Raw genomic sequence first — 576,716 nt, forward strand, 5'->3', positions numbered from 1 at the left:
TTACCCATGCCCACACGCCTTGAGGTGCTCCAGCATGAGCTCATGCACAGCCACCAATGCTTCAAGGCGTACCTGCTGCAGCGCGGACTCATCCACAGCCACAGGTGCTTCGAGGGGTACTTTCTCCAGCGTGGCCTTCTCCTTCAGCCACAATCCCTTCAGAGGTATACCTGCTGCGGCACAGACATAACCACGGCCACAGATGCCTCGAGACATACCTGCTCTGGCATGGGCTTACCACGTCCACAGACGCTTTGGGGTGTCCTGCTCCCGCGTGGACTCATCCACAGGTCGCAGTCCCTCTGACTCAAGGCCAGCTGTCCTGGCCGTGCCCCCTCCCAGCTTCTTGTGCACCTGGCAGAGCATGGGAACCTGAAAAGTCCTTGACCAGTATGAACACTACTCAGTAACAAAAAAAAAATCAGTGTGTTATCAACGTTATTCTCATCCTAAATCCAAAACACAGCACTATACCAGCTACTAAGAAGAAATTTCACTCTAACCCAGCTGAAACGAGTACAAGTCCTTGCACTGCTGCTGCGCATCTTGCTGGCTCGGTCGATAAAGCTGGAAGCGAAGCGTAACGCTTTCGAGGGTAAAAGGAAAACCAGAGGACAAATCGCAGCAATTCGCTTCATACTAAAAAAGCTGTGCGTGTGCTTACAGACATCCAATAAAAATACTTCTACTGGAGAAGGGCTGGATTTTCCTTTTGCGTTAATTTAACTTCCACAGCTGTGAATCGATACCAGCAGATTATCTGTCTCCAAGATACGCAGTTATCATTTGACCAGGGGTTTTTTGCGCCTTACGTCATTAGGAGCGACATCTGGCCAGCCGCGCTGCCCGAGAGAGATGCTACTGAACTGCCAGGGAAACGCACCCTTGAAAGCCAGACAGAAAGAAAAGTACTTCAGAGCACTCCGTCAAACGAGCGGGGGGGGGGGGGGGAAAAACCCGTAACGTTCAGTTGCCTCTCCTGGTCAACGTTTAGAACAAATACCTAACGGCTCAAATACACCTAAGCAATTGTACGCCACAGCTAGTTGGCAGTTAAAGTTGAAACAACGCCACAGCCAGTTGGCAGTTGCAGGTGAAACAATGCAAGGCAGTTTGTATAGACAATTTTAACTTTTTTTTTTTTCCTAAAGTTACATCTAGGGTAGAAAAATCAGTGAGAGAAGAGATCCCCCATACGGTTTTACTTTGCGGGCGGAATCCAATCCCCGGGGCTGCAATGCCTAAGGCTACCAAAAAGGACCGGCAGATTTGCTAACACTTTTGGCTGCACCGAAGCACGCAGAGGAACGCGTGTTGATGACATCTCGGCTCTTGCAACTGAGAACCAGCGATGCCATCAACTTCCAGAAGACGTGCTGTGCTCGGCTCTTTGGAAGCAAACTGACGGGGTTTTTTTGTTTGTTTGTTTGTTTGTTTTTTTTTTTTTTTTTTTTAAGAGAGCGGAAAGTCTCGCTGCTGCTGACTTCTACTGCGAAGTGCATCATCTCTGAAGATCCCCACTCTGATGGGGAGTTCATAAAACACAACTTCTTTGAATGAGAAAGATTTCCATTCTGGAAAATCTCTTTCCAACTGAAGAAAGAAACCACACGCTGTAGGTTAAGGAAAAAGGACGCTGCCGAAGCAGTAACTCACCGAAACCACGTCAGGACTCGCTGTCGCTACTTACAAGGCTGGCAATGCTTCCCGGGAAAGCGACGCCGATTCCTCCTCTTTTGTCCACGTCTCTCCTTGGACCTGGATCGCTTTTAGTACGGACGCTAGTATCTCAGTAAGCTTTTCAAGTACTACTCTAAGATATTTTCAAAACTTACTGACTGAAAAAGCACACAGCTTTTACGACGAAAACAAAGCCTGTTTCTTCTGAACGCCTGAACTCTTACAAACGGCGTCTTTCCTCTTTTAGGACGCAACTATTTTCCCGATATCATTTCCTAGTAAGCGCACAGAAACAGAAGATTGCGCTTTCAGGAAGGCAAAATAAACGGAGGGAAGTCGGCTTTGCACAGGCAGAACACGCTCCAGCGCAGACCTTCTTTTCCTTTTAGGATCTGCGTTAAAATAGTTCCTAGAAAAACTACAGAAGGAAGGAGAGCTGGCGCATTCTTGACGTTAACTTTGAAGTCCATGCTACAAGCGCCTTAGGAAAAACGCGGACACGCATCGTGGACGCACCTTGTACTCGCAGACCGCTACGCAGCCTTTCCGTCCGTCTTGCGCTTTCACGGCAGAAGAAAGGGCGACCACGGTGAAACGGCGGCAGCTGACACTCTGCTGAGAGAGGAAAAAAACCTGTAGCATAAAGCTGGGTAGGAGTCCCAAGCTGCCCAGTTTTGTGAAGTTTTGCAAACTACAACTACAAGACTACAACCGAGCAAAGGAAGAAGTATTGTGCATCCTCTTTGTGCTAAAGGAGCAGCAGGCGCCCGAGCATTCACACACCATGCGGGGAGTCGCACGCACACCACCCGAGACTTGAACTGCTCGGAGCGGAGTCCCTTCACAGCGGGCAGCTCCACTGAGCTGACCAGTGCCCCTTTTCGAGTCCTTGCTCACACACACACACGCTCACCCTCGGGCGCTTTCTCTCCCCTCATGCTCGACCCCCTGTTCTCCCCAAAGCAGAGTCTCCAACACGATGTACGCCAGGCGAATTTGTTGAGTCGTACAGCGGTGAAGAGCAGCTCAAGCTGGGTGCCTCTGGAGAGGGACCCCAAACAAAGAAAGCCCTGGGCAATTATACCCTCGCAGTTTAAGTTCCCCTCCCCTTGGTCAACGGTTCACTCCAACAGCAATATTTGGGTCTGGGCTCTTCTTGTTTCTTATTGGATCCTTTCCCGGTCTCCAGGCAGGACGTTCCTTTTCTTATCTTGAACAGCTGCAGCTTTTGCCGATGGTTGCGGCTACCTTATCTTCCTGGTTTGCACCAGTTTCAGGCCCTTCCTTCACGTAGCGAGGCAGGAGCTCAGCATACGGTCTGCGGATCCAGGTGAAAGCTCAGGGCGTGCAGTCTGAGGCTGCAGCAGGCCTTGCTCCTCGCGCTAGCTATTGGATTCTATTTGAGCTACAGTGACTTCTGCAACATTTGGTACAGTTGTTGACACAGGCCACAAGAGCTTTTCCACTTTTTTTAGATGACCATGTCTTTTTTTGACTCATTGGCAGCTTTAGTTTCACTAAAACCACTTTCATAGATACACATAGGTGACACACAGATACCTATGTACACTTTCTCAAGCCTACGTACAGCCAAGACTTGCTCGCCCTGCACGTCCCAAGTTGAATATTTTTGTTGAAGAGTACAGCAACCCATCTGTCCTTGTGAACTGCCTCCTTGCAAAAAAAGGAATGATTTTTCCCAGGCTGTTTCTCCAAGCAGTCAAGATCTTTTAAAACCGCAGTTGTGCCACCAAACCTGCTTACGGTCCCTCCCAGCTTTTGGCTGTCCTTACGTTGAACAGGCACACACTCTATTCCATCTTCCGACAGCACAAATACGGCACGCTCTTGGGCCCGGAGCACAACCCTACGGACATCCACACGCACCTTGCTGTTTTGATGAAGAGCCACCGAGCCTCCCTGCGAGCACGGCTGCGCACGCAAGATCAGTCTCACCTACGCCGATTTCAGTCAAAGCAGCTTTCAGTACACCCAAAACCCTGTCTTGACACTTTGCCACAGTAGAAGCGATCCGTAACTGGAACTCCACAGAAACGTAGTAACACAAGTTGCAAACCCACAGCAGCAACAGCTTCTGTTTGTAGAGCAGGAGCAAGGGAGAAAAAGAAAACAGCTTCATCGCGCACACAGGAAAGTAGCAGAGAGAGAAAAGGGTCAGCGTTCGTAGCCCTTACAGAAAACAGACATTCTCCTTCCATTCCTAAACCCACCCGTTAGGCCTAAATATAGCAGCACTACCGTGGCGATATAGAGAGTCGGGAACAGCCCTGCATTTACATATATTTAACAACATAACAACAGCCGGACATTTACATAGCAGGACGCAAACAGAGGGATGTGTTTTGCCGCACACAACCCTGAATTCCCCGAAAGTTTACATTCACCAAAAACAGCCGTTTGGAACATAGTGCCAAACAACATTCGGCAATAAAACTCGGAGGCGTTTGACACACGCCCATTTTTTGGTAACTTGCTATTTGCTTCCTGTTATCGTTGTTCTTCCTTCAGAACCTCTACTTGGAGCCAACTTCTTTGCTATCCGTTCAAACGTTTCCCTTCCTGGTATTACTAGCACACGGGCCCAGGCAAGTCCCTGAACTGCTCTTCCGAACTTCTCCAAACGACAATTACAGCCACGAAAGAGGACTTCAAGAGAGGAAAAGGAGAGGTCGGGCAGCAAAAGAGCTCTGCAGGCTGCCACCAGTCAACATTGCACTCTTTTTTTCTTTTAAATCCACCCCCCCAAAACTCATCCCCCCCCCCCCCCCAATCCCACAAAATACAAACAAAAACCCCCATGACCTTGTGTGGTTTTTTTCTTTGGGAGCTCATCCCTGTCTCAGCATATTGTTTCATCAGAGCATGAAGTGCAGATGATCTGTTTCATTCCTTACGTTTCCACTGGCACCTAGGTGCTCCAAAATGAACTCTACTGACACCGCATGTTACTAACAATTTAGTTCTGCGTATCAAAACAACAGGCTATTTCCAGCTCGCCCATCAAAGTAGCACGACCGACCAGAAGAGAAACACCGGACCCTAAAGAAGGGAACAGGCAGCTCTTCATTTCTCCTAGAGGAAAGTCTGTTCTTTTGCCCGGAAGGCAAACAGCCGAAACTGCCAAGGGAGCACTGCAGGAACGCGGCGCGCTCTCTCAGCTGCAATTTGTCATCGGCTTTTCTGCACGGGCAGCGGCTTTGCCTTTCCTCTGGCTTTGATGTGGCGCCCCTGGAGCGTCCTTGACCCGGCAAGGGTTTCTCCCCGCTCCCGCAGCCCCAGACACGCGATTACCTGAGCGCCGAGCGGAATCACCCACGCGGGATTTTCTTCCCGGGACGCAGAAGGTGACGCTGGGAAAGGAGGAGGCAAAAAAGGAAGCGGTTTGTCACACCCAGCCAACGGGAAAACACAGGGGAGGATTCTGCCAGAGGGGCCATGCACCTTGGCAGCTCCGGCCAGCCGCTTTCTCCCCCCTTTGCCAGGTACCGGGGAGACACCGCCGCCTCGTGCTGCCACTTTGCCTGCGGCCCCTCGCAGCGGGACTGTCCCAGGACAGCCGGGGGACCCCCACCTCACCTCTGCCCTCAGGAACGGTACCGGGAGAGACCCTCCACGCAGAGAGAGGTGCACGGCATGGATTTAGTTCCCGAGGGAAGATGCTGGGCTCCCCACTGGCAGAAGGACGACTCGCCTCCCTGCTGCTCGGAGCTGCTTGCTGGGGACAGCCCTGCTGTGCCAGGAGTGGAGTCCAGCCGACAGATGCTCCAGCAAACAGACCCTCCAGCTAATTGCAGCTCCTGCTCATTCTACCTGTAGGTAACTTTGCCTCTGGCTAATGCATGCTCCAGACAGTGGACACCCTGTCCCTCTCCACAGCTCCTGCTTGCTACAGCTAATTGAAGCCCCAGCTCTGCGCTGAAGCTCCGGTTCATTTCAGCTCCGTCTCCTTACAAGCTCCAGCTATTTGCGACAGTCTGGGCTTTTGTCAAGGTCATAAATCAATCACTGTTAAAACTTGAGAAATAGGATTAAACATCATAATTGTACACTGTATAAATACCAATTCGTTATTATTAATTAGTTAATAACTATTCTAAGCAGCGTACAAAGAAAAACTGGACTCAAAGAGGGTGCGCGGGGTCTGAAAAGCACCCTTCCCTCCAGAGACCACCTCAGGCCTTGCGTTCGGCCTGGTGCATGCTGGCCTCCCAAACTCGGGGGTCGACACGACCAGACCCCCACCTCCGGGGAGGGACCACGCACCCTGCCCACCCTCTGCAGCCCCCAACACCCTCCCACCCCCAAGCCAAACTGGCTTCTGCTTTTGGCCCCCAAACCAGGTCACTTAGTGCCCCTTTCTGAGCCCAAAAACCCAGCTGCTGAGCCTGTTCTCAAGTCCCAAAAACGCAGCACGTGACCTCTGTTCCTGAGCCCAAAACCACACAACTTAGTCCCCTCTGTCAGGTCCTGAAAACACGCGACTCAATCTGTTCCTGAGCCCCCAAATCAGCCCCACGACCCTGTTATCAAGCCCCAGGACCAGAAGACCTGGCCTCCCTGCTCAGGCCCCGAACCAGCTCACCCCCTCTGCTTTCCGGCCCCCGTGGCAGTGCCCGTGTGCGCTGCTGGGGGGGGCGCACAGCCACCCCTCAGCCCTGCACCCCCGGGGCCTCACACACGGTTTTGGGGAGTGCTTGGGACCGCGGAGGGCCCGGCCCCACGCCTCTGCGGGGCAGCGCCAGCACAGCCCGGGCGTCGCTTTATTATTGCCGCTTCAGGCTTTATTTCCCCGGCAGCATCAGCACGGCCGGGCCTGCACCCCAGCCCCCCAGGCCCAAAGACCCCGCGGGGAGCCGGGCCCAGCCACCCCCGCTCCAAGCCGAGCGCAGCCCGGTCCCCCTCCAAGGACTCCCGGCGGCAGCAGCCGGGGCCCCTCCCCGCCCGTGCGGCACCGGGACCGGCCCGGCGCCGCCGAGCCCCCGCGCCGCCGCTGCCCGACCGGCGCCGGGAGCGGCAGAGGCTGCCCGGCCCCAGCGCGGAGCAGCCGTGGACGGGATGAGGCCGCCCCTGCTCCGCTCGGCCCGACGCGGGCTCGGCCCCAAACCCGCCCGACCACCCCGGGGCCGCGGTCGTCCCAGAGCCGCTTCGGCCCGCGGGCCCGGAGCGCAACACATCGCGGCAGTCGGAGCGGCCGCCGCCTCTTTCCAGGCCGGCGCAGGCGCCCCGGCCCCGCCCGGCCCCGCCCGGCCCCGGCGTGCTCGCCCGCCCCCCGGTCCCGGACTCATCCTCCTCTCGCCGGCGGCTCCGGGGCGGTTCTTGTCCCCTTTCGCTCTGGCACCTCCCGCCAGCTCGACCCGAGCCGGTCCCGCTCCTCCGGGCTGCCGGTGCCGCCCGCTCTGCCGCTCGGTGCCGAGTGCTGCTCTCCGCCCGGCCGTGAGGAGCCGTCCCAGGGTTCCCTCGCCGTGTCCGGCCCCGTCCCATCCCACCCCGACGTGGGGAGAGCTGGGTGCGAGTGCGGAGCCCCGGGCCAGGGGGAGCCCCGGTCCCGCCGACGGTCCCGTCCCGCTGCCGCCCCCTGCCCGCCCCCCAACCTCCCCCGCCCCGCACGGGGGGCGCACACGGTACCCGCGGGCAGGGGCAGCCCCGGCGAGCCGGGGGCTGTGCTGTAGGGAGGCAGGCCCGGGGAGCGATGGGACCAGGGTGACAAGCATGGGAAGCCGCAGGAGGGGAAGGTGGTGCTGGTTTCCCGTTTTTCCCACGGGCTGATTCTCCCCGCGGCGCCAAGCACCCCCCGTTTCCCACCCGTTACAGGCCCCCAACGCGAGCCCCGGGGCCAGAGGAGCCACGCGTGTGGCGACAAGGATAGGGACACCGGCCGGCGTCCCGTCACCTCCCAGCGGCTCTCCCAGGCTGGTACCCTGAACCCTGCTGGGGCAGGTGGCTCGTACCTGTGGGGGTCGGTAGCCGTGATGGGGCGGCCCCCATCTGAGGCCCGGCACCCGCTCCTGGCTGGGTTTCTCTCACTTGTTGGGAATCCAGCGGCCAACGAGGTGCCTGTGCTGTCGGAAATGCCGGCTCCTCAAACCCACTGCTGGGGACATCGTTGGTCCATCAGTCGCCTGGACCTCCCCATGCTTTTTCTTGGTCCCACAGGTAATTGCCCACGGTAATAATGCTGGCACAAAAACGTGCAGTGGGGTACACGTTGCGCGCGGATCCGTCGGTGCTATTAATGATGGAATTGGAAACACGCAGGCGGTTGGGTGTGAAGGTGAGCGTGCTGCAGCGTGGTTGCAGGAGGCTCCGTTCCACGTCCTGTGCCTGAAGCGAACAGCCCGGGTTCGTGTCTCTGCCCGCTTGTGGCAGCTGCCGGTGCTCCTGCACGGTGTGACGGTTCTGCTCAGGTGGAGATTCACCCTGTTGCTTCCTGCACTGCAGGCTGGGGCTGTGCAGTAGCAGTGTCAGCCGCTCACAGCTGTGCTCGGCATGAGCCGCAACCAGGCTGGCGATGTGTTTCCAGGCTTAACGCTTCTCCTTCAGCAACGTTAGACATCCCCAGGGGGATGTGATTACAGATCGATTTTGGACTATCCCAGAATCAGGTATTTCCCCTGGAGAGCTTGGGGTTGCGGCCACCTCCAGCCCCCTGGAGCCAGAGGGCTTTGTTTGGCTCAGGTCAGGTTCATTTTCATCCAGGTGCAGCACATCACCTTGACGTCAGGGACGTCAGGGAGCATCTTGGCACTGCTTCTGGCACCCCAACACAGAAATCATCCTGGTGATTGATCCTGTTAATTCTTCACATTGCCCAGTATAGCGGCAGTAGATCATGCTCGCTGCTTTCACAAGGACAGTCCATAACAGCAGGTGCCGCCTTCCCTGCCAAAGGAAACAGCGCTTCTCCTCTTGGGAGGCAGAAACACCTTGAATCTTGTGTTCATCACCTTGGTTGGTCAACGTTTTCTCTTGTCTTCAAGTTGGGCTTGCAGCTGTGGCAGTTCATCTGTTAAAAAAAAAAAAAAAAAAGAGGAGGGCAGTGTTATACTTGTCCCTTTTTGTGTTCCAGACCCCGTTCATTCCCTTTCCTGTTTCACGCAGGATGAGACAAACGGAGCGGCTGCGCACTGCCGAGCTGCAGGCTCCGCAGGGCTGGCGCAGGCGGTGCCCTGTGTGTGCTGGCGGGCAGACGGGAGCAGCTAGGAGGGTGACCCGTAGTGACTGACGTTAACTCTCTGTGGGTGACCGGTAGGGATTTAGGTTAACACTCTGTGGGTGTCCAGGGTTACAGTAGGGCCTATGAACGGCACATTTGGAGGGAGAAACACGGGGAGGAACACAAACAAGAGAATATAACTGCCGTGACTAATACTAGAGCAAACCTCATCGGACACTTACGGAAAAAGGCAAAACTGGAATAACAGAAAAAGCTTGCGTGCCCGGGACTGTGATAAAAGACCCCTGGCTGGAGATGGATATGAGCACAAATAATACACATCCTCTTCTCCAAGAAATTCCAGGGAAGACAGTGACGCAAGCCTGCACTGGAAATAAGTCCCTAGTAAATGCCTCTAAGGAGCAATGACTCTGACATCCATATGGACGGTGAAGGGATGGACACCAAAATTAAGTCAGGGAATGAAGTAAGTGACAGGCACAGAGGAGCGGAGACCTCAGAATTCTGGAGGGTATATTTTAATGTACCTTAATGTACCCAATGCTTCCCGAGATGAGACTTGTCTGACATTCAGCCCTGTGTGTTGTGATGTGCAGGCCCGGACAGTTTACGCTGTGTCTCTCGTGACTTTGTCGTACCTCCCATCAGCTGTGGAGGGACTAAAACAGAGGGAGTTTTCTCATCTGCCTTAGGTTTACAGCATGTAAAGCACTGAACAGAGAAAGCGACCATTACTGGAAACAACAATACCTGCTCTTTTACTACAACTACATCTATTCACAAATCACGAATGTGATTGGATAGGGAATTAAATTTAATTTTTCTGGTGCATAGATAGAAAAAGATAGATGTCCTACTAAGCTAGGTAGGAAAGTAGCTCATTAAATGCAATAACAGTAGTATTATCAAAAATTACGTGCTTTAGTTTCCTATAAAAAACCCAAAATGCTATGGGGTTACACTTAATTTCTAGCAAGACCACACATGCTACCTAACTTCTACCAGAAGTACGTTCCAGATAGGACTGAATGACAAAGCAGAATGAGATCCCGTAAGAATCCCTTCCCAAAAATATCTCTGGTTGCAAAGTAGATTATTTACTGTAAATCAACGATGATTCAGAATCGCCTCGACGGTCTCTCTGACAGACTCCCTTAACAGAACTAGATGAGTCCCAAAGGACAGAAAACACAAAAAACCCACGGAAATACAAAAAATGTATCAGAAGTTGTATGAAGCAGCCTAATTAACACGTAAGTAGCTAGAACAAAAATAAATTGCAAACAACAACAAACACCACCATGAGAGATGTGTTGATAAAAATAGACGAAGGCTATCGCCTTCTCTGAAAAACTCGAGGAGATCTGAGCTGACGATAGATGTCTTTGGGGTACCAGCTACCAAACAGAAACATACCATAAGACAAAAGACCAGACAGACTGCTGTGGAGCACAAAGATGGCTTTGGCAAAGGTTCTGACAGAACAAGAGGCATGGTCACAGGGATTAGAGAGGTTCCGAAGGGGCCAGAGAAACCAGAGAAGTCTTGGGGATGCAATGAGCTCAAAAGGGAATTGAACAAAGCATGGATGTCCCCAGGAGACTGGGCACCGAATGGAGGTGCACCAAACGGGTGAGAGGATGGAAGGACCGACCGGGGTAACAGAGGTGGACTCAGGAAGGGTTCAGAGGGGAAGAGAGGTGTGCAAAGTGCCCTGCCGAGCTAAAACAGGGCTCTAGGGTGTAGGGGGTATCTCGCAAGAGCTTGGCAAAGGGAGCGGAGGAGTCCCAAGGCAGCCTGAGAAACCAAAGAAGCCTCAGAGATAACAATGAGGAACTCCGAGGGGGATTTCAACAAAGTAGAGATTTCATCAGGGGGCTGGGGGCTGAATGAAGGCATCCTAAATGGCAAAGAGTAAGATAAGAGCGCTCTGAAGTGCACAAAAAAAAGCTGAAATGGAGCTAACATGGTACAAGAGTGCTGTGGAGTACAAGAAAGGACTCGGAAGGCATCGTTATAGAGAGTAGAGGAATTATGAGGGGGCAGGGTAAGAAAAAAAGTCTTGGAGACACAGTGAGAGCCTTGGAGTCTCAGGAGAACATCTAGGCAAACTACAGATGACTAAGTGAGAGAGGAACCGAATGAAGACACCCTCGGTGGCAGAGAGACAAAAGAGCGCTGCATAGCAAAGAAAGACAGGAGGCTCCGACTCAATGAGAGAGATGGAAAGGGAGGTACGGTGCTATGAGGTGCCATAGAGAACGAGAAGGGTCTCGGGAGGTGTCGTGACAGCGAGGAGAGGGGTGTTGAGGGGGGCTGACGGACAAGAGGCAGCTTGGAACGACAAGGAGGAACTCAGGTGATCATCTGAACAGAGTGCAGGTGGTCTTGGGTGGCCAGGGACTGAACACAGGAATCCTAGATAGCACAGAGGAACAAGTGAGTGCTGTACAGCTCAAAGTTCTACAAGAGTGATGTGGAGCACAAGGAAAGGTCTCTGGAGGCATCATGAATGGGAGAAAAAATGTCCTGAGGGAGCCAGAGAAACAGAAAAAGGATTGGGGACACGACAATTACATCCAGAGGGGATCTGAACCGAGTAAACATGTCATCAGACAGCCAGGGAAGGAATACTGGCACGGCTAGAGGGGAGAGAGCACGAAATAACTGGGCTGGTCACAGATGCGGACTCAGAACATTTGAACAGACTAGAGACGTCCTCGGGAGGTTGGGGACCAATCGGAGGCACCCTAGATGGCAGACAGGATGATAAGAGCGCTCTGAGGCACAAACAAAACCAAGGATGGGCTTCAGAGATAATGATAGAGGATCAAAGTCCGCTACAGAGCTAAAACAGGGCTGTAGTACAGAACGAACGTCTCAGGAGGCACGGTGACTGGGAGCAGAGGGGTCGTGAAAGACTCGGAGGGATAAGAGAGATTGAAAGGGAGGCGAAGGGCTACCAAAATGCTGTGGTGCACAAGGAAGGTCTCAGGAGGCATCCCAGATGGCATAGAGAAGAAGAATGCTCTTTTTTGGGAACAGAGATCTTAGGAGAGGCGTGATTGCAACAAAATGAGTCCAGAGGAGGCTTACAGAGCTAAAAGTGTGCTGTGGGGAACATCTAAGACCTCAGGAGGCATCGTGACAGTAGCAGACATGTTCTGAGAGGGACAGACAAAAGAAGTCTTGAGGACATGATGAAGAAGTTCAGAGGGGATTTGAACAGACTACAGATGTCTTTGGGGGACCAGGGACTGAGCAGAGGTATCCTAGCTAGCATGGAGGACAACACAAGTGTTCTGGAGATGAAATATGGCATCAGTAAAGGTTTTCAGGGAGCAAGAAGGGTGCAAAGTGTGCTATAGAGCCAAAAGAGGCCTGTGGGGCACGAGGATGGCCTCAGTAGGCATGATGATGGCAGAAGGGTGCTGAGAGTGAACGAGAGATGGAAGGCGGCTCTGGGACACAATGCAAAATTCAAGAAGGTGTCCTAACAACGTACAGATGTCCTCAGGGGATGGGCAACTGAATGGAGACATCCTAGATGGCAGTGAATAAGGTAAGAGAGCTCTGGGGCACAGAGAAAGCCTGAGGAAGGGTTCTGTCTGAATCAGAGAGACCCAAAGAGGGCTGCAGAGCTTGCAGGGTGCCATGGGGCACGAGGGCAGTTTCGGGAGGCATTGTAACAGGAATGAGATGGCTCCAGGGGGGGTGGAACATGGACATAGAGACAAACAAAGGACTGCTGACACAATGAGGTACTCAGGAGGGGATCTGAACGGAGTACAGGTGTCCTCAGGGGACTGGGGACCAAATGGAGACATCCGACATGGCAGAGGGGAAGGTAAGAGTGCTCTGGGGCAAAATGAAAGCCTGAGGAAGAGTTTTCTCTGAATAAGAAAGACACAAAGCCTGCTGCAGAACTAAAGGATGGCCATGGAACATAAGGACACTTGCAGGAAACATTGTGACAGAAACAGAGGGGTGCTGAGGTGGCCAGAGAGAGAGAAGGCTTGAGGGCACAAAGGTACTCGGGAGAGGATTTGAACAGAGCACAGATGCCATGAGGGAGGCGCTGACCCATTGGAGGCAAGTGAGATGGAGGACGAAAAGACTGCTCTGAGAAAGAGGGATGACCCGAGGAGATGTTCTGAGAAACTGAGAGGGATTGTGCTGATTTTGGCTGGGGTAGAGTTAATTTTCTTCATAGTAGCTAGCGTGGGGCTACGTTTTGGACGTGTGCTGGAAACACTGTTGATAACACCAGGATGTTTTAGTTATTGCTGAGCAGCGCTTACACAGAGTCAAGGCCTTTTCTGCTTGTCACCCCACCCCACCAGCGAGCAGGCTGGGGGGGCACAGGAATTTGGGAGGGGACACGGCTGGGACAGATGACCCCAACTGACCAAAGGGCTATCCCACGCCACATGGCGTCATGCTCAGCATATAAAGCTGGGGGAAGAAGGAGAAGGAAGGGGGGGACGTTTGGCGCGATGGCATTTGTCTTCCCAAGTCACCGTTACACGTGATGGAGCCCTGCGTTCCTGGGGATGGCTGAGCACCTGCCTGCCGATGGGAAGGAGGGAGTGAATTCCTTGCTTTGCTTTGCTTTGCTTGCGTGCACAGCTTTTGCTTTACCTGTTAAACTGTCTTTATCTCACCCCACGAGTCTTCTCATGTTTACTCTCCAGTTCTCTCCCCCGTCCCACCAGGGGTTAGTGAGCAAGCGGCTGGGTGGGGCTTAGTGGCTGGCTGGGGTTAAACCACGACAGGGGCACAACTTACGCTCGAGAGATAACAGCGTGCCGAGGAGACCCTCTAAGGCCTCGGGATGAACCGAGAGAAGAGAAAAGAAAGTAAAAGACACAAAGAAAATTTTACAAGCAACAGCGTATGTGACAAACAAGAAAGAATTAAAAAACAGGGGTAGACAGCTTGATAAAAGCAGACATAGAAAAGCAAAAGGGTGCAAGGCAGAGGAGAAAAAAATTTAAAACAGGGACAGAAAACTAGATAAAAGTAGACATAGAAAAAAAATTGAAAAATGAGGGCATTAAGGGAGGAAAAAACCAAAATATAGGGTCAGCAAACTGAATAAATGGAGACAGAGAAAGAAAATTGGAAAACAGAGAGAGTACTCAACAGACCTGTATGAACTAAAAAAATAGGGAGAGGAACTAGATAAAAGCAGATCAAGAAAAAAATTTTTAAAAGCAACAAGATTAAGGAAATAAAGGACAAAAATTTAAAAAACAGGAACAGCAATCTAAATAAACAAAGACATAGAAATAAAATTTAAGAAGCGACAGGGCATGGCACAGACAAAAATGAAATAAAAAATAAAGACATGAACTGGATAAAAGTAGATATAGAAAAAAATTAAAAGCAGCATGATGCAGGAAAGCCAGAAAATAATAAAAAATAGGGTTAGACATCTGGATAAAAGTAGACAGAAGGAAAATTTTAAAAGTGACAATGTAGAGGACAGATAGGAAAAAAGTAAATAATAGAGACAGAAAAATACAAAAAAGTGAAGACACTAAGAGAGGGGAAAAAATGAAAAAAATAGCAAAAAACCCTAAATAGATGGAGACATGGAAAATTTTAAAAGTGACTGGGTACAGGACAGACTAGAATGAATTAAAAAATAAAGATGGCAAACTGGACAAAAGTAGATGAGGAAAGAAAATTTAGAAGCGACGGGGTACAGGACAGACAGGAAACAATTAGAAAACAGGGAGAGAGACATCTTGATAAAAGTAGACATAGAACAAAAATTTTAAAAGTGACAGAATACAGGAAACGGGGAAAAAAGAGAGACAGAAAATGACATAAATGACATTTCTAGTACACCTAGGAACAAAATTTCAAACCAAAAAGAATTATAAGAGTAAAAAAATTGAAAAATAGGGACAGTTAACGAGATAAAAGTAGACATAGAAAGAAAATTTAAAAAGCAATGCAGTTCATGACAGTCAGGAGAGACTTAAGAGAGAGAAACAGGAATTGGATACAAGTAGGCATAGAAAGAACATATTAAAAGTGTCAGAATTAAGGAAATAAAGGAAAAAAAATAGGGACAGCAAACTAAAATGGAGACATATAAAGTAAATTTAAAAACCAACAGGGTACACGACACACAAAGAATTAAAAAACAGGGATTGGAGCTTGACAGAAGTAGGCATAGAAAAAAAAATTTAAAAGCGACAGTACTGAGGAAAGACAAGAAACAATTAAAAAATAAAGACAGTGAATGGGATAAAAGCAGACAGAAAGGGCATTTAAAAAAAGGGATTAAGAAAACAAAGGAAAAAAATTGAAAAATAAGGATGACAAACAAACACAGACATAGAAAGAAAATTTGAAAAGCAAAGTTATAAAGGACAGACAAGAAAAAAATTAAAATACAGACAGTGAACTGGATAAAAGGAGACAGAAAATATTTAAAGCAACAGGGATTAGGGAAATAAAGGAAAAAAATAAGGACAGCGAACTAAATAGAAACATAGAAAATGAATTTTAAAAGTGATGGGGATTAAGAAAGGAAAGGATTAAAAAATAGAGACAGAAAACTAAATAAAAGTAGATGCAAAAAGATTTTAAAATTAAAAAAATAGGGACAGCAAACTGAATAAACAGAGACATAGCAAGTACATTTTAAAGGGATGGGGTGCATTACAGACAGGAAAGAAATAAAATATGGGGAGAGGGAGCTTGATGAAAATAGACACAGAAACAAAATTTGAAAATCCAAAGGATTAAGAGAGGAAAGAATTAAAATAGGGACAGCGAACTAAGTAAACAAAGACGTAGACAGATAACTTAAAAAGTGAGGGCACTAAAGAAATGCACGAAATAAAAAAATAAAGACAATGAACTGGATAAAAGCAGACAGAGAAAGGAAATGGAAAAGTGACGTGTTAAACAACAGACAGGAAAGAATTAAAAACTAAGGATAGGCCTGTTGATAAAAGTGGTCATGGAAAGCAAATTTTAAAAGCTCTGAGGTACAGGAAAAAAATTAAAATAGGGACACCAAAGTACATAAAAGTAGACATAGAAACAAAATTTTAAAATCCAAGGGATTAAGAGATGAAAAGATTAAAAAATACAGACAGCGAACTAGAATGGAGACGTAGAAATAAAATTTTTAAAAAGGCAGCACTAAGGAAGGACAAGAAATAAATCAAAACTAAAGACATCAAATGGGATAAAAGTAGACGTAGAACATTTTAAAAGTGATAAGGACTAGGAGAAGTAAAGAGCAAAAATTAAAGAATAGGGACAACAAACTAAATAAACAGAGATATACAAAGTAAATTTTTAAAGCAACAAGGCACATGACAGGCAGGAAACAAATAAAAAATAGGATAGGGAGCTTGGCAAAAGTAGGTGTAGAGGGAATATTTGAAAAGCGATGAGGTACAGGGTAGACAGGAAAGAACTAAAAACAGAGACAGCAAACTAGATAAAAGTAGACATAGAAGCAACTTTTTAAAAGCCAAGGGATTAAGAGAGGAAAGAATTAAACAATATTGGTAGCAAATGAAAACACAGACATGGGAAGAAAATTTTTAAAGTGAGAGCACTAAGGAAAGACCAGAAATAATGAAGACGTTAAAACAGTGAACGGAGTAAAGGTAGAAAGGTAGAAAGATTAAGGAAATAGGAAAAAATTAAAAAAATAGCAGCAGCGAACTAAAACGGAGACGTAGAAAGAAAATCTAAAAAGCAACTGCACTAAGGAAAGACAAGAAATAATTTTTAAAAGACAGGGAATGGAAAAAAGTAGGCATCGAAAGAATATTTTAAAAGCATAGGCAACAGGGAAATAAAGAGAAAAATTAAAGAATAGGGACAGTGAACTAAAACAGATATGTAGAAAGAAAATTTAAAAAGCAAAGGCACTAATAAAGAAAAGAATTAATTAAAAAATAAAGACAGCAAATGGAATAAGAGTAGACAGAAAATTTTAGAAGCAAATAGGATTAAGGAAATAAGGAAAAAATGAATAAATACCCACGGCAAACTAAAACAGTTGTAGAAAGAAAATATGAAAAGCAACGGCACTAAGGAAAAACAAGAAAAAATAATTAAAAACTAACAACAGCAAATGAGACAAAAGTAGAAAATTTTAAAAGCCAAAGGATTAAGAGAGGAAAGCACCAAAAAATAGCAACAGCGAACTAAAATGCAGACATAGAAAGAAACTTTAAAAAGCTACAGCATTTAGGAAAGACAAGAAATAACTAAACAAGGACAGTGAACGGGATAAAAGTAGACAGAAAATATTAAAAGCAATAGTGATTAAAGAAATGAGGAAAAAATTAATAAATAGTGATGGCGAACTAAAACGGAGACACAGAAAGAAAATTTAAAAAGCGACAGCACTAAGGAAAGACAAGAAGTAATTTTAAAAAGGCAGCGAAGGGAATAAAAGTAGGCATAGAAAGAACAATTAAAAAGTGAGGGGGATTAGGGAAATAAAGGAAAAAATTATGAAATAGGGACAGTGAACTAAAACAGATGTAGAAAGAAAATTTTAAAAAATGAGGGCAGTAAGGAAAGGTAAGAAATAATTAAAAGGAAAGACAGCGAAATAAGGACAGTGAATGGGATAAATGTAGAAAATTAAAAAGCAACTGGGACTAAGGAAATAAATACAAAAAATGAAATGAAGCGACAGCAAACTAAAACAGAAGTGGAAAGAAAATCTAAAAAGCAAGAGCGCAAAGACAAGAAATGATTAAAAATAAAGACATCAAAGGGAAAAAGTAGACATAGAAAGAACATTGAAAAAGTGAGGGACATTAGGGAAATAGCGGGAAAAATGAAAAAGCAGGGACAGGGAACCAGAACGAGATGCGAAGAGCCTGCGTGAAGCAAGGGCGGCAGGCGGGGGCCGGTGCCACCAGAGCCGCTGTCACTGCCCTCCTCACCCCGGCAGGGAGAGAAAATGGAACCGAAGGCTCCAGACAGGGGCAGGGAGAGACCAGCTGCCATCACGGGCCAAACAGACTCGACTGGGGGAAATTAGCTCCATTGATTACCGATCAAACCAGAGGAAGGGAATGAGAAAATAACCCCCAAATCTTCAAACACCTTCCCCCAGCCCTGCCTTCTTCCCGGGCTCAACTTCACTCCCCATTTCTCCACCTCCTCCCGCCGGTGGCACAGGGGGACGGGGAATGGGGGCTGGGGTCAGTTCGTCCCACGCTGTCTCTGCCGCTCCTTCCTCCCCAGGGGAGGACTCCTCACACTCTGCCCCTGCTCCGGCCTGGGGTCCTCCCTGGGCTGCGGGTGGGTCTCTGCTCCACCACGGACCTCCCTGGGCTGCGGGTGGGTCTCTGCTCCACCACGGACCTCCCTGGGCTGCGGGTGGGTCTCTGCTCCACCACGGACCTCCCTGGGCTGCAGGGCACAGCCTGCCTCACCATGGGCTTCCCCAGGGGCTGCAGGGGAATCTCTGCTCCGGCGCCTGGAGCACCTCCTCCCCTCCTGCTGCACCGACCTCGGTGTCTGCAGGGCTGCTCCTCTCACCTATCCTCGCTCCTCTCGCCTATCCTCACTCCTCTCTCTGGCTGCAGTTGTGCAGTTGGGTCCCCCCCCCCCCCCTTAAATCTGTTCTCCCAGAGGCGCTACCGCCATCGCTGGTGGGCTCGGCCTTGGCCAGCGCCAGGTCCCTCTTGGAGCCGGCTGGCACTGGCTCTATTGGACACAGGGGAAGCTTCTGGCAGCTTCTGACAGAAGCCACCCCTGTAGCCCCCAGCTACCAAACCCCTGCCACGCAAACCCGGCGCAGTCCGGCAGGGAAAACGCTGCCTGCAAGCAGGGGCTGGCAGGGGAACCGCTGCCGGCGGGGAGGTGCTGGCAGGGGAGATGCTGCCGGCAGGCGGGGGGCCGGAAGGGGAAACGCCAGACAGATGCAGAAACAGCAGCAGCAGCTTCTGGATGAGTGCTTTGCAGATAATTCTGCAGTGACCATGAAGAGTCTTAGTCTACAAAGCTCATCCCATTAAAGAGATTCCACAGAAGGCATGTCTGATGTCAGTTCTGTAGTCGATATCCTCGAGTCCCTAGTATTTTCTTTTCAGTTATTCATTATACATTTTCACTCAAAAGATGTCTACTTAGATAAAAGATGAAAGATCATTGACAAAAGGTTGATAACAGATCAATTTATTGTAACAATCTTACCAAACCCCCCCCATGTCCCTTGCATTTTGAAAGCTTTCACAGCACCGCACAGCTGAAGGTAACGACTGACATTTTAATACATGCAGACAGAATTCATCAGCTCAAGATGATGCTGAATTTTTTTAGCACCACTTTTTCTTCTTGCTTATCTACCTACTGAGTTTTTCACAGCTGTCTTTACCCAGGGGAACAATATTAATGCCAAAGTACTACCAAAAAGCAGCTATCTTGACGCAGCAGTGAGTATTTTCTACGTGACAAAGTCACTCTTCTCCCTCCTTTCTTCGCAGTATTTCCTCCTGAAAGCATAGGAGTGCGCTTGCTTGCTCATCATTCTTGCTACCCTAAACAACTGAGATAGCTTTGTTCTTCTGCACCAGCAGTTCTGCTCATGAACACTGAATTTCCTTTTTTAGACAGCAAGGACGCAGACTTTCTTCCTCTTCTCCCTCCCTCTGCCTCCCCGCCCCCTCCTACAGCCTTTGCTGTGCCCTCATCTTACCTCCAACAGCAGAAGAAATCCATGCTGCAGTTTTTTTCCTCGTTAGCAGCTCCATGGCAACAGCATCTGAGGCAGCAGTCCTTCACAGTTCTCACTTTTCTCCCTTCCCTCCTGCATAAAGATACACAGCTTGTTTGCCCAGTAAATTAGCAAAGACAATTCTGATGTGATGTAAATTAACAAACACAATTCCGATGTGATTTCAGAAAAAAGTGTGCTCCCGGGGGTACAAAGTTGTATTCCCAGAACAGAGGAATGTTAGCAATGCAAATGAATAATAGTAAAGGAAATCCTTTTGTGTAATAAACTGTAAAATCATCTTTGTGATCACTCAGCTTTCTTGGACAGAAATGTGAAAAAAAGAAAACTCTGAGCTTAAGATATACAAAACATCACATCCAAATGAAGTCCTGAAACTCTAAGTATCTTGTCATTGTTTGACTGAGTCTTTATTCATCATTAACACATAAATGACATCAGTGGTTTGCTTCTTAAATTCTTGCTGGAACAACATGAATAATGTCATAAAAGAGCTTGCAGTCTCGTAACCCATGGAAAAGTGTGTATCAGAATATATTTAGAAATGGTAACACAAGCTACAGAGGACAAAAGAGCAAGCAAAGGAAAAATACCAGTAACCGGGTGGTTACCGAACACTATAGCATCACCCTGCTTAGAAATAAGCATTTTCCTGACTTTGCTACTTTTAAATTAATCAGAAGAACGAGCTACAAATAAATGTTGAATAAGATAGCAAACAAACAACTCCTTAAGGCTCAGAAACAATTATTACCAGAAGCTCTTAAATTAAAGTACCTGGTACTTTGAATAGAGGCACATATATTTACTTATTTATTGCAAAAAAATGCCAGTAAATTATAATCTAATCACTTTCAATACACGCATTAAATAAATGAATCAATATACGTCTGTAATTCAGCATGAACTCTCATTTCTGTCTCCTGCTGTGTAAAGAACGAAGGTTGCTGGCCACTGACAACTGCTGTGACACGACACGTTAAAGTGCGTGCCCTGGATTAGCACAAGCAACGCCGCAGGCACTCCTGGCTAAACCAACGGGGTCACCTGCCTCCTGGCTGTGCTCGCATCAGTGGATGCCCGTGCTCGCTTGCAGCAGCGGACCCCGGGAAAACGTGGGCAGCTGTTCCTGGGTGCAACCTGAGAGGAAAAGAATGAATTCCCTACTATCCAGCACCTCCTATGCTCATTTTTGTCTCATCTGGCAGTATTCAATTAGCATATAAAATAGTATATAAGAGCATTCTGGGATGGGTTAAGGCACAAACAATTGGGACTAAGGACTGGCCTACAGAGGCTTCATAACACTAAAAAGAAACCACAAACAACAGAGCAGAACAAGACAGTTTCTTAGCAGCCCGCTTGGCAGCTTCAGCTTCACGGGCACACGTTTCAGACCCAATCATGACAACAGCATGCATCTGTAACACTGTTAAAGAGAAAAGCCTTGTAATATTTACATTTTTCATCCAAAACATCTCAGAAGGATTAAGAAAACAAACAGACTGATTAAACAAGTTACAATGTTTTTCTTGATTATGTTCTTAAACTTTGACCCAGGTAGAACCTCAGCTTCCCACCCAGAACTGACTGCTTTGTAGGCTGAAGAACAGCACATAAAGCCATCAGCCCCAGCCTTAAACAGTTTACAATCTAAGAGATCCTTCAGAGACAGGAGATTATGTTTTCTGTTTTACAGGCAAGCAAAACAAGGGCACAAAGCTGAAACTATTCATCTATAATTTCATATTAAGCCAGTATCAGTGACAGAAACAAAACTCAGGGAATCCGAGCTATAGTTACCTGCAGAACTGAATAGACTCAATTTTCTTACAAAAAGTAAAGCTCAGTAGAAAACTTTCAGTTTGTAGAAATTAAGATTTACCTTGAGGCAATAATTCTGACTACATAGGTCATTTTATTAATGACGAAGTATTTATCTTTATTGTTAACATTTACACACTGTAACAAGCTCTGTAAACTGCAAAATACTGTTTTGGAGGTTAAAATGCTCTGCTAGAGAAGAAGGAAGAGACTTCAGTTAACACAGAAGGCTGGACAGGGACAGAAAGAGCTTCTGTTGAAGAACAATGAAGTAATTTCTGTGATATCTTGCTCTTGCTGTTTAGGGATGTACACGTTTTAAATATTCTGACAATAAAGGCCTGTAAAACACTCACACCAAAGCTTTTTGTGCAGTGCTGTATCAGTTGATAAAACCTAGCCACTTTATTGTCCCTGATCTAAGATGGGTCATGGTAACTCATAGCACTGTACAGAACCTCTGAAAAGCACAGTGCTCTTGCTCTGATGGGCAAGAGCGCGATTTGGATGGGGAAGGCCAGAGTCGTACGACTTGGTCTCATCGGTCAGGAAACAGGGCATCTAGCAAGGTAAGCATACCTACAACATACATCAGAAATTGTTATTTTTTTACCACAAACTCTGCTCCTGTGAATATACCCCCGGCAAAATCAAAGAACTGCTTGGCCTTTTTGGTGTTTTCATCTCGGCTTGGTTCACATAGCTCCTCCTACTAAGAACACAACACAACTTTTTTATCAATGAGGAAATGTACTCAAAATTAAATACAGAGTAGAGGTCTGCCTGTAGTGGCTGTTCCAAAAATTAAACAACTGAAATCAGCTTAGCAATTAAAAACCTTAAGGATCGTCAGTGGATTCCAAAGTGAATAACCATGAGAATATATAACTTACATAGACAGTTAACCAATATCAGAAGGAAAAACATTTTCTTCAAAAAAATGCATAGGCACCTTTCTCTCAGAACTGGAAAAAACGTCCTTTGCAGACTGTCTCACAGAAATACAGGACGCGCACTATTTCATGGTAGCGAGAAGTCTTCCAATTGGCTTAAAAAATAAATGTAACCACAGTACTCTGTCAGGATGTTATCAGCAGCTGCCACCTGCTTAATCTCTCTAGCTTGCTTTACTTTTGTAATAGAAAGAACAAACTCTACCCTGAAAGCGTGCACATAACTCCTGTCAAAGATTTCTAAGCCTCCTAGCATTACTGATCTCCACATCTTCAAACATTTGCCCACACAACCTCTGAGGCAAACACTATCATCCCCACTTTACGGAGGAGAAAACTGAAGTGTGGAAAGAGCTCTCATTCCAATAAAAGTCAAGGGCAAGCCTCTAAGAAATATCATCTGTTCAATGTTAGTGCTAAAATTACATGTCTGTGGTCACGCTGGGAGTCTTCAACACAGCAGAGAACAGAGCTAAGCTGACTCTGTGTCCTGGGCCTCACTACAAGCCTTAAAAACTGCAAGAGAGAATCTAATGGCTCAGTCAAGGAGAACATTCAAGACCTAAAACTATGACTATTGAGTTTTATAGCATGCAGAAGACTGAATGACTAAGAAAATCATAGAAAGAAAAGTATACTTCTGTTTCAGGTATTTGGGTTGGGATTTTATTACACCAACATTATTCTTATTACCAGAATAGTTACTAAAATCACAAGACCACCATAAGTGATCCCATATGACAGTTTTCTTACTTTATACTCATTTAAAGAATTAACAGTAATTTACATACTTCCTCTAAGAAAGGACATACTCATTTTCCAAAATTAACACTAGGTTTTTTATTAGAAGCCCAGCGTAATGCTAACTGAAGTAAATGGGAAATTTTTCACAAGTTCAAAGGCCACTGGATGAAAGTATATGTATCTACTATGAAAATAAGAAGTACTTAACTTCCCTGAGTTCTTTAGATTTTTGACCCTCTGAGACAGGGCTGCGAATCCCAGGTTCCTCTGAGGCCCCAGAACATTTCTGCCACTTCCTTTCAGCAGCAGGTTACCAGAACTTTCCCGCTGTATAAAAGAGAAACCATCTTTCTTAAAAATTCGTAGAGAACTTCATTATTCCAGAATAAGAAATACATAACAGATAACTCCGAGACCTCTGACGGCACTAAGGCCACTACAAGTCTGAATTTAAGCTCCAAACTCTGAGAGGAAATGGACTAACGGATGAATAACCTGAAATACAGAATTCTCACAACTTTGCCGTTTCTTTAAAAAACAACAAGTAAATTAGTCTTAAACAGTTTAACAAATCAATATCAGCAAGAAAAAAAACCCAAAAAACCCACTTACCGGGAGTGAGAGAATTCAGGCTAAGAAACAAAACTATGCAAAACTGAAGCAGGAACACTCCTTGGAGACTCGTGCTCGAAGCAATTAGGGAGCACAAGCCACAAACCACCACGCATGCATTTCAGACAAGTGAGTCAGCTGGTCAGCAAAAGGTCCTGTCCTCCCTCTCTCATCTACTCAAGTCTGAATATCTTGAACAGACTGAGCATGTGGGACAATCACATTAACTAAAGCAGCTTAAATCCCACTGGCTTCCTATAGTGCTTGGCTCCTAAATCATTTAAGCATTTCCGAAAATGTTCCTTATTGGCGTAGCACACAACTATTCAGTGAGACAAAACTTCGACTGGGAGAGAAAATTCCGTGTCTGGATGTACTTTCAATTCACTCCATGAGGACGTCACTGAGATTTCACAACACAAGTTTGATTACAGTTACAAAGAGCAGAAATATAAGCCAAAGCATGACAAAGTTGTACAATAACCTTAAAAAAGGATGACAAAGCAGGCCTAGCAGCCTAATGTACTGAGGTCATCGTAATGTGGATTTCAAATTGCACTGAGATGCTAAAGAATACAAAGCAAGCTTTCTCGGTGCACTAAAACCACTGCATCTTATAAATTTGTATTATTTAGTTTGTTTAGATTATAATTTCAGTGGAAGGACAAAAAAGCGTAAGTTAGCATTAATGAAACCCTGTGACTGTATTTAAATAACAAGCATGCGACTGCTGGAATTTGGACTTTCTCTCTCCCCTGGAGATTTTCCAGAATCTTTCCTATCCACTCCTGCATCTGAGGAAGCACGCTTTTGTTTAGGCAAGATCCTTTGGGAATGATGAATTGAAAAACATCACTTCTTGCTAACAGCACCCTAACGAATCATCTTGATCCTTAACGTGACCTACTGTGAATAAACTCTGTCTGTTTACAATTACTTCTTTGCCCTGCCAGTTGTGGCAATCCAGTGACAGACAGTACGTACTCTTGCATCAGACTTGCAAATGCAGGAGAGGAACACAGGATCTGCCAGGTTTCCCGTGAAGTACCTGACAGTTTCACGGTAAATTCAAATCATGGTATGAGAGCTCTAAAAGGAGACTTCTGAAATTTCCTAATGCAAACCGTGACATCGCCTTTGCCAGAACATTGATGAGGAGGGATTGCTCAACTAGAGCTCGGCTTCAGGAAGTGTCAGCTCCTACTGCTTTCTTTAGGTACATCATTCTTTTCTTCAATCTGCGTGAATAATGACTGGAAACCCAGCTGCTAAACCAGCTAGTCCATCTGTTACCTCCTGTCAATAAATGTATAATTATGTTCACTCTCACTGAAGAGCTCATGATTCACCAGGATTGTCTTTTGGGGAGACATCTACTGAGGTATATTATGTGCCATGGATCCTATCTTTAGTAGCACAGACATTATTTAGTATCTTTGTGGTATATCTTCTGCCTGATGATAACATGAACCTGGTCCTTGAGGAGCAAGGTTTCAGTTGAGACTGCTCTAGAAAGCTTAATAAGATTTAAAGCCACAGGGCCATAACAAATCCCAGTGTCAATCCCAGACCAGTGACAAAATCTGACCTTTCGATACCTCTCGCTTTGATGCTTCAGGTTCAGAACACAAATAATCCCAGGCAGAGCATGGCCACCACCAGTCTCAAAACACACACATGAGATACAAGATCACAAATGAAATGGCTGTTTGCCCTTCTGTAACCAAAGAGATATTTCTCAAACACTGTATTCAGGTACACGGGTTTTAAAGGGTATAAAATGTCAAAAATTTTTCCTCCAGTACAGTTAGGGTCATTGCTAGGACAACAGTCCTGGATTTCTGCTATCTTGTTTCACAAAAAGAGAGGACAGATTCAGTGTTTCCAACCCTTTGCTTATCCGAACTTAATGAAACAAAATTTCCTCCTGCTTTTCATTTGGTGAAACAAGTCAATGATCTTCACTGGAGGAAACACTGGATTCCTTTCCTCGTATGCCTCGATGTGGAACATCCACATCAATCTCCTTGGCATGGGAACTGACAATTTGTTTCTCAAGACATAATTTCATAGTTCCAGTCATACAACACTTAAGGCAAAGAGGGAGCATCTGGCGGGAGGCCACCTGACCGGGGACTATCTGATTCTATAGCAGCGGGTTGAAAGAACGATGAACCAGAGCAAATAACATGGCCAACTAACCAGATTTGCCAAACTCTGCCATGACCACGTGACGGGAGATGCCGATATGCCCACAGACTTTTCCTTATGTTCGAGCATCAGGTAAATCACAGATGAACGAAATCATCAGAGACACGGAAGGTCCAAGCTGCTCCGCAAAGGCCAGCGATCTGGAGCTCCGGGGGGCAGGTAGCACTGTTTGGCTCCGTAAGTTGCCCCATGTCTGCATAAAGGAATCTTGGCATCTGATTGAGAGACTCCCAGATGCTGTTATCGCAGGCAGTAAATAACAAAATCAATTTTAGGAATTGCCCCTTGATTGAAGTTAATAGTCAAAAAACATCTTCGGAGTTTTTTGGGGGGGGGGGGGGTTTGAACAGGATGAAGTTTGGTCAAGTGAAGTAAAACAAGACTTGCAGCAAGTTAGAGCAATGGGAACGGTTTATCCTATAACTGTGCTTGAAGAAAGTTGGGAAAGCCATGTTAATTAAGAACTGCTTTTGTCAAAACTGAACTTTCAAAGTGGTTTGAATACATGGGTAATCTGAAATGACACGAATTTCTTTTCAGGAAAAGATGAACTAGGTACTTGTTTCTGAGATGACAAATGTTTTTTTTTAAAAAGACATTTAAAGTCTGTGGAAAGCGACGGCTTACCTTCCTGAAATTCCAACACATCAAGAAGTCTTTTCCACTCAGATTTGCAAATATACTAAGATCTAATTGCAATACCTAAATAAAAAGTGTATACATTCTACAGCTTTCTTAATAAACGTTCAAGATTCTTAATAAAAACAAATGTTCAGCAGTATCATTTCTTCCATTTAGACCCCAAGTCATTTTTAATGGGAAATGTAACCGTGCCAGCCCAAACCGGTGTTCATGTTCTTTCTTCAGTCCATTCTGCTTCTTTTACAACCAGAGGTTTATGGGTCCATGCAAACTGCTATCATGCATTTAAAAAGGCCTTCGGTTATTGGTGCGTGGCTGTCTGAACTGCAGATACAAGAAGCATCCTCAATATTTTCTACCCAGCACGGGTGGGCAAAACCTGAGCGCATTAGGGTGGGTCGGCAGAGGAGCTGCATTCATAGAATTTAGCTGGGAAACGGGTGTTATTCTATGCATTATTTCTGCAGATAACATTGACCAAGCAGATGCTTCCATAGGAAGAGCTAATGTACATTTAGTCTTTCAGAGATTCCCTTTATGGATATTCTAGATGGTTCTAGACAATTTACAGTATTCTAGACAAGCAAAGGGTCGAGTTTTTCAAGCACTGCCTCCATTTGTTCGTATATAATCACTATGGAAACAAGTTTGAGAAGCGACACACACAAACCCACTAAAGCTGGCACAAATTATTGCTTACAATTTATATTATTTGCCTACATAAGAAATATCGATGAGCAGATTATTGTAAAACCTGAGAAGAGCATCAAAACGACAGGTATTTTGTCCTACAACAGCATGAGCGCAACGGGCGCGACCGGCGACCGTTTCATCAAACCGGTTTGCACAGCAACATTTCCCTTACGGCGTTACCGTGGACCGCGCAACCCTTGCGGTCGGGCCCGACGGGTTTTCACGGACACGGCTGCACGGCGGACGGCCGAGGAGCAGCCTGCCGGCGGCCACAGCCGCCCCCAAAAGCGCCCCCGCCCCCTTCGGGACTCCCCCGCCGTCAGCACGCCGCAGCGAGCCGGCGGGATTCGGCCAGCTGCTGCCCGGCACCCGGAGCGCCGCCGCCCGCCGCTGCCCGCCGCCGGCCCGGCCGGGCCGGGCCCTCGGCCGCGACGCCGGCCGCCGCCTGCTTCTGCGGGCCGCGGCCGAGCGGTGCCGGGGCCGCGCGGAGCGCTCAGGCGCCACCGCTCCCCCCCTCACCTCAGGGCCCCGCCGGCCGGCACTGCCCCCGCTACCCGACCCGGCCCAGCCCCTCCTGGGGAGGCGAGGAGGCAGCGCCCGGGTGCGTTCGGCCTGGGAGGGAGCCGTTTCTGTGGGGCGGGCGGAGGGGGCGAGCGCCGCGGCCCAGGAGCCCGGCCCCGGCCGCTTCCCGCCGCCCGAGGAAGCCGCTCTCCTCCGTCAGCCCCCGACTCCAGGCACCGGGGCTTTACAACTAACCGACGCGCCAGGGGGACGCAGTCGCGGCAGGGAGCACCGGCCGCCCCGGCCGCGGCCCCGAACGGCCCCGGCCCGGCCGCCCCCGCCGCGCCGGCCCCCCCCGCCCCCGCGCTGCAGCAGGGGCCGGAGCGGGAAACCCCGTGCGCAGGAGCGGGGGCGGGGGCAGAGCGGGAGGAAGGAGCGAGTTCCTCTCACGCAGTCAGTGGTGCAATATCCTTCCGCTCCCGGAGGAAAAAAGTAGTCCCGCGGTCCCCTGAGCTGGTGGCCCCTAGCGGCTCAGGCCCCCCGTCCAGAGTGTCTCGGGAAGCGGGGTGACCGGAATCTCGTGGGAAGGGGGCTCAGTCTGGGGCGATCCGTGCTTTTTTCCCTGTGCCGTGAGGCGTATATCCATGCGCAGAGCAGAGCGAAACGAGTCCGGCAGCGCGGCGTCTATATAAGGCGGGCGCGGCGGAGGGCTTGCCTTTTCAGTTGGCGACAGAGCGCGCGTTCGGAACATGTCAGGCGGCTCCGCGGATTACAGCAGGTATGGCGCGGCGTGCGGGGCCCCGGGCCCTCTCCTCGCAAGGGGGATCGGTGGGTTGGGCGGAGGCGGCTAGGGGGAGGGAAGGAAGCGAGGGTGCGTGTGAGGGTGCCTGCGCGCTCCGGACAGCGCCCTGAGGGCGGCTCGGCGCTGCGGTTACACAGCGCCTGGTGCCCCGGCCCCCACCGGTTCTAGACGTTTCGGTCCTGTGCTTCCCCTTAGGCGCGGTTCAGCGGGGGTTTGGTTACATTTCTCGGGGTTCGCTTTTTCGTGGTTGATTTTCTTAGCGACCCCTACGCCTGCAAAAGGGCTATTTTTAATTTCATCGTACCCATGGAGCCGAGTTGTAATTAACGTATTTTGAGCCTTGCTGAGGATTTTTTTTTACGACACCCCCCCCCCCCCCCCCCGCCCGGGCTCCGCCGTCGGCTCGCTCCGGGCCGCGGGCGAGACCATTTTTCGGGGAGGGGGAGGGGCGCGGCCCGCGGGCGGTCGCCCGGCGCCTTCCCCCGCCTGCGCGCGGTCCCGGCTTGCGCAATCCCAGGGGTGGAGCTCTCGCGAGAGCTGCCCGGCGCGGGGCGGGGCGGGGGGGCAGCAGCGCAGCCGGGAGCCCGCCCCCCCCCCCCCCCCCCCCCCCCCCCCGCCCCCGGCGCTGCAGCTCAGCCGGCGCCGAGTGCGCAGCGGCAGCGCCTGCCCCGCTCCCGCCCCGCACCTGCGGGGCCCAGCGCCCGCAGCCCCGCCTTGAACAGGCGCCTTCCGTGAGGGGGGCGCTGCGCGCTGCCGGGCCTCGCCCTGCCGGTGGGTTTTTACAGGCCAGGCTGTTCACCCGCATCGAGCCGTCTTTTTCTGGTGGGGCTTTCTTCCCTGTGGCTCGAAGGTTTGGGTGATCTTGAGTCAGAGAGAGCTGGGGCCTCGGGTTAGTGGCGCCCAAGCCAGTGGGGAGAGGGTAGGAGTTCCTCCATTGGCAAAACCCCAAAGCACCTGCTAGAAGGATCTGTCACGGGTGCCAGACGAGGCTTTTGGCAGCCAAGGCGTCAGCTCACTTCTGCATGTTAGTTGCTGCTGTGCTAACAGCTTGTTCTGTTTGGTGACAGAGACCATGGCGGCCCAGAGGGAATGGACCCTGATGGTGTCATTGAGGTGAGCGCATGTGAACTGACTTGAGAGTTGAATCGCTGATGGAGATATGTGTTGGGTTTAATATTTTCTATTTTTTCTTTTTTACAGAGCAATTGGAATGAGATTGTTGACAATTTTGATGATATGAATTTAAAAGAATCCCTTCTAAGGGGCATTTATGCTTATGGTTTTGAGAAGCCTTCAGCTATTCAGCAGAGAGCTATTATTCCATGCATCAAAGGTATGTGGGTGATTCATCTGTGGGGATCAACATCGGATAATTGGGAAGGTGCTGTAAAATGCATACGCTGTTTTGTTGGCGTGCGATGATAACTGTTTTTAATCCTTACTGAACAAGTGATATGATGGTACACCATCTTTCGGGGCTGACCTGAAATGGAGAGAACTCTTAATACTGATCACTTATTTCAAAGAGAATAAAATAAAACTAAACGTGAATGACCTGTGTGGGAGCAGTAAATGTGTATCCTACTTTTTTTAGGGTATGATGTGATTGCTCAAGCTCAGTCAGGTACTGGCAAGACAGCCACATTTGCTATTTCCATCCTGCAGCAGTTGGAGATTGATCTCAAGGAGACCCAAGCACTAGTATTGGCCCCTACCAGAGAACTGGCTCAACAGGTATTGATAGTGTAGTTAAAAAAAAAAAAAAAAAGCTGCTTGTGTGTTGCATAGGTTTCAGGTTTCACAACTGTGAGACAATAAACAGACTTCTTAAGGGGCTGTAACTAATATCCATTCAGAACCCTTTTTGTGTTGAGTAACGGGGGATATAAACTGGCTTCTGTCACACAAGTTCTCTGCCTGCTTGAAAAGCTGAGTTGGTGCACGTGGAGGGTGTGCTGCGGCAGGGCCGCAGGAGCCAGCTGCTATGCTGCGCAGAGTTCCGAGGGAGCATCTTCAGCAGATACGTTATTAAAGCACAGTGTTCTGAGTGGAAACAAAACGTACTTTTTGGAAGCTATTTGAACTTGCGTGCAGTTGTGCAACATGAAAACTGCAGTGCGCATGTGGTCGCTTCGTTGTTTTTGTATTTTTGTGATGTTTTCCTGACTGAATGTTCTTGCATGTCTACTTCACCTTCAGGGCTTGGCGTTCTGTTTTACTAAGTGGGAGTGTTTAACGAAACTTACAAGATACTTAATTTTTAGGATTAATGTATATCAGTAATAATGGTGATCAGAACTCAATCGAGTAGAAAACAGATTATATACAACTTCCTGTCTTTTTCAACTGGAATGTATTGAGATGCCAGTTCTATGGTGAAGATTCGTGAAGGTAAAACTAAACATAGTAAATGAGACAGGAAGAAATGATTAAAAAAAAAAGGCAGATCAGTGGAACAAGAAACTGATCAGAATGTTTAGCCTTTGTTCTGCTCTGAAGACGTTGGTGAGGTGAGACTTGTTTGAAAGCCTAGCATATACCAGTGCACTTGTACGCTCTCAGGAACTTCGTGCAAGTGCTTAACATGCAGGCCTTAGCAGCTCAAAACTTGCATTCCTTTCTGGAGGCCCTGCTTTTTAACTTAATAACAGCGGATGCCCAGTGGTGACTTTAGTAAGGACAAAAATTTAACCTAAGTGCCCCTCGACTTGAAGTGTTCTAGTGTAGAACAACTTCAATAACAAGCAGTTGGGCGAAATCATTAGCAACTGTCTTTTCTAACTGTCAGAGCCGCATAATCCTTGTTTGCTCTGTTAGCCTCCCAAGGCCATAAGCACCAACGATAACAGGGCTTAATGTTCAGTGTACCAGGAGCTACTACTAACGGAAGGGTTTTATTTTAGATTCAAAAGGTAATTCTGGCTCTTGGAGACTACATGGGAGCAACATGCCACGCTTGTATTGGTGGTACAAATGTTCGCAATGAAATGCAAAAACTTCAGGCTGAGGCTCCGCACATTGTGGTCGGAACTCCAGGACGTGTGTTTGATATGTTAAACAGGCGCTACCTTTGTAAGTATGAATTTCATTTTGCTCTCGATGATAAATTTCCACTATGTATTTCCCACCCAGTAAGAGCTTAAGTAGTGCACTTGCTGTCATTGTAGAGAGTTGGTACTGGAAAGCCTACTGCTAAAGGAGAGTGACATTAATAACAGTATTTGGTGTGTTCCTGAAACTTCATGAGATACTCCTTTCTTTTTTAATAGCACCTAAATGGATCAAAATGTTTGTTCTGGATGAAGCTGATGAGATGTTGAGCCGTGGATTTAAGGATCAAATTTATGAGATCTTTCAAAAGCTAAGCACAAACATCCAGGTAAAAAAAGCCTTTTGCATGGTTAAATTGATGGATGCAGGTTTGGTTACAGCGCAGCTGAGAACTGGTGAATTGTCTAAATCTAAGCTGGCGTCCTAGGCACGTGCTAACAGAGTAATGCATTCTAGGTTGTGCTGCTATCGGCTACAATGCCAATGGACGTATTGGAAGTGACCAAGAAGTTCATGAGAGATCCCATACGTATTCTGGTGAAGAAGGAAGAACTGACTCTGGAGGGTATCAAGCAATTCTACATTAATGTGGAAAGAGAGGTTCGTATCGGTTGAACTTGCTCTGGCTGGACGAGTTCAGTACCTTCTTGTTAAAGCACTGTGCTAAAATTACAGAAACCAAGGCTGAGCTTTGGTTTCTGTGATAATGCTAGTAGAGTACACGCAAGAAGAAGAACAACTATGCACTGGGTCAAAAATGACTAGGGTGGACCTCTTTCTTAATGTCCAGTGTCCTGCGTCTTAAGATTTGGTGCAACAGTTGATGTGGAAAGTTTGCTTGATGATGTCTTGTTCCAGCCTTTCAGGTCATGTTGAATATAATTGCACACTAGAGCATGCTTAATTGGTTGTTGCTTCTGAGTTTTGTCCTTGTTTGGGATTCTTCTTACATACTGAACTGTCAGCGGCATGACGCATTTCCTGATCTCCTCTGTTCTGTTCAGGAGTGGAAGCTGGATACTCTCTGTGATTTGTACGAGACACTGACCATTACACAGGCTGTTATTTTTCTGAATACAAGGAGAAAAGTAGACTGGCTTACAGAGAAGATGCACGCCAGGGACTTCACAGTCTCAGCTCTGGTAAGAATTGACAGTTCCACGTAACTTCTGAAATGGCACGTACATACTGAAGAGCAAATCGTAATGAGCTACATTTGAGCGAAAAGCAGGAAAGTTATAATATAGCTGCGCAGTGCTGTATTATCGTTCCCCCTGCTTAAAGAAAAATGCTTCCTTCTATCCCTACCTGCTTTGTTCCCCCGGCAGGTAGGGACGCTGGGTTTCATACATCACTTTGGTTTTTAAAGGACGTTCCAGTCTGGAGTATCGGAACTGTAGTAATTCTGACTTTGTAACTCTGCAGCATGGTGACATGGACCAGAAGGAGCGGGATGTTATCATGAGGGAGTTTAGGTCAGGATCAAGCCGTGTCCTGATCACCACTGACTTGCTGGTGAGTATTATCTCACACCGAACGTATTTCTATTTGGTGCCAAAAGCTTCATAATTCAGTGAAGGTTCTTGTAGCCTGAACTGTTGGGAGCTTCTTGGAAGAGTAAAGACTACGCTCCACTATGGACTACACGGTTGTAGTTCATCACTAACCTTGTGGTCGACAAAAGCACGGGATAAGTAATGTAATCTAGAGCCTGTGACTTGCATTAAAGACTCCGTATTGCTTTTCAGGCTCGTGGCATTGATGTGCAGCAAGTGTCATTGGTTATAAATTACGACCTGCCGACCAATCGTGAAAACTACATTCACAGGTTAGTTGGCTCTGTCCTCTAGTTCGTGCCCTCCACCGAGTGTCGTGTCCTCTACAGAGATCAGCACAGAACCTCACCCGTTCTTCCCTTTAGTCCTTATCAATAAGAGGAGGTGTTACGCATCCATTCATACAGTAACTGCTAAAAAGCCAGCGGGAACTAAACTATTCGTGGTTTTGCTTAAAAAAGCCCTGACTTGCACAGCTGTGGCTCCAAAATGAGGGAGGAGCAGAACTTCTAGACAATGAAACAAAGCAGTGGGAAAACTTAGACGTGTGATGAGTTCAGTGATGGCCGCTCAACGATGCATTGCTGAGATCCAGGGAAATTGCCAGCTACTGCGCTGCCTTTTTGTCACGTAGGCTGGGGAGCGTGATTACAAAAGCCGCTACTGGCATGGCGTCTTGACAGCAGGGTTAGCCCGATCCGTAGGCCCTAGCTCATCTTCAGTTGCTGCTGCTGCTCAGTGACCGGACCGTAATATTCTTAGCAAACCAGTTGTGCAGGACCGGCTGCGTTCACGTTGTGTGCGCCGCGTCTGCTCTCGGTAGCTCCTCTTACAGTGGTGGTCTTTCTGGTGTGTGTCTTCTGGTAGCATTTGCGTTTTGCTTCCCTTGGGTTTAGTTAACTGCTTCTAGTGACTGTCCCTCAATTGAGTAAACTGTGCTTTGTTACTTGATGTAAAAAAATACAGGAGTCGATAGCAGCAGTTGATGACACAAGATGGTGCTCAGAAACGGCGTTGACGTAATTTAGGACGTGGATTCGTAAGCGGCACAGTTTGAATAAAGAGCGAGTCGGTATTTATATATTTCTTTTGTCATGATTATTCACTTAAGTTTTGTGAGCCATTTCTGTGTGTGTAGCTCTTGCTGACGAGGTGCTCTATCGTGCAGTCTGCAGGAAGGTAGAACTGATGGCGGGTGCAGCTAAACTGGACTGTGATGCCTTAGTGACTGACCTGGGCTTTCACAGAAATGTTGAGCTTGGATTTTTCTGTGTTTAAAAACCCGCAAACCCTAAGTTTTCCCACTGGAAACAGTTACATTGAATTGAAATGCTCAAGTTGCGCGTGCTGTTCCATGTTACTGGATATAACTGGATTAATGTGGGAACAGCCTGATTTTTGAACAGCAGCTTATCTTTATGCCACGTGCTGGGGATTGGACGTGTGCGGCATGGGTGCGGTAGTTTAACGGAGCGGGAGGAGCCAGGACGTCATACCACAGTACCAACCATTGCATAAAGGTCTTACTTCGCAGCCCAGAGTAACCTTTTCTGCTCTGCTACTCTCCGTAGGATGGACGCTTCCTCTGTACGGTTGGCACTAACTGCTAGTTTTTCCGACCAGACATGACTTTGGTAGTGGCTGGTCCTGTAAATGCAGCGTAAGCTGGGCAGTGGCAGATAAAAGCACAGCAGTTAATGAATGGATCTTGGGAAGGCTTGGGGCCAGTGACAGTAGTTAACGCATGGAAATGTGCTTTCTTCTCCTGCAGAATCGGCCGGGGCGGTCGTTTTGGCAGAAAAGGCGTGGCTATCAATTTTGTCACTGAAGAGGACAAGAGGATCCTGCGAGACATTGAGACTTTCTACAATACTACAGTGGAGGAGATGCCGATGAATGTGGCTGATCTCATTTAATCCCTGGGATGAGGTGGTTTTGAATGCAGTGCTCGCTGTTGCTGAATAGGCGATTCACAACGTGCATTGTGCTTCTTTCTTTGGGGATATATTGAATCTTGTCTCAATGCTCATAACGGATCAGAAATACAGATTTTTGATAAGCAAAGCGACTTTTTGTCGTGAGCTCTTGTGGGGAAAGCCATCGGCTTTATCCACTTTAGGGTTAGACTGTTGGGGTTGGGTGGAAAGTCATGGGGTCTGTAAATTTTTTCTTTATTAGAAATTTATTTCCTAGTTCCGTAGAAGTGGTTGTGTTAGATGTTCTTTATCATTTAATAATTTACTTATGGACTAAAAGATATAAGTGCTGTATAAAGTCAGCCAATTATGTTAAACTAGCCTACCTTCCTTTACTGTATGTACTTACACTTCAGATTGAATTGGAAAGGCCTTTCAAAATCTCTAAACTTTTATAAGAGCATTAAAATGCATTTTTGTTTCATATGTATTTATTCAATAAAGTATTTAATTAGTGGTAAGTGTGATCTGGACCCTGTTGCTAAGCCCCAGCAAACAAGCAATCATACTATTGTCTTAGTTAGGGTTAAACCCAGTAAAATTTGCCATATTGCACATGTCTTAATGAAGTTTGAATGTTCAATAAAATACTTCTATATTCACTTCCACTGTAAGTAGTTGCTTCTTGGTTGGGGGGGGTCTGGCGTACAGGGGGAGGGCAGCTGCTGCATGGGCTGGGCCCGGGGCTGCCCCTCAGCTGCGGCAGGGGCTGGGGGGGAGCAAATGGTGGGCTTGATGTGCTGCAGGTCGGGGGGCACAACACCTGAGTACCTGTCCTGCTCTCAGCAGAAAACAGCTCACTTAATAATGGGTACCGACTGGATTAAAGCCCCTGCCTGCATCCTGCCCCACGGCTTTTTTTTCCTGCCTTCAGGGAGGTGGGGCAGTACAGAGCTCAACTTGGAAGCAAAGGGAATCCAACGGCATTTGAAGTAGCAGCTGTGAAAGGAACTGCCCCAACGGCGCTCAGCTGCTGCTGAGAGCTGCGCTCTTCATGCAGGTAACAGTTTTAAAAACTGGTTTTGTGAGCAAAAATGGAATGGCGATGCTCAGGAAAATCTAGGCTTCTTCAGCGCCTGCCCTGGCCCCCCACCCCCCCTTCACCCCACGTTTTTTCTTACGTAGCTTGGGCTGCAATACAGCGCTGGGAAGGCGATCGTTCCAGCCTTTAATGCTGAAGGGTCCAATGCAAGGGGGGGCGGGCCAGGACCCGGTCCCTCAGGAGCTGGGTTCATCCCAAAGCCTTGCCTTCGCTACACATCTGATCTTTTTGCCAAGCTGCATTTTCAAAACAAAGCAACATGGGCAGAAAGGAACAACTCATCCTTCCTTTCTCTGCTTTCTGCTGATGATGGCCAAGCATAGTACGTATACACTCATTTTTGATGCGTTTACCTTTCCATATGTACAACAAAGAACTACAAAGCAGGAGCATTACTGGCCTCTCAGCAGCCAGAGACCTAATGTAAAAAACAAAAATTCAAATATTCAGCATGAGCTTTTCCAACTGCTGTGCAGTCCTTTTATTGCAAAAACCAGTACAAAAGCACCCCACCCAGGCCCATGCTCTCAGAACCTCAGCCACCCATGAGACAAAAAGCTGCTCTGCGGCCAGCCGCTGCTGGGGAGTCTTTAAGCGTTCTGCGTGAGCTGCTGCATCACAAGGGCACAGAGACTCATCAGCTGCAAGTATTCATCAGCACCGTCTGCCAAGCACTTGTCTACGTCCTGCAAACCGAGCAGAGTTAAAATGGTGGTGCTCAGGACAGCTCTCTCTTAGCTTACAAGGGAGAACACCAAGATGAAGCTTGCGAGCTGTTTACTTAATGGACAACGACTTCTCCAGCAGTCACACAGCACATACCCATCGTTCCAGACTGGGGAAGAAGTACCTCTCCGGCCCCCATCTTCTTGAGGAGGCCAAGACGCGGCAGTTCACACCCAGCAAGGGATGCACCACTTGCACTGCAGCTAACTGCGAGGAGCGTCACTCTGCAGGTCATCGGCGCCATATGCCTTTCCACAGTGAATTTAGCAAAACCTCCACCACAGCCATCTTGTCTTGGTCAAAATTTAGCAAGTTAATTAACTCTTTGTTTTGGAGAGGCATATTTTACACACCGGAACAGAAACTTGCATTTTGCAGTTCCCCACTTGTTTAAGTGCTGACTTAAAATCTTGCCTTAATTTTCCCTCTCAATTTATATTAAAAAACCCCAACCAAACCAACCCACAAACCTCTTGCTTAAGCACCATTAGAACAATATCATACAGCTAATTAATAATTCACTTAACTGGATTTCAGTTCCTTCTCATGATGTTTCTCAGAACAAAAGTTTAGGTTCTACCAAGAAAACATTCAGAACTAAAAATGAAATCATTATGTATGCTCAACTCTATCTGCCAAGAAGTAAACAAAAATTAATCAGTGGAGATTAACGTGGGGTTTTTTAACTCAAGCTACAGACTTACCGCAAGTTTCTCGACTATGACAGATTTCTGCTTGTCACTGTAATCTTTGCTCTCAACCACAGCATCATGCAGCTGGTTGACAAGCTGAGCAACAGCATACCCTTCATTAATGAGATCCTGTGTCAGGGATAGAAGAAAATGGGAATAATTCAGCAGCAGAAACGCCACAAACTGGACAACCAATCCGAAAAATTCTGTCTGAACTGAAAGACTACTGAAATTTATTACGGAACTTTTACATTTTAGAGGACCAGTCAGTAGTTTGTATATAGTCCAGCGTCCTGACTGACAGTGACCCGAAGTGAGCCCCTAGGAAAGACTGCAAGAGCATGGCAGGCATATAGCAATGATTTTGCCCAAATATTATTCCAGCTTCCGACAATTTACATCTCGGGGATTTTGTGAGCTAGAGACATTTTAAGCATTTAACAACCTCCACTGAACCTGTCCAATCTTATTCTAAAATTAGGAAGGCTCAGCATCCACAGCATCATGTGGCAATTTCACAGCTTTCGCATTTTAAAGTGCCACCTACTTTGACTTATTTTCTTCATCTGGTAGTTGCTACCCTCAGGCATACAGAGATCTGTAAGGCCAAAACTTTTTTAATAAATTAAAACCCATGGCAACTAAAGAGAGTTTTTTGTTTTTTTTTTTTTTTTTAAAAATCAGTAGTGCCCAGTTACAAAATCAGCAAATATTATTGAGAACAGTAGTCCACAAAGCCATTTAGGCAGAGAGAAGGTTATGAAAACAGAAAAAGAGTTGGTGCAACCTTATTTTTCTGTACGGCAAAACACACACCCATGCTTTACAGAAGTACGCGTTCAGATTGTGTCAACTGCATATTGAGCACTAATATCTGAAACAAACCCCCCACCTACTCCAGAAACTGGAGAACAGTTCCAAGCTACTACATTAGATTAGATCATGGTCTGATGAAAGACTGTGTCAGCTCTAAGGGCTTAGAAAATCCATATCATCACCTCTTAAGATCAACACATATTAGACATCATGATAAGTAAATGTGAAAGTGTAAGGCAGTGACACCTGCACCAATCCTGGCACAACAATTCTACGATTTGCTGCAAGTTTACGGGAGAATAAATCCAGGTTCAAAGCCAGAGGTCCTGCCAACACTATCTGATGAGGCTCAGCCAAGTAGAAAGCAGGAGGCTGACCAATACTGGCCTTTTTCATACAGGCATGAAACATTTCACTTGGAGAACGGTGGTACCATGGCATGCTCCCCTGTCAGGGACAACTCCTTGATTTAAAATCCTGTCCAAGATTGTCTGAGCCTCCTTTAAACTCACGAGATTAGGAACTTCCCATTCTTCAAAGAGAGTAAGAACCTTTTCTGTATTAAAGAAAATAAATCCACCTCTATAAACCAGTCGCTTGTGCCTTCTCCAGCAAGATCTATTTTAAGTCACTGCAGTTTGTAAGACAAACCTACTCACTAGGGTACTGTAAGATTAACATGAAATATTTTAAAACTGAAGACTTATTGCAGCTTTATTCAGATACCTCTCCTCAGATACCATCTCATCTCAGCTTCCATGTAATGAAGAAGGTGACTAGTCCAGAGACCAGTTCACTGAAGATGCAGTTCTACAGGCCTGAGCCAAGTGTCTCGCTAGGAATTCCTACTCCTATTCAGCCCAACAGCTCCACGTGTCATCACTTTAACTCAGGAGAAAGCCAGAGTCACATTGTTAGGGAATCTTATTTGCCGCTTTGACAGTTCTTCCTCAGAAGGGAAAGATCAGAGCACTAACTGGGAAAAGACATGCTTCCTGAAATGTGCATCCTAACTGACCCGAGGCCAAACATTCTTCAGGTGCGGCCCAGCAGCAAGGATTCAAAGGGCAGTGACCTGGAAAAATATCCAGGCTGGAGCACTAAGAGGACTCTACCTTTGCCAGTGTTTCCAGTTTCTCAAATGAACCACCCTGGCAGACAGATAGCAGTTCATCAGTTGTTTCTTTAGGGATGACCTGTAACAAGAAGTTACATTTCTTATTTCAACTTTGTAAACTTAAAATTGAAGTTGATGCTTACAGTAACAGATATAAACTGTTTATGAAGGAGGTCATTTTCGCATTTCATTTCTCTACACACCCAACCACTTTCAAGCAAGTACGTAAGACAGACTAGCTAAATTTTAAGAGTGAGAGCTAGGCTGTAATATTTGTCCTATATTGGCGATAATACAATAAAAACTATATAATGATAGTGAATTGTCAAAGTCACCTTCATAAATCCAACACACAATTGCTTAGTCAGGACACTGACTACGTAGAGGACCTACTTCAACAAGTAGATCAGCCAATGCTTTCTGTACCATTCTACACCTAAGCAAAACAGCAGATCAGTTTTCTCTCCAGTGACGCAAAAAAAGCACAATGCAACAAGATCAGACAATAAATCAGAAGAAAAAAAAGTTGACAGATGCCATTATTTAGCTCTGAGCAGGGAAGCACTGCCCACATTCTCCCCTGTACTCATTGTCACTCCTGTCAGTTGAGTGTCTGGACAGTTCGGTTTCAAAGCTTCTTTATTAATCTTTCGTGCTAAGGTCACACTCCAGGGTCACAAAAGAAGTTATGTACGACCAAGAACTTGGAAGTCTTTATGAAGATGTAAAGTTGGGTTCCTTTGGATTAAACAAGCATTATTCAATAATGGAATTTCATGCTTCTCTTTCCTATCATTACAGTCAACTTCTGCCAGGTTTCTTCGAAATTGTGATTTACAGATATCTGTAAGTGAAATGCAGCTCTTTTCTACAGCTAGATACACAAAACTGAACAATGAGTTCACTCGGAAAATGGTTTAAAACTGTTGTATAAAACATGCACAGTAGCAATTGCCTCCGGTTCCATCAAAGTGAAAACCTCACAACCCTTACAGTTAGCTATGATGGTAGCACCTTCAAGGGAAGGGACCACCATTAAAGCCCATTTATTTTTCAGCTCCTCATCTCACATTTCTTGCTTTAGGAGGTAAGTGTTTTGTTGCTATAGGAACGCCTGCACACAAGTTTTATTAAATGCATTTTCTCTCAGGTATCTCCTGTCCCTGTCAGTATTATCCATGTCATTCCAGAAGAAATCACTGCTGTTTTGTTAAAAAGCAAGATCTACACAGATCCTTGAAAATGAATGTTAAGTTGAAAATGAGCTGCTACTGAAAGTCATTCCCCTGTGGTGTCTCCAAACCGTATTTTGCAATGATCTATACTTACATACACACACGTACATACAGAAACACACACACACACACACACACACACAAAAGCAGCAAAAAGACGTTCCAGTCTACTGTCCCAGGAAAGACAATATATTTTGCATTCATGGGCAGAATATTTCAACTTCAGTTTGAATTATAAGACTATTTTACAGTTTTCCTTGACTTACAGAACAAGTTGCCAGAAACTTGCTATGTAATAAGTGTACGGAATCAGGCAGTCTTTAAAATTCTGGTGGATAGTGTATCAGTACCATACTGCAATACTAATGGGTATAAACCAATTTTTTAACCAAACTTTGAGCAAAGGTAGATACAGGTAGCAAGTACACTTACCACACAAATGCTTTTCAGGCTAATTACAGGAGAAATTGTAAAGCATAGCTTACCCCAGCAATTTCAGTGACTATCTTCTCTGTGATCTCTTTCCCGCCCATTAGGCGAGTGGCACTTTGAAGAAAAGTAATTGCTTTTCTTAAGTCCCCTTCTGACACTTTAACAAGGTAAGATACTGCCTGAAAAACAACGTCAGAAAATGTCAAGTTATATGTTCACTGTTAATTAAAATCCAGTACGCTTTCTCAGCACATTGATTTTAAAACATCAGGTAGTGCCGAAAGCAGATTGTCACAGACAGGCACAATACACAAGTTACAAAGCAACCTCTCTACTAATATAAAGGCGTGCTGGCAATTTCAGAATGAAGCACGGTTTAATGCAAGTATAGTCAGCACAGAACAAAAAGCCCTACAGTTTTGCTTCGATCTTCTCTGGTAGACATTTCTCTGGTTTTAGGGAGACTTTTAAAATTCATCCCATCTACGAGAGGAGAATAATATCTAAATGAATTTATATATTGTATTTAATACAATTGAGCAGTCTGGAAAAGTACGCTGACTTAGCCCCTTTTACAGTAATGCAATTATGCACTGGATTAAGCAATAAAATTACATGACAACCATGCCGTTACCTCACTACTGATTTTCACATGTTCTTTCTCAGAAACGTCCAATAGTCTCTGCTGTTGGATTTTGTCTGACAAAGGCTTGAAGCGGAATTTGGAGCATCGAGATGTTAAGGGTTCAATTATTCTGAAAGAGAGGAAGGTAAGTGCTTGCTAAATGAATGCATGGGTCAAGTTCATACAGACAAAGCTATCATGGCAGAAAAGGGCAACATAATCTTAAAACTGCAACACTGTAAAAAATAAAAGTTGATACCTAAACATTGTCTTCAGTCTTGTATTCACATGGTTACATCTCTATTAACTATGAAAACTAGATATCAACCTCTCAGTGAAGAAGGAAAAAAAGAGGAGGAAAAAGAGTACAGAACAGGAAGAGCAACAAGTCCAAATAAGCAACAAATTCCACGCATACCTGCTGATGTAGTTACAAATAAGGCAGAAACGTGTTGTTTTAGATTCTTTTTCCATTGTGCGTCTTAAGGCTGCCTGGGCTGCTGAAGTCATTGAGTCTGCTTCATCCAGGATTACAATTTTAAAAGGAGGACAAACTTTGCCACTGAAAAATAAGAAATCTGTTATCCAGGAGACATGCAATGTATAGACCAAGTTAAAAAAAAAACCAAAACAAACCACTGCAAGTCATATTTTACTTAAGTGTTTATACAGGAGAAATAGAACATATTCAAAGGTTCAAGCTTTTTCAATTACTTTTAGATAACAGACTAATATTTGTAATAAGGGGGGCACTGAGTTCCCACAGAAAGACCGACACTTGAATACTGGAAGAATCCTCTAAAATATGTACTCTTGCTTTAAGTTTCTTCTTTTAATAACCAATGCAGCACTTCTTTTTACAGGCTTCCTGATTCCCTGAACTTCAAAGAACGCTGCAACAGACCAGCTTCAGTACAAACGACCATTTCTGGCCAGATAGCCCTGGCATGCACTTTCTTTCTGCTATGTTCCACAATCTGTTTTTCCACACATCTGGCTTCACCTGTATGGGGCTGCTCACCACCTAACACCAGGATCCTGTTAGCATATCATAAACTGGCACCCGTCTTGTGTCAGATGCTGCAGATTAAAGGTACTAGAGAAGCAACTTCCACCACCGTTTATCCAAAGCAGCTTTTATATGATAGTCAGACAACATTTGCAAAGGCAACAACATATCACCCAATCCAGAAGGCTCGATCTTTCGGGGTTTTCCTTGTCTGCCTCTCTCTAACTCTAAGGGCACTAGTAAAAGCTCCTCCCAGGAATTCCAACTCTCAACATGCAATTGCATGAAGTCAAAGCTTAGCCAAAGCACTGCGTGTGTTGCAAACTTCTGGGCAGTGCTGACCCATCATTTCTATTAGAATTATAACATTAACCTAAACAAAAACAGCCACGTGCTTTGTCCTAAGCAAGAGAGTCCATCATACAGAGCCAGCTTTGATCCAGCACTTACTCCGAACGGCTTCCAGATGCAGTTAGCTGAGCAAAAGCCTTCACTTTTTCCCGAATCACTTGTATTCCACGCTCATCAGAAGCATTTAACTCAAGGACTCTTTGCCGGAATAATTCAGGCCTGCAAAATTTTTATTACAACATGTTAGCTGCTAACTCTTGTAATGATATATTATAAAGTATATCAACGACACCTTCTGCCCTTTTTGAATGGCAGGTATCATTTTTGCCAGCATTACTAAATAATATACTTTGTTAAAAGATTTTGTTAAAATTTGTACGAATTTCCATTAGCTATTTTTACAATTGCCTCCCAGACTGCAGAAAACAATGAAGTGTAAAATTACATCAGTTATCTAGGGGGAAAAAAAAAAAAAAAGGCAGGAAGTTGGCTTCACAAGTTGAGAGCACTATATTATATGCCTTTCTACTTATATGCTGTGAGCCATGTGGAAGAAGTAGTAAAATTCCCAGATACGGTCACTGGCGGTGCTCTGCCATTGCAATATTACGAGAAAGAAATATCTAGAACGTGTAATATAGGCACCTCTGATTAAAAAAAACCAAAACAAAACAGTGGATTTTAAGTTTTGGGAACTCAAATAGACACACAATGCAGAGTTGTCTTCCTACTATTAAACTAGAAGTGGTTCTTTCCAAAAAACAGAGCCGAAAATTAAAGAGGATGGGGGAGGGGGAACGGACACAGACGACTAAAGTCGACATTAGATTTGCTCATAACATCAAACCACCTTCTCAACCATTTTCTGCTTATGGGTCACTGAATTCACTACTCAAAAACTCCCAAGTGTTACAAGTGACTTGATGAACGTACACATGCTGAATTTTAGCCTGACTCCCAAAATTACTTCCTGACACAATTCAGTGGTGCATAACGGAAAGATTACAATTTAGACATTTTATGAAGTGCTGAGATCCATGTGTAGCTAACAACTTACTGAATATACCATTAAAATTGGAATTCCTTTACAAAGTTCAGTAAGGCATATGCAAGCCATTTCTTTTCATACTCTTTGCTATAGAGTTACAGGGCTGCTAGTCTCAAGTGGTGTAAGTCTATATCGGTAACAGAAATCAATGACTTGTGACAGGACAAATGAGAAAGAAATGTCACATTAGAGCTGAATTAGAACGTGAAGATACTCCCAAAAAAGACCTAGAAGCTCCATAAGCACAGGCAATGACCAGAGGCACTCTGTCACCTGATGAGAAGACATGTGATAGTCAATTACACCAAAGCAACTTGATTCCAGCTTACCCATAGAGCTCTCTAGCAGCTGCTAAAATAGTGGAAGTCTTTCCAGTTCCAGGTGGGCCATAGAACAACAGATTGGGAAGCTGAAACAGCAAGGCACCATTTAAAAAAACCAAACAAACAAATAAACAAAACAAACCACAAACAGGAAAACCTACTGAAAATCTGAGCACCTAATAGAACAGAAACTGTCTGCTCCTCCTGGTAAATAATACCAAGTCTTTCACTTCTAGGTCATTGCACATAGTGCTCTAAAGGAGGACAAACAGTTGCTGTTTTTAACACAGCACGAACAAGCCAGTATTTGGTGGCACCATCACGTGTTCATTGAAACTGATAGTTCAATTTATATTTTATTTTTATATATTCCCTCCAGGTCATGTCTGAGATTACTAATGCCTACAGAACTCACTGTTATGACTGCAGTGACATACAAATTTATCCAAGGATGCCCTTCAAACAGTCTGGATACTACCAGCAGTGCAGCTGTGACAAAATTTGGCACAGGTTAACTATGCTGTACTTTCTCAGCTCCCCAGACTGCCTTTTCAAGCCATGCCGAGAATTCTGTGCTCCCGCTAACTCCGCTGTAATAAGTACAAGGTAGCTTGTGAACGCCTGCGCTATACTGCGGTGAGTGCAACGCAGACATACCCTAACACTAATCACAGAGATCCCTGCGACGACTGACTGGAATGCATAGCGCTGGCAAATGCCTACATCCATCCCAGGATTTTTTCAAAGGAGACCAGTAGCATTTCTTAAAGAGATTAGGTTAACTGATCTTTCAAATAATTTAATTAATAACCTCAGCAGAAAAAATAGGAATGCATTAAAGAAACATGCTGACACAGGAAGATCAAAGCAGCACAGCAAAGACCGCACTAATAACATAGGATGACATTTAGCAGCACAAAGCATAAAGTCTCACAATTTGAGAATATAACTAAGTATCTGCTAGATGCCTGGAATTCATCATCTGGCATAAAATCCAAGCTGACTTTGTTTTGTCTGTCAGTCAGAGGAACAGCATAAGCCTGTGTAACATGTGGTGCTAGGACATGCAGTTTCGATACAGATGAAAAATTACTAATACTAACACGGGGCTAGCAGGACTTCATCTGGAAAGCCACACACAGTTCAGGTCACCCTTTGCCAAGGATGATGAGTCCAAACTGGGAAAGGTGACTAAAGGAGTGAAGAGCCTATCTTCTGAGAAGTGACTTTTTTTAAAGAGTTTCATTTAGTTAGCTCACCAAAAAAAAAAAAAAGCAGAGAAGAAATATGACTGATCTCCATAAATATATCAGAGCAACACGGGGACAAAGAACAAAGCTGGCACAGACCAAATTTGTATAAGTTAGCCATGACTGAATTGTGGCTGAAATCAGAAGCTTTCTAATTAGCATAGGAGTGATAGCTTTCTAGACTACTATTTCAAGTAATCCCTCCTCCAAATTATCAGGCTGCACTTTAAAACTGCTGCCTTTGACAGTAGGGGATGTTCCAGTTGTACATTCTTAGAACAAGAATCCAAGAGTCCCCTCCGATCAACAGCAAAAAGACAAACCTCTCAGTCTGACTTGCTTTCCAGCCCTTAATAAGTGTTCTATTTTTTTTTAAAGAGAGTCAACTAAAATTAGAGAATTTTATGCTGAATATAGCAAGCAACGCAGACAGAATGGGAACAGCAAAACCAAAGACATCCAAAGAGCAGAGAAAAATGCAGGAGTACATAATCCATAATCAGAAAATGAAATAGAGACAGACCAGTTTGGTAACAAGCATCCCATTTTAACAACTAAGATAACACATAGAGAACAGATTCAACTGTGTATGTACTGTAAAAGTACAGATAGAAGAATTTCAATCTTCAATCAATTTACAGTAAATAAATCCATTTCAAGCTCTTTCTGCCAACCATTCACTGCTTGTTTCCCTAGTTACTAAAAGGTAAACAGCATTCAGTAGTAAGAAACATTTTTTCAAGTTTAATTAGATACCACAACATTATTATCCCCCCATATCTTTTAGGAAAGCTCCAGGGAGAGGAAATGTTTACTGAATGACAGCTGAAAATTCACTACCAACCATGTTAGGTTAGCACACTGCAAGGACAGACATTTTCGTCGAGATTCAAAATTTCACGCCTCTGTGCTAGTTCACACTTCTACAAGTTCTCAAAACAAGCATTAGCAGGTAAAAAGTCTTAATAAGGATCTGTTTTCTAATTCCGCTAAACCCATACTTTACTGCTGTTTCTGTTTCAACCTCATTTCTGCTTGTTTCTCACTGAAGTTATCACCAGTATTTACACTACTTTTTCACCAAGCACAGCCTAATCCTTTATGTAACTGTGGCAGTATTTTTAAACAGACTGCAACCTGATCTGGTTATCCATTTTTCCATGCTTGCCAGGGGTAAGCAGGACACCTGCAGGCATCATCCTGCTTGTGGGAAAGTTACCACATATAGCGCAAACGCCAAGCCCTTTTCCAGAAGTTTCAGTACAAACGAAGATGTAAATTGCAATGATAATCCTACACCTGTCTTTTCAGTCATTAAGATATCATCAAGTAAATGAAAATTAAAGAATACTATGACACTTGTCAGTATCTTTGCAAAAAGCAACAACAAATCAACAGTCCTGGCAGACAGAAATCAATTTCTCCAGCTCAAAACCACTTGGGCTCTGGTCTCCCCAGTTTATAACAAGACAGATGCTTGCTATTACAGATGGAGATATACCAAGGACTTAAAAGTCCGGCTCCATTTAGCAGCTCCCAAACCAAGGCCCGCAAATACTTACAGGCCAATCAACAAAGGACTGGCCCTCTGTTTTCAACACTAAGGTTTAAATAAAGCACATTACACAAACCTACAGTGTTGTCACAGCTGTTTCTTTGGTCTCCCCAGATCTCCAAATTCAATAAGAACTTTTCAAATAAGTACCAGACACCTCAGAGTTTAAATTACACTTTTGCCTTTTTGAGGGAATGAGTCCTTTCAAGAAGGATCAAAAATGTCCAAATTTTAAAAATGTCAAATATTTTAAAGTGCTTGCATGATTTTGTTCTCAAATGCCTTGCTGAGTTTGGGTAACTATGGCAAAATACAAAGCCTGAAACTGTAAGCAGAAGTTATAATTTGTCTTTTCAACTCAGGAGACAAAAAGTCAACACAAGCGTACTAGGCTCATAATCTGAGAAACATTGCTGATCTGGAAGCTGCAAGGTTTTAAATAGCTGTTGCTCAAAATAGAACTTCACAACCCATCACCTAAGCGATCTTACATGACTGATACGTCCAGACAGAATAGGTGGCAGCACCTCATTTCTCCTTAGCTGTTAATAGTTCCTCACCAATTACCTCAACTGTACAAATATAATACAGCAGCATTGCTGTTGAAACCCAGATTTCTACGGGTACAACATTACACGACAAAGTCACATTACAACAGCATTCTCAAAGTAAACTGAATCTGGAGACATGAACTAAAGAAAGGAATTATACAAGACGTTCCCAGTTCTGTCGTACCAGCTTCATTTTGGCTCCCTATGCTCAAACAAATAAAGTACTTCTGCTTTTGCAAGTTCTGATTCAATGAATATTTTCAGGTAGAAATAGACTCATATTAGTTAAAAGAAGAACTGCAAAGTAAATTGTCATACGATAAAATTTTCAAATACCAAAGACTACCTGTGCACACTGCGCATCAGAGCACACTACAAGTGAAAGGCTTCTTGCATAAAACTCTGAAAAGACCAAATTGTTCCTTTTAGCTCTTGGTGAGCAGACAGCCGTATCACAAATGTCATTTTCAGAACATCCACCAACCGCTGCTGGCGTTAACAGTCCATGAAAACAGAAACAGCTTTTGGAGCACAAGAATGACCCTTCTAGGTGAAACATGGAGCAAAAAGAAGTCTCAGCATGTCCCGAGGAAGGAATTGTCCAGACTTGCAAGAAAGCACAGCCAGTTCTTGGCTACCTACTTTATCTCTCCCTTCAGTCCCTCCACCTCCCCATCACCTGGTTTGGAGGAAATAACCATCACTCATACTGAATATTTATTAAATTTTTATCCAAAAGCAAATGCAAGTGTAAACAAAAGCAACTGAAAATGCTCTGCCCATCCTCTTCATGTTCTTAGGTCACAGATGCCAACGCCACAGTAAAGTTAGTGAAATTGTCATTCGTAGCTTTCTAAAGCCAAAGAGACTTACTTGGAAACTTCAACCCAAGAAGTCTGGGGATCACTATCTAAGTAGCAGAGCTGGCACTTAAACTTCCCTCATTAGCAAACAATGTATTTGTTTTAACGTTTAGCAGTTTCATAGAAGCACTGATAGATCACTAGAACTGTTTAGGATTGACTGGCAATCCAGACTTTTCTATGAAAGAAAAGTTTCCCCTCTCCTCTTAAACATGGATGCCAAAAGTACTAGCTGAACAGTAGTGTAGACACAACAAAAGCCTTTCCAGATTTGAAACTGCTAACAGTAAGTTTACCAATTAAGCTTTTCCAGAAAAATTCCAAACTGCGTAACAGAGCTGACAATTTAACAACGTTTAGAGGGCTGGAAACAACACAGATTTTACACATATATCACAACACGCTAAAAGAAAGCCGCTTAGCTTGTTTGTAAAGTAGGACTGTAAAAATGATCATTGCTGAGTTAGAAAAGAGACGTTTTCGTTACCACTGGCTAAACTTTCTGCCTAAGCATACTGATTGGGTAGAAGTTATCACCACACTTACATCAGCACCTTCCAAGGACTTTTTCAGCACAGCCACAACTTCATCCTGGAAGGCGACTTCATCCACATTTTTGGGGCGACTAAATAAAAAGACATTAAATGCAATTTATTAGCTAACAAAGTTTCAGAAGAAAACTGAAATTGAGAAAAACAACATTTCCTTTTCTGACTACATCGGGTACCAGAGAATTACAGTGACTTTTGTAGTTGGGGTCAAAATCACAACAGGAAATTTGTCTAATGCCTCTGGTCTGTATTACTGCAGTGACCTAACTTCTGAGGAAGCTGTTTGTCTACTTCTATTGTAAACACCAGCCTGAGCTGTTTTTAGAAGCAGAACTGGGTTGCAGACTGCAGTATTTCACCACTTCGTGAGCTCAAACACGAAGCAACTCAGGCACTTCTGCACCAAGCCCCCGCGATGAGGCGGCACGGCCTGGCAGGGGCAGCGGAGGCACCTGCTGCTCGGCCACACCAGCGAGGGGCTCTCACGGTAGCTCACAGCGCTGGCTCCCCGCTCCAGCTGGAAAAGCTAACGCTGTGCTCCCAGGCGGAGGCACCGCAGCTGCAACCCCCTTTGCTGCGCCCCCACTCCCCCTTCCGCACACCCCCTCCAGAGCCGCCCCCTCCAGAGCCGCCCCCCCGGCCAGCGCCCCCACTGCCCAGCAGGGCCCTTACTATTTCTCCACCCAGGGGACGGGTTTGGGCCTCCTGCCCTCCCCGCTGCTCCCCGCGGCGCCGGCCGCGCCCCTCTCCTTGGCAGCGGGAGGCTTGGTGCTGATGGAAGACGGGCCTTTGAGGAAGGCCTGCATGGCTCCGGCCTCACCCCAGGGCCTGCCCGCCTCAGCGCGGCCGCCGGGCCGAGCGCAGCACAGGCCCCGGCACAGGCCCCGCCAGCCCTTCCCGCCACCGGCCGGGGGCGGGGCCGCTTCCGCCCGCCGAGGGCCAACCACAGAGCTCGGCCCCGCCGCGGAGGCGGGCACTGCCGTAGCGCCGCGCGGCCCAGCGCCGCGCATGCTCCGGTGTCTGAGGGCGGGGGGGGGCGGGGGGGGCGGTGGCGTCGCCTCAGGGCGCCATGGCCGCGCCTCCCCTCAGCGCGGCGCCCCGGGGCGGCGGCCGCTCCTCGCCGTCCCTCCCGAGCGCCCCTTCCCCAGCAAGCGCAAAAAAGAACCGCGCTGTGCGAAAGCAGCGGCGAAAGCAAGCGGCGGAGGGGCCTCCGCTGCCCGGAGTGAAACCCAGGCAGGCCGCAGTCTCCCCCGGCCCTGTCCTGCCCCAGCTGCCCCTGGCGGTTTGCGATCGTGCGGTCAGCACTGCTCAAAGGTGGAGACTCCCTTTTCACAAGGAGTCGCATGGTGAGGACAAGGGGTAACGGGTACAAGTTACTCCTGGGGAGATTCCGATGGGACACGAAAGGAAAATTTTTCACAATGAGAACAGTCAGTCATTGGAATAATCTCCCCAGGGAAGTGGTTGACTCTGCTACGCTGAACACGCTTAAGACTCAGCTGGACAGGGTGCTGGGCCACCTCGTCTGTACGGGGCAAATTCTTGCCTGGAAAGGTTGGACCGGATGATCCCTGAGGTCCCTTCCAACCTGGGATTCTGTGGTTCTGTGAAACCTCCGGCCCTTGCCATCGCCCTGCCAGGAACAACCCCGGGTGCGCAGGCACGGGGGTTACTTGTGCAAAAGCTGCCAGTGAAGCGAAGGTGAATCTTTTTGGTTTTCCCATTATTTCTAATAATCTCCATTACAGCAAAGCCAGGAAGAAAATGAGGGGTGTGATTGATGTGACAGTTCCCTTTAAAGGACAAAAGCATCCTCGTGGATTTGGCAGTCGCGATGCACGCCCACATTTTCATGTGCCGGGTAGCTACACCTTATCCTCCCAGTTTTGTGGATAAAAAAATAAAGCAATTCTGCGGCCAGCAGTTGTATATGGTGTGGTTGCAGATGTTCAGCTCTGCTGGGCAGGCGGCACAGCCGGCCTGGGCAGCCCTGCTGGCGATCGCCCAGAACAGAACCTGTGCAAGGGAGCAGAGTGGGTTGGAAATGGTCTCTATGGCAACAGATGAACCGTCTTTGGAAAAGGAGATGCAGGGAAGAATTTAGGCTGAAAATACATCACTCTATCAGCGAGACAAGCCTGTAATCCTTGTCTGGGCAATTTTAAATAAGCTGTTTCCTCTCATCTGGCATTCTGCTATTGAAGCATGAAATCCTGATCGTAGTCTTAGCAGCAAAAAATGCCCACACATATAATTACTGAAGTTATCTTGTTCTAGATGAAAATGCAATGCTATTTTTTTTTTCCTACTGTGATTATATTTGATACTTCCAAGTCATGGTAACTTGGAAATGGTAAGGAAGCATAAGTGGCTAGAACTGATTAGCTTTCTTTCTGAAACTGTATAAAGATTTGTTGTATTTTTGAAGCTTCCTTCTATTTGGTGGTGTCTGATCCACTCTCCTTAATGGGGCCACTTCAAATATACCTGGCATTTGAGCATTTCATCAGCTAGGTATGAGCCTCAGGTTCAGTTCAGCAATGGAACTTCCTGTCTGCTACATAGACTTAACTTCATAACACACCTTTTCCTTTTATTACCTTAATAAAAGTTAAAAATTCCAGAAAGGAATAATCAAACCCAAGCTCTTCTCTGTTGCTCCCTGTTTTTCTCTCCTTTCCCCTTGGATATACAAGGACTGAAAATTATGCTTGCTCTATTCCATTGAATTGCGTTCACTCACCATCTTCAGGTCCAACAGATCAAACTCAGACAGTTATGATGGCCTCTCATTTGCGTGACCCCAGTGTTTTCCATGGCAAAGACTGTGTTTTTCACTAGCCTTATCAGTGCTCCTGAAATGTGGCCTGTAGAAACTGCTAGTCCAATGTATAAAAAGGCCAGTTTAGCTTTAAAATGCTAATCATTTGATGCATGCTGGATTTGTTCTTGTGTAAGACTATTTATATATTTTAATTCATAAAGCTGTACAACCCATGATGTGTTGGTATTTAAAAACCGTACTACCCCAGTGGCAGGTGCCTCGTTACTGATGCTGACTGAAGGCAACCTTCTCCATTCTCATCGTAGCCAGGTCCTCCAGCCACACTTGAACCCTAGCGTTTTCCAAGCACCTCAGGTCTAGTTTCACAACTGGTACAAGCAGATCTAGCAGCTCAGTGAAATGATCCATTACATTGCACTACTGCTATAGCAAACAGAAGGTAGAGGTGGGAGCATGTGGTGGGATGGGTAGGGAGGTGAAGACTGCATCTTTTGGTGGGAGGGCAGTTTTTTGGCAGCTTGAGCTGATCTAAATGGGAAGCCTGGTCCCCTTCCTTCGCAGTCTTCTTATGCCAGCATTTGCAGGCTTCAAGAGCTCATCTGGCGGATGACCAATGTGTCAGGGGTTGGGGACAGCAGCAGGGCAGAAGAATTGATTAGGGGGAGGACATCGGTGTTTACAAGTTACTCTGCCTTCTGATGGAGAACTGCCCATGCATCCATCGGTCTAGACCTTCAGCCAGTTGGCATTAATGCTTCCTGGGAGATGAGCTTGGGTCTTTTTATGACGCTGAAAGTGGACAAGTGGCTTCCTTTAAATAAACTGCATCGAGTTCAGGAAGTAAGCTGACCCTAAAAATTACAGGATCACTGTCCAACAGCTTTGTCCAAAATTCAGGCTTTGTTTTAAAAGAGGAAAGATGCTAGAAAGTGTTGAAAGAAATGAATGCTATAGGAGTAGGTATATATCGATTTTCTTAAAAGTTTAACAGCAAACATTAATAACTTTCAGCATTGGAAGACTTCTGTCAGAATTATGTCAGCAACACTGAGCAGACTGAAACTGGCAGTTTTCACTGTCCGAGCTGCATAAACAAGAGAAGATCCAAAGCAAGATGGCAAGAAAGTTGAAAGGTAGGCATTGGCTTTTTTTTATGAAGAGATAGTAACTAGAACAGCATTCGGCTCAGCTCAGGAAAGAGTGACTGAGGGATATGATCACTGTACGGAAAGTTATGGCTAAGATGGATACTGCGAATAGGGAATTATTCATTCCTTCTTCAGATGCTGGAACCAAAGGCCTGAAATTGAACTAGCAGGCTTCAGATTTAAAACCAAAAGAGGTTGTGGTTTTTTTTTTTTTTCACAGAATGCATATGTAAATTGCAAATCTTGTTGCTACGAAACTTTATGTCATAAATAGATTCAAAACATAACAAGACAGATTCATGAAGAAATGGAGTATTAAATATGATCAGGCAAATGCAAACTTAAGCTCAGAAGATCCACGAACTACAGACCGCTGCAATCTGAGAGAGGAGTACTGGAGAGGGACTCTCTCTTTCAGTGGCCTGTTTCATACACTCTTCCTAAGGGTATATTAATGGTCCTACTCACAGACGGGCTACTGCCCCCGTCTGTGTCAGGACAGCTGTTCTGGAGCATAGACAGTGAATGGCTGATGTAAAGGACGGTGACAAAAAGGTTTATGATGGGGAAGGAAGAAAGGGAGAGGAGCAGAGAGCTTTGCTAAAACTAGTGTCTTCAGCAGCCTCTTCTTCAGAATGAGTGTTACAAGCAGCTGTGCTCCTTTTCAAGTAAAGTAGCTGAAACAGCATCTGAGGCAAAGCAGGTCAGGCTTTGCAAAGCTTAGCCAAGAGGCTAAGTGTGAAGGCAGAGACCTAGGCATTGCCGAGGGAGCTGTGTGCAGGAGAAAAAGCGTACATGCACGTTTTGGCAGAGAAGCCTAGGTTTGTCACAGGAGCTGACTGAGAGGACAGTGGAAAGCCAAGAACAGCCAGAGAAGCACTAGCCCTGTGACCCTCTTAAAAGCCAAGCAAGCCCACTGTTGACTGAAGTGTTCCAAAAAGAACAAAAGTAAGAGAACTTGAAATATGGAGTGGTATTTTCCTTTACTACGTGATTGATGTTACAGAAAGGAAATAGCACTCTGTGTGCCTTCTTTGTAGGTAAGCTTCAAAGAAGTATCTGACTCATTTACCAGTTTTCCTACTAATGGAAATGTACTGCAGATCTGAAGTACTGCCATAACCAGTCAGAAGTGGTGACAGTGTAATTACCTTTCCTGATTGTGCCAACAGTGTTGCAGTTCTTCCCAGCCAGTAACAGAGCCCCAGCCTTTGATATGGGGATCAGACAGTCTGTAGACAAAAGTTAAGGGAGGAAGAGGTATGATAACCAAAGTAGTTTGTTTGCAAAAGAAGAAAACTGGGAAAGGGATTCTAAACTTTTCTGTTATTCCATCAGCCTGCCTTTTTTCTGATATGAAAGTGTCTTTAGATGCACTCTGTACACCAGAAGGTTATGATCTTGTTCTGGAAGGAGATTTGCCTGAAAAACTAAGGGACAGGTGAGCCTGTAAAGGTTATGTAGGACTGGGAAAATGGAGATAATCAATACAGTGGAGAAGATAGGCTAGTTTCATGGATGGATTGAATTTTGATCTTTAGTAGCCCTTCAGTCTCAGTTGGCTGAATGGTTTTTAGTGACACAAGAAAGAGATACATAGCTACATAAGATGAAAAAGAAGGAAAGATTAGATTAATCTCTCTATATTTTTTGCTATGAGAGTTTCCCCTTCCATCTGGCCAGGCCATAGGATCTTGTAAACATTTTTTGTTTGTGGTGTGCAATTTACTGTTTATTAAAATTGCTTACAATGCTTTGGCCTCAGCTGTTTGATTCAGGATCTAATAAATGGCTGGTGATTTGTCAGGCTGTCGTTCTATGGAGAAATGAAATTCTTTTGTCTGTTGGCCATCATTTTAATAGTGGAATCGTGGTGTTCATACAGCCCCTGGCCCTGCTTTCTGGTGAGACCCTGGCTCATGCCTGAAACGTAAATCATGATCCTCTGTACCTCTAACACATGTATACCAGCAAGGGCTTTTATCCTTCAGAGGGGAAGTCTGTATTTGTATCAGTGAAAGCGCGGGCTCAATTTCACAAATACACGCAACACTGGAAATTGTTACCATCACAGCGATGGACTAAGTTGCTTCGGCATCTTTGAGCTATTCCTCAAGTGACAGGCACGGGGCTTTCATTTCTCTCTGTCTCCAAGAGATCCCTATAGTCCAGGCTCCTGTTTCTCCCCATCTCAACTTGGGTCTTGAACTGTGGATCACCAGTGCTTTTGCAGTATTTCTGACTTGGTTGAGTCCCTGTGGCTCTTCCATTTGGGAATTTGTAACAGCAATACGCACTATGAACAGCAGCCTTTGTTAACGCAGGCACCACTGAATCTTGGCAGTGTAAAGAAATCATCCTGTGACTGGTAAAACTAATGGAGTTTGCTATCCCATGGCTGCGTCCTGCAGCCTAAACCTTCTCACCAAAATGACCCCAGTTTCCCCCTTCTGTTCATCACATCATAGGACAGCGCCCTCAACTCCAGCTGAATCCTATGGAACCCACCCCACAATATAAGCTGGGCAGGGAGCAGCCGCAAAATAATTATTCAGTCCCTACTGCATCCTTTCCCCTTTCAGGCTTTTTACACCTTGTTAATTTTCAGTGTACCTGTCAGAATTTCTGTCTCCTGCGTTGGACTGCAATTGACCAACAGATTCCAAAGTTATTGAAGGTATAGTGGAAAACTGGAAAGCAGACTAACATAGCAAGAACAAATAATAAGAGAAAAAGGATCTTAAAATAGCAAATGTACACATGTCTGCAGTTACTGATGCTGAATAACAATGCTGGTGTAGGAGCATATGGTCTTAAAATAACTGAGAATAAATTCAGCTAGAAATAAGACAAAGGCTCTTAGCTATCCTTGATGTTCTTGAGCAGCCTTGTTGTAGGAGTAGTGAGAGCAAACCATCTACACCACTTTTCAGTGAAGTTTAATTCATTTATGAATGGGATTATACAGTGTCTGCTTGCAGAAAAAAAGAAAAAAGAAAAAATCTGCTAAGTGTCTGGAAACACGATGACTTCTCTAGCCCCGTGTTCCTGCCTGTAATCTGTGACCCTCTGAGAGCAAAATAAAGCGTCCCAGATCTTTCAGACCCCTCCAAAGATTATGCCTGGTTGAGGGAATCCTTTTAATGTTAGTCGAGGTCTTTACAGTTTGAACTTTACTGCCCAGATGGGCAGTAAAAAGAGGATCTCAGAAAAAAATGGCTTTTGCTTTAATCCCAAAATGCTGGCAGGTGGGTGGCTCTCAAGTCATCCTCCTCGCTTGTTTTCAGGCAGACTTGCTGTTAAACTAACTCTATATATGTATGCAAGAAACCGCTCAGCACAGTTGGTCAATCATCCAAAAATGAGGACAACAGCACAGAGACTCAGGCTGGCTTGTAGGTCAGCCACCTGATTATAGGATTTTCCCATCACAGAGGTAGATAAAAGCTTTTGCAACACCAGGACTGACGCACTAATTGTGCTGTAAGATCCGATGAGCCCACAGGGGTATTTTACAGCTCCAGCTTTGTGTTGACATGATGTCATGTTCTTTGGCATGTCTGGAAAGGTGGACCCAAGCAAAGTCCTATGGATGGGTAGGGAAATCTGGAATTAAAGCTGAATCCATTCTGTGGGAATAGAGTAGATCTTGCAGGCAGCTGCACCCTTCTCTATTTTATTTCTTAATTTTTAGATGTGTAATAAATTTTCCCTGTTTCCAGAAGTATCTTGTGTGGAGCTTCAGGTAGGCTTCAAAGGAGGAGGTGCTAAGAGGGAATGGAGACATACAAGTCTCTGGCATGCCCTGCCTTTTCTCGCTTTCTTGCCTGCCTCACTTTTCCTCTTCCCAGATCCCAGCGGGGGTCTGTAGCTGGGAGGGTTGATGAAGCTTTCCAGTAGCTGAGCGGCCAGTTGCCCTGAGGCAGCCATGCATCCGTGCAAAGCTCAGCTGTGTCCCTGGCACGCAGGGCAGCTGCTCCCCACAGACCTGCTCTGGCCCACTGATGTCCAGCAGTGTCTGCCTGCCCACGGGCACAGCTGAGCTCTGTGGCCATGATCGCAGGTGAGACCTGCCTAGCACCCAGGACTAAATAATTCACCCTTCTTGTACGCGTGCAGCTGGAGAGGGTCCTGTGGGCTCAGTCACACCAGGATCTCGGGGATCCTGCCCGTGCAGGAGGGCAACAAAACCTCTGGCCACAACACCCCTAAAAAAGCCCACTGACCCCCTCCCCCTCCATGTATGCGGCAGCCCCTTTTGTCAGGCAAGGGCTTTTAGAGGGGGTGGGAGGAGGGTCTCTGGGGACATTGTGGGGCTCCACCTGGGGACAAGCGGCAAGGCATCTGGGCCCCAGGGGCCAAGGGGGAGCACTGGAGGCTGCTGGCGCGTTGCTCTCGACTCCCAGGCACGCTGGTGAAGAGAGCGTTGCAGAGCAGCTGCTGCTGTTACAGCTCTCCCGCCAGCTCCACTCCTGCCGATACCATTCCTACCTCCAGGATTTTTCCCTGACTCACAGCATCACCATCCAAAAGTCTCCCTGGAGGAAGGTATCTGCCTGCTGGTTTGTCTCTTTATCCTTTGCCTCATCCGCGGGAGAAAGGAGAGAAAAAGCCATAAGCAATCAACTCTCCTGCTGCTTTTTCCTTTTTTTATCTCCCCTCTCCTGCTCCCTTCCTGTTGTCAAGGGGGGTAAAATCCCCTTTCGGAAGGAGCTTTCCCAGGTCCATGCACAGACAGCAGCAAATTGGAAGAGGTGAGCAGGCGGCAGAAGATGTGAGAGCTGGAAGGGCTGTGCCGTGGGAGTGGTCCTTGCTTTGTGTGCAAGCGAGGCAGTGAGTGTGCAGCCTCCCACTCTGGGTGCATCTTTTTTTGGATGCTGTGCAGTTCCCTGTGTGAAATGCTTTTTTGGTTAAAAGAGGAAGAGATGTCACATCAGGAGCTCACCCAGCGACTGACTACAGTTATCACCCATGTGGGTAAGACATCTTTATTTTTCTTCTCATTACATTTGTGTAGATTTGGGGGCACTATTCCCCCAGGAGGTGCTGATGCTCTGTACAGGCGGGAAGCCTTTGTGTGACAATATCACACCTGTGCGTGACATAGGAGCCATCAGCAGATTGCAAACCCATGGCTTTGGGCAATTAGACAGCCTTTTATTGATGGTGTGGTTTGTTTTTCAAACATGCAGTTCTCCGAAAAGCAGAAACAATAAGAGCAGAGAGTGTCCTAGCTGTGAACTGATCTGTGTAAAATACGCAAGCATAGTCCTTGCAGGGAGGTGGCAGAGAAAAGGGCATGGTGGAAGGATGCTAGAGCAACAGCAGTGCTCATGTGCTTTGCTTTTGCTTGTGATACCGGAATAGCAGCCCATTCTCAGAGAGTCTTTTTTGTTGCCATTGCTGTTTCAAGGGTTCTGGAAGGTGCTAGTATGGGATCCCAAAAGCTCTTCTCCATGTCAGGCTTGATTTTACTGTTTGCTGACCTTCAGATGCTAGTGAATACAGGTAAGGCCCTATACTATGCACTGCCATCCTTGTAAGTTGAAGCTGGCTACCCACTTGCTGACACTGGTGACCAAACTACAAGGAACCAAATAACCTGAAACTAGCAAGACAGTACGAGATGCTGGTGATTAAAATATCAACTGAGAAAAGCTTTTGGGACCCTTTTTTGTTACATACAATTGAGTTAAAACAGATTGTGGCTGTGGTGCATCATGTAGAGAGAGTATTTTCAGTTGAATTGCATGGGAGCAAATTTTATAGCTGTCATTCTTTATAAGGGATTGTGTGTTGTGAATGCCAAAGATGTTGTACGGGATCTTGAAATGCATTTGCCATTGACTTTGCTCAATCTGTATATGAAACAGTGTGACCAAAATGTGGTTTTTGGAGAATATATAATTAAGATTTTAGACCAAAATTCTTCTTGGGTTTGATATTAGCTGTGGCACCTGAACTAAGTTTTAAGAAAGCAAATGCAATCAGTAGCTTGCCTAAAGAAATAGCACAAAAGCAGACTTAAACTGAATAAAATACTTAGGGCCAGGTCCCATCTCTCCAAGCTCTTCTCCAGGGTCACTCTTGGTGCTCCTGGTAGCCTCAGCAGGGGCTTGGTGTGGGAGAGAGGGTATGATTGCCAGGAGAGCGTGCAGCCTCTGCCTCTTTGACCCAGTGATGCCAACACGAGTTGCTGTGCAATTGTACAAATTCAGATTGACACAGTGTCACATGAATTCACATTTTTATTATGAGGATTTGGGATTCAGTATGAGGCACATTTAATTTTTTTAGGAGGAGTATTTCAGTGGAACCAAAGGGATTTGTGCATCTCCTGGTTTTCCTGGTAGACTCAATACAGGTCCCTTCCATCCATATTGAGGACGCTCCTTGATGTCAGGAGGGATTTGTTAGAGGTAACATAGCATTATGTTAGCATTTAGCAATGTAGGAAATCATTCTGGACACTAGAAAGATGTTAATGAACCTTTCCACTGTTCCCTGACAAATGGCAAGGTTTCTGGGTCGTGTGGCTGAGGCTAGAGGGTCTCATGGGTTTCCTGGAGGTCAACCAGCAGGTCAGTCCTAGGGAGAGGAATGACGCTCACAGATCTTGGGTTTTTTCCATTTCACAGTGAGGCAAGAGCCTTGTTCCTCAGCTTTCAACAGGGAAGGATAATCCCACCATTTTCCCAGCCATTCAAGACCTAGAAATCAGACCCTACTTGTGGAGTCTGCCTGCCTTTTTGTAGACGGTGCTCATTTTTTATCAAATCATGTAACTAGAATAAACAGCTGTACAAAACCGGAAGCAAGTAATGTTAAAAAAATTGTTGTTGGTTGAAGGAAGAACATTTCTTCCAAACCCACTGATGATGCACCATGTTTATGAATCACACCTTGTACCATGAGTTGCCTTAGCTGAATCAGCAGTAGCTTATTGAAACAGTAATTCCTGGGCAGCTGCAGGGTTCTCTTGAAAGCTCAGTGGGAATCTTTGCAGCTCAAACAAGTGAAAGGGCTCTCATCCGTAGCAAACTGAGGGGATCCCTCGCTGTGAACATACTTTATAGCGTTTACTGTTTTTACAGCATCTATCACCCTCATGTTACCTCTTGGACTGATGGCATTCAACCTGTCTAGAATGTAGCCAACTCTTGGTTGGGAGCACAGCTTTCAGCTCACCCAGTAGCAGGAGGGAAGCAACTTATTCACGAAATTTGCAAAAAAGCCAAACAAGAACTTTATGGGAGCATTAAAAAGAAAGACCTTTATATTTGCAATAAAACCTTTATGGGATCATTTTGGTCTGTGTGAAGTAGATGACACACCAGTTTATTTTTAATGTGTCAATAGGAGTGTCACAAACATATTTAATTGCCTGGAGCTCAACTTATCTGTCCTGGGCAGAAGTTTTGATCCCTCGTTAGCTGACTCATGTTGTGTTAGACTCTTGATGCGCTTGTAAAAAAAGCCTCTTATCCTGCTACAGACTTCATACATATAGCTACCTGCTTCACCCAGGTTAAAACCAGAGCATTGAAGTTATCTACCTACTCCACAGCAGCTATTTTAACTTGGTACTTTTCTAGTGCCATGCACCCTGCCCTGTAGCACATCTTTACACAGTGTATAACGATAGAGGACCAAATGAGACCTCTTAAATAGCCCTGTGCTCCCTCAGCCCCTCTGGGATTGTTCCTGATTGCCCTGGTGTGGGTGAGGTAATGGAGCCACCACAGGTGTCTAGGACAGGAGTAGTTTGTGAATGCTAGCAGGCTTTCTGCTTGCTATCCAAGATGTAGCACAAAATGTTATCCAATCTTGTCACCAAAGCTGCGTCAAGATTCTTTTTTTAATTTAACCTACTTTCATTAAAATTGGTTGTTGGGAGGTGTTGGGGAAACACTCATGTCTTTTGAAAAAAGCGTGTCCTTTGGGTAGGTGGGCAAGTGGCAGCTCTTCTGTGATGGGGAGGGAAGAAGCTTTGCTAGGTGACATGCCTGGCGCTGACAGCAGGATTGTTCGCATGTGGGAATGGTACGGCTCTTCCAGCCTGTGAAGCCCACCAGAATATGCGTTTGTGCACTTGCTACCCACCCACACTTGGCAGTTGGTTCCCAGAAGTCTGATGCCGGCTTTGCTATGTGTGGGCAATATGCTGGGCACAGTTACGCACACAAGCACCTCCACCCAGTGCTGCATTTTCTGCAGGTTTTTATTCTTAAAATGATTTTATAATAAGATGGAGTGCCAGAACTGATGTCAGCTGTCTCAAAAGGAAACAGCAGAGCTTGGCTCCTCTCTGTTACCAGTAAAGTATTCCACAGCACATTAGAGGCAGGATTTTCTTAGCGACTCCCCTTAACTTCCAATTAAGTTGTAATTGCTCCTCACATCTTCAATTGACAGCCGGGTCCAGATGAGCTGTCTGGCAGCATCCATGGTAGGGGAGGCACTGATGTAAAGTTGCAGAAAGCAGTACATTGCACAAATGATATATACAAGAAAAAACCCATACTTTCATGTCAGCTTTCATCTGGTTTTACACACTCTTATTTGCCCTGTCTCCCATTTTATGAATAGAAAAAAGAATTTAAGCAACTTGATGGAGATCAAAAGGAAAGTCAGTGGCAGAACTTGGTTTAGGATGGACATCTCAGGACTTATACGATCACTTAAAATTCCTGTCTGTTAACTATGGTGGGTCAATTCCTACCACTCTTGGCTTAACCACCAGCTCTGAGGAGCGGTGTAAAACATCTGTGTATGTGAAGAGAGGCTGTGCTACAATTTGGGGCAGGAAGCGAAGGCTGATACTGCATCCACCTGACTGCGTGAGAGGAATTTGGGTCAGCAGAATGGAATAACCCGAGCTGGCACTTGTCCGACGCCAATGGCTTAGCATCACAAGTCACAGAATCTGTTTTATGCTGCAAAGCCACAAATAATCTAATGTGTCACAGCTGGATAGACGATTGCAATGTTTCTGATCTGGGTCTGTGTACAGCAAGGACACTCAAAAGAGATTTTTTAAGAAATTAGCTTTCAAGGTACCATATCAAATAGGCCTTCTGCTACTTATATGCAAAGGCTTAAATTAGGGCAATGGAAATTCACCTGCCTGCAACAGAAAATTCATCCCTTTGTTTTAGAGCATTCATGCATTTCAGGAACATTTTTCGAACCACTGATTCTACAGCTCTGTCCTAATTTCAGTTTTCTGGTGAGCAGCTAGGGGCGACTGGTCTTTTCCACTGACACAGCACACCAGGTTTCCTTACCCAAAAGTAAGATACAAGCATGGGATATGCATCTATCGCTGCGTTCCCAGTGAAACAGGACAATAGAAAACTGCAGAAATGTGTTTGCTAAATTTGCTTGGGATCTCATGCTAACGAAAAGTGGTAGTTTGGAGTTCCTTTCTCCATTAACCTACTTCTATTAAAAAATTGACCTTCTGTGATCATGTTATCTGCATCTTTCTCTCTGTACCCCAATAAAGCTTTTGGCCAATTTTGACCAAATTTAGTGAAGTGACAAAGGTAAAAAAATATTAAGTTCATGCGAAATATGAAAATAGTGACTGAAGAGAAGAGAAAGATGCAATTAGTGAAGAAAAGGCTAATAAGCTCATTCTGTTAGACCTCAGAGAATCCACATGGGAAAGCGGAACAGGGGAAAGAAGCAGTAATAACAATTTATATTTTTTAGTTTTGGAGCTTAAACAAGCTACTTGTTTACATTTTTGTTCCTAGATTGTGGTTATTAATTTTACCCCATTCTATATGGCTTATTCTGTGCAGCTGTTTCACTGGGAGCTGTTTAATAATTTAAAAGTGTTTTGCTAATGCTGCAAAGTTTGTGCCTATAAAAAGTGCAAATCAAGCTTTCACAGAAATCCATGAAAAATGTGCAGACGTGTCTAGTGCACGCTCCAAAATGTAGAATATTACAAGTAGCGCATCGTACTTGTTTGAAGCCCACATTCTAACCTGGTTTGTTGTGGCATGATCAGAAATAAAGACCATAAGAAATTGTTATGAGTTGGGGATCCAAGACATTAGTTTGTCTCAAGGCAAAATATTTATGTGATAGTTTGGCCTTGTGTTTAAGGAGACAGAGGTGACTAAAGAGCTTCCCAGAACCAGCAGAAACAGTAGCATGCACTAAGGCTGCTTCTGTTTCAGGAAAGAACAGCTCAGAGGTGTTTCTCTTCTACATTCCGTCTTTTACTTTAGCTGAATACTTTTTCCTATGGGATGTGACTCTGGCTCCGCCACCCTTAACAGAATTCAAGAGAAAGTTAGAAAAATCCTGCAATATCCAGGTGTGTTACCATTGATCATTTCTTTTACAGCAGCATGCAGTAAGCAGAGCAATGCAGAGCCCCACAGAACTGAAAAGCTGCTTACAGCCCTACCTATTTTCTCATTTATTGATATACTCCCCAAAGCTGGCTGTTAAACCCTGAGCTATCATTCTCAAGCCACTAAGAGACCAAGACGAGGGGGAGAAAAGGGAATAGGAGTAGTTACCATCTACCATCTCCTTGCTGCAGGGTTTTCACACTTTCTACTTACGCATTTTGTGCTGGCAGCTGTTGGAGACAGGGTACTGGGCTGGATGGCGCTGAGGTGCGATCCATTCTGTCAGTCTGCAGGCCAGGTCACTGTCTGTTTCGAAAGCCTCCAAATTGCTGCTGTTAAATCCAATGCTACAGCAGTCTCCCTCTGCCCTTTACTTTCCAGCCTACCTCAGTAGTGGCTTGTAGGTGTTTGTTTCTTGGAGTGAATGCATGGAGGAGTGTTTGACACACAAGGAAATCATTAAAGGAAAGTCAGGTGGCAGGCTCCCAGTTTTGCTGTTAGTACTGGTGGTGCCCATGGTCCCTTCCACAGCTGTGCAAGCTGGGCACCGGGTCCTGTGCATCCTTAGGAAGCTCTGCTGGGCTCTGTAGTTTGTCTGTTGGTGCCTGGAAACTAGTTGGGACTCAGACGAATTGTTCTAAGCAGTGTGTTTCAGTTGCAAGCAAGTCTATGTGTCTGCTGCTGGAGTCAGCTCTTCTCATGGCTTTCCTGAACCCACCTCTGTCTCAGAACTGTATTTCAGACAGTTTTAATACAGCAGAAAGGAGGAACTACCAATTTGCAGAGCAGGCATTTGCGAACAGTATGTGGTGGTTTTCTCGGGGTGGGGTGGGGTTTTTGGGGGGGGCAGGGAGGGAGGTTGGTTATTAAATAATAATTTAAAAAAAAAGAATAATTAGATAGTTTAGGCCACAAGCAGGAGGAAAATGACTTCTTGCAGCACCATTCAATGAGTTAGTCAGACTGTGGCAATTCCCCCTCTCCTCTTCAACACTCCAGAGCAAGCCCAGGGCTACCTGGAAGGAGGCGGCAGGAGGGACTCTCCAGGGGAAAGCAAGCGTAGGAGTTTTCCTCCTGTGGGAGGTCTCTGGGTCAGGCACAATGAAAGCTGCTGGTGCTGACAGAAGTCATCGCTTGCTAGCAGGGCAGGCAGTTGCAACCATTCTGCACTGCTAGGTCCCAAGATTAAAAAGCAAATAGGGCCAAAAGGAGGTAGAGAGGAGCCCCTGTCTGTTCCCGTCTCCGTGGTAGAATGAAGCTCAGATGGCCTCAGTGGAAATTAAACTGAGCTGACATCTATCACAATTCCTGGCAGCTTGTTAAATACAATGGCCTTTTTCCACCTCTTGCCTCATCTTTTATTTAATTCCTTTTCTCGCCTTCCATATGGTACCTGAATCCAAGAGATCCTCTGAGAGGACATCTCCCTAGGGGAAAGAGGTTCAGCACTTGCGAAGGTACTTGCAGCACCAGACCATCTCAGTGAGTAGAGAATAAGCTAAGCAGTTTCATTGCTGTTACTCCTTTCTCCCTTCTTCTGCACCATGTTTGAGGCCTCTCTTAGTCCCCGAGGAATGACTCAGCATTCAATCTAGGATGAATCTTTCTGGATGAGACTTGGATGACTGCTAAAATAATTTTGACAGCACGCTGTCTGGTACCTGATACTAGCCCCTTTTGTGTATTTTCTCCTGTTTTTCAGTGCTGGGCTTGTGTTCAAGAGTTTGGGAGAAGATAAACCGCAAATGCTTTGTGTTAATGCTTACGTGTTGTAGCCCACTGACTGAGCTCCTTGTACCTCACTGTAGAGTTCAGCGCAATAACATCTGGATTTCCCCAGGTGGTCAGCGACTGGGAGAAATCTGCATTCTCTACAAAGCTGCCTGCTCCTGTTTGCATAAGAAAATGCTGGAGAATGATGTGAAAGGGATAACATGGCACATGGTGCGTTATTAGTCAGTCAGCTTCAGTGACTCACACTAACCAGTGCAGCAGACATGGCCAGAATTGAAACTGAGGAATGAGGGAGACAGGGTGAAGAAACAGCCAACTCTTACATGCATAGATGGAAAAACATCACTTGTAAATACCTTAAGTGATCTGTAAATCATGGCACGGAGGGAGGTACTGCTCTGAGAGCAGAAACGCTGTAAAGAAAAGCTTGTGAGCTTAGTGGAAGAAAGGATAGCAGGCTCCACTTTGGCATAGGGACAGATGTGTAGGGGACAATCAGGTTGAGAACACGGTATCTTCAAGCTCCACTGTCATGTAAGCACAACATAGATAACATCTCTGAGTCCAAAGACATAACTCCCTCTGAGGAACGACTGAGCTGGAAGAGCGCCATGTCCAGCATGTGAACTCAGACTGGTCTAAGTCTGAAGCAACAACATTTACTCAAGGGTGAAATACATTACATTTGTACCCACCTCCTTCTTGTCATTTGCAGTGCAGCATTACAGAGGGCTGATGCCTTTTCAGCAGAGGCCTGCAAGTAATTCAGCATTAATGAATAGTCCTGTCTCCTGTTTTCTATTAAAATATTATTTGCTGTGTAGTAGGGAATGAAGCACTGAACTGAGACAGACAATCCCCAGCTGCAGTGAACCCTAGGATTTCGTTTACAAAGCTGCTGTGTTCTGTCTCCATCTTTTCCAGCCATTGGAGGGACCTGACAGTACGGAACCATATCCCAGACAATATGGCCAAAAGAAAGAGGCTACCAGGATCAAAAATCCATGCTGTCATGAAATGGTTGTCTATTTTGTTTACCAGAACAACACGCACACAATGGCTCAAAAACAGCTTTGCACCTGCTGTGCACTGTATTTGGAGTGTTCTTGAAAATGCATTGTTCCGAAATCACTGCTGTCATGAAATTTGAGTCCTGAGTCCTTTAGGCAGTCAAGAGCTAAACAAGCACAGCCAAAGCACCGATTCTCCATGCCTTCATAGAGATGCACTGCCACTCATTTTGGTATCATTACCCTGCCTGCCTCAAAGATTGATCGCACCCATGGTTTGGCTCCGGTATAAGGTATTACCATCTAGTGCCCTCCTGATTTGAGGACACAGGGGCTTGTTTGGCACCTCAAGGCAGCCAGCCCAGCCCCTCCCTCGCATTGGCAGAGCTTCCCTGATTCCAGAGCTACACGAATTTAACAGAGATGGAGTTCTCCGAGGACTCCATTGCAGTAAGTGCAGGACTATTACAGTGAATGCAAAGCTGACTCTCTGGAAGCTTAAACAGAGATACAAAGATCCTTTTTGGGATGTTAGTCCAGCTTTTGATTTTAAAAGTCACTGATTCCTGACCTGGATTACTCAAGCATGGGAGTAAAGGTTAAATTTCTGCAGAAGCCAAAATCCTTTGAAACATTGCAAAGAGGTGATGGGAAGTGATCTCTCATCAATATTACAACAAAGTGGCTCTGATCCAGAAAGGTGCAAAGAGCTCCTTATTTCTGTGTGAATAAATGGGAAACTGCTGGCACTCAGCACTCTGCAGGACCAGATATTTTTGTCTGAGGGTACTCAGCTGTAGCTGACCCAGCTGTAGCCCCTGCTGCAAGCAGGTTGAAGAGGCAGCGCAGTGCAGGCACTGCCTTGGGAGCGGAGACTTATGACCTACTGTCAGAATTGCCCTGAGTTCACCTGGGGATCTTGGGTCAGCTCCTGTAAAAGCTCGAGGAAAGCCGAGCTGAGAGGATCGTGCGTCAGATGCCCCACATCCCTGAGTACAGGCTATAATCGCTGTGCTTTCGGTTACCTCCATCTGTGTCTCAAAGATCTTGGATGAAAACCAGCAGCTCTTATCCTGAGACTGTTCATGCAGCCACCTGTATCACCTAATATGTGAGCACCCCAATGGTACTACAGCAGGGCTGTCATAGTGTCAATCCATATATTAACACCGTATGTTACAGTCCCTGTATTAACACCGTATGTTACAGACTTTGCATGAGAAAGGCTGGATCTGCCACTTGCGCAGTGCAGGCTGTTGCCTAGGGCAACGAGATATGAGGGGCTGCAAACCATTTAGCTATTGCTTTCTCTGCATGACTGTGAGCTGTGTGATTTCCAGTTTCCCTTGGGCAATGAATTCTCTACAGCTGGCCCTGGATACAAGAGCAGTTATCTGCAGTTCCAAGACATAAATACAAGCCAAACAATGCTAATGTACAGCATTTTGGTCTGCCTGGCAACAGCTGCTGACAGGATCTGACTCTTCTCGTTCAATACATACCTTGAGGTCCAGAGATTTTATAGGAGTTACTCCCAGTTAACACTGGAGAACCACTTCAGGATACCTGGAACGTGGAGAGGTGAAGAAAATCTAAAACCAGAGATGGTATCTTCCAGTATTTCAGGAGAGTGATTGTTGCCTTTAAATTCCAAGGCCTTTAAAGTGGCAGCCATATTTTAATTATACATACGTAGAGGATTAGCCCACAGTTACTGGCATCTCCAGTTATTATGATTGCAGTATCTATGGTTTAGTTAAGGCTTTCTGAGGATGTGCAAGTGCTGACGGACAGGTACTGGGGGAAAGAACTACAGCAAACACATGTAGCTCTAGTAACTGATAACTAGAAATGAGATCATTTGGATGTGTGAAGTTTGGATATGTTGTCTGTGGATTGTCTACGTTACAACCGTAACACTTCAAATGCATTCTTTCTGGTATGGAGTTCATATTCTAACAGAGTTGCTGTGGCTAGAGTTACTGTCAGGAGAGCTTGCCTTCTGTTATCAATCAGTAATCCTTTGCCTAACAGAGGATGACTATAAATATTTCCCCCTTTTGAGTCTGAAGTTCACTGTTACCCATTACACTTTGGTTCACAGGTCTCTGAAGCCAAGGCTTAATTTCTGAAGTAATCAATATTGGTGTTTGCAGCATAAAAGCCAGAGCTGATGACATACTTAGGAGCCATACTATTGATCTTGCAATATTCAGAGGAAAGGTTATTTCAAACAGAAACAGCTATGGCCTTAGTATAGCCTTGAGCTGTAATCAGGTGCATAACTGATCAGAAAGCTCCCAGCAATTACATACCAGTGGTTGGTGCAGGAAGGTTGCTGCGATAATCTGGTTAACCCAGTTTGTGAAAACAAAATTTGTAATTTTTTAAAAGAGAGACTCAAAGCTACTCTCACCATTTCATCTGTCTCCGATATTTGCACTGTTATCAATGCCTAGTATCTTTTCCCCTTCCACATTGCAGAAGCCAGGAGAGGCTTCACAGCAGACTTTGAAGTCACAGTTCAGTTTGAGGTAAAGTTTTTTGTAGCTCATTAAAATCCTCCTTTCTGGCTTTGTTTTCAGCTAGGGGAGAATGCAGTTTCAGCAACGTGCAATTGTCATTTTGGGTCATGTTGAATTACACTCTGGCTATACAGCAGGACTTTGTGCATGGTTGTATCTTGAATGGGAAAAGAAAGCTAGCAGCCAAATGCACTGTGAGGAGCAGTATTGCTTGAACAGAAGCAGAGGGGAGTTTGTCAGTGGTACTCTGTGCCCATTCTACCCCGGCAACTGCAATGGCAGCTCTGTACAGGCCACACGCTGCCTGTCCCACTCTTCCGTCAGAGCTGGGGTGCCACCACCATGCGAGGTTCCCCCAGTCCAGCCACGGGAAGGCAGCAAGAGGGAACACAAGCAGTCGTCCCCTGCGTCCTCCTCTGTCCGGCAGGATTCCAGAGCAGGGCTGCTGCCCGGGGAGTGGGGGTCTGCGGGGCTCAGGAAGGCGGCTGTGCTGGAGCAGCCTTGTCCACCGCGGGGGAGAGGGCACAGCAGTGCCTTGTGGCACTACAGTTGCTACTGTCAAAGTCCCTCAAGGATAGGGTCAAACCATTTCATCTTACTTTCTCAGATCAGCTGAAAGGTACAGTGTTACTGAGTTGGCAGAGGACCCTCACTCCCTCAAGCCCCTTCTTTAAGAGATTTTACAGCACTGCCGGGTTTGATTCTCAGGAGCTGCTTTCTGTTGATACAAAGCCCCGTCCAGCGAGATTCATAGAATGCTTTGGATGGAAGGGACCTTTAAAGGCCATCTAGTCCAACCCCCTGCAATGGGCAGGGCCATCTTCCACTAGATCAGGCTGCTCAGAGCCCCGTCCAGCCTGGCCTTGAACGTTTCCAAGGATGGGGCACCTACCGTCATTCAGATGGTCGCATCGCTGCCTCTTTTGCTGAGGAGCCACTAGAGGGCACAGGAGGGTGTAACCATTTCTCTGCACAAGCCCTAGAGCAGCGGGGCCTTCTCCCTGTTCGTGCTACAAAAGCATCAAAGTGCAAAGTACTCGGACAGCACGAATTCAGAGAAAGGCGCAGTCTCCAGAGATAAATAGCCTGCGGGATGGGTGCTGAACCTTTGAAAATTTGGGTACACGGCTTCTCTATTTAAGCTTTTCATCCAAACTAGGATATACTATAGAAGGACATCACTTGACTACATGTGTGTAATTCTTGATCTCTCTAGGAACCATAGTCTAAGTTTTACATAAAAGCCATTTTCCTATTTGGGAGCACATCACTTCCTTTTAATCTCTAGAAAAGATAAGAAAGAGACTAATCTTATGGCAGCTTCTCTTTCAGCAAATGTGAGAATCTGTTGTGATTTTGGTAACTTAATTGAACGCTACAAAAGTTATTAAAAGTCTTAAACATCTGCCAGGAAATACAAAGACTAGGAATATACCTTACAGGAAAATAAGGCAGGCATTAATACGATCATCGTCACCCCCCAGAGAGCAGTCCCCCAGTACCTGAGCAGAGATGGCGACAGATTCAAATGACATATCAGGGCCAAGTTAATCTAGCAAGTCTAAACGGCAGGTCAAGAGCAGCAGAGAAAGCAGCTGAAAACAGCATTACCCACAGCATAAGGGAAGGAGGGACTGGGAGCCCTCTTAAACGGAGTAGCGGGAGCACTGGCTGCAGGGTGTGTTGGTGGGGGCCTCAGGTAAGAATGCTCTGGCAGCTAAGGCCGATCAGTGTGCTCAGCACCCTGACTACATGCTGCTGCCAAATGCAAAGTATCTTCTCAGTACAGCCCGCGTGCTCTAAAATACCGGCCATGTCCAGTACCAGTGCTGACATTTGGGATCAGTCACTGAGCCTGATTTTAAAACTCTTTGTTAGTGTTTTGGTTTTATTTCAACCAATTAGTTCACTCTTAGCAGTTTCAGTTCAGCAGCCTTCACTATCAGACCTGCTGCCTCTGAAAGTGTATGTACTAGTAACTAGCCTGGCACAAACAACAACTGCAAAACGTTAATGAGCAAGGTGCTATTTTAAAATACAGTGTTGAAAAGATGGGGATACCTACAAATGGTATGAAATAAAGTTGAGAAACATTCTGTGTGCCATGTTCAAGGTTGCAGCCAAGAAAGAGACATTTCTGGGTATGTCCCCATTTATCTTCCAGCTTTAATGCAGTAATTGCAACTGATCTTAGACAAATTGCATTAATACCTTGGGATTCAGTTCCCAGCTGAAGACTTTTTTCCTTATGCTTCATTATTTGTATTGAGATTTTAAAGTTCATTGGTGGGTTCTTATAATGCTTCTGATACAATTAAATATGTTGCTTTATTTTTTGTACAGTTGATTGCTATTCTCGAAGCAAGTATATTTAAAACAAGGGACAGATAGGAAAATACTGTGTAGAATTAGGTGAATTTATGCTACAAAGGAGCAGCAAAGAAAGAGTTAAGGAGGGGGTGAAACTATTATTTCCCCACCTGAAAGCAGGTACCAATTAGGAGCAGGTGTTATCACTAATAGTGGCCTGGAAAATGGCTACAGGGCCTGCTCCAAAGGAGCTGTGAAAGAGATACTAGCTGTAAGAAATGAAGCAAGAAGGTAGCTTGCTAGGCGGAGAAGCAAACACAGAAGAGAGGCTGGAAGGCTGCATGGTGCATGGGAGGTGAGGCTGGAAAGCTGCAGGGGTGACCCAAAGGCTGCGTGGAAGGCTGATCTGAGGACTGAAGCTTGTGTGCTGCATGGAGACCTAAAGAGCGTGTGCTGTGTGGGAAGCCGCAAGGGCGTATGGGAGGACTGAAGGCTGTTCGGAAGCTGGAAGGAGGAGTAGGTTGCTTGAAGGCTACATGGAAGACCTGGGGGCCAGGTGGGTGGCTGGAAATTCATGTGTTGCATGGACAGGCCAGAAGCCTGATCTGAGTCTGATGTTATCAGCTCACGTGGCTCAGAGACCTGAGAAAGAAAGAAAGAGGTGTAATTACTTGTAAGAGATCCCATGGATATTCCAGAGCCCAGGGAGGCAAGCCACAATTATGGTTTATTTACCAACGCATTAAACAATTAGATTCTCTTTCTGTCAGGGTGACTGTAGGTAGTAATTTTGTGGAGTCAGCTGTTAACCTAGAGCTCTCGGAGCCTTCAGGGCTACGGGAGGTGGAAGAAGAAGTAGAGACTGTGTTTCAGATGCTACAGCATCTTAAGAGGAAGCAGCATTTGAGAAGGAAGAGAAGAGGCTGTTTACTCTGAATCTGTTCTCCTGGGTGCTACAGCTGCCTTTTGGTGCTGTCTAGAAGCACTGGCTAGGTGAGCAGGGTGGTGCTTGAAGTCTGCCTATGGTGCTGCTCTCTGCTGGGATGTGGAGTCAGATGGCAGAAACGGCCCCGCGGTAAGAGAGATCCCTGCCAACTGTCTGCACTGTTGCAGCAGCAGATGCACTGGGAGCTGGAATCCCTCTTAAATCAATGCAGACTCCAGCAGATGTCTCACCTACTCAAATCTACTTCTTTTAGTGGTGCATATGTACTGATAACACATGGTTCAATCTTCTATTTCGCTGTTGCTTCTTTAAGCAGAACGTCTTTTGCATTTAAAAATTCACCTCAGTATAAACCAATTTGAAGGGCTCTCAAGCCAGTGGGAGATGTATTGATATCTGCTTTTAGCACATTTGCCCCGAAATTTTGGCTTTTGTGGGGCAAAACTTCAGGTGAAATTACTCTTGCTCCACACCATCCCCACCAGCCTTCTTCAAATGGTTCTTGGATGCATACTCAAATAAAACAAACAAAATTATCCTTAAACTGTATCTTTTTATTGGCAATTAAATGGGAAATTGTCTGTTTCATGGGAGTAACAATCTCTCTGTGGTGCCGAAGTGCTCAGCTGAGAGTCACTGGAGAATTACAAAGCATTATTTAATGCTATATTCCATGAAGTGGACTTATGCCTATTGGAACGAAGGTCCATAAACAGATGTGGGACTTAGATACATTTTATTGAGTTAATCTGTGTTAAGGGCTTTGTGCATTAGTGTAATGTTGCAGAGAAACCCTTGTGCTGCCTCTTGTAGGACGGGTTACCTCAGATGCAGCTCTGTGCTGTTTCTGCACCTGAAGCTGACTTACAGACATCTTTTTTTACTGTGTGGACCTACTTGCCCATTAGTATATGTGGTCCCTGGATAATTTTAGGCTTGCTACAAAAGGAAATGAGGCTTTTATGCTCATGCTTTGTCTGTCTATCCCAGCTGGCCCTTTTCCATGTAATTTTAGCAGCTCTTGCCTGGTTTTGACAAAGTATTGCAACTCTCGGTTTCCTGTAAATCTTGTGAAAATAGGTTGTGAGAGAACTGATTGTTAATTTACCCTACTATTAGACATTACAGAATCAAGACAGAGTAGGGTGATGAAAACCAGTAATTGTGCTGGTGGAGGAGGAGTGGAGAAGAGGGCTGGGAGCGTGCTTGTGTGTGGTGAGGCAACGTCTTGGCCTTGCTCTGCTCTGGTGCTTGATGCAGTGCTCTGGGTGGGGAGAGGTAAACGAAGCGTTTGATGGGGGGGGACCCAGGGGATGTGCTAGCTGAGGGAGCCCAATCGGTCAAAGCCTTGGTGTTCAGAAAAGTCTAGATGGGAGCTCCTTTTTCCTTGTGGGCTGCTCAGAGTAACTGAGTGAACCTCAGTGCACAGACATGCAAACAGGAAAAAAACAATAGTCCCTAAAGCCCAATATCCCACCCTGTGTAGTAACTGATGCTGAGTGAGAGACATGGCAATAAAACATTGGAAATGCCTTTACTGTACTTTGTAACGTGAGAAGCTGTTTCTTCCTGTTCAGCTAACGTTTGGCATGTGTCCAAAAGCCCTGAGTATCAACAGCCCTTGTGATTCTTAAAGATCCTATTTTTATCCCTGTGTATTTCTGGTTCTCCTTTATCTGCTTTAAGTTATGAATTGCAACAACAAAAAAACGCTGCTTCCGTCCGGGAATGTGCACAGCTGCTCCTCGGGGAAAGAAGCTGTCCTGGTGGTTTTGGCTGTGTGGATCCAGCAGCTGACCTGCACTGCCAGTGCTCCGGTGGCGGGTGGCAGGGAGAGAAAGAGGACCAGTGCAGTGCTCTGGATGCTAGCGAGAATCGGGGTTACCGTCACACTGGAGGTGATGCAGTGTGTCGGTGGCCGAGTACAGGGAGGAGAAAAACGTGTTCTCTTCTTAACGTCCAGAGACTTTCTTCTCAATGCATGCTGTATGGGTGATAAGGTGATCATGGTGTTTAGGCGTGTGGGAGAACAGTAGCCTGACATGCCCAGTTTTATGCATCACAACCTTCTGTGGGTTACCCAGTATCTTCCTCATCTGTTCCTTTATATTTACTTGTCTTTCATTTTATTCCTGACTCTTTAAGCCAAGAGCTATGTTTTTGGTACATGTCGCACAGAACGGCTCTTAGCCTTGCTTGGGTCCTTAGGCATTTTTGTGATCAAGTCTGGAATAACTTTGCATCCAAGCCTAAGCTCTAGATCTAGCTGCCCCATGCCCCTGTGCCGGTTACGGATCGGTGACTTCGGGAATCTGTGTGTTGATCTTGCGAAGCAGATGCCTAGCAGGACAGAAATGCCTTCTGTTCTTCCTGGTGTGCGCTTAGCTGCAAAGGTCAAGAGAGCTAGATAAAATACACCCTGCAGGTGCAGCAGCAAGTCCTGCCCACTGCTTGGCCTATGAAGATGCCACTCATCTCCTGATCTCCTGGGCAGCTTCTCTAATCCAGCAGTGATGGCACTGGCTTGCTTTTTTTTTTTTTTTTTTCTTTTTTTAATAATGATGGTAATGGTCCTTGATTAGCCCTGGATGTCTATACAGCTTTGAGATGGCAACAAAAGTTCTTTGGCTAGGTTGTCTTCTGATCTTCGCTATACTCGCTTTTGGCAGCTCGCGTGGGAGTAAACGTGCACCAAGAGTGGCAGAATTCTTGTTTCCCGCTGCTGAAGGTGACCAAAAATGTTTTGCTCGTCAGTTAGGAAATCACTTTAAGCAGATCAGTGTAATGAGATTTTGAAGCCATATGGCACTGGAATTAGTGCCTTCTAGTGCAGTAACTGCATGCTGTAATTGCAACAGTGCTGTATGCTAAAAGTAATTTCAAGAGCGGAGATATTTTTTTTTCCTCTGCTCATTCCTTCAACTCCTTGGGGCTTAAAACAATGCCTGGGATGTAGCCCTTTATTAAAAAAGGAGGGGGAGGGAATCCTGGTCTGCTTTATATTAGTTGGAAGAAAATAAATGGAAGTTAATAGAAAAGACCAATTTCAGTTTCCTGGCTGAGCAGTGGAATGGATGTTACCTGTAACAGGGCTAAGTGTGCTCTGAAAATAAACCTTCACATCAAGCTGCTGAAATGCCTTGTGGCTTATCAGAGTCACGATCTGGATGGTGGAGAGGGCAGAAAGAAGGTCACAGAGGTATTTGCAAAAGGAATGGTGTGTTTCAGCATAGCTATGAAAGAACAGTTCCAACTTCAGATAAAACATTCACATAAAATATAGGAAAATGTGAAGCTGGGGTTTCAGGAATGAAATATGGCTTTTTTTTTTTAATGTATGTCAGTCTTATAGCAGCATTGGATTTAGATAACTTATTTCTCAGCCTTGTAGAATACTATACATAGGTGAGGGGAGCTGCTGGTCTTCATGAATAAATAAGATATCTCTTGCTGATCTTGCTGTTGTTTTTTTTTTTTTAAATCATCGGTGGATAGGAGAGGCAATTTTTGAGTCTCATCTACTAAACTTTCTTGATGGTTCTTACAAGGCTCTGTTGGAAAAGGGATGTCTGTTCCCCTCAATTGTTTTAATGACTCTGTGGGGTAAGTTGCAAACGGGGAGTGTTTTACGGTATCTTCTAGCTGCCTCATTTACACCTGCAGCAGAAGCAGACTTCTCTCCCTCCTTCCTCTGGCACATAAATGCTGTTCCCAAACTCAGTTCTGGACTCTTCACAAGAAGTTACATCTGTTGTGCCCAGCATCATTGAGATTCAGTGTGTTTGTTTCATGCTTAACAGTGATACCAACCACTGGAGCACTGCTTTTTGGGGCAGAAGCATATTATTTCATGAGAAGAGCTGTGGGGCTTAAACTGATGTAACTGAGTTGGCTTTAAATTTGTGGCAATCCTCTGGCCATACAGTAATGACAGCAAGCACCTCCCAGCAAGCTCCAATTCCAAGGTGAACTGATATTTCTAATGGAACTAGGAACTAGTGCAGTTCCTCAGACTTTTTTGGTTAATGGCATCTGAGGATATCTGAGTGTGGTTTTGTTTGGTTTTTTTTCATTTCTGATGACACTTTTTTACATTTATTTACTTGCTTATTCATTGACAGACCAACCAAGATGATGTTGCTAGGCAATGCTGGCAATTCATGAGCAGAAAATATCCTCTTCTTAGGTTTTCCAAACATTTTGCCATGGTTGTCTGGAGCAGCAGTAAAGTAACTCCCTTCCGTTCTGTGTTATCTATGGAGAAGATGCAAGGAAGCATGCTTGCCATTTTCTGTACCCGCTCCCTCCACTGTACTCTTCTGCATGCAGAGAACAGTAACTTGCTTTCAGTCAGACTGATGCCTTTTAGCTAATGGAGGAAAATCCACGCTGAGTGCATGTTTCGTAACACGTCGCATAAAAGCGATCCTGCAAGCCAGCCCTTGCAGCAGCTCCTGTGCAGACACATCCAGTGCAGTACAGAAGAGGTAATTTTTGTGGCAGGAAACGGGGCAGGTCTCGTAGTGCTCCCCTGGCAGAGGCTTCCGATACCTGTCAGGAGAAGCTAGCTCAGCTGCTTGTGAAATGCGAATGAAATGAAACGTACAGGAGAATAACAGATCCTTCTGTCCACCCATCCTAGTCCTTGCAGCACAGCACTCAGTCCCTGAGGTAAACCGTATGTGCCCTGTTGTTTGTGTAGCAGCTACAGTCAGCTTATTTTTTTTGTCTGGAGCTCGGTGATGGCAGTGGCACCCCGAGCATCAGAGAGGTGTATTTAGCATTGTCATGGATCAGTGTTTCCTAGGGAAAGATGGAGACTTAAATGATTCTAGATAGTTTTCCTGGTGTGTGCTGTGGCTACCTGTGCTTCAGAAGCTCACGCCTAGGGCAGCTTTCTTCTTGCATCCCGCTTCCAGCATCAAGCCTCCCCCTTGGAACAGAGTGTCTGACAGATCCTCCAGTTGCTAAGCCACGTGGATACCAGTGGGAACAGTGTATGCAAGGGAGGATGGCAGACAGAAGTGTATTGTCCCAAATGCTGGATTCTTCCCCATTGTATATCTATATATGTGCAAGGTTGAAGTGCAGTTATTCTGTGTATGTCAGACATACACATGACCATATTGTCAGAAAAGCTTATTTTCCAAGGTACATCATGTTTGCCTGTGTATGGAAGGACACCTTGAGCCCCTGTGATGAAAGAAAAGAAGATGGAAGAAAGACTCTAAGATGAAACTGCTGGGTTATGTTTCTAGTTTTCTTATCTCATGATGACAGTTTTTTACAAGTTAATGCTGCCTTCTGTCCCGCTGCTCTCCCTGTCTGCAAAATATTGCAGTCCCCTGGGGATTTGTCTATGGAAGCTCTAATAAATATTTTACAAATGCTAATGAATCAGGTCACCCAACGGCTCAGTACATCCTTGTCCTCGCTTTGCAGGCAGGGTTTTGGCAAAGGCAAAGAGCAGGAGGGCGACCAGCTTCATGCCACGCAGCGAATTTGGGGGGGAAGGGAGCACAAATCTTTTATGAGTGGAGATCTCCTTTATAGCTTCCCTTCATCAAAAGGAGAGGTCCTGAGACTCGCTACTTCCCAGGTCCGGTAGCTGTTTTACTGCATGGTCAGTTTGTGTGTGCTGGGTTAGGGAACTGACGCAGCTCACTGCGTGGCGGGGGAGAAGCTGTGGAAGTTTGTGGAATGGGGAAGAAGTAGGGCTGAATTGACTTCGGCATGCTTCAGCTTACGGGCGTTCATGCCTGTCTATCTAGTTATTCACCATTTTAGTAATAGCATCATGTTAGGCTTTTTTCTCCTGGGCATCTTTGTCCCCTCTAGTTCATTCTCTGATTTGTGTTAATTAGGCTTCTCCTGTCCCACTGCATGTTTAGGGATCAGCTGTGAGCTGAGAGGGCCGTGAGCTGAACAGCACTGGATGCAGCTATGTAAAGTGCAACAGGTGGTAGTGCTTGAGGCAGAGGAAGGTGAAGACTCCTCTGGCCGACATATAAGGTCCTTGCAGGAAGCTTGTTCTGTGCTCAGGCCCCTGCAGTTGAGCTCTGGGTTGCAGCTCAGCCCTGATTGATTAGGTTCTCATTGTATTCTTTGCACTGTCACCAGTGCTGGCCTTGTGCCTGTTCGTGCATCTCCTGTGCAGTCCCTCCCGACCCCAGGGAAGGCTCCTTTTTATTTCCCTGCATCAGGATTGAACGCTCTCTGCACTCAGCTCCCCAAGTACAAGTTTCTTCACAAGGCTCTCTGATCAGTGGTTTGTATTACAGTAATTGTTAAAAGGGAAACAAGTCAACTTAAATATCCAGCACCTTCAAAGAGAGATCTCTAAATGTGTGTTTCAGAGATCTCATTTTGGTGTCAGACTGACGGATCCAACTTCTTTTTTTAAAAAAATTTGGGCTGGGGGTTGCACAGCTAGCAGAGCATGTCTGCCAGCAGTATTTCCTTTTTGTCCTCCATTTGCTACTCTGTTCATTTAGATTATCAGATCTTATGAGCAGGGACCATGCGCAGCAGCAGAGGGCTTTTCTGTACAGTTGCAGTCTCCCAGTATCAGTGCCAGACATATGAGTAATTGGTTGAGCAGCTCTGCAGAGCAGTCTCCTTGCACTGTCCAAGCTGAAATGCAGAATTAAAAAAATCTGTTTTCGGGGATGAAGAATCATAAAACCATAAGCCTGAAAGGGACCAAAAATCATGAAGAAAAACCTTTTCTCAAAGAAAAATTCTTTGTGAACATATCTGGCATCCTCTTTAAGAGATGTTCTGTGATCTTGCACCGTGCTTCTGGGATCTTCTCTCTTCATTGTGGCTTATAAGATAGCTTTAAATTAATGATAAGGAAGCCATTCAGGGCATGGGCTGTGCTGAGGTTCACAGCTTTCATTCTGAATGAGAGAATAAAGTAAATTGATATTGAAAGCAAGGAGGGAAAAACAAACACAGTCAGTAAGCCTATAAAAGTCTTAGCCAATTGCAATGGCGAACATCCTGCTGGTGAGGGTGACCTTGAATGAACTAAGTGGGATAAAGTCATCAGCCTGGACTGACGGCTGAAGAATCGGGCTGGATTCCAGCAAACTGAGAGAGCAGATTCCTCACAAGAGTCTTCTGAGCTGTGGCAATGGCTTCTCGGTGTCAGAAATGTGGACAACAGGTGCCCAGGAATCCACCTTTCACTGCTGTCCGGATAACAGAAGGAGAAATGAAATCTTATCATGATTTTATAGGAGGATGCATTAGACTGGAGCGCATGGCGAAGAAAGGTATGTGCAGCATCTTTAAAAGAAAAAGCATCTTCTCTTAATGGTAGCTGCATTGCATTTCTAGGAGACTTGCAAAAAGAGATGATTGGTCTAATGCTTTCTCTGAGGGTTCAGTGGTAAATAAAGACAACCGGCTGGATTTGGGTAGTAACTCAGGTATGAGTGCGTCATTTGACTTGGCTGTATATTTCTGGGATGTTTGCAGTGATTTTTACCTAGAGGATGTTAAAACGAATGCTAGACTCATTCTGAATAAATGTTTATTTCATTCGGGTGTTAGACACTGGGGTTTCTGTATATGTCTGGAGCAGGTATTTGCTGCACCAGTAAAATACCTTTTTGAAATGAATGTAAGGAGATGGGACGGTGGGTATCATGACCCAGCTGACCCTGTCACCCTGTCCTCCTAAATTACTGTGTAGAAGGTCAGTATCTTTCTCACTGTAAAGATTCTGGTTTTACTGTACTCAAGCAGAAACTTGGACCATAGAGCTTTTGTGCTCTGTGTGAGTCAGCCTGGCTACAGGGCAGTGTTCCCCTCCGAGTGGGTCGCTGGTGTAAGATGCTGGTGTCCCAGCAAGTCGTGCTAATTGCATGTTAACTCTGAAGTGGAGTGATGGTCGTTGAAATCTAGGCTATTGATTGTTTACTCACATATCAAGACTGCTGAATCACAGAACACTTTTTCTCGGTGTCGATTGAGAGAGAGATTAACCAAGGAGCCCTTTGGTGTCATTTGCTCTGTCAACTTGAATAGATACTTAGCAAAGCTCAAATCCAGAAATTTATAACATGTTTACTAGTACGTGAAAAAAGATCCCCAAAAGTGTGCAGTATGATTGTACTTTAAAGTTTAATTGTTTATTATGATTTAATTAGCTCTTCAGCAAAGAGAGTTGCATTCAGTCTGGTAAATCGAGAATATTCTGCAGAAAAAGAGGTGGACCAGAAGCAGGTCATCTGCTGGCAGCTACTGCTTACAAATTGGGGGTTGCAGCTGCTTTCTTTAATAGGGCTGTAATGCACAATGCCAGGGTTTGAAAACTGCAAAGCCAGTCCATTGTACCTCTGCTTCTGTTGGCCATCTATGCACGCCGATCTCTGGGCTCAGTGCCTACCTATGCGTTGCTGTATTTGGCTGACCTTTCGGTAACACTGATGTTTCCAGTTGCACTCTTTGTAACGAGGCATTCCGAGTTCAGCGTAGCATGGCAGAAATGTCTGGTATCTGAGTAAAAGACAGAACAGAATTAATTAAAGTTCCTTCCCGAGCCCTTGATCGGGTGCTTCCAGGTTGCTTACGGCTCTGGGGGCCCGCGGGCCCGCTGGAGGCAGAGCTCAGGCATCTCCTGTGCTTTTTCTTCCTGTAGGTAGAGAGGGGAGGACACTGGTAAGAGCTTTGCCATGGTTACTGTTCCCAGGGAAACACCTTCCCTGCCTCTCATGTTGAGAGATGGCCTGGCATAGTATTATGGGCAGAAATCCCTTGGAAAATCATTTTCTGCTAGAGAACAGATAGCGTGTCAAATAATCTGAGCCTATTGCCATTTTGTGAGGCAGAAGCATCTTTGCTGCTTTTGTTTTAAAGTCAACCAAAGAGGCGACAGGAGGGGCAGAATTTGGGTTATTGCTAGGGACGGGGTGCCTTCAGGCGTGTGCCTTAGAGCCGCGCGAGCTGTGAGAATACACCAGTGCCGAGTCTGCACATGGCGACCGTGTTAAAGGGGGCTAAGGAGCTGGCAAGGTGGCACAGCAATTCATACCATCACCACTGCCTGGGTTCTCTTCTCCTGCTCTGAACTGACTGATCCTGTGCTCATCTCTTATCTTGTCTTGGCCTTAGTTTTCTCACCTGTAAAGTAGAAGCAGTGGGAGTTACCTGCCTCCATGGTGCATCCTGATGATGTAGCTATGACTGTCCTGTGAAGATGAGACCAGTTTCCCTTTGCAGTAGGTGCTGCATAAATACAGGGGAAGGAAGATGATCTGTCCCAGAGGACTTGGCCTCTGCCTGCCCTGTCTTGCTAGTCCTTGGCTACTAGCAAAGACTTGTTGACAAAATCTAGGGGTGGATGTGTGCCTTCTTCTCAGGCTGGCTCTGTCTGAACATAGTGGCAATGCGGGATCATGGATCTCTGTGGCACGTTCCGACTTGACTGTCGCTGAGGGGGACCCGTTCTGCAATGTAAAGATCCAGCTGGAGTGTTGCTGAGGGCTAATGGGCTAGTGCTTACTCGGTACTTTAGGCACTCCAAGGTACGGAGCATTTTTCACATACAGACCACATCTGTCGAGCCCTGTGAATATTCTGTGGCAATTTTCTCTCTTGTACTAAATATTGTAACTAGAAGAGATGGAAGGCACGCAGGTAACTAATTACAGCAGAAGTAGAGGCCACGTGGTTGCAGTCAGGCCTGCAACGGCCTGCAGGTAACCTACCTTTGATCAGCAGTACCACACAGCAAGCAGCGCTGTGCCAAGCTGATCCAGTTCCTGGATCATGCAGATTCAAGGCTTCCTTTGAATCAACGGGATTTGTTTTGATGAGTGGTTAAAAGTGTGGTTGTAGTCTCCTGTTCATGTAGAGAGATGAAAATAGTGAATGCTTACCAGAAGAAAGTGCTGCTGTGAGGGGGCGGTTGAGGGGCAGTTTCCCTACGGCCACGCGGTGGCTGCTCAGAGCTCCACAGCCCTGGCTCCCTGCGGCAGGCAGAGGAAGGACCTTGCTATATGAGCTGGCCTCTGGGTGCTGAAGTCCTCTCTGGGGTCTGATGTACAAATGGTGTTATTTTGAGTACCAGTAGGTGACCTTGAGACTCTCTGGGAGCTGCATCTCCAAGGTGCTGTAGCTGACAACCAAGAAGAAGGAGCCCCCAGAAAGCCAGGCGAGAAATGTGGCATGGACTCCAGTCCAGAGCTGACCCTCCTTGCAGTGCTCTCAGTTCCTCACAAAAGAGATACCAAAGCTGAAAGCAAAGCATAGCCTCTTGTCATGAAATACATCATTCTTGGAGAGTGGCTCGTGTGCCTTTCCAGCACCGACATGACTATTCATGTCACACAGCTGCTGGTTTGCATCTTCTATGCTTGAGGACACCTTCTGCCAAAATGGCCCCCTCTGTCCCCAGATGCTCTTAATTAGCCTGCCTTGTTGTGATGACCGCACAGCTGCTGGGGCTCAACATGGATGGGTGAGCATTGGCTGGTTAGACTGTTTCTGCATGCTGTGGAGCCTGAGGCTGCATGCAGATTCTATATTTTTAAGTGAATAAATGTGTGGTTTTTATCTGTGCTCAAGGCTGGCGGCTGTGTAAAACAGGGTGATGAATCTGCAGACACTAAGGAGTATGCAGCTCATTACTGAGGCTATTCGGGATTTTGCTGTTACTGCAAAACCAGGCAAGATCCTCCTTGCCAGTAGGATGGGGACCTCTCTCTTGTGTTAACTCTGATTTTGTCCTTCTGTAGGACAGAGGAATGCCGCAGTTCTGTCTGTCCAGCGATCGTGAGTGCTTTTTCTCAGTCCTACTGCTGTATCTCTCTTACTGCTGGAAGTGAAAAGCAGTTCTTCAGATCTATCTGTTCAGGGAGGAAAAGGGACCAAAGTATTGGAAATGGCTTTAGAGCAGTTAAGGATTTAAAGATAGAAAATGACTTCTGTGGCGCTATGTCCAGAAGGAAATCCCATCTGAATGAGATCAGGCTGAAACTTCTTGGACTTTTTGGAGCTTCTCCACCTTCAATAGGGAAATAAATGAGAAATGCTTTCCTTTGCCACATGGCTGACCTTTCTACAAAGGTGCTGGTTACTGGGGAAAGTGACTCTTTCATGTGAAGACTTAAATCTGCAGTGTAGGTGGAAGGTGTTTCTAAGCCCCTTGAGACTCAGTCACAGTGCCTCCTTGTGCATGGCTCAGAATTTTCCGTGGTTTATTTGCATTCAGTGTCTATTCTTCTCTTTAATGTAAAACGCTACCTAGAGAACCTGGGATAAATTGTTTCAGCTGGCTCTCACTGCAAAGAAAATACCTAAATTAAAATATTCTGTTTTCCACAGAGGTTTTTCTTAGAAAAAGATCCTTATCTTAGATGCTTGTGTCTCTCATCACCTGTTCCCATTGATGTGCAGCCTCCTCTGCTGCTATTGAACAATACTGAACCCTGTTTGCCTAATCAGAAAAGGCCAGAGAATGGTGACGAAAATGGGGAAGGCGTAGCTTGATTTCCATTTAAAAAGAGTTTTGAGAGATAAGTAGTACTGAGAAGATCAAGAGAACAAATTCTCAGAGGGCAAGTTATAGCAGAGGCCTTCTGGGTATTTATGTTTTTCTCTTCCTCCCACAATACCAGAACAAGAAACAACTCAGTGAAATGGAAAAGCATTAAACATGGATAGACAGATTGCTGTAATTGGTAATGTTTTGTTAACTTGTGGGACTTATTACCACAAGATAATAGCTCAGTTGCTTTTTTTTTTGTATTGCCTAAATTGTAGGGTAAACTGTCTGGGGAGAAGATTTTGGGGGAAAATGGTGCTGAATGTAGTGGGAGGTTGGAGAGCATCTGTGCGGAGCTCTCACCCTGGTTATGCCCACGGAGCTTATTCTCCAATTTCAGCCAGTTCTGCTGCTTCAAGCCCTCCTTAAAGTCCTATTTCTGCTACTGTGTGTTATCTTGTGCATAAATTCTGCTGCTGCTTTATTATCTGAACCTTGCTGTGGATTAGCCTCCCCAGTGAGGTTTCTAAGTCATGGGCTCTCCTCCTTCACCACCTGGACATTATCTAGTAGAATTACTGGTGCTCAGGCATAAAAGAATGATAAATAAAGCTTGGCTGTAGCAGTCCAGCTTCCTATATATGCATAGTCAAACTATGCCAGGTGTCTTGCTGCACAGATTTCCGATCCTATTAGTTCATTCCATTTCTCAAGGGGAAAAAAAAAATCCTCCAGGCTTTTACAACAGACGAGAATTATTGACCAAACATTTCTTTTTTCACCTTTTTCTAAGCCAGGATGTCTCAGCAACTTTGTTCTGCACAGAGACAGAACTTTACTCATATTCAGAACCTGTTCCTGTGAGTCATTAAATTGGGGATTGCTGAGTTCAGCCTATTCATCTGAACTCTTGAGTCACTGCTTCGATGCAGCGTGCTGCTGTGGGGGCCTCTAAGGAGCAAGGGTCTACATGGCTGAAGATCTGATTATGAAATTGGGATGCTGTTAGTTAGTAAGGTTATCCTCTGCTAGCATTGGGAAAAGCTGAGGTGAGAGGGGAAGAAGTGAAGGAATGGGATGCTCTTCCATTTTCCCTTGACTTTACCACTAGACTCAAGAAGGAAGATCTGCCAGAGGAAGGATGAAATTGGGGGCAGTTATCAAATTTTTAAATCAAAATCACAATAAGAATCAATGGGCTGGAAATTAAAGTGAGAGCTTTGAAACACAAGCCAGTTTTTGTGTTACGCCAGCTCCAGGGGAAGCAGTGGATTTGCAGTTGCCTGGAGTCTTTAACATAAGATTAAAGAGCTTTCTAAAATGCTGGTTTAATCCAATTTCTGTGAACTTCTTGTGTGTTCAACAAGTCAAACACAATGAACCTAATGGTTCCCCCTGGTCCTGCAGTGAAAGAATCTGGGAAGGTGATCTCTGAGTTAGAGGCACCTGGGTATAAGCCATTTCTTGTCGCGCTTTTGGAGAGCCATACCCACAGGTGACATGTGGGGTCAGGTGCTTGGATGGTGCAAGTTATTTCAGTGAACTGGGGGTGTATTTTAGCAACTGAGGATTAGGTCCTTTACTTTAACAAAAAAAAAAAAAAAAAAATCAACTTCCATATGTACTGCAGATGCTTACCAGTAACAAAAACTGAAACATCAGTATTACTCTATTCCATATGCTGTATGCTGGTGGGAAAATACTTGGGTAGTAAAAAATATTATTCCACTGAGAGAGACACAACTAAGCCTTTTGAGCTTGGCAAAGACATTTTACAGATGCACGCTGAAATTACCTTTACTAATTATGCAAATGAAAAAATGTCTAACACTTGTAAATCGAGTTTATGAAACTGGAAGTGCTGTCTGATGAGCTTTCCTTTGAGCATGCAGTGGACTGAGAGGAATTTCTTGGTGCCCCTTCTATGGCGAGTTCATTCCTTGGCTCAGGAGTCAGCGTAGGTTAGCCATTTACAGTCACTTGCAGGGTAGCATTTAGTCTTCTGACTCCGCAGCTGGATCTGATACTTGTGCAACATCTCTACGCACAGGGTTAAAATGACTTTTAGAGCGTAATCACCTGGCATGTTTATCAGCCGCTTCTATGGATGGATGTGATGCTTGTCCATAAGGCTTTGGAGCTGAGCTTCTCCCAGCCCCCCCCCAGGGAGGAGGGGTCCCTGCAGGAAGGCTGGGAGGGCTGCCCCAGAGAGGACAGACCTTGGCTGGGGGCTCTGCTGCCTGCCGGGGGGCTCCTGCCGGCGGTGAGCGGGGCTCGGGGTGCAGCCGGGCTGTTGTCCCTTCACCGGCCGCAAGCGGAGCTGGAGCTGAATCTCCCACCCACATCCTCCGCTCCAGACAGCAAAGCGTGTCTAGCATGGGAGATGGATTTTGATTGTAAATTGGTTGCATGTGGACATTAATACGGGTATAGGCAGCAGAGAGTAACATTACGCACGCACTACAGCTGGTAAATTCATTTGGTCGGCGTGCAGTTTGGGAGAGGCTGGGGAAAGAGCACAGTGTAAAAACATACTGTGCATCTTGCTGCGCTCCTAGTCTGCCTTTATCCACCTAGCGCCTGTCTGTAACGCTGCGGGGTCTCGAGTGCTCAGACGGATCTCGTACCTAGCATGGTGATGCTCTGCTTCGATTTGGCACTTATCTGTAGCTACGTATAGAATCCTGTTAGTTTTCTCATGCTATACTATAAACATTGTGATAGTTTGTGTTGGTTGGCTGATGGGGGAAGGATGGAAACACTGCAGGTGTTATCCCTAAGACAGATTCACTCCAGTAGCCTATCTGTACAGACAGCTTTGGTCTGCTCCTCATTTTACAAGTGGGGAAAACTGAGGTTGGCTGGTGACCCGGATTCCTCTCCCCGTGCCTCAGTTTCCCTATCTGTAAAATGAATGACACTTGTCTCTCTTTAGCCTGACTGATGGCAGGACACGTAGAAGCAATAAGATGTTGCTACTGCATCGTGCATCCTAGGGAACAGCTGCTGTGCTGTGCCCCAGGTAAAGAGTGACTTTTACCTAAAGTTTCTGAGCTGCTGGGGTTTGTGGTAGGAAAGGGACAATTTTATCAATAAAGCTAATGCTAAAGTGAGACCCAGTATTGCTTCAGACGCTATAGATGCCATGTTACTACCATGGTCACGCCAGTGTGAAAGCACGCGTGTACTTGCTTCATCCGCCCTGCAAACTTGTGTCCCGAAGAATTTGTTGCACTAGATATGTAGAACTGATTACTCCCCTGTCCAAGAGCTGGTGCCATGTTTCCAACAAAATTCCTAGGTCTGGCGCCGTCTTCTCCTTTGTCTTTAAATGACAGTACTGCGCTTTGGTGTGCGGCTGTGCCCTCGGGACAGTGCTCCAAGACAGCTATTCACAGCAGCGGTTTCCCTTGGCCCTGAATACTCTACTATTTAAAGTTATTTTAACGAGGGCCCTTTCCAGGCCTTAGTCGGAGCAAGCGAATCTGTTTTGTCCCTTGCCGGGATGTACCTTCATTTGCGCTAAGCGGTGCGTGCCTCCCAAGCGCCTAAGGCTGCCCGGAGAGAAGCGGCCGCTGCACCCTGGGGAGAGGGTTACAGCCCGGGCACGGCGCTGTCAGAGGTCCCCGCTGCGGTTTGCGCTGAAGCAGTTACTAAGCAGTTTGTGCAGTCTCCTTCAGGATGAGCGTCAGCTCTTTGGTGCGCCGTCGGTGAGATCCCGGACCGCTTCCACGGAAGGCTGCCTCTCTCCATCCCTCCCCTCTGCCTCCTGTGGACTCCTTCCCGCAGCGGGACTGCAGAGAAGCCAGCCTGCGGCCCGAGGGAGGGCACACGCTGTGAGTGCGTGGGGGTCCGAAGGGGAGGCACCGCTCTTTGCCGTGTGTTTCTGTCGCTTTTTCTAACGGGCGCCTGAACTGAGACGCTGGTGACAGCTCAGAGAAGGCTGCTGGCGGGGTGGCTGGGTCTCCGGGGGCGGAGAGGCTGGCTGTGAGCAGTATTTGTCCGGTTACTGAGATCCGTATTCAGAGTGCTGCTGGCAGCGGTGGTGCCGGCTATGGCTCACTGTTTGTCTCCAATGGCAGTAACCAGGGAAATATTTTTGAGCTAACTGGCCTCTGTTCAGGAGCGAGCAAGAAAACTGTCCTTCAGCTCCTGAGCGGAGTGGTCCCTCAAAAATTACGTGAATAGGCTCTGAAATTATTTTGCTGGATGCAATAGTTCAGAGCAGAGCCAGTGGCTGGATTTTTTCTAAGAGACTGTTTCAGCAGTGAAACTGTCTGCTGGCAAGCCCTGGGGAGGATGGAATGAAGTCTGCCCATCTATCTCTTGATTAGCTTAGTGTCATTCATTGTAGTGAATGTATTTTAGCTTTGCAGTTTGCCACATGAGGTTTTTATTATTCGTGATGGATTTTAAGATGACAGTGTGGAAATGTGAAACCTTCTTTTGTTGTGTAACGTTCTCTGAGCAGCAATTTGTGTTCTAGCAATCCAGCATTGTCGTGAAGCATGGATTTTGGGAAGAAGATGAATTAACTTTTCTCTGGCAAAAATTAGAAACCATGAAGTGTTTACTACTGAGGGACTAGACAAGGGGCTGTGCCGTGCTGCTGTAAATGTGGATTAATTTCTTGAAGCTGTTGCTGAGATTAGACCTTGGCCTTTAATACCTTTTATTAGGGAAGTTTCTGTTTTGGGGAGAGCAGGATATAACATGCCCCCTGTGATACCTCAGCATGTGTTCTGTGAAATCAAGCAATATCTGTCTCAAAAAAAAAAAAAAATTTGCTGAGCAAATGATGTGGAATGGTGTGTTCTTTAGCTCTTTGCTGATTATGGATAGTTCATATTGTATAGTGAAGACTTGTTAATCATTACTATATCTCTTATGATTTTACAGAAATATTATAACAAGTGTCTTCATAACAGGATGGGATATGAAGTCACCTCAACCCGAACAGTGAGAGTATATGCTTTAAGAATTTTGTTAGTTTGTATAATTTAGCTTTTATTGGGAATAATTAATCAAAGATTCTTAGATGTGTGCATAAACGTATGGTGCATTGTGACACTAGTTCTCAAAATCCTTGAAGTATGACTATAGATATCTATTTGTACACACCAATTAATTTTTGTAGAATGTACCAACAGTGAATCAAAATACTGGCTTATTTTCACTTTCTTCCCAGTTTACTTATGTAGGAGAAAGATTCTGATTTTTTTGATTCACCAAGCAATTTTAAGACCTTTTCTTTAAAGACAAACAAAAAAATCCCAGCCAAACAAGAACATCAGAAGACTGTTTTTCAAGAAGTGGTTAAATGGAAAAAGTGACAAAATCTGTTTCTTCGCCCAAGGAGGTCTATACCAAAATCTTTTGAAGTTGGCTTAGAAAGCTGAAATAAACTCTAGAGGGTGCATGTTAGCAGTGGCAGCACTGCATATAATAGTAGCAGGGCCCCATCCTGCCTGGGCTGGTAACAGCCTGCTTGCCAATTTGACACAGAAATGAATAATTGCTTTTTAAACTATAGATAGGCCTAATTGAGAACTGTCAGCTTCACTACTTCTGAGTTTTGGGGTTCCCTGGGCTCAGATTTTCATTCTGTATCTGAATTTCCTGGCTGTTCTCTACCATTTTAGATGAATAAATATCTAAATGTTTAACAAAAGAGGACTCCAAGCATATGTACATTTCCTCTGGTTGCAGTGCAGCTGCACACGGACTTAACTTTGCCTTACGCATGTGCCTGAGGGGTCTGCTGAATTAGCAACCACCTAAGTGGATCAAAAGCCTGGGGGAGGTTCAGGTTTGGCTCCAAAATAACTGTGGTTCACTTGCATTTCCAATGTAAAGAAGGAGCATGCTGGACTCTTTGTGACTTGGAAGTCAGTGCAAGCCAGTCCTTGAAAAGTCCTTGCAGTTTGCTAATGGCTGGTGTGATCTTGAGGGTAAGCTAGAAATTTCCCTGTCACGTAGTGGCAATGGTGACCTGCAAATAACTGGGAATTCTAATTCTCCAGGGGTCCCTGCCTCCCTGATGCCTGCCTGTAGTACTTACCTTCTTACTTGGACAGCTTTCAAATGTCTCCTTTAGAGGTTGCTGCTAATGTCTGCTTTGAGCCCCTCTTGAATCTTTCATTCAGTAAAATTCAAGCACAGGTGTGTGTTAATGGGTTTGCATCTTTAGGGTGGTAAGATTTTCCAGTTACCGCAGCGGCCCAACATACCTACTCAAGAAACTGGAAGTGAGGGGATTTCCAGTTGGGAGGACATGATTTCAGTTCTTTGATATAAATAAACAGCTCTTCTTTCACCTCCTTCCAAGTCAGCCACAGTAGACTCCTAATGTGTGCTATGCCTGCCTGTAAAAACAACTTGTTTAGCTAAGGCTGTAACCACTCCTGGAGCATGGGAAAACATAACCACTGAACAGGTCTCTTCAATTTGTGACCTCTCCGCTCCTGTAATTTTATGTTAAAAGTGAACATCAAATTTAGTCAACGAGATGAACTGAAAAATGCAGTGATCCAAAGTAATTTGAGCAGTCTTTGTTGAAAGACTTAAAATCAGAAGAAATGTTTAATGTGCCTGCAGAGCAAAGCTCAGGTAAAGCTGTACGTCCTTCATTAGGCTGTGCAGAATGCTTTGGAAATACTGATTGCAACTTAGCATAACGAAAGGAGAAGACTTCAGAGCAGATCTACTGTGCAATAGAAGATCACATCAGGCACCGGTTCAGCTTCTGCCCAGGCAGACACTGAGGGTCACAGGTTTTTGAGGCCTTCAGAGAAAGGCGTGCATTGCTAACCTTTCCCTCTTTCATGGACATTGTTCGGGAAGGCTTGCGAGGCAATTCCATCCACACCATGGCCTAGATCTGTCCCCTTCTCAAGGGATCAGAGCATTTCGGCAGTGCATTGTTCAAGACAGTTGGAGTCTTGCTCCTGACCTTGCTTGTCCAGATTTCTGCTACATTAGTGTACACAAAGTTGGGTTTGCTGTTACAGTTTAAAAAAACAAACAAAACCAAACCACTTTAAGGGATACCTCCAAACATGAACCAGAGTTACTTAAATATTTTAGAACAATCTTCTGTCTTTGGAAGGTAGTTAGAAAACTTTGGTATGAAACTTGGTTTTAATGAGGATAGAAGTTGCATTTAAAACCCCCACACTTTGTCAGTTTTACAATTCTGCTTGGTTAGCAAATGATCTGAGAGAAAAGATGGCACCAGTCACCTACCTGTGCTGCGTTTTGGCTTTTGCTCTAAGCTGACCTAAGTGTGATTCTCTGCTGGAAAAGGTAGTCCTGGCCTTGCTGTTTCCCACCTCACGCCTTATTAGCACTTGTACGCTTCCAGCTCCTTTGCAGAGAACTAACCTAGATAAGAAGCAACCCACTAAGGAAAAGATTCCTTCACTTTATTTACAATAACTTTTTTCCTGGCTTAGTGTACTGGGTTTGTGTAGCAAGGTTTTAGCAGCAGGGGGACTACAGGGCCAAGGCCGAGCCCATCAGCGATGGTGGTAGCGCCTCTGGGAGAACAGATTTTGGGGGGGAGAGGGAACACACACCCACCCAACTGCACAACTGCAGCTGGAGAGAGGAGCGAGGATAGGCGAGAGGAGCGAGGATAGGTGAGAGGAGCAGCCCTGCAGACACCGAGGTCGGTGCAGCAGGAGGGGAGGAGGTGCTCCAGGCGCCGGAGCAGATTCCCCTGCAGCCCCTGGGGAAGCCCGTGGTGAGGCAGGCTGTGCCCTGCAGCCCAGGGAGGTCCGTGGTGGAGCAGAGACCCACCCGCAGCCCAGGGAGGTCCGTGGTGGAGCAGAGACCCACCCGCAGCCCAGGGAGGTCCGTGGTGGAGCAGAGACCCACCCGCAGCCCAGGGAGGTCCGTGGTGGAGCAGAGACCCACCCGCAGCCCAGGGAGGACCCCAGGCCGGAGCAGGGGCAGAGTGTGAGGAGTCCTCCCCTGGGGAGGAAGGAGCGGCAGAGACAGCGTGGGACGAACTGACCCCAGCCCCCATTCCCCGTCCCCCTGTGCCACCGGCGGGAGGAGGTGGAGAAATGGGGAGTGAAGTTGAGCCCGGGAAGAAGGCAGGGCTGGGGGAAGGTGTTTGAAGATTTGGGGGTTATTTTCTCATTCCCTTCCTCTGGTTTGATCGGTAATCAATGGAGCTAATTTCCCCCAGTCGAGTCTGTTTGGCCCGTGATGGCAGCTGGTCTCTCCCTGCCCCTGTCTGGAGCCTTCGGTTCCATTTTCTCTCCCTGCCGGGGTGAGGAGGGCAGTGACAGCGGCTCTGGTGGCACCGGCCCCCAGCCAGAGTCAGCCACCACACTTAGTTTTCAGTTGACTCAACGTGGATTAACAAAAAAAGAAGTGGTGGGAATGTGCAGAAGAATAAGAGAAAGGATGGGATTTCCTTTCTGCTTATAGCTGGATTTTTAGTTCCACTTTAAAGCAAACAGTCTGTAGCACAGCCAGCTTGTATCAGTAACTGAACTTGCTGTTTCTCTGTCTGGGCTGAAAGAATAAACAAACCTTTTCAAAAAGTACACAAAAGGGCACAAATGGTGGGAAAGAGAAATAGAATTAAAAAAGAGAAACCGAAACCAACATTCTTTCTCTGATGTAATAACTTTGAAGTTCTTTTTGGCCTTTAGGAGGGGAAATGTTTTGCTTAAATTCCCAATTGCATTGGGAATTCTGGTGGGACAGAATGTTTTCAACTCCTTTAGCCTGCTTAAACCTGATCGGTGAAGACGTGCAAATTTGTCTCCTTCATGTGTTTAATTCTTGACAGCTAACTTAGCTCTGCTAGACTCTTAGCTAACTGTTGTTGTTCATGGCAAGCAGACACAGGACTTGGGAGAACATTTGAACTGTAACTGCTTTACAGCTTTCGAACTCTGGATTTGTGTGTTGCCTTTTGGTACTTTTCAAGAAGAACACCACAATGTTAGGTGTCCTTTTGTGCTCTTAAAATGAAATCTCTGGCCTTGTGCTTAACCCTATCTGACTCTTTTTCATCACGTCAGCAGTCTGATTTTTTTCCCCAAATCCACAATTTTGATTTGAATGCTGTGAGGGTCATTTTTGACTGAGCTTGCGCAGAGTAGAAGTAGGCTGATGTACTCTACGACTTTAGCAAAGGTTTTCTTTCACTCCCAGCTGTCTTCCTTCCCTGTGATTTACATATTAGGCTGTCATTAAGAAGAGATGAACCTTGCTCTGGAAATTTGTAACCCATTATTCCAAGATTAGTGACTTCAGATGAGGGATAGAAGCACCCTCCTCCTCCAGTCAACAGAAGGCCCGGCAGTTGTAGCGTTCAGTCACCGAAAAACAAAGAAACCCCAGTGTCCTGTTGTGGCCGGTTGCCTTTGGGTGTCTTTGATGGAGCAACAGGCGCTGCTGTGTCAATCTGCTCGGCGCAGTCCAATCTTTCGCTCCAGCAGGTCATCTTTCCAACACTGTTGGAAACCATTAGTTGCCCTTAGCATAAACAAGTTTCTCTCTGCTCAGAGAAGATGATATTCATTGTTGGTTTTAATCAGCTGCTGTTGGCGTAGGTCTGAAGGCGGCAGTCTGCGTGGGCTGTGCTCCAGCCCTGCTGCAGGAATACATACAGCTGTGGTGAGAAATGAAACGGGCAAGTGTGTGTGGGGGGAAGCCCAAGCATGTTTCATTTTTGAGTGAGGAATTATGAAGCGTAACTGAATGGCTTTCCCCTTAAAGATTAGATAGCGCAGTTGCAGCTAGCCTCCCTAGAGATCTGGGGAGGAGGAGAAGCTGTGTCAGACAGATGGCTGTAGTAATTGCTTTTCTTTTCCTCCCCCTTGGTAGAAAACCTTGGGAAGCAAAACTGTAAGGCCTAATTCTTCTGCAGTGAAACTGGTCTCTGCTAGGAATTGAATTTATAGCAGTTTAAGAGGAGAACCAAGAGCAGATGAACTGACTTGTTTCATTTTTTTTTTCCTTCTAATATTGCATCCTTATTCACATTTTAATTGTCCTGGCAAATTCAATTAGCTCAAATAATGAAGAACTGCATGGTATGTGTAAAAAATCAACTTTGGTGACGTATGTAGGGGATCAGCATTATTTCACATAATACTGTTTGATCAATTAAGCTTTTTCCTTTTTTTAAATTTGAGAAGCTATGTGTAACTGCCTGTTCAATTAAAAAGAAATTAAGACCACAAGAATAATAGCACAGAAGCTAGGAAATGCCTGAGTCAAGGTTGCCAAGATAACCATGTTCCAGCCACTTGGCTGGTGTATATTTTGTTATGATCTTTAGTTGATGGCTCTACAGACTTTCTCTCAGAGGACAGGACTGCTCTGAAGCGACCGGGGGTTGTCCAGTCTCTTCTGCAGATATTAGCAAGGTGCAATGAAGCAAGGCAGTTGTTGTCAAGCTCCTGGGGCTTGTTAGCTTCCTAAAACCTTCCCATTGACTTTTGGGTCCCCGTGTAGTGAATTAAAACATGCCTATCATCAGTAAGTTTTTCTGAAGTAGTCTATGAACCTGCAGCTGTTAGCTCAATATCGGCTCGTGTCAGCCTGAAGCAGGGTTTTCTCAGCGGCGGTGCGTGTCCCACAGGAACGCGGTACGTTGCGTCTGCCCACGAGGCCGAGCACCACCTCCTGCAGGCTCGTGGCTTGCAGCGCCCAGGCCAAGGCTACAGAGCCTCCTGGGATAAAGTTAGTGGAAGGCATCAATGGGTTAATGCTGACTAATGCGAGGCAAAAATGTCATGGCTTTAAAACAAACCCAGACCTGTGTCTGTTTGCTTTTAAGAATTTTTTCAGGCTTTTTTTAGTCAAAGATTAAACACTTCCTTCAGCAGCCCCGGGTAATGTTTCCAAGGACTGGGACTTCGATTGCAAGCTCTGTGCTGTGATGGTGTTATGAATTCGTCAATATTGGAGAGTAACTACCTTTAAGCACTGTCCTAGCGAAAAATGCAAGAGGGCAAACGTGACATGTGCTGTTGGGTACAGCTACTGACATTTCGTAGCCACATGATCCTATTTGCCATTTGGGCTCACGAGGCACCTTCCCTTGTTTCCTCAGATTTTCTCAGTCTCCTGCTAGTTTCTTCAGCTACAGTTTCTTTTCCCAGCGTGTCAGTATGTGAGCTATACTGACTGACTTGAATGTGTGATTCCTAGTCACCAAGTGTACTTTATACCGCCTTTCTCATCATCTGGATGTCTCCTGCTGAGTGTGGGTTTTACAGCAAGTCCCACGTGGCTCATCTTGCCCAGGCAGGCGATTTGATGAGAGCTAACTGGCACTCTGCAGTTCTTTTTTCTGTTATTTCGTCTTACCCTTACACCACAAGATTCTTTTCGTAGAAAAAGGACATTTAGAAACCAGAAACCTCGTATTTTTAGAGCGAGCTAATAAAGCAGCTGTATGAAGGGGGGAGGAAATTTCTGTTCTGCTCAAGACTGGTTGATATTAATGATGCCTTCATATTGGCAACCATCAAAAGCGAACTATTGTACTGGCAGGTTTGTTACCCTGGAGGGAGGAGCAAGCCTCTGAGAGGCTAGAGGTGGTGGCACGTTTTCTAGTGCATTTTCCCTTTCTGTTGAGCCTCCTTGTGTTTGTCTCATCCATTGTAGAAACCTTTGCTCCATTTTTGCAACTGTTTGGCATAAGCTCGGTCCTGGTCACCCAGACCTGAGTGTGCCTGTCTACCTGTGGGACTGCACGGTTGTCACAGTATCTTTGCAGCTTCTGGATGCTGCAATCAACAGTATTTTCTTCAATGGATGCTCCAATTTTTCTCGGTTCTGAAAGTCCAAGCTCTGTTTTAATTATTATTTTGATTTTTTTTTTTTTCCCCGTACTTCTGGGGTGGCAGTTTTCTTGCTGTTTTTTCGATTCCTCTGCAAACACCCATTTTTCTCTCTTCTGCCTCCATCTTGCTGCCCACCTGTGGTTTGGAAAGGGCATATCTATTACTATTCTGGTGATTCAGAAGCACTTCAAATAGACTGTCTGAAGGATGCTAGAAGTCTTTGACCAACAGTCTGGGGACACTTGTCAGTACCTGTTGAGAATCGTATTCATAGATTACAGGACTTTTTTTTTTTTTTTCTGGTCCCTTGGGTGCAGTATTTATCTGACTCTAACTAGGGCTATGAACATGCTGTTCTTAAGCAGCTAGCAGAGAAATCAGGCTTATGGTGTTCTCTGCTTTCTAATAACCTTGTATATTCAACATGATTTTGTTTTGCCTTTCCTTTTGACTCTACAGTTTCCCCCACAGATCCCATTCTGGACATGCATGGGGGAAACTGCGGAGTAAAAAAGGAAAAACGTAATGGGTTACTGTTATTTTGTTTGCTTTGGGAATGTCGATCTGCCTCTTTCGGTTCCCTCAGAACCTGGAGCACCACGTGGCTGTTGGCTGGGATCTCTGTGCTGCCGCCAAACAGATAATGGATCGGCATAAAACTCTCTCTAGCTGGGCTGGGGGAGGAGGTAAACACGGCAACTCGGGGTGGCAGCTATAAACTACTTTGTGGGTCCTCTGACCTGCCTGCTTTGCCTGTGGCAGGTGCGCAAGGCAGGGGACGCTGTGCCAGTTCACACCCTTCCTGTGCACAAAGATGTTGTCAGAAGGGGATAAAACGGAATCTGGGAATCCTGATGTCTAAGGATTAAGGACTTATGGATGTTTGATATAGAGACAAGAAAAAGCTGTGGGAGAAGAATTGCTCTGTACAACTGCCTGAAAGGAGGTTGTAGCAAGGTGGGGGTTGGTCTCTTCTCCCCAGTAACAAGCGATGGGACGAGAGGGAACGGCCTCAAGCTGCGCCAGGGCAGGTTTGGGTTGCGTATTAGGAAAAACTTCTTCACCGAAAGGGTGGTCAAGCATTGGACCAGGCTGCCCAGGGAAGTGGTTGAGTCTCCATCCCTGGAGGGATTTAAAAGACGGGTAGATGTGGTGCTTAGGGACATGGTTTAGTGGTGAACTTGGCAGTGCTGGGTTAACGGTTGGACTTGATGATCTTAAGGGTCTTTTCCAACCTTAATGATTCTGTGATTCTAAGGGGTGAGATTACTGCTGCAGCATGGTACTCGGCTGCCTTCAATAACGCCAGCTAGGGTCAGTAGTATTCCCGCGGGGAGATCGGGAGGCTGTTCAGTCCTTCAGTGACCGTGTGCTGCATCAAAAGCAAAGCCCAGCAAATAGGATTGCTAGTTATATTTGTAAAGGCGTAGAATGGAAATCGGTTCTGTGTCCCTAGCTGTTCAGCGGGCTTTCCTTTGAGACACTGAACATCACATGCTGAATATGATGTACTGAGTTTAGCTTTACTATTCATGTCAATGGATTCCCACAGACTGTGACACTGAGTTATCTCAGCTCTAGCTGCTCTGTCTAGAAATTTGCAGGCTGTTGTCCTACTTTAAAATCAGTAGCAAGTGAGCGCCCTGCTGATGAAAAGGTCCTAATGGCTGTTCCCGTCCTGGAGAAGGACTCTCTTTCAGCACCTGCGGAACAAATACAGCACAGAGAAGAGCGTACGCTTCTTGAGTGGAAGAGACCAGCCCTGTTCTGGCTTTGGGCAGTCTTTGGTCCCTTTGGCCTGTTTGTTATAGAAGTCTTGTGAAATCTAGTCATGAGGGTCATGTTGAGAGAAAGGACACGAGTCTGCTTTCCCCAAGCAGATTTCAGAACGACGTCAGCAGTGCGCTGGCAGATCATCCACCAGCGGCACCCTGTGTCGCACGGGGCACTTCTACAGGCAGATGTGCGTTGCTTTCGGCAGTTCTGCCGTAGCAGCGGAGGCTGGAGGGAAGAGCGTGTGGTCCAGACAACCCCTGCGCTGCGGCTGCTGAGCAGCAGGGTAATGCATCAGGGCACGAGGTTAAGTTGCCCTGATGTCAAGGCAGAGATGAGGTAGATCCCACTCTTGATTCCTGCTCTGTGAAGCCTGGAGACAAAAGCAAACACTGAGCTGGTGTCAGAGTGTATTTGCACCTGGCGGAATGACCAGGATCCCTTATCTTACAAGCTATGCCAATCAGCCAAGAGCAACAGGGCTTTGTAAGGTTTCTTGCCATCCCAAGCAAAGGCAAACTCTCTTGGTTTTGACAGGGTCATCTCTGGAGGTTAAGTCGTGAGTCCGTGTGTAAGATGCTGTTGCGAAGCTGTGTTGGCATGTAGTTTTCATTGTTGCAGTTCTGGTGCTTTGGGGTGGGGAGAAGATATGGTGGTTTTCCTACGAAGGCTGTATCTACCTTCTGATGTGTTGTGATCTCTCCTGCATGTTCAGATTTTGACTGAGAGAATGAGCCACAGATCTAAGTTGTCCCACTATGCTTTTTGAAACAAACTGTTCTCTTCCCTACCTGCAGCCCCCACCAGTTCAGGAGATCTTGAGTCTCACCGTTCTCTTATATACATGTGCTGTACCTGACCCAGTCAGACTCAGATCTTGGACAACTCTTGGGCTCCGTTCAGGTGATGAGAACGGTAGTATAAAATACCTTTGGTGACTAGGAATCACACATTCAAATCAGTGAGCATAGCTCACACACTGACACACAGGGCTCTTGGGCTATAACTGCGTGGCTCAGTGCTCTGCAAACACCAGGCTTGGTTACTTGGAGCAGTGGATCTCTGCTCAGAGTGAAAATAAACTCGTCTGCGTCAGAAGCTAAGCCTTAGCTCTGCTCGCTCTCTGCAACAGTGTACATACATGACCATAGCAGTAGACTGAAACGACTAAGTTCTGTGAACATGACTGAGACCAAGCTCTCTTTAGCTGTGATTCGTTAGTCTGCTCTTTGCCACCTGCGATGTCAGGAATCGGAGAAGCTGGTAGCGGGCCGCACAAGCACGACGGGAATGAGGGTCCTGCATAAAAAACGTCAGGCGTTCTAGTTTGATTTTCCCCTTTTTCGTTCAAAGGGAGGATCTGCAGAGTCAGCCCCCTTGAGATGTTCTTTCAATTGCTTGGAATTATTGCCTTGTTTTGTGCATCAGCCAAAATCTGTGCACCTTCTTCCCATATTGTGTGTGTCAGCGTCTGTTTAGGAGAGGGCAGTGACACAAGCACTTCGGTTCCTTTTGTCTCAAGGCATTGGTGAAGTGTTTGAAAATGAACAGAAAAGTTTCCAAGTGACACTGGGTCATATAAAACCCCAAATCCCTAGTTCTGGAAAGGATCAGAGCAAACAGCTGAGAAAATGACAGAGGTGGTATTTTGGGCAGCAGACTAGGATGCAGGAGAAAGAAGCTAGTTTCTAACCTCTCTGACCTCCCTCTATTTCTGGCCAGTTTGTTTAAAACCAGCTGCACCAAAGTATTTCAGTGCCTGCATTGTATTGACATCAGTGAAGATCTTGGTGCTTAAATAGGGCAGTTACCTGCCTGTAGGCTGATCCGTGGTCTGTCTGGACCCGGCGTCCTTCCCTCCGCTCTTGTCTGGGCAGTTGGAGGTAAGCCGTACAAAGCCAGGACTGGTGGTTGTTCTGTAGCCGTACGGTGGCTAAAGGCCTAATTCCAGTAGGTGCTGTTGTAACATAAACCTCGATCCCGCCAGTTGAGCTGGCAGATATTCCCCAGTAAATGTTGCTGGTCTAGACTGGGGTGAAAAGTGGAGAGAACAATTGGGTGCACCTGTTACAGAAAGAATCGTAGCTCAATGTGAGACTACAGTTGCTGGTCACTCAATAGATGACACACAAAAATTGTGGTGATTTTTCCCTAGCTGCTTGCCAAGTTATTTTTTTTAACTTTTCAGTGTTTACTTCAAAAGACCAGGCTTTGTTTTCATGAGAAGAAAGCTTCACAGCCCCTTATTTCCTCCTTTTACTATGTGTTTGCTTGTAGCAGAAAAAGCATCAGCAAAGGAAACTGTGCTGAATTAGCTGGTTACGCACAATCCTCAAGCAGAGACCAGGGAGTTCAGGGTGGAACATGGCACTCTATCTGAAATAGACTTTACTGTTTCAAAGACTGATAAAGCTGCTTTATGTGGGAGGCCAAATGCAGTGGCTTAATATGGAACATGAAGTAGTAAGGAGCAGGCTGTCGGCTTGAGCAAACCTGTAACATGCTCTGGCAAATCTACTGGAGCTGGCTTACAAAAAGCTCTCTGAAATCACAAGGCGATAGATAAAGTAAGTAGGCTGAAGATGAGACTCTGTAAGTATCATAAACTTCTCCGTGACAGTCATTTAACAGCTGAACCAATAGTCAAGCCAGGCTCTTTTCCTTTGGGAGTCATCTTTGTTTTGCTGGGTTCTTAAAGGATGGAAAAATTGTCATTAAGGTTTTAGTAACTCACTGAAGATTTCTGTTTTCACTTGCACAGATGAAATCATGCAGCAGGAGATACGGCCGCTGGTTGCAGTGGATATAATAGAGCAGCTTCACAGGCAATTTGCCATCTTGTCAGGTAAGAAGTTGCTGGTAATCACACTCCGGGATTCTGCTGGAAATGTATTGGAATCTGTCATGCTAACTGTCACCTTTCAGCTCTGTACAGCAGTTGCAATAGTATTTTTATATTGCTAATGAAAAGTGCTGTTACAATCAGACATTCACAGTGTATGGAACTGATAAATGCCAACTTGCTGTGCTTCGTTTTTCTTAAGGGGAGTTAATTTTCAGTGCTCTCCACAGTGGGGTGGGGGCGGGAGGCACAGATTTAGAGGGTAAGGAATTAAATCTTTCTGTACATATCTTTGCACAAATGTTCAAGTGCCTTGTTTGTGGGAAAAGATTTTGGTCTATCAGGGAGCTATTCATGACCTTCCCCCCCTTCCTCATTTACCTTTGTTTTAGAAGTGATTCATTTCTAAAGTGTAAGGTTCTAATCTTTTAAAGATTTGATTATTACATATTTCTTTGTTTGCCTGAAGTTTGCAATCACACAAAGTGACACAGTTCCTGCCCCGAATAAATAGCTGATATTGAAATATTTGCCAAATTATTTAATACGCTTATTTCCGATGCTGTAGAAGAGAAATCCTTATCTGGGTCCTAAAATGGCCTCTGATGTTGACTGTATGGCCTCTGGCAACTCCTTTTGTCTCTGTTTCCACCTGTTCTGCAAATAAGGGAATGAAGAATTTGCTTTCCTTCTTCCATATAGACACAGAGTGAATTATGAACTTGCACAAAACACTGAGGCGGTCATAAGGCACTCTGGGACAGCCCGTCCCTCTCTGCTTGGTGGAGAGGAACGCTGCGTACACAGTGCAGAGAGTACACAGACTCAGCTCTGCAGACTATCAGCTCAGCAGGCCCAATCCTTGCTGCATCTTCACATTTTTAAGTACACTCCAAGCTGCCAAATGAAATCCAAATCTTAAGTTACTCAGAATTCTTTATAGGGCTCTGAGTATTAAAACTTAATTTTGGAGGTTTCCAGGTAGCATCTTGTGGCAGTTTCATAAACTCAATAACTAACTGTTTTGCATTCGGCAGAGGGTATTGACTGAGCAGAGGTGGAACCAGCTGCCTTCCCGTCTGCAGTAAAGCATCTCAGGGTCACATCTTCCTAGAATTCCTGATAAACACAAACCTCCATGCAGAACAGCGTCAGCAACTGTATAAAATTGCTCAAACCTTCTGCATCCCACTGCTGTGCTGGGTGCAGGGTAACTAGGAAATGCTAGCGTAGCATCTATCCTAAGAGAGTTTTTGTGGGGTAATGTCTCAGTATTTTCCTTTGGCTGTCCAGGCATTCGCCTGCGTACCACGTGCTTGCTATAGCTCTGCCATGCCGAACTGGAGAGGATAGGGAGTAACTTGGTATTAAGTGCTCCACACCTGACTGCCAGAGATGTCAATGCACAGATGCTACAATAAGGTCTCAGAAGCATTAGGTGCTCAGGGAAAGCTGGGCACTCTTTCCCCTTAAGGTGCTAGCTGCTTAACAGAAAAAATAATGACTGATGGGTGGGAGTTGATAGTCTCTTAATCTGGGGGCTGTTGTCAAGTTTGAAACCAATCCTCACTTAAAGAACTCCTTCAGGAATGCTACTCAGATCCCTTTTATTAGAATATTTTAAAGTCAGCTTAGCACTAAATACAAGGAAGGGAACAGGGAATGGAATCACTGTTCAACTCCTTCTGTGTCTTGATGTTAACTACAGTCAGATCACAGCTGGGATGCTTGTCTGCTGTTTGTAAGCAAGAAAACACTTACCAGTTGGTCTCCCTAGAATGCTCTGCTTGCTTTTTCCGCTCACCAGGCATGCAGAACTGCTAAAACCAATATTGTTTTCAATGCCTGAAAACACTCGTATCAGTGTAAAGAACATCATGCATGTTGAGAATTCAGTGCCTCATATGCAATGCCTATCCAGTAAAATGTGGAGGACTGCTTTTCTTAAACCCCATTGCCTTGCAACATTTGAGACCATCAATAAAAGCTATATGTGGCGTGTAATGATCAACTTGTGGGAAGTGGTTTACTAAACAGGAAGAAAACCCCATTTCCAGTTCCAGCTAGAACATTAAACATGGCCCAGAAATGTCACGGGTAAATATAAAAAAGCATTTTCATGTTCCTTTATGGACTCATAATTTCAGCAGTGCCTGTATTCTTACCTGCTATTTTAGCAAATTCAGCTCTTCACATTTGATCTAATTCTTTTATTCTTGGAAGCGATGAGAAAGATGTTTAAATAAGACTACTTAAAGACTTCGGAAATAACTCTTCACAGAAGACAGGGCTGAGAGGCTTGCTTGTTTGGAATCGGCAAATAACTGGTTCATCAACATACAAGTACTAACAACAGATACCGAAAGTGAGTGAAAAGGTGTCTTTCATGCCCCCATCTACAAAAACGACAAATCCCATTTGAAGAATTTTCAGGCTTATCTAAAATCTCCTCGGTACAGTCCAGAAATAATATCCTAATAAGAAACAGGGCAGTATAGTTCATAGTTTCTAAGTTGATTTCAGTCTGAAGTTTACAGCTAAATTTGGAAACCTGGGTGCCTCCACTCTGAAATCCCCATGGCAGCCTGTGAAGATGATCATGAACATAAAATCATCTACTCAGAGGTCCCTTTAGCCCAATATCTTATTCTGTTGGTGACCAGTGGTGGGTCATAAGTAAAATATAGCAGGAATCTTCCTTACTATCCCTTTATTGCCTCCTGCAAACTGAGGTTTAGGTACAAGCCAGAAATGACTATACTTTTCAAAAATGCATTTCTCTAAATAAGTGTAACTTTCCTTGAGCAAAAGATTGGCTTTTTCATCCAATGAAAACAGATCTGGGCACTCTCCTGCCTCATTTCACTTTAATAAAGTAATGCACACATAAATGACTTCATTTGATTTTGATCCCCCCCCCCCCCCCCCCCCCCGATGGCTCTGCAGCTTTTCCTTAAAGCATGCTGCTTTTCATTAGGCTCAAGCAACCACAAATATTTTGGTGCTTTGGTGCTTGCCTACATGGAGACTGAAAATCTCCTGATACTTAGCCCATCTCCTGGTTTTCCATGCTGATAGATTCCAGCTCGGTAGCCACTGTCTGAAACCCCCCCTCTGCTCTTTGGTCCCATCACCATGGGCAGTAAAAGACACTCCCAATGTACTTGAGGAGTGTTTTGGGCATATAATATGTTTTTCTGAACAACTTCATAAAAATAGTATAGGCTGATTTATACCAGTTGGGGTTCTTTCTTTCAGTCTGTAGGCTGCCGCCTCCAGAGGGCAGCTAGCCACCTCCTCCGTGCACGCACATGCAGAGCTCCGGGGATGTTAGCAGTGGGTATGGTTTGTGCTACTCCACGGCCTCCAGCTTTGTTGGGCTCTCCTGTTCAGTCCTGTGAACCCCACATCCATTTGTCCAGTGATAATAAAAGTAACTGGTTGACTGTTGCAGAGTTTCTTCTAAATTAATATTTATTTGGTTAATATCAGCTTGTTATTAACAGCTGGCAGCTGAGGCAGGTGTAGTGAAACCATAACATTCCCTTGCAGTAAAGCAGAAAAGAAGGAGTAGAGCGATTGAAGTCAAAGGCTCTTTGTTTTCTCTGGACAGGACTCATTAGAAACACTTTCCTCTACTATTGCTGTGTACAAACCTCTTAGAAGAGGACCTGACGGTCTTGCAGTCTCCAAGCAGACGGCAGGAATTATGTAACAGGCCTAACGAGCGTGGTGTTTGATTGTGTCAGGGTCTAGTTATAATGAACATATTAGATACCAACAGCCTCCTGTTTGTCCTGGCTGTCTAGCTACCAGACTAACCAAAGACTCTACTGTCCATGCCAAGAACAGGGAAACTCTCCAAAGCCTTCCCTGGTCTGCTGTGGTCATGGAAAAGGCTGCAGTGTAACGTGACAATGTCCTTAATCACGTAGTTCTCCTTTGGTCATCCCTTTTTCCATGCGCTGACCTAGCCCTGCTTAGCTTGTGAGATCTGATGGGAGTATTGGTTCTTGTGGTTAAATTCTAGTTTTGAAACCACTACTGCCTCTTTCCTTTCCCTGAAAACTGAACTTGCAATTATGGGCCTGCAGCTGTGACAACACAGGAATGCCCAGCTAAGTGTGTGTGTTTCCTGTAGCTGTTAAGGGAACTAGATCACAAAGTTGGGTAGTACTGAAAACCTGGCTATTCTAACACACACCAGTTTTTACTGAAGAATGGAGAACCACTGGTAGAATACTGTTCCTGTCCTGCTGACAGACTAACAACCTGTTGTACCAATTTGCTCTTGGAACTACTACTACCCCCTCCCTTTTTATCTGCAGCTTCACAACCTGTTGTTATCTGTAATTACTCTGTCAAAGAGCCAAATCTGCCATTTGCAGCACTAATGTATCCTGTTACTAAATCACAAATTTACTAGGCAAACTGTCATGGAGTGTATTAGCAGAGATTCATTTTCTTTGTGTTCTGCTCTTGTTAAGTCAATGGACTTCAGTGGATGGGAGACTGAAAATGGTAACTGACTCCAAAGGCGGTTGATTTCATTTCCAAAGCCTGGAGGGTATTTGGCCATCTGCTTCCTGTTTAAACTCAGCCTTTTGGAAAACCTGCCCTGACCTTGCCAAAAGGACAGTTTGGAGCTTGTGTAAAAATCTAGACCCAGGAAGCATGATTTAACTTTAATGAGAAATTCAGCATTCACAACCCTTAATCAACACAGAAAACCAAAACAACAGAGCAATGGAAAAAGCAAAACCTGAGCAAGGCAGTGAAACTTCAGCCAAGATATCACTGAACTCTTCAGCTGTCTGACCCAGGAGATGAACTGTACCCAGGTCTGCTATGACTAAGGGAGCTCTCTGCATGTTGGCAGACCCAAGCAGTTAGCCTGCACGTGTCAGCAAAATTTGAAAGAAAACTTTCCAGTACTAGCTGATGAGTTGGTGTTGTGGCAGGCTGGGGAGGTGCGTACTGTAAACTTGCAGACAAACTTGTGCAACTTCTGCCCATAGACTGTTTGTTGCCTTTTTTTTTCCCCCCCTAAGGGACTCGGTGTATTTGGCAAGCTCTAGTTAGATGTTACTCTATGAATCCTGCTGGTGGTGTTACAAGAAGAGCTGCTGGCTCTGGAATAGGACATCAGTGTAGCCCCTGATTGTCTAAACCATGGATGTTTTTGGTCCCTGGACAGGAGGCAGTAGGTGGGTTAGAACTGGGGAGTGGGAGATTTCCTAGGATCCCCATCGTGTCCAGGAACTTGGCCTGCAGTTGTGATGGCTTGCTGCTTTTACATCAGTCATACCAACATGCAGCTTCAGCTGTGAGAGCTCTCAGAATTCAGCAGTCACACCTCATTTGTCAATCACACCCTTTACACTGCAAAGCAAAATTACATTTTCTCTGCTGCCATATCCCGTTCTACCCTATGCGTATTCCTCCCCCAAATACTTCAGCTGTTTTGTTTCTATAGCTGAATACTGGCCCCATCTTCCCTGTAACAGCTACCCAGGCTGCACTGGCAGCTGGAAAGTCTGTCTAATAGGAGCAACCATGAATGCTGCTTTGTGTCCTGGGACTTGGGGAATTAGCACACATAAGAGCGAGCGATGGTCCCGTTCCCATGCCTTGTACTGTCCTGATGCAGCTTGTGCGCTATCTCACCTACTTTTCTTTCCCTTCCACATTCACTCTGTACTTCTGTCCTGTCACCCAGGTTCTTCCTGTCCCTTTGTCCTCGGGCTACAAGAGAAGAGGAAAAGATGAGCAAGAAGCTGGGGTGGAAAATAAGGATAGTGGCTGGGAAGAGGAGGAAAGGGATGCTGTCATCATTCTGAATGGCAAACCAGGCAGAAGGTCAAGCTGACTGTCATCTTTTCCTCTTAAGTCTTGCCTTTTTCCAGGCAGTCCAGCCTTCTGCTCCTCCAGCTCCTGATGTCTGCCTTGTTTGTGCTCCAAGTTGTTGAGCTTGACACACCTCTGTGTGTGACCCTGAATGCATAGGAAATGATTTAACTGCTTGCTGATAATTTACCTCTGATCGTACATCAAGATCATTAATCCGAATGCCCTTCCCCCGGCAGCGGTGGGTCCCTACCTTTCACGCAGTGAGCTTGGGTTGGATGCAAGGCAGGTTGCTACCTGCAGAGGCAGAGAGCAGAAAGGAGATGGACCCCTTGAAGGAAACTGATGGAGCTGAATCGCGGTGGGAGGATGTGTTGTGTTTGTGGGTGCTATCTGGGAGGGGAGCTCAGAGCATCAGGAGATGGTAGACAAAATCTGGATGTGTTTCCTCTGCAGGCAGAACTCTGGGGCTTGCTGTGACAGAGCAGGCTGGGGTCTGACTGAGGAGCAGTGACCCACGGCAGACTGCCAGTGGGATGGCCCGGCTGCTCTAAGGCAGGGTTAGGAGTGAGCCTCCTGTTAGTTCAGCCAGAGGGATAGCCCTGAGCCTCCCCTCCTGCCAGCTCTTGTGGCTGCTGCTTGCGACGGCTGCTGCCACCAGCTGCTCTTTCCCTGGCCTGGCACCAGCATTTGGAGCTGCTGGGTTGCTTGAAGAGTGCTGCAGACTGGCATCTAATGACGCCTGGGGAAGCTGCAAGTCAGCGAGGCAGAGGCCTGTGCACTGCATGAAGACAGCTGCCAGGCATGGCCATGCTCCTGATAGCTATTTTTCAGTGTATCTTTGTTTCTCCTGACTGTACTAAACTCAAGTTGTTGCTCGCTTCTTCCATGGGGCTGTTGAGCTCAGCTCGTGCCTCATGTTGCTCTGGCTTTTCGTCAAGCTCCTTCGCTCCTGGCAGTCCTTGGGCCTCCTTATCTTGCTGCACAGAGCAGATGTGCTGCGGGTAGCTGTGGTGTAACCCTCTCGGCTTGTGCTGTGCTCGTGGTGCTCACTCTGTTCAGCACTGCTCTCCTGTCTCCTTCCTGCCCTCACTTTCTTCTTAAAATGTCTTTTTTTTTTTTTTTTTTTTTTCCCCCTCCCCTTGAGGACTATTTTCTTTTGGTCTTCCGTGGAGCTGCTGGAGCTAGTTCTGTCCCTGTCTGCCTTACTTATGATGGATTGTAAAATTTTCTGTTCAGCAATTAGACTCTTTTCACAAGTGATGCCCAGGAGTGTGAGGGTTATGTGCAGTCCCAGCAAGTGCAAGGGTCATATACAGAGAGAGTCCTTGGGGCCAAATTCCATGCGCTTAGTCCTTATGGCTGTGGAACTGACTGAAGACTGACCCTGTTGGTTTTTGGTTTGTGCTCTCTACCTTTCCAAGACATTGAGTAGCCGTTTTCAGTGTTTCAAGTTTTTCAGTGTTTTCAAGTTTTCAGTAGCAGTGTTTCAAGGACCAGAAGAAATCTGGTGGCAACTCCCTAGAAAGCAAGGTTGATGGCCCAGAAAAAAAGGGCTGCGGCTTGTCAATTCACATTCTGCAGAAATTTGCATACTGCAGCAAATCTTGGTTTAGCATCAGGAAAAAAAAATGGCATTAACATGTAGAGGTATGGAACTGTTCTCTCATCCAGAGGAGAGAGTTTTCCAGACACCCTTGGTATATAAGGAGCTTCCCTTATATCCCTTAACATCCACTCTTGTTACCTTGCTAGATATGTGGATAAATGGGTATGGACTGTTTTCCCTTGTAACTCAACTACTGCTCAAGGTTCAGATATGGGCAGGAACAACCCATTTCGAACATATTTGTGTTATTGCTTCTTACCCAACACTTCAGACATTCCTGCTCTTTCCTTGTCATAGTACTTAACAATTTCTGATCACAGAACTCCCTCAGACTTCACCTAATTTCATGGTATGGCAGGAACGGAGGGTTGCCTTGTGTATTTCCTTGTCTGAAATGCAGAAGTATTCAGTAACCTCCTGAGCGTCCCGCTGCTTTGGTTGCAGCGGGAAGTGCTGCCTGCGCCTCGGAGGATGAGACGGGGCCCAGGAGCTGTTAAGGGTGCGTGGCCTCGTCAGAGGCAAGGGGCTCCTGGCTCTCAGTGGAACGCTCAGTCCTTACAGATTTGTTGCCAGTGGTGAAGGGAAGAAGTCAGCGTTCAGTCTGCGTACATTCATTCCGTGGATGGCTTTTTATAGGAGAAGATCCTGTGACAAAAATACACACCCACGTACATACAGTGCATCATCAGCCTGCCTCATCTAGCTTGGGGAAAAGGGGCCAGAGGAAGAAGAGCACATGTATGAATGTGGATGCAAGAGGAAGAGAAGATAAAAGGGACACAGAGACCCTGGTCAGCAGGAGCATTAGAAGTGCCATGTTGAAACTTGTAGTTTAAACAAATCTTGAGTATAAGTGCAGGTAAACTATCAGGTGTTGAAGGAGGGGATCCAGGGAAATCTTGATCTTATCCTCCAGGGGCGAATATTGCTGCTTTAAACCAAAATATTCCAGGTTACTACATCTCCCCTGTTTAGAGTATCTTCGCATATCTGAAATACGTGAATGGGAAGGCGCGGTGCCTGGAACCACGTGAATGCACAAGATACCATCTATGAAATACCTTGGCACGCACTGAACTCCAAGGAGAGAGCGAGCAGACAAGCTTCCCACTTCACTCTCCTGGCCGTTACTGTTTGTGTCCAGGAGATGTCACCAAGCGTCTGTAACAAACCATCCTGACCGGGTCCCTGCGGCTGGAGTTCCTGGTCTCCAGAGTGCAGTGAGCAGCCAGGGGAAAGTCTGACCAGACTGGCATGGCAGCGTATTCTGTGGCACTGCTGCCTGCAGAGAGCTAGCTAGCGTGCCCCGAGATCGAGCTGCCGTGCATCTGCGTGTGCCCTTGTCCCAAGGCCGATGCGGAGGTCAATGTGTAGGCCGTAGCTCTGCGCAGAATTTGATATCCAGTTCAGTGCAGTGTGAATGATAGTATTCCTTCTTTGTGTTGTGGCTGAATGCCTTTTGAATCTCTGTAGGCCTGTTTTCCCCCTAGCAGGGTGAGTTTAGTGGATGATCTAACACAACTGACTCATTTTCAGAAATAATTAAAGCAATATTCAACCTTCAGAATGAAAAATAGGGGCTAAAGGTAGTGTCCTGACAAAGCCACCACATCACCAGATGTCAAGAAGGAAGACGGTAGTGTGGTGGCTGACCCTGGCTGGGGGCCGGTGCCACCAGAGCCGCTGTCACTGCCCTCCTCACCCCGGCAGGGAGAGAAAATGGAACCGAAGGCTCCAGACAGGGGCAGGGAGAGACCAGCTGCCATCACGGGCCAAACAGACTCGACTGGGGGAAATTAGCTCCATTGATTACCGATCAAACCAGAGGAAGGGAATGAGAAAATAACCCCCAAATCTTCAAACACCTTCCCCCAGCCCTGCCTTCTTCCCGGGCTCAACTTCACTCCCCATTTCTCCACCTCCTCCCGCCGGTGGCACAGGGGGACGGGGAATGGGGGCTGGGGTCAGTTCGTCCCACGCTGTCTCTGCCGCTCCTTCCTCCCCAGGGGAGGACTCCTCACACTCTGCCCCTGCTCCGGCCTGGGGTCCTCCCTGGGCTGCGGGTGGGTCTCTGCTCCACCACGGACCTCCCTGGGCTGCGGGTGGGTCTCTGCTCCACCACGGACCTCCCTGGGCTGCAGGGCACAGCCTGCCTCACCATGGGCTTCCCCAGGGGCTGCAGGGGAATCTCTGCTCCGGCGCCTGGAGCACCTCCTCCCCTCCTGCTGCACCGACCTCGGTGTCTGCAGGGCTGCTCCTCTCACCTATCCTCGCTCCTCTCGCCTATCCTCACTCCTCTCTCCGGCTGCAGTTGTGCAGTTGGGCCCCCCCCCCCCCCCCCCCCCCCCTTAAATTTGTTCTCCCAGAGGCGCTACCGCCATCGCTGATGGGCTCGGCCTTGGCCAGCGCCAGGTCCCTCTTGGAGCCGGCTGGCATTGGCTCTGTCAGACATGGGAAGCTTCTGGCAGCTTCTGACAGAAGCCACCCCTGTAGCCCCTGGCTACCAAACCCCTGCCACGCAAACCCAATACAAATAGCCCTTGGGCCGGTCTGGGTCAGCCCCCCCAGCTGTGCCCCCTCCCAGCTCCTTGTGCACCGGGCAGGGCATGGGGAGCTGGAAAGCCCTTGACCGGTGTAAGCACTGCTCAGCAACAACTGAAACATCAGGGTGTTACCGACATTATTCCCATCCTAAACCCAAACCACAGCACTGTGCCAGCTACTGGGAAGAAAATTAACTCTATGCCAGCTGAAACCAGGATAATATAGGGAAATGTTGTAATATTATCACACTAAATTACTTGGAAATGGAAAACAAAGAACCAAAGAAAGCACTTAATCTGAATTATGCAGAAGGTTCATGAAAAAAGCTGAGAATAAACAACAAAGGCTAGAATCTCAGCTGGAGTAAACTGAGGTAATGAAAGTACAGTGAATTATAATATCGAATGGGAAGCTGATCGCACGTGTACTGGGTCTGGGTGCTTTTCAGTGAGGGATATGCCAGTGTTTCCCATTTGAGTACCAACCAGTCTGTCCAAACACATAAAATCACAACCTAATCTTTACAACCTCTCTTTTGCAGGAGGAAGAGGGAAGGATGGGGCACCCATTATAACCTTTCCCGAATTTGCAGGATTCAGTGACATACCTGATGAAGATTTTCTGAACGTGGTCACATATCTAACCAGCATTCCCAGGTGAGGCTAAGCACAAATGTCTGTTGATTTCCTAGAGAGCTTTGCTTCCTCAGTGGCTCACTGCTTTCAGTGCCACTGCCAGGACGTACCGGTGGCTCTGCATCCGTCCAGTCCGTGTGAAAGGTTCCCATGTCCAGGAGGCCCTAGGAACCACTTACATCATTTGCATGGGAAAGAAAGCTTCACAGAGGACAGGTTTTCTGTTCAGGGCTTGAACTGGGTGGGGGGGGGTGTAGATCTGAAGAGCAGCAGTAAGGATAGCAGATCAAAAAGGGAGCTAAGAAGGGCTGTTTGTGAAAACTCTCAGGGGCGCTGGCTGTAAGAAGGGAAGGGTTGTATCTGGAAGGAGCCAAACTTATATAGGTCCTGTTACTTCTTATTCTCTGAGTGCATCTTTCTGTGCAAGCTTTCTCTTTTCTGAAAAAGCAAGCTAGGTGCCCTGTTGACAGGATTCTGGCAAATACTGTGTGGTTTCTGATGCTTTGTTTATTGTGAGATTGCTCCACAGCTAGGGTGTTTTCCTTGCTGTTTGCCTGCGGCTGTGCAAGGATAGTGAAAGAAACTCACTTCTGCTGCTGTGAGGAAATGCACTAAGGCATGGCTGCTGAATTACTTTTTGTTTATCCAAAAAGAGAGCTTAATATTTTTTCAGTCCTCTGATCCTGTCTCTGGACCATGGCTGTTTGTGTTAGTTAGAAGCAGAGCAGGGATTTATTATTTCCTGTGGTCTTGTGCATAAAGGTGCTTAGAGGATGATGAGGGGAAAACGTGCCTCCTTCAACTTTGAGTAAGAAGTTTTCCAACTCCACCTACATGTATTCCCCATACTGCGTTGCCAAAGCAAGCTGAGGGAAACCACACACTGTGAACTTAACAGCTTCATTGTTTCACTCTGCTCTGTAGGGCTTTTGTTCTGCCAGGAGAAACTCTTATGCATTTCTTCACCAGCTTCAGGACTGGGAGGATGACCAGCTTCAGGGTTAATGAAACAGCAATAGTAGCTGAGAAAAACACAAAACTGGTTGTCCGGTTCTTTGTACGTGGTATGCTGGTGGGTGATTCCCAGTAATGTTGTCACATGTTGGGGAACTAGCACGTTACATTGTCAACACGATAGACAGAAACGCTGTATGCTTCTTCAGCCTGTGTGAAAGCCAAAAGTACAGATGGGTTCAAAAGAAATTAGCCAGACTCGTGAAGGATATCTCCATCAATGGCAGCTGAATACAACGGCTCAGATCCAAACTCTGGCTGAAGAAATCTGTATGTTCCTTAATGCTGGGACTTGGGAGAATATACAAGAGAAAGATTGTCCTTCTCACTTTCCTTCTGCTTTTGCCTCAGTATCCACTACCTACCAGCACTGGAGACAGGGTATTGGGCTAGAGGGACCTTTGCTTTGATTCAGTTTATCAGTTTTGTGTTTTGTCTTCCCCCGAGGAATCCCAGAGCAATGTGCAAAGAACAATGAATTAAGTTTCACAACTTTGTAAGTCAGGAGAGCTGCAATATTCCTATTTTACAGATGATGAGATATGTGTAAGTAATATCTTACACTACAGACAGGCTCACCAGAACTTTTGTTGAGTAAGTGACTATTCAGTTTGATTTATATGACCTTTCCAAGGTCAGTGACAGGCTGGGGTTTGAACCTACATTTTCTGCATACCAGCACATTGGTTTGACTCTGAAGTTCAATCATAGATCACACTGTAGGGATGTGAGTTTTCCAGGGAGTTTGCTAGTCTTTGTTGCAGTGCTTTTAGAAAGATTGACCGCATTTCTTGAGTCGCTATTTGAAACCTGCCACCCTTTATGTAGATGGCGAGGGACAAAGGTATTAATTTAGAAGAGGAAGAACCTAAGCAGCAAGCTTTGGTTGTGTGATTTACTACATAATTATACAAAGTACAATCTTGATGTGGCATAAGTAGTGGACCTGTTTGGGTGCAGCACAGCTTTGTTGATCTGCAGTTGGCTGGTCCGTACACAGAGAGTGTCTCTGTCACATCTCAGCAAGCAGTAAAGGGACGGCATTTGTTACTTTGATCAGCACTACTGTACTGCATACTACTGTGTGTGTTACGACAGCATTCCTGTACATGTTATTTCACTGCTAGTACTTCACCTTTTACGTTAATTCTCAAGGAAGAGGTGCAGGTATCAAACAAAGTGAGTAAGAGAAGAGAATAGTCTCTAACTCTTGTGGAGTAACAAAGGGTATGGCCATGAATCGGGTAAGATGAAGTATAGTTTGAAAAGCAGTTCACCCTGACCCTGTTTATCATAGAAAATACTTCCTTATTCATAGCTCAGTGAACTGGAGAAATCAGCATAATTTCTCAGACAAATGTAGAGAGAATATCTGTCTCTTGTACTGTTTGTTTCTGTGTATCCTGTAGAAGAAGGTTCGTGCTAGTTGTGGAGATACAATCTATGATTGCAGATGACGTCATTCAGTGAGTTAGAAACTTTCTAAGTCCCTCTGGAATGATTGATATTCTGTGCCCATATGACAAAACATTGGAAAGATAAAGATAGACGGCAAATGTCGTTATTCAGATGCACAGGCATGCACTTGTCTTTGACGTTGCTGAGCAAATTTGCTTTACCAGCTGTGGTATACCACAGTATTTTGGGGTGGGCTGTAAGTAAACCTTGCACTTCCGGGCTTTAAAACATGAACTACTCTCCAGGATGAAAGATCAGCCCAGTGAGGCTTTTGTAATCTGATTAATTTTCCCTCTAGTTCAACACCTGCTCACAAGAGTGCTCCACCAAAGGGGTCTACATACATACACATCCACAAACATTGAGCAACATTGCCTGTGCACATGCATACCTCTATGCATACACACTTACAATAGAGCCAGAAAGCCCTTTTTTTCTTGCTTTATTGCATGGCTGGAATTCCGTTCTCTTCCAATTGACATGGATCAACTACTTTGATAAACAAGTGCCCTTCTCTCCTTCCAAAAGAGGTCAGGAAATTCGACATCTCCTGGCCTCCTCAAATCAGTGTTCGAGGGCTAACCTGAATTCAGAGCTGAGGATGGAACAGCTCCGCTGACTGCACACGCTGGATTCAGGGAAAGGGAACCTCTCTGCCAGACATCCGTAGATCTAGGCAAACATGCCAGAATTTGATTTGGAGGTAAGCTTGATGTTTATCTGCTGTGCAGGATTGTCTTCAAATCCCTCTTCTCAGAGAACTGGAGAAACCCCAATGCATTTCCATATGAGGGCAGGGATATTACAGTACTGACACTGAGAAAACATTGGTAGAGTGTGTGTGTGTGTGTGTGTGTGTTTAAACAAAATCCCTTCCTCTGGATACACACGGGAGTGGGGTTTCCTGGCTGTACATCCACTTGCACTGAGGCTGCCATCTTGGCTAGGCTTCTTCCCACGGCTCTTTGCCTGCGTGCATCCCTCAGTGCCAAATGACATTCAGACCTTGGTATGGCTTTTCCTTTTGGCTTGCTGACTGAAATAGGATCACTTGCTGACACTCTCTCTGTTTCCCTGGCTAAATTTAGGTGTTAAATCAGCCCTATCTTGTAAAAAAAAAAAAAAAAAAAATAATTAAAAAAGACATACAAATACCAGTCTCGGGGAAGTCTGTTGATACCATCCTGAACATCAAGGTGAAAAGCAGGGAATAGCATTACAGAAGGCTGAGGTCTAGCTTTGTGTCAGGGTTACAGGCCCATTTTTGGTTTTCTGTTGTCCAAAGGTACCTCTCTTGTCTAGACCTTTGCCCTGTTGCATCCATCAACCTGTAGCAGCCAAGATTTACAGAGGTGTGTCTCTGAATGGTGTCTTTGCTGCTTGCCTTTGCATAGTCTGCCAGAGTGATTGAGTGATGTCGATATTCTCCCGTATTTCCTTCTGTGCTCTGCTGAGCTGCTTTGCTTTTTAGCAGTATGTGGTTTTTCATCTTCCCTCCCCACTCTTTTCCTTCTTCTTTAGATCATGTAATTTTTAAGTCTATTCTCCATTTTTTTTACCCATTTAATCTCAGACAATGTAATAAGTTCAATGTTGTAAATGATATGTACTGCAGTAGGTAACTGAATTGTTTGCTTAATGGCCTGATTCTCATTTTACCCTGACAAATCTCTCTCAAATGTCATGCCTTGGCTTGTTCTTTGTACTCTTCCGCCGCTAGGATTGTACCTGCCCTGTTTGGGTAATAAAGTGTTCCGGCTGTGCTGTCCCGCTCAGCCCCGCTCAGCCCCATGTGCCAGGCACAGCTGGTTGGCAGGTTTTGTCTTTGCCTGCCAGCTGCAGTTACTACACTCGGAGGGAGAGCTGCGAGTAGTGCCCCGCCATAGCTAGGCTGCACGCTCCGTGGTGTTTTGCTCTCCAAGTAATTATATGAGTATCTATTTAATCTTTCATTTCCTCAGTCTGTCTCTTTAACTGGCCTGCAACGCTGTGATTTGCAGCGGCAATAAGCAATGTTCCTATTCCCATATGTTCACTATTCCCAGCTCCCCTCACCCCCGTGACAATTCTTGCCAAGCCTAACTTAATGAGAAAATTCCTTTGCTGCTTCTCTTGTGTTTTCTTGTCTCTATCTGTATTTCATAAGCTCTTGTTCCTATTATCTATGAATTTAATTTTCCTTGTTGCATCTGATGCCTGAATGCTTTTGTGCTGTTACACATCCCCATGCAGAAGAACATCTGAAAAAAACGAACTGTTTGATCATGGACACATACTTGAAAAAACAGCAGAATTCTCTTTTTAAGTGACTTCTGATCTACAGGTTTGAGGGACTTAAAAATGGGACTTAGAGTTAGTCTGAGGCACAGAGGCAGGTTTTACTTGGCACGAATACTTTTGTGTTTGTTTAAATCACAGTTGTACTTGTTGCTTTTGGCAGATGCTGTCTTGCCAGTTACTTCCATTGCAGTTCGCTGACCAAGGTGTGATTATAAGGGTCTGATTCTGAATTCTTTTAGGCCTCCAATCCTCCAGGTGCGCTCCTTTTAGAAAGCTTCTAGTCAGTCTTGCAAACCAGGCAGATGGGCAAAACAAGGCAATTTCTATGTGCAGTCAGCTTGTGTGAATATGGTGCTTATGGATATAGTTACTTGTGGTTTATCTACATCATAAACTTTGTGAAGAACAGATTTTTCTCATTTTTATTAATCTGATATTAGTTGAATGGTATATTTATTTAGACCAACATCAGCGTCGTGGTTTAACCCCAGCCAGCAACTAAGCCCCACCCAGCCGCTCGCTCACTCCCCCGCAGTGGGATGGGGGAGAGAATTGAAAGGGTAAAAGTGAGAAAACTCGTGGGGTGAGATAAAGACAGTTTAATAGGTAGAGCAAAAGCCGCGCCACGAGCAAAGCAAAGCAAGGAATTCACTCCCTCCTTCCCATCGGCAGGCAGGTGCTCAGCCATCCCCAGGAACGCAGGGCTCCATCACGTGTAACGGTGACTTGGGAAGACAAACGCCATCACTCCCAACATCCGCCCCTTCCTTCTTCTTCCCCCAGCTTTATATGCTGAGCATGACGCCATGTGGCGTGGGATAGCCCTTTGGTCAGTTGGGGTCAGCTGAGCTGGCTGTGCCCCCTCCCAGCTTCTTGTGCACTGGGCAGAGCTGGGAAGCTGAAAAGTCCTTGACTGGTGTAAGCACTACTCAGCAAGAATGAAAACATCGGTGTGTTGTCAACATTATTCTCGTACTAAATCCAAAACACAGCACTATACCAGCTACTAAGAAGAAAATTAACTCTATCCCAGCTGAAACCAGGACAATCAGCATTTTGTTAACATCAGCTAACACACCTACTTTGTTGGTCATTTGGTTAAAAATCACTGGTTTCTATGGAACTGCATCAGATTTGAACCTCTGATTCTGTGCATCCAATTATCGTCTGAGAGAGTTTCAGCAGCTACAAATTGGTTACGTGAGTCTGAGCTGAAAACATAATTAGATGCTGATTACAATATATATTGTGTGTTTCTTTGGAGTAGAGGCCATATTTTGGTGATCCAATTGATTCAAATTATGTCCTCTGAGATTCCTATCTCCCTGCTGCTTTAACATGGTTCTCAAAAATTAACATGGCTGTCAAAAATATATAAAGCATATTACAGAGACAGCCTTTTCCAAGGTGTCCTGGTTTCAGCTGGGATAGAGTTAGTTTTCTTCCCAGTAGCTGGCACAGTGCTGTGTTTTGGGTTTAGGATGAGAATAATGTCGATAACACCCTGATGTTTCAGTTGTTGCTGAGCAGTGCTTACACCGGTCAAGGGCTTTCCAGCTCCCCATGCCCTGCCCCGTGCACAAGGAGCTGGGAGGGGGCACAGCTGGGGGGGCTGACCCAGACCGGCCCAAGGGCTATTCCATACCCTATGGCGTCGTGCCCAGTATAGGAACTGGGGGGCAGCGATCGCTGCTCGGGGACAGGCTGGGCATCGGTCGGCGGGTGGTGAGCAATTGTATAGTGTATCACTTGCTTTGTATATTATTATTGTATTATTATATTATTATTACTACTATTACTTCTATTTCATTTTACTTCGATTATTAAACTGTTCTTTTCTCAACCCACGAGTTTTCTGACTTTCACCCTTCCGATTCTCTCCCCCATCCCACCGGGGTGGGGGGAGCGAGCGAGCGGCTGGGTGGTGCTTAGCTGCTGGCTGGGGTTAAACCACGACACAAGGTCCTCAAAACATGTAACTGTTGCATAGAGAATTGCATTGACTTAATTCCCCTTTCATATCTCACTATATTACTAACAACTTTATTCTAAACCATAGACCAGTTTCAATAACACACTAAGCAACATGGGTGTTGAATTGTAACATTGTTCTCTTGGAATAATTAGTCACAACAAGCATTTTTTGTATTTGTTCTGGTTAGCCAGATATTTGGATCGAATCCTGTTCCCTGCAAGAGCAAAGAAACCTAAGTCCATCTTGTTATTACTGATTTCTCTGGTCATTTGAGGAACCGCGAATGGAAGGGCCAACCTCCACCTGTATGGGGCCAGAGCATGCTTGAGTCTGTGCTTTAGCAAGAGGGCAGCGAGGCTGCTGGGATTGTTTTCAGGAGCACTGGATTGTGACAACTGGTAGTGCTATCGGTATCAAATGTTTGAAGACTTTGTTCTGGATTAGTCTGAACTGGTGGATAGTATGTAGGAGAGTTTTTTTTCAAGTATTCGTTAATGAGTCTGATGCTGTCTTTAACAAGCCAGTTTTCTGTGGAGTGGATGGTCAGACAGCAGTCAGCGTTGACTGGATGGTCTCCTCTTCCCTAGGCCAGGGAACTGGGTGCAACCCCCATCAGTCTGGTCTTTAGAGTGTGTTTCTGTTTGACAGCTTCTCAATGGCTTTTTTGCCTTTTGGGGTGGTGGTTGTATTAACTGGAGGATTGGGGGCTTGTAGTTTCCAGGTTCATCTGCAGTAAATGGAGTAACTGGGGCTGTTGGTGGCAGAGGGATTGGCAGAGCACTGTGCCCAGGGCGGATGCGGCTCTGACGCCGGGGCGTGGGGGTTCACACCACCCCGGCCTTTTGCCTGCGGTCAGATGCTGTGCTGGGGGTATTAAATGGGCACAGAGAAGCAAAAAACCACCCTTCCTCTCCTTTCCCTTGTGAATCCTGAGTGCATTCGCACCCTACAATTTCTAGCAGTTGTTTTCTTTCCGTAGTGACCTAAATGTTTCTTGGCAAATTACTAAACAAAAAAGAACTTTTTGGACATGTATCACACAAGCAAAGGAGGAAAATGACACATGGCTTTGTGCTCGTTTTGATTTCCCAAACCATCGGCAAGTTTACCCCAGACTTCTCTGTTTGAGACGTAACCAGAGTTCCTGGCACCTCACCTATAATGCAGTACCATCAGTTGTCAAGGTAGAGAGGAAAAGCCTGACCTCATCCTATGCGTCTCCGTTAGGCAAGACAGGCACCCTGTCCACAGAGGTACTACCTGCTGGTCTGGAGGCCGAGGCTGATTTGCCCAGGCCTTTCGTGCCTACCAGACTTCCAAGGCGGTTTTTGGTCTCTGTCAGCAGAAGCAGTTTGATAAAGCCAGTGCAGATTTCTGGGCAGGTTAGGAAGCCCCCAGGCTGAGACTTTTCTGTCTGGTTTCTCACGCCCTTTCTGTAACAGTCTGCAACACACCCAATTTCTTTGTTGCCTTCCTCTGAAGCTTTTTTCCCTAACATCTAGAGCAAACACATAGGTACCACACCGGGCATTGTTTTCCTTGAAACACTTGTTGGGCTGTTGAAGGATACGCATGTATTTGTATATATTTGCAAAGGAGAAACTGGCGAATTATCTTCCCTGTGCTTGAGAGGCACTGCTGCAAGCACATTTTCTGTCCTCTGCGTAAAGAGCTGCATGTTGCACTAAAGAGGAAAGATCGTCTATTATCATTGAATTTTGTAATTCTCAGAGGAATACCGTAAAAAATATTGAAGTGGGAAGTTCAGCGAGTTTTCCTAGTACCAGCATGAACTATTAGGAACACTTGCATGGCGTCCCAGATTTGCACAACACTTCGGCTTCCAGGTTGCTGTTCTTGATCCTGCAGAGCTGCAGCAGCGCAGACTTGGTATTGTTGGTGCCCTTCAGTGGATTATTGACATGAGTTTGCACAAAATGACCCGTGAAAGTGGTGTTCCTGGGATGCTTCTTGTGCGAGCAATGGAAACGGGATCAAGGAAATATTTTACACAATGTCTCTTGATCTTAATCTGTAATTAGATGTTGGATTGCAATATGTGCTTTGACTATGACAACATTTATACTCTTTCTGCCTGCCTCTGGTTTGTCCAGAGATGACTGAGCCATCCTGCTATAATGAAGCTTCTGGAGATTTTTCTTGGTGCGTTCTTATTAGCTTCCAAGGACTCCTCTCCAACTCTGAGCACTCTTGGAAGGCAGAGAGCAGAGCAGTCCCACTGGAGCCTTGCACGCCAAAGCGGGATTTTTGAGAGGGAGAGAGGATGGGATATTTCTGAGATCTACGTAGATGGGATGGAGCATCAAATCAGTGTCTCGCAGATCCTCCTTGAAAAGAACTGAGATGGAACAGCTAGTTGTTCTAGCACGTATGTTAAAAGGATACTTTTGAATGACTTGTAACCCTGGAACCAGTTTACGGTTGGCAAGATATAACTCTTCAATTCCTGCTTTGTCTACCAGAATTCCTGGGGCATTGTGTACACAGGCAAGGTGGTGACAGCAGGGAGATGCTGACTCTCTGGAGCTAAGTGCCCCTGGCAGATGTCGGCATACTTGGAGAATGAAGACTGAAGTGGGGTGTCTCATAACTTGAATTATTTTGCAGAGGAAAAAAAAGATGTGAGGTTTTTGCCTTCAATACAGCACAGTGTAATTCATGATCCCGAACTATTCATATCACCTAGCTTTGGCAGCAGAGTAGCATAGCAGCTGAGAGATTTAGCAGATAAAATATTCATGGTTTGTGTAAGCTGCTAGCCTTACGCTGGAAAGAGAAAATTTGGCGGCTTCCGTTTTCATGTGAATTTCTGCCAAATATTCATTCTTTCCACTGTACGTTGCATTTTCATGATGGGCTTAGAGGGTGATCTGACAGAGGCTGTGTTTTGCTGCAGTACAGTTCCTTGGAACAGGAGCATCTCCATGTAACCCAGCATACTTATTTCATCTGTTTTGCAGTCTGGAGGCTGCCAGCATCGGATTCATCATCATTATAGACAGACGACGGGACAAATGGAGCGCAGTGAAGGCATCGCTGACACGGATAGCAGTGAGTGCTTGCTTTTGTTATTTATCTTCTAGAAATTAAAATTATCTGCTGAACCTTCAGCACAGGATACAGTCTCGTGTGCTCATTTTTAGCTCCCGTTTTCTGGCTGTGGATGCAGATTCTCCCCTGCCCTGAAGTTCATGAGTGTTAAATAAGAGAGGGAGGAAGCTGCAGTAACAAATTACACAGCCTTGTTTACTGCTGAATTAGGATAAATTCCTTATTTGCTGGGTTGACTGCAATGTAAATTCTAGTAATTTGAAGTTGGTTCCTAGAAGAGTGTTAATGGAGGTACCCTTCTGTGCATTGAGGAGTGATGATGTGGCCTGCTTAGGAAAGAAGCAGGTCCCAAGGGACTTGTGTTTGCATGATAGTAAGTGATCTCTGTCAGAAACTCTTAATAGCTTATTATATCTCATTTGTAAGAGTCGGAGCTAAGTACTCATTTTCAGTGCTGATAGAAGTATCTGGTTTTATACATCTGTTACCAGGAGCATGTGCTGTGTGAGGAGCAAGCACTTACACACAGAGGTGTAGGATGTAAGGATGACCAAGGCAACTTTAAGTTCTTTCAAGGAATTCAGACAGAATTGCTTTTCATTCTCAGTTCTTTTTAGCTGCTCTCTTCTAGAAATTGTTCTTTTGTACGCTTGATGAGCTCAGAGGAGTGCGTGAGAGTTGTAGGCTGGGTGTTGCAGACAGGGCCATGTCTGATGAATGTGTTGAGTGCCTGTGTGTGGGGAAAAATATGTGAGGTTAAAAAGACTGAAAACCCTTTCCAGAGTGAGAAGGTAGGTCAGCCTAGGGAATCCATCTGTGCCACCAGCTTCTTTCACCAAGCCCAACGTGGGTAGCCGGTTTTTGTATGTAGCCAGTTTTGCCCTCTAGTGGCTGCAGCCTGAAAAATGGGAAAACCTATGGTGTGGTAGTGCAAAAGGGGCTTCGTGTGGTTCAGATCTGGGGGAAGAAGACACTAGGGCACAAACTTCAGAGCTCTGTGCTAAATCCATATCGGAAAGCAATGTATGGCTGGGCAGTAAAATCCATGGGCTGGTCTTTCTGTTGCCTTTAGAGACTGTGACAATGGGCACGTGCTGGATGGGCCAGCTGATATTATTAGCAGCTGGACTGAGCAAGGTTCACTAAGTCCTACCTGCTTTGCCCCCTTTAGGAAACACTTGGCTGAAAATTCCCTTGGCCTTCCTGTAAGGCAGAGCTGTGCCTTCTAATAGTTCTATATTTCTTGCAGGGAGCATTTCCAGGAAACCTGCAGCTAGTGTTTGTCCTGCGACCCTCCCGCTTTATCCAAAGGACGATCGCTGACATTGGGATTAAACTCTATCGGGATGACTTTAAAATGAAGGTACCGGTAAGCATGCATTTTCTTTGTCCATGTGTTTTCTTTATCTCCATGTCTGCAGTTCTTAGGTGTCAGCAATTTCTCATAACCTAGTAACTCAAATGTGATTGCAAGTGGCAAGTGGGGACTTTGATCTGGGTCTGTATGGTGTCTACAATAGTAATGCCAAAGAGTTAATTACCAGTGGACGCTTCACGGTATTTAAGGGATGTGTTCCCATGTGGAAGGTCACCGTAGCTATAAAATGTGACTGGGTTTTTAAGTCTTAACTCAGTGGAGCTGTTCCCCTGATGTGGGCAGAGGTAGATCTTCTCACTCCAGTGACAAACAGAATTATTTAGGACTACAGAGCAGTGAAGGGCTAGGGCTGGATTCTGCTGGGTTGTGTATTATCCATGGGACTGCTGACAGCCTGACAGTGCCCCTGTTAAGTGCTTGCGTAGCACTGTCTATTCTTAATGCCTTTTATGATCCCCATGCCCTCAAGATTCAAAGTTTGTTTTTTACTTCTTTTTATATGCACTTGGCATATGCTGTGGCTTGATGAGAATGTGATTTGAAGCAGGTTATCAATCCTGAAGGAGTTTAAGTTTTAGATTATTCTATGAGAGCTCTTTTGGGAGTTGTTCCTAGCTGCATGTTTGCATGTGGTTTCAAAGTGTTTTATAAATAAACTTGAATGATGACTATTAATGGTATTCTATCCTGGAACAGACTCAAACTGTGTTCCACAATGACTTTACTGGAGTGATTTCATATGATTGTTTTGGATTTTGCTTGTGGTTTTATATGGTTTTGCAAAAGCCCCATGGCTCTCCAATGAATTCTAGCTCTGTCGATACCTAATTTTGAAGTTCAGGTGTTTAAGACGCTTTATGCTTCTGCTGAAGAGACAGCAGCCCATTTACTACAATGCATACAGAAAAGGAACCATGAATATTCATTTGGTTATTGTGGATTAAATTGTAACCTTGACCGTAGTTTGGCAAGGGTGGTTTTTTGGTAATTAAAATGCAAAATTGGTGTAAAGATGTATGTTTGATTACAAAACAAAATCTTTTATTTCACCTTGAAAAATGGATGTTCCTGTATTTAATAAGCCACAATCTGTTACCATAGCAACTGTTGTACCAGCGCCTGCAGCCCAGGAAGAGACAACTTCATCAAGGACTAGCATTTCCTAGCAATTCAGCACCTTTTGTACTTCTAGCAATTTATTTGACGCCAGTGTTGCATTTCAAATCCAGCTTGAAACTATCAAAGTTGGAAGAGAGGTTAATTCTAGGCAGGGGTCAAGCACTGCATTAAGTATTAAATAGTAACTACTTTTCTTACAGGCAGGAAAATCAAGATATGAGTTTAGTTTGGGGTCTTCTTGGACTTTCACATTTTGAGCCATCTTGGGCATGTCCACAGAGCTCTTAGAGAGCAGTCTTACAAAAACTAAGAGCATGATATACTTGCTGCTAGGTCTGCCTGCCTCCTGCCCAGATGTCTGCAGACAGCCTGTCAGATGTACATATAGGCTGTCCACATATGCCTGATGCTATTGTAAGTTGCGTAGGGTTGTGCTAAAGGTGTCCTAAGTTCCCGGGGTCTGCCATGCTCTCTGGAGGGGCCTTTCAGAACAGGTAGGTTACCGAGAGCAACACCTATTTGTCCACGTTGAAAACAGCATCCCACCTGCCAAGCATGAGAAAAGGGCCAGAGAGTTCCTGTCCCATGGGAGATATCCTGACTCAAGGAATTAGGTATCAGTACATATCTTTAATACCAATATCATCCTTTAAATTGTTTGCTGGTTGGTTGTTCATGTTGTGTGTTTGACACTATGACAACATTAATGTCATAACTGGGCCATGGATGGGTTGCATTTCCTATCACAACTGTCAGTGAGTGAGGGCCAGGACCTAAGCATTCAAAAGGGGCTTCAGGAATATGGTGTGCATTTGTTAAGGAAACGTTTGTTAAACATTTATCTGAGCTATCAGACTGCAAATACATTCAGTAAAATAGATTTGCTGGGTTAAATCAACACTGGATTGAGTAGGAGCCAGAAGATCAAACAGGAGCAGGAAATAGAGGCTGAAATAATAAACCAGACACATTAAGAAAATGCAGGATTTATGTGACTTACTGTCGTGGTTTAACCCCAGCCAGCCACTAAGCCCCACCCAGCCCCACAACTTGGGAAGACAAACGCCATCGCGCTGAACATCCGCCCCTTCCTTCTTCTTCCCCCAGCTTTATATGCTGAGCATGACGCCATGTGGCGTGGGATAGCCCTTTGGTCAGTTGGGGTCATCTGTCCCAGCCGTGTTCCCTCCCAAATTCCTGTGCCCCCCCAGCCTGCTCGCTGGTGGGGTGGGGTGACAAGCAGAAAAGGCCTTGACTCTGTGTAAGCGCTGCTCAGCAATAACTAAAACATCCCGGTGTTATCAACGCTGTTGTCAGCGCAAATCCGAAACATAGCCCCATATTAGGCACTATGAAGAAAATTAACTCTATCCTAGCCAAAACCAGCACACTTATTGACATACAAATGTGGCTAATAAAACCTCCTGAGGTAAATCTCTATTAGGATAGTTATTTGATTAAATATCATTATACAGGAACAAGATACAGAAATATTGGAGATACACCAGGGTTCATCTGAGATAAAATCTGGGAATTCAGAAGGAACACCCAGAGACTTACGTAAGGAACCTCCCATCATGGGAAGGGAATTAAAGCATCTTCATAGCATACACAAAAGGCTGAACCTGTCCATAGCAGGTGCTTCTTTGACCTGTGTAGGCTGTGACTTCATTCAGATGGTCTAACCCACCATAAAGCAACCCCACTGCAGCTCTGTGTTCTGTGCTGACCTGCTTATGCAGGCCCTCCTCTTCTAAACTGCTGCTCTCTTGTATTCTCCAGCTTACTGAATGTGGCTGTCTTCAGTCTGGCAAGAAGTATGGGAGATGCTAGCGCTAAGATGGGTTTCTTAGCTGGATGTTGGATTGCTCCTAGGCTTTCTCCTGCAGAGATGCCTGCAGGGTGAAGACTCGTGCCCTGTTGGGTAGTACCATAGCTGGCAATATTAATAGATTTGCTTTGTGGCTCATGCTGAATGTATCACGTTAAAACAAACATCTTCCTAAAAGAAAAGTGCATGACAGTGTTCCTCTGTAGTTTCAGTGAAGTTTGGAGTATCAAAAGATGTCCAACTTGTCAGCGACATCTCTGATGGGGAAGAGCTACAAAGCAGTTAAGGCTTACTTTCTCAAAGGTGACTTGCAATTCAGAAGTAGTGCATAGACTTCATGTTCCAGTCTGAGGCTACTCCAGGATGATCTAGTTTTTGAGTTTTCTGGCTTTGATCATAACAAAACAGCATTTGGTAACACGTTCAGGGAATAGCTTTCCTTTTAGCTTTGGCTGAGGTACTCTGTGCTGTCTTTGTCTCAGTTTCTTCACCAACAAGGTCTCCTGGCCTCTGTGTTTACAAGCAGGGTTCAAGGAGAAGATGACCTGCTGAAAGTGAAAAAGAATTGAGTCGGGGACTACTTGAGACTATTCAACCCATGCAGGTCCACGGGGCCAGGTGTGTCTCCCACAGTATTGATGCATGTGCAAAATGGCTGCTTCCTCAGCCTAGGAAGGAGCAAGATGATGTCAAATTATGGTTAGTTCAAGAATGGCCGTGTACATGTTGAGAAGGCAAAATCTAGTGGAAATAAACTGTGGCCATTGCGTGAACAAATACATAATGAGAACTTACTGCCTATGGTGGAACTGCGGTTTGGTCATATATGTTTAAGGCAAACCCAGATGCTAGGAACAATGACTGAAAGGGCTCGTTATTTCTCTCAGTCCATTGTGTTTGGATTCGTTTCAGATCATCATGTTAAATTCTGTCTCTGATCTGCATGGCTATATTGACAAAAGTCAGCTGACCCGGGAGCTGGGAGGAACCCTGGAGTATGGCCACAGCCAGTGGATACATCACCGAACCGTGAGTGTTGGTGTTGTTCTTACACGTCTGCACCCAGAATTGTCCAGATGATGAATGTAAAGCAACCATTAATAGTAACTCTTCAGCTGCATTTCAGCCTACAGATTCTGCTAGGGCAAAAACGGGCAAAGCTGGGCCCTGATCCAGGAAAATGAATTAATTTCTCGGAGACCGTAGGCAATGTTTGCATCTGTGTTTGTGGGTCTACTTGCAAGACTGGTATGTTGAGCTCACATCTAAGTAGCCCCAATGTTTGCAGTGTTCTGAGCAGGCTTGGGTTTGAGTCTGTTGTTGCTGAGCTGCAGGTTAGGTCTAATGCTCGGAAAAAGAGCTTTTCTGAGGTGGCTTTGTTAAGTCAAATCACTTTTGTCACTTCCCTGCTATGATTTTCTGTGCTTTACTGTCCGTATAAAATTATTAGAATTATATTAAATTTGTTTGGAAAATTTTGCCAAGCACAGAGACTTGAAAAAAACCCCACAGACATAACTTAGGACTGTGAAACAATTTATTGCTCATACACACAGGAGAGGGTGGGGGCAAGCACGCTACTAAGTGAAGCACTGATAAGCTCGTGGTGCGTGGTGCAGTCAGCCAAAGCATCTCTGCTGGATGAGGGGTTGTCGTCAGGGAAGCGCGGGCCTCCACGGCACCTTGAAACAGCCTGACTGTCAGTCTTGCTGAGCTACTGTCTTCATCCCCTTTGCTGCTTCTCTTAGTGTTCTCATATCTTGTTCTGCCAGTGCTTTTTTTCTGAAACAGCTTTAAACTGTTGCTAAATGGTAGCGGTCCAGCAATCTCACTGCATTGTTCTTTGTTTCTGTTTTCTTACCTTGCATGGGTAGGAGCCTGTGAGCTTTCTTGCCCACAGAGTACGTGTTTGGCTTTTAGTAAACGGCCTTTGGTTGTGGATGGCTCTATCTGTGTTGCAGTCAGAAGCGTGACGTTTCAGCCAACTTTAATCCAGTAGCTTCAGTGCTGAGAACAGGAGGCTACAGCTGCTAAGCACTAAGCCAGACCGTATGTGGGCCTGTACTGCTTATGTCGAAAGCAGGTGTGATTTTATAGGAAAAAGAAGGAAGAAGGCTATGAACCCTGCTAGCGTTGCCTCATCTGGGGCATGTTTCAGCTCACATATGTGGAATGTAATTTCTCTCTGCACCTTTTGAATGATGATCTACCTCCAGTTTGTTTTTCACTGAGCACACAGCATAATTTTAACTGTCATGGTTGCAAATGAGGAATTCCCATCATTGCTGGAGAAGGGAATGCAACTTGCAACAACTGTGCAGTGTTTGACTAGGTGTAAGAGCATCCCTAGTGCTGTTGACTGACTCAAACCATTGGGTGTTTTAGATCAAAAAGTGTAAAGAATAAAGAGCTATACGGGATAATACATACCCTAAAGAAACTGGGGCATGATCATGAAAATCATCCCATGCAGTTACTTGCTACTAGATACAATGGTTTTAGTCACATCTCACAAGTCCTACTTGTAGGACCAATATATCCTACTCTGAAAAGGCAGCATTCTTTTTAAGCCTTCCTCACTTCCCCTTTCTTCAGTGAACCCATAGACTTCTGACAGGTTTTGTGTTGGTGCACCCAAGTGATAAAGAAACAGCAATGCTCCAATGAATTTATGCATTTTAACTGTATTTGCTGTTGTTCTTGCGTTTGTGTACTAATATGAACAGATGGGAGGGAGCAACTGGAATGCATCTAGTACAGATAGGCAGGATGGAGATGCGCATTTTCAGAAGTCAGAGGGAAGACAGATTGTTGCTAAGTGAACAATGGCTGTATAAATATAAATGTGAAAAATACGTTCAGAGTCTCCTCAACTTAAGTAAAGCCTCAATTAAAATTTTAAACACAGCAGACTTTCCCAGCAAGCATGGGCAGAGGATCTGAAGTTCCAGTCCTGGCTTTGAAGCTGATGTCCTCTGTGGTTTCATTATGTCTGCTAAGCTCTGGGAGTGTCCCAGCTGGTTCATGGAGATGATAATACTTGTAGGCCTGTGAAAAGATCATTTGTGACACAGGATTTAATTTGTAACTTTTAGCGTATCCACCCAAAAAAGGGCAACATGGCCAGCTTTACAGGCATGTAATACTTGCAGCAGAGCGTGCCTGAAGGACTAAGCATTGTTAAAGGGCTAAGCGTAAATAACCAGTCTATGACTTTATGCTCTTGCTTTTCCAGGCTATTGAAAACTTTGCAATGACAGTAAAAACAACAGCACAGATGCTGCAGACCTTTGGAACAGACCTAGCGGAGACTGAACTTCCCAACGATGTGCAGTGCACAGAGGAGCTCCTCTCTGCACACACTGACCACCATGGCAAGCTGAAGGTGAATGTTGTATCATGACAGCTCCATCAGCGTAATATATGATTTTTGATTTAAAGTTTTCTGCCATCATTTGGGAGTCCATTATCTGGAACCTACTGAAGAGGAGAGAAACCTGGGTTCAGGAGGTCTATTTGATTCAACTATGAAAAAAGACTTTTTACAGCTTCAGGAATGATAGAACAGGGGAATGTCTCTTCTATTGTATGAGAGGGTGCGATGTGCTCACGTCTGGAATAGCATGGGTTCCTGATGAAGAGTTCATCAGAAAGGATGGACTCTCACTGGAGCAGATGTACAGAACATCTGTGAGGATAATCCAGGAATAGACAGAATGATAGAGGAGGAAAAGAAAACTAGATGATGACTGCCATTTTATTTTTAAAAAAAAAGTTGGGGCAAGTTTAGCTTTGCAGAGTAAGGCTCAGAAGAAAACGTTACTGCTGTCAACAAACACCTCAGGTTAAACACAAAAGAAAAAATACTACTTAAGCTATATTAGCACAAGAACAAATTTTATGCAAGAAGTGTGTGGTGATGTGGGGACTCCTCAGCTGACCTGTTAATGTTTGAGCCTCATTGTCCTTTTCATTGCTCATCTTTCATGCTGGGAAGACACCTTCTTCTGTGGGTGACTCCTTGATAGCTGATGTAGTGTGGCTCAGCATGTCACAATGTTGTTTAAGGAAATTCCATTAAGAAGTGCAATGTCTCAGCGCAGTCTCTCGGCTCACTGAACGATCTGCGGCACACATTCAGTTTGTGGCAGAATAATTTATTCTGCAAGTTGCCTGGTCAGAAATGCAGTCTGCTCAGAAGTTATATGCTATTCCTTTTCTCAGAAATATGTCTAGTATTCAAAGTGAATAGATGTAGTCTCTGCATTTCTAGAAAGACATATCATCTTTGGTAAGCATTTATATTTTGTTCCAAGTATTCAATACCTGTGAAAGAATCCTCCTTTAGCATTGCGATGTTGTCCATCTAAGAGATGTGAGCACTGTTAGAATAAGTACATACAATTTGTTTGGCTTGGTTTATTCCCTCAGGATGAGCTGAAACTAGCTGTGAAGCAGGGGGCCACCCTACTGACATGCATTAGGGAGCCAGTCACCCGAAGCGCCAACAGCAAACTCAGTCCAGATGAACTGGAAAATGTGGCAACAGTAGAAAGGTCAGTGAAAGTAGATTACTTTGTGCAAGTTGCTAATTTATTCCTAAGAAATGCAAGTGTAATTTAAATGATTTAAATATTCAGGTTATAAATTCCCACTGGTTCAGCTCTTCAGGATATATTGGACAGGTAACTCAGAAGAGGGAATAGCTTTGAGGAAGTTACTTGATTAAACCGTCAAGGCAAGTTCAAACAAGTCCTGAGTGTCTTGGTAATTTTTGGTTGGACCACTAACTACCTGGCTGAAGATTTAATGTGGGACTTACTTTCCACATAACATGTGCATCCTCCAAACTTTTATGCTTGGTCAGAAAGTGGCATCTGAATCCATGGGAGATGAGAGGGTATGTGCTTCTGCATGTCTGTGGAAACACTGAGGGAGGAACAGATGAAGATGATGCTCTGAAACATACCCCTTCACAGCTGCAGAGAGAGAGAAAGAGAGAGAGAGAGAGAAACTCCTGTTCTTTCCTACAATGCTCATTATTACCATACACCTTTTAGTCACCATGTAGAAGTTTCTGCTGTGCCATGTGAGGCAGTGGAAAGAGAAACGTCATGCTAGTGTTTCAGCGTGTCTGCATTCACTGGGAACAAAGCTGCCAAAAGTAAAGCTGAGCTGTTATTTTTCACTGAATACTTCAAAATCCTTTAAACAGTCATCCCAAAGGAATTTGTGAATTCATCTTGAAATCAACAACTAGCTTGGATTAAAAACACATTTTTCAGGGATAGATTGAAAACAGAACTTTGTTTTTGAGAGGAATAGGAGGGAGCTATTGGTGTTTGCCCTAATAACTTGATGATTCTAGCACTTGCTTGGATGTAGGAGATCAGGCCTGGTCCCCTGCCTGTCCAAAAAGTGCCCATCTATTGAAATATAGGATATTCGGAGAAGACTTTCTTTTATTTTTTTTTCTGTTTAAACTGTTCTACTTTGTAATGTAATTAATAGATCATTGAGAGACTGTGAGGATGACTCACTTGTCTGGTGTCAGACATTTTACTCAAGATGTATGACACCTTGGTACTAATTTCTTTGCGAATGAATGTTTCATCATTTGCACAAAACGAAACAATGTCCATGGGAGGCACTATGAGCTTCTAATCTACTGTTTCTAATGGGCTGGGAAAAATTACTCAGTCCTTGCCCATTTCTGATGGGTGAAGGAAATGAACAAGTTGTAGAGTTTTGCTTTAAACATTTCTTAAATAATAATTGCATCATATTCAATCTGCATTAGCCTGGGGTGAATTATCTTTGAAGAATTGCATGGAAGCTAGGGAGAGACAGCTGCCTTTGGCTGCCAGCGCATGGAACAGCTCTGTGTTCCTGTGGCAGGGCAGGGGGCAGGACTGCAACTGCCACAGTGGATCCGTGCAGTTGTCGCTCAGCATTCACACTCCTGCCTGTCCCACTGCAAATTTCATTCTCTATTGCTTAAGGGAAGCAGAGCCTTCTTATGTGGGTGTAGGCTCCCCACCATCTCCCTGCTCTGCTTTCTGCCATCAGTTGGTGTAACTTAAAAGAAATGAACTATAGGAAATAAGTAAGTTCTTTCCATTCTAATTTCTTAACAGGTTGTTGGCTCAGTTGGATGAAACAGAAAAGGCTTTTGATCAATTTTGGACCAAGCATCACCTAAAACTAGAACAATGCCTGCAGCTTCGACACTTTGAACATGATTTTAGAGAGGTATTTCCTTTGTTCATTCTGTCTAGCCTTCTCTGGTAAATAAGATCAAATTTTAACCGTGCTTAGAGTATACTGGCAATCCAAAAAGGAGGTTGGGAGAGAAGCCCTTCATTATGAAATAGGAAATGGATACTCAAAAATTAGATTCTTGACAGCTGTCAGATATCTTACAACATTTGAATAAGGCACAATGAGGAAAGTGCCAGCCTGTCAGGCCAAAATGCAAAACACCAACTTCTTGAGAAACCATTTTGCATTTATGCGTGATGTTACCAAATACCATTTCTTCTGTGATGGTAAGTTGCCAATCCCACCAGAGTCAACGGAATACAGCTCAGAAAGCCCAGCTGTCAGCCCAGAGGCTGGAGTAATGCAGATTCTGGTAGTACAGACTCTGGAGTTACAGGTGTTCAAAAGTGTATGCGCCTAAATAAATAGCGAGAAGCAGGGCAAATCTTTGAAGAATAGTTGATTGTTGCTTTATTCCTTGGCTTTTCCATTTTGGAACAAGCTGAAAGACTAAACTTGAGATGCAGACTCTTCTAAAAGATGTAGGTGAATGTGTAGAAGCCATAGGTGTGTTATAATTTTATGAGTATCTTGTGATGGGGTTTTGGGTGGAGTTTTTTGTTGGTTTTTTTGTTTTATTTTATTTTGTTGGGTTTTTTTTAGGTAAAACTGGCATTGGATAATCTCATGGAAGCACAAGCAAGTTTTGCTGATGTTGGAGACAGTGTGACTCGAGTGGAGCACCTCCTAAGGGAACAGAAACAACTGGAAGAGAAAGGACAGGTTTGCACTCAATATAGTATTATAGCTGCTGTAGACATGATCTTCTAGACACTTCTGTGTCACTGTCCTTTATATCACGCTTACTGTCTTCTCGTGAGTCATTATTTTAAATTGCAAAACTCAGATCCTAATTTCCAGAAGCCAGGGTTGTTCAGACCCAGTAGTTCCAGTTTGTTACTTGGAAAGCTAGAATCCAGTTCAGAAATCAGTATTTCAAACCAGGAAAGGGTAGGTGCATCTTTGGAATCTGAAAAGCTCAGAATACTTTACAGGTTACCTTGGCCAGATAACTTTTAAGACCATTCTCTTCAGACTCATAGCAGTTTGAGGAACACCCGTGCCTTCCAATAAACACCTTTCTTTTCCAGACATTTGCACTTTGTAATTCCATCAGCTGGTCAGCTGTGATAGATATCACATTTAGTATTATTAGAAAGCATTGAACAAATGAGTAAGTTTAATCAGAGGAGGATGCACACAAACAAATGGAAAGGCTGATTATCATCTTTTTTAAGAATAGGATTATGATTTAGAAATATTGTGATCTTTGCACAGCTCTTCTGCAGAAGCCTAAAGGAACAAAAGTTATAGCAACATGCATTTTCCTTCCATTGTCCACACCATATAACGTATTGCTGTGTGCTCTATTCCCGTTAGCCACCTCTAATTTCATCCTGTTGTGAGTAAGCTTATGAATTGTACCCAGTCAGTAGGATCTGAAGAGTTTTCCAAAATATATCTTGGAATCGAAAATAAACTAAAGCATTATAAACCTGGCAATTAGTGAGTGAAAAAAAAATATAGGCTTTTTGATTATTGAGAACTTTGCAGGGAAAAAAACTTGTATAATGAATGTCCCCAGTCTGTGAGAAAGAGGAAGGCATACACTCACAGAATCACAGTTATCACAGCATGATTAAGGATGGAAGGGACCTCTGGAAGTCATCTTGTTCAATGCCCCTGCTAAAGCAGGGCCACCTAGAGCAGGTTGCCCAAGAGGGCAGGTTGTCCAGACAGCTTTTTAATATCTTCAAGGATGGAGACTTCTACAACCTCTCTGGGCAACCTTTTCCGGTGCTCAGTCACCCTCAGAGGAAAGAAGTGTTTCCTGATGTTCAGATGGAACTTGTGTTTCAATATACTCACTGACAACGGAGTTGGTCTTCAATACAAATATAAAGTAAGACATACCAGCTAGATTAATATTCCAAACCTCCAGGCTTTACCTCCAGGCTACAGCAGGGATTACAGAGATGGATTGTCGTTATTATGCATGTCATTTTAAGATCTCACTTTGGAATTTTTCTCATTAATTTCACAGGAACCTTTGGAGAAGGCCCAGTCTCTAGCTCTCCATGGAGAACAGCTCATCCAAAACAACCATTATGCAGTTGACTCCATTAGACCAAAGTGTGTTGAACTCAGGCGTATTTGCGATGACTTTACCAACGAGACCAAGAAAAAGTATGATATTTTGGGAAAGTCTCTTGAGCTGCATAAGCAGTTAGATAAGGTGAGTGAACCTTCTCAGATAATAGCCCTGGTAAGGTTCTACTGAAAATGAGTGTTTTTATAAGCTCAGGTAATTTGGATGAAGAGAAAAAGTATTTATTCCTTTTTTCTCCATTTCATTCAGAAACTGTTGCTATTAAAATTGGAGGAGCAGCTTCCTGTAATTATGGTCTTAAAATGATGAAAAGTAGGAAGTAAAACTAAGAAAAAATTGAGCTAGGCCTAAATTTGAAATGAAAACCAGATGTGTTCCAGTGCTTGAAAATAAGCAATTTACTGCCTGTTCAGTTGTTTTCACTTTCTCTGACCTAGCTAGAATAACAAGCTAAACACTTTGAGAATGTCTGCATGCTATTCCAGCCTCATCTGAAACAGGAACTACCAAAATTTTATGGTAAAAACCTGCTTTGGAGTATTTTTAACTGAGTTTATAGGCCTAAGAAGTTTTGGGGAGTTTTGATATGGTTCAAATTTTTATTTCAGTTTTTGGATAATTGGTGACTGAACAGTGAAACGTAGTACAGCTGGCAGATTCGATTTGCAGCAACCACAGTAACACTTCTCCCCTTTGCTCAGAATATTATTATTTTACCTGTTACTGGGCCATCTAGCCCATGAGAACTGAACTGATCTTGCTGTTGTTCTACATATCCAGGTGGGGGGACTTGTGGCCAGGAACTGTTGGGTGCTATGAAGTAACATGCATTCCCTTTAGCGACATGTTAGGGCAAACCTGTATTTCATGGAGTAGAAGCAACACTTCACAACATGGGCTGTCAGTGATGATGGAGTCCTCCTTGCCCCATTTTTCTTTAAAGGCAAGCCAATGGTGTGAAGCTGGAATCTACCTCTTAGCTTCCCAAGCTGTGGACAAGTGCCAGTCACAAGAGGGAGCTGAAACTGCACTCGTTGAAATTGAGAAGTTCCTGGTAACAGCTAAGGAACACCAGCTCTCTAACCCGAAGGAGTTCTACAACCAGTTTGACATGATCCTCACCCCTGAAATAAAGGTAAAAATCCCTCAGATGTGTGTGCACTCACTTAGAATTTCAAAATTAGCAATTGCCTTGTACCTGAGAGTGTACTGGGCTATATATTTGAGTCGACTCAAATATGCCTCTTTCCCTACACCAAAAGGGCGCAGAGGTGAGCACTTGGGGCAATAAGTTTTACTCAGATGAGTAGTCTTGGAAGACACATATGATTTTCTTCAGAGTAGTGCTAGAAAGACTGCATGAGTCAGCACGTCCTGCTCGGTGAAACCGAGACCTGTGCAGAGTGCATCGGCTGGGTTGCATTAAACTGCAGCACAGTATGATCTTCAGCTCTAGTCTGACTCTGGGTAACAGAAGTCTTTTCTGAACTTGCTCAGTCCAGCACTGACAACCATCTGTTGTTTACCTTTTCTTTGCCTAGGCCAATGCCCAAAGAATTCTACAAAAACTAGAAGATGTACAAGAAATGTTTGACAAGAGGCAAGTAAGTCTGAAGAAGCTGGCAGCCAAACAGACCCGGCCAGTACAACCTGTTGCCCCACATCCTGAATCTTCCCCAAAGCGAGCATCACCAAAGATTACCAGACCAGCAGGAGTAGGTAGGCCATGAACAGCTGCTTTCAGATACACACCAATGTTTTGTCCACACGGTCATGTTTAATTGTTGTTATCAGAATGAAAACTTGCATTCGATGTTCAGTGTCAGCCTTGTAGGCCCAGCTGTTAAAAATGAATATGAAATATCTATCGCTGCAAACGTACAAACAAGGGTGATTCATAAAAAGTTCAGGCTTCTCTTCCTAGGTCTAATCTACAGAGTACGTTTCTATACTCTTTCTTTCTTATATTGCCAATTCTTGAAAACCCAAACCAGGCTAGTCACTGCAAGTATGCAAAGTAAGCATGAGAATCTCTTTTACATTGCATATACTGTAGTGTGAATATTTGGCTTTAAAGGATCACAGTCCTGCAAGTTTCAATCAGATACTTGCAAAGGTTAAGGGTTCGTTAGCGACACTGACTCCATTTGTGCAATTTTTGTTTTTTCCCTCTACATAACTGTTTATTCACTTTCTAGTGTTGTCTGCTACTAACTAGAGAAGTTGAACATTGCTTCTGTTTGGAATTTGCTGAAAGTTCCTGATTTGAGGTTAGCATGTGCCTTTAACCAAGACAGCTATTTTCTGCAAAAAAGAACATAGGTGGAGCTAATGTGAAACAGTGCACCTTGGAGACCAGCTGCCCTGTACTTGGTGGCAGGAAGGGATTGTCCCTTTTGAGCAGAGATGGTTATAAGAAATTAAAAAATGGAAACTTAAGGCTTTTTAAAAGAGGGACCTCTGACATCTCAGTAGGTCAGAGCTAGTTAGTCCCTGTTAGTGGTAGTACAGTTTTAGAATGGCTTTCACCTATTGTGAAACTGCACCTTCAGGCTCAAAGCGAGTCTTGCATTTCTGTTTATGCATGCTGTCCCTCTGTTTGTGTTTCTTGAACTTCTTTCTTGTCATTTTAGAGCACTTGCAGATTTTTTAAATTAAACTTTTGGTATGCGCAGAACCTTAAAAAATAGTCGCTAGTATATAAATGACAGTGCTTTAAGTTTTGATTCTTGTTCATACAGCCAATCCAATACTATCAGCTCTTTCACAGAAGATCATGAGGTGCTCCCTCGCTCTGGCCCTTGCATTGCAGTGCAGTGTTACACAACACAATACAGGATAACTGTGTGACAAGGATTAGCTTCTGATGTCATGTTGCAAATTAATAGGTAGAAGAAATTTATTTTAAAATGCTACTCGAGTTGTTCTCTGAGGAGATGCAAAGTGTAACTCAGTCCTGTTCAGACACTGATAAATAGACTATAGCATCTCATTCAGAGTCTTTGTGCCTGAAGATGATTGACCTAGAGTACCTCTGTACAAAGAAACAGAAGTCCCTGACTATCTACAGCTTATCCTGGGGCTCAAAAACAGTTACTTTAGCTGCCCTGAACAGTACATGCATGTTTACATATACTGTGGAATGGCATCCTTTGGGTATTATCCAGTTGCCCACTACAAAGAGTTATACTTTGAATTTCCTGAGTGCCCTTTCCCTCAGAATGCTGACGCACTTGGCAAGTACTGGTAAGTATTTTAACCTCTTTTTTTTTTTCAGAAAGAAAACCGAAGCACAGATAAACTGAGTGATTCACCAAGGGGTTTCACAGCCTGAGTCTGAAATGTGGCTGAGAATAGAAACAGGGACACTGAGTCCTATTCCAAGCCTTGAAAATGAGGCTGTGAAATTCTGTTGTTCTTGAAGCTACCCTCTTTTGGACCTTCTGTGTGCCCCTTCTTCACATTCACAGGATCAATGCAGAATCAGCATTTATTTATGGGGAGAATTTATTGAGCACCATCTTGGAAAAATGAAAGAGGCTAACAGCACCTTCTTGAAACAGATATTGTAACTCATTGTTAATTGTGACCCAGGACAAACCTGAATATTTCTAAAAGCTTGCAAAATAGAATATGGCAACAGGAAAATACCACGTTCCTAGGCTGTGTAACTACAAAGGCAGGCAAAGGCAATAAAATGTGGTAAACAGAAATAGAAGACCAGAAAGAAAGGCTTTTGTCCCCAGGCAGCAGCTGTAACAATACCACGGCAGCATTGCAGTGGTTGTCTGTGAAAGGAAAAAAAGTTACATTCGTTCCAGAATAGATTTTGTTTTGTTTTGTTTTGTTTTTACTTGCTGACTCTCCATTTCCCTAACAAGGAACGGTAAGGAAAATTCAATCCAATTCAGCATGCTAATGGAAAAATCTTAACAGATGCGAAGGCTCAGGCATGAAATACTCCATTATTGTAATGGTGGGACTCTTCATTTTACATGGATATATACACAGGTGCATACAGGCAGAGCTTGATACCATGTATGAGAGAAAGGGCAGATTTCTATCGGAGAAATGACTGTGACAGTTTCTTATGTCTGTGTCCTTATGGTCTCTGGTGACTCTTGGCAAAGTCTTAGCTTAGTGAAGATCCAGAAAGGCAGCTCAGAGCTGCCCTGTAAACTCTCCCTCACCCAATGCTTTTCTGCGGGTCTGGAAATTCTGACGCAAAATTTTAAATTCATCCCATTTTTGCTCGAAGCTCTTGGTTTCACAAATGAACTTGTAAATTTTGCAGGAACAGGTCTGTTCAACACTGAAAAAGTACTGGAATTATTATCACGATGCACAAAAGCTTATGCCAGCTGGAATTGATGCACATTTTAGCTGTGAGAATCTGCTTAAATATTATTCACAGATCAACCCAGAAGGGCAGAGAACCCTCTGCTGACCCTTTTGTAATAAGCGCCTTGAAAATATTGAAGTAGTATATATAACACCTTGTTTCAAGGAGAACTCTGTTGACTCCCGATGGAAGCTGCTTGAATACTGCTAATGGCTAAACTCGTCCCTGTATGTGTTGGGAGCAAAGAGGTGGCACTTGATGGGGAAATTCCTTTGCTCTAGTTCACTTCTGAGGGCATCATTTTTGATGATTTGACTACATGTTTGTGGACTGCGTTTCTGTACAAACTCCTTAGCTGGAGTGAATTGGGATAGGTCCACAAAGTTAAGCCATGCAGGCTAGCATTGCCCATAGGCTGTCGGGCACAGTGGGATAAGCCACAGAGCTGTAAAGGATAATATAAGCTATCAGGGATGACTGTAGCTAGCATTTCTCTATTTTCACTTGCTTGTAATTCTCCCAAACTCTGACTCTTTGAAATATAACTTTCCCAGAGGCTATCTGCTTCAGCCTGACACTTTCTTGGAAAACTTTGGTTTGGCCATCTCTGTGAACAAGGCTAGGAAAATTGTCTTGGTTTAGTTACCTTTGTGGCAAGAGCTGGAACATGGCAGTACAAAATAGTTTTGTCCCTTCCTAAAGTGTCCAGATTTGGCAGAATTATAAGCACTTGAGAAAAAAAAGATCTCAGCTCATACACGTTCATTATGTATGAACTTGCTACAGTTTGGCTCCTATAGTCTCATTTCCTTTGTTGTCAGCAAAAATCTTGGGATCCCAGAGACAAAATACGTTTCTTATCCCCTGCACTGCCTGTTCCCTTACAGTGCGATCTTGCAGCGGCTTAAGCCCTTCTTAATGCAGGGCTGGCACAGCCTCCCTTCCTCCTCTCCCCTTTGCCCAGCACAGCGGTGTGCTTGTCACTCTGCTTTCCCTCCCTGCCTACGGATGCCTGACGAGTGGCAACAAAGGAGGGAACTGAAAAGTGTCACTGGGGGTGTGTGTGTGTGTGTGTGCGTTTTGCCCAGTTCAGCTCCTCATCACCCAGTTCCGTGAACAGCAGTGCTGACAAAAAAGGAGACAAGTGTGTGGCCAGAGGCTGGGAGGAAAGGCAGAACTATGCCAGACCCGGTCCAGATGGGTTTCAACTGCTCTGGAGTCAGCCCCGAAACTGCGGCTGACTTTACTGCTGATTTTGCTCCTGCTGACATGGGAAAGAGAAGCTGGTGCAGTAGGTGTAAAGGTTCCAGCCCTGTTGAAAACCCGTGTGGGTGTTAATGTGATTCAACTTAGTGCAATTTTGGGGGGGGTTGTTTTTTATAACTTGTGCAACTGCATAAAGAAACTTATATTGAAAGAACAGTGAAAGACTGAAATCAGAATTGCTGGGCAGGGCATGTGCTCTTGAACATGTGAAGTGCCCTATAATACTCAGTAACCTGAAAATTCAGTTCTAACAATGTCAAGTTGGTCTCCCAAAGTACTGTGTTCTCTTTTGATCTTTATCTATGGAACTTGGAGATCTCAGTGTGGTTGATAACAGCCTATTACCTCTGAGAGGTGTTGTGAAAACAGCTCAGTCAATATTTATGAAGTACTTGAATTGTAAAAACGACTATTAGAAAAAAGACAATTATTTTCAGGGCAGGGATTGAAAGAGCATATGGATAGTAAGGCTCTGGGCCCCCACTGAGAAATACAGATAAATCAAAATAGTGAATAGCTGCTCATCAATTAAGTGTTTTTGCCTCCGTGCAGTGAATGAGCCAAGGATTCTTCGAGGGGGGTGGACCAAGATGCCTTAGCACCAAAGGGGCAAACTTAGGGTTGCACATGTAGCTTTGCTTCTGGAACCTCCTGTCTTCTAAATGCTATGAAATATTCACCTAGAGATTTCTTTTTGTGCAACATAAATGTGAAATACAGGAGCAGAGATGTTAAAATTTCGTGAGCTCATTAAGCAAATAACGTGTTTAACAGCACATTGCACATACAAAATCCATGACTCACAAGCATCTTAGGCGGCCAGCTTGGAACATGAAATTCATATGGGGGAACACAGCTGGAGCCTTTTCAGTTCTTTAAATAATACAATTTAAACTGGTTCCATCTCAGTTGAATGTGTACGCCTGCTCATTAGATCCATTCCAGCGTTCCTCACAGTCAGTAATGCATAACGCTCACTAACGAGTAACATCTGGATAGAGGATAAAAGAAGAATGTCTTGCAAGAGCCTGGGGATGTGTGCAGGAGAAGTGAGGCTGCAGAGAGATTAGCTGACTCAGATAAGGTGGTGCATGTGATATTCATTAATGCTTCTGGGAAACCACCAGTTTCTATAGTTCAAGATATTTCTATAAACGAAGTGGAGAAAAGGAAAAGCTGCTTTCAGTTTTGCGGCTGTAGGGCTGCTATCGCACTTGGGCAAGTCTGAGGAAACCAAGTAGTGTGTCTCCTTGCAGAAACAGTATTCCACATACAGGGGCCTCGCTCTGTGCTGCTTATAGGGGCAGATTTTCAGGGGTTTTGACAGCAATGTTGCTAGAGCAAAGAACTATAGATTATATTGCCTAAGAATGGAAAAGACTTTCTATATTAAGTCATTAAATGATAAACTTCAGATGCTCTAGCATTTCTTTAGCTGCCTAAGCATGCTGTTTTGTCATCACCAGCATTCAAAACCACTATTAAGTCATTAATTATCTTCAAAGTCCTGTTCCTGTGGGACAGCATGAGCTGCAAGCCCCGATAAACAGTTTAGCAGACTAGTTGTTTCCATGCCTGTTCTTGCCAAAGGACTTGGATTCTGCTGTAGGCCATCAGTGAGAACGCACAAGCTCTCCCACAGAGCAGCCGGGGAAGCATGTGGTTGGGAAATTCACGCAAGACCCGAACGTAAAGCATGCTACTTATCTGAGGGGGGCTTTGAACGTCTTGCAAGTGCTGGGTGTGTGTCATAACCCTTGACTACAGAGTCCGTGCCTCTTCCTAGCTAACGAGTTACATTTACTGTAGCAGGAGCAAACTTGAGGCCGGTTACCCAGATGGGCTGATCCAGCTGTCTCGGCGCACCTGGGAGCTGCACACAGTCCTGTCTGTGCCTCGCTGTGTGATGTGGTCCCCCTGTGAGAGAGGAACTTGTGGGAGATGGTGCCTGTACCCTGCCATGCAGGAGGAGGGGGGGAAATGGATGAAACCACAGCCTTTCCTCACAGGCAGCACAGCAAGTTGTCCTCGCTGAATTTATTTCAGTCTGGAGTGGTGGAGAGACTGCAAAGCAACATTGAGCACATCAGTCTATGCCCTTTCCTAGCAGCTTTCGGGACAGTACAGCCCACATTACTACTTGCTGTAGGCTAGATAATAAAACAGTAATTCCATATTTATCATGCAACGCGTTCATAAAGAAACTAGTGAGTGGTGCTAAAGCCCCGTAGGAGAAGCACAGTGGTGCTCCAGCTGAAAGCAATGATAGACTTAAACCCTGCTTTACTGTAAGTATCCTTGCAATAAAAAGTTTACCTCTGCATACAATGCCCTTTAACAATACCTGCTTTAAAAGCAACATCAAGCAATTTAAAATATTAATGAGTTAATTATCCAGGGGAGTACTGTGAAACAATAGGATGAAAACAACCTTCAAACCATGCAGACCTTCGGTTGTTTATAGATCGTTATAGTTTTCCTTGTTCCTGTGCCTTTGTTCTTTCAGTAGGCAGTTGAACACCATAACTTTCAGCTTCCTCAGCAGTACAGTACAGTAACGACCTTGAAACAGCCAACTGTACTGAATTTTATAAGGGAGTTTACCTTACAAAATATTTCCAGTTCCACAGTAATTAGTGCAATAATAATTGACAGGTATTTGGGCTGCTTCTTTCTAAATGACTCCAGAAACTACTTTGACGTAGTGACGTGCATCATTCTCTGAATATGGGCCAGTCAATAACTCAAAAATACTCTGGAGCATAACCAAAACCAGATTGCTTCCCCTTTCCAATTCATTTCTGGGTCAGATTGGAAGGGGAAAGTTTGCTGCGTCAGTCTGAATCAAGTTCACCCTTGAAATACAAGCAGTTGGGTTGGACTCTTTGCTTATCTTGTATCTGCCTCCTTCCTTCTGAAATGTCATACTGATGAAGCCAAGACCAAGCTAGTAAACTGACCCGAGTAATTTGCTGGGCTTTCTGTCAATGTGTCATCTTTCACTTAAACTGTCCAGAGCTCTCTTTCCTGGATCACCTGGAGCTGTCTGAGTTTGTAAGTTGTGATCCAGACAGCAAAGTCGTAACTGATTTCCACATTTTCTGCTGACTGCTTTCAGCCAGGATTTTCATACCGGTATCAACCATCCCTTCAAGCTGGAAAGTTTTCTGATTAATGAATAGGTCAAACAACGTGGTATTGCTGACTATGCTGTTCTAAGCAAAAGTTCTCATGTTTCCTAAAGTTATTTCCTTTGTTTCCATTCCTTTTAATAACACATCCAGTATATGTAAAACTTGGGAATTAGCTTTGTAGAGCAATCCAATGGACCGGACTCAGGTTTAGATAGGGTAACTGGACATCAGTAGCATATCTAGCGTATTGAGGAATGCCTGGTAAGTGTGTGGGGAAGGGTAGGAAACAATGTCTTGGTTTTCTTTAATTGAATCAGGCTTTTTATGATCAAGTCTTAGATTTATTTTTTCTTTTACGCTGACTTTTCAAGGTATAAATAGGATATAGTTGGGAGAAGCTCCACGAGAGAATATTGTTCAGTGCGAGAGGTATGACCAAAGCCTGTGTCTTGTCAAGATCTCAGTAGATGAGAATTTAAGGCTAAATAGAATCTTGAGGATGCATTAGTACGGAAAAGAGTGAATTTGCTGATGCTTGTAACCACTTCACTCAGGGATTCATGGGGAAAAACATAAAAGGGCCCGTTTGAAAATTTATCAACTGGTTGATGAAGATTGGTATTCTGGTTTTGCCAACAGTAGGAATCATCCTCCCTGCAGATTAGAAGGGTATGAAGAACTTGGACAGTAAGGACAAATAGCTTATATTTGCTGTATCTTGCTTTTTATTTTTTCCCCTTGGTTTCAAAATGTCAGTATACCACTCTTTGGGTGAAATAACAATACATTTGAGAGAACAATTACTACTTCATGGAAGGCTTTCTTTGGGACGGGAAAAGGCATCTGTTGAAAGTAGTGCTCAAAATCAAAACAAATCCCCTGCTGTATAGTCTGAAAGAGAGCGATGGAAGATCCAAACAGAGTCGGCATTTGCATTTCAGCTCAGTCCTGGGAACCGTAAGATTCTCCTTCCAGTCGATTCTGGCGGCTGGTGGCTGCCAGACTTTGCTGTTCCGTTGAAGAAACTTTCTAATAGGGAGTCATTGTGAGGAGGTAATAGGCATGAAATGGAGGCTGCAAGTCCCCGCATCATTCAGCGTGGGATAAAACCAGGAAGATTTAGGAAAGAGTTGGAGAGAAGCTGCTTTAATTAATTCTCTTCCCAGCTGCATGATAAGGCAGTTGAAAAGACACAGGGTAGAAGAAGTGGCAGCTTCTGTTATTATTGTCTATGAAACTGATACGTTGTCTTTTTAACTGCATACAATCTGGAGTGTTTCTGTGCTCCCCCTCTCCCCCCCTTTTTTTTTTTACTACATTAAAAGAAGAATTTAATGGCAAGTGCATTTGAAAATTTGTTCATGTGTTTCTTTTTTAAAAGTGTTCAGTCCTCTCCTACATGAACCTTTTGATACTATGTCCTCCCCATTCAAAGATGTCTGCATCTTTTTTATTGCATCCCTCAGCTTCTCCCAGAGAAGAAGAAAAAGTTCTTAGTGACCACCAAGACTCAACGCCTCAAAACATTAAACTTGGCGAAACCATTTAAACAGAATGTTACCAGATGCATTGGAAAATACCAGCTTTTATTTTTTGAAAAGTTCTTGTTCAATTAGAAAGTTTTCCCAGAATAAAACTGAAAAGGACTTGATCTCAGAATTGCAACAATTTTGTTCTTTGTTGCCTGACCCAGATTCCTTCATCATTTCATCTGGCATTCATATTTGTTTTTACCATGACATGCATGGTTGCCTGTATCAATTCAGCAACTAAGAAAAGGAGAGCGCTGTTTGCCTTGTACTTACAAAACATGCACTGTGGGCTCGTTATCAATTTAAAGCGAAGATACAAACTGTAACAGAGAATTATTTTCTATGCAAGCCAAATGTACGATTCCCCTTCTCATAGTTCATTCTAAACCTTTGCTTGGGACAGGCGTCTCGGGACAAGCGGTTATGTCGTTAAGGATGATTTTCTAGTAGCATTAGACAACTCGCTGTCAGCTGTGGTTGACAGAGCCCGCAAGGCCCAGCAAACCTGACACGGCAGAGCACGTTCTGAAGCCATTTCCGCGGATGCGCTGTCGTTACACACGTGGTCACAGTGACTTGCTGAACACCTGTATGATTACTCTTTTGAGACTTCTTCATGTGAGGAAACCTTACAGGGAACAATCATTTACAATCTGACATTAGCTAACCATTACCAGAACCAAAATTTCCTTTCTTTGGGAACCCACACAAGAAACAACACCTGCGCTGAAAAACTATGCAAGTGAGAACGACCCGAGTGTTGATACAGCTGGCCAACATGTACCTGAGCTGCCCTAGAGATGGTGGCCAGGGAGCAAGCCAAAGCAGAGCAGTCGTTACAGCGCGGAGCTGCGGGTGCCGATCTGAGACGCGAGGAGCGCAGAGGAGCGTAGCCCACCCCTTGTGCCAGCTGGTCCTTCGCCCCTCCAGCCACAGTTCAGTTCTCTAGACCAGGTCTCAGTTACCGCTGACGTGACAGGATCTTTGCTCATTGCTTTCACTAGGAAGTAGGACTTCAACTTTTAGCACACATTTTCTAATGTTACCTTTTTTTTTTTTTTTGACTCCTTCAGCTACCAACAGGAGGTCCACAGAAATTTCCTGCGCTCCAAAGTCCATTTCTGAAGTAGAGTTATCAAAAAAGAAAAACATTAAGAAGACTAAAGGTGGAATTAAGGTAGGAGCATCTGTGTTTTGGGGACATCCCATATTGTGAGAGAACTCAAAACAATATAAGCATAGGTTTACATATTTAGACTTGGAACCAAAAAATTGAATATTTACAAGTTAATTCTCTGGTAAGCATTTTGTTTACACTTCATGTTGCAGTTTGAAAGTTACTCAGATGACAGTGTTAAGAAGATTTATGCTCATGTACATGGAAAACCAAGTTACACTAAAGCAGAAATCAATTTCAAAGTATGAAAGAGGAAACGTGGAGGGAATGTCCAGCATTAAAGTGCATCCGAAGTGCCCGTCCTTCCTTATAGCATATGAACTATTTTGTTTCTAAAACTGGAATCTCATACCGGCCCCTCTGAAGTTAAGATGTGTTATGTTTGGGGTTTTACAAAGCGATATATTTTTCCTCATTTAAATATTTCCTAAGGGTGGTTTCTACACAAAGGAGAAAAGACGAGACATTTAATACTTAAAAATCAACCAACCAACCAACCAAGAAAATTCCACTGTTACGTGTTGCTGCGTGGGCAAGTAAGGTTTAGGGAAATGTGTTTTGCTTTTGTGTCCCTATGATGAGATTTGTTGCATTATTGTTTCTGCAGTTTAGGACTCTCTGTACATCCTTACCCTTTCCTCCCTATTCCCAAGCCTTACAGCATTTAAGAGCCGTGCCCTTACAGCAGAGAGTCTTTTGTTTGAGCTGTAGAGACTGACTGGGGTAAGGAGCCATCAAGACAGCCGTTCGGCCCTCCTCGAGTATTTTAAGACTGGAAACAGAAGGATCCAGAAACTTCATTCATCTGCAGTTCCTGTAGCTAAGATGAAGTGCAGCTGCATCCTGAAACTTTTCATTTGCCCAAGCTAGCTGAAATAACCACTTTCAGAGAGCAGACTTCTTTTTTTTTTTTTCCCCCTGTCAAATTCAAGTAATGCCACATTTGTCTTATTTAAAATGTTTGGGCTTAGTCTATGTAAATATCCCTGTGAAAGAGACAGGAGGAGCACCACTGAAGTTGTGTCCTGAATGGTCTGTGCACAAATGTTTTGTAACTTTGTTTACCAAAAATAAGACAAAAATCAAAACATACGCAGTGCCATTCACTCACAACCTTTTAAGTAATAACATCCCTTTGCCATAATTTTCTTGCATCTTCCCTGCATTAAGATTAATATTATTAGCTCTTCAGGACAGCATACCATTAGAATGCTAAAAAAATGCAATTTAAGGTATGTTTTGAGAAAGAAAACAATAAAAGAGGGCCCTGACTGTATTGAGGGAAATAATATAACTAATATTCAGAAAAGAATAGCAAAAGAAATTGGGTAGTGTGGGAGAGAGGTATGATCGTGATTTGGCTGCCTCATGAAATCGTGGTGAAAACAGCAAGTAGCCTATTTCACACTGTTCAGCAGTTTGGGGGCAGAGAGGAGGAAAGGAATAAGCTGTGTCAGTGCATCTCCGGGGGGAAGAAGTACCCCAACCTAAAATAGGTTATATATCAGGGAAAGGAGATGACGCACTAGCCCCTGCAGTTGCAGCTGTTAACTTTTTCATAGTTAACTAGTTATTTTAAAGGTGATTTTTAAAGGTGAGCTCTATATGAGAACATAGCCAATAACAGAGATCCCATTTTATGATAAAAGTACTCTGGGTGTTTGCCAGTTTAGTCCATTATTATTGAAGGTATTCTTAAAAGCAGCATTTTGGACTTTCTGATTTTTAATGAGTAATTCACAGAACAAAACTCTTACACGAGCACTTCTCACACCAGTAGCAAGCACACATGGATGTGCTACTTTGGCCTAAATATCCAAAACCAGTTTAATCCTGTTAGTGCAGAAATTCCACACAGATCACAACTAGTTGCTTTGGGGTTTTGTTTGGTTGGGTTTTTTTCGGGTGGGGATAGGAATATTTAGGGAGGAGAAGGGGAAGAATAGTGTTACTCTGAGGCACAGAAAGCTAAATATGTATGAAGTGTCTACCTGGCACAACTCTATTAGTTAATTTTCACTTTTCATAGAATCATAGAATCGTTAAGGTTGGAAAAGATGCAAGGTACTTCAACCCAACTCTTCTGCTACCCATACCCCTGACTTGCTCATACATTTGACCTTTATTTCCCTAAAGCTGAAAAGCAAAAATTAAATTCCATCCATTTTCTGATCTGGCCAAAACCGCCTACAACTTCAGGAAGAAGCACAGAATAAAACCTAGTTATCAGCAGGTACAGCTGGTCTCACCTTTGTCTGAGCTCACAGAAAGTGACTTTAGAGTCAGTCTTATTCTCATCAGTAATGCAGGTCATCAACTGCATTCCTCCCACAGAGTTAGGTATGTGCAACAACGTGGTACAGGCTTTATAAAAACATCCCTTCATTCATTTTTAAATCTACTTTCCAAGACTACAGTGCAAATTATGCCCCCCTCTCCTTCCCTCCTGATGTTGCTATAAAATGTTTGTATTTTATTTGTTCTGATATTAGTTCAGGTGAGGGTAGTTTATTAATGGATTCCATCATCATCACCAACCAGTTACATAATTTAGCTATACAGAATATAAGACGGGCCACTGCTTTTTTCCCCAGAATCAGCCCTGAAAAATGAAAGTGCCCGGGAACTTGAAGGCTCTGCTGGAGTTCAGATACTGGCTTGGATTAACTGCAAACTCAGCAGCTGAGTTGTTTTACCGAGTTTGAAGGTTGCCTTTGAGTGAGCCCAAGTAGTGCTTGGCGCTTTTAGAGCTGCAGGCAGAGGGAGGAAAAGCCTGCTTAAAACTTGCCTGGAGCACACCTGAAATGATTGAACTCTGCAAGACTGGACAAGGGAGTAGGTTAATGCTTATCAAAATACTATGCAAAAAGCTCCAGTCCATTTCAACCTGGGGACGGCCCTTGCAGATGCATACCGTGCTCAGCATGTGAGGGTACGCGCTGTCTCCTGTAATACTGCTGCTAGTACAGTGACGCTTCGCAGGGGCACAAGACGCGTTCCCTAGGCTGCTCCACATGGCACTGCACAAAGAACTCTGAAAACGTGAACTCTAGGGGTTGGCTTCAGGCAGGAAACAAGCCAAAAAAAAAAAAAAAAGTATTTCGGAGTCTAAGGAAGAGACTGTTCTGCCTGTAATTATCCACATAAGGAGATAATTCACCTTCTGCGGTGGAAGAACATAAAGACTTTGCCTGGAGTGAAGAATGCCTCCCATGCCAATAGCGAGCAAGGAAGTAGAAAAACAGAGGGAGGATGTATTCTTGATTTACAACCTGCACATCTAGAATTCAATTATTTTAACTTGTCCAGTCACTTACTAGACTAGATAGGATCTAGTTTTTAATCTTTTAAAGAGTTAAAGTTCTCTAAATAAAAGCACCAGCAATTGACTATTTTCACTTTTAATGTGTCCTTTTTACTCAGATTGAAGTGATGCACGAAGCTAGTCAAGGAGGATCTAGCAGAGTCCTGGTGATGAGTGAAAGTGATGAGAACTTGTCAACAAGGAGGAGGTAAGGCTGCACACGTGAGCCAGTATCGGTTTTTTGTTCTTAGAATGCAAATAACTGCATTTATATTACCTTCTCTACAACTTCTTTGAAGTTCACCAAGACTAATAAATAACTAGATATAATCAAGTTACTGAAACGCTTATAGCCATGCGTTTATACGCAGTCTATCAGCTGGCAAAGCAAGCAAGATTTATCTTTTGGTTTGGGTTGGGGGCTTGGGGTTTGTTGGGTTTTTTTGCATTTTTTTTTTTTCTTAGAAGCATGAACATGAAATGAGAAACTAAGTCATTAGAATAAGCCTTGCGTGTATGTACAAAAAAGCAATATCAAAGATCATCTTGTGTTCAGGATATTCATATTTGACTATATGCCTCTGAGAAGCTTCTGGTTTTTTTAAATGCAAGCAATAATCTTTTCTTCTTTTCTGCAAAGCCTTGAGAGAGAGATTATTTATGATGTATTCTAAAACACCCAATACTTAAGTAATGTAGTTTAACAAAAAGTACCAAGCAAACCCAGTTTTTTTCGTTGAACTGCACTGTTTCTAGGCCAAAGGGAGCAATTAAAGAAGAAAAAAAAACCCAAACAAAACCCCCACAAACACAACACGCTACACAACAAAACCCACCCTGCAACAAGCCAAACCCCACAATCCTCGCGGACTTCATTCCTTTGTTCTCTTCTTCAGTATGATTTAGGGAATTTATACTTGCATTATGCCTCTCTCTCACACAAGTATACGCTGAAGTTACTTGATGAAAATGACTTATTATTTCTAAAAACACTAGCGTGATACATTGTGCTAGACAAACTGGAGAGACATAAAAAAATGCAACTTATTACTATCTGAATTTAACTATACCCTATGAAAATACTATGACTGGTCCCCAAACCATCAGCTAGTTTTCAAAAGGTGCAAAGTATGATCTGAAATAGAACTTATTTAGATAGATACATATCTCTTGGGGAATGATTGCCTAAAGAGAACATACAAATTTGGAGTCAATATTAATAACAGGTTAAGCTGCTAATATCTGGCAGTTTTACACCACTTTAGACCTAGAAGTTTGGTAAACAAATGTTTGAGGTGTCTCCTTTCTTGGGAACACCAATTTTGCCTCTTGTTCCACTAAAGGTTTGGTTCAAGGTAGAATGGAAAGGAAGCAGGGAAGGGGAGGAAGCAGTTTGAAGTCCTCTCATTAGAGGGAACTCAGAATAGCATTTAAAAGCTGAGCCTGTCAGTTACAAAGAAAGCAACAAGATATTTACCTTTGTTGTGTTGTTTGTTTTTTTTTTAAAGAAATAAGTCTGTTTATTCAAAGGAAATTTTACAAAACATTGTCTTTTTATGACACAGAGCAAAGTTTAAGAATAAATATTGAATACTTTGTATAAAAATTAGTAATATCAAAGGGAAACTGATGCAACCCAAACAAACAGGTAAAAACAATTTTGGCATTAAATATGCTGTGCAACAATGTAAAAACCTTAATGAGGAGTGACCATTCAGGCTGACACAGTTTTATTTGTAGAAGTAAAACCTGACAGCCCTGCATTGGAGCACCAAGACTATTGTTAAAAAAGGTTCCAGATAAAGGTGTACAAATCTTAAGTCAGTGTTTAGAACCAGAAAATAAGAAGCTTTCTAGCTTCTCCATTTTTTGAAAGGAGTGCCTTCATGCTTTCCTCTTTATTCAACAAGCAACTTCTTTTCACTGCAGCACAAGAAAATGCATATTACAACCATCAAGGCCCTTTTAAGATTAAGACACAATCCAAACAAAACTCAAACCAGCTGTAAAACAAAGTATTTCAATGGTCAAAAGTGACTTTCAGATAATGGCAAACTACATTGAAGCAGTGTTTTAGATGTTAGCTAGGTCATACCTTATAGAAGCTTAAGCTACTTAAAACTTACTTTACCTTTGCTTGTATGAGTGAAAACAATAAATCCCAACACATAGTTATGCTGGAAGAAACTGTAGTCTTAATAGTACGTTTTGGTTGCATACTGCGTATGAAGACCATCTCTCCCTACAGTGAACAGGGTGGCTTTTTCTAGTAGTGCAGTTTTGCCGTGCAGCTTGTTGATAGAAATGGCTCACAACAGGTCAGAGGTCTGATGAAGCCGCTTCCCTTCAGTAAGGAACACTACTTTCTCTGTATGTGTATTTATTTCTCCGTAAGCCAACAGGTTTTCTAGGGTTGTCTGGTGTTTTGTTTTTTTTTCTTTTAAAAACACACACATCCTCAGTACTGTAATCAATCTGCTTAGGCAAGAACAGGAACTGGATTTGTTCTTTCTAAAGTATAGCTGTTACATTCTTTAGTCATTCTGACACTGATAAACGATTTATTAGTGGGCTCTTCATATACCCAACATTTGGGTCCAGTTAGGATTCTTATTCTTTTCCTTCTGGAAAACCAGTTGCAGAAAGGTACATATTTCACCTAATTCCCATAGCTCTACCTACCATCCATCTGAAAGGGCAGCTTAGAGAACAGTCAGCAAGCTCACTCCTGGGTTCTGCCTATGCTAAGATATATACCGTTAGCCACTCAAACCATTAAAATCTGCAGCACAGCTCCAGGAACAGTAGCAATTATTTCAACAAAAGTTTACTACTTGTAGCTTAAAACTGCCAAGTCCTGTATAGCTGTTCTACAGTAAAGTCAGAAGACACAGATCAAGTACCTCGCTGCTCCACACAGCCAGAAACTTCAGGCAGAAGAAAAAGGCTAGTCTTAGACAGAAAGCAAGTAGTATTGCTCCTGTAATTAGCACATTTCCAACAGATGCTTGATAATTTGTGAGCTTTTGCATTGTTATTGCTCTGCTGATAAACTTGACCCATTCAAGCTTCCAGAAGGAGTCTTCTGACACTATCCACACTAGAACCTGTTCCAGCATCAAATCCGTTCACAAGCAATATCTGACTGTTCCTTGTGTGGGCCGTGTGTCCGCTGCAGGAAGAGCTACCACACGTTTGGCAATTAGCAACTAAAACATCTGTCCTGAGAGTCTGTGAAAGCACCAGTAGTGAGCTATACAAGAAAAGACCGCAGAAATCCTAGAACTTTGGTTCTCTGCGATATTTGTATGGCACCACAGTACAACTCACAATGGCTGAAGTTTGAGTGTCGCTGAGTTTGATCATCTGTCCTGATTTACAACGCACCGGTGTTTTGTTCCTCCTGCAGGTAATATTAACACTGAAATATATTCAAGATACAGGGTTTTGTGGACACAAACTACCCTGAAATTTTCAGGACAATCTTGTGCTTAAGACTTCAGGAGAAATATTTTAGTGATTTTGATTTGTGTACTGAGTTTCTGTGGATCACCATCTCCCTATCCCTTCACTGTGAAGTCAAACTTTGTGCAGAAAATACCCTCCCTCTTTGTTAGTGCAAGCATGAAATTTTGCCTTTTAAAGTCTTTAGCAGCTTCAAATTAGCTGTAAGTAACATTCTTTGGGACTTCTGCTTGCTTTTCACCTTCACCTTCAGAACCATGAATACTGGAAAACAGAAGCATTGTTAAAACTCATTTAGCTTATTTGCTTATTAAAGATTGGCCTGTTAAATGCTTCAGTTTTCAGAAGGCAGAGAAAGATAGCAAAACCAGTTACATGAGTAATATTTGATTTTTATCCTTTCAAGTTCAGTCCTGATCTAACGGGAGCTCCTTCGTTACTGAAAACAACCAAGTCAGAGGGCACTCAAACACTGTTTCCCCCATTTCAAAGCTTCAGGGAGCTCTGAGAAAAAGACTGTAGCAGGTCTTCACTTCTAGCGCTTGCTGTTTGTTTGTCAATTGTGCAGGTGCAGGTCCAGACTTACTTTCTATGACGCACTGAGAAATGGTGAATATTTGTAACCAATTTACACTGCCTTAAACTACTGCAATAGTCTCATTCATCAAGTCAGAAGTTCTATTTTCCTTGTGTTTTGAAAGGTCTACTCCATTTTGATATAGCAGATTTTCTTTTTTTTATCATCACGTGCCTTAGTTCACATAGCTTTTTTTAAAAAACTTAAGACTTACTGACAAGTTCAAAGTAACAGACGTTTTCATCAAGCATTTCAAAGTCTAGAAGTCAAGTCCATTATATAGTTCATTTAATCCAGACTTGCATCCCTTGAAGAGTGTAAAAAAACCCAGGCTACAATGTAAAAGGTTGCAGTACAATAGGAGAGCTATTCCAATAAGAGTTTCTGAACAGCATTTGGGACCATCTTTCCCCCCTACCCCCAACTATTCACATTTAAAATTTTACCTCTTTCCATGTTTACATGTATTTTGAATAAACAGCTAAAAAGTTGTTGCTCTGTTTTGGCTCAGTGGATCTTCAATGCAGATATTCAAGTATTAAGAAAATGCAGCTGAACAAGGATACGTGTCCTCATAGTACAGTTTACAGAGAAGCACAATATTGACTAGTCTGCAGTATATTCTACCCCAAATCCCTGAAGAAAACTTTTTAACTTTGGGATCTGTAGCCTGCTTCCAGAGCTGGTGAAGATCATCTACGTGTCCGTGAGATGTCATCATCTTGTTATAAATGCAGGGATGATATGGAGCCTTTCCTTCCCCAGAAAAAAATACATGATATTGTGGTACAATTCCCATTTTATTGGCACAGAGACCCATGAAAACATCATCTATATAAAGACTTGTATTGAGAGTCAATGAAGCCTCATATACTTTAGCTGCTACATCATTTGATATTACATATGCAGCTCCTGCTGTGTAGTCAGGATAAGAGGGCCACTGGTACATTTCATATGGAACATAGTATTTGCTACTCTTGTCTCTTACGGGAGGGGATCCGCGATGGACACGACCGATCCAGAGATCCTGAACACCGACTTGTGCCAGACTTTGGAGATAAGCAACAAGGTTTGGCATATGGATAAATATATCATCATCTGCAGACATAATGAACCTGGCATGAGGACAGTAGGCATTCACCCAGCTAAACTGCAAAAGCAATTTAAGAGTAAGATTGTGAAAAGTATCCAAGAAGTCCTGCTGAATCAAATCACTGTATTTCTGGTCTTCCAGCTGAAGTTCTCTTTGCAGCTGTGTTTGCTGCAGATGATCTGTTGGTCGTCCTAAAGCAAAAAGAGTTTTAATATTTGCATTAAGTTGAGAACGAACATACTTCTCGTTACCCCAAGTCTGTCTAATTGCATCCCTCCGATGACGGTTTTCGGGAGAAGTCTTCACAAACAACAGGAGAAGGACATCCTGCTGCTGACATTTCTCTCTGTGGTTGATCAAGTACTGGTAGGCTGATACTCTGTCCAAGTTAGCCCTGTTGATGGACAGGCTGTCGTTCACAAAATGGTAGCTATTTATGAGGTATCTGTATGAATAGGACTTCATATGGCTCACAATGTGATTATCAAATGGTCCCCAAAAAATCATGAGACACAGTATGAAGCACGTGGCAAATACCTGCAAAAAATGGCATTTTCTGACTCTTCTGGGACTAACAAACATTCTGATGCAGTTTCTATAATCCTTATTCTTGTTCAGGATCAGTGTTTTTACAGCACCTGTGTTTTAGTTTATGAGCACAGAGTCACTCTTTCAAGATAAGCGTCCAATGTAAGGCATGTTGTCTTTCATTCAGTATCCTTGCAAAGCCAGTTTTGTTCACAGATTTCACAAGTCATCCTTCTCAAAAAACATTTTTCTTTGATTGAAAGAATGCAGACCGTTTTGAAAGATGAGCCTTGCTGATGAGTATTTTCCCTTTGGAGCATCTTGAAGTGAACACTACAGCTCTAAATCGGATCTTCTCAGGTCTTTCCTTCCTTTGTGAAGATGAATACCTACCAATTGTAAGGGGGGGGAGGGAGAGGAGAAAAGTTTTAATGAGGTGTTATTAACACATCTGGTTTTAGGTTTGGTCATGGAAATGAGTTGACTACTCAGACACTCCCCATCACCACCCACCCACACCCTCCCCCAAACCGGGCAAGTTAGAGGTTGTCAGTGGCCCAGAGCAAGCTTGTGGGAGGCTAGTGAAGGAGAAGGGGAACCTGACACAGAGGCTTCAGTTCTGACACAAGAAACTCTTTCTTAGAAAAACCCACTGACGTTAGCCAACAGATGACAACATTTTGCGTAAATTCTTTCAAGCTAGGAGGGAAGCCACACCCTACAAGTGCCCGAGTTTACAAGTTGTCTTTGGGCGGCCATTACAGGGCCAGGCCCACGCAGAGACCTGCGCCTGCCCCGGGACGGGGGAGCGCGGGGCCGCCACCGCTGCCCCGCAGGCCCCGCCTCCCTCAGCCACCGCGGCTCCCCTGCGCTGCCGGCCCCCCCTCGCCACCGGCCTCCCCTCGCCACCGCCCCCCGCACCAGGCTCTCTGCGGGAAGGGCCCGAAGCCGCCTGGAAGGGAGGCGGGCGAGGCGGCCCCCGCTCCCGCCTGGCTGAAGGCCCTGCGGCCGCCTCAGCGCGGCCTCCCGCCCCGCTCCTCCCGCGGCCGCCGCCTCCCCCCTGAGGGAAGGCGCCAGCTCCGCGTCGTCCCCTTGCCCGCATCGGCCCTTCCTGCCCCAGCCCTGGCAGCGCCGCAACGGCCTCATCCAGCACCCTCCCGGCGCCGCTCTCGACGCCGCGGGCAGGCTCGTGGAAGGGGAGCAGCCGTTTGACTTCCCCAGCCAGCCTGAGGTGGGCTGAACAGTGCCGCTAGCGCAACCGTGCTGCGGTGGCGCCCGTCACCAAACGCCCCGTGTGTTGGCTTAGGACCTCTGCCTTTTAGCCGATGGTGCAGATAGAGTTTGTGTTGCAGTCTCTAAGGCTGAGGCAGGTTATACCGCAAGCTACACCAGACGGCCACAGACAGACCCTTCAGCCAGGCACCCCTCTCACAGCTGCACAAGACCGGACGGCTAACGCTGCGGGCCTACCGTCTCTGCTACCCACGAGGGATTTAGTGAAGAAAAGAATCCAAAGCACAAAAAGCCACCCAAGTCCAGCCTTCGTGCCCTGCAGTTTGTAAAGTTCACTTCTTGTAGCCGCAGCTCGCTCTCCTGTCTACTAAACAAGAACTGCCCGAAGGATCATCGTGTAAAAACCCAAGAAGCATGAGCTCTCTGTCATGCCAGAAATGTAGGACTAGCACCATAAGGAATGGCACCCCACTAGCTAAGCACTTCTTGCATGGAAACACAACCCCTGAAGCAAGAGGACACAAGCTATCACTATTACATTAGAAGTTACGTGCAACACAAATGTTGTGAGAGATTGTTCTACGCATTTGAGGTCTTGCAACTAGATAGCATGATGAGAACACAACAGACTATACAGAGATAAGAAAACCTGGCGCAATTTTGTGGTGTAGTTATCTACTGCAGTAAGAGGACTGGCTGCTCAAAATGGAACCGTGCGTTGGTGCAGTTGAGGCTTGCAGATTTTAGTGCATAACAGAAAAGCTTCATGGGCAGTTTGGTGAATAGAAGTCAGTCAGCGCTTTTTACAGTATCAGTTTAAACCCTTTTACTTTTGGAAACATGAAGTTAAACAGTACACCTCAGAGTTACAAACTCAGCAACTTTACAACAGAACGCTATTGCAAAGCTTACTCTTGTTTCAGATGAAGCACAGAGATGCAGACAAGCTGGAGTGTTACAGAAACCCAGACATTTGATAGCTCCTTTTGGAGGAGTGGGTCTGAAGACACCCACTACTTCCTCACAGTAAGGATAAGTTCTGTTTTTCTCCTCTGACCCAGATAGTTATTTGTGCTCTTTTCAAAAAATCTGTACTTTACATGAAGTTGGCCAGTTAGCACAAATGCTGCAGCATCATCTCCCCCAACTAAATTTACAAAGTCTAAAAAAAGGCTCAGCAGCCTAGGTGGTCAGGTTGCCCACTGCCATCAGGATAGCTTAAAAGCAGCACCAGGCAACCTATTTAACCACTTGTAGCAGTTTACCTTGGTAAGCACAAGAATCCTAGTCACCAAATACAACCTTTTTAGATTACGCTTGGATAACGTGTTTTGCCAAGAGTCTGCAATTGCCCATGTCCTCTGGTAAGAGGAGACAACAGTCAACACCACAAATACAAAGTGATAGAGGTCACTGAAGACTAACAGTGCAACTAACCTATATGACAGTTATTGCCACTAGGGAAGAATAAAAGCCCCCAGAAAAAAGAAAATGAAAGGGAAAAAAAAAACACAACCACAAAAAAACCCCAAAACACAGACATCACCATGGAAACAGCTTTAATTACGGAGCAGATAGCAGGCGACAAGAGATGTGCATAGACTAAATTTTCTGCTCGCTAGCACCCCCCTCCTGGAAGTCAAGAGATGCTGGAATGAAAATTAAATTTTTTTTCTTGAAGAAAAAACAAGCCATAAGATCAACAGACTGAAGGATGGAACAGTCTAGTCTGTCATTTTCTTGATCTAGTTCAGGGGAATTAGATCAGCCTTTAGTAGACAGAAGCTGCTCAGAATCCTCCTCAGAAACATACCCCTCAGGTAAAACTTTAAAATGCAATTATGGATGAGCAATACCGATGAAATTCAAGGAGGCCTACACCAGCTCCCCCATCTCTCTCCAAAAAAGCCCGGAGATTTGCACTGAAGGTGCCAATGCACAAGTGGAGTCTCTTTCATTGTCAGAATTGTTTATAGCCCATTTGCAACACCCATCCTTTGGGCTTAGTCATGCTCTCCTTCCCTTAACAAGAGAACAGGTAGAGTCACCACAGGAGCTATTTACTGCCAACTGATTCTCATAATTCTGAGAAAAGGGGAAAAAACCCAAAACACCAACACACCAATGTGTTCTCCTTAACAAGAGAAACATCGTGGAACAGAGATAAAACCATGTTTGACAGTCATTTTTCTGACCATAATTAAGGTGCTTTGCCTCTTGGCGTGCATTTTCTTACTTGTGGCTTGCAAGCTCTTAGACCCACTGAGACTGGAGAGAGACTGGGAGAACCAAGCACCCATTCACAGCTCCTGTAGCTGCCTTCCTTTCCAGCAGAGTTAAGATTCACAACTACATGTGGTCTTCCCCTAGTTGCAAGTACTGCAAGGTTTTTTCATTCTGCAGCAATCCTACCTTTCCTAAAAGGGTTTGTCATTTAACCTTTCAGTATTACCACAAGCATAACTATCCCTTTGAATGTAGCAACTGTTTACAATTCTGTATTTTGCATTCAGTGTCTATTCTGGGATGAAAGTGGAGCTAGCATAGTTTGTTCCGCAAACTCGATAGTTTGTAGAGTGACCACTGTGGAAAAGCAGATCCTTAGGGAGCTACTTTAAATGTCCACAGGAGTCAATATTTGAAAAAAGTCAGTATGAAGTTAATTTCAGGATGTAAGTAGAACAGTTTTGGAAAGCCCACTGAGGAGAGACAGACAAGAGAAACCCTGAAGAAACACGTAGACACCTCAGACATGAAACACCAGAGACAGGAAGAGCCATGAAGAGACAACATTCACACAAAAGACACTCCAACATGGAGATTTTTCCCAAACTACCACCACCCTGATAAAAACCTAAACCCAAGAAAGACCAACTAAGATTGCCCAGAGAGAACACCCCGCAACTCCCAGCTACAAATTTTGTCATGTGGTACAATACACATTCTGGGCTTCAATTGCTCTGTAATAGATTTGATATGCCACATCCCTCCATAACATGTATTTTAGGACAAAGATCATAATGTATAGTTATTTTTTGCTCGTTTAGATCACAAGTAGCTTTCCCAGGCAATGCAGGATATTCCAGGAAACACTATTTTAAATAGAACCATGTTTTACTATCAGCTTGTAGCAACTGTCCCTTTCACATCAACAATTTGTGGATACAGAAAGTTCAGAATATCTACAAGAAGGAACACCTCAAACATTACCTAGTTTCAAACAGAAGTCATCTGAAGAGCTGCTGATCTCTATGTCCATGTCTTGTCCTCGGCTGTGCTGAAGAGCCACTTAGTGTAAGGGTGCAGTTCCACGGGACGGTTGAGCTCAATCAAAAGCCTACTGCTGCCAGTTGAGGACAGCCTTGCACTCACTCTTCCCCCGACCCTGCCCTCTCATCCTTGCCACACAGACCTTCCACAGCTTGCAACAGCTCTGGAGCTTATATAGTTGCTCAACAAGCCAAATTCAGCTCCTCCCAACCTTTTCCCCTTAAAAACAACCTGCTGAAACCCTCAAGTGTCAGAAAGCGGTTAATTCAGGTCAAGATGTATCTAGAGCCTAACCTAAGTTCACAGCAAGACTCAAGGGTTGCTTTTGTAGAACCAGATGTAACACACATTGTTTCTAAAGCTTTCAGTCTTTTCAATTCTAAGGCTACGACCAGGCTCTGTGTTACTACAGAAAACTTGAAGCCCTAGGACAGGCTTTTGGTTGGAAGTCAGGCTGGTCCTGTCACATGAGCTACTCCAGATCAACCTGTTTGATGGTGGAGTGGGATGTCCAGGTTAGAAGAAGGCGCATTGCAGAGATGCTCCATCCTGCTGAAAGACTTCAGATGTCACACGGACCTAAGCTGCAACACCACTTCTCCAGCACTAAAGGAATGTGCCCAGCCACGGAGGTGACAGAAGCAGGCATGCTGCAGTTAAAGCTGCAGGGACTAAGATTAGCACTGCCTGGATTTAAATTCAGACAGATTTGTCAACCCTAGTGTAAGAATAAGACAATCCTGAGAAGAGTGGGTTGGATTTTCTTGAAACTTTCAAGATCTGTTTAGAAAGGAGTTACGGGGTTCAAAGAACACGTTTTGGCACATTTCAGAATTTTGTTTAAGTAGAATTTAAAACTTTTTTGCAACGTTTGGTTTCTGAGCAATTTAAAGTTACAACTCCTATGAAATTGAACTCCTCCATCTCCAGCAGTACTGATTTACATACCGCTTACACCAAAAGACCAAAGGAAATCTAGTCAAGTTAGCACATCAAATTAGCCATCAAAACACAAAATTACACGTTTATCAAGATTTTCCCTTCCAACTGACTAATTAAAGGGTAAGGAAGTATGTGCCTAAGTTAATGGGAGCAAAGCCTGAAGGGACACTGCTGCCTACAGCTTTAGCTCCGAGATTATGCAACCCAGGTTCCTCTTACCATTTCTCCGTTGCTGACATGTCTTCACAAGTCATGCTATCTGTCGTCTCTACCCTGGCCTATCTCCTCCTTCTTCACTTCCCAATATTTGAAGAACTACTTATACATTAAGAAATGTAATCTTCAAGTTCCTGTTATGTATGAGCTGTATCACAAAAGAAAACTGAACAGAAACACTGAGCAAGTTACACCCCTGACACTTGTAGGTTTTCCTGATGTAGTGACAGAAGGTCATTTTCAGGAAAAAAGATGCAGTATTTAGCTAAGCCTTCCTTCCTACATAGTTCGCAAGCGCCAAGATAGAAAGAAAGCACAAGCACACAGCCTGCAAAGAAAATAATTTCAAGTAATGTCAAAACTTCCACTGTTACACCTTGTTCTGTACAAAACTGGTGAGAAATGGAAGTGAATTCAGACAGGTATCCTGTAGGAAAATACGGTCACAATGACAATGGGGTTAACAAAAAGAAACAGAGAAACAGCCTAGTGCTATAAAGATCTATGAAAAGTTGAGAGTCAGGTCATGGATGTTGCATCAGTAAGGAACATTACATTAATGCAGGGATGACTGGCAGTGGCTGTGAAAATTTTGTTTCAAGACCATTTAACCCATCTTCTGCAATCTCATATGCAGGCTTTGCCTGCAAGTTCTTTAGTTGGCCTGCAACCTGCCGTCAGGGTACAGTTTCCTGGGGTGGCAGACTCAGCATTCTCAGATGCTTTTTGTACATGCTTACAGCTTGAACAGACACCTGATTTTCAGAAGGTAAACATCCAACACCTTCCAAAAGATGAACTCCTTAAATGATTCTGAAGTTGCTCAGTCAAGAGCAATCCCCTTATTAAAAAAAAGGGGGGGGGGGGAGACACTGAAATGCAGCACTTCCTTCAGGGGAGCTTTGTATCAGAAGTAACTACAGCAGCATGTAGAAAAATGAGACATTGAAAGCTGTGACCACTTGCTGCTTCTCATCGATGTGTAACACTTACCAGTGCTGGGGCAATCTCTGAAGTGTTTGTTGGCAGAGAAATTCAAAGGATGGCAAAGCATTAGATGGCAATTGAGAAAAGCATTTCAACTCCTTCAGGGCTGGAAGCAGAAACAGGTTGTAAAGGCTTAACACTGCCAGGAAACAGGTAACTGCCAGTAGAGATTTAGATTCTACAGAGGTTTTGTACTTGCTGTAACTATTGGGTGGAAAGGCAGAGACTGATTTCTTCAGTTTCCCCGAAAATGGAACAGCAAGCTTCCCAGCTGCTACAAGCAAATCTAAATGGAGGTATCTGCCAGAATGGACAGACTTGCCTTCTTAAGTTGCTTTCATCAGGATCAGTTCCCTGAAACAGCTACTGTGCAGCTAGCAGGTGAGGAGCAGGACCACATCTTTCAAGCACCGGTCTACATTTAAACTGCAATTTTCAGTTGTTTTAACCTGCTATATCTACTGGAGACTCTTCCCCATACAATCTAGAAGGGAGGACTGCATTTTCCAGAATGAAAACCTCCAAGATATGAGTCATTTAGTTCAAGGGATTTAGCACAAAATGCACAGGCACCAACATGAAATCCTTTGCTTTGTGTGCAGCAAATTGGGTGAATTTGTACTAACAGTAAGGATAATATTCTGGAGTTTCCAAGTCTGGCAGTGACATGAGTGAGGCTGCATGCCCTCATTTTCTGAGGAGTGACTAAGTTAGGTACTTAACTTCCACGCAGGCAAGTCAGAGCTCTAAGACACAGCTACACAGCCCATAATGGTACCTACTGTACAACCCGTCACATCTGTCTCGGCAGATGCCAGCGATGAGCTCTAACGCTATACCGAACATCAGTCCACCTTTATGCAAGTTCACTTTTACAGTGCCAGTGTTTTAAGACGTGCCAGATTGGTACACGTTCCTTTCAACTCCCATGTACTAAGGCAAAAATACGCAGCAAAGGGGCTGAGCACATTAACTGCAGCTGTTAATGTTACCCCCTCGGGAGCAGATGGCAGGGCTTAAGCATCAAAACCATTCCCACAGCACTGGTCTTTCTGCTTCAGAGCGAGACTTCAGTCAGCACTTTTTATAGCCTTTAGAAAGCCCCCCCGGCCCCCCAGTCATTTCTGTTCATATTTGGAATCTTATCTGGAAGCTTCTGTACAAGTGGTGTAAATAATTTTCTAGTGACTATGTATCACTTAATCTCAGAATATTACAAATACACCTTGCCTGCAGAAGCGGGGGAGGCCCACAAAAGGTGTTACAAAAAGGGCTAGCTTGCCACTGCTTTCTGTCCCACCTTAGCGTATTCACCTCTCTACAAAAGTGTATTTCAGACGACCTTGTGAGAAGGACATCCCATTACACGTGGCAGTCTTTGAGCTGAAGGCTGGCAGAAACTGAAGGCTGAAGATGCCCCATACTAGAGAAAGCAATTGTGAAATGTCAGTCCATTAAGGACCCAGTCCACAGCTCAATGCTGAAGACAAGAAAAGACAAATTCTCTAGTTACACATTAATGCTGAATCCCTGTTTACAGCATGTTAACGTTGAAGAGCTACAACATCACAGCCCCACCTAATCACCAATTCTTTCTGCTGCCTGTTTTCAGTAAGCCCATTCAAGTATGTATTTGCAGCTAGATCTAGAGATCTTGCTTCCTGCCTATTTTCCCCACAGACCTATGGTGATTTCTCTTCCAGTCTACAGGCCATACCCGAAGATCAAGCTGAACAACCTCTGAAGCAGACTCTTTCCATGCTAGCTGCCAAACTAGGAGGAAGTCAAATTTAAGAATGACACAACCAATTGCAAGAAGACCAGTTTAAGCTGCCTTTCTATGGGGCCTCACTTTGAAACTTTTTTTTTGCCTAGTAAGAATACTTAAAAAAAAATACAGAGAGTTAGAAAGTGTATGAAGGACTTATTTAAACAGAAAGCTAACGCTGTTGTACCATGGCCATTTCTAAACCATGCTAGACATTACTATTCTAGTTCCATGGTTTAAGTTTTTCATTCCAGATTAAATACTCTCTCATCTGCTCTCCAGTCCATCCCTCTTCCTCCGACAATAGTCTAGCCTATGATCCCACTTCAGCATCAAACTCCAGATGGGTCTCCCATATTGCAGCAAGAGTTTACGGTCAAAATTTGGATGTTACATGTGTCACTAATATGTGGGCACTAAGGCAGGAAGACAGACAAACGAGAAGCTCAATTAGTAGATTAGAATGCAGGGGCTTTTTGTGCCAGACACAGCATTGTTTTTTCTTTGTTTTTTTTTTGTTTGTTTGTTTGTTTTGTTGGTTTTTTTTTCTTCTTAGACCAATGATGATAAAACATGTTGGAATTTAAAAAGTCAAGTCAAATACTGGTTAACTTTCAGGGTACATGAGCTGGTGGGGTTTTTTAGTGTTCTATTAGACTAGTCCTCTCCTTTCCAGATTTAAGTTAGCACAGATCAGAGATATGTGAAGTCATGAGCCCACATAGCAGAGTACCATCCCATCTAGACTTCCCAAATCAGCTCAGCTGCATAAACTTGCCTCTCTCCTAAGCATAGCGCATTAACTTGAGCCGAGTATGATGCTGACTTACCATCCCGACACCATTTATACTCTATACACAACGGAGCACGACAGCAGCCCTGGATCACCCCTTCATCAGATCTTTTCCTCCAGTGGTTGTGTTCCCAAACCTACACGGAAAGCCCTGGGAGACAAGTCCGCAGGTTTGCTTGTCCACCTGCAAACCACATAGACAAGAGCTCAAGGAGGCTGGGCAGCAGAACACTAGCGCTGGTTCCCATCCTAATGGTACCTGGCCAGTAAGGACCAACATCACTCTTGTTAAAAACTCTTCCAGTTAGCTGACCCAAGCCGTGCAGTCAGGAACACAGCCTGTTTTTCAGTTCTTCGTACAAGTTATAGAAATCAAGGAGCAAATTGGGTCCCAATCCTATGCACAGGGATACTAGACAGTACAAACTAATTTTCTCCGTTGCCAGGGGAAGTACCCAGGTCTTCAGTTTCAAGGCCACGCTTTCCCCGTGACACAGCCAGCAAGCACAAGGTATAATGCTAGACTGAATCCACCGTGCACAGAGACGTACCTCAAGCAAAGCACACACCTATACACAAAGGCCTCCTAGTAATTTAAGATAGTCCTGTTAAAGCAACTGTAGGATCAGCCTACAAAAGAAGCAGCTCTATGGAGAAAAACAATACTTCTATCATCTCTAAGAAAGCATCTGCATATATAATTAAATTTAAAAGATGAGCTTTCTGCTGAGTGAAAAACCATAAGGAAGAGGACCTCTTTAAGATGACCCCCTAATGGCTTATCACCCTCACAAATGTAGCGGAGCTGCCATTGCCACAACACTTCAAAGCCCTCCTCTTGAGATCACCAAGCGCAAATATTGCTTAAGCCACTTCAGCTTTCCTTACGCCCACAGATCGACAAGCACGTAGGAACAGACAGTCATTGCACACTGTTCCCCGGGCCCTTACCAGCACCGTGCCTTATTCGTTCTCAGCCCCTCCTGTTCAGTGCCGTACACAGCTGCCAGCGACTCTTAAGCTGAAAGAGAGAAATGTTGTCATCTACTAGAGGCTGAGGGAAGAGGAGGAGAGTTATTAATGACCCTGTCTGCTTCTTGGGTAGTCTCATCTAGTGGGTTGTCGTCTTTTATTAATAGGAAATTAATCTATTTGAATCAAGCAAGCAGTCCCTCTGACCCCATAGTCTCTTCTTGTTTAGCATTTGTACTTCAGTTCTCTTCTTAAGAGATTAATACCCATTTGGGGTAGTTCTGCACTAATTTGCTAAAACTGTTTCAACACATGCAAATGCAGTGTAAAAGTGAAGTCTATACATATACACTATATGTATACACACATTTTCTATAGACGCATGAAGTACTAGTCGTTCAAGACATACCAACAAAAGTTAAGAACTTACATCTTTAATGAATTTAAAGTTACATACAGAGCACCTTGAATTCAGTTAAAGAGTCACCCTAACTTCAGGCAAATCATTATCTAGAAATAGCGCGCGCCCCAGACCGTCCATTTCTCCTAACTTCCAGACTGCAATTCTGAAAGCATTCACAGTCTTCACTGGCATAAGAAAGCCCCAAATAGTTTTAATGTTGAAACGGAATAAACATGCTAGAAGCATTATCTTAAGAGGTACATGCAGTGTGAGGAAAGCCAAACTCCCATCAAACAAACAGGTACCGTCCAAACCTGTCAGGTTCGTGCCCTCCAGTCAAGAGCTAGCGATCTATATCAAAAGTTACCCACTTCTTGGGGAGTGATTGTCAGCGTGGGGAGAAGGTTAAAGAAAACAGCGAAGAAAGTTTTGTTAAAGCTAAGTGTACTGGAAGAGCTGGCCACCGAAAAGGACTAAAGAGGAGAATGTTTTCTGCATTTGCAACAACCGCTGCTGACAGAAGTCACCACCGTTTTGATACTTCCATGAGACCTGGATTCATATGGCTAGCTAACCTTTTCCTTTAGTTCAGCAGTGAAATGTTCAGCTAAGGTCTATTCAATTATTTTATATGACTACGTAAGTTTCAAGGCTTTAATGTAGTTTTCACATTTTAAACAGCTCTCAAGACAGTCAAATATTTCACATCAAAAGCTGTTGATTCTTTGTAAATTTAAAGATACAGAAGGCTCCTGCGTACATGTTGGGGGTCTCCACGGGTGTTTCAAGCAAGCCAGAAAGGCACAAACATCTCGGATTTTATGATAAAGTGGATCGAGAACCACCTCAGCATATACAAAGGAGCTGCAGATTGGCTGGAGTAATAGCAGCTCAAGGCTTTGTTTAAGCCTGCCTCCAAACTAGGTGGGATGATTTCCATTAATCCTCTCCTACTTCTGTGGGAACCAAGGAGAATTTTTGCCTTTTATACAGCCTTTTCCGCAATGCAACACGGCCAGGGAATGAACAGGAGACACTCATCTGCTTTTTGTTGTTATGAAATATGGGGAGAAGGAACAGCACAGGCTCACAGCAGAAAAGCAAAAAGAGCCAATGCTCCCCACGTGCACTTACGAGAAACGTGACAAGGCTGTAAGCTGTAGCAACTTCAGAGCAGCATCCTGCAGTTTCCCTGCTTACCACAGTTGAAGTGCCCTCACTCAGCGCTGCTAACAAGTCATGGGCCACCACAAGCAACAGAACAGAGGACTAAACAAAGAATTCATCAGGCCTGGCTTCAAGTTTCAAATCAGATAAAAAAAGTCAAACAAAGGAGCTGCAAGACACTCCCAAGATGATTAATAAGCAGTGAGATTTCCCTAAGACTTTAAGTCTTTGTAAATTAAATGAAGGAACTTGTGCATTTGCATTTAACCAGAAGTACTTGTCTCTGCTTAGGAGAAATGGATAGTAGGTAACATTATTTAATAACGTCAAGAGCCAGTAAAAATAATATTTTGAGATAGATATATATATACACAAACACGTGTCTGTTGTATATATGTGTGTGTATACACACACACACACTTCTGTGCCAGACTCTGTAAGGCCAAGAACGTAACTGAACGACATACAGCACTAGCGTACACACAGCACCAGATTAAGAACTACTGTGAGGACAGTTTAGTGAAACAGAGTGAAGGAGACGCTACAAATGGGGTTCACTGGGAGACAGACTACAAAACACCAGTCCGTGGACTCAAAAGGAAGCTACGAAGATGGGAGCAGAAGCTTACAAGACAGGAATGACTTAAGGCAGAAGAAAAAACAGAGACATCCATTAAAGAAGCCTGATCATTCTAGAAAGTTGAGCTTTGAGAACAATGCAATAGAAAGTCAGTACTTGTAATTACCACAGGACTTTACTCGGGTCTCGTGGACAAAGCAGCCAAAACCTCAGAAAAGAATTAGTCATAAGTATTGTACCTTTGCCAGCCCTACTACCCACTATAAGGGTTTCCTACTGAAAACGTAGTCAATAAATATTTCATTGGAAAGGCAGGAGAGTTACAAGGAAGAGCTGCGAAAGCACTTTGTCTAGTCTTAACAATAAGACACATGGATCACACGCCCCAGTATACAGCGCGAAGTGAAAGACTATTCTTCCTTCAGTTAACCAAGTCAAGTAGAAGAAAATCCATCCATCCTCAGTCTGTTTCATGCTCCATGGAAAAACACAACTAGTCGAGGACTGGGGGGCTGCAGTGGTGTATGGTGAGTAGCAGTTTGAAGAACAGGAGAAGCTTTACCTTTCCGGCCCCAAGACAAAAGACCAGTTTAAGTCAGTTCGCACAAGCTTCTTCAGCTCTTAGCAGCAGCGAAAGCAGAGGAAACAAAAGTTGCAGGATGTGGCAGAAGTGTGAACAGAAAGTGGCTTACTGGGCCAACAGTAAGTTCAATTTGAAGCAACTTTCCTCAGCTCTAAATGCAGAGGACTGGCTGAAATCCCTTCCTTTGCCGAGGTGTCCCAACGCACCTCCAACAACATTATCTGTGTTGACAAAAGGAGTTCTTTATTTCAAAGTTGCTGCACCTGAGTTGGTGATGCTGACTTGCTGCACCTGAAAGGTGACAGTGTACCTTCAGAGCACGGCAGCACTCCTGGGAGTTTTGAGTGACCAAACACTTTTTATTCAAGTTTAAGACTACATCCAGCAATCTGGAGGCGGTACCAGACAGTCAAGCTTGACCTCATGAGACTGGCTTGCAGCAAGCAAACTTGCTCTGTGCTACAAGGCAGGAACTCCTGCAGTCTGTGGTCTTAGCAATACGGAGACGTACGTCCCTCTTCAACAGTCCTTCAAACCAAGTTGCTCTCATTTACAACAACATTCCCTTCTTTCGAGGTCATCTGTCCACAGGTTTTTTAAGCAGTCTTGGGATCTGTCAGATTTTCTGAGTTATTTGGGCATGTAGCAGCAGCATCTCCAAGCCACAAGTTCCATCTAAGTTGAAGATCAGACTATGCAGCCACCCAAGCAACGGTGAGCTTCAGGACTGGTACCGGTTCATTCTAAAAAGCTGCGATTCCAAAGCGAAGGTGTTGTTTCATCATCCTATTTCCATACATTGTGGTGGTTTCCTCATTGACTATAGAATTTAAGTCATCATCTTTCCAAGATCGTTCCATAGTATTCCCCCCCTTGCTGCCAAGGGCAAACGCGCTATTCGCAAAACTTACGGAAGAAGGGAAACCTCGCAAGTGTCCGTGACTATTATTTCAGTCTTTGAAGACTCGGGAATGCACAGACCTCAGTGCAGGATCTGGACCACAATTTCCCAAACGTTGCCAAGATTCCAAACGTGCAATGTCTCCTCTGTCAGTGGAAAATCCTGCTGTCACTTCCAGCCATCCTGACAGAGGTGGACCGTGCTGCTTTCCACTGGAATTTGAAGATTAGTTATTACTAAGGTCTGCTGAATAATCGGATAGCCTCGCTCGAGATGCGCGTCTCCTAGGCAGCCAGGGCAGGTACTTTACTAAACTCTGCCAGCACCATATGGAAGGAAGAGCCCGTAGCGCAATGCTAATCCATCACTTCTGCTTCCCTCCGCTGCCTCCTCCCAGTTCCGCGGCCCAGCAGAGCTGCTGCAGCAACAGCAAAACCACAGCAAGTGCTCCCAGCAACCAAACCCCTCGGTGCTCCTGTGCTTTCAGCAAGCGACATCGTCAAGTTAAAGGATTGCCTAGACAATTCTTCAGGCATGGACTGATCACCGTGGGAGATGAGGCAATGACTGATCACCAGGGCAGATGAGGCAACGCTTAGTACATCCTAGATGCCATAACACTGTAGGTGCAGAGTAACAGCGAACACGTAAGCCACTGGCATTTCAAATGATAGGCGGTGGCTTGCAGGGTTTTCCACACGCTTCTCCCTAACCTGTCGGTGAATTGCCATTCCTGGCTTCAGTACTCACTCCTCCTTTGGCCAGATGCCAGAGGGAACCCTGAGCAACCAGTTTGCGTCTCAGTAATTTAGGATCTGGGAGGAAGCAGGAAGTAACACAGTTTTGATTCGCTCAGTGGAAGAGAGCTTGTAAGCAGAGGCTGTTACTACATTTCTAAGCAGGAAAACAAAACAAAACAAAACCTTACCAGTGAAAAAGCCCGCATTTTCACCGAGATACTACTTTTCTGTATATCAGATGGGGGGCTTCTGTGAAACTAGTTCTGGACAGAACAACCAGTAACTCCCATAATACCAGAGCAACACCCCGCTCTAGGTGACAGTCCAGCCTTCTGGAATACTGCTAGAATATTCCATGGCAGTTGTTATCAACAGTGATTTCATGTCTCCTGCCCTGCTCAACAAGGGGAAAAAAAAAAAAGCTGGCATGTAACCTCTCTTAGAATGCAACCATTTAAAAATAATCTATCCCTTTGCTAACCCCATCCTCTTCCCTTCCCACCTGCCAGGAGAAGCGCAAGAATCGGGCAGGAGACGCCAGAACTAGGCAGCACCATACAAATGGGCTTCAACAGCTGCACTAGTAGTTTCAACACTACTGCTAGGAGATCCCGGGCATGAGCCTGGCGGTCGCTAGGCGAGGATGCTGCAGCACACGCAAGCAGCGCGCACCGCGTCCGCCCCCGCTGTGGGCGCCCGGAGCAGAACTGCGGGCTGATTTGATCGTTGCCCTGCGCTTGGTTCCGTTGCTGACGCTGGAGCACGGGCAGTCGCCCACCGCCGGGGGCTCGCTCGGAGGCGGCTAACGAAGCTGCTGCTGCAGCAGCTGGGGCGCTCCCCGCTCCGGGGCGGGCCGGGGCGGCTCGCCCGCTTCTCACCGCCGCCGCCCCCCCGCCGGGCCGAGGCCCCCGCCCCGAGGCCGCGGCGCCCCGGCGGCAGCCTGCGGGGCCGGGCCGAGGCCGAGGAAGGCTTTCGGCCATGCGGCTGCCCGCGCCCCTTCGCGGGAACAAAGGCGGGAGCCGGCCCGGCCCCCCGCACGCCCCCCGGCCGCCCCCGGCCTCCGCCGTTTGACAGCCGCAGCCCGGCCCAGGGCAGGCGCACAAAAAAAGGGAAAGAAAAAAGAAAAAAAAAAAAAAGAGGCTTTTTCCAGCTTTGCTTGGCGCAAACGCGCTTTCTGAAAGGGTTCCGCGCCCCCCCTTTCGCCGAATGCGTTTACTGCGCCGATCGCCTGCGGAGTCCCGCCGCCGGCCGGCAGCGCGCCGCTGCGCCGCGCCCCGGGCAGGGGCTGGCGGGGCCGGGCCGCCCCGCTGCTCGCCGAGGTGCGGGAACTCCCGGCCGCATCTGCGAGTCTCTCGGGTGGGAGCGGCTGCGGGGGAAAAAGAAAAAGACAAACCAAACCACAAACCACTCTTCCTGTAGAAAAAAAAAAAAAAGAATCTGGAGAAAGGAAGCCGGGAGGGGCTGCCGAACAGGGGCAGGAGGAACCGCCGCTTTGAATGGGCTGTTTCATCGCAGCGCTCGAGTGGCTGCGGGCTTTCCCTGCAGGGCTCAGGGGATGGGACAGACCCTGAAAGGGCCACAAAGGACTGCTGAGGCTTTTCTGCCTTTTTTTTTTTTTTTTTTATAATATAATCGACTGCCAGATAACGATCAGAGATTTGGGGGGAATCTGCTAGAAGGCTGCACAAAACAGACATTAAAACTGCACGGAGGGTTGGGTCTCGTTTATCGCAGAAATTTGAAATCCCAAACTCCGACAAAACCCCTCTCTAAGGCCCGAGCGAGGCGGTGGCGCACGGAGTTGGTGGATGCGGTCTGTAGCAGAAACCTTCTGAACAAAGCAGTTGGAAAACTTGTTTGTCTGCAGCCAGGAGCCGCAGTTGCAGACACGCGGAGAAGTGAGCCGCCCTCCTCCCCTGAACGGGCCGGCTCTCGCGGTCCCCGGAGCCCGGCAGAGAAGAGAAAGGAGCATTTAGGAAAACAGCCTAGTGGGGCTCATTTTCATTTCCCAGCCACTCGCTTTACGCACAGACGCGGCACGACCGACCCGGCCGCTCCTCGCCAGCGAACAAACTTGGCGATGGGGGCCGGGGCCGCAGGACGCTCGGCAGGGACTCACGCACCTCTCGGGCGGGCTGGGCGGCCAGCTGCTCCGCTCCTCTCCCTCCGTCCGTCCGTCCGTCCGTCCTGGGGCCGGAGATCGCGCTCCCGGCCGGGGCCGCCGCCGGGGCTGCAGCGCCCGGGATCCCGCGGCGCGGAGCCGAGCGGCTGCGGCTGCGGCTGCGGCTCCGCCCCCGCCGCGCCCGGCCCCGGCCCCGGCCCCGGCCCCGGCCCCGGCCCTGGCCCCCGCTCCGCTGCGCTGCGCTCAGGTGGCCCGGGCTGGGAAGGCTGCCCCGCTCCCGCCGCCGCGGCGTGCGGCTTGCCGCCGCCTGCCCCTCTCCCGAGGCGGCGAGGCTGCAGCGTGGGGAAGCGGCGTCTTGCGAGGGCACTCAACGTGCTGAAAGTAACGTCTCGTAGAAGTTCAAAGGTACCTCTGTCTTAAAAGTGTCGTAGGGGACAGGACAAAAAGTTTAGCTCGTTGCTGCTCTGAGTCTCCGAGGTGCTAAGTAGCATCTTACTGTTGGTAGGTAGTTTGTAGGTCACAGTGAAACTCCTTCCCTTCACGTTCTCGTTGGAAATCTTCAGGGGAGGAAGAGTGCGGTTTAGGTTTTCTTTTCTACCTTCCCCACGAACCTTGGTGAGTTATTTGCATCATCTTGAGGGGAATGCCCGATTCACTGAAGTGCATCAAGACTAAGCCGGTCTCCGTGGTCGGTAGACGGAGACAAGTATTTAAAAAACAAAGCGAGGCAAGCGCTGTGAACGTGCCCTCTTTAAATACACTTCTGCAAAACTTTGTCAAGAGGAAAACTAGGTTAAAAGAAAAGCTCGTTCAAATTAAGTTGAAAAGCCACTATAATGCTGCGCCTCGTATGGTTTATTGGAAATCTGAGATTTCTCACTGAATATAAGTATCAAACACAAGCCCATTGTGTATCTTCCCTTCTCTCACATGACTGGGATTGTTCTGAATCATTCCTGACCTCATCATTGACTTCATAGAAATTTAACTATTGCGTATCGTGACAATTAGCGCCTGTTTGTCACTTTACGGCCATAAACCTGACAACATCTCTGTGAGGTGAGGAACTGTTTTCTTTTTACACACAAGAGAGAAAAGCAGAGATAGGAATACTGTCATCGGGGGCACCCGGCAAAAGTAGAGCAAGGATAAAACCTGGGCAGGTGAGGAGCCCAGGGAAGGGTGCGCTGCGGCGCGACAGCGGTGTGCTCGGGGCGCGCTTCGGGGGCTACGCAGTTTTTCACTTGATCTCTCCTTTCTCCTGTTACGTGGCTTAGTATGACTGAACTTCATAGCAGCCTTCCCAGATTTCTCTTCGTCTGTTTGATTCTGCGGTAAGACAAAACAGAATCCTTTACAATTGGCAGTTCACCCTGGCAGGAAAAGTTTGTGTAAATTTGGCATGTTATCTAAGCGGTGTTTAAATAACAGTCGAAATAACCTTATAAACAAAGCATCATTCGTTTTTCTTACCAAAACAATAATTGCTGATTCCTTCCCTAGTTCGCAATTTTTGGGTTTTTTTTCATAAGTTTATTCTTCATTCTTACTTCTAGGTGTCATCCCATTCGAGCATGTTATCCGTGATAAAACAGTCCCTTTCAGAATGAGAAGTTCTCGATGATAGATATTTAAAAACCTCAGGAGCACCTATTTCTTGGCCGGTGATGCCAGTTTTTCCTGTTTTCAGTTTCAGTTGAAATTGGTGAACCAGAGAGAAAAAAAAAATAGCAGCTGGATTCTTCTTTCCACAAGTAACTGTAAAAAAAAAATGCAAACCATGATTCACTTATGCTTCAACCAAATATGACTACAAGCATGCAATTTTAACTTAATCTTTTTAATGTGTAGGAGGCTGGCTTGCCAAACACAGGAATGAAAAAGTCTCAACTCAGAGCCTTCCAAAGCCAAATGTTCCAAAGACATTTAAAAATGAAAACCAAAATATTTCTGTGTTATCTGTGTCTTGATAACGCGGTTTCCAGAAAATACAGCTTGAAGGGAGTCACATTTTCAACATCAGGAGATACCTTGAAAGATTCAAGAGAACAGGGAGAAATACCCAGATGTTACAATACTGCAGAATGAATCGCAGTTCCTGCAGATTTGTGTTAGGCTGTTCTGCCGTTACTGCGTACTTTTAGCTGTTCTTGCCCAGGGGGGGAGGAAGGTAGGAAGGAATTTCCCTAAAGCCGTACGTCTCTGGAAAAGAAAAAGTAACGCAGAAGCCTGCTTATATAAAGAGGGTTTTTAAACGCAGAAGCGCAGTTCTGTTTGATAAGCCAAACCAGCACCCTCCATTCAAAAATCGTAATTCTGGACTCTCGTTGCCTTTACTATCAGGTGGCCTTTGTAACTCTCTTGCTATATCATATTCTAACTGAGAGCCTTTTGGTTTACATTTTCAAATCTTCCTGCGTATCCATGAGATGCTTCTTGTACGAGAAATCTGATGGTCTTTTGCAATCACATGACTGAGCTTCGACTGTAAGTATGAAATCGTTGGGCATTTTTGATAAAATCACAAGGAGGGCAACCCTTTCAAGGTCGTTTGCACAAGTGGCTGTAGGCAGCCCGTATAGATGTTTTGTAGCAAGCTGACCAAAGTTCATGGCATCCTAACGACCGCCCTCCTTAGTATCTCATAGGCATTAACTACATTACTGTGATATTTTGCAATTTATGTTCAAACGTTATTGTGGGGGGCTGATTTGGTCAGATGTTCTGTGGGATCATTTTATGAAAGGAAATCTGATTCATAGGTCTATTCTGATGACGGTTTCACAATCGGTCTAAGCTCATTTAGGGCTGCTGCCGCTGTCCTTTCTTCCTCTTTCCCTCCCCATACCCGCCCCACGTAGTCCATTTGTATCCCTCATACAGCTGCAACTGTGCAGCTAGGGTGACTTTTTCTCTTTTTGTGAGGTTAATTTTGAGCTGGGTCAACTCATCTTGCTCACCAGTTTATCTGAGTGTCCATGCTGGTGTACAATCATTGCCGAATGCAAGGGAGGGGAGAGAATGGAGGTGACTGGGAGCATGCAAAGGTGCAGATTTATTCCTTCCTAGTTACAGAGTGGATAAACTGATCAAGAAACTGCATCCAAACAGTTGATATTGACCCCCATCAGATATGAAACTGAATTTCCTGTAAATTTGGAATATTTTCTGGTTGATTGGCTTGAGATCCGATTCACCCGTCATTTTTCTAGTCCACCTTGCAACAAGGGCTGGGAGCCCTTGTTAGGCAATGTTAGTGCTTCTCTTTGAAAACAGAAAAGTATGACATCTCTTCCTTGACTTTCTGACCACAGCTTAACTCTTGTCGTGAGATGACGCCCCCAGATCGTGCACATGGTGTTGGTGTTGTCAACGGGTCATCAGTGTGGCCTTGACAGCGATCACTTATAAGCACAGCAACATGGATATTGAAGGGATAGGTGCGCAGTGGCAGGTGTTACAGTAGTGTTACTTGCGTCTAATTTTCATTCATGTCTTTTACTACTGAATAATAAGCTGGGAAATTGCAAGGCACTGGTGGTTTTGTACTCAGATGGAGCATGACATGTAAGCAGCATAATCCCTGCTTTCTGAATTAAATTCTCCTGAGACTGTAAGCTCTTCTAGAGAGCTTATATTCAGACAGATTTAACTTCATGAATGACCAGCTCTAGGGTTTGGAGTCTGAGGTATCATTTTTGGGACTTAAATGAAAGAGAGTCGAGTTTAAGAATATGGGATGGCCCTAGCTATCACGTACGCACGGAGCACTTCTGTACACTGGCAAAATAGTCTCCAAGCATGTACACAGTCCAAACTCACTGCTTATCCTCTGAACATGCACATGAAGTTTGCTTTACATGCTGAGGAAACCTGTGGAGCATCTGGCATCGCTTCTGCGCACCCGCAGCCGGCTGCCCCTTTCCAACCTCACATCCTGCAGTGTGCAACCTGCGGGTCTATGCCTGAAGGTGTTTGTACCCTTGACAGGTTCCAACTGCAGAGTTGCATATGATTTACATTTAAGAGTCCTTTAAATTCAGTGTATCTCAATATCTGGGTCAGGCCTACCCTCAGCGGTACTGGTCTAACAAGGACTGGGGAGCTTCATAAAGCAGTCTGTGCATCACTCTGAACGTGAGAATAACCAAGCTTATCACCGAATCGTCAGGCTGCGTGGGCAGAGCAGGACAGCACTTCTGCCCTGGGTAAAGAATTAGAAGCTATTTACAGAATGAGAATATGGTGCCAGAGCCCTATTCTAAATCAGCAATAGCAAAGTTGCACTGACATTAGGTCTGGGAATTGCTAAATTTAGGTGCAGACTGGTGTCAAAAATACTAGTAGCTCAGGGAGTGCTGCTAAAAGCTTTGGTGTCCAAGTGCTTGTTGTAATCATCAGAGCTGCATATGGCAGGAGAGAGCAACTGAGACCCCTGATTTTATTAGCTGTTGGCCAAAGATGCAGAGCTTCTACAGGAGGCAGAGATAAATCGTAGAATCATAGAATGGTTTGGGCTGGAACGGACCCAAAGATCACCTAGTCCACCCCCCCGCCATGGGCAGGGACATCTTTCTCTAGAGCAGGTTGCTCAAAGTGTCCAACCTGACTTTGAACGCTTCCAATAACGGGGCATCCACAACTTCTCTGGGCAACCTCTTCCAGGGTCTCACCACCCTCATCGTAAAAAATTTCTCCCATATGTCCAATCTAAATCTACCCTCTTTCAGTTTAAAACTGTTGCCCCTTGTCCTGTCACTACAGGCCTTGCTAAATGTCTCTTTCTTATAAGCCCCCTTTACATTTTGAAAGGCTCTAACAGGGTCTCTTTTCCAGACTGAACAACCCCAAAGGGGGGAATGAGTTTACCCTTTTACATGGCATAAGTAAGATCCATTGCAAATGTTTCCCTACAGTGCACAAATGCGAGATGTAACAAACGTCACGCTATAATGTAATATCATATAGACTTCTATTACAATTGAGATAAAGTGATTTTGGTGAGTGGTTGAGACAGAAGTGTTACAGTAGAACCCCAACAGCGTGTCTTTCCAGTCTGATCTCCAGACTTATGAACACCATCAGCTGGGAGAGGGGAAGAACTTGGAGCCTAAATTTTAAAAGAGAAACTGTGTTCTTGACTTTATTGTTAGGCACAGAGAACTGTTTTCTTTCACCAGACTTAATGGAAGAGCAGTCAGCAGGAGAAATTTCAAGAAGCCACTAGCCACTTCTTGTTTGCCATCATCTCTTTCAACCTTTACAAAGTCTTTGTTTTCAGAGAAGTTTCCCTGTTGGGCAGATTGGCTCCAGCACTTGCAAGTCTAATTACAGCCTAAGGGGCTAGGAGGATCTTTGAAGTGAAGTGTATGCTGCCATGTAGGGAGATCTTGCTGCTGACAGAAATGTGTGTAGAATAGCAAGAGGAGACGTATTCCTACTATAGATCCAAATAGTTCTGGGAACTGGGGAAATTATTATGAACAGGAGAAAAAAAAATCTTATTGTTACAATACAGGGTTTACGGAGTGCTCTGGAGGCTTCCTGAAGTCCTCGTGTCCTTGCTTCCAAAGAATCCGGGAGGCAGAGAGAAGCTGAAATAAGCACTCTTGACATTCACATGCCTTCTTACAAAATTTGCACTTCATCAAGTATCAAAGAGGGGTAAGCGGCCACTTCTGCTATTATCTCTCATACCTGCTTCCTATTGGATACTAAGGTTATTTTAATACTCTTCAGAAATTCCAGGAATTCCTCGACTTGTTTTCTGTGCAGTTGTTCTGCTGCCTGCTGGCTCTGGGCAGGCTCCTGGAATGCAGCTGGCCACATGCACATACTGGATGGCTGGTTTGTTTTAGGCACATGGGGAGATTAGGATCACAGGTATCTTCTGTCTTGCCTTGTGTTACAGGAATGTGTGCGCTCCACTTGAAAAGCGTTGGGAACTTCAGCAAGCACATAGTCAGTGGGGAGCAATCTGGATCATCTGTCGGATGGCTGCTTGCTATACCTGTCCAGGACTTTAGAAGTTCTGCTCTCTACCACCCCCCAATCCGTCCCAGGGTGTACAGGGCATGTGCAAAGAAAGGCTGCTTTGGGTTGGCCTGGGACTGGATGCATCTTGTCAGAAGGAGCACATGTGGGCCTGAAGGCTTCTGTGTTTGTTTCTCCCCTAACGGTAGCTGTATCACCTCTCCATAAAAACCCGGCTTTGCTCTGACACAGAGGGCTGAGAGTCTTTGGCCTTTCTGTGTTTGTGTGAAGGACACCGAGAAATCCCAGGCAGCATAGGCACAAGCCAAGGAGCAGGGGCTGTTGTTCAGCCCTGTTACCGCTGCCAGGCTGATGGATGGGGAAGGGGAAGGAGAGGCACTGGTATGATTTTATACCACCTCAGTTAAGATGGTGGCCACTTTGTCTTTAAAGGACGGGACAGTAGAGATTCTCCAGGCTAAGAAACCACTGAAACAAACTAGGAGCCATTGGGCCTCTCAGGGTGTAAAATTCTCCAGACAGAGCTGCCAAAGCATACCTGTCTTCCCCATACACATTCACACCAGCTCCAACGAAATCTGGTTTTAGACCGCTCTGAAGTTACAAACAGGCAGCTCCTGTATGTCAGTTAGCTCATGAGGGAGGTCTGAGCACTTCCCATGGTCGTTTACAGCAGCACAGAGAGCATGGCATGTTGCCTAATTGGGATGTCAGCGACTTGCGCCCACACTGGGCTGATCTAAATAATTGCATGGTTTGCAGGATAGTAGCAGACAGGGCGTAGCAGGCAGGAGGCCGCTCCGTCCTGTGCAGCTGGTGATGCAATGGAGCAGCGCTTTGTCAATGGCACCGATCAGTTAATCACTGCTGACTTGGCTTCCTGCGGGTAACAAGCTGCTTGTTAGCTGGGAATATAATAACTGGGTTTGGAAGATTTGCAACATATTCATGTTTAGAATGCTATGTTTACTTCTGAAAATTCACTTACATTTTTTCATCCAGCAGTAACTTTCTTTCCTCGTATGGGCCTAAACAGGAATTCTGTTCTATGCAGTATCACTTGTCTGTCAAACAGATCCTCTGCAGACTCTGCACAGGTCCCGTGCGTATCCAGATTATTCAATGCACTGTTGCTGATCTTTATCTGTAGCCTCTAGTTTGAAGGCACCGACGCTTTATTTGCATTTCTAGTTATTGTAAACCTGTCTTCAGATGCTGTGCCCTGGGTAGTAGCCACATTGGACAAACTAGTATAGACAATCTTGCCTTTATGGCATCCGACCTGAATTAGAGCTAAATAAAGTGGCAGTGAGCATACTATTCTTGGTAAAAACGCATGGGTTCTGTTTGTCTGTGCTGGCTCCTGCACTAGTGCTCTTGGGCCAGACTTGCTGTCTGGGTAGAGGACACCAAGAGCTCCAAGCTCTGTGATAGCTCTGCTGGTGCAGCGTGCTCTTACCTCGTCCAGCCACCATTGCAATTGCACCCAGCCCCAATTCGAACCACAAGTGCTGAAGTGGCAAAGTAGACATTTCCCACGTAGGCAAGGCTTGTGTAAGACCTGGAGCAGCACTGAGATTGATAAACCAAGCTTCCTATTCTTCCAGGGAAAAAAGCAGAGGAACGGCAGTCCTGGATGAGCCCAGAAATCTATCTGTCCCATTGTATTATCTCGGACATTGGCCATTAGCAGCTGCTTAGAGAAAAAAGCAAGAAACAGGGGCAATACTGTTACCCAAATACTGGGTAATATCCTCCCAGTTTCTTGCAGTCTGCAATTGTGAGTTTTCTGTGGAGTGGCCCTTGGAACACATTCTCCAGCTGCAATCTGTCCTACGATCCTCTAAAGCTGCTTTCTAAGTTTGGAATACCTTCCAACAGACAGTGTCTCTCCCTCTTTTTCTATGTTGATGATTAAATTCTGCAAGCTGCGCCCCAGAGGTGTGGTAGAGGGGGTTGTCCGCAGCATGGCTTAGTAAATGGCTGTGGATGTTGCCAAGAGCCGTGGCTCCCGGTCGCGGCTGGGCGGAGGGCGGTAGCTGCGGACGGCGCGATCCTGCCCTCCCCTCCGCCCCGCGCTGCCGCTGCAGAGAAGGCATGACACACACAAAAAAGGACGTGTTTGCTCCCCAGCCGTGGCAGTTCACAATTTACTGATGTAAACGTGCCAATAAGAGATTAACTAAAGCAGAACACGTGTTCCAGCTGCTCCCATAAACTCCATTTTATCTTGTCAGGATTTTCTTTCCCTGTTCCATTCCTACTGCCCTGTAACTAACACCTGGCTTATTTCCCCCAAGCCCCACAGAATACTGATTCTTGAAGACATTTAAAAGCAGGGTATATCGAAGAGATCTGCCAAAGCTCCGGCGGGAGGACCATAGATTTTAAGTCTGGCGCAAAGCTGTGTCCTATTGCAGGGAGAGGTGGATTTTGCAGGCTGGAGTTTCCTTGGGGTCCCATCTCAGGCTGAAGAACAGACCCACACAGGAGCTAGGCATTTTCATCAAATCCGTCCCCTCCCTTCCAAGCGCAACATGCGCGTCTCCGGTCTGCCCTCTCCGACATAAACTCAGGGCTCTCTGTAAAATCAATTATGAATTTTAATAATAAAACTAATTCCTCATTCTACCCAAATGGCCTTCCAAAGTCTCACAGAACAAAGCTGTCAAGAGCAGATCTGCTACAAGAATCAAAACCACTGGAGCTCTTCTCTTCCTCCAGCAGTGGGCCCTTCAGGATGGCGTTTGTCTTCCATTCGCATGAAGTGAACGATAGCTTCGTGTTCAGCTTCTCTGTCCCAATCCAAAGCAGCTCTGCTCACACAAAAGGTCCTTGCAGGGACCGGGTGAGGAGGAGCGAGTGCCACGGGCGTGAGAGACGTGAGTCGCACCGCCTAACGGAGGTGCTCGGGCGCGGGAGGTCAGGGCGGTGTGGGAGCAGAGCCGCCTGAGTCCTTCGCTGTCACGCCGGCGCAGCCGGGATACCCGCCCGAGGTTACACAGAGTTTTGGAGGGAGGCTGTGGGCATGTTTCAGGTTTACTTAGAGCCTGAGCTCTAGTACTCAACATGAGTCCTCTACATAAATAGTTCCCATTAAGCTTCCTTTAACCTACTTTAGGGTTTTATTTTTTTGGGCTTGTCTGTTTGAAAGTTTTAGGTTTTTACCACTGTAACTTTTTCTTTTCTTAAAAAAGCCCGTTTTCAAATATCATGCTTTACCACTCTGTGTGGGAAAATCCACAGCACTGTCAGCCTTTATCAGATTTTTTGACCTCAATGAGGTCAACTGGTATTTGGATATCATTATATCGTGTCTACAAAGGAATGGAAACAATATACTGCATGTGAACTGAAAATAGGTTCTGTCTTAAAGGTCAGGTTGATCATAGAAAAAAGCTGTTAAATAGTTTTTGCAAAAGGTGGAAACTATTACATATCTAGAGATCTTTAAGCTGCATTATTTCCAACTTTTAAGAAAAAAGCACCCAGGAAGAAAACGGCTTCCAGGACACAGGAGCCCTGTGGGTTTCCCACAACGACAGGACATGCAAATCTAGAGCGCTTTACTTCAGAGGTCTTGTCTTCTGAATATGATCTGTGACCGTATGTTCTAGCCCTTACGAGCTAGAAACAAGTAAGAGGGTAAATCTCAACATGAGTATATTAATAACCTTTATTTAATTTTTATACATATATGTATATATTTATAGAATCATAGAATCGTTAAGGTTGGATACTTTTATATTTTAAAAAGCAGTGAGCTGCTTTTGTTGGCTGGTAAACTTGAGTGCCCATAATGACTTCAGTTTAGCAGATCCAGCTGTACTAGATCTGCCTGGCCCTAAGAAATCAGAAGGTTTGCTTTTGACTGGGTAATATTTCTAAGGAAGAATACCGAAATTCGAGCCATTCAGTTAATTCTGTGGCCTATATGTAAATACTCACGATCTCAAGCAAGCAAACAATGCTAAGAAATTACCTGGAAGTCTCGGCGGTACGGGAGCAGCTGGTTAACCTGTCATGGCTCCTTACATGCAGATATTTTACAAGCCTGTGTGTCAAGTAGCTTCTATAGACAACAATCTACTAGCGACCTCCTACCATCTACTAAAATATGACCTAATACTAATACCACTTAGCAGTTACATTAGTAGCAAATTTATTTATTCACCTGCTTTTGGCTAATTGATTACTCGATGCTGAGATATCACAGAGCTAAATACATCTTTATCACCAAATAGAAATGGTGCAGCTGCAAGGTTAAGAGACCAAAATCCCAAGGTGGGCCTGATGGGTAGCTGACAAATATTTACCCAGCTACTTGGCATTTATTTATTTTGGCCTACAGTAAGGAGCAGCCTGCGCACCCACCTTGTCTACAGCTAGCTCCGGTTTGTGTGCAGAGCTGCATCAGCTGGGTGTAGTGCGCAGCTGAGTGAGGAACAGCTCTTGCTTGACTTTTAGTCCTCTATTCGTATTACTCCTCTCTGTAGGCGATTTAATTAGTTTGCCTCTCCATTAACAACTATGTTCTGGTTCCTATAATGTAGGTCAACTAATTAAGATATATAAAAATATTTCCCCGAGGTAATTTGTTTTGGGAACAATGAATGTGGGACAATTGCTTATCTGTGAAGAGATCAGATCATTTCAGAAGCAGCAAAATACTATAAATGGTGACTTTGGCGGCGACATACGTTTCTAACAAAGATACAGTCTTTCTGCTCAGAAGAACTTCCATAATATCTTGAGCAAATCCATTTGACATTGCAGCGGAGTAGGATCACCTCGGCAGGCAATTGCCATATCGTCACCAAGGGGCGCTGATTTTCAGTTGAGGTGGAGCGTACTATCTAAACCCCTTATGCTTCTCAGAGTGAGTTAGCTGGGGTTCACCTGCAGCCATGAAATGCACTTTAAGAACAATCACTGTTCTTTCAAGGCATTGCCCTCTTTCATTTGGGGGAAAAAAAAGAATATGTGCCAGAGAAATCAGAAATGTTTTCTGCATCAACTAAGAAATATAAAGTTCCATTCGAACAAATGTTTTTACATCCAGAATGATCTTTTATTCCACTTTAGGAGGTAAAGTACAGAAACTGACTCATTGCTTAAATTTCAGTTGAGCTGTTGCACAATCTTAGCGGATGATACTTTTCAACTGGGAAAGCCACTTTTAGCGCTGTGAGAAATGAAAGAAAATTCCTCTTAAAAGCAATTATGTAGGTGGAATGGAAGTTTCCTCTACGCAGCAGCTGACATGCTGTCATTTCTGTTGATTCCATAGCACAGAGATCATTTTGAGATTTTGAGATTAGATCAGTCTTAGAATTCTTTGTAGCAATTTCTAGTTCAAAACTGCATGTGCTATTTATTGCTGATTCTATTTCCACTGGGACAGTGAGTTTTTCACCATTTGCTACCTACAAAGGAGATACCTTTGCAAAAAATAGAATTTTGTTACATTTTGTTTACATTCAGAAATAGAAATCTGACAGCTCTTAAGACTAGCCAGAGTGCTGGGCCAAGGAGGTCTTTACCACTGTGCTCATTTTTGCAAGCCAGTAAATTTTTCACCCCCACTTCCCTTATGTGTATCTAACTCCAACTCTATCCAATGTTGATGTTTATTCCAAGTACATGTAACCGTTGCACTGCGCTGTTCAGGCCTTTCTTTTGTTTTTGAAGCCTCAGGTATTTAAAAAGCCAGTATTTTCAATTTAAGTAGATCTCTATCTAAATTAGATATATTTTTAAAGGTGATTTTTATTTCATTTTTATTAATTTAATAAATTCCATTGAGTATTTTGCTCCTGCACACTGGTATTCTGCTGTTGCAGCTGTTGCAAACTTTTCATCTTCCAGGCACCGTGTGTTTTTGCGAGACAGATATGGAGCACCCGTGCACGAGTGCCACTTTTGCTGGCTCCACATCAGTCATGCAGACAGGTTTTCTGTAGCATAATATTTTGGAGTTATGATTTATGGGTTTTTTGGGGTTTTTTTTGGTTTTTTTTTGGAAGAGCTCACTGGTTTAATTCTATTTGATGGCTTGACTTCCTCTCCTATCAGGACAGGCACCTGTGATAGCAAACCCTGGCACAGAAACAAGACCTGTGAATGGAAGTGAGCCAATGAGTTTGTTAGAAAAGAAGCACAGTTATGGAAACAAAAATTCTGAATTAGTTTTATGTTGCCATCTGAGCAGGATGCACAAATAGTAACTGTATGAGCAAAAAGCCATTGAGGTTTAGCCAGAGGAGATATTAATAGGTTGTGGTAGTCTCTAGATATTACTTCTTAGTGTTTCATTATATTTGCTAGGGTTTTTTAAGGTAGCACATATCACAGCAGAGAAACTATCTGGCACTGCTCCTACCAGAATTATGGTGATACAGAGCTGCACAACGACCTGACATACCTGGGGAGCTCGGCCAGCTATTCAATTACGTTCCCTATTTCTTCTGTTATTAAGGAAGAAGGAAGGAGGAAGAGTTATTATAAATATACAATGGGCTGGTACATGTCTTCTTTATTGTCATTGTGGTGAGGACCTTCCTAGTAGTGTGCCCTCAGTTACCAGAAGCAGCCAGTTCATATAAATACCTATTGACAAAGTTTTGTTGCAACAAGGCAACGCAGTGCAGGATTAGTTTATACTTGGTTAACAACATTGGTAGTTGCTATTTGCAGAGTCCAAAGCAATATAAATAGCCACATTTGGTCTAAATGTCAGCACAGGCAGCAACAGATGAGAAATGCACCACTACAAGTGAAGGGGTGCTAATTAATGCCAGCTTTTACCTCAGTTTCAAGGCTTCACGTGTAGCCTTGGCTAAAAACAAGTCTCTTCCCAGTGCTTTGCTGTCCTTTGCAGCTCCTACATTCTCGCCCCTGTTGGAGAGAATCCTTTATGCAATCATTTTTTTCTTCACTTCAGCATGGCACGACTGACTTGCCAGAGGTCAGAGAGAGCACTAATGACAAAGTAGAAAGAGTTTTCCTATTACTTTCTCCTTTCTTATCATCCTTATTGTGCTGGCACTGCAGTGCCTCTCAAAGCTGGGAGTCATTTCAGGTGGAAACTGGCTCAGTGTGTGAGATCTTAGTAGTGCTGCAGGGCCACAAGATGTCATGGTTGCCAAAGCAAGAATGACCTGCCCAAAGGAAACTGATGGGAAGTCACACCTGTGGAAAATGTGGTTCTAGTGTAACCAAGGCCATGATGTTTCGTTAGAAACCCAGATCAATAATACAAAGAAATGTGAGCTAGTACATGCATTTTAACTGTTTCCCATAACAAGAAGTTTCCTTTGCTGGAGGAACATCTGACAACATCATATCAGCGGGCCTGTGTGTGATCTCTCCCTGCCACAGCCACATCCGAATTCTGCCAAGTTACGGTAGCAGCAAAGGCCCTGCCACACAGAGTGCTTTGCCAGGTTAGTGGTGGCTGAGCCGTCTCTCCTAGGACACGTAGTAAACTCCCTCCACAGAGGGAAAGCTGGCCTTGCTCTCCTGAGCAGCATTTTACATCACTGTTTCCACACCAGGAAAGCTAGTGGGTCAGGTATTATTGGGGCCAGAATATTCCACCTTTGCAACTCTTCTAATTCGGTGAGTCTCTTTGTTTCTTTGGGGAAGGAGCAAGTATAATCCAGTGGAATGCATGTTTACTGGCTACAAGGATGCCTACAGATAGGATCTTAGGGATTTCTCAGACTCCATGGAAACTTTAGACCTTCAGGGCAGATGCCTAATCCTTCACCATCCGTGCTGAGATGGCCTGCTTACTTGGGAGTGATCCTGGTGAGGAACTATCCTTGTGAGAGCTGCCCATAAACTGCAGCCAAATCAGAGTTCTGTTGTCTTTGGACTGCTGCCACCCAAAGTTCATATTCTTGTAAAATGTCTCTGAAATGAAGGAACAATGGAGTGTGGAAGATCTCCCCCTCCCTTTACCTCACACATCCCAGTTGCCCCTGTTTTTCTCCACTTCCCAGTCACCAAGGGGACTGTTTGGGTCTTTCCTGTAATCACAACGCTGAGCCCAAAGTCGAGGCTGCAAGCTGCTTCTATTCTGACATGACCTCCGAATCCCCTCGGACACAGCCAGCTGCAGCGAGCCTCGTTATAGGATGCACGTTCTCATACTTACTGGCCAAACCCTTAGCACCAAGGGCAAGGTTTCAGGTGGTCCCTCCTGGCTCCATCTCCTGTTTTCATGTTTCTCTGTGAAGGGGAAAGCTAATACAAAAGCAGGTGGGATGGCAGATATATCAGTGCTGCATCTGCTGCTGCCCCCAAGGGAGCAGTCTGCTGACTGTTGGGGTTTAACCCCAGCCGGCAGCTGAGCCCACCCAGCCGCTCGCTCACCCCCCTCCCGGTGGGAAGGGGGAGAATCGGAAGGGGGAGAATCAGAAGGGTGAAAGTAGGAAAACTCATGCGTTGAGATAAGAACAGTTTCATGATTGAAATAAAATAAAGTGAAATAAAATAAAATAAAGTAAAATAAAATAATATAATATAGTATAATGTAATATAATAATAAAAATTATTGTAATGAAAAGGAAAACAACAAAAAGAGAGAGAGAAACAAAACCCAGGAAAAAACAAGTGATGCAACTGCTCACCACCCATCAACCACTGCCCATCCTGTTCCTGAGCAGCGATCGCTGCCCCCCAGCCAGCTCCCCCCAGTTCCTATACTGGGCACGATGCCATAGGGTATGGAATAGCCCTTGGGCCGGTCTGGGTCAGCCCCCCCGGCTGTGCCCCCTCCCAGCTCCTTGTGCACCGGGCAGGGCATGGGGAGCTGGAAAGCCCTTGACCGGTGTAAGCACTGCTCAGCAACAACTGAAACATCAGGGTGTTACCGACATTATTCCCATCCTAAACCCAAACCACAGCACTGTGCCAGCTACTGGGAAGAGAATTAACTCTACCCCAGCCAAAACCAGGACAGTGATTTAGGCTAGTGAGCAGTGTGTGTGGCAGCACTGGAGGCTGGAGAAAAGCCCTTGGAAGCTGGTAGAAATCTGCTTGAAACTTTGCTATTAGTTTGGACATGGGCACAGAAAAAAAGAGAGAGACTGAATGAACCGTGAGCTAAGTTTAAAACTCTAAATCCAGTAAGGGCCCGTATCTCTGGTCTGCCATTGATTAGCTTATATTCTTCATTTTTCTGATATACTTCTTCATTCCTTCACTGTTTCACCTTTTGTTTAATTTCTGATATTATTGACAGAAACATTAGGCTGAACCCCGGTGCCTGTACTTTCTTCTTAGCAGTTAGAAAGACAATGGATTAGCTGCATTTGTCTTAATTCTTATCTACAGGCCAATATCCTTTCTCTTTAAAAACAGTGAATGTTTGCATTTGCAACATTAGCTTTGTTGAAATGTTGGACGATGTAAAGAGGACTTAGGATGTAGCTGTTCGCCAGAAATGACTTCTAACCTCGTCATGCTTGTTGAGACCAGACAAGGGAAAAAGGGAGCTGGAAGCACTGCCTGTGACAATAGTCCTGGCAATTGCTGCCTCGTATTCTCCTTAAACATGACAGGACGCTGAGTTACCCTCGCTGCCCCAGGACGTCCGGGAAGAGATAGTGAGCATTTCACATTTCGCCCCTCATGACTTGATATAAATCAGATTATGTCACTACCAGTTTTCTAGGCCGTTAGACTACCTCAAATGCCATTAAATCCCTTGTGCCATGTAGTGAGCTCTCTACTTCATCATTTACCAACCTAGCACGCTCACACGGTGAGCGTAGAAGTATCATCTCCTTTATGCTCTCTCAATGCTTTCCCCCGCAGCAGCAAGACACATTTATGTAGCTCTTTGATTTACTGTTCTTAAATTGCATCTTTGTGGGGGCAATTCTAAGGTCTGTGGAAGGCCCTTGACCAAGTGCACAGCTTTATATTGTTAATAGTTTGACAAGAGAGTGATTCATATGCAACAACCGGTAACGTCTGAGATTTGGCTGCTGTGGATATTATTTGGAGAGCAATTCGGGTAAGTTACTCTGGGAGCACTGGAGCTAGGGAAGGCTCTTTTCTGATGGGTTTGTGCTGAGCGTTCCTGGTGGCCCTGTTAGAGAAAGAAATACAGAATAACACTTCCAGACGAACAGTGTTGTAAACATGTAAAATAACATCTGGAGACTGTGGGATGGGCACAGATAGAGGGATGGACGGATTATATCATGCAGCCAGTGGCAGCCCTGGGGACAGAATTTGCAGCCACCAGCTCGCTGCAGAAGCGTCAGAGGCATTCTGCTCTGGGGACGGCGGGAGGCTTCAGCGTGCAGCTCCTGTGTTCCAAGTAGGAAATCCCAGGGATGTGCTTGGCCGTCGGTACTAAGAAGCAAGTGTAAAACGAGCTCTAAAGCATGTGTGCTGACTCTGACAGAATGCTGGATGCTTGGTCAAATTCCTCTTTTTTCATGTGGACACAATTTGTGGCTGGAAAAAGACTGCGGTTAAAACCAAAAGAACAACAACAACAAAGAACCCACCAAAAAAACTGTGCAGTGAAAGTTTTATTTAGGCAGCAAATCCTGCTCTCCCACTGTGGAGAAGTATTGGAAAATAACTACCCTTTATGTACAGACGCGTGGTTTAGAGATAGGAAGCTCCTGAACTCTAACCAGGAGCTGAAGGAATGCCATCATGATTTTGTCTCTTTCATCGTCATTGAAAGCGAGATGATAAAATGGCTAACACCGCCTTTGCAAGGAGTGAAAGGGTTAGTTAGACAAGTTTGTCATAACACTTAAAAAGCTAAAGCATTTACTCTTAGTATAAATCTACATATAGAATTAAGTTAAATAATAAAATCAAATCTTCTTAAAGAATTGTGTTAGATTTTATGACACCCACATAACTACAATGGCAGTACCTTAGGAGCCCCACAGAACTTCCTCTAATAAAACATTCCTCATATGTGATTGGTTTTTTTGATGCCCTGAGTGGACAATGTTTCCAAACAAAATTAGGATTAGTAAATCAATTGAAAAACCAGATTTCTTACAATGGGGATTCAAGAGCTATGTTAAACTAGGATGCAGGAAAGATTAAAAGAATTCATTTTTGCTTCATCTTTCATAGAAAGCTGGATAGTAAAATAACCTAAAGGCCTCTCTTCTACTTATTGGATTACTTTGAGTTGTGCTTTTGACAGGCATCACACTGTTGTTTGTTTATGACAGTTACTAGGAAACCTACGGACTAATAATTTGATTTTCAGGTGTAATTGTCAGCTAAGTGTTGGGCTTGCTTCAGAGTCAGTCCTGACGTAATCTGTTAGGTAACAGGCTAAATAACATCTGGAAGATCTATGTCTTGTTTGCAGGTAAATACGCAGTAAGATGAACTTCAAATTAATTTAAAACTTAAACACATTAAGTTTCTCTGATGACTTTGTCACACCTGCTCTGTTACGTTTCTTTAAACAATGTAGCAGCTCTCTGGAAATGTGAATTGTAAGCGTTAAATAAACCTCATGAAGTTCCAGTTGCTGCGACATGAAATTTTAGGTCTTCTGGATCTGGAGAACAGAAATAATAAACAGAATTTGAGGTTTCCTTAAAATAAATTGAGGTTAGAGCTGAAGTTAAAGATGCTATTTCAAAACTTGTAACTGATGGAACAATTCATGAAATAAGCGTGGAGCAGTAGTTCTTAGGTCCACCGAGGGAACCAAGAACATAACCATCCTTTGGCTCTGAGGAGTGCTAAAAGTTAAAATATTTCTGTGTATCATTGCAAAGGCTGTGGCTGTGTGCACAGGTAGGATGTATGCGCGGTTTCTACGGCCACGCTGTCGTGCCAATGCAAATATGAAGTTTGCATAGGAAATTATACTTGCATATGTCTGTTCTATTGTATCGACTATTAGCTGCCTACCTGGGCAACTGAGTCTCCAGTTTTCTCTGCTGAACCTGATGATAGCCAGAGTGACAAATGTAGCTTGCACTACTTAGTCTGAAGTAGAGAGTGACGACCAAACATCTGTCTGATTCAACAAGTTTCTGCCACTAGAGTTTGTGTTGTAGCTTGGTAATCATTAGTGGCTTGAGCTTGGTGAAGTATGTTAGTTCAGTCTGATAGCCAGCCTAAGTTTTTGACTCCAGAAACAAGTTGTGCGTTGTCCTCATGATTTCTTTTCGGCGCTGCAAGTGGTAGTGGTGCTAGAACAGTAGCGACCTGCTTGTCCTCCTTTGCGTCTGGTCTGCGCAGTAACTTTGGTAGCTGTGAAAAGGAAAGGCATATTTAACCATAAAAGTTTCATTTGTTTCAGTCAGCTGTAAAAGCAAGTGCTAATGATTGTAAAATAATTTTTTTGGACAAATGGTCCCTTAGGCCATTGACTGTGCAGTTCTCATGAAGGTGCATTAAGGTGGCATATATATCTATCTCATGAGGAGAAATCCAGTACTCTGAGCATACCCCAGACATATTTTCCAGCTCAGAGGTGTGCAAGTTCAGGGAAAAACAGACAGAGCTCTTGCATGGGTTAGAGTCCAACACGGCTTGGCTTGATGAGATGGTGCATAGCAGTGCAGAATCCCTTTGCATCCATGTTTGTTCAATAGTATTGCTTAGGCCTGAAGGGTGATACCATTTTCCCCCTATTGCTAGATGCAGCTTTCCTGTGCATAAATAGCTCAATTTGAGATCAATGTGGAGGTTAACTAATAGGAACGGGCACTCCTGGAGTGTGCAGGGTACAGCCCTGACCCATTTCCCTACCTTGTGGTAGACACTGCAATTTTGTCTTTACTTGAGGCCTTAAGGCAAGATACCTATGAAATTCTAGTTATTATTTTATAACAAAATTTGAAACATTATGGGTCAGTTGAAGGTAAGGTCTAGTTTTCTCAGTATTTACGATGTTTCTCAAGCAGTGGTCCATAAAGCAGTAATAGCCTATGAGACTAGAGTACGTGGTCCCCACCTAGCCTGCAAAACCATATTGCCTTGAAAAAGACTGGGTAAATCTGAAGCAAAGCAATGAATCTGTTTTAGTAACCTAGTAAGGTTTTAATCAGTGCTTTTGCATTTCAAGCTGCCTGAAATGTGAGTATTTTACTTTCAAATGCCTGGCCAAACCATTTAAAGGAGGCTTTATCAGAAGTGGGATTGATTTATTAATCTCAAAAAGGCCATCCTAAAAACTGTGGAGAATGACAAAATCCCCTTACAGTGGATGCAACACTATAAATGTGGTTCATGATATAAAGGGCTAATGGGGTCTGGCTGATTACGTGACTGTTGTGTGATATATAAAAAACAGGTAACCAGAGATAGGCAGAGCAAACTTCCCAGCAGGAGTGACAGAAGTGACTTTCCAGTCTTTGTATTTTCCTCTAGAAAGCAGCCCTGAGATGCTTCAAGCTCCTGGCACTAGGCAGCAGAGGAGAAGATTTCTATCTATCTATCTATCTATCTATCTATCTATCTATCTATCTATCTATCTCCTCCAATCTCTTGGAGAGCTTTGTACCAAAATACCAGAAATCTCTATTTTTGCCAAAAAACATGGTTCCTGTAGCATTTACTGTGGAGGCTACCCTCCAGGCAGACCCTGATGTCTGGCTGGTCGGTAGCATGCTAGGCGAGTGCATTTCCAGGGGAAAACCTGGGATTAATGGTACCGGTTGTATGTGTAAAGTGGCAGGTAGTTCCTGAGGTAGAGGCGTCTCCAAGCATACGATATTTTTCTTCCTTCTAGCCATCACTGATTTCATCCTTACCCTAGCGTATGTGCAGGGAGATACTGGACAAACGCCCGTGCTGGTATGGATGCCAATAGCTGCCTGTGCTTTACTAGCCTCAGGCTGCGTGCTGCTTACGGCTGGCCGTACTCCAGTTCCTCTGGACGTCACTCCCGAGTGTCCTTCTGGTGCTGTGGGTTTGCTTGCTGTAGCCGTGTGGTTGCAGACGCTCGCGAAGCGCGGCCCAGGAAGGGAATACGGGGCGTGAGTCCTCTTCTACTTGGAGAAACTGCTCAAACCTCTGGAAGAGCTACGCAGAAAACTTTGTTCGTAAGAGTATGAAAGAGAACATTTTCTTGAGAATATGGGACAACTGATGCATAAAAAAAGTTGAGGGATTTAATGCAGTTTTATTTTAAAATCTAATTAGTTATTTGTCCAAAAGTGAATTGGTTACACTCGTGTTTCTGTGAAATAAATCAGGTGTCTTCAAGATAAATGTCTCCAAGTTGCCTAGGAGCATTGAACTAATATTAGAAATGAAAAGTCCAAAATATAGTATAAATATTTTACTCTAATTTACTTTCATGTTTTCAGACTTCTGACGTCATCCTGTTGCCTGGTTTTGCAATGTATTAAAGAAAGGAAGCCTAATCACCAATTTTGTTTATTTTATAAAAGAAAGCAGAACGGAAATGTAACATAGCCTTGGGAAATATAACCCCCTTTTATTGAGTATTGTTAGTTATTATTAGAAGAAAAAACCTTTTTTGTTTGCCTTCTGGGGCATTTTTAATCTTTTTATTCAGATTTGTAGATATAAAAATTACAGAAGCAAACAACATGAAGTTTAAAATGAGCTGAAAAAATAATAGTCCAAGGGATGTTTAGGACTTTTAAGCTTATCAGCAAGGCACAATATTGAAGTATGGAGAAATGGCCTCTGGAGGGTTTTTTTTTGCGTAGTCAGAGGCATAAACAGGAATATGCAAAGAGTACCGTTTCTTCTTTCATGTATGCTTTGTCGAACTGTTGGTGAACACTATAACTCTCCACCTTTCTTGTCTTTTAGCCACATAATCAATGAACTGATAGAAACAGAACGGGTTTATGTAGAAGAACTTCAAAGTATAATAGAGGTAAGAAACTCTTCCGAAAAGACTTCTGGTGCTTCACCTCTCAGTCACCACTGCGGGTGCACGTCTGCCGTGGGCTGAGCACTCTCACCTCCCACCTCCTGTTTAGAGCACACCGGCTCCGTTAGCAAGATAGCTCAGCCTCGGAGACGGAAAATGAGAGGGATGTATTGAACATCTTTCCTCAGGGCTTAAAGGAAGAGGCATGTTTTCTGACCCCAGCCCGCAGAATGATAAAAGTTGCATGGTTCTCAAAGTTATGGGCAGAGGAATAGTTAATAATGTGCCTTTTCAAAATACCCTCAATAGGCCTCAGACACAGCACCCTTGATTTCCATGGGGCCAGACACTAAATTTCTGAGAGCGTAGGTTTGGAAAATGATTGAGAAAAAGGAAGGCCCTCTCCCCTCTCTTGTTCATTGCCCCATGCAGTGTCTGAACACAGAAAAGAGCAGCTCGCACTGCAAATATAACTCGAGCTTCGGAAACTTGTAGGTTACCAGCATACTCTGTGTGTGTGGAGTCTGAGGTCCCTAGTCTGTGGGAGGACGGAGGCTGAGTAGGGCTCAACCATGCTTGTGTTTGGGTGGGACTTGAAGGACTGAGTAGTTTCTTTTTACAGCCGTGTGGTTGCTTCTTTCTTGCATTTGACCTGTGGGAGCTGACAGCTCTGATAATTGATATATTACTCTTGAGTTTCAAATCTGCACTCAGAATGTTCTCTCAAAGTTTTTATTGAAGATACACAGTCCAGATTCTACAAGAAGCAACCAAATAATCAATCCAGATACCACAGCTCAACAAATAAATCCAAACTAACACTTTTGCAATGAAGCAGTGTAGCAGAAAGATATGTGTCTATTAAACTTAGCAGTTTCCATCCCTACATGACCAAAATGGCTTTTGAATCCTAGGGACACCATTTCATCTTTTTTGTTAATCCAGTAATCTGTCCATTTGTGCTTAAAAATGTGTTTGCACAGCTATCAAGGGTAAAAGCTCTGGGGAGAAACAGAAGCATCAGAAATTCATTGGAGCAACAAAGAAGCTGGCACAGGGGAAGCCTTTGTATGCTCTGCTGAGAACAAAAAGCACACAGGCTTTGGGGCTTTTCAGTGTCTCAGACACGGTACTTCTTCCCTGGTAAAAACAACCCGGTTTTATTTTCCACTCTTTGCAGGGGTATGCCTCAGAAATGGACAATCCCAGTTTAGTACATCTGATTCCATCTGCACTCCAGAACAAGAAAGAAATTCTGTTTGGGAACCTCCCAGAGATCTACGAATTCCACAACAGGCATGTGGGAACTGCGCCCGCGGGGGCTACGGGCATTTCTGCTCCCTGCATGTGGGGTGCTTTGTCATACTCACACATACACAAGCGGGAAAAGTCATCCTCACTTGGCCTCTGGGGGTGTCCTATAAAACCCATGTGTGGAGAGCACCTCCGAGATCATCTATTTAATCTTTTTTGTGAAAGATTATACCCTTTTGTGCATTTACTAGTGATTTCCCCTGGCATTATCCATTTTGAATGTCCCTTGTGGCGAGTATTTTACCACCTCCCTTGGTACACTGGGAGATGTCACAGGACTAAATCCTGATGTTCTTTCTCTGCTAAAACTCCTCTGCGAGGAAGTTTTCTTAGTGTTCAGCTCATTTGTCCTATATTTCTGTTATCACATCAGAAGACATGATATATTTGATAGCACTTTTCTTAAGGAATTTTATCCTTCACATGATCATAAACCTTTCCAGAAGCCTCGTCCACACTGTGGACAAGGTGATCTAGTGCCCATAACTACAGAATACCAATTATGAAGAAGATTAACCTCTTTTTGATCCTCATTCAAAGCACAAAGCTTAGGGCTACTTCTGTAAAATTCCTGCTTTTCCTAGCCTTGATTAAGTAAAACTGGCTGTAGCCAAAGTGAGAATTTAGGAATTCTTTTGGATAATAATTGCCTGTAAGATAGAAACAACAACAGTTGAACAAAATAAATTAACAAACAGTTAACAAAACAGTTGAACAAAATAAATTAAAAAATCCCTCTTTTGCAAGTTTAAAAATTATGCCAGAGTAGGTGATACATAGTAGAAAAGTTCTTTTCCAGTTTAGGTATTATTTTGAAAGAATGTGTCTTCCATTTGGAGCATGACCTTCCCCTCCCTTTGCAGGCCTGGTCTTTCTTTCCCTAAAGGCTTAGTGCATTGACTGCCACTGCAGAAGCCCTTGGACTACATCCCATATTTTCACTGCTTGCTGATTAAGCAACTGCATCTGACAGAGCTTTTCTGCCTTTTCTAGCTGCTCTGAAAAATCCTTATAACCAAATGGCAAGCAGGTGTTTGGGCTACGTATTGGAAACAAATCTCAACAGCCAGAGGAACCAGATGTATCAGATGCTTGTGAGCAGATGAAAACATGATAATATTGGTGACTCAGGCAATCAGCTGTGAACCACATCCCATTTTTCTAAAATATATATATATATAATATATTTCTTTGTGTGTCAGAATTGTTACCTTCCCCAGTGAATCCTCTTACTACAAAAACGTAGGCTTTAAGCTGCATTTACACAGAAGCTAGCACACAGTGCGAGTGCGATGTTACATTACTGTTTGCTTTCCTTTCTCCCTCTCAGGATTTTCCTTAAGGAGATAGAAAATTGTATTGAAAACCCCGAGCTTCTTGCCCGATGCTTTTTGAAAAGAGTAAGTAAATCCTTTTGCAGGTTTGTATGAATATCTATGGTCTTATCCTATAGTACTTAGAGATTTATTCCTATCCTTTCACTCTGATTGCTTTTGTGAAGGAGGGAAACTCACAGAAGCAGATATTCCCAAATTAAGCCACAGTTAACAAGTGTGTATTCTGAAATCTGAACCTTTACCTGGTTGACTGACAGGAAGAGATCTGTTACCAGTGTTTTACCAACGTATTTTAATCCCTCGTTAAAAAAAAAAAATCAGTGATCCAAATGTTTGACATGCTTTTCATATCGGACAAATCTATACCAGCAGTCTGATGTATCCCAGACACCACCCTACTGTGAGTAAGTGGAGAACAGTATCGCAGCAGATTGCTCTGAGTGCAGGCAGTACATCCCGTTCCTGCCGTAGCTCATCTCTCTTTTCCCTGCCCCATTCAGGAGGCTTATTCCCCTGGAACTGGTCCAGCAGAGTCTCCCACCTTCCTTGCCTGGGGAAACCCCACCAGCTCCATAAGACTCTGTGAGGTCGATTCCTTTACTTCTTCACGTAATTCAAGAACCACGTGGGATTCTCCCCACTTATATGAAGTGGTGAGGGTTAGCTGCTTGTTTAAAAGTAGAGCGAGCTCAGTTTGTGAGAGAGCCCAAAGCCAACAGGCAGTGGTGGCTTTGGTCAAGGCATGTGTCTTTGCTTCCTGTGGCTTTCAGTGCCTGAGTTCTGCAACCCTCTGCTCCGAGAGCTCCCAGGCATGTGTGTGTGTGTCTCCCCAATGAGCATGAACTAGTTCTGTTTCCTGTAACAGGACAAAAGGTGCTTGTTTATATAGCACTCATTCAGAGGCCCTACCAATAAGAAAAAACCTGTTTAGGTGGGTTGCTACCATTTTCGTAGTCTGACAAAACTGCTTGAATAAGATCCTGTGTTTTGCACGGGAAATGAAGAGGCATGAGAAACGGGAAAATCTGTCCTCTCCTCTGTAGTCAGAGGTACCTCCTGCTTCCACTGTATACTACATGTAGCGTTTGCTGCTTTTCCAGAGCACGTGTTGAATCTCCTTTTTTTAACAAGGTGCTGTATGAAATACAGACAGATTTGGATGAAACACACATACCCCAGTTGTGAGAGGTGTTGAGCACTGCCGCATCTCTAAGATTTCAGTGGGTATTATGAACTTGTGATACTTCCAAAGGGTAGGCCCCCAATTTACAAACAGGTCAGGCTGAAGAGCATTATATGAGTATAAATGTAATGATGAGTCTGCTGTATTATTTTCTGTTTAACAGCAAAGCATTTAGAGCTTGAGTAAATTACACTACTAAGGAATATGTTGTTATCCTAACATTCAGATGCTGAGCAGGAAAATACTGTGGCGAAATCATTATGCAAAATAGGATAAACGGTCTTTGAAGAACGCAAACCTTTGAAATCCAAGAAGCATAAAATAATCTGTGTGTTGCAAATATCCCTGGATTTGGAGCTAAAGAGAAATTCTTGATACAGAATTAATCCTGTAATTGTGCAGAAAGTTCAAATTCTGTGTTTAAATATTGTAGCTTATGTCTCTCTGTGTAAAAACCGCTGTTGAGCCCAGCTCTCCTCACTACCAATATGAAATCAGCAGCACTAAAGCTGTAGTTCAGGAGTGAAGTGAAAGAAAATCGGTCCCTCCGTTACCTTTGCTTATCAGTTTCTATGGCCTAGTCAAACAACACTAAATCTATTGAATGAGATTAAATCATGCATTTGCGTTCTCCCTATTTCAAATTTCGCGCTAAGAAAGCAAAAACCTCTCTCCTGAGATGTCTCTGCTCACACAGTAGCACCTTTGATTTGAGAACTTGCCCTTATGTTCTGCCTTTAGAAGCCACATAAAGTCTAGAAATTTGTTGTTTCTGTTGGACTGCCTTTAGGAAGCACAAACAAAAGTCTGGTTGTGTGTTTGTTTTCCCCATGATTTGGCAGCTTTTTATGCCTTCCTGCTGAGCAGAGGCTTCTGGCTTGCCCCCTGAGTTATGACCGTGCTTGCTTTGGCATCGGGGAAACTGAATCGGCTGCTGGTCAAGGTGATGCTGAGTTCTGGGAGGAAACTCGCATAGTTGCAGATTCACTTCTCCATTTCTCCTTCTTTTTATGTGTGTAACCATCTTGCCACAACATCGTGGTGGGCCTGTGATTGGAAACAGACTGATTTTTAGATTCATACTTGAAGAATATTATCCTGTCTGATCACACTGGGACTTTTCAGCCCCAATTCCAGAGCTGCTTGACAGCGTCCCGAGAGCTGCACTGGGACACCCTGGTGCCTGAGTCCCTCCATCCCCTGCCAGCCATTCCTCTGCCATGTCCCCACAGGCTCTCCCACCTCCACCAGTGCCACCTGGTCAGCTGTCACCAGGGATTTGAACCCCGCTTCTCAGGTGAGGGCAGAAGCAGTCTGTGGAGTCCCAGCCTATTTCTCCTCCCTGGCTTCCCTCCTGGAACATGGTAGCGGAATCAGGCGAAAGATGAGCCAGAAATGCCCCTCTTGTCCTCCCTCCCACTTGGCCTGATCTTGTTAGGGCATGATCTCCAGAGGAACTGAATTACAAGGAAGCCAACTCAACTTTGCCCACCTGGCAGCTATTGTACCATCACCAAGATGCTTGACCTTCCTTGAAGCTTTGTGTGGCAAGGACTGCAGAGATGCTCAGAGGGGCGGGATGTGTACTGAACGCCTGGCAGGGTGGGTCTTCGCGTGCTCTATCAGCAACAAGAGGGACACTCTGGGCTGACCTGCTCAACATGGGGCTGGGAAGAAGGAAAGCTTACCAAACCGAGGCGAGAATGCCCCGGGAGAAACAAAAGGTGCGTCAGACCGCTTACCAACGTGTGCCAGGTGAGGTGCCTGGCAGGAGTGACTCACTGCGGATTACCGCTGTTTACTTATTCATATTGCTAACCTTGGAAAAAGAGAAGAATTTAACAGGAGCCAGCAGCTGGGGCATTTGGTCATTCAGGGAGAAAGAAGCATTTAGAAAAGGAAGCTATCTGTGAAAGGACTGTAGCAGCTGACCAGAAACCTGCGAGTTGGATAAAATAACTAAATTCTAATGCGAGTTGGATAAAAGGGCTAAATTCTAATCTGAAGCAAAATTTATTCATAAATTAGCAGTCAAAAAGATAATTGGAACTGTGCATATATGCCATGTGCATGAAAGCGTGCAAAGATCTCAGGATGCAAATCACTGTGGAAAGGAAAAGCATTACAGGAGAGATGAGTGTGGTGTAAAAGTACCAGCAAGAGGTCAGAACCTCTGGATATGAAGAGAGATGTGTGGAACATTTAAGACTGGGATTTGAGGAATTAGGCAAGTAATTATTTCTTGGCATTTTGGAGCTTGATCCTAGTAATTTCATCAGGAATTTCCTATTCCTTACAGCATTACAAAACTTAAAGCTGTATTTAAAGAGGTATGTATCTGCCTGAGCAGGTGTCACTGATTTAGGCAGGAGTAGATTGCATTGGCAGAGGGTGGTTCCACAATGACAAAGTACTGGTAAATTGTTGATACTGTACCTTTTCTTTAAATTTAAATTGGTACTTTTCTCTTACTCCTAACAGTGCTCTCGACTGCTACTGTCTCTGTTCTTCTTGCCCAATCCAATCAGGTTTCTGTGGGCCAGGAACAAAGTGTAATGCTTGATCACGCTTTGTTATTACTTCTAGTTTTGTGGGTTTTACCCCCTGCTAACTTCCCTCCAAGGCAACATGCGCAAACAATTCTATTTGCGTGAAGAAAACTCTGTGCTTATTTTGAAACAGCACCATTAATACTCCACTGAGTTGCGACGGAGCTTTTTGTATTGCGTAATCCTTCCCACAGCAAGGTGTTGCATGGCATAGCACTGCTTTCACATCTGATTCATCAGGGCGATGCCAGTATAGGTCTATACAGGAAGATAGCAGCAATACTGGTTTATTCTAGTAACTCCATACAAAAGAAAATGCTTTCCCTGCACCAAGAGTGTATAGGCACCGTCTAGTGGACTGAAAGCACAGAGGCAAGAGCCAGCAATTCCTGAGATTTATTTCTGGCGCTGTCTTGGACTCACTGAGGTCACGCCCGCCAGGATAGGTGCAGACCAAGACGGGAGGCTCCCAGCCGGCCAGACACAGCCAGTCCTGCTCAGGAATCCGTGTGGCACCGCTCCACAGCCGCGTGGCTGCAGGGCTCCTGTGCCAACCTGGTGCACAGTTAGCGAGCCGAGAACCTGGCAGAGGACCGCCTGTCTGGCTGCATCCACCCATGTAGTCTAGGGAGCTTAAAACACACCTCTCTGGGCCAGGCTTTTATAGAGATTGCCTTTGTTTTCACTGCAGTCAGTGAGATTTTTTGCCATGGACTTCAGTGAGATCACCTGGAGTGTAGTCAAAGGTAAACAGAGGTCAAGTGAATCCACCCACTTCTAATTTGGATAGGACAGAGTTTAAGCACTTTCCCCTGCCTGGCCTAGGACATCAACAAGACAAACTTGCTACTTTTTAATTCATCCTTGTACTATTGAGAGCTAACACTATCTTCTAAAAGTGTTTTGAACATGTAAACGTTGGCTAAGTGGTGAGTATTTTTAGCAATTGCCAGTCTGTGCCAGTATTGTTAATAAGATTTACATTTCTAATGTTTTTTTTTTTGGTTGGTTGGTTGGTTGGGTTTTTTTTGTTGTTGGTTGTTTTCAAACCATCTGTTCCCCTCTCTGGAAGATAACAGTTTTGCAATTAGATTATATGTCTTCCAGTCTGCAGTCTCCTTGCTTTGTGCAAAAAGTGAGAGAAAAAAAATCTCACTTTCAGGTGTATTTAACTTTACAGGAATAAAAAGCAAGTTTGGTAGCTTCAGTATATTTTTTACATACAGAGTTATCACCGTGAATTAATTACTTCATGGGTTAGGATGGAAGGTAAGAAAAAGCGTGACCCAAGGCAGATGCACCGTGGGTTCTTTTTTCTTACGTTACTTAAACTCTCCTTTTCTTGCAGAAAGAGGACCTCCAAATATATGAAAAATACTGTCAGAACAAGCCAAGGTCTGAAGCTCTCTGGAGACAGTGTGGAGACAGCATCTTTTTTCAGGTGGAGTTTCATTGCAGACTAGCAGTGCAAGACCATCAAAGCTTGTTTTCCTTCTGCATCTCTTCTTTCTTTAGAAACCTTAGAGAAATATACAGGGTTTTCTGCATGCTGCTTATACTGACGGCAGGTGCTGGCTGTGGGTCAGGGTGCTCACTCCAGGAGGCTGGGTGGGGAGAGCAGCCAGCAGATTTCCTGGGCAGGAGCCTGGCTCCTCAGGCTATAGCCGAGCCAAAGAAGCACTGCCTTCCTTGCAAACCCGAGATGATCACAATCTCATGAGCAGGGCATGCCAGATTTCGACATTAAATTGAACCTAAACATTAGCTCCTGTTTAGATATATTTTCACTGTGGCATGAGTAACCTGGAAACTCCTATGCAGATGGAACAAATTTCTCTCTCAATTAATTGTCAGACATATAACCTTCAGATGGCCAAATGACAATGATCTTGGTGTCTTGCCTGTGCTTCAAGAAGCAATTGTATTTTTCTTCCCTGTTGTCTCTTACAGGAATGTCAGCGTAAATTGGATCATAAGCTCTCGCTGGATGCTTATCTCTTAAAGCCAGTCCAGAGAATCACCAAGTACCAGTTGCTGTTAAAGGTAAGTTCTCCAAGATGATGCAAAGAATTCCAATGCATAGCTTGTTTTACTTACAGAATTGCATATCAGCATTGTTTTCTGAAGGACTACCTGGAAATAAATCCTCTCTCACCTTTTCAACAAATACTTTGTAATGCTAAGTTGTAAAATGGTAACAAACAGTCAAAGAAAGAACTTCTATTTCAGAATAAGTACTGCTATTACTTAGCAGTACTTATATACTTCTATACTAAGCAGCAGGAGTATGTTGTTATTATATATATCCTGCTATAGATATATATAAAGTAAGATATTTTATATAGTAAGTATTTTACTGTCTTATTTATTGTTTTATTTATCTTTAAACAGAAATTTGAATTTGGCTTTATTGAATCTGTATATGGTCTTACAGTTTGAAAACAGGAACATTGATGCTGTAAATCCTATCTCTGACATCTGTCCCTGTTTAACGAAACTCCTTCAGCTCTCTGAACCTGATATTTTCCCATGGTTGTGACTCAAACCTTTCAGAAGGAGCCACTCCCTTTTGGTGCTTCTATTTTAAAGACCCAGATGGGAACAAATTGTAACTTTTCCATGGGATGAATATGTGAACTTCCCTCTTGATTTGGTTGGAACTGTGAGTGGTCCGTCTTTGAAATTCTGGTCTGAACTGGGCAACAGGAAATACATGCTCTCAAACCAATGACATTTTGTGAAGATGGTGGCTTAAATTTCTGTCTTCATCTCAGTTCTTAAAAAGAATGTTTACTGACCTTCCTTATGGGAAGGTCATGAAGGTGAATTGCATGCTGTTCTCAAGCCTTTGGACTTAATGTAGTGTTGTGTACTGTCATGAAATTTAGTGTGACATTTGCAATGAAGATTTTAGGCTGCAATTTTATTTGCTAATAGCTATCATGGCACTGGTCAAATGGTGCCAGTTTAAGCCATGTGAGGATCTGGCTGACCATTCGCTTGTGCGGTATTTCTGTGACCCGTTTATTGTTTGCACAAAACTGTAGAATCCAAATATTGACAGGGGATATTAACAAGGACGCAGCTCCACTGATTCCAGTAGATTTACATCAACATAACCCAGAAGTAAATTTGGCTCTAGTTCTTGAAACTGTTCTGTGACACGGGAGGAAATGTCAAGGTCTTCAGAAGAGCAAGAGTAAACCAGGTTCTACATTTAATTTGAAATACGACTGTAAATAAAACCAAGATTAGATCAAGGAATAATATTCTCGGGCAAAACAGGTTGCAGCCATTGGGGCTGAAGCTGGTCAGACCAGTTTTGTACTCAGCAACAACACATTGGCACGGACATTTACTTTGTCAGGGATTATGAGATCTGTGAAGATGGTGCACTCTTCCCCTGGCAGCAGGAGCATTTAAAAGTGTAGGAAAATGGGAGTCAGTGAAAAACTGGTAACAAACAAGTGCCTGAGAAGCTGCGTGCCTTGAGTGATCGGCAGACTAGTTTTAAATTCTGGGTCACAATTATTGTAACCCTCTGGTTTCTATCAGTTTAGCTAACATGGAAAAGCAGCATGTTCACTATACAGAGAGTGGGGATCCATCCTTATCCTAGAAATTGTGCAACAGGTACTATAGGGATGCATCCTGCTTTTACCTTCTAAGCCCTGGTCACCCAAGCACTTGAGGAGAGACTGCTGCTGTTTGGGATTTGCAAGAACTACCTTTTTGCAGCCCTGCTTTGCAGGAACATAAGTGCCTCAGCTTTTGGATTAAATGATTTCCAAACTCAAAATGTGCCTGAAAATGATATACCTGAGTGAAAACCATGTCGATGGCCACCCCTGCTGAAGGGATCTGGTTTGTACTATAATGAAGATTTCTAAAGTTAGTAGAGTCTTGATTCATTCCTAGGTATATTTCTGGAGCGCAGTTTCTGCTGACATTGTAGTCAGCATAAGGAAACAAAACTAAACTCGCTTACTGTAAAGTTCTTAGTGAGATGCTATTATTACAAGAATTTATTTCTTAGTTTCTTCACAGCTTGCATTTCTGAAGTGAAAATTGCATCCAGCCAAACACTTCTTTCATTCCACTGGTAGATATATAGGGCAGGGACAGGTCAATAATGATGAATAAAATGGTTATTTGGTTCTGAATTCTGTCACTGGAACTATTGTCTTATTAACAACCAATAAACTTATTCTTTCAGCTGATTGATGGATGCAGATTCCAAGCATCAAAATCAGGTCACTATATGTGACAGTAATCAGTTATCTTACTACTTTTGGTTACAGTCATCTTACTTTTTCTGTTTAATGGTAGGAATCCTGATAGGCTTTGGTTTCAAATTCTGTGGTGTAGTATTGGGATCTTCCAGCTGCTTTGAGACTCATGTCTTCTCAAGACTGTACCAACCATATGTGGGTTTGTATCTGTTAACCTTTTCTTTCCTAGATGCTTTTAGCAAAGATGTAGAGTCTGATTCTGATCTCGGGTGGATACTCATTGGCAGTAACTGCTTTCTGCACAATACAGTGGGGAAAAAAAAATCTGTGCATCTGAATCAGGTTCAGGGCTCTTCTGTAGGCAGAAGAGCAAGAGGCAAGGCAGTTAATTTCCTTTAAAATGAAGATTTTAGTGTCTTTCAGGATTTGCATAGCTTATAACCGTTGTTTATAAGAAGAGAATTAAGTCCTGAGCTATGACTAGAACTTTTCAAGCAAAATATACATATAGAAACAAGAAAAGTCATCCTTGTAAGGAACTGTACTGGGCTATGTAAATAGTTGGTCCTAAATATTTGGAACTCTAAATAGGATCTCTGTATGTGAAGTGATTACAGAAATGGAGCCCTCAAAAGGTTTTATTTGTTTCTTTGCTTTGGGCACATTCTGCTTAACTTGTCCAGAACTTTGCCTCTTGTTCCTTGTGCAAGGGTTGGAGGATGGAATAACTTCCCTTATTTCAAGCAGAATATAATTGATGAATCTTTGCTAGAGGTCAGCATTGTTCTTCAAAACTACTATCTCTCAAAAAAGGTTTTCAGATTTGCAAATGTAGATGTGTAGATTGTAGTGCAGAGGTAGAGAATATGAGGTGGGGAAGATTAATAGTAATCATCTGGCCTATTTCCCCCCCAAAAAAATTAACAGCTGAAAAACCTGTCTTATAGAGTAAGAAGTCTCATTTAATTTAAGGAAGAGGGATTTGTGAGGTGATTTGACCGTAAGTCTGCAAGCATCTACACAGGCAGTGACTTCTTCCCATGCAGAATTTCTTTACCTGACAAGAGCCTGCTAAGACCTGATGAGTGGAACATCAAACCTGCCAATTCAGACTAGAAATTAATTTGCATTTTTAACAGTGGTAAAGTACCTTGTGGAAAAAATTGCTAAGGGAAATGGTGAATTCTCTAACACCTGAAATCATTATATTAAGACTGAGTTTCTTTTCTAGCAGATGTGAAGTAAAAAAACCCTGGATGTAGTTCTGCGACATTCAAAAAGTTCATTGCAATATGTCAGAATGGTCCTGTCTCACCTTAAATGAACCCACAAAACTTGAAAATGTCCAAAAGGTCAAAATGTACATCCTCAATGACAATCCTGGTGAATGTCCTGTTTGTTTGTTTGTTTGCCTTATAGTTCTGCTACTTTGTCTATGCAGCACAAATTTCAGGGAGGATTGTCTTATCGTGGCTTCTGGTGTAAGAGGTTTTCAAGTAGTTTTCATATTTTTTTTTTAATCAGGAAATGCTGAAGTGCAGCAAGAATTCAGAGGGTACTGCTGAACTGGAAGAAGCCCTGGCCACAATGCTTGATATCATCAAATCAGTAAATGACTCCATGCACCAGATAGCAATCACAGGATATGAGGTATTATTTGCTCTTGCTCTTACTCTGGTCTTGACTCATCCAATGTTCCTCTCATCATTGATCGTGCTGTGTCCATGGCTGGTACACCTTGCAGGAGCCTGTGCTGCATTCTTGAGTGATGCCACTCAGTGGCATGTTGTTGACACGTAGTTTTGGTCACCACGTACTTGTCGTGTGGAGGTGGGGGTGTGAATGTGGGGAGGAAGTGGGACAAATGCAGTCTTTCTGAGTAATCACACCCAAAACCCATTTGTAGGTGAGAGGTAGCGTGGCAGACGTAACTTAAGAAATATGCTGAAACTTTGTGACTGCTATGCAACTCAAGTGTTTCCAAATCTTTTGGCTTCCATTTAAAGTGGGTAATAGAATCCATCCCAGTGACTGGCAAACTCATTATCTGAAATGTGAAATAACAGCGACAGTACAAATTGAAGGCCACAAATGTATATATCTCTCTGCTGAAGCTCCGCTGAAGCCATGTGACTTTGAAGAACTAGTGTTGCCTGCATGAAATGAGCCCTTAAGTGAGAAGTGGAAGTGATTGACACATAAAGGAGAAACAAGCCTGGCGAAATGAGGCCTGAGGGTGATGTGGTTGCTCATTTTGAAATAGCCACAGGGTGCAAATGTCAAGGAAAAAAAATGTCCTGAGAAGCTGGGCTCAAAGAATTGTGAGATCGGAGTAACAGCGTTTAGTCTGGACACCAGAAAACCAGTATTTTGTGCAGAATGTGACTTCCTGAGAAAGTGCTGGGGTCTATACTGGCTGTGTCTGGGTGGGAAGAGTTATGCTGTGTTTTGCAGGATGGAGTGGCTTCAGGAGTTTTAATTTCTATAGTTCTCTCTTTTGTGCAAGTGCTGCATCTGGTAGCAGAGGAAACCATGCTCTCTGTCAGCATTATTTATTATTTTATAAATTAATTTAACTGCTTGCTCGGCTGTATGTCCACTGCTTTACACAGCTGGAGATGCTCCTGTGGATTGTACATTACGTTTGAAATGAGAATATGAGTTCTTACCCTGCAGTAGCTGTACTGGGTTGAATGTGAAGCAGTGGCCATCTTGTTGATATTAGTAAACACATAGACGAGCTGTAGTGCCTGTGGATCGGAGAAACACCACAGGTCCTAAGCATAACTTAGGTCTGCCAAACCTGACAACCTTAAGTAAAGCATACACTTTACCCCAGCCTTCTGCACAGCTATGAGCTACAGCCATTATGAATTGATCAGTGGGGACTTGTGCTCTACGTCTTTGCACCAAGAGCTGGGTTCAGATTAAGAATATAGCATGAAGTTTTCATGCTTAGTTTAGATTAGCAGTATCTTTTTGATATGATTTCCATCTAGTTTTCAGTTTTTCCAAGTTTTCTCAAGGTAGGAGAAGCCTACTATATTCAGATTTGTTGGCTGAACAGGAATAGTTCATTAGCTTTTTAATTTCTCCAACATACAAAGCCAATCCAGCATCTGACTGTTTCTGCCATTGAAAGTTCTTAAAGAATTCTCTACTAGTATCTCTTCTGATGGAGCAGAAATGCTATATATTTTTGAATCTTCACTGAAAAAAAATCTTAATTTCAGTAACACAAAAGAAAACACTGGTCTTAAAATGAAATATTTTATACTGATGTAATTGGGTGTCAAAAAGCATTGTCAGCTAGACATTTTATTTAAATGTAGAGAGACAAGCCAACAGTTTAAAGTGACTCACTACAGATGAGAATTTGTCCAAATATGTTTAAACTGCTACTGATAAAACTCTTGAGACCTCTAAAGCTGAATGGTAAAATAATTTTATTTCTGCATGTTTTATTCCTATTTGTATCTCCTGAAAATGAAAACAAACCTGATTCACTTTAGTAATCAGTTTTCCTTTTAATTTTCCTACTCTTGGGAAGCTGTTTTGTTTTATTTAAAGCCAGTGGCAAAGCTTGTGTTCAGAGATTCATTTTTAGAAATTAGAAAGTCTCTTTAAAGCCTGGGTATTATTATTGCAGACTTGGACCACTCAAAACGGGCATGGGAAGCTCATGGATACAGTGCATCTTTTACTTCCCCAGTTTCCCCTGGTTCTGATTCATCCCCAAAGAGAAAGGTAGCTTTCCTCCTGTGTTTCCCAGTTGAAACATATGTAGTTACAGAAACTTTACAAAAATTTGTTTTTAAACAGTTCCGCAAGGGACGGGCAGAAGAGCTTCTCCAAGAAAGGTAACATATTATCCTGAGCAGAGGGCATCTATCCAGATTCCTATCCATATAAATGTTGAGGTCATCCTTTTGCCTATTCCTTACTTTCAAATCTCGGTAGTTTTGTACTCAGGAATTCAACGTAGCATTCCTGTTCCTTTTCACCTTCTGCTTTTGAATTTGCCAGCCTTCCATGAAATGCCAGGTAGTAGCTCCAAGGACTAGATTTTTGCCTCTGCTTTGTAAGCTGAACCGAAAGACAGGACGAAAGACAGGCTGCTGTGTAGCCTGATGCTGACAGCATTCCTGAGGTGGTTTGTTACGTGATTATTAAATGGGGTGAAAGTGTGAAAGAGGATGAACCCAATAATTTCTCCTCCTTGTTCCACCTGTCCTAGGTGCTCAGCTGTGATGCCAAATAAACACCTCCCATAGCTCATGAAACTGCACCAGGCATGATAGAAATACTTGCCTAGTACACCTTTCAGAGAAGGGTATTATGCAAGCAGAAGAGCAGGTTTTGTGGCAGCTGATGCATGCTCCTAATTGCATAGGATATTCTGCTTCTTGGACCCGTGCACATGCAGACTTGAGGAGCTGAACTCTTGTGTAAGAAATTGCTAGCATGTTAGTTTGGGGTTGGTTTTGTTTTTTTTTTTATTTTTAGGCAAAGCCACAAAAAAAGTAGAGTAAAGCTTGGAGAGCAGAAGTTTTAGAGATGCTTCCTACTATCATCTTAACATTTGTATACAATCTGGCCTGGGTAGTTTGTCCATGAGTTATGCAGCACTTAAGCCATTCATATGTATCTCTCGTCTTCCATAAACGTGAGACACAGTGTATTGTTCTAACAGGGAATAATGATATTTGAGATAGTGATCAAATCCTCCATTTTAAATAAACTTCCTTTAGGACAAAATATTGCTGTCCACTAGCACAAGCTACCAGAAACAGTGTCCTCCTCTCTTTTTGCTGCCCACACTGAAGAGAGAGTCCAGGGCTTGTGGGCTAATATTCAAAGTCTTGTGGGATTGCTGCAGACTGCCATCCCTGTCCGTCCTCTTTCTCTCAGCGGTGGTAGCCTCCCATTTCACTTGCTATAATCCCAGTCCTAAATCCAAGATTGAAGAGACGGACCTATCACAAGAGTTGGAACTGAGCTTCTGGATCTCAGTGCCGTATCGAACGGTGCCTGGAGTGACAGGAGCCTCTCACCATTGTCAGAACTATGTAGAAAATACGTTTGTTTGGGTTTTTTATGTAGCTTTACATCTCATCAATATGCTTTTCACAGGCTCGCAGTTTACACCCGCATGCACATGTAAATACAAACGCACACAGTCCTGTATGCACAAATAAAAAATCCAACTCTATGTATTAGAGATGAGAGACTATTATAGAAATTACTGAGGTTTTTTGAATGCTTTGGAGAGTCTAATAATACCCTGATATGGAGTGGGAAAGTACCTAATCAAACCCTGGTTCTGCAGCTGGATCTAGGGTAGAGGACGGGGAGTGAGAGGGAGAACAGGTTGCAATCTGTAGTTTAAGAAATCAGACATCCCCACTGGGAGCCAACATCTTCACCTTATAATCAACTGAACATACAAATATTGAAAATAAGTACTTTAATAATGCACTGAGCTTATTCCCTCAACTTATTATACAAAGCACTCTTAGAAAAAACTTGCTGCTAGGATAACTATGTTTATCATTATTTACTGAAGCTCATTGCCATATAGATGTTGCCATGTCCTCTACCCACACATTGCTACACTCTTTAGTACTGAACTGTGCTATGTTTGTGCTGGTGGCATCTGAGCTGAATATTTATATCAGTTGAAGTATTTACCCATCAGTGGTTCTCAGGCAAGGGCTTTAACTCAAAAAGGTCTGGTTCCTGCTTAGTTTCACTCTCCCTCAGGTGCTTTTATGGCTCCTTGATGCATTTACTCCCTCTTTGCCCACGGCTGTGCAGCATTGTATAGTTTGCAGATGGTGAGCGAGAAACTATTGACAAAGCTTTTAAAGGCTATTTTGCAATGGGAGGGAATTACACACCTATATACCTCTAGGCACCAATCTGTGTATTCAGACATCTAAGTGTCTTTCAAGGTTTCGCCCAGGGATAGAAGAAGCTCATAGCAGAGCAGAAACTGAACCTAGAGCTTTCAGAGCCAAGGCCTTTGCTTGGATATCTGGACTGCACTGGGCCTTGAAACTGCCTTGGAGTCAGGAGTCTTGAAACCCAGTTCTTGTCAGAAGATGCTTCCTCGGAGGTCATCAGAGGGGACAGCCTGTGTGTCAGATCCAAAGAGGTCCTGAGACAGACCTTAGAGACTAACTATGAATGGGGAGACAAACTGGGAATTATGGACATGGAAAACAATGGGTTAATGGTTATATGAAGAAACACACAAGTTTAGCAAGGAGACGTGCAGACGGGATTCCAGCTGTAACATGTCCACTCTCCAACACAAGGGATGCCTAGGCACATGCCTCTGCCTGGAAGCTTAAACACCACTAGGGGAAAGCAACTGTGCCTGCAATTATCCTAGTTTGAACGTGATGTGGGCTCTCTCTTTTCCTTGCTTGCTAGGGGGATGTCAGTGAGCTCGGCAAGCTGTTGATGCAAGGTTCCTTCAATGTGTGGACTGACCACAAGAAGGGGCACAACAAGGTGAAGGACTTGGCTAGATTCAAACCGATGCAGAGACATCTCTTCCTCTATACAAAGATGCTACTTTTCTGCAAGAAAAGGGAGGAGAACACAGATGGCCATGAGAAGACAGCTTCATACAGCTTTAAGAATTCGTTAAAGGTAATAAATGTGGTAACGGTGGGGGAGACAAATAAATCTGGTGTTCTCACAACATGGGGATATTTCCCTGTGAAGACTTGAAGAAGGTACACATCTCTGGAGCTATCTTGCAAATGAAAGCTCCCATTTAGTTCTGATCTGGAGACAGACGGAGCCATATGTCCTGCAACTCCAGATGTGAACCTTGGTTTTGCAACTTGATACAAATTGGCATCTTGTGTGCTCTTGCCCAGCATCCCATAAAGAGAAGCAAGACTGAATGGACGTGCATCTCTCATTGTTCTGCCTATAAGCATCCTCCAAGTTCAGTTCTGTTGCGAGTTTTACTCTTGACATCAGTTGAGCGGGTGAATATACCTGCTCACAGAATATTGTGACAATAATAGCTACAGATGAATCACAGTGCAGTAGAAGTGCCCGTTTATTGACAAGAGTGACATTTACAGATATGAGTCAGAACATTTTCTGTTAAGATGAGATTCACAAGCAGGCCAAATTTTCCCTTTAAGCACATTGCTTTGACACTTGTGATGTCAGACAACTAACATGCGTCATCAAGTGTAATGCTGCAAACTTATTACAGGGTAACCAGACAGGAATTGTAATAGAACCTGGTTCAAGGAGTGAACCAATTCATATAAACGTTTCATATACTCACATATGTAATTCATATAAAGTTTCTTTCTGTGGAGGTAGCAGGAATGATGACATAATCAAAGCTGTTTAAATCTTCAAATCTAATGCTGAGGCAAATCAGAACAAGGGGGATGAGCAAATACAGGAAGAAGATGGGAAGCGGGTAAGTATACTAGCAGCTGGACTTCAAAATTGTGTTTAAGAATCTATCATTTAAGAAACCTAGAATTATTTTCTTCTGTTCCTTGTTCATCTTGCCTTGTTAGGCACCTAGCTCCTTGCTCACATCTTTTTTTTTTAATTTTCCTGAAACTATATCGAATATTTTGTGTTGTCTGGATTTGCAGATGAGTTGTTAAATCTCACAAAGCCCTGTTCCATCCCTCTTCCTCTCCCACCCCAACAGGTCAGTGACGGCAAGCTGAAAATGCCATCTTCCTCAAGCTGAAAATTTGTATAGGTGGACAAGAGCCAGGATAGGGTTGAAAACTGGCCCACAGTTCAAGCAAAAAAGTAAAAGAGGATAAACTCATGATCAGACATTAGCTTGTGTTACTTTTGAGCTCTAATTTTTTTTTTAGTTTTTCCTATAACAATCAAAAAGATGAATGATAAATTAGATGTTGAGAAATAACATGTTCTGAATTTTACTGTTAATGACTCCCTAAGGTGCAGAAATGAATGCAGCCTTTTAAAAATGCTTCTCAGAGGATAAAGAGTTTAACGACGATTGACATTTTCCAGATTCCAGCTGCTTCTTTTCTATTTTGAAACAGATGAGCACTGTGGGCATTACAGAAAATGTAAAAGGGGATAACAAGAAGTTTGAGATCTGGTATAATGGCAGAGAAGAGGTCTATATCATTCAGGTAACAATCCTTTTTTTTTTCCCCAAGGACTATACTGCCTTTTAATTGAATTGTTTTTAAGAAAGTTTTCAGTTTCATGACTTTCAACTGTCCTGTACACTCAAGAAACAATAGCCATTGGAAGCTCCGTTGTTGTGTTGGCACTGAAATTACCAATTTATCATTGTGAAAATGGTCATGATTTTGGGTAAAAGAGGAAACAAACTAGTGGAAAATTACTTGGGAGGCTGGACAGAAAAGCAAGGACAGGACCTTAGATTCCTGGTAACTCTTCCATCTTGAAGAGCGTCCTCTGCTTTGCTCAAAGATGGCCACAGTGTTTCATTCCTTGGGAAATCAAGAGCAAATGTAGGTCAGGGCAGCCAAGTGATTGGCAGCATGCTTTAACTAGATCTGCTTTGCCTTTTCCTCTCGTGTTCTCAGGCATCTTCTGTTGAGCTGAAAAACACCTGGATTTCAGAGATTCGCAAGGTCCTGACAGGACAACTGGAAGCGTGCCGAGGTAGGACACACAGAGCAAGATCTGGTAACGTTGCCTTCCTTCTGTAGCTGCCTGTGACAGCATGGAACTGGGGTGAGGCACAGTGCCGTTTAGTACCGCCACTGAAATCAGCTAGAACAGGTCTTCTATGCGAGGATCGGTTGAGTGGTTGCAGCATTGCTGGGATTTAAACCCTTGTCCTGATCAAAGACAATTTCTTAGAACTTTAGAAATGGCACCAACAATTATTCCATTCATGGTCTGAGGAACATGATTTTCCTCTGTTCTCCCTCTCAAGACGCAACCCTAGCAGCATCCATTTACATCAGGATGTGAGGAGATGGGGTCCCAGTCTTCGCTCTGTGCATTCTCACAAGGCTTGACACAAAAGACCTCCTTCCACATACATGACTGGACACAGCAACTCTTCCTCTCCATCCTATTGTTTGGTTTGCTTTGTGTGGTTTTGGAGGGTTTTTATTTTAAATCTAGTTGCCCGCTTTATGTTTTAAATGTCAGCCAGTTATCCCATCTTTTTATCTTAGTGACCTCCCTGTAAAACACGATTAATAACATTTCCCTCTCTCACAGAGATGTCACCATGAAGGTGATTTGTGACGTGCTCAACACATGAATGACTGAAGCCTCTTAAGTACCTATAATAATGACACCCTTTTTAATGTAAGATATTGAACCCAAGACAGACAAAATTGTTAGGTTATTCGAGATAGTAAGAGTACATAGGGATGAAAGCTATCTGAGATACTATTCTATTTATGAAAAAGAATGTACAGAGTCCTAAAAGCCATTTTCCAGGCTCTCTTAGGACAAAAAAACATGGCTGTGTCCAACACAGACTTTTCCTGGGCCCTGACATTGCTTCTCACCTTGACCTGTCATTTTCTGCTTCTCTCATACACACACCTCTCTTTAAGCAATGCAAGCAAAGCCTCTCCACCCACATCCTTCAGATTCCTAAGCAGACTTTGTCCTAGGTAGAAACCCGTGCCTGTGCTTTAACTTAGAGGTCACCCATTTTAAGTGTCTGTTTCACAGAGACAATGAGTTCTCACAGCCTCCTTAAGTGGAGGGAAACAACTAGGTACATCAGCCTCAGCACTTTAATCCAACCCATAACAATATACTTATTTACAATGCTTACTACTCAGGTCTTTTGTTACTATTCTTGTCCTCATCCTTTCTCGTTTTTATTCTGAATTTCACTGTGGTCAGTTCAGCAGGAACTGCTAAGAAAAGAACTCAAGATTCTTATCAGTGCAGTTTCAGGACTTGATCTAGGGACTCTCTGATATGGTTTGTAATATTTACTTCTGAAGTATAAAAGCTGGCTTTACTTAGGCTACCACAGAAGAGTAGAGTAGCTTATGGAGAAAATGTATGTGTTTAATAGGGTAGAGTGCTAATCCTCCATGCGTGTTTCTAGGCAAAGAAAATGAAGCTTGTATGTCACCCAGATGAGCATTTGTGAAATCTTTGTGGCATACAAGACCTGTATGCTAGAGTTACTATGCATTTTCCAGAGAAAACTATGCAGGAATCAAGACTGAGTTTTTGAAAACATTTATATTTTTATATTCTTTATTGTTTTGCCTTAAGATCATAGGATCCCAGAATGTTTCAGGTTTCAAGGGACCTCAGGACATCATAGTCCAACGTCCTGCTCAAAGCAGAGTCAGTTATTGGTCAAACCAGGTTACTCAAGACTTTATCCAGTCTAGTCTTGAGAACATCCAAGGATGACATTCATCCTACTCTAGGAGCAAAGTCAAGCTTTCCTTCATTGTGAATCCAGCAGAACAGCAGCCAGAGGGCAGAAATTGTCTCTTATATGCTATTGCAACTCTTCCCATTGCCTTTTACCAACTGGCTGCAGGAATCAAAGCCCTTATTACAGTCCTGACGGCAGGAAGCAAATGCTTTGTCCTGTGGTTTTAAACAGTTGTTTCTATTTCCAATGACTCATGAAAGAAGAGGCTCTAATTCAAGCTTAATTCAAGACTGGGTATTTCTCCAACTGTGTGTTGTAATGAGAGAAGGGAGACATTTGTTTGCCTGGGCTGTTTTTAATGACTGCTGTTAGGAGTTGCACAGGGGGTTGGAATGTTGGAAGGAACCAGCTGAGGTGAATGAGTGGGTAAAGGGCAAAGAAGGTGGCCAAAGGTATGTGATAAATACATTTAACATATGGGTCATTAGTGTCCAAACACTTAGTGTATATACAGCCCCTGTGCATACTGCAGTGAGCATGGAATGCTAACAAGGCTTTGGGCAACACCTTGATCTGTTGATACCAAAGAGCATAATTGTCTCTTGCCGGAAAAGGAATTATGCATGCAGCTTAAGAGATTTGTGCAAGGCTGTGAATCAGTTGCCAAAACCAGGAATGGAGCTACTTCCAACTCCCCACCCAGAGTGCTCCTTTCTCCCAGCATTCCCGCCCACAAAAGACTTTGTTAAGTTGAATCTTCCAGTGCTGCCTTTGTCCCTTTGTCTGTTCTCCTTTCATTGACTGGAGCTTCATCTTCTTCCAGGGTGAAATAGCCCCAGGATCTCAGCAATCTGAGAGTCTGAAAGCAGTTCCTTCCGTTGCCTCCTCACTTCTCAGTGTCTGACACTCCTGGCCCTGAAAACCAGATTGTCAGCATCTTTCTCATCATCTTTCTCCGCTCAGCAGTTACTGGACATCGGCACAAATGAATCTGCTGCTACCTTGCAGCTATGCAAAAAGAGTGAACAAATGGCATCTGAATAACATTCTATTACTGCTGTTTGACCAGGATGCTGAGCAAGAGCATTCTTCAGAGGGATGGGGATGTTTTCTGCTACATGGCTGTGTGTACAAAAGGACTGATGTGCATGTGTTGCTAAATCCAGAAAAAAGCTGTGAGCCACAAAACTTGTATTCTGGGAAAAATGCCAATATGTCCATTCCCTAGATCAAAGTTGTGCAGCGAGCTAGGAAGAGGTACAGAGGAAAGAGAAGGTGGTGGGGAAGAAATTTCTTCTGCACTGAAAAAATATAGGTAGAAGAGCTGTTTGGGTGACCTAAGTTTTTGGCCTTTAAGATCACCATAAGCCTTTCTCTTCAAGTATGAGTATTCCATTTTGATTGCAGCAGCAGTCAAAATGTCTCCTTTCCTATTTCTCTCTCTCTCTCCCACCTTCTAGGCAAACAAGGAAGCAACTTAAACAATATGGAGCAATTTCTTTTTACTTTTTCTTTAACAGAAGCAAGTCAACTGCACCAAAGAATCACCGAGAGTGTATACCATGCACCAATGGATTCCTCCAATGCAAGCAGGTAACCTCAGCTATCATGGCATATCAGGGCCATGTTTTGTCTTGCCTTTGTGCTTTTGCAGTACATAAATTCTTGGTTTTCTGTGTTTAGCTTCCTGGGTACGAACTTATTTGATTGTCTTCAAATTCTTTAAAGACATGTAAATGCAGTTAAGGGTTTTGCTCATGGAGAAACTAAAAATCACAATGCAGAATTCATTTCAAAGATGATCATTTGGTTTTGCAAAAGAATGATATGCTCCGGATTAAGTCAAGTTTAGACAAAATGTATTGGAACATTTCCAGGATGTTAAATGGAGCTGTCAGCAAATTTTTGTAATGACCCAATTGCTGGGGAAGTTTAATGCAAGTTGGCGTGGGATACCATTTTAAAATTTTAGCAGGATCAACGAAACCAAGAGATCCCAGGTAACACAGCCAGCCTTTGAGAGTTGTACAACTCGATGCAAGAAATTTTAAACAGATGCAGTGCCGTTAATCCTGCATCATATTTTCTCTAGGCTTGGTTACATTTGCTTTGTTTAAGGTTTAAGCTGAAAAGGTTTAAGGGTGAAAATCTTTCAGCAAAACCACCTTGGGGATAGGAGAAAATTATTCCAGTGAAATATGAAATGCAATCACAAAAATGTTTCAAATCAATCCAGATATATGTCCCTCTTATAAGGCTCTTAAAGTGAGAATTTTCAGAGCAGAAATTATAGACGGAGTATGTCAACAGAAACTTAATTATCTCCAGGAAGAAAGGCCATGTGATTAGCTATTTGTCCTAGTGTGGATTAAACCAAAGGAAAAATGAAGTGCTTGTTGTCCTCACTCTGCCAACTATGCCAGAGAAGAGGAGAGGTCAGACGCTTCTGCTCCAAATGCTGGGTTATTATAAGGTCGGGAAGACCATGGTAAGGCTTCATTGAAGAACAAAGCCCTGGGCTTTCATGAATGGAACAGAGTAGAGAGTGTCCGATTGGCTATTATAAACTGAGGCCACCTCGATCCTCTGTAATGTGTGTCTCGGAGAGAAGCACAGACAGGGGAATTGCAGCATGAGGTGGCTTTGCACTGGCTGATGTGAAGTAGTGGATCCAGAATTCTCAGCCTGTGGAACCTCTTCTGCAGCCTGTTTTGGGATGCTGGGTGGAGGCCAGGAGAAGAAGGAAGAAGCTAGACTTTGTGATAGCCACCCACATGGGCGCAGTCTGTATTTATGACTGACATGAGTAAGCAGCCCCAGTTGTGAAAGGCGCTAGAAGTAAGCCAGCGATAGATAGTATTAGCTAAAGAGCAAGCAGTATCATCAGTGCTCTGCCAGTGGTTGGAGGCTAATTAATTACTGAGGTTTTATCTAACCAATAGGCACCCTCTCCTGGGTTGCCCATGTGTAACAGTGACTCTACTGTTTACTGGGAATTGTCAAACCTCTACTGTGACCTTGGGGAAATCTGTTTGCAGGACACTCTCCCGTCCCCGAGCCATATCTGTTCAATGACAAAGGCTATCTCCTTTACTTGTTTATATGCCATCACAGCGCTTGGGGCTGCAGTTCCATGAGATAGGGCAGGGCTGGGCTGACTCAGGACTGGAGCTGAGGTGTCTCCAAAAGAGACACTAAGAGCCAGTGCCCTAATGCAGGCAGCAACTGAATGTCCCTAAGTCCTGTTCAATCTATTTAAATTCTCTCTCTGTAAAGTATACCCCAAAGTTTCAGTGTTTAATCCTAAAATGAGATGCCCTGTGGTATCTGTTGCTGCTGTATCTCTCTCAAGGGATGGCTGCTGCATTTCAGTGATAATGAAATGATCCCTTTATATTCTTTTCTAATCTGTTTAAACATATGAAACTTAAATAGAATATTGTTCGAATGGCTTAACTATCTGCTTTCTTGGAAATGACCGATTCAGTCATACAGCCATGCAAAAATATCCTGTGCACATAGATGCACACAAACACTTGGAGTTTTACTGCAGATGCTGTTTCAGAGAAGCTTGTGTGTTTTCTTGGTGTCCTTCTCCCAGCTGTGAATCTTTAACGCTGTGAGCTGTGTGTTTCATAGTTATCTCGGCCTACCTGGGAAGGAACAGAGGAAAAAGAATAAGGAAATGTGACTGTGCTTTGGATTTGTTCCCATATTTATTTCAATCCCCATTTTGTACCTGACATCAGGCTGCAAAATGACATTTTGATTTAGTACAGGAGGTAACAGAGACCTCTGTTAAGGTTCCATCAGAAACAGGTCAGAGGTTCAAATACAAAACAATGAGTCCCAGGCTGCCTTGTAGTTATAAAAGGTATTCACAGATCTCCAGTATTCCAAATGTTTTTAAGTTTTTAATGATACCTTGGACCTTGCCTTACAGCAAGACAAACCCTATGAGTGTTAGGTATAACAGTTCATACGTTAATTGTAAACAGCGATGTAATTGCTGATACATGTTAATAACGAGCATTTTGGGAAAGAGTATTTCAGGTGTGTAGATGTAATGAAATGTGTGGAACATTCAGTCTGCCAAGGATAACAGTCCAACACTCACACCACCAGACGTCTGCAAAACAATGAGGACAAGAACCCTGAGAGGATCTTGCAGCTCGGATGTCCTACAGACCTGGGGCAGGGGGTCATTGCCATTACAGGCGGCAAGGCCGGTACCTGTGCAAACCTGGCGAGATGGATCCCCTTCTCTGTGGTTCAGCTGTAGATAGGAAAATCCACTTGGATTCATGTTTTCAAAGAGCAAAAGGAACAGAAGTTGGGAGATCCTGGAGCCAGTCGAATCCATATGTTCCTCCACGCATGGTATGACCTCTACGTGACCATCCAGTACCCCTTTCTCTCCTGGAGTCAGATAGATCTATGCTGCAAAGGACAGAAAACTGGGGTCCTCTTTTCTAATCTGGTTTCCTACCCCTTCCTTCCAAATCTGTTGGACTTGCAGAAGGAGCTTGTGCAGACTTAACCAGTTTGTTCCTCCATTTTTCCCTGCTCAGCTCTCACTAAGGACATCCCCTACTGTGTGGTGTGGAAAGGAGGCGGGGGCTAGAATGGTTTTTTCCACCGTACCTGCCTAGACAGATGCAGAATTTATAGTGCACACAATTTTAAAACCTGCCTTTTATTCCTTAGGCTTCCATATCTGAGGGTAAGAAAGAATGCTTAGTGCTTAGTTAGGTATTAAGCAGGAATGTAACTATTTTTGTATTTCTTTTGTCCAAAGGTATAGCAGGAAGTCATCAAGTATATATGAAAACAAATCTGAGACATCAAATGTGGAAGCATCTAACAACAAAAACAGGAATTCCAGTCCCAGCTCCAGACAAAAGAGAGGTAGGAGTTCTGACACAGAGCTTTTTGCTTCCCAAGGGTAATATTTTTATTTTTGCACACTCATTTCTAGAGTTTGATGAGGATACTTTAAATGTATGTTGTTTAAACCCAACATAAAAAAAAATGCTACAAAGCTGAGTGACTGTACCGTGAAACTTCTTGAACACCAAAAAGTGTTACCAGTTTAGGATTTTTTAAGTCTTGAGTTTTGATGCATTACAGCACTCTTTATACAACTTGTTTGGTTTTTTTTTTTTTTTTTAAACAGAATTTTGGGGGGATAGTATGTGTATTTTAACTTTCTGTATCCTAGCTAAGTTGGTTTCTAGCCATATTTAATTTTAAGATTGTCAATGGACTTTGCTAACAAATGAGATTTTTTGCCTCCTTTGTGTATAGGTTCCCCTCTAGTGTATAGTAAATAAATGCACATGTGATCACTCCATTATTTGAGGCCGTAAATACAATAGATGTATTCTGTACAATGTAGGTTAAAATGAACACGAAAAAGAAACTGGATGTCATGTGGCAGTAGCAGGAATAGAAAATCTTTCAACATCAGTTTCTCTTTTAGGTAGTATTGTGAAATGTTAAAGCAATGACCTTTCTAAGAATATAAAAAAGAAAATTGTGATGACTTAAGAGAGGAATGTTCAAATCAGGCTTAAAGTAACAGCAGGCCCCTTTATAAACAGAGATGGTTAAAAATGTTGAACATTTTTTTCTTTGAAAAATAGGCTATTCACCAGAAGATTTTTCATTGCAATAAGTTTTCATTCTGGGGAGAAAGTTATGGATTCTTCATTAAAAAATCCAATTCTATTAATTAAAAACCTGTTTCAGTAAAAATTTCTTTTTTAAAAATATGATTTTTTTTAAATAAAAAAAAGTTGAAAAGCATTTAAAATTCATAAACCCTATTTTAAAAAAAATTTCCAGGAAAATTATTGGTGGTTTTTAACTGGTCCAAGTTACATGAGAGTGTGGGAACTGGGATCACCCTATATGCTGATTTTCATTCTTCTGCCTTCTGCTTTCCCATGACGAGTTCCTCAGGGCTCTCGCCATAATTCCTGCTAGCTCAGCTGAGAGCCTCCTCGTCCTCTGGTATGCGGCTGCTGCTCCTGCAGAGCCGAGCAGTGAGTCACTTCTCTTGTGGGATTCAGGGCGCGCGTGTGCACCCTGGCCTGCACAGCACGCTGCGCGGACAGCCAGCGGAAGAGCTAACTGGCTCTAGATGTCATAGAACATAGAATCATTTCAGTTGGAAAAGACTTTTAAGATCATCAAGTCCAACTGTTAACCCAGCACTGCCAAGGCCACCACTAAACCATGTCCTCGAGCACCACATCTGCCCGGCTTTTAAATCCCCCCAGGGATGGGGACTCAGCCCCTGCCCCGGGCAGCCTGGGCCAGGGCCTGACAGCCCTTTCCGTGAAGAAGTTTTCCCTAACATCCAACCTAACCCTGCCCTGGCGCAGCTTGAGGCCGTTCCCTCTCGTCCCATCGCTTGTTCCTGGGGAGCAGAGACCGACCCCCCCGGCTCCAGCCTCCTTTCAGGCAGTTGCAGAGAGCGATGAGGGCTCCCCTCAGCCTCCTCTTCTCCAGGCTGAGCCCCCCCAGCTCCCCCAGCCGCTCCTCCCCAGCCTTGGGCTCCAGCCCCTGCCCCAGCCTCGCTGCCCTGCTCTGGCCACGCTCCAGCCCCTCCATGGCCGCCTTGGGGTGAGGGGCCCAGCGCTGAGCACAGCATTCGAGGGGCGGCCTCACCAGTGCCCAGCACAGGGGGACGATCCCTGCCCTGCTCCTGCTGGCCACACTGTTCCTGATACAAGCCAGGATGCCACTGGCCCTCTTGGCCACCTGGGCACACTGCTGGCTCATGTTCAGCCGGCTGTCGACCAGCACCCCCAGGCCCTTTCCCGCCGGGCAGCTCCCAGCCACTCTTAGAATCACAGAATCATAGAATCGTTAAGGTTGGAAAAGATCCTTAAGATCATTGAGTCCAACCATTAACCTATCACTGCCAAGTCCACCATGTCCTCAAGCACCACGTCTACCTGTCTTTTAAATACCTCCAGGAATACCTCTTGCCCACGCCTGCAGCGGTGCCTGGGGTTGTTGTGCCCCAAGTGCAGGACCCGGCACTCAGCCTTGTTGACCCTCACACAGTTGGCCTGGGCCCATCGATCCAGCCTGGCCAGGTCCCTCTGTAGAGCCCAAAACTTTAATTTGTGTCCCCGTGAGGCACCACAGCCTCTAGCTGGGACTCCGCAGGGACTGAACTCGTCTTAAAAACGTACAGTTGGGTCCTGCTTTCAAAGGTGCAGAGGAATCGTGCGGCAGCCCTCTGGGGAGGGCATGGCTGGGCCAGTCTGCAGTACACAAGCAGCATGGAGTCTGGTTCTCTGCCAAAACTGTCTCTCTTGTGCCACCTACTGACAGTAACATTCCCAATATCTATGTAGTTCATCTGAACGCAGATTATTTTAAAATATTGTTTTCTTTCTATAGTACAGAGGGGGAGGGCACTATTGTCAAGCTATTTCGGTTTCATTATTCTTATGGCTAAGTGCCTGTGACTGAGTTATCTACATATAAACAGTATTTTGTGTGGACCCGATTGGTAGATTCGCTGACTTGAAGCTATATGGGAGCCGAGTCCTGCAGGAACCTCTGGAGACCACCGAGTCTAACCACCCCGCTCAAAGCAGGGTCAGTGGAGTGAGTTTCTCAGGGCTGTGTCCAGCTGGGTTCTGAATATCTCCAAGGGTGGAGGCTCCACAACCACCCTAGGGACGCTGTCCCAGTCTTTAACCACCTTCACAGCAAAAAAAAAGTTTTTTTACTGTTTTTAAATGGAATTTCCTGTATGTCAATTTGTGCCCATTGCCTCTCATCTTGTCACTGCGCTCCACTGACAAGCATCTGGCTCCATTTTCTTTACTTGCTCCCATCAGGAATTTAAATACATTGATAAGATCCCCCTGAGCCTTTTCTTCTCCAAGCTGAACAATTCCACCTCTCCCACTCTCTCCTCATGCCAGCTACTGCAATCCCTTAATCACCTTCATGGCCTTTCGCTGGATTCACTCAAGTATGTCCGTGTCTCTCTCGTACTGGGGAGCCCAGGACAGGTCACAGCGCTCCAGGTTTGTCTCGCTTGTGCTGAGCAGAGGGGAAGCATCACCTCCCCAGACCTGCTGGCAAGGCTCTTGCCTAATGCAGCCCAGGATGCCGTTGGCTGCCTTTGCTACAAATACGCATTGCGGGCTCATATGCAACCTGTCGCCCATGAGGACCTAGTCCTTATTATGTTTGGAAATGGTTTGCAGGGTTATTTGGTATACCTGCAGAATGAAGGAAAAGGTTTGAAATAACTCACATGGAGACAACGTGTCTTTAGAGACCAGTCTCTAATGATTGGCTGGTGCTGGGAAGCTGTGGGGACTTGTGAAATCCTATGGGGTCTGTTGGTGAAGCAGTATAATGGCATAGCTGAAGAACTAGCATAGAAACCCTCCCCCTGTACACATGCACTGTTGTACTTGCTGCATGACTCTGTGATAATCAAATACTATGGATTTTTTTGCTCCATGCGGACCGAAAGTAAATATACCAGTTTCCGGATTCTTTATAAGCTACAGTATCTTTACAAAGGTTGCCTGGCAGTGGGAGCAGCCATGGCAGGGAATGGCTCTTAGGCCAAGACAGGCAGTCTGAAAGCCAACCGCTTCCCAGTGCAGCTGCGGGCAGCCCCACAGCTGAAACCACTGCTCAGTCGCAGTTGCTCACCAGATGCACCCGCCTGGCCCAAGGGTGGCATCAGGCCACTGGCTGGAAGGAGCTGGACCACACCGACATCGTACTTCTGCGTTGTTAAAATCTGTTCAGGTCACACCCTCCTGCGCACGCAGGCACCTCGGATCCTGGCTGCAAATCAGGAAGTGATGGGATGCGCTTGCCTTTGGAAGCACAGCTTGTCTGTCTGTTGCTTGTCCATCGGTGTGGATTCACTATCTCTTCATGTTCCCTTTGTACTTCTGGTCTTCCTTTATGCCTCTAATAATTTTCACTTGGCAGTGTATGAAATAAAGAGGAGGAGAAAGCTAGTGGTTAAATCCTAAGGCACAGAACCAGGCAGCCAACGGATGGCTTTTCTCCTGCTCCTTTGCGATAAACCTTCTGCGTGCTACCTGCCCACACAAAGAAAGGGGCAGATGCAGAATTTGGCAGGAATGCATGGATCCGGGGGTTTGATCTAGGTCCACCTCTTTCCTGCAATGCGAATAACTGAGTATCTTTCAAACCCAGAGTCTCAGGACCCAAATCCATCTGTTACTTATCTCTATAAAGGCGACTGTCAGGTGGCATGGCTGGCTTATTCACATGGGAGCCTGGCAAGTAAGCTTTGCTGGCATGGCACTCCTTATATCCCAGCAAATGGTGAGATCAAATGTGTGACTATATGCCAGCTTTGGAGGCTGTTAGAAAGGCTTCAGCCGGTAAGGCTGGGAGCGTATCAGCCACAGGGCGGATGACGGCGGACTCTTCAGTGCTAGTAGTGGTTAGCAGAAGTGGGAGTGCTCGCAACACTTGCTGTTTGTATGTATCCTGCGCTGCAAGGCTGCTTCTCTTATTTCTCCCTACAACCTTGCCGTTCCAACCACAACAATGTGTTTGCATAGTAAAAGGCACTAGATCCTTTTTAATGAGCTTGCTGCTAAATTGTATTTTCCTTTGATGAGAGCTACATCCCTTCACCTGTTTTTCTTTGGTTTTGTGTTGTTGTTCTCCATTAAAACGCGGTGAGCCAAACTCAGCCCAGGGGCTCTGTTTGGCTCAGCTGTTTTAATCACCCTGACCTCATGTCACCTTTCTAATTGATTAGCTCTTGCTCAGGCTTGAACTGAATCAAAATTTATTTATTTATTTTAAGTTGTCATCCAGTGCTAACCTTTCCTTTCCCATAAGCTGAACAGCTGACCCTTCCTTCCTTATTTCTCTTCCCTTTCCCTCTCTCTCCTAGTTGATGCTTCCACCAGCCTTAACCTTGAGCGCACAGCGCTTGCTAGAAAGCGATTCACATTGCAAGGTCTTTCCAACCGCAGAGCTCCACCCAAAGGTAAAATCACCCCATGCAGCATTTGGTCTCTGGCCATCTGTCTCCTGCGCTCCCACAATGTTCTCTCCATCCCATAGTGCCATCCATCACTATTTCCTAAAGTGCTGCCGCATCTCACCAAAATGCTCCTGTCTGATACACACGTATGGCGGCTCTTCTCAAAGATGCTGTTACCCCACGGCAGTGTTGGCAAGGCAACATTTGAGTTGACTGTCTGGATCTTTTACTGGTGCACAGTGCAAGTAATGTTTATTTCCAGTTTCTCTCAAGGGCCAAAGCGTGAACATGTTTTAAACCACCAGCCTAACTTCTTTCAGCAGTTTACTGGCTTGAAGGGAAGGGTATCATTGTGTTGTGCTACATGAGGTTTTTGTGTGTTAAATTGTTCATTGGTTGGACCTCTTTGTTTTTTCAAATGTTGCTCAGCCATGGCCTAGTGTTACACTGAGGAACTGGAATTCAGAAGATCTGGGGTTTATTACCATTTCTACTTAATTATGTTATACGACACTGTAAAACGGTGTGTTCTGAGTCTTTGTGCATAAATGTTTAGAAGACACTTACTCTCCATGAGTAGAGAGCATTGCATGTTCCTGTGATGGCTGTACAAGGAAGAGACTTTAGACGAAAGAAAGAAATGTGAATAGAAATGAAATTGAATGACTATTTGCAATTACTTTCTGAAAAGATAATGTAATTGCTCTTTTTATTGTTATTAGGAGACTTTTCTCCTGTTCTGATACATTGTATTTCTTCCGTGAGACAAAGGGTTAGTGTGCAGTGATGGAGATGGTCAGCATCAGAGGAGGAAGAAGGAAGATGAAGGAATAACGATTACAACGTTATAAAGTAGATGAGAGTACACCAAGGGCCAGAGCAGCCGTAAGATTCTGGCTGCGAGGTTAAAGCTGCACTTGGTAGCAAGATCCAAGATGGACAAACCAGTTCAATGTTCTGAGTACAAAAAAGGGAGTGGTTTTCGGATCCGGTGACTTGGGGGAATCAATTACAAAATACAGATTTCAGAAATGCAGTAATTCGGGTGATTTGGATCTGCAGTTTTGGTTTGGGACTCTTGCTCTTTTATCTGAATTTTTCTTGTCGTGTGAAATGTCTTGCATTTTATTCAGTCATTCTGTGTTCCAGACAGCAAAGCACAGTTCAGAAGAGTTCATACCCCCTAAGCTGTAGGCACTCTCAGCTCAGAGCCTTGCTGGAACTGGTTACTTGAGATTCCCGTGAAGCACCTCCATTACGATGTCCCATTTCACTTTCTCGTGCTGTTTAGTCGCTAATCTGGTCCTGACCTGGAGGAAACCAGTTGGCAAATAGCCTGGCTTATTTGCAGCGTGCGGTCATTTCTGTAGGCAGTGATGATGCAAAGCTATGTTAGCGCTATACGGACCGGCTGTTGAGGCAGATCGGAGGCGGTGAGAAGGTAACAGGGAAGCTACTGCAATAAGAGCTCGTCCTGCTCTTGACCCCTTTGTCTAAGGATTCGTTACTGGCTGTGGCAGGAGGTGGCATGCTGAGCCGAGCATACTTTGGTTCAGACCCGCTGTGTCTGTTCATGGCCAGAACACATAAAAGGGAAGGTTCAAACAATAAAATAACAAGACTAACTAGGGGGAAAAGAAGATTGTCTGATAGATATCAACTGGCAGTGGAGCATGGGCGCTCAAAGCATTGCTGACCTGTCTGCCCAGGCTGGATATGATGGGGTAGAAAACGTTGTGTACAAGCACCTTGGTGTTTTGGCCGGAGAAATGCTGATGTCTGGAGGCGAAACTTTACCATCCTGCACTCGGTCAGGGCAGAGACCCCAGGGCAGCCACACAGAATGGACACCACAGAGCGTGGAAGTCCACGCTCGCGGCACTGTGCATCTCCCCGCCTTGGGCTGGCACTAGCTGTCCTGGTTTGCAGAGCCAAGCTCATATTCCTCGGAGCTGGCACGGGGTCTCCAAGAGCTGCATGATGTGGTGTAAATGTAGCCCAACACCGTAGTTATAAAGTGAAATTTTCTTTGTATTTTAATAAGGGCAGTTACAGTAGTCCAAACGTGGAGTCATTCCATTGTAATTATCACTGAGAGCAGAGTTTAACCTCTCATTTTTCTTCAGCCTTTTAGGAGGTGTGAATAAGGATGTACTTGAATATATGTGCTTTTATGAGTAAATTGATAAGGAGGTGCATTGGCAGATACAGAATTTACAGTCTTTTTACAGTAGCCAATCTACAGTTAAAATTGCATTGAGATTTTAAGGAGCTAATATGGTTTCGTGATGTTTTGGCATAACAGACCATTACAGGAATTGCAGTTCAACCAGTCACGCTAATTTCTGCTCCACTGGAAACATGCAGTGAACATGACATTTACCAGGCAGAAATACGGAAAAAACAAACTGAAGAGAAACCTTGTGTAGCTGAACATTAAAATAAGGAAATGTGAAGATGAGGAATGGGAAAGAGACTTTTAAGATCCCTGGCAAGGAAATCTTCACAGTAGTATAGTTCTGCACAGGATATTTAAACCTGAAATATAAAATCACCGGAAACTTATTTTACTTCAGTGCTGTATGCCAGTTAACCATTTAAAAAAAAAAAAAGAGAGAGAGAAGAGAAGGTAGACATGATAAGAGAAAGGAGGCAATTGGAATAGAAAAGTCCCTTTGAATCACAGGCACCATCTGAGAACATCGAGCTAAGATTCAGCAAAGCATATAAACATGTGCAACAGAGAGTGTTGTGTGAACTAACTCTTCACCTATCCCAGGGAATTTTTCAGTGAAAAAGAAACAACTATTTAATTTTTACATAAATATTTCTTTGATGTTTTTAAAAATCAAAACACAAAAATCACAAATAGTTTTTGACAAATCTAAAACCTTCAACAGAATAGTTGAAGCCATTTCTAATACTATTTTCAGCAGAGGTTGTGTCCTGGTAAAGCGTTCAAGTATCTTACTGACACTGAGATATGAAGCGTATGAACAGCTTTACTCATGTCTCAATGGAAATGCTCACTTGGGTGATGCAGCACATGTGCTTAGAGTGTTTTCAGCAGAAGAGACTGAAAAATTAATCTGGAAATATTTGTACGCAAGCACCGTTTTCTCCCAAGTGGCGCTGCTGTAGTTGGTAGGTGCAAGAAGTGTATTGATGTGCTTGTAGATGTGTGGATACAACCTCTTAAGAGCTGCGTAATGACCTCGACGTGTTTTGAAACATCGTGTGCTCTCTGAAGCTAGCAGACGGTTAGTCCATTTATACCTCTGATCTGTTCGTGAAATATTTTGAGTCAAAAATGCTACTCACATCTCACGGTGAAATGTGGGGAAGTTGTGTCTTCATTCCTGGGTGGACTTTGAGAAAAGGCAGGATCCTCATTGGAGTAAACAAAAACAGCTGTGTTGTCTTCCCTTTCTCCAAGCTGATTTGCACGAGTAAGGATGGAGGCTCAGAGAACGTTTTCAGGCATCCACACAGTTAACTTGTAGGAATGACAAATGTGAACTCCAAACCATTCATGTTTGGTTTGCAGTGTGTTTCAGGTCAGTCATCACAGAACAAGCAGTTCAGTGTCTAAAATAATCCAAACCTCATCTGTAGACGCACACACACACCATTCTAACCATCATGCTCATCTCTCTGTGTTTTGTAGCTGTACTTAGACTAGTTGGTTGCTAAAATATTAAATGGCATACATCTCCCTTCCGAAGTATTAAAATTGGTGTGATTGGAATTGCTTTGAAAAAAATATGTTCATATAAACTCTTTTCTGTGCTCTTCACTTTGTTGGGGGTGTTTTTCCTGGCTGTTTTAGTGGAGCAACCTACCTTTTATTTACCCTTTTCCAGCTGCTGCTTTGCTTTGGACATCTTTTACCCTCAGTGCTTATTAACCTCTAATCCTGCCATGCATTGCATCTGTCTGTTCTCCCAGATCCAGAATCTAAGGAAAGAGAAGTTACCCGTCGCTTTTCCCTAGCCTCCTCCATCAGCACCACAGTTAATGCTTCCGCTGTGACCAAAGGTACCGTCGTGCTGCTTGCTTAGCTGCCCTTCTCCCTTCCTGCTGACTGATAGCTTTACTGCCAAATGCTGTTCACGGAGTGAGTACATCAGGCTCAGTTTTTATAAATGCAGGAGGTTCTGGTAGAAGAAGAGTCAGGACCAGTATAACACCTGCAGGGAGGCAGGCCAAGACATTTTGAATGTATATCAAGGTGTGCTGCCAGCACGTATAATGACTCTTCTCCATTTCTCCATAATGGGCTTCAAAGAGTGGTGCTCGTTTCCATGGAAACTGGATTAATTTTTGGCTGATGTGGGGTTAGGTTTCCAATTTCTCCCTGGTTTGGATTAACTGAAATTCAGTAGAAATTATTTCTCTGTTTCCTTGAAGTTGTTTAGGATTTTTGCTTTCAAGGAGGAGAGAATCTCTGCATTGTGTAGCAGACATCAGATGGTAAGAAAGCCTGAAATCAAGCCAAAAATGGAGTAGTAATAGATGCCAGTTTTGAGAATATTTAGCATAATCACTGTTCTGATTAGAAATTATGATTGCAAGGAAATTTGCAGGCACATGTAAGGGAGCTAGGTGCCCAGAATGCACTGAACTCTACGTAGTTCGTGTGGAAACTTATGAAAGTTTTATTTTTTAGCTGTAATTATTTTGAGAAAAGGCACTTTTACAAAATTTACTTTTAAGTTGTTGCACTAGCGCCTACATTTAAACTCAAAAGCAGCCCATGCATTTGGGCAAGCTGGTTGTGTTGAAAATCAGTAGGATTGTAGGCACCTATGCCCACATGTCAGAGTTACTTTTGAAAACAGAACATATGGTCTTGCATTGAATTCCGAATATATTGTCTTTTGGCAGTTCCTGGAATGAAGGAGAGGAACTAATGTGCAAGTTTAAGATTTGTGGGGCAATTCACAAACCAAAATAGAAGGAAAAATGGCTGAATTCATTTGTATAAAAATCTTGGCTATGTATTTGTCAGGAAGAAGGCTGCACAGTACGTGAGGTAGTGCATTCTGAATAGTTGTGATGGATACGAACCGTATCTTTGACTGTGCAATGAAGGAAGAGGTATCTGAAACGACCTAATTCCAGGGTGTCATGAAATGATAGCGTGGGGGGGTTTATTGGCAGAGGAAGGTTGTGATATTACCGCTACCTACAGTGTTTCTTTGCCAGCCTTTTTAGACCATAACACTACAACATCAGTACGTGGAAATGAAGGGCATAGCACAGGAGAAGAGGTTCTTACAGCTTTCTGACCTTGGCAACAGCTTCAGATCGGTTCTTAGGCTATGGGAAGATTGAATTATTTCCTAATATTGATTTCCTAAGCTCAGGAAGAGAGAGAAGCACCTATGTAGAAAGAGAATGGGCAACCAAGGGTTGTTCTTTAGTGTTGTTTACCGAAGAGAGCATGTGTGAATTACAGTGAAATTCAAACTTTGGTACAGTTTCATATAAAAAAATCCTGTCCACCACGAGACCATTGGCAATTTTTTGGAATGCTGAGAAAACTACTTTTGTAATGATTTTAAAAGCTAAAAAACAAAACCAGTGCTTTTCAATTAAGTGTTTTATTTACAGCATCTGCTTTAAGAAAATGTTTCAGATGACAGAAGGACTGAAGCCTGAGTCTTGTCTCAGCGTTAGCCAAATGCAGGTCTAGCCAGGGGGTTTGGATCACCTTGTTCAGGGCTACTGCATACTGCTGTGTACTGATCCTCACTGCTAACAGTTCAAGTTCAGCTCCGTCACATCACCAGTCCTCCACATGTGGAGTCAGGGGACAGGAGAAGCACTGTAGGTGGACCTGTGATGGATGCCCTCCACTTCTGTGGGGCAGAAGTATTGGCTTTTGTGGGCTCTTCCCTGCCAGCCTTATGGGTAGAAAGCTGAGACTGTGAGCCTGCCTGTGTTAGTGCCATCTCCGGGACAAGCATGAGAGAAAATGTCTGTGAAACCTGATTGGAAGCAAATACATATACTGTCTTCAGGGCTTTTGCAAAAAGGGGCCTCTTTCCTATCCACACCACAGAAGTGTTTATCTTCACCACTTAAAATTTAGGGGTTGGTCATTTTTCTGGGTGAAATGGGAAGTATTAGGCAGGTAGTGTTTCTAGGTAATGGGAAAGCAAGTTTAACAATATTTACAGCCTTGTGACTCTGCAAACTTCACACAGGTCCCCTTGTTCCTGCAGTTAAAGTCAAGAGACATGAAATAAAGAGTGACCCAACTCCCCTGGGGTTTGAAGGTATGAGTATTTCCATCCTGCATGAAAACCTGTTTGGCAATATTTTGATATTATTCACTGAATTCACATCTCATCACTGCTGGCAAACGACACTGGAGTCCCTTAGGGATTTGGTGTCAGTTTATCTGTTTAACTGTGATAAAGACAGCTTGTTATCCCCTTGCCTGTCCCCTGCACTCATGTTATATTTACCAACTTTCACCTAGGGATGGGCCTAAATTAAAACCCCAATTCTCAGCCTGTTTTGGGAAGTAACGCTCTAGACTGTGATCTGGACCTGGATTTTCTGCCTGGCTTCTACCTCACTCCGTAGAGTGCAGCAGCAGGGAGCCAAGGGGCTACTTTTCACCTGCAGTCTGGCTGCTGGCATCCCTCTTCCCTTGTTAGTGCCTATACTTAAGAGGAGCAGGAGCCATGTGCATGAGGATTACCGAAGAGGCTAGGCTGTGCATTAATATCCATTTAAGGTGCAGTGTTTCATTTCAGCCAAGCAGAATTTCCACCTATTTGTTGCAGCAGATTCATCAATTACTGTTTAATAAACAATACCAAAGAGTGAAACTGGGAAGTTATTCCCCAGCCACTGGAAGACCACCAGCTTCCATTGTCAGCTTTTCCCTCTACAAGAGGATCTGCCAGCACATGTTGCCTGGTGGGACACAAGCAGTTGGGTACCCTTCTTGCAGGACAGGGAGGAGAGAGATGTAAGCTGAGGAATCCTTTCTTGTGTTGCTCTGTACAAAACCGTGGTAGAAAGGGCAGGTGGCCAGGTCAGTGGTGGAATTGGTGACGTATTGGAGCTATCTCCTATCTCACTCCCAGTAGAAGAGGACGCTGGAACAGAGAGGCCGGAAGAAACAGTTCAGAGGCAGCAGAGGAAACAGCGGTTTTGCTGTTTGCAGAATATTTCCTCTTGCCAGTGACCCTGGCACTAAGTTTGGAATCATCCTGGCACCCAGCACCAGAGTTTCCCAAACTGTGGTGTTTATACCTCACTTTCCTCAATGAGAGATAATTCTGATCTCAGCGTACCATGTGGCTGCAGAGGCAGCGGGTATTTCCAGGTGCAAGTACTATCCGTAGCATAGAGCTGAGTTGATCCTCACTGGCTAAAAACATGGTCCTACTGCACAACATTCCTTACCAGACTGAGTTTCTTCAGGTAGGAGACAATGAGCATCATCATCCCTTTACCAGAAGATATTGCTGCTCTTGCCAGAGCTCTGACAGAGTTAGTGCAAAGGGTTTGATTTACCTAGATAAAATCTTCCCCCACAAAATTGTGTTGCATTCATCAAGAATGAGATCATTCATTTCTGGCTGGGAAGAAGTCCCTCCCTGGTCCCCCTTCATTGCTGCATGGATGGGCACCAAAATCGTATACCATCACCTACAGAATGATTTGAAATGCTGCAAGGAAAATATGTTAAAAATGTGTAAGGAAGCTGTAGTGAAATAGAACACTGCACTGTTCACCCAGCCATCGTTTTCCTTAATTAACATCACCATTTGGCTGTTCTCCCTCCTTCTCAGACTTACAGTTTTTCTGTGGAATGCTGCTGTCTTTTCACTCGTTTGTGCTGGTCATGTGTCTCCTCTTTTGTAACTGTTGGACCCCCGTCCGCCTGTTTGTTAAAGAGACTACCAGTTGCAGAGGTGATGCAGGAATTCACTTTGTACTGGTGGTCTGGTCACCGTTTCACCCTGAAGACACAAAATTGTGCTTCCTGTCACAGATGCTTTTGAGAACACCATATTGGCCCAGACTAAATGTAACACCGGTTCCACCACGAGACCCGTACCTAGATCTGCTTCACAGACAGGTAAACAAAATGAAAACATTTATCATCTCAATTTGAGACTGTAATATAAATTTAAGATAATATTTTCTCTCTTTAACTTAAAGGGATTTTTTCTCTTTTAATGAACATTATTTCCCATGAAAGCAATGAAAGAACAAGCTTAGCTCACAAGCAGCTATAGAAACAGTGTCCCGGATTCTGGTTTTCTGTAGGTCAGGCATAGCTGAAAACAATTCTTTTAACTGATGTCAGAGAGCTCAGAATTTGATCTGTGTTATTTTATAGCTTGAATTAAGTATACATAAAACTTAGGCTATTTCTTAGTCTCTGAAATTAGAATAGCAATTTGTATGGAAGAAGGCGGCTGATGCATATATTTGTAAAGAATCCTTGCTGTTCAGGTTTCTGCCTTGGATGCTTTCTACAAATGACAGTGGCAAAAGACCACTGAAGCTTTGTCTAAGTGGGAAGGCGGATATCTTTTTCTCTTGGTGTTTGTAGCCCAACCTGTGAATTTGAACTAAAATTGCTGTAGCAGTTTGAAGCTAATATTAGCATCAATGTATTTGTGTACATTTAGACAGTTGCTAGTATTTTGCTGGTGTGATTCAACGGATACAGAATATGGGGTCCAGTTCTATATGCTGCATGGTCCGTCACTGAAATTGTCTCTTCGGTCTCAAAACTCGGTTGGTACAGACCTTGGCAGGGACACTTGCAGCCCAGCACGTGAGTGCCACGTCAGAGGCTAGTTCACACCTTGAAAAGTACGGATGACCTAGCCATCCCTGCAGGGTTGTACCGGGGATGCCGCTCCGTGGAGGGCGGCCGCTGTCTCCCTTGTAGCTGAACTGCAGCGGTCGGGGCGGTCACGGCCCCCAGGTAACAGGCGGGAGGAGAAGGGGCTGCAGAGCTGCGTGACCCGGTGTTGCACCAACCAGTGCCCGTAGCAGGGAGTATGTGCGTGGGGAGGGATTAAATAAATTGATTAATAAACCTCTTTCTCCTAGATCAGATCACTTTTCTGTTTACTGCCTGAACTGCCTGCCTTGGCTTTTGTATTGTCTCAGGCCAGGTTTTGCTGTGGGTTGTGAGTGCTGGGTTATGCATAGTCCCACTGCATGAGCATCTGTCTCGTGCCTCGTTGTCAGAGCACTGCTTTGCCTTGCCGACAGCAATGGCCCACAGGCTATAAAGAACTTGATTCAGCATCTGCTCAGCCCAAGTCCCTGTGAATCGGCTAACGTACAGCAGGTGCATTAAGCAGGAAGGCACGTGGTGATTTGACGGACTCCGTTCAGCCTGTATCTGTCAGGGCTGCAGAGTCCCCTGGCAGGTCTGTTTCCTCCCAGCTGGACGGTGGTCATCCCTGGCAGAAAAGGGACAGGCATCAAGTGTGACGGAAAGTGTAGATCATGATTGCCAGCTGTACAGAAGAGGCTGCGTTACTTTTCCATCACGGGAGCCTCAGGGAGGCAGGTCTTATAAGGCTCAGCCTGAATTTCCCTCGGGACACATCCTCTGGGCATGCCTTTGTAGGTAAAAAGACTGGCTGTTGTGCTTGGGCTGGAAATGGCTCATTAAGTCCCTTCCACTGGGCTGGGGTGGTTTTGGGTGCAAATCATGCAATAGGACTGCTAACAGCAGAAATATTAATGGGATCTTCTCTACCCACCACCAAGGTCTGGTTGTCTTTGTGCCATGGACTTTACTGTCCCTTCCCTGCACTTCCAGCCTGCTCCAGAGTATAGTCTTGTAAGTTCCTCAGGTGGTAATATCACCTTGGTGTCAACCACGATTCAATGGCTTTGGACTTCAGTTTATAGATAAACATGCGGAGGTAAGCTGGAAACTGAATGAGCATGGCTTTCTGAAAATCATGTCAGCAGAAGTTATCATTTGCTACAGCGCTTGTTCCGCAGAAATGTTCCTGGTCCTTGCTTTTTGTACCTCCGGAACTGAAGAGCTTTAGCAATGCTAAACATTCAAGGTATGGATGGGCACGCACACTGTGGCCACACAATCTGCCCTCCCACGAATGACAGCAAGTGGTACAGGTTTTTAGGGACAGCATAATGGCTGCCACGTAATTTTTATGGCAAAATCAGGGAACAAGCTGTAAAACAGATGCAAGCAATTCAGTAAGTGGAATAGTGGGATGTGAACCTGTGACATTTATTTGTAAAAGACTGAGTCTGAAAGAGGCTCATAACTGATAGCTAACTCTTTTTGTTTTATTTGCTTTGAAAAGGTTGGCCCAGCAGGCAAATTCCATCTCTAGACACATTTGAAGATTTCGAAGCCATCCCCTCCAGCACAGATGAACTCTCCAACTCTTCTGACTTGGAGGAAGAGACCAACCCTAACAATGTAATTCCTTTTTCAAATTACGCTGCCCTTTCCCTGCGCAACCTCCTCTGCTCTAAAGATCATGATTTAACGTGCAAAGTTTGGGTTCACACCAGCCTTAAATTCAGGGGTGTGTGGGAATACAGAAGATGGGAATTTGATCTGGGGTGTTGGGAGATTATTCCAAGACTGTTGTTGATCAGGATCAGGACCATAAAAAGTCACCCTTACTTGTAAGCTGTAGCTTTACCTGTTACAAAAGTGAGGGAAAACTCTGAGCCTTTAAAAAAGTAATTTCAGACTTTTCGAGATAACCTAACCTGGTGTCACAAACGCAATTTCTGTATCAGAATAATGGCTGGCCGGTTAATTCTAAAGCCTGAATGCACAGCACAGTTCTGTCCTAAGTTTGAATAATATTTAACCTGGGCATGATAAAAGGAATAAAAAGTGACACAATTCCCTACAGAAGAAATCTCTGCTAGCTTGAAATGCCTAATTCAGTATTTAACTAAACTCCCTCTCTCTTGCACAGTGTTCTTTCATCCATAGTGACTGTATTTCTGGTGCATTGTTTCATTCATTTTAGGGGACCAATCTTTTTCGGGTAGAAGGCAGTTTTGACAGCTGTTTCCCAGATTCTCTTACTCTCGAGGATGGAGATTTAGTTCAGTTTGTGCAGGAAGGAGAGAACGGTCAATGGTAAGTACAGCAGAGAGACCGAATTTGACAGGTAGAACAGCCATACCCTCCTGGAAAAGATGGAAAATATTCAGAAGAATGTCAAAGCCTCTTCAAAATCAATCCAAATCCACTCGCCCCACTGACCACAATGTGCAAGAGGCAGTGGGAGGCACGAACGTACGAGCAGCTTTGGTTAATCCCACCTGGTTGGCTTTCATCCCAAATGCTTGTGACATGAGGCTTAAGAGGACAGAAGTTTGCATAAAGGAAACGGAGGGGAATATTTGGGCTTTTGACACCTTCTAGCCAGAAGGACAACTCTCAAAGGCAGCATCCTCCCATAGGCTACATCAATAAAATCCCCATGCCTTCCACCGAGCTGCAGCAGTGAACCAGAGAGCATTTTTAGCCCCAAAGGCTTAGATATAAGACGTGGTTGACACAGTGGAATGAATCTGCCCCCCCCCCCCCCCCCGAGCTCACAGACGTTTTGGTGTGTTTATTCTCTCCTGCCGACAAGTGAGTGTTAGGAACAGACCTGGCTGGGCATCTGAATGCTCTTTCCATGGGTAATTTGGAGGAAGAAGATCTGACCTCCTTGAAGTGCCCGTGCAGTCAGACCTTCCCTCAGAACTGACATGCCACTGAGATGGAGGCAAGTCCCATGGGGTGAAGTAGGTGGGAAGTGAACTAAAACCACCCACCTGGCGTGATATTTACAGCAAGGGGGATGGACAACATGAAAGATTCAGTTTCTGCAGCTCTGAATTTGGCCCAGGGTCTCAAACACAGGCCAAAGCCACTGCTTCCTTGTCACCCAATCTGTTTGCAAGTGAGCTTGTGCTGGGATACTGGGTCACCATCCGACACTGCTGCAATGTAGTCGCCGGCTACCTGCAGGGCTTCCCTGGGTCCTCTGCCTACTTCCTTAGCTTAGGAAATAGCTGCCCAACATACACCTCTAAGAAACACAACTCAGGGAAAGGCAATGTAGGGAAATTCACTGACTGTTCTCTGAATTCCAGGTTAGTGAAGAAACTGGTCTCTGAGAAAAGCGACTGGGTTCCTTCCAGTATATTGCAGCCAGCAGAGGGGGACAGTAACAACATAATTAAGAACAGCAATGCAGGTAATAGAGGAAATGTGTTACTGGCATTTTTTTTCATACTAAAAAAGGATGTGATAAAAAAAGGATGTGATTAAAAAAACCTGCACTTTCTATTTTAAAGTACTCGGCCTGAGTGCACGTCTGTGCTGCAGTCTCTGGTGATGCAGCTCAGCTAGCCTGAAATTTGGTGCCTTGGGTGTCGGAGCTACTTAGGCGCAGCAGCTTACTTGGGCATGGTTTAATTGTTTTCCCCTGCCCAGGCAGAATTTGAATCTCCCACCACACTCCTGTGGCTACCAGTACCCAGGCTGGCTACTTTACAGCTAGCCCAAGCGTGTCATGTGGCAAGGTGTGCTGTAACTGCAGGATAGCTTTCATCCGGACACAGCTTTGGATTTAGATCAGCATCAGGGCTGTGGTTCTGGTCTAGGTTTGAAAACATTAAAATCTCATGAACCATTACTGCTTTCATCGTATTTCACTGCTGGCTCCAAAGGCTGGAGGAAGGGCTGCTTGGCCAGATTTCAGCCAACTCAGCACTAAAAGTCATCCTTTCTTCAGCTTTCGTTCTGACCTAACACCCAAACAGGTTGTACTGGAAAAGCTGAATCTCAGCAACTCTGCAGATCAAAGGTTTACAATTTTAGATTGATTTTTGCCCATCCTCAAATATAATTTACCAAAATGTGTCCCGCTTTTCTTCTGGTAACAGAAGCAAGCAAAACCTGGCACAGCCAGTCCCTGGAGACCTGCGACAGAGAGCTGCCAGCATTCTATTCCGACTTACTGGTTTCTTTCGATTTTTTTTTTTTTTTGGTCAGTTTGTTAAAGTGAAAAAAGAGAAAACCCTTTTTTGAAAGTTAGGCAGGATTCTCTGCTGTGGTTTAAAGGGAGTCTGGTAATTGCTGCTCCTTCACCTCCACCGCAGGTCAGTTCTGCCTTCACCGTCAGTGTCTAACTATGGCTCTCATTTCTTTGGCATGTCTAATGCTTCAAAAGGAAAATAAAGCCACACAGACATGACAGTTGGTTACATACCAAAAGAGCCTCCCTTGCCTTTACTGAAGGAATTAGGAGAGCAGTAGAATTGTGATTATTTATTTTTTATTTTATTTCAGGCTTTTAACAATGACCCTCAAGACTGTAGATGGGAAATCCTTTAGACGCGTTGTAGTGACAATGCCCATGTCCTCCTTTTCAGACATGTACAACGATTCCTGCAGCACGGCCTCGGTAGAGTCAGACACCAAGGAGAGCGAGGTGGCCAAAAGCTTCCCAGCAGAACAGAGGGCTGGCAGCTGAACGAGCAGAACCAGCCTTCCTCAGGACCCCATCCATCGCTCTGTTTATTTTGGGTGGACGCTGGATCAAAGTTGCCTTTCTCGCAAGCTCTGAGGTTCATAATTCACTAAAACTTTATCAGCACGAACAGATGAGAACTGTGGTGTCCCCCTGTCAAGCTGGGAAAAACAAACTTGAAAGGAGCATTAAACATCCAGAAAGCATCAAAACCCACCTTCAGTATTAGAGGAGAAAAATGCTTCTCGCATTGATTACCAAACTGTTTCAGAAGACGTGGCCTAAATTAGGTCGACAGCAGAGCTGAGGAGTTACTATGCACGCACCTTTTGGCAACTTTGCTTGAACACCGAGTTACTGCAGAGGGACACGTGCCCCGTTACAAGTTCTTGCTCTGCCATGGGGTCGCCTGGAGGTTTTTCCATTTGCTTGCCTCTGGCTGTGCCTTCCCCGTCCTCCTTAATTCCAGCTGATACATCACAAATGTGCCCTTTTTGCTGATGGTCAACACCAAAAACATCCCCTTTCAGGGTGGCTGTGAAAAGGAAGCTTCTGACTCGGACCATCAGAGAGGCCTCGCACAGCAATGCCGCGACTCCTTTTGCAACGGCACAGTGAACAACCTGCTGCCCATCGCCTGTGTTGGGGTGATGCGATGGCAACTCCTGGCAACGAGGTGGAGGTGCAGGGCTTAGCAGGGAAGCAAAGACGCGACAGCTACTGTGACAAAGAACATTTTGAACTCTTTTTACAAAATAAGTCATTCCTCTGCCCCCTCTGCAGTCTGTGGTTGCTGAATCACAATCCTTTGCATTTGGTGCCGAGAATTCAATTGAATGCCATTTAATGTCCTATGTTTGAGTAGACTGCATGCTTTCTTTGTGTGCTGGGCTATGGAGTAGATACATTTCATCCCATTTGGAATATACTTAAGCATTGCAAATAGGCAGCGAGCATTAGATGCTCCAATGAGTGGATAAAGTGTTGTTGTTAAATACTTTTTTCCAGGACATTTGATTAAAGGACTGTACCAAATCTCTGCCACATAAGGATATAATGTATAATATAAAGTGATTACAGACGTTATTATTCCTATACAAGCCATTAGCTCATTTAGAGCAGCTGTTAAGGCATGAAGGCATTTTGATGGTAATTGGGTCTTAGGTCCCACAAAAGCTGCTAGTACTTTAATAAAGATAAGCATTGACTAAGAGTTGCAAACAGGCAACGATCGGCCTGGTAAAAATGACCCTAGAAGCTCAAGAGTGAGTGATTGGCTTTCCCTATTAGGGATTTTTTGCTTAACCCTGAGACTAATGGTGCTCTGTGTAAATAACAAAGGGGCCAAAAGCACTAAAAATGGAGATGGAGCAAAACCAAAACTTTAGTAACTGAGCCTCGGAGCAAAATAGTAGGAGTCTCTATCATTTCTGTTCTCGTCTTTGCAGGGACCCAAATGTTTTTCTGTGTGTCTCAGTGGAGGCTGGCATTGCAAATAGCTTAGTGTGTGAGGCAGCACAGCTGTGAAGCGGGTAGATAGTCCCATTGAAGAAAACCCCTTGGAGCAGGTAAAGGCTTATTCAGATGTTGTTTGCCTGTGAAGGCTTATTGGTTAATTATGAGTTGCACTCTGGTGGTTAATTCCCATGGTTCTTCTAACCCTCAGTATCTAAACTCTGTGATTTCTGGCATTTTCCGTTCGTGACTAAAGGACCTGAGAGTTCTGTACCTTTTTGGAAGCTAATTTTGTCCTACAGAGATAAGAGTTTGTCTGTTTTGTGCTGGTCATTTACCTTAAAAATGACACGTAGGCTCTCAGGAACATGGATCCCGTTAGTGGACTGTAGTGATGAGCCTCTCGAGGGAAGAGTTGATTCCTTTCAGTCCCCTAATGAAATATGCAGTGATGTTTTCTTGTAGTGCAATTATTTTATCCTCTCCCTAAAATGAGTTCACTTTGGTTTCTGTATTACTGTCAGAAATTGTTGCATGGCCTGGTGACAGTGCTTCTGTCTACCCCTGCCCTAAGCCTAGGAGAGGGGAGGGGTAGGGAGCTTTGATTGCACATTAATAAATATAGTAGGCTTTTGTGTGTGTGTGTGTGTGTGTGCGAGAGATGGGCAGGGTTACCCTGGGTACATGAAACTGCCAAAACTAGGATTTGTGACGTTGCTGACAGACGGAAAGATGGAAATCTGCACTTTGGAGTTTCTCTGGAGGAATCTCGTTCTAACGGTGCGATGGCAGTGAGAAGTCTCTGTTTGAACTGAAGGTGGAAAATCAGGTATTGTCAGTCCATCTCCTACCTCTGCCGTTTGCAGGGTGACAGTGTGCTAGCCCCGTATCCCCTGGCGCCTCAGTATCTTCCTGTAAAATGGGAGCTATTGGATTTCCCACGTGTCCAGTTCTGATGCTAACTTTTAGCAGGGACCCTCCAGGGGAGAGCAAAGCATTCAGCCCCACATGTCCCGCTGTGCCCTCCGCGAGCGTCAGTGGTGGCATCCTCTGGGGCGGTCTAGGGCTGGAGCAGGGAAGAGGATTGCTGCAGAAGCGTCTCCTCTCTCCCAGCTCACCATCTCATCCTGACAACTGCAAAGGTATGGGCTGAATTATAACAATTCTCCTCCTTACTTTGCTTTTGTAAACAGATTTTTTTTTTTTCCTAAATCTCATGTTTTATCCTGTTGGACCAAAGTTTGAGTCACTCCTGCACCGTGAATGTCCTGAGGATGGCAACTCACTGCCCCGTGGCTGTGTGCAGCAGGGGCACAGCACCCCGCTCTCGGTCTTTGGGAGCTGGCTGTATCTCAGCTATCCTCAGACACTGCTGAACCTGGGCAGGGACCCCACAGTCACTAGTTGTGTCCTTAACCTTCCTGCAGCGCCGGTGAGCCAAAGGCAGCTGCCTGTTTCTGTCGCCACGTTCCGGCCTCAGACCATACTGCAAGCGCTGCAGCTGCCGCTGGGCAGTAACCGGGGCCTTGGCCTGCCTGCTGCCTGCAACGCAAATGGAAGTGAGACAGTGCCACGCTGCTGCGTTCGCTTTTTTAAAGAATGAAGTTCACTGACACATCAGGCTGCTGACACGTCTGAAAGCAGCCGACAAGAAGTAACCTTCTGGCTTTGCTGACGAGACAAAATGGGGTTTGATGACTTTTCTTTTTTTTTTTTTTTTTTTAATAGGACACAGGATTGTCTTTTAATTAGTGTATTTCTGTCAAGCAAGGTGATAAACAAGGGAATGACTCTCCATGTACTGTCTAGAATATGATTTGGTAATGTCCAGCAAGACTAATGTGAAACATTAAGGTATGCTTATTCTGTATGTAGGTCTTTGACACCATCATTTTCAGGTAGATGGATCTAAAAATCATAGTTTTCAAATACGGACTTCGTTTCAGTGTTGTTTGGAGATGACATAGTGACCAGAAAGTCATTTGAAAGTAATGGTTGCCACCGAGTTTCAGTTGTAGAAGAGACAAGGTCCAAGGCAAACGTGTGCTGCGGCAGCACTCGTGGCTGAGCACTGAGCCCTTGCTGCTTGGCCAGCGAGTCCGTGCCAGCCGCCCGGCTGTTCCCCCGGCTCTGGGCTAGCGAGACCTGCCTCCAGCCCCAGGCTGGGACTGGGATCTCCTCCCTCTGCCCTGCTGCCACCTTCTGTGAAACCTGTAGAAGCTTTACATCCGCGAAACTCTGCCCTCTGCTCAGTCGGGTGCAGTGGGCCAACAGACTCCTTCCTCGCTGGCGGTCATGACAGACAGACAGGCAGGCAGTTGCCACGATAGGTAAGTGTTGCTTTTCTAGTAAACCAGGCCAAAATGTAATCAGGCCTGATCCTCTCCTCCTCCCCACCCCGCTGGGTGGAGAATCAGACCAATGGTCGTTGTCTGGACCATAAACGGCTGCGGCCAAACTGCATCTGAACGCTGGCTTTTCCTGCCAGTGACGACAGAGCTGCGCGCGTGTCTTAAATTCTGGTTGTGTATGTGATGAAAAGCCATTTTATTATCCATAATTTTCTTAGACTCGGAGATTTCAAACAGGATTGGGTATGAGAAAGGCCATGCGCTTCCTTTCCAAAAATACTCAAAGCCTGACTTCAAATATATATATGATTAGAAATATATAAGAATAATAAGAAAAAAGAGCCAAATTGTGTTTTTCTTCTTGCGGCTGGAGCTGAAATAGCTGCTAAGATTTCCTCTCCCCAGCTGAGAATTGGTACAGTTTGTTTTTCTGACATATTTTCCATGGTGTTGATAATGATGTATTTGTATATTGTGACTGATAAGAGATAATCAGACAGGGAAAGAGCACAGAATTACCTGTCCTTTTTTTCCGGTCAAGACAGAATGTATGAATTTATTACAAGGAAAAAGTGTGCAAATGAACTTTCTGCAATTACGCCGTTTGGACCTGTGTAGAACCACACTTTGTTTGAAATTTATAAAAACTATAACTAGTACAAAACATTGTGGCTGATGTCTCTATATGAAGTAACACGTCAAATGAGCTTTCTTTTTATTAAAAATAAATGAGTATCAGTAAAGGTGCATCAGCACAGCTGAAAAAAATCCACACATCTGTCCAATATAACTTTATTTGTCCAACACACGTGTCACGAAAGGCACGAAGTGGGCTTTTTCCTTTACCCGTCTCCCTTCCTCACGGTCCTGAATCCCTGGGACTCGTAGGAGCACGCGAAGGTTCGCACAGACGGTTCAGAGCTGCGTATGCTCGTGCTGCAGCGTGAGGCAAGGATAACGTCGTTACAGTTACCCACGAGACACCTGCATACCTTTGGCTGCCAGTGGTGTATCAGGCAGCGCTAACTGACCCAAATGCACGCTGTGGATCTTGTAGAAGGGCAAGGAGGTAAAAATGAGAATGTAGAAACGCAATGCAAATATGGAGAGCAAAATAAATTGGAACTAATTTCAGCTGGTATCCAGATTGCAGGGGGCAAACTTCACGTCACTTGGGTTTTCAAGTCATTGGCCTTACCATGGTACTGCCCTTCCATGTCGGTATGAGAAAAAGAAGGAGGAGGACCACACCAGACCCCAGGTGTGGGCTTGCTTTGTTCCCCCGCACCAAGCAGGCCCCGTGGCAAAGGCCCGGGGTGGAAATCCAGGCACACGGGGGAGCAGGCCTAACGCGCTCCTGTTGCAGACCGCTGGCGCGCAGCCACGCGCGTCGGGACCCGCCTGTGCAGCTCCTGTCCCAGCCTGGCGTGGTTCGCAGCAGGCACTTCTTGGGACACAGGTGGGTCGTTGCCGTTTGCTGAGGAGTGTGTTTGGACGCAGCACTGACGGCGAGCCAGCCCGGCGGATCCGCCTTGGACAAGCTCAGTCCTTGGAGCAGGACTGAACTAGCCAGCAAAGGTGCCGCCAGTCCCCAGCTGGGACCAGAGCCCACCTGGGGCTTTGCTCAGCCCCGTCTCGCTTGTAGCAGCTGCTCTGCAGAGGTGGCTCAAGATCGTGCCTCTCTCTTCTGTGCCTTACCATAAAAGAAAGAGTTTGGCCCTAAAGAAAGCACTTTTTTAAAGAACACATGGGACAGTACGGATTTACAGACCTTAACCCTCCACTGGGGTACAGCTGCAGTCTGCACTGAGTTACCAAATCTGCAGAGGAGCATGAAGCTTTACGTGGGCTTGCAGAGCCCCAGGTCTCGGCTGCGGAGTGAGAGCCTGTCCTTCCCCCAGTTAGCCCCGCAGCCCTTTCTGTTTTCACTTTCTTTCCTAACCATCACTTATTTCCTTCTGTGGTAGTTCACAGGCGAGAAGCATCGGGCTCCCCCCTCTCTCCACCTCCTTCCCATCCATGTGACTGAGCGCTGCCTGCATCAAGTGGAACTCTTCAGTCCCCAGGAAACCCCGATTTCCTTCCCACCCGCCCCACGGCGAGCAGCAGCACCTCTCAAACCTGCCGCTGTGCTGGCCATGGGGAGGAGCGCGCGGCAGCTCGTCTTGCTAACCTTCGCCTGCGGTGAGTAACGTCCTCCATCGTTTCTATCAGAAAAATGAGATAGACTATGCTGGTTTTGTTTCCTTGCAGCCAGGACAGCACCTAACAGACTGAAAGCTTGAAATAGTTTTGTTGCTAGCACTAAGGGTGCTTTTAATAAAGTCCCACTGCTAAGAAACAATTACAACTGCATTTAATTGCAGCTGGTACAGACTCAGTCTGATGTTGTCCTGTGTATTTTCCCTTGCACTCTGTGGTGACATAAACTCTGACTGTGTGATGGAGTCAGCTCAAAACAGTATTAGAAGCAGGCTTTTTTGGCCTTGCTTTTCTCAATTAAAAATAATTCCCAGACCAGCAGAACCAACTGAGGTCTTGAGTGAGACAAGCAGAAGAAAAACTGAGGAAGCATTGCTGGAGTCACTCATTTGTCTGTATTGCGAGACGCAGAGCACGACCGGGAAAGCAAGAGCGAGGCAGGGAGCCTGGGGAAGGTGGAGGCAGGCTGGGGCTTAGCTCAGCGACGAACCAGGTCAGAGCCACCGTTCAGTCCTTAATGCTGCTCTGTGAAAACCTGGGGAGCTAGCCTGGTCAAGGACGTGTCCCAGCGTGTAAGTCATCCCTCAACACCCGCAGCAGTACAAAATCTGCCAGGTGAAGAAGGACAGAGCGTGATTTCATCTGTGCAATGGCTAAATGTTTGAGCTCGCTGGTGGGGCGCTGGGTTTCTGTGGTGCGTTTTGCCATCAGCACACAGGGATCGCACAGGTATCAACCCCCGTCCCCCTCCCAGCTCTGCCGCGGCAGCGCAGCGAGCAGGGAAGCAGCCAGGGGCTCGGCCACGAGCAGCTCCTGCCACATCTGCTCTGCCTTCCCACGCCCGCTCCGCAGCCAGAGCCGCTGGAAGTAGCCCCAAAACGTGTACACGAGAGGAGAGCAAGATCAGACTGAGAGCAGTAACACCAATAGCTCTGTGGTCAGCGAGTACCTTTTTGACCAGGAAGACCTTGTTTCCTCAGCTCCTTATCCATTTTTGATCGTTCCTTTAGTAATTTGTTGTGATGTTTTATTAATGTCACAAAGTCAAGTCTTTCTGTGCAGACAGGGAATTAAACATAATTAAAGTTTAAGGGATAAAGTCTGATGGGTTGGAGGTTCAAGAAACTGCTCCTGGGTTGGAGGGAAACTATGACAGTACCGAAACCTCTCAGAAAATCTTGGTGCTTTTCCAGTTCCTCAAGGACTCAAACCAAAGCAGCCGGAGCTGGCCAGAGTGTTTTCAGTGACTGTAGGAGCTTGGTCAGGTTTTTGTGTCCACACAAAACCAGTCAGCTAAAGACGAGCTTTTCTTCTGGGCAGCATAAAGCGGAACAAAGCTGCTGGGCTGCCGAGCAGCATGAGTGTGTGGTTAGATGAGAAGGGGAAAAAGTCCCCAGCAAGAATTTTTTTCACCCACCCCGTTACAGGGCGACAGGCTGAGAAACGTCACAGCCAGCTCATGGCACTGAGCGCCTCGCTTCCCACCGTAACGCCTGGGAGCAGAGCCGTGACGTTCCTTGGCTGGCACTGACTGAACCTCCCCAGTCACCAAAGCATGGAAACAGAGTCTCCAGGCCCAGACTGGGGACTGCGAATTTCTGAGAGCTGCCCTGATCCTTTTCTGAGAGTTTTGGTCTGAAGCGTGGCATGCGTGGAGGCTTGCTGGGCAGATCCGCAGCCCTTGGCACTTGTAACGCACAGCTTTGCAGCCAAGGTGAGGCGAGGGGACTCCAGCTGCTTGCTCCAGGAAGACAGACCGCAGGGAGCATGCGTCCCCTGAGCAAAATGTTGGTCGTATGAAGTTTTGAGATGGCCTCATAGAGAAAAGAAACAGAGACTCACAGGGGGATGCAGAGCTGCAACCGTTGCTCTGCGGCCCCTTCTGCCGGCAGAGCTGTGGTGGGGGAGCCACGCAAGCGGCTCCTTTGCCAAGTTGTGCCAGGCCGGAGCTGGAGGGTAGGTCAGGCATCCCTGAACGTTTCTCTAGTGAAAAATAGTTAGGTTGAAATGACCTTTTGGGGAAAATTAAGTTTCATTTAAAAGCTATGGGTGGCATCCAAATGTTAGTGAAATAACGTTTCTCTCCGCGTCTGCAAGGTAAGTGTTATCTGGTCAGTAATCGAAACCAATCTGTTAACTAAAAACTAACAAGTACCGACTATTTAAGACTTGTGTAAATGTAATATGGGTTGTTTTGCAATCTTATAGGGGAAAAAAGAGTGAAAATTGCAACTTCTTTTTTGTTTTTATTGTGCCGACGCACTTAAATGCAACTCCCTATAGCTGGCCGGGGCAACTGCTCCGATTTTCCACTGACAGACAGAGAAGGAGATAAGTTATCCGCTGTCCAGCTCTGCCAGCAGCTCTGGTAAAGTCCAGGGGAAAGTGAGAAAATGAACTGAAGTATCATATTAATTATGGCATTTTTAGGTTCCTTCTGATAAAATTCACAGTCAGGGGGATCTGTCCTGTCATTTTTGTGGCTTTTCAACTGTATCAAGTTGCACTTCTTTGATGATAACAGCTACACTGGCAGTCAACAAAGGTGAAACCCAGGCAATTTTAGGAATATGGAGCATACATCTACACTTCTGCTCTTTTCTACCATAGCCATTTTAAGGGAAAATTGCAGTGTGGGTTCAGGTCTATACATCTGTTCTCATTTCTTTCGTTTTGATCTTGAATTTGATTCAAAACCCAGTAGATTTTATTATTCTGATGTAGTCTATATGTATCCTAAAATGGTGAGACTTCGTGAATTCAGCTGTTGTTGCAGATCTCTGTTCATGCTGAGTGAAAATAAATAAATGAAAGGAAGATGAGCTTGTGAGATTTCAGCCATTTCCACTCTGAATGTGCCTCTGGCCTTAATTGATCCTAAAATCCAAATCTCAGCAACCTGCCTGCCACAAACCTTTGCTACCGATTCATGAGAAATTTCTTCGAAAAAACCAGCATACAATAAACTTAGACAATGTGTTGTGGCGTCCTCTGTGGAGCTGTACCGCCAGCAACATGAGCTGCCTTGGACTTTTGGGTCCCTTCTGTTTCCAGACTGGAGAATTCATCTCTGTCCTCCAGCCGATTGAGGCAATAAAGCATTTAACTACACCTGAAGCTTCATGCCCATCAAGGAATTCATATATGTCAGTGATTTATGATTTCTTTTAGCTTGACCTTGTCTTTACACAGTCTTGTTGCATACTCACAGGCAAAGACTCAGGCAGAAGAGGTGTAACCATCTATTCTACAGTGTACTTTTCCCACTTTTTCTTCACTTTGTTATTTACATTTAGGAGCTAGATATTTTCCTTTCAGTTCTGCAAGGGACATGCTTCTGTAAATGTTATAAGATGGAAGTGTAATTTTGGTGCTGTGACTATTTTTAGGTGTGGTCCAAAAAGCCCCTGGATGCTGTACCTGAAATTTGTTTCTCAGTGCTGAAAGCCCATCGCTAAGAGGGCTGGCCTTTCCTTGTTTGGAGCAGCCCCTTGGGTATCCCCCAGGAGGAAGAACTTCAGGGTTCAAGCCCTCATGGCTGCGACAAAACCAGAAATAAATATCTGGAATTTCCCTGCCTCCCAGACCGGTTTCCCAGACTATTGTGAACCACTGTAAGACCATTATGCTGCCTCACTTCCTTCACACACGCCAAATGTTCCCTCTCCCCGTGCTTTGTTGGTACGTAACCAACCACCCCTTTGCCTTTACCCCCCCTTCATCTTCCTTAGACCTTGATAATTTGCTTCTAGCAAATCTTGCCGTATTGCTGCCTGCAAGGGAACTCTTGTGCTGCCTGGGGCTTGTGCAAGGTCTGCTCACGCCTCCGGCATCCTCCGGCTTCTTCCGCATAAGAGCAGCGTGTGGGGAGCTGGGAGCCAACGTGCTTCCACTGCAACGGGTATATTCAGAGGTGTGAAGACTGGGGGAGCGGTGAAAAATTATGGATACTCCTACAGCATGTCTGCTTTCACCCTCCTATCGTGACTGGAGCCAAATGAAGAATAAAATCATATCACCCATTTGATAACTAAATCAGTTCAGTTATGTCGTGGGTATCAACAGAAATGTTAAAGGTAAAGCTTTCTAGACTACTGACTTATTTGTTTCTTTGCAGCATTTTCCTCCTGCTTTGCTGAAGTGGCCCTGGGGGTTGAACTGTCGCCAGAAACCACATCCTTCCACCATATGGCTACTTCTGGTCAGCCACCTTCCCTTTATCATTCTTCACCCCAGCAAGGCACCACAGTTCATTTTAACAGCATTGGCTCTCTTAAAACAACACCCATAAGCCACAGAACAACTGGGCAGACAACAGCCCAGCATCAGGTAACAGCAGCACCAGGCCATCACACGACAGCCCAGGCAGGAGCAACCACCACACAAGTGACCACCCAGAAATCTCCCACGGTGGTGTCCACAACATCAGCAGACAACACAACTGCAGCTGGCCCGGCGACGACCCAGGCGATGGGACCAGTTACACCCGCAGTGGAGAACACAACTGTACACCCTGTGTCCTCAACCAAGCAAGCCAGAACAGATGTGAGCACAGAAATGACAGTGGCAGCCACAAACGCAACCATAAAGCATTCAACGTCAAATACACAAATGACGGCTGCTGCCGTAACTACTACGCCCACCACCATGCAAACTGTAAAGCCCAGCACAGGGTCAGGAAACCAAACAACAGCGCCTAAAAGTCCAACAGCCACAGCCATGACCAAGACAACAACCATTCGTCCAGGGACTCAAACAACCATCCCATCTACTATGGTGACAGTGAGACCCACTCTTGCGCCGCAGCCCTCTCCCATCCCCACCGGCACATACACCGTTTCCAGCGGGAACAGGACCTGCATCAAAGCCGTCATGGGTTTGCAACTGATGGCTCAAAATACAGAGACGGTGAGGTGGAAGCACTACAAGGCCGAGCTTTGCAATGACTGTTTCTTCATTAGCTGGAATTTATTCGTCTTCTTTCAAAGCACTTTTCAGAAGTTAGCTTGTGTGGTAAAAATAAGTGGTTTGCTACCAGGGCTTTTCTGTGCCACAGCATCTCAGCTGCTGTCCTTTGCCTTGTATGATGATGTCTGTGGGAGGTACGGGTGCTGTATTTCAGCGATCTATCCGTGGCAGCAATACTTTGGAGGGCAGGTCAGGCTTCAGTGTCATTTGTTTCCCAGAATGGGAGACTAGTTAAAATCTGAATTGATTTCAGTGAAGGGCTCGACATTGCGAGTTGCAATGAAAGCAAGAGATTGTCAGCTCTCAGGCTTGGACTCAGAGGTGGGTTGTCCTGATGCCGACACGTGGAGCTTTTAGGGTCATAGGAACTGCCAGGCTGGATCAGAGCAGGGGATCTCCTCTCCTAGCAGTGACCCGCTCTGAATGATTCCCCTGCAATGTCTCTTCTCTCCACAGAAGCGGATGGAGTACATGGCTGTCAACCCCAATGCGACAGAGACATCTGGCAGCTGTGGGACCGTGCAGTCCGAGCTGAACATAACTTTCAGTGGAGGGTTTATAAACTTCACCTTTGTAAAGGTAATCGTTGCATTTAGAGGGAAGGAGCGTTTAGGACTGGGGAGCTGGAACTCTGGCTGCCTTTGATCCAGCTTGTGCCGTGGGAAAAGGCATTTCATCCATCTCTATGCTAGTTTTCCACCTGTATATAAGGCATTATCACTCCTGTCCTTCCCAAGAGGCTAGAATCATAGAACCATGGATTAATTCAGGTTGCAAAAGACCTTTGGAGGCCACCTGGTCCAACCCCCTGCTCAGAGCAGGGCTAACGTCAATGTCAAATCAGGTCTTGTCTATTTGACCTTTGAATTTGGAAACGTTCGTATGAGCAATGAAGGGTAAGTACAGTGCCTTGCCACCCTTTGATACAGAGCGCTAGAGAACAGTGATAAAGCTACCAGTCTAGCAACACAAAGCCTAGAAATAGCCCCAAACAAAATCTGCGTCTCATTTCTACATAGGTAAAAATCTAGAGGGAGGGAAGGCCGGGTCTGCTGTTTGCATTGGAGAGGACAGAGGGAATGGGCTTGGGCGCGGAGTCCCTGCGCAGGAATGCGGCGTGTGTGCCGGCAGCTCTGACTCGCGCTGCCAAGCTGCTCTTACGAAGCGGTGTCTCAGGGACCCCTGAATGCAGGGGAGGGCAGGCAGTTGCTTCCCATAAATGCCAAGTATCACAACTGCCCAGCCAAAAGCCAGCTGTGGTTGTTAAATCTAAAAGGCAGCCTATGCAGTTGTAAGTGCCCAGTGGCCACATCCCATCCGCAGCTGAAGGGGCCTAATTTCACCTAATTTCTGAGTGGAAAATTCCAAACAAGTGAACTACAACAGCAAAATTATAGATAAGTGCCCTTAAAATGCACCACACCAGGGAGACTTGGTACACACAGAAGCTTGGTCAGGAGAGAGGCCCGGCTTACACAGTGGGAAAACGGGCTTTCTTTTTGACATTGTGTCTGTTGATACCATGTTCCCCGCTGGGACCGCGTCGTGTGTGGATGAGGCTTTAACATAAGCTGCCACGAGTGCTGCTGCTGTTATAACCCCAGGAGAAAAGTGCTGAGTGCAGCATCCTCTTGCTGCCTCAGACATTGGCATGGTTTACTCACTTTGGGAGGCAGCACGCAGTACTATTTATCTGAAAGCTAATAAGGGCCGGGTGGTGATGCCAGCAGGGCTAAAGACAGAAGGTAATGCTGTGTATAAAGTCATTAATGGGCAGGGAGGAATACGGCAAGGGTTGGATCCCATCAAACTCTGATGGAGTGTAACATGCATTAAGGCCGTGTCCTGGAGCTCCACAGCAGTTCAGAGCTGCATCTGGCCTTCACTGCTGATCTGTGTCCTTCAATTAATCAAACTGAAATGTCAAACTTACAGCCTGGTTCCAAGCTCAAACTAGTGACAATTAAGAAAAGTACAAATGGCTACTCAGTCATTTCCATAGAAAGTCCCAGAGGCAACAGCAAACTATACCACATCTGAGTCATTAATGCTCGAGCAGAGAAAAGATTTCAATTCATAATCATCTTGATTTTAGTCTATGGCAGAAAGTTTTCTAAAAGCTACAGAGGAAAAGCGAGGTAAAAAATCAAGGACCTGTTTTGAAACAAAGGATCAGTTCAGACCTCAGTGTTTGCTTTAGATGTATGCTTCCTGCAACAAGGGGAGCATTTTCTGCCTTGAAAGGATCCTTAGAAAAAGTCTGGTGATTCAAGTACCCATGAAAGCCCCAGCTCGCAGCAGTGCTAAGGAGAGTGATGTGAACCTTTAGGAGGTACTTGACCTGTCTTGCCCTGAAAAAGGTGGTTATTGGCACAGCATTAGACAATCTGCCCTTCACTTAAAGATAAGCCTCAAGAGCACAGCAGGGCTCGGCTTAGCCTCCTTTGAAATTAAAGTTAATAAGAAATCACTTTGCTGCTGTTTTTCACGTGTTTGGTCCCTACAGCCTCTCTAACTGCTTTGAAGCAGGAGTGGTCCAGCGATGGCACTTCTGACGTTCACCGGTGAAAGAGGAGCTGATCAGGCGCCGGGGCTGCGGTGCTGGGGCAGGGCAGCGGGAGGTGAGCGGCTGGCTCAGTACTCACCACTGCCAGCCGCTTTTTGCAAAGAACTTGAAAAAAGGAAGTTTTGTAACCAACGCACAAGGCGTGAAGTAGGAGCAGGTGTTTTCCCCGAGCAAAGTTATTCACTGTGGCCAAACAGAACATAGCGCTGCTGCAAAAAAATGGTAATATTTGACCTATTTATGTCTTTAAATAGGAATAATGCTGAGAACCTCTTCTCTCGTGTGTTTCTTTCTTAAACCTTCCCAGTCCATCCTACTAGCTTTTAAACTGCCTAATGTTAAAACTGGGTGCACAGGAGACATTCATGTCTGCTGCCATTTACCCACCAGCTGCACCCACCAGTCCCTGTGCGCTCACAGCTGGAATGAAAATGAATAGTAGGGCTGCTACATAGAGACTCACGTCCTACTCCAACACTGCTACCAGCCAAAAGCTCCTAGGGCTGGCTCTTGCTTTGTGACAGTCCTGGGGAGAACAGCATTCAGGTTGCACCAGGGTTTTAGGGCCCATGCAGGCACGAGCGTCAGCTGGAAACTTTGCTCTGTGCTGTTGTACCGGGGCGTTCCACGTGAGCCGTCTGTAGGCATATGAAGCAAAGCCAGCCAGCACTGACGGTGTCCGCAGGGTGGAAAGAACAGTTATTTCTCCCCTACACAGACACATCCAGGTTGCTGTTTCCTCATTTGCAGTGACTGCTGCTGGCAGACAAAATAGGAAATGAGTAGTACCACCATGAGATGAGCTCTTGGCTCTCAGCTTGTTGCTGACCTCTCCCAGTTCAAAACGACGAGCACAGAAGCACGGCTGCTTTCTGCAGTTCGCGCACGCGAAGGGCATCTATGCATGAAGTGCACTGTGGCGCCAGGCGTCCCGAGTACTTCTAAAGGTGTCGGCTTAGGTCCCGCAAGCAGTCAGACTGCAGGTCAGCGTGGATTAATTCAGGGCAGGATCACTCACGAGGGCACTGTAGGGACGCTCAGTGAAAGCAGAACAGGTGAATAAAAATATATTGGCCTTATCACATGCCTGTTAATTTGTGCAATGTATAATATTTGCTTAACTCCCTCCTACTTTCGGTTACCACAAGTATCACACGCGTGTCTAGTTTGAGCAGCGGGTGCAAAATCACACCTGTGTGGTCCAGTTTCACGGAGCTGAGCCAAATCGGTGATGCAGCTGAGACTGCTGCATTACACCAGCTTGTTACCCATTAGATGGAGTGATTTGGAAATGAAAAAGCAATACATCCAAGCAAGTTGATTCTGGGGTCTTGAAGGTGATGCTTTAAAATGTGTTTCTTAGGGAAATTCTTTGTGACCATTTTGCTGTGGTGAACTGTATTTTTTCCACAAATATGAGGACGTATTATGAATAAAGATATATCTTCTTTTGCAGCAAGCTCCAATGTACTATGTCAGCAAAATTGAGACCAGATTACAGTTATCTTCTGGAGGTCAGTGATTTTACATTGTCTCAATTTCATATCAAACTGTTCTGGGTGTGGGATAGGCTTTCATATCTTTAAAACACTGAATTTTGCAAATTATGTCTTTTATCAGCCTTTCAACATGTCATTCACCTAAAGCTTATAGCATGAAAATGGAAGAGAAGAGACTGGGCTGCAGTTTCATCAGAACTGTTCAGTTTTTCTTTTGTCCTCAAAAACTTTCCCTGCCTTTCATTACTCTCAGAATAGAGATTGCTTCAAACTTAAATTTAAGATACAAAACAGTCCTCAAAGTTTTTATCTGCAAGCATAAAAAAATGCTGTGACTCCACTTCAGTTGCATGCGTCTTTCCAATCTAATATGCAAACTAAACGAATTCAGTCTCTGGATCACAGAAATGCAGAGCTGGATCCATATCTCAAATACACCAATATGGAAAGGAGGCACGCCTGACATTTTGGCTTGGCAAAAATAAGAACTGGACCTGGGCTGAGGTTCTTAAAACTATCCTGAAATCCTAGACCTTGTCTGTGCTCTTCTCTGGCGACCGGATTTTCTTTTTCTTATATAGCCCTGCTTCTCACCATTTGAACAGTCAGGAGCTGCCCCAGATGTTACCTCCCAAGAAATGCTAAGAGATCATTTAGGTCAGAGAGAAAAATTCTGAGCCATCACTTCAGATTTTCTCTGACGTTAATTTTGCACAAATTCTTCCTAATATATCAAATCTGTGACAGGTTAACGACTATATTATGTTACTTCTCTGCTTGTTACTCCTAAGTATTTGGATTGACTTTTGTCCCTGAAAGAAGAAAAAGAAATCAGGAGCTTGACGAGGTGTGTCCTCATTTTTCTTCTCACTGATGAGCACTTTCATTAACTCAAGTGGAGCCTACTCTGATCTACAGCAATTAAAGTAAAAGAAAAGCTGATCCAGAGGACACGCCTGCTAGGGATGTTCTCGGTCTAAATGATCAGAGGTTTCCTGTGCATTGCTAAGTGCAAACTGCAGCAAATGCAAACTAATCGGCTTAATCGTAAGTTTTAAAATCCTCAAATATACTTTGAGTCCTCTACAGCGGTGCTGGCAAGAGACCTCGTGCTTCCTGGCTGCGTGGTGCCGCCTCTCTGCCAGATGCTGGCATGTCACAGTCCGCCAGCGGTATTTTTGCAGTGAGCACGCCTGTATCTGTTTCTAAGATAAACACTACCGAATGAACTGTAGCAGTACACACTGGTGCACTGATTTTGACTGAAGACGACCAGGGGTATGCTGGCAGATGTGGCTGAGATACAGCGATGCAGAGTTGGTGATGTGAATGATTTTGTCTCAAACCAGTATACTGGCTTTCGAAGGAGGATATGCATCCAGCATATACCCAGGTTACAAGACCTTTTCATGCTTTGAACTTGAGCCATATTTTCTGTAAAGTACTGTGACACTGAAATATGTTTAAAACCATATTTAATACATAAAGCCATACAGACTAGATATGTCAAATTTCCATGATAGAGATGGTATCTGTGTTTTGTCTGGAAATAGCTGTGCTGGAGACCTAAGATAGTTGTCTGCTCCTGCAAGAATCCTAACCCCCTGTTGCAGACTCAGAGTGTTAAAGTATGACTTGAAGAAGCATCTGAAATGTTAGCCACTTTTTCAGACCGAAGCTCAGCTGAGTTGCCTATTGATAATTACAGCACTTGTTTAAACAGGGAAGAAATGTAACTGATACATTATGGGGAAAAAGTCCATGCTTTAGTCACCTCTGTGACTGCTGCTCTGCCAAGGCACCGGGGATCCTCCGTTGTGTCTCAGAAAGATGTTGGTTCCAACGGAGTTAGTGTGGATTCTCATTTGGCTCTCTCCTTATGGCCTCCAGGTATGCTTTACTATGCAGGCATACACGAGAAGCTGTTTACAACAAAGCTGGGGAATTCCTTTAAGTGTGCCAGCAAGCAAACCTTCAGCTTGGAGAAGAACTTCCAGCTACTCTTCGTTAATATGCAGCTGCAGGCATTTGATATTGTCGGTAACCAGTTTGGAAAAGGTAAGTAGAAAGGATACCTTTTCCACCCTTCCGAGATCTACATGTCTGGTAGCCTGTGGTACCTCCTTCTGCTCGATTATAACCGTACAGATGTGGTGATCCTATTACACCTGTAGCACAATCACAGCTTTGTAACAGCTCCCAAATACTGTAACCTGTCCACTGCTGTACTCTCACCCTTTTCTGAGTCATTTTCAACACGGTACTATCACCTATGGAAGATGGAAAAGTATCTTTCCCTCCTACATTCAATAGCTTCTGTTTCACCTTCTCATTAAAAATGTCCAACTCTACAGCCACCATTTTATTCTTCACCCGTTTTCTCCCAGAGCGAGGGGAGGTGTGTTCACCACCACTGCATTGCCCAAACCCCTAACACGTACAGTTCGGTTCAAGGTCACTGTTCTCGATATAGTCAGATTTTAGCTATTTTGAAAGGCTCTTGACACTCATGATGTCCCACAGCTGCAGCGGCAAAACTGCCGACTAATAAGGGATATTTGTGAATGCAGGATGATACTTTCGGAGCAGCTGTGTCTAGACGTGATGAAACGCACTCCTGAGGAGGAGCACAGTTGGCATGCTCCCTAGTTTCAGAATTAAATGTGATGCTCATCTCTGCAATTTGTCTTTTCTTGAGTACAGCCACAAAGAGGCGACTGTGTAGCTTAGTAAAAGACAGAGGCAGACCAGTATTGGCTCCCCTGGTCCCCAGATTGCCCACACTGGGAGAACGTATTGAGACTCATCACAACTTCTTCCCTACGCCCACACCGGGGGTTCCTTCCACAGGGAAATGAGATGTTGTCATCCTTGTTTCTTGTCCAGCGATGCAGCCAGGACCTGGCCAGGGTGTGGGGTCCAGGACTGCTGGGTGCACCAGGAAACTCCCGTGTCCCCCAGCATGGACATTCTCACGGTCTACTGCCTGACTTCTTATGAGACGCAGGAAAGACCCTACAGAAAGCAGAGAGGCGGACTAGATGGTACCCTGTGGTCTCTTTCAGACTGTACATCTTCACATTTCTGTGACTTCCTCTCAGGCTGTTTCCCTACAAGAACTCCGGTGGACGGATAGGCTTCTCAGCTATCCAGCCCTTCACATGCACTAATAAAGCACTCCCTTCTTCTGACATTTGACTTTCAGCATGCTTACAAAATATTTCCCCTGCATTCTTCTTTTTACTTTAGACCTGTCTTTTGACTCGGTTTGGCTCTGTTTGACTGATTCTTCTTTTGTTAGCTCAACATTTTGGCTGCCTTTCTTATTCTAAAAGGAATACAATGGAAACAACGTATGGGGCTTTTTTAAGATATGGACTTTTTTTTTCTTACAAGCTGGAACAACTCATAGGATTCCAACTGGTCCCCAAATTCCCATTTGAATTTGTACAATGAATGAGTTCAGATATGGCTTTTGGTATGGCCTCACCCCTAGCAGAGGCAGAGCTTAGAAAGACTCTCTCTCTCCCCCCCCAGGGTCAGACTAATCTCTGCTAATCAATACCATATACAAAATTAATTAATTAGTTTTGCTTTTAATCACAGGGCTGAGAAAGCAGCTACCACTGCTGAAATAATTCCCCAGTGGCCATGAAATAGTTATGAAACTGTTATGTACCTCTGCTGCGTATGCAGATTTTGAAAGACAAAATCCCCAGTGAAGGAATGAATCTATACACATCACCAGCCTCCTCCCCTCAGGTTTCTTGAGACTGGCAGTTTCACTTCTGTTGCTCCTGATTTGCTTATCTTTAAAAGGGGAAGAAAAAGAAAACACTAGCGATCATTGGTTTCAAGTTCCTTACGATTTTGTACAGACTGCAGCAGCATTACATCAACAGCTTGGCCTGTTTGAGTCTGGATAGCTGTAAAAGTGTCTTTTGAACTGCACTTCAGTATATCAGAAACAATACCTAGAGTTCATAGCCCAAGATTTCGTCAAAGCGAAATGGCCAATTCAAATATCTCTGGCTTCTGCAATACTCAAATGCAAGTATTTTTCAGCTCGCTTCCGTAGCAGCAGGTTACATTAACCAGACAAAGCTTTTAAAAGGCAGCTTCTAGTAGAATGCTGATGCCTTTGGCTTTGCGGCATTGCACCACATGAGGTCACCACCTGGAACAGAGGAGAAGAGGGTCAGATGTTGGGGAGAGCTGCGTGGAGGCTCTGGAGCTGTGACACGATGTCACGCACGCCACACACTCCCGGGCTAACTGCCCACTGCCCACCGTTGGCATAAAGACTCCCGCTGGGGAAAAGCCTGAGCTCAGCTACAGTTTGTGCCAGCGTAGTCATCAGAATTAGGCAATAACAACAGAGGCCTTTGTCTCAGAGCACTGTCGAAATCTGCCTTGGAATAGTCACAGGGAATGAAAGAGGTGGGGGCTGTTGGATCTCTCTTAAACCTTGGGTATAAACGGGATTCACTGCTGAGCTGTGATATACTTTGGAGTTCAGCTGATCAAGCTGCCCTACTTAGAGGACAGTTTGCTACTCAGGTGCTACTCAGAGCATCATGCTAGAGGTCCTTCTTTCCCTGGAGCCCAAGGAAAGACCATTCCTATAGATCAGATGGAAGCCATAGGTCTGATCCAGTTCTGGGACAACACATTAGTGATCATTCCCAGACCTTCCCTTCACTCCCAGGGCTACACTTGTTGTATTGTGACTTTGAGACTGATCCTGCCATTGTTACTTGGGGAAATACTCCATTTACGTCAGTGACCCAGATGGTGCAGTCTCTCCGTAGGAAAGCTGCCAATCTACTCCAGTCTGGAAGTCCATTTTTAAGTAGTGAGTTTTCATTTAATCAGAAGATGACTTGAATATTCATTTGGGTAGGGACTGGCTAAGGAAGTCAGGATTTGCCCTCTCCGTAGCTAAGAGGTATGTTTGGAGCGAATATATCTTCGGCTGGTTCTTAAAAGATATTATTTGTGTCAAAACCTTTTCTGATATCATCATATGTACAATAAAATTACAATGGTACTGCTAAAGCAACCCCCTGGACTAAGTCCAAGGCTTCTGCCTTCCTAACCTCTTGGTGTTCTGAGTTAGCCACAATTATCCAGAAATATTCTGAATTAAACACAGAGAACAATTACAATTTGATTTTTCTTAGGAAACACTGACTCAGCTAGGATCCTTGCTGTGCTAATGCTGTGCTGGACTATGGGCTCCCTTCTCTGGCCTGACACTTTTTACTGGGCAGAAGCAATTAGATGCCACATAGGAGCAGTTTTTGTCTATGCTGGATGTGTCTTGCTCTTTATTTTCAGACTTGCACTTTGCAGTGTGATGCTCCACGTCAGCAAGAAAGCCCTCTGCTGCGTATGTACTGATCTTGATGGTAAAACAATTACCGTGGACATGACAGAGCAGAGTCATTCCCCAGTGAAGCACGTAGCTATTTCGAAAGGAGCAAGTACTGTTTTCTTGAGATAAGATTCACCACAGATAAAAATGTATTAAGTATAGCTCAGGAAAAAGAAAGAAAGAAAAAAAGGAAACAAGGTTTTGAGAACTTCTGGCTTGTATTTGCTAACTTTTCTGGAATATGGATGTATAGTCTGGGAGTACGGTGTTCTGCTGTAACACATGTTCCGATCTTTTACTTTCAGAAGAAGAATGTTCTCCTGATAAAAACAGCAAAGCAGCTCCCATCGTGGTGGGCCTGACAATCCTGGGATTGTTTGTCATTGTGTTTGCCACGTTCCTGATTTCCAGAAGAAAGCCACATAGAGGATACGAACGTATCTGAGGTGCCCTTGTACCTCCAAATGTGTGCAGCGAGTAGAGAAGTCACAGGAGTTTTAGCTTCTGCCTGGCAATCTGATTGCCCTGAAGCCATATTTGTAAGTAGGTTGACACCATGTGTTTAAAACTACTGAATATTTCTGGAAGCAATTTAAGGTGGAAAGGAGAGAACTCGCACCATCTACTTTAGGCTATTTTTAGCATCTAATTTAGATGTAGTCCAGAAGACCAAAGTGAGGAGCCTAAATTCTTTACATTATCAACAAAGGAGGCGATTCAGACCACCTAAGTCAGGTGCCTAAAAATAGCTTAAAACGGGCAGTATCACTATCCCTCAGAAAATCCATCAGGTTTCTTAAAGATGGCATTTAGATTTATTAAAATAGATGAGTCAGTGATGCGACCTTCAAGTGAATAAACCAGAGGCCCACAGCCACAGCCAACCCTGTTAAATCAGAGCTCGGTGAAAGCCTTGTGGGAACATTGGGTACGCTGAAGTCTCAGGGCGAGTGCAAGTGTGACTTGAAGGTAGTAACTGCTTTTGCGATTAAGTCCAGCTAATGTTCTTTGTTGTAACAAGGAAAATCTCCTTGTCACAAAAGATTTACAAAGCTAAACATACGCACAGATGTGCACATACGCGCGCGCACACACCACATACAAACCTGTTCACTGCAGCAAATGACATCAGAATGATAAGAAATTATATATAAAAAGATTTACAAAAGAGAAAATAATAATAAATAAGAGCACGCTTCTCCCTTGGGAGTTAGGGTAATGACTTAAATTCTACCAACAGAAGTTTTGCCTGGAAAAGGACTGTGGAATGGCACCCATTAAACAAAAGAAAGACGGAAGTCACCTGCAAAAATTCCTTGTTGTTAGTTTAATCTGGATCTAAACAAAATAGAAATGCTGGGAGATAAATTAATTTCCTTTAATAATGGCCCAAATCCTGAGCAATGGAACTCACTGGATTTTTACTGGGTAAAACTGATGATAGTATCTTGTGAGTTTAATTTCCCTTAAGTATTTTTAAAATAGTTTTGATATTTCACTAGTATTTAACCACTGAAGGTTTACTTATTTAAATCAAGAAAGAAAAGAAATCCTTCCATTCCATGAATTCCTAGACGATGCCGGTCTGTGTCAAGCAGAAACACGGTCATACTGTTCCATAATCGACATAATACGTAGCTGTGGAAGTAGTTAATTCTCCGGAAATGTTCCCTTTGAGTCTGAATGAACCAATAAATAAGAAAGACACAGGCAATTTTGAAGCACTTTTGCGCTTGGAGAAGCATAGACAGAAGTCAGAGCCAGCCGTGAGCAAGGGAGGCAGTTGAATAAGATTATAAGGTGAAGTAGCACTAGAAACAGAATACCAAACGTTCAGACCTTTAATACAGACACAGTGATTCGAACTGTATTCAGTTGAATACTCAAACTGACATCTGAGTGTTTCGATGATTATTTTGTACACGGCTCCAGCACTGTCCATATTGCTTAGTGAACTTTAGCTTATTTTCACCCTTCCTCCTTCCCTCTGGTTAGTGGACAAGCCCCCCACTGAACTCGGCGGCATTGTTCGGGCCCCTGGATTAGTAAGATCCCTCTGGTTCTCAGGGTTAGTTAATGCTATTAATCTATTCTTTAGAAAGCAGATTCTTGTACCTGATTAAAGCAATCACATTTTTTTAAAACAAGAGAATTGATGAGGTGTCCAGGAGGAAAGGTAAATATATGGAAGCGCTTCCATTTGAAAATGAGCCCAAGTATGCGGTAGTGATGTTACTGTCCCCAACTGTTACGTGTGGACATTTTAACAAAAAACACTGCCTAAAAAGCTCAGCCCCGCACAGGATCTGACCCTAGCCGTTCTGACTAGCGATCAATAGACATCTTTCCCATTCAAAACTCCGTCCTGTTTCACCTGTTCTTTGGATTGTCGGGTTGTGTGATCTGTACGGTTTGTTACTTCTGTTGATACGGATATAGCATTTTCTGTTTATGTTCTGTACTGAAAAATCTCTTTATGTTAATATTCAGTCTTTTAACATTTGATATCAACAGGAGGAGAGAAAACAGCTCCTAGTGACTGATAATTCTGTGTTTAATCTTGTGACACCCTCTAGCATTTTTATCGATGATGCAAAGTTAATGTTTTTTCCCCCCACTTATTTCTTTCTACAGTGAATCAAACTGTTGGTATGGAACAATGTTTCGGTTCAGGTTTACCCGATTTGTTCGTATGCTTTTTATTGCTATTATTTGTTTGCTGTTCTTATGAAGCTGCGTACTGCCCTTTGTACATGAATGCCACCCTGGGCTTGCTCTGCACAGCACGGGTGAAGGGCACGTGGTACGAACTGGGAACAACTGGAGGCTCCCATGAAATGCTGCCAACACGCAGCAAAACGAATCCAATGGCGTTAGTACTGTACAGTGGTAGAGAGTCCACTGGAGAATTCCTTACTGCATCCAGTGGATTCCTTACTGCATCGGGCGATCCCAGCCCCTAATGTGCACCTTCCTCCCACCCGCGGCCCAGCCTGCTTGCCATCACCTCCTTCCGTGACCACAAAAGACACCAACAGCCTGCAGCAGGGACGCGTGTTAGCATGCCGGCACAGCAGGGAGGGTGGCCTCTCTGACTTTAATGTTGACTTGGAATTAGACAGCCCAGCTGCTCCCCGAGTTGCCATGTGCAGCTTTTAAAGCTGATGCCTGTATTTATCTTCTGCCAGAATTCAGGTAGATATTTGGCTGGCACATTTTTATCTAATGGAGTTGCTTTGAGGTCCTCCTCCCAGTGGGAAGACTCTATAGGTGTAATTGGTCTTGGCTGCCAGACTTTCTCTTTTAAACATCTTGTCTGAGGAAACATTTTGAGCAAAAAGTCCCTAAAGGAGCACCACACAAAGAAGAGCCTCTTATGATAAACTAGTTGTATGCCAGGTGGGCCATACTGATCATACCACGGGCGGCAGTGCAGTTTCTGTGTTTCCCGCCAGTACGGATGTAAATGAAAACGGTATTTTCTAAGCCTGGCAGATTGCTTCCCTTCCAGGGCTGCTCTTTGCCATATGCAGACTCCTGTTCAGCAGCCCGCTCACTGCTTGCGACAGGGGTTTACCAGCCAACCTGCCCTAAAAATCTGCGTGCCAAAGCCCTTCCTAGAGTCAGCATGAGCCCGCATACCCAGAGAGCTGAGAGAAGAGCGCAGCCTGCTGCGGGAGGGGGCAAGGTTGCCGCTGGCTCTCAGGGTGACCAGCAGTGCTGGTCTCAGCAGCCCCAGCTCGCTTTTCCCTGCATTGCGGATCAACCCATCCCTGAACCAGAAGATGGTGATCATGATGACACGACACATCGCATCAGGGCAGCCATGCTTAACTTGCTTGCAAGCATGTGCTGCGAGCACAACCCTAGAGCTCTCCGATGCTCGGCTGCAGCTCTCGCCCCAGGCCATTCTGGTCTCTCGCACACCCAGGTAGACACAAGGGCACCCCGTGAGTATCATGATGCCATACGTGGCCACATCGCCAAGGAGTTCATAAAGGAAGATTTCATTTCTTTCAGTCCTTTTTGCTCTCTGATGGACAAAGTCCAAATTAAAAAAGAGCTGTTAATTCTGGCTGAAAGAGGAAGGGAGATGTAGATTAGCTTCTGGAGTGGATGAATATGGTGCGGTTGATCACGTCTAGCTTGCTATCATTTATGGTTGCTAAAAATTACTTTGCTATGAGAAGTAAGATATGCTCTTTATTTTTCTGTTATTGGCGTTTCTGCAATAAAGGTTGTATTTAGTCAGTAAAGCGTGCATTGCTGTGCAATTATTTTACCTCTTGAGTGCTGTTTCACCTAAACTGTTTAAAATACAAGTGCAATCTAACAAACAGGCAGGGCCGCATGGGCTCTGGACACAAGCCGCAGACAGAGATATGCTTGTATCCTAACCATAACTTTGATGATTATTTCTTCCATGCCTTGGGCAGCGCATCTGACATTTCTATCTTTGTTTAATCAGCATTATAAAAAAAAAAAAAAAAAGGTATTGAAAATACCATGCAATTTTCTGTTAATCTCCCCACAACTGCCAGAGTATGTGAATTCACCGTGTTTCTTTATATGATTAGCTCTGGTTTTGTTTCCTATTGGTCCAATAAACACAGACCGTAAGTCACAGCAGGTGGGATGGATGCTTGTTACTTCATGTTTAAACTGCTTTCACAGATAATAATCTCAGGAATTACGATAAGAGTCTTTTGAGGAGAATGCATCCTTTCAGTGTGCAGTTACGGAAACTAGAAGAAATAAAGAGCTTGGAAAATACCACACACATAAACCTGAGAATTCAACAGCTTCCATGTTGGTCAAAGGGATTTCCCAAAGGACGGGGGCTGGACTAGATGATCTGCAAAGGTCCTTTCCAGCCCAAACCAGTCTGTGATTCTGTGTGACTTTGCTGTGATTTTGCTGTTTGTCACATCAACAGCCAGCTTAAAATATCATGACTGTGGGACGCCTGCATGAGGTAAACTTCTCAAGAAAAGGGGACACTCAAAAATTCTTCAGCTTCATCTTTAAAGGTTTTTCAGAGAAACTTGAAACCAAAGCTGTCTAGATCGACGTTTGGCTAATAACTGCAGCCAGCCCCTGTTTGGGTGCTAGGCTCCTGTAATGCCCCTAAGGCTGTTGCTGGGAGGTTGCGTGACAGAGCTGGGCTGGCTGGGAAAGAGAGGGGTGGGCAGACAGACGGGGGAACGGGGTACTCCCTTCTCTGCGGTGAGCAAGGTAAGGCTCTGAAACGGCTGAATGAGTCTAACAGGTCATGTTCTTCATGGCTAAAGAAGCAAAGGTTGTTAGGTGGACTGCAGGAAAGCAGAAGGTGTGGTAAAGATGGGTGAGAAAAACCTACCTCTCTGCACGAACTTACCTGTTAGAGACGGGCCAGTGAGGGCAGCAGAAAGAAAGTAACCTCTCTTGCGATAAAGCACCAGAATTATGCTCCAGTAGCTATTACCATTTCTAGTGTCAGTGCACACCCCTACATGATGGCTAATTTAATGGCTACAGGTCACAAGGAGAAAACTTCGCAAGGCCCTTGATTTGTCCTTCAGTGGAAAAGCAGGGCTGCCAGGAGAGCAAGGTCAGTTTGCTTGGCTCTTTTGCACTTGCTTGGCCTGGCACAATATTAAATTTGGTGCCAGGTTTGCTGAAGTGCTGCACCTATTTAGTGGACAAGGTTCCTGGCTTGTTCATGTTATTTTAGAAGCTGGTCTGTTAAATACACACTAGATTTAGAGGGGGCCTTCTGCATGTTCACTGCCTGAGGGGGTGGGTGGTGGGTCTGAAGTGGAGCCGGGAAGGCTGCTGGATGTCTCCCACTCCCTCTTTCCTGACAAGGTTTAATGGCAGATGGAGGATTAGTCAATCACTTTCCCTTTTAAGGCAAAAACCCCTCCATCTGTAAGTCACGCCATGGACTGTCCCAGAAGCACAAAGCTTTCGAATCCACTGGAGAAACGTTTTTGCATCAGAGTGTCTAGAAGAAAAAAGCATTTTTTCAAAGCATCAATTTGAGGAAAATAACAAGGGTGAGAGGAGAAAGATTTCTCTGCAGTTAACCCTCACTAGTAAGGTGACAAGACACTTGGAGACTACGCTTTCTTTCTCACATCCATGGCTGTGGCCGCTGCATGCCAGTAATGCAGAGGTATGCGTGTCTGAAGTTTATCAGCCACAGCAACACTCACGCTCCTGGGCCTTCATCAGCATCTGGGCTTTCCCAGCTTGCCACAAAATGTCACCAAACCCGCACTTCCCTGTTTCTGCAAGTCCTATTGCCTATGAAGTTGGTAGATCCCAAGTATTTTATTAAATTCTAATTTAATTGGCTCAGTTTCTTACTTAACTCTGTCTTAAAAATTTTAAAAGGGAGTAGGTTGCATTTCCCACATGCAGAAACAAAATAAACGGCTGTTGGGAAAAAGGAAAGTGTTCAATCTGAGTCAGAAAATCTGTGCAGATGAGAGGCACAGATCTGGGTTTTGGACCTCAGCTTTACTGAGGCTTTCCGATACCCCAGAAATTTCTGAAGAATATGATTCATGAGTCATTTAACCTCATTCATTTTGCCATGGAATGACATTTTTTTCATCTCCTCAAGGAAAATGAATTCATATTTCAAACAAATTATGATGTTCACAATCTGCTCGTGGAAAAAATAATAAACGTACTCAAATTATTAATCTGAAGCAGCTTTCAAAATACGCCAAGCTTCTACAACAAAATTTCATGTGTTGCCAGTCCAAGCTATCCAGTACGTCGCTAGGTTCACCACAGTGCCTCTACCTGTGTACGTGCACTTGAAGCACATTGCTGGTGTCACTGAGGAAAGTGTTATTTTCTGCATTTCGATTTTATTGCATTGCACTCTCGAACACCTGCGTATACGATCTGGTGATCCCGCTTGACTTCGCCAGCCCTAAAAGCCACGCTTGCAGGTGCCTTCACCAAGAGCTGATTGGCAATACAGAGGAGTTTGCAACTGCCGCTAGTTCTACTGTTCAAAGCATGAACTCCTCCACCACCTCCATGCGTTGTAAAATAGCTCGAGCTCTTCCCCGTGTTCAACGTTAAACTACATAACGTGCTGCCACCTTCTGTTTAGAGACAAATTAAACACGCCGGAATTTTAAAAAATCGGGATTTCAAAAGACAAAGTAGGTTCTACGCCGTCAGCACGTCATGTTGAAGAAGAACGGAGTGAATGAACGCGGGAAAAGCTGTAGCTCCACTTAATGACGCAGTTTCTAAATCCCACCTTCAGAGCAGCCCTGGCGCGCACCCGAGGGGAGCGCGCGGCGGCGCCACGCGGCCCGCCACAGCCCTGGCGCGCGAGCCCATCGGCCCCGGCGGCACACGCGCCAGCGGACAGGCGGGGTGGCCCGCGCGCCAGGGACGCTCGTGACGTGAGGAGCCGCCTGAGCGCCCCGGAGCGCGGACAGCGGGTGACATACTGCCGCTGTGGCAACGGATAGCCTGCGCGTTCCTGCTGTGAGAGCGCGTGGTTGCTCTGCTGTTTGTAAACAGCAACTAGAAATACGTATTTTGACTAAGTGCTACTATTTTGATTTTTTTTTTTTAAAAGTCTCTATATAACTAATATCAAAATCACGGCCATACTATACAATTTAATCGTGGTCACGTGAAGGACTACGTCGGGCATGCTTTCTTGCGGCCTACCAGTACGAGTGTTTGTCTGACCACCGCCGTTAGCCTCGGCTCAGTAACGGGCGTGACGGGGGCGGGCGGGGACGCTCCCGCCGCTTCTCTCCGGGTGACGGGGCGCGGGGCGCGGGGGCGGCCCGCCCGAAGCCGCCGGCCCCTCGGCAGCGGCCGCTTGCCGCCGGCCCCGCGCGCCCTCAGCCTCCCCCGTGTGCGCGAGGCGGGGACCCCCGTGGCCCTCCCAAGCGCCCTCCCGCTTCACGGCGCGGCTCCGGGGCAGCCCCGGCGTCATTCCCCAAGGAACACGGTGGCTCACAGCCCATGCTTCCACAAAGGCAGCCGGTCCTTCTGCGGCGGGCACCGCTTGGCATTTATACGAATTTTATTTGATCTGACGTTTTATTGCCCAGCTTCTCAGCGTCATCCCACCCTGCCGCCGCCTCCTGGCTTCCCCCCCCCCCCCCCCCCGCCAGGCCGCTCGGGAGCGCGCACGCCACCCCCTTCCCCTGCCCTCCCCCCCCCGAGCGCGGCTCCCCCGCTCCGCGCCCGGCGGCTCCGCCCCGCCTCGGCCCGGCGCCCCGCGGCAGCCACTGGCGGCCGGGCTGGCGCGCACACCCCCGTCCCGCCGGCCCCCGCGCTCCCAACATGGCGCTGGCGCTGGCGGCCGAGCGGGGCCGCTGCTGCCTCTGGGCGCTGCGGCGTCAGTGAGTGCGGGGCGGGGAGGGCGGTGCAGGGCGCCCCGGGCCCCGCGGCCCCTCGCTTCGCTCCCTCGCTTCCCCCGAGGTGGCCGGGGCTGACGGGCGGCGGCGGCGGGGACCGCGCCCGGGAGGGAGCCGGCTTCGGTTGTCGGGCCTGGCGCGGGGGGAGGCTTCCCCGGGCCGCGCCGGGTAGCCGGGGCTGCCCGAGGGAGGAGGGGACGGGGCTCTGCGCCTCGGGAGGAGCGAGGGCGCTGGGCCGCTCGGCCCGGGGGTGGCCCGCGTCTCTGCGGAATACCGGTACCCCGGGCTCCTCTGCGGGAAGAAAGAGCAAAAATCCCCGCCTGGCGCTGCCGGCGCGGGTTCCGCAGTTGGTACCGGTTCGATGAAACCGTCCCGGGTGCGCGGGGTTCGGTAGCCACGGCTGCCTGGCGGCTGTAGCCCCCCCTCGGCTGCCGGTGGCCCCCTGCAGCCGGAGCGGGCGGCCGTGGCAGCTGTTCGTGCCGGGTTTAGGAAATGCACCGACTTCCCCGCTTGTTACCGAAACCGAGCCTTTGGGCGTGCGGTGCCGAGGACGTCTCCTGTCGTTGTGCCTGGTGGTGCTGTTCAAGAATTGCTGGACTCGATCCAAGATTCCGAAGTTGATTTATATGTTAATTAAAACAGTTCCGAGAGTTTACTTTTACAGTTTCTTCCAGCCACTTGGCCTTTGCTGTCTGATTTCTTTCGTATTGGTCATTTGAGGTTTAACTTTTAATTTCTGAAATTCTTCATAGCTCCTCTTTCTTGCTATCTTTCACATTCTTTTCTCTTGCACCTTTTCTCTGTATAAACAGCTCCTATTTCCTTCTTAAGGTTTTTGTTTTGTGGTGGTTTATGTCTTCTTTCCCGAATACTTCGAGTTGCCTTCTCTGTAATAGATGCCAGACGTTGGCTATTCTGTCCACTAAAAGAGCATTTTATTTTTTTTTTTTTTTTCAAATGTTGACTATTTCAATTCGAATCCTGCTAAAAAAGCAAGGGGATCATTTCTGTTGTGTCTAAATGAAAACACTTAAGGAGCGACCTGGTGAAGTTTGTACAACCTTCCTTGTTGTACTTGAGCATGTTCTGTGTAAATAGTCGTGTCAAAAGCTTCAGAGCTGTTTTAGTGCTGTCCTCCTCTCACCTGAAAATAGAAGTAGCTCAGTTGCCACTTCTTCGTGCACTTTTGTGACACTTCTGTGTGTTTGTAATTGTACAGGCAATGGCTCCAAGTACAAAGATTTGTGAAATGGGCCTCAACGATAGGTATGACGTTTAACTTCTTTAGCTACTAGGTTTAATTGCTTCTGCAATGTGAATCATTTTACAATTTGTTTTAAACCATTAGTTGCTGAAGAACTGTAGGTTTTTAAAATAAATGTGCAATATTTGTATAGTTTTTGAAAACAGTAGTCTGTAGCTGACCTAACAGAAATAATCTTTCATGTATAAACAACGTTTTGAATAACTTTATCTGTCATATTTAAGTATACTCAACTTAATGAAAGCTGTTTGGTTTTGTGATGTTTTCCTCTGAGTCCTTTCCTGATACCAACGTTGCAAAGGCCGTGAGAGTTGTTTTTTAGGCATAACGGTATTTAAACAATTTATGAAGGAAAGTTAAAAATATTTAGCAAGATGATTTAAACTCACTTTGTTGTCATGTTGTTTAAAAAGATACGTTTTAGAATTCAGAGATATATTTTCATTTTATTAGTTAATTTTAAGCCATTTAGTTCTGCCTGTGAGATCTCTGGCTGTGCGGGCCTTATTTCTATTACGTTTTAACTGCTGTCATGAGACTTAATAGAAGCTTGTAAGTCACTGTTTAAAAAAAAAAAACAAACCAACAAACAAGGTACGAAGGTACCTTGTTATTTCTGTGTGGCTGTGTATCAACGGGGAATAGTGCTCTTCAAAGAAATATGGATCACTTCTACTGGGGGCAGGGGCAGGTGTTAATTGTTTCCTAGTCGGTCCAGAAAGTACACAGTGAAAATATAAGCATCAACTTTTATGTTTAAGTGTTGTTTTAGGGTTAGAATATATTTCTTGAATTCTAAAAAGAAACAAAGACTTACATTAAACATACTTCTGCATGAGGGCTCTAAGAAAAAAATTCCAAGGCTAGCATGGAAATGGTTTTGGGTGAAGCACATTTTTTCATTATCAGAAGAAATGCGTAAACACTATGAATAATGAAAAAGAAATCTGAATTTTAAAATTGCTTTATTTCCAGGAATGTTTTTAAGGATATATTTCTTTTAAAAATTGCTTACTGTGCTTCATCCTTTTAAACAGGGGGTCACAACATAGAGAAGATTCTTATCGCAAACCGAGGAGAAATTGCATGCAGAGTGATGCGAACAGCAAAGAAAATGGGTGTGAAGTCTGTAGCAGTTTATAGTGAAGCAGACAGGAATTCCATGCATGTAGCAATGGTGAAGTATATTCCTTAAGTTTGTGATTAACGTTCATTCACAACAGTAGTTCTTATTAATAAGGTCAACGTGAAAGTAGATGTGTGTGCTAATGCAGTTGATTTTCACCTCTGTAGAGTTACTTCCAAGTTTTCCTTGAATCGATGAAAGGTTTGCCTAGTCTCTGTCTCAGCACCCGACAGCTTCACAGGAGTTGCACTGAAGTTTGGTGCTCTGGTTCCAGAGTAGCCACTGGGGGTTAGAGAACGCACTCTGATTTTGGGAAGAAAGTCAGAATTTGTTTCACCTCGTTGAGCCTCTCCATGAAGAGAGGCAGTGATTTAAAATGTTGCATGCTAGCAGTCTGATAAACAATGTAATTAGCTCAGAAATTCAGATACATTTCCTTTTTATGAGCTAATAAACAGTCTGTGTTATATGTGTTTTTTCGGTAACAGGCAGATGAAGCATATTGCATTGGTCCAGCACCCTCACAGCAGAGTTACTTGGCCATGGAGAAAATAATGCAGGTGGCCAAGGTCTCAGCGGCACAGGTAAGTAGATCATGACCTTAAATCTTTTGTTACTTCCATGCTCTAGTTCTTTATTCTTACCCATGGTGTTTCCATCATGTGTTTCCTTAGCACTCTACTGAAGTGTCAGGGTTTTCTGAGCTAAACTGGTACCCAAATAGTCTGGTAATATTATTCTGTTTTAGGCTATTCATCCAGGTTATGGTTTCCTCTCAGAAAACACAGAGTTTGCAGAGTTGTGCAAGCAAGAGGGAATCATCTTCATAGGTCCGCCTTCATCTGCTATCAGAGATATGGGTATTAAGAGGTATCTGTTTCTGATTTGTTACTTGGTTATGCAATTTACAGATCGGCAAAGCTAATTTTGTTAACAAATGACCCGTTGCTCCATAATTGTTTTATTCTGTCAGTTTTCATTGCCTTTTATTTTTATGGCTTTCTTCAAAGGAATAAGCTCCAGGTTTACAGATGTGAGATTCCCATAGACGTAGCAGCAATCAAGATTGTTCAGTTATTAGAATTTTGATAATTAAATACCTAACTGATTCTAGTTTTCCGGAACTGGGGCATTGCAGTGTTATATAGGTAAGGGTTCAGCAGTCAGATCGGATGTCTTGTGTATCGGTCAAAAGAACAGCGGAAAAGAAACACCATATCATCAGGGGTGATGGTGGCTCATGTAAATTGGGGTGGTAAGTTTTGTTCATCACAGAGGATCTTATTCTTAGTTACTTAGATCAAAGAAATGTTTCCAGGGTGTGAAGTACAAATCAAGAATATGGAAATAAGGTTATTACCAGCACATGAACAGTGTGATACTAATTTCAGAGAATTAATTTTTTATCACTTCCTAATGTGAAAGTAAATTACTTCTGTAATTTAACTAGTTTTGCATGCATATGTGAAGTTAATAGTTGTTATGCTCGAGTGTTTTATGTGCGGTGTGAATCCAGCCTGTATCATGAAAAGAGTTTTGCCTTTGTACAACTTAAAATATAGTTTTGGCAGGATACAGTGTTGTAATTTGAAAATGTTAGGTTTTGGTGTCCATTATCTGGGTCAAAAGATAAGAAAGAACAGTAAGCCTGAACCTGACGACCACTTTTATGTGGAGGGCTTGCAGAAAAAAATCCCTATTTGAAACATTTGATTAACTACGATCAAATTGTGTGTAACCCACTTATGTAAGTAGTCCTGTTGAGGTCAGTGGAACTACCATGAGGAGAGTTAACATTGGGAACATACACAGGTTTGGAGCTTAAAGTAAGAAAAAAAATATTATTATCATTCTAAACATAAAACTATTCTGTCAAAGCACTTCCAAAGCTATAATGTCTGCTGCTGGCGTTCCTGTTGTTGAAGGTTATCATGGAGAAGATCAATCAGATGAGTGTCTAAAGGAACATGCCAAGAGAATAGGATATCCAGTAATGATTAAAGCTGTTCGCGGAGGTGGAGGAAAGGTAAAGGAGCTAACTTGTTTATCACATGGTGTAAAGTTGTCATGTCTTGGTGTCTGTAAAAGAAATCTTTGAAAATAAAGAAACTGGAAAACTACTTTTGGTTAAAATTTATTATTAATGTCTAATCTAGCACTAGGAAATCTCTTTTCCATCTATTGTGCAGTCAGGCACAAGATAATTAGCTGGTATAAATTGGAAGAGTTTTCTTTATGTCAGTGATCTCCAGTAATTCACATAAGCAGAAAAGTTGGCCTGTGGATTTGTTTGTGTGAAATCAGATGACTTTAAATTGTTACTTTGTGATAGCTTCTGTCACTTTTTTTTGTGAACAGTTTTAAATATTGCATAAGAGGTGATTAGAAATACCATTTCAGTATTTGGTGTCTGGATGGTTTTTAATGTATTGTGAATTGCCTGTCTAAATCTGATTTTACTCTGAAATAAATTTCTATAAAAATGGCATGATAGAGAATTCTAGCCATTTCCAAAATGACTATATTTCTTTTTTTATGAAATCAGTTTTTCTCTGCCAATCTTGTAAAATTTCTATGACATTTAAGAATAAAATTGAATTTTGTACTCATCCACATCAATGGATTGGTAATACCTGTTTTTTACATTTCTAATGGCACTTCCAGTGGGACTTAGTAGGCTTATCTTATTGGAAGTTGATACACAATTTTGCTGAAGTTTAAGAAAGAAGGGAGAAGTGTTATTGTTAAGCTCATGTCTTGCTGTTTTAGTTATGTACCTGTTTGTGTGCAACAAGGATTTTTATTGTGTACCGTATTTTTAGACATTTAGATATGCTTTTTTTTTTTGTATTTTAGGGCATGAGAATTGCTCATTCAGAAAAGGAGTTTCTGGACCAACTAGAATCAGCTAGGAGAGAAGCAAAGAAGTCTTTCAATGATGATGCAATGCTGATTGAGAAATTTGTAGTTAATCCAAGGTGAGAAATAGATGTTTTAATATGAACACTAATGTTTATTCTACTGTTAAATAAACATAACTGTTTTAGTAGTAGGATGAAAATTGGTCTTGTATGTTTTATTTGCACTATGGCAGGTGTTAATTTAGTCAAAATTGTTCATAGTGTATTGAATTTCTCGTGGTGACTTTGTTTTGAATGATAAGGATTAAAATCCTGCTGTTTGGGAGACATGGCAGTGACATTTAATGACATTGATATTCCTCCTTGAGTGAGCTTTCTAAACTCGATTTACATCTAGAAAAAAAAAATCACTTTATAATACTTAAACTACAGAGCTAAGTCAAGCTGTCATGGTGTGTCTGCTGCCCTCAGGTGTCCTAAACTAGTTATTTAATCTTTCTCTATTTTGATATTTAAAACAGAAGTGATAGTCTTTAGCTCATGCCTGACCTGTGAAACTGAGCTAATTTATTTTTTATAAAGAACTTCTCAGAGGTCTGTTTGATACTCTTGTACTTAACATCTGTTTTTCTTGAAGCATCACAATAAAGAAAGCATTTATTCTAAAGAGACTGAGGGCCTGCTTATGCTGTCAGATGGGCATGAGAAAAATCTCATTAAATTCCTGGGGAATTTCTTTTGCCAGCATCAGAGGATTATCAGAATGGTGACAGATTTTTCTTAGTTTTATACATTGAATGAAGTTCTGCCACCTAATATCTGTCCTCTGAAATGGCGTGTTGAAATAAGCAATGTTATTCCTGAACCAGGGCTGCTGCCTCTTGTGAATTGCTACACGGTAAATTATGAGGGAAATGATCATTATCAAATAATAGTGAAGTGGTTTTACTTTTATTATAATACCTAATAAAGAGGTAGCAGCCTTTATGTATCTTGTTTATCCTATGGCCTATGAGGGTTCACTGCAGTAGCTGGCATTTAGAATCCTATTTCATTTCGGAGATTGAGGAAGTCTTCAGCAATTGAAATCCTGCATAATAGCAGTCTCATTTCTACATTTTTGGCTATTTGAGGGCAGAGAATTGAACCTAGAAGTTTAAAATAAGAAGTCCTACTGAAGTGTACAGTTGTACTGTCTACAAGTTCAAAGTCTATTTGGGTGAAGTCAGTCACAGAATGGGGGCCTTATTGAAATACGTTGAAACATTTATTATTACGAAACAGGCATGTTGAAGTCCAAGTATTTGGTGACCAGCATGGCAATGCAGTCTATTTGTTTGAAAGAGACTGCAGCGTGCAAAGAAGACATCAGAAGATCATTGAAGAGGCACCAGGGGTGAGCAGAAAGTTCTTATAATATTTTTCTATGAACTGACATATTTTTAAAGTAATTGCTAACTCCCATCGAATTTATTTAGTGGGTAGAAATTTATTTGTAATTCTCAGTATCTGTTTTAATTTTGCTGCAGAAAATGCTCTAATTGAAAAAATGACTTGCTTTAGAAAATGATCCTCAGGGAAAAATTAGGTAGATTGCAAGTATAACATTGGTAAGGATTTCAGTACAGTTGCTAAATACCACAAAATATTCATGCATAGTAGGTTTAGTATCACCAAAATTCACAATAATTTATACTCTTTCGTATTACTATTTACAGCCAGGAATTAATCCTGAAGTTCGAAAGCGACTTGGAGAAGCTGCTGTCAAAGCAGCTAAAGCAGTGAATTATGTGGGAGCAGGTAAGTCTGGAGGTATGGCTGCTCCAGAGGTATACTTTTAACTTAATAAGACTTTAAGCCTCAAGGCAAATGGCATCTGATTGTTTTAGAGTATGCCACGCATCCCCCAATTTTTTTGAGGTTTAAGCAAGTAATCACATAGTTAATTCTGATGTAATTACAAATTTAAACTAGCATACCTGGTCTGAGCCCAAGACGAGTGGCAGCTGAAGAATAGAAAGAAAAAATTTCAGAGCAGATAATTCAGTCAGCTGGATTGTTGTTGGAAAGTGAGCATTATGAATGTTAGTCAGTTTGAGCAGAGCAAGGGAAAAATAATTTCTCTTTCAGCCTACAAAGAGTAGTACTTTATATTCAAACAGTAAAGCCTTTAAAAAAAAGAACCCCCACAGCTCACTGTCTGTAAAGTCCACACTATTTCCCAGATGAAAAATAACCTGCTAAAAGTATTTGTGACTTTTCTTTTCTCGCTGCTTTCTTTGGATACTTACTTTTAAAAAATAATTACACGCTCTATACATATACATAATACTTTAAAGAGTCTTGGTACACTTTTTACGGCTCTAACAAAATGCAGCTCTTACTGTAGAGGAGAATGGCTACTAAACAGCGCTGGATATGTAAACGTGCAAGAAAACAACCCTTCTGTTTTCAGACCTCAATTGTGTGAATTGTATAGAATTTAATGAAATTCAGAGTATCTGGTTTAGAAATAATAGTCTTGTCCTGGCATAAATCAATTAAGTGTCTCAGGTGTGCATTCTGAAAAAGTCTTGTTTTGGTGAAATGCCCTTTTATTAAATGCTTCAGGAACAGTGGAATTTATTATGGACTCCCAACATAATTTTTACTTCATGGAGATGAATACCAGACTGCAAGTAGAGCACCCAGTTACAGAGATGATCACTGGAACAGACTTGGTGGAATGGCAGCTTAGGGTAAGTGTTAATTGATTTTACAAGTAGAGTTCCTCTTGTCTGGTGAGCATCTTTGATATTGCCTATGAGAGACCAGAGACGTTTTCAGATCATCATCTCCTCTTCAGCTAATTGGGTAGAGTTTCCTTTGCTCCAAAGGAACACCTTGTATTACTCTATTTGGTTGTAGAGCACTGTGTAGATGCTCTGAATTCCGACAATTCCAACTTTTTTCAGTTGTGTAGAAAAAACATTTTATAAAGTATATTTAGAGAGGTTATAGAGAATGTGGAAAGTGGGAGGATAGGGTCCTGATCTCCCCCTTGCCATGCTGAAAATATTTTTAAACTCTATTCAAATGTATCTCTGGCCCAAAAATCGTGCTTGGATCAGGCCGTAGGAGGAAAGCTCTTCGCAAAAACATGTGCCTGGTGTTATACCAGTATAGTCACATTCTAAAATAAATGTATAGTTTTGTGGACTGGAAACAGGCTATTTCCTCACACACCCAATTTGCAGAGAGATTACGCACATGTTCGAATGATAACAGGAAGTTTTGGACCTCAGGGAACTGGAAATGAAAACCAATTCTGGTTAGATAAATCCAAAAGTGAGGACAGCAGCACGCATTGAGCTTAAGTAGACAGGGTGCAGGAATGTTTAGTGTACCCAGAAGAAAACTAAAATGGCAAATGCTGATGCAAAAAGGAGGAACTTTTGGCTTCCTGATCTGGGTTGAGCATTGAGTGCTGAGTTGGAGCAGGGATCGAACAATACTGGAAGAAAGAGAAAGAGAGAAGGTGGAAGGGTTCAGTGGTCTTGGCGTGTGGCTCAATGAGTCAATAGACAGAATATGCCTGTCAGTTCTTGGAGAGATTGTTTTTGTGAATCTGTATAGTACTATTTCTTTGAAGACTGAGTTATATTCTGCTGTCTCTGCTGAAATCCATAGTTTGGTGGTAGAAGGCAGAGTATGGAAAACCCCAGACACTTCAAAAGAAGATGAAATGTTGCTACAAATTTTTTTAATATGAACTTGTATTTTCCCATTGTCGTGGTTTAACCCCAGCCAGCAACTAAGCCCCAAACAGCTGCTTGCTCACTCCCCCCACCCCAGTGGGATGGGGGAGAAAATTGGAAGAGTAAAAGTGAGAAAACTTGTGGGTTAAGATAAGAACAGTTTAATAATTGAAATAAAATAATGTAAAACGGTAGTAATAATAATAATAATAATAATAATATACAAAGCAAGTGATGCACGATGCAATTGCTCACCACTTGCTGACTGATGCCTAGGCCGTCTCTGAGCAGCGGTCCCCCCCTCCCGGCCAGCTCCCCCCAGTTCCTATACTGGGCATGACACCATAGGGTATGGAATAGCCCTTGGGCCGGTCTGGGTCAGCCCCCCCGGCTGTGCCCCCTCCCAGCTCCTTGTGCACGGGGCAGGGCATGGGGAGCTGGAAAGCCCTTGACCGGTGTAAGCACTGCTCAGCAACAACTGAAACATCAGGGTGTTACCGACATTATTCCCATCCTAAACCCAAACCACAGCACTGTGCCAGCTACTGGGAAGAGAATTAACTCTACCCCAGCCAAAACCAGGACACCCATGTAGATGGAAATTGTGTAGCTTCTTGGTAAAGGGTCTCCTCTGTTTTTAACTGCAGCAGGCTTCTTGTTATTATTTTGTCCCTAAAAGCCCTGTTTTTTTCAGTCTGACTGGTGTGTTGTTGGTGTTTGTTGGTATTCCTGTATTTGTAATGTGAATTCCTTTGAGTAATAAAACAATGTTTCCTTCCCCATTAAGGGTTCTTAAACATTCTCTTAAATGTACAGGTCCCACAGCATACGGAGGAATCAACAGCATATGCCAGTAGTGCTGGCTGCCAGTAATCCATTTTATCATCTGCTTTTGGAACAATTTTTCTCTAATAAAATCTTGTCTTAGTTGACCAGGCTTTAACTTAAACATTTAATTATTTTTTGACATAAACAATAGAAAAAAATTTTTCCATTATGCTTTAGCTGTGTGAAATATTAGGAGGTCAGTTTACACAATAATAATTCAGAATCCTTTCACTGATGACCCCCAGAGAAAAGGGAGTAATAACTTCCAAATTAGCCTTTTATGACCTACCACTTTTTTCTCCTTGTGCTTTTTTTAATGTGCTTTCTAGTTGTTCATGTTTAGAAGAAAGATATTTAATATTTCATACATTGGCACTCCAGAATATTGATCACGCATTAAGGAAAAGAACTATTGTTTTCAGGTTGCAGCAGGAGAGAAGATTCCTCTAACACAGGAAGAGATTCTACTCCGGGGCCATGCGTTTGAAGCTAGAATATATGCCGAAGACCCTAATAATAACTTTATGCCAGGGGCTGGGCCGTTGTTGCACTTATCCACCCCACCAGCTGATAGTTTCACCAGGATAGAAACTGGAGTCAGACAAGGTAAAACTGAAGGCAGTGGTGTAATTGAAAATATTTCACATCAAAAGCTTTTCTTTGTAAGCATTTGCCTCTTTGGCCTCAATAAGTCTGTCTGACAGGGTGTTGTTACAAAGACAAATCTCTACAGAATTATTCTTCCTTGTGATTGTCCATGTACTTTTAGTCAATCACTGAGTATTTCACTTACCTCTTTATTTACCTCTATCCAACTTATTGTCCATTGGATCATGCTGATTATATTCTCATGACAATTTATCAATCCGGCATTCTGATTGCAACAAAGAAAACTGAATTTGAGTAGTGTTACCTCTACGAAAGTCTGTACTGACGTTGACCTTGGAATTGAAATGCCAGGTCACATCATTAAAGATTAATGTTCTTTAAGGACATAGAGAAATGTGGCCATCAGTTATGTCAGAGTTTAATGCCATATGGTGTGCGGTACTATGCATTACCAACTTTCAGAAATACTTGGTTTAGTGTCACAGCATTTTTTTTTAATATATTTTAGGTGATGAGGTTTCTGTTCACTATGATCCAATGATTGCAAAGCTAGTTGTTTGGGCCGAGGATCGTCAAGCAGCACTGAGAAAGTTGCGATACAGTTTGCACCAATATAATGTAAGTAGAAGGAGCCCAGTATGATTTCAGATCTTGAGCTAACTTTGTGAACGTCTTAAGCTAAGAAAACACGGACAAAATACTGCAGTAAAACAAAAGTGGTTTCTAAGAGGGAGCCTACATTGCCACTGCCATTTCAGATGTATTATTTGTTTGCAGAGGCTGTATTTTTTCCTAATTTGCAAACTGTTCTCATTGGTGGAGTGAGTAGAGGTTAAGTATGAAGTCCAGTTTTACACATAGATTTTTAAGTTTGCAATATCTTCAATTGGATGATGCAGCTGGGACTTTGTAGAAGAGTAATGCTAAACAACATTTTCAATTGTAGTGTGAGCTTTCTCAAGCTTAAAGGAATTTACAGGTGGAATTTGTGTCAGATGATGTTTGCTTGTAATTTCTAATTTATAAAAACAATTACATTCTTAGAGTATACATGTGGTAAAGAAATAATGGAGAATTTTTAATGCTGCCAGTTCTCTTTAAGAAGTGGTCCCTTTTTCCCCTATAAAAACTACAGGTATTATATCTATTTTCAAAAGCAGAATTCAGAAGGTTTGACTTGGGGTGAGACTGAATATTATTTGTGCAGAATTAATTTACGGTTTTAAATCAACAACATAAACATGATTGAGGTACTGAAAATGTTTGGCCCGCTATTGTTTTAGCTAAAAACGAAGGTTACTGCAAGTGAAAGAGATAAAAGAATTCCCTTGTTTTTTTCCCAGAATTTTCTTAGTAGTTCTGTCAATAAAAGTTGACAGTACAATATGGAATCAGAGAATTGTTTAGGTTGGAAAAGACCTTGAAGATCATCAGGTCCAGCCGTTAACCCAGCACTGCCCAGTCCACCACTAAACCGTGTCCCTAAGTACCACGTGTCTTCTAATGCCCTCCAGGGATGGGGACTCAACCACTGCCTTGGGTAGTTACCAGTTTCACTGATTTCTCTAAAATAATTGGTTCTGTTTTCCTGTTGTTTGCTTAGATATTTTGCACAGCAGGAATTGGATAGTATCTAGTAAATTCATAAAAGTCACTGTTCCCATTTTTTCTATTAAAAGATCAAATATGGAATAGCTGAAAGTATTATAACTCATTTTTAATAAGAGGCACTTTTTATATTAGGAATGCTCTTTTGAATACTTAGGGCATGATTTGCTGAAACAGTAGGGTTTTTTTTTCCTAAATTACCTCCCGTTACTAGTGCTGGGAAACTTTCTTTGACTTCACAGTGGACAAAGGTAGTGTATTGAAAACAGAGTGCTTTCTCAAAGCTACTCTTGTGGCTTTTTTTTTCTTTTTAAAATAAATGGTTTCATTGGTAAAAAAACCAGACCAGTTGAATTAATTACATTTTATTGATAAACTTTGTGTTTTGATGGTGCTGTTTGAAGACAGATGCATCTGTCATCTGTGCATAAGTTGAGCAGAAAGCTGTACATTCATTCATAACTTCATTTCAGTTTGGCCATATGCTTCTTTTTCTTTACAGATTGTAGGATTAAGCACCAATATTGATTTCTTACTGAGCCTGTCAGGACACCCACAGTTTGAGGCTGGAAATGTGCACACTAATTTCATTCCTCAGCACCATGATGAACTGTTTCCAACCAAAAAGGCAACCCCACATGCAGTTATGTGTCAGGCAGCTCTAGGACTCATACTGAAAGAGAAAATGCTAACAGATGCTTTTAGAGATCAGTCAGATGGTAAGGATCATTCTTTTGTTTTGTTTTATTTTACTTGTGACTGGATGAGACAGTGCTGTGAGCTCATGTGCTATTATTTAATTTGCACGCTCCCTTTTTGCCTTACTTTGTGCCTGCTCAGGGTTCTGCATTCTGGCGTCTGTCAGATATTTACACACAGCGCAGACTGTAACTTTTGTTAAGGGGCAGATATTGAATATATCACCGCTGTAATGTACAGACTGCTTCCCACAGCACTTCAGATAGGCACTAACTGAAAGACCTTGGGATTCATAATTGGTGTCAGTGTGTACTCTTTGCTCTTTACAAGCATAAACAGTGAGTATCTGTCACTGTTATTCCTACGGTTGGCCCAAGGTCTTCAGAAGTAAAATTGACTTGGCTAGGAGTGGGAGAAGCAGTAAGGTTTAATGGAATGAACAGGCCTCCAGGAGCTGAACATTGTTGAGTTCTGACACTGATAATGGCTGTACCAGTGGGGCACGTGATTACTGTTAACAAAAACTTTGTATAAATCTAATGTATGCTGCCAACAGCCTCGTTAATTGTCTTTCCTCCTCCACTTTAACTATCCTGGAAACATGGGAGAGTGGGATTGGAAAGATTCCCATACACTGTTCCCTTGCTTCAAGAGGCGATGAACTAATCAGGCAATATCTGATAGCTGCATTCTCGGTAACGCCAATAGAAAACCCCTCAGTCTTCCCGGACAATTTGCTGCCGTGTTTGACTACTCTTACAGTTGGAACTTTCACCTAAAGGTTAATCTGAATCTGCTGTGGTGCAGTCGATTTCCCATGCTTTCTTGTCCCGTTCAAGGATGTGTTTGTGGAGAACAGTCAATATCCTCCTCCTTAGTAAGTGCTGTTGTTAGCGACATGTTTTCTGTAGGTTACGCAGCCTCAGCTTACTCGGTGTTGAAGCTTGAGTGAAGGATTGTCACTATCTATTACAGTGGTTCCCCAATCTTTTGTGTGCAATATAAATATATAAGTATGATGGTAGTAATCGTAGGGCAGTGATTTTATGGTGTAAGTCCTAAGTATTGTGTTTTGCCAAAGTAGAATGAAAGTAATGTGTCTGTATATTTTGTGTTTTAGATAAATTCTCACCATTTGCGTCCAGCACTGGTAGAAGAATAAATATATGTTATACTAGAAAACTGTCTCTGCTGGATGGGGAAAACAGTAAGTTACTAAAAAAGCGTGTGGAGGGAGAGGAGATACTTGATGGGTAAAGTTATGTCAACTGGTGCTTGAAAATTCAGGTTTAGAACTAGCAAATAGAAGCAGTATGAGTTTTATGCAGTTTAAGCAGGGAATTCACAGAATTGCATGATTAATCCACACTGTTGGATCTTGAGATATAAACCAATTTCAAATGGCGCTACTAATGTTCATCATTTAAATGAATAAGGTTGAGATTTTTAGAAGAGCTGAGTGCCATTGACTTTTTTTTTTCTTTCACTTTGGTGGGAAAGTATTCAGCACTTTTTCCCATCAGAAATCTGTTCTCTGTCCAGGTAACTTAGTATGGATTTCAGAGCATAACTTCAGGTGTTCATCTGTGAAAAACAAATTGTCTAGAATTCAGTATGAAATCTGCGGTATGTACTAAGCTAATCTGAAAATACTTGTTCTTAGTATTGGTAGGTCTCTTTTTTTTTTTTAAGTCAAAGAAGACTAGATATTGTTTATATGTCATTATTCTCTAGGTCTTATAATTAAATCTACTCACATATACATATTTTGTTTTATTGAACAGTTGTGGATGTAGCTGTAAGTTACAATCAAGAAGGGTCATACAACATGCAGGTACAAGTCCAATTTTTTCAGATGTTTCATTAGATAAAAGAATCAGTTTCCTGTAGACTTCTCTTGGTAGTAACTGTTATTAAAGTTGCTTGATAATTACCAATACAGGATTCCATTTTTGGTTTGCTTGCAGCCATTGTTGTAGACTATTATTTTGGCCTGAAATTATCTCTGCTAGATGCTGGATTGGCATGGAAGAGCTACTAAAATGCTTCTAAAAATAAGGCTAAGAAAAGCATTTGTTTTTCTAGTATTTAAGGATCTTACTTTTTATTTTTCCCTTCCTTAAATTTGTCTTTCTAAAACATTGGAAGTTAGATTTAAATCTGCATTTAAAAAGACACTTTTTCCACAGGACTCCTGCTTTATTTTGTGCATGAGATGGATCTCCTGTGGGATAAATGGAAGCTTTTTAGAGCACCATCTGTAAGATAACACCTTTTTTTTTTTTTTTTTTTTTGAAGATGGAAATTGGAAAGTGATTACCAAATGAGATGAGGAATGATGAGAGTAGTAAATCTTCTGGCTAAATAATTGAATGATGCCCCGTAGAATTGGATTCTTTCTCTGTCTACACTATAGAGATCCTACAGGAATCAACTCAAGATGCTTTAAACATAGATTTTTTTGTGTGTGTGTGATAGTCTCTTAATTGTGTGGCTTATGGGGGTTGTGTTTTGCTGAGTGTTGAATATACTTCTTGCGCTGCCTGGAGTCAAATGGGTTTTATCTCAAATTTGGCACCCAAAATGATTGTGTGCTCGGGAATGCAGTCTCTCTGTAGTTCAGTGTCTTGCTTCCAATATTCAGAAAAGGAGGATTATGAGAATAAGTCAGTATTTATGAACTGCTTAGTCTGTATAGAGATGAGCGTACTAGAAAAATAGTGAGAAAATTATTGTGCTTTCATGTGTATAACCACATGTTGGGTAACTCAAACTTTTACACCCTTATTTCTACTGATAGGAATACTGAGATAACCGACATCCCTCAAGTAAAACCCAGGTTATTCTGAGTGTATTGATTACATACGTAATGCAGGAGAGCTTTTACGCTTCAGACTTACCTCATATAAGTAATGTCAGCAAAAAATGAAAAGGGGCTGAAAGGAATGTAGAGTGGGGCCTTTTGGGGAGGGGAAGGGCAACTGGGAGAACGTAGACTCCCAGGGAAGAAGGAAGAATGGGGGTTGAGATGGAAATGGAGAGAAGCTGGAGATAAGGGATGGAGAAACAGAATGGGGAGCTGGTCACGAGGAGGACAGTGCCTCTGGAGTGCTACAGAACCTGTCCTGAGGCCAAGCAACTAGAGCAGGTTGCTGGGCCATGGAACTGGCAGGCGCTCACAGTGCTGCCCGGGGTTGTTCCCCTAATTTGCAACCCTGCTCAGAATACTGATCAAGCAAAGGATTTTTTCTCAGGGATCAATATCAGATCAGCAGTATCCTTTCAATGCATGTTGTAAGGTCTTCATTCAGTGGAAAAATAGTATGTGACTGTATAAATGAAGACTGAATTTTATCTCTACTCCTACCATCCTGAAAGACTAGCAAGTCTCTGATTCTTTGCTCACTGATGTTAGACGTACAACTAAAAAGATCAGTTAAATGTATTGCACTTACGTTCATATTCTTACTGTCTTTATATCCTGAAGTTGTGGCAGAGGTGCAATTTCCATTGCTGTAGTTGAAAGGGTTACCTACAAATCAATGACCTTTCCATTTGGTCTTTCTTTTGCAGTTTTGGTGTCTAACTGACGCTGTCTCCATTACTGCTCTCCTCTGCTCCTTTGTAGGTTTACTTGAATGGATTGTAGTTTTTGTATTACAGGCTTCCAAGACTGAGGAAGTTACCTGTCTTTTGGAAAGCTTTGTGGAAACTTGTGGTGTGAGGTGAATAGTATGGATTTTTCAGTTTGAAGAAAGTCAAGATGCTAGGACAAAATAAAAATATTAGATTCTAGTAGCATCGCTAAACAGAATATTCTGGTTTTTTGTTTTTCCTGAGAAATAGTATACCTTTGTATTTTGCTGAGTGCTATTGCATAGTTTGTGATAAAAATTGTCCTCGGAAAGCATATTAGCTAATCTTCTGAGCTCATTGCGTTGGATACAGAATACATTCTGTTAATTGAAAAATAAATGATACATAAGATTTTAAAAGATTTGGGTTTTTTTTTAATTCCACAATTATCTATGAAGAATCACATGTTATGAGTGTATACTACAAATACTAACTTTCGGTTTGTCGTATTAGAGTTCATGAAGGGTTAGGCTTTGTCCTTATAAAAGCATTTCACTTTCAGATTCAAGATAAAACATTCCTGATTTCTGGAGAGATCTTCAATGAAGGTGATTCAGTTTACTTGAAGTCTTCAGTAAATGGAAAAGTGTGTAAGTCCAAATTGGTCATTTTGGACAACACCATTTATCTCTTTTTTCCGGTAAAGTTTCTTTCTTTATTATCACAAGTATAAAATTTCAGAGTTTTACCCATGTAAATGAACAATATAAATTACAAAAGAAAGTGAAAGAGAATCATAATTTCAAGTTCTTAGGTGGTTCATACAATGTTTTGATACTTGTTGGATTTATAGCTATAATTAGAAGTTAGTTGCTTATGGTCAGTGAGTGAGAAAATAATTACTTTTAGAAAGAAAATACAATTAGGTGAATCAGTTGCAGATGATGGTTTGGGGAGGGGAACACAAAATATTAGTCAATTATCTAAGTTTATCATAGAATGGTAGCAATTATTTCAAACTGATTATTTTAAAGTACTTGTAACTGGTATTTTTATTTCCGTGTATTTAATTTTTAATATTAAATGATAAGAAAGAAATTGATATTGGTCTGAGGAAGGGTAACTTCAGCTAATATTAAAAAATGGGAATTATGAGTTACCATGGCATTATCTGCATTGCATGAATAATGGCATTTGAAAGAAAAGGGACCCTAATTTGCATGATTAGGCTGGTAATTTTTTATTTGCAGTTAAAAAGATTACAGGGCATTAAAGTAACTCAATAAAAATGCAATCTAAATAAATAAATTATTATGTATTCGTTTCAATAATTAACCACTAGCTCTGAGCCCCTTAAGACTTTCAGCAGAATGCAGTGAAAACTTTGCTGCTCCAGCGATGAGGACAATAAAACTCGTGCTGGAATGGCAAAGCTCAGTTTTCCTGTGGTATCAAAGTGGAGTCTGAGGTGGGGGATCTAGAAGAAATCACAGGAGTTTTAGGATGTGGGGGAGAACGAGTCTTTGGGACAAACTCTGGGTAGCAGGTCTGAGAGGGATCAGGGCATTTTGAATGACGGTGAGAATTTTTTGCTAAGCTTAGCACTGAATCCATTTTGTTGTAGATCGTGAAATGCTCATGTCGGCAATGCTTGGCAATGAAGATGCCAATGCCTTTCTTACTTGTTGCAGCAACCTGCCTACCCCTTGTGCAAACAGCCTTTACTCATTTTCTAAAGCCTTCTGCGCCGTTGCTGCGTGAATAGGGAAGGTGTGGGTTTGGGACAAAGCTCCACGTGGAGCCTCTGTTTCACAGGGGTAGTTCCTTCCTTGCTGATCCTTAGCAGCAGCAGGCGCGGCTTTTAAGGACTTAGACATGGGCACAGTAGTAGCGTGCCCACAGGTGTTTTGCTGCCCTGGCCCCAGGAGTCTGCCACCCTAAAGAGCTGACTGATTTGGCTAAAGCTGGATCTGTTCTTTCCCTGTATGTCAGCATGTCTACTGGTGGTATTATTTTATGTTGTTAACTCACATGCCATTGATTTTATTTCTCTAGGAAGGTAGTGCTCAGATTGGCCTTCCCGTACCCAAGTACTTATCTGCAGTAAGTTCAGTGGGAACGCAAAGTGGTGCTGTAGCGCCCATGACGGGCACAGTTGAAAAGGTAATTATAATAATACGGGTAGGAAGTGAATTCTCCAATACATATCCAAGTTCACGCTTCCAGAAATGGTGCTTGCTTCTGTACTGCCAGGAAAGAATGAGAGCCAGAAATGGCAGTGCTGTGTGGCTTCTCCCAATTGGAAAAAGCCCTGTTTACTCTGATTTCAGCAGCCACCCAGGAGTTTTTCAGGCTTCTAGTCATCTTTTTCTGGAGCTTTGGAAGATCTGAATATTTAACTAAGCCTACTACTTAAATAATTTTTCCTTCATCTTAATTACTTTCTAAGTCAAAGTTTCATGAAGTGTTAAAGGCTGTTTGACCGATTTCATCTAACCAAAAGAATGAGATGCTAGATGCACTTGCAAAAAAAGAAATATTCAGAAATGCCTTTTTTGTTAAGATGTGTGTTTTGCTGCTTCTGTTTCTGGTTTTGTTTCTTTAGCTCAGCAAGTCTTGTATATTTTTCTGTACAGTGGAAAAGTTTCAAGGGAAAAGAGATGTCCAAGAGAGTTTAGTAGTTAAAGGGTTCTGCTAGCAATAAAAAAGCATGAACCCTTTCACAGGGTGGAGTACATTGAATATGGATTGCTTACATGCTGAGTGAACAGTCTAAATTAAAGGTATTGCAGAAAAACTGGGTGGCTCCTGCAATCTTCTTTCTGGATTTTGTTTTAAAAACGACTTTGGTGACTGGCTCCAGGAAGAGGTGGTTCTCAAAATAGAAGCTCTTAAGCACAGAAAGCGTAGAATATTACATTGTCTCTTCTAGTGTTTCTTCTTTGATAAATAAATGGCTTCCTGGTCATCCTGTTACTGAACCTCTTTCTATAGCCTCCGACTCCCCTTGAGTATTATCTAGAGAACTCAGATACCCAGTTCAACAGTAATAAAGATATTATGAGGCTGTTTTGGAAAACCACAATCACTCAGTGGACTGTGCTAGCCAAGATCCAGCAGATGATTTTTAATGATACAGACATCATGATTTTTTTCCCAATTCTCTCTTGAATTGTAGGTGTTTGTGAAAGCAGGGGATAAGGTTCAGATTGGAGACCCTCTGATGGTTATGATAGCTATGAAAATGGAGGTGAGTGACATAGAAAAGGTTTTAATTACTGAGAAAATAAAAATCTGGTCATAATTTAATTATTTGTGGTTGCATTATTGAAGTATGGTGCAGATTGTAGCTTGCAGATGTCAGTATCACTTTATATGCTGTAAAACAAGTGTTGTCTGAGTAGATTTTAGAGGATTATATTTGCTGTTACTTTATTAACAAATGAAGATGATATAATCCATGCTATTCTGCAGGTGTTTTGACATTCATTTGGTTAGCTTTGTCAGTCCTTCTCTCCCCTCCCAAGAAATCAATAATCCTTTATTTTTCTAGTGGAAAGCTGTCTAGGTATCTCTCTTGCTCACTGTCTGTGATATAAGCATATGTAATGTCTGCAGTTACTTCATGCAGAAATTTAGCTAACGATGACTTTGTAAATATGCCCAGGATTTTTTTGCTTATAATCTTTTTATTATTATTTACATAAAGTTTTACCAAGAGCACACTAAAGACTCTTTGTAATTGTCCACATGGCATTCAGGGGACTAGTATTTTGGCCATTACATCTTGTCACATTGCTTGACCATGGCTCAAATTGCTTGAATTACAGTTTTTGTAGCCTGAACTGGTTTGGTTTGCCTATTAGCTTATTTTAAAATTCAGTTTGTGGTAGCAGAATTAACACTTGAGAAAATTCGCCTTTCCCTTATCATGTCCTTTTGTAAATTACACTAAAATTACATGAAATACATCATCTGTGCACTAAAAAAATTAAACCCAAAGTTATTTGCGATTGGATGTTGAATGTTTGCGCCTCTCCAGCTGATATCTCAGACTGACATTATCTGAGTTATCTTTTTTTTTCAGTTATGAAATATAAAATGTAAAATTTAAAAAGCAAATTATTATTTAAACGAATCCTTGGTTAGATGCGAGGATTCAATATCTAATATTAAATGTTTTTATATTAGACTAACCCTATTTAGAGAATTACCAAGAAACAAAACTTCAATGGAAAACTAACCTGATACAATGCAAGTAGACCAGTTTGGGGGTTGGTACGTAAACATGCTGTTCCTTTACTGTCACTAGTAGCTGTATTTGTATTTCATCTGGATTTTGCCAAATATCTGTTCAATAAAGACCCCTCCTGGCCAGCAAACAAAAATATCTTTAGTAAATCGGCAGATTCCTCTTAAGGGAACAAAATTGCTATATGATTAATGTTTTGGAGTAAAATTGTATTATTTCTGCCTGGTATTTATTATAATAACAAAAAGTATTAGTCAAGTAAAATAACATTCAGCTGTTCATACTTCAAAATATAACATTATATAGCATTTTTGTCCCCGGTATATTCTTATCAAAAGAAATATTGATGAGAAAATGAAACTTGAAAAAGGTCTAGGATAACATTTTAAAAGAAGGTTTAAAATAAATATACATGTCAGAGGAAGTAATTGTGTTCTGTTCTAATTGCACCAGAGAGTAATATTAGCATTTGCTGAAGGGGGTGGGGAGAAGAAAAAAGTACTCTGCCGGTTCACTCTTGATCTGTTTCTGTGCAGCATACCATCAGGGCTCCAAAGGCAGGAGTGATAAAAAAGGTTAATTTCCAAGAAGGTGCCCAGGCCAATAGACACGCTCCACTAGTGGAATTCGTGGATGAAGAGGCCGAGTCAAAATAAAATTAAAGGAAGGTGCATTCTATTTTTCTACTTTGCTGATTTTCTCTCAAGAGCAGACTTCTTCATGTTTTCAGCAAACTGTTTTGTATAATAGATTGAGGAATTGGTTTCCTCTGCACTTCCTACATAGTTTGACTGTAAATTATGCTGACTTTACTGAAATTTGGATATCACTATACTGTAATTCTGTATAGAACTCGTGGACCTCTGTGATTGTTGTTCAGTGGTTATGTTTGCCTGTGAAAAAGGCATTAGACTGGAAAAAGATGTGGAACTCTTAAAGGATGGGAGAGGTTAGTAAGGACTGTAAGTTACAGACAGCTAGGGTTCTTTTGACTACTTTTTCATTCACAGCTGCCTTTTTTCCCTGAGATGTGAGAGCATTGACCCAAAGGAAATCTGAAAGGTGACAGTTGTTTTATGAATTCATTTCTCTGGCACTGTTTGTGGCTTACGCTTTTGCCTGAATAAGGGAATTCAGGATTGTTCCTTAACCCAAGATCCCTCTCAGTCATTTTTGGTGCATCTTTTTTCCCCGTTTACCTCAATGAGTAGTGAAAACTTGCATTTCAAAAATTACTTTAATATACTTTGAAATATCTGCGACAAAGCATTTTAAAAATACATATTAGCATTTGCTACACTAATCGAAGCTGGAACGTCACTGCTTTCCAAAAATATCATTTGATCTTTAAACATGAAGTAGTAGCACAAAAAGATAAGCTTATTTAATACTTAGTGTGCCAAAATAGAATAACGACTTCAAAATCCTCATTACTTTTCGCATATTGTTCACTTTCTAATATATTACTTATTGGCTGGAATGAAGCATACCAAAGTCTTTATAACAACATGAAATATGACTCAGAATAATAGTCAGATTTTTTTATATCTGCAGTGTTGCAGAAGGGAAAATTGGTAGGTTTTTTTGATATGCGAAGAAAATACTTCTCAGACATAGCATACTGATCATTTGCCGTAAATTTAATTTAACTTGTTTAAAAAGCACCTCAGAAACAGGAAAAGGGAAAGAAAAAAAATATTTTGATTGTTGCAAACTTGCAAAATCTTTTCACCTTTTAGTTAAGGTGAGGTCTTGCTTGTCATATGAACTTTCGATATACTAATTTAAGACGATAACATGGTTTATACTGCAGAAAGAAGCAAACACAGATGCTGCAGTGATCCCAACCTTGTAGTTACATCTGTGCAAATGGGCCCTTGTACTTACCTGAAATGTCCTCTGCGAATCACTATACAATGTCACGGGGAATTCTCTGATCTGATTCTGTAACTGTGCAGCCTTGCCTGCGATGCAGACAAAAATTATAAAAACGTAATGGCTCTGGATGGTCTGTATATTAAAAATATACAGTAATACTTGTCAATTTTCCTTGTAATCCAATGGCCACCTAACAAAAATTACACTCCAGTGAGAGTGTAGAACATTGCCACAGTGATTTTTATTTACTGCCAAATAAAAATTAAGCTTAACTTTGAATGTTTGTTTCCATTTTTCTCCATTTTGTTCTTTCCTTGGTTGCTTATGTTTATGCATTAGAGGGTTTTAAGCAGCTGTTTATGTATCATCATCGGATATATGACAGACCACAATCTGCAGATCACATTTAGGAAGTAATAATCCAGACAGTCACAATGGGTTTCACAGCAGGTAAGTTTAATGACTTGTTTTATATAAAAATTGAATCTCCATGTAGAAATGGGAACTCAGTCCTGAAGAGACGCTGCGGCTTGGTATATATTTTTTTCTTTCTATGTGACATTGCTGTGTTTCTAGAACCACTTTGCTACACTGAATCTGTAGCAAAACATTAAAACTCACAGCATGAAGTTCTCCGTCCACTAAATCCGCACTGCTTGCTTCATCCAGCCAGTGAAACACGAGCATGTTCCTTGGAAGCCGACAAAATGTCTCCCTTGGGAATGAAGGGAGACAAATAATTTTACCAGTTTTAATTTTGCCTCACTTCTGAAAATTCGCTGTTAGGTTTTTTCTCTATAGGTTTCCACTGAGATCGGTTTTTCAAATAGTGATGGTTTTGTTTATTTTGGAATAAAATCTTGCAGAAGTCACTGTCAGAATTCACACACTTGAAATGTTGTGCTGCAATGTGATTTAATTGAACTTGGAGATGCGCAAAGAATTATTAAAGGTAGGTTGTTCCTGTAACCCAGAATTCTAATTTACAAAATATTCAGAAATTTTCTCTTTATTACAAATAAATCCTTGTGTTTATAACTGTGAGTTGATAAGAGCCATATGATAGTAACACAGCTGTAACTGAACTGTTGTCTGTAGAACACTTAGTGGTAGAGTAAGAAAGAAAAAAATCGATAATCGTTTAAAATGCAATATTTTTGTATTCGAGCTAAAAGGATAATCTCTGCCAGTTATTCGTTATCAATATACCTTTTCCAGTAGTGCTGTAGTTCTGATACAAGAGTCATAGATACTATGGAAGCAGTGAATCTGAACTGATTCTAAGTGTCATGATCTACTCCTGCCGCCAGAGGAGAGGGGACCAGGTCGCAGGATACGCAGTTCAGCCACAGTGGATAGTCTACAGGAGAGAAGGAGGGCATTAGCGTTCCAGACTATGGCTTCTGTGAGACAGGATCAGAGAGCAGCACTCAGGGAGCTTACTGGTCAGCTTGTTACACCAGGTATGTGACATCCTGCTTGGGAGCGTGAACGTTACCCTACCAAAATGACAGCCCTTCATAAACTCGAGTTACCCACCTCTGGGGATCTCCGTCTCTCTTGCGCTCTTCAGCTGCTGTACATTACTGTAGCTTATACCCGGGGAAGATTGTGGCGTGGAGCCCGAATTCTGGCTGAATCAGTGATGAGGACACAGGGAGTGGAAGGCAGGAGAGCAGGACTGTGTCCTCCTTTCAGCCACTGACTCACCGTGACTTCAGGCAAATCACTTAATAGATATTTGCCTGTGTTTCCTCCTATTTAATGAGGTTGATGGTAATCAAAACCCTGCAAAATCTGTGGACACGGTGATTTATAAATAATTGTTTTCCATGCTTGCTGGTACAAGTGTAATTTCAGATGTAGACTTTATTTTTACATGTAAGGTTGTTTTTACCCTTTATACAGTAAATATCTATAATAGTGAATTGTAAAAATAAAGTTTCCAATATGTATTGAATCCTTTGTTGCAATAGTTGTAACTGCCTAGTTACCAGAAAATCCTAGCTTCTGTCTTCATGATGATTAAAAAAAGAACACTCAAGTGTTTTGGCAGGACCATCAGAACTTAAGTCAATGGTAGGGGAAAAAAATGAAGTTGAGCACACTTTAGCTTTAATCTGTTTTCAATATAAACACTTCTTGTGCCAAAAAGTTGCTCTTGAAATGCTAATTGGTCTCTGTGAATGGCAGCCTATCTACTCGCTTAAAAAGTAGAGAAAGCAGGAGACGTTAACGTCCTAGAGCCAGCAAAGCTCCAAGGAGGGTCTGGTGAAAAAGCCTGCTGCTGAGAGCTCCATCCCTCTTTTGCCTCTCTGAAAAGGAGAGAGACATCTTATTCTAGGCTCTGCTGTTTCTGTCGCTCATCAGTGTGTACTGGCACACACTGAACAGTCATAAATACTGGTATGATAACTGCAGCCGAAGACCCTGCGCATTTTCAGTGTGCTAAGCGTTCCAGAAACATAAGGCATAGCTCTTGCTCTATAGACTTTTAAAATGAGATAAAATATGAACTAGAATAAACCAATTTAAAACCAGAGCTGTTATGTACAGGTGTGGTTAATGCATGTTTTCCTTGAAGTGTGCCCCACTGTATTGACGTTGATAGCTAGTCACGGGCATGGAGGTTAAAATTTGCCGCTTAGATATCAGAAAATTAGTATTGGCTGGGTTGTGTAGACACGTTCCCAAACACCGTTATGACAGTGTGAGGAGTGGAAAAGGCTGAATGTGCGTGACATGTATGGCGGGAGGCAAGAGTCCTCTTATTACCCTTGCTTTGTGTGTCTGCATTACTCTTGCAGACTGCTTGCATCAAGGCAAAAGGCTCTGCCTTCTATACATACAACTTAAATTACTGTTTCATACATTAGTAGCAAAACGTGTGCTCAGAATTCAGATGGCTTATTTTTATTAAGTTGAACAATTAAAGATGGCACATAGAGAAAACCCCTGTGATAGGGAAGTAATTGTGTCAGTATCCTAGATTCTTGAAATCACCCAGAATTCTTTGTAGTGAGAACAGAAAGCTGTTTACGGTTCTGAGGTGTAGGTTTTAATCATGAAATCATAGCCATGATGGCACTGTCTGGTTTGTAGCTTGGGAAGTTTCAAATCATTCTGTTTACAAAGATCATACGGTGTTTACAGTTCTGAACTGAAATGTCAGTATCTCATCAGAATCAACTAGCTTTCTCAATTCATATTGCCCGCTCATTTCTTAATTCCTGTTATTTAAAATGCCTTGATTTTAGTCTATGCATCTCGGTACTTCTGATGAGTTCCAAGAAAATACAGAAGTCTTGCAGTCTGTTGCCTGTTAGGTGTCTTGGAAAGTCTCAGTTTATTCAGGCCTGCCAGGGTACAGTTAGGTACATGAGAAGTCTTCAGACTTTCTTAGGCTAACTGACCTGACCTCTCTCCTTTGTCCCATAAAGCTGTCCTGCTCCCTCCCAGAGATACTGTCATGTGGAACCCAGCTCCTAACAGTGCCTTCGACTGGGTGTAGTAACTTGTATCTCGTGTAATGGAGGGAGGATGAAAAAGTTAATGGAGGTGAACACCCTTCCCTGCAACCTATTAACAACCATCTTCAGATACTGGTGATGTGCCAGTTTGCAGGTTAAATTGCGTAGACACCGGCAGGAGGACTCAGACTGTTTACTTCCTCTCTGCCGCTTTCAATACAGAAAAAATTATATAGGCCGATGTGGACGTTCCAACCGCATCAGCTGAAGAGCGGACAGGAGCAGACCGCGGGGTCTGTACCTGCGGACGCTAAGGACTTCGTGCCTTTAGAGTGGCATTAAATCTCCTTGTGCAGGACAGTTGATGGGACTTTGTTCTCTTAGTCGAACATGCGGCCAGCGTTTGCAGGCAACGGGCCATTAGTCATAACCACTTTATGGCTATTCCATCAGTGTAAGATAAATTGGTGGTTTCACTTTCTAGAGCGTAAAGTAGCTGACAAAAAGAAGTGGGGGTCAGAAAGACGCTTCTAGGCCAGGCTGTCCCAAGTTATTGTTATCCTCCGTGGAGCTTTGGGCCTCTTCCTTGGAAAGCGCTCTAAGTGGAAGTTCCCAGCGAGGGGATGACACTAAATGGAGTCTGCATTGGCTCAACGTGCGGCTTGCTTCTCTGTCTGCTGGAGAGCTCGAGTCAGTGTAAAACAGATCAAGGTTCTATTCAGAACTAGGCACTTGACACACCTGGATTTAAAAAATCCCTGACTGGTTCTCCTGGGGTTCACATGAGGTGATAAAACATCACTGGATCACACAACAAAACAAGACAAGTATGTCAGCCTTACCATAAATTAAACAAGTCGTCATGTTACTGTGGTCACAGTGATTATGCTGCATGCAGATTGCCCAATGAATAGTATTTCCTTCTAGTCTGCATCACTGAATGTGTGCGTCATGTTTACAAACACCAGAGCTGTTTAGCACTGGTCTGACTTCTGTGCCGTCCTGGATGGAGTTGTACAAAAGCTGACAAGTAACGAGCCCAATTTAGACAACTTATTCTGAATATGTACAAATATGCTTTTTGGCAGCTTCATGGTGCCCCTTGCTTTACAAAGCATCTGTTTTTCTCAGAAATGCTAAGGGTGAGATTCAGACAGCGGACACGTCACTAAAGCTCAGATCTGCATCTGCGGATGTACAGCCAGCCCGTAAGCACATGGACACGAGCGGAACTGGGGCCACCTGACTGTGTCCTGAAGCGTGTGCTTGCGGGCTATGCCTACTGCAGCGGGCCGTGCACGGAGAAGATAACTCGGACAGTCTAATCAAACTGCCTCAGGCTGAGGCACCAGATAGCCTGGCCGTGGTAGCCAAGAGCTCTGGGTAGGCTAGCTTACCTTGGCCTCTGCGATTCAGACGTACCTGTGGAAGCACCCTGGAAGTCAGGACTGAAGAGCATGCTGTAACTTCCACTAGAATGAGTAACACTAGACTTCCAACCTAAATGGCAGCAGGAAGCCACTCTTATTCTTTTCTCTGTACAGTTTCACCTTATAACTGAACTTAAATTGAAAAAAAGACAACCACAGTTGCAAAACAGCGGCATGCACACTGGGAATAGCGTTAATTTGCATTTCACTTTTTTTTATATTTTGCCTGCCCTAAGAAGCCCCTGCGAAGCAGTTAAGTATGATTTTCCATACCTTGTAAGATGGGAGTTCATAAAGTAGAGGAATTTAGTAAGTTAGATTAAATCACAAGTCAGTCAAAGCTGGAAGCAGAGTCCAAATGTCCCAGGAAAAAAAAGAGCAGGAACAATTTCTGAACATTAAAGTACGGAGAACAACTGCCACCAGACCTGCAACTAATTTAAAAATTGCTAATTTGTAACCCAGGCAGATGAAAATAATGGATTGAACTAAAAGTTGTAGCAATGGTGATTTTTTTCAAGGAATGTTTTTAAAGTAAACATGACTTGAATGCATAAAATCAGGTCTTGTAGACAATACCTGTGAGTCTGCTGATGCAAGTAGCACCTTATTAAAGCTTATGAGCACTCCTGTATGTGAAGTTCCTTGTGCTCTTGAATATTTGTAACATCGGGCCTTAATTTATTAGGAGTTTAATCTAAAACTCATTGAAAACAAAGCTAAGGACAATGCTGATTTCAGTCCCTTTTTAATTAGGACCTAAACAAGAAAAGGTTAAAACTATGTTTAGTACTTTATTCAGTGAACAAAAGCAGCAAAACAGAAAATAAAAATACTTCTTCAACGTTCTTCTAAGTTAAAAGAATCTTATGTACAACTTGTTAAAAGAATAGGAAAAACTACACACAAACGCACCGTGCCCCCAAGCACGCACTCGCGCCCCCCCGACCCTGCAATGTAGCAAGTGAGCGGGTCACAGACACTGGGGAACAAGCAGCCTCTTCTAAATCCCACCTCTGTCCTGAGGAATCTACTGCAATCGTAGTTCACCTCTCGGGTTGTTCTTGCGTGTCGCAGTAATTCTCAAGAGGGTGTAATTTGTGTCTTCGGGTCGCGGGGGGCTGTCACAGCACGTTACAGCGACGGCAGTTAGCTAACCCAATGAAACGGGCTTTCAGGTCTGGCTCTGTCCCTGCTGCCGTGGTTCAGATGGGCTGGGCTGGTGCGCAGGCTGATGGCTGTTCACACCGGCCGCTTTGCAGCCATCCTTGATTTCAAAACCAGGCTTTTCAGAAGGATTCCTGGTACCCAGGCAGCTAGCGTCTCTCAGGACAGCTGAATTCACACCTATTTCTATATACTTACTATCAAGACAACAATTTTATTGTTTCAGAACACCAACACAATTGGACACTCCACAGGACAGGCCCGATTCTCCTCCCCAAGCACTACTTTAACTCCTCACGCTCCATCTAAGCTTAGCTCTGACTTTCAGTGAAATAAGTGAGAAGCAATTCGTACCCTTTTCTGTAAAAACATACCTGTAACCCCTGTACGCCCCTCATGAAGAACGGCTTTCGGAAGTTGTAATTTCTCTGTGGTGTGCGCGGTCGTACCGGTCACGTCACGTAAAGACAGAAGCTTACTTTAATAGCTCCCAGCTCAGCAGGAGATGAGACAACAAGCATCAGATCTCAAACCTTTGTCCTTCCCGGCAAGCAGTTTGCCGCCACTGTGAGTTTTATCAGCAAATACTCTGCTTCCCCAAACCTTCTCGCTGCCAAGAGTCTGCAGTAGATAGAGTAAGCTTTCCTGGGAAAAAACAACTGCCTGGGATACTGGTACAAACTGTGATTTAACCCTCGCAGCCTCTTTTCCTAGGACATCTGTGCGTCTGCAAGAAGGCTTCCTCTGTCGACAGCCCCTTGGAAGCAGCAGCTGCCCCGAGGGGATGGCACCCCTCGCCGGGAAGGCTGCCCAGCGCCGAGGCGGCCCCCTAAGAGCTCGCCCGCAAGGCCGCTGCCCCCGGGCTGCACAGCGGCCGCCTCCCGCCCGCCGCCCCGCCGGCTCTGCCCGCTCCCGCTCCCGCTCCCGCTCCCGCGTGGGGCCGCCGCCGCCCCGCCAGGCCCCGCCGCGGCGAGCGCCCCGCAACGTTCCCATGTCGGGTCCTTGCGGGAACAACGTAAGGGGTCGTCCCGGCAGGAGAGCGGACGCGGGGTGACGGCGGGTGCCGGGGTGAGGAGCCGGCGGGGCCCCGGGCGGCCCGCGGCCCTGAGGCGGCGGGACCCCACCGCGCCTGGCCGCCCCGCAGCCGCCCGCTCCCGACCCCGCAACAGCACCGAGCAGAGCGGGGAGGGGGCTTCCCCCCCTTCTTCCCCCCCTTCTTCCCCTCCTCGGGCCGAGCCCCCCCGGTGCGGCGCGGCGCCCCCCACCTCAGCTGCCTGCGACGACCGACCGCCATAGGCGCCGCAGCCCCAACCGCCGCGCTGCGGGCGGGGGCCGCTCCCCGCCGCTCCCGCAGAAACCCGGCCGGGGCCGCCCCCCGCGGGCAGGGGAGGCCGCCGGGCCGCTCCCCGGTGGAGGCTCCCGCCCGCCGCGCCGCGGCCGCGCAGCGCCGGCTCCCTGCGCGGGGGATGCGCCGCACTGCGCATGAGCGGGAGGCGGCGGAAGGGCCCGTGAGGAGCCGGGAGCCGCCGCCGCCGCTGGAGGAAGCCGTTGCCGCCGCTGCCGCCCTCAGTCTCCGCCTGAGCCGGGAGGGAAGAGGCCCGCACAGCCCTCAACATGGTGAGCGTCCTCCCGGGTCGCCTCTCGGCCCGGCCCGGTGCCCCGGGGACGGCCAGCCGGGGCGGCGCCGCAGGGGCAGCTGGGGCCTAGTCGTGGCGGGCCGGGAGCGGCTCGACGGGAGCGGCGAAGGGGCCGGTCCCGGGGGCCCCGCAGCCGGGCCATGGTGTCCTGGGGCCGTGGGCTCACCGGCCCTCCCGCCAGGCAGGGCGGGGAGGGCGTGCGGGGCCCGGGAAGGGCGGCGCGGTGGGCCGGGGCCGCGGGGCCGGCGGGCGGGAGGCTGCTGCTGGACGGGGGCGAGCGCCGGGGCCTAGGTGGGGGGCGCCGGGATCTCGCGGAGGCCTCGGCGGCGGGGCTCTGTCAGGCCGCCCGCGGCGAGGGGCTGCTGGCTCGCACGTTGTGTGCGGGTTCGGGCGCCTTGGTGCGGGACGGGGGCTGCAGCGGGGCTTTGTGGGCAGCTTGGCCTGCGCCCTGTGCGGGGTGGAGAGCAGCGGTGACCGGGGAGAGCGCGGGGCTGCCAGACCCCAGGGGCTACTCGGAGCTTGCTGCAGGGTTCCGGGCGGCTCCGGGCCCATGAGGTGCTGTCAGTTTACTGGGAAACTTGGATATGTTGACCTTCCTTGAACTGGGGTTATGTTGGGGAATTTCTGGGTAGTTATTCTGAGGCTTTGGTAAGGCTCCTGTTGATATGAGTGTTGTACAGGAAAACCTATCTATCTTGCATTTTCTCCATAATATTTTTCCTTATAGCTGAGGATTTGCTGTGGGCTATCAAATCAACTGCCTTCGTCCCTTCCCTCTTCTAGAGGGAAACTGCAGTGGTTGGAACAAAATTTGCTATTTTTGGTCACCTGAACAAAAGAAAAAGACATTCCTTAGCTTTAAATAAGGAGGGTCCTTATTGTCTCTTGCACAGTGTCTTATGCACCTGAGGGAACATGCTTATAGTCGTACTTCTAGGCCTCCTCTGTATACAAAAGTTGTACAGCTTTTGCTACAGCTGTACAACTTAAAGTAGTACTTTTCTATAGCAGCCATATTGTCCTAGGAAGGGTGTAGGAGGGAGTCTAAGATCCACTGGTGTACGCTTACTGGTGTATAAATATATCTTATACCTGCAGTTAATATTATTCTGGCGAGTGGTGTTAAAAGCCTATTAAAAAAATAAAAATGTCACCTTTAACTGATGGAGTTATGTTGGCATAAAAATTTGGTCAGCCAGGATTAAAATAGTGATGCATCACGTAGACCTCTAATAAACTTGTCACTATGTTACTAGTATAATTTTTAATTGAATAGTTTGATGTAGATCTTTACTCGAGTTTTTTATGGGAGCTTAAAACTAAAGTCTGGGTAAAGTTCAGACTGTAGAGGTGTCTTATAGTAATTCTGCAGTTCTGGGACTGTCTCAAATAGCACTTACGCAGTAGCGTTACACAACTTTTTATGAAGACTTTTTTCCGTAAAAATCACCTGGAGCTGTCTCACAGTATATCCAGTGTAGGTAAGCAAAATACGCAGTTGATGTCTTGTACATACATATGTTACCGGCTGGCTATGTGGTTAGAAATTTAAATTGAATAATACTGTAGTAAGTCGCAATATAACAAATAGTGAGGCACGTTATTCTGAGAATAGCTTTTTATAAGAAACAGCAGAATCCTATCTGCTTAATCTTCTTGGAAATAGTTAACTGAAGAACTAGCAGATATATTCTGTGGAACAATACTATACTGATAGATTGGTATTTATCAGATTGGAGGGGGTATCTGAATACTCTAGTCATGGCCCCAAGCGTAGTTGTTAGGCACTATGCAAACAACTGTTTTCCAGGTTGTGCTTGTTGACTCCAGCACCCCAGTGAAAGGATGACATAGACACTGAAGTGGGGCTAAATGACAGGCTGCAGCTTTTATAAGTAGTAAATACAGGTATGAATTGTTCCTAGCGCCCAGGTGTAGGATTCTGTACCTATACTTGTGGTATGTCAAAATCCTCTATGTAGTTAGGGGGAAGAGTAGGGAGACTTCTTCACAGAGATCTGAAGATGTCCATCCAGAAACATGAGATTCAACGCTGCATTTTTCTGCCCGTGTGCACTACTGCTCTGGCTAGTCCTTCCAGTGGCTGTGGCAGGTTTTCCTGCGGCTGGGTTGCTTGGTCCAGCACAGCAAATGCTGCGGCAGAGGTTCCTGCAGCTGGGGCCTGGCTCCTACTCGCCCATGCAGCACCGCCCGTCAGAGCGCTAAGTCAGAGGCTCTGACTTAGTCTCCCCAGTGTGCGTGTGGCCAGTGCTTTCTGGACAAAGGTTTCCTGGCTTCAAGCTGTCTTTGTTCGGTACCTGGAAGGGAGACCATTACAGCAGCCTGTTAGGCTCGCTCTGGCCATTTAGGTAACTTGGAAAGTGTTTTCTGTCCAGTGCTCAGGTACACCGTCCTGGCAGTGTTCCTTGGGTTGCTGATAGCAATCTGCCTCTCTTACCCACATTTTCATTTGATCTGAGCAGCATCTGTAGAAGCGGCCTCCTTCACCTTATTTGTTGGTATGCGACTGCTTCATCTTGTCCTGAGGACCAGTAATGTGCCTGTGAATCAAGACCGAGCAGCAAGCTGGTCCATTATACTCTACGCCATCTTCTCTGAGGAGAAGAGCTACTACCTGTGCTATTCTGAGTGGTTTAATGAATTTAGGACTATGCATGATAATCAAGGCAAGTGTGTGAGTAGCCATGTCTTTATCCAGAGCCAAATGCTAACCTTATCTCTATTTACATGATCTATTATATTATCCAGTTCGTGTTCTCTGAAGAATATTTCTATGCTGATAAACACATAATTTCTGACTGCAAACCTCAGGTGACAGGAAGTTGTAAAGATTTAGTATTACAAGAATTTCACGTCTGACGCTGTCTCCTGTAATGTTACTGTACTTCATGACATTGTTATGTAGTGTTTAACTCCACAAGCTATTCTGCAAGGCTGGTTTGTATGGTGCATATTCATGTCTGTAGTAGTTTGTTGATATTAAATGGTTTTGGTTCTCCCGTAGAAAAACTTCAGATTCTTGGCATTACACTTAGGATGGAGTAGTCTGAGTGCTAGACAAGATGGTGCATGATCTTGTTTCCTCTCCCAGCTTACCAAAGAACCCTTTGAACTTACACTGTAAAATCACTTTTATCTAGAGCCATGAAAAAATTATTCAGGACTATGAACTACTCTGAAAACAAGGTGTGAAATTTATTGTGTAGCTCTTGATATTTCACTCATGTTTTATGGTGCCAATGCAAATATAAGGTATGAATGTAGCTTCTAATGGCTGGATAGAGCTTCTGCTCTGGACCAGAGTTAAGAATGCTAAATGACTGACAGCTTTATTTTGTCCTTTTTTAATTGAAAAAGCCCTGATTTTTGGTGTTTCCTTCACCTCTCAGGTTAACATGAATTACGTTAAAACCCTATTACAACTACTGCATTCTTCTGGGTAGCTGTATATTGATCTTCTACGGAAGACTTTCTGCCCATATGCAAGTACTAAAATAATTTTATGCACTAAAAGAACATTAGAGGGTGTAAAAAGCAACTTTGATTTTACGTTGCTTGTGATTTTTTCCCTTGGATTTTATATCTCAACAGACTTTGTGAATTTTTAAGTTCTGTTCTGTTCCACTGCAGACAAATGGATTTCACATCAGTTTGAAACAGCAGCTTGAGAATGTCCTGACGATCTTAGTTTGTGTGCCCTCTTTTCGAGAAACTGCTGTAGAAAATAGAATGTAGTTGAAGGGCATGTTTGTTTACATTACACAGAAACAATGGCTATTTACTTTAATTGCTTTTGTCTTTAACTTGGATTTTATGGGTTTTTTTGGTAGTATACATGTATGCCATGACAGTTGGTGGATTAAAATGTAATTCAGCATATTCATAGACGTGATTAACTTTTGTTGTGATTAACTTTTTTGTTTTCTTATCAAACAAAGAGAAATACTCATGATTTTGCCTTTTAAGCTTTAGCCGTGTGTTTGTTGAATACAAGCAGTAAACCAGGTTGTTTGCCGGTGTCTTGTACGTTCCTGTAATGGATACAGCCCAACGTGGAATGATTCAGACGCTGTAAGGGAGCAATATTCTCTTGACCATTAGTGTCGTATAAAGAGGCGACAAAGCCGGCGGTCGTGATCCGTAAGGTTATTACAGGCACGAGCCGGTTCTTCTGTGCGTGGGCTGAAGTTATTCTGACATCACTGGGGTCCTTGGAGAGTGCAAGGATGCCTCCCGCAGCCAGATCTCTTGCTGGGGTTTAAATGCAGGTAGTATAAAAGCCTAGACTTTGTGGAGGTTGATACTATTTTAGAAAAGGCTTTTTACCTGTCACATGCATGGGAACTTAACAGGCTTTTCTTTGAGTCCTGACTGAAACAAAAGCACAGATGTCACATCGTTCAAATTCCTTTAGTTAGCAGTGAAACTAGCAGGAATCAGAGCATCTGTAAGCTGGGAAGGGAAAGGTGAAAAGCAGTTACTCATTAAGGAGTAACCGTGCGAATGCCTTCTTTGGGGGCCATAAGGAATTTTGGGCAGGGATGCTTCAAACCGAGCATGCACTGCTTGTCTAGCTGGCAGCTGCATATAACCTTTGAGCGAAGTTCAAGAGCAGGGTTTTGGTAGGAATCCTCTGCTCTCTAGTCCGGGGAGCGTGGGACAAAGGTTGTTACTGTTTCGCGTGGACGTTACCCAGGAGAGCGGAGCCCTCGTACGGATATTAGCTGTCCAGAAATGGATGACTAGTGTTGATGACTAGTGTGCAGAGCTGATCTTTGAGGTGACTAAAAACTGAGTGTAGAAGGTAAGGAAAAACAACCGTATAGTCAGAGGTGGCAGGTCAGTTCTAGCGTTCTTTTTTTTTTTCCCTGGACTGGGAAAGCTTACTCCCCTAGACAGGGGAGTGTCAGTCTGAGGCCAGAAAAAAAAAATACTTGGGGAAAAAAAGCCCAAGTATTTTTTTAATTTTTATTTTTAATCTTTCACTGAAGTATCTGATACCAGTCACTGTCAAGGATGGGTTATCGAATTAGAATTATCAAATTTAGTACTTGATGGGGAGAGGCAAATTTTCATGTTAAAATTAATATTATATCATCAGATGTTCATGGGAAAGATTTAATTATTCTAGTTTTAAGAATCTACACAATGTAGCTTTTCACTTAGAGAAGTCATTCTCTGTTTTAAAAGTAAGTTCACCTCCTGTCTTTTATGACATCCTCATTATAAAAGATAGCTTGGATACCACACAAACTTGATTGAAGGCTTGCAGATTTGAATTGTTCCTTTTCCCCTTACCCCAAGGGGTAAGACTTACTAGAAAATTCGTTGCACTTGTTTTCCGTTGGTTTTCACTTGTATATTTTAGCAAGAAAGATAAATAAAATTCTGTCTTCCCTTTTAACTAGTGCTGAAGTTGGGATATTTTAAATGGATTGCATTGCATTACAGCACGTACAGTTGCAGTGTAAGGCATTTGTTGCCTGATGACTACGGGATTAAAGGTTATACAGTGCTCTGGCTTCTGTATTGCACACTTAAAACAATAATAGACTGTTAGAGCTCGGCTTCTAGAAATAGCCCTTAAAAGTGCAGAAGGCTTGGAACCTGTTCCTGCTTGAAGTGTGGGTTTTTAATGTGATGAAAGAAGAGCTATAATAGGATAATAAAAACTCAGCAGTATTTTCATCTCTTGCTGTCCTGTAGTAGGCCTTCAAAGAGTTGTCCAGTGACTTAGGATGTGGAGTGTCTTGTCCATGTTGGCAAGCTTCTGCGGAAGCATTCATCAAATGTAAAGAAAGGGCTTTGCACTCCTTCACTAAAAATAAACTTGTATTTGACCAGTAAAAATATAGTTATTCCAGAAGAAGATTATGGCTGAACAGTGGGATTAATTGCATCTTAATACATTACTGAATGCTGTACTGATTAGTGTCATTAGCTGCTTGACTCTTGGCAAATTCAGTGTTCTTTTTAAAAAGGTTTTATATTGTTGCTGTCACTTAGGGAGCGCAGGAGGATCTCATGTGCATAGATAGGATTTAAATTTTTATCATAATAGTGATTTAAGCTGCAATTTTTTGATCTGATTTGCAGTCTCCTTTTATGTGACAACACGCAAAACCCACTACCTTTTGTGGTCTTGGGCACCCACGGTGAGGCCCTTGTACACTTGTTCCTTGACTTTTTGTTGTATGTCATTGCTTTTAGAGCTTACCCTTGCAAGAGTAGGGCAGAACAAAGCCTCTTGAGGTTTTACAGACTACTCACTGTTTAATAGGGCTATGCATACTGGTGTGTACATGTTAACAAACAAACCAACAAACCCCTAGTGACTACAGGCACCCACTTTGTCAAGAGAAGCAAAGCAAAGCTAAGGTCGTAAGGGTGACTGCTGTGCAGTGCAGCTGAGCCTGTGGTGATGCAGCAGTCTGGCTGTGTGGAACTGATTCGAGGAAGCTGGTAATTGATAACAGAAAATTAGCTTTGGGATTGTTTCATCTTCATTTGGGATTTTATTCAATGGTTTGTTTTAATATATCTGACTTTACAATATATTTTCAAAAACGGGAACTAAAAATGCGTTAGTCATTTCCAGAAGTCATTCCACATGGCTTTGTCGGAGTCAGTAATATTTGGGAAAGATTAAGCTCGATATTGTAAGGTGCCGAATGTCTGCTGTGAAATTCAAAACGTGCACAAGTTGTCAGCAGTGGGCCTTTGCAGGAGCTGCTCTGGTGGCTTGACCTTTACCTGGAACCACTTCTGAAAACCTGAGTTTCAGAAACATATTTGTAGTAAAAGGTCCAGTGTGAGAAATTTATTCAAGAGACTGAAATAAAGCAGCAACACATTATAACTTTAAAAGTAGTATAACCTAACTAATATCACTGTGTTTAAGTCTGCAGTGTGTGCTAAAATTTTGGCTTCAGCTAAGTGTTGTAGATATAGGGGTTTTTTGGTTGGGGGAGGGATTTTTTTTTTTTTTTTCTTTTTTAAAGGGATCTTAAATTAAGGGGTATTGGTCTGTTTAGTGTATTATGTGGGTACCAGTTTAAGCCAAACATGATGCTCTTGTAATTTTTTTTAAAGGTGTAACTCTGAAGCTGGTATCTTAATACTCTTATGAATAATAGTGTTCACATTCATTGTCATCAAGCAGCAAAAAACTGATTTTGACTTTTAGGGCAGATGAATTTGTTCACCTGAAGCATTAGTTCTTTTTTCTAATGATGATGCGATTGGACACTATTTATCCTTTGGAATGAAGAGCTTGAGCTCATACTGCTCCTAAACCATTCCTTCTTTGGCTGAGGATAGTTTATCACGTCTAGAGATTTTTCTGGCCTTTTTTCCGCATACTCCCTGAGAAGGAGCCGTGCACCTGGAAATTACGATGATGAACAGAATATACAAGTTTTGGTTAGAACGCAAGGTAAACTGCAAATGAAATATTTGTGCCGAGTAAGAGATGCAATCCTGACTTAAAAGGCAGAACTTTTATTTACCAAGTTGTGACGTTGGGAGTCTTTTTGCTTTGAACTTTAGAACTGAATTTGGATTTAGTGCAAGAGCTGTATGATTGCTTTCCACTGATCAGCAGTTAGTTTTGTGTAACTAACTGCCTTGAAACCCTGAGTGTGCTTCTCCTCATCAGAAATATCCTTGGAAATCACTCTATGCTGATAAATGGCTGGCAGCAAGTTCTCCGTTCAGTTTTGCGCTAGAGCAGAGAGGGATGTCTCTTGGCCTGGGCAGGAGGCCTGAAATTCCAGAGCTCTCACCTTGGCTACTCGCTCCCCTGCCCGCCTCCAGCAAAATTACTTACCCTTTTTTTTAGCTTCAGTTGCTGCACCTGTGAAATGGAGACAATGCCTCCTCACAGGAATGTTTTGCAAATTATGTAGGTGGAGTTGAGCACCTTCAAAGTGAGAAATCTGTTTTTAAAAAAAAAAAAAAAAAAAAAAGTCTTTTAAGATATTTTGGTGTGTAGCTCCCTGAAGCGGATGACCCGGCCTCGTTCCTTGCCGCCGTCAAGGGGTGCGTCCAGAGACCCCGGCGCTGGCCGCGTGGGCGCGCGCCCGGTCCTGCGCGAGCTGGTGTTTCTGGTAGTTCGGCAGGCGGGACTGAATGAACGCCGGCCGCTCGTTCAGCGATGGTAAGCTGCTAAACGGCCTCTTCTGCCGCATCTCTGAGGCAGTTAATCTATCAAATTTTTGATAGCCACGGGCTTCCTTTAGGCATCTCAATTGCCCTTTTTTGGTAGGTGTAGCATTCTTGTATTAAGAGGAGAATGCTTTTTTTCTTTTTAAAAAACAAAAATTGGTTTAAATAGAAAGGTGTCCCATCTTACAGCTGTATATGAATTTGATATGCCCTTCAGCGCGCTCTCCAAATATGCAATAAGAATACCCATTTTTTTATTTCTGTGATTGCTTTGCCAGCATGATTTGTGTGGTGATTTAACTCAGTTTTGTTACAATGTAAAGTACCTAGAATGAAGGTAAGTTTAAATTTAAAAAAAGAAAGAAAGAAAATAAGTGTTGGTTTGAGTGTCTAACTGCCGCAGCAGTTAGGGAAAGTCTAATTGCTTGGGAAAATTATAAAAGGTACTGATTTAAAAATATTGACAATACGGATGTTTTTTTTCTTTTTTTTGTCCAGCAAAACATTTCTAGTTACAGTATTGTCTGTTTTTACTAGAACAAGTTGAAATCATCACAGAAGGATAAAGTGCGTCAGTTTATGGTCTTCACGCAATCTAGTGAAAAGACAGCGGTGAGTTGTCTGTCTCAAAATGACTGGAAGTTAGATGTTGCAACAGACAACTTTTTCCAAAATCCTGAACTTTATATACGAGAGAGTGTTAAAGGATCATTGGACAGAAAGAAGTTAGAGCAACTATATAACAGATACAAAGGTGAGTACCCTGAGCTTTCAGGCTTATTTCCTAGCTGTAGGTGTGTATGCTTAATTACAGTGTATCATTGCAGCCCTGCTCTTGTGCTTGGAAATCTTAACCGGCTCTTTCGGCTGTGTTTTTCTATTACTAGTAATACAAGTTAAAAGGGGAACATATGTAGGCTTCTGCTTCACACGGATTACATGCAGTTGCTTTACATGCCCTAAATATGTGTACATTTATACAAGGTTAGGGTCTGGAGCTGGAATTGTGTGTACAGTGAGTAACTGTAATGATTAATGTGAATTTTAGGTGATTCTTCTGGGGAAAGCATGTCACTCAGGACTCGCTCCTGACAAAGCGAAAGGTTGCATACCAAGGATGGATTCTACCTTAATTTTTATTCACCTTGTGCTTATTATCAGAGCGGAAGAGAAAACAAAGTCTCTTTATTTGTTATATAGCCAATGTTCAACTGATGATATCCTACCACAAACAGTGAAGTGGATTCAGTACAGTAGAACAAATTCTGTGTTTTAGCACTTTAAAAAAACCTAAAAATGAGTGCTACATTTTCTGTCAGTTCTCGTATGCACGCATAATCCAAATACCATTTTCCTGAAGTCTTTGTTGGCTTGCGTTAGTAGATCTTTGTTAGTGCACTTGAAATGTGAGCATCTCACTTCCAGACCAGATGTTGATTCCTTCGTGGAAAGAGGAGCGTGCCTGGCTGACTTGGAATCGGTAATGGGGCAGCATAACTTTCCTCTTGGAGGTTACCATGTCCAATCCATGCCTGCTGGTGATGCCAGAAAACGCGTAACACTAATGTTGACTTAGTAGCGTATGGGCAGATTTGATAATCGTATCAGTACAGCTTGCAAATGGACACCGCGGGATTGTTTATAATGGTACACAGATCGGCAGTCTTACCAAAGATGCCAATAATTAAGTGTGCTGGTGGGAAAGGACCATTGTTCTCTGTATGGAATGAGTCAGAATATCATGCATGTTATTAAGCAGAAAACAAATGTTTGTGGTGCTTTTGTCTCTCAATGAAAATACCATAAGCTTCATTGTATGGGAGGCTTTATTGTAGTAACTTCTTCAATTGTTAAAGCTTAACCATTGAAAATACTAATTTAATTTTGTTTTTAAAATATCCACTTATAAGGGCTGATCCTAAAAATGGCTTCTTGGAAATGTTTGCTTATCTTATATACTCACGTTGAATAAATCAGCTTTTTCAAAAGATCTCTTTTTATTGATACTTACTTTCATATCCCAAAGATCCTCAAGATGAAAACAAAATTGGCATAGATGGTATACAGCAGTTCTGTGATGATCTAGCTCTTGACCCAGCCAGCATTACTGTACTCATCATTGCATGGAAATTCCGAGCTGCCACACAGTGTGAATTTTCAAAGCTGGAATTCATGGATGGAATGACTGAGCTAGGGTAAGTGTGCAGTGTAATCCAGTGTCAGAAACTGGCATGTATGGTGAAGCAGCCCTGTTTCAGGGAATTCACAATCGCATTGTCCGCTCAGACTTCGGAGACTTTTCAAAGTCTAGCATCACTTGTCTGCCTCTGTAAAAATGCATCTGCTGCCTATGTGCTAGATGCTTAGTGACCAAAAAAAGGGAAGCAACTTTGAGCACTACTTGCCTTGGTTGTGTGAGTATTTCAGTTAGTTGCCATAGAGCTACTCAGGTAGGTGAAGCAAGGATGTTGGCCTGCAGTCTAGCATACCTGGGTTTTCTCTGCCTTATGAGAATGTAGTAATCTTTATCACATTTTTCTAAAAATGTTGCGGATTATAGAATCTGATGCGTCAGCTAATGTGTGCAAATGGCAATGTGAAGAAATACAACAATTTCATTTCTTTGTTTGACTAATGAAAGGCTTCCTGAATTTTGTTTTGATAATCGTATTGTATTCCACAAAAATTTTATAAATTTTTGTTTAAGTTATAACTCATATTTTATGGCAAAATGAATAATACACAAATAAACATGCTTTTTAAAATGCAGATGTGACAGCATAGAAAAACTGAAGGCCCAGATTCCTAAAATGGAACAAGAATTAAAAGAGCCAGGAAGATTTAAGGATTTCTATCAGTTTACTTTCAACTTTGCAAAGAATCCAGGACAGAAAGGTTTAGGTATGTATTCTTAATCATAAACATTTGTTTGTAAATACGGGAAATTACTGATTAGAGCAGTAAGTGAAAATATTATTGTGATCCAATGAGTCTGAAAGAGCCATCCGTGGGATAAAATACAGCTCTCTGTTGTGAAAGATAGATGTCAATTTAAGGGGTTCAAATTGATAGAAATATCTGCATCCAAAATTTTATGAGAAGAGGGTTTATTCTTTCACTAAGAGTGTGTGCAATTCTTAGCAAGCAAAATGGATTATGGGCTTACTTTGAAGGCATAATTATACCACTTAGAATTTGCAGCACTGAACAGATTAATTGAATTTTCACTTTTAGGATAAATATAAGCTGTAAAACTGATTTCCATGTAAGTACACTTGTCTAGTCTCTTGGAACACCAAAAATGCTTGCAGATTTCTTGGCAAAATAGAATTGGAATAGTACAAATAGATTTCTTTATCCTGGGCTTGATGCCTGTTGTTGTGCTGTTGGTAATAGGTGCCTACCTACAGCCTTCCCCCCCCCCATCTCACTGAATGTTGTTTTTTCATTATTTTGGAGCTGCTCTTCTGCTGATTGTGCTTTTGATTAGTATAACAGGTGGAATGGAGGCATCGCTTATTAAAAAAATTTTTTTTTGGAAAACAAAAAACAACACCAAAAACGTGACAAAACAGCACAGTTCAGTTGGAACTAAACGAAGAAACTGTAGATCTGTCTATTCAAAACAGCAAAGATGAGGGAACAAAAATTTCTTTCAAGCAGAATGCATATTCATGTATATACAGTGTAGCTGAGATATTAACCATAACTAGTATTTCATGACTCTGTAGCTGTTAACTTCTTAAGTTAACTGTTCTACTTTTGAGAAGAAACAAAATACTGAGAGGTTCTTCCTTGGCAGCGTGTGAATTTATTTTTCTCAGTAATGAAAATGCCTTAAACTGACTGCCACTGACCAGCTTTGCATTCGTGCGCTGTGGAAAGATGAGCATTCTGCTTTGGTTTTGTTGTCTTTTATATGCACACCAACTCCTGGTTTAAAAAGGATATCGAAAAATAAGTAAATAAGCACAAGCTCCGTGTCTTAGTTTTGACTCTGTGTCATTCTTTAACATCTTTCCGTATCCTGTTTTTTGTTTGCACTTGGATTGTGAGTTTCATTGTCTTTGAAGAAGCTAAAAGAGCACTGCTAAACTCTGTAAAAATACTTGTGCACGCACGTAGTCAGATCTGAATCCTGCAAATCAATGAATGGGCCGATTCTTATTTCTTGTAGAAAGTCATATCAATTTTTTTAGGCTGCTACAACAAGGAAAATGTGGACAGTAACTGAATTGTGAGAGGACAGAAGTTAGGTTATGGAGAGTGTCAGTGTGGGATCAGTTCTGCAGGGTGAACAGTTGCAGGGTTTTGTTGGGTTTTGTTTTGTTTTGTTTTTTTATGGCTACTGGTGTAACATTTGTATGTTGTTTTTAATCTTTAAACAGCTTCACACAACAAGGAGTATTTTGCAGAATCCCTGTAAAGTGGTAAAAGTGAAATGACAAATCACAATGATATCATAATTACCTGTTCATTTTTAATTATATTTTCTCAAAACTTCAGAATAACCCAACTGTTTGATGTAGTACTTGCCTCTTATTTTCTTCTCCATATTTCTAAGGTATAAGGAAGACTTGCATTCTTTTTCTGAATTTTTTTTTTTCCCCCTAGTCCTTTATGGAAATGAGTATCCCAGGTGGAACAGACTTCAGTAAAAATTATTTACCAGGAAAACCAAGTCCCTTGCTTTATTTCTCGTTCATCTTAAAGCTTCTTTATGCAGGTTAAGTGCTAACAGTGACAAAGACACATAGTTTTCTCAGATTCATACAGCATATACATAGTGTAAGGTTTGGGTTTTTTTTTCCCCTCCAGTCTGGGTCTGGAAGTGATGTAGAACTAAGCTTAAAATCTGGATGCTTACCAACCCTTTTGGTGCCAATAAATACACAGTTCTAAGCATGAATTTACGATAGGGCAGAATAATTCTGGAAACCCTGAAGCAAAAGAATATTGGGATAAGTACAGTGCTGAAAAGCAAGTGCTCCTAGTGAGGCAATTAATTTTGGAGTGTCTAAATAACTGCTTGTAGGAACTTGCAAATGGATTTTAATGTATATTGGTCTCTAATCTTCCAAACATTGTGCAGTAGTTCAGGCACAGTTCTGGAAACGCATTTCCTCTGCATAGTTCCTTACTACGGTGTAAGTACTGTGGATGTCTTAAAAGTTCTTGTGATATCTGCGTATCATTTTGGGAATACCTGTTAGCTGGTGTTCATCTCGAACATTGTTTTCTTTTCTTGCATCTCTCTGGATAAAACTCAAAATGGAGCTTATATTTTGAGACTTTAATATTTTGATCCATGAGGACTTTCTTGAGCATTCTTTCACTTTCTTATGAAAACCTAAAATTATATCTTTACTCTCGGATTTTGTGATTTCATAAAATTTCTTTTAAAACATACAGTTTGTCCGAAGGCTTTATGTCTTCGTGCTTTACATGTTCGGACTCACATAATGACTCTGAGGTTGCAGCATCCCGAGGTCTGTTTTGTAAAGGCCTTTGCTTACCCACAAGAATAATCTCAAAATTGTACAAGCATGTCAAAATGCACAGTTAGTTTATAAACCGCTATAAATACGCAGCAATTTGATGACCTTGCATTTTTTACTATGCCTGCTGTTAATGCATCACAAATAAATAAAACCTGGTTTTCTCATCTGTTTCCTTGAGGACCTGATCAGCTTAATCTGAAGTTCGTATCTGTTCATTTTTAGGAAGGCAGCAGTTTTAGTTGAAAGCTGAAGTGCCTATTTTTGCATCAGAACCTTCTGTTAAAGAGAGATACCTAGCCTTTGCACTCTTTATCTAGCTTATTTACTGAGGAGTAGTGACTTCTGTTTAATTAGTCCCTGCTTTTCAAAACTCAAACTTAACGCGTTTGAAATCACACCCCTTTGCAGCTGCTGGAAAATCCTCCACAAATTTTATTCTTTACTTTGGTCAGGAAGCATTATAACGTGAATGTGCCGTTCGAAGCTTTTAATAGCAAAGATACTGAACAATTCATAAACTCCCCCCATCACCATCTATTTTCCCTCCAGCAATGCCGAGTTCTTGCTTTGTTTTGTTTGCTGTTGGCTTCACCTCCAAGATCCACCTCCTGTTTTTTTAAATAGCCTGGGCGTCTGGGGGAAGGGAGGGGTTTTCTTGTCCTGTCAGATTTTTTCTCTTTCTTCTTTCCCGAGGTGCAGCTGATCACCTGCCTCTTATCTCTGCTCTCACGAGAGGGTTGTTCATGGAAGAAGAGATTTGCTAGACTGCAAAATACATAGGCTTTTGTTAAAAAAGAGGTCACTTAACTAGGTAGCCCTTTGGGGTTACTGTATGTACGTGGTGATGGGTACTGAATTCAGAAAGACCACAGGTAGTAGCATTTGTGATACAGTACAGAGGTCCTTGCCTAAGTCCTGGGAATGGGGATCACGCTAGGTAGAGATTTAGAGCTCAGATACATAACTTTCTTTTATCAGCTAACATGTTACTGTATGCCACTAATAAACAGTAAATGCGTGTCAGTTTAGCCTTCGGCAAATACCAGGGAGGTGAGGTTTTTTGGTTTTTTCCTTACGTGCCAGACTAACCAGCCTCTAACTGCCACGCTCTAACAGCACCCGCTGCTGACGGCAGCACGCAGGTGCCTGACAAGCAGCAGGTTGTTCCTGAACCGCGTCGGTTCAGGTTTCTCAGTCATCCTGAGAGACAGAGTCAAAACATGCAAGAACTTAGCAGGAGTCTTTGGGGAGGAAAAAAACCCAAGCCAACAAAAAAACCCCCAGCCCAACCAAAAAAAGACCACCAGCGAACAAAGCAACCATCTGCTTGCACCGTACTTAAAGTTTTTTTCAAAAGGAAATCTGATTGCAGAAACGAACGCTTGACAAAAGCCATGTTACAAAGCCAGCACCTGTAACAAGGTTGCTCTAAAAATGAAATCATAAAAAGCTAGTTTTATGTAAATTGTATCTTATATATTAAAAAAAATTAAAGCAGATCTTGCTACAAAATACTACATGTTTTCTTTTCTAGTCAATAGCATTTCTAAGACAAAAATATTTCACTGAATCTTAACGAAAGTCTTGTTAGATAGCAAAAGGCATATGAAATATCCTTGCGTGCTTTGGATATGCTAGGTATTAATACGGGCAATTTTCAGTTCTTCCATATTCAAGTGATAGTGTCGAAATCTGTCAAATGTTTGTGTAACACTTTATTTATGGTTGCCTTTTTGTAAAGGATCCATGTGTATATTTGCATTTGATTACTCTTTTCACCTTTATGAATATATGGTTCATCTTAGATAGCTGTGGAGATGATATATTTGAAATGTATGTCTCTAAGAGTAATGTATTTTAATATTACAGATTTAGAAATGGCCATTGCCTACTGGAATTTAGTACTTAATGGAAGATTTAAATTTCTAGACTTGTGGAACAAATTTTTGTTGGTAAGTTTAAATCTTTACATAAACTGGACTGCAGAAATTTCAAAACTTGGAAGATAAATAAGTTTCAGTTACTGAGTAGACGAAATAGACGATTTTGACCCAGATCCCCAGTACTGCACTTCGTAGTATGTACAAGAGAAAGAGGTTTTGGGGATATGGATGTGTGCAAGACAGTAAAAATGAATGTGTATAAAGGTTCTTAATTTATTTTTTTTTAAAGTATACATTTTCCACCCCTCCAAACAGGAACATCATAAAAGATCAATTCCTAAGGATACCTGGAACCTTCTTCTAGACTTTAGTACAATGATAGCAGATGATATGTCTAACTATGATGAGGAAGGTAAACGTTTCCATTTTCTTTCATTATCTTCTGACTGTGTTTTATGCTGCACTTACTACTGCATATCTGCTTTGGCACGGCTGTCTAATAACAGCATAATTGGAATATCACTGGTGATCTAAAGTCCAGTTAGAGCTACTCCAATGCATGTTGTTACCGTCTGCTTATCACTGCAGGTTTAAAAAAGAAATGCTGAAACTTTAAGTCCACTTTCTTTTTTACTTCTGTCTGAGCTCAGATACTAATTCTTTATTATTGAGACAAACCCTGATATTTGTCCATTTAAAAAACACATTCTCTGTCAGCGCAGTTTTTGGCATCTTCAACTAAGTAACTGATTCACGGCCTGTGCGTTTCTTCCAAGGGTCCTCTGGTTATTGCATTTCTTAGCTGAGAATCGTTTTTAAGTTTGGTTGCTTCAGTTTATGTGAAGACTGGACATGTAATAATATTAAAGTGAAGCTGGCAGCATACAGGGATTACTAAACATAAGTTATTTCCTACCAAATGTGTTTCTTGTAAACTTGTGTATTGATCTTTCCTCTTCCAGTCCATCTGTAGCCAAGAACAGCTAATTACCTTCAGTCGTTGGTGGCAGATCAGTTCAGTGAGTGGAGGAAACTGTAAACTTCTGACGCTTCCAGAGCAGAGGGGAGCAAACCTTCTACAACTTAGTAAATAAATTATGGACAGTTCTCATTCCCTTATCATTGAGCAAACGGGCTGCTGCCCACAATAAATCAGTGTAGTTTAGAAAGATTAAAGGCAGAAAACATGTTTTAATGATTTGGAATAAAAATATTTTAAGGGGGGAAGAAAACCATCCCACAATTATTTTTAACCTTCACGTGACCATCATGCACACGACTGGGGACCTCTTTGGGTATGGCTGCCCATAATATGTAAAATACTGATACGCGTTTTAGCTGCCTCTGGATAAGGAATACAGAAGGGTCTAGATAGCGTAATACCAGCCTTCTAGGGCATGATACCGTGTTGCTGGCTATGGGAGTGCATTGTTTTGAGGTACGGCTAGGTATGCTGATTCTAACAGATGAGCACTGCATTCATGCAAAATCAAACTGTGAGCAGTAGATACTGTCGTATGTTAAGATACGCTGCTGCGTGCAGCACAGACTGCTTCATCCAATGTTCCACATTTTTTAAGCAGCTATTGCCATCCTGGGGGTCGAGTTCTGGTGCTGAAACCAAGACACTTCTAAGCTAGAATTTTTGTCAGCTTTTTTTTTTTTTTCCTCCTTTTTTTGGTCAGGAGGGTGAAGAAGCACAACCCTTGAAAGGGATGTGTATGAACTGGGTTTAAAGGAAGTAGAAATCTTTAACCAGCTCTTAAATTTCAAGCAAGGAAATGGGATTTTGATTGTTTGCTTGAAACTATGCCTAGTTAAGACTGGAAAGTAAATAACTTGTTTAGATCTGAAGCTTTAAAAAGAATGCCTTGTTGAACCGAGTTCTTATGTTCCGGTCTTTTTTCCTTTTAGGGGCATGGCCAGTTCTTATTGATGACTTTGTGGAATTTGCACGCCCTCAAATTGCTGGGACAAAAAGTACGACAGTGTAGCACTAAAGGACCCTTCTAGCGTGTACATAGTCTGTACAAATACCTGAAATGGAAAATTGCACAGTCAATTTCTGCTGGCTGGACTGAACTGAAGATCAATCCTCACAATACGGCTGAGGGTTGAGACAAACCTTTAAGGATACATCTTGGACCATATCATATTTCATTCTTCTACTGGTGGTTTGGGCTTTTCTGCTAGTCTGGACCACTCTTGCCCGTTAAAATTCCAACATCGTGGATTTCATCATGGATTTATTTTTTTTTTTTTTTTTGGTGGACCACCCTAGTTTCATCTCCCATAAGTCCTAGAAGCTTTATGATTAGTTTGAGGTTTCTGGTTTCACATAAAGCACAATGCTGGTCATCATCAGACAACTGTTGTATGGCATCCGAATTATACAGATCAACATCAAAACAGTTTTTAAAAGAATCCTTAAATATACACTTGGGGCTAGTTGCAAAGACTGTGTTGATAGCACTTCCTGGAAGAGTGATATATTTAAGTGTACTGGGTCTGATATTTTTTTTTTTTCTTTTCTGGAAAAGTACAGGTATTGTCTAAGTGAGTTTGAGTATCTGGTAAAAACAATGACAGAAATAACCAAGAAATACCAAGGTTGTTGCTACTGGGGTATCTAGGTGCCTATCTGAATGGTTTGATTGTACAGCGACTGACTGTGAGAACAGCCGAAGTACGACACAACTACTGTGCGCTTAAAGCACCCGTGTTTAATGTTATGGTCAGCCTTCAGTGAGCGTCATTGCGATAAGCTGTGTGCATCATGATGATAGAATCTAATATTCTCTAGGTTATTATCCAAGAAATCAAATTTCATGACAGTTTTGACATGCTTCTCTGTCTGTCAAAGAAAGGTTTTTCATTTCTGTGCAAATCTAAAACTTGAATATACTGAATTTGTGTCTTAAATGTTTGCTACACAATCCAGTATTTTAAATTGAGACATGGAATTTTTATGGTTGAGGTATGCTGAAACAAATGGCCCTGTTGTACAAGAAGCTGGTGAGTTTGATGTGAATCTAGGTTTTGAAACCATTATCCTGAGAAGGAAGTTAAATCGTTATAACATATAGGTACTGCCGTTACTAAGGATGACACCCATTTTTTAATTATTTTGTTGAGTTTTCCTTAAATTGACATATCACCGTGGTTGCCAAATACAGAGACTAAGAGTAAAGCTTTCCCAAACAAGCACAGATCCGATCTAAAATACTGCACTGGCTTTGTTTGCTTCAGTTATTTGGTTGATCCGTCACTACTACTTGCTGTCTTACTGCATTTAACTAAAGCATTTGTTTTCTTCAGAACAGGTTTTATCAGATGCAGTTCTTCTTTATTTTTAATATTACAGGAGCTCTTGAGCTGCTTTTGTGCTAAACATGGTCTTTTACTTCTCACTTAGTTACTTGTGAAGAGACTTGATAAATACCACGCTGTAAAACAATCCGGAAAATACCAAGCTCCATAGAGTTACAAGTACGGACGGAGGCTTAAGTCCGTGCTCTGAATAGTCCCGTTATAAGGCCAGAAATCTTGTTGAAATGAGTAACTGGTACTTGCGCTGAACAGCAGAACACGTTTATGCAGATGCTAAAAGTATTTTAGGAAAAAATTGACTATTAAACTGCTAAAAATTTTTTATTTGTATTCCCTGAGGGTGACGTACGCCTAGCGCCCTTTATAGCAGCGCTCTTTTAAGAGAATCCAGCTGTGCATTTATTTCAAGAACACGGTGCCACAAAAACATGGCAGACTTTCTCCAGCTGCTGGCACGGGCCGTGCCCACGCCTGGGCGTGTTGCTGCTTTCAGTATTTCCCTTCTCAGTTTCGTGTAAATATGAACGGGGACTTGAACTTCGGGGGGGGGAGAAGGCTCTGCGAGGTTACCGATGGGTGCTGGCCTCTGCCGCGAGGGCTGCGGTACCGTTGCCGATCGGTTCGCCCAAGTCTGCCGTGCCTGGAGAGGGGACGGGCTGGCTTTTCATCCCAGTACAGCTTGTCCCTTGCAGGAGGCCGAGGCTGGGCAGGGGCGGGACGCCGCGGTGTTTTAAAGAATATTCCTTTTGAAGGCGAGAGCTTTTCAACGAAATAGTGTTGTCATCAGTTTGGTACTACACGCCTATAATTACTGTGTAATTATAAAGAAATACATAAAACTTTGACTAATTATGCTGCGGAAAAGGGTTATTTGTGCTATGATGGCATCTTAGAAGTTTTTCAAAATGAGCGACTGAAGTCGAAAGAAACATTGACGGAACAGGGTGTTGTTCTGAGGACAGAATGCCCGGTTACAGGGACTATTTTGTATTGAACCATGCTCAGATGTGGCCATGTGTTTTTTTCCTTTATATATTTGTGTGGTTTTTCTTTTTTTTTAAGAATGCAGACAGTTGCTGACTTGGATTGCTTTAATTCGTAAGTGCTTATGTCCTCAATTTGATGATCTCCCCTTAAATGGATCAGTTTAATTTTGCCAAATGTCAAGAAAAAAAGGCGGCGAACATCAAGTTTGTAACCTGTTTTTATACATCAAATATGTACAAAATTAGAAGTGCCCTGATATAAAACACTTAATCTCGAGATTATATTTAGTAAAAAATCCATCATTTACATATCGCTGTAAGTTGCAATGTAACTTCTTACAATCCCTCTCATTACCAACAGAGGCAATAAAGCTCCAGTGAAATCGCCACGACTACGTCTTCTCATGCATTGTGTCAGGGATGAGTTGTCAGGCTGACGTCTGCAACGTGTTTTTAAGCAGGGGGAAAAAGCAAGCGTGGGCTCCTTCTCTTCGGCACAAAACACACGTTCTTGGTAAGGCGGGGGGTCGGAGAACTGCCGCAGCCCCCTGCCTCCGCCTGCTCCGCGTGCCCGCAAGTAGCAGCCGGAGCCCATCTTGTGACGAGGAGGACGCCTCACACAGCGCGTGCGTTCTTTAAGTACGGTTGCAGGCTGCCTACCTGGGTGACTTTCTGAGTGAGCAGCCTGCTCGTAAGTAACTTACAACTTGCTTCAAAACTGTTTTACAATGAAATCCATACTGAGAAATCCTTATTTAAGAAAAATATAATTTTTTTTAAAAATGCATTTAATAAACGTTTGTCATTCACGCTTTAGTTAAATGTTGCCAGAAGTCTCTGTAGCTTTTGGGTATGGTACGCTGACTACGTCTGGTTTTTAAAGGCATGGTGCCGTTCAGGCCTCTGAGCTCCCAAAGGGTAGACCCCACCACGAACTAGATCAAATGCTGTCTGCCGGTCATCTTCGCTGGCAGAAACGGGCCCTGGCCGTGCAGTACCGCGCTGAGGCTTTCAGTGCCAGCGGGTAGGAGTAGCTGCACGCGTAACCACGCATGCCAGTTCGCAGAGCCGCCTGCACCCTGGGCATGGAAACGGCACGGGCGGCGGCTGCCCGCTTCCGGAGGCTAAGGAAAGCTGCCCAACCCTACGGTGGCTGGTTTACGTGAAGTTACAGCGGGTTCCCTTCTAAACTCAATTCTACGTCTCCGGAGCACAAAACGTCAAGCCCTCCGCCCCTGAAGAGCTCCCGGGCCAACAGGCAGGGGTGGGAATGACAACCCTGTACCTCGGATCAGGAACAGGCGGCTGCCCGGTGACTGACGGCGTTTGCTGGTGCAGAGACGGGACCGAAGCCTGGGTGGGAATCGCTCGCGATGCGCGGCCCGTGGCAGCGCCCTGCCCAGCAGGAGCGGCCGGGGGCACCCCCCGCCTTGCACACGTGTGCGTGTCTGAGAGCGTGTGTGTGTGAGAGAGTTTGTGAGTGCGAGTGAGAGTGCGTGAGTGTGTGCGAAAGTGTAAGTGCGTGAGTGTGTGCGAGAGTGCGGAGAGCATGTGTGAGCGTGTGCGTGCATGGGTGCGTGAATGCGTAAGCGTGTGAGAGCGTGTGAGAGAGAGCTCATGAGAGCGTGGGAGAGTGAGACGTGTGTGAGAGTGTGAGTGCCCATGAGAGCGCGTGCAAGGAGCGTGAGAATGAGTGTGTGTGGCTGAGTGCGTCTGAGAGTTTGTGAGAGTGCGTGCGAGAGAATGCATGTGTGTGTGTGTCTGTGTGAGTGCGTGTAAGCACGTGAGAGAGTTCGTGTGAGTGCGTGCGTGAGAGCATGCGTGTGTGTGCACGAATGCACGTGAGAGTGTGTGCAAAAGAGCGTGTGAGTGTGCATGGGAGCGTGCGTGGGAGCGTGCGTGTGAGCGTGCGTATGCGTGAGAGCGAGGGAGGCGGGGGCCGCTCCGCCTCGCCCTTGGCCCTCTCCAGCTGGTGGCTGCACGGTGCTGGGCACGGCGCGACGGCTCCGTCCAGGCCCGCGGAGCAGCAGGCCCTGCTCTTCTCTAACGTTTACATAATTAAAACAATGACTCAGCTGGAACTGGAAGTTTTATTTAATAAATATAATTTTCATAAACCATTTCTAAAACAACTGCTACTGCCCCAGCTGTACAAGAAGCAAGCACACCGACTCGCTGGCAGAGAATCAAAAATAACACGCGGCAGCCACAGTGTCCGAGGTCCGGAATTCTGGGTACTAATTATTGCTACGGTTTCCAGTTGTCAATGCCCCTTACTTGCCTGAAGTTAAGGATCAACATCTTTAAAAAGGTACTTCTTGCAGAGAGTATAGCGTTCGAGTTTTTTTCTTCAGAAAAGCAGCAGAACTTGGTCACACTTCAGTGAAAAAACAGAGCAGATATTTGTTATTTTTGGATGCCTGGGACCTGAAATCTCTCATGGGACCATAACCAGGCCTTGTGAAAATACAGTCTTCGCTGCAAAAATGATACCTTATTTTTACCTGAGAGTCGGTCTCCTTTTTAACCGTTTTTCCCCTTTCTAAACTACACGCCCCATGGATTGTCTCTTATCCCACTGCCAAAACGTAACGCGGTTGAGAACCCACTGCTGTATGAAATAACTTCCTGTACCCCCACCGAGGGCGAACCCCGGCGCAGCAGGGGCCTCCCTCAGACAAGCCCTGCTCCGCGCCGCAGCACAGCGCAGGGCTCTCCCCTTCACCGTACACAGAGGGGTCTTCAGCCCGCCGCCCCTCCGCTTTTGGTCGCGTCTGTGCATTTATACAAACTGGAAACAACAAACAAGTCCTATCTACAGCGACGACAATTGTCTGTACTGGTGGCAACACAACACCAGAGCGCGGCAAGAGCTAGAGCACGGTGAATACTTCCAAGCGATGAGAACTTTCCTCTCAAGGAAAGCCACCGAGGCCTGGGCAGCATGCGAGGGCTCTCCGTTGAGTCATTTCTGATGCCTCTACAAGCAGGAAAAAAAATCTATGGAAAGCAGAAGCCTTGCAAATACCGAGGCAAATGCGCTTCTAAGACGACTGACGGCAAGAGCCGAGAGAGCCACGAGCATCCCCTCCTTCCTCCTCCTGGTACAAAGCGAGCCGTTCCGACAGGGAGCAGGAACCAGACAAACCCTGCCGCTGGAAGCAAACAACGGAAGCAAAGAACATACAAAACAACCAACAGTAAACACGTTCACAGAAAAACCCCAGGCCTGCAAAGAAGAAAGCCTAGCTGGGAAAGAATCCAGGACAGAAAAAAGGCTAAAACCAGTCCTCGGCGAGGGCTGCGCCCGGCTCCAGGCGCGGCTCCCCCAGGCCGGCGCCAGGGGCGCTGGGTACCCTGCGCCCGGGAGGAGGGGGGCTCGAGGTAAGCGCTTCAGAAGCACACTATGACCGGGCACTTTTGAACACTGAATTTCACCAAAATCACTAATATTTAGAAGTACAGAAGTATCAGACAAAACTATTAAAAATAATGTAGACGACAGCTTTGAGACATTTCTAACACTAGGAAAAAAATGAGATTTTTCCAATATAGAAGTTATACTGTCATAAAAAAACCTGTGTTTGAAAGCGTTACCAAAGGTTTCCAGTAAGAAATTACAGTTGCCTAATAGGCATCCTACATTGCATAATCTTTTCTCAAATCATCTTTTGCACTAGAAAACAAGAAATCATTCTGAAAACGTAAAGCCAGAGTGTTCAGCATTCCTTCCTTTGCATTTCGTTCCCCCTCCCCACCTTACGAAACATACAGAATATTTTAGGCAGAATATTTACATTTTAGTTTGTGAAACAATTCAGAGCATCTTCCCACTTAATCTTTTCCACTGCACCCTTTAAAAAGCCCAAGTCTGGCACCTAAAACGACATTTTTCTAAGTAACAAAACCCGAGGCCGTTTTTCCCAGAACAAGAACTAGAATTTGCCGAGAACTCGGTCCTGCCCTGACGGCGGCTACGGAGAAGGTGCTTCTGCAGAGAGGCTGCGTAGCAAAGCGCCCGTACGCCGCTCCCGCTTTTAGCTCGGGGCGTCTGTCGGCGTTTCGCCGTACCTCGGGGACCGCACGGCGGAGAGGCAGTTCTGAAACGTTTCCTCTCTGTGGCGAACTCTCCCTCACCCCTCCGCACCCCGCAGCGGAGAGGAGGGCTGGCGCCACACCGACTCGGCCGCGTTCTGTTCACCCTCCTTCGTGAAGGATTCGCACTGAACCCCACGCGCAGTGAATGGTTTCACACACTTGAGCTGCCAAAGAAATGCACAAAACCTTTCTTCCTTCAATAGAAGCAATTTTAAAAGATTTGCGACATCAGTACAAAAACACAGTCACTTCTTCCCTCCAAAATACCTGCCAGACCAAAAAATCTGGTCTTATGCAAACCAATTCTACGTTCTTACTACATGAGAAATTACTGATTTAGCTTTACTGCAAATAGAAAAATATACCTTGGCAGACAGACGGATTCTTAAGTTCTTCCTGAACTGTTTAAATGCATGTTTCTTCGGTAACCTTACAGACACTGGGAAAGGGGAAAGCAGGGGAAAAGGGAGAAGAGGAGATGGAAGGTTTTGAAGAAACACATAATGAACGTAAATTATTCTTCAAATACAGGACTACTGTTGTTCTTTTGTGCAAATGTCATTAACGTATTTGTGTGGTAAAGGCCAAAATACACACACGTACAGAGCTGAGCCCGTCTCAATGCTTGGAGCGGGGCTGTATGCCACAGCCTCTGCGCCGCAGCACCGGCCGGCAGAGACGTCGGTACAGGACCGCGCACCACAGGCGGGGAGGTGACACCGCCGCAGACTGCCCGCGGGACGGGAACGGCAGGGCTGACAGCCACAAACACAGACTTCTGAACAGGGGAACACTGGGGCTTCGACATAAAAGATGCAGCTGAACAGCAGATATCTGATCAGAATATTTCAAAAAACCTCTTTTTTTCCCTAGATATCCATGGCAGCATGAAGACTCTTAGAATGAGAAACTACTAAGAAGAAAAACATTATTTTAAAACCAGATTTAATATTATATGTATGATACACAAAGAAAGTATATATGTATGGGGGGGGGGGGTGTATGTGAAATCCAAGTGTATTCTGTTGCTACCGCCTATCTGGAGAAGTTCCCTGGGGGCTGGAGAGAGGACCCCCACCGAACCGCGCCTCCGCCCGGGAAGCGGGCTCCGGACCGCGCGGTCAGACGCGCCGTGCTCGCGCCAGGCTCCCTGCGGGGGCTCCTAACCCGCCCGACACTCGATGGGGGATCTAGCGGGCCACTGACATTTTCAAGCTTAAGCTTCGCTGCCCTTACGCATTTGAAGGCATGACACAGATATGAACTATGAACACCGAATTAAACACTTATTTAAAAGGAAAATTTGCTATATTTTGGTTTTGCTTCTTCTGTTTTCATAATTCCTTTTTAGAGCTTCTTAATCGCTTTGCGAACTGGTCTTCATCTATGCCAGTGGGACAAAAACCTCAGGTACTGCGTGTTCACGTCACTACGAGTTTCCAAACGAGGCTGCAATGACAATTTCTTTACTACACAAACATTGCCTCGAACAACGAGATCTTGAAAATCCTGCAGTCTCTGCGGCCTTCAGTTTAGTGAAGCTTCCAGTCATCAATGCAAAAATAAAGTTCCAAAGGAGAACCGAAATAATACCGGGCAAAGTCATGAACAAGGATAACGAACGGCAGAGCTGTTTCTGGTAAGGAACAGCCGAAGCATTTGATACAAGGGCAGCTGGACCTCCTGAACACCTCCTCCTCCTCCCTCGCTGAGCTCGGGAGGACCTGGGATGACCGTAGCAAGAGGGATACACTCCTCTGGCAGCAGCCCAGGCCCCGCCGAGGTGCCATAGCAGGAGGGTAAGATGTGCCTGCCTGAATTATGAAATAAAAAGTATTTGCCGTGTCATTTGCTTGGGAGACAGCACTTAAGCCAACAGTGGAAACTTGTGCAGGCAGGGTGAAAGCAGCTAATACTGGTTTTGCCCAAATCCTACGCTTAACCACATCTTTGTTGAAGAAGTTCTCGTCGGTGCTACTTACAGTCCGTATTCGATTTACAGTTTATTCCACCAGAGATAATTTTAATATGCAGCTTTACATCCTCAGCTGTCTGACAGGAAAATTCTTCCAGTTACTGATGGGACTCCCGTGTCAGAGACTGGCTTCCAACTGGATTCCCAAACAAGGGCCCAAAGCAGCAGCATTTTTACCAGCCTCCAGCCATAAAACCTGCCGTACCTAAGGCAATGTCTACGGCCGTCCCTGGTAGCAGCACCTCCGTTTTACCTCCCGCATCTAAAGACAACCAACAGGTTCAGTCAGCCGAGCCAAATGAACAGGCAAATGCTGCTACCCAGCCCCAAACGTGCGGACACGTTTATACTGGGACAGGAGACGCACCTGCAAGACGTACCATTCAAAGCTCCATCTGCGCAATCTGTTTTTATTGGCATACTTAGGCATCAAAACATTGCCATCAATGTCTCAGATCCTTCAGATATAGGAAGATAATTAATTAATTAATTGTATCTTCAAAATACAACGTGACCAAATATAAATACATGAAAAAGAATACAACATGCAAAAATTCCCCAACTTTAAAAGGATTAATAGTTCCAAAAAAATTATGCTAGTGAGACTTCTGCACAAGCCACCAATTCTTACACATTTTTCCATGTCAAGATCAAGAACTGTTAACAAGACACACAGGGCATAACAAAAGATGACTGGCTTCTGAATTATACTGTAAGAGAAGAGTGAACTGTTATATCCCTTATTATTCCAAATTATTGATTTGTAAAAGTGTTTTTCACAGCCATGACTAATACATTGCCATTCATACACCGGCATAAATATCTGAATTGGATTTAACTCTCAAAAATTACTAAACTGATTGCTTATAGAATATAGTAACCAGCCATGGGAATAACAAAGTTGATTTGTAAACTGCTAAGACAGCGTCTGTAAGAGACAGCTCAAAATTAACGCGCATGTTTAAAGTGAAGGGTCATCATGAAAAACGCCATTTTTAAAAGTTTCATTGTGCAAATTCAGTTCTATTGCATCACTCGGATTTGGGAGGAGAAAGATTTTGCCGCTGTGCTACAGTGAGGTCTCAAGTATCAAATGCAGGATTCCAATCTGCTCGTATGGCAACAAAAAAAGATTAAATGGTCAGAAGTAAAAGCGTTCCTTACAAATAAAAATTATATAGCAATTTGTGGATATAATTAGAAAAAAAATATTAGAAGCAATTACTGTCCAGGTGACTTATGCTAGCCCACAAGACGAGCCACGGCTCGTTTTGAGAAGTCCTGCTAGTCTTTTCTAGGGCAGGGATGCAGCACTGAACTCGCTTCAGCGCCTGCTACAGGTCTGTGAGCACCCCATGGCTTCCACAAGGCATTTACACATGTCCCTGTTAACAAGTGGGTGAGTCCATTGTGGAGAGAGTCAAGATGCTTCTGTCGTTGGCATAGAAGGGATCCGATGAACTCCATGATCTAAAGTAACAATAAAAGAAAAGTTTGGCTGACTGGGAACTGACAATCTAGAGGTGAGGAGAAAAGTCTATGAAAGCAAAAGTTAAAAGTGTTATGAGATTAGGCAAATGTAACTCTTTAAAAGGCTAATCTATTAATTTCATGTAGGCACCTGCAATTCATTCAAAGCTTTGAAAATATACTGCACTTAGTCATGCCAGCTACGGAATCAACAATTCTGTTTACCTTTCTGGCAAAGTTTACTCACAGCTACAGATACGTTCATCACTATGAACTAAAATGACCAGAGGTTTATATGCCAGTTTTACGACTAAAGTTTTAATGTCGTGCCTCAAGGAAGATCTGAACGCTGCGCGTGTAAGTCGAGGCACTGTGAACGCCCCAATTTGGTCCAGCCTGAGGTCATTCTAGTCCCGCCTTGTGGTGTGCACAGCCAGCCATGGCAACCCGGTGTACCGGCGTTCTAGTCAAACATCCATGCTGGCCCAAGTTACGGGCAGGCAAAACTTATCTACAGCCATGAATCTATTTCATCCCCTACTGTTAAATTTAAGTTAAAATTTAAGTCATCAGGAAAACTGCCTAACATGTCACAGCTTTTGAGTCAGATGGGATCTCGCAATGTCTTTCTCTTAAGGACAGATTACTCCTTAGGAAGAAATACTGTTCTTGGTTGAACAATATTATAGTATGTGAAAAGCTGAAAACCAGAAGGTTGGAAGGCAGGAAATCAAAATATAACGAACTGATCCTCCAAATTTGCCTCTGTCAGAAATCTGCTGTTTCTTTAGAACTTTTACATGCGATGCCTTGACACGAGTACCACGAATGGGAGATCTGAACAATTCGGTAATGAATCCTACTGCACAAGACTGTATGTGATCCAGCATTCTTAATATTTTAGTGACTGACAAGTTGACAGACAAGACAATTTAATGGAACAGACAGACAAAAATGCGTTTTATCATACCACAACACACATTTTATATTTTAACTGGTGAAGGAAGCTATAGAAAATACTTCTCAAATACATTTTACAAGCAGTAAATTAAGTACAAAAGACTATATTCCTGTGACCCGCTGCTCCAAGCATTTGTACAACTTTGATTCATCAAAGTTTCTATCAAAATTTGATACCGTGTTTGATTTCATGTTCAGTTACCGTATTTGACAGAATATCGTATTTGACAGAATATCAGGAGCACAGAATACAACACAAGCTAGCTACAGCAATGTTATTTAGAATAGTGCTCTTCATTCTACGGCACTCTCACAGACAACGTATTTATAAGCATCGCTTCATTCAACAAAAATAATTTGCAGCTACCTCCTGGTTGAATAAGAAGCTGTTTTATAAAGCACAAGCATGCAAAAGGCCATCCTGTTTGGGACTGCGCAATCTGCTGAAGAAACAAGCTTTAGGTAAAAATCAAAGCAGCTCCAGCTCGTGAACAAAGGTTAAACAGTTTTACAAGCATTTTTAAATCACCAAATAAATTTCTTAACTATACCTTCCGCATTTCACAACTTTCACCTGCCTCATGTGATTTAAGCGATCAGTACATTAAAAAATAAACAAAGACTTTGACATATTGCCAGGAAAGCACAGGGGAAGAAACAGGCTTAGAACCTTGACTTTTAGACTAGATTTTAAGTACCAATGCTGACTGGAAGGAACTGAAGTCATTGAAGAAAGCAAATAAGACGGAAATTTAAAAAAAAGTCTTTTCTAATTGTACTGTACATAAATTTAAGTGAAACTAGAAGATGGTTCAGAGTAATTTCAACCAGAGGCAGAAGCAAAAACTACAAAACTCCAAGCCCTTAGCGTAGCACCAAGATCGTTTGGCACATTCACGACACATAATACTAACTTCGTGTTCTAACAACTCTAGAATTACTCAGCTCGATGGAACTTTGTCTGAAAATTACATGAGGTAAGCAGACAAGAAACCTGAGAAAAAGGAGTCTTCAAAAAGCCTTTAATATTCTGTCAAATATGAGTTATCTTCCATAAATATTTGTAAGTTCTTAAAGAAAGAAAAATTGAGTGAAAAAAGAGGAAATTGTAAAAATGTAAATGCATTGCAGAAAACAAAACACAGAATACCTACCTTATAAGACTACACGTTACTAAGGCAAATGTTAACTAAAAATCTGCCCTAATTAGATAACAATAAATGAAAAAAAGTAGCATGAGAAGTTCCTCATTTGGAAAGCACAGTTTTACAGAGAAGTGGGAAAGACCCCCAAAAACTTAGAGAAACTGCTACCAACATGTTGATTTTTAGACCAATTAAATGCTCACCTTGTAGATTAAAAATTCTATTAAATTGTTTATTTTATACATCATGCCCGCTTTCTATACAGCAAGAGTTTGAATTTAAAATTTACTTAATCATAACAGTTCATTTTTCATATGGAATGAAACATTTTGCATAATCATACCCTAGATTTGTAGAAACGTTGAATAAATTTCATAAGCAAGCCAGAAGAGAGAAACTGACTGAAACCACAGACACCGTGTTCAACACAAGGTTCAGAACAGAGAGGTACCACATACCAAGTCAATACCTAAAGGCAGAATCAGAACTGACAAAGCTTGTCAGTGAAAATTACCCACACAAGATTTTATACTGAGTGAAGGATATCACGATCTTTAACCAAAAGAGACAGAGTTGTTCAAATACAAAATGAGTTTCCTTGAAAATGCGTGAAGTGCACCTTTTTCAGGTTTGCCTTTTGACCGATGAAGGACCATGATATCATTCAGGGACCGAGAGATTACGATGTACAAAAGACTATTTTTATTTTTACCCCCAAATATTTCCATGTTTGTTAGCTATCCCTCTTTATTTGGAAATGGGGAGATGGCACATTAGCAGATTTAGTAAGAGTTTTTCTCCCAGTTATGCTGACTGCAACAGCAGCATTGCTCCTTAAACAGATTTGATTACTCTAAACGTGCTTTTATCCCACCGAGGTTTGTTTCACACGTGGTTTGTGAAGGAAGAAGATTTATTTAGCACATACTTTGGAACGGCACACGTGATTTTGACAATATACCTTCTAGAACTGAAAAAACGTTTAAAATTCTTAGAACCTGAAGGCTCTGTTCTGTCAATTACTCTGATTTTAGAAATAGATTATAAAAGTTATACTACAAAAATATTTCATCTTCATATCAATCAATGGCTGAAAGATTTAAAGACTCTCCTTCTAACAATGAAGTTATATGTTAGGGGGGGAATGCGAGCCTTGTGTAGATCTTCAGGAGTAACGCAAGCTCCAAGGTAAATATTTGGAGGTTGTACATCAAGAACCAAAGGGAAAAGTCTTTCGACTTTACAAACAACTCCTGATTCGTGAAGGCAAAAAAATAATCATAAAAAGGAGAACAAAAACAGCAGCAAGGCTTGGTTTTCTAAAGAGAGGAATGTACAAATCAAGAGAAATTACGATAGATACAACACAAGAACTTGTAGTAAGCCAAACTAAACGTTTTAACAGAAATCTTTCGAAAACTGTTTTCCCCCCTCCCTATCCCAAAAGAAAGCACTCAAAAAGAAAGAAGAAACTAATCTTTTAGGATGAAAAAAGTACAGTAAAGAGTTGCATTTCCTACTTAGATAAGCAAAACCTGCAGCTGGTTTGCTAGACATCTATCGCTGCAGGCTCATCAGGTTCCAGTTTATAGGAGAATCGTCTGCAGCAAAGGCTATTGAGAGAAATGCCACACCTGTTGACCCGGGTTGGACTGCATCTTCCCATTAGTCGTTCCAGCATTCTTCTAACAGATGTGCATGCTGTTTCCCCATCTGAGAAGCAGCACACGGAGTCCAAGCAGTTGATACCTGAACCTGCCTCAGTAAGCTGGAAGGAAGAAATAAAAAAAGAAAAATCAGTGCTCACACATTCTAGCAATGAAGATGTTATCAGAAAATACTTAGGAAAAGCAGGTTTTCTTAAAGTTGGAGTGTTGAATATTTTTCAATTTTATAGGAGAACTACAATGATGAATAACACTACCATTTCCCTTCCTAAGGTCTATATACACTAAAATTTGATCTTCCTAAGGTCTGAATGCAGCCCCGGTGAGCGTATGGAAACCGTTTAGCACCATCTCTACTTAATGTTGGAAACGGGTTAACAATTCTCTGCATTACAGCTACAATGGATCTCTGGAGCAGAGCGTCATGCAGTTTGAGCTGTGATGCCCTGATTAACCTCAGTGGAGGTACAACAATTTATACAAGCTGCAGGTCTGCCCTATTTTAAGGGAAATCTGTCAAGAGAAAGCTTCAGACCAGGGCTGCAGAATACAATGCAGCAACCTGACCACAAGTAATAATTTTTCCTCAAGAAGTGTAGAATGCAGCTTCCTATAATAATTTACATTATATCACTACCATAGCTACCCTTGGCTTGGTAAGGAACAAAAGCACATTCCTGATTCTGTGAATATCTTTTATCTAAATGCAAACAAGGCTGATGTTAGAAAGGTTTGGCCACGTTCGTGCCAGCACGAAGAATAATTCAACATTAGCATAATAAACTTTCTACTGTTCATTCTTTGTAGGTGAGAAAAAGACCCAAACAAAATGGAAGTAGTCATACAGAGATGTATGGGTTTAAGTTAAGTGCCATCTATCAGCGTGCTCCTCTATATTGTTTTTGCACACTTGTCAACCACAGCATAACTGAAATCTAACTGAAATCTAGTACTGCTGGAGAGAGACCACCCAAACCTGACTTTGGTATCCTTTCCAAAAGGAAAGAGAAGTGTGGAGTGTGTGGATGCTTTTTCATTTAATTTGAAACCCTGCACGAGAGCATCCTGTCAAGCAAACGCCAAACACACAGGCTAAATTTAAGCATCCATTATCCTCACCTCACACTCAGACACCAGTGACTGAAGAAATCTGGGAGGAGGCATCTTAGTCTACGATAGGACACAACTCACTTAAGAGCTTCCCCCCGACTTTTCACCATGAGACCAAAGGTCGCTGACTGTTGTCTAAAGACTTTGGTTTCCAACCCCGATTTCTTTCATGCCACCCACACTTGCCCAGCACTGCAAGGAAAGCAAAGAACCTTGGAGTTTCCTATGGCAATGGTTTACTACAAGTGGACACATTCCTTCCTAATCCCCCAAAACAGGCAACTTGACAGATTACAGCTTCGTAACAGAGCAATTCCTGTACTACAGCGAGGAGGCAGCTAACAGAAACAAGAGGCATCTGGAAATCCAAAAGAAAAATCCCAACTGGTAGGACAAGGAGGGAGCATGCAGGCAGAACAGGCGTTTCCATGCATCTTATCCCATGCCTGCCCCTTCCTCAGCTCTGTTCCGCATTCTCCGTGGTCCCTCCAGATCTCCCCGTCACACCGCTTAACGGGATGCTCGCAGGATTGTCAGTTAACAGCTGCGTGAACTTCCAGAAAGCAGTACAAACTGAAACCCTCGGTTCAGTTGCTGCACTTTGGAGGCTGTGAACGAGTGCAGGCAGAACACACACTTCTGACTAACTCGCACGCATTTGGGAGGTCTTCTGGACAAAAAATGAGCATTTACTATGACAATGAACTTCTGTAAATACCTGAGAGACAGGAGCAGAAGCATTGCAACTGACAGGTCTAAAAGGGGTTTTGATTAAAACAAAACCAAACCAAAACACATCTCAACACAGCTTGAGTCCCTGAATGCCCTTACTGATGACCATCACATCTAGTCACAATGGTACTGTCACAGACGATACCGTCATTAGGAACAGCACAATTCGCAGCACTGCAGTACTAGCAAACACGACCTTGGCAGCCACTTCATACTGCGCGCACAGCCTATCAGGCAAGAAATTACACAGAGCAGAAGGAGCTCCTATTAGGAGGTCAGAAAGCAAGCTCCCCGCTACGTACGCGGTGATCTTCACCGCTGTGTTCACAGCGATACAAAACAAACTCAACGTTCCTACACTTCGGATTTCAAAGAGTTCATCCATTATATTGAAGCAGACCAAGTAACACCTTTAAAGTTACTGCAGGAGGTCATGTTACAGTGGTTGCATGTAGGACCCGAGGGACCAGACTTTTTTTTTTTTTCCCCCCTAGAATCTGCTGACCTGAGAGCCATCAGTCCTAGATATTATTCAAAGACTGGCAGAAAGAGGAACCAAGAGTAACCCAAACTAGCTTCTAAGGACTGAACCCTCAGCTCTGGACTCTGGAGGGCTGGTATCTCTTCTTCACTAGAATCTCCTTTGTTCTTCTCAAGTTAGATACTCACAAAAAGCTAGGATCACGCTTGAACCACAATTTATGGAAAAGTTAATATTACCCTTTTTTAAAAAACAGCAAACGTGACCTTACATAAGCCTGGAAACAACATTTATGTTTTATCAAACCCTCAGTTAAGTGTAAAGTAATACTAGGAGAGCATTAAGGACAACATAAAAATAAATTCAAATTTATGTGTAGATATATTGCGTATCACTGCCTGGCGAATATGGATTTTTATATTTATATCCGCTACCTGGAAGGAAGATACTTATATTATACTAAAGAGTCCCTTTTCTCACTTTTCTCTCTGTGGCAGACGATTAGGATCATAGTTTTATATCAAAGTAAACCTGGCATGGTAAGGCAGTAGAGCACAATGGTCTCTGAAGACCTGAAACAAACCCTCAGGAAACAAAAGGCAGGAGAGACAACGCTTTAAAAAAAATTAATAAGTAGAGAGAAATATCTGATATTATTCATATCTGGGCTGCAAATAAAGTAAAGTATATTCATAAGGTAAGATCCGGGATCACGATAAACATAGTACTTTATATAATAATTAAATCATTTCATGTAATAAATCAAAAAGCAATTGTAGTGCAGAATTAAAGAATGATTCAGCTTGATATGGAAAAATGAAACCCACATACTATGATGCAAATTTTCTTGTAGATACCAAAAATATGGATATTTTGGAGATGGCTCCATGACTGTCTATATATGATATATAAAAAAAAAAAATATATATATATATATATACACACACATTAGGGTAGAGCGGGAGTACTACCTAGTGAACGTAAGAACTGTCGGGTAGGCTAGATGGATCTAGCAGTTGCCTATTGTCCTCCCCTCTGTGCCTGCTTTCAGCAAAGTCACATGCTGAGCTGACTGAACCCTTATCTTCTTCCATCTAGAAGGACAGAAAAGCAACAAATCTTATAAAGCACCATGCTTGCATTGCTTTAAAACAGTTACCATTTTTATATGAACTTTCATTTTACAGGTCTGTTCTTGATAGAACAAGGCATATTTACAAAGTAGAGAGGCAATTTTTTCAAGTTAATCGGTGGATCAAACACGGTTTATCAGTGCACAAGTATTAGAAGTGTTCAGTCTTTTTGTGCACCATAGACCACAAAAGGGGAAAACCCAACAAATTTGAAATCTATTTCAAATTTCAGATTTTGGTTTAAAATTTTGGCGTTTTATTTGTTTTCCCCCCTCTCATAGAAAGGGCCATTTCAGTTTGTTTGTCTTATTAAAGGGTATTCTATATGCCACAAGACAGACATTTCAACTAAACATTTAATCACACTGAAATATACAGTTAGGACTTTGTTGAACAGGAAATGTATTTAATCCTGTACATCAAGTTAAGAGCACCACAGCGTATTCTCCTGAGCCCAGGTCCTAGCTGCCAACGTGTCTGATGCCACATGGACATGTCAGAAAATCTGAGATGGTTATTACTGTTCCACAATTAAGTTAAAACTTGCTCCCTACTGTAAAGCTCGCTTTCTTTAACCCTTAATATATTGTATAGCAAAATCCCAAACAATTAGATTTAAAATTTTAAAAGAAAATATAAGAATGTTGACATCTAACAACTTCACTGGCACTTACGTTTTCAACATTTTTCTAGTTTTTCTACTCTTCATCTCTTTGAGTCAAATACACCTACAAATGCCAAATCATTTCATTATTGCAAAGTCATCAGACATATCTTCAGGTAAGTAAATACGTGCACTTTTGTGACTGAAGATGAATATGAAATATTCTATTCTTCTCTCCTTTATGCCCTCTTCCTGTGATAGATTCTAGGGATTAGCTAACAGATCAGCACTACACTGGGCTAACACAATATACGAAACTGTAAAGGAAGGGATTACCCTTGTTCAAAGTTTAGCATATTAAGATGTTCTGGTATACTTCGCTAGCGCGAATGCACGTTTGCACTTGAATAGTCTTTCTGGAAATCATACGTTCCTTACAGAAAACATATGCTGTAAAAGGAACAGAACCCTGTCTGCTCGACTTCTACACGGCTGGGCTGGGTCAGATACGAAAGCTATTAGAAGGGGAATCCTATGAAACAGTAACTAGAGGAAAAAATACAGACAAGTCATGAAGGCTGTAAAGCCAGGGCCAGAAGCCTGGGGTTCTGGAGACAGCCAAGAAAGCAGATCTGTACGGAGATGAAGGGAGAACAAGGCAACGACAGACCCGTGGGCCTGCAGACGGGGCAAGAACAGGGTCTCGGCTGTGCTAAGGCAAACGCTACAGTGTGAGAGTCCCAGATACAACGTTACGCACTGGCAGCCTTCCCTGTAAATAAAAACCTTTTTTTGTGTTTTACATAGTATTGCGTACAGTCGTAACACACTGTCCAAAGGTAAAAACTCTACAAACGCAGTTAATCCCATCAGCAAGTAGAATTAAAACATCTGTCCGAGCAACACTTCTCACATGTGGCTTAAGATTTCTGACAGTTCTTATAAAGCACGGAGACATGTATACATACATATATACACAGACACATACACACACAAAACTTTGTTTACAAAGGGAAAACTGAAACGAGATGCAGCGGGGCCCAGTTAGTACCCTATTCCAGATGTCCCCAGAACAGGAGAGACAGCTACAGAGGCAAGCAGCAGCACTCGCTCAGTCTCCAGTTGAAGGCAAAGCCTGCACCTGACCTGCGCTGCCCCATCTCCTCTTCACCCCAAGTTACAGAAGCGACGGTGAAGTTCAGAGGCAAAAGTTTAACAGGCGCACGCAAGACGGCATTTAACTTACAGGAATCCCAGGGACACTTAGAAGACCCCCCTCAAAGCTCTTAACTGTACATTATAAATGTACTTAATATGAACGTGAACATTTTTTGCACACTGTGAAGCCTATAGAGATAAAATTGATAACAACCTTATACTTGTCTTTTCATTTGCATTCATAAAGGTATTCTCCTTTGTATATCAACAGGACAGTAAGCCCATTTGCAGAAGGCGGCATAACTCAGTTTAACCTGCTGCTATACTCCTTTCGAGGTTTTTATTATATATTTAACAAACAAGAAAAAACGGCCAAAGCCTGTTCATCAATCTACAGGCACTCTGCAGCCACAAAGGACGCAACCTCCGGGCGGGCACGGCCAAAGGAGGTGTGGCAGAATTCGCTGCTCACGGCTGGTGTGCTTCGTGTTCCTACTCTTTTCCTTGCTTTTGGAAAACAGGTGCCCTGGACACCACAGAAACTAACCCCTGGTCTTCGCTCCAAATTAGTTTTTATTTAGTATGGTGAGGTGAGTAGTTTCCATCTGTTAACTGATTTTCCTTTGTACTATTTTGCGTAAGGATCCACAGGATAGCTTCTGAACTTTGTCCAAAGACTACAAATAAAGAACTGGAGAAACCCAAATCCGTGTTTCTTTCTTGCTGCACTTCACAACTTCAACCGCACGCTATAAGGCACTCGGTGCTTCTGTACCTTCCTATTAGACACTCAAATGTAAAACTCCTGACACACAAGAGAACTGGATTTGCATAATCATTTGTTACTTACAGAAAAAACAAGTTTCCCATTTTTTTCAACCCCTTCCCCAAGTGTAATATGAAGAAAATCCCCTCAAGTTAGCAAGCATTCTCCTGCTTTTAGTATTTTAATAACTACAGTGCTGCCTTCCTAGACAGCTTTGTTTTTCTTTCACCATCCAGTTGCATAACCCTTAAAACGTGTTTAGTTTTGGGAAGTGTAACAGAATCTCGTTATAAATATATAATCTCTTGTAATTGTTATAATCTCGTTATCTTTGGTGCAGATATGATGCACCACGTAATTCACTTTAATAATTCAGTGAGAAAACAGAGGTTTACTGGAAATATATTTATCCAAAGTTTTAAAAAGGTAACTTACTTACATGACACTGATAAACCAAGAATTTGAAAAGCTAACTTGTAAAAGCTTTTGCAGAGGAATCTCCCCAGTATGTTGCTAAGTTTACTAAAATTCAAGAGGTATACTGCAGTTTGCCTGTTTCAAAGCTGGTACACGCTGAATTTAAAGCAAACCAAACCCACCACTACCTCCCTGCGGTGTTTGGAAATCTAAGCTGCTATGTTTCAGTGGGACAACTAACAGCTGAACACAATAGCCACTTCTAGTTTTGCCTTGCAAAGGTATAGCACACTCTCAGAGGAAATACAAAGCTTTGCTCTCCCCCCCCCCCTTTCCAAGGACTTGGACCATCTCTTTCAATTAACCACTAAAAATTCTCTGCTAATCGTTTACAGTGTCAGCTTCAGTCTCCTACTTGCCCTCAGGTAAACAAAGAGCAACTAGGCCCCAAGCACATAGGTTGGTTGGTTCTTCCAGCACCTATTTGCGTGTTTTTAAACAACACAGTCACCTTAAAAAAAATATTTAAAAGGACTCAGTTCTTTGCATTAATTCTTGCTATAGAATATAGAAGTAGATAAGGGTGGGATAAAACATCAAACAGGTTGAGACATTTTTTATGCATATGAATGTTTTAGTCTTACAAATGAGCATCAGCATTTGATAGCATTGCAGGTACTGAACCCAGTGCATTTGAAGGGTTTCAGAATCACAATGGTTCACCTACACAGACACATGTACGCTTTGATCTTTTTTGGAATAATTTTCTAGGACTTAGTAGCCAAATGCCTTTAGGAATACGTATCCATACACATTGAAAACAAACAACACTCACTTTATAGATGCACAAAACAAACACAAGAAGCCTTAGCCGCACAAGTGTATGTACGCACCCGAACTTAAAACATTTTCTGCCCTTTCAACACAAGTGAAAGCAAATTAAAATGGGCAAACAACTGGCAAGAAATTGCTGCCTGAAATACATGGACCTTCCCGTCACGGCCTTATGAAGCTGAAATTATCCAACATGCAAAAAGCACTGTTAATTTTGATCATAAAAAATTAAAAGCATTATAACCATGCTAGAAACTGTGATTATTTAAAAATGGATGCAAGAAGAGCTAGATCTGTATTCTGAAAGTTGAGCATCATGCTAGGGATGTTTTTTCCTAAAAAAAGCACGTCCAACACATGCTACTTAGGAGAAGCATTTGGCTCAAAAACACAGAGCAAAGCCAAGAAATAACCAAACTGAATGTATCTGCACTACAGGTATTGCTCTCTCAACCCACTAATATTCATGCCTCTTCCCATCTCTCTCGACACTGGTTAGTTCACCTCCAGCATGCATAAGAGTTGATGAGGAACTGTCCCTCCTACTCTACCTAATTTTGCTCAGCTGATTCCTTGCCCTGGACAATGGCTGCAGTGCGATGAACTCGTCACTTAAAGCAACTCTGTTGGAGTACATCTACAATTGGACAGAGAAGGGATGGAACATACATGTCAGTAAGTAGCAGCAGCAATTTTCTAAGAGAAAGACACAGGACAAGACATTGTTATTTAAGTGGAATACACATCATATACAGAACACAAGCCTGGTACCTGCAGGACAGCTCCTGGGATCATCACAGCCAGTTATTTTTTGGTAGGACCGTTCTTGAGTGGACCTTAGCTTTCATACTGAGAAAAAAGGCCTATACACTTTTACATCTATGCTTTACCAGTCATCTTTATTCAGTATTACCTTCTGCCCTCAACAGTGCTGTGATTTATATTTACCTGAAGATTTAGCTTTTGATTCAGATTTACCTTACTGTTCACTTCCTCCTATGTGTTTCTGTAACAGACTTATAGTCAGAAATTAGCCAGAAGCTACTTCAGGGCAACAGATCGAAGTCAAAGAAAATCCATCTTACTATATTTAAGGCCAGCAAAAAAACTTGGAACACAGGAAAAAAAAAAATTACACCCTAAGTGCATTAAGGACGGTAGAGTTAATCAAACTCATCCCTCTATAAAAGTCAACTCATGCTTGCCTGGCGAAGTTTTACTATACTGACTTCCCAAAATGGAAAAGACAGATTCTTCTTGTTGTTGTGACACAGAACAATATTTACATTTAAAAGTTTATCTTTACCAGAATTTCTCAAGTGTTTCTCTCTCATACCAGTTAAATTTCTTTGCTCTCTTATGAATAAATTAGTTACATGTAACATCCAACTGATGAGAGACAGCTTGGCTGTTGACACTGTGACCTTATACTAAATAAAAAGATATAAACCCAAGTTGCTTACATACTCAGTAGAGTAAGGCAGACGCCGACAGATACAGTGAATTCAGATCACTAACTGGGTAACTTGCACAACCAGTGTGCTCTTAGTTTCTGAAAGATTAAAACAATAGGGGCAAGCATTTTCAGCCGGGAAACCTGTGTTTTGCTCACTGCTCCTTGGAATATTTTAGAATTTAAATGATGGAGGACAGAAACAAATAACTTAAATAGCTGTGACTGAAAAAATTAGTGACTGGTTCATGTAACAATTTATCTTGCCCCGATAAAAACTTAGTAACTGTAAACTAAACTTTTTCTTTCCCTCAATATGCAAATATACTTAGTCCTACAATTAAAAATGAATAATTAAAAATATTCAGTTATACAGAGGGTGCACCTACACTATAAAAACTGCACTTAAAAGGGCAATATACAAAGTTCCATATTTGTTCTTTGAATGACGTCCACAGAAAATTCCTCAGCTTTTAGGACAAAGATATTCTCCAAGCTCATTCTATCTGAAAGTCAGAGTCCTCTCCTCTGCTTTGAAACGGAAAGAAAAATATTTACTAGAAATTTTAAACAAATCTCTTGAGGTATAGTCATGAAAGAAGCATTCTGTCACTTGTTGACAAGAAATGTGCTGAGCTGGTTATCTGTTCACGTATGTCTCCTTCCTCACTACAAGAACAGCCGATGAAGTTCAGTGGGGCTGATTGTCCCGTTAGAAGTAGGAGTGGGAAAATTTCAACGAATTAAACCTCAAGAAAGCAACAAACAGATGCCTTCTTTTCGCAAATACTTTTTTAACTATGATTTCATTATCAGACACACACAGAGAAACCACTGAATGGCTGCTGAAGCACTTCTGGTCAAGTCAGATTTTAGATACCTCAACTTTGCAATATCAGGCATTAAGTGTTTTCAGAAAAAGACAGTATTTTGGTAAACATAGACCCTAAAGCTGACACTGTCAAATGGCAAAGTAGAATGGGAGTAAGGAGGAAAAAAAAAAAAGATGACTAAGAGATGCACAAAGCAAAGTCCTCATAGCTACAGATCAAGCTGTTCGGCATTCATCAAGATTCTTTCTTAAGAATAAGAAGTCCAACTGTGTTCTCAACAACACAACTGCAATGGAAGCAAACTGAGCCTGGAAATTCTTTAGAATTGATTCAGAAAGCAAGAGAAAGCAGCAAGTATACGGATAAGGCTGGGGAAAAAAGATGTGGGCTTTTTGATTTTTAATTCAAGAACTTTAGGAACACGAGAAACCTCAACCACCATACCGATACACTGCCAAAGAGAAACAGCTGATGCACAGGAAGGAAGGAAAGGGAAGTGCTCAATAAATATTGCCACTAGTTTTTGAAGGGAAAAATAAAAGATAAGTAACTATCATTACCTACAGAATTTCTTCTCAAGACTCTTTAATCCAAAAAGTGCAGTAACATGCAATCAAGAGTCTTATCAGATCTAGCTGAACAGTTTTCTGAAAGCTCGTGGTTATTTACCTGGCTTTTAGCTACTAAATTCCAAGACTAGAAAAAGCAGCTAATATTCCAGTTTTGAAAAGGGACTAAAGGGATATTCTGGCTGGCAATAGGTTTGTCTGCATGATGTTGATCCTAGGCAAATTAAGAGAATGTCTCACAGGGGTTTTTTAACACACAAATTAGAAGGGTAATATAGTTCAAGTAAATCAGCATGTACTTACATCAAAGAAACGACAAGGTTAGATGCATAAGGTAACAGTACTGATGTAATGCGGTTAAGAGTTCTGTATGGCACGTAGGTCAGTGTAATTTGAATTAAGCAACTAGGACACCACAAAATCAGTATGGCACACAGACAGACTAAAAACTGCTAACGGGTTTCAGAACATAACTGTATACGGGATATCTTTGTCAACTGGATTCTTCATTCACTTTCACTCTTTTTTTTTTTTTTTTGGCCCTACGCTATTTGACTTCTCATCAATGACCTGGAAGAAACCAACATAATCGCTTGCAGATGAGAAAATGATGCAGAAGATAACAGGTTATTGATGTATATTATTTTGTAAACTGAATACAGCTGGGGGATTCACTATTTCCATACTTGGCACCGACGTATGCTGTGCTGGAATAGTGTGTCCACTGGTGAAATCCAAAATTCAAGACGAGGTTAAGGAATGGTGAAGATTACAGGAGAAATACCATAATGATTAAAAGACTGGAAAAATAACCTTTTTGACAAGGGATGCAAGTCCAGTCTACTTATCAGTGAGAAAATTAGCTTGATCACAAACCTAACTGTGAATAAACCAAAAATTTTTTAATAGAAGACTTTTCAGTTTAGCAGAAAAAGTATAAAAAGTTAAAATGCTGAAAACTGAAACCAGAGGCAGTAACTATTAGAACAATGGGTCAGGATGACCTCTCCATAACTGTCACTAAAAAGAAGAAAACACTCAAACATAGATGAGATTTACCTAAAGACAGCCTAATTTCAACAGAACGATTTCAAGAAGTTTTTGTAACCTGCGTCAGGCAAAAGGGAGATTCTATTATCACAGCATATCCTTAAACCTCTTCTATGAATTTATGAAAATACCACATGGGTAATTATCTTTAATTACATAATCAACAATCAAATACATGGCATATGATATGATCAAGATTTAAGAAATACTAATTAAAACAAGTCCTACTAAAGTAATTTTTAAAATTATTGTTTTCATCACATTTTAAGAACTATTCAGCGCCAATTACAGTTGAAGAGAGAGCTTCTAATACCTAGACAAAAATGAGAATAAGTTACCATCTTTAATGCAGTACAAAAATGCGTAGCATGATCCTCTCATACAGTTGCAAGCTGAGATGCAAAAGACTGAGTGACCCCTGTATAAATAATTCTAATATTGCTAATATCAACTACTTAAACATAAATGTTATTTCCTTGTAAAACGGTGTCCTCATTTTCATAATTTTAAATTATCAATTACCTTTTGAAATGAGAACACTTTTACACATTAAACATGACAGCAGTGTAAGAGGGTAATTAAATATCACCGGAAAGTAATTAGTTTACAAGACAGATGTTAACAAATGTGTTCTTTTAACTATTGATCAAGTTGGATACAAAAGCATAACATTACCTGAGCTTTTTCAGTACTTGTTGGTTGTAGATGTCTGTACAGCACTTTCTTCACAACATCAAGAAACAAACAAGCAACTACTATGAGGATTATGGCAAACCAAGCAGAACCACTTGACAACAGTTGAACAAATACAAAGTACATGTCCTGGGTATGTAAAAATGGCCTGAAAAGTTAAAAGAAGTGGCAATTACTAAAAGGAACTTCTAGAAACAAAAGTACAGCACAGGCAGGCTCACGTGTATCTTATTTTACATCAAGCAGCAAGTCTCTCAGGATGCAGAGTTACAAGTGCGGTGTCCATGAAGAAGTCTAGCAATCTGTTGGAACTGACCTGGAAAGAAACTCTGGGGAAGGAGGGTACCGAACTTTGGGAGGAAATGTTCTCGTTTAGTTTTAAATTGCATTGCAGGAAATCGATCGCCATCCTATCCCTCCAAGACCCCCAAATAGCGAAAATACATCACTTTACTGACTCAAACCCCAGCATCTTCAGTTCTGTTGTAAACATTTACCTATTACATAGCACCTTTGGGAACCTACCTACTTTTTAAAAACAAAAACGCCTTCATAGTCACAAGCTGTCAGAGAGAAGTAATTTCTGTCCTCGAGCACAGGACAGCTTAAGAGCATTGCCCAAATTTCTAAAAGAATCACCAAAAGTGAGTGGCTGCTCTAAGGTTAAAAATTTATTTTCTGACACCTGTCACAAAATTCAGAGCAACATGGTAGAACATAATACTTCAGTGTTTCTTCATAGCTTTAACAATCATATGTGCTATAGAAAGGAGAGAGGGGGGGAACAACAACAACAACAAAATCACTCACCAGATAATTCCCCCATAAAACAAGGAGAACAGGAAATAAAATACAATGGATCCCCAAGTAACAAAATGGTTTATCCACGTCCAGAAGTGAGTTTCTAGTGCCATCTAAAACAAAGATAACGTCAATGAACTTCCTTTTTCCCCCCACTTCACAGAAAATGATAAATACTGGTCTGAACATACTTAGGAACTTCCAGCTCAAACGCTAAATATTGTTGTAACACGCAAAAACTACAAGGAAAAATTTTAACCAACACTGAAAAATAATTCATCTGGAATCCTCAAGAATCAATTACTTCTGCATAACTTCTGAATGAATTTTACATTATTGCTCTTTTACATATTTGCCTATATAACCAAACACAGAGGGTAATTAGTATATCATCATACCTTCATTGTAACAGTTATAACCATAACGGTGAAGACCAAAGTACCAAATGTCCAGTTTCCAAACATCTAAGAAAATGGCAAGGCAAAAATCATGGAAGAAAAAAAAAACAAAACAGTTAAGAGCATTCACCCTAAGTTAGATTCTTCTCAAGTCATCTATACTAATGAAACAAGTCTGTGGACATAAGCTTGTAACAACTAATATTGCGAAAAAGCAAGAAGGGTACAACACAAACTACTAGAAAAAAATACAGCTTATGATAAGAGCAAAATTAACAATCTACAAGTCACCTTCCTTTTTGGTTCAAAACAAATCACCATGAAGGCTACGTGAAATATGAAGAAAGTCCAAAACAGTAACATGAAATGATAGGAAAATGAAGATACTAATTTGATCAACTAAGGACAAGCATCCAATAGAAAGCAAATGTTGGGTGGAAGGTATTCACTTTAACGTAAAACACCGAGTTGAAACATTTCCAGATCATTTTCAACATGCAGCATCACCTGAAAGTTCACTTTTTACCCCAAGCACAATTCAAAAATAATGGTGCCATTGTATTTTTCGAAGAAAATTCTAAGGAAAAGACACTTTGTTTCAAGGCTAATAAACACAAAATTAAGCTTCAATTCTAAAACACTGCATCTCTTGCTTTTGTATTCTCTTGTCCATGTAAATTAAACTATGGAAACTCTGAACAAGTTCTACAACAACAAAATCTCAACTCTGACAACCAAGCAGGGATGCCGAGTTTGTAATCTATCTACACACATGCTACTCAGACACACGCTGCCGTTCTACAACAGGTCCAACTGCTCGGCTCTTGTAAGTGGCCTGGGTGCTGAAACTGTGGACATTGCTGTTTCATAGCTATTTTTGCCACTGACATACTGAATGATGACCAATCCCTCAACTTGGTATTTACCGGTAGCAAACTAAGCAAGCAAGGAGAAAGGTACCACATGCGGACAGGCAATCAGAAGTCATCCTAGAGTTGATTTGTTAGTACAGCACAGAGGCACGAAACTGGGATTCGCACAGTTGTAGTCCTTGTTGCAGAGCTCTGACAAAAAAAATCCCAACAGTCTAATGATAAATCTCAAGACTGCTCTCCTCATCTTTACACAAGGTACAAAACCGAGGCAGCCATGAGTCTGGATTTACTGATAATTTTAAAGATCTTCATTAAAACACGTCTTTTGAAGCCTTCTATTTACTTTTCACACCAATAGTAATGTTTAAACAAGCAACACGCTTGCCATTAACTGCTGCAATAATAATCTTGAAGTAAAATTAGACTACTGCTCCTGAGGGACCCGTGAAAGAAAGTGTCTTTGCTAACACTGCTCTCAATGGTCACAGAGCTACAATGCAAAACCTGAAGAGGTTCTTGCCACCATTTTATTTTTGAACACATTTACACTGTGGATGCTGCATCCTTTAATCCTGCGAAGTAACAGATACAATATTTTGTATCTCCTCCTCTTCTCAACTCTTACCATTTGCCTGTTAGGTTTCAATATCTGACGACATGCACAGCATGAAAAAGGGGGGAGAAAAAAGAACTAGAAGATCAAGTCGTTGCACAATGTGTCGAGGTAAGCCTAACACACCACCAGCGATAACAAATTGTTTACCATCTCTTCTATTCTGCTTTGCTTCAAACTGAGAACTGGGAATGAAAACGTGAGGCCTTGCACCAACAGCACCCAGCATCACACATTCACACAAGGCGATGGCTTCTCGAAGACCTCTCACGAGAAAGCACTTCAGCAGTACACGCGCTTCTCTTGCCCTTAACTTTGGCTTTTCCAGGCACACGTTGAATTTGCAACATACTTTACGCACCGTAGATATTTCACTGCAACACACAGTTCTACCTGTTCCACTAACCATCTTTTAGCAAACACAGAGAGGTAGAGAGTAACTCCCAATAAACTCTAAGACTTTTTTTTTTTTTTTAAGACACATCACAGAAAACATGAGAAGCCAAAGGGCATCTGAAAGCTTTCTTTCCAGTATGCTCATTCACTACGTATATTTAAAAAATCTTGAGGTTAATTTATACAAGAAACCATTAAAAGAACCTTCTCCATAAAGTCTACATTAACAGACTGGTCTAGACTTATGGAATATAATCTGTTCCCCAAACTAAACATTTGTTACTAAGCACAATGAAGAAACATCTGTTGCTGCCTTGCGGACATTTACTAAGCAATTTTGAAGTGAGGTGCTTGCTTTGGCAACTAAGACAGATGCGCAGAAATGCACTGATTCATGGTGTAAAATTACGTCATTAGAAGAGTACTGAAGGTCCTTTACCAATTCACATGAACTTCAAAGTCACACGGCTTGTAACAAATGCCGAGAGGACACACTCGTACCTCAGCTGTAAGAGACATTTCAGTCTAAAGACAACTATTTTAATGTTGTTATCAAACATCTCAGGATGAAACAAGTACTCCAGCTAGCTGCACCACTGCCCTGTTACTGCTCCTTCCTCTGCAGGGCTGCTAACCACCCGTTGGCACGCTCTCCGATTTTAGTCACTCAAGACAATTCTGGCCATTGTCTGGCCATCATTAAATGGAAATCCCTTTTTTGGCTACACTTCCTGAGCTCGTGCCCACTCCCTATCACCAGGCGACCGCTGCGAACACAGCGTGACGCCATGGTTGTACCTTGTGCCGTAACTTGCACCTCTACCAAGCACTACACAAGAATCAGCAAGCATTTCATGTCGGTAGTTAAGAATGGCATAACGAGAGAAGCAAAGGTATTTTTGCATCGCTGCCCATAACAGTTTTATAGAGAAAAATCAGTATCTAATTGTTTGAAATTGGGTTAACCAACTCAGAACTGGGGAAACGAGGAAGCAGACTTGCACGGGTTTCATCCAAGCTTTAGAGTTCTTTGTATATGATTTTTTCTGTTAACTTTAACATCTTTAAAATAGAAAGTGTCAAATTAGTATTTGATGATTTCATTAAGTTATTGTCCTATTTATTGAATACAAAGTGTAATTTAAAAGCAGCTTGCACCACTTAATTTTTAAAAATTCTGAGTAATTAAAATAATACATTTTCAGAAGAAGCTTTAAGACGTTTGGCAACTTTCAGATTTAAGCCTAATTTTATAACAGATACTAAAGAGAAGCCATTGTTTGACACTGCAATTAAGTCCACCTCAAAATGAGTTTTGAATGAATGAATATAAATTCTCATTTACTGAATTTATGACATATGATTTTGACAAAGACAGTATACAAAATAAAACAAAGTTTAAGACAACCATTATACATTTATTATCTTGAAAGATACGTTCCTCAAGAACACACGCTTTCTGACAACATGTCTTGCAGTTTCCACACTAAGAAATGTTACTCTTGAGAGCACACACGAATATTGGCAAAGCATCTTTGGTAATTATGTAGTTCATAAAAATTTAAAAAAAAAATAAAAATCTTAAGTTTTTTCTGACACAAGAGGATTTTTCAAAACAACATTAAGAAATATCACCAAAAATACAGCGGTAAAATAATTCTTATGATATTGTACCTGGCCATTTCCCAGCAGAGAAGTGTCTTCTCCCATTAGAAGATATGAGCCATAAAAGAAAACAAATGCATGAAAGAAGCCCAAGATGGTCCAGTAAAGAAATGGTTTATACCCCAGATGGGCATTTTTACTGATGTCTCTGCAGAAATAAAACAGATTTTGGATTTCAGATTGTCTTTATATAACCCATCAGCTATTCACATTGCATGACTGCTACTGCTTTGAATAAATATAGCTTTCAACTGCACCAAGATACATTTAACAAATGCTGACATATAAAAAAAATACATAAATCATGGGCAAAAAAAGAACTCTGAGCTCTCATGATTTGCCTCTGCTTTACGCAGGGATCACCAATGGCAAGGGTCCCGCTCTAATGGGTCAAATTCAGAATAGCACAAACTAGAATTCTTCTCCCTGGAGGTGGAATTGCAAGAGGAAGAAAAAAGCCACATCTCCTGATACTTGTCCCTTGTTCTGCTTAAAAAAAAATCTTTAGGAAAAGAGAAACATCTGAGAGACTTTTTTTTAAAAAAAAAAAAAAAAAAAAACAAAAAACAAAAAACCAACAAGACATACTTTTTTCTCCAAAAAGCAGTATGCAGTGCAACATGCTACCACTGGGAGGACATCTAATTCTACAGGAAATCACTTCCCCTCGTAGTAAAGCATTTTTTGCGGCGATTCCCCTAACCACTAGTGTCCTAGTTTTTCATTTCTGAGTGATTTTCACCTCCTGCATGTAATGGAGGAGGAGGCTGCCAACCATGTATGCTGACCAAGTGCTGAATTCTCTTCCAGTCTTAACATGACTGACATAAAAAGATGCTTCTCTTAAAATACTCATGTTAATTAACTTTTAGGATGAAAACTATGTAGCTGCAGTTCTTCCTCGTCAAGATAGTTACTAAAAATTGCATAAATTACAGATAGAAACACTATAGGAATGCATAACAGCAAGTTCAGACTTCTGGAAGTGCCACTGTTGTTCTAAATGACAGATTCATAGAATCATTTAGGTTGGAGAAGACCTTCAAGATCATTGAGTAAACCTAACACTGCCAAGTCCACCACTAAACCATGTCCCTAAGTGCCACATCTACATGTCTTTTAAATACCATTGGGGATGGTGATGCGCTACTGTGACAATACATGTAAGATATACATACCGATAGAGCACAGGTTTACTCTGTAATACATGCGGATGCACGTGCTGTTCAAAAAGACTGTATATGAGGACAGGCAAGGAAGTGAAACAAATATTGTACAAAGTCAGGTATACACTGTCATAGAGTGTCTGAAAACAGAAACAAAAATTATTCTTAGTCTTGTAAAGAAAAAAGTTGGGTTTATTTATTAAAATTTATTAGCACACTAATAGCAGCAACAAATCATTAATTACTAGTTAGAAAAAAAGCTATACTCACATAACCACCTAGTAACGTCAAGCTATCAAACATTTCTAAGCTGGGTATTTGTTAAGGGTAAAATCTGTGCTGCTCCTGTGTAGCTCTTTCCCATTTTTTTAGTTAGTTACCCTGAGTGTTTCAGACACGTTTACCAAGATGTAAGGCACCCAATACTTACTTGTTGTGAAAACAAACAGAAGAACTGATATAAAAATTGTGGTGTAATAAAGCACACATTCTGAAAAAAGAGAAGTGAAGGAAACAGTTAATCCTCAGTATATGCCTCACAACCCTAAAAGAAACTGCTAACTTTTACAAGCTGGTAAAAATACAAAGGGAGAGCATAAAGTATTTCAGCATTTTACTCGGCAAAGCGAAGCAATATGCTTTGCTCGAGAATGTATTATTTTGTTTGTCCTTTGGGACAACGAACCTGAAAAATGTAAACTTAATTATATGTGCTTGATGAACACATCTCATTATGGGAGTACAAGGAGTGCTAAAGGAGGAGAAATCCATCCATTTTCCCCTCAGTTTCTTTTTAAGAATTTCATTGCAGAATAGTTTCCACATTTCATTCAAGATAGCCTGTGCCCTGATCATGCGAGCTTTTTGCATGGGAGCAGACAAAACAGAAACCAAAACCCAGCACCATGCTGTTACCTTTAAATGAAAGCAAACAACAGAAGTAGTGGCTTGGTGCCAATGCTAGAATCTCAGATAGATTTCCAGTAAGACAGTGAACTTTGACTTCTTATCAAAACTGATGATCAAGTAAAACACCAAAACAGACATTAGCATTTCAAACACCTCAGCCCAGGATGGAGCTCCCAGGCGTCCCCCCACTCCTCCCTCTAGCATTTTGCTTAGGCTCACCCTGCTGCTCCATGCCCAGAGTTCCCTGAGAGGCACCCGGAGAGAGCCCAGTCCCCGGTGCTTCCTTCCCTCCCAGTGTTTCACCTCAGGATTTCTTAAGCCAAGGCTGGGACTGTTAAGTTTTCTTGAGGTGAGCCTGCCGGCAAAGAGCGTGCCCTCTCCCCACACACCTTCTGCAGGCCCTTCCCTCCCTCAACTACTTCCTGTGCTCCTTTTTCCTTTTCAGAAAGATAAATGGATTTGGTTCATATTAAAATCAGTTAACAAAAAAGGTTATACTTTTATATCTTGCTAAAGAATGCATCTAATTTCAAGCTAGTAATACTGCTTTCAGAGAGCACACACATCTGCCTCTCAGCCTAGGCAAACTCATTGTGGTATTTAAAACCTGTTTCTTGGTGGAAGTACTACACAATTTCACAGTTAAACTACTGCATTTGGTTGTAAAATATAAAAAAAAAAGCCCAGAAAACATGTTTGAACAGAGCTATCTAACCTGTTCCAAGCAAAAATGTTAGATCTGAGAAAAATTTCTTGCTGGGAAGAAGTTACATATTTTTCTGTGAACTTCACTGGCACTCCTTGAAGACTTACCTTATAAAAAAAGTACTGTACAAGGGTTGCTATTCTAATATAGTAAAAGTGCCCATGAACAAAAAGCAACTTGGAGAGGAATTTAAACCGTGCTATTGCATAGTCACTGTTTCTTACAGCTTGTCTTCCTTCCTTGCCCATGATTCCTGTAATATTTGGGAAACAAAACAGAAAACAGGTTAAACGTTACAAAAAATAAAGTTTAAAAAACCCAACAACATGCACCTGAAGCTACAGTTGTTTTCCTGCATTTCAACATTGTAAAGAATTCAGAACTTTCAGTTCCAAAAGAAGGCATTATTCCTGAACACTTACAACTAAGGGAAATTGCTCGTTTAATACTGATGCAATTAAAATTAAAAAAAAAAAAAAAAAAAAAGACTATTTCCGTAAGCTATACTTAAGAAAAGATTTATGGGAAGACATACAATGCCCAAACCAATCCATCATCAATTATCAATTTACTTAGTATGTTTTACTTCAGAGAGGTTTTTCTTACAGTACTTTCTGGGAATAACGTATGACCTATACTCAACAGCAGAATAAAAGAATGCTGTTCTTGCAATAGCAGTTTACTTAATCTGATGGGCTGACAATGCTTCTCGCTTGTCACAGCTGAACACAAATTCATTTCCAAAACTATTATTAAGATTAGGATAAGCATACACAGAGAACAAAAAATGCTCTTTTACAGAAGAAAAGCAGCCCAGGATTCCTGAAAACCAGACACTTAGAAGTGCTGGTTGCTTTTGAAAAAAAAAAAAAGTCTAAAGGTCGCAGCACCCTCCATGGCAAAGACTTACTAGTTCTAACCAAGGTACATGTAATGTCTAATATGCTACAAATTACAATAAAAACTTGGATAATTTTCTTTTAATAAGCTTCAGTGAGTTGACAAACTAGCTGTAGAATAAAGCATCATTTGCTATTGGCCTGTAACCTTCTCAAGCAGGCTATACCCATGGTCTTAAAAATCACGGCCACACGATTTACATGCTAAACATTACATTTACCTTTTTAATCACAAGGGTGACAGATTGAATATCCTGATATACCAATACCTTATGTAAGAACCTTCAGCATGTACTATCATAACAAATACCATCCACCAAAGTCAGTAAAGGAAATACCGAAACGCTATGTCACGGGTACCAATTTAGTTATATGCATCTTTTGTTTTGTACTCAGTTATATAACACAGCAGAAAAAAAAGTTTAAAGGTGGTCCTGGACAGATAACAGAAAACGATATAAACAGAGAAAACCACCACGCTTAGCTGAGAATCAATAACAGTCTCAAGAGATATAACAAAGCCTTCTCCTCAAAGACAAACTAGACACAAATGACATTTCTACAGTGATACGGACCTGGTGCAAACAGTGGCAGTTCAGCACAAAGAAAGGTTTAAAGGTCAGGTTTACACAGGAACTTAGAACCTGCCAACGTCTGAAGTTAGAGACATCCACTTCCAACATCTGAAGCAGAGTACTTCTGAGATTCTGGTTACAGAGAATCTTTGCTGTTCTTAAGGCAGCATCGAGCAGCACCTCTGATTATTGGCAGACTACACATTAAACCGAAGACTTCTGAAAGCAAACAGCCTTAAATTTTAAACTTCACTAAAACTCTTGCTGCAACGGGTGACTCAGATTAACACCCTGTCATTCACAGGTGCAAAAACGTTAGAAGTTTATCTGTTTATAACCACTATTCATGATCTAATCCTCTCCTAAAATTTGCATCTTATTTGCCTTTATCTTTTCTGAAAGTTACCTATGCCAACATGGGCTTCTTGTATCATGCTCACATCATTAGCACCATCACCGATCGCCAATGTTATAGGCTTCTCTGGAGACGTTTTTAACAGTCGCACAACCTGGGGAAAAAAAAAGGGTAGAATTTTTTCAGATTAGACAGATAGTCTATCTACAAACCATGCCACTAATTCCCAAGTATCTTAGTTAGTCACCTACCTGTAAATATAATTAATATGTTTTATGAATGTGCACGCTTGGGTAAAAAAAAAAAAAAAAAAAAAAAAAAAATCTTTGGCATATCACACACGCAAATTCATTGCTCCTTTAGAAAAGCTGCTTGCTCTGGGCCACAAACCTTATTTAAATGTTATGCCTGCCTTGAGCTTATTTTGCTGCTCTTATTTAGATGTTCTTTTACAACTCTTAATTTGGTGCTTTATCATGCAAAACAGTCAAGTAAAAGTTAGAACTGAAAATTTACTCAGGGAGTAATCCAGACTTAATGCCCTTTACTAGACATGCCCAGATTCTTCACATTTTCAATTAATGGAACTAATCAGTGTAAAAGAGGAACCTGAAAAAACAATGTATTAGCTCAAAGATCAATACATGCTGTTATTAAAGAAAACAGTTTCTTTTTAAAGCAACTTCACTGTCACCAATGGGTATTCTCAGTTGGAAAAGTCACAGAAGAAGCTATGACAGAAAGAAGGAAAAAAATTGTTTATATACAAAATCCTCTAAAATCCTCAAAAGACCACCAACGATATCCCGCTCTTCCCAGAAAGCGGACAGACCTTTAATGTAAGTGCCAGCAATATTCTAAAGAGAGAGGAGTTAGTTAGATGAGGTTTTTGGTTAAGGAGAATTAGTAATTCATTGAAGTCCCAGAGAGCTCTAACTAGTAGAAGCTTCACTAATTCAGTCATAAAGGGGCTGCAGAGGTAAAGATGTAAATGCAGATCCAGAAGGCTTTCTAAAAAGAAAAAATATTATCTATGAAAAAATACTGCATTTTTCCCCCCAAAGTTCCAGAAAACCCAATGCGGAAATATCAACAGAGCAACAACCGCACCAGGTAAAGAGACACAAACAACTGTATTTGAATAATTGAGTTTAGCTGGCAGTGTCAGTGCATTGCTTCAGAGGAGCGGTAACTCGCTTCACACGAGGAACACAACAGGGATTAAATACAGTCCACAGTTCAGGGAAATCCACCTGATTGTGGGAATACATTCCCTGGTTGCAGGTATTAATATTCATGTTTAAAGGTTCCCCGTTCCTAAGGGGTAATTATGTCAAGTACATTTAGCATTTGATCTTAGTAAGCAGCCTTTAAGAGGTAGCAAGGCTGCAGTGTGTCACCTGGATCCGTCATGAGACACTGAGGACTGTGGTAATTTAGACAGACAAAAATCTACGTAAAAAGGTCAAGACAAATCCTCTGGCAGATTTTACCAACAACAATCAGCAGCAGCTCTGAATGACTGACATGAAAGATGTTTAAAAAGGTTTCCGAGCCAAAAGATATACAAAAATAAGTAATTAAAATTAAAGGAAAAGATGCAGGAAATATTAAGCCGAGTTCCAGCTTAACCTTGGAATAAACCTCACAGAAAGCGTGCCTACAGCAGAGAATCGAACGCAAGGCTGGAATGGACTGCCACACGCTCCCTTCCCACGCGGTACGGCAGTTCTCTCAGTGATTTATATACTCCAGCGTTTAAAGAGTCACTGCCATCAAAATTAGGTTTTACTGTACTCCATGGCAAAACACAGGAAATAATGGAGATTATCTGCTGGACAGGATAACAATTAAGGAAAGCATTATTGGCTGCTATCTGCCAAATCTGGCAGTACAAGACACATTATAAATCAAGTTAAATGACAAAATAAGAACAAGGATACAACACAGGCAAATAACTACACCTTAAAGAGAGGGGATGGCAAAAACTTCAGCTAAAAGAGTGTACATAAAGTAGACACATCCAACAAACTGTTTGTCTCATAGCAGTTATGAACAACTTCCTTTTAACATTTTATTGAAACTAATATTGTACCAAGTTTTATACACAGCCGAACAGGGTTACGATGACGTGATTCTAAAGACCACATTAAAACTCTGGCTGAATGTTGGAAGCAGGAAGAGTGACCTCAAAACAGTAAAAGAGCCTGCCCTCTTTTGCACATCTAGTACCTCACGTAAGGGATTCCTAGTGCTTTAAGGTAAAAAGATGTCTTTTTTCCTTTTCTTTTTGACAAGGTGTAAAAGTAGAGTGGGCACCAGTGCTCTTTCAGAGGTTTAATATTACTGGAGGTTTAATATTTACTGGAAATACAGGCAAAAAGCCTTTAAAGCATACACATAAGCTAAAAGTATAATAGACTAAAAAATCCTCCAATAGAGGTATATAATTGAATACTAGTCAAAAAAAAAAGATAAGCATAAAATGAAGAAAGAAAATTTCAAAAGGAAAGAATAAATATTATAGCTCTTCAGGAGCTTAGCTTTCTAGAATAGAAAAAAAAAAAAAAAAAGACAAACCACGTAATCTGAATTTGAATTTTATCTGATCTGTATTTGAGTAAAATTAAGCACATGTGAAGGAAGAAGGGTCTTAGAAGAGAGCATTAAGGCAAACCTCCCCTGGAGACCAGGCCTCAGCCTCCCTTCCCTTCTACTTCCTCCTCAAACTTGGGTATTTTTTAAATCTTTAGAGAAGCACATTTTTTTCCCTACAGCTTCATGAATTTTCAATTTTGCTGCTTTGGTTTTGAGAAGTGAGGGAACAGGCAATGCAAAAGCATGCAGGTGATCAGGATAGCTACTGCCTTACAGAAGGCTCAAGAGGATGAGTAAAGATGAGCCTTTTTCTTGCATGGTGGCAGTATTTTGACTCTCCTCCATCCGCTTGCAAATTTTCACAAATGCACGTAGAAACTTCTGAGCAAACTACTCCAGATCAACTGAATTTAACAAGGATTCAAAAGTCACACAAAAGGTCAGGCAAACAAGCAAAGCAGTTCCAGAAATCCTCGCCTCCTCAAAGCATAATAAAAATACTTACAAGACAATCCTGATTATATTCTCACTTACCTTTGCTTTCTGAAGGGGTGCCATGCGACAGCACAACACTGCAGAACAGTTTTTGCAAACTTCCATGAACAGTTTTTCATGTTCCCTGAGTGCAAGAGAGAGGCTGGTGCCATCCACAACCAGTCCATGCTGGATAACATGGTCTTCCTTTATTCTAGTCAGGGACAAAAATGTTGGCTTTGTATTGGTGTGATGGAAAAATTTAAATTTTGTTATGAACTATGCAGTTGCCCATACAATAAACATAGAATTTAGCTTGCTAGACAGACTGCTTCTTCAAGCCTGTTATTATATTAATAAACAAATTTCTAAAAAGGCAACTTCATGTGTTTGGCACATACATCAAAGAGATTGTCATAAAATCTGAAAATAAAAGACAACCAAGCTAAGATCATCATTGAGATAACGACATCTCAGGTATTTTACCTCTTGGCTAGCTGCCTCAGTTGCTCTGCGCACGTACTGTCTGACTTGTGCTGCACAAGCTCAAGGATGTTCATGGTTCTATGAAAGTGTCCACATGATAAACTGACGCTAACAGCCGTTTCGTGCTTATCTCCAGTGAGTACCCACACTTTGATACCAGCCAACCTGAGTGCTTCTATAGTTTCTTGGACTTTCTCCTGCAGTCTAGAAACAAGAAAAATCTTAAATAACCAATCAGACACTTTACAAAAAAAGAGCTCACACTGTAACTCCATGTTATTCCTGTATCCTCACTGTCATGATGATTTAAGACTGTATTTCCAATGTTACATATTTTTCAGAGAATCGTAGTCTGGCAGATGACTTTCTGTTACCAGCAATAAAACGAAGGCCTTGATGAAACAAAAACTGAACTTCAATCCTGCTAAGTGATTAAAAATTTGTAATAATCATATCTTAATTTAAATTAGGTGCCACTGCTGCATTTGAGAAGCTTTAAAACAGTCCGCAACAATTACTATCTCTGTGGTACATGAAAAGCTTCTAAGTGCTCCATCTGTACGCTCCAGCATACCATACACCCTCTGACTTACAGAATACACACTACGCAAGCAGAATGCTTTGTTAAGTAGCTATGTACAGAAGTTTTCCCAAGGAATTAGCCATTACCCTAAATAGTTACTGCAATTATTCCATTTCACATACATTAAATCTCTCCTGATGAAGTCCACTGTATGTCATTGTTACTAAGCCAAAATCTGTTGGTACAATGTGTGTTTTGAATGCTCCTCAATCCAAAGAGTGGTAAACACACTAAACAAGAACAGCACAGAACTTTTGGTCGTGGCGGGAGAGTTTTTCATGGCATACATCATATTTCAGTTATAAATCCTAAACTCGCTATGTTTTTGAGTGTAGTTAGCAGAAACTCCATTGCATACTTGTCTTCTACTCCTGTAGCCCCAAGTAATTCCAGATCCCTTTCTATGAAGTTGAATACATCTGCTAATCTTTCTTCCCGTTGTTGTAAGGCAGTCCTGGCCTCATGAAGGCGTTTGCCAACTTCTTGATACTCCTCAGGTGTGAATCTTCTGTAGGCTACACACAAAGTTCTTAGTCCTTTCTGTGAGAAAATAAAAGACTCCATTCAGAGTAGCCAAGATTCTAACGTAACAAAAAGGTGTCACCTGCAATTTGTTCACTTCAAGTCACAGAATTTGTACTGGAAGAATTTTCTTCTGATCAGCTGGGCAAGCCTATACACTTACCAAAGCAAATTCATCCACATGTATCCTCGTTTTGTCTATTTCTCCACTCTTACTACGAGGAAGAATGGAAGATTCTGCTCCCTTTGTGAATAAAAGCTTTTCCCCTAAAAAGTAAATTAGAACAGACATTAAGAATACACCCTATTTAAGAAGTTCTCAGCTGCAGCTTGTGCAACTTCTGATCACTTACCTGAGGGACTCTCTACAATGACACTCATTCGTCTGCGGTTTGGATCAAACTCCAAAACATGAAGCAATTTATACCTGTATTTTGTGTTTTAATAGAAGAGGGAAGGGGAAGAAAACATTTTTAGAAATAAATTTCCAAAGACAATTACTTATAAATATGCTCTTACCCTACAGAGCTTTCCCCAAAGTGTCATTTTTATATAGAAACTCTAAAAGTAGTGTTACCACTGTTGAGCAACAATCACTGTTACCGGTGTTTGTGCAGTTGATTGCTTTTCATCACTTTATATATATCTAATTCCATTCTATAAGAATAAAAGGTTCTTCTACCAATAGGAATAGTTTCCTGAACACTGGCTTTACATCTGGAGATTACAATCAGCTCCTACCTATTCCTTTATCCTTCTGTCATTACGTTGAACGTAACTTGAAAAACTACATTTTATTTCTAACACTTTTAAACAATCTACACCGTCAAAAAAGAGTGTCTGTTCCCTGATAACTGGACTATTTTTTGTTATGTTACCACTAGTTTAGAAAATTAGACATTTACATTTGAAGTACTGCCTACTAACTGACACAGATAAATGGATAAAAGGTGTTATGACATACCGCAGATGTACAGTTATCAATAATATTTCTACTCATTTTGGGAAAGTTTGAAGTATGTAATCAGATTATGCATACATGAGTGATTCTGGGGACTTCTAGAGCTGAAAGCACAAACTGTAAGACTTGAATAAGCCATCCAGTTTTCCAACTCTACCACAGTCTCAACGTTTGATACAAACAAAGATACAAACTATTATAATACACACCTACACAGAGTAACTCACACAAAATTCTTGCATCTCAGTTTCAATTGGTAAGGAATAAGATGCAAGCTGTCTTGAAGACATCGAGGGAAAAGCATTAAGAAGAGCATGCTGAGGAAAGGCAAGGATTTGTTACGAACAGAGAGGATTAAGAGGAGAACATTATATTACTCTTCACTACTGTTCTGTCCTTCAAAAGAAAGAATAAAACCAAATACCTTTCTGGTTTTCCGAGACTTTTTACTTCCATACTGTCACCACTAGTTCCAGTAAACACTACTCCAACCCTAAAAGGAAAAGAATATATACATTTAATCATCACTTTAGACATAATGCCTATTGATTGGGGCGGGGGGGGAGGAGAAAAGAGAGAGGAACTCTTACACCCCATTACTGCTCTCTATTTCCAAAGAAAATGAAGAATGCCCACTTTCTACGACGTTTTAATAGCAACATACTCTCTCCACTATAATTTCTCAGGGATTTCCATGAATATTTTAAATCATCGCTTTGTAATATGCCTAGGTTTTTGTGTATTTTATTTTTGTATGTTTTCATAGTAAACTGAGAGTGCCAGGCCCCGGGCTTTACAATCTTTCTGAGCCATTTTTAAGGTTGCTTTTACCACAAATTGCCTGCCCTAGTAGGCATTTCTACATTAGATAGTTTTGGCAGTACAACTCACCGGCTTGCAGCTTCAACTAAAGCTTTCTCATCTGGTGAAGAAGCATAATACTCCAAAGGGGATGCTATTCCATTGGCGTGCCAAGGACCATCAGCACCATCTGTTTGATCTGCATTGATTTGCACTGTATGACAAAGACAAACTGCTTTCAAGAAGAGTTCTTCCTCTTTCATCTATAAGAAAGAAAAAACTTTACTTGTAACATTTACACATCAACCCAGTTTTGAACATACTTAATAAAAAAATACGTTTTTACTTAAAAATCTGCCAAGTATTCCATGTTAAATAATCGCATCTCAACATGTTTAATAAATATTATTTGCTCAGTAACACTTAATAGCTTCAAACCATTCAGAAATTCTGATTTTTTAAAAAAATGCTAATCCTAGAAGATTATTTCTCTGAAACAAAACACTTTCTATTTAGGATGCCTAATGGGGGAAGAAAAAAAAAAAAAAGTCTTACCAAACTATGCCTATTTCCATCTGGAGAATCTTCAGAAAACCCCTCTGGAGTTAGTTTACCATTGACCTCTTGGTACTTTACGCCATTAATGGAGCACTCCCGAAACTGCATCTCATTTTCAGTTAATGTACCAGTTTTGTCTGTAAACACGTACTCTACCTTTTGTAAAATAAAACAAAAAACAGACTTGGAGTTGCAATGTATTTGTTAGGGAAAAAAAAAATCTCAACTCACACTCTCCACTACACATCTTTTTTTGATCATGTAAAATTTTTAATTTCTGCCATCAGATATTTATACCTTATTTTTAAACTAATCAGAAATCAAAGCACAACCAACAAAAAGTCTGCAGTAATGAATTTTAATATTAACAAAGAAGCAGAAAATAGAAAGTAAAACAAAAAAAAAAAAGAGGAAACAGCATATTTTTTACTCTACCTGTCCCAATTCCTCATTGAGATCTGAAGTATTTACTTGTGCTCTCTGGTTTGTTTCTTCGTGATAGAGGTCAAGATCCCAGCCAATAAAAAAAGATCCAAGAAATTTCTGCATCTCAACAGTCACATAAAGTGAAATGGGTATGATAAAATTGTAAAGTACCAGAAAAGCAAGAAAATCTGAAATAAATCTCAGAATCTACAAGAGAAAAAAAGAAAACGTAAAGATTACTGCAGTGATCAGGTGAAACATGGTTACTTAATTAGGTTTCCATATGCATGAAAAATGACAAATTGACAGAGCCGGAGGAGACCAAGTCCCACGTACACATGAGAGAGACAACACACGCATCGACAATGCAGGCATTTCCAAGTTGCCCCAGTAACGCGCCTTCAGACTGATGCAAAAAGACTGCTGTAAGCTATGACTGGATGTTTCAATTCTCAAGTTCGTTAATTTTTGTCCTTTCTACTGAATCTGTCAGGAGGGCTGCCAATTAGTATTAACTGCCATTGTGATTCTGTTTTCAAACAGGTCTCTTGAAAGAGTTGGGTCTGAAAAAACCAACATGTTCCCCATTCCATCAAACAGCATCATTCATAGGCTTTCCTAAGGAACCATAAATGGCGAAGGCAAACAACTGATATTCCACGTTGTTGGAGGAATACTGCAAGTATTCTGTGTTGCTTTAGGACAGCAGAGTGACAAGAGGGTCCCTTTCTCCTGGCATTCCCCAGCGACATGGGTGATCCAGACTACACGACAAGAACGAGACCGTGTGGGTTTCAATGGCACAGGCTTCTTTTACGCCTCTTCAAATCACTGTATTTGACACATACATTTCAGGTAAACAGCTATGTAATAGGACAGAAATTTCTCTTTGTGAGGTATGATAATTTTAATAAACTCTAAAATGCAACATTACAGTCTCTTTGAAGTCTCTTTTTCATTTGCACAACAAACTCAGTACCAAATTGTACTTTGGGAAGACTCTTACCAACACTTCAATATTGAGCAAGAGAGATTAGAGCTGAGAAAAACCAGGACATCTCTTTCAACTCTACCAGATATCGGCATAGGAGAACATTTTGAAGAAAGGGAGTATAAAAGTAGTCAACAGTTGGTAAAGCTAAATAAGGTCTGTTCTTCCTAATTAGGGAGTGTTGCTGTAATTACTTCATAGAAGTCAGTACCAATAATTAAGGCATCTGACAAAAACTCAGGAAGTTCTGTGCCTTAAGAGATCTTCCAAACTAAACCAGAAAAGATAAGTAAAGACTGAGAGCAGTAATTCATGTAAGAGAAGACACACTGAGAAGAAATGACAATTACTAAGGTTAGCAAGTGTCTTCAAGCACTGTCTATTAAATAACAATCTGCACAACACAGGACAGATGAACAGAAAGCACTCCAAGTAAGGATGTCAGCATATTGAGAAACGCAGAGCAGATCGTGGAAGTACACAAGGGAGAGAGAAAAACAAAGACACGATAGAAGGAGAGCGACATCGCAGAAACACAGATGGCTCTGCATGCTCCTGAAGGCAACGGAAAGATTGAGTAAATACTTATGCCGACTCTATTCGCAACTGAAAAGGCTCCACAGGCTAGTCTACCTTCCATAGCAACTACTTCCAATTAAAAGGAGCCAAGAATTTACTTGGCTAACCACTTCGAACAGTTGAAAGTGCGTTAAGTGGGTGCAGGTACTAAAAGTAAAAGCCATTAAACAATTTGAAAACCTTAAAATTCATTTGGTACTTTTCAACAGTGACACTTCTAGATAAGATTATTTTAGAATACATTGAGAAGGTTTTGGTAACTGTAGTGATAACCTCAATTAATAATTTTAAATAGAACACAGCGTTGAGATAAAGATATTTTTCCAGTTAAACCCCAAAAACACTCGCATGACAAGCTTCTGAAAAAGCTGCATGTTCTACTGAAATGCCAGTACACATTTAACTTTCCTTGAATCAAAGGCATTCTCGAATTACTTCTTTTTCCTGCCTGAACCACTAGGTATTTCACTCGACTTGTGAAGCAGAACAGAACTCTCCTGACTTGGGATCTGGACCTTTTTGCAAACATGGCACCTAGTGAGCACATTCAATTCTCAACTCTGTGGGAGACGGGGGTGCGGGTGTTAAACCTCTGACACCACATCACACGTGGAAACTGGATTTCCAATTCTTCTGTGCTTTGAAAATCCCCTCTACTTAGAGTCAGCTCCAGCCAGCTCCTGAACTGCTCTGGAAGAAGGCAGACTCGGACAGAAATAAAAAAAAATTAAACAAAACACAGAAAAATACAGAATGATAAAAAAAGACACTTCTCAGAACTGCAGACTTAAGGAACAGTTCAAAGAAGTATCCCTCCAGTCTCTACAGAGAAGTGAGAAGGCAAGCAGGAACTTGAGCAAAATTACAGCCTTACAAAGTTGTCTGAACAATCTCAACATCACAGAATGTCCAAAATGCCTGAACTGTGAAATCACTGCAACGGAACATGCACAACAGCCGCCATCCTCCTCCTCTTGTCATTTAAGGAATGACAAAAGACACCCAAAAGAACAATAACTATAATAAGAACACAGAGCATCAGAAATATGCCCTAACAAACCCCAAAATTTTCAAAAAGCTTGGTCTTTTCATAAAGGAAGAAAAAGTCCAACCAGTAACAGAGGTAAGATCTTTCTAACACAAGGGCGAGGCTACATAGGACTAAGTCTCTCAAAAATACTGAGACAACAGCTCACAGGCTTGCAAGCAGATCACGTGGTAGTTACACCTATATCCAAGAACAGAGACATAATAAATATCACATTCAGTATATAGTGGCTGAGGGTTCGTCAGATATGCAACTGGGTAGAACTATGTTACCTTACTGCTGTTTCTTTCATGCTCCGTTTTTTCATTATACCAAGGCTCATCCCATTTTTCTTCAGCTTGCCATGCATACTTTAAAATAGTGCTCAGAATGGCTTCAAAGAGGAGGATTATTAGATAAATAATCAAAAAGGAATTCATGGACCTACAAAGGGGTAAAAAAAAAAAAAAAAGCAACTTTGGTTTATTTTACTTAATCTGTTGACACACTGTGGTTACATGAATTGATCAGAAACTTACTGGACATTTTCTTTAAAAATTTATCCTGTGTTTGATATGGATATAAAGTTTCTATGTGACAAGCAGGCAACAGAAGTGAAAAGAAACCCTACATCTGACTAAGATATACTCTACCTATAGTAAGATGAAGACTAGATTAAGGTGCAAGAACACCCCAACAGCTGACTTGTGTCACACCTGTTGTGCAAGATTTTGGGACTGCCTTCTCCTTCTCTTCTTCCCTGCCTATCTAGCAAGGCTGTGAAGGCAGTACAAACAACCACAGTGGAAATCCAAGGCTGCACCTTTTTCTTCAGTTAGAAGAGCACTATCATGCGCATCCGATTATTTAAGCCAGGGCATGCTATACCAGGATACAGTCAAACTTGCCTCTATATTCTGTAATGCTAGCCAGGCCATCTTTCCACCCCTTGCTTTGATGACTGAACTTTTCTTGTGCACCCTACAGTTCTGTTTGTATCTGGCTATGGAAGAATAATCAATCCCATGTTTGCAAAAGAATGCCGGGAGGCTATCTCAGATTTTTAGCAACTGGAATAAAGGCAATGTATCAGAAGTCCTTTTCCTTTTAAAACAATTCACGAGGCTCAACATATAAATCTCTTATAGTAACACCTATCCCGTAACTACGAGCAAAGATTTTTAAAACAGCCTGTGACTTGTGCTAGAAGCAGGACTTGCTGCAAAACGTATCGGGAGAGACTATATCCTTTAGACTACGTGAAACAAAGCTATTTTCCATTATATCAAATACTACGATTCAGGTCAAAGACTCATAAGCAATTAAGACTTCATTTCAATCCATCCTCTTCAAAGGCATGATGCAGTTTTACAGCAAAGGATGCAGAGAACAGCAGAGGCTGGGACCGTTGTGAAAACCATCTCTGAGCACCTGGTTCAAGCAGCATTTCACCTACCATTCTCAAAATATATCTCAAAAAACAAGCCTCCCAAACTAACTTTTTCTGCTTTAGTCCTTTTTAAACTTGGGTATTTCAACTTTATACACTACTGAAAGAAGTTACCGAGGAAAAACTAAGTTAAAACTCTACAAGTAAGAAAGATATCAGAAAATAAACATACTTTTCTACTGCTGACCGTTTCTGAGATTTACTCTTGTAATTTAATGCCATCTTTGTCTCCATACCTGTATACACTGCAACACCTGGGAAGGAAGGGGGGGGGAAACAAAGAGTTGTACTTTATTTTCTGCATATATACAATTTGCAGAATTTTTTTGTTTCAAGAGACATAGGATAAAATCAAGGTGATATTACTTTTGTGTTTACTTCAGTACAATGGTGAGACAGTATTTTGTAAGTATTTGCAATATTCTGCTATAGCAAAACAGTACTATTGAAGTCATTTTAACACCTACTAAAACACTGTTCGTTATTATGACTGTACTGCTCTTCAATACGTATTTTATGGAAATCAGAATGGTAAATCTCAGGAGAAAGTCTTGAACAATGGGGAACAGTAACAACAGTCATTCATCCATTGAAGTTAAGTTATTCCCTTATCAAACCACTTCAAATATTTTCACAGAGCAGAGCTGGAACTTTATATCCTTAGACATTCTTCAGTATAATATCATTACTTTCATCCATAATCATATCCCCTCAGGTAACAGTCAGCAAGATTATTACAATTTCTTCAGTGCAAGCAGAATTAAACCACAGTTCATCAACATGTTTTAAGAAGAGAATACTCTTTAAATATTTAGATGGCTACAAACCAAATATTTCTTTAGTGTTTTTTAATCTTGCTCCACGAAGTAAGAGACTTTCAGGCCCAAGAGGTCTAAAAAGAAATAGACATATCAGCATTTAAAAATTAGTTGTTCTGATTCTGTAGGACTACGTTGTCCTATATCCCCTATGAACTCCCGCTGCAACAGCTCCAACCCCATCCTCGTTTAGGTCCACCTTCAATCCTCTTACCCCTTTTACCACTCCTCACCCACACATCTCCACAGAGCCCGCAGTTTGCTTTCACGTCTCCTTTGGTCACTGCCGTACCCTCCCACCACTGTTCAATATCCCATAATTAGTGGCTGAGATAAATATACCAAATGGCTGGTTCAGAGAGACCTGCAGGTTACTTGAGAAGCCAGCAGGCAAAAAACCTGTTGAGTTCACAGAGCAACAGGACTGCTATTTTAGGTTTGGCTATTTCGCCTATTGACTTCTACCTCTCTGTCAAACCGAAATGATCTAGCAAGTTCAAAAGCTATTCATACCAGAGAAACAAACAACTAGATGGACACACCACCACCACAACAGTGCAAGTTCTGCTTCCTAACACGTGAGTAAAATTTCATAAATGTTTCTTCCTCACGTCTATCACACCACAATAATACATTAATTTCATTGGCTAAGTTAACTGTAAACAGCGCTGTGAAAACAAAGGTCCAGTTAGAATCAAGGTTCATATAAGGTTAGAGCCATATGTTCTACTCCAGCGGCTGTATCATCTTTAGAAACTGCCAGCAGGGTTGGTTTGAAATACAACAAACAAACAAAAAAGGTGCATTCACTATTCTTGCCAGTGTTTCAAACGAAAGCAGAAATTGAACAACTGCAGTGGCCAGGCTGACACACTGGGTATAAGCACAAGAATTAAAGCTCATATACTAAGTGCTACAGCATACAAGCCCTTGGGTTTGTCTTACTTTTCCCTTAGCTGTACCACAAGCAGTCCATGATCGCTATTACATAAACAAAGTTCTTATACTTGAAGTTCCTTTGAAAGCATAATGTGGAGTTACTCAAAAAACCCCACCCAAACCCACCCCCCACCTCCCACAGTTAAACGTTTACCTTAAGTGTTACTGAAAATCTGACAGTTACCATCACAAATACTGTGTGCACCAATTACACACACGGATTATGACAGGTTCTTTAAATTACCCATACAGATGTTAACGTATTAGGCTAGACTCACACTTTAACTGAAAAATTGAACTAAAAGGGACTAAATGCTCAAGCGTTTAACCTTTTCTTGTAAGAAACCTAATGTACATTTCTGGATTCAAGTATTTTTTACAGTTTGTAAAACCAGTCTGACAAACCCAAAATACAAACCCTGCGTCAGTGCAACACGGACTAGACAAGTTTATCTTTGACAGTCAGAAGATACAGCTCCACCAGTAGTCAGAACTTGCAATTATTTTTCACGCCCCCTTTAAACTGGCTCTGTTATATGTTGTCAAATAAATTATTTTGATAGATTATCCCAAAGCTGAACCTGTCAAGCTTGGCAGTAATGAATTCTGCAAAGCCCTAAGCGTAGTAGCACATAAAGCAACCTCAGAAAACCGCTGAGCGGGTTTTTGCGGGGTTTGGGGGTGGTGGGGGCGGTTTGTGGGGGTGGCTGAGGCACTGGACTCGGGGCCAAGTGATCTGCCTTCTACATTCCTGTATTTCTTGCAAAACCATTGACAAATCATTGATTCACTCTGAACTCCATGTTACTCCTACCTAAAACTGACAGATGTTTGCCAGCCTCATAGGAGGCTCTCAGATTGAAAGACTCTCAGTTCTTCAGACTGAAAGCACACATTACACGGGAAAGAATACTGCTTTAATATTTGATTCAGGCAGAAATTTCATTAAAAAAAATGTGTAAAGGATAACATTTTGGACATCAGAAGAGTGAAAGAATCGTAACAGATTTACCTGTTTCTGTCACACATTTATACATCATGACACAGCACTTCACATTTTGAGGAAGAGGTGACCAAGTTTTTTGAAAGCTTGATTATCAACAGCTCTCAAGAGAAAACAATTGAATAGCTGGCATGCTAAATATTCCTGCAAATCCAGACATTTCTTGTGAGTGATTTCCCTGTCTTTATTTCAAACCATGACTTTTCTCACTGCTGTTGTTCCTACTTTCTCTCCTGTCCTGTTGTGGTGGGGGGAAGTGAATGAGCATCTGTGTGGATGCTTGGCTGCTAAGCTGGGGCCAACCTGCAATTAGCAATCTCCTGAGGAAGTACACACATAGGTCCGTAAGTGGCTTCACATCTTTATTTTTCTATTTTCACATGTGTTTAGGTGGATGCTACTTGCTATGACTGCACAGGGAAAGGCTGTGAGCACGTGATTATGCGCACATAGCTTTATGAGCACACAATTATGTGTTGACTGTTACAGATGTAAGCACTTATCTTTACAGTCCAGGTAGTATGGTAGTTTGAAATATGTACTAAAAGCTACAAAGCCGTAGCAGAGGCTTTGTAAAAACAGACCAATAATTTCTAGGAATTTCAACTGCAAAAGCACCTGCTCAGTGCCTCTGATGAACAGATGACAGGGGATCTGTTGTAGTCTACATAATATGCCACTGAAAGACGTTTACGATCAATAAACTTTTAAAGTAACAAACAGCAAAGTTACCAGCTGATTACCAGTGCCTAAAAACTACCCCCTTCAGAACAGCCATGCTTTCCAGAATTGTCCTATTAAATCTGAAAAACTGGGTAGTAATGAACTTACTTCCACTAACTTTTTCTCATCTCCAGCTGAAGTATGCAGCTACAATTGACACTTTCAGTAAAAATACCCCTCCCTTTCGTATATTCAACTAACTCTTTTTTGTGATGGTCATGATTTTAACCACCTCCATCAGTTCTAAACATTGATCTTATAAAATTTTACTTACCGTACGATTTCTTCAGTTTGTTGACTTATCGTTATTCTTCCAACAAATCTATGAAAGATGGCCATGTGTTAGAAATATCTACATAAAGACTCAAAATGTAAAAACAAAAAACCTCCTCTACATTTACAAAAAAGTCATTAATGGTTCACAAATACAAAACAATCAACGTTTATTAACAATCAAACGAAAACAATATGGCAACACTGCCAATAATTTTACAAGAGATTTAACAACAGAAACATTCATCCTTCAAAAGAACAGTCGTTTGAGAAAGCCTATTAGATTTCATTAATAAAACCACAAAAGATTATATTTCTTACTCAGTTAAAACAGATCGTGACTTCTTGATATTTCAGTAAGAAATAATTCCTCAACAAACGTAAGTTAGCATATTATCCACCAGAAATAGTAATTTTTCACTTAATAAAGCCAATCTACTCTGCTTTTAAAATTTGACACCTGTGTATTTAGCATGACCCCAGCTACGAACAGGGACATAAACTTCTCCAGTAATTGTATCTTAACTTGATGTTCTCTACAAACTGAACTAAAGATCAAATATTTGAACAGCTCTTCAAACTAAGTATCTTAGTTTTTAGGAATTTAATATTTCACAAAGATCCCAAAGCTTACTTAAGGATAGCTGCTGCGATATACTTGGATTTTGAAAACTACTACTTGACAGCTACCATTTTCCGTTATACGATTCAGGAGAAACTTGGATAGGAATATAGCTTTCGTTACCTATGATGCTGTTTTACAGAGTCTAGGGCGTTGCTTGCTGATGTTAAAAGCTGAAATGAAGCACACTCGGATACAACTGTTTTTAATCTAAATTTTTGCTGCTGAAGAATGGAGTGCAAATCTTCTCTTGAGCATAATCAAAATAAACGTGACCAACACATATCCTTAGAATTAACATAAGCTTACAACAATTTGCTATGGTTTGAGTTAATTCCATTAAAAAAAGGTATACTATATAGTACTGAAAACTCCTGGCAGAACCTTATACAACTCTTTCTCCAACCCAGCAGACTCACAGGCCATTTAATTTTTTAAAATCTGGAAACAAGTTTACTGCTTAGAACAGAAATGCACCTAAGTGTCACGATTAAAATACAGAAGATAAACATTATCCTATAATTTCTGATTTTCTACTGAAATACTCAAATTTAACTTGTCACTTGCGACTTTCAGTAAGTACATACGTATAAGCACTAACTATTAAAACCTAAAATTTAAGCAGATGTCTGAAGCTATTTTAATCCCAGCAAGACCCATACCATTCCTAATATTAAACACTTCCATTTTGATTTAATTTCAAAATATTTACTAATAAAGTGATACCTGTATAGATCTGCTTCTGGCTGCTGACATTCTATAACAGCTACAAGTTTGTCCAGGTTGGCAACAGACTGTAACACTGCTGTTTCTGGGACGGCGACATGCGTCTGTAAAACAGTGTCCATTAAGTTAGTGATACAGGACTACCGGGCGGGGGGGCGGTATTCCAACAGGCTGAAATAAAAATGGCCCTGCAAGTTAACTCCATTCTATTTCATAGCAGTATCCCAGACCTTAAGATTGGTCTCTCCATCCAAACTTGCGGTAGTAACATGGCACGAACCGTCGACTCGATCAGATGACAGAAGCACCAGATCAACAGGAAAAGTCTCATCTTTGGCTACTCTGACAATGTCCCCCACCTAATGAAGTGAACACAAATGAGAAGTGTACAAATAGAGTTTTAAAAGAGAAGAATTCATTTCAGCATTGTTACCCAATCACGATGAAACAGGCCACGACGATTAGTAATGAAACAAGAGCTTCAGCTATGCAATAGAAACACAATTTTCAATTTGTCCTTAGGCACATACCCGAATGTTTTTAGATCTAGTTTTTACAAGGCCACCACTTCGAACGACATAAACCGGAGCACCGTTGACTTCATTGTCTGCTTTATGTCGTAGCCAGTCTTCATAACCCTGTGGAAAACATACAAATTTACTTTTAAAGCAAGAAACTTAAAAGCATAACAAATATCTTCTAAGCAAATGTGCTTCAAATTACTTGCTGCATAGCTTGAATACAGTTACTAACTTCTCTTGAGTTTCTGCTACAGCTGTTACTCAAGAACCTGGGAAGCCTCTTCATTTTTTTGCACTTTACACAAATAAGTAAAAGCAAATAAAGTAGCAACAGTGGTGAAGAAACTCAAACAGTCCCATGTCCTGTTAAAACAAACAGGCGGTGACATTCTCTGCAGACGAGAGGAACACTCATTCAATCTTTTATCTATATGGAGTCATATACCACAAAACTGGGAACAGTCACCCCCAGTCTCTCTTACGGTTTTGTTTTGTTTTTTAAAGAAAAGTAACAGACTGAAATTACTTCCTCATGTCATACATAGAGCACTTCTTATAGTTCCTGCCATAGCCTATGCATGAAATCTTAATTTCTTAGTTTTGTATGACATGCTGTTCACACATCAGCTCTGTACAGCAAGAAAAGATGTCTCAGAAAGTTTTAGTTCTTTGTGAGTCCTAGTGCAACAGCTTGCAGCAACTGAGTTTAATGGATAAATTAAGCAGTGTTCCTTTACCCGATATTCAGCACCTCTTTAAGCACCCTTTACCCCATGCACACACATGCAAATACTCATGAGAGTGAATACAGGTATACTATCCCCTCCTATTTTCCTAAGCTATTAATACCTTGCTTATTTAATCTAACAGCATGATTGTCAATAGCATGATCTCTGATCCCCAGGTCTCGGTACTGTTTGGAAAGCCCCACGAGCAAGCACAAAAAGCGGATCAGTCTATGCTGTTCAACTGCCTCTTACATCCTGGCAAGATTCCTACAACTGATTTGCAATAAGGGAGACACTTCCTAAAATGCTTTTCTGTAGGTATAAAAAATGTGAAAAGAGTTAAAACCACTTCCTTGGAAGTTTGCAGACAGAAGAAGGGGGCCCTCTGAAACAGCAGGCATAATCCCAACTCATCCTAGAACGCTACAGACATTATATATGAATGTCATAACACAAAGAGTACTGATGCAGATGCAGTTCAGAGAATTCTGTGGTTGACTGGAGTTTGGAGGAAAGTTCTGTGACGAATTTAGCATGTTAAAAGTATAGTTTTGTAGTTCTAGCTTCACGCACCTCTACTGTTACTAGCACAAAAGAGAAAGGACAGCACAACTGCACTACCTAGGGCTAAAAAAAAAAAAAAGAGGGAAGCTTTATATGCCAACTGCTTAGAAATAAATAATTAGTAAGTGTGTAGTAATAGCAGCCACACAGAGAGCTACTGGGAAATCAGAATCCTAAAATCCCTAAGTAAGACTCTTTAAGAGCACTTCCTAATCAGTGTGAAAAAGCATCAAGAGTCAGTACCTCCAGCTCCTTGTTAAAGGTGACTGACAGAAGAAAACAAGGATTTAACTAACATCCAGTAGCCTTGGGGCATTTGTCTCATAAACCTGAACAGCTGAGCAATATGGGCATTTGGCAAAGAACTGAAGTTTACCTTCTTTAGAAAGTACAGATTTCACTGCCTTCTCCATCTGACACCTACTGCCTTCAACACAAGGGTAAAGCCTCACACCAGGGAATTCTTAAGAGCCAACTTGCTGTGGTCAGTTTAAATTCCCCCCAAATTTACCTACTGCAGCATTTTTCAGCGAGTTCCTCATCCTCACTTGCAAATATTGCAAAAACATTGTTAAAAAGAAAGATGAATGTTGCTTAATTGCATGAACAGAAACTAAAGATTAAAATCCCTCAATTAAATTATATTCTTAAGTTGTGCTTAAATAACTGCATCAATGTACTTGAGAAAAGGACAAAATTAGATTGTTATATCATCAGGTTTTTCATTCTCAGTTTAGGTCTGCATGTAATCAAAACCTGCAAAGTAGTTGTTTCTAATTTACCTGACAGTCATGTAAACATCTGTGTCCACTCAGCTTGTTTGCTAAATACCTATGAGCTTATTGAAATGGACTAAGTTCCCTGAAGTTCCTTAGGAAATACCTTTATTTTGTTGTATTTTGTTTGGTTTTTTTTTTTAACTTTAATTTTTGCTTTATTTTTATTTATTTTTTAATTTCGGACTCCTCTGAGGACTGCACACACATCATCACAGGCATAAGGAGGAAAGCGCTCTGGCTAACAAGATAGAGAAAATGACACAGCATCAGTTGCATCACTTTGCAGTCTTGCATGTCCTTCTTCTGACCTAGGTGCAATTACACTTCTAAGAAGAAAAAGTTCTATCTCCTTGGCCGAGATTAAAATAAGGCTGAGTTTCAAGGTTTGCTAGAGGTGTCACGTTAACTGGCCTTCGGGAAGCAGGGGAGAGTTTTTCCACCCACCGCTAAGCTTCCCAAACCCACGTACAGTTAATGCTTCTATTCTTCCCCTTCAGTTTTTGAGAGAATACTAAGTTATGGTTTAACATTTACCCTGACGTAACTTTGTATAGAACCAGTGCCCCGCAGCTTTCAAAAGGGGTGTCTTCCCCTAAAATCTGCCTCCTATTCCACTTCTGGTTTGAGAGAAAATGGGAGCTGGTTGTGAGACCGTACTGGGGATTTTCCCCTCTGCGTTCCAAGAGAAGATTTATCTTCCTTCCTTGTCCAAGGGCAGCCTGTCGGAACTAGCACACTGAATCGTCTTTCCAAGGTAGCAGCTTGTGAATACCGTTTGCCTACTTTGCAGCAGGTAGAATAAACACAAGAGTCCATTGGATCGGTTTAGGTGGTTCCAACAGTCCTTGGACAGATACTGAGACAATCACAAAACACTCTTGATGCTTGGCAAGTCATGAATGATTTGATAGTAGAAGGAATGCCAGAATCTCTACTCTTTGCAATTGTGGTAAGATACTTAGATTTCCCAATATAAGATCGGACATCTGGAAACAAGGTGGTAAGAGATTATTTTGGATTATTTCAGACTTATACAAGTCCAACTTCTTTCTGAAAAAAAAAAAATTCTAATATTTATAACTAAAGTGCACAGTCCTTCCATTCACACAGCTTTAAGGGATATCTTCCATTGCTTACTTATGACTACAGCTCTTACCATGTGATTTTTTGGGGGTGATTATAACCACTGCAATTGAATAGGATTAGGGCACTCTACATATACAAACTGCACAGCAACAAGATGAAAGTTAGTTCAAGTATTACTCCAGCATTAAGATCCCCTCTGCTCCAAACACCATTCTATCTGCTTGAAAGCTAGAACTATTTTTACTTTTGCCCTATTTCAGGGTGGCTTTGGGTCTTACTGGCACAGAAGACAAATTGAAATTCCAGCTGTAGCTCCGTAACAGTCTCCTGCTTACTTTTCAGTTGCTATGACTGCGTCTCTTCCCCAGACAGCACTGTCAAACCCTTTGAAGGGGACAGTTCCTGAAAACTACCTCCCTGCGGAAGAGATTATAGTTTCTATCCACATCAACTCTATTTACGTGCTTGTTTCTTCCTCCTCTCATGTTAAGGGTTTAAAGAAAACAGGAGATTGATTTTCTTTCCTTTTTTTTTTTTTTTTAACATTCTCTTTCCAGGGGCTCTAGGTCTTAGTAGGATGTAGTATGAGGCTTGAACAAGATTTCTGTTAAACTTATACTTAGAAGATTTTTCTTATTTAAAGTGCTATAAAGCACCCCAAAATGTTTTAGGCAACCAAAGAAAAAGAAAACAAAACCAGAAGCTTTCTAAACTGGACCTTTTACCTGGTACGGGATTATTTTACGCCATGAAACATACTCCTTGGGGCAAAATTTGCCTTTTAGCTACTGACAAACGTGGATTGCACCATTGCTTCATCTACCCAAGCTCCCTTCTCAGTGTGCCACATGGGAGGATTGGTTTTAATACGCAGCAAGATGTGCCAAAGGAATAAGCGAGAAGCTTTCAGAAAAGGTCTTATAACAAGTGACATGTAATGTTTGGACAAAAATTCTGTCTGGCAGTCATTCACTGTCCATTTAAGGGTACCACTGAGTCACTAAGCGCTTGACAACTAACCAAAATGCTCAAGTTCAAGCATCTAAGAAGAAACATTAAATACAAAAACCTTTCTAAAAATGACACCTTTTTAATTTATTTTCACTATCCAAACATTATCCTGCTCAGACTTTGTTAAGTAACTTTACCTTTGAAAGACTTCATGCTACAAGATTTGTCCCCTTTACCTGTTTTATGGCTGTCACAGTTATGACAAAGAATAACGGCAATCCACTGGTAATAGGACTGGTAGGGGTATCTATCATGAGCTAGAAGAGAAGAAAATGTGAAAATTAGCCCCAGTTTTATTTTTACAATTGTACTTTCAAAAAAATCCCCAATGAAGCAAGATGGCAACTGTGTTCCAAACTCCTCATTATGAACTGTGAGTATTTTTACTGCACTTTCTACAGTCTTTCTGGAGCAAAACTCAATTCCTGACACCTAAATAATACATGTCAATAATGATGCAAACAAAGGTTCTAGGGCATAGAGCGGACTTAATCACATTTGTAATACATGTGCCCATTTTAAGAGTCCTTAGCAAAAGGAAGATATGTTTTCATCCTGCAAAGATGAATTCAAAAATATATTACAAAGGAAGGAAATCTACATCTCGTGAAGCTCTTTCAATACTCTATACAATCTACTGCTTAACAGCAATGTACAGTATAACAACATCCACTTCAGAAGTGACAATAAAGTTAAAAATAGTTCCAACAGTTTAGATATTAGAGAACACTCTTTCTGAGACTGCTCCTTTCTGGTTCCCCCAAGTAAACATGCAATTTTTACAATTTGTGCTATTATTGCTGTCATGCCAAAAGTGCAGTGTATACACTAAAATTCTGTATGTGGGGGGGATGTTAGTGGTTCTCCGCTGCTGCAGGAAAAACAACAACATGGTCAAGTGTTGTAAAGAAAATTACACAAGAACTATTCAAAACCATGGACATGGATTTGATCCACTTTACCTTAGATTTATGGCATTGCTTTGGGAACCATTAAAGAAAAAAAAAACAAAACAAAACAATCATACATGAAGTTTACTCTGTTAAGAGCCAAGAACCTCAGAGAGAAAACAGATTATGCCACCTTACAACACATGCGTGAGCTATTTTTTTCCCCCACTGAAACACATACAATTTATAGAACACAACAAAAATCAGATCAAGCCTGCAATATTGTCTGTTCTTCAACCGTAGCATTGCAGTTTCAGCTTGGCAGCATGTTGTCCCAGAAAACCCATGCCAAAAGCATCTGATTTTTGGCTGAATAGGGTTAACCACGACATTTCTGCCATCTACACTCTCCTTTCTCAAGAGAGGCTCATATGTGAAAACGCAGCAAGTTTTGTGCTGGTGGCATTGTCACGGCAGCCTGCTCCTTTTGCCTCTTTCACCGGAACACCACGGCCCTTAGCCTGCTACGCAGCTGGACACGCATCCATCACACAACTGGTGTGGAGCCTCGCGCGACCAAAATGCAGTCTGTCACCATGTTTCCAGCATGCAAATGTGAGGTGAACAACGTGGACTGGATTGTGCTGCACGTTTAAAATCACACAATGAGAACTTGCCCCAGCCCTGTCATCCCCAGTGGAATAGGGTGGTAATGACAGACACTGCATCTTGGTCACATCAGATTCATATGGCAGAGAGGATACCATGGTGATCAACTTTTAAAGGCACCTTTGCCTTATAAAAAGAAAAAATATTAGATATTAATGAACTTCCAAATGGGATTTGAATAAACAGAATTCCATTCTAACAAATGAGCAAAAATGACTGCAGCTTTTCTCCTGTTCGGTTTCCAAGAATACAGACATATAGACAAGACATTTCCCATGCAAACTAGGGCATCCACTTGAGTCACGAACTGAGAGAACAGGATTACTCTGGATAGAAGTTCCGCCTTTACATCCGTATTTGTTCACAGACATCACATTTAGATATTACTGAAGTCTAACAGTTTGAAAGGAACGTGACTCAAAATTGAACTAAAGAGTAAATTTGCATTAAAAAGAAATAAAAGCTTTAAAAATGCAACACCGCCTGTGGTTACAGTAAGTAACATTTATGTTCCATCTCCACCATACCCGCATCTTCCTCATGCTACAATATGTTAAACAGCATGAAACATCACAACACGAATGACGAAGTCAATATTCTTAACTAGGAAGATGGGACGGGCAACATATTCTTTTAGACTAAGTTAGAACTATATGACTTTAGTAACTCCCAACACAGGAATTTTCAGCCCATTAGAAAGTTCACTCTTCCTAAACGTGAAAGAACAAGAGCAAGGGACACAGGAGGCATTGGATTAAAAATTGCAGAACTGGCCCTGCTACATCTTGCACAATCACAGACAAATCTTAGGAACTCTTCACTATTCCCATTTTTTGTCAAATGAGGTACCATCTTTTTCAGATACGTACTGTAAATGTTGGTTAATCACTGTGGAGGGCTGTACATGTTCAAAGCATTCTGTTTTATAATGAAAGAAAAGTTTGTGTACCCCAAAATCTTGTCTGCGTCTCAGACATTAACTGGTCTTTCAAAAGTTATTATCTCTCCTTACAACCCTTCTCTCACTTACCCTTCATCTAAGTCTGCAATAGCTCAACAGAATTCAAGTACAATTACAGAGTTGGAGGTGCAAAGATCACAGAAAATTTAGACTGTCATACTTTTAATATACTTGTGGATGTTCTTAATTAGAAGAAATATACTCTGCTACAAAAGCCACAGTAATATTTCTGACCTATACTGTATCAATTGTCTTCAAAATGGACAAACTGTCAATCCTAGCTGTACATTTTTTTGTGTTCGTTTTATCTGAACAAATTGAATTTGAGGATCTTAGAACTGTGTGACAATAGTGCGTTGACTTACAAAAGCAAGATTCCACCTACAATGAGAATATACAATAATCTATGCTCAGCTCAAAAGCAAGCATACTGCCCAATTCGATGCAAGTGAACTTGAACGTCTGCATTTCTGCACACTAGTGTCCAAGACGCACTTAAGAACACACAGAGCAAAACTCCTGGTTTATTCAAACACCACGAATGGCCACAAAAATCAAAAAACGTCTTTGGAATTTTATTATTAACTTAACAGTTTTTAAATTGTATTTTGAGGCAGACAGTTCAGTCCCTGTGCTGGCAGTGCAAAGGATTTTGAAGCTGCACACTTAAATAAATTAGCATTCACAAAGACAAAACCTAAGGACAGTACTTAAATTTGGACATAATTCTTTTTAAAGTTATGTTACTTTCCCAGAGGGGCTGGAAATGTGTTGTTTTTATAGACAGAATATGTAAGTAGAGAACTTGAATTCATAGAACAAAAATCAGTGGCAGAATTTACAACATAAATTGCAATTTCCTGAGTATTATTCAACTTACCTGAACCAAAAATATAATCAGAAAATAAAAGTTGGCTACTCTTCTGAACTGCTCAAATAAGTTTTTTGGAACAAAATTCCACACTGTATACTGAAGGGGAAAAAAGGAAGAGAGAGAAGAACAGTTATGACATACTGAACGATTTTTCAATGAAATTCAGTTCCCTTCCCATTAAACTCTCTTAACCTAAATCTCTTCATTTTACATCCCCTCCCTCAAACCTTCTTCTGGTCTTGCCCTACTCCCACACAGAACTGCTGTATCCAATTTTATTTTGTTTGTATTTAGGTGCAGCTAGCAGGGAAGCAGGGGTAGGAACTGCATTGCCTTTCAGTCAAAGTTTTAAATGTTCTCCTACCAGCTGGGATGGGAGCAGCTGGAGTCATTTGGCTGCTTGCACCCTGGCTAGCGGAGAGGAAATTAATTCTTGCAGCTGTAACTTTCCCTCCTACACTACAGCGACAAGACACATCCCCACCATCAGTTCTACTGATTCCGATCCAAGGTCACACTAGGAGGAAATCCGCAACTGCAGTCCATTGCTGATTTATTTTATGCAGGGTACTAGTTTACCATTTGGCTATTTTATAAATCCTCACAACCAGCTTCATCCTTCCTTTTACGTGGTTCTGTGCATCACATCCAGACACATGCAACACTGGTCTAAAACCTACTTTTCTTCAGAAATTCTGACCAACATGCTTAATTGTTCTGTACTTAAGTCAGGTTCTGAGGAAAGAGGGATGAGAGCAGGAGAAAAACTACACAGGAAGCAACCTAGCTTTTTCTTCAAAAAAGTTTAGAGCTTGTTTCATTTTGAATATTGTGTATGCACCATTAGATGTAACACACACACGCACATTCGCTACACAACTTCTTAAGTAACATATCAAGGGGTTTTCCCATGACAAATTGATTCCTTACCTTGGATGATATGATTCTGTTGTCTGCAAACTTCTGAGGAACATAATGGCCATGCTGGGGAAAACGATTTGCTATATAAATAGTTCTTGTATCGCTTTGATGCGGTGGGTCAAAACCCTAAACCACAAAATAATAATAAAAAAAAGATTATCAAGACTATTTAATTAACTGTAGTTGTGTAAAATTGTCTTTATGCTGAAAAATGATATCCAGATATCAAACAACTGTTTTAGAATAGCAGCTTTTGAATGGGAAACAAAATTAATGTGTAAATTAAAGTCTGCTGTGTCCAGAGAATTTTCAAAAATTTGGGGGGGGGAGCAATCTCAATTTTAAGGTTGTGTACTCATTCCGGAAAATGAAAGAAAAAATCCTAAGTCTCAAAAAGGATAGAGAATACTTGCTATCATGCAAACTTGAAGCCCTGTGAAACTTAAAAAAGAAGAAATAGAAATGGAGATGAAAACATATACAAAACCTCACAGCCATGCTCATGATAACCTTAATAAAACAGATTATGAGAGAAGTAAAAGGTCAAAACAAACAAGTCATACTAGCATGCCGTGATAACTGGATTTTGAAAAGATTCTCACCAGCTTAAAAACAAAGGCATATGCATCTGACTAGACAATAGCATTTCTCCAAGCAAGTTCTATCTCCAAGAACTAACATTTTGTCTTAATCTCAAATGTGATTCCCTGCCATTACCACCTATTCATACGTGAGTGGTAGCAACACTGAAAGCAAACTCATTAAAAAAAAAAAAAAAAGATACCCAAACATCAATAGTTTCCTGCCAAAACAGAAGATCTGAGTGAGGCCCCTTGGAACCAAAGACCTGTTTCGGGTCTAATGCTCAGTATTTTCAACAACTGCCTCTGCGAGGGGAAGGGGAATACAGGTGTTAACTTTGCAGATGACACCACCAGATCTTGAATGTTTTTCTTGTCATGTGGTGCTCTTGCAGTCCTGAGGTGGTGTCATCTGCAAAGTCACAGCAGTTAGACACAATTAACTGCCTCTACATGAAGAGAATAAAAGCCTGTATAGGAGTTCTGTAGAAAAAGATCAAAAGGCTATCAAAGGCTATAGCTGACCACAGGCTGAATGGGAGCCAGTAATTTCATCCCATTGGGAAAAGGGCCTTCAGCGCTAAGGAGGCTGGGGAGGAGCGGGAGCCACAGTTGAAGCACTGTGAACCAACTGGACAGCATCCAGAGCAGTGGAACATGAGCCACAAGAGATCCTGCAAACACGAGATATAGCACAAGGCTAAACAACCTGAAAAGCAAAGAGCAAACAAGTTAGGGTCATTTCGCCTAGAGGAGAGGGAACTTGGGATATACTAGCACATCTTCCGGTATATAGAAGACTCTTCTACCGAGAAAAGGGGTAACCTGAAGGACAAAGAACAACAGAAGTAGGCTTAAGTTACAGCTAGGAAAACTTAGTTTGGATATTGGAAAAACAAACAAAAATTCCTCTCTTATGGAAAGGAATAATTAAAAACCAAAATAAGTCACTTGGGAAGGCTGCAATCTCTCTGTAATACAAGGGCTTATATCTAGGTCATTCAAGTCTATCTTTAATTGAGCCTTTCCTGGGGCTACATGACTCACCAGAACCCTTCCTAGCTGTAATGTCCTGACCTGGAGAGGCAGGTGACAGCAAGAGACGATAAGCAAGACAGGAAAACAGTAATAATTCAGACAACAGGCCAAAAAAATTACTAAGATAAGAAACAAAAAGCTTTAAGACATGGACCAAACTAGTGAAATTAGATTTGGAACGGTTAAGTTGTTCGCCAGGGAATCAATGACTGTCCAGGAAGCGGTGAATTTCAGCACGAGCGTCAGACAGTCCTCATCTTAGAACCGACTTTGTGCTGTATACACAAAGTCTCCTTGGTCTTTGGTGCCAAGTGGAAGCCCAGCTGATGAAACAGGTAGAAAGGGCATTACCAGTTCCATTACTGGAGGTGAGGAAACTACCTTTGCAGTTGTACTGCTCCACTTGTGAAACCAGGCTCCGGCCTTGACTCGTGTCAAATAAAACTGACACTCCACAGAACTCCAACAGAAGGTACTTCTGCACCAGTTAACTACCGAGGGTGGTGAACAGCGAGCACAATGAGCTGCATAAAAATGGCTGGTATAACCAACCAAGAATTTTCTTCAATCGATAAAAGTTCTCTAACATGGGGCATTAGGTATGTTCACATTCAGGATGGTGTCATTTTCAAGTAAAGGAATACTTAAAAAGTCCTCTCAAACATACAAATTTTCGTATTTGGCATCATTACGACAGAAACTTTCTGTTTCAGAAAGAAAGAGGTCCAGGAGGAAGAAGGGAGAAAGAAAGGAAGGGGGATTTTCCAAAGAGCTTTGAAGGAGAGTAAACTTTAGGTGACAAGCAGTGGAGGGCTGCTCGAGTCACATGCTCCAGCGCGAAAGCTTGTTTAAAGATAAGAGTGGAGCAGGGAGACAAAAAGTAGATAGGGGAAAGGACTGGAAAGAATATATAGCACGCCAAAAGCAAAAGAAAGGAACTGTTCACAGCTTAAGAAATACAGCTTCAAGGAAAGAAACACAAGCATGAAAGTAAGATGAAAAAAACGTACCTGTTAAATGGTGACACAAAATTTAAAAAGAGAACAATGTTTGTAGTAGAAGCATTTTGGACATCTGACATTAGTGACACGTCATTTCAATCCAGAAGATGCCACAATAAAAGTGTTTTGCAAGCAAGAAAAAATGAGCTTAATTAGTAAGACTAGGTACACAGCTCTTCTATCTCAGAAAATGTCTGGCACTCACAAAATGCCAGACACCCTCACTTTGGAAAGTTACACTCCACAGCCTGAAAAAATTCCACTCTAAACCAAACAGATGTGAAGCAGGGGAAAAAACAGAAGAAGCACAGAAAGCAACTGGCAGTCTTCCGATGGTGATAAATGCTTATCTCCGTGCCACTTGCTGAAAGTTAGTAAAAGATAAATGAAAAATTTCAGAGCGACTAAGGTATCACTGAATTTTTCCAAAGTATTTATACACCCCTTTTAGGCCACTATCTGAGCACCTGAAAGTTGATGAGTTTAATGACATTTGCGTAAAGACCTCCATACAACAAGCCTAACCTCAACTCAAGCCTACCTGCACAAGCACTTCCATCAGAGCAGAATACCTCCACTGAAGCAGACCCAACTGATTAAGAACGAGGAATCTATTTTCCAAATCAGAACCTCAGGCCATAGGAGTTTATGGGTGCAGTTGTGGACCTGACACAGCTTAAAATTGCCGTCTATACACATTTAACTCTTTTGTTGAAATTTGTCGTGGGGAAAGTGCAAAAGCTGCGCAGTCAGCAGATCTATGGAGATGGCAATGCCCAAGCAAGGCAGGCTGGGGACAAGAACCTCTTCAAGCTGTCAGAGCTATGGCTGGAAAAGGACGCATCCTTGACCACCTCAGTGACCCGACGGCAGGCACAGCAGGAAATAAGTGTCGGAGCTGGGAACAGCACCCAGGTTTCCCAAGTTTCGTGTCTGTAACTATGAAAGATCATTTGAAATTACCTAACAACCCTGTCACCACATAATTCGCTGGTGAGACTGCAACCAAGCAGATCTTCCAGAGAAATTTTAATTACGCATCTCTCCAACGAAAATTCTGCACAGACGTTAAACTTAATTGTTCAAGAATTGAAATGCCTTTAATTTTTCTGTAACTATGGGGCTGGTCACAGATCTTGTTCCTGACACAGAACCGATTGGTAGTCCAAATTTCTGCCCAGCAAAGGGATTTTGCGTAGCACCTATATGCAAGCCAACAACGACATGCAGAAAGCACAGTTTCCTAATTTCACTTATTAGACAGTTCTTTCTCTTTCTAATGTCATTATTGAACTCAGCTGCAAAACTAGGGTAACATACCCTTGTCAAAGGATTTCTGCAGCTAAATAGAGAAAATCCCTAAATTAAATTTTGAGTCTTGCAAAAAGATTCAGTTGTCACCAATATCTTTCAACAAAAGTTAGTCTTCCTGCAGTTATCTAGTGAAGTGATTTCTACCGAAGTGCCTAGATCATTGACTTCGTGACAAATAAAGCTGAGTTTATTACAAAACCTGATATTTAAGGCTTCTTAATCAGGCGTATTACATGAATCAACTGTAAATAAATAAGACATGACCATAAGATTAAGTAACCAAAAAAAAAAAAGTTTGATTCTTTTCCCCCTTCATGCTGCAAATTAAATCTAGATTTATTGGCTAAAGTTCAACCATTCAGCTGATTTATCAACATAAACCAGGCATTATCTACTCCTGGAATACAGCTCTCATATCTTCAATGCGCTCGTCCCCAATAGAAATTTTGCACCCAGATGAACTTGACATGTTTGTTTTTGAAAATAGTCTAAACAAATGCCATTTACATACAACACACAGATGTTTGAGCCAAGCTGATTTATGAAGCACAAACCAAAATAACTTTTTTGGGAAAAAAAAAAAGAGAAAGAAAGAAAGAAAGAAAGAAGTGATTTGTAGGTCTGGGTTTTTTTTTTTTTTTAATAAATTTGTAATGACACGAACCAAAGTAAACGTAATTTTGACTGAACCTCTTCAGCAGTGATTTCATTAGTGTTCTGAAAGTTAGACAAAGACACTCTCTCTGTAATAATTAGGCTCCTTCAAAACAGCATGGAAAACATATCCTGGGGAACTGAGGAGAAATTTTTGACGGCAATGTTACTTCTTTCATGAAAGAAACGGGCTTCAACAGCCACCTCTCCTCCAAATAACCCCTTCCTACATTTTGCCTCCATCTCCACCACTGTGCTAGGAGAACTGCCCATGCAGCCATATGGTAAAGCGAACTGGAAAACTGGTCCAACCGAAACCCCACCATTTTCCCAGTTGTTTTGTATTTTTTTTAATGTATCAGTTCCCTAAAACAATTGCATGGTCATGCCAACAGCCTGGTGGTATAACAAAAGGGTACAGTGTGGAAGAAGAGTTTTATATTGCTGCTGAGGAACCATTATCAGCATGATCAACGAACCAGGCAACTAGAGAAACAGGCAGAGCAAGCAAAGGAGAAGCAGCACTACAAAAAAGAAAAGAACTGTGAAAAGAAAGAACTGTGCCTGCCCTCTCAACACCTGCAAGCGTAAACAAATAAGAAAGAAAAAGAGCTTTCTCAGTCAGCTTGTTGATATAATATACACTATCTACTGCAGACTCTTATTTCTTAAACGTCACCATTAAAAAGCTTAACTCAAGGCAGCACACACGCGTGTCCTCCCCACACACTCTACAGCACCGAGACAGCAGAAACCTGCAGATCTTTCAGCGAGGATTAGCGACACCAGACCAGCACACAACCCATCAATTGCTGTTTCAAGCTTTGCGGTACCTGCACTGATAATTACAAATCATCTGACAAGCAATTTTTGCTTATGATTTGCATAAAGCTAGCATACTTTAACATGATGTCCCAGTGTTTCTTATTCATCATTCACAGCATTTACGGGGAAAAAAAGCAAAATAATGTTTGCTAAAAGAACTTCTGCTATGTGACCAGTGCTCAGTGAAAGGGCTTTGAAAGAAGGAAGTCTCAACTAGCGCCTCTTCCTCCTTTCAACAACCACACTGAACGCTGCTAAGGAAAGGAGTAGTTCCCCCAAAAGCCCTTTGGACACCACGCACTAGTTAAAAAGCCTAATAAACAGAAGAAAACTCGGTCTCAGGAAGCCTTTTTCCTAGGGAGGCGACTGACTGACCGCGGCCGCAGAAACAGACCACCAGACGTCCTGGCAGAGCGCCCAAAGGCCTGCTATTCCGCTGCTGCCAAGATATATTTTGATTAAAGGTGCTTTGAAGAAATGGATTTTCTTCCTTTGGATTTCGTTCTGAACATACAGGCAATGCTTTTCCCTTTGCCAGATAAGACTCACACTCCATGCACATTTTCAGAAGTCTGTGTAAATTTGTCCTTAAAACAGTCAGCCAATAATTCTTTCAGTCACATAACTGGGCAGTAGTCAAACTGAATTTGTCATGTCAAAGGTTAGCGTGAAGGAAGAAACAGCCTCTCACAGCAATTTTAAACATTGCTCTAACAACTGAGGTAGTGAATCAGCTGAAGCACCCTGAGGTTTACATAGTGCCGTGGAATTTGTCCCTCCTCTTTTAAATATCAGTGCCATAAAGAAATAAAACAGCATTAAAAGTCACGCACTATTCACGCAACTTCCTCTTCCCACTTACTACATCTACGGTTGTTTAAAATATCTGATAACAAATGACGTTGCAACCTCCTAAAAGACCTATAACCAGACTACATTAGTTTGTGAGAACAAACACTCTAGGAAAGAAGGCCTGAGAAGTCATGAAGCAACAATCCTTCCTTTCACAAAGTTAAAAAAATGCCTAGTACTGTATTTAGAAAAGTCATAGCGGTGCTTGCAACAAAGTCCTAGTTGCATACAGCTCAAGTTGTTCTTATCTTACCTTATTTGTCAAAATGCCCACAGAAATAACTTGGGAAAATCCCTACTTAAAATTTAAAAAGCCATCATCTTCTCCTTATTTATCTGCAAAAATAACAATCCAGCTAAACTGGCCTCATTCACTGGTAACACACTTCCCTGTGCCAGTTTCTCTGTTCAGGTGACTGATGCCAAACATACTGGTCTTGCACATCAATAAAATCAGAAAGGAAAAGCAGGCTGAGCAGGCAAGTTAGGCTTTCTAACATAGCGCTCTAAGACTGTTATGACATGTCCGGTTTCCGTTAGTAGTGAAGAATTTTAACAGAGATTTAGGTACACTGCTTAATTTTAAAATACCCCAACACCCACCAGGAGGCAACTACAGGGCATTGTATTTTACAAAATAAGAATTGAGATCTCAAAAATCGATAGCCACTTTTAAGAATGCTGCTCAAAATACATAAAGTACTTTGAACATGGGAAGTGCTACAATTGTGCAATAATCAATCACACAGAAATAGCAGTTACTAAACAAAGTCACGCTATGAAATGCTATGAAATGAAATGCTGTTTAACCACTGCTCTGAAGAGTCATTTATAAAACTATTTTACACAAGCATGAAGGGCTGCTGTTCTGGGCTACTCATACGACCATTATCCCATACGAATATTGAAACCCACCTTTTTCAATATTTAGATTGGTTCTAGTAGGCCATAACTACTTAGGCTGATCAGCTCCTGCACTGCAAGTCTAATTCACATATTCCTTCATTATGACATAAAAACTTTTCAAAAAATTCTTCCCCCCAAACCACCCCTATATAATAAATCTTAATTCAAAATGTGTGCCAAAATTATACTGACAATTGCTCCGACAGTTGTTGCTCAACAAATGTAATGGGAAGAGGATTTAGTTCATAGCGAGAACTGTCTGCCTCTTCCTCTTACCATGCTTTGATAAAGCCTCCTCTGTAAAACTTGACATTACAGTTTTGAGTCTACTCCACTCATCGAATATCACTAAGTTTTAATTCCATTTCAAACTTGATTTATGATCTAAGTATCAGTTTAATGTCCTGCTTTCGGACTTATCTACAAACTAGTTTATCCTTAAAGCCTGCTAATCTTAAGCTTTCTTTCTGTTTTGTTGCAATTCTTTTTCCAAACAGATATGTAAATATCGGCAAAAATTAGCACAGCCATCCACAAAACTAGCACAAAAACGTGCAAAGGGGATAGTAAGAGAGTAACAAAATGTAACAACATATAACAACAAAAAAACCCCTTTGTGGTATAAACCACATAAAACTTCTTTCCCTGGTGTAATATTTCAGGATAAAAACAAACAGCTTCCCTTTTGTCTACATCATTATGTCTCCTTCCCATTTACAGGAAAGTTCTCCTTTCCCATGCTTATTTTTACTCAAAGTAAACAAGAAAAAAAATCCTCTTAAGTCACAGCATGTGGGAGGCCAAGGAATTGCAGGGTTTTGTTTTTTAAATCACGGTGTAGCTGTCAGTCCTACTCTCTATCTTTTCTTCCATGGCCTGTGCTACTGCTAAGTGGTTTTTTTTCAACAGCAGTTGAAGAGAGGTTTGTATAAAAAAAGGCCTAGCTGCAAATACGTCACCTGTGTTTAGCTGGAAGATAGGTCCTTGCGTTTGCAGAGGCACTTTGTCCTATCTGTTTTGCTGCAGTTCTTATCTGTTGGCTTACAAACAGATTTTGTGTCAGAAATTAAAGGATTCTTTTTAGAGGTATACTGTAGATACCTTTTTCCTGGTGAAATAGTTACAACACCAGCCATAGCTACTGAGGACACCACGACACAATAAAGACAAACAGAGGGCAGATCACGAGTGAAAGGCACAAGTCACAATGCTTTTAATGACATTTAAACACATTATAGTATTTTTCCCTTACAACTCCTATCTCTCCACCCCAGAAGAAAGCAAATAAAAGTTTTAATGAATTCAGCCAACCCATCCAAAACTAGAAAAACAAATACCAATGATATCCAAAACACATGTTGAACGTTATTAAATTCAGCACATATTTACTTGCCTTAGATTAGGAATTTTACCTTCTGATGAGAGTTCAGAGGCAATCTCTTAGCAACAAACAAAGAGGCATCCATCCCAACCACCTTTCCATCCCACCAGATAACACTGACCAGGACACAAAAAGCTTTTGCTCTTTGTCAACAAAATAATACTTTTCTCCCTCAGTCACATAAAACAAATAGACAGTAACTATTAAGGGAGCAGGACCCTGTTAGTGCAGGAATGTCATACAGTCAATGAAATGGTCATATTATTGCGTGACAAGTGGAAGTTTGGCACAATAAAAATTGGCTGCTTAAAAGGCTCATGGCTAAGAAAAAAAGGATGGGACAAGATACAGGTCAAACATCCAAGTCTCACAGAAAGGCAGCACATCAGACAACCCTGATTTTCCCATTTTTAAAATGGTCTTCGAAAGAAACAGGGTCAAGACTGGTTTGATGAGGTTTTGGTAGGCGATTTTTAAATTTAGAGTTTAATTTTTATGAGGCAAGATTTAAAAATTACATACAGGACCCCACGGATGTCTCCGTTTGGAACGGACAGCTGGCTGAAGGCAGGGCCAGGTTCTGCACGCCTTGGAACACACTGTGCTGCAAATGTATTAGCCTTCAGCAGTCACAGAATATAAAAAGAAAACAAGGTTAAAAGACCCAAACACAGTGGGAGGACTAGTCCAGCAGATCACAGAATATCTCTAGCAAAAAAACAGGGCCACATTTTCTCCTGTGTGAAGTGACATGAGGAGGGTCGTTAAACCCCAGTTCTCAAACTACTCTAACCAAAGCAGTGCAACCTTTGGGCTGTTCTAACACGCATCTCACTGACCCTTCAGTGACAATACAGAAGGTATCAGCTGGGCAGCCTGAACCAGAGGAACTCTTTTGAGCAAATATGCATTTATTTTTCTAGTACACAATAACAAACACCCATTTAATTTTAGCCAAAAAGGGGAACAGGCTTCAATGACAAGTAAGAAAAGAGGGGGCAAACTGTGCTCCAGAAAAGCAATGTGGTTTCAGAAGTTACGATTCTCAGTCATTGGATTAGTTCAAAGTACTTTCAGTATTCAAAAAATGCAGGGAATTCTTTGGGGGCAAAAAAAGAAGTAACTGCATTGGTTCAATTCTATAAAATGATTAAGTGAAAATAACACACACGTGTCTGTCAGTGCAAACAATGAGATCAAAGGCTGTCCACCTTGTTCCAAATGCCAATACCGCAAGCTACCACAGAATACCACCTGCCCCTCTCCGAACACCTTAACAGATACCAACACCTGGAAGGAAAGGGAGTAACGTCCCAAACACACAGTCCTCTAGTATGAGCCTATTGGAGGACATTTCCCTTATTCGTAGAAGAAACTTTTTATTAGAACGCATCCAAAAAATGAACAAGAACACTCCTACAGATATTGTCCGGGGCGGGCGCGGGGCTGTGGGGTGTGACAGGGACAACCAACACAAAACAGTCAAAACCCTCTGATCACCTCTCAACGCAGGCTATGTAGAACTTTTGGACTAGACGAACTCCTGATGTCCCTCCCAAGCTGAACCTTCCTATAACCACAAAATAAAATAGCCTGGTAACTAAGTTTTCCAGTTAAAAGCCATCGATCCAAAGGAATTCATTTATACATTTTGTCTTTGACTTCCAGTTAAATACCAAAGCTGCATTTGCCTGAATACTTTGCTCTGCATAGCATAAAAGTTGTTGTCAGTGCACACCACCATTCAGGTTCTTAAATTGTAGGAAGAAGATACTCTGCCAAATACAGCGTAATTCTGCTTCTCTTGAACTGTCATGTGTAAAGGAGGGACCAGGCAGGTAGCTCTTAGGTTTTCTCCATGCAGTATCTTTTGTACATCACTGCACTGTTAGATCAACGGGCTCAAACTCTACATAATAGCAACTAGAAGGGAAATCCAGAGACCCTTCTTCACTTGACAGGACTAACAGTTCAAAATGATGCAGCTAAGATCATACATACAAAGGTATTCTGTCACAATTTTTGGAGACCTCCTTGCCAGACAATGGAAGTTGTCATTACTTTCTGTTAATACCACTGCAACAGCTCCTACGCTCCACGTACGCCATCAGCAGAGTCCAAACAATGTCATAAATCTATCAGACTGGAAGTGGCACAGCAAGTCACTGAGCATTGCAAAATGCCACTTTGTACTCGTTTTGTATTGGTACTGCACAATCGTGACCAGGAGAGCCACAACAGCACTCTGCTGTACACAGATCAGCTGTGCAGTCTAACCCATCATATTTGGAAATGCAAATAAAATGGAGTGTACTATTCCTGAATATTAATGATGCTTCCTATCAACTGTTGTTTACCCGGTTGCTTTTTACAAGCAGAGCTGGCTGTGCCCGTGGTGTTATGCAACCCTCAGCCAATAATCCACGTGCCTACCGGCTTTCTGAGAGCCCAAGGTAACAGAGCTGGAACTCAGGCATCCTTCCTGCTCAAAGCTCGTCTTTGAAATACATCAGGGCATTTTACTCAAAGCAATGAACTGTACTCCATTTGTCTCTACATTTTTTTTTATTACTAAAACCTAAGCACTTCCAACTATTAGCGACATAATGATATTATCATACAGTAATATTAACTAGAAAGTTGCATGCTGTTAATGACTTACTACACTTATTTAGTAGGGGACAGCATTAGATGAACCAAAACTGATAAACTGTCTGTGTAGGGTGGTGTCAATTGTTTCTGAGCAAACAAAGCAGCCTCAAGGCCATGATACCAAAACAAACTGACAGTTTGTAAGAGAGTGCCACATAGGCACTGAAGACCGAGCAACAGTATCACTGTCACCAATTTCTGTTATACAACAAATCACTGAAAAGACAAGTAACACCTCAGAAAATTGTTTTGGACTTGTACGACCGTAATAAAGACGAAGAAAGTCTTACATTCTCAGCACGTCTCCTGTTGTCAGAGGACTAGTCATCCCTTTATGCAGCTATAACAGGCATGCACAGATCCTCACAGACTAAAGCACAGCAAAGTCACCACTTAGAGAACTTAGCTGAAATAATTTGAATTCCATACCAGGTTCTCTCATCACTTACTTCTAAGACCACCTGCTTCATTTTCCCTTTTACAACTCTTGAGAACACAAGTTCAAGACGATATACGCTCAAGACCACCTCATTAATTAGCGTATGGAATACTGTCCTCTTAAACAAACAAGAAGTTGCAAAACATTGGTTGGTTTCACACCGAGTGCGCTTAACTGCCTAAAAGCACCTTCAGCAAAGTACCAGCCCCTCCCCGTTTCCCCAACCCCTTACTACTTTCCAACGTTTTTGTACACCGTTTTTCTTTTGTACTACTACGACATCCCACTTAAATCACCCCCACATATTTGCCTGGCTCCAACCCTCCTGTACGGAAGAGAACACTTTTTACAAAATCTGTTGCCACATCAAGCACAGGTACAAATACAGGCTCTGAAGGCATCCAAACCCACACATTCTTCTTTTCTCCTATCAGAAATAAATCAGACACAGATTTTGCCACCCTTTGATTCAACTATTTCTGCCCACCCCACTCTTCCCACTCACTCCGATTATTTTCTCTGCCTCTTCCCGCAGGTTCTCAGCCCGTTGACATTCTTTCAGAAACTAAACATCACGGACATATGGAGAAGCGAACGTATGGTGGGATCCATGTTAAACCAATGATTACACACAGGGGTGAGTTGTCCAAGTGTCCCTCAGAAGAAACATGCAGTGTGATACCTATCAAGGCCATTTTTTCACCTTTATGAGCTGTGAAACAACCAAGCCATTAACATCAAACAGTGAGGTTTATAGAAAACAAAACACAGAACATGTATCGTTGCAATATTTTTTTCCTTAGTACCATATTTAAATGTCTGTTCAAGCATCTTGACTCTTTATTATCCTGTTGTTCTACTACACTAATCCCTCCCTGCCAAAACTCGTGCAAGTTTTAAAATTATTTTCCCATCAAACACTTTCCTTCAGAAGAACAAAAATCCCTTAGTGCTAGGTTTATTGCTTATCTTGTTACCCTAAGCTTTTGTTTTCTATTAAGGGCAAACATATTTCAGGAAAAACAACCATGTTTGATACATTAATTCCTAGCACTGATGCAGTCCTAATCTAAACTCTACAGAAGACAACATAATGCTGCTTTAAAAACCACACACACAAACCTCAAGCCACCTTCAAGGGGAAAAAATGACAGCTATGTTCCACCAAACAGGCTTTATTCTAAAAAACATGTGTATGACTGTAACAGAACAGAAGAGTGCAGCCAGAGCTCAGACAGCGCAATTCATTTCCAGGTCAACAACTCTTGGTGTCACAACGAACTAGTGAGCACAGTCAAGCCGGCACTGAGACCATCACCACAAGCTCTGTGCTTTCAGACACGGATCTGGGAAAATCTATGGGCCATGGGAAAGGAGGTAGGGGAAGAAAAGGAGGAAAAAAAAAACTAAAAAGAAAAAAGTCTTTTTTTTTTTTTTGAAGTGACACAACAAATTAAACAAGTCATTAGTGAGACAGAAGCTTTAACCATTAAAATATAAACACCTAACTAATGTAAGTTCTTGTACTAAACTGGGCAACATCTGTGACGCAAGGTAACTCCAATGAATGGAAAAAGTAAGTTTGTAAATACATCATTTAAAAGGAATTTCCCCCTTTGAGAAAATGCAAGAGAAATAACGCTGGAGGGGGCAGGAAGCTGGCCAACACCTGAGTCAAAACAGCCAAACTGGAGGTACCCCCTGCTACAGCACCACAGACACCACCGCCCCGGCCCCGGTCTGCCCCCGCTGCAGCACAGCCACACCGAGCAGCGCCCGTTCAGAGGGAGGCAGCCTCTGTCCGCAGCCTCTTTCAAGCGGCTTCCCCGGCGAACAGCGTTTCACGGATGTTTTTCTGCTGCTTCTCGTCGCTCTGAGAGCCCTGGCACAGGCGCGGCGGCAGCGGCTGCGCGGCCCCCGGGCACCGGGAACGAACGAGACGGGCGCGCAGCAGGGGAAAGAGCCTCGCAAGGTTTCGCAACGCGGAGGAGGGAGGGAGGGAGGGAGGGAGGGAGGCCAGCAAACCCCGAAGCCTCGGTCCGCAGAAAAAGGCACCGTCACTGCTCCCTGGAAAGAAGTTTGGGGAGCCCTGCCCCAAGCGGGGCACAGGTAAGGGAGCGCGCCTTCCTCCCTGTCAACGTGGTTTCAAGGGGGGGGAACAACCCCAAAAAACCCGAAACACCCGGAACCTCCGATACGTCTTAAAATGAAAATTTTAAAAAACGGCAGTAACGACCCCAGTGAAGCCTGCGGGTCCCCCAGCCCCGCGCCTCCCCGCTCCCGGCAGGGGGAGGACTCTCCTCCCTCACAGGCTCGGGCCCTGCTCCCGCTCGGCCCGGCCGCCCGCACCCCCGCTTCCCCCGGGGAACCCAGGCCCGCAGCGCCCGGGCAGAGGCAGCGGGACGGGGCCGCCCTGGAAGGCCGGGCCGAGGCGCGGGGCCGCCCGGCCCCGGGGCCCGTGGGGTGCAGGGGAAGCCCCCGGCCGCGGCCCGGCGCCGCGCCCTCCCCGCCCCACGGCGGCGGGAGGCACCTACCAGCTGCTGCCGGACCCACCGCAACATCCCCGGCGGCGCGGGTCGCGGCGCCCGCGGCGGGGCCCCCTCGGCAGTGCCGCCGCCTCAGGCCAGCCGCCCGCCGCGGCTCCTCGCCATGGCGCAGGGGCCCGACGCCGGTTGCGGAGCGGCACAGCCCCCGCGGCGCCCCGCCGCCGCCGCCATCACAGGGCCGCCGCGGACACCCCGCGCTGCCGCCCGCCCCCGGGAAGTGACGTCTGAGGGCGGGAGGCGGGGAGGGGCGGGATGGCGGCGGGCTGAGGCGGCGCGGTGGAGGCGGGCGCGGAGCGCCTCGTCCGGCCCGGCCCGGCCCCGTCGGGGGGGGGCGGCTCGCCGGTCCTGCCGCCTGCGCTACCCCGTGGTGCCGCTTCAGGATCACCAGGGCCGTCCGGGGGCCGAGCGCCCCGGGCCCGAGCAGCCTCCGACAGGGACGTGGGCAGGGGCGGCCTGGGAGAATCCCCGCCTCCCCAGGCGGGAGCTGCGCTCGCAGCCCGTCGGGTCCCCGGGCCCGTCAGCCCGGCCTCGGCGCCTCTGAGACCCCCCTTCTCTAGTGAAGGGAAGCTGCTTCACAACTGCATGGCTTTTATCTTTGCTCTCCCGTAAAAAAAGACAAAACATGCGCATGTTGGAACAAAGGCTTGTAAAAGAACAGGCCTGATGATAGCCACTGATTTAAACTGAAAAAGCCAGCGCCCCGTGCGTAGCCATCCCCGAGCAGGGTGCAGGTGCAGGGAGGAACCGGCGCAGCTCTCCTGCTGCTGGCAGCCCTGCCCGGAATTGCGGTTTGGTTAAACCTGGGTGTTGTACCGCCTTGTCAGGCGGCGATGGCCTTGAAATCTTCCCTTTTGCTCTGAAAACAGCTGCCACTTCAGAAAACAAAGCAGTGTTCAGCTTCAAACACACACCGATACAAGTCTGCAGCTTCTGGGCCTGCGTGGCTAAGAACTAAAGGAGATTATTTTAAGCAGTAAATACGTGGGTATTTGTGACCGAATACTGTTGTCAGTGAAGTCAATGGCAACTTTGACACTGACTTGAAGAGAAGTCTTTCTGCGTGTGAAGATCAGTGCTATTCCTGCCGTTCCCATTTGTTTCCACGTAATTGTGATATATAGCAACAAATCATAATCGTATCTGCCATAGAGCTAATGCAGTTTTTAGCGTTCAGTGAGAAATTTAGAACATAATTCAGGATTTAAGATAGACGATACAATGTCTGAACAACTGAATCTTGTGGTGAATGCTGGTGGTTTAAGCACCTATGTTTAATTAGAAAAATAACCTTAAAACAGTGGGGAGTAAGACTTCATCAGGCACTTAGGAAAGCTAATGTTAGCGAAACTCTGTATTAAATGGTAGGCATTATTTCAAAACATTTAAATACATCAAAGCTGAGTTTCAAACAGCTTGCGCTACCCTATTCATCTAATGTGAAGTCTAAAATAACAGAGTGATTTCATAGCGATGGCACGTTGCCTGGAGAGCGGCCTTAAGCCAGAAGCTTAACTGATACGCTCAATATTCTTGTGCTCCTCCTTTATCATCAGATGTAGAACAGGGTCCTGTCCGCTACATGCGAGAAATCGCGTGCCGTTTCTCTGAAGTCCGAGTATATTTGTCGCTGTGTCCCTGCCAAATTCCAGTATGAGCTGCGCCTTCTGCAAGCCTCTACGTCCACGGCTTGCAGTTATGTTACATAAAGCTACTTTGCGCTTCCTCTTCCACGTTGCTGTAATGATACTATTTCACCAGACACAACTTGGAAGCAATTTACAAGTGATTTGAACCCTGCAGTTTATATTTTTCTGGCTGAAAGTATATTGATAGGATGAAGTTATTTTGCTGTGTGCAGCAGAAGGCTCTGACCGCATTCCTTTTCCAATATACAGCAAAATTCCACCAGAATAATATCCTTGCCTAGCATTCTGGCTAGTAAAACTTTGCACCTTTTAAATTGTTCAAAAGCCCACACTAGACATTCATGAAGTTTCATCTCACCCTTGAGAAGTAAATAGTTTTCAAAAGAGAAAAATTGAAGCAGAGCAGCCAAGCCAGATATTGATTAGTCAATAATACTGCAGAACTTCTGAAATCAAAGGTCAACTGTATTAAAAATTAAGATCCCCATATCAGAGGTCCCAATTTAAAATATTGCTCCAAAGCCTCACCTGAATTCGCACAGCTGGCTTATACAGAAAAAAAAGCAACTGCTGAAGAAACAAGTCACCTTCTGATGTGAAGGTTAGGTTTAACCCATCGCCTAGGCTTTCTTGATGAGACTCCAAGCTTTGCAGTTAAGTATCTATGAGGGCAGTGATTTCAGATGTTTGTTTAGAAGATGAGGACGCATCTGATACAAAAATGTGTACACAAACGTAAAAGCACACACTTCAGTGTTAGGTCCAGCAAGCTTTTAATTATACGTGGATGAGTAAGTCTTATCTAATCAACGGAACTACTCTTAGGTTTATAAAATTAAACACTGGTAACCACAGAATCATTGCCTGAACATGCAAGCATCAAATTGACAGTGGGGCTGCTGATGTTACTCCCCAGGCTTGCTCTTGTGCAAGCCATTCCTGCATTTCCATTATTGTTGATGGCGTTTCGGGGCCGTTCTTCAGCAGAAGCCGGTGAAGAGTCGGCACGCTGCATGGCTGTATGGCCACATCTCGGGTATGGCGAGATGAGATGAGGTGGAAGTACGGCACTGATGCCAGAGGGTGAGCTGCCTCCAGCATTCCTGCCTTTGAAAACTTTTCAGCTTAGTAGCTGAACCCTTTCCCTGCCACATCCCCGGGCGCAGCAGCCACGACCCAGGTTGCTGCTGCAGTGCAAGCGAGGCATACGACGGCAAAGGGGGCCGGTGCACTCTGCAGGGAGGCGGCCCAGGCCTGGTGTTGCTGGCAGTGAGCACCCGTGTCCTTTGGGGCCAAACAGAAAAACAGCAAAGCCTACGAGGAGTGGAGCAGGGATGTAGGTTTGCGTAGCAAAGGACTACTAATAGCTCCTTACAGTTCACCGTTTTCCTGGCGGAGAATTCCTCTCACTCATTATTTTGTTTTTAATGAAGTATTTTGTTGTTTCTTTAAATGAGTATTTTAATCTATGCATTATTTACTTAAGTAACTACGGTGCTAATTAAAAAAGTACACTAGCTATAAAAATGCCCGGTTTGTTTCTAATCCATAGAGAGAAAGAGCTGCCTGAGAGACACGGGGTTTCTTCAGGGAACCTTTATTCCACGGCATTCAATTACTGGCTGAAGCACCAATTATATATAGATAATCAGTGGCTGACTTTTCAGGCCCTTCATCTAAACACACATGTGGATTCTTGCCTAGAGCAACCAGTCTTCAGGGAAAAAGTAAAAGAGTTAGAAAACGAACTGAGCTTTTTAAAGGAAAACCTTGTGTCTGGATTGTTATTCCCTTTTTGTGCCCTGCAAGAAATAAGATCAGATTAAATTACAGGATGTACAAGGTGACATTTCCAAGATGCTTCCTGGGTCTACACAACAGTGTGTTATTTTGTTATTTCTTCTACTTACCCATTCTCTCAATTGCTAAAACCTGGATCCTGACATAAAACCTCACCTCTCTGTTATTGTTTTTTTTTCTTTTCACTTGAAAGCTTTGTTTACAGTGTAGAGCTTCAACTTCTACCCACCGCATTGAGCTCACCGGGGCCGGATCCCGGAGCGCCAGGTTAGGGGCTCCGTGCGGCATGCAGAAGGTCAAACCTGTCAGGTCCCCTGCGTGCCCACGGAGGACTTTGCACTGCACCGCACTCCGCGAAAAGATGCTCTGCGGGCCCAGGCTCTCTGGCTGTGTGAAACAGCCTGGCCTGCTGAGCGCAAGTCAGAGAGTTGAGGGTCAGTGCTACCCAGTTTGCAAGGCCCCAGGGTAACAGCAAGCTGTGGAAAATGTTACAGTTCATCCTCCCTTGCAGCCTCACTGTTAACTTTTTAATCACGTGTGGCCTGTAAGCCGTAATGTTTGGCTTGTGGCTTTCTCTAGAACTGCCTTTTTTTTCCCTAGGGAAGCAGTCCAAGATTAGAGGAAGCAGGAAATGTTTACAAGCCATCCCTTATCTTCATGAAGCTGAGTATGACCAGGATGAAGAATAAAACTATGGTTGTTCTTGCCCTTTTTTTTCTTTCTTTTTTTTTTTTTTTTTAAAGGAAGAGCTAAATTTTTGAACCCATGGCTCATAAGGGTTGGAACATCTCCAATGGCCCTGTCCTGATGGAAACTGGAGGACTCACCATCTTGTAAAAGAGGGTGTTGTGAGGAAATGTGTTAAGATTAGTCAGTTAATTGCTATTATATCCTGGACAGTGACATCATTTTGCTATTTCGTATTATAAACATGGATATCCTTATAAAATGTGATTTTTTTCTCCAGACTCTATTTAATGATTTATAAAAATACACTTTTCCAACTATTTAATTCTTATACTCACCCTGTTGTAACAATTTACTTTTCTGATTTAGATGTTCAGGTGATTATTGGACATACTTATAACCTCATGGTTAGGCCTTGTAAAAAATTGCCAGGCAGAAAAGGATGCATCTCAATGTTGGGATTCCTTAATAAACACTCATCTCATAATATATTCTAGGGGAAGCTTTTTTCTGCTTTGTAGCATCTCAGGTAAGACCACTGAGTGGCTAATGAAAGCTTGAATTCTGGAGAATAAACACAGAGACTGGTATCTAGGTCTCTTGACACTAGCCTCCTAGGACACTGCCGTGACAACTGCAATACAAACACTTACACACCTAGGGATGTTACTGTGGAAAGTTGTTTGAGATCTTTGTGGGAAAGGAACATAGGAATCCTGTTCGTGGCTGTACACGCTCTCTCTTGGCTTCATAGCTTATTTCAAAATAGGGTAACGTCTACTATGCAGGACGTTCTGCAGGTAGCGGGAGGTAGGATTTCAAACACCCTCACGCAGGACCTCCGTTTCCCATGTCTTGGAGGACAAACTACTGAATTGGATAGGTTTTCTGAGAGTACCTTCTGCTTCAGACTTTACAAGTCACATAAGCAGGAAAAAGCTTTGTTACTAAATCTCAGTGGGATTTAGGTATGAAGTAAGCTTGTCATAATTAAGGGTACACCTATATGATATATATTTTTTATGTTTCCAGGGCTCAGCTTTTCTAGTATTTGAGCTAGTGGATATAAAGCTAGCTTAGATGTCCCTATACCACACTCAAGTTATGAAGCAGATATTCCTCAAGGTGTTCCTTGCTGTGCTGTTGGCTGGGTTGTAGCCAGCTTGAACGCTGAAGACCTGACTTGGGTGCCTATGGATCTTACCACTTCCAGCAGCAATGAGCTGTGATCACGCAGGCTCCTCTTCAAGGCTCTTCCCTTCTCTCAGCTTCTCCAAGGATAAGGCAAAACAATTTAGGAGTGCCTTAATTCATCGCTCTCCATCAGCTCCCCACTATTTAAGCATGTGCATCAATGGTCAGTGACAGTGCCAGCGAGTTTGTCCCTTTCTCAAGAGTGTGAGAGATTTAACCGGTGGAGGGTGACTCTAACGCTGTACCTGCTTTGTACAGGTGTCTTAAACAGTAATGGTTACTCCTCACTCGGGTGCGTCCATGACAAAGCACAGGGCTCCAGTGTGTCTGGGTTACGCAAATGCCTCAGCAAACGAGGCAGAGACAGCTTGGAGGGGCACAGAAAATTTCAGTGCCTCATCTAAAACTGATACAGCCACCTTGGTCTGTAAAGGACAAAATAAAAGCGCTTTGCCAATGTTGGCCATGAACACAGGTTTCCGCTATATCAGCGGGTATGGAAAGGTCTCACAGACCGAGACAAAATCACTAGCTTGCACTTACTCAACACTCTTGAGGCTGTTCATTAGTACAGCTGTAAAAGCAATTTTTTCTGAGAGAGGTGCATTTTATACAGCAAAAGGGTTTAGCAAAAGCATTTGCCAAACAGAATAAGCTGGCAAAACCACTTCTTCCTTCCAATACAGCGTTTACAGTAAAGTTTTTGGCACTTCAGAAATTGTAAATTAATCACATCTCCAGCTGATATTTGCTATGGGACCTATCTGCATCTCAGAATGAGTATCTTCAGTCTCTTAAGCACCACCATCCTTCCTACCTAAACCAAGTGCCAACACGTGTGCTAATAACACACTCCGTAGCTCCAGGCGGATCTCCCAAGAAGCGTAGGTGTGTCCACCAGCAATGCCATGCTGTCTCCAAACAGCTGCTCACCTCCCTCACCCTGCCAGGGCCCTGAGGGTGCTAATGGACCTTTGTGGACCTCAGCAGACCCTCTCCCCATCCTGTCCGTGGGGCTGGGGGCTCCATTTCAGCAGCCTGGGGCTGCCCATCCTGCCCCAACGACACCATGGGGTGCCAGTCTCCAGCCCTGCCTGGCCGTGGACCTGTTGATCTGGACCTGGTCTCATTTAGGCTCCATCACCATAAACTGATGATCTGGTCTCTTGACTGAACATGGCCACCATCTCCAGGCTGGCTCTGCTCCCTCGCTAGGGTGGTGGGATAGATCCTGGCCTGTCAGTCTGGGGATCCCCCACTGCTCCCTGCCCCCCCAGGAGCCCCCGTCCTGGGCTGCGCCCTGTGCTGCTGTGTGCACGTCAGGCATGCTCTCCTCACCCCCGGACGCAGCATGGTGTAGTTTAGTTTCGGTTATCACCGATGTACGCTGGTGGTTTTGAATAGCAATCACAAAAAGGGGTTGGGTTGGGGTTTTTTCCCCCTCTTTATTTTGGGGTAAACATAGTAAAGTGGGGTTATATAGACTACTCTTGGGGAATGAGACTTTACTGGCCTTTAGGATGGAGTACCGTAAGTAAAAGGTGATTTTTAGCCGAAGTTGTATATCATACAGAAAGAGTATATGTATAGTCTAATGACAGATCATGGTACTACTGATACCACGACACCGCCACATTCCACTTCTGGCTAAGCTTCAAGAAAAGTCACGTAGGCTCAGACCTTCAAAAATCTGTAATTTCAGAGTCAAACTTCAGAACTAACTCCAGTAATGAATAAAATCACAGGAAGTGTTTAGCACTTCTTCTTCTCAAGCTTTATAAATCTGAAACTGGGTACTCAAAATTTGAGTGTGCGTGTATATATATGTATTTATTTATTTTATTTTAAAAATCCATTTGTGGCCTCGTATTCTAGAAGTAGGCTGCAATAATCTACCATGCAGGGACAAAAAAAAAAATAGCTGTGAACATGACAGATGATGTTCCTGCAGCCGTATGAGACAAAGAAACATATGGCTGCTCTGACTGAAGTTCCTACAATGCTTTATGTCTCCAAAGTATAGCAAAACATTGGCCGATTAACATAACTAAAGCATTTTACAAATGATTCCTAATTATTTTTGCAAATGTAAATGATGACGCTGATATGAATTTTTTTGCTGTGCATGATGAATACTGAGTTCTCATTTTACTGAGTACTGTAATCAAATTTAGAACAAACGTTATATAAACGCATAAGCAATCCTAATCCTAATCCCTTTTCTGCTGTCTCACCTTCTCCATCTAGGCCTGCTGTAAATCTATAAATCTCCCATATTTTGTGATTTCCCTGCATATTTTTATTTTTGTTTCCCAATCTCCTGTCTCTTTCCAAAAGCATACAGTTTTAGTTGAAAATGACGCTAATGGAATGAGAGGTCTGGTTTTTAGCCTTCTGCCGGCTTCCTTCTTGTGCTGTATGCTTGATCACAGAAAGGTACTTTAGCGATGCTGTCGCTGTACTGCTGCCCAGCCCTATAGGATGTTAAGCCTCACCCTGTTGAGGCACCTATTGGAACAAATCTAGAGGTCTTTAAACATTTTTTCCTCTGTCCTTAGTTGAATATCTGTTGTTTTCAATGTCCCGTTAATATCAGTAAAGGTTGGCTGAGGGTACGTCAACAATGTGTAATTCAGAGTGGCCAGAGGATATCAAAGATCGCTATAAACAAACTAGTTGTTGGTTATAAATCAGTTCTAGCTTTGGAGCACTAAATTCTCTGTGGGCAACCTGACCCTGTTTCTGATTTTACCCTGGGAGTTGTGCCACTGGTATAATAAGAAGTTATTTCACGGGCTCAGTGAAAAATGGCCAGGAGGGACAGGATGCTGTACGGATTTCAAGGCTGGACTCAGACAAACAAGGGAGGGAGCAGTAGGGATTGTGTTTTGTCATATATTTCTAGGAGATGTTTTGGAATTTACCAGCTTCGTAAGATTCGCCATAAACTGTATAAAATAATCCATGTAGCAATTAAATAATCTTATGACAATTATTCTTCTTAATTTTTACAAAAAAGTCCCTTTTATTGAACTGTATCTTTTATTTGGAATATTTCTAAGGGTGCACAATAGCAAAAGATAAGTATTACAGCGGAGTGGTTCACAGCATGTAATTTATCCAGTTAATTTAATTTCTTTGTATTTGTCTACAAATTGCTTATAATTTTATGTAATTAATGAATTACATGAACCTAATTACTAAAATAGCTGTGAGTTTGTCCAGCTGAAATAAATGGCAGGCTTTTCATTGACTTGAGTGGGAACAGTGCTAGGCCACCGGAGGCTTATCTCTGCTCTGTAAATGTTACCGAAATTATTCTTTGGAAGTACTGAAAGAATGAGCTGTTTCACATTTGACATGTTATTCCTTCTATTTCTTGCTTGCTAAAACAGAACGCGTTCTTAAGCAGCTAATATTCACATTTATAAATTGGTGAGTGAGTCCTGCAAATATTCTCCATTTTTTTTTTTTTTTAACTACCATGCCTGCCCATGAATCTGTTGGCTAAAATATATGTGGAAGAAACCCAACACAATTACTGTAAATGTATTTACAAATTGAAACTTATAGTAATTCTTTCTGTGGAATCCACACAGATTAACTAAGTTTTGCCTTGCATAATTAACCTTTGGTGACGTGATATATAACATTATGTGGTCAGAGGCTAAAACAACACGTGCAGTCAAAAACTTAGTGCCTCTCAATGGAAATAAGAGCTCAGGCGTCTGTCGTCTTTTCCAGTTGTATCTATTGGTTCAATTACTGCCGTTGCACTTCCGCACAAGTCATGCTGCTGTCACAACCAGGACTACAGCATTACAACGATAGTGATGGTGACAGGATTGCTTGTATTAATTATATGAAGACTTCAAATCTAATATGAGATTATGGTTAACAGTAAAGCTTCTTGAACGATGGATTTACTAGCCACTTGATAATTTACAGATTTCATGGCAGGTACTACAATCCCATGCTAAAATGTAAGGCAACAGCCCAGCACACAGTACTCGAGCGGAGGTTGTTGGATGACGAGCAATAGCAAGCAAAACAAGTGTTTCATGTTTTTTAAGTAACTGTATTTCCTTTTGTTTTGCTCATCCCCAGTTTTGCTGATTCCACAAAAACATATTCAGATACTTTAATATCACGGACATCAGTTGTGAGTTAAGCAACTCTTCTAGAAAATAAAATGGGCAGCAGTCTTCCAGCCCCACCCTCTGCCGAGGCAGGACCTGCTGCACCAGCCAATCCTGGTCATCCAGCTGCTCCGAAAAATCAATTAAAAGGCTCAACAGCCCCCAAAGCATTAAGTTTTTCTGAACCTCTAACCTAGATCTTCTTCACCAGCAGGTAAATTTTTTGCTTCTTATCCTGGCCCAAATACGAGGAACAATAGTGAGCAATAGCTTTGTACTATCTGAACATAGTCCTTCTTCCTTAACCTGACGAATTCCCAGTTTACTCAAGTTTTGCTCATAAAATCTGTGGTTATTTTTGTTGCTCTCACCTGGACTTTACCCGTTGGCCACCTCCTTTCCAAATTGCCAAGTACCAAACAGGGCCGGTACTTCAACTGAGGCCTTATCTGTGCTGCACAGAGTGGAAAAATCATTTCACTTATCTTGCATACATTTGTATAACGCATAACAAAATACGGTGGTTTTCTTCCCCCATAGCTGTTACACCATTGACTACTGGTCGATGTATGCTCTGCTATGACATTTTAAACTTTTTTTTCCCGCAGGCCAAATCAGTAACTTTATATCTAATATTCATGCAATTTATTATTCTTAAATGATTCCTATTTTTTTAATTGATCGTTTTTTTTAGCACCATGCAGACTATTTATCTAGTTTACCAAGATTATTTGAATTTGGAACCTCTCCTTAAAAGTGCCTCCCAGCCTGGTATCATCTGCAAATATAACAACACAGTACTCCCTAATCTGAATGCTGAATGAAAACACTGATTTGTATTGGACCCAGACCAGATTCCCACAAGAACCGTCCTTCCATTTTCCCAATGCAAATGGATTTGACCAGCACTAGCTCTTATTATGAACCTGCATTTGAGTTGTCCTTAGAAAACAGATAGTTTCCAGTGCACCCGGCTTGCATGGCTACCCTGGAGCCTTTCTTGAAATAAACAGGATTCTGGGTTAGTCAGAGACTTCATTACAGAGCACACAGATGGCTAAAACAATTCCCATTGGACTGTGTTAGCCCTTTGGAGAAATGCCACCTGAATGTACCTGAAAGCGATATGGACAAAATGCATTCTCCAACTTGTACATTTTTAATGATATTGTGCAAGGTAAATGTATGCGGTGCCAGCTGAGTTAGCCCTTCTGCACGTTGCCAAAAAGGTACTGCAGGTGACCCAGAAAGTACAGCAGTTAACAGCTGAGGTTAGATCGTCTACGTGATTGGTAACCTTCCTTACGTTCCCTTTTCACTTCTTCTCATTTTAGTGCATTTCCAGCTCTGGTCTTGGATTGATGCTACCCTCAGGAATACAAATCTTGGCTGTAAAACCGCCATGAAAGCCACGCCAAAGAGATTTGTTCTTGTCTGTCTGTCATACGTGGCCAGACCAGCAGGCATTTCTCATGATGTTTTGCAAGAAAGACCACAGAAATTGAGGGACTCATGGACGTGTTCAAAATTTATCAAAACCAATCCAGATAGGGTTTATTTATTCTTAATAGATTTTTCTTTCTTGAACTTACCTATCTTCCTATTTGAGCACATGTATCTTTGAGCTGAATAAGGAATTGGGGATTTGCCTGTGTAAAGGCACACATAAATTAACGGAAAAAATCCTTCTTTTGATAGAAAAGGCTGTTGCTCAGAAAAGAATCTGTAAGGAAAGATTATTAACTCTTTTATTTCAGATTTGAGAATCTGATTTTCATTCTGAGATTGAAGCACACTATTAACAGTATAATTTAGATATCAGTTTTACCTGTTCTCTTCTGCTGCCAACCTGTATTTGGTTTCAGGGTTCTAATGTTGACTATTAACCTACTTAAATATTCACCAACAGCCTTCTGCCAAGGTGGATTAATTCACCGTCTCGTGTCCCTGTCAAGTTGTCAGTTCGTCAGGTATTTTGCAGTTGCCAGTGCCCTTTATAGTGACAATGATGGCATACAGCTGAGCAACGGTTTTTCTGTTGGTATCTGCTGTTACAGAAAAGCTCTCCAATATTTGAGTAGCTAAAGCTTTCGTTCTCGGCAGGTCTGAAAAACGGTCTTTTAACCAAAAAGCAAGAAGCGTATACAGAATGGAACTGATGTACCATCTTGTTTGATTTATGACAGTGAGAGCCTGTGACACCAATATGAAAGTTACCTCTAAAGCTAAAGAAACACTGTCAGTTTTTATACCCACTTTATTTTTCATCCAGAACCATGAGGAAAAGGCATTAATATTAATCATGAAGGATTCTGGCTCTCCCTCCAGTAATGGCCGGTATTAACCCCATGTCAGTCTTTGATAGTATACAGAATCATTAATTTACTTACTGAATTAATAATTAACCATTAATTAATTATCATTAATGTTATATTTATTTAATATAACGTTATTTATGTTATAATTCATACCAGTGCCTTAAAATCCCCCAGATTTCTTTTGGTTACCTCAACTTTTAGAACATCTTTCTGGGGGACACTTCAATCAGAAATATTCAAGACATACTCCTGCAAATAATGATTAATATATTGTTCATGGTGGAAATCAAATCAGCTGCATCAAATGCACAAAGCTCCTTTTATAGCTCAAGTACTTCCAGCTTCCAAGTGAGAATTAAAACCACAAATTAAATAAGACAGTTTTCCAAAGCAAGGAAACTCTGTTGAAGTTTATCGAGACAAGTGTTTGTTTATGTATTTCAGAGGTGTTTAGGTGCGGTAGTCATCCAGGAAGAAGTCTAGGTAAGCCAGTGGGGTTACAACAGGGATGTAAAAGGGGTGAGAATGAGGCCCTTGGGTTCCCAGACATGTTTCCCTCCCCTGGGGCTGTTTCAGGTCAACATACCACTGAGGAAAGGGATTTTCCCTCTCTCAGGCACGTGCCCAAAGGCATATCTGATGCGGAGAGCGAGCAGACGGCACCCCGGTCTGACAGCAGCTCAGGGCCCACCGTACTGCATTGCAGCCACAAGCGTCCCAGGAAAGCATCACCAGAAAGTGGTAACCCCAACACGGCCTTTTCAAGCTCAGACCTCTAAATCCATCTCCAAGGACATGCACACAAAGACTTAGAAGAAACTCTAGCTTTAGCTAGAGCTCTAGCTGCAAACTAAATTTTCTCCCAAATTACGTATTGGCCCTGACTCCTGACAGCCACTGACTTCCCAGCAGTTTGGTTCCAAGTCCAGAGAGGGCACCAGTTTTCCTTTAATTAAACACGGTAGAAAGCGAAAAACATTTAATATGTGTCCAATATCTTACAGTCAAGGTTATTAGCTGTGTTAAAAAAGATGACTAAACACACACAGATATGCATAGTTACAACTATACTCAAGTGTCTGGCTAGAAAGAAACTGGGCAGATATCCTATCCCATTTGCTAGAAGCAGTTTGCATATGGTGATTGATTTCAACGTAGTCCGCAGTTCTGTTTCGCAGGTGCTGTATTAGCAAATCTATCATTAAATAAATATGACACAGATGTAATTCTACACGTGGGGATGCTTTCACAAGGCTTTGGACATGTTACAAATTGGTACACGGGTAGACCGTACTATATAAGATCAGATAGCTAAGGCTGCAGCCTGTACTGTATACATTTCCACTCTGGGGGCAATGTAATGATGCTGCTAGGTTAAGAGTAATATAAAAAAATGAAATCCCACAGGAGATCCCTATTTCCTGGAGAATAATTAATCTTTTTTTTTTCAGTTTTAATAGAGGCTGAACATCAGAGTTTGAATTGGAGCGTGAAAAGGAAGGAAATGATGTGTGGATAGGGAGAGTCAGTCTCCTGGGAGATCAGTTCTAACAGGTCCATGGGAATGAATCTCTCCATCATCCTGGGGCTCCAGTGATGCTCCTGCAGGCACTCAGCTACACAAGCAAGGACCAGGCAAACCAGGAGCATTCAGGACCAAAGTTAATGGGGCGCACATTATTTTAGCACCAAACCGAGTTCCAGAAGAAAGCTAGTATGGTCAAATAATTATTTGTATTTGTTTGCATTTTTTGTTCATATTTAGTCCACAGGGCTGTGAGCTGGCTACACCAGCAGTGTGTTTCCTGAGGGACAAGTAGTGCCCATCCTTCCAAGGCTGCTATTAAAGGAAAGGCTATAGATGTTCCTATAAATGCCACAACCTGGCTTCAAAATATTCTATTTTAGCCACCTGTTGCTTATGGCTTTCCATTTTCTTCAAATGGCAGGTGAAATTTAACTTCTCTGGTTCTCACTGAAATTAACAACACTTGACATAGACCATACAGAATAAAATTCCAAATCTTTGGTATATTTGCTCCAGTGGGCAGATCTGCCATGCAGAGGTGCTCTTCTGAGGTGCTTCTCACACATCAAGAAGTGACGATCCATTGCGCAGATGGTAGGAAAATGAGCCATTCCAGTCTTCCCGTTGGGGCCCTCAGTGGCCTGGTGAGTTGGGAGACTAGGGCTTTGTGTCTTGTCATAATGTTGTTTTCATTACTTTTCCACAGTTCGCTTTTTAAGTCTCTCTTCAAGAGCTGCTGGGTAATTGCTAAATTAATTTTAAAGCATTTATTGTAGTAGTTAATGATCCTGTAGATTCACAGGCCAGTCAGACCTTCTAGTCTAACCTTCTTCCTGCCACCAGCCAGGCAGTTTCACTCAGTACCTCCCATAAGCAGGCCCTACTTTTTGGTGAAACGAGATATTTTTATTCCTCAACGGAAAAAAAAGAACCAGTTCTTTACTTAATGACTGCAAATGAGGGGGAGCCCAGCCCTCCCTTACGAAGCTGTTGCAGTATCCAATCACTTTGTTAAAAACGGAGGCAAGACTTTAACCTGAATCTGATTTAAGGTACCCCCTGGATTTAGGAGTCCCTTGTACTTTAGAGAGTCCAATACTATCAGATACCTTACTTATGTAAGTAAATATTTACAAACTACTGTCTGGTCACCACTTCACCTCGGTGTTAACCCACTAAACGGATTAAGCTTTCCACAATTTTCACTGGGAGCTTGCTTTGCTTTCCAGAGCTCAGTTGCCTCCTCCAGCTTGGTCTGCAGACAGGCAGTGCTTTGTGGGGAACCAGAGGGCCAGAAGCGGAATGAACAAAATATTACAGATCAAAATCAGAAAGAAAGAAGCACCTGCGAAGGCAAAACAATGCTTGAGTGTAACTGCTTGGTGTGGGAAAACAGTGATGCTACCTGGCACGTCCCGGCAAAACCAGGGATTTCAGGCCGCCGTGGCCTGGCTCCCGTGTGGTGCACGGTGCCGAGGGGGTTTTGCAGAGACCTCGCGCCACGGCATTTCAGAGGTGAAATACTCTTCAGGGTGCTGCGTGGTACAGGGAGAGAGAGGGGCTCTTCCCAGAGCGCCGGGCCAAGGTGCTGTGAGCTGAACCCCCGGGGATGAGCGCGACGCGGGGGTTTCGCGGCTGGGTTCAGGTGGCAGGAGCTGCCCCGGGCACTCGGTCCTCCCCGCCCCGCTGCCGCTCCGCTCTCCTCTTGCGCCGGGGGTGGGAAAGGACTCGGACACCCATCAGGCTCACACTTGACTTTCTTATTTATTTATCTGTTGCTGCCCAGACCAGCGTCCCCCTCGAGTTTGCCAGTAGCTGGGCCAGCATGGAGAGCCTAGAGCAGGCCCGGGCCTTCACGTTTTTCAGAGGCGCAGCTTGCTGTTGCAGCTCTGCTGTGAGCTGGGGTGAAGCCTCACCCCTGCGGCTTCCTCGCGCCTCCGCGCAGGAAGCAGAAAAAGGATGTCGCACCCTAAAAACAACCCTGTCCCACAGTCTCCTGACGTGGAGATACACGCAACCGCCGCCTGGGAGGACGACGGGTCGCTCCCGCCCCTCGGCAGCCCTGGACGCACTGCGGTGAATCCGGCTTCTCCTCCCGCTGCCCGTGTGTTCACTAAAGTATTGCTGCCAGGAGGCAGCGATTCTCCACGGAGAGGTTTACGAGCGCGACCGCGGCTCTGGGCCTGTCCTGTCCTGCTCAGGCTGGAGGGGGGCTCACCCTCCCGGGCTCGCTGCAGTGCAGCCCTGAGTTTTGAAAGGGGATGGAGAAACAACACCATTTTTCAGGGGCAGAGAAGTAATCGGGTAATTGCCTTCATGGTAATTGCCTTCATGCTCAGCTTTCCACTGTTTGCACAAATGAATCGCCAACAGGAAGACTGATACCACTGGAAACCTTGGGCTACCTCTTGAGGCAGAGATAATCGTTCATCACATGCTTAGGCAGTCAGTAAACAAACAATAGCATTTTACACTTCATTTGTCAACCTACAAGATAGGGGTTGTATTCATGTTTTATCTCTATACCCATCTTACACAGTGCTGTCATGCAATTTGTGCTGATTTTTTTTTTAATTAGCAATAATTATAAGTAGAAATACACTACTGAGTAAATTATATAGTCACTTGCTATTTCCCTGAGAAGCACACTGCTGCTCTGTGTTTCAGTTCTCATACTCATCTGCACCTGCTACAGGGAAGAATTCAATGTGGCTGGCAACTGTAATCAAAAGCAAGCTGAACCATTCCCGAGAAGAGTGATCAGTACTTGTAAAGCACAAATCTTCCTGTACAATAAGCTGGACTAATCAGCATTATCAGCATTTCTCAAGCTACATTTTCAGGTAGTTGGTACAAATATCTGAAGGATATTACCAGGAGGAGATCTTTTTTTCAGTTTAAAGCACAGTGAAGAATAAGACAAAAAAAAAGTGCCTGTCGTATGTATTTTTGTAAAAGCATTGATGTCTATTTGCTCGCCCCAGCAAGGTCCAAAGAGCTCTCTGGTCATTTCTGAGAACTCAGAAACGTCCTGGGAGGACAGACCGCTTCCTGCCTGCAGCGGAGACCATCGCTTGGTGGCATTCAGCATCTAAACAGAAGAGGATGACACAATATTCAGCTTTGGGGGAAAGCAAAACCCAGAGGGACATTGGCTCTAAGTCTGACATTCACTGGTCCTTCTCTGTGGATCATTCTCACCAGCACCGCGTGTCTTTGGTTCACGGTGCTCAGCGGCACACTGAAAAGCTAATATGAATCTTAATGGCATCAACCCACTCAAGGACATCCCAGGACTGAGGTGATGAATTTCTGTTCTTACCACGTCATAGACTGTACAAATGGGGCGTGATTGTTTACTCTGCAATGCCCAAAATAATTCAGGAGACTCTTCCAGCCATTTTTAAATGGCTTTAAACTTCCAGCCATTATGCTCACAAGACACTGCTCTGACTCTGCCTGTTCTTTGTTTCTGGGCCCTGAACACCGTTTCCACTCACATACAGTCTCAGTTCCTCAAACATCTCCACGAAGCATCTGTAAGCCGCACAATATCTATAAATTTCAGTGATGGTATGTAGCTTGGAAGCCAAACACAGGTGACAGCAACAAGGGCACTTTTATAGGCACGAACTTATTTAAAACCCAAATACAGAACTGAACAACAGAACAGCTAAAACTCTCTGATTTACAGCCTCTTCTTCCAACACAGGCACAAGTAAGCACAGCCAAAAATCATTGTCGGGAAAATCTGAGACAGGAGTGAAAAGTCATTATAGTATCCTGTGCCACTTGTTGGCAGCCAGTACACTAGGAAAAATGTTTAACATTGGCTAAGGAAGAGCTCATGCAGGGATAGCAGGGACTACTCTTTATCAGCACATCTCCAGCTCAGGCTGTATGAATAGAAATCCTGGATATAATCCCACCTTGGCAGGATTTCCTTTTCCTGGTCTGGTCCTGTGTCTCGCACCACGTCACGCTGCTCTGCAAGGAAGACACTGTCTTAAAGAAATCCATATACCAAGCCTAACTGCTTGTTATGAAAGGCAATGTAATAGAAACATTTCTTTGTCCTGGAATATGTTTGTATAGGGCTTGGTGCTGTGGAATGAGATCCATTCAATTCTTCAAATATAGATGATAATCCCTAAAGTGTCCTGCTCACCTGGTGCTACACCCCCAGTGTCACATCCAGTGCCCATGCCCACTTAGTTCCTGTACTCTGATGTTCCAAAATCCATGAACAAGCTCCGTAAAACTGATGTATATACAACATACCATAAATGCATCATACTGCCTCATCTCAGAGGCAAGGCAGTTTAATACTGTCCTTTCCACCAAGCCTCCCACTTCAAATCCCATCTTGCTACTCCCCTGATTCCCGTATTACCCTCTCCCAGGTCCTTTGCTCATAAGGCTCCTTATCAAATAATCGCTCTGCTGAAAGGCTTCGGTAAACTCAGTCTCTTATTACAATGGACTCTGTTACAGCCTCCCTCACTTTCTGGCCACTTCTTATTTATATCACTCAAATTACTTGGCTCGTTAGTCTGTCATTATAGTAGAAGTCCAGTTGAGTTTAGTTCATTTACTGTTTAACAATAGCCTTTGTTTTAAGAAAGTGATGTACGTTTGTCTGCATTTGCAGAAACCTGGAATGTAATGGGAATGAGGGAGTGAAAAAAATCCATCAGGGCTTTTAAAGACTTTAATCTTTCACATAAACAGCCAGATGACTGCAGTCATTCAGAATAAAAATAAAATCAAACCACACAGACTGCCCTAGGCAAGTGGCTAGCTCCTAAAAAGACTAACCAGATAAAGTAACAAGCTAGTTAAAAGAATGTTGACTGAACCATACTGTTTTAGAAACTCTGATAACAGGAGAGAACACAGAATGATGGAAAGGTTTTCCAAGTATTCTGGCTGCACTGGAACAAAACAAAGCAGATTGCTTCCACTAAGGAGGCTTCAGCTCTTACTGCTCTTCTTAAAGGGGTTGTGTCACCAGGATTTATTATTCATGTGGACATAAGCTTGCCAAGGCACTCAGCTTTATGTTAAGAGGCCTCAGTGCAGATTTAAGGTGCCAGTTTGGTATCACGCATAACTTCAAGCAGATGCTTAACTTCAGGCTCTGTTATTCCCACTGCTGATCCAGCAGAAATCATCAATCTATCTAGATTGCCTGCAGTGGTACCACAGCATGAACTGGAGCCCCTGAATTAGGGGCTCATGCCCTCCTTGACGTGTGGTATCTCCTGCCAGGAAGGCCACATCAACAAGTGGGCAATTGCTTCTTAAATCCTTGCAGATGGATTCGAAAGACTTTTGTTAGAGAGCTACGTCTAGGCAGTCTGATTTGAAAATCACAGCCTAAGCAAATTGTTAAAAGGAGTAAGGCCAAATTTTCCACCTTAAAACTTGCACCGTGACTTTCCATACTGGGATCAGCAACAGCCCAAGTTCTGTGGAAAACAAAAAGCTGTCTCTAAACAACTGCAGCCAGGTCCAGGAATGGAGCTGGGAGAAAGAAAAGGCTGTTTGCCACATGGTAAGATCTTCAGGCAGCGACTGCTTTGCAAACCTCCTGGTGCAGGGGCTTGGAAAATGGAATGGGTTTCTCCAAGAGAGATGTGCCCTTACACCAGAGACAGCTAAAAGCAAGAATTAAGGTTTATCATCCTTGGCAAGTGTTTAGTCAGAACCCATGAAACACGATCATTTAATGTTACCCGGAATCTCGTACGATGAGCTGAATACCACAGAGGGAAACGATAGCTCCTACCTGATAACTCTTGTTACATCTCTTGTTACACAAGATGTTGCTTTATGGATTCTGCTGTGTACTAGTACATCGTCTGATTGAATTACTTTATCAACGTGCTCTTAACAAAATGACAATGCAGCTAGGTCAGGATAAACTAAAAATAACTTCTAGAACAAGCTACTGGAAAATTAATTAGTTTTGGGTGTAACCCAGTACTCACTGCGCTCCATGGAAAACCATCACTGGGAAGCGCAAGGAATGGCAGACCAAGCCTTCGCGTGCTTCTGTGACCCTGGCCACGTTATTACATAGATGCCGACCCAGGACAGCACCACTAAGTGAAGACCTGAGCATTAGAAACTGGTTCTGTCTCTAGCAGCCCCTTTCAGACATTTGTTCACTGCTCCTGCTTCTCAACCAAAACCAAGTTTTTTAAGTTATTTTACACTTGTGCTGTACACTGCCAGAGGCAAAACATGAGTTAAGTTTGCTGCCGTGTCCTTACTCTGCTGTGCCATGAAGGCACCTTTCCAGCTCAGGGCAAGTTAAGGACAGCATCACCATTAACTGTGAACTTTCTTGCTTTTGCTACTTTGGTTCATGACCTCAATGTTACTTAAACTAGAAAGAAGAGAGTATTAAAATACACGTCCAAGTAATCCAAGGAGGGAGTGTGAATGACTTTCTAAGCTTTAATAAACTCTCAATCCTTTTATATTCTTCCTGCAATATTCTCCTTCTATACTTGTGCTAAGTAGCCCTAGACCTCACAGCTATGGGGTACTTGCCTCCATTTTTAAGCTTTTAGATGTCCATTATGGTATTGAATTCAAGAACTGAACCACAATGCTTTACTTTGGTATAACTCTACTGGGGCAGAGCTACAGCTATGATGAACTGTGTCCCACGGTTATAAATGAGCAGTGCTATGCTGATCTACATCTGCTCTGGATCTGCTCTCACCAAACCACTCCCCAGTTACACCAGCACAAGTGAAAGGAGAACCAGGATATAAATATCAACTACAAATGATGATTAACATGCCCAAAAGTTTGTAAACTAAGGCAACAGTTTTCATAATATGAAAAATACATAAAAACAATGCAGTTGCATGCCCTGGGAACCAAGGTAAGTAGGAATTAGCAGCTCAGTAGCTCACAGAAGGATGCGGAGTCACTCTGCAGCTGCTTGACTTACTCTAATGTCTTTCTTACTCATTTCCATGCCTCGGTCCAAGGTCTCTCTTCTAAGCATGTTAAGCACTTAACGGGGGATATCCTTAGAAACCAAGTGAAGAGAGCAGCCTGGGCCAGGAGGGAAAGGCAGACCTGACTCTGCATCACTTCTCTTCTGGGAGAAAGCTCTGACTATCAAGCAACAGTGTCCTGTGGGATGCAGCCTGCCTACTGAAACAGTTTTTCAGTGAATGAAAAAAAAATCGCTGGGACAGAAAGAGAGGCTGTTTTACATCATATGGCGGTTAGGACGCTCAGTTGAGACGTGTGTCCCAGGTCTTTGTTCCATAAAAGCGTTGGATCATCTCTGCATTGCAGAAGCAAAGGAGAGATATAGAAAGATTCCCCCTCAACAGCCCACAGCCCAGTGACTACATGCCTCTAAGTATTTCTGCAATATAAATCAATAATTGTGGTTAAAATAACAATATTACAGCAATTAAGACTTTATATAGAAGCTCCAGTACTCTTTATAAGCAATACAATTCAGATGATGCATCATTGAATACATTTAGTTTTCTGTCCTTTCATCTGCTTGAGGGTTTGTGCAAATGGGACTGGTGACGGACTTTCTAATAATCAAAATGTAATTATTCCCCTACTTCAGATCGTAGAACTGTAACTTTTTATTTCATCAATATGAATGATCAGGCGGTAACATCAATGAGGAGCAGCTATGTATCACCTCAGCTGTAAGTGACCTACATCAGTGGTTGATCTTGCTTCTTGATTAGTGTAAGCTTTAATGCTCATAAGCTGTATTCTGCACTCAGACAGACATTTAGTAAGAGTGATAATTAGCTAGTAGCTTGCAGTTTTCTAGGACTAAAGTCTACCTAAGAACAATCACAAATCCTTACGTCTCTCTATACATGGTATTAACTACAAATTTTGAGCTACTCTGAAATTACATATCTTCATACATGAATCTTGGGTAGAATCATCTCCTCATCAGTATATACTGTTAACATAACCATTACGTTATCTAAACAAAATTGCTAATTTAAAACCTTTAATAAATCTTGTCTGAGGTTGATGGCTTTCTTGAATCTATCGAGGACAGCCATAAAGCGATCACGTATGAAAATAGATATAAATACATCTATATGAAGAGCTGGCCTGAGTCAGCGTTCCAAAATAGTCAGCAGCAGCTTAGGGAAGGAGACTAAGAACAAGGGACACAGTGAGGGAGCCTTCCTTGTAATCTGATGGCGGGTTTAGGCAGCATATTTGGACATTGTAATTGTTGTCAACCTTGGCTATTCTGCAGGGCGGTAGTTTTGAAGGTGGGGGAAAGGCTAGGTGGGGGGAAAAGGAACCTTAAGGCTTTGTTTGTATTTCTTAACCATCCCTTCCAGTACGGATATACTCTGTGTTACTGCCACATATTTCCCTTGCTCATGGCTAGAGTCAGTCTGTCTGCAAGAGTGAGGACGCAGTGGCTGCAGGTGAAATGGGAGGAGAAAGAAACCCCACGGCTGCAGGAGAAACTCTGTTTTTTTTAAAGGCAGAATCCCCTGCACCACGTTACTCGCTTGCCTTCGCACCCAGAGTACTGGCTGGGTGCCCAAGTGGAAGGAGGTTGCTCTATGAAACAGGGTCAAGTACTGAGGGGATAGATTTTTAAACTATTTAAATGGCTAATGGTGCAGACAGGCAATTAGTGGGACTTTCAAATAGCAGCCTCTAATTGCATAGTTAAATACTTGAACACACTTCATAAAATTTAGTCTTTGTTCCTTCTAAGATCAAAGCGAGGGGAGAACAGGACAAATTACAAACCAGCATGTAATCAGACAGCCTAATTTTGTGTGCCTAAATAAGATGCCCATGTGAGAAGTGCAGTTTCTCACATCTTCCCCAGTATCACCAGTTCTGCCTGGCTTTGCAGTGCTGAGCTGGAGGCTGGAGCTCACCCACGACCCATCCCAGCATCCAGGCAGCGCGGGCAGGCGGACAGCCTGCAGCAGGAGCCCCGCCAGCCCATCTGGACTGAGCCAGCCCTACCTCTAAATCAGATCCTTAGCCCCGTCCCTGGCTGTGAATTGGAGCCGGTATGCACGGCTATGGTGGTGGGCCAGGGGGAGGCTTGTGTTGAGACAGTTGTCATGACTTCTCCATCTTGCACAGTGGCAATGCAAAGGCTGCCTCCAAACTGGGGGGGTAGGAGAGGGACCTTGAGGGCAAGACAAGATGAGGAGGTAACACTCAGACCTACGACACATTCAAAAATCAAAGCCTTTCTGTGATTCAGAGCAGTTTTTCTGGCTAGTTTAAGTACCTGTGCCAGACACTGGGAGTTACATGGTGTGAATACCCCGTCACAGACAATTATTTTGCCGATTTGTTCTTGTGACAGCTCAGTTACACACCAGCACTTACAGAGAATAACAGAACAAAAAAACAACTTACAGCATAGCCTGAAGTGAAGTGACAAGAGAGATTCATCTCTCAGGAAAATAATAAGGAAATACATGTGAAAAGAGGAGCATTAGAGGGTTCAGAAAGTCACTGCTGAGCGTGGGAGGGCAGGGTATGAATGCGGCTGACAAGCTAACGCACCGATCGCGAGATGAAGCGCTCCCCTCCGGAGGAGATGGCAGCCTTTGAAGAGACACAGCCCAGCGCCCACGAACCTTCTACACGGCTTTGGCTACGAGTTTTTCACTGACTCTCTCCGACTTCCACATTCATCCTTAGCACTGCTGTTGCACCTGGATCCTCATCCCCAAGGGTGAATTGCTCCCCGCCTTCTAACTCTTCAAGTTGACATCTCCGGTCTGTGCTCCCCTGAGCCGGGCAGTCACATTCATGGTGTGCTCTGAAGCTGTGTGTCTCTCCCTGCCGTGCTTGGACTTCCCCTGTCCAGCTGAGAGGTGCAAATCCCTGTGGGTATTATCATTACTGCAGGCAGGCAGATGGAAAGATGCAAGATAGAAAGGGTTTGGGAGCACTAGGCATGCTCTTCTACTCTCTCGTTCCAGCCTCATTTGAAAACAGAAGCACCCTTCTCTGTCCCCCTCTGTGCATACAAATAGGAAAAAACCAGGAGTGTGAGAATGCTTGAAATAGTCGGACAAGAGATGTCTGTCTGACAGCTCGTGCGCTCCGTGGGGAGGACGCGTTCTGGGTACGTGATAGAGTTCTTGCCTCCTTTCGAACAAATCTTGGACTTTTTCTGACTTCAGTCCTAAACGCGTTTGCCTCCTTGGCTTTCAGATGCTCAGTTCATATGGCGAGCCTCAGTCTTGTTGATCTGGCATCTAACCCATTGAGATGCTTTTGAAAGCGCCAAAGCTGAACAATACTGTCCAAGTACTTTTCCCTTCAGAAATGAGTCTTGGAAATGCAAAACAGCACTGGGGAGATGACCCTGAAACGGTGATATGTTTGTTTCTGAGCATTCGCAGGATAACTTTTCCCTCGCTTTTCTGGGGTGCGAGCTGGCTCCTCAGGCGCCCTTGACAAACCAGCTGTAACAGCATATCAAAACATCGGGTGGACCGCTACGTTACCGGCTGCCAGACAACCTCCTTTTCCACTGCAACCGCAGACCATTTTAAAAGCAGCCCTCTTGCAACACTGAGTGGCATTTCTCACTGCCATTATCTGTTTGAGTCCAGGTGTAAAGGTCTATTTTTTCCAGAACAGTTAAAGAGTGTCAGTTTAAATCCCCCCGATTTAAAAGAACAATGGCCGATCAGCTGACTGGCAAGCAAGCAATGTCGCCATTAGCTTTGGAAATGAAACACGCTTTCAAAATAACCAGAGAACAAGAGAAGGAAAAAGGCAATGCCTTTTATGACTGAAGCCTGCGACAGAGGCAGGCTCTAAAAAGCCACCCATCACTTTGGGTAGTCCCCAGCACACGTTATTTATCGCTGCCATCGGTACCTTGGGGGAGCTGATGTAACAGGAGCCAGTCACGAGGCCGCCCTTCGCTGGGGAGGACATGCACAACAGGCTGATCGTCTGGGGCTCGAGCGCAATTAAGCACTTCGCAAGCGGAGTCGGAAAACTGACACCCACACGGAGCTGCGCCGGCGCCTGCGGAAGGCTGCGAGGTGAGCCGCGCGTCAAGCTCGCAGACGTGCCGGGGCTTTCAAGGATGTCTGATGCAGTTTTGGCAGAAATCTTCGTTTGCAGCAGGATGATTGCTATGTCAACAGCAAGTTTCCAAATCTCTTGCTCAGGAGAAGGGAAAACACCTCTTCTGCAGAGTTTAATGATGATCAGTAAAATTCAGCTTGAGAAGCATCTTGAATTTTAAGGCTGATAAATTGCCTAGCAACTAAAGCTTTGATTTAGAACAAAATAACCTGGAAATAATATTTCCTATCTGATGCTTCCCTAAGGAATCGTGCTTGCTCAGTGCACCCGCCAGTTACGCAGGCTTCCCGTCGGTGTTACTGTGATTTACAAGACGTTTCAGTCTACCCAGGCTGAGCTGGATGTGTACAGACTCTCGGGAACCAGCCAGGTGGGCTCAGTCCTGCCGAGGGCGTTCAGTCCTGTAGTCAGAATTGCTGAGAATCACAGGCGCATCACTTCCCCATAGTATTACCTCACAGATTTAATGTAGACACAGATTAATACAGATGAGTAACACAGGTTTCCCTAACTGTATAGGGGAAACAAATCTTTGGAGAGGACCATTTCCGTTAAATAAACAAGTTCTCAGCTTTTACCTACATGGGAGGGAAACAGTCACATTTTTTCACTTGTGTGAGCTTGTTTAAAAAGATTGATTTATTACTCCTTCAGCCATGTAGAGAGGCCCAGGTCTGGGAAAAGCAGCAGCTTCCCTTTAAGCTTTACTTCCCCGAGCACTGAATCGCTTCTGCAGCTGGTCATTCCCTTGCTAACAGAAACTCCTTTCCCCTTCAGAGAGCTTTAGGATTTCACTCATGGAAGTACAAATACTCAGTATAAAACCAGTTGACATTAGCATATGCCAAAGTTGAGAAGGGCACAGACACAGCTTTTAAAGCTCAGACAAATACCCAGTAGGCTTATTGCTGATTTTCGGAAGATACAAGGAAAGGGATGGGTTTTTTTTCTTTTCTTCGTGGGCAGTAAAATCAGATTTTTTTTCAGGCAACACAGTTAAACTTCTCATTCCCATCAGGCTCCCGCAGAACGTCAGCGACTATCAGTTTGGCCCCCACAGTGCCGTTTCCGTACCTGCCTGGCACCATTTGCAGTCAGCGTTAGCGCTGGCGTGAGCCGCACCGTAGCCGAGCTGCAGGGCTAACGTGCACCACGGCCTGGCGACAGGCGTGCGCCGTCTCCCGATGCCAGTATCACCAGAGGCCCGGCGACCCGGACAAGCCGCCCTCAAACGGCACTGTACCAGAACGCAGACCAGCCCTATTTGGAAGTTACTTTCCCAAACCATACAGCCAAAGCGCATGCTGGAACACAGCTACACTGCAGACTTCCAAAATAAAACCACCGAAAGACATATGCCCATTGCCTCGCTACGTATCCGACGCGGTGGTGCTCTGCAAACGAGCGTGGGACTTCAGGAATCCTCACAAGGAATTAGCTCGCCGGGCCTCTGGCTTTCCACTAAGCAATACTTGCTGCTGCTGCTGCTGCTGCTTTCAGCAGCGGAAAAGGCGCGTGCTGCTAGCGCTGGGGCGCGGCGGAGCGGCGGCGGCGGGGCGGCGGGGCGGCGGGGCGGGCGGCGGGGCGGTGTTCCGGCACCATCTAGTGGGGAGCCCGCCTGCCGCAGGCCCGCCCTGCCCACCCGGCGGGGGGAGCGACGTGCGCTGGGGAAGCAGAAACGAGGCCAGGTACGGGCTTGGTTCCCCAGGAGTAAATGTCCTCTTTTCTCTTTGGGAGGGAGTCAGGGTATAATCACAACTGAGAAAACAAGCTGTGGCTAGAAATAAAAGAGAAAAGGTGACTCCCTGCTAGGATTTAAGGATCTCGGCCCCCTGCACACGTATTTTACTCTCCATTGCTCCTGCCATATCCGCCTTGAGCGTCTCATGTATTCTCACTGCTGCTTACAGTCCTCCCCCATCAGAGGCCATGTGCGGAGCGGCGCAGGCAGACCACACGAGCAGGACCGAGGAGGTCTAAGGCAAAGCTGTTGTTCGTCTGGCTGCACGCTACCCCGTCAGCCCGGGGCGGTAACCCGCCCGCCCTCCGCAGGCAGGGGCGCAGTCTCTGCAGGCCTCCTTCTCCTGGCACCCGCAGGACGTCAGGAGGACAAAGTCCAACAGCACAGGCGTCCCGCTGGCTCTGGGAACGTATCCCTGTAGCCAGGCTCTCCCAGCCAGGACAACACGAACCGAGCAGCCGTCCTCTGAGGGCGGTACGAAGGTCTGTAAGCAATGATGGGGTTTTCCAGCAGGCGCAGTGGCGACGGCAGCTCGCACCTTGCTCAGCTGGCCCAACAGAGGAGGTAGATGGAGGCCTCTGAGGCCGCTCTGCCAGGCGGCACTGGGAGCACCCGTTTACGCCGTGCTGGAGGGTGTGGAGAGCCAACCCAGCACAGCCACGGCCAGCGTTCCTCTCCCTCTTTGTTCATCTATTGCCACCTCTGCTTACTGCTGCGCTATTTATCTCGCTGGGCCCAGACACTCGGCTAAGCACCTCAATTACGTGTGATGCTTCAAAAGGTCTACCTTCAATTAAAAAAATCCAACCGGACAAGGATTTTTCCCCAGAAATTTTCCTTATTGGTTCCTTTGGACACAGAATGCATGTGTAACAGGATATAACCCAATGATTAATACAGGATTAATCTGTAATAATTGTATTTTAGCCTCATAAAGATATTACATATCTTTTGCTCCTGAAGTCAGAGCAGTTCTCTTCAGCATTGGGTCATGAAACTGTACAGTCTTTTAACCCATTTCTCTCACTTTGCATACAGGTTTTTCCTGAGGATAAGTCAGCAGGGGAAGTCTCATCATGAACATGGACAGCAGCAGCTTGGTGTACTCTAATAGTTACACTTTTTTAGTGTCATTACCAGAAATCTTTTTAAAGGCAAAGATCCCTGAAGCGTTATGGAAGGAACACACAGTCATATGCTGCAAGTGTCACAGCTGAGTGCTTGCAATAAAGATGTTTTCTTCTGGATCCTGTACTGATACCAGGCTCATTCTTTCCAATTTTGGCCTTGCAGCAGGAAAAGAAGAGTAAACAGTGTGTACTCTTCTACGTTCTACTTGGTCCAAAGGGAGAAATTCGTGTGCTGGACTTGCACAGATCCAGGCTACCTTGACATTTGAAGGTTAGGAGCCAAAACGTAACCGTGACTCCTAACAGGGCCATGGCCCAGCCTGCACCCTGGACTTGTATAATGAGAAGAAGCACTAGGTTTGGGCCCAGCTAGTCCCAAGGTGCCCAGAGTTTCTGCTTGGCTTCCAGGTTCCATTAGTAGATGATGTGTGTGTGTAAATCCTCCCTATGGCTCCAAAAAACCTTGATGCAGAGCTTTAGAAAAATGGAGATAAAAACTTAATACCTTAGGTTATTAAAATCTCAGCACTTCCTTTACTCCAGCAGCTTTTTGAAATAGCTACTAATCCTTTTCCTCCATAAAACTCCGTATCCTATCTCACAATATACGTTGCTGTGTTATTGCTAATCTTTAAATTTGTGCATGTTCTTCAGTAGGTGGACATTAACACATGCACTGTGAGAGTATTAAACTTAGAGTGTGCTGGCTGTGTTGGCTTCAGCAGCAAAGTCAGGGTGAGAAATGTCTCCCCCCGTGCCTGCCCGCACTGCCAGCACCATGGGGCTGGGCTAGGAGCTGCAGCAGGGGAGTAAGAAGCAGCAGCAGCAAGTCGTAGGGGGGGAACGGTTAGCAGTGCTTTCCTGCCAAAGCCAGGATGTTATGGATGCAGAAACCAGCTCATTCTGCAAATGGTGGGATGTTCTTTGCATATTGAAACTGCTCCTTCGTCCCTGCTTTGCAAGAACGAAACAAGCAAAGAGAGCGCTGTAAAGGCTGGTGCCACAAAGCTGCAGGTTGTCTTTACAGCACTTACAGGTTCAGCGCTGTCAGCTTGAGGAGTTTTGGCTGTGTCTCTACCAACAAAGGTGAAGAGAAACTTGCAATTCTTTTCCTGAAAAAAAACCATACTCTTTTCCCCTTCAAGGAATGTTTTAGAGAGAGAGAAAGATGATAAAGTTTGGAATAAACTGTATTTGCTTATGGAAATAGTTTTTCAAGAAACTTTGTGGTTGGCTACCTACAGCCCAGAAGTTCATGCTAAGTAAGGCACATGTCCCTGCACAAGCAGAACATTGTTCTGCTAATTCTCATAGAGAATCCGTCTCTGATGCATTTTCTTGTACTTTTCTTGTGAAAGAGACGTAAAACGCTCACAATAGTAAAAACACAGGGTTGATCATATTCTAAACTCAAAGAACTGCTTCTAGAGATGAGACTTCAGGAAAAGAACACATCACACCACAATTTACATATTAAAAAAGCAGTTAACTACAAAGAATGTAATAGGGAGTAGAAAAAAGTATAGAATATGGGTGGGATAAGAAGTAAACCCACAAAAAGTCATAATACTCCGGTGCACGCAAACAGACATAGGCTGTGGCATCGCCAGACCTATCTAGGACACAGCAGAACTTAACTGGGAAGTTTAGGTCTGATTCTGTCTTTAAATCATCTGCATCTTTCCCCTTCCCTGCCTGGGCCCATTCTGTCTCCCGCTGACGCTGGAAGCAAAGGAGATGCTGGTACAGCCAGGACGGTGCCCTTCAGTGTTTCGGTGTTGCTTGTTCCTGCTTCAAACGCAGCTGCAATCTCCTCTGCCTTTGTTTCACTTTATCAGGAGCTCAGAAGCTCACGTCCTCCAACCGACGCGGTAGCAGGAGAGCTTGTCCCCCCTTCCGCGCTGCCGCCGTATTATCGGAACCGTGAGAGAAGGCCTTCAAAACGCTTGTCCAGCACTTTCATTTGTTGTGCTGGAATGTGGCTGCTGTAGTTGCTGAATATGTAGATTGAGAAGTAAGTTTTTTAAAGCAGCGCTCGGGAGGTATGCGTGTTAATCCCATTATCTGATAAACGGATTTGTGAACACACCTCCCACCATCCTGCATTAATAACGCATCCCTCAGTGTCACTCGGAAATGCAATTTAAATGCTCGTGAGGAGTTGATAGACCGCATGTTCAAAACCATGGAATTAAACAAAACAAGTTTATGGAAGATCTTATCTCCTGCTCTCTCCTGCCGGCTCCCCCATCATTCAAAGTCACCAATTAGACTCGCTACTGATTTTCTGCACGTGCATCGAATGTGCTACCCCACACAACTCCTCTTCCGCAACGCGCGCTGCAAGCCAAGAGCTCGGAGACGAGACCTGACCGCTCCTGGGACTTGGGAAATGCAGATTCTCATCCAAAGCCAGGCACTGTCCCCTGCGCCCAAGGAAGCCAAATTCTATAATATGGGGGGTTCAAATTCGCATATCTACTCTAATATGCCTGCATGTTATCAGTATTTTTCCATCACATCACACTGAAGGATGATAAAGAAAAAAAACCTTTGGGGACCAGACAGCCGAAGCAGTTGATACTGAAATCAAACATTTGGCAGACAGACCGTCAGTCCCAACTCAGTGCAGGCTGCCAGCAACCCAGGCCACTGGTTTTCCTTTATCTGTACTGAGTGGATATGGAGACTAGACTTGCATTCTCCCAGTCGAGACATACTTTCAGGGAAGAGAAACTTATCAGTGCCCTTTGAATATTTATTATCAGTGCTATAGGTTACTTCCTTAAAAATCTGTGATGCCATACACTGCAGTGTGAACTTTAGTGGGTAATGGGAAGGCTGAACTTCAGCAAGGCAAGCACATTTGGCATGCTAGACTCAAGGTAAGGGATTGGAAAGGCGTGTGTAAAAATAAAAAGAAACAAATACAAGACAGACATGTAAGTAATACTCATCACCTGGCGGTTCAGGCCGAATACTAGCTCTTTTATAAAGATGACTTCACTCACAGAGAAAAAAAAAAACAAACAACAAAAACAGTTCCCATGAATAATGATGCAAATCTAAGATTTGCATGGGCTCTATGGGGAAAAGAAATCTTAGAAGGACATTTTTTTATGATAACCTGAAAAAGTCAACATAAGATTTTTGAAATTCAAGCTTTTTATGTGCAGAAGTGTAACTCAATCAGGTTTTCATTGTCCGTACTTCCATTCGTAGTTGCTCTGGCCATGCACATAAGCTCTTAGCAAGCACTTTTAATTCCAGACTTGTGTCATGGTTTGTAAGTTGTATGTCAAGGCTTTGCAGCAGCAGGTGACTCCTTGGGAGCTTCTCGGTGCCCTCAGTAGGCAATGTAAGTTACAAAGGATCAGGCTTGTAACAATTCTCCCCCAATATTCAGATGTACAAACAAAAGGACTCTACATCATCAGCTCAAGGACTTGGTGACGATGTACCAGAGCTGCTGGGAATGGGCTGGAGCACAGCCTTGCTATCTGCCCCACCTCACCTCGCCACGCAGGCAGCCATGGCGTGCAGGAAGGGCTGGAGTTAGCATCCACCCCCAAAGCACGGGCTCAGGGAGGCGGAGGTGACATGCCAGAGACAGCCCGTCTAGTTCCAAGGGCTCATCGTTGACATTGCTGTCCTACAGCCTGTCCTGCTTTTCCAGAGACATCAGCACAGTCTGCCCATGGGGTGAAGAAGGGGGAGAGAGACCATACGGTATGGTGCTCCGAATGCCCGAGATGCAGGCACCGCAGTAAGCGGGGAGAGGGAAGGTGAAACAAGCGTGTCACACGCTCAGCACTTGAGATGTAAGAGGCTACGGTGTGTCCTTGTAGCGACAGGGTAATTCATGCCCTGTGGAGAGAGGAGACAATTCCTTCCCTTCCACCTGTCACCTCCTCAGATGGCCTCTTTTGCTCCCCACAGATAAATACTGGGGTCTTCAGGTCTTCCACTACCCTGGGCTGGAGGCACACAGCAACAGAGCACATTTGTTTTTGCAACCCACTTGACCAAGGAAGGAGCTGTTTGATGTTACCGCAGTCCCAGCTCTATGAGCTCGCAGGAAAGAGGCACTCGCTTTCCAAGTCAAGCGGGAGAGCCGGCTCAGCTGGGGGGTTCAGGTCCAGATTTACAACCAGCAAAGGAGTCCAGGTTTTTGCTAAGCAGACTATTGCAAGTGGAAAGGGTGGTCTTTTGGTTACCGGGTGGAAGTTGGGAGAGCTGGCATCCATCCCCGTCTTTAACAGAGACTTCATTTTAAGATTTGTGTCAACACTGCTGAAAAACGGGGTTTATGTTACCAGTTCTACATGGACAGGGAACGGGGTCGGGTAGCGGTGTTTCATACTGGGTCCAAGCGGCTGCGGTCAGAAGGCCCCGGGAGCCAAGCCCCGAGGCACTGCACCGCGCCGTCGGCCCGCTGAAGGGAGCTGCAGGCTCGGGGGGCTGCGGGCTGCGCAGCAAACGCCGCCGGGCCCCGCGCTCCCCGCCGTCACCAGGCACCGAGCGCGGCTGCGGCGCGCACTGGGACGCTTGGGAAAGGCAGACCTGCTCCTTAACTTGGGGTTTGCAGACAGCAGCTGCAAACTCTCTGGGGAACTCAGCACACCTGGAGGACGCGCGAGGCTTACGCAGCATTTCAGTAGGCATTTCCCAGGAATGTCTTCAAGAGACGTTTTATTTTGGAGCTGAACACAGTCATAGGTGTTAGAAAGTACTTACAGCCTAAGCTTGTCGACATAGACTCAATAAAACCCCAATCCCATTTGTCTCTTTTTGAAGGCTAAGATTTTAAAACCACTGCTCTGCGACACATGCAGCGATGCTTACAACAGAAACTTGTGAGTCTGAAATAAAGCACATCTCTACTGATTTAATCTGAACGGCTTTGAAGGGGCAATGTATAATGCCTGAATATTGTAGACTTGCGAAGCCAGCGTCTGCTGCGTCGCACGTTACCCCTTCATACTAAAGCACAAGGCAGTTTCGGATGCCTGTAGCATCCTCAGTGCAATCAGTGCCCATTAGTGAAATACATTGCAACAAGTAAGCAGAACAACTCAAGCAGAAACATCCACTGGACTCTTCTGACCAGGAAAACAACACAAAAAAAAAAAAAAAAAGACCTAATTAGTTTGCAGCAGCAGCATGATTTAAAATCCAAACAGCTAAAAGCCCCAGGGAGCAGCATCTGCTATGTGTGGCAAGTACAGCCTCATAATTTAAGTGTCCCTGAGGTAAAAAAATCAAAACATGTCTAACAGCCAGAAAGGACCTCCGCAGGCGGAGTGGCAGTTGGGAAGGGCTGCTCCTGGGGCTGGGGACCAGGCTGGAGGGTACTTCTCATTTTGTTTAAGTGTTTCTAGCTGGTGATGGAGCTATAGAAGGAGCTACTTTCCTGGTATGAGCAGTGGTGCCCTTCCCAATTCTGCTGGCCCTCCTGAGGGAGCTCTGATTAGCCAGTTTTGTTCAGTCACTGCTGGAGTCAACTGTTTATTAGTAAGTGAACCCCCCTGTTTTCTACATTCGCTTCCTAAAAAAAAAAAAAATAAAAAAAATCCTTGGGCTTCTTGGGGGGGCTGGTTAGAAACAGGTGACCTTGAGGTACTTTTTGCATATTCTTTGTCTTAAAGAGACTGATGAGTTGATCGTATTCTCATTATCATTATTCTTTTAATTGAAAGCAGTACCTATGGTGCAGAAAGCAGTGGGGACAAGCAGGCGGCCTCAGCAAGAGCTGAGAAATGTCTGAGCGGCCGGGAGCTCCCGCCACCAGCCTGCCTGTCACGCCAAGCCTCTGCCTCAGACCACTCCTTGGTTTCAATTACTGCAGACGTTCACAGGAAAACAGGGGCTTTGTTTTTCTGAAGGGCTGTTTACTCCAGCACTGGCTCCTCACCTGAGGAGCCTTGCTGCAGCTACAGTGGAGATAAGGGACAGTTTCTGGCCCGACTTTGAAAAAATCCCAGCCAACTCCATCCAAGTTGATGGCCTGCAGGTTTCTCAGTCACCCTTTAGGGAGAATAAAATCCTCCAATCAAATCCAATTAAAAAAACCCTGAAATCAGACCCCGCACTTAATAAGACAGGGTTATCTGCTGCTAACGCTGGCTGACTGCTCTGCACGGGGCACGGGTAGATGCGGCATCGGGAGGGAGGTGGGGAAACCCCGTTAGTTCGCCCCAGCGAGCAGAGCTCATTATGTGCCCTGCTGGCTATTGCTGCGAGAGGTTAGAAATGCGCCTTTATTTCTCCTGCCCTAATGCACTCGCTGCCTTCCCCGTTCTGTTTATCTTGTGCCACCAAAGCAGTAACAACCAGCCGTGTGAAGCGCTATTCCCCAGCCTCCTTTCTGAGGTGAGCACGGTCCTGAAAACAGGAGCAACTTCGAAAAAAAAGAAAAAATTACTGCCACATCAATTTCTATTCAAATCGCTTGGCAGATTTCTCTAGTTCCTTTGCTGGAGACCAAGGTTCACTTCCAGCTCCCCAGCCTTCAATACCTCAGGACGGCGAGTGCTGGCACAAACCGAAACCTAGTGACCTTCCTTTGAGAATATTAAGTCTTGCTGGAGTTTCTGTGAGGTTAATCGATTCCACTCAGTCCTCTCTCGTGAAATCCTCAGACAGGAAAGAATAAGAGAAAAAGCCAAGGGAGATTTTCGTGCAATCTTTGTAGCCTCAAGATTGCTTCAATTTTTAGTGGTATTTGCTCAGTCTCAATCTCCTTGGAAAGCATGCTTCTGTGTATTCATATTATTCCTTAAATAAAAACCCCTGAATACTGAACTGCACCTTTAATTTGCCAAGAGCACCCAGTCCGTGCCACATGTAAAACCCTCTATAGCAAGGTACAGTGCAACGTCATGCCAGTTATCAGGCTGCTCAGGGTGCCGTCTTACCTAGAGCTCCCAAAACTCCCTGGAGAGATTCTGGCACCCAGGAAGCATCGAGTGCAAGGAAGCTGGTTCAAGTGGTTGTAGTCACATGGAGGCTGACGTGTTAAACACTGGCCGATCGAGCCATCCAGGCAACAGTGAGCCCAATCAACTTGCCAAACCCTCTTTCCTCTTTTCCACAGTTGCCAACACAATTTCTGTTAAGCGGGCACTCACAAATGCAGTTTTGTTGCTGAAAGGCCCAAACCCCTCATTGCTTTGCAGCAGCTGGAGCTCACTGGTACCTCCGTATTTCTCTGTTCCTGCTGGGAGCCACGACTGGCCTCCAGGCTTCCCCCACGCTCCCTCTCGCGGTGACCTGCACCGTACCTTTGTCTGACGTGAACATTTCACGTGATGCAAGAGCAACGCTGCATCAGCTGAAATACTGAGGAAAGCAGAGAGCTAACACCCCCTCAGCTCCCACCTGGGTAAACTGGTCTCCAAAAGGCTGTTCTACCAAAGGCACTGATCTTATATCAAAGTTTGGCAACACTTTAGGTTATGTACAATATCGGGCGCATGGGCGCTGGAGATGTGTACACACTATTGCGATGAAATGGGGCCACTGGCCGGCTCAGGGCCAGCAAGGACCATTAGTGCCCTTGGGGCCCCAGCACATACGGAGCTGCAGAACACATGAGGCATCATTAAAAACAACAGATCTGACCAAAGCAATTTTTCTGCTGCCAAAACTTCTCCATCCCAATGTCTGTGCCTTGCCTTCCATGATCGGTGCTGCCTTCAGTTTGAACAGGATCACTCTGTCCTACAGGTCCCCAGCCAAACTGGCCGGCAGCATCAGCAGGAGAATCCACGTGGGATAACTGGGCAAGCACTGCTGGCACAGACCAGCTTTGCATAGCACTCAAATCCCTAAATAGCAGCGTGAATAAAAATAGTTCAGCTTGGACATATAGAAACAAAACCCCAAAAGGCATAGGAATATCTTTACATCAAGAAGTAATTTCTAAAATGCAGACTGATCCCTAATTATTTGCCACTCTTCATGAGGTTGTACTGACAGATGCTACTTCGCATCATCACTTGCAGCTCTCTGAAATGCTACACAAATCTCACACGAGTAGCTGAAATTTTGAGCACCACTCTTTCCATTCATTCATCTTAAAAATCTTAATTTTTCTTCTGTGTTACAGACACTGATCAAGAGTGCTATACAATCTTTGGATTCATCTGTCCAACAATCATCTAATTAATTAATCATTGATAATTAAAATGACCTCCTTGTGACTGATACCTGATCTCAGAAAGGTTCAAAAGAAACTTGACACATGTTGTGTCATGTTCCAGCATAGCGCACTGCAGGTATGTTATCATGTTATGCCACATCTGGTTTCCAGAGAACAAAATGAACCGAGGAGCAAATTAAAGGAGGAACCAGTGGTACACGTATCAGATCTAACCGGTTCGAATATCTGGCAATGTACAGGAGCGGGTGAACTTCCAGCGTACTTGACGGACCATCATTAAGCCCAGAAATGGCATTATTTTGGGATATGTCTAAGCAGGGGCATCCGATAACACCATATTTTTTGTGCAACCCCTGCTATACTTAGGTGCTAGAAGAACACTTTTGACAAAAAAAATCTAAACTCTCAGCTAAACTGACAAGAGGGAAGAGTATTCTTCACATTTTGCCTGCACAAGCACTGAAAGCCCATAGACGTTGAATCCGAGATGTGCAGAGCATAAAAGGAGAACGAATGAACAGGCCATCCTATACCTCCCACGATTTTCTTAAGCAGCTCCCTATCTATCTTACGTGGGAACTGCAGACTGACCCACGCCTCCTCTGCTGCCCTTCCTGGTCGCCATGGGATGAAGGAAAAAGTTTGAGGCTCCCGGGTGCCTCAGATGAAATATCACCATGAGAAGCTCAGTTCTCCGGCTGCGCTAAATACTCCGGTCTGGGGGGAGCTGCTGCCCCCGGGCGGTCCAAACCTCGGGCAGCGAAAACAACGTGCCTCAAGGGTGCACAGTACCCAGCCCTCGTTTGCCTCTCCAGCTGCCTCCTTCGCAGTAGCGTCCACCCGGAAAAGCAACGCGCAGCCCTGGCCTCACCCTGCAAATTCATTAGAAGGCAGTGATAGCGTTTACTTCTCTCTTCATGGGCATTTTGTCACCTTGGGGAGGAAAAGCATTTTGTGGGAACAACAGTGTCAGCTACAGCGTTGGAGCCTGCCCTGCTCGCAGCAGCACAACTGAAGAGCATTTCCACTGAGCTGAGGCAAGTTGACTGGTGAAAGCAGAAACAAACATTTACATTTATTTTATGCTGAGGCTAAGTAGGAGCTTTTTAAAAAAACATGAAACACTAGTGAACGAAGGGGTTTAGGGGCAGAAAAGCTATGCAGCTATAATAAGTTGTGGGTCTCCTCCCAACAGGATATTGGTTTTCAGTATATAATTAATAACAAGAAAACTGTATCCTGACTTTAGGGTCCGCATGTGCATCCTGGAACAAAAAGGGCCATAAATTAGCATCAATTATGTATTAAAGTTCCAATTAACCTGGCTGACACTGATATACTTTAACAAGGTACACTTAGATAAAAGAAGCAACTCCCTAATTACTTGGAATGGGACCTCCTGACCCATTCTGCTCTTTTATCCCAATGCCAACCTAATGAGGAAGGAAGTGAGAGGTAGGAAACCGTGCATAAGGCAAGGCTGTAGCACCACAAGATGCCCCTTGGGAAATGCTTTTACCTTCTTAAAACTGCCAGTGATTAATATTTTATTGCTCTCAGTGCCTTTTAACTGTTTTCAGAAGCAGCGTTTTTGAGGCCGAAATTGCTAATGCTCATTTTCATGTGGAAATCTGCCATCTAATGAAGGTCCTGGTCACCCGTGCCTGCTCTGTAACACCACGTAGCATTTGTGGTGGTGGCACCCGGGGTTCCTGTACACAGATTTAAAGGGTGCTCCTTGAAGTGAAGTACCTTAGTACAGGCAAGAGAAAAAATCACAATTAATTTTACACCTTCACGAGAAGAGTTGGTTTAAGCTCATTTTTCAGCACTGAAAATTTGTGCAAAGACCAAGGGCGGAAGGTAGACCTGTATCAACCCTGTGCTGCTAGTAGGGGGAGCTACAGCAAGGTGAGGAGTGAGGGCCCAGTCAGGGAGGTATATACAGAGCATCTAATAAGGCACATCATTTTTCTTCCTTTTTATGTTGGTTGAAAGCAGATAAGCCTGGATACCCAGGGGAATAAATCCACATGCACCTCCTGTCCCTTGAAAAAAATGGATAGCTGCAGAGAGTGTACAGCCAGGCAGCCTGGTCTTGTTCAGTTCTGTTCAGTGCTCTGCTACCCTGGACTGGCCGACCAGACTTTGAACATATGCCACTATACAAAGGGCAATGAGGGCTGTTTTTTCTTGTGTTTGTTTTTCTTAAATCACTTGAAAATGTTGTACTTTGCTGTTGAATTAACAGTTCTCCAGAGCAAGGCAATTCCTGTAATGAGAACTGTGGAAGAACTAACTTGTCCCTGCAGAACGATCCTTTCTCAGTGCCGGTCCTTTCTCTGTGTCATGTTATCAGCACTGTAAATAGTTTTAAATTAATGATGACGCTGTCCCCTTCTTTATGGTTTTCCGTGCAATACGGTTGGAGTCTCGGCTTTCACAGTTCATCTCCCACTAGCCACAAGCCTGACTTTTGTCCTCTGGGAGAAGAGGTGTTGGTGGAATCCATCAAAGGCACCTCCTAATTATAGTTACAGTCTTCAAAACTCAGAGGGAAGCAAACTGGGTGCTGGGATTTCGGCTGGAGGACTCCCGTGGCGAGCGCTTTCCTGGGTCCTGCAGTCAAAGGTTATCTTCACGTAAGCCATGTCACAGCTTAAACTGAAACACGCTGGGTCGTGCGCTTCCCTAGATGGAATTTCACTGCAGAGGGAGGGAGATTTTCTCTAGCGCTGCCAAAATGCACAGTGCTGGAAGGGAAACCTAGCAGCTCCCAGGCCCCAAAGCGCGACTCCCTTCCCAGGCTAGGGCTGTTGGATGTAATGCGCTCCATTAGCAAAGGCAGTCAGCAGGCAATTGCCCGAATTACAGCCTCTCCAGCAAGATTTTCAGTATTTCTTTGCTTTAATTGGGAATTTTGTCTTTATCATCTTCCCCATAACTTTGAGCCGCTCTGCCAAAGCCAGCTGAGAATGAAGACAGAAACGCAAAAGAAACACTCGTGTCTCTTTAGTCGCTAAAAAGGTCAGAGTCAGGTCACCTGCGGCATTTGAACAGTTCATGGATGTCCCGAGCTAACGCTGCCACATGCATGACCCTCCTCCCCGGCATACCCTGCATTTTCTGGAGAAATGTGTCTGGATCATTCGAATGGCTTGTGAAGACTGAAAGGGAACTTATACAATCAATTTTGGCCTTTTGTGACATCCCCAGTTACTTCAGTGAGCCCTTGTGGAAAAAGACACATCCATAGTTCATACGTGATGCATACCCCTTGATCCACCTCCATTTAAACGAAGGTCTAGTTTAAACATCTGTGGGAATTGAATCAGACCGACAGACTATTATGTACACACCATAGGGGACTCACTCATACGTCTCTTGTGGCAAACATGCTACTTATACAGTATCCCATTCAGATAAGTGACCTACTTATTGGTTGCACATTGTAAGCTATTTTGACGAGAGCAATGTGATCCTTGCTGTTCTGCTTTGAGAAAACTTTAGCCTTTGGGTATAAGAAGAGGAAAATTTGACATCCATGTAATAGAGGACAGCCATAGACATTCAGAGTGGGATTTTCAAAACCATTCATCCCTGGCCTGAAATCAAACATTGCTAGGACAACAGTGAGCTCTTTAAAAAGAAATCCTGCCCAAGGTGTACTAATACATAAAGTACTTTGTTGTGAAGCACTTGTGGGATTTGCGAAGCAACACAGCTGCCGGAAAATGAGAAGCAAAGCTAAGAGCACGCGTCCTCACCTCCACCCAAACACCCAGCTTACCGCTAGCAGAGCTGTACCGCTCAGACCGCACACCCTTGCGCTGCACCCTTTTCTGCTTCTACACACACTTCGTTACCGCATCGTTTTGTCAGCCCCATCAATAAGAGTGAAATGTTTCTCTATCAACTGCTGGGTGTTTCCAGAAGGAGACTATGTACAGAAGGGTTGTGAAGCATTGTAATGAAAGCCTGCAGGCGGAGTTAAGGTGGTAACTCATAGCACGCAGGAGCTCCCTGTTTGTGCATATGCAGTGTCGATGCAAGGCATACCAAGAATTGTGAAAAGTAACTACAGTAAGGAGAAAGCAAGCCCTGGTGCTCGCAGGAATGTGGTCACTTAATAAATATCTAAGTGGCTTTATTCTCTATCACACTGGTTAGAAATGGGCCAAGGACCTGGGGAAATACAACAATTATTTGGTCCTGCTCAGCTGCAGGCGTACAGGAACACGAAGCAGCATTGTCACCTCTATTTCTTACCATTTGAAAGGAAAAAGTCCAGTTTCTACTGGAATATCACTAATGTGAAAAGATGGTAAATGACAGGACTTCAACCTTTTTTCCAGTTTATGCTGTTGATGAAATAAATCCAATATCTTCTCTGTAAGACTTTGCTTAGAAGTGAGCAGATGGGAAATCCGCCACAGCATATTCAAAAAAAAACATCCTTTAAACATGGCACAGAGGGGAAAAAAAGGGAGTCCCCTCCTCGAGATCTTATCTCTTTTCCTTCCAGCTTTACCCTTCCCTCATTTTATTCGAAGCAAAGTATCCTCAAACCCCAGGAGGAGCTATTCTTATCAGCCTGGGCTGCCGTGGTGCATGTACACGCGCACCCTGGTTCCCAGTTCAGGTGACTCCATCCAATGGCGAGTAGTATGTGAAAGCCCTTCAAAGCTCTTCAGTGAGCCAAGTGTGACAGTTTACTCATTTTGTAACTCCTCTGACCTTGCCTTGTTCAAAGGAAAGCTTTTTTTTCCTTCTTAATTCCCCCCACTCCTGCTTTTAGAGGAATGAGAGAAAATTTGAGTGCCCTGCTCTGACACTCAGCTTGCTGCTTGCGTGCCGTCAGACCAGCTGCCTCCCCAGATCTCCACTGCATTGTGGATGTGTTCCTCTTGTGCCAAGACAAAATTTATAAATAGATTTGCCCAGTCAGTAAGCCCTTTCTCTTTAGAAAGACAGGGATTCAGGCAAAAAGAGGATTATTGATAACATGCAATATCTTTATTATGGCAGAGACTGCTACTATAGCTAAGGACCTGTCAGCATTTCCATTGTAAGATTTTTTCGTGCAAGGATTTAACTTGGCAGTAAAAATTTAAATACACTTGAGGCTGGACTTTTTCTTGCAAGAATTCAGCAAGGGAGTTAGAGACAGGGCTCTCTCCTCTGCCCCTTCCTTATTAACAATGAATTCAGTGAGTTTTAGAGCTGCTCATGTGAACGTACCTCTCCTGTTTTCTGAACAGTGGGGAGTAATCCCTGATCCAGCATCGAGTAGTATAGAGCAGAGAGAAGAGCACAGGGCAAACGGACAGGGCCAAATCCTGCTCCTCTTAGCACTGGTGCTTGAATAACATTTGGCCATTACAGGAATACATAGTTTTGGCTAACATCCCATATTTTCCTCTACCAAAAAACCAGCTGAGGGAGATGCTAAAAAAAGTCCTTTCAAAATCGTCTCATTTAGGTAGTTAATTTTCCTGGCAATGCGTGCCGGTAGGACAGAGCAACCTGCCAACTGACGAATGTATCTTGGGAGTCACCAGCCCCGGCTCTTTCCCCCTGTAGCCCGCGCCTCTCTGTTCAGCCGCTGGCAAGTCGCTTCATTTCTGTTCGGCCTCAATTTCGGCATTCAGGATGGAAAACAGTAAAACTCATACAAATGGTTCGGCACACAGAATTCATTCTGCTGCAGCTCAAGCACTTTCTGGCAGGAAATAATCCGGCTGCCTTTGACTTCAGCAGTAATTAGCCGGAGCGTAGAGCCACGGCTTGTGATTGCAGAGCTGCTGGCATCCGTAGGCTTGTGTAACTTCAAGGAGTCTCAGCAGTCTTGAGGGCAGGGCTGCTAAAATACTGCAGTGGAGCACAAAGGATCTTCATCAAAATAAGGCCATCTGTGCTTTCAACCACGCTCACCAACACATGGAAGTAAGTAGTGATGCGTTTGATAAATTTTCTGATAAATTTTCCATCTATGCAACTGTTTTGGCCAGCAGGATCACCTTGCGCCCATCCCTTAGCTGTCATCACCAGCCATTACCACTTCAAGAGAGAATCGCACACATGGGTGCAGAGGAGGCAATTCAAGAAAGCAGGCCCTTACAGAACTTCGATGTAGCGTATCGTTAGGGCAATTCTCAAAAAAAATTAGATTTTAAATGGAAAGCAACTCTTCAGCCTCCTAACTGAGTGCCAATTGCAGTTTTAATTAGGAAAAGCAGATCAGCTTTTTCCTTGTGCTGTAACAAGACTGGGCTGTCCATTTCTTCAGCCATCAGCTCCACCATAGGTCTTTGGTACTTCTTGTTACTGTCTTTGGGCATTAGCTTTTATGGCTTGTTATAGCTTGCAACCATAACACTCATTTGCACTTATCTACACAGCTAGGACATTACCACTAATGTTTTTCAAACCACCAAGCTATCCCTTGGCTATAGTTCACACAAATCCTGCTTGAGTAAAGGAGGTGGGAGGGACAAGCCTGAAACGCAACTTGATGAAAACAGATTTCCCGTTTCGGTGTGGATTCAGATAGCTGCACTTCTGGAGACAGAAAAACTACATCTGTCTCTTAAAACCAGCTTCATGGGCTGATGTGGATTTTCCTATGCCTGTGAAAACAGGACACAAAATTGAGGCCAGAGTGAAGAAACTTAAAATATTTATCAGGTGGCCCAGGTGCAGGTGTGGACACCCGCTGTGCTCAGCGTGGAGGACAGGGCTGCCTTTCCTTTCCACTCTACCAGAGGCAGCAAACAGCCCTAGGAAGGCCAGAGAAATTCCCCTCCAGACAAACAAAATTCAGTATTTATGCCCACTATGGGTTGACCGGCCATTTTCAAACAGCTTGTTTTAAGTGCCAACGTGTGTTATTTTGCCTGCACAAGACAAGTGAGCTGGCAGCTGAAGGAAGCAGCAAGACATTCGGGAGGAGCTGGAGCAAATGTCTCAAATTTTCGAACCTGTCTGTTTTGCCAGTGACCCGTCCAGCGAGTAGCTGTGTCAGCTAATCACTTAGCTGGCCCTCGCTGACAGACAAATACCTTGTGGTGACATCTGAGGGAGTTGTTACAAAGCACCACCCTTCCAGGGGCTTGCAGCTTCCAGAGGTGCAGGTTGTGCCTGCACACGTCGTGCCTGCACACGTTGCGTGCCAGAGCGTGGCGGTCGTGCACAGAGGTACGGCACAGCCCTAACCAGTGCTCAACAGCACACGGGCACGCTCAGAAGCGTTCAGATGAATTCCTTAAAGAGAAGGCGTTTGTGTTTACTTGGGCATTTTTATTTTAATCCAGCGATGATAATTAACTGATTAATAATATCACCGTCATCAAAAGCGATAGCATGTTTTCAAGGAGCATGCAACAATAGCTAGCTGCTTTTATGGCTTTAACTGTAAAAGCAAATAATTACATCCTTTTCAAGGCTTGAAGAGAATTGCTTTCAACTGTAAACAGAAACTACTGAAAAGAAAATTCTTCAACACAGTACCCATTTTTAAATAGCCACTTTTCCTGAAAAAAGGTTCTAACAGCTGTGTTTCAGGTGCATATTTAGGGACTAATTACAGATATGGACAGTAGCCAGACAATCAGATGAGGCTCTGCTCATCATCAGGGTATCTTTAGCCATGGACGGATTTGGCCCCTGTCACCATCATGCTTCCTTTTCCCTGCAGGGCTCCATGTGCAATGCTGACCACACCGGGAGGAATGCAGAGAGCCGCCGGACTGAGACAGTTCCTCTGTCATTGCTCTACAAACCACTGCAATGGCTGTTTCATTTTTCTTCTTTCCAGTTCCCCTCCCAGCACCTGACAAATCTCTCATTCGTCGTGTGTAGTGAAACAGGGACTCCTTGCAAATTCTGGATGCAAGCCACAGAGGAAGGCAAAGCGTGAATGCAGCGCTCTGGTTTGCCACACAAACCTTTTATATTCTGATGGAATGTGGTGCCTGTGACCAATCTGTCTATGAGCTGCACAAGCATAATACCGACAGGTCATCAAGGACCATCCAACAAACCAGCCTCATTACCTCTACCTTCCACCTGACACAGTCAGCAGGAGTTTTGTCCACTTTCTTCTACCCTGACTTCTCTGGGGTCTGACCCAATCCCCCCAAAGCAGCCACAGAACTACCGGATTCAACTGGACTAGAGTTGGACGGAGCTTTGCAAACAAGTGATACCCCATTCAGTAAACAAAGTTTGGTCTCAAAGCACAAGTGCTCTAAAAGCCCATTTTTAGAGGCTTACACAGGAACAGGCTTGCCAACCTCTACATGAGGTGTGGAGTGTGCGCGGAGTATGGAACGAGACCAAAAGTCCCTTTCACATCAGCAATCTTAAGCCCTCAGAGCTCAGCATTGTTGCTTTGAATGTTTCCAGCTCCTGAAGCAATTCCAGGCAGACGTGCTGACAAAAGAATAATTTTATCAGCATATGGCTGATCACAGCATCCAATTCCACCAGTATGAAATGGCCCCGTAGCGCACACTAGCATTTCTGCATACAAGTGGAACAGATGTTGTAGAGATCAATGTAATAACAGTTTAATTAATTTTAGTGTCAAAATCAAATGCTTCCTTATTTCCAGTTGACACGACCCTAATTTCATGGTTGGCTCTATAAATTCTGAAAACAGGAGGAGAAATCTGATTCCAGAGTTAAATACTGCAGAAAGGCCTGATGAAATGCAAGAGAAACACTTCTCCATTTTTGTCATCTTCATAATCATGAAGTCATAATATTGTCCACACTTTGTTACAAGGGTTTTACAGGTGCAGCTTCGTCTTTACAAAGCAGACCCCTTCATCTCGTACTGCAAGCAGTCCTCCTGCATAAATGCATGGTAGCATCATGGAGCTCCAGCCCCAGAGCAAGGTCCCATTGCAGATGGCATGCTGGGCCAGGGGTCCGGAGACTTGGCTCCAGTCCTCACTCTGCAAACGATGTTTTCTGCCAAGAAGAGGTACACCCACTGGACCTCCTGAAAATTGATCTGCCACTAAAAAAACCTCATCGTATGAGAGTGAGATCTCACATCCCACAGCACTGGATAAGTGATCTGCATTGTACAGCTCTGACCCCAAAATGCTAATGGTGTTCAGCAGATGAGCTGGAGAGGTGGCGAAGGGGAGGAAACGTATGGCCTTGGACAAGCCATTCCATATTTCAGGTCACTGATAGCACCAAGCTTGTTACACTGGTGGAAAGGCTGCATGTCCTGCATCTCCCATTAGTGCCCTGCTTTCCAGCTCCAGGGGACAGATGGGGAAAAGCAGCACAGCAAACTCGAATACACTCAACAAGCAAATATTGCACCCTGAATTCTGGTCAAGGGGAGTGAAATTCAGCAATTTCTTAGTAAAACACTCCTAGGAGAGATTGACATAGTTGTGGTCTGGGTAGCGTTTGGATTGTCGCAGCGGTGAGAAGGGGCAGAGGGCAGTGAGCGATTGCTTGCTGCACGAAGTGTTGTTATGCTGAAGTGCGTTCAGCAAATGTTTATTCCACAGGCAGGAACCACTGCTGCCTGCAGTGGTCACTTAGGCCTGAAACCCAAGATCGCAGCGATTTCATCTGAATGCATTTGCCGAGCACTGGGTGACATTTGCCAACACAGGCAGCCTCTCGGGTTTCAGCAGGAACTATTCTACCGTCCTCCGGCATCTGTCACTTCCAGTGACCCAAACTAAAGGCGTCACGCACACCCCGCCGGCTCTGACACTCGGTGGGTATCACCTCACAATTAGGGCTCTTCATCCCAATGCATTTCATTAGCAAGGGGAGACGGTGACCAGGACTCCGCACGTGCTGTCCAGCAGAGTGCCCCGAGCAGAGCAGGCCCCGCCGCAGAACCCCCCACCCCTCCAGCAGCCTCCTCCCCTCTGGGAACAAAGACGGGCTGAGGGGAGACGCGATGGGGACGGGAAGGAGGGAACCCTTAGCAATGCTTAAGCAAACACATTTGGAATGAGGCTTAGGTTACTACACATGTCAAGGGGTTTTTTTTCCTCCTCCCCCTCATCATCACCTTGGCAAACTGTTGACGACCACAGGCACGGAGGCCTCTCAACAGGGGACCAGCAGAGCCCAGAGGCAAAAGGACAGGGGGTGTGTTGTGCAAAGGAGAGCATCTAAAAAGGCACATCCTCTGGGTGCTTTTGTTCGAGGGCTACGCTTGACTAGCAAATCCTGTTGCACTAAGATTGCAGGCCGCAGATATCCTAACAAAAACAAAACCAGAGTACCGCCTCTACATCCAGATGATTTCAGGGAAGAGCTGTTAACAGCAGGATGACAAACACCACGGTCCTTGAGCTCCTGTGTGCAAATCTGAAACAACCCCTTGCGTGAGGATATCACACAGAAAAATCCCACAAATCAAACGCAGTAATACCAAGTGCTTGTCTAGCACGTTTTACCTGCAGCTCTTAGAGCTATTACAGAGAGAAATGAGGAAGAAAGGCTCATTACCACCATTTCGCAGATAAGGAAACTGTGGCAGAGAAAGGAAGCGATTTGTCCTGCAGCCCAGTGGCAGAGCAGGGCAGTGAAGTCAAGCCTCTTAAGTCCCAGTCCGATGCCCTATCCCCTGAACTATTGTAGCTGACTCTGACCCTGCAGGAACTTCACATTTGTCATCATGCTTTACACCTTGATCATGAGGCTGGGTGTCTTCAAAGCACTGCCCTCAGCTCCTTGGCCAGGAGAGGAAAAAGCTCCCATGTACCTAATCAAATATAATTGCCATTCCTGGAGAAAAGAGATTCCTTCTCAACTCCTCTGGTTGATAATTCACCCTGCGTTCAGGTGTAAATGTAATGCTATCTGTAAGCCAAGATAAAAGTAACTCCTCTGACCACTTTTAACTCAACATCCCTTATGCAGTAAATTTCATACATAGCTATTGAAATAGTACCAGGAATTGGCTGGAATGTTGTTGTCTATTAATACAATTTCATATAGCAGTTTTAGAGTATTCTTACTAAAACGTAGGCTCCAGGGAAAGCTTGTTTAACAATAAAAGCCTTTCACCTTTAAACACACAGATAGCAGAGGATTAGTTTGACTATTGAACTGCAACTGGGGGACCAGTTTCCAAGAAGGCACTGGCCCAGCGCAGATCCTGCATCCTTCAAGGCTCAGGCACAGCACTTCTCTCCGCCACAGCTGCAATTATATCGCACGGGAACAGAGAAATAGCTAGGACAGGAATATCGGTCAAAATCAGCACTTAAAAGTTACCCTGGAAAACAGTAAATCACCAGTGGAGATTCCAGAGCACAGAGCACTTGAAAAGAGGGACGCTGCTTAACGCTGCGTCGCTCCTGCGAGCAGCGGTGGGGATTTGGGATGTGCACATGAACACAATCTCATGAGACAGATGAGAGCGTCCTGGCGGGTAGACGGCAGGTTTCTTCCCTGTGTTGCTACCCGAAGGTCGTTACTGTGACCAAGTCAGACAGTTAAATTATCAGACACGAACAGTCAACAACTGGGGCCAGGGAGGAACGGATGTTTTCCCTAAGGCGCCTTGTGTAAACTTGCAGCCTGCTACGAGCTAAAGGTGGCCACAGGTGACTTGTAATCCAGGCCAAAAGCAGAAAATCACAGGATTAAAAGTGGGTGGTCAGATCATTCGTTTGACTTGTAGGGAAAAAACCCCACGATATCCGCTCGTAGCCGACAAGCAGTTTTGCAGGGAACAAAGAAACCTCTCTCTCAGACAAAATTGGTCTGCCAGGAGCTGAGCCCATCTAGCTCCCCACCTCCCCACCACCCTCCCCATATCTTCCCCTCTAAAAGGATCTTTTCTGGGATTCAGGGAATGCGTGTTTATAAAATAGTTCCATTCAATTAGGGCACAGAGTACAGCAGCTTTATATCAGAGGCAACCCAGAGCGAGAGCTCTGTGGAAGTGCAGGTACACGGTAATGATGACAACCCTGCACTGGTTGTAGTGTCATCACCTCTTATTCTTAATCAAAAGGCTTCCAATCCCTTCTCGACATGTGCACTCGGAAATGAAGGGACTGCTGGAGAATCATTTGAATGTGGCAGCCCTAGATAATGATGAAACGAATAAAAGGCTCGCTTTTTTGTTTAGGTTTGAGGAAGAATTCAGGATTCCTCTCGTGAAAAGGCAGCAGTTTAATAGCAGCGAGGCAGAAGGGCTTCTCGTTATCCACAGAGGCTGCTGTCAGCACAGCACTAATGGCCACGGCACGGGCTTCCCCCGAACGCGCCCCGCTCCGCGGCGCCCCGAGGAAGCCGGGCGCCGGCGGGGTGAAAGGAGGCTGCTTCGAGAGACTCAGCGCGGGACTGGGGACCGGCGCTGGGCTCGCGTCCATGGGCAAGGAAAAGGCAGAGGGCAGTTGTTCTCGGCTGCACGGGGCGATGCAAGGCATGCAAACCCACGGCTGGCTGAGCGTGGTGCCTCGGTGCCTCTGCCCCCAGCGGCTTTATCCCCTGCTGGGGCGGCAGCCGTGTCAGCAAACATGGTGCGGCATGCAGTGGAAAGGCTGTGTAAATGAACTATGGCAGGAATCGCTTCCACGGAATGAGGGCCTTGGGCAGGCACATAACATCACTGAGCCTGGAAACAGCCCATTGATAAGCTCTGTCTTCCCCCACACTGCCCTGCAAGGCTAATTTTGATAGTGGATTTGGGTGAAAAGAATGGAAAGCCGCTGAGCACTCGGCTTCTCCCTGTAGCTCAAACCTCTCAACACAAGCTTATTAACATCTCCTGCCACATGTTTTCGCAGTGTCTTTGGATAGTCCAGGAGCCAGCCGGTGTAACTCATAGGACCCCCTATCTGAGGGAGGTCAGGAGCTGTGCTGGGTCGCCTACTGGATACCTGCTGGTTCTGTTGAGGGAATAGCAAAGCCGTGCCAGGCAAGAGCGAGAGCAACGGCTTTTTGTTTGGTTGGTTGATTTAGAACGTTATTTCAGAAAAGGAAGTTGAGTAACAGAGGCTTTTTCAGTGACTTACGAACCCATGGCAATAATTTGTGCTTCTATTTCATTATTGGCCTCTTTGTCCAAAAGTAAAGTTTTCACCAAAAAAACTCCTGACATTTGCAAAATTGCAACTATCTTTAGCATTTTGCCCAGCCCTTCTCAAGCATTCGCATTCATCTATACCAGAGCAAAACATAAAAAAAAAATTCAAAACAACTTGTGTTTAATGCTGGTTAAAGTTACTCTATTCACTGCAGTAACATTTGCCCCAAATGCAGAGCTAGCGAGGTCAATAGTTTCACTTTTTGTGCTTCAGCTACATTAATATAACAGTTTGCCATTCCTCTCTATTACTATATACGTTCAAAGCTTCGTAAGCTATCACGAACAGCCTGATCTCTGACACGCAAGACATGTTAACAACAGCTTTTTCCATTCAGAAAGCCAGCAAGAAAGAGAAGTCAGACCTTTCAATGTATGTTAAGTAACAAATACAAGATCTCCATGATGTCCTGCATGATGAAACACCTTACAGCAGGTTAGAAAAGGAAGTATGTGGAATCAATACATTTCTTCTCACAGTTACATAGCTGCATACATCACCACTTTCAACTTCACTGTCTTCAATCCAGCCCACTGTGTCCACAAGTAATGTCATAGGGACAAGGCTATAGAAAAGCCAAGGACATTATAAACGAACAATGTGGTTATTCAGCGCATACATCTAGGGTTAGGGCAGAGTGACCAGTGATATTAAAAAGCCAGAATACTGATGAGATTTCACTGTGTAGCAATCCCTGTTAGTATGAACACCTAATAAGAAAAAACCAGCTGATAAAATGAGCTTACAAACACGCAATAAACACCGTCAAGCAGAAATACCGAACAGATATGTACAAGGTTTCACGTTCTTCTTTTTTTCCCCATTGACAAAACCATGGTGAAGCAGGTTGTCCCCCTGCAGCCCACGAAGGACCACATTGGAGCAGATACCCACACTGCAGCCTGCGGAAGACCCCACACTGCAGCAGATGGATGTGCCCCGAAGGAAGCTGCAGCCCATGGAGAGCCCACACAGGAGCAGGTTTTTCAGCAGGAACTGTGGCCTGTGGGGGACCCACGCTGGAGCAGTCCATTCCTGAAGGATTGATGCACCCTGTGGAAGGGACCCGTGCTGGAGCAGTTCTTGAAGAACTGCAGCCCGTGGGAAAGGGCCCACAGTGGAGCAGCTTCTGCAGGACTGCAGCCTCTGGGAGGGACCCCACAGTGGAGCCGGGAAAAAGTGCAAGGAAGGAGTGGCAGAGACAAAGTGGTGTAAACTGACCACAAGCCCCCACCGCTTGTGGGGGCAAGGAGGTAGCAGAAACAGGAACAAAGGAGTGAGGCTGAGCCTGGGAAGAAGGGGTGGGGAAGGTGGTTTTGTTTCTCACTTTCCTACTCTATTTTTTAATTGGCAATAAATTAATTTTCCCCCCAAATTAATTCTTTCTGTTTTGCTAGTGATGCTAATGGGCAATCGATCTCCCTGTCTTTCTCTCAACCCATGAGCTTTTACATCTCATTTTCTCCCCCTACCCTGTTGAGGAGTGAGAGAGCAGCTTGGTGGGCATCCGGCAGACAGCCAATGTTATCCCACCAGAGCAGCATTGTCTCCTACCTGAGAAAGAGCAAAACAAAGCTCCACAACTCTAGAAATCAGAGTTCACTCCAGAAATGTGTCTCAGACCAAGAGAAGTAAAACCATCGTCAAAAAAAGAGAATAGATTCGAATCCAAATAGCAACTACTTTTTTTACGGCAAACCAGGTGAATTAAATCTCAAACAATAACTCTTACCTGAATTCCCTTTTTGTCTAAAATTACTCTTACATGCTCACTTCTGGCAGAAATGCCTTCCCTCACTTTTCCTCCTTTTATAGCCTCTCCAGCATCCTGATAGGCAGAAAGTTACCTCACCTGTGGGTTAACAAGACCAACGCCTCTTTTTCTATTGGTCTGCTTCTTCCTCAGTCATTTTGCCCAATCTGATAGCCTTCTGTGATGACACGACTGCCTGGGTAGATGAGGGGAGAGCAGGGGATGTTCTCTACCTTGACTTCAGCAAGGCTTTCGACACTGTCTCCCATAATATCCTCATAGGTAAATAGACTACATTTTTACTGTGCTTTAGTTTTTAGACGGTCAGCTGAAGAAAAGCTGAGTCGAGAAAGGCCATTTAACCATACCTGGGCAAAGGAAAAGCATCTTTTCCTATTGCAAACACATTAATGCCAATAAGGTCAGATAACACGAGAGAAGACCCAGCATCTACACTTCTCTAAAGCGTGATGAAATCCTTCTCTTACAAAGTTGCTGTGTGGATGTATGCTCTTACCAGGGTAAATGAGCACCTTAGGTAACTATAAATTAACTGTAAACAGTTAAGCACCCTGCTTAGCTGTAACCCCCTATTTGTATTAACATATTGCTCCAATTCAATGTGCTATTTTGGGTGCTAATGAGTAAACTGCTGTGTATTTTACTTAGACTGAATAAACACCTTGTAATTAGTACTAACCCACCTCATTGCAACACTGTGGTCTCCTACAGATGCCAGTAGCTATCACTGGTTGATAAAGGCAGGGCCGTGTTTTGGCCACAAAACAGCAGCTTTACAGCACAGTCTTTATATTGACTTTTGAGAAAGCCTGTAGTCATCACCGGCCTCTCATGCGAAGTATGCTCCGTGGAGGCTCCCTCGGAGGGACCCCTGGGAACGGAGCAATGGAAATAATAAGTCTTTCTGAGGAAGCCTAAAACTGACGGACAGATGATGTTTCTGAGGTACTGAAACTACAAACTTGGGTGGAATTCAGTAAGTTATGCAAGCTGAAAAATATCAGTGTGTCAAAACATCAAACTTAGGTAATGCCATGCCCTGCTTCAGAAGATTCCAGTGTGTCTTCTCTGGAGACAAAATATTTCAAGGCAAAAGACTTAGTGATTTAGAAAGCACAAAGCAAGGCCATCTGCAGGAACAGAGAGTGGCAGTGCCCGCTCCTGCGGCCCCAGCGCTCCCCGGACAGCCGCAGAGCCGAGCGGTGCCGGCTCCTCGCAGCTGCTTCCCACAAGGTGTTAATCCCAAAGCTCAGCGACAGCATTTAAGTGTCACTGCTCATCACCACAGCAAAGCAGCAGCTAGTCTGGTTATAAAATAGATAGATTTTAAGTGCACTGTCCTACTTTGTTCTGTGCAGGGAAGAGATTAGGGGTGGACCTGTAGCTAGACATTGCTTACGCCTCGTGGCATCCTTTCTCTAGGAACCATTCTTGGTTTTCCATTATTTCTTTATGAGTGTAGTAAAAATGCTCTGGAGAGGGTCTCGTGTTTTGCAACCTGAATAGGCACAGCTGACACAAAAAGGTGAGTTCCAGAGTACTTTACAGCAGTGATAGAAAACATTGCACTTCTGTTTGGTTCGGTTTAGATGATGTCTCCTGTGTTCATGGATACAGGGAAAAAACAGGGGAACGGGGTGGAAATAAAAATCTATTCCAAGTATTATGTACCTGGGATCAGCTTGCTTACAGCAGGCCTAAATTCGGTCCAGAGAATCAAACCACAATGTGTCAACATAAATTAAAGAGACCCTCTTCAGCGATGGAGCGTCCATAACCGTGTCACAATAAAATCGTTGATGATGGACTGAAATGGACTGAAAACAAAGGTAATTTTGTCGCCTTCATTTTCTGTCTGTTCAGGTGGGAAACAGGAACGCTGCAGCCCTGGGAGATGGCCCCTGCAGGGCTGTGGCGCAGCGGCTGAGCCTGCAGAAACCCCAGCTGCCCCGAATGCGCTGGGAAAGCCAAAGCTTGAAGCATTTTCCAAAGAGGCTGAAGGAATGACCAAATATGCCGCCCTCTCGTCAGCAGAAGGTGCTTAGCTGTGCTCTGAGGCCCAAAGTGGAATAGAGTGAGCAAAGTTATATAGCTTCATTCTTATTTTTTTTACATATACATTAATGGCGTAATTAAATACAGGCAGGGCTGCCACTGATTTTTTTCCTTTATGGTGAATTCCTTGCCACCCAGTTTCAGACAGTTACCCAGTTATTAGAATTGCAGAGCAAATTGTATCTTCTTCTTCCAACCTTCTGCCTCATCTCTTTACGTTGTAAACTCTTTTAGGCGGCAAGCGCACAGGGGCCACAGTCTCAGCAAGGGGACCTCACCGCTGCTGGAATACAACTAACCTCGGAGAGATTACTCTATGACTGTCTGAGCTGTTTTTCCTGCCATTTTGGTTGCGAAGTGCTAGTGGTGTGCATCAGAAGATTTTTAGGCTATTGTGCTTTTATTTTTGACTCAGACCTAGATCTTATCACATGAAAATGCTGCAGCTAATGCATAGTAGGATGTGATATCCTGTATTTTGCACCTCTGTATCATTAGCTGGAGGAAAGAGCGAAAAGGGGAAAGAAAAAAAATCCACCTTTGTGTAACTAAAAACCTCTCAGTGGGATGTGTTTAGTGTGAAAGAATGATTAGTAATTTTTAGTGATTAGCAATTTTCTCCCTCAGGTGGCTTTTCTGCATTCCCATAGAGCTCACATACACAACAGACCTGCCAAATGGGAAGAAAAAGCTGAGACAGAAAACAAGACGCAGCAGTGAAAACTCTAGCAGGCTTTTAAAACAGATATATTGTACTATTTTTAAACAACAGGTCTAATCAACAGACGGAATATAATAGTTTTTTCTAAGTAACTCTGTGCAAAATTCCTCCTAAATACCTCCAGATCTCACACTGGTGACATAATCAACCTAGAAGGACAAATATATCTAACTACATACATACAGGTATCCATAGATATATATCTAGCTATAGATACAGCTTATAGATATAGATACAGGGAAGAGGGGAAAGCTCATCTAGATATCTCTATAGAGATATACAGAGATATCTCTATAGATATATACAGAGATATAGAGAGATATCTAGATATCTAGATGTGCTTTCCCCTCTTCCCTGTGCTGTTTAGAACTGAGCAGAGATAAAAGAGACCTCTTGGTTATGTCATTTTTTTCCCCCCTGTGACATGCTGAGGAAATTGTACTGTGGTGTCTAGTAGGACTGGTTTTCTCTGCCCATTGTGCAACAAAAAAAGTGATTATTTTTAATGTGGGTTAGAAAGAAGCATTTTTTCCTTCTCCCTTTTCCAATTGATTCTGCTGCAGGAGGGATCTTGCTTTATTTTATGAGTGAGGAACGTGGGGCCGGATTCACATGGGGTAAGTAACTCTTACTGAAGATGGTGGCGTTGCATCAGGGATGGATTTGACCCGTGATCTGTTATTTTTTGCCTTAACTGCAGCTCGCCTGCAAAACCTCAGTCATTACACCTGGTTAGACTAGAGACTTGACAACCTGTGTGGCCTCAGCATTTCCTTTTATGAATCATCCCCTGTCTCATATAAAGAAATCCAAGACAAGCTGAACACGGCTGCTTAGTTTGATGGCAATCACACACTCGGCCCACCTCAGAGCTGTGTGTCTAACCCTTTCCAGGAGCCGGGAAAATATTCTCAGCTTAAAACATCCCATTTAGTGCTGCCTTTAGAATATGAACAAGAATCTCCACTGCATTTACCGTGGGGAAAGGTGCTGGAATGAAACCATTGGAGACTGAAGGCCTACAGGCACAGAAGCGGTGCCACCACCTCCTCCTCGCCTCATTAATGTCCTACCCTGGTAGCCCGCCCCAAGGAACAAGAGGGCAAATTAGGGTCTGCAAGCAGCCAGCCTTAAACCAGTAAAGCCAGGAGCAGTGGGGGTTTTCACACGGCTGTTTCATGTGAAAATGACCTGAGATCTGCTAACGTTTTGGAGGTGCCACTGAATGGCCCCTGCCTCAGAGCCAGCTCCCAAAGCTCCCAGATGTTTTCTCATGGAAAGGCATGACCACCTCCAGGACTGGACGTGAACTGGTGATGGAGATAAAAAGCTTGTTTCATAGCACTCCTGGAAAATCGGAATGGGCAGCTGGGAGGGAAGCTGAGGAAACATGGGGTCTTTCGTAGTTCCTCCAGGCTCTCCCTTCAAATTTGTTGAAGTCCTCAAGCCTCACACTACCCGATGCCCTAAGCTGAATCACCCTGAGAAACGGCTTATAATATAAACACCTCCTATGCACACGGAGAAGCAGATTTAAACAGGGAGTTTCAGAAACACGCTGCGTGTTTTTTGTTTTGGTTTTGCTTTGCTGTTTTGCTTTTGAGTCAGAGGAAACTATTAACTCCTCAGATTTCCCCAGTACTCAGGAATGTGACTGCTTAGCGGATGAGGCCACCTTGAAGGATGGGATGCAGACAGCTTGTAAGTCTTGTGTATCGCTTTTCTTGTCTGCTGATCATTCAGATGGATAAAAGATGACCTCCCTTACTACAGCATTAGCTGCTGCATTTTTAATATTCAGCCAGAGGATGCACACTTACATCCTTTCCCTCCACCCCTTCTTCTTAGAGCTGATATATTGTGTTGTGGCTTTGCCTTCCTACTGTGTCATGGACCATGTTACTGGAGCTGGAGTCAACGGACGTCCTCCATGGCCCACATTCATAGAGCAGGTGAGAAAAGGCTTATTTTCCCTCAGAATATCAGATCAGAACTACTGGAGACCGGCGATGGATACTGAAAACAGCACGTCAACGAAGTGGGAGAGTTTAACCTTTTAAAGCAAGGACATGCTTAAAAGCAAGCCAAGTGAAGATTTTCTAACTTTTCTCTGCAACTCAGAAACAGAATATGCTGTCTAGAAATATTGTTTTATAAATAAAAAAGACCATTGCAGACAATACTTTTGTTAACTCTGAAGCCTGATTTCATGTTAAAAGAGAAAAGGAACGGGAAGTTTCCAACCCAGCTGTTATGTTTGCGCACGTACACACGCACACACGGTGTTCCGCGACCAGCCCACTACCTCAGCTTGCTGCTTGCCCTGGATCTTCCTTTGCCCAGCCAGCCTGAGGGATGGATGTTAACGTGATCATATTTTTATATCCTTTCCCAGCTGCCAGAGGCTCCTCATCTACCTGAGCAATGCAATTTGCCTTTTTGGCAATGGTGTTTGCCCACGCAGTCTTCTTCTCCTGCCATTTGGCATATGTGTGTATAAACGGGTCCAAATGGGGCTTAGGAGCACTCGTGTGTGCTGCTATCGCAGACGGAAGGGAATTTTGTATGCAGGCAACAGCACTCTCAGCTTTAGGCTGCCGCCTGGTAAAACCCCCGTTACGCAGTACCTGCGTCCCCGGGGGAGCTGGCAGCCCGCCCCGGGCTCGGCACGGCGCCATCACAGCACACGGATACGGGAGCGTGCGCAGCCAGGAGGCCAAGCGAGAGCATCCAACGCGTTTGCTGACAGCAGGGAGGGATCCAGGCTGAGAATGTTAAGATGTCTGGGCTGTCATTACACACTGTTATGGAGATATGACAGCTCTCCTCAGACTTCAGACTAGACGTTGGCTGAAGAAATTATGATTTCCTGGTGGAACAAGAGTTTCTTTTTCTATTATTGTTAAAAATAAAGCCCAGGCTTTACTATGAGTGTCTTTGTAAAGAAGCAAAAGAGGATTCCACAGAATAGGTGAATTTCTATTTGTTTAATATTAGCATTAACAGATATTTTACAGGGGAGGAGGCCTGTCTTGACGAGAGCAGCATTTTCCAGGTGCTACTTCTATTTCTTCCTTCCGTTGTTCCCAGGAGTGGGATCCTTGATCCACCCAGGCTTTTTGCTCCCTGTTTTTTTTTTTTGCAGTTGTAACTCACGTGGGAAGATTCTGACCTCACACGCTGCTTTTACGTCTTGTAGTATCACTGAGCTCAACAGGATTCCTCCCCATGTACACCGTAATGAGCAAAGGAATCAGTATCGCCTTCTCTTTGAGAAGGGAAAAATGAAAAGCATCTGATTTAGTAATGACTTGACTATCTGAGAGAGGGTAGCTAAGAAAAGAGCTCTGAGATCCCAAGAATGAAAGCACTGTGGAAAGTCAGTGTAGAACTTACATTAATGGAGGAGTAAACTGAGGCACAGGGTAATCAAAGTGCTGTGACTAAGTCCATGCCAGCCGATGCCCACAGTGAGGACCGGTAGAAGATGGTGTCTTCCTCTGATTCGACCAGTGGGAACTGGTCCAAGAAGACTAGTACGAGAAAGAAAAATGAAATAGTTTGAAGGAAGACTGCACCAAACAGACCAAATACAGTTATGCCGGTGTTTGTTTTGGAAACAGATGTGTATACTCAGGTGAGAAAGTGTCCTGACTTGCAGCATATTTTATCTTGCCTGTATACAGAGCTCCCTGGGCTTTTCATGATAATCACTTTCACCCTTTTGGAGAAGAATGACAGACCATCCATTTGATACGTGACAAAAATGAAGAAAACAGAGGCCAAACACAAACTTAGCAGAACAACCTGCCATAAAAATCAATCCATATTTTCCTTTTATTTGGAAGGTAATTAAGTGCTAGAGTTCAGGTTTCCTGAACTATGAAAATTAGGTATTTATCATTTTGACTACAATTCTAACATTCATTCATACATTCTTCAAAATGCTCTGGCTTATTGCTTTGACCAAATCCACATCAACGTAAGCCCTGGGTCTAAACATTCAGTCTGAGAGTGCTCCCACAGCCAGCACGCTGGGGGCTGATGATACAGGGCCTGCAGGTCAGGCGGGTCATACCCCTTTTCATCTTTCTCTTCCTCGCCACCTCACACAATCCTCCTCGTCTTCATGACTGGTCTCTACATTAAGAAGAAGCTGATAATATCCTGCAGGCCAACTATTGACCGTTCAGACAGGCACTTCCACATTTTCCCGCCTGCTGCCTCTTGGACAGGGAAGAGCCGCCTCTGGAACCACGCTTTTGCTCTCCTTCAGGTTCTTTTTCAATGTGCCTCCAAGATCTCGATGGCTTGTACTCCTGCCCCTTTCTGTGTCCTGTATTATCTCCTGTCAGACCCCTGAACGAGATGGGCTTGGTTTTGCAGACCACAGCAGGTCTGTGACTGAAGTCCCCATGCTCTACCACTGCACAAATGCATTTTTCAATTAGATCCAGCACGCTGGGAAGAATTTTCATAGGGAACATGCAGCCCCCCATTCTGATCTCAGTGACTCTTAGGCACGTCACGAATGAAGCCAGTGAAATCATGGGTCTGCCTGTGTCAGGGCCATGTAACTGATGACAGAGCTCTTGGCAGGGCTTGCTTTAATTACAGGCAGAGTAGTTGACTGAGATAGCAAATCCATGGATTTCAGCAAGAGAGACCGGCCCAGGGGTGCATGGCAGACATGCGCATGGTAGACATGCACATGGTGGACATGGATAAGAGACAACAGATATAAACCAGAAGAAGAGTGGTTCTGACTAGATACAAGGAAAAACTATATCACCCTGAGGACAGTCAAGTTTTGGAACAGGTTGCCCAGAAAAGTTCTGCTATCTCTCTCCACTCTCTGAGGTTTGCGCTGAGCAGCCTGCCCTGGTCTCAGATGACCCTGCTTTGAGGAAACCTCTGGAAACCTCCCCAAATCCCTTCCCACCTGAATTATTTTATGATCCCATCATCCCGCAACAGCCAACGGACCATAGCTGCCTGCACTGGGTGATAACAGCAGAGAACCATCCCGCCCCAACATATGAGGCAGGATGAGCTCCCTGCTCCCACTGACAGGGTCCTCACTGTCTCCCCTGCCCCTCGGCGCTGTGCCCTCGCTGCCCTGTCAGGAGGAGCTGTAGGGGAAGCAGTTCATTAAGGTGTGAGGAAAGGAGTACAGATATTAGAGGAATTTTCAGAAAAAAACAAATGCAATTGTAACTATAGAGTTGAGATGTCCAAGCCTGCTCCCAGGATCTGCTCACAAACGGCAGTGGTGGCCTTGCAGGAGGAGGAAGGGGGGGGTCAGTGAGAGGGGATCACAAAACCTCCACTCTCCCACCCACCCTGCACAAAGTCAGCTGAATGCCCGTATTTCTGTTGTTTAGAAACCGAGTTACCTGAGTTCTCACCTTTGTTGCTTGAATTCTACTTTTTTTTTTTTTTCCCCCAAAATGTTTATAAAACCTGAAGAACAGAACTCATTAATTCTTGGCTCAACTCTGTTTATATTAATTTCTTCCTCCAGTGCTTTGGTTCAAATTCAGCTTGACTCCAAAGGATCCTGGCAGCACGTTAGTTAGAAGGCAGAAACCTAGTACTGTACGTGGTCTTCAGGATATCCAGTCTCAGTTTAGTTTTCAGGGGCATATCCTTCCTTCTGGAGCATTTTACCCTTGATTGAGGCTATCATGCCCTGAATTTCCAACCTGTTACTTCCAACTCAGAAGGTTCTTCAAGCCTTATCATATCTCCTGCTCTCTCTAGGCAGCTTTTCTCGTAGATACCTACCACCACATCCCCAAAGTCATCATCCCACCCTCTCAGGATGAGAAAATTTTCCATGGAGCTTATACTCTTTCTCCAGCATTCAGATGCTCTCTGCCAAATCTCTCACCCCAAGTGCTTTGCGATTTTTTACTTTTACTGCTCGGGAGCCTCAGCTGATCATACGGCAGAGGCACCTACTGACATCCTCTTGTTTTCTGTGCCCGGAGCGGGGCAGCTGGCGGGGCAGGAGACGCCGTGGAGCCCAGCACACCTTTGCACGCCCAGGAAACAAGTGTGTCACGCTGTGCTGCTTTCACCTCGCGCTGTTCAGGCACTGGGATGGAGAACCGGTTCTCCCCTTCTGCGTCCGCTGGTGTGACTGGATCGGTGCCCGTGCGCGTGACGTATTCCAGCGCAGTGCTGGCCACCGCATCGTGCATCTTCAGTTCTGCAGCGATTTGGAAACAATCCCATTTCTCGGTACAGGGCTCCTTCCAATTTGAAATAATATTTTTCTAGGACAAAATGGAAAAACCACACAGCCAAACTTCTCTCGCAGTTTGGGAGAATTGGTGCCGTTTAGCCGCTAGGTGACACTGTTTACCCACGGATCTTGTCCAATTGGCGTGAAACCCCACAAACCTTTCAGAAGTCGCATCCAGTACGTTTTGCTCTTAAAGAAAAAGGAGACTGGTTGCAGGGCAGAAGGAAAATGGGCTGTCAGTGAGGCACAATTAAGGGCAAACCTACAGTTACGAGACTTTGTGGTCTGCTTTCAAACTATTTCCTAAAATGAATTTTAAAAGCTGCTTTTTAGCAGCCCCATTTCAATGCCTTAGGAAATTGTTTTATTTAAAGAAAGAAAAAAAGAAAGGCAGGCACTCACCATCAGCATAAATCTCAGCCTGGCTCAGATTTTGTCTTGGAGAACAGCGTGAACAGAATTGCATGGTAACAGAGCCAGGGAGGAAGGAGAACACAGAAGAATTTCTGCAATCCCATCTGAGGAGAGCTTGGTGGAAACCGGTTTCCAGTGTTGCAAAGATTTCAGAATTTCACATTTTCTCCCCAGTCTCAAATAGGACCAGAAATGGCAATCTCAATTTCTGAAAACCGGTAGTCTGAAACAAACAAAAACTGGTTAGATGCTGCTTGGATCTTAATGAAACATTTTGGCATTATTTCATGCTTAAATATTATTTTTTCCTTAATATATTTTTCCTATAGAATCACATGTTTCTATCTGAAAAAGAATATCTTTCATTATAAAATGCTGACCAAGTAAAAATGTTTTCAATTGAAAATGAGATATGCCCAAACCAAGAGCTTCCCACAAGATAGATCAGTTTTTAATTAATATTTCTGAATTGGAAAATGCTTAATTGGAAAATTCCTATACCAAACTGCTTCTGTACACTGCTTAGCAAGGGCTCGATGAAGAAATGATGCAGTTGGTGATGGTATTAGGGCCGTTTGTGCTAGACTTAGCTGTGATCTGGAACTCACGCTTGCAAGGAAACTGGACGAATCTGTTCGAATTGGGCATGCATTTTGGAAAAACTTCAGAGAAGTCCATTTCCTTTCTTCTCATTTGCACTGCTGACAGGCCAAAAGAAACGCCTCTCGTCCGAAGCCCTTAAGTCGGTCTTTCAGAAATAGTAACGACCTGCGAGTGTCAAGGGAAGGCTATGGGAGCGCTGGGTGTCCAGGATCTCTAGGAACAGGCTGGGCCCCTCCGGAAAGCGGGGAGGGTGGCATGGGAACGTTCCAACCCAGTCCTCTCCCACTGTGAGTCAGCCTTTTTTTTCTGGTAGCCACAGCCCATAAGAAGCTTACAGCCCAGTTCGTGTTTAAACATGGCCATGGTTTTCAAAGATCGCCTTTAATTACAAGTAGAAACCAACTGTCTAGCCACATTCAAATATGGGATTTGGCTATGGCTCCAAGCACTCTCACAAAATACAGTTTTGAGGAACATTTCTGTATGATACCGTTCACACTTGTATGGGAAGATCTTCTTTTCCCTATCATTTGGGCTATTGGACATTTCCCTCCTTGCTTCTGAAATAAACAACTAGCTAAATTAAAGTTGAGAGTTTATTTTCTGAAGCTCTCTTCCTCATCTGCCCTCATCAGATCCTCCACCCCCCAAACCCCAAGGTGCCTTGGCTAACATTAATGAAGCACAGCATCAAGTCTCTGAGATGCTAACCCACCTTCCCACACTACTTCCAACATAGTCTGGTCCCCATTACAGCCTGAAGACTCTCCACATACCCCAACTGAAGCAAGGTCCTTCTCATGCTTGCTGCTGCGCATTGGGCTCTGTCTTCATTTCTAATTGCTCATACTGTAGCAAGGGCTTTTCTAGATGTTTATATGTATATCTGGAGATATATATATATTAGGTTGAGCCCCACCCATCATTGCTGGGAACATGTGGTTGATCAGCAGTAATGATGGAGCAAGAGGCAAGCCTTGCTTCAAGGCTCTTGTGCCCAGAGCACAGAAGATAGGAAGGCCACAGAGGCAGAGGGATGCTCCGGGGATTTCTGCCCCTGAGCCAGCAGCCTGCATCACGGCTGAGGTGCATGGGGACCTCCTGCCGACCGGGCACAGCCCCGCTGCCGCTGCTGCCGGTGCGATCTGCCACGCGGCCCGTGCTTCAGACACTGCCTTTTTTGAAATCCACGCAGCATAATTGATAATTGTGTGAAAAGCCTTGGGGGTTGGACAAGATAATAGCAGTTTTACAAGAGCCTAGAAGACACTGAAAACTTTTATGGTGTTTTTGATGTAAAATTACTATTTTTCCCTGCTGTTCAATGCACACAGTAGCTGCTGGCACAGTTTCAATGGTTAGGTGGATGACATGTTATTTTTACATTTTTAAGTGTTTTTTGGGCCCAGCTCCCACACACATTACAGGGAGAGAAAGAGGAACGCAGGCTGTGTTAAGAACCAGCGAAGTCCCTAATCTATATTGCAGCGTGGACAGAACCAAATATTGTTTATACCGTAGCCCCGAATTGAACTACAGCTCTACTCTCTGCAAGCTTTTGACTGTGTCACTCTTCCAAACTTGTTTCTACCGTATGGGGAAATGCCCAGGGAAAGGCATTGAGGTTAAAGGACTTGGTCTAAGAAGACGTGGAGCAAACCAGCACAGCAGGAGCTTCTCCTACCAGCGTTCCTCGGTCTCAAATCAGAACACATCATGGATTTCAGCCACGGTTGGGGCTCTCCTTACTCATGAGTGCTACAGACAGAAAATACCTTAAACAATGCAACAGCTTTGTGAGGCAAAGCAGAAGAAAAAAGAAAAAAGGAACTACTCTCCAGAGAGCTGAGTCTAACAAACTCATTGCATTGGTGATACCATCCAGATTTGAGGCTGCACCTCCAAAGGCAAAGGGCAGGAGCTAGTTTGTTTAATTTTGAATATTTGCATATCTCTTTCTCTCGCTGCATTGATATCAGATCTGCAACAATCTATTAAAGCTTTCATTTGAATAGCCATTATATGCCTGAGAATGGAGACTGGGCTCCTTGGGGGCGCTTAGGAATAAACAAATCATTTGTGGCACATGTGTTGTTCAAGCTTCAAGCAAGGTAAATGGAAAATACAGATTACGGTGCCTCAAGTCCTCTCCATTTTCCCCTCTTGTCAAACATTCCCAGATTCTTCAAAAGGAGAATCTAGCCATATTATTAGCAATAAAATGGCTTATAGCTGAAATTTTGAAAAGATTTAACAATGTTCTTTGCAGGAATTGTGTTTCTCATTACATAAATCTCCAGGCTCTCAGGCAAACCACCACCACAGCGAGCCATTATGTCCCGCTGTGGCGGTGTCTCCACTTTAAAAAGGTAAAGATTCAGGGCTTTTTGACTTTCTTGTTTTCCATTCTTACTCCTTTTAAAGAAAAAAAAAACCCACCACAAACCCACAACAAACCAAACAATATATTCACCACAGAAAAGTCCCTGCAGATTCATCTGCACTGGGGCAGATTCAGGCCCCATTTACACCAGTGACCCATGAATGGCCAGGGATGGGCTGGAGGGAGGACATGGATGGACAGACGGGGGGACATGGAGGTCCTGGCCTACCATCAGAAATGGGTGCAGGCTCCCTCCCCACGCTGCTCCTCCCCACCCCGCTCCTCCCCACCCCGACGGTGCTGGGAGGGAGACAGGGGTGGATGCAGGTCCAAAAACGCCAACACACTGTCCAGCGGCAAAGCCAGGAGCAACCTCCCTGCCCTCCACTCTGCCTCCTGCACCTGCCCTTCAGAGCAGCGCAAAAGCTGAAATTGCCTCTTAGCTTAAGCCAGAGTGTTTCCATTGATGCTCGTGGCCTTTCGCAGCCTGCCACCCGAGAAGGATGCGTCCCTCAAGCTTTATCCCTGCTACTGATGTCTGCTGCATTTTGACCTGGCGCCCAACTTCCACGCATGGCCTGCTGAACCTGAGATGCGCCTGGTCAAAGGGAGGGTGGGGATCCTTGGTCATCTGCTAACGTGGCTTGGAAAGCAAATACTAGGAGTGAAATAAAATAAGATAAAGTGAAATCCCAGCAATCAGATGCTGGAGCTGATGCAACTAAATTTTTAAATCTTCTGTTGAAAAATATGCTGTCAATTGCCAGGCAGATTTCTCAGGTTGATATGGCAACTGGAAACACTGGAAATGAAAAAGCTGAGCAAATGTTCTTATAGGAGGAAAACAGTGTTGCTCCTGATCAGCAGGGATTTCCACGCTCTGTTCTGCAGCCTGCCTTCTTTTAAATTCACAACCTACAGGAACAGCAGTGTCATGAGATGACGCTGATTTTCTTTCCATTATCAGAGGCTGCTTCTTGGAGGCTGCAGTAACACCTTTGGGCTTTTGTGTGATGGATCTATAGTCACAGCGTAGCTCTTGGCCTCTCTTCAGCAGTGGCATCCACCTGCTAGCATAGCCTGATGCCCCCACCAAAGTCATAATATTACTCTTTCATTTAACACTGCCAATATGTGGAGGGTAGGGTGGGAAAAGAGACAGAGCTCCTGGTTATCTGTATTATGACTGTATCACTTGTAGCACTTCTAGTCTCAGCAGAAAGTTAGTAACGTCCCAAGAGTCCTGATCCCTCCTGAAGACGTCCCGTAGCGTGGCTCAGTGGGAGCAGGTCAGCAGCCCACACGGAGGGAACGGCTCAAACTGGGCAGGAGAGCCACCAGCTGGCAGGTTGGCTGGGAACAAAGGAATTAATGACCCGTAGGTGTCCAAAGAGCAGCTACAGGAAGAACATAAACAGTATTTGCTTAGTTTATGCACTGCCTCTCCTCCATGCCCAGCCAATTTAGGACGAAACAGGAGAGGGAAATGGTCATTAAGCACCCAAGGCTGCCACTTGGGCAGAACTACTAAACAGGACGTTCACATTTGTGTGCCAGCTTCTTACTCCAAAAAGATTTAGAGGGGAGGATTAGGATGAGAGGAAAGAAGGAACAGGTTGAAGGCAGCGCTTCTGCAGAACGCGAACGCTGAACTTGCAGCTCTAACAGCTGGAACAAAAATAAGGGACCTCAAGAGAAAAACAGATAAGACAACTAGGAAGTTATCCACCTCTTAAGATAGAGCAGGACTATACTAGTTGAGTATCTGACTAATAAATTTTTTCACTTCTAGCCTCTTGCTTTCAACCTCAATTGCTTAATAAATAATCTCTAATTTACCAATGAAGGTATAATTTACCAATAAAGGCAAAGGTGACCCGTTCTGGATATGCTAAGAAAAGTGGTGGGTGCAGCTGCCAGACATGCTGGGCGAAGGAAGATGGTGCTTGCCATAAAACGCTATGGTCTGTGACGGGGACTTTACTACCTTGTGCTAAACTTTGGGGCAGGCAGAAGGAGGCACCTGCCTTGCAAGGTGCAGATGGCAGTGTCCCCTACAGCTCTGAACAAAGCCAGAAGACTCTCATGTGTACTCTGATCACCATGGTTTTTGATGGGAGCAGAGAGTCGCACACAGCCTAGGACACAGGGACGGGAGGAGGCTGGAGGTCTTGGGGCAGTTTTAAGCTTGGAGTCTCTGTGCCCAGCCTCAGAGAGCCCCACGCTGCTTCCCGTCACAGCCTCCCTGCTGATTAACGAGTGTCCTAGGACGGGGGGCTGCCCGCCGTGACCGTGCCAGCGAGGACGGAGGTGGTGCCCAACGCCTGGCAGCAGCCTGCTTTCTGGGAGGACGCCTACTCAAGCGGACGAACCCTCCTTCCCCCTTTGCTCTCTCCCTTCGCAAATGCTGAAAGCGTTTGATAATCACGACAAAGCCTCTCAGAGCCAACTGACCATATCTTCTCAAGCCAGAGTCTCGCAAATCGGAGTCAATTAATACTTATCCTCTGGAGGGGACAAGAGAATGTTAAAAAACCCACCTCAGAAAACCAGAGGGGGCAATCAGCTCTTATTTTATATTTATTTTACCTTTTCTTTAAACAACGGGTTGCTATTCTTTTCTCTCCCCACAACGAAGTTAATAGATTTATTCATCAAGTTTTCCAAATTTAGACATCAAACTGATGTTTTTCTCCCACTGCTAATTTTATTCTTAGCAGCACTTACATAAAGGCAAGTATTGCAATATGACAAAAATACAAACCTCCTCTGACCTGGAATGTACCAGCAGGTAAAGTACAGGGGAAAGTACAGGCAACTTCTCAACCAGGCTCTCCAAAACAGCAAGTCCTAAAATAGAGCTTAGGTTTTTTTAATGCTGTTTTCTCTCATGATCTACATCTGACCTATCTGCCTTTGCAGGCTGGCCCGGGACTACTGGGTTGTGCCCTCGCGTTAACACAGTGGTGCTGGCTGATGCTGTGTTTGCAGGAAGGCCAGGGCTCCTGGCCTCAGTTCAGCAAGCAGCAGCTCATGTCCGTACGGGGTACACGCCTGCTCACAGAGGCCATATCCGAGCTCTCAGTTTCTCAGGTGTCAGCCTCTTCCTAAATCCTAATTTTCCCCCCAACCTGTTTCTCTGCAAGCACAGTCACGCTCAGACTTAGACTGAGATCCCAAGCACATACCTTCAGTTTGTGTTCTTGCATCATCCAGTTTGGATGATTTGGGCCCAGGCAAAGCAAAAGAGGCTCCAGCCCTGCACGCTCCTCCAGCTCCTCCTGGGTGCAGCGGGCGCTCTGCGCTCGGAGGCGGTGGCCAGCAGTGCGCAGGAGGGCGAGCGCACGGCGGAGGAGCTGTGCCTCCAGTGGCTCTTCTTCTGGCAGAGTGGGCGACCTGCAAGAAACACTCACTGCAGGGTCTCTGCTTTTTCCCACCTTTCACATTTCCCAAACTGATGCTGCTTAATGTTGGTGAAAAGGATGCTGCCTGCCTTAGCCACCTGTAGGCTGCCTGCTAAAGAGCCAAAAAGACACCCATACGTATGCCCTGGAGAAAGAGCCAGTTCAGGATCCAGGGTAGAAAGACACTGAGCAGGAGCCAAGACCAAACGTAGCTTTAAACCCCGCTGAGCACACAGGACACTCTCACATGTCATTGCCCCTAGAAGAGGGCAACTTGGGGTGCTCTTGTCAGCGATGGTGAACCCTCTCCGCACCGTTCATTTCTATGACAGCACCTGTTAGGGTGCACTCCATCCCGCGGCTTTGCCTGGCAAAACAAAACCCAGCCCCCAGTAAAAGCTGCAGGTTTCCACCAGCTTTTGCGACGCCCGAGTCCCACACATTCCCATTGGCCCCGGTCGTGCCTCATTAGTTTGGCTTAATCAAGTGACGAGCATCGCTCAAGGCTGGGGAACTGCTGTAGTCAATGCGGTCTATTCTCCGCAGGACAGACACATGTCACAGCCATTAGCGTCAATGGGAGTTACAAACGCACAGTGGAGAAAGGCCCCAATGTGTCTAACACACATTAGGAAGAAACAGAGGGGCCGGTTCAGCCCTGGGGTAAGAGCCTGCAGCTCGGTCATGCCTTGCAGTGGAGCCGTAATTCAGCTCAGCCTCAATCCAGCCCAAGGGGATAATCACCAAAAGCAAAAAAAAAAACCAACAAAAAAACTGGTATCACCTTGTAGGTGGCTGAGTCCTATGTAGAAACCCCAACCAAGCAGGCTGAGGGCCACGGCATGGGCAGCAGAGAGGTGTCCCAGCATCAACACGCGCCTGTGCTGAACGTGTTCAGGCCCCATCCTTAGCTGACAACAGAGGGATTCTTCGTTGAAATCAGCTTGCCCCTGCCAGGGATCCGGCCTTGTACGAGTTACATCTGAGCCAAAATAGTCGACTGCATCTTTGAGTTTGCCAGTTTTGGAGAGGCTTTTTACTTTCCTTTTTTTTCTTTCTTTTTCCATTCAAGTTGCTACTCATTCTCGTTGAGATTTAAAGTAAAATTTAAAGACATATTTTGAAAAGGCATTTCTTTAAATATTGCCCCAACTTGGGAGTTCTCATCTATGTTCACACTGTGAGAAGAGCGAGCCTGGAGGCTGCCATGGTATGTTTCAGTGGTGTGCGTATCAGAAATGTCAGGTAGTTAGGCCAAATGGATTTTAAACATTTGCTTTTCAATTTGTGCATAAGTGAATGCAACCCCATAAACATTCCCATTGGACACTTGGGTCATACTTATCCCTCATGCCACTGTTTCACATGTTGCTGTATGACCTAGACACGGGGCATGGTCCTCCCTGCATCGGCACCTTTCCCATGGAAATTTCCCCTAGAACTTGGGCGATGTTGGGCTTGGCTTACCTTCTGTGAAACAAAAATCTAGTCCAAAATGTGTAGCTCTATATCAGACTATAGGTATTGCACTGGTACTCCTAGAGTTAATAGCCATAATATATATCCCAACAAACTGTCTTTAGCTTTCTCCATATGTTAATTCCCTCTAATCCTGTTATCAGTACAGGTAGTTGGACAAACAGTATGATAATAAAGCAGTATTTATAATACATGTCCTTCAGTCCTAGATTAACCACGAGATTTCCCAAGCACCTAGGGATTTGATTTACCTACTGTGTGCAAATCGCCAGTAAAAAGAAAGTATCCAGGAAAAGATATTTGCTTCGACACCGTGTTGTTTACCATCCGCTTTCCCCTTGATCTGTACGTGTGCCTGATCTACGCAATTTATTTATTCTAGCCCTTGATGATAGTTTAACGCAGGCTTTAAAGATCTGGGACATTACCAACATGCTGAAGGAGTTTTCTATGAGCATCAGACGTGCTCCTTCGTGTCTCCCAAGTGCTGCCCCTTTCACCACCATCAGGAATTTAAAAAGCCAAAAGAAGGAAAAATGAAGAAGCTCTTTTCCCCATGACTGCTACAGGTGCTTACTTAGTTCTGGGTAAATGCAGCCCCCTTCCCCCCCAGCCCACCACCATTTTTTTTTTAATTCCTCCCAACGTGTCGTAGCTTTATATGAGGCTAATGGAGCAAGGCAATGCTCAAACGTCAAATTAAACTGCACAGCTCTGTAATCACTCAGACTGACATGGCATAAAAGGATAATTAGTAGTTCATTACATGGAACATTGTTTGTTCAGCTAAATTGATTTCTCTCAGCTGCCCATGTTTTCTGTTTACTTAGCGAGTGCTCCACTGCACATTCTTATTTGTGAACTAGGAAATCCCTTCCCCTGAACTTTTTTTTTCCCCTAATCAGCACTGAGTTTTTAAATATAGTTTGCTGGAGGTAGATGAACCTCCAAAATTACAGACAGGTGCGTGGCAACAATGGCCCGTGTGGAGCGATACGCCGTGCAAAACAAGCCGTGGTTAAGGAGACCTGCCCAAGTATCTCAAAAAGGGCCATGTGCGCCCATCTGCTTTGTACATAGAAATTCCTAGCCTGGTTGTTTGCTTTTCAACTTACAGTGAACTTGCCTTTCTCTCATAGTGGAAAGGAAAAAAAGGAAAAAAAGTGGGGCTATAATCCTTCAGTGCTGGGAGTGGAAATTCTGCAACAAAGTCGTCTTTAAAGCCTCCCTTTTGCTCACTGGGACCCAGAGAAAAGAGGAGACTGTTGTTTTCAACATGCTTTTCTTTCTGCTTGCAATTAGGGCTGAGGCACAACTACCCAGCTTCAAATGTTTCTAAACTAGCTGCCTCATGAAACCTCCCGACTCAACTGAATTTCAAAATCCTGACAGTAGTTACAAGTAGATGTGCTGGAGTTATCAACTCCCACACTTCTCGTGTCAGTCTCAATACATTTCTATTTTGCTGAAAGCCCTACCTTCTGGAGTAATTTTGATTACATTTTAAAAAGTGTTCTTGTTTAGGTAGAAAACGTGATCCCTAAATGAGTCAGAACACGGAAGAAAAACAGACAAATTACTTATTTTTTGAAGCTTATTTGAAAACTTTTGCTTCGGTGCTGCCTACGGCATCCTAGCTGCCACCAAAAGACACCCACCGCAGCCCTTTCCCGTGGGCCTTGCAGATACAACATTTTCGGCGCTGGCGTGTTGGAGTTGGAAGCCACGATTGTTTTAACCTGATTTCTGAAAGAAGTTTACACTGCTGCTCACAGTGACCCTGTAAGAAAAGTGGCGCTCACTTTCTCTAAATTTCAGCGACGTGGAAGGGCAGGCTCCTACCTTTGATGGCAATATCAAACCAAAATATTCCCACGCCCTGCTGCTTGTTCCGGCCTCCGCCCCCCCTGGGATGTGTTGCCACAACACTGTGAAGTGGATCGCAGAGCTGATGTAGCCAAAAAAAAATTTTCCACTGGTGCCAGGTTATTTTCCGGGAGGATAAGATGCCTCAGCCGGCTCACGACGTGGCCCCACGGACGGCGGTTTTGCCGGTCAGGAAGGGGACGGGAGGGAGCAGCCGGGACGAGCCGGTGGGTGGGAACTGCGCAGGCTCACGGCCGCGCGAGGAGAACGAACTCGGGGCTGGGGGTACATCAGCCCCTCGCGGCGCTTCCACCCCGGCTTCGCTCGTCGCCTCCGCGGAGCCTCAGGCGGTGCCAGGATCTGCAGCACATCCTAGCCGGGCACGTGAAAAAGCAAAGCAATTTTAGTGCCACGTAAAGCTCTCCAGATTTTTTTTCCCCTTTCTCGTCTCCTCTCAGTCACGTGGCAGGGACCCCTCTCACTATGTCTACAGCAACGAATTGTTGCCTTTTTCCTTTAATCACTATCTTTTTCTACCCATTGACAGCTGCTCTCAGCATCCTTTGATTTATCCCCATCACCTAAACACAGGTCACCTTAAAGCTTACATTTTTCCCCGCTGTGACCAAGCCATTCCCAACCACATGTTACGAAGGTATCAGGGTCTCCCCTTTGGGAATCCCTGAGCAGCTCTGGAGGCCATTTTGGTGACAGCACACCCAGTCCCTCAGCAGCAAAACCAGGCGCGCTTGCACGTCTAACAACTCAGGGCAACAGCAAACCCCCACCTCCTTTGGACACATATATTCCCCTGAACAACTCTTTCTTTGCTCGCTCGGTTAGGGCAGGTTTGCAATTAGTCTCCCAACGAACCAGTCTGCACAGGGCCACGCCACTGGCACGCACACGCTGGGGCCTGCCCGGCCCCACGGGAGGGGAGCACCACGCTTGCTCCGGCCCCCCGGCGAGCTCCCCCTCCCTCTACGCAGCCTGGAGAGCCACGGGATGGAGGCACGTTTTCTCCTGGCTAGGGCTGGGCAAGCATTAACCATTTTGGCTGCTGAACCAAAATCTGCTTAGAAAAGGGCAGAAAAAACCCAGCACATTCCTCCTTCCTTGACAAAATGGCGGGGGGGGAAGGAAAAAAAAAAAAGGAAAAAGACACTTGTGCTTTATGTAGAGGGATATGATCGATTTGGCTCCTTCTGCCCTGAAATGAAACAAAAGTAAAATTCTGTTTGAGGAGTTGTAAGAAAAACAAAGGATGAAGGATAAGCCTTGAAATACCTTCTCAGTGGTTTCTTCCTTCAATTACCAGCTCAGTGACAGAGCCCGCACCAAAGGCATCAGCAATTTCACTCCAATTCCTTCCTCTACTGAAACTATTTGAAAAAATGACTTGAAAAATTTTATTTCCACCCGTGATTACCTTCAGTGTGATAGAGCCCTCTTTTTTTGAATGAGGAAACTATTTACTAAAAGAAGATAGATGCAGAGTGCATCCTGACCGCAAACACCGGTATCAGTGCCAGCACTCCCCGTGAGCGAGAGGGACGCTGCTCAACCACCGCCTCCGCAGCAGCGAGCCAAGTCCTGCAAAGGAAACGAAGGCTTCTCCGCAGTCAGCCATCGCCCTCTCAAGACATTGTATAATATTTGTGCTGTTGCCTTCTCCAGTAGCACGGAGAGGCGTTTTACTACAGCACGGACTTCTCTGATGTTATTTTTGTTTTGGGTCCTGCTCTGCCCCTGCTCCAGGCTGCCGAGAGCGGAGCCAGCAGCTGCTTACCCGCACCATCACGGCTTGAGCTAATTCGCCTTGCTCCCCCCCCACGGCTTGCTATTTTCTGCCACGCTAACGCAGCTTCTCGCCCGGGTCTGGCTGGCGTGGAGCGTGGGTGAATCACTGCCGCGGCCAAGCTGCAGGCTTCCCAAGATGATTTTGCCACTCCCCAGCTATGAGTACAGATCTGCAGCAGATCCTTCCAAAGGAGACCCTGGCAAACCACCGTCTCCTCCACCTGTACAGGTCTGTCCTTGATTCTCTGAACCAGGGAATCTGCGGGGCTGAATCACCCCAGGGCTCGCCTCTGCTACTGGCTGCTTGTCAGAAACGTGGATTTGGAAAGTGGACAGATCCTGTTTCTGCTGCAGACCAACATCAGCTCGCACAGCTAAAATCCCCGGCAAAGCGCTCGATCTTTAAACAGGTTTCAGTCGTTCCTTTTTTTTTTTTTTTTTTTTTCTGGAAAACTCCTGCAACACGTAGCCATTATTACACTATCTGTCCCTGGACAATTTGTCCACAGCAACTAATGGCCTGCAAATCATTTGTTTGATCCAAGACACATCTTTCAAGGGAGTTTCCACAGACTGTTCCTGGCATTTAGCACGAAGTTATCAGTCATAATGAAATCCAAACCAATCATTAGCTCATCTGCTATCTCAGCTATCCAGACTATTTTTTTGCTCCAAGGTTCCAAATTTCCAAGTATTTGGACAATTGCACCTTCCTCCATAACTGTCTCCGTTTGAGGGCAATTAGGTCATTTGGGTTTGGACACCTCACTGCGTAGACTTCTGAATGTGTCTGGCCTAGTAACAGGTCTGCCGGAGCCAGCATCCACTGTCCCCACGCGCTTCCCAGATCCTACTGCCCTTTCAGCAACCAAACTTCTCCTGCGGTTGTTTAACCACCCAAAACGGAACAAGCAGTTCGGCAAGCTAATGAAGCTAAAGAAACCTGGTTTCCTACACATTTACCTCTCATCATTGCCTTTGGTGTCTGAGGGTGAAGTTCCAGTAGAAGTATTTGACATAATTGGTCATTTATATATGTGGTTTTTATTCTCTCCTATATTGATTTTCTACAGTTTGGGCCCCTGCCTCAAGACTAATTGGAAACCTCTTGAAACCTGTAGGAACTTACTGATCTTTGAGACCTTTATCTTCTTGTCAAGTTCAGATGAAATCAGCAAATGAGTTCAAAAGTCATTAGCAGGGGACACACAAATGGATACAGACAGCGCATCTTTGTAAGCCTTTGGTCCCACAGGAGAACAGACGAGCAGAGACCGCGGTGCTGAGCACGTAACTCCCACTGTGCCACCTCAGCCGGGCAGAAACCCTCTGCCAGCCTGGGAGAGGGATGCTCGTAGACACCGGTGAGTCCTCCCTGACCACCTCTAGCAGTCCTTTATATGGCATCTTTCACAGTGCTGGTGTGTAAGTGAACTACTCCCACGAGGTATTGCCCTATTGCCAATGCCCTTCATTTGACTAAATTAACTTATGCTTTTCACCATTGTTTTAAAATACCCGAAAGCAGACTAGAATCCCCTTTCCCTTCTCGCGTACTTGCCACAGATTCACTTGCTGCGTTCTTGGTAGTCATCTTCCACAGTGGCTGACTCCTCTGTACTGGAGATTGAATGGTGTTAAGCGAGAAGATGTTTGTTGGTTTTGCCTTTCTTTTAAGCTACTGGATAATTTTTGCACCCCAAAGATTAACATTACCCTTCCCAAATGATTCCAGATGATTAAACAGACATATATGTTAAAAAACATGTTCAAAACACATTAGTATGTACCGAGTAGACTGGAGCAAGCTTCTAAGGATGATTCAGTGCTATCACAAAAACACTGACGGATCCACAACGTTTTGCTTGCAGGCAGGTGATGAGAGGAAAGCAAAAGTTCAAATGCTGGTGAGAAGCTGCCTTGACATCAGCAGAGCCAAGGACCAGAAGCCTTACAAGGGGGAGTAAACCCACTCTAAGCTGTTTCGACAATAAACAGTTAATTTTTAACTGGTACCTTTGAAGAACTTTAGCCTTAGCTGAGGAGATCTATAAACCACACGTCAAGCTCCCTGGCGAGTAGGTATTAAACACCACTAACCACAAAAAGCCCCCTCTCTGCCTGGTATCCAGCTCCCTCCCTTCTCTTGGAGTGTTCTGCACAGAACAGCAATACTGCAATGAAGAATTTTTCTCATGGTGATGAATACATAATTAGATAATAAATGCATCTCTGAATCTTTGAGAGTACAGTTGCCATCCACTCTGTATAATGAAGGCTGGAGAGGAGCTAATTCACCTGTCACTGACTACATTCTCGCTTACTTAAGTTTGTTAAAAAGAACCAAAGCAGCCAGAAATCCAGCAATCTCTCAGGACAACGTCCATGCCACTTGCTCCCGTGAAAGGACCGCCCATCCCGAGACCCACAAGCAAGCGCCTCTTTCCCACCTCTCATCCGACGTACTGCGTACTGGCGTGAGAGAACATAACCTCTGCCACCGCACCATAACCAGCGACGTGTTAAAGCGACTGCTAGCGCTTGGGCATCTGTTGTGGAGGCTGCACAGGGAGGCCGGTGGCAGAGTCAAACCCACAGCCGCCAAAAGCCTTGTAGGACTGGGTGGTGGAAACTTGAGGCAGACGCTGAGGCTTGTTGGTTCTCCTGGTTTTAGACCCTGATCATACAAAATTCTCACGTGTGTAAAGTCATGAATACAAATGGTGTCTCTGAAGCCAAGGGAGCTTTTCATGTGAATAAATTTTAAAAGAAAACGCAAGGATTTACAGGATTAGGGCCTGAAATTCTTGGCTTTATGTCTTTCAATGGAGTCGTACAGTGCCAGTTACACTCAAGAAATGCTATCATTTTAACAGACGGAGTGTCGTCAAATGCCAAGAACTTCACTGGAGATGAGATTTGGGGTCTTCTTACTTGGCCAACCTGATGAAACAGGATTAAGCTCCAAATGAGCCAGATTGCAAATTGAGGCTATAAAGGTCAGTGATCCTTATTTTCTGGCTGGTGAAAATAGGTGTTTACTCCTCTGACTTTAGCTTCTGACCCTGGTAATTTTTAACCATTATCAATATTTTGATCCAGACCCAATATATGAAGAATGTTTGTTCCTATATTCAGTTTATAGTACAAGACTTTCGTCCCTGATTGTAGAAATAGCTTTCTAGGAGAGCTTCTGAGTGTACTGTGTTTAGCCATACACTAATTCAAGGTTATATCTCTGCAAACTTGGATAATAAGATATCAAAAATGCCCCAACAGACACAAAAATCAACAGTGGATTGAATAAATACACCTTATTTCCCCCCACCAACAGGCCTAGTTTGGAAATAGCCCAAGGAATAACTCTTTGAGCTCCCAACCTAATTTTCACGGTGTCACCAGATCTTTTTCCTCATCAATTACCAACGTGCTACCAGTCAAGGGATTCTGCATCCAGCCCAGGTACGTGATTCAGTAAATGGCAGTGGGGTCATCCCCAAAGCGTTCTTGTTTCTTGCTACATGAAAGTGATTGCAACCATTTAATCAGTAATTAATCTGTTCATTCAGGTTTGGATTAATAAAATTAAAAACCAGTAAAATTTAAGTAGAAAGGAAAGGCCAGTATAAATCAACGCGCACTTGCAGAACTGCTTATTTTGGTCAGGGATAGAAAGATTAATGTTCTCTCCTTTTCTTACTCTGTAGCAGAAGTGGTTTTTTGGGCCTCCAATTTCTGGCGAGCAGATCGGAGGCAGAGGGGAGAGAGGGGCATGCGAGAGTGTAGAAGGCACACAGGGTGCAGACTCCAGGAGTTAGGAAATGGGAGGTACGGAGCAAGATGGACTATTTTTTATGCTCTTTAATGTGAGCCTGTTTTTTTTAAAGCTCTCAGCAGGAATAGCAAAGTTTTCCAAGTCATCACCTAGCAACAAAACCCAGAAAAACATTTGCAAAGCAGTTTTGCATCACTGCCATCCCTGGAAGAACTAACTTGTTGAAGGCTGAATTTGCTATGGAGAGGGATTGAATGCTCTGTTCTTATTCAGAGTGCTGAGACGTGCAGTCCTCTTTCACCGAGAACAGAAATTCATTAATGCACATACACACACATCAAGTGTTGCTTTGGAGGTGTTCTCAGACAGAGTTTTTGGACCACAGGGGTGTGGTTTCAACTGAAAACCGTGTGAGAACAAATTAAAACAATTTCTTCTTTTACAGTATATCATTCTGTGTTAGAGATTGTGTTTACACGGGCTTTCTGCATGGTGGATAACGGGATCAATATTTAATCTCAAAATCTATTCTTAAGAGTATTTCATTTCAAATTAAAATAATTTTGATGAAAAAAACCCAAAACCTCTTCAGCAGAGCAGGTCACCATTGCCAGATCTGTTTGAAGTCACAGTGAACAGCCTGGCTTAATACACCATATATTTTCATGAAACTAAATCATTTTCATCAGTACATTTACAAAATAAGAGATTTGCTGAAAGATCATCTTTTTCTTGTAAGATTCGTCCTCTTCCCTTCCCACTGAACACAAGGAGTTTCACGACCACTGAGGTCTTTGACTGTCATGACCGATGGGAGCAAGACCCTAGAGACTCTGCTACGGAGGGCCTGCCCACGCAGCGCAAACCCGCACTTTCTTAGACGTCCTCCAGTTTGCTCAGAGCACCACCACCAGCCGTCTCCCTCAGCACGCAGAGACGCCAGTTCAGAGCCCAGAACCAACATCACCACGCCAGCGCAGCATTATGCTGGGTGAAGGAGCCCGGGATCTCGGTAAGGCTGATCAGTCCAGCTGCATCGCTGTGCTGGCTCGTGCTGCTGGTTTCCATCAGCACCACCTCTAAAGCTTCTGTACCATGTTGCACTGCACAGTGTAAGCAAATAATGAATTTATTTTTTCCATATTTGGTGGGCAGAAAGGCTATAGATATTATTGGGCCAGGAAAAAAATCCAGCTAATAGCGAAGTTACTTAGTGATAATATTACTTGTATTTACACCGTCATCTTCCCTTACTGCTGTAATGGTTGGAATACTGCTACTGGGCCAGCTCCGTGGCTAATATGTACATGGAGGGCAGAGCTGAGCAGAATAGTCACATTAAATTCAGTAGAGCATTTGACCTCAAAATCTTCCCAGTCCAAGCTGTGGATATACTTTTGGGAGGCACTAGTTGCTGTCCACAATCACTTTAGACCAGGGTCTGTAGAAAAAGGAAGAATTTACTGGAGGATATGGATCTAATGCCACATTGGTTATACATGATCACTATGCAGCTTTGCATATGGTCTTCTTGCAGTATTGGTTACAACCCTTATCACCCTGGGAGTTTTGCACAGCTTCCAAATATTTCCTGGGATATTTTTGGCTATTATCGCTTTGCTGCTTTTCCTAGCTTTCACCAGATAGTGAAAAACATTTGGAACCCCACAGAGCTTGCAGTGAACAAAAACTCACTCATGAACATTCCCATTTTATCGGGAAATGTTTGCAAAGATAGAACCTTTTTTTTTTTCCTTTTCTTTGCAGCTAAATAAATGGTTAAACGCTGAGCTCTTAAAATCTTCCCAAAGTGTTCCTAGGCCTTGGGGAGCCTAGGGGAGTGTGTGACCCACACAGCAGGGGTTAAGTGCTCCTACACCGTTCATTCAGAGGACTTACTGCTCCTTTGCTCCCAGCTTTACGCGCTGAAGACACAGAGGGTATCGCGCACACAAAGCTGGTGTAAGAGAGGGAAGAATCAGGTCCTTCATGCCTATGTCGTTCCGCAGATCCTGCTTTGTCAACTGTGGCTCCTTGCACAGCCAATGCCTGAACTTGCAAGCATAAGAGGGAGGACTGACCCTTCGAGTCCTCATTTCTCTCATTTGATCTCAGCAAACCTTTCATCCTGCCACTGCTTCCTCTTGTGTTGTGTCTCATCTTCTTAACTTCTCTGTGTAACCTCGACTTAGTCACCATTCACAAGGCTAGCAAGGGCAAATGCAATCTGTGGAGGGGTTGCTTTCCCCTCCCGAATCATCTTCAACATTACCCCTCTCTGTTCCTCTTGCTCTGATTTCCTACGTTCATTTTTCTTCCAAACTGTCACCAGGTGGACAGTGGTGGTTGGGCTTAGATGGGAAGATGGGTGTCTCTCAAAAATCAACATTTCTGTGGAACATAGACTGCTGTCATTCACGGACTGCAAATGTGTGGCTGAATGAGTTACACTATTGATAGTCTCTCACCACTATCAGGTTGTAGAGAAGACAACAAACATTGCACATACACCTGCAATTTCTGTGCTTTCTACCCAATACCAACTTACGATCACAGGTCAGCATTTTAGTAATGCAGTACACATTATAAGTACCGAATATGTGGCCTTCAGACATAGACGTATCTGCAGCAGGATGCTACACTCAGAAGAGCACATTTTGGAGAGGCCAGCGTTGTCTAGCAATTACAATAAGGGCCTGAAGGTCAAGATGCTTGGTTACTGCTACTTTTCTTTAATCTCTTCTTGCAAAATGGGGGTCATATTTTCCTGAGATATTCTTTAGACTACTGTGCAGTTTTAGTGACTTTTGTCAAAGACACGGAGGTCTTCAGGAAGATCATAACAAAGTAGAATTTGATGAGTAGGGTGCCATGGTGGAGACAACTGTACGTTCCAGGCAAAATTCATATCCTCCATCTCCATCCAAATCACAATGGAAAATTCTTCCACTTGTTTCATCAAGTGTACGTGAGCAGCTACTCTGTGCAAGCTACTGCCCAGGTCAGCTGCAGCTCTCGGCCCGTTTGCCTGCGTTAGTCTCTCTATATTGCTTCGTATTAATAACTTCTCATTTTCTTGTGCATTGATATATTCAGAATGACAACTGACATAGCTTCCAGCTGCTTCATACTGAAGCAGAACAACAGGCAGCAGCATTTTAGGGCCATATTAACAGTTTATTATAATAAAGATGCTATCTTGGAGCCGTCATTATTGTCAATATTGCAGCTGTACATACTGCAAGTAGAGACATAGTCAGTGATATAAAGCTTGTATACAATGGATGGAAACAAGGTAAGGTAAAATAAAAGCTGTAAGCTAAAATGTGTAGTTGACTATTCAGCAAAGTCAACAGAATTCCTGAAATATCTGTGGTCTAAAGAGCTGAATATAAGCCTTTTAAGAAAAGCTTATTATGAACACACAAACTATAGGTCACACATATGATCATTACTAGCCCGAGACAGAGGTGATGAAGAGGTATGTAGAAAAAGGCAGGAACTGTCTGCAGCTACGTTTGTTCTGTGTGTGCAGCACAGAAGGAAGATGCCACCTTCTTAATAGGATGCTGGCATTGGACTAGAAATAAGGATGGGACACGGTGCCTACCAAAAATAGACATTTTTGCAACAAGAGTTGTCCACAACACACTGATGTGTACTACAGGAACTAGTTGAGAAGTGGTGTGTTAAACTTAGTCTAACATTAGAGAACAGTGGAGACAAAGAGACTAGCAACCCGCTGAGATGTTCTTCCATCAGTGCCATGACACTGAACTTGTAGAGCCAGCTTTCCCAAGATCTTCTCTTAGATGAAGTCTCTGGGATCCAGTAGGCTTGGCTGAGCAATGGGCATTACATTGAGCCTCCTTCTTCCACTCTTTTGGTTGGAACTGGTTTACAAAACTGGCTAATAATTAGGATCTCTGGAACATTAGTCTCGCCAGGAAATCTAGTTCAAATTGGCTAATAGCTTCAATTGTTACTGGAGAGGAATGAGCGATGTCCAGATCTGACTAAGTAAAATTTCCTTAGGAAACCAGACTTTAAATTATACGCAGCATTCTTCAGAGGCTAGCTCAAGACCGATCGCAGAAAAATAATGGAACAGTTTCTTTGGTATTTTAATAACAGATAATTAGTGCCAAAGACAAAATTCATACCAGTATATGTATTAGTGTGTTTTTGACACAGGTTAGGAATTAGCAAACCTGTCTGGGAGATATTTTTGGGGGTGGGAGGGGAGGGTAGAGGGATTATGGGGCAGGCTCATGAAGACAGTTTGTTAACATAGGGGTCTTGAACTTTTCTACCGTAAGTGAAATTTTGAGTTAAAACTTCTGTTAAAAGGAATCACATAGTATATACTTTCTATATCTTGACACCATCTTTGCGACAGGTGCAATTTTTAAGGGAAAAATACCAGTTAGAAGGATACCTTTAGAGAGATGCATGGAATAAAATGAGAAAGTATTCCCCTATGGTCTGGCAGTATTTAAAGAGTTTTACCAACAACGTGGGTGATGATATACAATTCTTGCTGATAAAGTTTCAGCAGACATCACCAAGATTGGTTACCATTACAGAGTGAGCTGAATCTCCTGGTCAAATGATTGCAATTCAGTTTGGCTGCATTTAATACAGCCAAATGCAAGGTGATACATCTGGGAACCCGGAGGGCCGATTACGGCTGTAAGATGGAAGATTCTGTCTTGGAAAAAAGTGACCCTGAGCGAGACTGAAAAAGTCAGTGGAGATAACAGCTTCAACATGAGCTCTCAATGCAAAGCAGCAGCTAAAAGGGCAAGTGTGTCTTCTCAGTGTAGGAAAAGGGAGGTATCAAGTTAGAGGTGGGGATGTGATCCTGCCTCAGTAGGGAGCTACACCGAGACCACGACAGCAAAACTATGTCTAGTTTGGAGGTCCACTTGTGTATCTGGAAGCAGGGGAAAGAGTTCAGATGGGAACCCCACAAATAATACAGGAGCTGGAGAACTAGACTTATGGGGGAAGATCTAAGGAGTTTGGGAGGAGACTTGGCCATTACAAATGTTGAATGAAAAGGTTCTCAGAGGGAACAGGCAATTTCTGCTCCCAGAATTCACGTTGGCAGTATCCGTTGCCACAAGAGCACAGCAGAACCTTCTGGGTTTGCAGGGAAGACGGTACTACCAGCACCTCCTGGGAAGGCATTACACCTGATAAAAATAGGCACTGGCACATGCCAGCAGTTTTACCTGGACTCCATGTAACACCAGAATTATTGTATTTCGCTGCAGAGAAAGATTGTCAAAAGAGACTACCCCACTGCCACACCCAAACTTTTATCATCTAGCCTTGTTTTGACTGCTAAGGAGGCCAGGTCTGCAAAATACTGAGTGCTCTCAGCTGTAGAGGAACAACGTCTTTTTAGTATTATGATTAATTTTATATTCATTTTATACTTCATTTTATATTCATTTTAGTATTATCATTCAATTTATCCCAACCGACCCAGTCTATCCTTAGTTATACACGTATATATAGCTATATGTAAATACAGTAACATATATCAGCTAAAGGCTATTTTGTCTGGGGAATTATTTTAATGGTGCAAACCTCTCTGTAACAGTCCTAGACCCGCACATACGGGCGGTGTGGGGGGATGTCCCATTGATGTTCCAACATGAAAATAGGCTGTGAAGACCGTGCTGCTATTGGTTTCCTCCCCCTCTCAACCATCTCAATGAACAGAAATCCTAAGCTTAAAATTCAGAAATTACCCTGTTTTGTAACAAGATATTGAGTTAACTCTATTTTCTAACTCTCTATGAGAGGATCTACTTTTATTTCTAGAGAAGTCAGAGTGGCTCAGGGGAAGTTTGGGGTAGTTCACGTGACTGCCTCGAAAAAGCCACAGAAGCATGTTCTCCACATAGCAGTAACTATTTTGAGTTTCTGCTAAGTGATGCTCCCAATTTTGCTGAATGATTTGGAGCTCGTCCCCAAGTACTTGCACTGGTGGGGATCACCCCACCCACTAACTACCTGGGAAGAAAATATCCCAGGTCAGGCGTTCCTCCTGCAGTAATACCTGGCAGCAAACATAAACCAGACATTGTTTCCTGACAAGCTATACGTGACGCACCATGTTGCGGTGCGAGGGAAGAGACGTTTTTCCATGTTTACTGCCCACTGTTAAACTTGCATAAAGAAATGCTGTCTCTTGAGTTTGCTCAGCAGAGGGAAGCTGTTCAGACCTTTCAGTCCTTAGGCTTTCCAAACATTTTAGGAAAGCTGGTCACTGCTCCTTTAGAAAAACAGGTCAGAGGCTTTTAAAATAAACTTCCCACCTAAAAATGTTTTCCTTCAAGTTCTCAGAGTTAAAGGGATCCCTTCCTGCCCACTTATTAAGGATTATTTCCATAGCCTGCGTGAGGTGCAGCACCGATGGCTCAGCGCAAATCCCCTGATGGCAAGCCCTCCCAGGCTGCCCAGCGCCGAGGCTTTGCTGGTCCAAGCCCACTCTCACCCTCACAACTGCCCGACAGAATTCAGCAGATCGCTCTCTACACTTCCATTTCCGAGACTGTGGCATTTTGGATACCTGAAAATTACATCAATTGAAGGAGCTGCGCTGCGTTCAGCCCGGTGACTGTGTGCCATGCCAGTGCCTCAGGAAATTGCTGCAATTTTACAGGCTGGCTCATTCAGCAAGGGTTACCCAGCTTTTCGTGAAAACACTGCAAGGATGTCACAGACTATGTTCATAAATTGCTGTTGAATTCACTTCTTCAGATTAAGGAAAGTGAGTGTTTCATATGCTTGGGTTTGGAAACTGAAATGCTTTTCTATGTTTTAACTCTCAGTGGCAAAGACAGAATGAAGACAGCTTAAGTGCCGAAGTTTTGGTGGGCATAGCCTTGATTTTTGTTTAGCTGAAATCAAGAACAAAGGCAGGGTAAGGTTTGACTGCTCAGAGGAGAATTGGTGATTGCGTATGTCAAGCACATCTTTGAACAGTCCCATTCTGTTATTACGGCATTAAGAGCAGGCTCTGGGGGATACCTACGGTTATACCTACCTGCTTTCCTGGGAGGAGAAATGGGGGGGGCGGAGGAGGCTCGGGGGAAGAAAAGGCACAAGAGATTACATATGAGGAAAAGAGAATATTATGAAGGAAATGTCTTCAATTTTGTTTTTTTCTCCCCCCACCCCCCCGTCTGTTGCCAAGGAACCTCGGACCTAGCCTGCACAGGAACCTTCCTTGGATCTATTTCTTATAATAATCCTAATTGCAGCTCAGTTGGTGTGTGCAAAAATCCTTCTCCCCATTTAGCAAAATGAGAGGTTCCATCAGAGCAAGCACATCTGCGTGTGCTAAAAATGAAACTGCAAGAGCAATGCAAAATCTATTAAACAAATATTTCTTTTGGGGGGGAGGGGCAGGAATCTAGAAGTGCCAGGGCTGAACCACATAAAAACGAAGCAAGATGAAAGCCTGCATCAGAAGTTTGCCTTGCCAAAGAGGTGTGCACAACAGTTGGGAGTACATATTATTCTGCATTGTTGTACTGTAGATCTGGCATTATAAAAAGTCTCCTTTAACTATTTGGTCTGAAAGAAGATGGACGTGGTTCAGGTTTGTGCTAATACGGAAATGTCCAAAGCCGATGAGAGGACGGGGAAAAAACAAACCAGGCAGAAAACTGAAAGCCCCGTTTCCCAGAAGGCCCAGTCAGCTCCTCCAGCCGTACCTGACTGAAGCGTGCCACGGGTAGGGCTTGCGGAGCAGTGATCTCAGAAGTCCCCCAAACCACCCAGCCTTCCAAGCGTTAAGTAACTTCTGCAAGAGAAAAGCCTGAGCCCAAGTGAGGTGGCTTGAGCTGCACCTCGACACCAAGAGCCACCCCTCTCCAAGCTCACAGGCTGCTATTTTGTGTTCACATGTTGCCAGATATAGGGGAAATCCTCTTGCTGCCGCATCACTTGCGGTTTTGTTAGTGGTGATATTATCCTCAGAATAAATAAGACTTCTGCAGTTCTGAACAGATCTGCACATTTACCTTTAAAACAGACAAAGTCCTGTTTCTGCAGGGAGAAGAAACCCTTAGAAAATAGAGACGAGGAGACTGAAAAGTGCAGAATTCCAGTACCTTGATTCCTGATGAGTTTATTTCTCCGTTTTCTAAATATTTAAACGCTCTCATCCCTTTAATCACACTTAGAGCAATGATTATGATAAAATTCCCAGGATTTCTCCTATTACTTCTCTTCGCATGGAAACTGCCTGAACTCTTTAAGGACCAGCTTGTTATCCCCAGGGCTCTGCTTTGCCTTCCGCAGCCCTCACCTGCCTGGCCATACCAGGCACCCTGCCCCCTATCAGCAACAATCAGACTTGTGGCTGATGTAAATCGGATTCTGTAAAGCTCAAGATACCATTTAGCCTTAGATGTTTTAAGAGCTGAACTGCTACGTGCATGTGCTTGGTATATCAGAGGCACATCATGTAGGTTGAACTGTCACATATTTTGGATACCTTCATTTACCCTGCAGTTCATTCAAAAAGTGTGGTTGCCTTAGAAACCACGAAAGCGCAGAATAATTCTAAGATAAACCCAACTGATAGAATCACTCAGCGGTGGCTCAGATGTACACAGCGTTTCTATAAATCCCCAAAGATATATGGCATTAAAAGCGGGGGAGGAAGATCATTTCGTCATTAAGAAAAGGGGGCAGAGAGGTGGCCGATTACCCTGTTGAAGACAACAGATCACTGTCGTGTTACGCCTTTGAGTAGCCGTACCCTGGGAAATGCCCACGTGTGGCAGGTTAAGCCTGCGGGAAAGGAGGCGGCTGTAGATGCTGGGGAGAGCTCAGAGTCAGAGCAGGCAGCGGTCTTCTGGGCCAGAATTTCCCTGCAGCTCGGGAAGGATGAAGAAAAGCAGCATGTATGTCTCTATTTCCAGATGTTCCTTATAGAACAGGCTCCCTACGCCTGCTTCTGCTGGAGGCATTTCCCCACCTATGCGAAGCGCTTCATTTAGGAAGTATAAATCTGCTCGCCTCCCCTGCCCCCCTTTTCTCAGGGCCGAAATGCTGAAACTTGTCTGCACCAAGGTGATGATTTCCTATCTGAAGAACATAAAGCGAGCTCCCGAATGGAATGCGATCTCCTCCAGCTAGTAAAAGTTTTATAACCAAGGACAAAAAACCCCAATAAAAATAAAATAAAATCAGGCTCCTCAGCTGGTGTAAATCAGCACTGCCTAACTTCAGTGGAGCTCGCCTCAGGCAGGGGTGGAAATTTTGAGGTATTTCCAGTACATGGATGGCAGGTTTATTGGAAGTCATTTAAACACAAGTTTTATTCTAAAAAAAAAAAAAAAAAAAAAAGTAAATATTCCAGACTTCTCCCAGGACCATCCTCCATTAAGATCTCTTCAGTGAACCACCATAAATGCTTAGATAGGGACTGCTAGCACTGAGTGTTGGTTTATTTGGGTACATTAACAAAATAATTTACACCCACCATGGCTAATCCGTGGTTTAGCATGTATAAATGTGAATTTTCATTACTGATCCCCTTTCTGTATTGCTCCTTCCCAGTTGTCCTACATGCTTGCTTTTGGCTGCCAGAACACACTGATTGCAGGTATGATTGGTACATCATACTTGGGGCAAGAAATGAAAAAGTTTCCCTTGGAGGCAGGTGAGGGTCCCCAAATTTTCTCAACTTTATAGCTTAGGAACTGCAAGGTTTTGGTCTGGTGCTCCAAATGCAGCCGCACTGCCTGAACAGCCAGCAGAGGCACTGCTGCATGCTGGATCACACCCATGGCATCTCCAGTAGTTTCAGCAGGGAGCAAAACTGTTGTGAACTTACTGGCACACTCAGCTGACTTGGAAAAAAAAAATTAGTTTTTGTTCAGAGAAATGTCTGCCCCAGTTCATGGATTGCAGCAGATTGCCAGATCTGGTGTTGAGAGGGAGCAGGAGAGCATGGCCTGGAGCAGGAGCGGGGGGAGATTTGGAACAGGGCATTGTAGCCATGAGATGCTCAAACTCTGATTTATTTCTTTAACAGTTTCCCCAGCTTGGGTCCTGCTTGACCAGCCAGAGAAGAAATGTAGCACCATCTATGGCAGAAAAATGGCAGCTCATCCATAGCTTGAAGTCTGCACATCAAGAAGAGATGCCTGTCCTCAGGGATGTGCTAACTGAGGTAGGTTTGTTGAGTACAGCAGTTCCAGAGTCCAGTTCACACTGGAAGCCAGAGCAGAGATCCCAATGATCCCTTCTGAATTAAAACAGCAAGAGAACCTCTGTAGATGACCAGCTCTATTTGACTACTAACAACAGTAACTTGCTTGGCTGTTATGAACATTAAGCCTTGAATAAGTATGGAAAAGTCAAAGCAGTATATACAAGCAAAGGAACCGCTTGTTAAAAAGGTTGAGAGAATTCAAATAGTGCTTAATTTAAACTAAACAAAAGAGCTGATTCTTCTCTTTGATCTCATCCACCCTTCCCTCCCCCAGAAAACAGAGAAGCAGAATACAAAGACCCAACCATGCCAAGTAGGGGAGGGGAAAAAGAAAGCCGGATCAGCAAGGTAAATGATTGACTATGAGCTATCTGCTTCACAGGACAATGATGCTAAGTGTTGTGTGTAGATCCTCTCCATGTGTAGACAGCCTCTTCACCAATGATCCCAAAGTACTTCCCAGAGCCTCCTGCACTCATTTCACATCCCTGACCTGCTGCCAATGCTGAGGAAAGAGCCATGCAGCTTCACACTCAGTCTGAAGAAAATAACCTTCCTGAAGTATAACCAGAAACAGAAAGGCTGAAATAACAGTCATTAGGAAAGGTCTGGAGAGCAAAAAATACTCCCCAGAAGGGTGATGGCTTGGTAGGATAAAAGATGTCATGGATCCAGTCATATATGAGATGTTCTGCCAATCAGATAGTGTCCAGAGGTGCAGTTTGCCCCTCCGAGGGAATCTGATTTCAGACACGAGATCACTGGATTTCCTTTTTCCGCGGCGCAGACTGTATCTGGAGATCAAAGCCCTGCCAGGAGCTGGTAAATAGTATATTCTCACTTTGATGGATCTGAAACTCCTGTGAATGCAAACATGGCAAGAGGAGAATACATCCTTTATGCGACACTTCCCATGTTTTTCTGGCCACTCATATTGCTGGCCAGAAGAAACAGATTTAAAGGGCAGATTTAGTCAAATTCTGCTCTTTGTGCTTTTCCTCTGCTATTATGGTGCTTTATTAAGGGTGATGAGGGATCTATTCCTTTGCTCTCCCCCTCCTTCTGCTCCACTCAGTCGTCCACCAGACCAGGTAATATATAACTCCATTCATTGTGATGCTAACAAGTTCTATTTAGCTGTATTTAACTGGATATCATGACTCCACGTGATGACCTTTCACTCCTGAGAAGTAGTTTTAAATTTGATCCACAGCAAAGGAAAATCCCGCCAATTCATTGGCTGTGAAAGGTCACAAGTGAAATGTGTTCTGATAGTATCTGCTCGTGGTGTAGTTCTCAGTATACCTGAGCATCAAGCTGGTCTGAATCAGCTTTTGTCCTGAGAGTCCGAGTACCAAGCAGCCTAAGACAGCACCGTGGAAAAGGCAGCCAAGCATCTGGCAGTGCCGATCGGCGTAGATGGCGCTTGGAGAGGAGCTGCCCCATTGAGCCCAAGCATGTGCTACCCAGGATGAAACACAGAGGTTGTACCCAGCTTGATTTGATATTTTGATATTCCAGTTACAGCAAAGTTTTTTCTGAAAACATTAAAAATGCAATTGAAATTCAGCATTAGGTAGAAACACACAAAGATCTCATGTACACATCAGACAATGGTGCCACAGAATATGTTGTAATAGAACTTCGAGGACAGAAATGGATAGAGAGGGAAAAAACTAAAAGGACTAAAACTGTGTTAACGCTGTCATGTTAAAACCTCACTGGCACCTCTTCTCCCCTTTGCTAGCGAGTTAGTGCAAACCATTCAGCTTGGGATTTCAAAATAAAACACTGCCAAAAAAATTAGTCTTGCCCTTCCTCCCTGCTTTGTGGCCATTCCCCATGCAGAAGCATAGGGGCTTGTTTATCTCTTCTCACCAAAAATACTCAGCTCAGCACTGTAATACGGTGTACCCTATACAGGGTGGGAAGAAGTGTTGTCTCAGTCCTTTTGCATTACTTAATGTTAGCATTATAACAAAAACTAGAGCTATCAGTCAAAAAAACCAACCAACCAAGCAAGCCACCCCGCCAAAGAAGTATGAAGGGCATCCTTCTAAAAGCTTTCAATGAAATGGGGAGGGGGGAATTACTGTCAGTCCACTTTTACAGCAAGAATAAGGGAGACACAGGTGGCTGCAGGGACTTCCTCTATCACACCAGCTTGTGGCAAAGCTCAGATCCCAGCTTGGACCCCCCCCAGCCTGAGACACCCTTCCAAATCATAACAGGTGTATCGAATCTAACAGAAACCAGAACTTAAAAACAATAAAAGCCAACAAAACCAACCTTACAGTGGGAAAGCTTAGTCACAAGGTTGTGTCAGAAAAGCCATCACAGAATCATAGAATGGTTTAGGTTGGAAAAGCCCTTTAAGATCATCAAGTCCAACCGTTAACCCAGCACTGCAAAGGCCACCACTAAACCATGTCCCTAAGCACCACATCCACATGGCTTTTAAATCCCCCCAGGGATGGGGACTCAGCCCCTGCCCCGGGCAGCCTGGGCCAGGGCCTGACAGCCCTTTCCGTGAAGAAGTTTTCCCTAATACCCAACCTAACCCTGCCCTGGCGCAGCTTGAGGCCGTTCCCTCTCGTCCCATCGCTTGTTCCTGGGGAGCAGAGACCGACCCCCCCTGGCTCCAGCCTCCTTTCAGGCAGTTGCAGAGAGCGATGAGGGCTCCCCTCAGCCTCCTCTTCTCCAGGCTGAGCCCCCCCAGCTCCCCCAGCCGCTCCTCCCCAGCCTTGGGCTCCAGCCCCTGCCCCAGCCTCGCTGCCCTGCTCTGGCCACGCTCCAGCCCCTCCATGGCCGCCTTGGGGTGAGGGGCCCAGCGCTGAGCACCGTACTCGAGGTGCGGCCTCACCAGCGCCCAGCACAGGGGGACGATCCCTGCCCTGCTCCTGCTGGCCACACTGTTCCTGATACAAGCCAGGATGCCATTGGCCCCCTTGGCCACCTGGGCACACTGCTGGCTCATGTTCAGCGGCTGTCGACCAGCACCCCCAGGCCCTTTCCCGCCGGGCAGCTCCCAGCCGCTCCTCCCCACGCCTGCAGCGGTGCCTGGGGTTGCTGTGCCCCCAGTGCAGGACCCGGCCCTGAGCCTTGCTGACCCTCACCCAGTGGCCTGGGCCCATCGACCCAGTCTGGCCAGGGCCCTCTGCAGAGCCTCCCTGCCCCCCAGCAGATCAACGCTCCCGCCCGACTGGGTGTCACCTGCAAACTTACTGAGGGCGCACTCGATCCCCTCATCCAGATCATTGATAAAGACATTAAACAGGACCAGCCCCAGTACTGAGCCCTGGGGAACACCACTTGTGACTGACCGCCAACTGGATTTGATTCCATTTACCACCACTCTTTGGGCCCAGCCATCCAGCCAGTTTTTTTACCCAGTGAAGAGTACACTCATCCAAGCCATGAGCAGCCAGTTTCTCCAGGAGAATGCTGTGGGAAATGGTGTCAAAGGCTTTACTAAAGTTTAGGTAAGCAACATCCACAGCCTTTCCTTCATCCACTAAGCAGGTCACCTTGTCATAGGAGGAGATCAGGTTGGTCAAGCAGGTCCTGCCTTTCATAAACCCATGCTGACTGGGCCCAATCCCCTGGTTGTCCCGTACGTGCCGTGTGATAGCGCTCAGGATGATCTGCTCCATAGCCTTCCCCAGCACTGAGGTCAGGCTGTTTTGTGGTTGCTCTAGTCAGATTTGTACAACTGTGAGCCTACTGCTAAGATATTAAATGAGGTATCTGTGTATTTACAACACTGATGTACCCTGATGGCAGTCTGAAAAGACCTTCCCTTCCCCAAAACCTTGGTACGCTTGCAAAACCCTGTTCAGACTAGGATATTTGAAGTCACAGTAGCCAATGTGAGGAAAAAGAACAGCTTTTTACACCTGCTTAGACATGCCCTGGCTATATAGCTACACTAAAACATGCTCAAAAAATGAATATTGTCAGTAACTGAAACCCCTGCTGATTTCTGACCGTGAAAGTACACGCAAGTGAATGCCAAGCCTGCCAAAGACACTGAGCAGCCTCAGGGTTCAGAATAAGAGGTGTTGCTGTCTTCAGAGTGTTGTAGTTAAGATAAGCCTGTGGTCTCAGGATGGTGAGCAACCAACCTCTGTTGCTAACAGCCCACGGATGCCTCCTTACTAAGGCAGCAAGTGACAGCTACCAGGAGAGGACGTGGAGCAGCAGGGTAAAGAGTGTTTGAGGCACAGTAGCTTACGGGCAGAAACAATTGTGTGACTAAAAAAAAAAACCACCTTATTTGTTTCACCCAGTGCCAAATCCATTCATTCACAGCATGTTCAAGGCTTCCCCAAAAGACACTCAATTCCCAGTGAGCTCTCTGGGCTTGTCCAAGGAAAGAGCACAGCTGGGAGTTACTACAGAAGAGAGTCCTACAACAAGGCCCACCAAAGGGTTCTGTGTTCAGCCACATATAAAAGCTCTGCTCAGAGCACAGTGCAGAGAGTGAATTCTTACTTTGCTACTACTGTTGACTGATGGCCAGAGGGTGACTCACACCCAGCACAGGAAAACAGGGACAGGCAAAAATCAAGATGCTGTGTCTCTTCTCAGTCCTGCTGTAAGGTAGATCAAATTTGGGATGACTCTAACCTACAGCTTTGGTACAGCACCAGAGCAAGGAAGTACAGCCTATATTCATACCTTGACATCTCCACCGTAGAAGAAGAAGGAGCAGCGCACAGCAAAACAACTCCAGCTGAGAAAGAATCTCAAGTTCAGCCAAGCTTCATTTTTTTACGCTGTAAAAAAAAAAAACACAACAAACAACAACAACAAAAAACCCAAAAGCAAGACCAAAAACCCAAACAAAACAACAGCACGACAAGACCTAGTCCAAACGTGACCCTGCCTTTGTACTGCAGTCAGAATAAAACAACATGAGCAGACCAGGGAGAACCAGCCCTTGAAGTTTCTGACCTGAAATGCAGAAGAAATACATTGGGAGGTGAGTTAATAAAACACACCTGCAATAACTTCTTTTGGAAACATGCCTCAGCTGAGGTACCTGGCTTCACTCCCAACACTTTTAAACAATCCCCAAATGTCAGGCACTGCTGTTTAACAGACAGCACCACTTCCAGGGGGTCCGAAGAAAACCTAAACTGACAGATTTCTTTTTTGAAAGACTGTAATAACTTATAATGCTGTCAAAGTGGTTTTTTATTATTATTATTTAAAACATGCTCCTATGTAAGTCCTTGTATGACAAATTTTAGCCAGCAGCTAATTTTTAAAGTCAAGTGATAGACTCCAGAAAGCCGAGAAGGCATAGAAGCTCCGACGCAGCTTTAATTAGGGGGTTGTAACCAGGTACAGGTAAATTACTAAAATGTCTCGGTTAGAGCTCTTCATTGTTAAAACATCACTAACACCTCTGCTATGTTGTTGATAAAATGCTTTTATGCTGCTGAACAGATAGATCTTCCTAATACAGAGTTCAAAAGTAGAAACATCGTCATGAGTCCTTATCTGGCTTTTGTGCCTCCATTTCCCTTTGCTCTTAAATAGTAATGTAAGTTAATTAAGTTTGGTTAAACCATAGTTCTTCCTTCCAAGGGGAAAGTCAAAACACAAAATACAGTTGTGACTCTCCTCACAAAACTACTTCTCGACCAGTTTATACATCAATGGCCAATGCCAGAAGGGTCTGTGCGTCCAACTAAACTGCAACCTGCCTTTGCCTTGGGGCCTCACCTTGGGCTTCCCCCTCTGAGTAAACAAAATCCTGCACTCTGCAATTAGAAGCTGCTGCTGAGGTTCCTGTCATTGCTGCTTTTGCACAGCTTTTTAATTATCACTGTTCCATCTCAGCTGTTCTAGAGACCTGCACAAACCTTTCTGATTGAGCTCACCTTTCCCCTGGAATAGCTTTCCATTTAATTCTTTCATAGCAAATTCCAAATCTTGCCTCACTTCAGATCTATAGTCACCATAAAGGAAGGCCTTGTCCGGCTTGGCTTGTGGATTAAGAAATAGTCAGATGTAGGTAAAATGGAAGGAAAAAAAAGGTGCTTTCCTTGTTGTTTATCTTTATGGAAGCTTTCATAATCCCTAAACATGTCTTTTGTTTTCATTTCTGTCAAGTACTTTAATTTCCCCTTTTTATTTAAAACCCCAAAGTCTAAATAGAGTAACTGATGGAGAAGGGGAGTGCTGAATTCTTAGGATATATCTGACCTGCAATGTAGTGTGGAGATATCTGAGCCAGCATTAAATAATCTAGCCTGGGTGCCACGAGCGACGTAGACACCAGAACCGCTGCTACCTGAGCTACCTCTAGGATCACATACGCATCTTCTCCGAGTTTCCATCTCCATGCTTCACGCCTTCACCTTGTCCAACAACAGACACTGGGATCTGCAGATCCAAACCAGGACTGAGCCATCCTGAGCTATGGCCTCATCCCTGCAAGGTGCTGAGCACCACAGCGCTGAGCAACTTCAGAAGGAATTGGAGGGGCTCAGCAGCCTGCTGGGTTGAGCTCAGGCTGAGTGACGGCGTGGGTGGATGCTTCCTGAAGCCCTGGTAAATTCACTGAGGCTTGGGTTTTCTGCCAAATAAACGCCAGCTGAGGAAGTTATGGCTGCCCGGGGGCTTTCTTCAGTGTACGTGTTGTACTTAAAAAAAAAATTCTACAGTAAGTTTTGCATTCATAAACTGATGTTCCCCTTTGCCTTCCTCTTCTGCCCTCCTGACTTCTGCCCTCCCTCCTCAGCTGCCAAGAAAATGCCCCTTTGTGTGCGGGAATGCCCAACAGTTCACAGGAGTTAACTAGAAAAGACACATTCAGCCACTTTCTGTCAAAATGTCTTGACACCCTCCTTTCTGTCCAAAAGACCCTTTTGCTTTGGAAAGGCCCCCGTTGGACACCTCCCCCCTTTTGCCTCCCTCTTGAACTTACCCTGCAACGACAATGCAAAATAAGTAAGAGGCATCCCTCTCCCCTGCCCCCGTCCGTTGCTACAGTATTTTTTTTTTGTTGCGATCTTCACTATGAATTTTGTGCAAGACACTTGCAAAGTCCAGACCGGTGCAGAATGCTGCCACTTGGCCTTACGTTCACAGACCTTCTATTCCTCTTTCATAACTTTTCACTTTTGCCTTGATGTTGTTTTTCCCATGGCTTGGTTTCTCTGGCTGTGGGAAGGGATCCTACCGTGCACGAGACCCTCCGGGTCCGTGTGTGCCCGAGGCAGGGGACGGTGTCCCACACGGGTACGAGGACAGAGTAAGGCACGCTGCTTTCCAGCCGCCCCCGACCCGCCGCACTGCGAGCTCCAGGGGCACGCTCAGCGCAGCTCAGACCAGAAACGCAAGGTTCCTCTCTTGGTTTGAAAACAAATAATGAATTATCTCAAAATCAAACCAGACAGCATTGAAAGTACACACTGCAGCATTTTGATCAAGATTTCAAAGTCCTTTGGATGCCCGTCTCTACTCAAAGGATACTGAGCATCGGGTGTGACTCCTAGTAAGGTGCGGTACATTAAGACAAGCACTAACACTACTGGTTAACTAAACCTTAGCTTTTTTTTGTGGTATAAAATCTTCTGAGACAGGCTAGGGAACCGGTCCTGCGATGGGTAAAACAAACAGATGTTAACTCAAATCCAGTGTTAACGGGCGAATTTATTTCTGGATTCCCTTTTGCCAGCACTTGAGGGGCTCTGCCCCATGCATATCATCTGGCTAGAAATCACTGGAGGTTTTACACAAGGATGGGCTCTTTGGAATTTGTAGCTATGTATTTTTAATACTGTCAATAAACTACTTCCTTGAGACACAGAAGGGCAATAATGGGAGCTGTTAACAAAGTGTGAAAAGAAACGGGCAAGCAAAGGTTAATCACATGGCTGTCCACTAATGACCTCTCCAGCCCCGAGTTTAAACCCTCCGCTACTTGTAAAGACCAATCACGTGAATAATTTCCTGTCTGAGGTAGTCTTTATGGCTAAGAATAAAAGCTGAGCTTATTGTGAAAAGAAAGTGCTCAGCAGGGGAGAAGGTTATTATTTTTAAGCTGATCTAAACACCTGGGTTTCTCAGTAGACCCTATTAAACTTCCTCCATTATGTCTAAATATTTCAATCATTCCTACCACAGTAGTAAATTAGTGTATTACTGCTTAAAGCAGATAAGCCGTAGCGATGGGGACATCCTAAGCTGATGCTGCTCACCCACCCTGAAGAGAGACCTATGTAGCCTGTTTCGTCCCCATAAATAAGGCAACAAGGCCTGACGCCATCCCAGAATATCATCTCCTTTTAGGGTGCCGAGGTGTGAGAGGAACACTGACTCCTGCTGCTGCCGGGGCCACAGCACAGATCGAGCTGGGGCATGGGAAGGCGCCTGAGCAGGATGCTCTCGGAGCAAGGCTGGTCCTGAAGCTGTGCGGCACAGCAAAGAGATGGAAAAGCTTGCTGCCCTCTTTTCTAGATACCTCCAATGACAGCCAGGCAGAAAGCAGAGAATACAGAGATATGAGATATCCCTGCTTAAGGGTTTAGCTTTTGTAGCAAAAGGAGTTCTGTGCGAGGGAAAAAAAGAACGCAGTCCTAGCCAGCGGCTCCCTGCCCTTGCTCCCTCTTCCTTCTCCTCTCACCCCCGCATTATTCATGAGATTTTTTTTTTCCTCCTGGAGTTATGATGCTGGAAAATGCCCGGAGATCAGACTGTGCACAGAGGGAGTAGGCAGCCTCCCTTCCTCCCACCCCAGCTCGCTGCTGCTGGGACCCCCACAGCGCACCAGCCCATTGCCACCCAGTGCCGCCCAGACCAGAGCGCTTTCCCTCTCCACCCGCCCTCCCCGGGCGCTTGAGCGAGGGCGGCAGAGCCCAGCCCCCGGCAAAGCCGCCCTCCCCAGGCTCTGCACGGCCCTGTACGCTGTCCTGGCTGTGGTTTGTTTATGGGTTCGTATACAAAGAGTGCCAGATCCTCAGCCAAGTCCAGTTTATCTCAGGGTAAACTGCACTTATGCCATTTATTTCAGTCCCGATTTACACACATCAAACAAAATACCTGCAGATCTTTTCCCTTCTCACTTCCCCAAAAGGATCTCGGCTGGCACATTTAAAGCAAGACAGCCTGCAAGAGTTGTAAAATGAGTGTGAAACTGGAACTCAGGTCAACATGAAGTGCCCACCTTACAGTCTCCAGAGGGAATGATATTATACCTTATTAACCTGTTTAAAAGGCTGCCTAGAAACTGTTTGATATAGCACGGGTGCGGGCATTGCTTTTTCTACTTAATAAGCGGAGTCCTTTAGCTTTCCAAGTGAGCGCGAGAGAGAAACTCTTCTGTTCGGTAAACAACTGTGTGTCCAGTTTCCATGCACGGATACCCAATTTGTGCATGCAACTGTAGTTATTGTGCATTCAAATGGGGCACACCACTAGTCACGGGCCTGGGCTTCTTGCCAGTTTAAAAGTCAGCCCTTCTGTATGTAGAAAGAGAAAGCGGTATCCAATAGAAACAGTACTCTGCATGCACTCACAGCTCTTATTCAAGGCGCTCAGAACAATGTCTAACTGTTAATCTTTCCAACACTGCCGTGAGGCAGGGAATATTTTATCTACATTTTACAGTCAGAGGAAACTGAGGTTAAGTGACTTGCCCAAGGTCAAAAGACGGATTTAATGACAGGCTCAGGATCTTGCCATGAGAATATGCTGCCCTGACACTGGGCTGCTACACCTCGGGGTGGGTGAGGAGTAAACGTGTCCTTCCCGTAACATCCGAGCAGTGCCGTTTGCTAAAGGTCTAATCCAAGGAAGCTCAAACAAAAATCTGCGGTGGTGCCAAGATTAGGGAAATATCTCCTCTGTGGTTGGGCTCTTTTTGTGTTGTAAATGCAGAGGCTGAAATTTCCAGAGATGTGGATGCCCAATTTCCGCTAACATTAATAAGCTGATGTGTCCAAATCCTGTAGGCAGCTTTGAAAGCCTGTTTGTGCTTTCCCTCTTCCTACTATTCAAGCATAGAGTAAGGTCAGGGCTTTCCCATACCCTCTCCCTTCTCTGCCGGTGGAAAAATTCTGGCCATACCTTCACTTACTCTGCAGTGAATGGATAATGTCACTGGGGATTGATTGATCTAATACCCACAAAAGGCCAGAGGAGAGATTCCCTTGGTTGCCACAGATACTGGATCAGGACCTTATCTTTTCATGGCATCCATATTACTCCCACTATTTTAATATCTGAACATCTCATGCTTTATAATATATTCCACTTCCTAACTCACCCATGAGATACAGAGGTAGCATTAATCACTTAATCCCATTTTACAGATGATGAACTGAGGCACATCAGACTCCATACTCATTTCAGTCTGAGCTGCTCTGAGAGACTCTTGGCATAGGCGAGAGGACAAGATAAGCACCTGCAGCCAGAGATTTAGACGCTGTCTCGGGAGGGGATACCACAGCGAGGACGAACGGCCCTTTGGAAAGCGCCTGTCTATGCTGACTGCAAAAGGAGCCCGGATGACGAGGCAGTTAAAATCCCTCCCTTCGAGACAGCTGCTGCTAGCTGAGACGAACCCCTCCTAAATGACTTGCCCAATGCCATGGGGAAAGGTTGTGGCAAAGGAAGAAACTGAGTCCCAGACACAACCACTAGGCTATTTTTCTCTTGGACTGAGCTTTGATTTCAGGTAAAGGACTTTTTTGTTAAGGCAGGAAAAATAGTAATAAGTTTAAAACTATCAGCTTTGCTAGGATTAGTCACTGGGAATCTCAGCAGCCGAGCTCGTGAGCTCTGGCCTCTTTGACTTTCATATGTTTAGATGTTCAGCCCTAATGAGTTGATCTCGTTGATCTTTATGTACCTATTCATATGCAAATCCTGGCATTCTACTTTTGCTAAATAGTCTTTGTATTAACACATGAAATAAATTTTTAAAAAAGAAAGTCAGTCTGTGGTAAATCCTCATACTTAGGTTTGTTTGCATTTGGATAAATGATCATGGTCCCTCTTTATATGATCTCCTTGCTGTACCTCTGTTAGGAAAAGGAGGGAGGAAAAAAGAAATCCAACTTTTAATCTCTTCCACATCATTGCAAATGTTTTGTCAAAGCAAAAATTGTCCAAGAACCAAAAGATAAAGATTCAAAAATACGTTAATGCCACAGCTTCCTCTTCGGTCATATTTTTAAAATTAACACAGAAGCGTCTTCATTCTAGTGTCACTAGGTGGTTAGTCTGCTAAACAGACCAGACCTGCTTTCCAAGGCTCCAAAATCACGGCCTGCCGCAGAGAGGATGCCTCTTCACGGGGAGCTTTTGCAGGTTCACAGCGCGCGTGTGTGTGTGAGAGACGTGTACGTCGCTGCGCCATGCCCCAGAACACTCGGGGATTTTGAGGGTGAATCCTGACCCCGGTAGTCAATGAAAAGCACTCAATGACTTCAAAGGGTCTGGGATTTCACCCATCATTTTTCAGACTCGGAGGCTTGCAATCATTAGTGGTTTGCCCTGACTAAAAGTGGTGGCTGCAGTGCAGTAAAGTCATACGGGAATTTCATTCAACTTTGTAACTTCTGCTCTCTCTGTTTAAACCCTGTGTATGTTACAGTTATGTATATAATGTCTACGGTACAGTTATATATGTAACCAGGTTAGCCACAGAGATTAATCTGAACCACAGCAACGCAGGAAAACTGTTGCGGGGCCTTAAAACACACATGTGCGTGTATATGTTTATGGATGTGTGTATGCACTTAAAGCTTTCAAAAATCTCAGCCTTAACGTGAACAACTTTCTTGGAATTGTAGCTGAGTTTCATTTGCTAAAGAAAAGCTGTTTAGGAGCAAATGCAGGTTGCAACAAAATGTTAGGAACAAATTGTCCAGGATCTTCTTTCACAACAATCCCACGCGCTTACAAATCTCCCTTTAAGAATAAAGTGGTAGTGCAAACACCTAATTAAAAAAACAGCTTGTATTCGGAGTTACTAATTAAAAATCCTCATGTTCCCCCGACTTTTTCCCCCCTCTGTGGAAATCTGCAAGTTATTTAATTGAAGTCCCATTTTGTCGGTGCAGATGCACGAAGTGTCTGAATCATCAAACAGATTTAGGGTGTTTTGATTGTTGTGTGTGCCTCATTGCTATTCCCAGAATGTCGAGCTGAGCTTACGCTGATCGGCAGGACTTAGAAGCATGAAACAGTAAAAGAGTCCTTTCTTCTCATCCCAGCCCCATCCCCCTTGCCCCCCTGGATTTACATTGAAACTTTGCCAATCTCAGATCGCGCTCTGTCTGCTGCCTCTGCATTAAAATGGAGCCGGCTCGCCTGGTTCTTCGGCCCCACGCTCCGTCTTCAGGTCCCCCTGCGCGGCCACAAGACACCTCTCACGTTGCTTCGGTGAAACTTCTTTAAGACGACGATTTCATTTTCTCTCCTTTTCATTTTCTGAAATAAAAATCCTCCTCTGTTTTTACATTTGTGCGCTGCATGAAAAGAAAGGAGACAGAGGAGGAGGGAGAGAGAAGCCTGTTTTCGTCTGGAGGTGAAAACAGCCTGGTGAGCAGCAGGTGCAAAGCCCCAAAGCAGCTGCTTACTGCTCTCAAGTTGAAGCGCCTTGGTCCCCCACCCTCCACGCCAAGAGCACTTCATATAATCCTCTCATGCAATTCACACTGTAATTGCAGATATCCAGACTGCTAGGGCTCATTTTATTATTATTTTTACTGATAACAAGATCTGCAAACAGGGGACCAGTCGTAGTAATTAGGTGTGTGTTGCTAGGCAGCTTCTGCAGAAGCAAGTTGGATTCTTTTCCTTTCTTTCCCCTTCTTTTTTGGGCAGGGGGCACGACTGCTTTGCCCCCTCCCGCCTCTCCTCCTTTTACCCCCTCGAAGGCCACTCAGAGCAGCACATGGGGAACTTTCCTGCTGGCTCTCTAGGTCCTTTTATTATCTTGCCCGCCTCATTCGCTCCTTGAGATGGAGCCTGCTGGATGGGCGCTAGCAATGAAGATTATTGTCTTGAGGACCAGCTTGTTTTCTCAAGGCTCTGCTTGTTACATTGCTAATTATGGGTCTATGGGATCCTTTTCTGATATTTGACTAAGTGGCATGGATTACTATGTAATCATTTCCCACTGGGTAGGGGGATCTTTTTTATTATTATTATTATATACCTCTGGACAACTTTCAGTAGCTGTTATTTAGGTAATTGCTTTTCCCTGTAATCCAGGAATTCTTATTTTTTTAATCACATTATGGATTTCACCAAACACTAGTTAAAATGTTAATTACTGGTAAATACACACTTCTTTTTCCCTTCTGTTCAGAGCGAATACAGATCCTACGAACGTCTTGCTTGTCATCTGTACCCCTTAGGTGTTACCTCTGTCTAACAGGACACTGTTGTTTACAGAATGAAAGACCGAACGTGGCCACTTGGCTCCAAACTTTTGTTTTAGATGAAGGCTTAATGAGTTTATGCTTTTTTCTCAGTTTGATTTTTCAAGCCAGAATATAAAGGAATAAAAGTCAGTTTGATGACATTATTATTTTTAATACCTGAACAGATTTTGCAGTGCTGAAAGACACTATGCCAAAGCCTGGAAAATGGGATCCTTTATTTGGCTGCAGAAAGCTTGATCCCGTTGCCATGAAGTCAAGGCAAATTTCCCACTGAGCCAGGGAAACTCCCGTCCGTGTGGAAGCCCGGACGAGTTCCTGGTAAGACACCTCAGGTCCAAACGGAGCAGTGTGGCTCCAGGCAGAGGGGAGGGGAGCGGAGAGGAGATTCTGGCACTGATTCAATTTCTAGAAATGTTTTCCATTTGTCTTAAAATGGATTATTTTCCTGGTTTATGACAACTGTGTGATTTTTGCAAAACTGTAAGTTACTAAGAACTTTCTTTTATACTGCAGTCCCAAGTTTTGATAAATGAAACTATTGCTACATTGACCATTGCAAAAAAAATTGAAAGACTCAACAGCTCCGATGACCTTACTGTAAGAGTGCTGCTAGGAAAATGTGCTTGGCTTTAGTGGCTTTAAAGCACCTCAAGCCAGATCGACACAGAACTAGAAAGGGCAAAGAATACCCCATTTGGGGGACTGGGTAAGTGAATTATGACCGAGGTGTACATGAGAACAGTCTAAGGCTGATTTATTCTGCGCCATGCTATCCAGGATGTCAAAGGCTCATTCTGGCAACGAGGAACACCCAAAGCATTGGTGCACTCCGGGGACACCTGCTTCTCATGGGCCATAGCCTGTATGTCAGGACGTTGAGTTTCACACCTTTTTACGGCTTTTTCAATCACTCCAAAATTGGTATGGCATAAACTTTCAGCTGAAATATGCAGGCCAACTGCAGGGTTAAGAGTGTTGTCAGAACCAAGGGCAACATGGACAACAACCCATCCAAAACAAACTGTGCTGGTGCAACCCCTCCTTGTTATTGTCCTGTACATGGGTACTTGCCTGAACGCACATAACAACTCTGAGCTCTGCAGCCTCTAGTATCTTGCCTAGGACGTGGCATGGCAGCCTCTTGAGCTTCAGCCCAAAGGGCTGCTGGTCTTGGAGCAAAGTAAACACACTCCAATACCAATTCTCAGCAGTCAGTCCAAAAGTGCTTTTCCCTGGGGGGGGGCCAACAGGGGTGTCCACAAGCTTTCAAAATAAACGTAATTCAAGGTGACATTGGCACACTAGGACTTTCATTAAGGATATGTCAGAAGAAGTAAATTGCAGGCCGGCAGAGTGGGAGAGAGCAGGTCAAATGATACGGTGAAAAAAACCCACGTTGGTTCCTATAAAACATTCAAGCACTTCGACTGGTTCAGTATAAGTGCTGGTAGCTGTATGACTACCATGAATTTAATCTATAATGTCAAAAGAGTTTGTATTCTTTGCCATTAGAAATGTGAACATCTTAGAGACATTCCTGAAGATGAGATTTATTAGGCTAAAAAGTGACAACGCCTAAATATTTCCTTGAGAAACATATTACTCCATCTCAACTAAAATTAAAACAGGTCAAGTAAACAGCTCTGTAAGCTGGAAAACTCAATTTCTTGCCCATCCAATTATGCCTCGCTAGGCCAGCCTGTGCAATTTTCCATGATGGCTGTTATGAACTGTGGGTGGTCCTCCTGACTGTACCATACGAGCTGGAGCACTGGAGCACAATAAGGCATGTTAGGGGCTGTCAGCGCGTTTTAGGATCTCCTAATTCTTGTTCACTGTAATCATACTGCTGTGTACAATATAGCATTTGAGATGACGCTTTGAACAAAAATCCCACTTTCAGACATCCCCAGACTTTGGAAAAGTTCAATTTGAGAGATAAATAATGTTATTTAACTTTTTTGATTAGATACAATCAAAACTTCGGGTGCCAACACACATGCTTTCTCATTGGACCCAGACTGTGGCCTTAGCTGCACTTTCAGGCTCCTCTTGTTCATCCATGTTTATTTATATATGGATTTTTCATTTTTTTACACTGGCCTGCTTTGTGCCGTGATCATCTATCCTGCATTCTGGTTACTTTTCTGTAATTCATTAGTTTGCTCTTTCAGTGCTGCTTGGGTAGAACATCGTAAAACCTTCTCAAGTACCAAAGAACCTCCAGCTTTTATAGAGGAATCTCTTTTTTATTTAAATCACACCAATAAAATTCGAACAGCTTTTCTTTCTCTTCCCTCTCCCAGTGCACACATACTTTCCAGTAGTTACAGAACTATATAACCACCCTGCAGAAATGAGCTTATATTTTCATCTCAGCACTTACCAGCTTTTTTAACAGTGCAGATGGGCTGAGAGAGCAATCCTTCCACAGCCCATCCGGAAGTTACGGCACCAACTTGGGAAACCAGTGAAACGAAGCAGCAGCACAAGCAGGATTTTCAGAAGGTGAGAAATCCCTCGTCACCTGCAGGGGTGCAGAAAACATTTCAGAAAGGCCAGCAAGGAAGGAGGAGTAAATGCCTAGTTTGGCACAGCCCCAGCTGGCTACCAATGGTCTGGGAAAGGCAGCGTGCTCTGGCTGGGGGCAGGGTGGGATGCGCTAACTACTGGGAGGTGTCTGCAGTGGTGGGGAGGGAGTAGAGGTCCTTGGGCATGGGAGTACGCCCTGTCTCTTTTTGGGACACCCCTGCATAGAAGGACAGGGCTTCGTGTGGAGAGGTTGGATTCAGCCAAGGTGGCACGAGTCCTGGAAGGCAGGGACAGCATCCGTAATCACATTAATCACGGTCATTGCAATATCATTTGGGGATAAGAAAGGCTGTGTATTCCAACGTGTACACCTCTGTGTTGCCGTCAGCCCTTTCCCTCCAGGTTGGCAGCAGTATGGGTTGTGCGCCTATGTGGACTATATGAAGGAGGAGTTGCTCCCTTCTCCCCTCCTTTAACTCCTACCCTGGGGGGTCAGGGCCAGTTACCCGAAGAGGTTTCCTCACATGCCGGTGTGCTTCAAGTGCCTCCTCCATAGCTGGTCACGTCATTCTCTCATTAAGTATCAAATAGCCAACCCAGCTCCAGGTCAAGTGTGATCCTTGTGGCCTCATCATGATGATTTCAAACAAAAATACCTTTGGGCTATGCCTTTCACTTGGGAGGATACCACCTGCAAAGACTCTCCTACCAAACAACCCAAACGAGCGGGCAGTACGTAGGTGTGCTGGCACCAGCCGCAGCCTGCTGCCCGTGGGACCGCAGGCGGGAGAGCTCGGGTGTTCCCACATCTGCCTGCGTTTCTCTGCTGTCCCCTGCTACTACTGTAGCATCAGGGAAACTGCTGCTTGCACAAGTCCTGCTCTGTGCCTAGAGCTCTTAGATGCTATAATATTGCTACAAGACGTAACATAGACTTAAAAAAAAGCAGTATGTGAGCAGGCAAACACCACCGAGTGATTTGCATGTGCAAATACAGGTACCACATTTAAAATCTGCTTTTGACACTAAGGCTGTAAGTATCGCTGAGGTTTGAAAGCAGTAAAAAAACACCATTAAGGCAGTCCATTAAAGCCCAGTTACATACAACAATAACACACCTAACTGCTGCGGGCCCAATGTAGCCCAGCTGTTCCCAAACCGTTCTGAAAGATTTCAGATTTCAGATTTTGTGCAGTTGTGCTACACCATTTTCATCTCTGCATGTACTAGAGCTGCATCAGAAAACCCCAGGTAAAGCTGGGGCCCTGTCCTGGTAGACAACATAAAAAGCCATAGGAAGAGGTAGTTATCTTCATTTCAACAAATTTAAATAGGCACGTTGAGGCAAAAAGTGGGAGAGGGAACAAAAATGGGTGCAGGGACTTGCCAGAGGTTATAAATGAGGTCAATGCCAAGCGCTTCAGACCGTCGGTCCAGTGATGCATCCACTGCACAGCCCTGCCTCACACTGACCCAAACTTTGAGAGTTCGGTTTCCTCCTCTGCCTACACAGACACTTGCGATACCTACTGCTTTTCTGTTCTCACCAGCAGTGAGGACAAAGGGCACATGGCTGGATTTTGTTCCTCTGCGGCTGCCAGCTTTTCACAGCCCTTCTGCAAGCTTGAGTAACACATGTTGCATCTGGAGCGCCGAGGGCCGTGTTTTAAAGTGCTTAGCACCCAGCAGCGCCTCTAGGAACGCTGGCTGGAAGCAACCTCCAGCCAGATGTTCAAAACAGCATAGCACCAACTTGCTGAGGTCTTTGGCCATTTGTGCTGGGGTCTGAGTGAGAACAGAACCATTTTGAAAGTCTGCGAAACGGAGCCTGCTGGGTATTTTTAATATAAATGCGTTTTAATATCTAGTACTTGTAAGCCCAATATTTTAAGGAGCATTCACAGCTGAGCTTTGGGGTATCTGGTTATAAAGCTCAGCTATCTATTGGGGGAAAGTAACTTTTTCTTTACAAATGGAAGTGCGCAAAGTCTGTGCCATAAGGAAAGCATTCTTTAAAAAACTGTAAATAGTATCAATTTTTAGAGACAAGTAAAAGACCTATTATTAAGCAGCATTCCCCTGCATATCTTGCAGTGGGGTCCTGTTGTCTTTACATCCATCTCCCCCATGTACCAAACAGAGGGGCGTCCCCCAACGTTAGCAGCACCCGCACTCACTTCCCCCCAGCCCAGAACGAAACTCTTTGGCTTGTAAGTGCTTTTGTTTGTTTTTATAAGCCAAGAGGGACTTGTTCGTCAGAGTTCATCGCGGCTCTATTTTTCTCCCCCTCCATTTAATTTTAAGAGTGGGCCGGCCCCAATATTTGAAACTCCTCCTGCTCCGTTTCTTTTCATTCTCTCTTTCTTCCTTCCTTCCTTCCCACTCGCCCCCTCCCTCCGTCTCCTGCTCTGTCCCCTTCAGAAGCCCCCAGGATGACACCGCTCATTGATGCTTCTCCTTCATTAGCATTTCAGCAACTTGGCTCAGTAGTTTCAGAGACAATCCGTCATGAGAAAACTGAAGAATGTGCCCCATTTGCATGATTCTGTGCCAGAATGCAACTTTTTCTCAGCTGTTCATTGTGTAATTTCCCCTTGAGCCTTCAACTTTCCCATGAAGTCCCAGAAATCATATTATAGAATTCCAGACCAGCTGAAATGCTCCAAAGATTAGTTTTATGGACATTTTTAACCAACCTCACAGCTCTACAAAGAGAATCACATACATAAGAAACACGGTTTTACTTTCTGTTGTTAGGAAAGGGAATGTGCCTTAGATGAATAAAGCCCTTTGAAACTACAAGAAGGAATTTATGCCCCATGATGAGAATGATCCAATAACTGTTGTGAATCCTTAGGCATATTTTTAACTTCCACTTGTCCTTCCCTAATTATTTTATTCCTCTTACAATTAAATGTTTGTAATCCATTTTGAGAGTCTTTCCGAAATGAATGGATATGCAAACAACTTGATTGAAATGCTCAGTGCATATGACTAAAAGTTACTGGCTCTCACACATCAGCAGAACAAATCAAGCTTTTGGTTAGTTGGTTTTAGAAATCAAAAAGTGGTTTATAAAAAAAGACAGGCAGATAAAACCTGCTTCTAATTACTTTCTTGAGGGCATCCGAGTTTGTAGAAATAAAGAGTTTATTATATCAAAACTAAGCAAGAAACTGAAAATTGGTGTAAAGCAATCAAACTACTTTGTCAATTAAAATGTATCCCATTAGGAAAATTAGGCACCTGTTCCACAAAAGTTGGACAATAGAGCATGGGAGGAGAACACTGCATTTTAACAATCTGGTTCCTAATTAAATTCTTTACTTTTTCCTATGGACACCAATAACTATCATTTTTCCCATGTCATTTTTAACCTACCAAAACAGAACTTGTTTTTAATTATTCTGCCTGTGAAAAACACCGGATTTCTTCTATGCTTTCACAGCCATAGCATAGAAAATGCAAATATATAGATAAATATTTTATATACAGTTCAGGAAAAAAAAAATCTTTTAAATATGATCTGGATACTTTTTAATAGAGATTTGTGCATCCCCCCCTTCCCCCTCCCAGTGGGGCTGGCTGTGTAAAAAGCACCTTTGCCGACTCAGGGAAATATATTGAACAAACACATAGACACACTCGCACCGTGTGAGCATATACTTATACACACGCACTCGCGTTTATATATATATGTATATGTGTTGCTAAAATCCCATGGAATTAAAACCTGCCAAGATTAGACCTTCATAAACAGATAAATTAGGGTCCTTCCGAAGCGAAAGACAGGTTTTTTGGTGAGAAGCTCACACGGTGATTAGAGTGAGGTTGTGGAAGATTTCATTAATTATAGGTGACTGGTTTTCCTCTCAGAAGACAGCTCAGGTCCCCCAGCTCCCCCTCGGCAGCTCATCTTAAATTGTTGTCTAACCTTTCCCTTAATTCAGCTCATCTTGAGCTGATGGGAACCGCTTTCATTCCACCTCTTGTGGAGGTAATGAAACAATCTTCTTATTCACTTGGTTCCTCTGAGCCGGTGACACACAACAGAAAACCCAGGGCCCTGATTAATGGCCGCTAATTAGCAATGTTAATGACCAGGTGTCCAAGAGCATGGCCAGCTCCTCTCAGCATGGAGTGATCCCTCAATGAGGGCCCTGCAAATCCAGCCCCGCTGACCCTTCCCCTCAGCTGCCAGTAATGAAGCTGAGCTCTCTCATTACACCCAGGAGAGGCTCAGGGGGAGGCCCGGGCCTTGAGAGCCAAACCTTTTCCTTCGGCTCTAGTGGGCCTACCATTAATTAAGGTCAGCATTTTTGCTCCCCCCCTCCCGCCTTTTTACCCTTAAAAAAAAAAAAAAAACAAACCAGCCCTCAAAGGTAAAAGATTTGGAGGAAGGGAGGCTTAGCTCTTTCAGCGTTCTCTGCTTTCCCAGTGATAAAGATGCTTTTTCCCAGTGTGTTTGGGCTGCTCGTGGCCCCTTCCCCCCCGGCTTTTGAGCCCTTCGGAGCCAGCTACGCAAGGAGGGGGAGCCTGCAGCGGGGCTGCCCGCAGCCCCTACCTGCCTGCAGCCCCTGCCTGCAGCCCCTACCTGCCTGCAGCCCCTGCCCGCAGCCCCTGCCTGCCTGCAGCCCCTACCTGCCCGCAGCCCCTACCTGCAGCCCCTACCTGCCCACAGCCCCTGCCTGCCTGCAGCCCCTGCCTGCAGCCCCTACCTGCCCACAGCCCCTACCTGCAGCCCCTACCTGCCCGCAGCCCCTACCTGCCCACAGCCCCTGCCTGCCCACAGCCCCTGCCTGCAGCCCCTGCCTGCAGCACCTGCCTGCAGCCCCTACCTGCCCACAGCCCCTACCTGCCCGCAGCCCCTGCCCACAGCCCCTACCTGCCCTCAGCCCCTGCCTGCAGCCCCTACCCACAGCCCCTACCTGCCTGCAGCCCCTACCCACAGCCCCTACCTGCCCGCAGCCCCTACCTGCCTGCAGCCCCTACCTGCAGCCCCCACCTGCCTGCAGCCCCTACCCGCAGCCCCTACCTGCCTGCAGCCCCTACCTGCCTGCAGCCCCTACCTGCAGCCCCTGCCTGCAGCCCCTGCCTGCCCACAGCCCCCACCTGCCTGCTGCCCCCCGCAGCGAGGAGAGATGCAGCGGCGCGCAGGTGGAGCGATGCTCACGCCGGCAAGGCAAAAAAGTCACTTATAGCTGTTAAAAAGCCAAATGCGCATCTCCACAGGTCAGACTGGCCACACAGAAATGTATTTATGTATTACTGCTCATCAATGCTTTAGTCCTATTTATTATTCTTCATTTTAGATGTGTAAAAAGTGACCTTCGGCACAACCACCACGTACAATGTGCTGCTTTGGGCAGTTCACTTGGCTGCAGTGTGTCACTCCCTTCACCCGGCAGCGCGAAGCGGAGGTGATCTCCGCTTTCTGCCCATGGGTTTGGAAAAGCAGAAAGGGGAGTTCGCCTCGTCCAGCTGCGGCCCCGCGGCGGGCAGAGTGTGCGGAGCCTCCTCCGACCGTCCGCGCGTGGGCCCCTGCCTGCCAGCGCGGGCTGGCGGCGACGCAACAGCGTTAAGTTTTAGAAATCGATCTTGCTTTGAGGAGCGAGGCGGCTTTTTAAGCACAGAGGGATGTTATACCTGTTATACCAGTGTGCATGCAGCACAGGGGTACAAAAAGAGCCAAATCTTTAAAGAAAGAGAACTGTTTTATTTTGGCTTTGTTAACTTAGCAAATGTAGTGATATATGAGAGAGAAATGCTCTGCAATGCACCTGCCCGCAACCTGTGTGGTAAGGCTGTGTGCTCCTTAATATCTGAAGTTTCTGGAAACTGTAAGTTAGCTTTTTTAGCTTTAACTTTGGCAATACAAATGTTTTCTTTTAATTGGAAGAATATTACTACAAGTCCATCATTTTTTTCAGTTGTGCACTGCAAAATGAAGACACAAAATTAACATGCATCTTGAGAGGGAGTAGTTAAGGGGGCTGATGGGGAGATAGGAAGCCTTTTACTCGAGGTCGCATCTGGAGTTGGAAGTGACAGAAAGTGAACACTGCAAGAATGCCATTTGGTGGCTGTTCTGAGATAAAGGGGAGCCTGGCTCAAACCTTGGTGTGTTGGTGCCTTCACGATGCGTTACCAGTAGTTGGGGAGGCAGCTGGGCACTGTACTGCACCAACTGTTTTCCTATAAATCCTTAAAGGGGTGATTTCTATCTAAGCGTGTAACGCTGTCTCCTCCCAAATGACAATTATTCCCTGCTCTCTTGACCATCTGGGCATTACAGCAGTGGCTAACATGGCAAATTAGTATCAGGATGATAATGCATTTGGATTTGCCTAGTGACATTTAATGAGTTATAAAAAAGAAAAGGTGCTGCCCTTTGAGATGACGGGGAGCCTGGGCAGAGGACGTGGCACTCCACTGACAAGTCTGCACTCCAGCTACTGGACTTCTGTGCATAAATAAATTACTAAACTTTTTACTTTTGCCTCTTTAGACTATTTTACTGGCACCCAACTTGCCTAGAAAAAAATCTTGCAAGATGTCCTGGTTCATTCCCAGTCGATTAGTCGCTCTCCGTGGGATCATCGGGCTTTCTAAGGGTACACAGCCTTGAAACCGTGCTGCTTTCACCTTGCACACAGCAGGTTGTTCAGTAAGGACCTGCTCTGGCTCTGGCTTGCTTCACCTGAAACTGCAATCCTGCAGTAGGTCAGCTGTCTTTTAAAAGGTGTTTTTGAACCTGACATGGATTTTGGATGAAGGTTTATATCTATTCCCTATCTAGAGCTGTGCATTGACTGTCATTACAGATAAGAAAGGTTCAGTTCCCAGCTCTCCCATTGACCTCCTCAGAGATTTTGGGCAAGTTACTTACGGCCAATGAGGGCTGCCGATGAAAAGATGATATAGTGATAGTGAAAGCATCAAAAATAGAATTTAATATAAAAAGCTTATTGAAAATCTGGCCAGGTATAAAAAAACCCAAACCAACACAACAGAATAAAAATAAGCCTGCCCCTCTGTGCCTCAGCTCCCTAAGTACAAAACAGGTACACCATCGCCTTTATTTTCCCCTATCAAGGCAGAACGAAGCAAGGACTGACCCTTCGTGTGCATTTCTGTGGCATCAAAATCCTATGGGAAACCAGTGGCAACTGAGGGCTTTAGCTACATGACATACATGAAGAAGAACAACTCCGTTTTTAAAATATCATTCACTCGTCGTAACTTCATTTATAGCACTGTGCTGTTCATAAAGCCACGAACAGCAAAGCAACTCCGGCAAATTGTAAGAGCTTTTGTAACTCCATCCTACGCATCTAATTGATCAGCTATGCCAAAAAGAACAGAAGTCTTTCTATAGCTATAGTTATTCTATTACAGGTTATGCAGATAAGGTTACAGCTAGAGCCAGACACGTTTTTTCCAGATAAACCTTTTTCACTGAGAAATACGCATTATGATCACAAACTTTTCATGAATGGGTATTGAGTTGACATTTTTTTTAAACTAAGAGTCTAAAAATGTTTTCATCTAAATTTACTTGCAGTTAATTAGAAACGCCTAGGAAGCTTGAAACTGCTCTTCAGTGAAATATGAAATATTTTTTTAGGGTTTTAGTTCACCCAAATTTTGCACAAAATTTCACTTCAGGCCTTCACCTCTGCTACTGCCTCCACACCTCTGTTACTGAACAACCAGTTACCTGAACAGCTTCACTAGCCACCCTTCTGCCTCCGGTCTACTTGTCCTTTCAGGCAATGGCCGTAATGCCTTTTAAATATATCTTCAAAAATATTTTGTCCCCTTCTCTACAGCATTGCTGAAGTTGTCGTTTAAATAAAACAACTGGTACTCTAGTTGCCTATTGCATATTGGTAGTTCACTTATGAAAAAAATAGGGATGAAAAGCAAATTTTTGCCTGATTCCACACTTTCCCAGGCATTTGGACACAGCTTCTGCCCGGCGTCCCCCAGGGAAGGAAGAAAGGAGAAACGCATCAGGGCAGCGACCACCATGTCAGCCAAATCGCAATCACTCTGACGCTGAGTTCTGTAACAACAAAAGCTAGAAGCTTTGGCAGATGAGAGACCTTTAAGGAGTTGTGAAATCTATTGACAATAAAGATGCTCATTCTCCTCAATCCTCTCAGGTCCATGTTACATGCAGTATGCTATTTAGTAAACTCTTCACCACCACCACCAATCGGTCTCCAAAACTTTTGGAATCCTCTTGACACTAGCGATACTTCTGCCTTTATACCGTCTAGGTTTATGCCCATTATAAACTCCCCAAAAGGACAATGCTGAGGAGGGCACAGCAAGTGTAGAGGTTGGGCTGAATGTTTTGATTGCTGGGTTAAATTCTTGGCAATTTACTTTGCAACTACAGTTTATCAGGATTTTACGGGTGGTTTTCCAGTTGCTTTTTCTAACCACTTTCTGTTAAAATCCTCTGCCTCAGTCTTCCCCAGTGAAAAATGGACATGTCACTACCTTTTCAACAAGATAAGGTGAAACTTCATTTGCTGATGTTTGCAAAGCAATTTGCAACGATTGGTTTGTAGCTGTGCTAAGTACAATGTATTATTAATAAAGTAATTAGATAAAAATAAATAAGGAAGGAATTATGTGGATTCTGATAAAAGGCGACTGGTAACAAGGCAAGAATTTTGGCCATTATTGGAGCACATAGCTCCATAGGCAAATTAAAACAAGGGCTCTGTCCTCAGAGTTTTGGGCAATCCAGGCTACATAATTGATTTGAGAAGAGCTACTCCAGGCCACTGTGTAATTACAGAAGTATTCACTCTTCTGGCTCCCACTCTCCTTGTCATGTTCTACCTCATTGCCCTTTATGCTAAAGCCTTTGTTGATGAGGGGACGGAAGCAGTAAGGACAAATAAAGCAATTAGCAGGTAGGGGGAATGCTACCACTGTTTAAGGATAACACACAGCCTTTTTGGGGACATTTACTAAGTAGAAGTCCAGAGCCTGCGGGTCAGAAGGAAAATACAGGTAATCCAGAAAAACAAACAAATGATAAAAAAAAGACCTTTTCTCACATGTATGTGGCATTCAAGAAGTCTTGGGAGGAGGAAAACATTTTCAAATAGCCTATATCAAAACCATGATGATTTTACTTTAAATAACTATATTTTTAGTAGGATTAGCTTCCAACTTTCTAATTTTTTTTTTAAACCAGAGTCTCATCACTAGAGTGCTCTTCTCTCTTGTTTCAAGTGTGCGTTGGCAGTAAGCAAACACTAATTTTTGAAGGGCTAAAATCTCATTTTAAGTTGCTGCAAAGCCAGCCAGGAGAGGGAGCCAAGACCTTGAACAAACCTTTCCTCCTGGCGCTCTGACACCCTGGGAAGGAAGCTGAGCCATTTTGGCTGGGGTGATCACAGGGCTTGTGTGAATGCACTGCATGAGGAAGGGACAAAAGTGGGCGGGAGACAAAACAGCACATGGTGTCCCCAAGCATCAACTGTTGGATGACTCATGGCGTGAGGGAGAGAAGAAGGAAGAAAGATAAATGAAGACTAGTGATGACGAGCAGTACTGTAGTTTCTCACTTTTGATGCTTCCATCGCTCATCGGGAGACTAGTTTAAGAGATTGTTATAGTCTGTGGACCCTGGTTCTCTTCATAACCCACTATCAGTTGAGTTTGAGACAGACGGGAAGAAAATCACAGATTTTCTGCAAAGCATGGCAGACAGATTACGGCAGGTCTAAACTCAGATCAGAACTGCAGTGCCAGGCCCTGAAATGCATGGAATTGCTGCTGCTCCTCCAAAGACACCCTGGTGCTTGGGTGGAGTTGGAGTTCTGATCTCCAGAAAAAAAGTCCGAGCTACTCTCTATCTCCATAACACACCAAGCCAAGGTGCCATGCTGGGCATGCCTGAAGGTTTTAGCTGGCATGAGCCTGGGTGCAGATGTGACCTCAGAAATGCTGAGGGATTTGTACAAGTCAAGGTTCTTTACCTCCATATATGCAGTCCAAAAACATTGGAGGAACGCTAAGGCTTACTTCATTCCTCCTTGTGAACAATGAAGAAGTCAACCTCCTGATGTAAAAGTCAACTTTATTTTTTACTGCTGAAAGTGAGCGTTGTGGTCAGTAGATATCAAGGATGCTTATGTCCATATGGACTGTGACTGTGTATGTTAAATAGCTGAATCACTGTCGCTCTTCATTAGAAATTCATATTTTACCAGAACTTGGTTGTAGAGTAAAAGGAAATTACTAAGATTAGTGGGAGAGCAAAAAAAAAAAAAAGAAAATCAAGAACATGAGGGGAAAAACAATCACATTTTAAATTTTAAATTGGAGAAACATGAGAAATGAAGAGGACAATTTCATTCAGGGCCATTTGTCATATTTTTCTAGCTGAAAATCTAGAAGAGAGGAGCAGATTCTGATTCCAATTTTACGTTCTTAATTTTTTCCATTTCTAAGCTTTCAATGTTTATCTAAATCATCTCTCTACCTCTGGCGGGAAGAAAACAAAAAAAGATATTAAGACCACTTTGTAATGGAGAGCAATCACCAGGAATATTTTAGAAGTCTTTTCTGCTAACTAAACTGAAAATTGTTTTTCAAACTAAACTTAAACAAAAATGGCTTAATTTTGACTCTTTTATCTTGAATTGTCTCTCTGAAATGATAAAAAAAGTCAAACCTGAAGTGTATCTTTTTGTTTTTTCTAAAAATCTATAGGAAAATATTTTTCTTCAAATATTTTAACCCATTTTCATTATTGCACTCTGTTACAATCATTTATTTTTAGACTCGGGTACCAAATTAGTTCCTTACTACCGACTTCATTTTTTCTATATTGTTTTGAATTCTTTTTCCCCGTTGTGCGGGTAGCAACTTCTCAGAAGTGCATCCAAAACAAACTAACGATGAATAGCGACGAACTGAATTGAAAACAAAAAGAACTTTTCCCCTATTCTTACCTTAAAGATCAAAATATTTGGATCGGAGACAAACACACTACACCTTATTTGCCAAACTATTTGCTCTTCATAGCAGGCCAGCAGTGTCTCTTCAGGCGCTTTGCCCAAGCCGTGAGCTGGTGAGTCGCTCCAGGCTCCTCTAACGGGGAGCGAGGGCTCAGCTTGGAGATGTCTCAGAACAGCAGCCCCACGGCCAGAAGTCAGGGAGAAACTTCTCACAACTCTCTTTGCAGGCAGCTCAGGGGAAGCAGCTGAAGTCAGGCGCCAGGAGCGTTTTGTACTCCTTGGGGCCTCTGCAGAGCAAGACCTTCCTCAGGCAACACTGATACCAACCTACAGAGCAGAACACTCGGGCTCCAGGGGAAGCAACCCTGCATGGAAATGGCTGGCTGGAGATCTGAACCAAACCTCTGAAATCCTGCTTCTGGTGCTCTCTCATCGAACCACACTGTGCTGCAGTGTAGGGAAACCTAAATCTTGCCACGCTTGCTTTGTACGTAAACACCAAAGTTAATTTCCCAGACTTTAGAACCTGGCCACGTGCTGCAGAACTCTATTACTGTGTTCCCAACAAGTGGGAATGAAAGGCAGAGCTTGCCAGATGAACGACCGCAGAGCATGCCTTGGCAGTGGCTGCGTGGCAGCATCAGAAGCATTAGCGTGAATCCCCACAGCTAGCCTGTAGATCTTGATTAAAGTCAGGGGGAGTTTCAGGTCTGTTATTAAATGTTCAATTACTCTCTGCAAGCAACAACAGAAGCAAATTGATAGAAATATGGTAGGAGACAATAGGTTTTGAGCAAAGGAGACCACTAAAATATGTTTGTGAAGAGAACCTGGAATGATTTGAATAATGAACAAATTTGTAAAAATCAAAGTCTGTTTGCAGGTGAATAACAAACAGAGAAAAGGGCAGAACTGGTTGAATGAATTATGCATTATGAATCATTTAACAAGCACTGATATCTATAAAGATAATGATTCTAATGTAAATAACAAGCCTTTGATATTTATGCAGCCTTAATAGTCTGGAGAGTCTGAAATGATAGGTAAAAATTAAAATGTCTCCTCAGTGTTTTTCAGTGGAAAACAGATTTATCACACTGTCGCAAAACCAAAGCAGTATCACTTCATGCTAGGTTTGATACACCTTTACTCCACTGAGACCCTGACTGCTCTAATGCTGAGGTCTGGACAGAACGAACACCTCTAATTCACAGTGATGCCATGAAGGTAAAATCAGTGCCTGCTGAACTCCCTAGATATTCCAGAGCACACAACCGGTGACAAAACTGGAGATTTCACTTTCCTCCCTGCTTGGAGATAAGGATCTCTGTACCGACTTAGTGCAATCACAGCAGCGAGCAGAGAAAGGAAATGAAAAGCCCCTTCCCCTCCCCTGCGTGCACGTAGCCATGTGTGGGAAAAAGAGAGGGAGGCTATAGAAAGCCCTGTGCAATCACAGCTGGGCTGTTAATTGCTTTGCCCTGTGCACAGAGTCACACCTTGTTGCTCCTCTGCAACAAGAAACGGCCACCCAGTCCAGCAGTCTCCAGGCAAGGGCGAAGAGGTTTTCATATTCGCCTGTGTTATTTTCGTGTCACTGAAATGCTTACGTGTTATCACAGGCACGACGCTGTCTAGGCCCCCATGGATGGCAGCAGTACTGAAAGTCAGGGAGTGATTGTGTGACTGGGAAAGGTTGGGGTTTCTCAACCCCCTTTTTGTTAAATCGAGGTTACAGCAAGGGAAAAAACGTTGGTTCACAAGAGCAAATTGAACCGAACGCACTGCCACACACCCAGCTGCTGATCATGGCAGCAGAAGGCCCAGCCATGAGGGAAAACCAGACTTTCCCAAGAAATCTGTCTCCTTCATAGCTAGTACTCTGATTCCTAAAGAGTTTTCACATGTACCTTTGGGAGACAAGGTGCCCGTTTTCCTTCTGTGTGGCCATGGATTTCTGCAAAACCTACTTACTTGGAGGTCTCATCTGGTACAATTCCCTGGCTCTAAATTCAGATGCAAAACTGGCATGTACTACGTGTGACACTATATCGTATTTCATAGAGCCTGCAAAATACGTTGTTTTAAAAAAAATTAATTAACTTGACCTGCAGGATATTAATATAGTGGCAACTGCCCCTGCAGCATATAAAACTGGCACCAACTATAAGAGCTTCCATTAGCGCTGTAGGTTTCTAGCCCCAGTAATGGTCATTTCATCTGAACATGTGGAAATAAAAACAAACCATAATAGGACTTAAAAAGCATTCAATGCATATTTTTCCATAAACACGTCGTATAAATAAAAGCTCTTTTAAAAAAAAAGTGTCAAATGAATCAATGTGTATTCTATTATGGAATAATAATATCCCATACCACATGTGTTGCTGAAGCAAATAACTTTAGCTAGTATAATAGTATTTTCCATTTTGTGGTACAGCTTATATTTTGATCTGTTGATTAAGGACCTGCCCCTGAGGAAGTCAATGACAAGAGTTCCCCAGGCTTAAAAGGAGAAGGAAAAATGTGTAAAGGATTTGGCCGCAAATAAGGAAACAAATGTATTTTTTTCCCTTTCTCCTAGCATGAGTGAACGTTGAATACAAAGCCAGTTGAAGACAGTGGAAAGATTTGCTCTTTGCTTCAGCAGCTTTGGATCTGGCCCTAAGTATGTATGTGTGAGAGAAATTTTGGCACTACTGGAAACCCCACCTCATACCTCCCACTGCGAATATGTCATCTTTCTATGTGCTCATGCATGCCAAAGCTTTATCTCCTTTGAAATATTGCCCAGAATCAAGCTATGTTTACTTAAGTAATAGGGAGATTCACTTACATGCAGTAATTTCTTCAATGGAGAGGCTGTCTTTCCGCAGTTGTACTTTGGACTTTGTTCCTCGTTTAGCTTCTATTTTTCTAACTTGATGGTTTTATCCCAGTTTGACAACAGGGTTGGATTTTTGTTGGATTTTTTTTTTGAAGTTACACACCTGGAATTAGCTTTTTCTGCCAAGAATTACAGTGCACCTGGAAGTACTAAATCATTTTTATCTGTTTTTTAGTGGTTTTGCACAATGGAATTGCATCTCTTTAAATCTTTCTTACCTTTTACAAAACTGAATTGCAGCTCGAGACAGAGCATTTTATGAGTATGTAGATACTGATATCACGAGGTAGTTGTGCCCTACTGGTGCCTGCCTCTACCACTCCTAGAAGTAGTTAGCTGAGAACTACCTCTCGGGGTTTCTTTCCTCTTCGGTGGCTCTGCTTACCTACATAACATATGGAAATGTGAGCATACACTTACGGCAGATTGTTTGCTATGTTTACACCAGTTCTAACACTAATCCCCATTAATGTTTGATATTGCTCCCAAAGAGTTTAAATAGATGTCAGGCCCCAGATCCATTGCATACGCACTAGGCATCGTATAAACTTCAAACAGAAAGATGCTGAAACGCTGTGGGGTGTCCGTTTTTTAACGTCACGTTTACTGACTGGATTAACCACATCAAGTGTATGCAAAGCCCTGCTACTTTCATGATTTCTGTCGTCACATTTGAGAGTCCTGTTTTCAAGGAAAACATAAACCACTTTCACATCACCTTAGGAGTCCAGCTTCTGGCTTCTGCTCTCTGTTTCTTCCATTTATCAAACACGTCTGTGGGTGCAAAGTGAAAGAACAGCTAGATGCATGCAAACAAACATAAAGCTTCCTTCCTCTCTATTAAAGAATATCAGACACAGGCTGTCCTGGCCGCATTTTGCTGCAGAACAATAACCACCAGGGTCATAGCGAAGTTTGCTCCAGGTTCTGTAGCCCATCCAGCGACAGCCCAGGTGCCCCAACCCATTAGAAAACATTTAACTGCTGTGCAGAGACGTGGTCCCTTCTGCAGGGGCAAACGGGAACTGCCTGAGGACCACAGAAATGCCAGGTGCCAGGCACATCCCCAGCCCAAGCTGCTCCCAAGATCAGCTTTCCCCAGCCTGCGCTACCTGTAGTACTGGGATTTTATGTTACAGTAGAGAGAAGTCTCGAGACCTTCGTTCTTTGTCCACCACATGGACAAGGAAGCTGGTCAAGCCTCCTCCATGCCAGATATTCCCTTTCCCTCTCACCTCCCTTTCCTAATTATTTTATTTTACACGAGGCTGTTTCTCAGGCTGATTATTTTAAAAATTACTGTCTTAGGGGCTCAGCTCTGAGGCTGCAAAGCTTTCCTCGCCACCAAACCACCTCTGTCTGAGGTACTTGGGATGCAACCACTTTGCATTTAGAGGACTGTTTCTCATTACGCGTTTACATAGTGCCCAGTTCAACGGGACCCTGATTTTAGCTGGAGCCTTTCTGAAACCCTTGTATTGTCACACAAGCAATAGCAACAGCATTCAGCTACAAAAATCACCAGCACAAACAAGCAATGTTGTGTGAGAGCGCTTGGGGACGGCAGACGGCGCGGAGCAGAAAGTGGTTATGGAGACATGCTTGTAATTGAACAGAGCTGATCTGCTCCTTTAGGCTACAAACAACTAATTCTCACTTCAGCCAACCACAGAAAAAGTAAATAAAAGCTGTAGACACAGCCATGTCTATTAAAATACAGTGTTGTTTAGTAACAAAAATAATTGGCCTTCACAAGTTAATATATTTTGTGGCAGGGGATAATTTTATGTTAAATGACTAAGCTGTGTCTCAACCTTTGCTGGCCTCATTATATCCTTTAAGTAGTTCAAGTTTCCAGATAACCAGCCGCGGAACCAGGTAAGCAGGCAGAATTAGTGTGGCTGGGAAAATTTGTATCTGTCACACAGGTCTGGTTCCCACACACTCTGGTTACATCATTACTTAGTCTGTTAACTAGGAAACCAATTAGGCCAGGGAGCTACCGTCAGGTGACCACAACACGAAAATGCACAAGAAACCCTACCCGAAAGATGGGATTTCAGCAGAGGCCCTCAGATAGCTGACTCCTCTTCTGCTGCACTGCAATTTTCGTATTTCGTTTCACCTTTGCTTTCAGGCTGAGCTCTGAGGTCCCACAGATTGATGGTTGAAGCAGCCTTGTTTCTCCCTGCAACAGGTGCACTGAGAAAATCGTTTCCTGCATCAAAAATTACACAAAATTATGTAATAATTTCTCTCATTTACTCTGGAAAATTTCCTTCTCCTTCACACCTTTTAATTTACAGTGCGAGAACAAGGCAGTAGCTACAGAACGGAATGCTGCACTGTGGGCAACAGCACGTTCACCTTAAGGGAAAAGGCTGCGTAAGACTAGTGCACAGCTAAAGTTTCAGGGCACAAACAGCTTCAAAACCTATGATTTGTTTTCTGCAAGTGTTGAAGGCGTTTCTCCGCGCAGGGAGGAAGCACAGAGGCAGCTGGGCTCACCCTCAGGAGGGAAGCGTGCACGGGCAGAGGAGGCCAGCGTGGGGCACCATGCGGACAGCTGAAAGCCAGCTCCCTGTGAAGCGTGCGCAGGAAGGGAATATGTACGCATATATAAATAAATACACCTAATCTCTATACTACATCATTGATCTAGCTGTAGTATTATACATTTGAAAAATATAGCTTACATGGCTACAATATAGTTTTATAGGCACGTACACATTATATATAAATACATATGTATTGCATATACTACAAATGATGCAAATATTTTCTAGCTTGCACATCTTTCCTGATCCTGGCATCACCTGAAGAGCTCACTGACTTGCTAAGTCCTTGCTCACATCTACAGAAAACCTGCAAATGCCTCCAATACCTTAGCTCAAGGCCAAGAGCATTAACAGGCCACGTGCTCTTGCTCTATATTCTCGGTCAGATTTGTTTTCTCTTAGGACAATGAGAAAGGGGGAAAGAGTTGATCAAAACCTCACCTCAAAAGCCCCAAGAAGAGACTTCACGTACAAGGTGAGGGCAGGCTGAAGGCATGGGGGGTCCTCACCCCTTTGAGGACCACGCTCAGATACCAGCACTACTACGGTTTGATCAGCAGTACAATGCCATTGGTTTAAAGAATTTTTTCCCCCAGTGTGGCCCCCTTAATTTCTGATGGCCTGCCGTCTTTGTTGGTTTTGGAAAATGATCATCAGAGGAAGTAAACTAATCAGAAATAGTTTCCTTCCCAATGATTTTGTTGAGCAGATGATTTGATCGCTGTGTAGAGAAGAGCAAACTAGTCTCTGTCGGATGTCTGCCAGCTCAGGGAACCAGGCTCTCGCATGTTTTCCAGCACAAGCACCTCATTATTAATTCATGCTCCAGGTCCTCTGTACATGCTGTTACTAATATTAGGTTTCGACAGAGTAATGAGCAACAGCAATAGACTGACTATCTTAATATATTTTAAATAATGTTTGAAATATTAAATTTGAGTTTGGATTTTTAATTAGGGCCTGAGTAGGGTATTAACAATCTTCCTACTGTTTTGCAGCCAGCAAGCAAATAAGATAGGGATTGTTCTGATCTGAACACTGAAAGTCAGTCTGATTTAGGGGATGGATCTGAAATGTAACACCAAACTTTAAAGCGTGAGGGAAGTTTGGCTCTGGGTTCTGCAGGCAGAGTTTGACCCATCCCTCTACTGAAAGGGGACTTTTGATATGGGACTGTAGGAAAAGTAAATAGTTGTGAGACCGGCTCTCATGGATACGTTTTGTAGCATACTGTCAGTGAGCTGCCAGGGACAGCTGGACTCTCAAGGATGCCACTGCTATTAAATAAAGGGGACATGAAGTAGCTGAGCATAGAGAAAAGGGGTTGTTGTGGTATAAATCTATACCATAAGGATATATACAGTAGGGGAAAAAAAAAAAAAAGGCAGGCAAGCTGTGGGTTTGAAAACCCTACAGAGCTTCAAAGTCCTTCCCACTGCTGTGCTTCAGACAGGAGCATAGGTCAGCATCTCTTCCTTGGCTGGATATACATATATTAAAGGACTTATTTAAAATTTGAGCTGGGCAAAGGGCTAGAGCCATTTTTCTGTGAGCGTGCTGTGCACACTTCTGAATGCACTCCTTTTGAGAGGGAGTTCGCAATGAAGGTTTCCCCGTTCTGGAACTCACTCCTCCCACTTGGTCTGTTGGAGCCTGAATACATTGACCTATGGGGCACATTGCAAAGCCTAACTATTTTCCCAGGATTTTTCTGAATGAATGACTTGAGTAGGTAGAGAGAAGAACATTTCATTTGTACAGTACGTAGAGGCTTTTAATTAATAATGTTCCCATTTGAATGCCTATTGTATTTTTAAACGTGCTTTGTACATACGCCTAGAGCATCGGATAACTGCAGGAGTTTTTTTCCAATTAAAAAACAAAAAATCCCACAACACTGTGGCATTGCTGCAATGTGACACCAATCTTCTTTTCATGATAGATTTATACAGTGTCTAGCAGAGTAGCCCCTCATCTAGACCCTGACTTCTAGATGCCAGCACCTAGCTAGTACCATCCAAACGATGGCAGGTCTCCAGGAGATGAAGCTTCACATCAGTTGGAGAGTTTGACACTGCTGCTCATCACTATAGAGTTGGGGATGTTCTATGTACAGTCAGTAGCGTCAGAGAAGTGCCTAGGCGCCTCATAGGAGGTTTTACCTTCTTCTTTTCTGGATTTGGAGCTCTTCTTGAGACATTGGGTCTTTTCTTGGCTATGTTGGGCGTTTCCTACTTTTTAGAACAAAAGAGTCAGCCTGGTAAGCCTTCACATGGCAGAAGGGTTTTGCTTGTTGAAAAGAAAGCTCTTAGTAGGATGTCAAGTTGGTACTGGTTCCTACAGTTTGAGTAAATATTTTTGAATTTTAAAAACCAAACCAAACCAAACCAAACCAAACCAAACCAAACCACAAAACCTTTCTTGCTAAAAAGATGCTAAGTTGTGATACCACAAAGTTGCAATTTTATGTCTGCTTTGGTCCCTCCCTAAACACCCTGGAATAGCCTGAAAACAAACATATTAGTTTTTCATTTCAAAATGTCTCTGAATTTCAAAATTTCCTACAGAGCTATTTATTTAGCTGTTTGGTCCAGCTGTTGGTCTGTGGGTCAAATCTGACTCAGGGAAGTGCTTCTATATGGTCCAGTTCTTTTTCTCTGTGGGAGGCGTAGGCAGCTTTACTGTAGTACGTGCGTCCAAAACCCGTGAGTACGTCCTTCTGTGCCTGGTCACCGCACCTGCCCTGGATACATCCATGCAGAAGAGGTCACCTTCTCCTGTGGGTTTGTGTGCGTGGAGCAGGCACAGAGCCGATAGCACCACCCTATCAGCATAACCATATGGGAGACATTTTTCTGATTTCAGTCTGCTGATTATTTCATATTTTTTTAATTTACACCTGGACCAGTGACAAATTTTTCAGAAGACAGATGAGGGCGCTGCCAGCAAACTGGAGTACTATTACACAACTCATTGTACTTAAGCTGTTTTCTTGATGAAGGGAGTTGTTGTGCAAAGACAAGTATCCAACAGGCTTTTTCCACACACCGTATTTGTCCTTGTTGCTTTAGTTCTCTTTTTGTTTTGCTGCTGTTTCTTTGAGCTACAGGAGAAAACCACCACCCTTCCTGAAAGCCGTAAAAAAACCCTCCTGCCACCTCCGCTTTTTCATTCCTTTTCACAGAGTAGGCTGCCAAAATTGATTTTTGATTAGTTACTGCAACGTGCAGTCCCTTTCTCGATTGCCAGGTGGCCTTCCCTCCCGTGATCAGGCAAGCGAGGGGCAAAGGACCAGCTGAACTCAAACCTGTCTCCAGAATCTTAATGCAGAGCCCCTTTGAGAAACACCGTGGACATCCACACTGCTTCTTCCTCTCTGAAACCCTGTAAGAATCTTGCACTTAACTCAGGTATTGTACAAGCTTCCTTACGTAGCTCTGTCAGTGCACCACAACCCTGACCCGCAGTACTCTTGTATCTCTGTCTCCCTCAGGACAGACAGCATGGTTTGTACTGAACTGTCAGAAGAGCTCAAATTTGTACAAAATCTGCCCGTACATGAGGATGTACAAAGGTCAGTTACAAGGAGAGGGCTGGATTTGGCTTTAAGCCAAGCTAAAACACCACTTTCCAGAAGAAAAGGGCTGATGAGATGCATTCTTCTGCTGAGTAACTAATCTATTGCAGGTACAATGACCAGCATCTTCTTCTATTTCTGTATTTTAATTTACATGATGCATGTTCTCCAGAGTTAAAGGCCTTTAATTTTCCATTGCTTTTGCAGTCCATGGAATCCCAAGAACATTTTGAATAGAAAAACCCCTTACTTTGCAGCATGAATGATGGCAAGCGCAAACACATATATGAGAGGAATAAACATTTTTAGATCTAAAAGCCCTTTCCATATAAAAATTAAAATGTGTTTAAAAAAACTGATTCACAACAAACTGCTCTCAGGCAATTAAGATTTCTATCCAAAGGAATGAGTTACAATCACATATTTAAAGTGTCCAGCACTTCGTATAGCTGTTCAGCTATGCTTGCTGCTTCTGGCAATGAGATGCCACCAAGCAAAAGAACAGTTCATTGCAGTTGTCTTTGCCTTAAGGATCCCCCTTTCAAACCACTTATCCGAATACGTCCTATAGCTGGTAGTGTTATGACTGAATTATTGAATCTATTTTGCAACTAGAAATTTGTACACAAAGTCTGAGAGATGTGATGGGCAACTCCTGCTCTTCTCTGATTATGCTGAGCGTGAAGAGCTCTGGGAGACAGAGCTCTAGGAAAGAACAGAAGGAATTGCTGACTCCAGAGTCTACAGCATGCAGACAGCACCCTGTAGAGTCCCCTCTGCAAAATAAGCCACACAGCTAGTGATAACCTCATACAGACGGACACCTAACTCCCAACACGAGAAAAACAGAAGTCATAAAGGTGGGAAATGTTTACAATGGCTTACCATGGGTGTTTATCGCAATCAAATGCAAATTGTTATTCTCCCGCTAAGTTGGACTGTAGTTTTAGTGTTCTCAGTTCCACCGTACCCATGGATATTCAGATAGCAACCGTGGCTCGATATGCCCATTTCCATCTCATCTGGCTGTGCGGTGGCTAGATCTGTATCGTATTGCTATGAGCTGCACAAATACTGCTTCCAGATTCAGCTGCTGCAAAACATTTTACATGAGTCTGAACAAAGAGATTCCAGCTGGTCCAGGCTGAAGCAACATGTTTGCTTCCTTCTCCCTTTCATCTCTAAGCTCATTCATGCTGAGAGCAGATATAATTGCTCTCTATAAATACATTCAGGTTAGGCACTTAAGCGAGAGAAAAGACACTTAAGCAAAGGGACAATGATGACATAAGGACAAATGATTACTAATGAGCAATGAATGAATTCAACCCATAAATTAAGGTTTCTGATTATCAGAAGACTGAGGTTCTGAAACACCTTTCCACTAAACTAGGAAGAAAAAAGCCAGAATTTTCATGTGAAGCTTAATAAATATATAGACTATGAGATACAGTGGCTTACAACAGCAGAGGAATGGATTTGGTAATCTAGGAGATCCCTTCCACTCCCGTGCAAATAGTGAACACAGAATCTAAATCACTGCCTGGAGTTTATACTGGTCTTCTGTTTTATTTTTATTCCAGGCCCTTTGGAATCTGACTTTTGTACTTTCAACCAAAGTTGATCTTGCAAAATCTCTTATAGGTTGGTCTAATTTTAGAACCAACACCTAATCATTTTCTTTTCTGATTTGTCAGATATCTACTACTTGAGCATGATCAACCTGATGGCTTGTCCTCCTCAACTTCTGTGACTGTCTATGAAGGATTTTCTTCATCTGCCTTTTGCCCCTCTAGTAGTCCCACAAAGTTCTGCTGTGATTCTTTTCTTGTGTCTCTTTGCACGTGACTTGAATACGTACCCCTTCACAGACATATCACAGTCATCGTTCTATTCCAGACTACCTCCATTTGTCTTCAGTCTTTGCAATGGACAACTAGCTAGCACCTAGCATGGTAAATACTAGGCATGGTAAATAAGAGCACTAAAGCCTATCTTGGAAATTGGTTATGGTATTAACAGCCAGTTTTTCTGAACTAGGCTGCACACTCATTATATTGTGTACTAAGTGCTGAAATGTCCTTTTTTTCTGGTTTTGATGAGTGCAGTTTAACCTATTGCCATCCATCCATCCATCCATCCATAATGCTGCTGCAAGAAACATCTTCTTAGCCAACTGCCTGACCACATCACCCTTCTTGGCATCCCTCAACTGCATTTCCCTTTTTTATCAGCTGATACAAGGTTTCGCCTTTACTTTCAAAGATACTTATAAACCAGTTTTACCCACCTACTGCCTGTTGTTCAGCCCCTAGACATGAGCGAGCCCCTGCCCCCACCTACTTGCTTAATTTTCAGTTCCGTTTATGTTCTCTTCCAGCCTTCATGTCCTGGGAGCAGCTCTCTGGTCACATCAAGTAGTCTCATTATCTTCCTTCAAAATGCTGATGTAAACTCTTTTGTCATGATACCTACAAAAAAATTGGACCACAATTGCTAAGTTGTAGTTCTATGATTGTTGTTTATTATGATGATCAACAGGGTTCGACTGTTTCTTTGTACCTCCTCCTATCTTGTCGCGTACATACTTTGTAAATGGTCCAGGGAAATGACTGGCCTCTTAATCTGTATTTATACAGGAGTTAGTTCAGTGGTATTCTGGCTCTTGACAAAGGCCTATGCTGATGCTCAACAGTAGCAACAGAAAAAAACCCACTGTTATGTCAGAAACACCATTTTGTTCAACCTGCTGTCATTCCCTCTCCAACAGTGAATCCAGTTCAGGGGCTTCTGGTCTTTTATCTTTTATACTGTTAGTCAAACTGGCCCTCTGGGACTCCCTCTGCTTTGCTGACACTCCTCATAATGTTTTTTTCTCTGGAAGAAGAGAACTATGAATGTACTGGATGAAGAACTAGGATATTTTTAGTGAGAAGACCATGAAGGTGAGTTCAGGTCATCCACAGAGCAACTGAACGTGTCCTGCTGTGTCTGTAACAAATATGAAATAGAAAGGCAGCCATGGTCTAGTCCCAGGCCTCCTCTCCTTCTCTTGTGGCTACTCTTTTGGGAGACCATTTCCATTTGTGTTTTGATTGCCTTTCAGATTTCAACTAAAAGCTTCCTAGGGAAGGGACAGTCTCTAACACTGTGTTTTGAAGTCCCCAGCACAAACACTTTTAAGTGCTACTGTGACCTCCTCCACCACCATCTTTGATATAACCCAACTAACGTAATCAGACCCTGAAAAGTGACCAGTCAAAATCTCCCTCTTGCTGAGGGGGAAACTGTGCCTTCATTTGGGAAAGGTACCTATACGACAGAGCTGGGAGTCAGCAGCTCCCACAGAGACGGTGGGAAAGGGCAGACAGCAGTCAGCAGGGCCTTACAGGGGACAGAAAGAAGGATTTGCTGGGGCCTGGACAGAATTAACTGCAACTCAAAGTCCCCAAGTCAACTGTACCCAGGCATGGAAGCAAGGACCTGCCTGCAGGGATTTTGTAGGCAGGGATAGAGCTGTACATGACTAATTTTTATTTCAGCTCTAACCTAGCTACTTCGTGTTTCCTCTCTTCAAAAGGTTACGCTTCTCATTTGTGCTCTACACAACCCGGCTTTCCGAGTTCAAAGCCTCCCAGTCTTCTCTGGGGAGCTCGCTATAAGAGAAGGTCTAGAAGGCAGCTCCAGCTCAAAGCTCTGGCCAAGCCAGAGTCATGTCACACCTCCACAGCACAAAATCCTTAATCTAACATTTTTCTTGCTTCCCATATGGCATAGTAAGAAGGAAGAAGTGGAAAACATATTAAATATAACAGGGTATTGGTCTTGGTAATACTGTACCCCATATACCAAAAGCACTTTAGTGCCATAATGACTACGTTCACAGAGAATAAGTCCAATGAGAAAATGCAGGCACATGCCAACCAGTTCACCAGAAGAGGTTTGCCAGTCTGCCAACAGGGTTCAGAGACTCCTCCTGAGCTCTTTGCCTTCCCCATTACAGCCCCTAGGTAAATGTTTGCAGGAAATTCAAATACTTGTGAGCTGGCGGAGCTGCTGCTTCACGAGCCCTAACAAATGTAAACACTTCTGTTTCAGCACATCTGCCATTGCAATACCTACAGCTTTTCCAGAACCAAAGGATTAACTTTATTGTGCATTTGCTCAGCAGATCTGGTAATACAATATTGTACTTCTAAGCAGACAGATTACTCGCAAGTTTCTGGATGCTACGTCTTTAGAAACTCACTCTACTTAAAGATAAGTGTTGAATCTTGTAATCCCAGAAACATCCAACTGATGTAAAAAACAGTTATACCAAGGGCCAGATGGATGCTATTTTTCCTCAGGGTGTTTGGATATTCCAAAAGTAATGGTTTTATTATTATTTTTTACACTATAATATTAAACAGATGCAGCTTGTTTGTAAAGACTGCTGTGAGCCATTTTGTCTTTAGATTTGTAAAATAAAACAATAAAGGACGTAAGGAATTACAAGTTTGTTTTGTATTACTTTATCATAAAAGGGAAAGAGAGATATCAATATAGATAATTACATGTTTTTATATGATATATGTACTAAAGAGCATTTTATGAACCTGTATAGAGAACCTCATTCAACACTTCTAGAAAGCAGGAGTGATGCCACGGACATCAATTAAGTTACTTTATTTTTGGTAAGGGTAGAAAAAGCATATTTATGTATGTGTGTGTGCGTGCAGCTCAGCACATCAGAAGCACTTTATTAAATACTAAGGCACTCACAGAAGCATTTTCCTGGAAAGTCAGGTACCATTTCATTTTCTGGGTTATTTTTCAGGATGGCCATCATCCTGTCCCACTCTAGAGACTAATCATGAGAAGTGCTGAGTTCTCACAATTTCCACCTGACCCCATGGCAGCTGAGAGCTCTGCACTGCTGTACGTTGGCCCTGCTGCCTAGTACTAGCAAGGCCTAAAGAGACTAAAAATAAACATGCATTTCTATCGAAGGAAGAAAAACGTGATTGACAACCCTCAGAGCAATTTGCCTGCTAATCAGTTAGGAAGCTTCTCCCATAACCCTGGTCTCCACATTCATTTGACCTCTTCTGTGGAGTGTTTCGCCCTTTGACCTAGGGAGAACCTGAGCCTCCAAGTGACTTTATTTAACCAAAATGCGTAGCGTATATGACTGATTTCTTTGCACTTTATAGACGTGAGACAGTCTAATTGCAAAAGCTTGGAGATAAACTGTCTCCCTGCAGTAGATGTACAATGAGGATGTCCAGTTGGCTGAATGCGTCCCTTTCCTCACAACCAAGGGAAACTGGCCAAACTGATGACCTATTTAAGTGTTTTGTGAATAGGCATCCTTGAAATGTGAAATATTTAATTACAAAGAGTATTGTTATTGCTCCTGACTATTAATTTCACTCTGTCTCCAGTTACTTTATTTTATTAGAATGTGAGGGTCTCTTCTCAATCAGATTATAAAGCATCTTGCATTATAAAGGTTCAGATGGTGATAATTTTTTGAAACATTCATTTTGTCTGGGCTGGTAATTGCTATGCTGAGTTCTCATTCAAAAGCAATACTATTATTACTGTTGTGAAAATTCAAACATGAAGATTTCAGACACTATTGAGTGAATGACAAAAGTACAGTCTCCAAACTATAAAAACACATTTTGACCTTAGTTCTTACAAGAACTCTGCAGCCAACATGGAACGGATCTGTTCCATCTTAGTGTGGAAATAATCTTAACTGAGGAAGTAGCACTTAGTCTTGCTGTGGAGGAAACTGGTTTTATTTGATGGAGTTCTGAGCGTTTAAAAATGCAACCTCTAAGCCTGTTAGGTACACGCTTTAAATGCACTGTAGGGTCCGTGTGACCAATATGTTGAGTATCCTCCCTTCCCAGGGGCTTTAACAGGACTGAGGCTGCTGGGTACTTCTCAGAAGTGTTCACTGCCTGGCAGCATTGTGCCCACAGGAGCAGTGGACTGTATGTGTGGGTAGAGCTTACTTTGCCATGCCATGACTGACTAGTCCTAACAGTGGTTGGCCTGAACTTTCAAGTTTTAGAATAAAAAGAGGTTCTGAATTCAGGTGTTGCCATGTGATTTTTAGAACAGTACCACAACACAGTCCCTCCCTATTTTTACAGAACAGAGCGTCTCCGTCTCCACGTCCCTCAGACAATGTGAAATTCTTTTGTCAGTTCTCTCTTCTACCTTTACAAAATGTTTCCCTGGGCTGAAAACCTAATTTATCATTGAAGCAAAAATCCACAGGTCCGGATGCAGACACTTCATTAACTCAATAGGGATGAATAGGTAGACATCCTTCTAAATGAACTGAAGATACAGTCGAGCTGAGCAGTCCAGATCTGAGCTTTTCTAGACCAACCTCAATATTAACACCTCTATAATGTGTATGTAGACAGTTCATAATCTGCATCCATGTGATCATATGCAATTTAGTTTGACAGGGGTTTGCTTCAGGCAGTATGACAAAACCCCAGTAACATGTATACAAAATAGAAATCGGTCAAGATGACTCTGAGCTTCACGATTGCCCGAGGGCATGGTTTTGGGCAGGGGACCAAGGCAGACTTTGTGGATAACCACCACTGTCACCCTGGAGGTACCAACACTGTGCTACTGTCTGCAAAACAATCACCTCCTGGCCTGCTGCTGAAGATAGCAGCCTCATCCAGTGCAAGGAAGAACATGGTAAACACCAGCCAGTTGTGTACAATATGGGAGACTGGGTTGGGGTACAATTCCTGCTCTTTCAAAGGCATCATCTGTGAACTTAAATAAGGGACTCAGCCCACCTTCGTTCTGCATGCAACATGGGAACAATAGCCCTTCCTACCTTTCAGGTGTTGGGGAAGATAACCGTGCACACAGGGGTGGCATTTGGGGGTGTATTCATCATGTCAGCATTGACACCTGAAGTCAAGAGGATGGGTGAATGTGTTGTCTGCTGGACCCTTGCTCCCCATGCAGTCAGGGGAGAGGATTTATACTTGCTGCATCAGAGGAACTGACCAGTCAACGTAGGATAAGTGCACTCTCAACATCAGTGTCTCAATGGGTATTTAAAGTTAATTGAGATCAAGCCAGGCCATCTGCCAGGGACCACGATGAAACCTCTCCATCAACTGTGCAAGGTCCCGTACATCTCCATAGCAAATACTCCAAGAGGTCTCTTTAAGTTAGGTAGCTAACGCCAAAGATGACCCTTACAGACTTTGGTAAGGTAGACACTACGAATATCGCAGAAAGAGAAGTTCTCAACTGTTCTAAAAGCTGCCAAGCGCTTTGTTTTACTTTAATGTTTTTTGCACTTTTCCTATGGCTGTATTTGGCAGGGTTTTACTACTGGTTCTCTGGACTAGTTGTCCTCTCCCCTTGGCAAAATTATTAATCAGGACTACAGACCCAGTTCTGCATTAATGTTTCAGCTCTGCATGTAACGATCATACTGATAAATATCTTCTATTCCAGTAGCATTGAACCACAATCAAGAGGGACACGTAATGTGCCCAGCTGTGAGCACAGTGACTTACCATTAATTTTATATAGATATGTTTATTTACCATTAATTTTATATAGATATATATATCTGATAGAGATCTGAACCTATTTTGCACAGTTGGGTTTTTCCGTTTGGGGGAAAAAAAAAAATCAATCTCCGATCCAAAAAATGTGGACAATGAAAACAGATGTGAGCATTTACTTTTCTGGCCATGCAGTTGGGAAAAGCGCTCCAAGAAAGAGAGCTCTTCAAAGAAAAGATAAAATTACAATAAACTCCTGGTGAAAATAACTGTTCATCTCGTTCATATTTTGGATGATTATTAAGCCTTTTTTTCCCCCCACTATCTTGAACTCCAAACAGATTCAGGCTAAGGTACTAGGGTTTTCCATGACACATCAAAATAAGCAAGATCTGTAGTGACAACTGACGCCAAAGATAGTCTCCACAGAGTGCACACAGAAGCAGAATAAAAATCCAGACTACTGCTGAGAAATACAAATAACTGCAACAGCCAAAGCTTTATGCTGGCTTGAAGGCTCTACCTGGTGAAAAGCATCTGCTTTAGGTACTTCTATGGCCTTACCATAATATCGCAAAACCTCACACCTTCTAAATGATCACATTCTCAGAGAATCACTATTTATCTCAATTTTACACAAGGATAGTTGAAGCAAACACAAAGATTAAAGACTTTATCACCAAGGTATTTAGGTGCTTGTATCTCTCCGTTGCTTTCAAAGGGAGCCTGAATACCTTCAGATTTTCTAGGTCTGTGTGACTCTCTAGAGGCCACAACGCAATGTTGTAGCACAACATGGAAGAATTTCAGCAGGAAATTTTATCCAAATTTAGTTTTAACTCTGGTCTCCCAACTACTGGTTAATACCCAATCAACTAGATCATCTTCCTTGTATTTCACATCATCCTTATTTCCCAACTCTGCCCTACCTCTCTACCCAAGTATGAATACACGAGAGCAGCTCCATGGAAAGGGACCTGGGGGTCCTGGTGGACAGGAAGCTCAACGTGAGTGAGCAGGGTGCTGCTGTGGCCAAGGCGGCCAACAGGAGGCTGGGTTGCATCAAAAGGGGCATCACCAGCAGAGATAAAGAAGTCATTATCCCTCTCTACTCAGCGCTTGTCAGGCCACACCTGGAATACTGTGTACAGTTCCGGTCCCCGTTATACAAAAAAGATGTGGACAGGCTGGAGGGGGTCCAGAGAAGGGCCACCGAGATGATCAGGGGTCTGGGCAGCCTGCCGTATGAGGATAGGCTGAGAGGGCTGGGCTTGTTCAGCCTTGAGAAAAGGAGGCTTAGAGGTGATCTCATCACCATGTACCAGTACTTAAAGGGGAGCTACAAAGCAGATGGAGACTCCCTTTTTACAAGGAGTCGCATGGTGAGGACAAGGGGTAACGGGTACAAGTTACTCCTGGGGAGATTCCGATGGGACACGAGAGGTAAATTTTTCACAATGAGAACAGTCAGTCATTGGAATAATCTCCCCAGGGAAGTGGTTGACTCCGCTACGCTGAACACGCTTAAGACTCAGCTGGACAGGGTGCTGGGCCATCTCGTCTAGATTGTGCCAGAAAGGTTGGACCAGATGATCCTCGAGGTCCCTTCCAACCTGGGACTCTGTGATTCTATGAATGGTGCTATAGCAAAAATGCTCTTTGTATCTCTTTGCAAGCTATGGGCACCTATCACATCAATGCTGTCACATGTGTTGTTGCTGTATAAAGGAGTTCAACATAAATTGCTAAGTCTGTTCACCACTTATCATATTAACGGAATAGCTCGTTGGACACAACAATTGGTAAGGACACAGAGCATAGTGAATTGTATTAGAGAAAGCATGTTACATTTTAAAACTTTAAAAAGATACATGAATTTGCACTAACTTCTGTGTCATGATATCACTTGGGAAGAATGTCCGTAGCGTGTTTTCCATCATCTCCAACTCAGTGTTGCATCTACTTGTATTCCACGGTGTTTTCTGCTTTTGTTCTGTATAACATACACAATAGCAAGATTTAGACAGCCAACATTTAAATTGATTATAATAACTACTGTAACAGCAAAACTAGTATGTGTAGTAATGACAAATTGAATGAATGTGCAGTTTGCATACAGTGCTTTAATTCCGTAATCTCACATGCTTAAGCTTTTGGATGGACAAGGAGGCGGATATCCTTTTTTGATACGCCGCTCTTGTAGGTTTACCAGCAGAATACTGAATTTAAAAAGCTTACTTTTCTTCCTTACCTGTGTTGGTCCTCTTAGGAGGAGACCATGGACTTCCAAATGTCTGTAGACCCTAGACTGAAAACTATTAACTTACATGCTTAAAATTAAGCAGCGTTTAGCTGTTTGTTGAATCAGCAAATACAGTCATACATTAGTTATTTGATGAAATTAATAATATTTTTTTTAATAACTTCTTTGATGAGTATAAAATTATTACTTGGCTCTATTTCAGTTTAGTACTCTCTGCTTGGGTAATGTGTGCTTTGAGATTACTTTCATTTTACCACACTGGTAATGTGTGCTAATCATGTTTTATCTTGTTGTAAGTAAATAGCTAGGGTAGTGCACAGAACTGTTTGATCAGTATAGCATGGTTTAAGAGAATGGTTGTGCCTTTATTTGTCTCATAATCCTGCTTAACATCTGTATGAATCATTATTGTAAGGTGCACGTTAATAGCTTCTACATATACATTTATATATATGAAAGCAAAAATATTTGCTGCCTTTTATTTCAGTAGATTTAAAGTGTCACTGTATTTTTCCATCAAAGGAAAACACTTCGAAAATATTTCACTTATCATATGTGCTTTCTCCCTCCATTCCTTGTATCTTGCTTTATGAGTGATACCAACCTATATCGCATGATTTGAAAATCATGAGCCTTCTGGTCTTTAAACCCTCATGTGATAGAAAGGCCACATTTTTAAGCTTCCTTCTGATATTATCAGTAAGAAAAGCTCTTGAGTATAGAAAGACATCTCGAAAACAGCTAATCCCCAGGCCCATTACAAACGTCACGAGGCAACAGACCAAGCAGTCTCTTTGCACACATAATGTACGTATGGGCTGCCTACCAGCGGATTTCCTGCACCCTGCCTGGGTCCCCTTCAAAACCGGGGGGCACTGGGGGAGGGAGGTGGCCGTGTCTAAGAGAACACTGCATAAATCCATCCAAGTGAGCCTCCGTAATCTTTTCTTTCCTTCACCATTTCCCTATCTTTGTTCTTCCATAGATTCGTCAGGCAAAATTGACCCCCATGTCAATATAACTGCTCCTTCCTCATGGCTCGGTGAAACGCAAACATTTTATTTTGCAATAGGCCAGTCAGATTTTGGTTTGCCAGGCTTTGCATGGAAATAGGCACTAAGAAACCATGATTTCCTTCTTCCCCTCTTTGCTGTGCCACGAGCTAAAAACTGTAAAGCTCTACCAAGGCTCAACTGTGTCTTCACTTGATGCCAGTATTTATAGCCTCTTCGCTGGCTTTTTCCCTAACAGATCGCACAGATTGGCACTTCTCAGCAGACCATACAGGAGTTATCCACTATTACACAACACTTCCACAGCCCTGCCGCTCCAGATTGTAAACATCTCTCCGTCATTTCAGTCACTGTCTCGCTTTCTTTTCATTTGGCTTGAATGTGCTAATCTTGAGTTTGAAAGCTTCCAAGAATTAGTTTGACATTGTAGCAACCCTGAACATGAAGATGCAAAAGGGAGAGGAGAGTCATGACTAAAAAGGTGTATAATGTAAGCATGTCTGCCACGAACATGATGCGAACACACACGTACCTAGTATTTGAACTGCCTGCTACGCCTGCCTACACGTACCTAGTATTTGAACTGCCTGCTACGCCTGCCTACAAAAATCTTACCTTAACATTACTGCACAGAGACTGAGATGTCCCGCACATTATTTCTAGACAGGAACCACAAGACGGGGTAGCAGAAAAATGCAATTGTAAGTCCTGGCGCACCCTGTTTGGACAAAACATGCTGTCCACCACAGTATTGTCTACCGCAGTGACCTGAATCGGTCGTCTGGAAACCCAGCATTTCACTCCTGAAACTCCTTCAGTAATGGGTCTGGTGCCCCTCCCACCTGACTTTCATACGGAACTACTTAAACCAGAGGCCATGTTTTAAGAGATGTCAGTTCTTAGTTAAGTCCATAAAGGTATGTTTCAGTCCAAAATCCCAACCAAAGAAGTTGAAGGAATTTTATCTATTGAGTTATGTGGGAGAGGATTTTATCTTCGATAATTTAGCGCAGAGAAACTCTTTCAAAGCCTGAGGCATTTCACCTGCCCACCGGAGTTTACTTTGCAAATCTTTCCCACTACTGACAGCAAAGAGATTGAAATTTTTGCTAGCCACAGTAGAAACCACATATTTCCCACCAATTATATTGGAACATATTAGCGAATAACCGATAGGAACATTAGATAACTGATAATAACAGCTGGCGCTTGCACAGTACAAAGCTTTTCATCCACCCAAAGAGGCTTCAAGAAAGATGTAGGCCATGATCAAAGAACTTGGCCAGAGGGATCCACCTGAAGAAACATGTCCATCCAAAAAGGTAAAAAAATTGTGATAACAATTTATTTTCATTCCCATACCTACTTACCAGGTTTGAAATATTTCATAACAGAACAGGGAAAGCGATTAACAAATCTAACCTCTTGTGTACTTCCATTTCTGAAAAAAACAAAAAAAGAAAATAGGCTTAAAAGAATACTAACATTCCCATGAAACAAGATTTGGTTCAAATTCCAACACGTAAGCTCAGACTTTCAGTAATTACTCCTTGTGTATATGATGTGTTTATGATATATTCTTTTAAGATGAAGCTCACTGCTGTGCAGTGAGCACGTATAATAAGCATGTGCATTGGGATAAACCTGAATCTAAATCATTAAATTGTCAGTAGTACTGCTGCTGATCTTTATTATTAAAGATTCACTGTGTAGTTTACCATGGAAATACCCCAGTCTTGTCAGCCTAAACCTGATCTCAGCTCTATGAATCTCACTCACTTTAATGGGAGCAGAGTGAAAAAAAAAAATCTACTTTAATGACTTATAAAAAGCCAGCCCCTCTTAATTTCCAGACATTTGAAGAAAGATATCAAGCCATGCATCAGATAACAAAGAGTTTCTCTTTCATAGCTGAAGGCCAAAAGTTTCACGCTCTTGAAAACATCTTAGATTAATAGATCTAGCCCCTAGGTGCGGTACAAGCCACTTTTCCACCACAAATATTACTCTAAAAATTGTATCAGACACTAAAGATAGTTTGACTACAGATTGGAATTTACCTACGTGAAGCCATCTAAGGTCAATTTATATCCATGAAAGTAGGTGATATCTACACCCTTTAGTGCAGCGAGGTCATGCCTGAACAGCATTCCTCGTCTGCTTTTCCAGAGAAACTCCCAAGATACTGGTCAGATTTCTCACGTTTTAAAGTACGCCTTCCGCAGTTCCATTATTATTTACAATTCAGCTCAACTGAACATAACTGTTTTTCTCCTATTTGATGTCGCGCTGAGTGGAAGGCAATATAGACCATCCTTTTTAATCGTGTTAGGAATATTACTACTTTCTGAGTTTTATTAATTTTAATATAACCTTTAATTTTAATAGAATCTTTAGAACAATTTTAGTTGGGGGGGGGGGGGTGTCCTGTTTAATCAAAGCACTATTTACAATGACGTAAACCAAATAAGAACTAAATTATTTTCTCAGGTGTGTGTACAGTACCACAGTGATATCAAATAATTGGTGAAAAACTTCCACTAGGTCGATCCAGATGTTCAGCATCCACGCAACAGACACTTTTGTGGGAGCTGGTGAGTGAAATCCTGACTGTATTGACCTCAACAGCAAAGAATTTTATTCAATACCACTAAATGAGTAGGCTGAATATTAAAAACTGATTTACTGATAGATATTTAAAACTTTCAAAGTAAATGGATAAATGGCACCGCTGTTTAAATGACCTGGTCAATGTTGATTGCAACCATTAAATAAGAAGTATCATGCCTTGATGGATATTATTAAAGCCGTGTCTGCCTGCCAAGCTATTGAATTGTTCACATATCCCAGCCACGAGTTTAGTTTGCCTTAATATTACTTCTTAAATATTTTTAACATTTATTTTAATAAATATTTTAATACCTTGAAACAGACATTCAAAGAAGAAGAAAAGAAATGTAGAGTTTTTCTGTCTCATTGATAACCAGCTGATTCTTTACTGGTCCATCCTATTTCTCCCATAGTCTGTGCCAATTCAGAATTGTTAGCTGCATTATTTTTTTCTATGCAGACGATGCTGTTTTTCAACAAACTAAATGAAAACTCCTTTATCTGCATCGACATAGCAAGCAATTGCTAAGAGAATAGCTTTCTTGTTTTGCCTCATACTGCCCCGGGACTGGGGAGATGACACTTGTGATCTTTCTCATTTACTGATTATAAAGCCTGATAAGAAAAGAGAAAAACCTTTTAATGAGGTGAAACCACAATCCCTCCTTGAGCTACTGGGTAATTTAACTCACATTGCTAATGCAGATAGATATATACGTTTTTTTCGTTTACGATGGGAATTCAAAATAAACACCAACTAGACTAAATAGACAGAATTGCAAAGTGATTACATGATTTGAAAAGAGTTTCTAAGTGGTATTTACAGGATATTCTTGCTGTGTAACAAACATTTATTCAGAAGAAAAAGTGGCGTAGGGAATAGTCAGACGGGCAGATTAGAGATGATCATTAAGTTACTAAAAGATATCGCTTAGGAAAAGAGTATCAAATGAAGAGATCGGTATGAACAACAATGGTAAAAACCAAAAAAAGCCTCAAGATACAAGAGGCAGAGTTTTGTCCAGGAAGAGGGTTTTTGGTAACGAGGTAGATCAGCAAAGGAGTAAACAGAGGGGATCCAAGATGACACGAGAAGAGAGGAACTCGGCGAATGACGGCAGAGGACACAGTCGAGGACTGTGAAGGGAAGAAGATGTTGCAGTGTTGGAGATAGGTAAAACTAAGGGACAGCTCTCTGAGGACAGCTGAGACCAAAAATGTCTGCATTTTTAGGAGAAAGAGCTAGAAAAGGCAGCTAATTAAAATGGCGGTAAGATGAGAACAGGGGCAAGAAAAGAGACATGAAAGACGAGTAAATACTTCAAGTATATCTGAGTTAGCTACCAAAGAAAGAAGTCAAGAAGCCACAATGATGGTCACAAAGAAGGGAAGATATCAAGAGGGAATCAGAAAAGATGGACATCAGCAGATATTGTTTTCTTTGAAGAGAATGGCAAAATCCTCCTCGGAGATCAAAGTAAGTACAAAGGAAGGGAAAAGATTTATTGCCTGAGTGTCACTCTTAGCTCACATACACACTTGTCTAACTAGAAAATAAGTGAGATTCTTGGTCTTACATAACATCTCAGAGAAGTACAAGCAGAATGTCAGCTCAGAGAACAGCCTGCAGACAGCAAGAATACCTAACAATATGTTTCTTAAAACTCCTGTAAAACAACAAAGGAAACTTCCTTAGGATGCCAAAGAAGGTCGTTTTGCACGTACTTTGGGAAATAATTACATGAAGTGTTATTTGAGAAGAACTTTTACATCGGAGCAAAGTTGAAAAGGAAAAACATTAACTGTTTATATGGGTAAGTTTGAGCCCTTCGGTGCTAACTTTACAGATATTTGAGATCAAATAATGGGTTTCGCTTTTGTAACAGCTTTGTCTGGAGTTTTAGTAAAGCCACAATCCTGTGTCATGCTGCTAATTCATTTTCACACAATTTATCGCAGCATCAGAAATGTATAACTTCAACAAAAAGACAATCTATACCTGAAAAAAGTCATCTTTACATTTAACAGGTCTCTGGTAGATTTAGATAATTCCTTAACTGAGGAATCATTATTATGATAACATATATTGCAACAACAACACGAATATGCTTTCTCCATGGAAACTTTTCTGCATGCAAATACATCCTAAAGATCCTAGGGAAGGTGTTGCTATACCAGATCCACAGACAAGTGTGATTTCTGCAAGAATTACGTCTGTAACAGTATTACCTGTGCTACACTTATACCCGACCCCCAGTAAGACTGAGGCTTTATTATGCTAAGTGTCATAGGCCTAAAAGGCAAAGGTAGAGCTTCTGCCCCAGAGAGCTCAGTCACACTGGGTAACGCGACAAAGAGGAGAGACAAAAAATAGAGAGGTAATGACATTTTCAAGGTTCTGCAGTGAATCAGAGTCTCCAGGAAGACAGTGAGGATGTGGCAACTTTGGTGCCATTTTCCAGTAGGGTGCCAGCATCTAGGCTGACAAAATTCAAGAAGGAGGATCCCCCGGTGTTGGACACACCAGTGTTCTTTCCTCACAGTGCTTTCCTTTAGCCAAATCTTTCATCTCTTTCCCTTGCTCAGGTCTCTTCTTTCTCCTTCCTTCTCTCCTCTTCATCATTGCTTTACTTCGTCTCTTGCACCCTTCACCACTCGCTCCTGGGGCAGGGAAGCAGGAGAGAGAAAGAGGTTCTCTTCTTGGTAAAAGCTTATCCCTAGTGAGACAGTGTCTCCAGGGCAAAGAAAAGTACCAAACTCCTGTTGGCAAAAATGCGTAACTGCACATGCAAACATGGACAATTACGCATCTAATTCACCATTTGCACAGGCAATGTATTCCCTCATAACCAGAGTGATTATTTGTATGAGGTAGGTGCTCTATTATGGGAATGTAATTTCAAAAATCAGAATTGCAGTGATTTGTTTATTTAGTCTCCTTAAAAAAATTGTGTCAGCTTTCGTATACATTCATGACACTTCTCTTACATTGCCAACCATCAGTAAAGTTAGTGATTGTCATCAGCAAAAGAATCAAACATTGACTGACAGTAAAAGCCAGTAAAATATTCACTTGTCAGTAAAAATGGCAAGATAATTTAGAACTTTTCATTGCTTTGGCATAAGTTCCTGGACTATTTGAGTACTTTTAATATCAAAGGGCTTTATTTATCATAGTTGAAATGATGGGTTCTATAAAAATTGACACATATGACCATAAACAGAAGTAGCAAGAATCCCAAATTGCCTTGAAAAATGTACTCTAAATTGCACACATTAAATCAAAATTAAAAATCTGGATATGTGTGGAAAGACAAAATGCAATTGAATGATGTGGTAGCATAACTTGTTTGAAAAACGTCATTGTTTAGATTGAGTCAATATTTTGAGGAAGTGTATTTTTCCCCTCCCCACTGACGTTCATTTTCAAAATCAAAGAATTTAGGAACCTGTGTCCTAAGCCCTTTGCGAATGCGCTAACATTAAAGCATGGGTTGCACAGGCTTACACACAGTGGTGACTGCTTCTACGCAGCCGTACCTGTATCCCTGGGACCACAAGGCAAAGTTCATTTTCAGCACCGCTGCTTGACTCATTACCGCAGCCCTCCTAGTGAGGTGCTTCGCAGGGGACCTGTAAAACAGCTGCCCTCTGGGTGTCTTGTTTTGGCAGCCTTTCCCATCTGTTTTACCTGTCTCCTCTTCTGAATAATTTATTTCACCATCTCCCTAAGTAGAGCACCTGGCCTAGGGCTAACTCTTTCACCTAAATTATTCAGAGCTGAAAACTCTTTGGTTTATACTCAGATAATGTAATGACTCTACAGGACAAAACCCTTAACTTTGGAGCAACTGTGAACGTTTCTAGGCTCTGTGCTCTGTTAGCAGTTTGAAAGGTTGGCTGTGTAAACTATGTACAAAAGCACCACAGAAATCCTTCATCCTCAAACATCTCCTCCAAAGCCTCTTTCAGCGGGTAAAACTTTCCAGCGCAGGACCGTTTTACCTTGCAGCCTCTCTGCCACATCACCTTCCCACGGGAAGCCACAGGATGCCTCCATGCGTGTGCACTGCAGCTGGCTTGTCCCTAGTCTTTATGCAAGAAAAGCTCCTGTCAAAGCCACTGAAAATTGGCTGCAGGGCTTGACTTTGTGCACGTCTGTTCTCTTCACAAGCACGTTTTTGTTCAGAAACACCAAAAGCCACCCCTGTGCAGAGCTCCCATCCACGCTCCATACTCCGCTATCTTTATCTCATGAACTCGACAGTTACAATAATTCCTCCCAGCCCCTGCTCATAACAGCGTGGAGAGCTGCCGTAGCCCAGGAGAAAGGGGCTGTACAAGGTCTCTGCTTTGGATGCCACAAAGCAAGCAACCTGCTCTCAGACTGAAAACCCAGCGGTAATTTTGGGTGCAACTTTGACTACCCCCGCCTGTGTTGACTGTGACTGAGCCAAAGTTTCAGCTTTTTTTTAAGCACTTCTTCCATTTGTTTTCCCACAACGGCGCCACTGGTTTTACCCTTTTAGTTAAGCTCAAAAAGCCTATGATCAGCACTTTTCTTGTTGCTTTTGAAAATCTTCTGGAGCTGTTTAGAAGACAGTCAATACAAGGAGATAATCTCCTGGTCTTACAAGATACTGGCTTCAGCAGGTGTCTTTATCGCCGAAAGAAGTATTACGTAAAAAAGTCATGGTATCAAGGGCATAATGTGAGATTCCAAATCGAGGGATATCTTGAGGCCCTCGCCACTTCAGGTTCTTGGAGTGAGAATGATAAATTGTCCTTGGTGAGAAACAGAATGAACAGAATCTTTATAAATGAGGGAACAGTTTTTAAGGAGGCTGTTTCCAAACGGCCTTGCGGTGAAAAATGAAAAAGTTAATTAGTGCAATCCCTATCTGGGTTACTCTGGATTTACCTCAGTGTCACGAAGACAAGCATGGGAAAAAAGAAAGAATTATTAAAGTGAAATCAGTTTTGAAAAAACAGTGTCAATTTTGCACATCATTTACATGAACCAGCACAGGTGCTGTTGATAGAATACACAGAAAATACAGTAATCTTGATCAGATCATACCCAGACAAAGCTACAATTAATTTCAGTTGGATTTTTGTCTGCATAAGTACCAAAGAATTTGGCACATTTTGCAGTAACTAGCGTTGCCTGTTTGCTGTAGGGATATCCATAATGCCCATCACTGTAGCTCTTGCAGGCGCTATATGAATGGCTTCCTTTTCCTCTGAGAAGTTTATCAAGTATCGGGTATTTGCTTTTTGCTCCAGCTTTGGGAAATCAGGGTCAGGGATTTCAAATGAAGTGCTTTGTACTCTCCAAGGGCAGTGAGAAAACACAATAGTAGAGACAAAATCTAATCAAAGTATTTTGGCTTTCTGCCTCCTTTTTATTTTACAATGGGAAAAAAAAAATCCAAGGTGCGACCTGAATCCCTTCAGGAGTTCCCTTCCTGTGTACGCTGTCTCTCGCCAGAAACGCGAGACTGACAGAATGATAAAATGCGATGCCAGGTCCTCTTGCCCATTCAAAGACCCTCCCTCAGGTATCAGGTGCCTTGCCTGAGCTTTGAGGTCAACCAGACACCTCCCCTGGGGCTTACCTGGGCTGAAGGATACCTCTACCCCAAAATCCGCTCAGGTAGAGCAGCTGTTATCTGAGCTAGGATCAAAGTGCCCCTCTGCACTCCAGAAAAACATCTTCCAAGCTGGTCTTCTTTCTCCATGATTCAAATGAATGTTGAATGAGTCCCTGGGGACAACAGTTGTTGTGCTGAGGAGCTAGCTGTCAGAAATATTCTGTCATGAAAGTTCAGTTCCTTTCAAGGCCTTTTATTATTAATAGTCATCGCTGCAGGGAAGCATTAAACACAGACCCTATTTACTGTACAAATTGACATATTATAAACCACAAAAGCCATCCTGGTGCTTTGCTACTTTACCTTGCCTTTCAGCATGCTAACTCTAGGGAATCTTTAACCTTTGTGCTGCTAGAATACAGACAGCGCATTTCGGTTCAGCGTGGCCAGGCTGGCCTGCTCAGAGCAGCTAATTTTTCGAGGGTCACTGGCTGAAGGACTGTGGTATCTGTGCTGTATAAGAGGGGAGGCATTATGCTCCATAGTGGCGCCGGGTTCATCTATACAAAGAACCAAAGGCATTTATCCCTCTGGGAACAGGCCACAGGACGTGTCCTACAGTAGCTCATGTTTTTGCACCAGATTTCCAGTAGTTCCCACAGCTTTCTGCTGCCTGCTGAGGGCATTGTACCTCATGCAGAAGATGGGCATGCTTTCTGAAGGCAGGTAACAGCCTGATGTCTTCAGCAATAGCGCGTGAGAGAGGTGAGGAAGTAGCTGCTATGTGGCATAAGAAAACATGGCAAGATGAGTCCCAGCTGGGGGAAGAACCCAGCCCTGCTCCAGCCCACCACGGCCGTGGTGCCGTAGGCAGATGAGACTTTACAAGTTCAATTTCAGTGCAATAGTGGATTTTAGCAGCCTGGCAGAAAACTCTCAGAAACAAACTATACAAGGACCAGTAGAAACAAAACCCAGCAAGACGGCAACAGCCCAGAGGCAGGGCAAGTGATAAACGAAAAATACCAGGTTAAAAAAAAGACAGTCTGTTGTACTTGGTAGCACATGGGCCCTTGCTTTGTACTTTCTGCCCTCTGCACTTCGGCATCAATCTGAAGATACCTCCCATGCTTCTTGACAAAGTCTTAAAATCATGCTGAGGACAGACAGTGCTCTCCCAGTCTAGCGCCCAGTGCACTGCAAGCAGCCAGGCAGGCTGCAAGGGGTAGGGCGGTGGATGTGTCACAAAGTCACATCTCAGCAGGCTGCAAAGCCGTGACTCTGCAAGAGGCACCTGAGCAAGCTGCAGCTTAGCAAGTCAGGAAGCATCGGTCCAGCGAGTCCTGGTGCCACCGCACAGCAAGCCCCGAGGCACGCAGAGGGGACACAGCAAGTCACCAGGTCACAAAGCACCTCCTCAGCAAGGCATGAAGTCAGCAAGTTTAAAGCAGCTAAAAGCAGTTCTAGATACCAGTTTGAACGCGAAGCAACCATGCCGAAGAGGCAGTACCGTATGGCAGACCTTGACTGGCCTCTGTGATGTGCACCGAAGGGTTCACAGGCCAGTTGCCAACAGGGAGAGTGTATCTCTGAAGCCACCCTCACAGCCGTCACAGACTGGTGGTGCCAGAAGAGACGTGGGGAATGGGGGGAAGTGGCGGTTCCACGGCTCCCGCACTCCCTGAAGCGGTGTCCTCAGGAGAGGTTTGAAGCACAAGCCCGGGGAGGGTGGATGGGTGAGCCATAGAGCAGCTGCTCTGTGCAGGGAGGGCCTTGTGCTCCCAGGCTGTTGATCTGGTCTCGCTCATGAATATTGTATTCAGTGTAAAAAGCCAGACAGCGAGGGGGTGGAATCGGCTGCTTTTTAAAGTACAGAACATGTACTCAGAAAGAGTGTTCAGAAGTGGTTCTTCCAACCCACAGTATGCTAAAGATTGGTGCTTGGTACATTTAAAGGATGAGAAAAAAATTACACCACTCAAGTACAGAACATAGCTGTGACTTTTTTCAATTAAAGAGTTTCTGACATCCAAAAATGTTAAGTGCTCTTCTGACTAAAGTCCTTAATAGCAACTGAAACTGTTGCAAACTTGAGCCTTTTCTTAGATAGAGAGCATACTGGGTCTCTTCTTGTTACAATAAAAAAAAATATACTGTAATTTTGTAACCAGACTTGGACAAGCTTCTGAGAAGGACCACACACCAGATAAGATTATTTAGATTTGTTGTGAGAATAGTTGACATGTGTTCCTTTCCCATTCTCTGGCCAATCTTTGTTGTAAAAGTGGACTCATGTTGTGCCAGTTCAGATTAATATTATAACATGAAAAGGATAGGTTTGTGTCATTTTCTGTGCTCGTTACATTCACTGATGTGGGAACAGAGTTGTATTCTACCTGAGCCACTTTTTGGTTTATGGCCAGGATTAATAGCACACAAATACTTCACAGTCTTGGGTGGATATAGCACCTGCCCCTTGGCATCGAACTGCGTGAGTGCCGAAGTAGCTAAAACCTTCTTTCAGGCTGTGAAATAACCTTCAGGTTACTCTAGAAGATCTTGGCATGTTCTTTACACTGACACCTCTTTTGCTCTTTCCTTAGCAGGACATGGCCCATGAGTTCTTGCGCTGCCGAAAATTCCCCTGAGAACGTGTTATCTTTCTGCCATTCGAGCCTATATTCAACCCAATATATTTCTATGATCATCATTGTCATTGGATATAGATTTCGTTACGAGGTTTCATTACACTTTTAATGAACCTACCCGGTATTTCCTTCTAGTTCCAGCTGCTCCTTGAGCACACCACCTTATTAACATGAAATAATGCTCCATCCCACAGCCCTAATTTCCAATATTCCCATAGCTTTCAGGTAGTTGATACTATTTGTAAAATCTGTTCTTACAGAATTTCAGTGTTTTCACACGCTACTTTTTCAATCTAATTCTTTGCAAGTGTTAATACAGCGCAGTTTATTCATTAAAATCAAGACTATTGTTTTATGTATTTTAGGTGTAACTTGAACTCAGAAAATGCCTAACTATTTACATTTATACAAGCCCTTGGAAAGCATTTCAAAATAATAAAACAGGAATACAGTTGATACAATGGTTAGATAAGATCAAAGAGTGGGTTGGGAACACAAACCATGATCCTTGTGAAAACTGATTCCTGAAGAACAGGCCAAGAGGGTTCTAAGCGCATTTCTTCCTTTTTGCTGAAATATAATGTTTGTTCTCATTCTTCAGGTAGAACCTGGCGAGTCTGTATTTGCACTTGTTGATCTTTCCCAACATAAATCTCCCCATTGTAGTCATATCAACAATATGTTTTCTTTACTTTAGTAATAAAATTCCTTGTAACGTATGCTCTTTTCGACTCTGCACGCAGTATTTATCAAGTTATTGAGGTTACAGTTACAGAACATTTCAGTATAATAGGGCAAAGGACAATGAAACCTTGCGCAGGTGTAAGATCTCTCTGATCTTCTTTTGCTATCAATTAAAAATAGCCTACATGTGTAAGATCTCTCTGATCTTCTTTTGCCATCTACTAAAAAGAACCTGAAGATTGTTGGAATATGTCCTAATAAGCATGATGATCCTTAACCAGAAGACATACACTGCTCTTACAATCTCTTTGATGTAATCAACTAACAGACCTAATCTACCATTTTGTTGGAATTATGCCTGGATACATAGCCACTCCTGTCCTGTGATGGATACTGTAATTTCTTTGACAAACCATCAGCAAAGCTCGGGACACTAATCTTCATACATGGAACGTCTCATTTAATAACACATTAGGCAAGTTTGTAGGGGAAGGATTCAACATGAGTTCCCCATTTTTAGGAAAAAAGATATCTGAAAAGCTTGCTCAAAAGTTATGTGTTGGTCTGTGTTTCACGTAACACTTTCATAGCACAAAAATTACTTTGGAAAAGCACGTGTGGGGAAATCACCTCTTGCCCAGGCCCACTTAAGCCTGAACTGATTGTCAGGGGTGTGCCTTTCCAGGTGTTATTTTGGAGGATGATGGAAAACCATCATTATCTTTTGGATACATTTTGTTCCTAAATTCCACTGTAAATGTACGTAAGTACGGACATGATCTTACTCAAAGGATGAGAGACTACCTATATGTATGCATATATACAACTGAAATACACTGACCAAGAAGCGCCGAGGTGATCCTTGCTGCCATGTCATAAACCAAGACTGTGGCTAACCCACATAACCCCAGCTAAAACTCAAGAGTTTACTACACTCATCACCATTTGGGATGACATCAGCTGGGATGCATTTGAACAGATGAAGTTTTATTGAGGACCTCACAGATTTAGCCTGACCATAACAGGTATGAGAAGTTGACTGGGGTTTCCTTCATAACCAAACAGGAGAGGAAATCACAAACTTTGATAATTCCTATTTGAGTTACATACCGAAGAATCAAAATTCACCTCCAGACATGAGCAGGAGCGGTTCCGGTAAAAGTATTGGCCAGTCTGTATCGGGGATTTAGAGTCTCTCACACAAATAATGAAAATTCTGCCAGTTGGGTGGAGAAGTACCTTCCCAAGTCAAAATATGAAAGTACTACAGCAAGGTAATTACCCGTACTTTGATAGTGCCAACAATGCAGTTAACATTACAAAAAAAGACATAGGTCCTACATGAAGATCTTACTATCTAAGAAGATAACCAAATTGCGAAGGAGATTAATCCACTATGTACTGCTTCAGAAGTAACCAAAAAATACCAAACATAGCACACTGAAAAGCTGGGTGTGTACACAGTAACACAGTAATAGATATTTATCTCAAATAATCCATTCATTATTTACTCTTTTTAATCTTTACAGAAAGTGTATGTCCGTGCACATCTCATAAAATACGCGGAATGCACCAATGGTCTAAAAAATATTTTTAAAATAATCATCCACTTCTGCTTTTGGAAAATTAAATATGAAACTTGGAATGTGAAACAAACAAATAAGACAATTTAGCAAAGATTAAAAGCAATTGTTCCGTTACCTTGGCAACACAATCTAGGTGCAGCCAATCAGCAAAGTTGATGTATTGTTTTGACACACACGCACATATTTCTAACATAAATAGCAACAGAGACTTAATAACAATAGGTTTTAAAACTAGGAACTGATGTCATTTTAAATGTGTCAATCAAAGAGAACCTATGAAAGTGTTTCTTCTATCAAACTGACATTAAGTATATGCTGGAATGGCTTTATGAGAGATAGCAGACTTCTGACAGGTCATACAGGGGATGCAAAATCTGTAATTACATTCTAGCTTCTTGGATTGTGTCCTTGAGTATGTCTAAAAAACTTTGAGAAGAAAATAAAACTTGAAGGCTATGAGATATCATTCATTTCCATAAACAGGCAAAAAAAAAAATGCAGCATATCTGAGAATGGAGATGAAATATCAGACTGAAAGAATCTGCTTAGCCCTCAAAATAGATGCACTTAAACTTCTTATGTCTTATTTTATGATCGACTGGTGCCAGTGAAGTTCTGCAGCGTGAGTTTTCAAGGATACTAAAAATTAACAATAGAAGCAATGTACAGAGGAAGATTGCTAATGGGATACAGAGCCTTTCACCTCTTGGTCATTGGTTTGAATCTGGCCTGTGTCGGCAGTAACAGAAAACCATTACTTTTTGACAGGTGTCAGAAGTCTGGATGGAAGGAGTGCATCAGGGATCCTAAGCCAGACCCTGATGGATGGTTGCCCAAAAGCGACCCTCAAAACCAGAATTCTTCTTGACAGCCTCAAAAGAAAACTGCCATCTCCTGCCTTTCCCAGAGAGCATTGTCCCAGCCAGCTCTTACAAGCATTCAGCCAGTCAAAGACCATACTACCACGAATTGTCCTTTGAACAACCTTGTGGTTAGAGAACTTCCGTTCTAATTAAGCAACATTTTCAAATCCCATTAACAACTAAAAGACATTTGAACACATTTGTACATTTCTTCATGGGATCAACGCTCTTTAGGAAAGTTAGGGTTGCACCAGCCTCAGACCTCCCCACTTCCAAAATCCCAACATTAACGAAAAAAGGAAAAAAAAAAATTATGTCAGCACTGACGAATGATATACACATTCATAAAACTCACAGATACAGAGACAAGCACCTTATTTTGTCACTGGGTAGGATTAAGCTACCCGTTCTGGCACATCATCTTTTTTTCTTTTTCCAGATTTATATGACTCTCATCATAGCAAATGCTCAGAGTGAGGAATTTCCAACTGGAACACATTGAAAATAAAAAGGAAATAACGCACTATAAACAGCACTGAGGAGAAACAAGTGAACATGCAGGGTACAGTATGCTGCTTTGTCAGAATGTGAGTGGTGTACTTTTGTCTAGCCGCTATTATTTTTCCTTAAGAAATACCGACTTTTACTTGGAATTTTAATCTACATTTTGATTGATTTCTTTTTCAGGATGTAAGAAGAGTGATGGAAAGGACTGGGGATAAGGACAAGGAAGAACAGAACAAGCTAAAAAGTTTCCAGCCATGCTGTCAGGTTTGGTGAACACGTCCTGCTAACTGTTTCGGCGCTGTGGAACCTGCTTGTTAACGGAGGCAGAAGAGACTGAACGTTTCCTTGCGCATCAAATTCATGAGCTTGAAGCTGCCAGCCTTCTGGCAGAATCTCCCTACCCAAAACACTGCTGGAGTGGGGACACCGACAACCACAGTCAAGACTTGACAGCAAACAAAGACTACACAAGCGTAGTCCTTAAAACAAGTGTTTATCCATGAATTACCGCTTCCCATTGGTGTTACTTGACTCTCTGCAACATATTTTACGGAGCATGAGGTAAGGCAATGCCAACCTATGACACAAAGTGTTGCATCAAAAGATCTTTTTCAAAGGGTCTACTGGTTAGAATTTGATTGGCAGGTCAGCGTGGACCTGAGCTTTATATGCTGTGCAATATGTGTTTCTCCACAGTCAACGTGCTCCCTACGCAGCTACATATGCTACCTAGAGAATTCCAGTCTCTTGTGATCAGGATCTGATTCCTCTCCCTGGTCTTGCTGCTTGAAAGTCATCAAGCAGAAACACTAATCTCCTTCCTTCTGATTAAATATTGTTATAGCCCCTTTGCACACTGTTTCTATCACATATGGTTCTAAATATGGATCTGAGCATAGGGAGTCAGAGGTTTCCATAGAGAACTGAGCCTTGGGACTGGTGGTGGTAAACTATATAATCTTATAACTAGAAACAAAAAGGTAAATTCTCTTAGCTAGAAGTGGGGCAAAGTACTGTCCGTGACAGCCTGTTTGCCTTTACCTTAGAAGCCAATAGTCTCACATTGTAACTACTGTCTTTTGTGCTATAACATTCGAAAAAGGTACCAAGACTTAAGAAGTTGCCATGGCAGAGAATCCACTACGTCTCCAGGTACCACAGGTTAATTATCTTCAAATATACAGCTTGCTTCTATTCTGAATTTCTTTGGTTTCCATTTTCAAGCCACCTATCTTTATATCTTTTCCTGTAAGAATAAAAAGTTAACTAATATAAAAAAGCCTCTTCACAGTGTAGATGCCTATAGTCACCTCTTAAGTCGGGCAGAGAGTGGTGTGAGAGAGCAGGCCCAGTGAGCAGGAGGTGAAGCACATATCTGGCAGCGTATGTGAGGGAGCAGGAATTCAGTAACTGGACCAGAACGTTAACATTTTTCATAACCTATAAAAAGACGGATTTTGGTACTGAGCTCTGGTACATGTATTTTCTTGTTTTAGCAAATATTTCAAAAATCTAAATGAGTCATACCTGTATTTCTATAAACCTAATTAGAATTTACATCTTCTACAGTCTCCTCCCCTACATTTAGATCTCCATCCCCCACTTTAACACCTTCTGTTTCCTACTTTTTTTCCTTTTACCCATTATTTTCATATTAAGAAGGAACAACCGATCTAACAGAGCTCTCCGTGGCTCAGCTGATAAGTCTTGTTCCTCTAGAAAACAGCTCTTGCCATCGCTCTAAAAGCAAAGCCTCCAGAAGCGATGACTCAACGCAGGAGGTAAAACCAAAGAGCGCCGCTGCGCAGCTGCTGTAGAAGACGGACCTATGGGCTCTAACAGCAACTCTAAGTGCCAGCAGAGCCAAAATGGCTGATTAACAGTATACACGAGTTAGAATAAGCACAGGGGTGCTGAGGCCAGCCTCACTGTCTCTGTCCCTAGCCTCGTCTGCAGTGAAGGATGCTGAACTGCTGAGCTGAACATTCTGCAGGTATTACTTCATGCTACTGAGCAAAAAGTCCCTTCCCTTAAGCTCTTCCATTCCCCAGTATCAATAGCTTAAGCTTTGCTAGCCTGTGCATATGAGTTCATGGGAATCCACTGCTGTGCTGCTTACTAGTTATTTCCATTAGAAAATCCCTCAAGAGGTTCCAGCACGGAATGAAGGCTCCTTGGGCTGATTAAACTACCTGGAAACTCCCAAAGATGAAAGAGGTAGTTCTAGTCCTATTAGGTTCAAGGCAAATTTTGAACTTGAACATCAAGGAGGTCAGGCCTTTGTTGCTATTTAAATATAACTGTACAGAAAATGAAATCTTGCTGAAAAAGTGAGTGTAAAGGTGCCCAGAAATGACAGAAAGCTTTAATACAGTACTTTTAAAAAGGGATTTAGTGCACACTGGCTGCTATGCTGTTAGTAGTGTTTTTTGTAATCAAATCAGAGCCAGAACAAAATGCCACATCTCCTTTTATGAAGGGGTTGTTAAAGGAAATAGAATAAAGAAATCTGAAGAAAAAATAACCTGGACAACAATGAAGTCAAGTCCTTAAACCACATAAATGCCTATGAAATTTGCACAGGGTTGTATCTTGTACACGTTCCTAAGCCAAACGCAAAGAAAAGGAATAAGTACGTACGTATGCCGCCATGATGGGGTTCTCCCCTGTCCTTTGCAAGCCAAAAAAAAACATCCACAAACTTTAATTTCTGGACCTTTTGTTAATTATTGCAGAAGTACAAAGACAACACGATGCCTCAGTCATTTGTCAGTAGCAATGTTGCTCAGCTTTTAGGAACTGCATTTTCTTTCTGTCTGAGCCTCTTAAATACTTTGCAAACACTGACTAAGCCTTGCAACCCCTTTATGAAGAGCACTATTAGAGCCGTTACTCAGCAGACTGGGACAGACAGACAATACCCTTCTAAAGGAGACAAGTAAGGAAACTCAGATTCAGGAGATCTGCTACAGGTTTCCACTTTCACCTCAAGCAGATCAGTGAATCTCTTTGGCCCCAAAAGTCCGAGTGGTTACTTCATTAATTACACTAAGAGGAAACCAGATAAATTTGAAGATATATGCCTGAATTCCTGCCTGTTAATGGGAAGAATAAATGAGCATGCTGAGAATATATTGCCAAGACACAACAGTGACTGTAGACCTAGAAATATCCAGAGTCATTATCTGCACTAAGATTCCTGGTAGTTAGACCCACTCTTTAAACCATCAAATCTTATAATTTATGATATTACTGTAAAATAGTCAGTTAATTTCCTAAGCAGAAACATATCTTAATATTATGAACATAAGGTTCTTACTGATGTAATTTATTTGTCTTTTCTATGAATCAAAATGTAACAGTGTATAATAGTTGTAATTATCTCGTAAAAAAAGAAAAAAACCTAGAAGAACAATAGATCTCTTAAAGTGTTATCTACCCCTAATTGTAATCTCACCTAAGCTAAGGAACAAGACATTCTACATTCAGCGGTGAGCAAGCGCCTGTTGTATTTTTGACTGCATATTCTTTACACTTTTCCTTCTCAAACTAATTTGCGACGTCCTGCAAAGCCCTATCTTTCCATAAAGTTGAGCACTGTGTAACATGAGACATAGCCCAACAGAAATGTAGGCCAATTTTTAACTGTCTTTCCTTGAAATGGAACGGCCTTGCATTTTACATGCAAAGGGCCAGAGAGGAAAAAATAATTTGCGTCTAACAGTCTTTGCAAGTCTGCTAGGCCTGTTAGCTTAAAAAGCTTCCAATATGGGTATAATGGGACATACTAAAACATGTAAAACAGAACAGAAACGATGAGATAAAATGAGTCTGAGAAGTGTGACAGGTCAGGGGAGCCAACGAAGGATGCTGAAAAAAGCCCTTTCAGGTTAGGCCAGGGGGAGGGGGAAGGAGGGGAAGAAGGTGCAGTGGAAAATTAAAAAGATTTCACATAACTGGGCTAAAAAGGGAATTACATAAATAAATAAGCTCCTTGTAGTAAGCAGTCCCCTTATCCCAGGGTGCCTGACCCACCACTTGGTCTCTCCTTCCTTTTATAGGCCCTCCCGATGGAGTAATTCACTCCAGCTGAGCCCTGCCATGCCTGGGCTCTCTTGTAATCCCTGAATGAGGGCAAAGCCTGCCGTAGCTCAGGGACAAAATATTAACCTGTTGCTGCCCAGACTCTGGGGGATTTTTACTTCAAAACAGGCATGAAGGCTCAGTCATGTTCTTGTTTTTAACAGTAGAAGTCAAAAAGCTGGAGAAGAGGAACTGGCTTTTGTTCTGCTGCTCTAAGACTGGACCATGGAAAAAAATCCTAACACAGATATAACTGCATAGTCGGTATTTTGGCTACCAGAGAACTTTGGCAACTTTGGCTACCGAAGAATTCTCCTCATTAACTCTAAGTTACCTACCAAGACCGAAAAACCTCCACTGCAAAGCAAAAACAAGATCTCCACCAACAAACTTCAAACAAGTTTTTGAGGGAATACTCGATCCAATCGACACAGAGTCCAAAGGCAATTAGAGACACCACAGAGGTTAATAAAGTCCTCTCTTGTTTCCAGGACTGGAGCAAGGAAGGGAACATTTCTTTGTTGCAAATTCCAAACATTGACAAAGTACGGTACAGAACTGGCCATTAATTCCTGCTAGATGGTCAAAATCCGCCCCCCCCCCCCCCCCATGCACGCACACAAGCCTCCCCCCAGTTTCTCATCTTACACCTATTTAATTTAACCAAAATAAAATACAAGGTGAAGCGATTGTCAGAACTGCTGTCTGCCTTACGGGAAGTACTGCATTAGCAAGCCGGCAGTGAGAGCGAGAGCCGAGTCCTGCTTCCGCGGGTCTGAAACCCCGAAGTGTGCCAGGTACCTGGGGGATTCTCTGACAAAGGCGAGAGGGGGCAAAAGGGGCTCTTCAGGTTGCACAACTGGGTGGGGAGCTCCCTGCCCTTAAATACGACGCTGTGAGAACTCAAACTTGGCTCCAGCACCGGGTCAGACCTCCCAGATTAGCTGTCTTCAGTGACAGCAAAAGCACCGCCCTGTCCCCTTCAGCGAAGCGCTCTGCCCCAGCTGGGAAGCTGGAAGCCCAGCCAAGGCCCCAGTGCTTTGCGGGGAGAGGTGAAACGTGCAGGCGGCCGTATGCAGGCACTCCTTCAGTAGCTGAAGGGGCTTAGGAGAACAAGAAGAGTTGTTTTCCCTCCTTCTTGAGGGAAGTTAAAAGAGGCTGTGCATCAGGATGGCGGACAGGGGTTTGGCTGTAGCGCTCAGCCCATGGGTCTCCCTGCCAGGGAGAGTCTCCGTGTACCTGCACGACAGGCAGCAGGTTAGTGATTTCTGGTAACCGACTCAAGGTGGCTTCACAGGATCTGACTTTCAGAAAGTACAGAGGAACCAACACATCGAAAATCAGGTCATTTAAAGATAACTTAGAATTAGATCTCCCAAATCACCAGCTCTTCCTGAAAGCTGAAATCCCGATCCCTTCATTGCACTTTCTGTCTCGTTGTTCCTGTGGCATCTTTCAACACCTTCACCTGAAACAAAGCCCTGGCTCTAAAACCCACCCAGACTCTGAGATAGGTATATTGAACCTTTGGGGATGAATCAAATGAAAGAAAGAACAATTGTTTCCTCCAGGACTTCAGGGTGTTTGGAATGCGCACCCCTCTGTATTCAGGGCATATTTATTCTGGCTTTTCGAAATGAAAGTCATATTCTTTTGATTTGTGGGAGGGGTTGCTGCAGCCGGGAACTGAAGCCTCCTTTTTATTGTTGCATAAAATCTAAAGAAATAATAACAATTAGTAACACTAAAGGACTGAAAGGAAACTGCTTCACCTGAACCCATAGGTGAGGTTGGGTGGATGAGCCTCTTTAGCTGCGTGATCACATTTAGGTCACCTTTAGAGCTGGCATCGGGGCAGGTTTGCAGCGTTGCTCCTGGTCTGCAGCGCTTTGGTGGAGAGGCACCGGCAGCAAATGGAGCTCTTGGCTTGTGCCCTGACAGCGCCTCGCTACAAGCCACCTTCTCTGAACAGCACGTTTCACTACTGCTCTTGTTTTATCTCCTTCAAGCCTTGCGACCAATATCACAAAGCAGGTTAGGGACAGAGCTGGGCTTGGAGCCCCGGTGCTGTGCTTCCATCCCATAGCCTCCGCGTCACTGCATCTCTCAAGGCCTTGCAAGAGGAACTGTAGGTTGAGTAGGTTTGAGTGTGCAAGTTTTCCCACTGTGCCTGGGACGCTACAAACGGGAAGAATGAGAGTCTTGCTTCTAATTTCTCTAAACAGCTGGTGAATTGGAAATTGGATACCTGCTTCAAAGGGAGAGGTTAACGTCAAAATTTTTAATCCTGGATGCCCTGTTTTATCAATTAAAACTTAGACTCTTTTAAGAGGAGGCCCACATTCAGAGATGAGAAATTCCAGGAGTTGACATCTAAATCAAGTCACTGACTTATGTGCATGTACTTGTATTGAGTTGCTAACCCCTTACATACATAAGGCCCAGTTGAAAAGAGCGGCCCGGTTGTTTAAGTTTCCTATTTTGCTGGTAGCTTTTGACTAGAAGTGACAGCAGTGTATACTTCATTTCCTCCTATGAAGCTCCTGAAATCACCTCTTCAGTTTAATGTTTCCTCTCGTCTTCAAACCTCTCTTCACTCACTTCCTCCAGGCACCGTCAAAGGCGGTCCCCTGCCAGCCAAATGCAGCTTTGAACTCTCAAAAACTTACAAAAGTCGATGGAAAGACTTAAGTTTCAGGTGCTCTGCATCAGTGCTTTCTGAATTGCTGTCCATCGTTGTTAGCTTTATTTTTTAATTATTTTTAAAAAGCATGCTCTCTTTCAAGAGTTTCTCTCTTTAACCCACTGACACAATGGGAGGCATATGAACCTTGTAGGAGGACACCTGGAGGATACTCCACCCTAACGAAACTCCTTTCTCAATAACCGCTAACCAGTGCTGAAGGGCAGCAGGTTCAACACTGCGTTTCCTCCTTGCCCTGCTCCACTGTCTGCTGTAAAGGAAACAAACGTGCAATGATTTTTGAGATCCTCCATAGCAAGGACTACTGCATTCTTACCCAGCTCAAACTGCTTTGCTAATTCCAGGAGACATATTTTGGTGTCTTGAGCTTCAACCCCAAAGCTAAATCTGATCTTGAGGCACATCAAATATCAGCAACTTTTCACAGCCATTAGAGTGCTCACAGCTCAACCATAACATAAGCCTTTGACCAAAATATATTATGCTATTTTTTTAGGACAAAGCCTAGGATCTGTTGACATGGACATAAGATATTCTGCTGTAAAAAATCAGCAAATGGAAATCAAGTCCAAAGTGTTTTTCAGAACACTCGGATTCTACCCTAAAAGAGTAAAATAAAGCTTTTTGTTTAACTTTATTTTAGGTACCCCAGGAAAAGCAACTGGTAATGAACTCACTGATTTCTCATCTAGAAATCTTCCTGTAAGTGCCCAAGTTCATGTAATACTCCCTTTGGGCTGTATTTTGCATTCTGTTTGCTTAATTGTCTGTGAAAGGATTAAGAACGGGTAGATTGGGATCATCGTCATTTTGTTTCAAAGTACCAAATTATATCAGAGTCCTCTTGTCCATCCCCACCTAAGAGAGAGATCTTGGCCTGAAAGGTCTTCACTCTAAGTGTACAGGAGAAGGAGCAAGAGAGAAGAGGTGTTATTGTCTCCATTTTACAGTAGGATCACAGAACTTTTAAGTGACTTCCCCGAGCTTATATATACTAGGTGTAAAACCAGAAAACTAACACCAGATCTTCTAAGACTCAGCCCAGTGCCTTAATTGCATGAAGATCTTAAGTAGTTTGAAATGATAAGGCCTTTCCTCTGGTATCAGCTGTCATGTGTGCTCGGTGGATTATTTTGCCAGTTATTAAACCAAAAAGACTTGTTTTTCATTATTTTTTCCCCATTTTGTAGAGACCAAAAACTGATGGAAACCTGCAAAAAGAGCTATGCTTTGGAGGACCCAGGGAATGCCTGAATCTCTCTGTGTTTAAGCTTGGTGGTTGAAGTCAGTCCTTCAAACTTTTAAACTTGTTCCAAATTTTCAGAACTGCACAGCATGCAACTGAGAGAATGATTTGACCCCAAAGATCAGGATGTTGTAAGTATTGTTCAAGAAAAATTCAGTTGAAAAAGATTCTAAAAAAGTATCAGGGGCACTTTTAAAGTCTTTCTTTAAAAATAAAAATCATAAAACTACCTTTGTTGACTCCTGCTGTTAATGTGCTTTTATTCAGGCATTTGGAAACAATATTACTTTGCAGAGCAGACAGCCGCTGTCAAGGGCAGTTTTCTCATCTGTGGCCACTTGTTATGTACTGTGAGTTTGCACGCTAATAATGTGCATGCTACAAGACGGTAGAGAAAACATGCCCCTGACTGCACATAGAGAGAGAATAATTCAAAATAATTGGGAACTTTGATGCTTTTGAAAGTTTTAGTGAGGTAACTTTTAATTAAAGCTTGAAATAAATGTTTAACTTGTCTTACCATATGAAGTTACTTCACAGACATTTATCAGCGCGCATATATTTAGCAGCTGCCATTCAGTGTAACATCTATGTCTGTCATTGTCTTCTCGAAGCTCTTTTCATGCACTTCAAGTGCATTGTGGAAGAGCGATTTCCTTATTAACGAGCAAACTCTGATTAAGTTACTTAAGCAATAGGCCCAGTAAGTACTGAAGTCAGAGGATGGACTGGGCAAGGACCCTGCTCAAAAGCACAACTGAGGAGGACAAGTGAACTTGCGAGGCTGGGCAGAGAAAGCTGGTGCTCAGTCCCCCTTCCATTACGAAAGATCCAGTCCACCCTTTTTGCCTACCTGCGATGGATGCGTATCGCTTCAACCCAATGCTATTCCCAGAAACATACTTGTGGATAAGGACGAGGCCTCTGAAAACAATTTACTAACTGGGCTTATTCTTAAAATGCACCAAAAATTATGATACTAACCCAGCTTTCTAAAAAAATTTTTTTCAGGATAGCTGCAGTTTCTAGCACTAGAAAAAGTACCGTACAACATAGTCTCCAACTCAACATAAGTGAATTACAATTGCTTTTCTGTTTCCACTTGTGGAAGAAATCTAATAGTACCTCATTAGCATTATTCCATATATGCCATGGATGTTTTTAAAGGTCAATTTGTTTATAGAAATACTTCCTTTGAGGATGAATGATGACACTATTTTGACCCCTCTGGCCTCGATGAGCAGGAATGCACTTTTCAAGCATCCAGAGCCCCTCTTCACAATTTGTCTAATCCCACATCTCCCCTGCCCTCGCATGCTATTTGTTGTTAGTGGCCACAATAGGCAAGCAATAGTACCATTATAGGCTTCTCTAACAAAAGCCTTCCATGATCATTTGCTAGTGGCTTGAAGATTGACAAGATCCCCTGCTGTTACCCAGATGCATTTTCCCCTCCTTCCCGGTGATTTCTTTTCTTGTTTCCAAGGAGGAAAGTGCCTCCCTGAGTAGCGACCTCTCTCTCTGCAGAGAGACCTGCTAGAAACAACAAACATTGCATGTTAAACCTCCTCCTAGAGGGCATTATGAACAAATGGAGTGCTAGCTCTTCTTTGATACGGCGTACACCAGTGGCACAGCTTAAGAATCAATTCAATTATAAAGACACAAAAATGCCTTTTGAAGAATGTTCCTGAGTGACTCGAGGTAGAGAACACAGCATATATATGAGTCTGACTTTGCCAAAGTTATTTAAAGGGAAGAAGTTGCACAGAATTGCTCCGGCAGCCTGATGAACTAACAGGGCACTCGTTTGTCGGTGAAAGCCCGAGAGCGAAAATTAAAGCTATCCCACTGGTTTTATCACATCAGCTATCCTTCAATGCAGTCAGAATTTCTCTTTTCTGTAGCTTTTGCTTACTTGCTACACAAAAACTGAGCTATCTGAACGGTGTGTTTATTTTTCAGAGATGCAGAACATTTGTGCCTCTCACTGGTACGTGAGAGCAGGTCTGATGATAAAGCCCTGTATCACTCAGGCTGGATACTCAGAAACAGAGACGCCCTTTCTCTGCCTCAGCCAGCAGTTACTTCGGAAAATTTCAGCTGGGCCATCTTCGTGGCTCATCTGTAACATGAGCGGGTAATAATACCGGCCTACGCTAGAATATTTTCTGAGGGTTACAAGTATTTTGAGAACCCTCATAAGTAATGGTGCAGACTAAAATAGTAATGCAAATGTTAAGTCTTATTTGTTGTCTATGATTCATATCTAGAAAAAAAGACAGAAGACCAGTGCTGACCTTTTCATATGCGGCACTTGACAAGGTAATGTGCTTTGTAAGTGTTTGGTATACTTTAACGTACTCTGTACGCTTTACAGAAAAATGCCTAAATGACACTTTAATGTTTGATTTTCACTTACTAAGAATAAACATTCCTCTGTATTGTCATTAGTAGACGAGGAAGAACAAGGAAGGCACAGCCAACATTATTTCACATCGTTGGGTCTCGGTCCCCTCTCTCGGTGCAGAGTGGCTGATGTCAGAGGGTCGGGCCGCTCGGTGCCCGCAGGGCGAGGGTTGCTCGATTCATCCTCTGTTGGAGCTGGAGAGGGAATCAGCACAGGATCGCACTGGAGACAGGATGAGTAAAGAAGATTTTGTTTAGATTTGAATCAGGCTTAATACGAGATTTTATGAAACGCACAGCAGGTCTGCACTCAAATTTGGGGTTCCTGGTTAAGCTTTGCGTGTGAAGTTTTTTCCCTAAATTCCAAAAATGTCTGAGGACTGTTGTTGTCACAGGATTTCCATGACACCGGTTCAATACTTTTTTTGTACATAAGACAATAAAGGGTTGTGGTCCCACCAAGAACCCATAACACGAAGTTAGATCTAAGGATGAGGATTTAGCTTCTGGTGAAATTGAAAACCATCCAGATTTTAGGTTGAGTCAAGGCCACCATTTTACTTCTTTACTTTCCTTCATTCGAGCAATCGAATTTATTAAATGGGCCAAGATGAACGAAGCTCAGCAATACACTAATATCCAGCAATTAAATAGAACCTACACAGTGCTGAAGAACAGAACAAAATGAACTGTCCCTAGAACAACATGAACCGTCCCTAGAACTGCATCTTTTTCGTTCTTGCTCTGTATGTTGGGACTGCAGTCACAAACTGTGGTCATTCCCTGGCTTCTCTGCCTCCTCCAACTTACAGAATGTTCCATGGGACCTCCTGCAAGAAGACTTCCAAGATATCTCAAAAGGATTGGTGCTGCATGGGCAAGAATTCAAAGTCCACTGGGGAAAAAAATCAGCCACTCCTTGGAGTCTCCTTCCAGACCTTTCAGCTGGCAACCCAGTCCTGATTTAGTGCTTAGCCCGTAATTAGCAGTTTCCCCCAGCTGCCTAAATGAGTGCTGTTCAAGGGCTTTGACACGGCTGCCCTGACGTTTGCTGCCTCTCAGTTTCCGAGGGATGCAGAGCCGTGACTGAGGTGTACGGTACCTTTGCTCTTGGTGCATCACGCAGTTAGAGTCCCGGCAGGGCAGGCCCCGAATAGGCAGACCCAGCAATTGTTAACAGAGAAGCACAGGCCTTATCCTGATAATTTCTAAAGGCTTCTTCAACTAAAGCATTAAGAATTTCTGATTTTAGAGGAAAAGATTCATGAGAACGTTGCCATCTCCATAAAGTTTTGGTCCACGATGCTTCTATGTGCAAAGTCACTGATACTCATAAAATTCCCGAAATATGCATGAAGACACTTTATAACTTGTCTCTAGTTATCTCATTTGGCTACGCTGGTATCTTAAGATACAACACGACACTTGGAGTGTCTCATAACTGCATCCTTTGGGTTTAAATTTATCTGTGAGGTTGTGTCTGCATACCGTGATACATATGGTGTTTGTAAATATTTCACATTTCCAGTAAGATGCGTTTTGCTGGTCAGAAGGGTGGGTGTGCATATCTTAGAGCAGGTATGTTATTTTCTTTGCTTAGTACTTCTGGGCAGAGCAGAGCGCTCTGCCTTCCCAGCGTTTTTACACACGCTCTGCGAGACCATTCTGAGAAACAGATAGGTTTTGATAAAATGTTCGGGAACTGCTGAGGTCAACTGTACTGTTATTTGCTTTTATGCTCTCCAAGGTATGTTGCTCATTGGAAAATTCTGTTTCCCAATTAAAAAAATGGTAGAGCGCTGACTTCTGCCTCTAATGTTATGTGGGAAGAGAAGAGCCACATCATATCAATACCAATCTAAAAATAATCAAAGCAGTACTGGATTAATTTGTTCTCGCTACTTTCGCAAAGCTTATTTGTACAAGAAGAGTTAGAATAAGGGCAAGACAACAAAATTTGTCACTGATTTTTTTTCCTTTTTTCTTTGCTGATCTCCTCCACTTAAGTCCAATTAGTATTATCCTGATCGTCTGTTTACCCATGGCTGCGCATCTTACTGTTTGTTCATATGATCCTTTCAGCCAAAAGGACATCAGTGCACTCAGCAAACCTATGAACCAGCTATAGGCCACACTATGCTGTCTTACGGGGAGGCAACCAAACTGCAAAGAAAGGCATGAGTCACTGCGAGCTGTGAGGCACCAAGACTTTGATGCTGTAGGCAAAACAAGCTGCTTCATGCCAGTTTGTAAAATCTTTGCATGGGAGCAAAATTCTGCCAAAAAGCACAGAGGAAAGTTTATACAGTGCAGCACACAAGCTAAAGAGCATCCTACATGTGATACTTATGGACATATAACAGCTATGAGCTTTCATTCATCAGCAATGATTTCTATACTTCCCTGTTAGATTTTGATCTTCCTTGGATTCTTTTCGAACATGTCGACTGCAAAGTCTTGCCAAGGACAGCCTCAGCTTCCATTCCTCTTTGAGTGCTAAGTTCAGAAGAAACGTCCTCAGGTATCACAAGGAATAAATTGGTCTCTCCAGCAAAACCGTGTCTTGCTCCTACCCTCTTGACCAGTTCCCTTGTGCCGTTTTTCACACAGCCACACACCAAGTTGGCTTTTTTTGCCCAGTGTCAAATCCCAGAGGAAGGAGCCGTGCTGGCCCCTGCAGCGCCGGCCTGTTGGCAGCCTTCTTCCCAGACGGGAGAGCGGAGCTCTCGGCACTGGGAAAGCCTCTCACCGGCCTCAGCTTCCCCCGGGCTGAGGCGCTTCTTTAGCAGTCTAACTGCGTGCAGCTACACTGCACCAGTGTGGAAATGTAGGGAGAATACAAGTAAAGGAAAGCGCCATTGAAATCTTGAAAGGAGGTAGCAAATAATTAATACTCCAGCTGAAATCTGGCCTGGAGACAAGTTATAGGGTCTAAGTGTGTGTTTACATTTCTTTGAAATGTTCCTCAACACTACTTCTGTCTGAAAGGAAATTTTCAAAACCATGATGAAAAAAACCTGGTTCAGACCATGTGTATTGGTTTTAAAACCAGGCATAACATTGCAGCCGGTTCTTTTGTCCAGAAAAGGAGCAACTGTCGTATCAATTTAAAACTTCAGTCATGTTATTTTAAATCTGCATTAGTAAAACCTGTAACAAAACACGTCTTCTGTTGTCCACATCTTGCATCTGGAGCGAAGTTATGCTAAAGCCTGATCTCTAAACCCAGTATGGAAATTATATTTGGTATGTTCTGCACTTTGTAACATGGTACATGTGGACTTTTTTACTGTAGTGATAACACAGCTCTGTAGGCCACCTGGTAAAGACATTATACATTAAAAATGACAGTCAAAAGAAGCCGGTGCAAATATACCAGAATTACATACAAAAAGGTTGCAATGTGAGGCTAAAAACCCACACTTACATTTATAGGCATTATCTGGCACCTTACTTTTAAACAAAGGTCTGTAGCTTACAGTGTCATTTTAAAGGCTTAGTACTGGGTTTTCAAGCGGGGAAACAGTGTAAGATCAGTGTATTAAGGAGCTGAAATTTTGCTGACATTATGGAAGGTCTTACTAGCTGGTCTCCTACCACTTGATAATATTCTACAGATGCTGTGGAAAAACATTATCAAAAGGCAATTCTTATATATATAACCTCTCAAATCATAGCCAAACATGACTTCATGCAAGTAATAAATTCAGGAACTTATGCTACATATGGCAGAAGTATTTATAAAGCAGGAGTACAATACAGAGAGGTATCCAGATGAGACCCTCCTCTCCCTTTGCACCATGTAGAAGGAGCAAGAGCCCTAGCGCTGCTGGCGCAGTAGATGCACTGGTGACGCCTTACAAGAACAGTGCCTGGCATAAGCGTCACACCAGTGATGAGACTGGGCCACAGCAAGCAGCACTGAGCCTTACCATTTCTTATCCTTCCCCACTACTCCTAGGAGACGAGGACACAAGGGTTTAGCCCACGCTCTCATGCCTGTAAAACAGGGAGCCAAACTGGTCTCACGGTGTGATGCTGGAGACAGCATCTTTTTCTAGAAGAATGTGTTTCTTCCTTACTTTTATCCCTTCTTTCAAAGCAGAGTGGAAGTTCTTGAGACTGAAATACTAGCTAAAACCACACTGTAAAATGAGCATTTGTATGATAGGGTGTGAGGCTTCAAAGTAGATGCTTCTTGGGATTATGCTTCTTTCAAAAGTATCTGTCATCCTCGGAGCTGGCAGCACTCCTGGGAGGCTCTGGGCACCGGGGCTCGCCCCGGCTGATCCGCCACCGTGCACAACGATGCGGCACCCAAGCAAGGCTGATGAATCCGAACCTCCTCGCTCCCCTGATAGTGAGCCCCAAAGGGCCTCCCTTTAGATGTTTACTGTAGTGCCATAATTGTTGCTATATTTAAAAATACATAAACCAATTTTCTTGTGCAACTCAGAGGTGAATGCTCTATTTGACCAATAAAAAACCTCATCTTTGTTCATTTTAGAAAGTGCCCCAAAAAAACGATGTGAGAAAATTTAAAAAGTGCACAGTACTGCTTTCAATAACACAGACTCATGTCCTCAGTTTTTTTGCACCTGAAGGTGTAATCTTACTGGCAAAGGTTTGCAATAATAGCTATAATTCTACGCATTTATTGTATGACATACACACAGAAAATATCAGCTGAAGTACTTAAAAGTACTAAAATCACCTGACAGATGTTGTGACCACTAAAGTAAAAAGGATATTTTATAATTCGCTAACAAACAAATTCAGTGTTGCCAGGTACAACTCATCACTAAATTCCATACAAGGAATTTTTTTTTTGTGTAGCCCTCGTTTTCAGAACTTTAAAACTTTAAGTAGCTGACATGGTGCCAACTTCTGGGGGTAAAGAAATCACCCGTCTTATTTCCAAGCTGACACAACATGTTTTAAGTAGATGAAGGCTCGGTTTCATTACATTAACAGCATCTCTAGGTGCTCTTTGATGCATCACTCCAGTGCTTAGTAATTTAGTAACAGGTTGGAAATGAGCAAAGGGGTAAAACGAGACTCTGTTGCCAGAGCAACTACTGCACACCTCTAATTTTTGAATCAACAGACAGCAGAAGCTGATACTTTGCCACAGAGTATGAAGAAATATCTTCCAAAATATTCCATGAATGCAAACTTTGTTCAAGAAGCAGCTCTTCTACGAAAACACTTTCTACAGATAGTCCAAATCTGTTATTACTGAGCTAAAATGCTAACAGAAAATGTTTAACTTTACTTTGACCAAAAGTCTCGCCACCTGCTCAAGTACAAAGCCCTTGGAAATCATTCTCTGAGCTACTTTAAAATTCCTGTGGAAATGCTTATTTTAAAAAGAAACATTTTCTAATGATGTGGCAGCTCAAACTTTGCGGCCGTATGTGACAGGGAAACTACTTAAGAACAGGAAAAAAAAAAGAAAATAACCTAGCTTTATCATCCAAGTAAGTACAAAACGTAGAAAAAAAATCAGAAAAAATGAGTAAGAGACAAGTAAGATTTCTGACTTCTGCGTATTACAGGTACCAGGAGGAGCTAGGGCCAGACGGCCCCAGGACACAGATCTGGCCTGCTGTTTGCTGGGTGGCTGGAGGCTTTCTGCTGCACGTTTCCTTTGAGCAGCTGCACTCCCGGGAGAGCACGTTTTCATTGACCAGAGGGAGAATAAAGGCTTTGCCCTCGATTTATCAGTGAGGTCTAACGAAGTGAACGCCGATATGGAATGAGCTGAGGTTGGCCCTAATTGTGGCCTTGCTGTTTCGTGACTTCTGCTTGGTCTTTCCGTTCCCTGACCACCACATCAGGATGCAAAACCCTCCCGCCTTGTGAAAGGCTTGGAAGCCTCAGGTGGAAACGGGAAGCCCTTGCAGCGGAGATGCGAAGCCACCGGAGCATGGGCACCGTGTCCCCTGTAAGACAGCCTCTTCCAAACAGCTTCTCCCGTAGCACAGTGACGGAGCCCACCTCAGTAAGTGCATCACATTGGGATGAAGACTTTAATATCACAGAAAGCAGTGCTTTAATAATCTTTTGCCTCACTTTGAGTGCTGTTATCTAGTGACGTCTATCAAAATCCTTTCATTGTACAGAAAGCACCAGATTTTAAGGGGTCAGAACTCTTGCAACATATTTAAACTGCGTTTTTGCATGTTTCATGTTCACTTAAAAGTGCATTATCATCAGTTCAGCTTTGCAAACCAGTTACTCAGAAGGAAAATAGAGGGCTCCTGACAATCTGCTGAATTTCAGGTGATATTAAAGTGCAGATGCATTTTCTTCTCTCGCCCCTCATCTCCCCATCAGGTGCAACAGTTCCCAGGACCTATAGCTGCTTCCATCAGACAGCCAGATTTTTGCCATTGCCTACCTAGCTATTGAAAGCTGTTTAGTATGGGTATAAAATTCTGCCATCCTGAGTCCGAGGCTCTTTGCTGCCACTACGACCGCCGATGCATGGAGTCATCTTTCCTCTTATCAGCCATTTGGTCTAAGCCACTCTGCTCCCTTTATAATCTGTGGCTGTACAGAGAAAACCTCAGAAAGGGCAGTTCATCGCAGCTATTTAGACATGTATCTTAGGATGGGATGCAGTTCCCTAGGGAGGTATCTGTTTCTCTTCATCAATAAAAAACGACCTCACTGACTAGTTTAGACTCCGTAGCCAGCTTTCAGGTGCTGGGGGTCAATGGGAGGAATCCACTCAAAACCTGATGCACAGGGAGCCAAGGCCCTGCAGGGTCAACGGGAGCAGAGCCTCGTCCCCAGCAGAGCACCCAGAACATGGCAAGCGACAAGCAAATGAATGACCTCTGTTGGTGGAGAGCTACGTTGCTTTGCACAGCTTATTTCCAAAGGCTAAATCTGTTTCCCTCCCCCAAGGGAAATAATGTGCCAATAGGTATCTGACTAAAGGGGGCTGCGGAGAGCGGACCGAATAAACGCTCTAAACTCTGTTGTTTCATCCAGGGCATGCTTACAAAAGAGTCCTTGCAAACTTGGACTTCTCTGTAGGTGTGACGCTCACAGTACAAATGGCAGCACGCAGGCACATTTAACAACAGCCTGAAACAGGGTGCACCAGGCAGTGACGACTCCCGTGCTACGTAGTCCCAGTGACTGAACTAGGACTCTCCCAGGATCTACTGAGCAGGATCAGTACCACAGATGGTCAAAGGATACAAGACTTTCAACATAAAATCTGACAGCTGATGTCATTTTTTTTAAATATCAGAACAGAACATACGGGAATGCGACTCCGTTCCCCTGCTCCCCTGCGCTCTCCCAGTTTAAAGCTGGATTACTGTACTGAACCAAACGCAGCTCTCCTGGCATAAGAGTAGAGTGAGTAAAGTAGAATCCAGCCGCTGAGATTTAAAGTATTTGTGAAGAATTTTCAATTATTGCTAGTATCAGTCTGAGTGCTGTAACAACCTGTACAAATCACAGAAAGGAAAACAAAGAACTACTCATATAGATGATCCTCTTGCCCAACTGAGCATGTGAATGCGCCTGAGAATCTGCTTGTATACCTTTAAAACATGGACTTAATATCTTAATATATTAAGAATATAACTCCTTCAAATGCCTTAAATTTCAAGAAGGTTTTACTTTCCATGTTGTCTTTTAAGAATGGGATGCATTAATAACAATGTAGGCAGGCAAATGCTTCTTTAAGCATCAAACTGTGCTCCAAAGGCAAATTAAAACATGAGATTTACTGAGTATGTTTCCTAATATATCAACAGAGCAGGAAAGGGGAAAAAAGATCAGTGCTGGTATTTTCAAATACTTCTACTCACGTGTTTTCATGAATAGAGCAGCCGCGCTTGCTGCCTCACTAACCTCAAGAAGCAGACGCAATTGCACTGCGTGCAAGCACACAGAAGCTAGACAAAAGGGACTCAACCATGCAAAATACTCATTGAAACTTGTGGCTATGGCACAGATAAGCAAATCCTAGAACTGTTCAAGTATTTCTCATCCATATTTAAGAGTCTATCAAAGGCAGGCATAACCACCGGGCAGTGAGTTAGCAATAGTCTGAACTGCTATTTACTGAAATCAGGCTTAGAGAGGCCAAGCTTGTCAGGGAGTATATGTAAAACAGTTTATAAAGCCAGCTGCATTGCTAATTCAGGATACGTAAATCATACTGATTTCTAGTATATGTTATGTATGTAATCTCGTTGTTTATTTGTATTTTCCTCAATTTTACTTTTTTAAGGCTCCAACTGCTAACAGCATATCAATGACTGCATCACATACATACTCTTGACCTGCATCCATGTGCTCAAAGATTGAGTGTGGAACTGTGTAAATACCCACTAACCTACTCCCTATCTATTTGTCTTTATGGGAAACCAGACGCACAAGAGGATACCTCACAATCTTCCAGAAGAACAAATGTGCGTTCTACAGCGCCAGGCTTGGCCAAGGATGCCATGCCCCCTTACCAATTTCTTGGAGGATTTCGATAGTTCGGGTGGATGATCTCAGTTGTTGGCAAGGCTCCATTGACGATGCCATTGCTATGCCATCACACAGCGGTGTTTTCTAGGTAGTGCTCGAGGCATTCACGCTCTACTGTCTTTCACCTACACGTGGTGCTGATGACTTCAGCGATGAGCAGGTGTGGTGGCAGGCGTGAGAAGAATCTGCCTTCCTGCGCTTTGACACAGTCCCCCACACTGAGGACATCCCCTAAAGGGGAAAAAAATCCTTCCCTCTCTCCGGGATTTGCCTCAGTAACAGCTTCAGAATTAACGATACACTGCAGCCCGGGGTTAGCGCATTGGAGCGCTGTTGGGAGGTAGTTATCATACCTCAGGTGAGTGAAAAAGCATCACAGCCAGGGTCCTGCTCCTCACCAAGCTGCTTTGGTACTACTGCTCAAACTCAGTGATACCTCAGTAAAAACCGTCACCTTTTCAATTAAAAAATCTGTTCCTTGCCCCTAATTCAGCACAGGCTTGGACAACAAATTAATTTCTATGCTTTTTAGACCTGTTAGACCACAGATCCATCAAAGCCAAGAGAGAAGGAGATCCAGTCTGTCCTCCCTTTGCACAGAGAGGACTGTTTATCCGACTGCATTCAGCCACACCTGGGTAGTCTCTCTGAAAGCAATGGGTGGCACAGATGTCACCGTGAGTCTAATTTGACCTGCAAAACCTTAAATACTGGTAATAATGTGCAAGAAGGAAAGAAGCCAGCTGGAGCTAGAAGAAGTGGCAATTAGAAAGAAACATCTTTGCACCAGCAAAATGAACACATTTGATGTGAGAAATCAGTGAGAGACAAACATTGAAGTCCCTGATGTTACCCTGACAGTCCTTTTTTCAAGGAAGAATCATACTTAAATGGAGAAGGAGAAAAAAAAAAAAAAAAAAGGCGCTTACAGATTTTGCTGCACGGGAATAATGTAAGTCTGAAACCAGAGGGGCTGACGTAACCCCCGAGCAGCCGCAGCCGGACGACAGAGACTGGGATGAACTGAACAGCAGAGCCCGTACGGCAGAGGGAAGAAAAGTGGTGAAAGATTTCAGTTTTAATCAGAATTGAGTTTGGCAAAAATTCTCATCCAATTCTGTTAGATGGTATGCTTGAATAAGTTATTCACCCAGGCCAGTAACATCTGTTCAGGAAAGGGGCCAACTCGAAAATGTGTTTTTTCATCCCACAAAACAAAGCGTAATCTAGGCTATAAATACACATGTTTTTACTATGCTGGATAAAGTATCTCATGAAGAAAAAAAATCTTTAGTTTAGGACTTTTTTGTTTCTAGAGACATTACTCATCTGATCCTGGATCCTTTACATATTCAGGAGTCCCACTGCTTTCAGTGGGATGCTTGGGGCTGCAGGCAGTTTTGCCTGAGTAAGGACGAGCAGACTCAGAAATGTTCTTGCCCCTTTACGAATTCAGAACCGCCCTGGTCCACTCTCCACTGACGTATTTTTCACGTCGTGTATAGTAAAAGACTTCCAGTCTCTCTGAGTCATCATCACAGACAAAAATCACTCCAAATGCCCCATTGTCATGTGAAACTAGTGACAAACTTTGAAATCATTCAAAGCAAACAGAAAATAAGACATTTTCCACTATGGATTTTGTTTGAGGTTCTCGACGAGGTCAGTATATTTTAATGAGACACTTTCAAGCAGACACATACACACACTTCAGACAAAGACAACTATACCTCAAAAAAACGTTTTTAAGTGGTAGTTTTTAAGTGATAGATGACTGTCGGCTTTGCAAAAGCTTTGCGTGCAGCGGCTTGATAGCACAGAATGAAAGCAATCTACAAGTGCAAGTCTGTTTCTTTTGGCAGCAGAAGGACTTGCTAATGGATTCATCATTTTCTGTTAAGCATGAGTGTTCAAACAAAAAAAACATTTAGGGCTCTATTCATCTGAGGTTCCGGCCCTACACTTGCCAGCCATGGAGGCTCTGTGGCTTAGTGCTCCAGAGCTCAATTCTGATTCATGCCTCCCAAGTTCAGAAACGAAGGTCCTGCGAGACCTGGAAATTGGTGTGACAGTCCTTGTCCTCCCCGCCAGTGCCTGCACTCTGCAACGGTGCGGAGGTGCGAGGTCCCGCTTCCCAACCATTAGTGTAGCCACTGGCCATCTGTTCCCTATTGACCCATCCCGTAACAAATTCTTACACGGCAGCTGACTGATGGCAACAGGTCTTGAAGTTGGTCAGCCACGAAGGACCACAGAAATGCACCCACCAGTGAAGAATAAAATTGCTAGAAAACTAATTGTAACGAGCAACAGAGAACCACAAGAACACTTAAGGAGGAGACTTCCAGCAAGTGGGAAACAGGGTACCAGAGAAAAGGGAAGAGAAAAAAGGCTTATTAAAATGATATTTGGCCTCCTAGGAAAAGGCTTATTAGTGCAGAGGCCGTTAAAGGTGTTTGCACATTACTGCACACACATCCAGTAAGAAGATAAAACCACTGACACCACTACACAGATCGTGCGCTTGGTACACTTCATCCACTCCAAGGCAAGAGGCACCTTCATCTTCTGCCTTTTCAAAAACATCTGAAGGTAAACAAGGTGAAACTACGACAGCTCGTCTTTACTATTTACTATTTGTAGGGCACTCGCATGGTGTCTAATGTGCTTCAGATGAGTATTTTCTTTTCAATACGTTGGAATTGGCGAGATGAGAATTTTGCCGATGGAAGGATGGAATAAAGGGAAAGGGCCTTACTGGAAATCACTTCACCGTTTACTAGCAAAATACTTTACTGTACAACAGCAATAGTTCATGGCAGGGGCTAAAATTACAGCATTACACTGAAATATGTCATTAGGGTTGGCTTGTTGCTGTCATTTTTTCTTTTAAAAAACCTGACTGTCTACAGAACAATTTATAAGAGATTTCAGACACTCAAAATATTACTTTAACTCTACAGAATCATATTTTAGATGTCTTGTTTCACTGATAGTTTCAACAAGGAATGCACAGAATGATCAAACCACATATAGGTAGCAGCATTTATTGGTACATTTCAGATGAGCACAGCGTGAAGGATAAGTCTAAAGAAAGATTAAGACCCAAATACTAAGGGAGAAAAAAATGAAAAGGTGGAGCAAAAAGGTCTGAAAAGCAGGAAAAGACTAGCTGTCCGCAGGAAGCTTGTACTCTTATGTGCGGTGTGAGTGACCCAGTCTAGGCTGGAAGGTTATCTCTATGTGATCTACAGAATTTCTCTCTTAACTGTAGCAACCGAAGAAGAGTGAATTAAAGTCTTAAAGAGAAAAATCAATAAAGGAAAAAAAAAAAAGGAATATGGCAGAAGAGCCTTTCAATGGCTGTATAAAATGTCACTTGAATGATCATGGGGAGCAACCCAAAATTTCCATGCTCAAAACAGAAAGATCTTGTAAAAACAAACAAAACAAAAAAGAGGATCTTTTCCCTTTTGTTTTGAACTGTATTCGTCAGTGAGTCTCTCTATTGCATCACTGACTTATTAGGTCACAGTGGGCTTTTCACTGATGCTTCTGGCCCCAGAGTAAACTTCTGCTTGTTCTTCCGTTAGGATCTTGAGGTTTACCCCAGTTTATCTGTTGGGATAGACGATATTTAGCCCCAAACTCCAATGAAAATGTCCAAAGGCTAATAATATCTGGTTCCTTGCAGCCTTGTCAAACAATAAAGGTCAGTGAAAAGGTTTACTCTAACCACCCTGTCCTGCATTCAGTTTTATCTTTAATAGACAAGTCCTGCTCTCTGCGCATCTAACAGTCACCCTCTAATAAAGCTTTGTAGGTTCCTTTGGTTCGAGCTGAACGGAAGCCTGCTGTTCAGGCTTTTGCTCAAAATCCGTAGCCCCTAAATAGGGCACCTCTCTTCTGAGAGACAAGGCTTTGTGTACCTGCTCTCTGCAGCCAGCTGGAGTATTTCCCTTTTCCCTCCAGATTGTCTTAACCTTTTCCCCACCAGCTGCATGAAATGTGATATATCTTTCATTACAACATGGAGAATCGGTGTTTACTAATCAGTAGGAATTTGCCATTTGTTTTCTGCTGGGCAGTCAAGGTCCTTTGCCAAACTCAAGGCATATGAGGAAAACCTAGAAGGTCTGAGGTTCACCACAGCGGTTACTCCTACAGTAATCAAAATAAACAGAGCAGCATATCCACGTGTTCCCAGCTCTCATCCCTGCCTGCAACTTCAGGGAAGGCAAACCTTTCTAAGCCTGATCATTTTTCAAGCCCTCACCTGAAAAATCGATGATTGTTGCAGTACAGTGCACAGCCATAAAAATTACCTTCCACCTCCTCCTGCCTGCCAAAGCACTGCTGAAGCCCAAGAAGCCCAAGTCCAACAGGACAACTAAGTTTAGAAAAGCTAAACACGTACATGAGCATTTGAGAATGGCTGCCAAAACAAGAGCATGTTTTCTTAAAATCTAGAGAACAGATTTTGAACTCCGCTTTCCAGGGTTGAGAGTTACATCACATGGTGAAGAAAAGGATTCATTGAGAGAAGGAGTTGGCACCTCTGGACAAAGAGCTGACCTTTTGGTTGGGGGCCATGAACAACGACTAGCTGGTTCAACAGGGGGGAAAAAAGTAATTATTTCAGAAATTAGATGGATTCTGTTTGTTGCTTTCTTTTCCAAAGTAGTTTATCAAACTGTTATTGAAGCTTTTAGAAAATAATCATGAGTAGTAGAGATTGCTCCTGAGCAATGAATTTAAGAAAACTGAGATACAAGCTACTCAAAACCATAAGACCTGGAACTAACTCTGCTTGTCATTTAGAGGGGAAAAAAAAAAAGAAAGCGTCTGAGAAGCTTTAACCAAAGAAAGGCTTTTTTTTTTTTAAACAGAGCAAAAGAATTCACAATATTGCTTCCCAGCAACAATCTACCACCTACCACCATACCTGTTCATGAGGAACTTACAGAATAAGCAGATTTACAATAAGGTCTATTGTGTATCAATGGAATACTTCCCGTCTATTCAATAACACCAGAATAACACCACAGACCCACAAACCCCGCTTATGCCTACAGGCAATCACCTCATCGCGCAGCCTCCATGCTGGGGCTTACCTCACTTCTGTGCCCATTTCTACCATCGCTGAAGTAACTTTTCACTTACTGCCCAAGGTCATACAGCTGGTAAAGGACTCAAGAACAGAATACGACTCTTGGTGCCGCTCAATAACCCCTCAATGTGTGATAATAGAAATCTGCCCAGACAAAAAAAAGAAATGCATGCGCAAGAGATAGAAAAGAGAAAGCCGATTTTTAAAAACAGGCGGTGCTAAGTGCGTCTCATGTGGCTTTTCAAAACCAACTGTTTAAATACGCAAATACTGCTGTTCAAATTTCATCACTTTACAAAGTTCAGGGGTCAAAAGCAGGCCAAATATGAATCACAGGGCCCTGAGTTTTTATCAGATGCCTGCATTACCAGGTGCTGAAAAACAGTGGGTGTTGGTTTTTTTTCTTAATTCTTTCTTTTGGAATCTCTAGCACATCAGTATCATAAACTGAGTCAGTTGTCATTTTAAATAATGAAAGAAAGAAACATTTATTTGTACATTATAAATGGGTGGATTATTTAATAGCGCTACCCACATTCTTTTAAGGTTTGGCTTGGAAATAGAGACACGTTCCCTAAATGCAGCCAGGGTTTACATATAACATACATCCACATTGGTCATGGGGAAATCTCACCTATTTTCCAAAACTGACATTAAGGTATTTGAAGGTCACTAAAAAAAAAAAAAATCAAAACAATTATTGTTGGGAGACAACTGCTCCTTGGACCTCAACTGCAGGTGCAGTCATTTCATTTCATGAATTACCAAAGTAAAGGTAAGCAGAATTTTTTTTTCATTAATCCAACAATTTTACTGACCAACAGCCTCTACAGAAAAATACAAAGATTTCATAGAGAGTTGCGAATAAAGAGAGAAAGTCTAAAAGAAGCTCAGTGAAAAATTTCAATATGTTTTCATTAGTATTTGTCATGTCCTGCAGGCGGGAATGCTGCCAGCACCTGGTGTGGGAAGCAAAGATCTGTAAGCAGGAGACAGTATGTGGACAAAGCGTGCCGACAGGTACGCGAGGCATTTCCTAGAGCCGGGTGCTGGGTGGAGGAAAACAGGCAACTGATGGATGCACCAGGTAGATGGATGCAATGTCTTAATTACCTATTTTGCTTCAGACATTGGGACTATTAGTTCACTGGGAAAAATAAGTGTTAATTAGGAACTGTCTCATGACTGGTTGCCATAATTACATGCCTAATGGCTGATTGACTGGGTGACAGCATCTCGCCCCGGGAGCGTGTCTCACACAACCAAGCTGAAGGCTTTGTGGGATTGCTGACAAGCCCTTTCTCCTTCCCTCAGATGCTCTATTAAACACTTAAGGAATGAGTCCCCCAAGTTAAAACCAAGTCAAGCGGCACACACGCAGCACGTCTGGTACAAAGATTTCTATGGCACTCACATTTCTCCCATGGGAGAGCTAGCAAGGGCAAGCAGTGCAAGTTATTGCTGGTAACGAACAGGTTTACCGTATATAATATTCAGACAAGTTAGGCAGGTTTTAATGTGATCGTTTCATATGTCACGACAACTTAAGAGCAAAAGAGTCACCACAGCAACTGTTACATCAGAGAGTTGAGGCGGCTGCTCGATACCAGGCATGGAAGAGCTGTCGCATAGAGAAACACAGCTGCTGATGATCCAATGGCAGGTATCAGGCTGAGCTGCTATCAGGCCATAAATAAACAAAAATGACAGATTTTTAACCCATCTATGTTTTCCCTTAGTGAACATTTAAAATTTTGTGTTGCAATGTACATGTAGTGCATTTATCAGGTACGACGCAGGTAAAATATTAATAACTTTAGACTGGAAATCAGGAGGCTTCTCAAGGCAGTGTGACTTTGAGACAGCTTCCCAGGGCAAATACTGGAAAGAAGGAGCCTAAGTAGTTTAAAATGGAGATTGATACATTTACTAGTTTTCTATTTAAAATTAGGAATTTTCCACTAAAAAGCAATTTGAATTTTTTTCTATGACAACTTTTTCTTTCCAGTTTTCACAGTGAAATGCAGCAGCTGGCTGCCCTCTTTGGTGGTGCCCAGGGCAGCCAGCAAATCCCTGCGAGCCGAGGGCGAGCTCTGTTATCCAGCGAGAAGACCAGAAACCGAGAGAGCGCAGTTGCACAAGAGGGAGCGAGAGCAGTCCCGAAGGTCCCAGCTCCGCCCCAGGGTGTCAGAGCCGGCACCTGCTGCTGGCTGGCTACTGGGGAGCCACACCAATTTGCACTGGATCTTGGTCTGGTTTGGCAAGCGTGTCATTGGAACTGGGACTTCTCCATGTTTTGACAGATATACGTGTTCTGCTCAAACCATGTCTTATCAAAATATTCCCTCCCATCTCTGAGAAAGGCTCTCTGAAACTTTGAAGTGGTTTTGGGGTGGAGGAAAAATGGGAGGGTGGGCGAGAAGATGCGAGGGGCTGGCCAGTGAGGCACTTCAGGACAGGGGAAAGCTGGAAAAGTGCAAGTATGGAAAGGGAGAGAAAGGAAAACCGGTTGAGACACGAGAAGATAGTAGGAGAGCTACACTTGGGGAAAGAGCTTGCCAGCTGAGGTAATGGGAACCAGGGGGAAGGTTTCTTCTCTTTTCCTAGATGGTGTTTGATCCTTGAGTGCTCCGTCTAGCATGCGAGGGCTGCAGTATGACGGCTTTGCATTTGCTGTACACAAAAGGAGTGGAAGATCCTGTCCCAGTGGGATAGCCAGAGCGAAACCGAACTTACAGTCCACAGCAGCCCCTATGGTCATGCCCAAACCAAATCTCTCCTCTTAAGGCTCGGATTTAACTGGGAGCTCAAGACCAGCACCACTTCACAGTCCCAGCACCAGTTCCCTGTCTCGGTGCAGCATCCTCAGAGCATCTTTCCAGGGAATTGCCCTTCCTAGATCCCACCACTTGGACAGAAGCAGGAATATGACTTAAATTAAAAGAGGAGTGATGGATTCTATCAAGATCTGCTAAGACTCAATGACAGTCTCCTCCTGTCCCCTGGTAGGAGAAACGCGCTAGCTGCGAAAGAAAGAACTACTAGAGATAAACGACTGGTGTTGCACACAGCCTGCTCAGATGCCTCTTGGGCGGTGAAATACGAACACAAGCATTGCCCCGTCAATGGGCTGTGCCAGGGCCGGAGCCTGACTCTGCCCTGCCCGGACGGAGAGCTCTGCCTGAGCAGCGCACGGTGGCCGCGGCCCGCTCAGCGGCCCAGCCACTCAACATTAGTGAAGCCCTTGGTTTCTGAACACTGAGCCGCACCGAATTTGAATGCTCCACTGATGACTGAATTGGTTAGGAATACAACTGAACAGCAGGCTGAATACCCAGCGAGGTATTGTGGGTAATTAGAGATTAATTACAATCCCATAGTTTGTATCATGGTCCGGGGTCAGCACGGGGTCAGTGCACATGGCAAACTTAGAGAGCTGTGACTGGATGGATGACGCCAGCTCCGAGCGGCTCGGCAAAGTGAAGCGTATAGAAATGAGGAGCCAGCGAGGCTGGGGAGCGGACTCACAGCCAGGGCGCTGGCGACAGCAGTGACACTGAGCTGTGGGGCCTTCAGGCACCGAGAAAATGTTAACAAGCATCAGAGAGAATACAGCTGCACTAACTATCCAGCTGCAACCCTGACTTTTCCAATTAACCTTTTCCAGGCTTTCTAAGATTTGGGAAATCTGGGGCACTGTCCTGTTGTCAAAGAAAGCTCTTCAAGAAAGAAAAGTGGTGAGGAAAACTGCCAAAAGAAAAAAAAAAAAAAAGGAAAAAGGAAAAGGAAGAGAAGCCTCTGCTATTTAATGTGGCTATTAAATTTTTATTTAAGGCTAAATGCAGAAAAATGTTTTGTCAGGCTGCAATGAGGAGGTGGCATTCATAGGAAGTGTGGAATATATGCTTGCAGTGCAAAGCCCATTTATCATTAAAACCCTTCCCCTCCCATTGCCAAGAACAATTTGTCATATTTTTATCAACAATCGAGATACGCAAATAGCCTAAGACAGCTGAAAAGGCAAATTCATAACCCCAACATGCAAAATAGACAAGTGATAATGCAGTAAGTGGAAGATACAGAACAGAAGCGTCTGGTGGAGAGAGGAATAAATCAATATAAAACTCCCAAGTGGTCATTTTTGGCAGTTAATTATTTGCAGGAAGTTTTTCTCTTTTAAATAAACCTTTTTTTTTTTTTTTCTCCCCTAAGATCATTAAACTAAAAAGCTAGCTTGTGGCATTCAGAAGAGGGTGAAGAGGAGACTGGTTCTTGCAAGGGACAGCTGGTATCTAGAGGATATACCCGTTCTCTTGTGTGCCCCCAGCCGTATCCGCAGGTGGCTACTGCCGCTGTGCCTTACTGAATGAGGATCTGTGTAAATTCCCAAACATACGAACATCAGTTCCTTTCTGTACAACAAGGGAGTATTTTCCCTTCTGCCTGGATTTGATTTCCAGAGGCATCTGTGCATTTGCCCAATTCCTGCCCAGTGCTAGGAAGCATTTCCAATTATTTTTTATAATTTCGAGGATGGTGGTAATATTTATGCTATGTCAATAACAGATAAAAACATTCGTCATTTCCTTTTTCAGCACTGGCTCTCTGGATATGAGGTGTTTCAGAAGTGTGAAGTTCCTGATTGCATTGACAAAATAGCACTGTTTTTTTCATCGTTTGCATCCATACGTATCAGAGCTTTTAATACAAAAGCAGGTCTCTAGCATTACGTCCGTTGGCAACTGAAAACAATGGAGAAATGAAGAGAATTGACCTAAGTGATGCAAAAGGCAGTAGCAGAGATGAGGCCGTTACCAGTCCTGACTCCTCGACCGTTATCCTTGTCACCAAACCACACTGACAACAATCCACAAGAATCATCATCTTTACCTTCCAAAATATTCAGGATAATCTCACGCTTGTGGTTCCTTCTTCAAATACCTACATCAGAGAAATGAGCCTATGAAGACCTCTGACTCCTGAACTGGGAGAGGTGGGAATGGCCAGAGCAGGGGACGGCAGGAGCATGAATGCAGAAGAAAAGAGAATAAGGAGCAGTTCGCTTGCCCAGAGGGCTGGGAAAGCCTGAGCCTCCCAAGGCAGAGAGGCTGGCCGGTCATGAGGTAGCGGCGCAGCTATTGCCGAAGCAGAAATGTTGAAACACAGCAGGTCGAAGACCAGAAGTGGTAGCAATGGTAACCTGTCTAGCACTTTCCCACTTGCTTCTGAGCCAGCTACCACCTGAGCATCCAGAGGTCTTCTCCCCTTTCAAGCCCAAACAGTGTTTTCTCCAGTCTGTACCCTGCATGAATGCTACACAGTTTACACAAAGGGATTTTGCACCATAAAATAACTAGTATTTGAGTTTCTCAGCTAAAAATACCAGTCCGCCCTGCCGGTTTTATCAGATGAGCATCACAGCTATTCTGTTTTATTTATGAGGCTTTCTCTTATGCTTTCCCCAATGACAGATGATTTTGCCTTCTTTCATCCCAGGGTTACCTAGCCCCACAGAGCCATTGCAGTGCAAAATCAAAGAGCTATTCTTCTGCGTTTATCATTCTAAAAATGAATAAAAAGTACGTGAAGTGCAATTTGAAATGCTTCCTTTAAAAATGCCTATTTTCCAGCAATGTATAAATATATTCGCACATCTCAATGTGCTATCCATGGCTCCGGGAATCGGGGGATTTCCTGACACTAAGCACTAACGCTAAGTGCATTAGTACTTAACACAGTGGGAGTGCCCGACCTGCCTGTGCCAAAGGATTAAACCAAATACCGCATTTCTGCTTACGTATGGCTCTGAGCTAGGATGTGAGGGGTGATGGGTTGAAGAGACAGCTGGAGGGACGTGGGTATCCCTCCCAGTATATCAGAAATTAATATATGGTGAAACAGAACTGCATGGCTGAGATTGTGATGCTCCCACTCCGAAGATCAGTCCAGGTTGTCCTTTTGTATTTCATTACCACATCATTGCACTCAAAGCTCGAACTAAACAATGTCAGTCACAGAGCCAAACCACCTGGGCATACACAGACACAAACGGCACCTACAAATAGCATTTTATATCACAGAGTTTCTCTTATAAGAGTGGAACAGATTAAAAAGAGGGACTCACCAGGCCTATAGGTTCAAACCTCCTAGATTTGGAAAGAACAGGTCCATACTAAAGCCTAAATACTTGGCATTGTACCAAAGTGCAAAATGCTGTCTTATTTTCTTAGAAAACCCAGAATAATGCATTTCCCTGTGAACCTCTCAACTCCACAGGATACCAAGAAAAATCTGACTTGTAACTCTTACCAACTTTAAAAGAAAGTAATTATTGTCTGTGAATAAAAATTACCTCATATGAAATATGTTATTTGTTGTCTTCAATTTCCCTCTAATGTAGCCAGTGACCTACTTTACCTGTGCAGAAATCCAGCCCTGATTCATTCTTTGTCTCCCGGAGCCGCCATGGTAAAGCTGTATTTTTGGCCTGATCCCAATACGCAGTTGGAGCTGGATGCCATAGTGGATTTAAACATACTCATGGCATACAAACATGAGTTCTTTTCACTAATCCATTTCTGTGATTTCAGGGATGGTGAGCCAGTTTGTTCACAAAAACAAGATCAGTTCTTGCAAGGGTCTGCCTTTACCCATAGAGCGTGATTCTCCAGGGACACAAGAGAATGAAGGTTGCAGAGCATCCACGGAGATCTGCCGTTTCTTTTAGGGCTCTTTGTTCTTTTCATGCAAACCTCTTCAGCTATAACAGAGCAAGGAAAACGATGGGCCAAAATGTTTGTTCCACTGAAATAAGTTGCAAAATCCCACTGATGCCAGGATTCCTCCCTGATTTCCAAAAAGAACTGAGAATGCCCTCAAGCCAAGATTTATCCTGCAGTAGAGGCTGACAATGAATTACCAGAATTACTTTAAGCAACAGCAAGAGAATAGTGTCTTGGAACCAGACATTTAATGCAGTTCAAGTACGTAAAGCGTATTTGTAGAGCAATGGATAACTGTTTGTAATTTTCCACATAATTTTCTACAGAGCTGTGCATTTAAAAGCAGTTTACTGAGAGGCTGTGAAGGGACACAGCCTTTTGCAAGCTCTCTGTCTGCTGCCGACAGAGTCTCATTTTCTCTGCATTTCTCTTTGCGATCCCACTGTTGGCCCTGCAGCCATACTTGTGGCCAAAACACGTGACATTCCAGATCAGCACCTCAATGTAACAGCCAACAGAAGAACATGACAAAACTGGCCATATGGAATAATTTCAGCCAAATGATCATTGATCTATGCCTCCGTGGAAGCTTTCAAAGGTGGAGCAGGCTCCTGCAGAGCACAGAACCATAGGGCTGCGTACAGAGATGGAAATCTGCAGAGGGAAAACAAAGCCCAAACCCAGAGCAGCCTGACTGTACGGCTGATATGGTCGAGCAAGAGTCAAGGAACGAAGGCACCTTCTACTCGAAGGTCCCAGATGCAAGCACAAGGAAAATATTTCCTCAACAAAGGAATCAGAAGAACGATTTCATTAAAATGCAAAGAGGATTAGCTGTGCCACACCTTGGGAGCTGGAGACAACCAGCGGAGCCAGCACGGCACTGCGGAGCACCCTGCCACTGGGTCCGGGCAGCCCCGGCTGGGTCGGGCACGGAGGGCCCAGCACGAGCAGGTCTGCGGGGACAGGCTGCGCGGGCGCCTCCTCTGCCACGCACCTCAGCAGCAGGCGCCCTGCTACCTTTGCGACTTTTGTAAAGATTGTCATCCCAACGCAGCCTCCTCAGAGGAGAACAGAAATTAATTGTTTTGAAACGTCACCTTTTTAATACAATTTGAAATTTCCTAGAGAATGGAAATTCTGAATTTCTTTAGGTTCTGTAGGACACTGGCAAAAGGCAGATGCGTAAAAAGCAAGAGAAAGCAGGGACAGCCGAAGCTTGGATAATATAAATTGTGAAAACTCACCAAATTGTATGCCTTAGACCCTTTTCTTAAAGGAAAGCTCACTGTACCAAGAAAAGTTGCTTCAGTCATGAAATACAAACTTTAAAGAACATGCAGCTGTAAAATTTTCTGAGCCGTAGGTACAGACTTGTCTGTTTTGAATTCCTACTCCCATGCAAAGTGAACCAGTGTATTTTTTTCATGTATACATGATCACATTGATATATTATTAAAACAAGCTAATCACTACTGTGGAAAGAAGTAATATAAAATAATTAATAAATAATTTGAAAGTAAGGAGCATATCCATATTTTACCATCCCTCATTCAACTACAACTAATAAACTTTATTAATCATCACTGTTGACCAGCCAGTGGCTAACCACTGTGTTACTTGAGACTTCCCAGACCATATTTCAGAAATTTAAGAAAGACAACTCATGTTTCATGGAAGTAATTAGACAGGCCCAGTGGCTAATTATCTGGGAACATTGCAAGGATGATTGACTGTAATTTACTTACTATGAGATGGGGTACATTTCTCCCAGAAATATATCTTGATGGTGCATTTTTGCAAAAGATCAGCAGCCACGTTAACAGAGAGGTGAGAGCAACAGTGATCAGCAAAGCAATCCTGAGCAAATGCAAGCCCTGGTGGTAGCACCCAAATCTGAGTCTACCAAACACTACTACTAACATTTGCGATCCCACCATAGCAACCTTGTAATTTAAGTGTCCTCACATCCTTGCACCATCCCATCCTTGCTCATTGGCAATTGTGCCACTAACTTCAACAGGGATAGGTTTCTAACACAGCAATGCTGAAAGAGAAAAGATAATGACAGGCTCTTCCAGGAGAAGTCAAAGAGGAGACAACTGATGGATTCTCCACTCTCAGTGGTGGGTTAATGCCAACGTGAAGGCCCTTTGGCGTTGTGGTAGAGTCGTGTCTTCTGGGATGTGACCTCAGCATACAGAGCCAGATTTGGGTTTAAACTAAAATTTGCCTCAATATATTCTGGAATTGCAACCACTGCTTCATTCATTCATATCATTTCATCTAAATGCCATTCTCAATTGAGAGCCAACAAAGTTTTAAAAACCTGAAGGAGTTTTTGGCCAACAGTAAAAGTGTCACATACTTTCCTTAATCAGGTGTGTATTTATTACAAACTCCTGAAACTCAATTTAGTAATTTCAGTTCCAAACCAATTCTCTTTGGAAATTTTTTTACTAATTTCAATGCAACTTGGTTAGAAGCACTGGAGAACAGCTTGTTGTCTGATATTACTTTCTACTTCATTTTTGCAGGTGGCATACCAGCAGAGAAAAAATTTCAGACCAAATCACTCCTCCATCTGCTTCTCTCTTTTGTAGGCATATAGCTTATAAGAACTTATTTATCTTAATCTTTCTATTTGGTTAACGTTTTCCGAGTGGGAGAATGACATACAGTACCAGTTCACAATTCTTTAATGGCCAATTGAGAAATTAAAGAAAAATCATCATCTCTGAAAGAATCCCTGCCCCAATAAGATTAATACTGCAAATGCTAATTACCTCCTTATTATCATTTCTGTACGACAGAAGCATCTAGTGACATTACTTTGCAGGCAAAAATCACTGACAGCTGCCATCCTTAATCCCAGTTCAGGCCTGCTCTAGGCAAATCTTACATCCTTATTATTGGGAATTTGATTGAATACAGGCAAGGTCAGCACTTTCAGCATAGTCCCCAGATAACTCATTTTTCACTTATCATTTTATGTGTATGAACTACCTACATTATTAAAAGATGAAAAAAGTTCAGACGCTTGAATGGAACTCTATGGGTACGATACTGCTGTTTGCCATGGGTAATTTTATTTACTGTTCTTATTGACACACTGGTATGTTAACGGACAAATTTATGCAAACCAGAGAAAGACATTTGTTTCATCTGTCACATTTAATGCCTCGACAGCCCTACAGCGCATTCAGAGGTGCCCCAATAACCACCAAACAGAGGAGGGAAGCGCGCAGGGGAAGAGGAGGTCACACAGAAACTTACAGACGAAGCAGAAACAGAAACCCATCAGTAGCGGGATCAGTTCTCCTGATGGTGAATTTGCCCCCCAACATGATTAGGAGCCTGTGGGCTTCAATGCTGCTGAAGCTCATACTCTGAAAACGGGGGTGATGAACAACTTCATGTAAGATTTCAATAAAAAACATAAATAAAATTATGTGTTTTACTTTTGCATGTACAGCTTCTGTGTAACTGCATGGACAGAGAAGCACAATTGTCATGGGCATTTTTATTTTATGCTGATCAAATGGGGTATTTTTAATGATCAAAAAATAGAAAAGGGATTCTTTTAAAAAAAATTGCACAACTGGTTTTCTGAACAAATTTTTCTTTAAAAAAATCGGTAAATTACTTTAAGCTTGCAAAATTTACCTACTCAATTACCGGGCTTTTCTTTGGTGGTCAAATAAATCACTTTTTTCTTCAGCCTCTCATAATTGTCATGCCAGTGCAAGTACAAAATCTACTTACCTACTGGCAAATGCTCATGACAGTTTTGTAATGCTGAGTGATTCATTTGCACTGTGGTATTCATATACCATAGATAGGCTTCATAAAACCTTCAGTGATTATAGTTAATAAAAGTGAGCTCCGGTGACAGCAAAACACACTGAAGGTGCAATTAGAGACTATGTATCGGGTGAGTAATGAATATGAAGCTAATTAAAATTCTACTACTCCCCACAAAAAATGGCTGCTGAAGTGTGATTCAGCCCTCCTAATCATTCTTTAAAATATTATACACCGTACGTATAAATAAATCCTCAGGCGGTTCATTACCTATTTTGCATAATGGGATAACTTTCAGTCTTCCCAAACTTATGGACATTTTACTCTGTTTCTAAAAGCCACCCATAATTTGGCAGGAAGGACAGTAAACAGGACTTTAAACAATCTATTTCTGAATATTTGCTAACCATTTCTCCTTCTTACATATGTCAATAAGACCGAATTAACTGGGCTTGGCAAAAAGAAAAAAAAAAAAAAAACGGTGACTGGGCAAGTAATTTTAAGCCAACCATTTATTGGGTAGACTTTTGCATCATTTTCTCTTTGAAAGTCTTGATGGCTGTTAAACCTGGACATACAGGTCATATCATGTAACTCTGAAAAATTTCCCAGACAGGTATGAAAATACAGAAATGAAGGTACCTCCTTGCATGGCCCACTGCCAAAACCATCCTTTGTGAACCTGGAAGGATGATACGCTCTATTCTTCCGTTCCCTACCTGTCCCTCACAGGCAGATACGGAAGGGGTAAAGCATAACAGGTCAGGAAGAGCTGCGATGCCCTAGCAACCCACTTTTTAGGCTTGGATGCTCATACTTTTATTTTCCATTTCAAAATTCATTTCTGTATACATTTTTCAACATTCACTTAAATGTTTTCATGAGTATCCCTGCCGCAAGTGAAGGGGTGCCTGCACAACGTAAGCAACTTCTCTAAAAAAGCTAAGAGAATTTTATAGAAAATCAGCTGCAGCATTTGCGCAGATCTAATTATCCAGAATTACTTAGCCTTGTTTGCTGTTCAGGTAGAGCAAGCCACAGATGTACGTCTGCTTCCATCTTTGGGTAAGCTGGACATACAGACTGTCATCAAGCTGCAAGTGTTTTGCCCTGGAAACCATGCTTATATATAAAAGTATTCCAAAACATAGCAACGAGAACATTTCTTACACTCTTCATGGCAACACACTAAGATGCTTAATAATGACTCAGAAAAGTGTGCAGAATGTGCACAATTCCTGGCTTAATAAATTACAAAATATTCCTTTGCAAATTGTTTCACTTAATCTTCTCATGCCTGTCGCACAACTAAGGTTAAATGCAAGTGTTACAAGCTCAGGTGCCCACCATATTAAGCTTTAGATTTAATAGTTATTTTAAAGGTATAACTCACATTCTCAGCCCAAATATCAACAGCACGTGTGTCAGACAAGGACAGAATAAATGGCTGCCTGGAAATTTAGAAAAGCATGCTGTCAAAACCACCCTAACTCTATAGAGGTGACAGAAGAGAAAAACATAGAATCATAGAATATCTCAAGTTGGCAGGGACCCATAAGGGTCATCGTGTCCAACTCCCTGCTCCTCACAGGAGTTAAGACAGAGTTAAGAAAACTGTAGCAACTGACTGGGATGTTGATGTTTGTTGATGTTTCTTTAATCCTGTGGCCTCAGGGAGCCTTCAGCATCCAACAACCACTGGAGATTAGGTAGGCAGAGGGTGAATTCAGGCAGATTCCTCTGCTTGCTGCACACCGAGTAGTCACAACTTTGTTACCAAAATCTGTTTGGTTACAAGCCCGGTAATCTACCCTGGACTGCTCCAAAGGGGCCTATTTTAGGTTAAAAAAAGTTAGGTTGGACATCTTGGGGCATGAGTGCCATTATGAACAGACCTGCCATAGCTCATGCTCCCAGTGATGCTGACCTCCATTTCACAGCAGCCATGTGTCAGGGTAGGGCAAGACAGTCGCTGTCTCTGTAGGGCCCTGGACGCCAGAGCAGGTTCGCCCCATTGTGCCAAGCTCCATCTCAGATACGTCTTCCTAAAGAAGCACCACAGAGAAAGGAGCCTGCTGGGAAATACCTCCCTCGGTCCAGCCCCAGACCTCCCTCCTCTGGACTGAGCAGCAGGTAATCTGCACGCACTCCGTCGCATGTCCCGGCACTTTGACACACCTTCTACCGCAACAGCTCAAGAGTAGGGTTTAACACATCAGGAGTTCAGAAAACTGAGATGCCCATTCGCATCTAAACACTCTGACTTGTTAAACGGTTAGTTAGACACGGTACCTATCTAACGCAGGGCCGGTCTGACTCACAGCGTCTGCTCCCACGCAGCACGTATCTTAGGAAACAAGAAGCACAAGAGTTACATGACGAAGCAGAACAACCCGCAGAGGAAGGTCTCCAGAAGTCAAGTGGAGCGACTGCACGTCAGCTCTCACTGCAGCAAAAGTTAATTCAGGTCCTGTTTGACTCTGAGGCATATACCCCGGGGCTGCACGTTTCATTACGGCAGAAAGGCTGCCTGAGACCCGTATGCACTGCTACAGCAGGAGTATGGGAGTCACATCAGGCACAGCTGTGCCTTTCTAATCCTCTCCTAACTAATAATTAGTGCTCTACCTAGGGTAGGCACTGGATTGCTCTGGAAAACAGGAAACAATGCGAGAAGCATTACTCTGGCAAGTCCAGATGTTACCCACAGTATCTGGAGGGCATACATGCATGACACAGATGTTTTCACGAAATTGGTTCCAAAACACACCAGAGCTACTGCAAAAAACATTGCTAAGCAATTATAATGCTCTCCCGTTTACAGGAATGCACGGGCTGAACATGTGTCCACTCCGCTCCTAATGAGCGCGACCCAGCAGTCGCTTGTGACCCGGGTCAGTGATGTCTCTACAAGGGTAGTGGTCAATTAACGATCATCTTCCTTCAGAGCCAGCACAGGCTTCTCACTGGTGATTTTATTTAGTCAGTTGTTTGGAGCTCTGATACTGGACAGAAAATGAGATGAGAATCGATGCTGAATCACCTATGGATAATATGCTTTCTTTCCTATAGTAACAGATGTCACTGAAATGAGACTGGACTGTGGCTGTAGTCACAGTGACATCGGATATCCTTTTAATGTTTATTAGATCCCATACTTTAGACTGTGTGCATTACCTTATATTACAATGGAAACTCTGAAGGCAGTTGACATTTTACTGAAGGCTGAATAGTTGCTTCTAATAAAAGAGGACCGATCCTTTGCTTTGAGGTATGCGGATCGGACATATTTGTGTTATGGTCACTGACACGCTGGGGCTAGGACGAGCGAGTTCCTGGTTGGAAGATGTGGCTGCGGCCATGTACAAAAACGCCGCTGCACCACTGCTGTGGGAGCCTCTACCTTGGACTGGGATCCACCCAGATATGCAAGACGACTTTCCTTTTCCTTCCTATGCCATGCATACAGGTGTATTACACTAGCTGTGTTCTCTGTACTAGCATTCTGTTATCACATTTTCTCTCATGCACTTTCCCATTACAACTCTTCTTCTGGGACTCTCTGGGCCTCTCTTAGCAGCACCACTAGATCAACGACCACAGCTCCAATTAAAGGCGAGCTCCAAGGTCCCTCCTAGGTCCCAAGTAGCAGAGCTTATCTGGGTTTAAAGCCTTGTAAAGCCTAATGAAAAGAAAAAAAAACCACAAAAAACAAAACCACAACATAATACTGGGCTAACAGCTAAGACAGAGCCGGTTCTAAATCACACCCATAAAGATTGCTCAAGGAGAGGGAACTGGGAGGGAACTGGGATCTCTGGAGCACTGTCAATAATCACACAGGGTCTAAAGCAGGTTTAAAGGAAAAATAGGCAACAGGGTCTGGACCTGTCAAAGGACAATTCTTTCTGAAAAGTGCAAAGATAAGAAGTGAAACGTCACTGCAGATGGGCTTTCTCTGTAGCCCTCTTCACTCCAAACAAGGAGCGTGAACAGGACGCATCTTTCCTATGAACTGTTGGAATTGCTCACCAGTCAGTTACTGCTCTGAAAAGCTCCAGTAGTCAATAAAGCTGCAACGATGTCAGCAAAGGGCATTTGTTAAAGAAGTCAGTGGCCTGTGTTAGCTTTCTTTGCAATGATAATGTGCAAGAAGGAAGAAAAAAATCAGCCCACCACAGTTTGAATCTCACAGCATTGGCTGACTGGCTTTGCCTTCACTTGGTCGCTGCCTTCAGCTTCTTATTCACAGGTAGAAAGGCAATCCCGGACTGTCCGAGGGCCAAGGAAACGCTAAAGCCTGGATGCACCTTTGCCCTGTAGCTTCGGAGGCTGCCAGGACCATCTTCTCACGCAGAACTGGCAAACTTACCATGGATTCACAAGCAAATATTACGGTGTCAAAAGTGAATCTCACCTCTGCAGAACCGCAGATTGCCAAATTCTGAGCAGGAATTAGGTTAGGGTAGGTAATAAAGCAGCTACCAAGAGCTTGCTTTCCTTCTGTTTGTATCATCTAAGAAAGGGACAAAGAATAAAACCAAATGCTGCTCTTTTGCTGGGCTGGTTACTTTCACATACTGCAATACTTTGCAATGTTTGCTGAGAAAAAGATAAGCAAAGAAGTTTAATTTCATAGGCAAGATTGGTTTAATTTTGCCAAACCTGCAAGAATTACATTCTTCGGCCCAAGCCCTCAATTTCCCTCTGAATTTACCATCTCATAATAATTTAAATTTGCCAAGAACTATTTGGTGAAAACCAAACACTTGAATTTCTGCTCACCTTGCCAGTCGCCCTGCCCTTTGCCAATAACAAAAGGTTTTAAGATAGAAACTGGACTATTTAACCTTCATTAATCATTCATACTGTTCAAACACATCATCCAGTAACTGAAGAGGGGTTAATGGTAGCTAAGCTTGAGGCTGTTGTCAAAAGTAGGTTTAACTTTCTATGAACTCACTGGACACAAAGAATGCAGCCTGCTCACTATTCTGAATGTCACCAGCTCACAGCAAACTGATGACTACTAATGGTAATTAAATACCTCTGCAGCTATTTGTACCAATAACAAAGAGTTACTGTCAGAACTTGAATGAGGTCCATCTGCCCATTTTTAAAGAATGTTAACATTCTGTAAGTGATAAAGCAGATGGCAACCCAAAAAGGGGAGACAAAATCAAACTTCTGCATTATAGCCCCTTTCTGGACCTGCTCTGGATCCCCTAATGTTTCTCCTCAGAGACAGAAGTTTGTTTAAGAACAAGACTTCCATACACATCTGTTGTTTCATGGCAGATTTTCCCACTATTTCCTTTTACCACAGGTTGTAAATCCTCGGTCCCAGTGAGTTGATGAGGAAGGGCCATTCTACCTCTGCTCTGTCCATCCTCACTTTGCCATGGTCGTGTAACACGGTGTCAGTCAGATTTGAACACAGGATGAAGACGCAGCGACTTGTCTGTCTTGGTAGGCTGCAAACTGTACCAGGGACACTTGGGCATATTTGCAAAGGCAGCGCAAAGGTTTCTCCAAGTTAGTCCCGTACAGTTTTATTGATGTGCTTGACTGTCACGACATTGGTGAGTACAAATGGAAAAGAGCTTTTCTTCTCTGCTCTTTTTTAATTATACTATGTATTTTTCTAAAACTTGTCACCCTAGGGTTTATGCTCAGTTCAGGAGAATTATTTAGCCTGAATCCTTCTGGGTTTGTCCAGTTTATTTCACTTGCAGTTAGGTTAAACACTCAAGCATTTAGTGACTCTGTACTGATTCAGTAGGCAGTCCCTACACGGTGTGCAAAGCTTTGGTGGGGCTGGGCTGCTTCCCACTGTAGGGTAAACGCTTTGTCCAAGTGACTCCTTGGTGACAGCAGCTCGGGCACGATAGGGAAAGTCAAAACTTCTGCACCTATTTACTGTTCTTATCGACACACTGTTATGTTAACAGGCAAATTTATGCAAATCAGAGAAAAACACTTGTTTCATCTGCCACATCTAATAACTCAACAATCCTGCACTGCGTTCAGCCGTGCCTCAATAACCAGGTACCTCTCTGTGGGTGAAATATTCCCACTCCCGGTGCAACCGTTTCCAGACCCAGCACCAGGATTGGCGGCTATGGCCCACCACTGCCGCTTCCTTCCATACGTCTCAAATACATTTGTGATGACCAGTCTGAAACAACATCTTTTATTGTCTCTGGAGGGTCACCTTAACAGACTTCTGTATAGATCCAGTATTGTCATGAAGGCACGTACTTATTGCTACCATTTTACAGATACAGCAGCTGATTCCTCAAGGTTTTTTTACTGTAGCAAATACTACTGCTGGCTGCAACTACATTTTCAGCTTTCAGCCAGGATCAGAAACAAAATAACTTCCCTCCTTGCATTTCAGCGTCTTTACAGTATGTCCTTCCAATATAGGGAACTAGTTAAAAAAAAAAAAAATCTGTAAAATCACTGGTTTTGATTGCAAGTTTTCTATTTTCAAAGGAAGGAGCAGCATTGCAATCATTACTTTAAACACTCTTCACATTTATTAAACTCCTGCCTCATTTTTTAGTAATTATTCATACTTTTCATTGCTGTGTTTGAGGAATGTTTAAGGACTTTTTTCCCCTGAATTAAAAAGAATAAATTAGAATAATAAATGAAAGTATGCTCTGGAGCCCGGAAAGCCAGGAACAACTTACAGATAAAATTCACATCTTTTGTAGCATCAGCTTCAACATCCCAACTCTTGTTCAAATGAAAAAAACCTTTTCTTAGGTCTTAATTTAGGAAGGCTCTAAGCATGTGCCATGTAATAGCCCTGCTGCCCTGGAGAAGTGAATCTCTTTGAGGTCAGTAGAATCACAGAATGGTTTAGGTTGGAAAAAACCTTTAAGATCATCAAGTCCAACCGTTAACCCAGCGCTGCCAAGGCCACCACTAAACCATGTCCCTAAGCACCACATCCACCTGGCTTTTAAGTCCCCCCAGGGACGGGGACTCAGCCCCTGCCCTGGGCAGCCTGGGCCAGGGCCTGACAGCCCTTTCCGTGAAGAAGTTTTCCCTAACATCCAACCTAACCCTGCCCTGGCGCAGCTTGAGGCCGTTCCCTCTCGTCCCATCGCTTGTTCCTGGCGAGAAGAGACCGACCCCCCCCGGCTCCAGCCTCCTTTCAGGCAGTTGCAGAGAGCGATGAGGGCTCCCCTCAGCCTCCTCTTCTCCAGGCTGAGCCCCCCCAGCTCCCCCAGCCGCTCCTCCCCAGCCTTGGGCTCCAGCCCCTGCCCCAGCCTCGCTGCCCTGCTCTGGCCACGCTCCAGCCCCTCCATGGCCTTCTTGGGGTGAGGGGCCCAGCGCTGAGCACCGTACTCGAGGTGCGGCCTCACCAGCGCCCAGCACAGGGGGACGATCCCTGCCCTGCTCCTGCTGGCCACACTGTTCCCGATACAAGCCAGGATGCCACTGGCCCTCTTGGCCACCTGGGCACACTGCTGGCTCATGTTCAGCGGCTGTCGACCAGCACCCCCAAGTCCTTTTCCGCCGGGCAGCTCTCCAGCCACTCTTCCCCAAGCCTGTAGCGCTGCATGGAGTAACTGTCACTGTACCCATACTCATCTAGTTAACGTGTCTTGCTGAATCAGGAACTGATATGATGCCTTAAATGCTCTGTCTGCATTTGCATCTACTGCTGGTTTTAAATTATGTGCTCATGCGATGGCTGCGGCTCTTACCAAGTTACACCTGTTGAACGCTGTAATACTGTGCAAGTGGTCAGACGGGCCGTTTACAAGTACCGGTGTACAGATGTCCCTCTGTATCCACAGCTGCCTATACAGATGTGTGCTTCCTTCCACCAAAATATACCAGAACACACATCTGGACTGGTTGCATACTCAACCATTTCTATCAGCCCGTTTTGACCACTAGGAGTATAGCAATGTCCTGAAACCGCTACTACAAGCACATACTCAATACGCCATCAGTTTCATACTGACTTGTACAATTTAAATTTATTTCTGTAGAGACAGCAAATTGTTTTTTATAATCAGATCAGAAATTCTGTGATCACATAATGCAAATCCTTTTGGTGTGTCAAATTTGTTCAAAAGCAGCTTGTGGGAACAACACTTGGATCTAGATTAATTCTGCCAGATTTGGTACTGTGGGTCCCCGTCACCCTAGCAGACTGGCAGAAATCATGTAGCTAACGTTAAACTGGTGTAAGACTGTATATCCACAAAAGCTGCGTTATTTTACCTAAACGGACTTGAAGTAAACTGATGCAATTTCCAAGTGTGGATTGCTCTGCTGGAGAGCGGGGGTGTTCAAGGTGAGCAGCAGATGGGCCACCAGCTTCACAGACTGCTCATTTTACAGCAGACGTTTTCCACCACCATTTGTGTTTGACTATTGTGCTGCATATTTTTAATACAGGTGTAGAAATATAAAAAGTACTAAGGTTTTCGGCTGTTCTGGTGAAATAAGTACTCATCCATACAGTCACCCAGATTCTCGGGGAGGAAACCAGCTGTGACCTGCCTGGGTTTCACTGGCCTTCAAGGCCTGACTTCGCAGATCTCGTCCTTAACTTTTCCAGAGGACAGCCCCCTCCCTCCACCA

At 43.7% G+C, this 576,716-nt stretch overlaps 8 protein-coding genes and 3 non-coding genes across 51 annotated transcripts; 8 read left to right on the top strand and 3 right to left on the bottom strand.

The window, feature by feature from the left end:
* The first annotated feature begins 28,403 nt into the window (after positions 1–28,403).
* EIF4A2 (eukaryotic translation initiation factor 4A2) lies at positions 28,404–35,783 on the top strand. The gene is made up of 11 exons (XM_009472852.2): positions 28,404–28,574; positions 29,666–29,711; positions 29,799–29,931; positions 30,193–30,332; positions 31,502–31,670; positions 31,868–31,977; positions 32,106–32,249; positions 32,654–32,791; positions 33,075–33,164; positions 33,398–33,477; positions 34,977–35,783. Exons 1-11 carry the CDS (start codon positions 28,546–28,548, stop codon positions 35,119–35,121), a joined length of 1,224 nt encoding a protein of 407 aa, XP_009471127.1. The 5' UTR covers positions 28,404–28,545; the 3' UTR covers positions 35,122–35,783.
* On the top strand, positions 30,046–30,115 carry LOC148050740 (small nucleolar RNA SNORD2). Its single transcript, XR_015700837.1, has one exon. It is a non-coding gene; the product is annotated as a small nucleolar RNA SNORD2 (small nucleolar RNA).
* On the top strand, positions 32,291–32,471 carry LOC148050741 (small nucleolar RNA SNORA81). The gene has a single exon (XR_015700820.1). It is a non-coding gene; the product is annotated as a small nucleolar RNA SNORA81 (small nucleolar RNA).
* Positions 32,875–33,001, top strand: LOC148050742 (small nucleolar RNA SNORA63). The gene has a single exon (XR_015700819.1). It is a non-coding gene; the product is annotated as a small nucleolar RNA SNORA63 (small nucleolar RNA).
* An 892-nt stretch (positions 35,784–36,675) lies between the features above and the next one.
* On the bottom strand, positions 36,676–50,297 carry RFC4 (replication factor C subunit 4). 7 transcript variants are annotated; one of them, XR_015700758.1, is made up of 11 exons: positions 50,040–50,297; positions 49,363–49,441; positions 44,604–44,683; positions 43,326–43,445; positions 42,285–42,428; positions 41,876–41,996; positions 41,295–41,420; positions 39,573–39,653; positions 37,654–37,770; positions 37,074–37,237; positions 36,676–36,909 (listed from the first exon to the last, which is right to left on the bottom strand). XR_015700758.1 is itself a non-coding variant. In XM_087740636.1 (10 exons), the coding sequence occupies exons 1-10, from the start codon at positions 50,171–50,173 to the stop codon at positions 37,181–37,183; spliced, it is 1,059 nt and encodes a 352-aa protein (XP_087596762.1). In that variant the 5' UTR covers positions 50,174–50,297; the 3' UTR covers positions 36,676–37,180. The 7 variants fall into 7 exon arrangements, 5 of the variants coding, with proteins under 5 accessions (XP_087596762.1, XP_087596761.1, XP_087596764.1 ...); XR_015700757.1 differs by having other exon boundaries at positions 37,046–37,237; XM_087740636.1 differs by having other exon boundaries at positions 36,676–37,237.
* Positions 50,298–57,858: 7,561 nt separating this feature from the next.
* Positions 57,859–240,315, top strand: MCF2L2 (MCF.2 cell line derived transforming sequence-like 2). 10 transcript variants are annotated; one of them, XM_087738487.1, is made up of 34 exons: positions 57,859–58,277; positions 100,049–100,132; positions 110,671–110,785; positions 120,473–120,563; positions 121,813–121,932; positions 125,804–125,920; positions 128,127–128,276; positions 129,323–129,447; positions 131,029–131,143; positions 131,816–131,935; positions 133,257–133,448; positions 134,266–134,457; positions 134,864–135,041; positions 144,670–144,773; positions 148,197–148,285; positions 191,214–191,280; positions 192,458–192,573; positions 193,922–193,991; positions 199,009–199,101; positions 199,611–199,703; positions 203,417–203,542; positions 208,331–208,552; positions 209,965–210,057; positions 210,481–210,559; positions 213,728–213,860; positions 217,066–217,175; positions 222,202–222,297; positions 226,243–226,332; positions 228,507–228,578; positions 230,315–230,401; positions 232,632–232,750; positions 233,319–233,431; positions 234,439–234,542; positions 235,723–240,315. In XM_087738487.1, exons 1-34 carry the CDS (start codon positions 58,175–58,177, stop codon positions 235,821–235,823), a joined length of 3,879 nt encoding a protein of 1,292 aa, XP_087594613.1. In that variant the 5' UTR covers positions 57,859–58,174; the 3' UTR covers positions 235,824–240,315. The 10 variants fall into 10 exon arrangements, with proteins under 10 accessions (XP_087594613.1, XP_087594611.1, XP_009471130.2 ...); XM_087738485.1 differs by lacking the exon at positions 57,859–58,277 and adding an exon at positions 78,796–79,478; XM_009472855.2 differs by lacking the exon at positions 57,859–58,277 and adding an exon at positions 78,796–79,478 and having other exon boundaries at positions 213,788–213,860.
* On the bottom strand, positions 148,285–170,570 carry B3GNT5 (UDP-GlcNAc:betaGal beta-1,3-N-acetylglucosaminyltransferase 5). 8 transcript variants are annotated; one of them, XM_087738501.1, is made up of 4 exons: positions 170,419–170,570; positions 166,634–167,767; positions 163,901–163,970; positions 148,285–154,129 (listed from the first exon to the last, which is right to left on the bottom strand). In XM_087738501.1, the coding sequence occupies exon 4, from the start codon at positions 153,792–153,794 to the stop codon at positions 152,658–152,660; it is 1,137 nt and encodes a 378-aa protein (XP_087594627.1). In that variant the 5' UTR covers positions 153,795–154,129; positions 163,901–163,970; positions 166,634–167,767; positions 170,419–170,570; the 3' UTR covers positions 148,285–152,657. The 8 variants fall into 8 exon arrangements, with proteins under 8 accessions (XP_087594627.1, XP_087594628.1, XP_087594624.1 ...); XM_087738502.1 differs by lacking the exon at positions 170,419–170,570 and adding an exon at positions 168,484–169,146; XM_087738498.1 differs by lacking the exon at positions 166,634–167,767.
* Positions 240,316–241,249: 934 nt separating the features above from the next.
* On the top strand, positions 241,250–260,494 carry LAMP3 (lysosome associated membrane protein 3). 2 transcript variants are annotated; one of them, XM_087740561.1, is made up of 7 exons: positions 241,250–241,504; positions 241,594–241,810; positions 245,946–246,841; positions 247,253–247,375; positions 250,819–250,876; positions 252,752–252,919; positions 256,544–260,494. In XM_087740561.1, exons 2-7 carry the CDS (start codon positions 241,765–241,767, stop codon positions 256,681–256,683), a joined length of 1,431 nt encoding a protein of 476 aa, XP_087596687.1. In that variant the 5' UTR covers positions 241,250–241,504; positions 241,594–241,764; the 3' UTR covers positions 256,684–260,494. The 2 variants fall into 2 exon arrangements, with proteins under 2 accessions (XP_087596687.1, XP_009471131.2); XM_009472856.2 differs by having other exon boundaries at positions 241,258–241,504; positions 245,946–246,736; positions 256,544–260,492.
* Positions 260,495–264,500: 4,006 nt separating this feature from the next.
* Positions 264,501–287,338, top strand: MCCC1 (methylcrotonyl-CoA carboxylase subunit 1). 3 transcript variants are annotated; one of them, XM_087739620.1, is made up of 19 exons: positions 264,501–264,613; positions 265,848–265,894; positions 266,930–267,069; positions 267,507–267,602; positions 267,767–267,888; positions 268,897–269,044; positions 269,875–269,996; positions 271,164–271,275; positions 271,598–271,679; positions 272,490–272,617; positions 274,867–275,050; positions 275,562–275,671; positions 277,164–277,380; positions 278,481–278,567; positions 279,145–279,194; positions 281,499–281,636; positions 282,992–283,099; positions 284,115–284,186; positions 285,725–287,338. In XM_087739620.1, the coding sequence occupies exons 1-19, from the start codon at positions 264,555–264,557 to the stop codon at positions 285,842–285,844; spliced, it is 2,142 nt and encodes a 713-aa protein (XP_087595746.1). In that variant the 5' UTR covers positions 264,501–264,554; the 3' UTR covers positions 285,845–287,338. The 3 variants fall into 3 exon arrangements, 2 of the variants coding, with proteins under 2 accessions (XP_087595746.1, XP_087595747.1); XR_015700500.1 differs by lacking the exons at positions 284,115–284,186; positions 285,725–287,338 and adding an exon at positions 279,550–279,620; XM_087739621.1 differs by lacking the exons at positions 281,499–281,636; positions 282,992–283,099; positions 284,115–284,186; positions 285,725–287,338 and adding an exon at positions 279,659–280,317.
* A 7,269-nt stretch (positions 287,339–294,607) lies between these two features.
* On the top strand, positions 294,608–315,473 carry DCUN1D1 (defective in cullin neddylation 1 domain containing 1). 4 transcript variants are annotated; one of them, XM_087739623.1, is made up of 8 exons: positions 294,635–294,750; positions 302,785–302,949; positions 303,495–303,711; positions 304,984–305,152; positions 305,728–305,858; positions 310,328–310,410; positions 310,657–310,753; positions 312,256–315,473. In XM_087739623.1, exons 2-8 carry the CDS (start codon positions 302,947–302,949, stop codon positions 312,333–312,335), a joined length of 780 nt encoding a protein of 259 aa, XP_087595749.1. In that variant the 5' UTR covers positions 294,635–294,750; positions 302,785–302,946; the 3' UTR covers positions 312,336–315,473. The 4 variants fall into 4 exon arrangements, with proteins under 4 accessions (XP_087595748.1, XP_087595751.1, XP_087595750.1 ...); XM_087739622.1 differs by lacking the exon at positions 302,785–302,949 and having other exon boundaries at positions 294,608–294,750; XM_087739625.1 differs by lacking the exon at positions 302,785–302,949 and having other exon boundaries at positions 294,628–294,750; positions 303,456–303,711.
* Positions 305,877–387,112, bottom strand: ATP11B (ATPase phospholipid transporting 11B (putative)). 13 transcript variants are annotated; one of them, XR_015700497.1, is made up of 32 exons: positions 386,905–387,112; positions 372,737–372,853; positions 371,813–371,902; positions 368,589–368,669; positions 364,254–364,361; positions 363,954–364,082; positions 363,724–363,827; positions 362,377–362,424; positions 359,447–359,511; positions 358,792–358,873; positions 357,463–357,613; positions 354,582–354,779; positions 354,144–354,302; positions 353,679–353,851; positions 353,212–353,280; positions 352,180–352,253; positions 351,990–352,093; positions 351,663–351,844; positions 350,722–350,925; positions 350,296–350,449; positions 347,215–347,317; positions 345,442–345,587; positions 344,150–344,209; positions 343,732–343,859; positions 342,563–342,701; positions 339,005–339,070; positions 338,616–338,719; positions 337,788–337,953; positions 333,759–333,844; positions 325,940–326,073; positions 321,111–321,188; positions 316,734–320,992 (listed from the first exon to the last, which is right to left on the bottom strand). XR_015700497.1 is itself a non-coding variant. In XM_087739614.1 (31 exons), exons 1-30 carry the CDS (start codon positions 386,929–386,931, stop codon positions 325,971–325,973), a joined length of 3,420 nt encoding a protein of 1,139 aa, XP_087595740.1. In that variant the 5' UTR covers positions 386,932–387,112; the 3' UTR covers positions 316,734–321,188; positions 325,940–325,970. The 13 variants fall into 13 exon arrangements, 9 of the variants coding, with proteins under 9 accessions (XP_087595736.1, XP_087595740.1, XP_087595742.1 ...); XR_015700496.1 differs by having other exon boundaries at positions 321,098–321,188; XR_015700498.1 differs by having other exon boundaries at positions 316,734–317,637; positions 319,121–321,188.
* Between the last annotated feature and the right edge of the window lie 189,604 nt (positions 387,113–576,716).

This window comes from Nipponia nippon, unplaced genomic scaffold, assembly GCF_047370975.1.
Source record: "Nipponia nippon isolate SJK-2023a ecotype South Korea unplaced genomic scaffold, ASM4737097v1 scaffold_7, whole genome shotgun sequence".
Classification (NCBI taxonomy): Eukaryota; Metazoa; Chordata; class Aves; order Pelecaniformes; family Threskiornithidae; genus Nipponia; species Nipponia nippon.

Coding starts and splice junctions, on each gene's coding strand:
- B3GNT5 (XM_087738495.1), bottom strand. CDS start 153,794: ATGTTTGTTAGTCCCAGAAGAGTCAGAAAATGCCATTTTTTGCAGGTA.
- MCF2L2 (XM_087738485.1), top strand. CDS start 79,337: ATGGCTTCTCGGTGTCAGAAATGTGGACAACAGGTGCCCAGGAATCCA. Junction 233,432..234,438: donor GAAGGAGAGAACGGTCAATG/GTAAGTACAGCA, acceptor TCTGAATTCCAG/GTTAGTGAAGAAACTGGTCT. Junction 234,543..235,722: donor AATTAAGAACAGCAATGCAG/GTAATAGAGGAA, acceptor CCTCCTTTTCAG/ACATGTACAACGATTCCTGC.
- MCCC1 (XM_087739620.1), top strand. CDS start 264,555: ATGGCGCTGGCGCTGGCGGCCGAGCGGGGCCGCTGCTGCCTCTGGGCG. Junction 267,070..267,506: donor ATTCCATGCATGTAGCAATG/GTGAAGTATATT, acceptor TTTCGGTAACAG/GCAGATGAAGCATATTGCAT. Junction 275,051..275,561: donor AGAAACTGGAGTCAGACAAG/GTAAAACTGAAG, acceptor AATATATTTTAG/GTGATGAGGTTTCTGTTCAC.
- DCUN1D1 (XM_087739622.1), top strand. Junction 303,712..304,983: donor ACTATATAACAGATACAAAG/GTGAGTACCCTG, acceptor CATATCCCAAAG/ATCCTCAAGATGAAAACAAA. Junction 310,411..310,656: donor TGTGGAACAAATTTTTGTTG/GTAAGTTTAAAT, acceptor CCCTCCAAACAG/GAACATCATAAAAGATCAAT.
- ATP11B (XM_087739610.1), bottom strand. CDS start 386,931: ATGTTGCGGTGGGTCCGGCAGCAGCTG. Junction 364,362..368,588: donor CTGTGACAGCCATAAAACAG/GTAAAGGGGACA, acceptor TGTTTTCCACAG/GGTTATGAAGACTGGCTACG. Junction 345,588..347,214: donor AGAAGCCCATGTTGGCATAG/GTAACTTTCAGA, acceptor CAAATATTACAG/GAATCATGGGCAAGGAAGGA.
- LAMP3 (XM_087740561.1), top strand. CDS start 241,765: ATGGGGAGGAGCGCGCGGCAGCTCGTCTTGCTAACCTTCGCCTGCG. Junction 247,376..250,818: donor TAAACTTCACCTTTGTAAAG/GTAATCGTTGCA, acceptor CTTCTTTTGCAG/CAAGCTCCAATGTACTATGT. Junction 250,877..252,751: donor ATTACAGTTATCTTCTGGAG/GTCAGTGATTTT, acceptor TATGGCCTCCAG/GTATGCTTTACTATGCAGGC.
- RFC4 (XM_087740635.1), bottom strand. CDS start 50,173: ATGCAGGCCTTCCTCAAAGGCCCGTCTTCCATCAGCACCAAGCCTCCC. Junction 41,421..41,875: donor ATGTGAAAATCAGTAGTGAG/GTAACGGCATGG, acceptor GTTGTTTTTCAG/GCAGTATCTTACCTTGTTAA. Junction 39,654..41,294: donor TAGTCACTGAAATTGCTGGG/GTAAGCTATGCT, acceptor TTCTTGTTACAG/GTCATCCCTAAAGAAACAAC.
- EIF4A2 (XM_009472852.2), top strand. CDS start 28,546: ATGTCAGGCGGCTCCGCGGATTACAGCAG. Junction 32,250..32,653: donor ACATTAATGTGGAAAGAGAG/GTTCGTATCGGT, acceptor TGTTCTGTTCAG/GAGTGGAAGCTGGATACTCT. Junction 33,165..33,397: donor TGATCACCACTGACTTGCTG/GTGAGTATTATC, acceptor ATTGCTTTTCAG/GCTCGTGGCATTGATGTGCA.